This window comes from Danio rerio, chromosome 8 (assembly GCF_052040795.2).
Source record: "Danio rerio strain M-AB ecotype USA chromosome 8, GRCz13ab, whole genome shotgun sequence".
NCBI lineage: Eukaryota > Metazoa > Chordata > Actinopteri > Cypriniformes > Danionidae > Danio > Danio rerio.
In genome coordinates, this window is record NC_141028.1 from 22,870,001 (window position 1) to 23,332,500 (window position 462,500).

Here is a 462,500-nt window from a genome sequence, read left to right on the forward strand (position 1 = left end):
TCATTCATTGTTCCTCACTGGTGGAATAATCTTTCCATTCCCACAGACTGCTGATTCACTTGTGTCATTTATGACAATTAAACATCTCTTGAGTGATCCCCCCTCTTAGCTCTTAATTCTCTGAGCACTAACTATTCCTTTGTATAATAACCACTTTGTTTGTATTGTTATCGTCTAATTACAATTACAATTGGGAAACTTTTGTAATGAATTCACTGAAGCCAAGTGTTAAAACCCAAGTGGAATCTTTAATGAAGCTATAAACACATAACCAAAACTCAAAGCTTGGCAAAGCATAATAAAACAAACCCACTGACTGTGGGGTAACACATAAATCTCGACAAGGAACAACTTAACTAGAACAATCAATGAGGAACACATGACTAAATCAACCAATGAAAAGATTCCACAAGAACAAAGGAGCAAATACCCAGCAGGAAACAGGAAGACAAGACTAAACGACAAAATAAACGTGAAGGCTGTGTCAGAAATTGCATACTTCCATACTATATAGATACTATATAGTGCGCTAAAAGCAGTATGTGAGCTGCATCCTTCATGAATGGGAGTGAAGCAATGCAAATAACATGGACTGGTCATGTGATAATGACAAATGTTGTATGTAAAACTATTAGTTTCATTCATACTCACATTCATAATATAGAACATACTTGTCTAATGGTCATGAAGTAAATTCAAATGTAGTACCTACTTGAGTAGTAGCCGATTTCAATGCAGTGGCGCAGTAGGTAGTGCTGTCGCCTTACAGCAAGAAGGTCGCTGGTTTGAGCCTCGGCTGGGTCAGTTGGCAATTCTGTGTGGAGTTTGCATGTACTCACTGTGCTCGCATGGGATAAATGTGCTGGATAAGTTGGCGGTTCATTCCGCTGTGGCGACCCTCGGATTAATAAAGAGACTAAACTGACAAGAAAATGAATGAATGAAATGGACCAACATGTTAAATATGTGTGTGATTGAATTCAGTTGTAAAAAAGGATTAAAAACAAAGTTTAACTTTGAAGAGTTAAAGCAATAGCAGTCATTTGGTGGAATGGCCCTTAGAAAACGTGAAAAAGCCAATATTCAGTCACACAAGGTATGAAACTACTGTTGCAAGCACTTTAAACCTACAATATCTGGCTCTGAATCTTCTTCCTGGACCTGATGAGTCACGTAAACAGGTCACAATTAATGCAGGATTACATTAAATTTCCATTGAATGCCCGCCCGCATGAGACGTTACCCACCCATGACTGCATGGAAGACTACCCATGCATGACTCAAAGACTAAAGTAAATATTGACTTGGGTTTTGATTTGTTTTCACCTATGAAATGTGTTAAACTCAATAGGGCAAAGCTCTCCAGCAGGTTAAACCAAAGTCTTTGTAAATGGATAGGCCAGGCTATTCAACTTTAATTCATCCAAAAATCAACTCCCCCTGCTTGCTGTAATAGGCAAAAGCACATTTAACTACCATTTAAATGTTGAATTCATTTTAGGATAGACACGCGTTCATAATGTCACAACAACAAGGTTTTTATATCTCTAAAATCCCATTAAACATGATAATTTGTTTCTGTTTGATATTTGTAACACTGGGACAGCTGCAGACAGATTGATGATTAAGTTGCGGGCGCCATCTTACGGCAAAACCCGGAAATTCATTCGCCATGATGATCTTTACAGTGCATTATGGTTTAAAGAAAACCTTGATTGGCCTGTAAACAAAAACTTCAAACACAAAACTGGTTGTAGCATTTTTGAAATAATAATTGGCCATTGCGCCAAAACTATTGTTGAAGAATCATTATCAAAAGTTTCAAATAATAAAAATAAATAAATGTTTTGTTAAAAATGTTTATTTTGTATTTATACGAGTATAACACAGTAAATGTGTAGTTGCGCCGATGAGTAACATAGACTGGGGCTTCAAAGATTAATCTGATAAAAGAATTTCCCTGCTGAAAAAACCAGCATAGACCAGCATTGCTGGTCACCAGCAAGACCAGCATATGTTGTGTTTTGGTGCTGGTATGCTGGTGACCAGCATGGGATGCTGGTGCTGGTATGCTGATAACCAGCATGGGATGCTGGTGCTGTGATGCTGGTGTTATGCTGTGATGACCAGCATGGGATGCTGGTGCTATGCTGGTGACCAGCATGGGATGCTGGTGTTATGCTGTGGTGACCATGGGATGCTGGTGCTGTGATGCTGGTATTATGCTGGTGACCAGCATGGGATGCTGGTGCTGTGATGCTGGTGACCAGCATAGGATGCTGCTGCTATGCTGGTGGCCAGCATACAAGCACCAGCATCCCATGCTGGTCACCAGCACCAAAACACAACATATGCTGGTCTTGCTGGGATTTGGGTGCTATGCTGGTGACCAGCATGAAATGCTGGTGCTGGGATGCTGGTCACCAGTATGAGATGCTGCTGGGATGCTGGCGCTGGTATGCTAGTGACCAGCAATCCCATGCTGGTCACCAGCACCAAAACACAACATATGCTGGTCTTGCTGGGATTTGGGTGCTATGCTGGTGACCAGCATGAATTGCTGGTGCTGGGATGCTGGTCACCAGTATGAGATGCTGCTGGGATGCTGGCGCTGGTATGCTAGTGACCAGCAATCCCATGCTGGTCACCAGCATCCCATGCTGGTCACCAGCACCAAAACACAACATATGCTGGTCTTGCTGGGATTTGGGTGCTATGCTGGTGCTGGGATGCTGGTCACCAGTATGAGATGCTGCTGGGATGCTGGCACTGGTAATATGCTAGTGACCAGCAATCCCATGCTGGTCACCAGCATCCCATGCTGGTCACCAGCACCAAAACACAACATATGCTGGTCTTGCTGGGATTTGGGTGCTATGCTGGTGACCAGCATGAAATGCTGGTGCTGGGATGCTGGTCACCAGTATGAGATGCTGCTGGGATGCTGGCGCTGGTATGCTAGTGACCAGCAATCCCATGCTGGTCACCAGCACCAAAACACAACATATACTGGTCTTGCTGGGATTTAGGTGCTATGCTGGTGACCAGCATGGAATGCTGGTGCTGGGATGCTGGTCACCAGCATGAGATGCAGCTGGGATGCTGGCGCTGATAGTGACCAGCAATACCATGCTGGTCACTGATAGCAAATTACATCTGGCCCAGATATGGCCCACATACCGCGCGGAATGACGGCAATGACTCAACCTGATTGTGGCTGTCATAAGGATCCAAAAGTCAGCCACAACTGAACCAGATCTGGGCCATATCTCAGAAAAAGCTTGGTCCATATCTGGGCCAGATGTGGCCCATACATTTTTTTAGATCTGGCCCAGCTGCGGCCCATGCAAATTCTGAAATCTGGCCCAGCTGCGGCCCATGCAGTTTCTCAGATCTGGCCCAGATGCGGCCCATGCAATTTCACAGATCTGGCCCAGATCTTGTTCAGTTGCGGCTGACTTTTGGGTTAGATGTGGCTGACATCTACATTTGGTAGCTATATAAATCACATTAAAAGGAATGCTTAGTTTAAATTGCTTTATTTAAAAAATTGCTTTAAAGGAAGCATATAAATTGATAAATACAAATATATAATTTATATAAATTATATAAATAGATGCATACAAAAAAACAACAACAGATTGATCAATGCAATACATATAAATATATGAATTAGATAAATAAATGCATACAGAATTATCACAAACTAAATGCAAATAAATAAATATAAAAGTTAAAATTAGGTAAGTGGATATACAGAATAAGAAGAACATACAAACACAAATGTATATACAAAATAGATAAATAGATACAGAAAAAAAACACAGAAAATATATATATATATTTTTTTTATAAAATGCATATTAATTAAATTAACAAATGATAATTACAGAGACAAGATAAACAAGTACGAGTAGACAGAACAAACACAGAAATCGAATATTTAACAAAAACATATTATTTAAAAAATTACAACGAAAAAGAATTTGTCTGATGAAGAGCTGGCGGCTCGAAACGTTTCACGCTCTGTGTCAGCCTTTTTAATTTAATAAATTTGTATTTTTGGAGCCTTGGTGTTGCCGCCTTTGATTTACATTAAATAATTACAATTAAATATTTATTAGCATCTACCCAGAACCAAAAATTTTTTTTTTAATTAAATAAACTGAAAATCTAACAGGGCAGTCCAAGAGTGAGGTCAGGGGCAAGCAAGGATCAAAGCCAAAAAAAACAGTCCAATGCAAAACATCCTGAAAATCGAAGAAGACAACAATTAAAAGGTGCTGTTTGCAGAGTACATACAGGCACAACTCGATTAAAATTAAGGACTTTTAAGCACTTTTTTAAGCACCTATTTTTATTTTTAAGACTGACAAGCAACGTATTGAACACCTGAAATGTATTCTCAGCAATACATAAAAACATTCCATAGGAACTACCTATCGATTTATAAAAAATAAAAAATAATATTAATATAATATTTCATAGTATTAAACCTATTTTAAATGTGCTTGTGAAATTATTTTTTAAATGTTTTTGTAGATGGAAAGAGAACTGAAAATTAAATTACATTAAATTAAAGGACTAGAAATACTATTATATTGCTAAAATAAAACAGATTTTAGTAAATAATACTAATACAGAGTAAAAGTACATGGTACTATTTTAGCTAGTTACATTTGGAAAAAAAAATCGGATTTTCATTACGGACCTTTTTTAAGTGTAAACTTGTTTGAATGGTTTAATTGTTTAATTACAAGACTACATAAAAAGGAATTTGCACTAACAAAGGAAGTTTATTTCCTTTAAGGAAGTTTAGTATATTTTCAAGCTTAGGAAGGTTTTATACTTCCTTATAATATTATTAATATTATAAAATATTTAAAATATTTTTTTTACATTTTTCAAAGCAGTGTTTTAAGAGCCTTATTGTTTATTTTTATAAATGTAACAACAGATTGCTTTGACCTGTAATGCCTGTACAATTTAGTGACACTTTAAGACAGACTATGTATAAATTGTACAAATACCTCATTCAAAAACGTTTCTAGCATACCAACCTCGTGACGTCAGACACAGCAATATTCCAAGATGGGGGTGCCTTTGTGCTACAAGCTCTAGTAAAACATGCCCTTTTCATCAAAATTGTTACATTAATCAAGTTTGGTTAATATATTTTTTTATTAAATCAGAAAGCAATTTACGAAATAATGTAAACTCAATTGACTGCATCACTTCTACTACAAGACACTGGGAAGAATTTTTGCTAGGCGATGTAGGAAGATCTGACACTGAAAGTTTTCTCCATCAATTCATAGTCTGAAATCTTGTTATTAGTGAAAGTACCTTTGAACTGACCGCAGATCTTGATGTAGTCTTTCTTGATCTGGTCTTCTCCACTTTCGATCCTTCCCTGGGTTAATCTTTACAAGGAACCTGCTGAATGGAAAAAAAAATACTTAGTGATAAAAACCTGGACTATATCATGCTCTAAAATATTTGAAATAAAAGCAGCATAAAAGGACAAGCTTGTGGTGGAGGTTTGCTAGAAAAATCTGTGAGAGAGGATGTTGTGTGTGAGTCAGACTGAGACAGACTGTTGTATGAATGTGTTTTTGAGTGTATGAATGTGAGAATGCATTCACAAGAGTGTGTGTTAGTTTGAGGATTTTGCTATTTTAAATATTAGGGTCCAACAGAGTAATTTGTTTAGTTAAGTTGTTTAAAATTATTTTCATTGATTAAATACTTGCCCATATATAGATGTAAAGAATAACCAAAAGAAATAATGCATTAAAATGTCATTATATTTTATATTCAATCTGCAAATCATTTGTTGTGAAATTTGAATGACTTCCATTCAGTATATGAATAAAATAAAATTAGAATAAGAATAAAACAATAGAACTCTATAAAAAAATACTTCCTATCAAAATAAAGCAGGTGCTTTTACCTTAAGGAACTTTATTAGTATGGTTCCCTGCTTCCAGTTAGTTCAACTTCAGATACCTCCATAATCTGTACTCTGGTGCTTCATTTGGTTCTTGACTTAAGGCTGATTTATACTTCTGCGTCAAACGCCGGCGTATGCTATGGCGCTGACGCATAGCCCTTCGCCGTGGCCGTCACCGTCACTGACGTGCACTTCTCAAAAAATTTAACTACACGTCGCAACGACGCCTAGCGTAAGCTCTGTGATTGGTCGGCTTGGTAGCGCTGACAAATCTGGGCGGGACTGATAGCAGCGCGAATGTAAGCGAGCGATTGTTTACAAGTGTGGAGTCCCGTGAAGGAGCTCCGGATGGAAAGCTTTGTTTTGTGTTTACCTCATAGTTAAAGTTGTTGTGTGTCCACCGGTTCCTGCCTCAAAATGAGTGAGTTTGAGCCACTTGTACATCCCGGAAGTGTTCAGGAAAAGCAAAAAAGCAGCGAAGAAACTCGACACAGAGGAACATTTACACCTCACTGCCAACTAGCGTTTTGGAAGTGTTAATGCAGACCAACAGAGACATCGCGCAGAAGTATAAATGCACAGCCACGCGCGTTGCATGCGCCGTTGGTTACGCCGGTCCCCTGACGCAGAAGTATAAATCAGGCTTTAAGAGTAACTGGTGTCGCATTCCAGGTCCATCACAATCTGAGCTAAAAGGACAATATGACAAAAGACAAGACAAATATGAATACACATAACTTACAGAATAAAACATTTAAAGATATAGTTTACTATTCTGCCACCATTTATTCATCCTCTACTTGTTTCAAAGCAGTTTGAATCTGTTAAACACTAAAGCAGATATTTTGAAGAATGTTAGAAACCTGTAACTATTGATATACATAGTAGGAAAAACTGGGTTTGTGTTCATTCATTTTTTTTTCAGCTTCATCCCTTTATTAATCTGGGGTCACCAAAGTGGAATGAACAGTCAACTTATCCAGCATGTTTTACGCAGCAGATACTCTTCCAGCTGCAACACATCACTGGGAAAACCCATACACTCTCATTTACACACATTCACTAAGGACAATTTAGCTTACCCAATTCACCTGTACCGCATGTCTTGTGGGGGAAACAGGAGCACCCGGAGGAAACCCACGCCAACACGGGGAGAACATACAAACTTCACACAGAAATGCCAACTGACCCAGCCGAGGCTCGAACCAGAAACATTTTTGCTGGGAGGCAACAGAGCTATCCACTGTGCACCGCACCACCTGAGTTTATGTTCAACAGAACAAAAAAAATATTTTGAAACAAGTGGAGGATAAAAGATGTCATTATTTTTGGGTGACCTATCCCTTTAAAATTTAAGTGTCAAGCATTAGTCTTAAAAACTTATGTATCACTACAGGAAAAATAAATCAAGTACCTCTTGTGAACAAGCAAAATCATTATGCCATTGTTTTCAATGGTTTTCTTTTACATTTTTCACTCTGAAATTATAACTTAAACATGCGATCCAAGGTAAATTAATCTACTTTTAACATAAAATAAAAAGTTAAGATAAAAATAAAAGTTACGTCAACAGACTGTGTTTTTCCAGCTCACCAATACTTTCAAATTTTACATTTTCAGAAAACAATTCAATAAATTACCTTATGGAAACATTTAGAATTTCTTTCAAATTAGATTTTTTTAATAATAGATATTTTAAATAAGCTATGACCTCACACAGTGATAAAATAGCAGCAATAAATCTTGTAATATTTTAATAATAAATAAAACATAAAATATATTATTTCAGTTCCCAACAACCAGTCTGACATATACAAGTTACAAAATATGTACAATATTGTACCTGGTGTGCTTGATGATGAAGTCAAACAATAAGTAATGCACTGATGTGAGAGTTGTCCTTTCCTTCAGCTTGCATCCTTGCATGATTCCTTTCTTTTCTGTAACAAATTAATACAATACAATCAATTTATAAAAATATTATTTTTACTTGCCACAAAACCATTTGTTTGGACTTGATGCATATGTACAAGATTAATGGTGCAATTCAGTTTCCAGGCTGTTTTAAAGTAATATAAAACATAAGATATGGATTTTAAATTTTTTTTTAATGCAGACCAGTCTCAACAGTGGCCAGCATGAACCACATAACGTTACTCTGTAAACGTTTGCTGAAACTTGATAAAACACACATTAACAAGCAAATCAAGATCATTAGGATTAAAGTTACCAAAAAGAGACTGTTCGTTCAGTGTTTGAGCTAAAACCAGTACAAAAGCAGAATTCGGCACCTTTTACAACTGTATAAAACGGACAGCATATGATTCATTCAAGCTCCCGTTTCGACGCTGTTCTTCATATAACACGTCTTATTGATCATTTAATTGGTAATGACGAGCGTAAAAGGACAATTGTAACTTAAATGAATTTGTTAAAACCCCGAGCACAATCAACTTAACAGAACGTTACTGAACTGACGGCTGCCATCATTCTTAGCCGTTTTTAGCCATATTATCCACATATAAGTTACAGTTTTATCACTATTCAAAACAGGGGCTTTTCTAACTAATAAAAACATTACCTGACGACAAATATCTCACAAATATGTTTTTAAAATAATAACTTACCCGATAAAAAGAAGAAGATGAAATGGCGGACTTGACTTTTTTTTTTTTTTTTTTTTTTTATTAAAGCGTTCAACAAGAATACAAAAATATACAGAAAAGGTACAAAACCTTTAACAACAAGGGTAGAGAACAGAACAAAACAAAATGACGAACTAAAGAATATGCCAGGGGGAATATAAATAACAAAAAGGACTTTAAATTTAAAGCAAGGTCACAGTGATGTTTACAAGATCACATACAATACAGTCAACTATTATAAAAAAGAGAGAATATTGTAAGATTCACATAGTGTTACGGATTTTAAAGCTTTAACATTGCTGGAGGTAGAGATTGTATTTAAATAATATTTCAAATCTTTACAAAAAATAAGAAAAAGGGGCTTTACAGACAAAAATTTGCATTTATGTATAAAAAATTTTGCTAGTAAAATAAACAGATTTATTAGAAAATATTTATCTTTAACTTTATCAACATGATAAAAACCAAATAAAACATCCTTGTATGACAAAGAAAAATTATATAAAAGAGATACACGTATAAATAAACTGAATTCTTTCCAAAAAATCTTAATATGGGTACATTCCCAAAAAAGATGATCAACAGATTCATCTAGAATTCTGCAAAAGGAACAAAGGGGATCCTTTTCCGGAAGCATTTTTTTAATATAAACATTCACTGGATAAACTCTATGTAGCAATTTGAAGGAAACCTCTTTAACCTTATTTGTAATTAGAAATTTGTTGGGTAAAGACCACACAATCTTCCAAGGAATGTCATAAAATAAATTACTCCAGTGAAATATGACATGTGGAATAGAAGTTATTTCATTCTGAAAAAGATGCCGAATCTTTCTATTTCTGAGAAAAGGGTTATGCGAGAAACAAATTTTCCCAATCACTGTTTCACACGCATTAATTAATGAGGTAACAGGGAGAACAGAATGAAGAGAGTTTTTTAAAAGGGTAATAGCGCCACTGGGAATTGCGTCCATAACGATGGCAAACTCTCGTGGGGTTATAGGAATGCAGTATTTACTTAAGAACTCAGAATAAGAGAGTAAATGACCATTATTATTAAAAAGTTGAGAAACCAAGCAAATATTGTTCCTAAACCAATTAGGAAAGAATATAGATTTATTTTTATAACAAATATCATGGTTATTCCAGATATAATACCTATGAGGACTAAAGTTGTGTTTATATATTAAATGCCATGCTAATAATACTTGCTTATGGAAATTGGATAATTTAATAGGAAGTTTGGAGATATTATAATTACATACTAATAAAAAAGGGAGACCACCAACTTTGGAAAAAATATACTTGGGAATTACATTCCAAAGGGAATCAGGATCATTCAAAAATTGCCTCAACCAATTTATCTTGAAAGTATTATTCATAGAAGAGAAATCAAGAAAGTTTAGACCCCCATAATCATAGCTGTTTATAATAACAGATTTTTTGATATAGTGTCTTTTGTTTTTCCAAAGAAAGTCAAAAAGCATTCTATCAACCTCAGCACAGAAAAACTTGTTCACAAATAGTGAGAGAGCAGGATATGTTACTCTTGAAATACCCTCAGCTTTGGCAAGGAGTGCCCTCCCTCTTAAAGACAAGTCCCTTTGAAGCCAAGAATTAAATTTTTTTTTTGTTTTGGCAATTACTGGGTCAAAATTTAATTTACTTCTAATATTGTCATCTTTGCAAATAGTTAAACCTAAGTAGCATACTTGAGATTTAACAGGGATATTATAAAGAATAGAGGCCGAGCAGGACTTTATAGCAAGCAGCTCACATTTATCTAAATTTAGAGTCAAGCCTGAAGCTTTTGAAAACATTTTAATATATTTAATAGCATGAGGAATCTGTGATTCATCCTTTAGAAAAAGAGTGGTATCATCTGCTAATTGGCTTATGAGAAAATGTTTATCAGCTAAATTAATGCCTTGTAGACTACTGTTCAGCAAATAAGAGGTAAGAAGTTGAGATGCTATTACAAATAGGTAGGGAGAGACTGGACAGCCCTGACGAACTCCCCTAAAAACCTCAAATCTAGGTGACGTACCCGATTTGAGATTAATAGAGCAGGTAGCATTTTTATATAACGTGCGGATGGACTTACAAAAAAAAATCACCAAAGTTGAACTTGCGCAATGATTGTAAAATAAAATTGTGCTCAAGAGAATCAAAAGCTTTATAAAAATCTAAAAAAAGAATAAAGCTTTCCTCCTTAACTAATTCTGCATAATCTAATAAATCTAAGACGAGACGGATATTATTAGAAATGTGTCTCTTTGGGATAAAACCTGTTTGTGTTTCATCTATTATTGTTCCTAGCACACTTTTAAGCCTATTGGCCAATAATAATGCTAATATTTTGTAGTCACAATTTAAGAGGCAAATTGGACGCCAGTTATCTATAAAAAGAATGTCTTTCTTTGGTTTGGGAATTAAAGTAAGTAAGCCTTGAGATAATGTTGAAGGAAGTGCTTCAGATTCAATGCTTTCTAAAAACATTTTAAGTAAAAAAGGTGCTAAATCTTGAGCAAACATTTTATAAAATTCAGCCGTCAGCCCATCAGTACCCGGAGATTTATTATTTTTAAGGGCTTCAATAGACTCTATTATTTCAGCAGCAGTAATATGTCTATCACAGGTGTCCGTCTCATTTATAGATAAAGTTTTGGTTCCCTTTAACGATTGGAAAAACAACTGTGCAGAATCATCACAATATTTAGATTTATAAAGATTAGTGTAGAAATTTGCACAAAAGGTAGCAATTTGTTTAGGGTCAGAAGATTCAGTTCCATCAATATTCAAGGAATTAATAGTTAGATTTCTAGAATTATTTTTTTCCATCCTAAAGAAATAAGCTGTACTTTGCTCTCCCTGCTCGAGCCATCTTCTTCTTGAACGAATAAAAGAGCCTTCTGCTCTGTATTTATATATTAAGTCTAACTTAGTTTGCAATTCAGAAAGTTCTTGAAATTCTGCTTCTGATAGGCCATCCTGAACTTTGTTATGAAGGTATATTATTTTATAAACAATAGATTCCTCCTCTTGCTTTTTAAGTTTAGCTAGTTGAGTCCCAAATTTCCTAGCACATTTGCCAATTTCATGTTTAAGGAGTTCCCAATTCAATCCATATTTATTGTCTTTTTTCGCTTTGAGCCAGTAATATTTAATTAAAAATGAAATTTTAATCTTTACTTGATCATGTGTAAGCAATGAGGAATTAAGCTTCCAATAAGATGCCCTGGGTCCTGAGAATATATTGTCTGATGAGAGAGGGGACTGAAGAAGAATAGCCTTATGATCAGTTAGAGGGGAGGGAAGAATGCTAGTAGTAGCTTTAAAGTTCTTGACACATTGAGACACAAGCCAGTAGTCAATACGAGACTGTCTAGAACAACTTTTGTTACTCCAAGTGTAAGATTTAGTGTTTGGAAATATTTCTCTCCAAATATCAATAACATTAAATTTGTCCATAAAAATTTTCAGTTTAGTGTTTACAGAGGTGGACCGTTTAGGCGGTAGTCTATCCATTTGGTTATCAGGCACCATGTTAAAGTCTCCCCCTATAAAAATTAAGGCATCAGGGTATGTATTAAGCCACAAGAGAATCTTGTCCTCTATAGTTTCAAACAACAAGTCATTATCACGAGTTACATTATAGCCATATATATTAACCAAAATTACAACAATATTATTTATACAAACTACCAACATCAGAAAATGACCCTTCTTATCGCAAAAGTGATGTAAAACGTCTCCAACAAAATTGTTTTTCAAAATTAAGACTCCAGCTGAATGTTCTGAGCCGTGAGCGAACCAAATGTCATTGCACCACTGATTTCTCCAAAAAGCATAATCACTAGGAATTGAATGTGATTCTTGAAAAAAAACAAAGTCCGTCTTAAATGATTTTGCAAATGTAAACAAAGCTTTCCGCTTAGTAACGTCTCGAAGTCCCCTGGCGTTGAGAGAAATTACAGAAATAGACAGAGTAAAATCGAACAAACAAAAAAAACTCTTAATATGAAGAGAAAGAAAAAAAAAATTCCTTACTAAAGCTTACTGGATGAAAACGCACAAATAATAGCTGACAAAATAACTATATAAGAACATTTACAGCTAACTTCAGTGTTCTGATTAGTGCAACATTAGTTATGTGAACCTCTCTTGATTATTTGTTCAGATCATGAAGGGTTAATTTCTGAACCTTCAATGAATGCTCGGTGGCCCACAAAGTATGCTTTCCTTCCTTGCTTACGAGCATTTTCCACCGCAGGCCAAAGTAAGAGCCTTCTTTCTCGGTCGAAAGCCGTAAGATCCTCGGAAAATCGAAGACTGTTCACACGAAGAAACTCTGATGATTTCGCTGCTCTCCACACGCCATCTCTTATTAACCTTGAAGAGAACTGAATGATGACCGCCCGTGGCCTAGTGGTGTTCATTGGCCTCTTCCCGATACGATGAACAGTGTCAATTTTATCCGGTAGAGACGGACCTCCCTCTGGAAAAGTGGCAACACATATGCGAATAGATTCAGCTCTGATGTTTTCACCTTCTTTTTCCGGTATTCCGTGCAGTCGCAAATTCCAACGACGCGAGTAACGCTCCAAATCTGCAATCCTTGTCTCACAGAACTCCATCTTTTTTTCCTCAGAGCTCACTCTTGCTTCAATAAGGCCAACCTTCCCCTTAACGTCGTTGAGCTCGGCACATATAAAGTCAACAGTTTTTTTTAGCCCTTCTATTTTCAACGCATTGTCCCCAACCATTTTTTCCAGGGCATCCGATCGGTTATTTATTAGCTGAGAAAGCGTGGAGATTACAGAATCATCGTCATCAGCTCTACCTTTCTTTGATGGCGGTTTATCCGGGCTCCCAGTTAGCGGTGAAAGTAAAGGGCTATCTCCGTGAGCAGCATAGCTGTGGCCTTCTATAAGGCTAGAGATACGTGAAGCACGCGATGTTTCTCCTCCTTTCCGTTTATCTGCCGCTGACTTCATTTTTAAAGTCGTGAGAGGTAACTTTAAAGTAAGATATTTCTTGTTTAGCTGTTAAAGGTGAGTTTGTCAGCAGAGCACTACACAAGTAGACTTAGCAGGACACCATCTTGGATCCTCCCTATGTTGGCGGACTTGACTTCACTTCCTCGTTTGAAAAAATTAACCGTCATTCACGAGGCTCCGCCCACTCCACCGTAATGCAAGGATGAAGCGAAACACATATTCGCCACCAGGGGGCAGTTTTATGATTATGTTTTTAAATAAATAAATAAATAAATAAATAAATAAATATATATATATATATATATATATATATATATATATATATATATATATATATATATATATATTAGGGTAAGGGTAATTAGGCAAGTTATTTTATAACAATGATTTGTTCTGAAACTGTCGAAAAAATATATAGCTTAAAGGGGTTAATAATTTTGACCTTAAAACACTTTAAAAAAAAATTAAAAACTGCTTTTATTCTAGTCGAAGACTTTCTCCAGAAGAAAAAATATTATCAGACATACTGTGAACATGTCCTTGCTCTGTTATGTAACATGCTGTAATTCTAAAATATTTACTGTTATTTTTAATATTCAGTAGCTTGTTATATAAAAACTATAACACTTTAAGATATATTTACAATCAACTAATTGCTAATTAACATGCTTATTGATAGCATATTGTCTATAAAATTTGTTGACGCTGTTACAGGTGCACACACACAGAACCAGGATAGACTTTTGGGCCTTTCTATGTTGAGTTTGCATGTTGTTTCTGTTGGTTTCCAGTTTCTCCCATAGTGCAAAAATTTGCAGTATAAGTGAATTTTGGATAAACTAAATTTGCTGTAGTTTGTGATTAAGATAATGTGTGGTGTTTCCCTGCACTGAGGATTGTACCCTCAGGGCTGTGTTGCAGAAGCATTAGTATCTGATTGCAGACTTGCATATGCAAGCTGAGACACACAGTTTGACATGCAATGTCAGAAACAATGCACTCAAATAGAGCTAGTGACATCAAAGTGAGGGGTCGGGTTAGGAGCGGGGTTAGGTGTGCGCATTAAAATTGGTCAGATTTATTTTTATTATTTTTTGTGTTCTGTAGAATAAGTAAATAAAACTTTGTTTTGTTTACAAAGATCAGCTTATTTACGAACACATTCATGTTATTCACATTCTACTGCTCAGTTCTCTGACATTTTTTTCTATATAGTTATTTTATTCATAAACAAAACATTTATGTCTATTTAATATTCAAATTAAATAAAAAAAGAACAATGTTGTATGTGGCATTTAATCAAACAAAATCATTATAAAAATGTAGAATTGCAAAAAATAACACCAAGGAAACAGCACTTTAATTCAGTATTATTAGATTATGAATTCATTTGTAAAATTGTTCGTTAAAAAGTAGTACTAATAGCAAATTAAATCCACCCAGTAGGTGGCGGTAGAACACTGTCTTAATTCATTCAAATGGAACTGAACAAAACATTAATAGATCAAAACATAATAAATGATGAAACTCGTTGCATTTATAGACATTTATAGACATACCAGGTAATATGAAAAAAAAGAATTTTACTCATGCTGGAACATTTACATATAACAGATAATATAAATTTATATTCATAGCAGCCTTAAAGTAAAAATAAATCCATTATTGAGGAAATAAACTGAATTAATATGTGATAAGGTTACAAACATATACTTTCCCTGATAAGCAATAGCTTATTCCTATTCTTAATAACCTAAAGAATCATTTTCAATCTCAGAAAGTCTTATTTAGAACATGCAATGTTATTATTTTCAGAGAAGGTGTAGCGCTCTCACTGCCTGATGAGGGACAATAATGTTAATAAAACACAGGAAACACAGAACTGCTGCTGCTTCACATCAGAGTCTGTGTTTTGTTTGAGCAGCAAGCCCCTCCCACTCATTAGGTATGCAGTCCACAGGCAGAAGTAGCCAATCGGAAAAATGTAAATCCTTGCATCACATTACATTAATTTACAATATTTATTTTCTATTTTCTACTTCATAAAATGAAAGTGTACAGACTTAGAAAGACAAATTAACTTTGATTTTCAATTTCTAATAATTTGTAACCACTTCAAAGGCTCCCGTTAATTTAAAGTTAAACCGGAACTAAAAATACACAACATGCACTACACCCGATGTGTCACACACGGGCCACATCTGGCCCACATACAGCAGGCCACAACTCACACTACACCCGGTGTGACACACACGGGCCATATCTGGCCCACATACGGCAGGCCACAACTCACACTACACCCGGGGTGTCACACACGGGCCACATCTGGCCCACATACAGCAGGCCACAACTCACACTACACCCGGTGTGACACATACGGGCCACATCTAGCCCATATGTCTCCTGCCATTGCCAGAAGTGAGCCATATGTGCCTTAGTTGGCCCAGATGTGGCCCAGAACTGTATGCTATCTGGGTGGTAGTTTTGTCTTGCTTGTCCACCAAACATAGACCAGCATCACCAGCAATACTAAGCTGGTAGACAAGCATGACCAGCAAGCCGAAGCTGGTCTACCAGCATAACCAGCAAGACCAAGCTGGTAGACCAGCATGACCAGCAAGACCAAGCTGGTAGACTAGCCTGACCAGCAAGCCGAAGCTGGTCTACCAGCAAGACCAAGCTTATCTACCAGCTTTACCAGCAAGACCAAGCTGGTCTACCAGCATCATCAGCAAGACCAAGCTGGTCTACCAGCATCATCAGCAAGACCAAGCTGGTCTACCAGCATCACCAGCAAGACCAATCTGGTCTACCAGCAAGACCAAGCTGGTCAACCAGCAAAACCAAGCTGGTCTACCAGCATCACCAGCAAGACCAAGCTGGTAAACCAGCTAAACCAGCATTGACCAGCATAGACCAGCATGAAAATCATGCTGGTCTTTGCTGGTTTTTTCAGCAGGGTTAACCCTGACAGATCTAAACCATTGTTGAAATTCAACCATGGCTAAAATATGGATATAAAATTATTTAAATGTAGCCTACAAACAGTAAAATTACTGACTTTGAATAACAAAATGCATGTAAATTCTTGAGACACCTGTTATGTGAATCCCTCACGTTCTTTCTCTCGTGCATCTTCGGTCTTTGTTTTCGGTTCGCTTTTGTTTAGTTCGCCACCTTCAGCCACTGACACTGACACTTTGTTGGTTTGTTACTATAGTTACGGTCCACGACATGCTTGAGGTAATGCCAGTTTAAAGATTCCAACGCAAGACGCGGAGAAAACTCACCTGCATGCTTTTCTCTCAACTCTATACGCCCACCACAACACAACAGTCAGGCAAGTCTGAGACTAAAGTGCACATTAGTGGAAAAAGATTTTAAGGCTGTCTGCATTAGCCTATACTTTAATCAACAACAAAAAACTAAATTAAAACTGAAATTAAAATATTTGGCAATAACTTTCTTTTTTTTTTTTTGTAATTATGCAGACCGTAGATTATAAGGTTTTTTATTTTATGCTTGTGTGTGTGGTATTTCTAAATGGTAAAGCATTATCGGGATTTTTTTTTTTACGTAAACCGTAAACCGGGACCGCAGAACCACAATATGAGCTAAACCGAAACATTTGGTGAGCCGTCCCACCCCATTTAACTTAAGTGAAGTTTACAGAAACTTACATACAGTTGAAGTCAGAATTATTAGCCCCCTTTGATCTTTTTTCTTTTTAAATATTTCCCAAATGATGTTTAAAAGCAAGGACATTTTCTCAGTTTGTCTGATAATAGGCCTATATTTTCTTCTGAAGAAAGTCTTATTTGTTTTATTTCTGGAACAAAAGCTGTTTTAAATTTTATAAACACCATTGGTCAAAATTATTTGCCCCCTTAAGCTATTTATTTTTTGATAGTCTACAGAACAAACCATCGTTATACAATAACTTGCCTAATTAGTTAACCTATTAACCAAGTTAAGCCTTTAAATGTCACTTTAAGCTGTATAGAAGTGTCATGAAAAATATCTAGTCAAATATTATTTACTGTCATCATGACAAAGATAAAATAAATCAGTTATTAGAAATGAGTTATTAAAACTATTATGTTTAGAAATGTCTTGAAAAATATTCTCTGTTAAACAGAAATTGCAAAAAAAAAAAAAAACTGGGGGGCTAATAACTCTGAATTCAACTGTAATAGAAATAGAAATGCTGACCTATTTAGATGAAGAACTAGGTTAAAACACATATAAAGTTAGACAATTTCGACAAGTAAATGTAAGTAAAACAAAATCCCAGGCAACAACCAAAGGTCAGACGCAACAGGTCTTCGAGAAGGCTATTACTGTGGAGGGGATGAGCAGAGAGGTAGATTCAGCTTCAGTCTTTGTGTCTCCAATGAAGAACACACACATACACAAAGAATGCTTATCTATTTCATTTAAACTTAAACACTAAATACTGAACTACACTCTTCCAATTTACTATGACATTTTATGTGAAGCTGCTTTGACACAATCTACATTGCAGAACCACTATACACATAAAGGTGAATTGAATTAAATATTTCATGGATTAAAATAAGCATCCAGAACAGCCCTTACACACAATGACAGCAGGATCTCAGATTAAATACAAATTACAATAGAATTAAGCTCATTTCTAACATGCAGTCTAATGACCTCTTAAACTAGTCTGGGAAACAATTAACTTAGCATACACAGGACAGCAGACAAGCACATTTATTCCTTATTAGAGAAACATTCATAATGATTGAAACGTTAAAAAACATAAAAAGGTAATATATACAAATGAATCCTGGAGCAGTCATCAATCATGATCCCCATTACAAGTGGATTAGTCATATCTGTCTGCAACAGGCAAAGGTGAATTCTTTTGGTGTTTTGAATCACCCTCTGGATGAATTGTATTAGAAGTTTAAGTAATTTAGAGTATAAAATTGAAAGTTGCCATCCGTGTCTGATTAAAAACCCATGTCTGAATTGAACTGAGGGTCCAAATTCAAATAGTCTTTTTTATCGGAAGGGTAAACGTAACCATAACTGGATGGAGAGTCTGATATTAACCAAAAATCTATTCTAGATCTAAGTGAAATTGAAGTGTTAGACCAAATGAATTGTAAAGTGTGAGGATGTTTTTTGAGACAGTCTAGTTGGTGATCTGTCTAAATTATCAGACTATTTAGATTTGAAAAACTTTAAACATGATTCTGATTAATTAAATAACTTAAGGTTATTTTATCATATTAAACAGGCTACATGAAAAAAAAAAGCAAATGGCCTTCGGGATCAGATATTGCCTCTATAATACACTTGAACTTAAACACCTGCTAAAAAAATGAAACCAAATAAAGAAAATAACTCATCAACCCACAGTGTAAAACACAGTATTACGCAATTTTGCTAATAAATAAATAAATAAATAAATAAATAAATAAATAAATAACTCTCTTGCTAAGCCAATAGACAAATTTGGAAACATTAACACTGATGACACCAGAGTGGTATTGCATAAAAGTAATATAAGGGATTAAGCTGGGATTTTAAGGATATCCTGGATGAATTTAGCCTTGACTCAATTGCAAGAAAGCAGGCTAATTCAAGCTAAATTAAGTTATATATGAGATTTATTCTTTGCAGCTAGCCTGTTACAGAGCAGGCTAAGAAACAAGCTAAGATTAATCCTAATGATCTATGTTAGTTTTGCTGTCAACGCTACTGGAAATTAATGTGTTTTACAGTCACTGCATGCTCTTGGCTATTTACATATATTTCCCAACTATTAAAAGTTTTAAAAGGATGTTTAATTTTATTAGCAATTATTTTATAAATGTTCAATATTAAATATGAGGAGATAGACTAGAGAGAAATACATACACAGTGCATACACACATAGAGAAAAATACATACACAGTGCTCAGCATAAACGTGTACAACTCCTTTTAAAAATGAACATTTTGATCTATTCCTCAGTGAATATAGACAATCATTTTTGGTGCATTTAAACAAAACAGTTTTATTTAAGTTATATTCAATAAAATAAGACGTTGTTCACCTAACATCTTTAGATGTACATTTAAATTCAAACAAGCTATTGCAAGATATTGCAAAAAAATAAAAATAAAATGACAAACTAGACAAATGTCAACAATTTTATATTTTATATATAATTACAATTATTTTTTGATGATGAAACATCATATATAATAGATTATATAAACTCAATTAGAGAGAACAATTATAAATGAAAGCTATATATAAATAATCATGTAGACAAAGATTAAATAAACTCGATCAAATAAACTAATAAAATAAATCTGCATTATTAGGTAAGTGTTTGATAAAATCTTCACAATCAATTCATTAGTAGTACTTTGTCACATTTTAGACAGTGAACAACTTTACAGGCAAGGCAGTGGCGCAGTAGGTAGTGCTGTCGCCTCACAGCAAGAAGGTTGCTGGGTCGCAAGTTCGAACCTCGGCTCAGTTGGCGTTTTTGTGTGGAGTTTGCATGTTCCCCCTGCGTTCGCGTGGGTTTCCTCTGGGTGCTCCGGTTTCCCCCACAGTCCAAAGACATGTGGTACAGGTGAACTGGGTAGGCTAAGTTGTCTGTAGTGTATGAGTGTGTGTGTGGATGTTTCACAGAGATGAGTTGTGGCTGGAAGGCCATCCTTAAAAACTTGCTGGATAAGTTGGCGGTTCATTCCGCTGTGGCGACCCCGGATTAATAAAGGGACTAAGCTGACAAGAAAATGAATGAACAACTTTACTACTTAATTTGTTCATATCCTGTTTCTAGGTCTCTGAATGAAAGTAATGAGTTAAAATTTATGGGCGGTCAGTCAGAGTGGTGTTTTTAAACTTGTTACCTGATTGGCTCACATCCGGTTTTATACTTGCATCATTGATTCTATGATCAATCTTGTGGTCTGTTAAGAAGTGCTGCCAATGTACACGTATCCTGGCTATCTACATAAAAGCTTGACATATAGCAGCTTCTTCTCATCCTGGATCAGCTTTATTTCACCTAGTTTAAAGTTACTCTAGATTTACCCGAAGGAGCTCAGCGGATATTCATTCTCTTATGCTATTAGGTGTTTGTCTGTTAGATAAGAAATCTAACAATAATCAAATGTTTCAATTTAAAAGGAAAATTTCAGTTTTACTCAAGGTCCTTGATTGATATATACTGGAATAGAACATGCATTTACCTGGCAAACATTGCTTTTCCGGCGATGCAGTGGCGCAGTAGGTAGTGCTGTCGCCTCACATCAAGAAGGTCACAGCTCGAACCTCAGCTGGGTCAGTTGGCATTTCTGTGTGGAGTTTGCATGATCTCCCTGCGTTTGAGTGGGTTTCCTCCGGGTGCTCCGGTTTCCCCCACAGTCCAAAGACATGTGGTACAGGTGAATTCATTCATACATTTTCTTTTCGACTTAGTCCCTTTATTAATCCGGGGTCGCCACAGCGGATTGAAGAGTCATTTAAAGAGCCCATATTATACATGAAATAGGGTCATATCTTGGTTGTAAGGGTCTCCAACAACAGTCTAATATGCATGCAAGGTCAAAAAACACTTTCATGGTCTTATAATCTGCATTTATTTTTACCTAATTATCCCAGCGACTCCTGTATGAATCGTCCAGTGATTCATTTATTCCCAAACCCCTCCTTAGCGCGAAGCTAATCTGCGCTGATTGGACCGATGACAGTCTGTCGTGATTGGTCGACTGCCTTCAGTCAGAGTGTGAAATGGCCAATAGCTAATCAGCAATATAAAAAGTAATCACAGTTCATACACGCTCGATAGTGTAGGCGTGGATTTTAGCTGCAACACACACACACACACCTCCGGACGACAACGCTCCCGCTTCCGCCCGCACCCGCCAGGTTTTAGCCTGAGAACCCGCCCCGTTTTCTGCCAGCCGCGCCTGATCTCGCTAGAGCGGGGGAGAACACAACCCCAAAAATCACCCAGCTATACAGTCCAGACAGCCAAGCTGTCTGTATAAACACGCACACAAAGCTCGCTCGCTCGCTCTCTCTCTCTCATACGCGCGAGTGCGCATTAACACACACACAAGCACCAAGCAGACTCTCTCTTTCTCATTCGCATAGCAATATCCGTGATATTGCTAGACAGCCCGCTCCCGTCCCAAATTAAACCCGTTACCGACCGCTCCCGCGATTTATTCGGAAATTTATTCCCGCGCCGCAGAAATCTGGTGCGGGGACAGCCGCGGGAATGCAGAACTCTACCACGGAGCTCCATAAACAAAGCAGCACGCGTCTTGTTTTTAACGTGACTTTGCACCCGATAAGAGAATATAGCCAGTTAACCTGATACAGTACACTCGGTTACAAGTAACAAATCACTACTAAATACATTTGCAAGCTAAAGTCAACGAGGCAAAAACTTTAACCGCACGTACTTACACTTGAGAAAGGTGGGAAGAAACCCATCCTGACGTCCATCAGTAAGTTAATTTTTACTGATCCTTCCTTTAACAAACGCAGATGAAGTATTCTTTGTAGCATGTAGCTTCCAGAAGTTTCCAGTAGTTTCCAACTGCTTGGTTATAATGCTGAGGTTTCATCTTTGGGTAGAGACTCAATATATCCATCTGCAGTGTGACTTCAATCGACCGGCATGTTTGTGTGCGTGTGTTTGTGGGTGTGTGTGTGGGTGCGTGTGTGTGTCTGGGTTTCTGCGTCAGAGGGCGGGGCCTCAGGTTTGAAATCTCTAGGGTTTGCGCGTGCACGTGAATAACTTGGTTTCGTTCGTACGTCATGGCGAAACACCTAATGAATCATGATCAAGGCGACTCGTTTGAAGCACTATGAGTCGACTCTTTTATAGATGAATCAACCGTTTTAAACACTGTATTCTTACAGATTTAAGCCTTAGCTGGATACTTCACTTCACTTAGAGCTGTGTTACACACTACATGGAGGGGAATTTTAAAAAAAACCATAATATGGGCTCTTTAAGAATAAGATTTAACTCATTCTAAAAAAATCACTTAATCTTATTGAGAATAACAAAAGATTCCTGAAATATTATGCAGATGTATTTAAAAGAGGTCCTCGATTTGAGATGCTTTCCTTACGGTTATTTGTTTAAGTGTCATTGTAATTTAATCCATTTGTTTAATTTTGTATGTTTAATTTAGTAACTTATTATTATTATTATTATTATTATTAATATTAATGTTAATACTATTATTGTTATTTTATTTTTTCCTCTCTGTCTAATGATATGTTATTTGTATGCATATGTGATTATAGTTTTTCTTATGACTGTGTATATTATTGACCTTTTTTTAAGATTTCTCTGTGATCCCCTGCATTTTGTATAAGCAAAAAAACTGTCAGCAAACGTGCAGCGGACTAAGTCAGGAAGACCCAATAAACTAGGTCAAGCTGCGTTTTTTTCTATTGTTCTGGCTTTCTTGATTCTACTTTTGTGCAATACCCCTCTGAACTGTAACACCAGTTGAATTAGCCCCATAGATATGCCATGAGTTAAAACCTTCAAAACAACAAGATTGGTAGAAAAAATATGAAAGTGGAACGAAAGTTACTGTATTGTGGGGGGTTTCAGGTGCGGCTGGAGAAGATAATCCGTTGAGGTCTCTAGTGGGTGTCTGATACAATATAATAGATATTAATAATCTGTTTTGTTAAATGATGTCACTGCTGTTAGATGGTATATTGAAAATGATTTAGCGCTATCCATCTTGTTAATTTGTTATTTATAATAAATTTGCAAATATTTCAAACAAACTGCTTTTAAACTAATTTTGAGGAGAATAATGAATTAAATTAATTTGGATATAAGCCACTAGCAAAATGTGGTAGAAATGAAGCGCAGTAAATACTTTTCAGATGCAGTGTAATAATACTTGTAATAGTCTTTTTTATTATATGAAGAATATACTGCATATGTAAACTTCTATTAAAACTGCATATTGTGTCACTGTTGTGCAAAAAGAAATGTACAATTTAAAATTTTAACATATATTTTAGTTTAGTTTTATAATAAATTAAGCTGCTCCTAGAAACACCTTTTTTTCTGTGGACTCACAGAGCACTACAGCAAGTTCTGACACAATAAAAATATTTAAAAAATAATAATAATAATAAAAAAAAAAACACCTGAGACCTGATTCACCTATCTTGTTACACCATTAAACACTGAAAACTAGTTTGTATTCACAGAGCAAATGTTAGTCATTTCATTCTTAAAAAGATTGCTAATAACACTATTATGGCTAAAATATTGAGTTAAATTCTGGTTCTCTAGTGATTTGCTCATGATGAACACAAACTCAAATATCTGACAGAGCCTAAAGTGTACATATTAGTAGATTTTGACCTATTAAACTCACCTTATGGTGCAAGACTGTTACTGAACTAAAACAATAAAGTGTCGACATGTATGCCATTTGACCTGGCAGAACATTACAAAGTTTTGTGTTTGAAAGGTAATATATGTATGTTTGTTTATTTGATGATTAATGTTATTATTTTTATTGGGGTTATACATCACAATACAGAGCTGCTCTAATCAGGCCACTTTTCTCAACTTAGATCAAAATCCCTGAATTGGCCAAAAGAGGGCATCAAAAGCGTAATTTGGAAATAAGTAATAGATAAAAAGTGGGTTGAGCAGGACAGTGAGCTACAGTATGACAATAAGAAAGTGTTTTACATTTACTCTCAGTTTTATTCAGCCAAGCAAGGTATCAAGGTATTGTCATATCTTATTATAACTTGAATTTATTTGGCGCAAGAATCTGCATATGTATAGCCTATACCTTGCTACAAGAATTTATGTATTTTTGCATTTGATTATTCTCATCGGGATTTTTTGGTCTGTTTCAGATGTCTGCTGCACGCGCTGTTCTTTTGCTGATATTTGGATTTACCATGCTGAAGTTCATCTGCTGTTACAGTGATGGAAGTTTATTGACCGACCAGTGTCAAAGTATGGCTATAGATCATGGATCACAACCATCAGTACAAGTTTCAAACCCTTTAACCATCGCTCCAGATAATGTGACAGTGGACAGTTCAAAAGTGGGAACGAACTTTACAGGTAGAGTCTCTTTAAGACGGTATATTGGGCTGGCACACTCGCCTTTGTGACATTTATCTTGCGAAGCAATTTGTATTGCTTAACAGAATATTGTTCATATCAAGAATTATTGTTTAGCAGGAGTGCATTTCCACTAATATGTCTATGTTAATTCTTGGTATCAACAATTCAATTTCACTTGTTAAATGTAAATTATTGACATCAGTAACTGAATTTAAATAAAAAAAAATACAGTTTTTGATATCTGTAATTGTATTTTATCTAGCTAAATGTCTCAACAGGCTGCCAGTAATTGATGATTTCAAGAATTAACTTATTGCTAAAATTCCAATCTTTCCGCAGCAGAAACACAATTGCTACTAGTAAAAGGCTTTATTTTTGATATCAATTTTCATACTAGTGCAAAAGTCTATTCTTGATATTGATTCAATAATTGTTACAAGTAAAAACGTTTATTTTTGATATCAAGATTTTGAAAGTCAGTAGTGACAGTGTTAATGTCGATATCATGAATTCTATCAAGAAAGAAATATTTTAGATTTAAATTATATTCATATCAAAAATGCTGATTTTTCAGATATAATGAACTACAAATGTAACATCTTGATATGCATTTAACTGATATCAAGAAGTATTTACACTTTAACTTGTGTCAATTTACTTCTTGATATTAACAATTTAATGTCACTAGTTGAAATGGAATTATTTCAACGTGTTACATTTGTTATTTCTGATATCTAAAATGTATTTTTTAATATCAGCAATTAGGAGAGCAATTTATAATATCTAAACTTACTGATCTCACTAGTAACAATCATTTATGATATCAGAAATGAACATTGTCACTAGTGACCACTAGTGATCTTTTTTTTTTTTTTTTCAAAAATGACTATTTTTACTTGTAGCAGTTGTTGATATCAACAGTTTAATTCCTGGTATTAACAATTTTATTTCTGATACCAACAGTTTAATTTTTTATTTCATTGTTGATATTACATTTAAACTAGTAAGAAATCTGTCCTTGATAGCAATTAAATTGGAATGGCAGTCTATTGTGACATTTTAGTGAAAATACAATACTGATAATAAAAAAAAGTTGATAGTTGATCAGGAATTTCATTTATGATATCAACACTTAAATATTTGATATCAACCATTTAATTTTTTATTTAAACAATTTGTTTTTGATATCAAGAATGCTGAATGTTGAGATCTCCAATGGATTGTTAAAATCAAGAATAAATATCCTGAAATTGCATAAAATTCAGTTCTTGCTATTACTGCTAGTGCAATGCTCTACTATAGACTACAGGAAAGTGTTTGTTTAATGCTTGAGTGGTGTAAACAAGTTGTCTTTTCAAAATTGTCAGCAAAATGTATCCATTTTTCTACAGTGACACTCTCTGCTTCTGTTCCATTTATGGGCTATATGTTGGAGGCTCGTGAGTGTGATAATTGCCCACCTGCTGGAATTTTTAGTGGGCTTGACAGTACCAAGAGTGTGCTTATCTGTAGTGTAAGTGACACACACACGCACACACACGCATGCATGCGCACACACACAAGCACACACACACACTTTTATACAGGCTTCATGGAGCAATTGTTAAATGTTATACTTCCTATATATATATATATATATATATATATATATATATATATATATATATATATATATATATATATATATATAATTATACATTTATAAAAATAATTAATTCTATAAACTAATATCAGGTGTTTATCATGTATTTATTAGGGCCAGGCCGTGGCTCAACCTGATAACAACGATAAAACTTTAATCCAAGTGAACTGGACGCCTAATGCCACTGGACAGTTTTTCTTCAGGTAAGAAGGCTTTGCTGAGTAAAATGAAATAAAATGAAATAAAAAAATATTTCATGGTTTTCTTGTAGTAGAGATCTTTATTAATCCCTGTGAGGGGAAACTCATTTGCCACCATTGACATCACAATACAATCAATTATTACAGTTTTTTTGGATTGCTTAAGCACAATTTTCAAAACAGGGCCCGTGTTTTGTACATACATTAGCACAATCACACACCCAATCAGCACTACAGATCCTTTGCATAATTAAACACTCTTGTAAAAAACTATACAGTTATGTTTAAAAACACTTTTTTACCATTAGAAACAGGTTTTCATTTACTATACTCTGTTTGCACGAGTTACACTCTGCTGTGATAAACCTAAAACACTTTTAGCACTTCTACTTGCCTATGGTTAGAGCATGCTACCATCAACAAAATACAAATATAAAGTCAATCCACCAAACACTTACACTAGACAAATAGGCTTATTTGAGATGGCCAAAATCTGAGCAGAAGTGATCACCGCAAGATGCATGCCGGTTCAACAATGAATTAGCCACTAAACTGGCAAAACGTAAAATACTTACGTTTCCTTGTGAGATCAGGCAGGCCGATTAGAAATGTGTCCGAGTTGCGTTCGCCTCGCTCTGACGTGCGCTATAAAAACTCTCGGCTAGGCAGGTACCTTGGATTGAGCAGTCGGGAGCAGTTGTTCTCCAAAAACTGCACTCACAAAAGCATGATGGGAAACAACTGGCTGATGACACAGCTGAATGCTCATTGGATGAGACTGACAAACTACACCTCTATCTAGTTTTTACTGAGATACCTGGCTTTGTTAAATACTTTAAATACTTTTTTTTTTGTATTTTCGTTGATAATTTAAAAAAAAAGTCATAAAGAGCATTACATATGGTTATTTATTTAGATTTACACGCAAACAAATACAAAACACATCTTTGTAAAAGCATAACGTGACCTATCTAATATAACTAAATGTTACTAATAAATCATTAAGACGTGCATGTGCTATATTTTTATTGTTTAAAGTCCTGTTTGTTGTCATTTTCACTTTTTTTGTATGTTTTTGTGAATTTTGTATTGTAATTTTTATGCAAAGTCAATCCACATACATATAAGCATACATACATTCAAAGGTAGTCAGACTGCTTTGTCATTATATGCCTCATCTTTGTGTGGTTTCATGTGAGAAGTGAAAGCAGTGTAATAAACAAAACACACACACACACACACACACACACACACACACACACACACACACTCACACACACACACACACACACACACACACACACACACACACACACACACACACACACACACACACACACACACACACACACACACACACACACACGTATGTGAAGTACAAAGTCATGTTTACACTTTTTCCCAATTGTTTACAAACAATTACTTGTACTTCAGACACAATGACTGCAACATGTAACTGATGCACCAACCCCCTGAACCAGTTCTGCTAATACAAGCACAATTCCTGCTTTACACCCAAATTGCAGGTTTAAAATACTTTTTACAAGGAACACACTGCCATTCACAACTGTAAAGTCAGTTGTCCTACTTTGCATACTAACTCATTACATGAGTAAACATCTGTCACAAAGAATTGCAATTTAGAAATCAGAGCTCATCTGGTTCATAACTTGTTCACTGCCCACCCACGTGTTTTAGTTGTTTATCTCCCTCCATATTCTCCATTCCTCAAACCTATTGAGGATTTCTTTTCTGCCTGCGGACCGAAATCCATACACATGTATACCCCTTCTCCAAGCTATAGCAGTTGATGCTTTTTATGGCTGGATTCGCCATGCAAGGTGACAATTCCCCTGCTGCTTGGCCAGACCAAAACAGAAGAGAAGAGGATGCAGTATAGCAGTTTTTTATACTGTAACTGTATTCTTTAAATCCTTCTGTTGATGGTATATTTAGACCACGTTATGTGCACGTTATGTGCAACATTGTGTTGGTTGGGTAGAACTCTGTGTACACTGTCTTTGTGGGAAAAATACAGTAAAATATATTGGTCATTTGTGTTTTGTATACAAACAAAATTCTGAAATATCTTGCAATGCACTGCTGCCTGTGTATTGCCTTTAGTAAGTGTAAGACTGAACAAAAAAGGCTTACATTAAGTCATAAAGATGAATAGATAAGAAGTGGTCAAAGTGTTTTACATTAAGCATATCAGTGCTCAACTCTTCTTATGAATGTCTATTCATGTGATGGTTTGTGTGTGTCATTTAAAAAAAAACACCATTTTGAAAAGAAATCACATAGTTTTGAACGTAGAGTTTCATTTTGCAGGAGAATCGAAGGGTTTTACCTAATGTGTGCGTGTTTTGTGTTTTGTGTGTAGAGTTCTGACAATATGAGACAGGCTTTCAGAAAATGTGTGTAAACAATTGGGAAAAACTGTAATAGACTAAGAACATTTTCACAGTATTTCCTACACTTTAATAGTTTTTATTTTGGAGAAAGTCTTAGGCTATTTATTTTAGTCTGGCTGGAGTAAAACCAGATTATATAGGCCTAATAAGCATGTCAATATAATAAGCCCCTTTATTTCTTTATGTCAAACAAACATTTGTCATAACTTGTCACTCAAAAGCATCTTACTATAGCTTAATTTATAATGTAGCCAAATGAGATTCTTTGAAAGCTTTCTTGCTGTATAAGCTGTTCATTTTGTCATTCTTTTAACATTTGTTAAATATACAGATTTATATTTTAAATACACCCTTTTACAGTTTTTTTTTTAATTGCTTAAGCACTAATTTCAAAACAGGGCCCGTGTTTTCAAAACAGTACACACAAGTAGCACATTCACACACCCAATTGGCAAAACACTACAGATCCTTTGCATAATTAAACACTTTTGTTGAAACTATACAGTTATGTTTAAAAACCACACTTTTTTACCATAAGAAACAAGTTACACATTTACTATACTCTGTTTGCATGAGTTACACTCTGCTGTGATAAACCTAAAACAATTTTATCACTTCTACTTGCCAATGATTAGAGCATGCTACCATCAACAAAATACAAATATAACGAAAATCCACCAAACACTATATAAGATCAATGCTGCACACTCAAGAAACTCATTTATTTCTCAACATGCCCAAAATGTTGACATGGAGATTCATGGTACTGTAACAACATGTCATTTTATGTATTGTACTGTAAGTTTACTGTTACAAAAAAAAAAACTTTGCAAGCAATTGTCATAAGTAAGACACGGAGGGATAATTTCGATGACAGAACAAAATAGTGACAAACCCACAACATTCTTCATGATTAGTTTAAGATATGGGGAGAATGTACACAAATAGGCCTACTATAAGCTTATCAAGCACTGCACACCACTGATGCTGCAGACTGAAGATTTCAAGTATTTATTTCAATTCAAGAAATACAGTATTTCTGCTGAGATTTGGCTGAACTCTTTGTCCAGCTTCCATCAGTGTCAGTCCATGGTTGATAACATGGTCAATAAGTGTTGCACAGATTTCTTAAGTCAAATTTGGTCCTCGTCTTCTTTGTTCAGGTTCTATCAACTCTTCAAGTCCTTCTCTACCTCTTCCTCTACCTAGCCCTCTTCCTCTACCTCCTCATCCTCCTTCTTCTCCTTTTTGAGCTCCCCCCTCTGCGTTTTCACACCTTGTGAATGTGTTTATCCAATTCATTCATTAGCGTGGTCATTGGCAATCCGGGGCTTTATAATGACAAGTAAGTAACCGCACAATCCTTATCTGTGTCTAAGGTGCCAAAATGTGTGTTTTACAAATCACTGTGTGTAATGTTTTGCAAAAAGAGTGAAGCAGACATTGTGTGTAATGTTGTGCAAATTTGTGGCGGTGTTTTGCTCCCTAGGTTAGAATTTTGCAAATTGTGTGGAACTTTTTATTTTAGAGTGTAAACAATCGTAAAAATTTTAAACACCTGAGGTGCGGGTCTACAATTAAGCAAACAAGTGTTTGCACACCTGATGACTGTGAACGAATTAGTTGGGCGGTGCAGTAATTTGACAGTCAGTGCTTTGGTATTGCAAGGAAGTGACTTCATGGTAGATTTGTGTGCGTAATATATGTTAAGTGTGTTTAGTGTTTTGCAAATCACAGTGTGTAGAGTTTTGCAACAAGTGTGAGGTTGACAATGTGCTTATAGTTGTGCAAATATGGCTGATGTTTTGCTTCCTGAGTGTAAGGTTTTGCTAATAATGTACTACTTTTAGTGTGTAAGCAATCCAAAAAAAACGGTAAACAACAACAAATACCACAAAAACAGTACAACAACAACACCACACTGTTTGCACCAACTACACATCACAACACAGTAAATTACTATGCAAATAAAAACAAAAGATTACACATATAACCATTACACTTCTTCATTAAATAACACAAACTATTGCCTTTTATGTTGATTGTTAGTAAACATGATGTCTGATTTACTTTTCAGATCTGCTTTCATTCAAAGTTTCAGTACATTTTGTCTAAAAAAAGCAATCATACTCCCGACGACAACAACACCAACCACTACAACAACCACCACAACAACTACAGCTACCACCACTACAACAACTAGACCTACAACAGCAACTGTAACAAGTAGTCCTGCAACATGTACAATAGCTGCATTAAGTAAGAAAAACTTCCATATTGCCTACAGTGACATTAGAAGCAAATATATATAATGAAGGGGTAGTTCACCCAAATAGTGAAAATTCTGACATTTACTAACCCTCCACTAACAGTTATGTCTGAGTTTATTTCTTCAGTTGAACACAAAATAATACATGTTTTACTGCAATGGACGTCAATGGCTACTGGCTTCCAGCATTCAAAATATATTCCTTTGTGTTCAATAATAATTATAATAATAAAACTCAAAGGGTTGAATCCACTTGAGGGTGAGTAAATGTAAAGAATTTTTGGAGTAAAGTATTACTTGAAACAGTAGCCTTTCTGTGTCATATTAAATGTTTTATTATGTACAGAAACAACTTTATTTCTCCTGCTCCCTCCTAATCAAAACCACACAAACACTTCAACTCGAATGGAAAGACACTCATGAAAAAAAGTTTCTGTTGCCAGTGCTACTTGTTTTGCAATTCAAAACATGACATTTGACAGTTGCGAGAATAATAGCATTGTTCTTGAAGCAGAATATTTAAATGTCCAGCATTAACACTGCAGCTGCAAGATATACACACGCTGAAACTTCAAATATCTGTATTAGTAAATGAAATAGAAATGCCTGGTTTTAGACACCACACTATTTAGTATGGTGTATTTAATTGCCACCTTGTTTGAAAACCTAAAAATAACCTAAAATACATTCTACAGAATCGTTAAAGATTTATGATCATGAAAAAAATTGTGATTCATTTATCCAGTCCAGCCCTGCCAGCCTTAGATTTCCCTGCATTCCTATTACCTGCTAAGGCTAACAGCCAATGAAACTTTGTCAGAAACTTTATGTTGATCTGCTGAAATATAGATATACATACCAACAGATACAAAAGCATTACAAACAACACCCAAATAAAAACGTCTCATGTAACTTTTCACTTATTTCAGTACTTGTTTACACATTAGTTGCTCAGCAAACAGTAGTCTACAGTAGTGGTTCTATTTGCCACATTCTGTCTTTATATTACACTGCTGTGAGTGATAGCATTCTGGATTGTACGGTGGCTCTGAACTGTCTAAACACCTTTCAAATTTGATAACATGAGATTGAATTTGTCAACGTGCAATAATCTTGGATGGACATTTCAGATTCATTGTACAATGACCTTAAAACTTGTCATCTGTTTTCTTTTACTTACAGAAAAGTCATCATTACTGCTTCAGTGTGTGCAGTATATGGTACGTAGACTATATATTTTATATGCATGCTGCTAAATGGTATTATATTTATACATTTTGTCCCCAATAAACCTACATGTTGTAATTATTATAACATATTTGATAATCTATACATGTTTTGTTCTCACCTTTGTGTGCATATTTGAACATGTCTGTGTCTGTCTGTCTGTTCACACCAGAGAAGTTGTGTGGTACTGTTGTTATTCAGCAGACTGTGTTTTCTTGGAGGCTCTTCTCTCCTCATGATCATCAAACCAGTTTCAAAAAAGGTAAGTGTGTCCAAGAACACTATGCGCAATGACTATTTCTAAACTCTTGTGTTTTTATTAAAAGTTATCAGCAACCTTCCAGTGGTCACAAACCTTTATGAGAATTTTTTTACACAAAAGGAGATATTTTGAAAAATGTTTGAAACTGGTAACTATAAACAGTAAGAGTATCAAAGCAGGGAAAACAAAACCTATGGAAGTGGTCACCAGTTTTTAAAAACGTCTTTTGTGTACAGCAGAAAAAGGATACTCAAACTGGTTTGTGACAAGTGAAGAGTGAGTAAATGATGACAGAATGTTCAGTTTAGGGAGAACTGTCCCTTTAAATCAATTAAATTCATAATGTAAATAACGAATATATACATTGTGTCTCCTTACAGCCCACCCAGATTGCATCCATCATTGAAGTAGTATTAAAATTTGTTGCTACTGTCCTTGTACTAATAAAAGCAGTTCATGTAAGGGTTTTTTCTACTACAGTTTACTAACTTTTTCATGATTATTGTATGTGGTTGAAGAGTGGAAAGCAGAAGCGAATGAGGAATTTGAAATCTAATTAAGTTTTCATTGTTGTGTAAATGTTTGTGGCAGTTCCTATGTGAGAATGCTGGTTTGCAGTTTTTGTTTGCTGCTTTGATAGTGACTGCAATGGTTACAGGCCTGATACACACTATCACCGTTTTCCTTCACTGTGGACCAAGGCATGAATTGTGAGTGCTAACTTTACATATCAGCACCAATATAATGTGACCAAACCATAATGATAATTGTTTCCACACAAGTTTTTGTCTGGTATTGGTCAGAAAAAGAGAGAGCCTCTGTCCCAACTCATCATTGGTTGAAACTAAATTCTAGTGTTTTTTTTACTGGTCTGGCTCTTTGACTAAGAAGACCAGAACTACTAAACAGTCAAAACTTTACTGTAAAGAGTTTTGAGACTAAAATACAAATGAGAGTGTATTGTCCTGCAAGTGAACTACTGACTGTGTGAAACACTATAGAATACACAAGACACGTCACTGGTAAAGTTTTGAATGGAGAAACGTGTAACAGTCAATATGGCGAATGAATATGGCCAATCATCAATTGCTATAGACTGACGTTTCTCTAGAGCAGAAGATCGGATCAGACATGTGCTTTTTGCGAATATTTACTTCACAGACATAAGATTTATATCCACATAAAGCTTGAAATCTGTACTTTTACATAAACCAACTACACTTGAAAACAAAAAAGCATTTGTTTTTGGAATCTGTATAAAACGAATGCAAGGTATAGTCTGTCCTGTCAAACCCACATGACAGCAACTTCTCGAACGTCCACAAACGTGTAAACAAAGAGTTGCTGTCATTTTGGGAGGAGATTCGCCATCAAGTTGTGAATTACTTCAGAAGACCAGCACGATCTGACATAGTATTATCCAGAGAAAGATAATGTGTAAAACGTAAAAAAGGTTGTTGTTGTTATTTCATTTGTTTCGAGTGCGGATTAGCTCGGTCAATCTGAAAAAATTAAAACGTTTACAAACTTATGAGACAGTTGTTGTTTCATTTTATTGGTGGTACCAAATATACAATGCAATTGTAAGCTTAGCCTACAGTTTTGGAAATTGGATTTTTCCTCATTCAGACAGAATGCTCGAGCATAATGACCGAGAGACGTTTCAAAATTAGCCACCGTGTGAAAACTGTGAAATGACTTCCCTTACAGGGAGTTTGACCGTGTTCAAATGTAGAAATGCTATTTATTTAAAGAATATTCCGTTAATGATATTTTTTATCACCATTCTATTAAATACAGATAGAAATTGTATACCCATCTGAGAAATTGGTCTGTATTGGTATTATCATTGTAGCTATGAGAATGTCTGTCATATCAAATGATAAAAAAGTATGTCCCACAGAATCTCACAAGGCTTTAGACTCTGTTTACACCTGAATTGATCTAACAAAAAGACATCTTAACACAATACCAGGACCTTATTTATTCATTTACAGTTTATGGTTAGAAAGAATTTAATCTTCTTCATATAAGACTCTTATATATTACTTTATTTTGACTTTAATGTTCAAAAATATTTATCTTACAGAAGAACATGTTGGATTTGTTCTCTCATAATAGTTGATCTACTGAATACACTCATTACATGTAAGTTTTTTCCCATATCCATTGTTTAATTACCTTTTAATTTTTTGGTATGTTGTGCAAATATTTATTATTGACCTTATTTTCTGAAATTGGCATAGATGTAAATACTTACTCATCTAAAGCTCTTAAATGCTCAGATAAAGCTGATAAAATCTTTTGTTTGTTACTAATCTTCTTTTTTCTATTTATACTGTAGCCATCTCAATATTTTATGGCTTATGGTGGTTTCAAGGGCGCTGGTTGCTAATAGTAATGGCAGTTTATGTTATTTTGGAGTTCATCCTTTACCTTGGAGCAGCTGTTTTTGAATGGATAGGAAAGAGAAAGAGAGTTGAACGTGAGTATTTTTGGTACTACCATGCCAGAGACTACTTGGTATTGGGTCTAGACCCCTTTTGTCAAACTCGATTTCTGGAGGGCCACAGTGCTGCAGAGCTTAGTTCCAACCCTAATTAAACACATCTGATCAAACTAATTGAATGCTTTAGGCTTGTCTGCTATTTACAGATAGGTGTGTTGAAGCAGGGCTGGAACTAAACTCTGCCCTCCAAGAATTGAGTTTGACGCCCCTGCTCTAGACAATAGGTCTCAAACTCAATTCCTGGAGGGCTGCTGCTGTGCACATTTTTGGTCCAACCCTAATCAAATACAGCTAATCTAACTAATTAAGGTGTTCAAGACTACTAAAAACTATTAAACATGTGTGAAATGGAGGTGGTTGGAGCTAAACTGTGCAGAGCTGTGGCCTTCAGGAATTGAGTTGGTGTCCATTGCTCTAGAGTCACTTACATATACGCTTACATGTACTTTCTTGTTCTGCATTGAAAAAAAGATTTGTTATATTTAATCCTACATCACATTATAGATTTACTCATGAACACAGTCTCATTAGATTATATCTGTATTTTACAGAAAATCGTCCTGTTCCAGACAACAGGGTATGTGAACTTTTCATCTGTCCTCACTAATTTTTATACACAAAGTCATTGTAGTTTGAGGCAATCTGCCCAAAGGGATAGTTTATTTATTGTTTACTTGTCTTCAAGCCATTCTATTTTTTTCTCCAGGAGAACATTAAATAATATATTTAGCAGAAAACATTTATAAAACACTAGGCCTCTATCAACTTAGCCATATGGGTCACCTTGATCCACTGTAGCTTGCGTTACTTTCCATGACTAGCAGTAACCTGTAAACTTGTCGGAGTGAAAGACAACCATACACACACACACACACACACACACACACAATAAATATATATATAACACAATATGGATGTGATAATTACAGCAGATGGTAGGAAGCGAGGAGATACAGGGACCAGACACGGAGACCACACAACAACCAGACAGGAGACCAGTAGGAATCAGACTAAGAGAAAGGATGCAGACACTGGAGATTACAAGGAGAGCGGTAAGTAACTCTTTCTGAATAAATCAACACTGACCATTTAGAGAGTGTAGTCCTTCACGTGTAACAAGGTCTGACAATGGGCCCTATCATACATACAGTGCAAAAAGGCGCAAAGACGTGTTTGCCCCGACGTGTTGCTATTTTCAGACCAATGCAATCCTAATTTTTCATGTTTTCTGCCACATTGTTTAAATGGCAAATCTATTTGCGCCATTTTGTGGACTCATGGGTGTTAGAAAAGAGGTGTGTTAAGGCGCATTGTTGGCACGTTGCTATTTGGGAGGAACTAAAATAGACTAGGCAGTAGACCAGCTGAAAGCAGGTCTAAAGTTCAGAGGCAGAGCTGAGGTCCTGACTCTCTGTGGTTGTTTAAAATCCCAGGATGTCCTTCGAAAAAGAGTAGGGGTTTAACCCCCCGGCATCCTGGCCAGATCATGGCCTCCTAACCATCCCCATACCATAATTGGCTTCAACACTCTCCACCAATCAACTGTTGTGTGTTGTGCGGTCTGGTGCAATATGGCTGCTGTCACGTCATCCAGGTGGATGCTGCACACTGGTGGTGGTTGAGTTGCTTTGAGTGTCTAAACACTATATAATTGTAAGGAATTATTATTATCCTCGCGCTGCAGATGCTCTGTTTAACTCTTTTATTGCTAGTGAAGAGCTCAGTTTTTCCACGTTCGCCATGTAAATATCAAATATGCCATGGCACGATGCAATTGACTCTTAAAGGGAATGGGAGATGAGAATCTGATTGGTTTATTCTCAAAACACACCCATTACTCATAAAGAGAATGAACTCAACTTTTTTAGACCTTGCGCCTCGGTTCAGAGTCTATTTGTCCATCCTTCAAATAGCAAAAGTGAATTCGGACATGCCCTTAATGCTTTTGCACCCTGCACTTTAGACTTTGTGCCTTGGTCATTAAAATAGAGCCCAATAAGTGCAGTCTGGGGTGAGCCTTTATAAAGAGGAGATAATGGGCATGAATGATGTGCAGGTGCGGGAATGATTAGTAGGCAGGTGACAGTGAACGTGATGGATGAGGGGATTAAGGAAGGGTAGATGAACATTCCTCCTTATTTTTTGATATTTTTATCCACTAATATATTTATATTGAACATTAGCATGGTCACCTAATATCTTTAAGAATAGAAAGATAATACATTTAATTTTAAATGAGGCATTGCAAAAATAAAAACAAATAAAAAAACTACAAAACTCAATTTAATTTTATTTTTTATTCAAATTTAATTGTATATTTTTCCCGAACATAATCATTGAAGTGTATTCATTTTTGCACCGTGACCTTAGATTATTTTGTCAGAGTAGTTCTAATTTTGCCGTTGGTACTGACTACTGTAATGTATATACAAAAATTTCTTATCACCCTGTAGAAAGTATTATTTTCAGGAGTTCACAGTTAGCTGATGATTGATATTGAAGCTTGTTTGGCTCAAGTAGATCTAGAAGAACTCCCCCAACTTATTTCTGGTAAATAACAGATATAGGCTGGCTAAAGAGAGATGTACGCTTGCTAAGAGCTTGGCTATAGTATCAGTTGTTATGTTCAATTTACATAGGTTGCATGTTTTTAGACTGTAGGAGGAAACAGAAGAAACCCTGGGAAAACCCACGCTAGCACAGGGAGAACAAGCGAACTTCAAACAGAAATGTCAACTGGTTTAGTAGGAACTTTACCAGAGACATTCTTGTAGTGAGGCAACAGTGCTAATCACTGGGCCACCGTGTCACCTATCTGAAAAGGAGGTGGGTGGGGTATGGTTAAGGTAGGGTAGGGGAGGGGTTTTTCAAGATGAAGATACTGAGATAAGAAAACTCTGGATATTTACAGTGAGTTAGGAATCATCTAATTGGTGAATCAATCGTGAGCGGATGTGGGACCAGCTGTGATCCATCATAAGCATGTGATCCTCTTGAAATTAGTTTAAAAGTAAACTTCCATTTAAAGACAGATTTCTGTTTCTTATATAAAGTGAGTATGCATGCATGCATTCATTAATTCATGTAGGACGACAGTTAAGGCCTAGTTTTGAAATGTACAGTCCGCCACCCCGAGTTTGAGTACTATAAATAGACATAAGTGTGTACTGTGCTGTATTGAATCATATACCATGCAGTAAAAATGATCCATACAAACATTTTGAGAGACAATAAAATGTATTAAAAGATAAACTGCTGCTGGTGATATGTTGAGATCATACAAGGCTATTGTTTTGGTCAGTGCAAAAACTAAAAATGAAACAGCTCACACTTCAGAATATTGTAAATTCCCTCAGGACTGGTTATAATGTTTTATCATGTTTCTTTTTGTGCACGGACAGTTATTTTGCCTCATAAGCCTTTCATGTATTGTCAGGATCAATATATAATAGATTTGATTTAACTGAATGTTTATATATAGTAATTTTACACCATTAAATGCCACATTAAATCATTTTTCTTTTTTTTATTTGCAGAAATCCCCATGGTTGGTCACTTTTGTCATTTTTTGTGTGTTTTATATAATGTTTACAGTTGCACTTATTGTTGGTGTGTGTTTGGTTTCAAGCGCGGTCTTCCTGTAGTGTATTGATCATTTAGTTTGTACAGTATATATATTTATATGTAATTTTATGAGGACCATTAAAAACTATTTATTGCACTATTTTCTTTTGTATAAATGTATATGTTAAACTTTGTGTAGATGTGTATAGTGCAGTTTTTGCGATCTGAGTGGAGGATACTAAAAAAATCCATTATGAAAGAAAAACAACCTTATAAAAAGCGATGATGTTTTTAAATGTTGCTGTCCAAAGGTCTTATAATTTCTTATCATTTGCTTGGATGCTGCACTATCCACAGCATAATGAACATCTTAACTCTTTCTGAATTTTGATTGTGATTTAAAATTGTCATTATTGTTATTGTTTGTTATGTTATTGTTTATGCACTTGATGTTAAATTGCTTTTATGTTTGATTACAGTGAGTAAATTTGTCACTTTGATGCATTTTTATTGGCTCCATTTGTATTTTTGATATTGTAAAACGCTTTGAAATAGCGTATTTTGATAGCTGAAGTCTGTATTGCTGTACATTTGTTTATATTTTTAGTAATATTAGTCACAAAATTTTCTAGATTATATTTCGGACCCTTTTTTCAGTTATGATATGATATTTTGTTATGATATTTTGTTATTACAATGAGCCACTAAACCACAAAACAAACAACCAACAAAGGACAGTAGGTTGCAGTAGGTAGTGCTGTCACCTCACAGCAAGAAGGTCGCTTTTTCGAAAATCGAATGGGTCAGTTGGCGTTTCTGTGTGGAGTTTGCATGTTCTCCCTGCATTTGCATGGGTTTCCTCCGGGTGCTTCGGTTTCCCCCACAGTCCAAAGACATGCGGTACAGGTGAATTGGGTAAGGTAAATTGTCTGTAGTGTATAAGTGTGAATGAGTGTGTGTGGATGTTTCCCAGAGATAGGTTGCAGCTGAACAGTGTCCGCTGTGTAAAACATATGCTGGATAAGTTGGCAGTTCATTTCGCTGTGGCGAACCCAGATTAATAAAGGAACTAAGCCGAAAATAAAATGAATGAATGAATGAACAAAGGACATTTTGCATTACACTTTCTTATGTGTTAGTCAATGAGTCATTCGTTCATTTACTTATTCATTTATTTTTATTAAATTAATTATTATTTTATTTATTATTATTTATTTATTTTCAGCTTAGTGAGCTGTTTTCAAAATTCTGCATTTATGAATGAAGAATTTAAGTAAAATAAGCAAACAATTTGCAGCCAGGACATATTTTTTGTCCTTCAAATGTACTTCAAATTTTGTTTATAATGTAAAAAAAAGGTCCCAACATATAGAAAAAATATATAGTTTTATCCAGCTGCCCAGGTCATTAATTATTAATTACAATGAAGATGTTCAACATTGAATCTTTTTCTCAGACACTCCTTTGCAGGGTAAATATATCATATTTTAAAATGTACTTCTTTATATTTTGGAGGAAGAGGAAATGTCAAATATTTGCATCTAATTTTCTTAACTAGATTATTATTCAAATATCGGAAAACATTTATCCTGGACACGGATATCCTGCATAAGACATTTTCTAATAGACGTATTTGTAAATTTTTTTGTCCATAAAACTCAACTCACTTAATTTAACATCCATGATATTATGACCAATAAACTAGGATCTCTTTTAACAAATTAACTAATAATAAGGGAATACATCTAGTTACTTTCAAATAATCTTTTTTAACTCAATTAAATGTAAAGATAGTACCAAGCAAACAAGTAAACAAGTCACAATGCATGACATTCACAGGATTTCATTAAATTGCCATTGAACACCCACTCACCCATTTGTGTCATGCATGATTAGAAGACTTAAGTAGGCCTATATTGACTTTATATATATGGTTTCATCTATAAAATGTATGTTAAACTCAATAGCGCAAAAGTTCTTGAACAGTTTATAAACAGTAAACTCCCCTGCAACTCCTACACCTTGTTGCGATAGGATATAATCTTTAAAGCAGCTAACAAACATTAAACTACCATTTAAATGTTGAAGTCACAAATCCATAATGTTACATAACGCTTTTAAATCTCTAAAATCCCATGAAACATGATAATTTGAACCTGTTTGGTATTTACACTCACTGGGCCAGTAGGCTAGCAGACAGATTGATGATAAAGTTGCGGACGCCATCTTATGGTAAGAACAGGTGTTGTCCCGCATGATCCGCACTGCATTATTATGACGTACCTTTTGATGATTATTTTAATATTTCACTCTTCAAATAAAAAGGTGGCCAATAATAATATATTTGTGGTTTGAATTTTACAGTGTTAAGCACTTGGGTAAGTGTTTGTGATTTTTCTGTTTTATAAACATTCTTAGGCCTTTCAATATCGTTAAGAAAATGCTCAAAGCAACTTTGTTAAAGTTATACATTAATAAATCATACACATAAAAATACAGCTTAAATATTCTTAATTGAAAGAATTGTTAGTGTAGCCTTTGATTCTAGATTGAAAAGTTAAAAGAAAACCTTGATTGAAAAACTCCAAGCAGCAAAATTGATTGTAGCATTTTGGGATAAAAAAAATGCTTGTTTTGACTTACCAGTTGACTCTGGTTTAAGCAGAAAAGGAAACATGTTGAAAATATGTCACTTATACTATTTGAGCAAAATAGTATATAATGTTAGATTATTATTATTTATTTAGTTTTTTTGCATTATTGTTGTTGTAAATAAGTAACATAAACAGTATTTTCAAAGAATAATCAGATGGATGAAGCTAATCCCTTACAGATCTAAAACCATTGTTGAAATCAAGTTGTAAAAAATCATCTGCCAAACTTAAGTAAATGTAATGTAAGTATTTATAAAGCGCATTCACTTTGTATGAGGGAAGGGGTCAGTATGAGGGAAGGGGGGCAGCATCCACTTGAATGGTGCAATCAATGGCACCAGTCTTGGGCTGCAGGGTGATATGGCTGTGGATAAGCTGATTTAAATGTAGCCTACTAAGTACAAAATGACACTGAAAACAAATTGCATGCAAATTCCTGGGACTGCTGTTATGTGATTGACATGCCGTTTATGGTAGTATAGTCTTCACTATGCAGCTGCGCCGCTAAAGGGATTACGTACCTCAAAAAGCTATCTCTTACTGCAGGTTCTTAAAAGATCCGTTTGGGGATATAGGCTGCTTATGTGCTGACTTTCTATGGAGTCAGATAAGACTCAAAAGAAATTCACGCAAAAGACACGATGTACACATGCGCAGCCAAATGCATGTGTATAAAACCAAATTCACGAGCGTAAAATATTTATTTATATTCACAAAAACAATTCAGTTGCTCCGGCACAGAACGGCAGCTTTTCCGACCATGCGAGGAGCATGTGAGCACCCAATAAAGCCTGTTTACATTCATTAGATATAATGTAAATTAAGTTTTTAGTCAGTGAAATTCAGAGAATTTAATAGTTCTTGCTTGAAGCCTGTGCATCTCTTTCTCCATTCGCCATGCTGGAGATGTACAGACTGCGCAATAGTGATGGGTCGTTCATGAACGATTTGTTCATTTTGAACGAATATTTAATAGTGGAAATCTTCAGGAAGTGATTCGTTCATCCGCGCGTGCGCACATTTGTGCAGTGGTGGTATTGTTCATTTCAAGTCTTTACCACATTTCTAGTCGTTCATCGCAGAAAGGCAGAAACCAATCATATGCGTTTAGAGCCAGAAAAAGAATTGATCCGTTCACCTCTCGAGTCCTCTATCGGGTCTGAGTCACTCGTTCATCACTGGCCAATCATATGCGTTTAGAGCCGTAAAAAGAATTGATCTGCTCACCTCTCGAGTCCTCTATCAGGTCTGAGTCACTCGTTCCTCACGGGCCAATCATACGCGTTTAGAGCTGGAAAAAGATTTGATCCATAAAATGATCAGTAAAATGATCTGAACTTCCCATCACTACTGCGCAAAAAGAGCGCAGAGTAGGTTTCATTGAATACAGCTCTCATCTGATTGGCTGAAAGGTAGGAGTTGCCTGCTTCTGCCAGGACAGTCTCAAACATACACACACGTATCCAGGGGGGAGTTATACGTGAAAGAGGATTTGCACATTCTAATTCAGGATGAACTCGGAAGTTTTAAACATTCAAAACTTTTTGTACACTCTTATACATTTGATAATGGTGTTTTGCATTTATGAAACGTATTTTATGAAAATGTATTTTTACTTTGTGCATGTGAATTGTTTTTGTGAATATAAAAAATCATTTTATGCACGTAAATTTGGTTTTATGCACGGGAATTTAGCTACGCATGTGTACATTGTGTCTTTTGCGTGAATTTCTTTTGAGTCTTATCTGACTCCATAACTTTCTTGTGCGCTCTCAAATAAACACTGCTAAAGTAATTTGCTCTCGCTCAGTGAGAGGATGCAGACTTCAATTCATGGCTTGTGTAATGTGTTTCCTTTTCCTTTCGTGCTTTTGCTCTCCAGAGATCCTCCTGTTCAATTAGTTGTCCCTATTATAATAACATTAGATCTATTTATATAAATCTATAATATAATAGATTAATATTCAACTTAAATCTTATAATAATGTTTGTGACTCTTACTAATCAAACAAAATCATTATAAAAAATATTTCTCAAGATCTACAGTATGTGCAGTGTGGAGATGGACCCAGGAGTGTTGTTAAAAAGTGGTATTAAAGTATTTACCCTGTATACAGTTGCAAAAATAACGATAAGAAGATTAATTAATTTGGTATTAGATTGTGAATATATTTATAACGTATTCATTAAAAGGTAGTACAGATATCAAATAAAACCACCCAGTAGGTGGCGGCAGGACAACACACGAGGAGATAATGCTAACTAATGGAGGACTTAGCATTCAATTAACACATACAATTAATACACAAATACACTTCATTAAACATGTACACTAAATACTATAAAATCACAGGTTATCTGTGTCTGTATATAACCTAATAATACCTTTGTAATTGTATTGTAATGCAATAATATGCACCTTCGTAAAGCTGCTGTGAAACAATAATTATTGCAAAAAGCGATTTATACAAATAAACTTGAATTGAAGAACTGAATTAACAAAATAACTGGCAACATTCCGGCAGAATGTGTATTAAACAAAGTGAAACTTAAGTGGAACTGTAACCATAATATATAATTTACTTGTTTATAATACTATTACAGTACTTATATATTCTATTTAAAAGCTTTGATATATGTTTTGGTCTTTTTGGTCTTTAATTCTACTACAACTTACTTTTTTAATTCTATATTTCGCTTTATTTCAAAGGCAAGTTTTAAACATTCATTTTATTTTTAATTTTATTTCAGTGGCAACATTTCACAATTACATTACAATTGTTAGCATAACTATATTAGCTCTAGTTTTAGTTTAAATAAACAAAGGCACACATCACACTGCCAGAAAACATAAACTGTTTATTCCTCTGTCTGTAAACTCAGTTATTAAAACAGGCTGACTAAAACTGGTCTCTATACATTCAATAATTTTAACAAACTGCTTGATGAAGTGATAGTACTTCAAAAGAATAAATAATGCTAATATATACAAAAATAAAGTTCTCAGCATGTTTCTGAATCTGAGTATTAAAATGTTAATTAATCTCATTTATAATAACTAAGTAATTTGACTATATGATGGGGGGGGGGGGCTTAGTTTATAAAATATATTTATAATATATTTAAAATATATATTTTTGTATGTGTTGAACCTAGGAACCAGGGGGAACAATGCGGTTGCTGTCCAGGCCATGGTACACGGACCAGCTCTATACCCTCACCAGGGTGCTCGAGGGTGGGAGTAACCAGTCCACATGTGTTTTGTGCACTTGGAGAAGGCATTCGACCGTGTCCCTCGTGGCATTCTGTGGAGGGTGCTCTATGTCTATGGGGTCAGAGGCGCTCTGTTAAGGTCCGTCTCATGATCCTTCTATGAACAGAGTAGGACTAGGAGTCTGGTTCGCATTGTCGACAATAAGTCAGACTTGTTTACAGTGCGTGTTGGACTCCAGCAGGGCTGCCCCTTGTCACCAATTATATTCATAAATTTTATGGACAGAATTTCAAGGCGCAGCGGCCTGGAGGGGGTCTGGTTCGGAGACCGCAGGATTTCATCTCTGTTATTCGCAGACAATATTGTTCTGTTGACTTCATTGAACATGAGCCTATTGGATGCTCTGGGGCAGTTTGCTGCCGAGTGTGAAGTGGCTGGGATGAGAAATCAGCACCTCCAAGTGCGGGGCCATGGTTCTCCACCGGAAAAAAGAGGGTTTGTCATCTCCAGGTTGGAGGAAAGTCCTTACCCCAGGTCGAGGAGTTCATGTATCTTGGGGTTTTGTTCACAAGTGAGGGAAGGCTGAAGCATGAGATTGACAGGCAGATTGATGCAGCAGCAGCAGTAATGCAGTCAATGTACTGGTCCATTTTAGTAAAGAAGGAGCTGAGCCGAAAGACAAAGCTCTTGATTTACCGGTCAATCTACATTCCTACTCTCACCTATGGTCATGAGCTTTGGGTCATGACTGAAAGGACAAGATCTCGGATACAAGCAGTCGAAATGAGTTTCCTTCGCAGGGTGGCAGCCGCACCCGTATGGATAGGGTGAGGAGCTCTGACACTCGGGAGGAGCTCGGAGTAGAGTCGCTGCTCCTCCACATCGACAGAAGTCAGCTGAGGTGGCTCAGGCATCTGTTTCGGACGTCTCTTGCACGCCTACCAAGGGAGTTGTTCCAGGCATGTCCCACCGGTAGGAGGTCATAGGGAAGACCCAGGACTATGTCTCTCGGCTGGCCTGGGAATGCTGAAGGATTCCCCCGGAGGAGTTGGAGAGAGTGTCTGACGAGAGGGAAGTCTGGGGTTCTCTCCTAAGACTGTTGCCCCTGTGATCCAGCCCCGGAAAAGAATGAATGAAAATGAATGATTGAATGAATGGATATTTTTATGTATAACTATTATTAAAATAGTTAACAGTATAGGTTTTTATGCTGTTTTATGCAATTATGCTGATCAATTCTTACTCCCTATGATATATGCAAAGGCATCAAATCTTTCAAATGAAAATAGCAATAAATTAATGAGTGAAATAATTCTATAAAAAATGCAAGATATCCAATCATATAATGCTACAAGACACACAATTCTGTCAATAATTATCGACTTGTTTTACCTTAATGTTGCAGAATAATGTGAAGTTCTTAGAAAGTTAAAAGCCTATTTGTTTGCTATTATTAATATTACTATTATTGGTGTTGTTGTTAATGCTTAAACAATACAGAGCTGCTCTTAGACCACTTTTATCCACTTAAGTCAAATACTTGAATTGGCCAAAAGAGGGCATCAAGCGTAATTCGACAGTCTGGTTGAGCAGGACAGTAATCTATATAACACTGATGACTGACAATGAGAAAGTCATTTACCTCTCGTATCTTTTATCAGCAACACGGTATAACAAGGTATTTTTATATCCCTATACTGACATCCATTTGTCTTAAAATACTTCGTTAACTTAAAAGTGTTTTTATTCTCATTTGGAGTTGATCACTGTGCTTTTTCTTGTGATTTTGGTCCATTTCAGATGTCTGCTGTGCGCGCTCTCCTTTTGCTGATATTGGGATTTACAGTGCTGAAGTTCATCTGCTGTTACAGTGATGGAAGTTTATTAAATGACCAGTGTCAAAGTATGGCTATAGATCATGGATCACAAGCATCAGGACAAGATTCAAACCCTTTCACCGTTGTTCCAGATAACGTGACAGTGGATATTTCGAAAGTGGGAATGAGCATCACAGGTAGAATCTTAAGTTTTTTGAATCTTGAAGACTTTTTATCCAAAGCAGCTTAGGGAGCTTAGAGAGTGGGTACAAATAATGAGCAGTAATGAAGGCAAACCATATTTTTTTTTACAAATAACACACAAGCCTCTTCTACTACAAATGAGCACTGACTGTTTAATTTTCCAAAGTAATTTTCCTGCTGTTTTAAAACATTCCCTAAATGTTGAAACTAAAACATTCACAGTAAGTTAATTTCTTTATTTTCACATGTCTTATACACAATTCTCATGGTGCCAATTGATTTAAATTAACTCCCACATATAAACCAAATGTATGCTGATGTGTTATCTTGCCCTATAATTTAGCAAAATTATTTGATTGTAGCTTTATCAGAACAGTTTTTCAGGGGAGGGGAGTCGTTGAGAAGTTCAATACAACACAACAAAATAGTAGTAATTTTAGAAGGGAACACAAATAATACAGTCGAATTTTACTAATAAAGTTTTGTCCTCACAGTCATTATTTTTGGTTAGAGAAGGGTGGGTCAGTCAGTTGGTCAGTCAGAGACTGCAAAGGAGAGCTGGTGAGAGATGGATCTAATTTTTCGCTCAATAATTTGATGCTTCTCATTTACAATAAAAATAAGTAATTAAAAAAAGGTTTACATTTTTATTTAAAATGAATTAAGACAGTGTAGAATAGAAATTGGGGCAGTGCGGTGGCGCAATGGGTAGCGCTGTCACCTCACAGCAAGAAGGTCGCTGGTTCGAGCCTCATCTGGGTCAGTTGGCATTTCTGTGTGGAGTTTGCATGTTCTCCCCGCACTGGCGTTAGTTTCCTCCGGGTGATCTGGTTTTCCCCACAGTCCAAAGACATGTGGTATAGGTCAATTGGTTAAACTACATGAAATTGTCCTTAGTGTATGAGTGTGTGTGTGTATGTGGATGAGAGTGTATCGGTGTTTCCCAGTACTGAGTTGCAGTTAGAAGGGCATCCACTGCGTAAAAAGATATGCTGGATAAGTTTGCGGTTCATTCCACTGTGTCAATTAATAAAGGGACTAAGCCGAAAAGAAAATGAATTAATGAATAGAAATTGATTATACAAAAAATACAGGGGTCATTTCGGAAATAGCACAGTGTTTATTTAGCTAATGCACCGCTAAACAATATGCTAATTGTAGCCATTAAAATAAATGAGTAAATATAGAAATCACTACTTTCTATAGAAATCAATACATTCACGTTTAGAAAGATTTCTACACAAAGTTTTATAAATGAGACCCCTTGTAGACATGCAAGATAGATGAGAATAAATAAATATTTCAGAATAAATTACAGGACAAAAAAGAGGGACATGTTTTCACTATTCAGCTGTCGTTTCTCCATTACTTTAGCCTGTATGTCCATGATGATATATTGCCTTGGCTAAACTTTAGCTATTTGGGTAAATGGTTTGCTAATGAGTCATGGAGGAAGACAAGGTGACAATATTTGCTTTTGGTCTTTTGGATAATTCCTTTGGCTGGGTTCACACAGATCACTGTGTTGTTCGCTCCTCAAGTAAAATTTTAAGCATGCAATATTCTGTCTCAAGCCCCCAAAAATCTCATATTCCGTATTGCTGCTAGTGCTATTCTTTAGTCTACGCTACAAGAAAGGTTTCAATACTTTAATGGTACAAAAAAAGTTGCCTTTTCAAATTTTTCAGCGAAATGTTTAACTTTTTCCACAGTGACGCTCTCAACTTCTTCTGGTACATTTATGGGTTATATGTTGGAGGCTCGAGAGTGTGAGAATTGTCCACCGGCTGGTACTTTTAGTTTGCTTGACTCGGCCAACAGTCTGCTCCTCTGTGGCGTAAGTCCTGCCACACACACATACACACACAAGCAGCGATTGGCGATTTGTGATTTATGAGGACTCTCCATAGACTCTCCTCAGACCTGCGTCAAAAATTGTATGTAAAACCCTGTTAGGTATAATTGTAAACAGTTTTATAATTCGAGACACAGGGTATGTCCTTGTCAACCACCTCAACATTTTAATAGGTCTTACACATGTCATTTTACAAAACCAATATAAACAAGCACACACACACACACACACACACACACACACACACACACACACACACACACTTTTTTACACTCTTTCTTACAGGCTTCTCAGAGCAATTGTTAAATGTCAACAGCTGTAAATTCTAGAAACTAAAGTCAGGTGTTTATCTTATGTATTTATTAGGACAAGGCCGTGACTCATCCTAATAACTTGGATAAATCTTCAGTCCAAGTGACATGGATGTCTCAAGCCACTGGACAGTTTTTCTTCAGGTACATTCTTGTGATGCTTTGAGGAAAACAATACACACTTTGTGCACAGGTTGACCAAAGCTTTTTAAATAAATTAAGCAAATAAAATTAATATTGTATTTTATAAAATGTTTTGCATTATGTGGAGATTAGTGATTGGTCGAAACATAGAAACCCACCTGGCTGCTGGCATTTTGGAAGTAGATTGTCAGAGCAACACAAAAGAAAATGCAGAAGTATAAATGCACGGCTATGTGTAAAGCATGCGCCATGAGTTATGGCGATCACTAGACCCAGAACTAGAAATCAGCCTTAAGACAAAATAAAAGGGAAACAATTATTCATGGCTTTGTTGCAGTTTATACTGCTGGTTTGTAAATCTGTTTTCTGGTTTTCTTTTCAGAGCTGCATTCATTAAAAATTACAGTTTATTTTGGACAAAAAAAGCAATCATGCTCTTGACAACAACAACATCGCAGACGACAATGTCGCCGCCGACAACAACACAGACAACGACACAAACAACGCAGAGAACGACACAAACAACGCAGAGAACGACACAAACAAAAATGCCCACAACTACGCAAACAACAACAAAGACACCTACGATGCTGCAGATGATGACTACAGCCACTACAACAACTAACACCACTGTAACAACTAGGCGTACAACATTGGGTAATAAAAACTTTCATACTACTTATAGCAGCAAAAGTATCAAAACCCTCAAACAGTGACCAAATAAATATATTAAATGGGCAGTTCCCCCAAAAATGAAAATTCTGTCATTTAGTAATTACTAACCCTCCACTAACAACTGTTTTAGTTTATTTCTTCAGTTGAACACAAAATAATACATGTTGAAAAATGATGGAAATCAGTAGCCTTTGAATTCAATAATATACTGCATTTTATTACAATGTATGTCAATGGGTACTTGCTTCCAGAATTCTTCCAAATATCTTCTTTTGTGTCCAATACGAAAATCTCAATGGCTTGAAACCACTTGAAGGTGCTACATTTATTAATAATTTTTTTTTTTTTTGAGTGAAGTATAACTTGAATCAGTAGCATTTCTGTATAATTTTTAATGTTTTATTGTGTTTGGAAATCACTCACTTTCTCCTGCGATCTCCTAATCAAACACACACGAACTTCAGTTCAAATGGAAAAAGTGTCTGTTGCCAGTACTACTTGTTTTGCAATTCAAAATTTACATGAGATTCTCAACTGTGAAATGTGTGATTAATGAAAACCTGATAAACGTCTTCTATACATCATCTTAACATGTCTTGACATGTGGCTGCCATATTATAAGAGGAATAAATCACAATGGAAAATTTTATAAAATTAAATTACGCAAACACAATGTAGTGATATGGCCACAACTCAGAGCACTTTGATTTTAATATACATTGGGAAAAATAAAATCCAATATAGGAAAACTGATATCTTTACCTGATATTCAGAGATACTGATGTTATGTTGATGTAGATTGCTGAAGAGAAAATAATTACCTATAAATACGCATAAATGAAAGCAATAATACTTTTAATAATGTTCTCGTCATGTCTCATAGACACATCCACTGCACCACCAACCTCTGCAGTCAGCAGTACACAAACAGGTCTAACTGTATTCACAACACCAAACCTACAGGCTACAGGTAAATATTGTCTTCATAAACAAAATCAAATGTTATAATTAGATTTATTCAAGTAAGTAAATATATTAACTAGAACAATCAAATATAACCACAGTTTAGTGACTGATCGTGTTACAATAGAGTAAAAAATATAAACGCTTTTGATTTCACCACTGCCGAATAACCTTATTTTTTAATGTAGTCCTGTAAACAGGGTTCGGTTGAATTTGCTGGGTCAAAAAATTATGTGTAATGTGTAAACCTATAAATCAGGTTCTTTTAATAAGTAGATTTTTTTGCCAGTTTTCAGCATACTGACGTGCATGTAAACAGTGTAATAAAGCACACTCAAGGTGGAGATATGACATGAAAAATAGCACATAAAAATATACACTGTCAAAAAAATAATAATTCCAGGCCTAGGCAAACTAATATTTTTGGCTGTTATTCAACTGATGTTATATGCTGATGTAGATTTTTTACATATTTTCTGCATATTGCTGTGATGTTAGTGCATAATAACTTTATAGGATGGCAATTATATTAATTAAATATAAATTATATGAATTCTGTGTTTCTACAGTCAATACTACACAAACAGATCCAACTACAAACACAACAGTAATTACAACATCAGACATACAATCACAGACTACAGGTAAATAACATCATATACAGACAGAATTATTAACCCTTTATGAAATGTTTATTCTTTTTCAAATATATTTTACAATTAATGTTTGAAAGCAAAGAAACTTTTCAAGTATTTTTCATAATAGTTTTCTTTTGGAGAAAGTCTCATTTACTTAAATTTGGCTGCACTAAAAGTAGTTTCAAAGTAAATAAAATGAATAACAACAATAATTTTAAGATAAAAAAAAAGATTAAAGTAAATCTAACAGGAAGTAAAACATTACCAGAATTTTGTGTGTGTGTGTGTACAATGGAACAATATAATGGAATGATAACATTATAAAATTAACATAATTAACGGAATTGAAAAATAATGCACATTCGAGGTGGTGATATGGCCACCCTGAAAGCAAATAAAAATACTGTCAAAAAATTAATATCCAGCGTAGGCAGATAATATCTTTAACTATTATTCAAACATACTGATGGTATGTTGATGTAGATTTTTTTTTAACCTATACTGCATATTAGTGTGATGTCAGAGCATAAAAGCTTTTTGGACCAACAATAAAACAACAATTCTGTTTCTGTGTTTCTGTTTCTAGTCAATACTACACAAACAGATCCAACAACAAACACAACAGTAATTACAACATCAAACACACGATCACAGACTACAGGTAAATAACATCATTATATATGTAAACTGTTGAAGCCAAAATTATTTAAGCCTCCTGTGAAATATTTATTCTTTTTCAAATATTTGTCAAGCACTAATGGAGCAAGGAAGATTTCACAGTATTTCTACCAACATTTTTTTTCTGAAGAAAGTCTTATTTGTTTTATTTCGGTTGGAATAAACACAGCCTTTTTATTTGACCGTTTTAAGGTCAATATTATTAGCCAATTTAAGCTTTTTTCAATACAAGCATTAATGCTGAGTGTATTTTCTGTTTCTATATGTCTACTGTTTCTGCAGTCAATACTACACAAACAAAACCAACAACAAACACAAAATCAACAACAAACACACAGACTACAGGTAAATAACATACAGACAAAATGATTAGCCCCCCGTAAAATTTAGTATGTATTTGTAAGTACAGTATGTGTGTGTGTGTGTGTGTGTGTGTGTGTGTGTGTGTGTGTGTGTGTGTGTGTGTGTGTGTGTGTGTGAGTACAGTTTTTCTTTGTTAAATATTTCCTAAATGATGTTTAACAGAGCAAGGAACTTTTCACATTACTAGTAGACAAGTCTTTTTATTAAATTTTTCAGAAAAACTTTTTTAACAGAGCAACTAAAACATATACAAGAACAAAGTACAGGAAAAAGGGGGAAAAGAAAATACAAGGTGAAAAAAGGTTAATAAATAAATAGTAAAATTAATAGATTTAAGGGTGAGCAGGAGGGCGGGCTTACAATTCAAGAATTTGGAATAAATCTTTTCTCGAAATATGACAGGGATGGTCTCCAAACTTTGAAGAATCTATTATTTGAGCCGTGGGTGCTATATTTGAGTTTTTCTAGCTTTAGATATGCCATGACATTTTCTACTCATTTAGTATGTGTTGGTGTTTTAGTTGACTTCCACTGCAAAAGTATAAGCCTTTGGGCCAACAAAGAAGAGAAAGCTAGTGCATTTGACCGGCTGGTAGTGCAAGGTCTCCAGGTGTCACCTCAAATATTACTATTACTGGATCTGGTTGTATCTGCTTTTCACATGTATAAGAAAAAGTCTCAAACACGGTTGTACACGTTAAATTGTAATAAACTGTGTTTGATGCAAATAGATGTTGAATAAATTTCTTCCCACTGTTTCTTTAAAAAAATCTAAAGACGGTGCGGCTGCACTTTGAATCAGACTGTACACTTTAAGCTGCATACTAGTGTCTTAAAATTTTCTAGTCAAATATTATTTACTGTCATCATGGCAAAAATAAAATAAATCAGTTATTAGAAATGAGCTATTAAAACTAAAATGTTTAGAAATGTGTTGGAAAAATCTGCTCTCTGTTAAACAGAAGTAAGGGGAAAAAATAAACAGGGGGGCTAATAATTCGGGGGGGGTTAATAATTATGACTTCAACTGTACATATATAATTTAAAGTCAAAAAAGTAAAAGCCAACACAACAGTTATCCAGCCTAGGCAAACTAATATCTTTGGCTGTTATTCAAACATACTGATGTTATGCTGATGTAGATTTTTACATATTTTCTGCATATTGCTGTGATGTTAGAGCATAAAAACTTTATAGGATGGCAATTATATGAATTAAATATAAATTATATGAATTCTGTGTTTCTACAGTCAATACTACACAAACAGATCCAACTACAAACACAACAGTAATTACAACATCAAACACACAATCACAGACTACAGGTAAATAACATCATATAAAGACAAAATGATTTCACTAGTGTGAAATTTAGTATGTATTTGTATGCATCTGTATGTATGTATGTATGTATGTATTTATGTATGTATGTATGTATGTATGTATGTATGTATAAGTCAAAAAAGTAAAAGCCAGTGAAACAGTAAAATATTAGAATAATTGTGGCACTAGCGTTTTATCTCTGTTTATCACAACAGTGGTGAGGATCCACGTGCAGTTTATTTAAGAGAATCGTCAGGCAGACAACGATTAAAACAGATGCAAACTGGAGCATATAGGTAATCCAAAAACACAGTCAGAATAACAGGAGAAGATCAGACAGAGAAGATCAGACAGAAGATCAAAACAACAAGAACAATAAACACGTGGTCAAAACCACAGAATACAAGACAAGAAAATGGCTTAGTAATGCTCACTGGGGAAAACGACACTCAGCCCAGTGTGTGTGAAAGTTAAGTGTAATAATTATAGTCCCAGTAATCAGTCCTCATGAGCTTTAACTGTGTGTTTGCAATCAGCTGTGATCTGGAACTGGTGTGGGTGAGGTGCATGATGGGAAATGTAGTCCAGTACAGTTGCAGATGTGTAGTAGTGTGAATAATTTAGTGAGTAGCTGCATCCTAGATGGCACACTATGCACTTTTGAACTATATACTTATGCACTTACACACTTAACAGCATAGTATATGTATGTAGTGTCCCAAAGGGAGCACTAATGTTTTTTTTTTTACTAAGCGGAACTTCAATTTATATTTTGTTTTGTTTTTGTTGTTTCCCATGTGATGTTTGACGGTTGTAAAAATCTGTGAAATAAATGACCAAACTACCAAACAATACCTGCCATGAGTATAACCGCATTCACCATCTGGAGGCGCTATAATAACTCTCATAAGAGAATATTGCTTTAACAACCAAAAACAAATAAAGTAATTCAACGCCTGGAAGTTACACCCCTTCCGCTACGTCAGCAAAACTGCATTCATTTAGTGCGGGAAGTGTCCATCATTCAACACTTTGTGCATCATCCAGATAATTAAAGTGTGCTTATTAGTTTTCAGTGTGAACGCACTACACTATTTATACTACAAAATAGTGCAGTGTTTCCTAGCGGTCTGTAAATGCACCCTCTTTCTAAATGTGTGTGCGTGTATACATGCATGCATATATATATGTATATATATGTGTATATATGTATATGTATATATATATATGTATATATATACATATATATATATGTATGTGTATATATATATATATATATATATATATATATATATATATATATATATATATATATATTGTTTTTTTTTTTATGCATGTATGCACACACACTCCTGACTATCAGGAATATAAATATTTTCCAGTTACTTTTTCTTAATTTCCCCAACTGCTTGAAAGGCAGCTCTCAGATTTCACGTAAATATCTTAATCTGTGATTTGAAGAAGAAAAAAAGGTTTCAATAGTTTGGAATGACATGAGGATGAGTAATTGATAAAATAATTTTCATTTTTGTGTGAACTAACCTTTTAAGGTTTCATGGAGGTTAAATGTTCTCTGTGGAACCACAGTTTAAAAAAGATTGATGGATAGATTCAACAAAAACACCTGTCATCTGTTTTCATTTACATGTAGTGATGCCATCATACCGGTTGCAGTGTGTGCGGTATATGGTATGTAGACTATAAATATATATTACAGTTCATATGCTAAAGAATGCTGCATAATAATACTACAGACATTCTTACACTTTTTTACCCTATAAATGTCCATGTTGTGGTTATCAAAACATGTATATTTGAGAACGATTTGAGTTTTTTTTTTTTTTTGCTTTTTTTTTGCTTTGTGTGCATATTTGAACATGTCTGCGTCTGTCTGTCTGTTCACACCAGAGAAGTGGTGTGGCACTGTTGTTATTAAGCAGACTTTGTTTTCTTGGAGGCTCTTCTCTCCTCATGATCATCAAGCCAGTTTCAAAGATGGTAAGTGTGTCAAATAACACATACACAATGACGTGATTTAACATGATTCCTTCAGCTTAAAGAAATGGTTCACCCAGAACTGAAAATATATTTACACTATTTACTTACCCTCATGTGCTTCTAAACCTTTGTAAGTTTTTATTTTTTCTAATCCATAGTAGAAAAAAAACAAACACTATGGAAGTTAATGTTCACCAGTTTTCAGACGTCTTTTGTGTTCAACAGAAAAAAGAAACTCAAACTGGTTTGTGACAAGTGAAGAGTGAGTAAATGATGACAGAAATTTTCAGTTTTGGGTGAACTATCCCTTTATAATTCATTGAATTCATAATGTAAATAACAAATATATACATTGTGTGTCTCCTCACAGCCCACCCAGATTGCATCCATCATTGAACTAATATCCAAAATTATCACTACTATCCTTGTACTAATAAAAGCAGTTCATGTAAGAATTTTTTCGAGTACATTACAGTTTAAGAACTTTCTTCAAACTGAATTTGTGGTTAAGATATGAAGCAACATTTGACATCTAATTTAGTTCTCCTTGTTGTGTCTGTTAATGTTTGTGGCAGTATGACTGTGAGAATGCTGGTTTGCAGTTTGTGTTTGCTGCTTTGATAGTGACTGCAATGATTACAAGCCTGATGCACACCATCACTGTCTTCCTTCACCGCGGACTAAGCCATGAATTGTGAGTGTTAAATTAACATATCAGCACCAATATAATTTGACCAACTAGAAATGATAACAAACTATTTTCCAAACAAGTTTTTGTCTGGTATGGTCAGAAAAAAAAGAGAGACTCAGTCTCAATTCATCATTAGCTGAAACGTTTTTGTACTGGGTTTTTACTGGTCTGGCTCTTTGACTAATAAGGCCACTACTAAACAGGACAAATTAACATGAGACCAAAACCCCATATAATTACAGATGAGAGTGGATTGTCCTGTAAGTACTGACAGTGTTTAAACGAAAGAACAACTTTTTGAAAAGAAGATTCCTTTAAGTATAATGATTCTTCTTATCTAAAAACAAACATTATTCTATAAAATAGACAGAATAATTACATACCTATTTGAGAAATAGACTGTGTTGCTATTGGTATAAAGTGTCATGAAACTTACCCTATGAAGTCTACCTCAGAATTTTTTCCAAAAATGCTCCGAGATGGGCGTGAAATGCTTCGAGCGGAAGGAGCAGTGGGCGTGGCTGGCAGAGCAGGGGAAAAAGAGGGGAGCAAACAACTGTCAGTTGGCTCACAAAATCAGACTGAAAATAAAATCAGACACTGAATGTGAGGAAAGTTATATAGTTTACAAAATTAAAATGCAAAATAAATAAACAGTAAGTGATTTAATGCCCTGCTACAAATACAATGTGTTATTCGTAATTTCATATAATATATACACGGTGACCTTTGAAATAAATACTAAGCCAAAGGAAAATAAATGAATGAATGCATATACACATAACCACAATTTGTTATATTATTATAAAGCTAATCATGTTAATATAAACACTCTAAATGAGGAGGACTTCTCCACTCCGAATCCCTGGATCTGAATGCAGACACAGTGGATAGCAGTACAACAGGTTTCTTGCCATCTATTTCATCCTTTAACCCTGCTGGTAATCTATGATTTTAAACATGGGCAAACACAGCAGCACAGAGGCAATGTGTCTTAATTGTAAAAAACTCAACTGACAAAAGACAAAGTCAACCATTCTCCAATTATCATACAGTTCTCCTGACAAAAATGCTTGCTGCAAATCAACAGCTTTGCTGTAATAATGAGAAACTGACGTGTCATCACTCCACTAGCAGATGAGCGCTACATCACCGCCCCCAAAAAATCTTAGATGAAATTAGCTGACAAAAGCTCAAAATTATTCAGGTTTCTCCACAATTAAAGCTGACAGGTGCTAATGTTGTCTTAATTGATGCAAAGCACACATAAATCTGTTAAAACCTCCAAAAAGTATGCAGGGTTTCTTGACCCTTTAACATTGTAGCTACAAGTATGTGAGTCATATCAAATGATGAAAAAATGTCTGGAAGTGGACAAAGTAGACAAGCAAGGCTTCAGACTCTGTTTAAACCTTAATTGAATTGATATAAATATAATATATCTTACAGATAATATATATTATCTTACAGAAAAACGTGTTGGATTGGTTCTCTCATAATAGTTGATCTACTGAATACACTCATTACATGTAAGTTTTTTCCCCACATCCTGCAATATTAAATGACCTTTTTTTATTTGTATAAATATCAATAAGTAACCAAATTTTCTCTAATTGGCATTGATGTTACTCATCCAAAGCTCTTTAAAGCTCAGATAAAGCTGATAAAATCTTTTGTTTGTTACTAATCTTCTTTTTTCTATTTATACTGTAGCCATCTCAATATTTTATGGCTTATGGTGGTTTCAAGGGCGCTGGATGCTAATAGTAATGACAGTTTATGTTACGTTGGAGTTCATCCTTTACCTTGGAGCAGCTGTTTTTAAACGGATGGAAAAATACAAGAAGTACTTTATTAAAAGAAATACTAAGAGAGTGGAACGTACGTATATTTGGTACTAACATGCTAGAGACTACTTTGTACAAATCTTTAGACAGTTTTAAAGATTTTTATCGGTCACTGTACTTTCTTGATCTGCACTTTAAAAATAAGATTCATTAAACTCAACCCTACATTACATATATTTACTCATGACCACTGTCTCATCATATTGTATTTGCATTTTACAGAAAATTGTACTGTTCTGGAAAACAAGGTATGTGAAATTTACATAGTTTTTCCACATAAAGTAATTTGTAAAACATTACACCTGTTTCCACTGAACCATATGTGTCAACCTGATCTAGCTTGTATTACCTTATATATACATCTCTGTACATGTTAAGGATAGTATAATATTCACTCTTTTTTTAATATATTTTAGTGTGCATTTGAATAATACATTTAAAATAAGTTGGTGCAAACTAAGCCCACTAACCTGTATAGAAGTGTCTAGAAAGATATCTAGTCAAATATTATTTACTGCCATCATCAGTATTTTTTATTCAAAAAATAAAATAAATCAGATATTAGACATGAGTTATTAAAACTATTATGTTTAGAAATGTGTTTAAAAAAATCTGCTCTCTGTTATACAGAAATTGGGGGAAAAACAGAGAGGTCAATAATTGAGGGGGCTAATAATTCTGACTTCAAATGCACATTGGGGTGTATCAATATTTGCACAGTTCAGATTTACTACACTTTCGTTATGTTCAGGATGAAAACATTTACTAAATTAAATTGCTGTAAAAAGCCACATCAAATAAATATATATTTTTTTAATCTATTAATCAAATTCAGTACTGATCAAAACTGTTCAAAATCTAAATATTTTTAAAATCTACAGAACTTTAGCTCTTTAATTGTCAAGTTCATAAATGATTTCACTGATTTGATAATTTAGTAGTTTTGACTGGGGTTTATTAATGCAAACAAAATTTAAGTAGTGAAATGTACAGTCCGCCATCCCCTGTCTGAGTACTATAAATGGATATAAACGTCCAGTTAAAAAACTCCTTAAGTCAACGCTACCATTTTTAGAGACAGTAAAATGTCTAAAAAAATATACAAACAAAACAGATTTAATAGATTGGGTGCAGGTGATACTGTATGTTGACGTCATATGAAGCAATTTTTTTTTTGGTCTGTGCAAAAACCTAAAATGAAACAGCTCACACTTCAAAATGTTGTAAATACCCTCAGTACCCAATTCTGCTGTGGATTACAGGTAATTATATTATATGTAATGTTTCATTTTGTGCACAGACAAGTAATTTTCCTTCCTTGTCAGCATCCACATACAGTATATCGTTTTGATTTAACTGTAAGTCTATATATAGTCATTTATCGCTATAAAATGCCACAGCTTAAATCAGTTTTCTTTTTTTATTTGCAGAAACCCCCATGGTTCTTGATGTTTGTCATTTGTTTAGTGTTTTATGTAATGTTTACAGTTGCACTTATTGTCGGAGTGTCTTTGCTTTGCTTTCAAGCTGGGTCTTCGTGTATGTTGCTCAATTAGTCTGTATACATATATTTGCATGTAACTTCATAAGGACCTGCCTGCTTTGAAACGATTTTTTTTCCCTAGCACATGAACCAATTTCTTGCACTATTTTCTTTTGTATACATGTGTCTATTAAACTTTGTGTGGATATGTATAATGTACTTTCTGCAATCTGAGTGGAGGATACTAAAAAAGCCATTCTGAAAGGAAAAAAAAACCTTACAAAATATGATGATGTTTTTAAATGTTGCTCCCCAAAGTTCAGATAATGTCTTATCATTTATGTTACCATGTCTGTTTCACTTTACGTTTTATTTATTCATGTCACACCCCGTCACGTTAGTTCTCCTGCATTCTTTATTAGTTGTCCCCTTATCAATTTTAGTTAATTGTTTCTTTGTGTGTTTATACCCTGTTCTGTTAGCCCTTTGCAATCAGTAATTTTCTCTGTTAGCCTTGTGATGTCTGTGTGTGCCCAGGTTTGGTTTTTATCCTTTAGCTTGCTTTTGTTTATGTTTTTTCACTACTTTGTAATTCCTGTTTACCTGCACTTCTCTATAAACACACTGAACTGAATTTGAATCCTCATTTTATCATTTCCCATCACTGACGTAACAATTCACTTTGCTGCTTTACTGTCCTCTGTAAAATGGACAATTTATAACCTTTTGAAATGAGAATTGAGCCACTCTGGATACTTTTACTTCTAAGTGTCCTAAGTATGTAAAAACTTCTAAAGTTTTTGTTGTTGTTATTGTTTGTTATGTTATTGTTTATGCACTTGAGGTTTAAAATGTTTTCATATTTAATCACAAAGTAAATTTGTCACCTATATGAGAGTATAATTGTTGTTGTTTTGAGAATGTAAGCATAGCGGCCTACAAACTCTGCGAGTGTTGAAGCTGGCTTCTGCTGATAAAACTACAAACTATCTTCAGTAAATTTTATTCTTTAATTAAATTTCTGACTCCGGCTCTTCTTCATCTGACAGATTGGTCATTTATGGAATAAAATGGTCAGTTCCCTAGCAACAACTAAACCACAAAACAAACAAACAACAAAGGACATTTTGCATTACACTTCCTCATGTGTCAGTCCATAAGCACAACAATGATATTTGAGGAAAAAACTGTTCTCTATTTACTTCCTGTTTTGTCTATCAAAAGTTCACTTTTCTGCTCACTTTGTGACTGCCTGAATACTTTTGGGCATTGAAAATAAAATAATTTGCATCAAGTTCCAGGTTTTTTAATTAGCAGTTGATAGCTCAGCTTTGCAAACAGGATCCACCAGCCTGATCTCACGAGGAAACTTATACAATTTGGCAGTTTAGAGGGCTAATTCATATGAAATCGTATGAGTTCAGTCGCCATTGGGGGATATACAAGTTGTATTCAATTGTACGAATGAGATCGCATAAATTCATTTGAATTAGCCACTAAATCAAAAAGGTATGATTTGCCGTGAGATTGTGTTGGATCCTTCATATATTTTCAGTTGGGTTAAATCTGAACTGAAATGCTGCATGTCATTGTATTCATACGCCTAGTCATTAATCATGATCCCCACTCCATCAAGCTTTAAGTGAATAAGTCAACTCCATGACTTTTTAGCTGATTTTACACTCTCTGGGTAAATTATTTGTACAATTATGAAATTGAAAATATTCATCAATGTCTGTACTTATCTGAGGGTCCAAATCTAAATTGTCTTTTGTATCTAAAGAGTAAAGGTAAGATTTCAACTCTAGAGACATATCTGGATAGACTAGAGAGTCTGATATTACCCAAAAATCTATTCTAGATCTAGAAGAACTTGAAGTATTAGACCAAATAAATTGTAACGTTTTTTTTTTTTTTTTCAAAGTGGAGACCAAACCACATGACCTGATGACAGTCTACAGTATGTCTTTTTGTGGCATCCATAAATATTAGGCTACATAAAATATATAATAAAAAATAAAATAAAAAATGGAAATGGCCTTCAGCATCAGATATTGCCTTAATAATCTTACACTTGAACTTGAGCTTTAAACATCTGCTGAAAAAGTTGAACCAGATGAAGAAAATAACTTTTCAGCTCACAGCGATTTTTTACTAATATGATTTCGCTATTTAGAGTTTGCAAATAATACTTTATGAAATTAAAATTTTAAAAAATATATATATATGAAATTATATTATTAAGGGGAAAGTCTGAATGTGCGAATATATAATCAACTTTACCTCTATATCTGGAAACACTAACACCATGACACCAGAACTGTAACACCAGTTAAATTAGCGATAGTTATGACTTAAACCAAAACTTTAAAACAACAATATTGGGATCTTTAGAAAAAAATATATATAATTAGATAATTATTTAGTTAAAAAAAATGAAAAGTGGAACGAAAGATAGACTCACTGTATATACTGATGAAGAGAAAATGTACTTCAGGTGTGTAATGAGCGCAAAGGATTGTGGGGCGGGGGGGGGTAGTGTTCAGGTGTGGCTGGAGATAATAATGGGTGGAGCGCCCTCTAGTGAGTCTCTGATAGAAAGTTTTTTTGTGCATCATTAATTTATTAATACAGCAAAATCAGGCAACAAACTAAAATTTTAAAGACAGTTTAAATTCAAACAAAAAAACACAAAAAAAAAAAACAAAAAAAAATGAAGACTTTCACAAGAAGCCAAAAAAAAAAAAAGATTCATAATAGCTAACAATAGACAGAGCTTTTACATTTTTTACAGCTTTGAGAGACTTCATTAACAGAATACGTTCATTGAGAAAAACCTTGTATAAAGGAGGGGATTTTGAAAGTCTACATTTGTGGATAAAGAATTTACCATTTAACAAAAGTAAATTTTTATCACCATTATTAAAATAACAAATAATTTATTTTGCATTCAAAGTTGTCAACAAATTATTTTTAGCAAAATTTAACAAAAAAAGTCTTTCTAAAATAATCGCATACTCTGACAATCAACAAATAAGTGACATAAATTCACAGTTTTTACAAAATGAACATATATATTTCTCAATATCTGAAAATTTGTAAAGTAACACATTGGTTGGGTATATGTTATTTAAAATCTTTAAATGTATTTCTCTCACTTTATTTGAAATGCAAAATGTGTATGGTAGCAGTCTTGCTTTTCTCAAACTAGTCTCCTATATATAAAGAATTCCAATAAAATTTCCCTCTTGGAATAACTCTATATCATCATTAAATCCTTGCCTTATGTCTTTGTTTGAACATTTTTGTCAAATTTATGTTTACCATTTAACAGGAAATAACATTCTTTATTTTCCTTCTTATAATAGGTCAAATGACTGCACATTAAATTAATTAGTCCCAAGGGAATAGCTTTGATCACTGTCGAAAACTCTTTACATTTACCAGGAAATTTGAATTTTGATAAAAATGATTTATATGAATAGATCCTTAAAGATGAATCAAACAAATCACTTTCATATAGCAACCCATGTTTCAACCAAATATAAACTCTTTCCTTTAACAGTAATCAATTCGTTATTCCAAATTTTCATTCTGTTTGGGTAAATGAAGTAGCTGCTGCTGGGTATTTTGAAAATGACGTAGCGCTATCTGTCTTCATTTGTTATTTACAATAAATTTGCTAATTTTTCAAACAAACTGCTTTCAAACTAATTTTGGGTAGAAAAATGATCTGAATTATTTTTGGAATAAGGCAATAGTAAAATGTGATACATGTGTGACTGTTGTGCAAAAAGAAAAGTAAATTTAAACTATTAACATACAGTACAGAACACTATTTAAGGGCTGTTCCTAAACACAACACATGTTTATTGAGTTTCAAGTAGGTTTGAATGTTGATACTTGAATGAGCTATGATTGAATGAGAATGTTGAATGTTTTTTCCATATTTTTCCAGGGATGTTCATTTTGACGCAGTGAGCCCTGATTATTTTCTTTAATGTACAGCTTTTATACCATTAAGCACTGACAACCAGTTTGTATTCACAGAACAAATGTCAATTATTTCATGCTTTAAAAGATTGCAAATAACACTATTATGGCTAAAATTATTGTGTTTTGAATTCTGGTTCTCTCGTGTTGTTGTGCTGATGATGAACACAAACTCAAACATCTGACATTTTGCAAGTTTTAATCAATTCTCATAAATCTAAATGGTAAATAGTGTAAACACTTAAGTAGCCTACCTAGAGTGTACATATTAGTAGACTTTGACCTACTAAACTCACATTATTATTTTATAGACTCAATTCTTGTTACTAAACTAAAACAATAAAGTGTCGCCATGCATGACTTTTATTCTGGCAGAACAGTGTGAAGTTTTTCATTTGAAGGGATCTATATGTATGTATGTTTGTTTATTTGTTGTTTATTACATTTTTTTTATTAGGCCTATACATAAACATCTCAATACAGAGCTCCTCTAATCAGACCACTTTTCTCCACTTAAATCGAAATACCTGAATTGGCCAAAAGAGGGCATTAAACGCGTAATTTGGCAATAAAAGTGGGTTGAGCAGAACAGTGAGCTTCAGTTTATAGCGCTGACGACTGACAATGAGAAAGTCTTTTACATATGCTCTCTTAGCTTTATTCAACAAAGCTGTATATCAAGGTAATGTCATATCTTATTATAACTAAAATTGATGCAAGAATCTGCGTGTGTATACTTTGCTACAGGAATTTATTTGCTTTTGGTTTATGATTATTCTCATCGTGATTTTTTTGGTCTGTTTCAGATGTCTGCTGTGCGCGCTCTCCTTTTGCTGATATTTGGATTTAACATGCTGAAGTTTAGCTGCTGTTACAGTGATGGAAGTTTATTGATCTTCCAGTGTCAAAATATGGATATAGATCATGGCACAGAACCGCAGGGACAAGATTCAAATCCTTTCACTGTCGATCCAGATAATGTGACCGTGGACAGTTCACAAGTGGGAAGGAGCATTACAGGTAGAGTCTCTTTCTTTAAATTTGTAAGTTGGGCCGGCACGCACGTTTTTGTTCTACATTTATCCTGTTAAGCAATTTTTATTGCTTAACAGGGTATGAATTCTTGATATAAAGAATTAAATTGTTTATATGAGGAACTATTGTTGCATTTAGGAGTTGCATTTCCACTAGTAGGTCTTATGTTAATTCTTGGTATTAACAATTCAATTTTACTAGTTAAATGTAAATTGTTGATATCAGGAACTGAATTTCAACTAGTAAGAATGACAGTTTTTGATAATTGTATTTTATCTAGTTAAATGTCAAATTTAATTGTTGATTTCAAGAATTGATTTCTTGCAAAAAATCCAATTCTCCACATCAGAAGCACAATTGTTACTAGTAAAAGGCTTTATTTTTGATATCCATTTTTATGTGGTACTAGTGCAAAAGTCTATCTTAATATGGATTCAATAATTGAAACAAGTAAAAATGTTTATTTTTGATATCAAGATTTTGAAAGTTAGTAGTGACAGTGTTAATGTCGATATTATGAATACTATCAAGAAAGATATATTTTAGATATCATAATTATTTCAGAAATGTATTTCAGATAGAATGAACTACAAATGTATAAAATATTGATATGCATTTAACTGATATCAAGAAGTATTTACACTCAAACTTGAGTGAATTTAATTATTGTTATCGACAATTTTGTCACTAGTTGAAATGTTAATTCTTGATATCTAGAATTATATTTCAGCATGTTACATTTGTTATTTCTTATATCTAAAAATGTATTTCTGATATCAGCATTTAGGAGAGTAATTTCTAATATCTAAACTTACTGATTTCACTGGTAACAATCATATTTGTTACTGTCAGTAATGACAGTATTTTTTTAAATTTTAATTTCAACCATTTTAACTAGTAGCAGTTCAGTTGTAGATTTAATTCCAGATATTAATCATTTCATTTCTGATATCAGCAGTATAATTTTTCATTTCATTGTTGATATCACATTAGTAAGAAATCTGTTCTTGATATTAGCAGTTAAATTTAAATGACAGTCTATGGTGACATTCTAGTGAAAATACAATTACTGATAATAAAAATTAAAAGGTAGATATCAGGAATTTCTATCAAGAATCACATTTTTGACATTAATGCTTAAATATTTGATATCAGCTATTTAATTTTAATTGATGATCAATTTAATTGATGATAGCTACAAATGGACTGTTGAAATCAAGAATACATATATTGAGAATGCATAAAAGTCTAAATGTCTTGCCAAAGGCATCCTTTATCAATTCTTGCTTTCATTGCTAGTGTAATGCTCTACAATAAGCTACAGAAAAAAAGTGTTGGTGTAATGATTAGGTTGTGTAAACAAGTTGTCTTTTCAAACTAGACAGCAAAATGTATAAATTTTCCACAGTGACACTCTCGACTTCTTCTGGTTCATTTATGGGCTTTATGCTGGATGCTCGACAGTGTGATAAATGTCTACCTGCTGGTGTGTTTAGTGTGCTTGACCCGACGAAGAGTTTGCTCATATGTGGCGTGAGTGCTGCTGCACACACATACACACACACACACACACACACACACCGAAATAGGTGAGCACAGGGGCGAACTGGCCATCAGGAGCACTGGTAAGATTCCCAGTGACCTGGCATCTGATTTGGACTGCTGCAGCTAGATTTTAAAAAAATATAATAATAATAATCCATTTTCCTTTAGCTGAGACCCTGATTATCAGGGGTTGCCACTCGCCACAGTGGAATGAACCATCAACTACCCTGACATATGTTTTTTGACCAAGGAAACCCTAGCTGCAACCCAGTACTGGGAAACACCCATACACACCCTCATTCACACACATGCACGCCCACATACAATACAGCCAATTTAGTTCATCCAATTCACCTATACCGCAGATCTTCTTACTGTGGAGGAAACTGTTGCACCCGGAAAAGTAAAGGGCACATAAAAAAGCATTTTAAGAAAAAACAGAAGTGAAATGTTGCTGGTCAGTTGTTTAAGTGCAGGTCAGTTGTTCAAATCCAAATAGGCCTGCTGTATTTTTCTCACCTTTTAGCGCTAAAATCTGCAAGAAGTTATATATGCAAGAGCTCCCCTACTATCATCACACTATTTTAGCAGACAGATAAGATGTTCACATTAAATACTTTGGAAGGCAGCAGAGGACTAGAGCTGTAATGAAAACAGGAATATGAAATGCAATCAAATGTTACGATTTTTGTCTTATAGTAATTATAAAACACATTTTTAGAAAATGATGTCTCCCGGTTTATGAGGTTTCAAACTTTTTTACTTTGTCAAATGAAATATTAAGTAGTGCTAGTTGACACACATCAGATTCAGCCAGGGAGGGAGGGACAGAATGAAGGGGAAAAAATGTGTGTGATTTCCCAGCCTAAAATTGTCTTCTAGTTTGCCTCTGCACACAGATACATGCACACACACACGCATGCACATACACACACACACACACACACACACACACACACACACACACACACTTTTATACAGACTTCTTAGAGCAATTGTAAATGTTATAAATTCTATAAAATAAATTATAAATTTATTAAAGATATAAATTCTAGAAACTAACATCAGGTGTTTCTCATTAGGGCCAGGCTGTGGCTCAACCGGATAACACAGATAAAAATTCAGTCCAAGTGAACTGGACGCCTCAAACAACTGGACATTTTTTCTTCAGGTAAGAAAGCTTTGCTGAGTAAAAGAAAAGAAAAGAAAAAAGAAAAATATTTCATGGTTTTACTGTAGTAGAGATCTTTATTAATCCCTGTGAGGGGAAACTCATTTGCCACTATTGACATCAAAATGCAATCAATTATTAAAACAACAACAAATACTACAAAAACAGTACAACAATAACACCACACTGTTTGCACCAACTACACATCACAACACAGAAAGTTACTTAACAAATAAAAACAAAAGGCTACACATAAAACAATTACACCACTTAAGTAAAAAATACAAACTATTGCCTTTTATGTTGATCGTTTGTAAACATGATATCTGATTTACTTTTCAGATCTGTTTTCATTAAAGATTACGGTACATTTTGGCTAAAGAAAGCAGTCATACTCCCGACGACAACAACACCAACCACTACAACAATTAGACCCGCAACCACTACAACAACTAGACCCACAACCACTACAACAACTAGACCCGCAACCACTACAACAACTAGACCCACAACCACTACAACAACTAGACCTACAACCACTACACCAACTGGGCCCACAACCACAACAGCAACTGTAACAAGTAGGTCTTCAGCCATCACAACAACTAGGCCTGCAACATTTACAACAACTGCATTATGTGAGAAAAACCTCAATATTGCCTAGAGCAGCAAAAGAAGCAAATAAATACAATGAAGGCGTAGTTCACCTAAAAAATAATAATAATTCTCTCATTTACGAACCCTCCATTATCAGTTATATCCTCTGAGCTGCTGCAGGGTATACACACACACACTGAAACTTCAATATCTGTATTAGTAAATGCATTATGAAGTGCACAAGTCTGCTTTTAAGTGTCAGGTTTTAAGCCTCTCTTACTAGTTATGAAAAGGTGTTTTAAAATCAACAAAGGCTTGCATTTAGATGCATAAGTAACTAGTACTTTAAAAAAATGTGATTAACAAATGAAAAATGTCTTGTATCTGAGCATGTCTTGACGTGTGGTTACTATATGATGAGTGGAATTTCTAACAGTGGGAAATATAATTATTTAAAAAGAAAGCGCTCTAAAGGTAACAATATGGCTAGACTCAAAGTATTTTAAATTTATATAAACACCATCTAAAATGAAATCCAGTCTAGGATTGATATCCATAAACTGATATTTTTGCCTGATTAAGGAAAGGACTATTTTAAGGGGTTAAAAAAATGGTCTTCCCGCCCTACTCATAATTCTCTCTTCATATAGCCGTAAGCCTATTACATATGCATAAAACACTGTGATATAACCGCGCTCGGATCAGATCGCTTTCTCACTGCAATCGAACCGCTCCAGGGTTCGTTTCAATCGAGCCGAGACCACCTCATTCAAGCGATCTCGGAGCGATTACTTTGGCGCGGAACAGAGCGCGATTGCCCTGTTCACATATGCCAATCGAACCGCGCTAACTGGGCAAACGAGATACGTTCCGAAACAAAAGTGTAGGTGTGAAAGCACCCATTTACATAGCTGCCTTTCTGAATGAAAATCTGAATGCTTTACTAGCAAGAAAAAGAACAAGTACAATTGAAGCTGCAAGCAGAAATGAAAGTGACCTCGCACCCGGGCTTAGCGCTGCACAGTGGCCTTAGGATGACAGAAAACAGAGGACAATAATAGTTTAAGCTAATAAATAAATAAAAAACCTGAGAAAATCACAAATTTATGCCAAACTTCTTCCTGTCAGCATGCGGCACAAAAACTTTGTCTCAATATTGGCATATAGATGTCTTCAGGTGAGGAATTTTAGTTTCAGGCAAATCAGACATTGTGTTGTTGAGTTATTATAAATACTTTCTCTTCCATGGCAAAACACTGAGGTTTATCAGGCTGCCACGGACACGCCCTTAGTGAAAACTCTAGATCTTCACAATATATCAACGCTAGAGTTTTCAAACAGCACCACCCAAATTTGTAGCTGATACGATAAAATTTGTGGGAGGAGTTTGTTACAGTGTAAAACATGTCATTTCCTGTTGCCAGCAGGTGGCCCTATAACTGTAATTGGATATTGGCATGTAAAGCTGTTTAGGTAAGGACTCTTATCAAATGTGTGGATTTTGAGGCAGATCAGACAATGCATGCCTGAGTTATAACAACTTCCCGTTTCGTCGAGAAACACAAAGTTTGTGAGGCCGCCACAGACACGCCCTTCGACAAAACCGTATCTTCGTAGTTTAACATCGCCAAGGCCAGCAGTAACTAAATTGTAAATAAAAAAGCAGTTTCCTCTCTCTCCGGGCGCACAAATCCAAGTCTTGCAACTCTGGGATACTCCACCTTTCAGCTTGCAAGAGGACGGTTTCCTTCCTCCCACTCCTCCAGCCTCATCGCAGGATCCAGGTAGGAAGATAAGAGACAATCTCTTATTTTCAGCTCTTCCCCGAGATGCTTCGCTTTCCAGGGTGAGCAATTCCCTCCCAAGCTGCCCCTCCGCTGGCACGTCAGCGATCATTCTGATGACACCATTGAGGGTATGGTTTGCATCTATGGAACTGAAGGACACATACTTTCATGTCTCCATCCCTCTACATCCTTTTCTCTGGTTTGTATTCGAAGGTCGAGCATGGCAGTACAAAAACCTTCCCTGTGGGCTTTCCTTATCTCCGTGGGTTTTAACCAAGCTCGCGGAGGGTGCTCTAGCACCTCCTTGGCTCATGGGCATACGCATACTTAATTATCTCGACGACTGGCTTATACTGGCTTCATCCTCTGATCAATTGATTATGCACAGGGAGATGGTGCGCCGCCTCCTCGACCATTTGGGGCTTTGGGTCAATTGAGAGTGGAGCAAGCTCTCCCCTGTGCAGAGCGTCTCCTATCTCGCGATAAAGTTGAACTCAATCTCTATGACAGCGCGCCTTACAGAAGAGCCTACTCTTCTGAAGAGCCTACTCAGTGGGTCTACTTGCACAGACCCTGTGCAGGTTAGAAAAGATGAGGAGAAGGTCTTGTTAGCTGCGCCTCTGTGGCCAAACTGGACCTGGGATTCCAAACTCACACTCCTCGCGACGGCCCCTCCCTGTCGTATTCCCCTGAGAAAAGACCTCTTGTCAGAGAGGCATACACCAGGGAGGGGCCGTCGCGAGGAGTGTGAATTCAGAAACCCAGGTACTGTTGTGCCAAAGAGGTGAGCCCTTCTTTCTTAGGGATAAGGCACCCATGCCCAGATCTCTGGAACCTACATCTGAACCTGCTCTTCAGATATCTGGACTCCTTTTGATCTGCTGAAATATAGATATGCATGTATATACCAACAGATACAAAAACATTAAAAATAACAGTCAAATATAACTTATTTTGTATAAATACTTGTTTCAGAGGCATAGCCATCCAAACATTAGTGTAAATGAGGTTGCTTTGTGAACTGTTCAGCATTCCTCAGACTTTAGATACAAGCAGAACCATGCTGCTTACAACATCAAATGTAGAGTCACAAGCTACAGAGACCTGTTGCATAAAGCCAGTTTCTAAAACTCACGAGTTTGTTCAGCTAGCATCATACAACAAGACCTGTGTGTCGTGTCATGTCATGATGCATCTGTTCTATTGTGGTGTTCATGCTATCATGTGTCTTATTTTGTAAACTAATATAGCTATGGGTCCTGTTTGGTAATCTTTGATATCCCCTGTTGCACTAATACATGTGTTGTATTATTTATGCTTGAGATTAGGTTTATGTGTTCCCTTTTCTGAGTTTTACTTCCTGTCTACCAGTTGATCAAAGGCATGTTGCATGTAGCTCACTGAACAAATTCTGAGTTAAAAAATGGGTTTAGAGTACAGATAAAAAAAAGAGCTTATTCAACTTCAGATCAAGTTTTGCAGAAGTCACAACACTCAAAATGAATGTTTGAGAGAATTAGATTAATTCACGTCAGGCAAGAGAACTGGGGCAATTCACTTCTCTGTTTAGCATTTCTTAAGCAAGACTTAGAGAAGGCAGATAAAATAATGTTAAACTCATTCAAAAAAATAAATCAACTGGATCTAATCATTTTAGAGGTCCACAAAAGAAAAGCATAAGCTTTGTACTTTAAGCTTTTTATGGGTTAATTATTAAATCAATTTAAATGTAAATTCTCATTTTAATTAACAATCCATGTAGCAGCCAAATAAGTGGCATGACTTGTAAATAATTTTAATTTGGATAACAAAGATGTATCCGGAAAGGATGGGCAATGTTGTTGCTATACCTTTCACAGGAAAAGTGGTTTTATTGCATCAATGTATGTCACTTTGCTTATGACTTAAATTTTTAATCTCTAAACCTGAATAACACTTGCTCTGGAGCAGGTTAGCCATGTAACCCAAGTTGCCATGAGTGATGAACACAAGTAGATAAATTTGCTTTAAATTTTCTAAAAAATAATCTCAAACCTGGGTAGAAACGGACACCTGTTTCATTTTCTAGACTGTTGCTTTTGTTTGCTGTTGTCCATCAGTTTCTTGTAAATTTAACCATTTGTTACAAACGGTAACCTAATCCTAAACCTTCATCCACTGATAAAGCTAACCATTTAGTCTAAATCTTAACCGTATCTAACCTCTACAGCAGCAAAAGTGATTTGCAATTAAACCACTATAATGATGTAAAAACAAATTGTGTACCTATTGTCTTCATGCGGACAGCAGATAAATCAGATGTAACCCTAAATACCAGATAGAGTCACAAAAGAATTTGCTTGGTATCCAAACAAAATCTAGAGGAAACTCAGTAAAGAACTTGTTAAAAGTGTTAGTTCAACAATAAACCTTGTCGGGAACCTTGCTGTCTATGGAGGATAAGTGAGCTTATTTCAATTAAAATATCTTAAAATATTTTTAATTAAAATATATTTATATATCTTGTAATCTAAAGATAAATAAATGTCCCTCAGGGGGTTTTGGAATGACATGAGGATGAGTAATTAACAACACAATTTTCATGTTAAGTTAAAGGTTTTCTGTGGAACCACAGATTAAAAAAAAAAGTTTGATAGATTTTTTAATAATAAATATTCTTGCACCTGCAAGTTATGGACACACAAACACACACCAAACATATGCGCAGCAGGCACTGAAATCAGCATACAGTAGTCTAATGCAGTGGAGCTATCCACCACATTCTGAATTTATTTTACACACTTTGTTATAAATGAGTGACAGCATTCTGGATTTGGGCTTTCACTTGTACTGTAAAAATTTGGGATGGAAATTTCAGATTCATTGTACTATGACCTTAACACTTGTTATCTGTTTTCTTTTACTTATAGGCACGCCATCACCACTGGCTCAGTGTGTGAAGTATATGGTATGTGGAATATATATATATGCTTGCTAATAAATGAATCAGAATGTTGCATATTCATTTTGATCTGCTAATCTTCATGTTGTAGTTATCATAACACGAATATTTGACAATCTATACATGTTGTTTTACTTTTGTGTGCATATTTGTACATGTCTGTGCCTGTCTGTCTGTTCACACCAGAGAAGTTGTGTGGTACTGTTGTTATTAAGCAGACTTTGTTTTCTTGGAGGCTCTTCTCTGCTCATGATCATCAAACCAGTTTCAAAGATGGTAAGTGTGTCCAACAACACACTATGCGCAATGACTATTTCTAAACTATTGTATTTTCATTATAAGTAATAATCAGCAACCTTTAGGTGGTCACAAACCTTTATGAGGTTATTTTTTTCTGTTAAACACAAAAGGAGATTTTTTGAAAAATGTTAGAAACTGGTAACTATTGACCTCCATAGCAGGAAAACAAACACTATGGAAGTTAATTGTCACCAGTTTTCAGACGTCTTTTGTGTTCAGCAGAAAAAAATAAACTCAAACTGGTTTGTGACAAGTGAAGAGTGAGTAAATGATGACAGAATGTTCAGTTTAGGGTAAACTATGCCTTCATAATTAATTGAATTCATAATGTAAATAACAAATATATACATTGTGTGTCTCCTCGCAGCCCACCAAGATTGCATCTATCATTGAAGTAGCATTAAAATTTGTTGCTACTGTCCTTGTACTAATAAAAGCAGTTCATGTAAGGATTTTTTTCAGTTTACTATCTTTCTTCAAAATGAATATGTGGTTGAGTGGAAAGCAGAAGCAAAGGAGGAAATTGAAATCTAATTTGATCCTCTTTGTTGTGTCTGTAAATGTTTGTGACAGCATGAATGTAAGGATGCTGGTTTGCAGACTGAGTTTGCTGCTTTGATAGTGACTGCAATGGTTACAGGCCTGATGCACACCATCATAGTTTTCTTTTACCGCGGACCAAGTGATGAATTGTGAGTGTTAACTTTACATATCAGCACTAATATAATGTGAACATACCATAATGACAACTGTTTCCAAACAGGTTTTTTTCTGCTTTTTTCACCAGACTGAAGTTTACTCATCATTGATTAAAGCAAATTTGTAATGCATTTTTACTGTTCTGGCTCTGTGACTAATAGGGCCAGAATTACAAAACAGGACAAATCAACATGAGACCAAAATCCTATAAAATTGCAGATGAGATTGTTCTGCAAGTGAACTAAAGACAAGTTTAAATGGAAGAACGACTTTTTCAGTTAATGCCTTTAGCAAATCCTGACAGTAGCTTTTTTAACATTAAGTGTGGTTTATTCATAAACTAATTTCGAGATTATCACGTGCTTATGATCAACACGGCTGGCTCCTTATTAGCTCTGTAATCTGCCCTTTTAGATGATTACAGAAGCATTATAAATAATCTGAGTTTTTCACTCCAGTTATCTTCGCCTTGAAGCTCCCCCCCCTTTCCACCCCTACATCCTCCCCCTTTTTCTGATAGGGCGACACGGTGGCCCAGTGTCTAGCACTGTTGCCTCACCACAAGAATACCGCTGGTCCAACCTATCGGGCCGGTTGGTGTTTCTGTGCGGAGTTTACATGTTCTCCCCGTGTTCGCGTGGGTTTCCCCCAGGTTCCCTGGTTTCCTCCCACCGTCCAAAAACATAAACCATAGCCAATCCAGTAAAACAAATTATCACCCAATGCAACCTTAGTTTACACTTCTCACTGCGACAAGCAGGGGAGTTCTCGAGACCTACCTGAGCTCAAACTCCCCGCTCGCCCTTATAACAGGAGGGAGCCCCAGGCTCGACGATATTACGAGCTGAGGGCTCTCTCCCGGGACAGCATGCCAAATACGTTTTGATTATCAGCTAAGTGTGAACTCTTTTGTCGACAAGTTGTTAGTAAATCTGACCCATAGTCTCATTCATACAGTAATCTCAAGCATTTAGTAAGAACAAGAGAATTTCTAAATATAGGGACTGTAGTATCCGTACATCGATACTCATGAGACATTTGTTTGGTATAGACATTTAAAAATATATATTGATATTAAAATTATATTAATACAAAAGGTGTTTCTAAAGCTTGATGTTCTAAACAATAGGTAAATAATCTCTAAAATACCATTTTCAAGAGTTCACACTTAGCTGATGATTGATTATAAGCAAGTTTGGCATGCTGTCCCGGGAGAGAGCCCTGAGCTCGAAGGTTCTTGAGCCCTGGGCTCCCTCCGGTTTGGAGGAAGAGAGGGGAGCCTTGAGCTCAGGTAGATCGGCCTGTTAAAGGACTAGAACCGGTGACATTCTTGCTGTGAGGCGACAGTGCTAGTCACTGGGCCACCGTGCTGCCCTATGGAGGAAGAGGTGAAAAGGTAGGGGTGGAAGGGGGGATTCTTCAAATCGAAGATGACTGTAGTGGAAAAACCCTGGCTCTTTATAGTGGGTTAGGAATGGCCTGATTGGTGGATCATGCATGCTAATGTAGAACCAGCCGTGTTCAATCATAATCACGTGCTCCTCTCGAAATTAGCTTATGAATAAACTTAACTTAGAATAGTCCTTTAAATAAAATTATTGGTGTTTTTTCTAAAAATGAACATTATTATGTAAAAACACACAAGAATTGCATTACATATGCATTCAAGAAATTGTTAAGAAATGAATGTCCTTTAAAGTAAAGGTTCAGACTCTGTTAAGATCTGTTTTGAATAGACAAAAACACATCTTGACACATAATGACATACCATAGTTTCTTTACAGTCTATGGTTTGAAAGAATTTAAACTCTTGCATATAAAAACTGCGGTATTTTGAATTTAATGTTTAAAAATCTTTATCTTACAGAAGAACGTGTTGGATTGGTTCTCTCATAACAGTTGACCTACTAAATACAATCATTACATGTAAGTTTTTTCCACATAATCACCCTTTCATTTTCTTGTTATTTCATGACAAATGTTAATCAAGTGACCTAATTTTCTAAAATTAACATAGGTGTAAAACCTCTTCAAAGCTCAGGTTAAACTAATTATGTTTTTTTAATCTTCTTTTTTCTAACTGTAGCCGTCTCAATATTTTATGGGTTATGGTGGTTTCAAGAGCGCTGGATGCCAATCTTAATGGGAGTTTATGTTTTTTTGGAGTTCATCCTTTACCTGGGAGCAGTTTGCTTTCAGCAGATGGAAAAGCGCAAGGCAGAAAGAAGTAAGTATACTTATATACTTCAACTTGCTTGAGGCATGTATGAAATTCAGACGCAAACAAAGACTTTTTAGATTGTCATTCTGTTGTCTGTCTGTTTTGAAAAAAATATTAGATTGACTTGTTATATTGTATTTGTGTTTTACAGAAAATATTACTGCTCTGAAACACAGGGTATGTGAACTTTACATCTGTCTCACTTATTTTTATACATATAGTCATTCCAGTTTCAGTCAATCTGCTTAAAGGGATAGTCCCCCCCAAAAATGGTGTTCATTTACTCTCCCTCAAGCTGTGCTATTTTTTCCTTCAGTAGAACATCAGTTCATATTTTTAGCAGAAACCTTTTATAAAAGATAAGGCCTCAATTCCACTGAGTGGCACGGTTTATTACAGATATACGGTTTGGTACTGGTCACCCTAATCTGGCATGCATTACTTTCCACGACCAACAGTACTATTATTTCGTAGGCGTGATCGCAGTGTACAACAGAATGTAGAGATTGACGTCATTCTTTCTTACAAATCTATGGCGCACTTATTCATTCATTCCTTCGTCTTAGTCCCTTTTTATCAGGGGTGGCCACAGCGGAATGAACCGCCAACTATTCAGGTTTAGTTTTACGCAGCAGATGTCCTTCCAGCCCAGTACTGAGAAACATCCATACACTCTCACATTCTCACACACTCATACAGTACAGCCAATATTGTTTACCCAATTCACCTGTAGCGCATGTCTTTAGACTGTGGGGGAAATCTGAACACCCTGGAGGAACCCCACGCGAACATGGGGAGAACATGCAAACTCCACACAGAAATGCCAACTGGCCCAGCCGGAACTCAAACCGGTAACCTTCTTGCTGTGAGGCAACAGCGCCAACCACTTAACTCATGCAAATAGAAAGAGGATGTGGCACACCTCATGGTTTCCACATGTTTAGCATGACATGTAAAAGTCGCCACAAACAGCAACAGCAGATTCTGTTCTTGCTTCTAGGCATGTGGCTTTTTATCACAAGATGCCAAGCTTGCTTCAAGCTTTGTTTCATGATTGTTCTACTTTAGTGTCATGTCTTGGTTGTGTATTACAGTGTTGTTGTTCCTCTGACTTTTTACACGCATAAGAGACGATTTTCTGTAAACCAACAGCGCTCAGCAGCGAGTCTTTTGGTGCTGACTGTTGTGCTGGGTACACTTACGAGTACTATTTTAGTGCTTCTGACAATCCAAATGGACACAATGGAAATTGGACACAAAGTGTACTGTGCTGTACTGAACCTTACCGCTCAGTAAAAATGAGTCATAAGTAGGCCCACACAAAATCTGCGCGCACAGAATTCCGCAGATTTTCCGCAGTTTTGTAGCCCATTATAAATTCTGCTTATTTAGTTGAGTAAATGTGTAAATTGGAATTTATTCCGTTTTTATTCAGTAATTTATTACTTTTTATTTAATATATTAAAGTGTAAGTTATGATACTCCGCTGGATACTCCCAAAATAATTCCGCAGAAATCCGCTGATTTTTACCAAAATTCTCTGCAAAAATAGCAAAAAACGTCCGCAGATTCCGTCTGGCCCATAAGTGAATTGACAATAAATTGAGGCAATAAAATGTATAAAAACAAATAAGGCAAAACAGAATTAATACAATGACTGCTGGCGATATGTTTGAAAGCATTTATTGTTCTGTGTTAAAAACTAAAGTATTCATTCACACTTCAGAATGTTGAGATAAATGCTTTAAATGCTACACCTTATATCATTCTTCTTTTTTATCCGCAGAAACTCTCATGGAGGTTCATGTTTGTCATTTGCTTAGTGTTTTATATCATGATTACAGTTGCACTTATTGCCGGAGTGTCTTCACATGTAATGTAAAACTGTCAAAAGAACTTCTGCAAGATTCTTTGCTTGGCAGATGTTTGCAGAACAGTTTCAAGATTTTAGTGTGTTTCTACCTGGGTTCCCACGGGTGATGGGATTTGTGGAATGTCATGGAATATGAGGCATATTCCAGACATTAGCAGTCAGGGAATTTTATATATATTTTTGTCATGGAATATCAGGGATATTTGCTTGCATTTGAAATCTTACCTTTTATCAAACTGTTCTATCACATTGTTTTACTTGTTTTGACTACTGTTATGGTTAGGCTATTTTTTTTATATCTTTTCCAAATTGTCGACTGGCATTCCAATGCCGTCATAAGGGTGTACCTGTTAAAACACTGTCTGTGGCTCTTTATGTCTGCTCAGTGCTCAACCAGTCCCGACTAGATTTTGCATGATTAGATTAGATTTAGAATAGCACTTCCTAAAATTATTTTGTATTATTGTTTTATTTCTTGTGTTGTTTAACTGTTAAAACTATACAAATTTCGTATTAAATACTTAGTTTTTCACTACTTTGTTTACCTCAAGAACCACTGTTCTCTTTATTTATAAAAAGCATACACTAAGAGATGCAAAAAGAGAAAATGTTTACCTCTTAACTTATAGAATGAAAATAAACAGTGCTTTAAAGTATCTTCAACAAGAGCATATTAACGTTTCAAATTTTAGCAAATGATTCAATGAACATAGACTTGGTCAAATTGGCTTGAGCTAAATGTGGATTGCAATAATGTCACACAATAATGTCAGGAAAAAGTGCAGCGCTGCACAATGCATTTGACAATGTAAGTATGATGTTATATAGGATAAAACAATCTAGATGGTGCGAAAGGATTTTAAACAGCGTCCTGGCTGCTTAAAAATGGTAATCAAGTTGCAATCTCCTCTACATTTTGCACTATTTGCTTAATTTTGTTATATTCAGGGATCGTGGAATCACACAATTATGGAGGTACTGCCCAACACAACAGCCACCGATTTTTATTATAGGTCATGGAAATAAAGCTTTTTAGGGAATTTGACATGCGGCTTAGAGTTGGAACCCTGTACTACATTAGTGTGTATTTAACTTTATAAGGACCTGCCTAGCCTTTGCACATGATCCAGTTTAATGCCCAATATTGTTTTGTTTACAATTATCTGTTAAATCATGCATAGATGTTTATGTTATTATCATTTTTGCGACCTGACTAAAGGAGTACTTTGATAAACCTTTTTAAAGATTTTTAAAATACATCCTGAAATAAAAAAACTACCTAATAAAAAGTGATGATGTTTTTGAATGTTGCTGTCGTAAAAAAGGTCATGTAATGTTATGGGTTCTATTGGGTTTAAAGTGTCAACACGTCTGAAGCTCTCAAATGAAGTGCAGACATTTAAATACAAAACAATGTGTTAAATAAAGATATGCCAATAAAAATTACATTTGGTTTCTGGGATTGTCTTGCAGTGCTTTTTCACTAAAATATAAAACTAAAACAATGATGAACTAATACAACACAAAATAAACAAAGGATATTTTGCATGACACTTCCTCGTGTGTCAATCAGTCCATCAACAGAACACTGATATTTCATGCTGGAATAAACAATTCTAACTTCCTGGTGTGTCCATCAACTGTTCACTTCTCCGCCCACTTTTCCCAGCCCTTTGCTGTGCAATTCATGCTTAGCAAAATAGAGCGCAAAGCTAAGTTGATTTGGTTTTTCACACATTTAAAACTAATTTAAACTTTTCAAACAATAAAACTATAATTTCCACTTAAATGACCATATTCATACTACACAGATCTACAGCAAGCACACACATCTGCTTTTATCTCTAAACTAGCTTTTTAAAATGAGTGTGCCAGAAGCAATTTTCTCATTAATTACAAAAAGAAAGACTTCATTCAAGAGTTATGAGCCAACCCAACCAGATTTGCGGTGAGTCACAGGATTGAAAGCTGATTTGAATATACAAGTATATGAAAATCTGACAAAACACAATCATACAAGACTGTACTTTACAGCTTTAATAAGACAGTTTCATGAAAACTGATTGCAACACAATTGAGTTAAAAAGAACAAATATTAAGAGAAATTGTTCATGTGTTTTCTTAAAATTTCACAACTGGTAACACTTTATTTTGTTGGTCCATTTGAGTATTAGTAGACTGTCTGCTAAATATCTGTTGATACTGCTCCTGCAACAGACATTTAACTGACTATAAGAAACTTTGCTAGTACATGTCAGCCTTAACAGTAACCCTACCCCTAACAGTCAGTCTACTTATAATCTAATGAGAATTAGTTGGCATGTCGATGCAATGTAACCTAAATTCAACAAACAGACCATCAAAATAAAGTGTGACCTCACAAATTTAACAATATTTAATCTAATTAATTCTTAATTTCTTATTTTTTTGTTTTTTGTTTTTGTAATTGCATTATGGGATGTATGATGAGAACAAATTTGTTACACCTTAAGGAAGCCTCTCAAACTCAAATGAAATCATGTTATGCTTTTTTGGTATTTTAAATATTTCTTAGTATTTTATAGCAATTGAGGGGACCCAAAACAATGAAGAAAGGCCTCAATTATAGGTCCTTTAGGTCTAAAGCTATTAGAAACAGATTGTTTTTTTCCCTTTTTAATATTGTATTTATTTAGAAAATTTGACTAAGTAAATTTTCCATTTGCACAACGTACACACAACACACAACAATCAAGCACTTTACACTATCTGCCTCTGAATCTTATTCCTGGACCACACTTATTACTTACCCGCAGGATTTCATAACATTTCCATGGAACAGAAACTGAAAGGCCTGTATTTACAGGGCCCTACCCATTTTTTTTCAGTATATGGGCCTTACCCAATCTCTGTATGAGTTGACTTAGGTTTGATTTGTTTTTAACTATTAAATGTATGTTAAAACCTTTTGTAAAAGTTTTGTTTTGACGTGCAGCACATGAAGTCGTTCAGGTCCTCAATAAGCGCTGTAAGCTGTAGAGCCTAAGTCTCAGTAATATAGCTTACTGTTCACTAAAACTGAAATTCCAACGCGTAACACAATAAACTCCCCGCATTTTTCCCCCGTGGAAACATTATTAGGATTCCCACGATTAAACATAGATGCTTAAAGGCATATAAAACTATCGTTTACATAATTTTAACATATAGATATGCTACATAATGTTAAACCTTTTTCTTTAAAAAAAAAAAAGTTCAACAAATGCTGATTAAACAAACCACGCCTCAATACATTGATCAGTCAAATGCATTAGTCAATAAACTACAAACTTTTTGAGGGGATAAATTATAACTTGTACCTGTTTATTGTTTACGCTTTTCCCAAAACTGGACCAGCGGTTGATGGTGTACTCGCGTGCGCCATCTTGCGGCAAGAGGCGGGAATTCATTCGCCATGAACCGCACGGTGCATTCTGAATATTGGTTATTTCTCTTCTTAACAAATAGCCTACAATTAAAATTTATATCTACCATGTTAGACATTTTTAACGAAAATGTAAGAATAATTTATTTTGGGACCCGGTTTACTCTCTGGAGTAAAGCATTTTATTTAAAATGTGATTTAGCTTTTTTTTTGCTGTAGGAATAACATTCTCTGTAGGTTTTACAGGTTTGTTTTGCAATAACAAATGTAAGTAACACACTAAAAGCATGACAAAAAAACTCATAACAACAAATGGATTTTTAATTATAATTTGAGTCACACAAATAAAAAAAACTGAAGCCAAACTAAAAAAATAAATCAGTGCGAACTTCAGTCTTTATGACTCCTGACCTTTAAGAAATTGTACAACTAATTCAAAATCTGGTTTATATTGTATGCCAAATGCTGTTGCATTATTATTATATGATTACATATATCACTCACACACACATATAAAGAAAAACTATTTATATAAAACATTTATAAACAAATACATTTTTTAAAAAACCTCTTTGGAATAAAGTTCCTTCTGTACATTTATATGGTCCGCACATCCATTAACTACAGTATTAGAACCGCACCATTTTCAAAAAAATGCTAGACCTCACAGCCCTCCTGTTCAATGTTCCCCTCTGCAGCCACCGGCAGGACGAGGTGAGAAATCCTGCTCCACAGTCCACTCAGTTTATCCAAATCCATTTGATTAAACTTAGTAGATTTTTCTGAGGTAATAAACTTCTGTTTCACATGGTCGAGCACCATTTCCTCCACTTGGCTCAAACTGACCGACGGGTCTATTTCATCCACCGAAAGCTTCACAGTGAACACCAGGAAAACGTTTTTGTAAGCTGCAGTCTCATGGTCACAATACCGATAGAATATGAGAGTAGATCCAGGCGGGAGCTCCTCAAAATTGTGCACAACAGCAGCGGGTTTATCTCCTTCAAAGGCTTTTTTCAGTGCTTCATCAATCTCCAGCTTGACCTGATCACTGTCCAGAGCGCTTTTGGAGTTCCCGTTGATTTCTAAGATCGAAGCATTATGGAAAGCAGAGAACATTGTGGCCAAGCGTCGAGCAAGACAACCTAATGTCCTTTCAGCGCGAAGGCCAGCAGTCAGAATCACACTGACCGGTTCAGTGGGTTTGACCGTCTGCAGGTGACTCTTCAGATGTTTCCCACTCCTCTTCCAGAACTCAGAACGCTGACTGGGAAAAACAGTCTGTAGACCTGCTAAGTCCACTGCAAAATTCTTCAGTGTTTCAGAATGAACCACATCAGTTTGAGGCAAATGGGCACTAATAAACTTATGATAGATCAAATAGCCGGAAACCAGCAGTCCAGTCAATATCAAAACAAGTATGAGAACTCTGCAAATAGACCACATCCATCCTAGAAAAACAAGACATTCTGAATTAACGACACGCAGTGCATGCCAAATAAATCTGTTTGTTAAAAGGGTCATGAAATGCAGTTTGTACAATTTTAATTTAGTTTTGGAAAGTTCATTCAGGTGAGACATGATGGCTCAGTGGTTAGCACTGTCACCTCACAGCAATAAGGTCACTGGTTCGAGTCTCGGATGAATCAGTCGGCATTTCTGTGTGGAGTTTGTATGTTTTCCCTGTGTTCGTGTGGGTTTCCTCTGGGTTACCCCCACAAAGACGTGCAGTATAGGTGAATTGAATAAACAAAATTGGACATAGTGTGTGTAAATGAATGTGTACGGATGTTTGTTTTTTCATCTACATTTAGATGTCTAATAAACACAAACTTGTTTACGGGGCTACTGTGCTTGGCTAACACCGTTTAGAACATGCATGTTGTGTTTTGACAATCAAGATATGAAACATTAAGCCAGAGGAAAAAAAAAACAAAAAAGCTCAAGCACAAAATAAAGCATCTGTGTCTGCTAGGATCATTTTCATTCTGTAGATTTAAAAGTACTAAATTACATTGTGCATTAAAAAACATGTTGCAGATGCTCATGTAGATATTCAATAAAAAGAATTAATTCATTTTAAACAATTTATGTGTTGCATTATGAACTCTAACATCATTTCCATTTCATGACCTCTGTAAATTATAAAGAATGTATAGAAGACTCAAAGAGTACCTCGAGTGGGAGAGACTGGACTTGGTTTTGAGAAGACTGGCTTCTTTTCTGAAACACAAAGTAAAATATTGTGAGCTACAAATTCTAAAATAATGCACATTTTTCTTAATTTATTCTAAACGTACCAAGTTAGAATTTTTAAGCAGCATTTTTTAAATGAAATTATATAAATCATGAGAAAAGTGAGAGACAAATCTAAATATTTCACCTGTGGTTTTGTGATGTGCTGTTTGATTTGTGGTGGAAGGAATAAGCAATTGAGATCTGTTCCGATTACCAAAATGATGAGCATCTTTAATAAATGGATTAAAAAGACTTTAGAAACTCCCATAGCTCAAACAGTAAAAAGAAAAACTAATTCTACTGATTTTTATTCTACAGCAAGAATCTTTTACCATTGATCACTACAGGATACTGATTAGTCACTTTACTCCTGGTTACCCTGGTAACTGAAGGAGCTGAAATGAAAAGTCAACATGAATTTGTGTTTTGCATTATTAAAAAAAATTAAAGGTATTTCATTTGTAATGATAACAAACCTTGAGAAGTTGTTTCTGATCTTATATTCACTGTTTTGGGTCTCCTGTGCGTCTCTTGGTCTGTTTTTTCACGAATGGACCTTTGTCTAACTGCTGGAAACCTTTCTTCTCTCCCAGACAGGGCTGAGGAAGTCACAAAAGAACTTTAATAATGCCTGTTTAACATTGTTTGAGACAGAATTAAGCTTCTTAACAAACCTTGAGATGTTGTAATGGATCTGTTTGGAATGTTGTGTTTGTGTATATCATGGTCCAAATAATTTTCATGAATGGACCTTCGTCTCTCTAGTACAACCCCACTTTCCAGATTTTCTCTCCATACTTGTGCAGGACGTGCTGCTTCTTTCCTAGATGTGGCTGAGAAACCAACAGAACAGCTCAGCTAAATTACCTATTAATTTTTATTTAATACTATGACATTAATCGTATGCTTCTTACCATGAAAGTGCGTCTTGGTCTCGTTGTCCTGCTCAGCATCTTCATCCTCATCCATTTCTTCATCTTGATTGTCACTCTCATCCATCTCCACATCAGTGTGGTTAAGTCCATCACCTTTCTCATTTTCATCTCCTGCACTTTCATCCTCTTCAATCTTTTGTTTCTTATTTGGGGATTCTGTGTTGGTTTAAAAAAAAAAAAAAAAGTACAAACTCATCTTAAAATCACTGTGTAACACAAAATTTCTTTAAATTGAATTCATATACCTCCATCATTCTCATTCTTGAGGTTGTGGGACTCATTGGATCCATTGACCACCGTGGATTCCCCATCATCTTTCAAAGCGTTCCGGCCTCTTTTTAGCCGGGGCCGAATGTCAGCAACATATGAACCTATGAGAGAAGATGAACTGAATAGTTAATGCCAAAAAAGCCAACAGGAACAAATATTTGTGCTTTAGCATCAGCAGAAACAGGCACAATATATTAAAACAATCTACATTAAACGGCGGCGTGGTGGCGCAGTGGGTAGCACTGTCGCCTAGCAAGAAAGTCCCTGGTTCGAGCACCGGCTGGGTCAGTTGGCATTTCTGTGTGGAGTCTGCATGTTCTCCCCGTATTCGCGTGGGTTTCCTCTGGGTGTTCCCGTTTTCCCCACAAGTCAAAGACATGCACTATAGGTTAATTGGGTAAGCTGTCTATAGTGTGTGTGTGTGTGTGTGTGTGTGTGTGTGTGTGTCTGTGTGTGTATGGGTATTTCCCTGTAATGGGTTGCAACTGGAAGGGCATCCGCTGTGTGAAAAATATGCTGGATAAGTTGGCGGTTCATTCCACTGTGGCGACCCCAGATTAATAAAGGGACCAAGTCGAAAAGAAAGTGAACAAATGAACCTACATTAAGTACACAGAAACATTAATAACTCACTGTCCATTTTAAACTTTAATAATGCTTTTTAATGTTTTGTTTTGTAAATGTCACAAAATGTATAGCTTAAACAACGATTGACAACAAATAAAAAAAGAAAATGAAAGTGTTAAATCAACGTTGGCTGTTAAGCTCATGCTCAGACTATCCTATCGATATTCTAGATAGTGAATACACCCCAAAAGAGTAACGTTATATCCATCTTGTTATTGTTTTTCTATAAAAATATATAATTTAACGTTACTAAGCGAATAACGATAGTTGCTAACGACAGTTAAAAGTAGCATGCGAGATTATGAGGATCAAAATAATTATAATAAAGATCAAGTACAGAAAATAGTCATGTACAAAGACATATTTCGTGACTTTTGTTTCATTTTTGACGGGTAAGTTAAGCCCAGAATGTAAACACAAACATTAACTAAAGTCATTTGGGTTGAGCTTTACACTTAGCATCGGCAGTTACCTTGCACATTACTGTTATTTTTAATCGGAAAGGAAATATAAAAGTTTCTCGTTTTCTATTACTGACTCGCTAACGTTATATCCGCTTTAGATGATAACCTACGTACTGCATGTCAATCGCTTTCGGTTTTTAATGCACATTAAGCGGGGTAGAAATTCAAACCTGTCTTCGATGTCTGTCTTGTGCTCATTCTAGTTGTTTTAGCTCCATCTTTTTTGGAATCACCGGAGTCCATTCCTGTAATATCGCACTACTTCTCAACAAACTTCTTAGTTTTGCTGTGCAGTTGAACCCGGAAAACGGAACATCAACGATGGTCTTCGTCGGAGCGACTTCGTTGGAGCACAACTCTCCCGGAAATAGTTCACAATAGCTGTCGGTTTCACTTCTGTAAATACGTTACTACCTTATCAGGCGTTCACTCGTCTGGTGTGCCTCCTGAATTTCCATTTAAATCACGTAAACAAAATCCAAATAGACAAAGTAATTTATTAAGGCACATTAACTTTGTCTTAAGCAGGAAAAGCTAGGCATCAAATATCTGTTCATTTATCCGTTTCATTTACAGATTAAAAATAACTTTAAAACAATTTAAACAATAACAGATGTACAAGGAAATATAGTACAGCTATACAAATGGGAAAACTTCATTAAAGTCTTCTATTGAAACTAATTTATAATTAAACTGAAGTGTTTTTAAGTGAGGCCCATCATCCACAGAGTTACCAGACAACCATAGGCCTTCATTTTCAGTGGCAATGCCTGAGTCTGGTCTGAAGTATTAATTTGTGCAAAAAATAAAAATCTAGCTGATTTCAGAAAGGTTTATCACAGGCTCCACAGCCCTGTTGCTCAATTCTCTTTTCTGCGACCACCGGCAAGATGAGATGTGAAATTCTGCTCCACAGTCCGCTCAGTTTGTCCACATCCATTTGATTAAACACCGCTGACTTGTCAGAGGAGACAAACTTCTGTTTTACATGATCTTGAACCATTTCCTCGATTCTTCCAAGATTGATATTGGATGGCACTTCCGCTTCAGCATCGAGCATTACAGTAAAAGCCAGGAAGACATTTTTAAAAGCAGCATTTTCATGGTCACAGTAGCGGTAGAAGATAAGCGTGGATCCAGGAGGAAGCTCCTCGAAACGGTGGATAACTGCTGCAAACTTTTCACTCTCAAACGCTTTAGTTAACTCACTGTCGATGTCCAGCTTGACCTGATCGCTGTCTAGTGATGTTTTGGCTTTTCCGTCAATGCTCAAAAATGTAGAGTTTCGTGTAGTGGAAAAAGCTTGAGCTAAACACTGAGCCAGACAACCAAGCGTCTTTTCGGCTCTACGGCCAGAGGTCAGAATAAGGCTGACAGGTTCAGTGGGATGCTCAGTCTTTAAGTGGCGCCTGATGTGTATAAGACTTCTCTTCCAGAGCTCTGGACGCTGACTAGGGAAGCTGGCCTGAAGTTTTTCCATTTCCTGATTGAACACTTCCACCATATCAAGCTGTTTTGGTATTTTGTTTGGTGTCGAGCCAGAAAAGTGCAGATAATAACCACAAACCACAGATACAAGGACGACAACAATTCCAATCCATGGCAGATCTGTAAGAAGGGAAGATATTAAATTACTGTCTCTGCAAAGTCATCCAATAGTCATGTAATTCTATGGAAAGAAACAAAGAACCACTCACTATTATCCGTTCCTTCTCTGATCTGTGGTGGTCTTTGTTGTGGAAGTCCAAAATAGGGGGGGTGTTGAGGTAATTCTGGTGTATAAAACACAGAAAGGTTTTATATGAACGTAAGAACACTCCTTTTAAAACTGCAAACAATATTTACTGGAATTTTATGGACGTTTATTTTTATTATTACTAATATTATTACTATTACTACTACTCTTACTACTACTACTACTAATACTTATAATAATATTACTAATACTGTGACCTCGTCCTGCAAATAAAGAATGAAATAAAGTGCAATAATCAGCAAAAAATATTCCAAGATGAAATACCTTCTTCTTTCATCTCAGGCTTCCTGTCACTCCCTTCATCTGCTGTTTTCAGAGTGTTAGGTTTAGTGGAAGACTGTTTTTCGGTATGAGAGCCACTGGAAATCGGTTTCGGCATGTCTGTGTGTCAGATGAGGGAAAAAATATAGTGTTGTGAGCAATAATATCCCCTCAAAGCATTACAACAAACATAATCCAAAAAGATGTCATAAACGTGACACGTTGTCTATAATATTACAAAGAATAATCACTAGACAAACTGTAAATATAGAGTAGTGATCGCTATTTTAATTGGAATAGCTGTTGAATCTATTTGTTTTTTCAACCCAAATCAAACCACATAACTCAACCTCACATTCTACCTAACTCAAATACAAAAATAAATATCAAAAAGAGGAAATGCATGCTGTAATCGCATGCTATATATAGTGAAATTATTTTCATCTGCTTTTTCTTAAAATTTAGTAAAAAAAAAAGATTTAAAAAAAAAAAACTTTAGACATACCATCATCTACATTAACTTGTCCTGAATCACCAGATGAACTAACACCTGTAAAAATAAGAGTAGAAGAGCATGGTCAGATATTTAGATTCTTAACCGACTGCTTATAAATGACAGTGGATGCAATAATCGGGCTTATTCTTAAAGAAAAAAACTCTCTTACCAGATTTACTGGGACTCTTTTTGTTCACTTGTTTCTCAGTTTTAGTTTCCGTCTGAGAAGCAGTAGGAATCAGTTTTGTTGTCTCTGTGTGTCAGACAATAAAATGAATAAAGTGCTGTGTGCAACAACCAAGCATCAGTGTCATTATAAAGCAAAAATATATTTATGTCTTGCAGCATGACAAACATAAGCCCATTAAAAAACAAGCTAAATTTCACTAGTCAAAAGAAAAAAAAACATTAAGCAAGCCTGTAATTAAAATAAGAGTATTGGCAGTTTTTTATTGTCATAACTAAACTTTACAATCTGCCTTATTCAAAGAAAAATTAATAAATAAAAACAAAGAAATGCTATAATTTTCCTTATTCTAGGAGAAAATACCTTCTTTAGGAAAAGTGACATTCTTTTCACCAGAATCAGCAGATGAACCAACACCTGTAAAAATAACAATAAAAGAGCAGGTTTAGCTACTTTCTTGAGAGTTGCTATTAAATCTCACTACTTTCTGATTCTTAACCGGATCGCTCTGCTTATAAATGACAGAATATGCCTTATTCTTAGAGAAATTTAAAGTGAGACAAAGAAAAAATAAAAAGTGCGCTGTCATTAACGGAGCAGAAACAACATTAAAAATCGCATCAAAAACCAAAAAATCTGTAATAGTCAATAAACTAAACACAATGTTTTTTTCCTAACCCTAATCCACATTTATAGAATCCCTAAATTGGGTATCATCTGTAAAATGTACAACAAACTTCAGTTTACAAACCCAATCGTTTATAGATGACAATGCAAAAGAAAAGCCTGAAAAATACAAAATACCTCCACTGGAATTGTCAAATTGAGCCCCCACTGACTGTGAATCTGTAAATTTTCAAAATGTACAAATGACTTCTTCTGCCACATATATCAAAATTATAATACAATCATTATGGCACACTTATAAATGTACAAAACCAACTTTAGGAAAGTACAATGAAGTTTACAAAAGGGAAATTAATAATATGAACTACAGCAATTACATTATGCAAATACACGTTACCATGACATAGCAAATATAGAAAAGCAATCAAGTGCAATAATCTGCCTTATTCCAAGAGGAAATACCTTTTTCTTTAATATCAGGTTTACGGTCTTTCCCTTCATCTGCTGTTTTCAGAGTGTTAGGTTTAGTGGAAGACTGTTTTTCGGTATGAGAGCCACTGGAAATCGGTTTCGGCATGTCTGTGTGTCAGATGAGGGAAAAAATATAAAGTGTTGTGAGCAATAATATCCCCTCAAAGCATTACAACAAACATAATCCAAAAAGAGAGGGATTGGTGGTATTTCCTGTGTCAGACAAAGAAAAAGTGCTGTGCCATTAACAAAGCATAAACAGCATTAAAAACAGCAACAAAAACCTATAAATCTCTAATGGTCATTAAATTTTTCTCCTCATTTAAAGATCATTATTACAAGAATTAATTCGGTTTGAAGTAGAAAAGTATGGTCACAACCTCTTATAAATGGACCTACCATATACTTCTGTATCCACAGTTGTAGAATTACTAGATTGAGTATCAACTGTAAAATGTACAATAAACTTTAGATTACAAACCCAATCATAATAAGGTTTTGTGTTCAACAAAAGAACCTCAAAGCATTACAACAAACATAATCCAAAAAGACATCATACACTTGACACCCTTAATTTACCTTTGAGACTGAGATCTCCCTCTTATTGGTCATGGGCATGAAAGTATAAAATGACACATTTATGTCATCCAGAATAACAAATATTAGCATATAAAGTGTCTTTAGTTAAATTCACGTTGTCTATAACATTACAAAGAATAATCACTAGACAAACTGTAAATATAGAGTAGTGATCGTTATTTTAATTGGAATAGCTGTTGAATCTATTTGTTTTTTCAACCTAAATCAAACCACATAACTCAACCTCACATTCTACCTAACTCAAATACAAAAATAAATATCAAAAAGAGGAAATGCATGCTATAATCGCATGCTATATATAGTGAACTTATTTTCATCTGCTTTTTCTTAAAATTTAGTAAAAAAAAAGATTTAAAAAAAAAAAACTTTAGACATACCATCATCTACATTAACTTGTCCTGAATCACCAGATGAACTAACACCTGTAAAAATAAGAGTAGAAGAGCATGGTCAGATATTTAGATTCTTAACCGACTGCTTATAAATGACAGTGGATGCAATAATCGGGCTTATTCTTAAAGAAAAAAACTCTCTTACCAGATTTACTGGGACTCTTTTTGTTCACTTGTTTCTCAGTTTTAGTTTCCGTCTGAGAAGCAGTAGGAATCAGTTTTGTTGTCTCTGTGTGTCAGACAATAAAATGAATAAAGTGCTGTGTGCAACAACCAAGCATCAGTGTCATTATAAAGCAAAAATATGTTTATGTCTTGCAATATGACAAACATAAGCCCATTAAAAAACAAGCTAAATTTCACTAGTCAAAAAAAAAAAAACATTAAGCAAGCCTGTAATTAAAATAAGAGTATTGGCAGTTTTTTATTGTCATAACTAAACTTTACAATCTGCCTTATTCAAAGAAAAATTAATAAATAAAAACAAAGAAATGCTATAATTTTCCTTATTCTAGGAGAAAATACCTTCTTTAGGAAAAGTGACATTCTTTTCACCAGAATCAGCAGATGAACCAACACCTGTAAAAAAAACAATAAAAGAGCAGGTTTAGCTACTTTCTTGAGAGTTGCTATTAAATCTCACTACTTTCTGATTCTTAACCGGATCGCTCTGCTTATAAATGACAGAATATGCCTTATTCTTAGAGAAATTTAAAGTGAGACAAAGAAAAAATAAAAGGTGCGCTGTCATTAATGGAGCATAAACAACATTAAAAATCGCATCAAAAACCTATAAATCTGTAATAGTCAATAAACTAAACACAATGTGTTTTTCTCCCTGTTTAAAGATCATTATTACAAGAATCAATTCAGTTTGAATAAGATAAATATGGTCACAACATCTTAATGGACCTACCATCTGCTTCTGTATCCACATTTATAGAATCCCTAGATTGGATATCATCTGTAAAATGTACAACAAACTTCAGTTTACAAACCCAATCGTTTATAGATGACAATACAAAAGAAAAGCATGAAAATACACGTTACCATGACATAGCAAATATAAAAAAGCAATCAAGTGCAATAATCTGCCTTATTCCAAGAGGAAATACCTTTTTCTTTAATATCAGGTTTACGGTCTTTCCCTTCATCTGCTGTTTTCAGAGTGTTAGGTTTAGTGGAAGACTGTTTTTCGGTATGAGAGCCACTGGAAATCGGTTTCGGCATGTCTGTGTGTCAGATGAGGGAAAAAATATAAAGTGTTGTGAGCAATAATATCCCCTCAAAGCATTACAACAAACATAATCCAAAAAGAGAGGGATTGGTGGTATTTCCTGTGTCAGACAAAGAAAAAAGAAAAAGTGCTGTGCCATTAACGAAGCATAAACAGCATTAAAAACAGCAACAAAAACCTAAAAATCTCTAATGGTCATTACATTTTTCTCCTCATTTAAACCTCTAATAAATGAACCTACCATCTACTTCTGTATCTGTAGAATCACTAGATTGAGTATTAACTGTAAAATGTACAACAAACTTCAGATTACAAACCCAATCATAATAAGGTGTTGTGTTCAACAAAAGAACCTCAAAGCATTAAAACAAACATAATCCAAAAAGATATCAGAAACGTGACACCCATAATGCAACTTTGAGCTTAAATGAATGAAATTCAATTTTAAAATGACACGATCATGTCATCCAGCATAAAATACATTAGCCCATCAAAACAATAAAAAGCCAAATTTCTGTCATCTATAGCAGTCGTTTCCAAAGTGGGGATCAGGGGATAATGAATGGGGGTCACGGTTTATTTTATTAAACTATTAGAACTACGATATTTTATACACAACCTACTAAAGAACAAAATAGTAATTAATGGTAACATTGTTAATATGTTAATAATAAACATTTAAACAAACAAAATGCAAATAAAAAGCCATCAGTCTTCCGATTTTTTGTGACCCCTTTGGTGATTATGTTATATTGAAGACACAACAGCATCAGATACAGCACACTGATTTTATGGCACCTGGTTAAACTTTTGACACCTTTACAGCATTCACGTTGAACGATTCGGATTTATACCTTCCAATCCATCTCAGCATGAATCAACGTTTATCCTTTCCTCATCATCTTGTTTCTCATTGTTTTTATCAAATATAATTATTTGATTATTTGAATGAGTATTTAACTTTGAATTGATTTTAACTAATGAATAAGTTAACACATTGCTTAATATAAGAATGTTCAGAGCATTCGCCTGTCTCTGTGTAACTTTTTCAGGAGCCAGCAAACTAGGCTGAGGACTGGAATCAACTGTTTTTATTGTTATTTCTGTGAGTTAATACTATCTAAAATGTCTAAAGTGATTTAGCCATTTTTACCATTAATTCTAATTTAAGTAATTCTATTTTTTATTCAAAATAGACTTTGTGTAGTAAGGATAATATAACTGCCTGAATGTAGATTATACCATTTTTTAACGGTATACAAAAAGTCATGGATAAGAAACTTATGTGTGTGTGTTCTATTTGATTGTGGATCAGTTTCACAGGTCTGAAGTCAGTTCTAAACAGTCTAATGGATGTCTGACGTTTATGCTTAAGATAATGTTCAGAATTGTACGCACGAACCCCACGTGGAAATTTTCCAAGTCTATCTGTGTTTTAACCAATCAGGTTAGAAAACCTATAAGTATGACGCAGTTAATGACGTTATGTGAGAGTATAATTGTTAACTAGACAGTAAAGTTCGTCGAGACAAACTTTGAGGCTGGCTTGACAAAGCCTGTTGGTAATAGTTTATTTAGTTTAAAAACAGTTTGAAAAAGTATAAGTAGCATGTTATTAGCATGATTCTAGCATAGATTAGCAAGTTATTAGCATGAATTAGCATCTTATTAGTACGATTCTACCATGGATTAGCATGTTATTAGCATGATTCTAGCACAATTTAGCATGTTACTAGCATAATTCTAGCATAAATTACTGTGTTATTAGCATGATTGTAGTAAAATTAGCATGTTACTAGTGTTTTTCTAGCATGAAGTAGCATGTTATTAGCATGATTTTTGTATGAATTAGCATGTCACTAGCATGAGTCTAGTATGAATTAGCATGTTACTAGCATGATTCTAGTATAAATTAGCATGTTATTAGCATGATTCTAGCACGAATAAGCATATTACTAGCATGATTCTAGCATGAATTAGCATGTTACTAGCATGATTCTAGTATGAATTAGCATGATTCTAGTATGAGTTAGCATGTTATTAGCATGATTCTAGCATGAGTTAGCATGTTACTAGCATGATTCTACCATAAATTAGCATGTTACTAGCATGATTCTAGGATGAACTGGCATGTTACTAGCATGATTCCAGTATGAATTAGCATGTTATTAGCATGATTCTAGCATGAATTAGCATGTTACTAGCATGATTCCAGTATGAATTAGCATGTTACTAGCATGAGTCTAGTATGAATTAGCATGTCATTAGCATGATTCTAGTATGAATTAGCATGTTATTAGCATGATTCTAGTATGAATTAGCATGTCACTAGCATGAGTCTAGTATGAATTAGCATGTTACTAGCATGATTCTAGTATAAATTAACATGTTATTAGCATGATTCTAGCATGAATAAGCATGTTACTAGCATGATTCTAGCATGAATTAGCATGTTACTAGCAAGATTCCAGTATGAATTAGCATGTTATTAGCATGATTCTAGCATGAATTAGCATGTTACTAGCATGATTCCAGTATGAATTAGCATGTTACTAGCATGATTCTAGCATGAATTAGCATGTTACTAGCACGATTTTAGCATGAATTAGCATTATTCTAGCATGAAGTTAGCATGTTGTTAGCATGATTCTAGCATGAATTAGCATGTGCTAAGGTGTTGCTAGGTGGTTGCTAAGGTGTTGCTAGATGGTTACTAGGGTGTCCTAAGTGGTTGCTAAGGTGTTGCTAGGCGGTTGCTAGGGTGTTTTGAGTGGTTGCTAGGTGGTTGCTAAGGTGTTGCTAGGTGGTTGCTAAGGTATCCTAAGTGGTTGCTAGATGGTTGCTAGGGTGTTCTGAGTGGTTGCTAGGTGGTTGCTAAGGTGTTGCTAGGTGGTTGCTAAGGTATCTTAAGTGGTCGCTAGATGGTTGCTAGGGTGTTCTGAGTGGTTGCTAAGGCGTTGCTAGGTGGTTGCTAGGGTGTCCTGAGTGGTTGCTAGGTGGTTGCTAAGGTGTTGCTAGGTGGTTGCTAGGGTGTCCTGAGTGGTTGCTAAGGTGTTGCAAGGCGGTTGCTAAGGTGTCCCAAGTGGTTGCTGGGTGGTTGCTAAGGTGTTGCTAGGTGGTTGCTAAGGTATTCTGAGTGGTTGCTAAGGCATTGCTAGGCGGTTGCTAGGTGGTTGCTAGGCGGTTGCTAGGGTAATTTGGGTGGTTGCTAGGCAGTTGCTAGGGTACCCTGGTTGGTTACTAGGCAAACCTCACATACATGCTTGATAAAACATTTATACTTAGTAAGCATTTCTAGCAAGTTACAGTACTTGGCTAGTCAATATTAGCATGTAGCTAGTCACTGCTAGCATGTGTAGCATATAGGAAGTTCCGTTTGCTAGCATGAGTCAAACGAGCCAATCTCCAAGTCTCTACGATGTTCTGATGCTGAGATATAGCTGTTGATGAATGGTTGCTAGGGTACTCTGTTTTGTTGCTATGGGCGAGGTTACAGAGTGCACTTGAATGTGGTTGGCTGTCTAAGTCAAATGAACCAACCCCCATGTCTCTATGACACTGCTATGCAAAGATATGCATCTTGGCCTATTTTAATGGAAGTCTATAGAATCAATTTGGGGGCGTGGCTTGTGAGCTTCATTATCATATTGACATGCTCATTGGTTGTCTGAGTCAGATGAGCTATCCCCCAAGTCAATAGGACACTGCTAAGCAAAGATATGCATGTAGGCCAGTTATTAACATGAGTCTAGTATGAATTAGCATGTTACTAGCATGATTCTTGTACAAATTAGCATGTCATTAGCATGTTTCCAGTATGATTTAGCATGTCATTAGCATGATTAGCATATGAGTAGCATGTTGCTAGCATGATTGGCATGTCATTAGTATGTTAGAATTATAAGCATTTGATAGCACAGCTAATTACAGTCTATAGGCCAGTTGCTAGGGTGCAGTATGTGGTAGTTAGGGGTGTGGCTAGAAAGTTAAAAGCTCATCAGTTATTGGTAGTTTGGTAGTCTGAGTTAAATGAGCTCAGCCATTAGTCTGTAGGACAGTCTGATGCAGAGTTATGAGCTCACAAAGTTTGATCCCATGTTAAGTCAATGAGTCTTTTGTAATGGAAGTCTACGGGACAGTTGCTAGGGTGCAGTATGTGGTAGTTAGGGGTGTGGCTAGAAAGTTAAAAGCTCATCAGTTATTGGCATATTGGTAGTTGGAGTTAAATGAGCTCAGCCATTAGTCTGTAGGACAGTCTGATGCAGAGTTATGAGCTCACAAAGTTTGATCCCATGTAAAGTCAATGAGAGTCTTTTGTAATGGAAGTCTACGGGACAGCTGCTAGGGTGCAGTATCTGGTAGTTAGGGGTGTGGCTAGAAAGGTAAAAGCTCATCAGTTATTGGCAGTTTGGTAGTCTGAGTTAAATGAGCTCAACCATTAGTCTGTAAGACAGTCTGATGGAGAGTTATGAGCTTACAAAGTTTGATCCCATGTTAAGTCAATGAGAGTCTTTGTAATGGAAGTCTATGGGACAGTTGCTAGGGTGCAGTATGTGGTAGTTAGGGGTGTGGCTAGAAAGTTTAAAGCTCATCAGTTATTGGTAGTTTGGTGGTCTGAGTTAAATGAGCTCAGCCATTAGTCTGTAGGACAGTCTGATTCAGAGTTATGAGCTCACAAAGTTTGATCCCATGTTAAGTCAATGAGAGTCTTTTGAATGGAAGTCTATGGGACAGTTTCTAGGGTCCAAAAGTGGTTGCTAGGGCGTGGCTAGAAAGTTTAAAGGTGATTAGTCATTGGCAGTTTGATAGTCTGAGTTAAATGAGCCCAGTTAGAAGTCTGTGCGACAGTCTGACGCAGAGTTACGAGGTCACAAAGTTTGGTCCAATGTTAAGTCTATGGGATTTTTCCGACAGTCCCGGGACGTTTTTCGGAAAACCGAAAGTCGGATCAGTCTGAGGAGATATAGCAACCCGAGTCAGAATAGTTCGGAGGTCTGGTGTGAGTTTGGTGGTAATAGCTTGAAAGCTCTAGGAGGAGATGCGTTTTGTTTTTTAGTCTCAGAAGAAGAAGAATAACTAGATTCTTAAAGTTTGAGAACAAACTTTGAGGCTGGCTTGTGAAAGCCTGACGGTAATAGTTTATTTAGTTTAAACAGTTTTTAAAAGTATGAAAAGATAGATAGATAGATAGATAGATAGATAGATAGATAGATAGATAGATAGATAGATAGATAAACATGGTATTAGCATGATTCTAACGTGAAATAGCATGTTGTTAGCATGATTCTAGCATGAATTAGCATGTTACTAGCATGATTTTAGCATGAATTAGCATGTTGTTAGCATGATTCTAGCATGAATTAGCATGTTGTTAGCATGATTCTAGCATGAATTAGCATGTTGTTAGCATGATTCTAGCATGATTTAGCATGTTGTTAGCACGATTCTAGCATGAATTAGCATGTTACTAGCATGATTCTAGCATGAATTAGCATGTTGTTAGCATAATTCTAGCATGAATTAGCATGTTACTAGCATGATTCTAGTATGAATTAGCATGTTACTAGTACGATTCTAGCATGAATTAGCATGTTACTAGCATGATTCTAGCATGAATTAGCATGTACCTAGCATGATTTTAAAATGAATTAGCATGTTACTAGCATGATTTTAGCATGAATTAGCACGATTCTAGCATGAATTAGCATGTTACTAGCACGACTCTAGCATGAAATAGCATGTTACTAGCATCATTATAGCATGAATTAGCATGTACCTAGCATGATTTTAACATGAATTAGCATGTTACTAGCATGATTCCAGCATGAATTAGCATGTTGTTAGCACGATTCTAGCATGAATTAGCATGTGACTAGCATGATTCTAGCATGAATTAGCATGTTGTTAGCATGATTCTAGCATGAATTAGCATGTTACTAGCATGATTCTAGCATGAATTAGCATGTTGTTAGCATGAATTTAACATGAATTAGCATGCTACTAGCATGATTCTAGCACAAATTAGCATGTTGTTAGCATGATTCTAACATGAATTAGCATGTTACTAGCATGATTCTAGCATGAATTAGCATGTTGTTAGCATGATTCTAGCATGAATTAGCATGTGACTAGCATGATTCTAGCATGAATTAGCATGTTGTTAGCATGATTCTAGTATGAATTAGCATGTGACTGGCATGATTCTAGCATGAATTAGCATGTGACTAGCATGATTCTAGCATGAATTAGCATGTGACTAGCATGATTCTAGCATGAATTAGCATGTGACTAGCATGATTCTAGCATGAATTAGCATGTAACTAGCATGATTCTAGCATGAATTAGCATGCTGTTAGCATGATGGATAGATAGATAGATAGATAGATAGATAGATAGATAGATAGATAGATAGATAGATAGATAGATAGATAGATAGATAGATAGATAGATAGATATAGATAGAAAGATAGAGATAGATAGATAGATAGATAGATAGATAGATAGATAGATAGATAGAGGTAGATAGATAGATAGATAGATAGATAGATAGATAGATAGATAGATAGATAGATAGATAGATAGATAGATAGATAGATAGATATAGATAGAGGTAGATAGAGGTAGATAGATAGATAGATAGATAGATAGATAGATAGATAGATAGATAGATAGATAGATAGATAGATGGATGGTGTAAGAGCATGAGTCAAACAAGCCAACCCCCGCCTGTCTACGATGTTCTGATGCTGAGATATAGCTGCTGTTATATCGTTGCTAGGTTAGTCTGTTTTGTTGCTATGGAGTTGATTGACAGCTTAGACTGATGATGTATCAAAGCTTCTTGCCAGTATGAACAGTTAAACACAACCCCCATGTCTCTATCACACTGCAGCATGACAATATCAGTCTGAACCTCTTTAATGGCAGTCTATGGGACAGTTGCTAGGGTGCAGTATCTGGTTGTTAGGGTGTGGCTAGAAAGTTAAAAGGCCATCGGTGATTGGCTGCTGGCTAGACTGAGTTAAATGAGCCTAGCCATTAGTCTGTATGACAGTCTGATGCAGAGTTATGAGCTCACAAAGTTTGATCCCATGTAAAGTCAATGAGAGTCTTTTGCAATGGAAGTCTATGGGACGGTTTCTAGGGTCCAAAAGTGGTTGCTAGGGCGTGGCCAGAAAGTTTAAAGGTGATCAGTCATTGGCAGTTTGATAGTCTGAGTTAAATGAGCCCAGTTAGAAGTCTGTGTGACATTCTGATGCGGAGTTATGAGGTCACAAAGTTTGATCCAATGTTACGTCTATGGGATTTTTCCGACGGTCCCGGGACGTTTTTCGGGAAACCGAAAGTCGGATCAGTCGGAAAGGATATAGCAACTCGAGTCAGAATAGTTCGGAGGTCTGACCCGAGTTTGATGGTCATAGCTTGAAAGGTCTAGGTGGAGATAGAGTTTAATTTTTAGTCTCAGAAGAAGAATAATAATATAAATAATAATAATAATAATAATAATAAGTTTAATAGGATAACAGTAGTCTGGCTTGCTACACAAGCCAGCCTAATAAGTTTATATAGCATATCAGTAGTCTGGCTTTGACAAGCCAGCCTAATAATTGGTGATTGTAAGCAGAGCGGCCTAGGTACTCATTGGAGTGTTCAAGCTGGCTTCTGCTGATGAAACTGCAAAATATCTTCAGTAAACTTGATTTATTTATTTAAATCTCTGACTCCGGCCCTTCTTCATCTGACAGACTGGTCATTCTTTGGGTTAAACTGTATACCTTCCCTACAGTGTACATGCAAAATAAATCCAGCCACAATTGAACATGAAGGATAGTCTCAGAGTGGCAATCTCCAAAATGAAACGATAAATAGCCTGTTGCTTACTGATATGTGTGCAAGGTTCATATGTTTATAACCACCTCAGAGAATATTGGGGGTCGTGAGTCACTGGCATTGTTATTTTGGGGTTCACGTGAGAAAATACCTTCTTGTCTTTTACCAGATTTACTGTTGTGCTTTGCATCCTCTTGTTCCCCAGCGTGAGAGACATTGGTGGTCTTCCCTGTGTGTCCGACTACGAAAAAGGAAAGTGCTGTGTCATTAACGGAGCATAAACGGCATTAAAAATCATAACAAAACAACAAATCTGTAATAGTCGTTAAATTAAACAAGAAATGTTTAATTTATGTGACATACAAACGTTTTCCTTTGATTTTTTTGTTACATTACCAACGATGAGTTTACAGTTAAACCAAAATGTTTTAAGACACCAGACTTAAGTATTTATATTGTTTAACTAGTAGGTGCAGGACAGTCTTGTTCACATGTGTATGTAAAGAAAGGAAAAAAAGAAAGGAAATTTGTGAAATATTATACCCTAGAAATGTTCATAAATAGGATTACAAAAACAAAAGCAAGTGAAGAAGCTGCTGCAGTGAGTCTGGGAATATATTAAAGTTCAGGTTTGCCTGTGTACAGGCTGAATTGATCCTTGTGTAAATATCGTCATTCCAACAGTAATCTGAGAAATATGTGGTTGATTATAAACCATTCCATATTGCACCTTTCGATCAATGTGATCTGACATTTTCAGGATGAATCAGGTGAAACAGTTTACCACTAATTATTGCCCTATTTTAGTTCTGTTTTCTAAACCATAGTGCATATACCAAAGTGATAATGTGAAAAATACTGAAGGTGTGAGAATAAATTTTGCTTTAAGTGTATACTTCACACTGTAAGTGATTTCCTACACTCTTGCTCAGAGATCACTAAAACTTCAACCTCACATCATAAATTTTCTTCATAAATTTTTGTTAAGTGACAAAAAAATGGAATGTATTTATCATTATGTGCATTCTCTGTAACTCATCAACAATGGGATGTGCTACTAGAAAAATACCAACCGATCTGATCTTGCTCGTTTTGTTGAAATCCAGAAGAGCAGATTTGTTGTGTTGGCATCAAATCTACAAAACAGACAACAGCTTTTACAGCTATAAATGAAACAACATTTCTAATTGGAACTGATCTCATCTAGAAATTAAATTCTGATATGCACCATGAAGATTTAATGGCATACTTCATGTGAAATAGCTTTTTCTCAACAAAAAAAAAAAAAAATCAAAACAAACAACTAATATTGCACAAAATAACAAATAATCCTTGACATTTGACTCCTTGCATTCTTTGATTTCCTCGTTTAAGGATGAATTACTGAATTACTTTCATTTGAAAAAGAAAAAATGGTCACAACCTCTTACAAACCAGACCTACCATCTTTTTCTTTATGTACATGTTCAGTATCCCCAGATTGGCCATCATCTGTAAAATGTACAACAAACTTCTGATTTCAAACCCAATTGTTTATAGATGACAACACATAAGAAAAGCAGGAAAAATACAAAGTACCTCCTTTTTTCTTCACTCTGTCTATCCCCGTATTCCCAGATGAATCACCACTGGAATTTTCAAATTGAGCCCCCGCTGACTGGAAATCTGCAATTTTGAAAATGAATGACTTATTCTGCCACATGTATCATGATAGAGTATATACAGGAATCAGAAAGTGAAAATCAATACCTTCTAAGACCTTTTTTAAGATTCTTTCCGCACATTTTAAGATCTTATAACCACTTGAGATTTCAACTGGAAACACTGGCGAGATTTTAGCTTACAGTATATTTACTAAATGTTAATGTAAAAAACTAATCCAAAACTAAACCATTATTCATATACTGAATAAAAATCTATTAAACCTAGCTAATTCAGCAGGCTGGCATTTATAGAGCTGCAGAAATTATGGTGTTGCCTTGGTTACTGCAGTAAACAAAGCAGCATGATGTCAAATCTAGTAGGATTTCATTGATTTCTTAAACTACACAGCATCCTGATATTCACAGATTTAATTCAGGAAAACTTTTGCATACACCCATACATTGCATAATTAAAAATGATAAACAATTCAATAGCTTGCAAAACAGCATTTAAGACTTTTTAATACTTTTCAAGGGCCTTAAACTTTTCTACATTGATTTATCAACTTTTAATACTTTTCAAGACTCTGCGGACACCCTGCATAATCATAATATTATGATAAGTATGCCTTACTTATTAATGTACAAAACAAACTTCAGGAAAGTAGGATGAAAACTGCCTAAAACTCTAATCTGCAGGCATTAAATACTGCAGGATAACAATGCTACTTTTATCTCAACAATTTAACCTATTGTACAAAGCATGTTTGCAAACATAATTTTTCTAGAACTACCTTTGACTTGAGCGTCCTGGTCTGTGCAGGTCTCTGTCTCATTATTTTTGTCTCTTGTTTCAGCCTCTTTGTTCTTCGCATTGTTGATGTCTGAAAGAGAATGTTAAGGTCATATCTTTATTATATATATATATATATATATATATATATATATATATATATATATATATATATATATATATATATATATATAAATATATATATATATATATATGTAGTATTTTAAAAATTTACAATATACAATCTTACTGCAGTGTTACTACAGTGTTATATAGTATTTCTAAATATACACATTGAAGCATTAAAACAGACAGTTTTTTGCATGTATTACTTTTTAATAAACTTTGCTGAAATTAAACTTTGATAAAATAAAACTTCAAAATATGGGTGAAATAATATTGCATCACTCAGCCTAATAGTTTTATTTATGCACAAAATAAACAACATACTTATTCTGACTTGTACGCTTTATATTATGTAAAAGAATTAGTGATCAGTCTACATTAAAATAAATTAAAACCATAAATAAAACTGTATTATAAATTATTAAACACTTTTTGCTGGAAAATAGGTCAAATCTACTGGTTTGAAGAATGGAGACAAGAGTTAATGTCATTTAATTAAAAGACTTTTAATGTCATGTTAAAATGAATCTTGTTAATCATTTTTAATCTTATTTTTGTTTTAATAAATTTGTTCCATTTTTTTTTTGTTTTGTTATTTTTAAGTCTCCATGTATTAGCTTTGTTTGTTTAAACTAAGATTTAGACATCCTTATGGCATTATTTTTTGTCTTTTGATAAGTGAGAAAAGCTCATGAATGTAGCTGATATGAACACTCTAAAAATCATTTCCCTCTGCTCTGTGTGCCAGACAAGGACATTTTATATTGTGTCATGCACATCCCCATAAACCATTTTAACAAACATTATTTGATCTCAAGAAGATCATAAAAACAAATATGACTTCACGCTGTACTTTATATTTGAAAAAGAAGTTTAGTTTTTTAAACAGACCAATTCAAAGACTTAGCCTAGTGCCGCAGTGGGTAACACAATTGCCTCACAGCAAGAAGGTTGCTGGTTCGAGCCCCAGCTGGGTCAGTGTTGTTTGTGTGTGGAGTTTGCATGTTCTCCCCGTGTTCGCATGGGTTTCGTCCGTGTTTTCCGGTTTCCCCCACAATCCAAAAACATGTGGTACAGGTGAACTGGATAAGCTAAATTGGTCGTAGTGTATGTGAGTGTGTGCAAGAAAGTGGGGGTGTTTCCCAGTGTTGGGTTGCAGCTGGAAGGGCATCGGCTGTGTTAAACATGTGCTGGATAAGTTGGCGGTTCATTCTGCTGTGATGACCCCTGATTAATAAAGGTACTAAGCTGAAAAGAAAATGAATGAATGAATTGACAGACTTGAGTAGCCTCTATTTATTGTTATGTTGACTCTCCTGTTGTTTTCCGGCACATTGGTTTAGCTAGAAATCTACTCCTCAATAAAGCTTGCATAGACATATCACATTTATTTCTCTATTCTGGCAGTTGTTTTTTTTTTTGTTTGTTTGTTTTTTTTTTTGCAGAGATGAGTTTATTAATATACATTTCATCTGTTATATGAAACATTAATGTTTTTCTTCTTCTGACAGTACTGACAAAATAACAACAATAAAAAGTGATTCAAAGATCCCAATTTTAAAACCACGAATAGTAGTAAGTCCCCCAAATGAAACAATAATAATATTATTGTAAAACAACTTTTATTTTTATACACAAATTATATAATGTTAAGTTACTTACTGCTGCTGTCGCTGTCGCTTTCGCTTGTCTTATCTGTTGGATAACTCGCCATCGTTGTAGCAGGACACTTGTGATAGACCTGAATGTTGAAACAGCACATTACCCCAAGTTGTAAATACAAACGACCCACAAAAACGAAACTACAGTCCAGTTAAGAAAGATAAACATACAACCTGGAATAAGGTTACTGAAGAAAATACAGTGAGAAAAAATAACACGTAAAACACACTGACACCCGTCCCTCTTGTCTGAAAAACTAACTAACCGGTTATCATGCAGTCGCCGTTTATTAGATAGTATTTCGGATTTTGCCCTACCAGACTCTTCCTCACGCAACACAACGACGCCACTCGTTATTCTTCCGGGTATGGCTGGAACCTCTTTGACTTGGTATTTTTTTTTCTCTCGGACGGTTTTAGAAGAGGGACATTATGTGCGCATACGCAGAACCGCAAATATATACATTTTAAAAGATTATTAGCATTGTTTGGACTGACACACACAAACTTAATTTATCTTACGAGATATCACTTACTACCAAAGTCATGTTATTCAAACCAACGACTTTAGTGAACGGTTGCGTATTCCTCATAAACAACCCACATAGCAAAACATCTTTGACCCTGATCTGCCCCACACAATCAGCTTTTGCTTGGGCCACATGTCGCCGTGAATTACGGTACATGACTGGACCAGATCTGGCTCCCAGACAAGGGCCAAACATATCTGGGCATCTGGGCCAAGTCTCAGCCAAGTTAATAACTTTGCCTGAACTGGGCCAGACATGTTGGTGTTACACGACTGCAATAAAATTAATAAACCCATGAGTCCTTTAGGTGTGCTGCGAGCGTGCTTTTTCTCAACGCGAACTGATTGGTAGAATCTTTTTACTTTATTTGAAAATAATAATAAAAAAACTAATATTAACAGTGGGTCAAAATAGGCCAAACTTACATGGCCTACATATCAATTAACACCTGGCCCAAATTTTGTGTGCCACCTTTACCATGGTGCCACCACCTCTACCAAACCAGGTCCATGTTTGGTTCACATGCTGTATGCCAGTGTCGAATGAATGCCTGCTGTGCCAGATCTTTGCCAAATCTGGGCCAGAATTCTTTGCTACCTGGGAATCAAGCCCCTACATTAAACAAACCCTGCAGGAATGCTGTAGGATTTTTGCCTCTATGTGCAGAGATCCTGTATGACTCCTGCAGGATAGTATCACACAATTTTTATGGTGCTAGCATTTGTAGGATTTTTGTAAACATGTCCACTGATTGTGCAACATCCTACAGAAATGATAAGACTCCTGTGGGATGTAACATTCATGGTTTTGCTGGAATGTTAATGTTTATTTCTGACAAGTCAAAGGATAATAAAGTATACACAAGCAGTGGATTGGGGCATATTCTGTAAAATATTTAACCATTCAACTGGTCTAAATACATCCCATCTGAAATTTTTTTGTAGCCTACACATAAGAAGCCCATAAAGATCCCATTTATCATTGTACGTTAATAAAACATACAGCTAAATATCATTGCAGAAGCAGCCATCAATTACTACTTCCCAAGGTGAACCAATATATTTAGTGTCCAGCTATAAATATTTAGGCATTTACCTAGATCATGAGTTTTCCTTCAAAGCATACAAAGCAAATTTGGTTTGCAAATTGAGAGTTATGCTTGAGTTTTACTATTGAAATTGATCCTGCTTTTCTCTTAAAGCTCATAAACATTTGGTGACTGCAACATTTTTACCATTGCTGGACTATGGTGATGTTTTATAGTTGAATCCCTTAACCAGATGTCTTCAGCCTTTACACTCTGTTTATCATAGCTCTCTCAGGTTTGTTACAGGCTGTTGTAGTGTCTCACCACTGTGAACTGTCTGCCAAAGCTGAGTGGCCTTCTCATGTAAGTAACACCCACTGGATGAATCTTGTCTACAAGGCTTTTCTTGGTCTGGTGCCTTTATACCTATGTTCCCTTCTTACATCAAAAAGCCACCATGCCCTACGTTTAAGTGAAATTTTCCCCCTCACACTGGAGTACTCTTCAGTCTGAACTGAAAATGTCTGAGCTCATCTAGATAACATCATTTCGCTCTATCATTTAGAACAAACAACAACAGTCCATTTCTCCATGTATGTGTTTCTAACATATTGTGATGCGGTATGGCTGAATAACCAACCTGTTTTTTTTTTTATTATTGAATTTTTCAGAATTACACATCAATGAGTAGAACACATACAATATACTGTATTTTAGGGGAAAAATAAAGAAGAAAAAAGAAATAATTAACAAAAAACTGCAGTGTGGTCTAATTTAAAATAGTTTTACAATATGGCAGTGTGCACAGTTAAGAATAAATTAATCCAAAGCAAATCAGTCCTCAAAGTCCCAAATCAGGGAACATCCAAGAGATCCTACAGGGAACATGTGGGAATCCTGCAAGAGTCCTACAGGAAAATGATCACAAAATGCAATGGGATCCTGTCCTGTAAGAATGTGTAGATATGTGGTGTGTGGGATCCTGGAGTTTTTCTTAAGGATTTCAGCAGGATTTTTTGTAAGTGAGTCTTCATACATGTATCTCTCTGTACACACAATTCGTCCTAGATAAATGCTATATAGATTTCCCAAATCATGTCCAGTAAATTGACCTTGAGGTCGAGGTTGATTCATAGAAATTGGAATGCTTCTCTGAGCTACATGATCACTATAATTATTTCAGTGTCTTTATTTTTATATTTACATTTATGATAGGAAGGAATGTATTTTTAAGGTTTATTTTAATTAATATAATTTTACCATTTATTTTTATTTCTCTTACTTCAAACCCACTTTCTCAGTATCAGAAATAAACAAAAAATAAATTCTATAAAATGGCATCAATATATAGACCAGTGTGAATTGTCAAATTTACACATCCAATTTCAAGAGCCTACATTATGCAAATATGTAACAGCAATGTAGTAGAATTTTTATTTCAACTAGTTTAAATATTTAGCCGAGAAACAATCCAAAGCATCTAATGTATTCCTGTTTTCACACCAGTTCCTATCATTGTCTAATGACAAACAACAGGAACCTGTAAAACCAGAGACATGTTACATCAATCCAGTTTAAAAAGGAGAAAAATGTCAGTTATTAATCCTGAAAGCCTCTATTATTTAAATCTGAAACTTGTAAACCACCAGTATAATACAAATTCATCATGGTGCAGTGGTGAAAAATCAAGTCCTGGAATGTAATACATTTGTGCTTCTAAAATAGAAACATATCCAGATACACTTTCTTTTGACAAAAACTATTAGTACTTAAAAAATTCACACTATTTTTTTAAACTTGCTAAACAATTAGCAGATAACTCTCTTCTAGTGCTCTCACATGTTGAGGGGTACTATTGTGACAACAGCTTAAAACAGGCTTTCCACATCTCCCATTTCCACCACAACAGTCTTGAGCTGAGAGTAATACTCAATGGTCACTGCGCCATTCTCCTTCCCAAAACCTAAAAGAAAAGAAGAAGATAACAATACATTCGGTCTCTCCAGCATTAGCCAACAGATTTGGCAGAACAGAACACAATTCATGCTTGGAGCTCTTCTAATGAGACAGTGATAAATGGACAGATAAATACTTCAATCAGAATTAAAATGATCAAACCAAATTAAACTATAATCAGTTTGAGACTGGTGAGATAAACCTTTCTATAAACCGAATAAAACAAAATTATTCCATGTAAATGCTTTGAACTAATTACTCTTTTTCTACGGCACGATTTTCCACAACAAGGTATTCCCCACAGCTCAAAATAGTACGTACACAGCTGTTCGTGACTGTGATGATTGTAGTAAATATCGGTCACTTAATACGTGCAAAGCGAGCCGCATGGTTTCACTCACTCAACAGCTATCCTTTCAAAAGAACGTATCAGGCTCTACAACTCATACAGCCTCCAAAAACTCATCATTTTCTTATAGCCAATGGTACCTTCCAGCAGTAGTTTGCTTACAAATTAATGCTGTTTCTTGATTAAGAGCAACCATTTCAAAAAGAATCTGAATCAAAGTGGTTCATGTAAACATCAGAATAGATAATGTCTCATGCCTCAACACACCATCAAATCTTTCAAGTAGATTTTAATCAGAATTAGAAAAAGGTGAATGTGTAGTAAAGATAAATGTGCATATGTTTGGAGTACCTGACATCTTGTAGCCCCCAAAAGGAACTTCCACAGGACAAACATTGTAATTGTTGATGTAGCACATTCCTGCTTGAAGGTTTGCAATGACTCTGTGGGCACGTGCAATATCCCTAAAATCAAAGCACATGGAAATGTTTAAGTGCCCCAATTATACCATTTTAAAGGTTCAGTGAAAATTGTGAGTCTTCTAGTGCTTTGATGAAGGATTTGGATTTCTGCTTTCCAATCCGTCTCATCGTGGACCAACGTTTATCCTTTTCATCATCCTGTTTCTCAGTATTTAACTGTGAATTGATTTTAATTAATGAATAAGTTAACACATTGCTTAATATAAGATTGTTGAGTGGATTTGCCTGTCTCTTTGTAACTATTTTCAGGAGCCAGCAAACTAGGTCAGAGGTCATGGAGAACTTGAGTGGAACTGAGGGCTGAGGACTGGAAACAACTGTTTCTATTCTTATTTCCATGAGTTAATACTATCTAAAATGTCTAAAAGTGATTTTACTGTTTTTACGGTTAATTATTTTAAAGTGATTCTACTTTTTATTCAAGATAGACTTTGTGTAGTAAGGATATTATAACTGCCTGAATGTAGATGATACCGGTTTTTAACCAGTTTTGATAAAGATGGCAGAGAGAACACTCAGCCTTGGATAAGAAACAGATTATACTTTAAGTGTGTGTGTTTTATTTGATTGTTGATCCGTTTCACAGGTCTGAAGTCAGCTCTAATCAGTCTAGTGGATGTCTGACGTTTATGTTTAGATATTGTTCAGAATTGTACGCACGAACCCCACTTGGAAATTTTCCTAGTCTATCTGTGTTTTAACCAATCAGGCTAGAACACCTATATGTATGACGCAGTTAATGACGTTATGTGAGAGTATAATTTTTATTGATTGGTGATTGTGAGCAGAGCGGCCTAGGAACTCATTGCGAGTGTTGAAGCTTGCTTCTGCTGATGTAACTGCAAACTATCTTCAGTAAACTTGATTTATTTATTTGAATCTTTGACTCCGGCTCCTCTTCATCTACCAGACTGGTCATTCTTTGGGTTAAACTGTAAACTATCCCTACATTGAACAGTGTTAAGTGACAGGGTCAAAAGTACATTAGGTGAAGAACATACGTATCATTAGCCTCGTATAAAAAAGTAGGAACTATATAAAAGTCCCTACAAAGATAATACAAGCATGTATGCTTTCTGACAGTTGTCAATGAGAAGTTTCATTAAACATTTTTCTTTATTTATGTAATAATCTTAAAACTACTCATGAACTAAAAAAAGAAATTTGTCATCTTAGGCTAAAAAGACATCTTATACTCACACTTTATTAGGTACACCTGTCCAACTGCTCATTAAAGCAAGTTTTTAATCAGCCAATGACATGGCAGCACCTCAATGCATGTAGGCGCAAATCGTCACCTTGGAGTTATGAGGTTCTATATGCGTTCTGAATGATTTTGAGATATTGAACTTCAAGGTTTTTGCATTCCATAGCAAACAATATGTGTGTGACATTTTTTTAAGTCTTAAAATGTAAACAACTTATAACAAACATCCTATAATGTAAATAAGTTGTCATTTAATAAGAATATGTGAATAACTCAATTTTGACAGAAATGTTAGATAGAACCTTACATTTCTAAAGTGACGAAATGCCTTGTTGATGTCAGTGGTCAGAGGAGAATGGCCAGACTGGTTCGAGCTGATAGAAAGGCAACAATAACTCAAATAACCACTTGTTACAACCGAGGTGTGCAGAAGAGCATCTCTGAATGTACAACACTTGAGGCGGATGGGCTACAGCAGCAGAAGACAAAACTGAGTGCCACCACTGTCAGCTAAGAACAGGAAACTGAGGCTACAATTCAGCTAAGAACAGGAAACTGAGGCTACAATTCACACAGGCTCACCAAAATTGAACAATAGAAGATTGGAAAAATGTTGTCTGGTCTGATGAATCTCGATTTCTGCTGCAACATTTGGATGGTAAGGTCAGAATTTGGCATTAACAACATGAAAACATGGATCCATCTTGTCTCGTATTAACAGTTTAGGCTGGTGATGGTGGTGTAATGGTGTGGGGGATATTTTTTGGCACACTTTGGGCTCATTACTACCAATTGGGCATCATGTCAACGCCACAGCCTACTTGAGTATTGGTACTGACCATGTCCATCCCTTTATGACCATAGTGTACCCATCTTCTGAAGGCCACTTCCAGCAGCATTTGCCGTGTCATAAAGCGCAAATCATCTCAGATTGATTTCTTGAACATAACAATGGGTTCACTGTACTCAAATGGCCTCCACAGTCACCAGACTCAATCCAATAGAGCACCTTTGGGATGTGGCGAAACGGGAGATTCGCATAATGGATGTGCAGCTGATAAATCTATGAGGAATATTTCCAGTACCTTGTTGAATCTGTACCACAATGGATTAAGGCAGTTTTGAAGGCAAAAGGGGGTCCAACCTCATATTAGTAAAGTGTACCTAATAAAGTGGCTGGTGAGTGTATATTGAAGATAAGTCTGCCAAGATGACATGTTGTGGGACAAGTCTCTTTTTACTTTTTTTTTTTTACAATAGTTCCTCTTCCTCCACAGAAGAAAGTCAATGCCTTCTCCTACATCACCGTCCTAAATCATCGTCTGTTTAGCTCCACCAAAAAAAATCAAGAAAACCAAAAACATGCAAAGAGACTATAAACACAAAAAGATGCTGTGCAGTGCCAAATTTAATTCTCTTCTATCTAATCTCAAAATTGGAAAAAGGTGGATGAACTTCCACTGCATTCCAGACTGCATTAAGAAGGCCTCATTGTACAGCAGTTTCACCAACAGACAGCCTATTAATATTAAAATAGCCTATGACTCCCAAATAATGTTGTTTCTTTGAAGATAAAATCTTGATTACATTATAAGCGAACATCACAGAATAGTACAAACTATGCAAAATCAGTTTATGACCCAGATTATCGTTAAAGCAAAATATATAGCCATAAATATATGGTTTAGTCACCTGGTGAAGACTCCAGACGCCAAGCCAAAGGTTGTGTTGTTGGCTCTCTGAAGAACTTCCTCTTCAGTGTCAAAGGGCAGAACAGACATCACAGGGCCAAAGATCTCCTCCTTCACACAGGTCATATCATCTCTGCAGTTATCTGTGTGCATTACAGCCAGTAAGAGCACAGATAAAGAAAACAGGACTCATAATCAAGTTATTATGGTGGTTGTTTTTAAGACTTATTTGAAGAACTCCTTATTTCATTGTAATGCACAGTTCATTTTTGTTCAAAACCTGTTCTTACTATGTTTTAATTTTTATATTGTGCAAACGTTTCAGTGCACTGGAAGAATTTTGTGATTGAGACAACTAGTGACTGATTGAGATGCACCCTTATCCATCTACTGTTATTGTTACAATAAAATATGAAACAGACACAGTAAAATAGTGTTAATCAAACTGCAATATGAAGAGAATGCTAATAATACGGCTCTCTCTTACCCAGCACACATGGAGACACAAAGTATCCGTCTTTCAGTTTGGGATCATTGGGGACAAATTGTTCTCCTCCACATAAAACCTTTGCACCCTAAAACAACAATGATGCTTTTTAAAAGCTACATCAACAGTATTTTAACAGTGAAAATAAGCATGAAACAAGACACATGACCAGTTTTTTAAGATTCTGTTGATGGTAGTAATTTAAAGTAGTTGGTTGCCATCTACTGGTTGCTGATTGAATTTTAAGATGTAAACGTACAGAAAGGTCAGCACAGTGGCTCAGTGGTTAGCACTGTTGCCTCACAGCAAGAAGGTTTGCATGTTTCCCAGTACTGGGTTGTTGCCAGGCATCTGCTGTGTAAAACATATGCTGGAATAGCTGCCGACCCCTGATAAATAAGGGACTAAGCTGAAGGAAAAGGAATGAATGAACAGACAGGTTTAAATGGTCTTAACACACCTGCTGTTTTCATCAGAATAGTTAGCTTTGACTTTCAGGTAAATGATAAGCTCCACTTGTTGACTGTTGGTGTTTCAAATAAAAAAATGAACAAGCATGCAGTGGAGTATAGATGAGCAGGGTTAACTAAATGCTTGTGTATTTCTATAAACTGCACTACAGTACCTGCTCTTTAGCTTGCTTGATGAAGCCCAGCACTTTTTCCATGTGTGGTTTGCTGATCAGAGCACCCATGCGTGTTCCTTCACACAGAGGATCTCCCACAGAGATGGCCTTGGTCCTCTTCACAACTTCCTCCAAAAACTTTGGCATGATCTCCCTCTGCACAAACACCCTTGTTCCATTGCAGCACACCTGGAAAAGATCCAGCACAGTTACAGTACTGTCTTATGGTGATATCTTTATAGACAGATGCTCTGCTGCTATATTAATGCTGGGTAACATTCATCCTTTGCAAAAAAATAAAGCTGTGCTTTTTTTTAAATGTGCACAAATTTGCATGCATTAAAGTGCTAGTTTGTGCTGCACTAGATTAGATGTAAATTAGGGCCTGGTGGCCTCTTGAAACATTAGGATTGTGGGTTTTTGAGTCGGAAAAGAGTGAGAATTCAGATTAATTCACCTACAATAATTGATATGAATTTCTGACAGTAAACACCTCTCCCTTGGTGAGGAAGTTGGCCATGAGAGCTCCTTTGATGGCGTTCTCCAGCTCACAGTCCTTAAAGATGATCAGCGGTGACTTTCCTCCAAGCTCCAGAGTCACCTGCTTTACACCTTTAGCTGCCATTTCCAAAACCTTGATATGAAGACAACATCAACATCACGTCTCACACACTACAGAAATTACAGAACTTTAATTCATTTTTCTTCTGTTTAGTCTCTGATTTGTCAGAAGTACTGGGAAACACCCATATACCCTCACATTTATACACACATTTACACTAAGTCCAATTTAGTTTATCCAGTTCAATGTTAGCACATGTCTTTGGACTGTGGGGAAAACCGGAGCACCCGGAGGAAACCCACACAAACACTGGGAGAACATGCAAACACACAGAAATGACAACTGGCCTAGGACTCGAAACAGTGACCTACTTGCTGTAAGGAGACAGTGCTAACCACTGAGCCACCCTACCACCCTAAGACCTTATATAGTATTCATTAATTCATTTTCTTGTCGGCTTAGTCCCTTTATTAATCCGGGGTCGCCACAGCGGAATGAACCGCCAACTTATCCAGCAAGTTTTTACACAGCGGATGCTCTTCCAGCCGCAACCCATCTCTGGGAAACATCCACACACACACATTCACACACACACTCATACACTACGGACAATTTAGCCTACCCTATTCACCTGTACCGCATGTCTTTGGACTGTGGGGGAAACCAGAGCACCTAGAGGAAACCCACACGAACGCAGGGAGAACATGCAAACTCCACACAGAAACACCAACTGAGCCGAGGTTCAAACCAGGGACCCAGCGACCTTCTTGCTGTGAGGCGACAGCACTACCTACTGCGCTACTGCCTCACCTAATGTTAATTCATTTACCATCTAATATTGGTGGCAAAATTGCCATTTATTTGTATGTGTATGTGTTTACACACATTAATTTTTCATAATTTAAGTTTTGAAAACAGAAAATATTTTAAATAGACCTATTATAATTGTAAGAATACATAATAAATTTTAAGTACTCTTTTTTTTTTGCAATTTAAATACCAACATGTATCCAATGCAAACTTTTTTAAAACCAACGCATCACATTGTTAAGCAATAGGAGCAAATTGGGGAATCTTCCAACTCTAATATGGAGACACATGCGAGTATCATTAACAGTACTTTTTGACCTGATTGGTATTCTGGTATTGACCCAATTAAGTACTGGTTCAAAAAAAAATACTGGTTCTCAGTACCCATCCCTAGTGAGGACGAGGAACAAATTATTTATTAATGCTAGCTACATATTCTCTCTTTTTTTTTTTTTTCATAAAATACCTTCTTTCCAGTAGGAACACCACCAGTGAGGGACACTTTAGCCACCATGGGATGGTGACACAGCAGGCTTCCTGTTTCGGGTCCCCCTTGTACCACATTAAAAAGTCCATCTGGGACACCTGCCTCTTTGTAGATCTCTGCCAACATGACTGCAGTCACCGGGGTCATGGGAGACGGTTTAAACACCATGGCATTACCTAAGAGAGGGAGATCATCATAACAGTTATGGGGGAACATGGAAACTAAAAGGGACCACTTTAAAAAGGGATTGTATGAATAAAAATCAGTGCTGCATGATAAATTGGTGCTCATATTAGCACTGGCCAATAAATGCTTAACTTAAGTAAAGTCTCTGATGATAAATTACTATTTTTCCAGTTGAGTCATGATAGTAATTGAGAATTTTGCCTTTTTGAATTTTGTTTGGGGCAAAAAAAAAAATTCTATCAAGTTTTATATATCAGATTACACATATAAGGAGTTAACTGTAGTCTGTTTTGTTTAAAAAGTCCACAACTGTGCAAACTTCACAATTTACAAACACATAAAGCAATCCTCCAATACCACAGGCTATAGCTGGAGCTGATTTCCAAGCAGCAATCTGGAATGGGTAATTCCAAGCACCAATGCCAACGCACACTCCCAAAGGCTCTCTTCTGGTGTAGGCAAAAGATCCTCCTGGAAGCTGTATATGCTGACCCGAGTATAAAAAGATCATTTTAGACATCATTTATCAAGTATTTTTTTTTAAGATTTTGGAGATTAATAAATTGGTCACCGAGTGTCTACTACTACCTGACAGTGTGGGGGCAATGCCAGCATAGTACTCAATACACTTCCAAGCAAGGTCGATATCCACCTTAGCCTCCGTAATGGACGTGCCATTGTTGGCCACATCGGTTTTTGCGATTGCATCCCTGCGCTCCTGTAAGTGAGATGTTGGTTTATTGGTTTAGTTTAATAATAAGACAGTTTAATTTGACATATTGACAGAAGCGAACAGATGATGTAGAATGTAATAGCATCTCTGCCCCATTTTTTACAGCTGCCTTGGTTATTCTAATGTTTATTAACCATGAGGTTTTAAAATAAGTGTTGGTTTATTATTTACATGCAATGAACCAAACAAACTACACAACAAAGTTTTCTTTTTTAAGCACTGAATGAGTGAACAAATGATCGAACAAACAATCCGCATTATATGCTTTTACCCTGATAATTCTGGCAGCCTCCAGCATGATTCGGGACCTCTCCATTCCTGATAATTGACTCCATTTTAGGTATGTAGAATGAGCACTTTTAATAGCCTGATCTACCTCCTCCTCTCCACAGGGAATCATATCACACAGCACACGACCTGAGAGTAGAAAATAAGGTGACTTTGAACACATTACAGAGAGGGAGGGCTGTGTGTACATAAGCACAAATATTAAGGATTTTTTTGTTTACCCTTGACACAATAGTGTTAAAGTACTGCTTTCTGTAATTGACTATTACAATGTGAGACAACAAACTTCAGGGCAATTATAGTAAATCAATACCTCAATGCCTGTAAAGTTAGAGCATGCATTGTGACATCTGTAAAAAAAAAAAAAAAAGTAGTCTGAAGCTTTCAAGACATGATAAAATGTATTTGAAAATTGTGCTTTTCGGAAAAAAAAAACTACCTAAAAGTATTAATTTATATATTCATTTCCTCATTTTTAGCATAAAATGGAAAAATAAGCAGCAGAAGTAAATATGGCTCTTTACTGACACCTATTGGCCTGGATGTTTGTTTAAACATCTAACTATATGGGTATTTGTTGTGTTGTGTTGACTTATGCTCTGTTATGCTTTAGCTCTATTTTCTACAATATTGTCATTGTTGTATTTTTTGGTTTTCTTATACCATGCTCATGCTTTGTTTACATATTACATAAACATTTTTATTATTGTTATTACATGGTCAAAATTCACAAGAAAGAAATTAAAGTAATTAATTACAGTAGAAAACAATCCTACCAGTTGCAGGCTCGTATACTGGCTTGGAGTTTTTCGTGTTACTCGGCTTCACTCTTGCTCCTGCCCAGAAATTTAGTGGTTCCTTCACCACCAAAGTGCCTGTGGAGATGCTCTGGAACTCGGGCAGCGACAGAAGCGGTTGCTGAGCCATGGTAAACTTGACAGGAACCAATTAAATACACAGTCAAAGTTAATATTTGTTAGCCAAATATTTGTGTTCACTTTCACTTATACAAAATACTTGCAGAAGTAATTCCACTTTAAGCTGACCATGTGAAATAATTAGGCAAATCATCAGCGCCGCTATGAGGAAATGCCGCATTTTAGAACAATGAAGTACACTTCATGAATAATGTAACAGTGACTGATTTATTTTATGCTTTTTTGAGCAAAACAACAATACTAAAAGTAATGCATGCACTAAACCAGACCAACCCTGTTCCTGGAGATCGACCTCCCAGCAGATTTCAGTTGCAACCCATATCAAATACACCTGCCTGTAATTATCAAGTGCTGTTCAGGTCCTAATTAATTGGTTCAGGTGTGTTTGATCAGGGTTGGAGCTGAACTTTGCAGGAAGGTCGATCTCCAGGAACAGGGTTGAGCACCACTGCACTAAACAGTCACTCAAATGCAGGTTTCTTACCTTTTCAATGCAAGCTGTTTATACTGCACAGAAGTCCATTCCCCTACTGGTAGTAGAGCAAAAAGTTCTCAAATAACCATGATTATGGGGAATTAAATGATTGATTTATGATATTTATATTCTTTAGGGACTTGTTTTACATCACTGCCATTTTAACCAGGTTAGACTCAAGTTACATTTTAAAATGCCAGTTGGTTACTGACAATACATCCCAGTCAGCTGTGCTCATCAAATTCATCTCCTTGACTCTCATGCTGAGAATTTTTTTATTCCATTGCTGCATCTAGTCCAAACAAATCAACAGCAAGTGCAAAAGCATATCTATCTGCTAATGTGATATGTTTCAGTCACTGTATATTCTACTGTTAGGGCACATTGCTGTCTTCAAATAAAGGCAAATCAATCTCCAGTGCCGTCAGGCATTGCAACTCCTCTTTTGATGTGTATTTCTAAAGCAGTGTTTTGAGTCTGAGTCTGTGTTCTGGCAATCTTCAGGTCTCATCTTAAGCCAATGTGCCCACATCATATCTAATATCAATCATATTCTACCTCTAACATCTGAGCTATGGGTAGGTGGAGGATGACGGGGCTTTCCTCGATCTCAATCTACTTAATGGGCATTTGAAGACCAAATTTTTTTATAAACTAGCTTAAAATGTCAATGATGTAAAACAACAGGCTTAAAAATATAGATTTTACATTTAAATCCATCATTTAATTTATCAGGATGAGATTTCAAGAAGTCACATCAAACTAGGATAGACAAAAGCGATGTTGGAAAGAGGTTTCTGGTGGAAGAGACATGTTGATTAACCAATTTATTTGTGATAAAACTTTATAAAATGTCAATCATTAAAAAGAATATATCCATAAACGTGCATTCTCTTGATGACTTGAGAACAAATCATTCTATTTAACCGATTCTTCTCAGTGAACCAGTCAAACTAGTTTATCGATGTGCCTGACACTCCCTCTGATGAGTGGGGGGAGGCTGCAGAGCTGGAGCAAGACAGTTTCACACCCCAGGCAGTCCAATAGTATCTGGATGCAGCCTTTATGATGCAAGCTGAGATTGCATCACTCAGCAATGCAATGTCAGACACAATGCACTCAGATGAAGCTAGTGACTTCACTGTGACAGGTAGGGTTTGGGTTGGGGTTAGGTGAGCACATTAAAAAGTATTGGATGCAGCTTAGATAGATTGCACTGCACCAAGTCTAAAGCAGTCTCATGGCCCATATGTTCTGCGTTCAGTAGGTAACAGCACTGCTGAATCATTGAACCTGCAGCCATAGTACGGGTACGCAGCAAAGTTTGTTAATCATTATGCCAGAAGGTCAAAAAAACTACGAATTTTTTTTTTTTAATAAACATTACATAGCTTCTTCAGTGTTCAAATTTTGGACAAATCTAAACTTACTAAGTAGCTTATATTGTCATGAACTTAGTCTTAATACTTATTTCAGATGAGAAATGTTCCTCTTCTGTTCAGCAAAATAAATATTACTTTGCTTCTTTGAAGATTCTTGTACAAAATTCAAACATTTTGTATAAATCACAAGTATTTCATGAAACCGTAATTTTAATTAAATTACAAAAATATTTTAAGTAATCAGTGGAAAAGTCTGTTAATTACAGTCTCTAACTTTAGTTAGCAAACCCTTTTTCAAAACAGTCAAACTCATCAAAACTGCTGCCTCAGAAAGAGTAGGCCTACGTACTATTTGTTAAAAAAAACAATATGTAGCGAACAATTCATAATCTTTTTCAAAAATGTCAGCTCTTTCCAGTTGTTCAAACTAGTCTATTTTGCAGCGCACCATAATTAACCTGCGAAACTTGCCACAGGGACTAAACCATAATCGCACAAAAAGGCGTTCTTCGTTGCATGGGTGTGTGTGTAACTCAAGTTCTGCTTAAGCGTTAAATTTACTTACCTATGTATTGCGTTGAGGTGCAGGAGTTTGACTGGAGTGGAAGCAGCACTGGTGGCCCAGAGCTCCAAAGCCGTACTTACTACTACTCCACAGCTGGAGCTCCAGCTCCTCCTCGCTGGAGGTAGTGGGCGGGTTTTGAAGTGCCACCGGCTTGTCTTAAATGTTACTCTAATTAATATGTCATTAATAATAATAACAACGATAATTATAATTATTTTCAAAAAGGACTGTATAATTTTCTGTAACAAATGGTTTACGCTTAAGAACCAATCAAAACCTTACATTAAATAGATTAAACCATTATTGGAAAATTAAAAATTAAAAAATTAAACCATTTATTGAGCCTCTGCTGCATCATAAAAAAAAGAAAACAATGAAGGACTATAATCGCTGCAGTCTCGTCTAGGCTTAATTTAGTTCATCATAACCTAAGATATGTAAATTTTCCTATAATTTATTTTCGCTTTCCTGATAAACAACCTCTTCTTCTGTCATCAAACACAGACAACTTTATAAATGTCATTAAGATTTAGACTAGAATGAATATTCACACTTGCACTTAATTTCTGAAGCCTATGCAAAAATGATACAGGAATTTAACATGTTTATTTCTACTAGTTTAAAACAATTAGCTGAAAAACAACCAAAACATCTAATGTATTTATATTGTTTTCAAAAATGCCATATATCATTGTCTGTAATGACAAGCATCAGGAACTGGTAAAACCAAAGACAATACATCAATCTGAATTGAAAAAAAATTTAATTGAATTGAAAAAAAAATTTAAAAAAATAAAAAGACAAAAACACAATTATTTATTACTCTTGAAAGCCAAGGTATATTTATTTCAAATTGAAACTTGTAAACCACCAGTGTAATACAAATTCTTCATGGTGCAGCGGTGAAACAACAAGTCTTGGAATGTAATAAACTTGTATAGTAGAAACATATCCAAAGGCACTTGCTTTTGATTGAACTATTAGTACATCAAAATTCACATGTTTAACGGATCTGGAAAAATACTTTGGTTAGTTAAGTAACTTCAAGCGTTCTCACACATTGAGGCCCAATGGAAATGAGTGACATAAATATAGACTGTCAAAGCAGTACAGCACTTAGCTAGTCTTCTACTAATTGACTTCTATTGCAAAGCCAGAGCTACAGATCTGAAAACTGGGAAAAATCACATTGCGGTCCGGAGTGCTGGTGGTTAACCTAACAATAGCTTAAAACAGGCTCTCCACGTCTCCCATCTCCACCACAACAGTCTTGAGCTGAGAGTAATATTCAATGGTCACAGTACCGTTCTCCCTTCCAAAACCTAAACGAAAAGAGATGCATTACATTAGATGCAAAGATGCTGCAATACATTAGCTCTCTCTAGCATTAGCCAGCAGATTTGGCAGAATATATACGGTTTTACCATTATTAGCAGATCACAGCATCAGTAATGGTCAAAGTGTTGACATCAATATAATACGAACAATATGTTTGGAGTACCTGACATCTTGTAGCCTCCAAAAGGAACTTCCACAGGCCCGACATTGTAGTTGTTGATGTAGCAGGTTCCTGCTTGAAGGTTCGCAGCAACTCTGTGGGCACGTGCAATATCCCTAATAAAAATAAAAACACATTTTTTAGTGCCTCATTATGCAATTTGAAAAGGTACAGTGAAGATTGTCAGCCTACAAGTGCCCAAACATTTTGTTATAAAGGGACAAAAGCCAAATTTGATAAAGGGCTGTGGGTAAATACACCAAACTGCACTGTACAAAATGCAGGGTTCCACACAATTCATTCAGGTTGTCCCAACACAAATCATTTAAGAGAACACATTTAAGTGGATTAAACATAAAACAATGAAGTTATCCCAGAAAAAAAATCCCAAGAATCGTGTTGTTTAAGCTCATTTTACTCAAGTAGGTTAAACAAGCAGCAAAATATATACATATATTGAGTGTTTATTACAATAAAGTTACCATGGGTAAAAACCAAAACTGAAAGCAAGACTTGACTTTAAGGGACTATTTCAAATGGATTAATTAATCAATCTTACTGTTCAATTAACGCAACTACCCTAGATTATTAAAGACGCAAACCCCTCACTGCACGACAGCTGCGCACCTTCAGCAGACCTCCTCATTCCTGCAGCACGAGGGCTTTATGATTCTTTATTAGCGTCAAAAGTGGTGAATCAGTTCGGCGAAATACCTGACTGCGTGTCACTGCATCCCTAAGGACTGTTTGGCGAAATATTTTACTGAATATCACTGCATATCAAACGACTGAAACGATATAACTAGAGAACTCTCCACTGTGCTGAGCGAGAGCGCTTACTGAACAGCGCAGTATCGATGACGTAACTGCGCCCAGGCCCGATTATAGTGCGAGTGCGGGCTGTCGGGGGAGACGGGAGGGGGAAAAGCGTGCTTTGGCCCGGTTCGAGGCAACTAATCATAGTGTGAGTACGGCATAATACACAATGGTCAGACAATGAGTACTTTATTACATTATAATCAATGCCTACTTCTACATGGCTGCCTGTTTAGCTCTGCAGATAAAAACAGGTCTATGGAGGAGACTTTAAAAGACAAGATGATGTACAGTGACATGTTTCATTCCCTTCTTACTTCTCATTCCTTTCTTACTGATTCCAGAATTACTTTGTATGATATTGCTTTATTTTTAATGAAGATTCAGGCTGCATTAGTAACAAAATTGTCCTTTGATTTGACCTTTGTTGCCTTCAATCTAATGCAGTTTCATTAAGAATCAGGACAGAAATACTTTTAAACTATTGTTTCTTTTATGTAAAAAGCTTGACTACATTATAAGTAAATATCAGAGAATGGCACAAAATAAATAAAAAGCAAGCCGTGACATATCACAGATAAACTTAGGCAAAAAATAGTTTATAGTTTAGTCACCTGGTGAAGACTCCAGACGCCAAGCCAAAGGTTGTGTTGTTGGCTCTCTGAAGAACTTCCTCTTCAGTGTCAAAGGGCAGAACAGACATCACAGGGCCAAAGATCTCCTCCTTCACACAGGTCATATCATCTCTGCAGTTATCTGTGTGCATTACAGTCAAAGTCAGATCACAGATAAGGAAAAGATGACTCGCAGTCAAGCTATAATGGTGAAAAAAAAAAAAAAAAATATATATATATATATATATATATATATATATATATATATATATATATATATATATATATATATATATATATATATATATATATATATATATATATATATATATATTTTTTTTTTTTTTTTTTTTTTTAAAGAAAAAATGTAAACCATGCCAACACTTTATTTTAGGATGTTCGTGTTATTGTAATTTCTTACTACGTGGTTATCATATTTACCTAAATGTGCTTTTTATTGTTGTAATTATGCGTTTACTGTTATTATTACTACTTGTTAAAATAAGAAACATTGACACGAACTGCAATATGAAGAGGATGCTAATAATACGGCTCTCTCACCCAGCACACATGGAGACACAAAGTATCCGTCTTTCAGTTTGGGATCATTGGGGACAAATCGTTCTCCTCCACATAAAACCTTTCCACCCTAAAACAACAGTGATAATTTAAAACTACATCAATACTTGAACAGTGAAAATAAGCATGAAACATCAATACACAAGACCAGTTTTTTAAAGATATTGTTGATGGTAGTAATTTAAAGTAGTTGGTTGCCATCTACTGGTTGCTGATTTAATTTTAAGGTGAAGAAACAAACTTGAACAGATTAGAAAATGATCTGTAAAAATGTCTGCTGTTTATCAGAATATTTAGCATTGACATTCAGATAAGATAACAAGATACGCTCCATCTGTTGGCTTTTCAATGTACGCATGCAGTGGAGTATGAATGAGCAGGTTTGACAAAATGATGAACTATACATTTCTATAAACTGCACTACAGTACCTGCTCTTTAGCTTGCTTGATGAAGCCCAGCACTTTTTCCATGTGTGGTTTGCTGATCAGAGCACCCATGCGTGTTCCTTCACACAGAGGATCTCCCACAGAGATGGCCTTGGTCCTCTTCACAACTTCCTCCAAAAACTTTGGCATGATCTCCCTCTGCACAAACACCCTTGTTCCATTGCAGCACACCTGGAAAAGATGCAGCACAGTTACAGTACTGTCTTATGGTGATATCTTTATAGACAGATGCTCTGCTGCTATATTAATGCTGGGTAACCTTCATCCTTTAATCGTATAGTGTGCTACTACACTCAATTAGATGCAAATGTGGGCCTGACAGCCTACTGAAACATTAGGATTGTGGGTTTGCGAGTCCCAAAAGATTCAGTAGAAACCAGTTAGAGTTAATGCACCTACAATAACCTACATATAAAGATAGAAATAAATGGCAAAAATAATAAATAAAAGTTCTACACACCTCTCCCTGGGTGAGGAAGTTGGCCATAAGGGCTCCTTTGATAGCATTCTCCAGCTCACAATCCTTAAAGATGATCAGCGGTGACTTTCCTCCAAGCTCCAGAGTCACCTGCTTCACACTTTTAGCAGCCATTTCCATAACCTTAATAGGAAAACCACATCAAAAATAGTGGGGGGGAAAAGACAGACCTTAAATATTGGTGGTAAAATGTGTTTGTATTTTGTCAAATTAATATGCATATGTTTGTGTGCGTATTTGTACATCTAGACATATCTTTTCATTATTATTAAAAGGTCTGAAAATTTTTGATTGATCTAAATGTATATTTTCTGCAAATAAGCATTATATTGTTCTTATCGAGAAAATTTGAAGATGTCTATAAAATAAAACAAATGTTTTCTTATATTCTCATTAATGGCAAATCCAGAAAACCCATAGTAACTTTAAATTGGTGTATTAAATATTTATCAGAGCTATATTAAAATAATCTATCTAGAATCTAAACTGACAGCTAAAAACAAAACATTTCAATCAATCATTGAATCCCCCCCCACCCCACCCCAAATATGAAATATAATTTCTGAAAAAAAATCTAGGTAATAAATTAAATGTATTAAATTAATAGATCATGTTAATGCAATAAAATACATCAACAAAAAAATTGACTGTCATAATTATAGCACAAACATGAAACTTTGCGCACTGTATGGACAACAGTGGAGCCTTCAGCTTAACAGCTGGGAAATACTTAATTACAGCAAGGACATTAACAAATATTTTATTATCACTGCTAATATCTCTTTGTTAATGGTTTGCATGAAATACCTTCTTTCCAGTGGGAACACTACCAGTGAAGGACACTTTAGCCACCATGGGATGGTGACACAGCAGGCTTCCCGTTTCAGCTCCTCCTTGTACCACATTAAAAAGTCCATCTGGGACACCTGCCTCTTTGTAGATCTCTGCCAACATGACTGCAGTCACCGGGGTCATGGGAGACGGTTTAAACACCATGGCATTACCTAAGAGAGGGGGATCATCATAACAGTTATTGGGAAACATGGAAATGACAGGACAACACTTTAAAAAAGGGATTGAATGTATAAAAATTTGTGATGCCATAAATTGGAAGCCATATTTGTATTGACAGATAAATGCTAATTATTGTTTATATTGACAATTTTTTGGTTGATATATGGGTTTGATTTGTTATCAGGCTCAGAAAAATGACCATCAAGATTACTCCCAGATATATCTCAGATTACATGTATAAGGAGTTAACAGTTTTGGTCAAAAAGTCCACATCTGTGCAAACTCCACAAATTAAAAACACATAAAGTAATCCTCCAATACCGCAGGCCAATGCTGGAGCTGATTTCCAGGCAGCGATCTGGAATGGGTAGTTCCAAGCACCGATGCCAACACACACTCCCAAAGGCTCTCTTCTGGTGTAGGCAAAAGATCCTCCTGGAAGCTGTATATGCTGACCTGAGTTAAAAAGACAGTTCTTAGACATGATACATTAAGTTTTCCAAATGGAACATTTTTGGAGAATGTTACACATCTTGTCAAGTGGACCTACCTGACAGTGTGGGGGCAATGCCAGCATAGTATTCAATGCACTGCCAAGCAACATCAATATCCACCTCAGCCTCAGTGATGGATTTGCCATTGTTGGCCACTTCTGCTTTTGCAATTGCATTTCTCCGCTCCTGTTTGTGAGAGGTGTTTGGTTAAAAGGATTGCTCACCCGAAAAATAATAAAATCACCTCATTTACTCTCCCTCATGTGGTTTTAAACCTTTGAGTTTCTTCTTTTGAACACAGAATAACATATTTAGAAGAATGCTGGAACCTATCAACTTCTAAAGTATGGAAAAAAAGCTACTATGGACATTTATGGGTGCCAGCTACCAGCATGTTCATCTGTTAAATACACACATAATTTGTGTTCTACAGAAGAAATCTCAAATGGGTTTTAAACAAGTGAAGGGCGAGGAAAAGGGAGAGATAAACAGAATTACACTTTTTCTCCCTGTACTCTCTTAACACAAATACATAAAATCCAACTGATATAGAAAGCAATGCCATTTTTTACAGCAGCCGTGGCTATTCAACTGTTTATTTCAATCGGGTTTTAGAAGTAGTGTTGGTTTAATATTTACAAGCAGTGAACGATCCAAACCAAGTTAAAGTTTGGTTTAAAGCAGTGGTTCTCAAAGTGGGGGTTGAGGCCACCCAGGGGGGGTCGCGGGACAATGAGAGGGGGTCGTTTGGTGAATTCTAAGAATCTAATAAATTTGAATAAACTTTTAAAATTAACATTGTTTATTCATAACCTACCGAAGATAAAAACAGTTACATAAAAATACAATATTCAAACAAAAAGCCATCAGTCTTTGGTTTTTGTTTTTCTGCATTGGATTGCAACCCCTAGGGTTTTTACATTAGATTAACGACAGTTGCACCAGATTGATTTTACGGGACTAGCTAAACTTTCTGACACCTTTACAGCACTCATGTACATTGGTATTAAACCAAATACAGGCCACGACTGAACATAGAGGATAATCTTTAAGTGGCAGTCTTCAAAATTAAACCAAGAAAAGACTTGTGCCCGTCAGTCTCATTAGGTGAGGTTAATATTAAATAATAATTTTTTAAAAATTATATGCTTGCTAGACCCCGGTCCCGGGCTGAAAAGTTTGAGAACCCCTGGTTTACAGCAATATATTAATTAAATCAAATGTACAGTGCTATGTAGCTCCCCCCTCACCTTCAGGCCATCTTAAATGTGACTTTTTCCTTCATTAGAGAAATATTTTAATTGAAACAGCAGTCTTAGGTGATTAATAAATGGCAAATGAAAAGCTAAAGCACTTTTTAGTGTCCAAATAAATAATAGTAATATTATTAAACACAATTAATAACACCTATGGCTCCTGGTGATACATTGGGGACATTGAGAAGCTAAACCATTAGTCAGTGCCTTGCACTGTATTGGCTATGCTTTTCACGGGATCATGTTTTGCAGCAGTATTATATGCTTTTACCCTGATAATTCTGGCAGCCTCCAGCATGATTCGGGACCTCTCCATTCCTGATAATTGACTCCATTTTAGGTATGCAGAATGAGCACTTTTAATAGCCTGATCTACCTCCTCTTCTCCACAAGGAATCATATCACACAGCACACGACCTGAGAGAACAGAGGGTGATATGTACATTGAACATGTTACAGAGAGGCAGGGATTACCAGAGCAGAGATGTTGAGGTTTTTTTATGTTCAAACTTGACACAATAGTTTCAAAGTACTGCTTTTCTGTATTTGACTATTGCGGTGTGAGGCAACAAACTTCAGGGTAATCATAGTAAATCAATAACTCAATGCATAGGCTGTAAAACTAGGACACTGAATTATCATGACTAAAGGAGAGGAAACCAGTGTCCCACTCAGCATACTCTTCACTATATGTTGAATTTAGTCCTTGTTATTTCGCAATTTTAGTAATCTGTTTGTTTTCTATGGAAGTATTGTTCAGTTTTTTTAATGTGTTACTTAAAATACATGTATTTTATTGAATGCTGAAATTACAAGTGGTTATTCAGAAAAATTATAAGCATTTGATAGGACAGGGGTGTCAAACTCAGTTCCTGAAGGGCCGCAGCTCTGCACAGATTAGTTCCAACCATAATTAAACACAGCTGATCAAACAAATGGAGTCCTTCAGGCTTGTTTGTAATCTACAGTTATATGTATTGGAGCAGGGCTGGAGCTAAACTGTTCAGTGCTGCTGCCCTCCAGGAACTGAGTTTGATGCCCCCGTTACAGGACAGGACATGTGATAGAAAAAAGACAATATTGTACATGCTTTGCAACATAGGTTATGTACAAAACAAAGCAAAATCTTGCCACACACTTGAGTACTCTCATCTGCTAAAAACAGCAAGCAGCAGAAGTAACTTTGCGCCTTATACTGACCCCTACTGGTGTGGGTGTTTGTTTATGGCTTCATTTGTACAAGTTCATTGTTATTAATTTTGGTTTGCTCATACCTTGCCACGTTCATGCTTTGTTTACGAATTTCATAAAACAGTCATTTGTATTACTGTTGTGTTATTATCAAGCTGTAGATATACTGTCGAAACGGAAATACACACGAGAGGCTAGCTAGCCAAAGAAGTAAACAATCCTACCAGTTGCTGGCTCGTATACTGGCTCGGAGTTCTTTGTGTCCCTCGGCTTCACTCTCGCTCCTCCCCAGAAATTCAGCGGCTCCTTCACCACCAAAGTGCCCGTGGAGACGCTCTGGAACTCGGGCAGCGACAGAAGCGGTTGCTGAGCCATGGTGTTTTTGACGGGAACCTATTCAATACAAAGTCAATATCAATACTTGTTAGCCAAACATTTTTTGTATGAAAGAACTTAACGTTTAGAAAACGCATGCAAGACTAATTCCACTATTACTCGACGATGTGAAATTGTGCAAATTTAAAGTTTTATGCATACACAGATTTCGAACAGAGCCTGCTTCTGTTCTGCAGCTCGGTGGGTTCAGCTATGAGGAAACGCCCCATTACGGGTCAATGAAAGTACACTTCATAAATAATGCGAATGCAACGTTAAATCCATGCATTTCATGCATCAAACACATAATTCTAAAAGTAGTGCATGCATCAAAAATATGCATGCATTCAAATGCAAAGTTTCTTACCTTTTCAAAGCAATCTGTTTATACTGCACAAAAGGTCGTTTCCCTTCTGGTAGATGAGCGAAAGGAGGACGTCTGCTCAATTTTCTCCCACTTTTAAAGCGTACGGTTGCTCAAGCTGATCCCGTGGTATATGATTACATAAAGGGTGGGTGGGATGATATGAATGTTACCTTAAGCACCGCCTCTGGACCACTTTTTAATGTGGTTTCTTTTTATAAAGTCTTCGGTTTCAACACATTTTATCCCAAGTTCCAGAACGCATGAATTGCGCAAAACATCCAGATATGCATCTCTCATTTGATGTGCATGATTCCCCTTCACCACTGTTACATAAGCATGAAATGTTAAAAACACAATACATAACGTTATATAAGTAAGTGTCAAGGCTAACTCAAACAATGGGGAATTATATCTTGAAAAAAACTTATAAACTTTTAATACATTGCTTGTTTTGTTCCAGTAGCAAACAACTTCTTGCGTGACTCTGCCTCACTCACGAGTTCTCAACTTGTCATCACATTAACAGATGCATTTCTGCATATGCCTAGTGAAATATTATAGACCATTTCAATGTGGTGATAGTCATTGGTCCATGAACATTTCCTGCTTGTTATCAAGTTATTTCATTACTGTAACAAGAGGCAATTCAATTATAACTTACGGTTAAAATAGCTATCATAGCATTATTATCAATATGTGTCTCTTTTTAGATTCTCGGATGCTATAGAAATTAAAAATGTAAAACAGGAAATATGTTGGAATCATTGCTTTTGTTTACATCCCTCAAAATGGTCTACAAGTCTATTCTATAACCTTGTGTAAAAAGTAGGTTCTCTGCACACGTAACTTGACAACAAGCCACAATAATAGACAACTTCATTGCTACATTATCCATCTTTGACCATATTACAAAAAGAGACTTTATCCTAAGGGGGGAAATTGCAGCATAATTGCAAAAGGTTAAAACTTTACTCTGAATTCCAAAACAATGACTTGGGCCTACGCCTTATTCTGTATACTAATTTATAATCAGATAACAACATTTTTTGTTAACGCATTCAGACAATCTGAACAATAAATTGTAAAAGAAATTAAATAAACACAAAGAAACAAATACATGAGGTCAAAACGGATGAAAACCCTTTATTTAACTTAAATAAAACTTACATATACAATCAAAAACAAAAATCTAATAATCCATGGGTCAAATAATTCTCAAGTATGAATGTTATATTAATATTGCTTGTAGTCAATCATAAAATAATAATATTAGAACAGAATATTTTAGCCTTCAGAGCAACAAAAAGATTTTACAGAAAAATGTTTAAGACTCAAATTCATAACTACTTCTGAAACTTTCTCTTTTAGAAAATAAACAACAGACAAGTTAGAACTTTGCCTACTTAAAAAACAAACAAACAACAACAAATATGCACACAAACAAGACGATGTAAATGACATCTTTGCTCATCACAGGTAACGGAAGCTGCACACGCTGACTCTCACATTCATATCTGATCACACAGTGTACAGCTGAGTGTCTCGTCCTTTCGTTTAATCACCTCACTGTCTGTGAATGTTTATGAAAATTTAGCTGCTTGTGGAGGAGGTCCTAAAAACCCTCCAGCCTGTTTGGTGGCAGCACGGGACGGAGCGAGACCCAACATTTTCTGGATATTCTGCAGAAACACAGGTATAGAAAGTGACAACCGTTAGGTATGCAATATGCAAAACAACCAAATGAATATTGTTAATGTTAAAACCCTTCCCTCAAAACCAATATCACAATACTACAATTAGAAATTTGCTCAATTTTTAAGTTGAATCAAGTAGAATTTCAACTTGCATCAATTAAACTGGCTTAAAGCATCATGTTAAACCTTGCATAGCTTAAGAACTAGGGTTGAAACTAGATTAAGCTATTAAAATAAGTTACATAAAACTGAAAAATGATGTTGTCGTGACTTTCTGATCATATTTTTAGTGTAGAAATAATATATAAAGATTACCTGTCGGATTGACATGGTGCACAGGATGTAGAGAAAGATGAAGGAGCAGTCGGTGTAATCTTCACCAAGAAGGTTGCGGTGGGATAGACCTTGGATATATGACAGTGGGACGAATGGAAGTTTGGCCACAACACGTCCGTCAAAGCTGAAAAAATGTATATATACACAAAAAGCAAAATAAGATCATATGATTTTAAATGTATAATTAAAGTAGCTGTCCAGTTCAGGTAACTTTTGCAAATCATTAATGTTTGCTTGAACCTGGGGAATCGTTATGAAGGAGCAAGTGTAAAATGATTTTATTTATCAGAAAGACAAGCAACCTAATTAAAAAGACAATATTAAAAAATGCAACAGAATTGATATTTTAGTTACATTCATTGCAAACAGCGAATTATAATGGATAATGCGTAGACTAACAAGACTGCATCAGATGGGACAATTGAGAAACTCACAAAAGAAACTTTCTGCATTCAAATTGTAAAATGTTTGCAATTCTAAAATAAGATAAGTGGCATAGTTAAAAGCTGACTTTTAAAGAAGGTAGTCAATGATTCTGAGGCAGGGACATTCTTCATCCTTGAATCACACATGAAGACACTTGCTGCCACCTAAAGGCTGTTTAGTTTAATGTGTCACCATCATTGCATTTTGCTAATATTACACTCCAAAATTAAAACTGCCTAAATAATGCAAAGGCAGTCATGTCACGTATGAGCATAATCTAAATGTCACTTCAGATGAAGCAACTTTTTTTCTCCTCTGCAGTCCATTTTGCTAATGCCTGTTTAATTTGATTTGTAGAACGATATAGTGTCTTGTTAAATTTATCTATAAAATTTGACATGACAAATGATGCATGCATTAAATAAGTTTAAAAAAAATTATACCAGCAAAAAAACACCCTGCAAATCAATTCAACAATATCAATAAAATGCTAATTTAATCAAGTAATAAAAGTTTAATTTATTATATTCACGACACAAAAACATTCCAGACAATTGACTTTTTTTGCTTGGATGGCTAAATGACTGAGGACAAGGACATGTCAAGGTTATTGGTCAAGCCCCACGGTTAGCTTGATATATTAATAAACATTAATAATTAAAAGTGACTCTAAGATGATGCAATGAACAGGTGTACCTACATGGAATTAAACATGCCCATCAAAGCAGTGAAGCAAAAGCCAATGGCAAACATTGACTTCATCCGGACCTGCAAATAAAACATCATTAATACCACAAACTTGATAATCACTTTATCACACTAGCTATGAGAATTAACAATAAATAAAAAAGACAACATTGGGAATGTGATGACAATTCTCACAATAATATGAAACATTTAAAATTCTTATTTGTTATTACATGAAGAATGAGCCTAAAAAAGAAGCTAAACACAAAAATTGATGATTGAATTGAATGATGATTTATGATTCTGCTTAGCGCTTAGACAAAAAATACAGAATAATATAAAGACTGTGTTTGTGAACTGAATCATTTTTAAGTTTTAAGTCTGCGTGAGGCAACGTGGTGACACAGTAGGTAATGCCTGGTTTGAGCCTCAGCTGGGTCAGTTGACATTTCTGTGTGGAGTTTGCATGTTCTCCCTGCATTCGTGTGGGTTTCCTCTAGGTGCTCCGGTTTCCCCCACAAGTCCAAAGACATGCACTATAGGTGAATTGGGTAAGCTAAATTGTCCATAGTGTATGAGTGTGAACGAGTATGTGTGGATGTTTCCCAGTGATGGGTTGCAGCTGTAAGGGCATCCGCTGCGTAAAACATATGCTGGAAAATTGGTGGTTCATTAAGCTGTGGCGACCCCAGATTAATAAAGGGACTACGCTGAAAAGAAAATGAATGAATGAAAGTCTGCATGAAGCAGAAATTACTGAGACTTTTATTTCAGTACGCTGATGTACTTCCAACTGAACTGGAATAATGAATAAGGGGCCGGGTGAGGCAGGACAGGGCTGTTTTTCACATCATTCCCTCATAACAAACTAACAGTAAAAAGGGCTTTGTTAAGAGCATTTCTGAAAGTCTACAAATTGACATCAACAGAAGGACCACCACTACAAACAAATGGACAGACTTTGACCAAAGATTACAAAAACAATTTGTTTTTTCAGTGGTTTCACCTTAAGAATAACAATGCGAGATATCACTATCTACAAAAAATTAATCATCCATAGGTGCGATATGATTCAATGAGGATGACAGTATGCAATTACGATCCTCTGAAGGGAGTGAATTTTCTGATGGATGTCTGCTCCAGGATGGAGTAATGCAACATATAAAGTCTTATGTATATATTATTATTAATAAAGTTGAATGCTTAAGAGCTTAGATTATATGATGACCTTAGTGCCATTCAACTACAGAGTAAAACTGGAATAATTGGAGTGTGATTGCTTTTTCTTTATGCCAAATGATTTGTTTTCTCAGGATCTACCCAGCTAGGTCAGAAGTCTTGGAGACTTCTTGAGTGGACCTGAACAACTGTTCCTGAGTTATTTGCCATTTTATGAGTTAAATCTTTCACAGTCAATTCCTTTCTATGTAAGCTGCCAGTTTGGATGTAGACTCATTGTTCCAGTTTTTAACAAGTTTTGATAAGACGGCTGAGAGTACACCCAGCCTTGTGGAAGAAACAGATTGTACTTTGTGTCTGTGTGTTCTATTCCTTTGTGAATCATTTTCACAGGTCTGTGGTCAGCTCAGAACAGCCTGTCTGAGGTTTGTAAGCTTTTAAGAGATATTTAGATATCATTGAGAATTGTACGTGGAAATTTTCTTAGTCTATCTGTGTTTCTAGCCAATTAGGTTAAACCACTATATGTATGACGCAGTTAATGACATTGTGAGAGAACAATTGTTGTTGTTTTGAGATTATAAGCAGAGCAGCCTTTGAACTCATTGTGAGTGTTGAAGCTGGCTTCTGCTGATGAAACTGCAAACTAGAAAACTAGCAAACTCTCCAGTAAACTTTATTTTTTAATTGAATCCCTGACTTCGGCTTTTCTTCATCTGACAGATTGGTCATTTTTGAGTTTAAACAGTTGTTCCTACAATACCTCTTATATTAGTATGTTAGGTATTTGCGATGTGTGCTATCAAAATAAACAATAAACATAAATAAATATATATATAAATATATATATATATACATTTTTTTTTACTTTTTGCCTTTATTAAGTGTATAGAATAGTATTTCAGACAGGAAGTGAAGTGGGAGAGAGAAAGGGGGTAGGGACGGGAAATGTCCTCAAGATGGGATTCGAACTCAGGATGCCCCAAAAGTGCTACTGCACCATATGTCAGCGCGCTAACCACTAGGCTATTGCGCCGACTAATTTTAGTTTTCTAACATATTCATTATAAAATTACCAAATATGCCTTTCCGCGATCTCTTATGCCAAATTAAATCTGTATAAAACTGCTTTGTTTGAATTATACTGCTGCATCTTTTTACTGTATTATACTAAAACATATTACAACCCTAAACAAGAAAACAATGGATTATATGACGTAAACCTGGGATTTGCATAGAAAAAGGTTATAATACCATGGACAGGTCTCTGTTATTGTTCTTCAGCTTTTCTTCTTGTCTCTCTGTTGAAAACATTACAGTTAGCCCACGTACATTTCACTGAAAACCAGTCATCTATAATAAATACTATTAACAACATTTCCTATCTGTTTATATTAAATTGAGGTAAAGTTGGCTTTATATTCACACATTTAGACTTTCTCCTTAATAATACAATTTAACAAAAATATTCTTTGCAAATTCTAATCAGTGAATTCATATTAGCATTAGGCATGGGACGATAACAAGGTTTTCAAGGTATACCATGGTTTGGTTTTGAAAAGTCAAGGTTTTAAAACTGAAAAAATGTTCTGCTATAGCATTCCTACGATATATGTAAAATGTAAAAGATTTTTTTAATGTCTACTGTAAACAGTATTTCCAGCAGAAAATATATCCAAAAACGCAGTTTTAAATTGTAAAGAAATCAGAAGTTAATGATGTAATTAAATTATTTAGCCCAACATGTTTACTATTCAAAACATTATAAACGTTTCTCAAAATAAAATATATTGTGCTCAAACGGGAAAAAAAAATTATTTTTTACCCAGACATTTAAAAACATATATATATTAGAGCAGTAATCACAATACAGTGAAACCATGATATTTTATCCAGGGTTATCATACTGTCAGAATCAAATGCCGGCTTATGCCTAATTAGCAACCAATAACTATCAAACAACAGCACAACAGTTCACAATCAAACAAATAGTGTGGTAATGTTGGTTTCAAGTCATAATTGCATTTGATTTTAGATCAAATATTCAAAGTATCATGGTAAACATTATAGGGAGCATATCACAAGTTGTCACTGAATGAATGTGTGAATATAAAACCAACTTTACCTCAATTTATAATCGGGCTGGGTGATTATATAAAAGAGTTGACATTTTGACTCGACATTCAGAACCAATAATCGATCAAGTTTTTCCAGGTCAATTTTTTTAATAACTTACCTTACCGTGTGTAGTCACATGACCCTGCTCCGTTTGTTACTATTGTGTTAGTTTGCACTACATTGATGATTGACGAAGCTGCGCCAGAGATGCCTTGAGACGGCATACTTTCCATTACATTCAAATAAAATTTGTAATTAAAACATTTGCTTACAAAAGCAAGAAATGCAAGAGTTTTTTTTTATTTAGAAGAGATACTGCTTATTTTTACTTTTAATATGAAAAACATTGAAAATAATTAATTTTGTTCTCCAAAAAAAGTTATTTATTTTCACTTTTTATTAAAAAAAAAAAAAAAGAGTGGCTTAGTTTCAGGCAATGTGTTTTAGTTTCAGTTGTTCAATATTGGTGTTCGATAAATAACAGTGAGGGCAAACATTAAAATAAATGAATGAAATAATCATTCATTAATTGTAATCGAGTTAAAATATTCAATTAATGAGATTTTGATTTTAGTCCAAATCGCCCAACCCTATTTATACACTTTTCAGTTTGACAAATCTTACTTACCTATCTTTTTCTTCTGTTGACGCCCAGCTGATTCTGTAATGGTTTCCTTCTTTTTCTCCACTAAAACATTTTGCACAATTTTAAGCAAAGGTCACTTGTAATAATGCAAAGGACACAGGTTTAATTCATACAACTTACGTTTTTTACTCTGCTTTTCAACCTCAGCCTTTAGCCTCTTGTATTTATCTGTGCGGTACACCAGAACCCATGTTATTCCTGTAAAACAGAGTGAAACAAACTGTAAAGCTGATTTACTAGAGTATTTGTCCTGCATGTGCTGAGCTCAGGACATTTTCCAGGACGCTCGCTAACTGCTTTGACATGTAAAACTGAATATCACGACAGTGTTTACATACCTTCCGCTAATAGTGCTGTGCAAATAGATATAAAAACGATCAGGATCGTATCTGCGAACATTGTGCTCATTTTGGAGATATGTTTGGGAGTCTGATAATAATACTGGATAACACTTTCAGACAGCTGAACCCTTTACTGTAGCAGCGTCAGCATTACTGTGGTGATGTCATCAATGAGCGCCCGGCTTCTTCGTGGGTGTTTCATGTGGTCTCATTAGAGTCCTGACTCTACATCTCCTGCTAGCGGGAATAACTCGGCACTACCGGAGGGCATATTGATTTGACCCAGCAAAAAAAAAACGCTAAAAATGGTTTGACTACACAGTCTTTATTGTTTTAGGACGTGTTCTTTTTGTTGTTGTGGCTTTATTTTACAAGGTAAAAGATGTTTTGCACTATAGATTTAAATTACATCAGTGTGTATTACACAAAAAACAATGAAAGACTTTTCAAGTTAAAATAAATATTAAGGTTAAATAATTTCGTATAAAGACATGCTTTGTGTACAGTTTTATACTGTCTCATATAATAATTTTCATAATGTTGTATAGCTAGTAGGCTATTTAGCCGGCAGGATTTGTTAATTTACTTCATCTTTATTTCTATAGAGCTTTTAGAATGTAAATTGTGTCAAAGAAGATTAAAATAGAAGTCCAAGTAAATTTGAACTGTGTCAGTCCAGTTTTCAGAGTTGAAGTTTAGTTCAGTTCAGTTCAGTGCGGTTTAAATTTTACTGCTGAAAGTTCAAACGTTGAAGAGCAAATCCATCAATGTGCAGCTCCACAAGTCCCAAACAAAGCAAGCCAGTGGCGACAGGGATGTGGAACTAAACTTCACCAATTGACAAAAGTGAAGGAAAAAAACCTTGAGAGAAACCAGGCTTAGTTGGGCACGATCATTTCTCGTCTGGCCAAACTTCTTGTGCAGAGCTGCAGTCTAGGCGCCTGAGGCTGGAGAACACTGGATGTCCTTCATGGAGAAGTCCTTCATGAGTGTGACTCTACACAAATACACACCTGATACACTCCATACGTATGCACACATGATACACTCTATACATATGCACATATGATACACTCCATACATATGTATCAGAATGTTTATATGTACAGTGACTCCATACATATGCACATATGATACACTCCATACATATACCAAAGATAATCTCCATAAATAAGCACACAATACACTCTATACATATGCACAGATTTTACATTCCATACACATGTGTCGGAATGTGTGTATATGACTCCATACATAAGCACACATGATACATTCTATACATATACATGCCATACAAATGCACACCACACTTAATTCACTCCATACATATGCACACATGATACACTCCATACATATACCAAAGATAATCTCCATAAATAAGCACACAATACACTCTATACATATGCACAGATTTTACATTCCATACATATGTGTCGGAATGTGTGTATATGACTCCATACATATGCACACATGATACATTCTATACATATACATGCCATACAAATGCACACCACACTTAATTCACTCCATACATATGCACACATGATACACTCCATACATATACAGATGATAAACTACATACATAAGCACACAATATAATCTATACATATGCACAGATTTTACATTCCATACATATGTATCGAAATGTGTGTATATGTACAGAGTGACTCCATACATATGCAAACATGATACATTCTACACATATACATGCCATACAAATGCACACCACACTTAATTCACATGCACACATGATACACACTCCATACATATGCACACAATACATTCTTTACATGTACACATTGTACAGTCAATACATATGCACACATGATACATTCTATTGATGATACACTATGCATATACACACTTCATACATATGCACACGATACATTCTTCACATATACACATTGCACAAATGCACACGATAGACTTCATACACATGCACACATGATAGACTCCATACATATGCACACATGATACACTCCATACATATGCACACATGATACATTCTATTGATGATACACTATGCAAATACACACAATACACTCTATTTATATACACACTCCATACATATGCACACATGATACATTCTATACATATACACACGGTACACTCCATGCATATACACACATCATACAACGAAGGACATGACATACTCTATACATATGCACACATTACACACTACATACAACAATACAAATACACACATGATACACTCTACAAGCACACATGATACACTCCATACATATGCACACGATACACCATATATTTGCACACATGATACACTCTATACATATACACAAACACACGATACACTCCATACATATGCACATATGATACACTCTATACAAATACACACAATACACTCCATACATATGCACACATGATACAGTCTATACAAACACACACATGATACACTCCATACATATGCACACATGATACACTCTATACATAAACACAAACACACGATACACTCCATACATATGCAAACATGATACAATCTATACAAATACACACATGATACACTCTATACTTAAACACACACACGATACACTCTATACAAACACACACATGATACACTGCATACATATGCACACATGATACACTCTATACATATACACACACATAATACATTGTATACATATACACACACATTATACACTCCATACATATGCACACATGATACACTCTATATATGATACATTCTATACATACACACACGTTTGCGCAGCGGATGCCATTCCAGCTGCAACCCATCTCTGGGAAACATCCATACACACTTATTCATACTCATACACTACGGCAATTTTAGCATGCCCAATTCACATGTACTGCATGTCTTTGGACTATGGGGGAAACCGGAGTATGAATTGGTTGGTTGTTAGTATGGCCAATGTAAAGTCAACGCCATTTTTTTCAAAATGGAAGTATTTGGGACAGTTGCTAAGGTGCTGTGAGTGGTTAGCAACCACTCACAGCACCTTAGCAACTGTCCCAAATACTTTTGTGAGGCTAGTACGTTAAAATATTATCATGAGCAGAACCATAACCTTGTATGGCAATCTGGCGGAAAGTTATGAGGTCATGAAGTTTGGTCCAATGTTAATTGAAGGGGACTTTCCAAATTTTAGGGTCAGTTTTCAGAAGACCTCTAAGTCGGATCAGTTGGAAAAGATATAGTAACCTGAGTCTGACCAGTTTGGAGGTTTGGTGATAGTTTGGTGGTTGTAGAATGAATGGTCTAGGAGGAGATGCAAAAAGAAATAGTCTCAGAAGAAGATTAAACAATAATACGTTTATGTAGTTTAACAGTATGTTGGCTTTCTCAAGCCACCATTAGACACTGTTCCTTTTTCTCGCTGCCATTTTCCAAGTGCCGTAAACTCGAAACTTGATCAAATACCAAAGATATTAATGAACAAAGTTTTGTTTTTTTTTTGGTGCAAAAAAGTTTATGATTATAGTTGAACCATTATGTCACATGGAATGTTTTCGGTTCCTTTTCTGGGTATTGAGCATCTCAGGACCATTGCTGTATAGATATAGCTCCCACTGTAAGGATGAGAGAGCTCTCATGTTTCATCTAAAATATCTTAATCATTCATTAATTTTCCTTCAGTTTAGTCCCTTTATTCATCAGGGGTCACCTCAGCAGAATGAACCGCCAACTTATCCAACACATGTTTTATACAGCGGATGCCCTTTCAGCTGCAACCCAATATTGAGAAACACCCATACACATACTATGACCAATTTAGTTTATTCAATTGTACTGCATGTCTTTGGAAACCAGAGCAACCAGAGAAAACCCATGCGAACACAGTGAGAACATGCAAATGCCCCACAGAAATGCCAACTGACCTTGCCAAGGGTCGAACCAGCGACCTTCTTGCTGAGGCGACGGTGCTAACCACTGAGCCACAGCATCGCCCATATCTTAATCTGTGTTCTGAAAAAGAATGACAGAATTGTAATATGTGGGTGAACTAACCTTTAACATTTGAAAAATTATGATTATACATAAAAAGAAAAAAAATTGATCTATTAATTTTTAAATTAACTTTGGCGAAAATAAAATGTCAAAATATGGGTGAAAAATACTTCCATGTATGATAGTCATTATTAGAAATAAAATAAACAGGACACACACACAAAAATAGGTGTATCTATCTGGCAATCTTCCATAGTTCATTGAAGTGTTTTGCTAGTTCCTACTAACAAATGTAAGACAACACTAAAGGCTCCAAAGGAAAAGGTTAGAGACAATTGAAAGGAAGGGGGAGGAGGATCCTTTGCTCGCCGTGTAAAAGCAGCTCGAGCCTCAGTCGCGCACTGGCAGCATGGCAGGAGACAGCGACAGCAAGCTGGACAATCACGCCGAAAACGAGCATGTGGACTGGCAACCTTTTCTCATCGGGGTAGCCGGCGGCACTGCCAGCGGCAAGGTTGGCATTCTGCTAACGTTATTATCAGTTATATGGCTTGTTTTGTGTTTGTCCGACAGAGGATGAGTTCATGCTGGCCGCGTGGCTTATTGTGACGGATTCATCAGTCAGTGTGTTCATATATTTATTTTATTCCTCGAGATTTGTTGACTTGTGTCCGATGTAAAAAAAAAAAAAAAACAGACCTTTTAGTATTTACTGAGTGGTCGAATTGACTTGCCTTATTCATTTATAAAATGAAGTTAACGCGTTTAAGATGAAAGATAACATAAGTTACATTATTTAACAAGATTATTCAAACATAGTGTAGACATGTAATGAGAATATGTTTAGTACTTAATGATTTTAGTATCCTTTTTAAAACAAAGATGTTAGTCATTTCCCTGACACAGACAGCTCCCACACACATCATCGCCGCCGCCATACATGTACCATGGCGATGGGCTACTTACCAACTTATTAAAGACATAAATCAATTTTATTGTTCTAACACCAAGTTCTCAAAATCCAGTTGAACTCATTCGCGAGTATAATGATGATTCTTGTGGATCTGGATTGTGTAGAAGCAAAGTAACGTTACGGCTGTCTTTTGTTGTTGGAAAACAGCGTGATACTTGCGCCGGCTAAATCACCTCAATCCTGCTGACAGCCAATGCATTTACCAAACCCTGTCAGCTGTCAAAACCGAGTAAAATTTTTAATTTAAGCTATATTTATTCATTGTGTTGTGTGTTACGGTTATGAAGATAAAACACACGTCCGCCCCCAAGGATGTCTCGTGTCTGCTAGGATAACAGTTGATACAAAAGGCGCTGTCTTTGTTTCATGAGCTAAAATGTTTGTGATGATCTCAGAGAATAAGACAACAGTTTATATGTGTGTTCAGCGTTTAACCCAGGTGATTACGAAATGTGTATGATGAAGAAGAGTAACAGCAGAGCTTTTGTTGTTTAACGTTATTGGGGTCAGCGGCACAGCAAATGTGTCACATCTCATCTTACCTCATTTACGTACGTGCGTGCGCGGCGTCGTGCGTGCGCGCGCACGTACTGATGCGTCAGGACGGCTAGTTTGCTACTTAGATATATGTATCTATCCGAGTTTGATAACGTACGTTTTTGTCACAGACTTATTAAATCATGTAGGGATTTATATAGTTACAGTGAATTGGTAACACTTTTGGTTTAAAAGGTACTTTAAATTAATATTAAAAAATGTATATTGTATCTCCCCAAAAGTACTTTACCTTATTAAAACCGAAAATACCATGTATCTGCTTCTCTTCCAGAGTTTACTACAAAGACAAAAGAATACACTTGCCTTAAAGGGACTTTGCGATTAAGGGCCTTTCTATCATGGATAAAACATTTAATAACAATTATATTAGGAAAATCCTAACTGCAGTTAAAGTTCCTCTAATAGCAGTGGTTAAATGGAAACAAGCATTTCCTTTATTCTTTTTCCTCCCTAAAATCTGGTCACATATTAAAAAATACATGATTCCTAATAAACAAAACAAAACTAAGTTTAAAATATTGCATAGATATTATACATGCAATGATTTTATTTGCATGTTTAAGGAAGGTTTTTCACCCTTGTGGTGTTTTTGTAAAGTGGCGCCGGAAACAATCCTCCATTTATTTTTCAATTGCAATTACACAAAATAGTTTTGGTCCCAAGTTCCTTATTACCTTTTGAAGTGCATTATAATTGTATCAATATAACTGATAAAATGGTTTTATTTATGGATTGCAACTCTGGGTCATTGGAAATGAACAAAATAATGAAATATTTATTTTATTTGGAAAGTTTAACATCCATAAAACGAAATGTATGCTGACTGTACCTAATTGTAAACAATTTTTCATTGATCTAATTTTTTTTAATGATTTCCTGACTTCTATACAGGGTAATCCCAAAGCTGTTAAGACATCCCAGCTGCTAAAAAAATACATGATTAAGTTTTGCTGTTAATTCATTTGTATTCTGTTATATGTATAATACTGAATTCCCTTATTTTAATCAATAAAAAATGTAAAGTACTTTTAGGTGTATGTATCCTTTTATACAGTTTATGGTTTATGTAGAACATTTGCATGAAAATATTGACATGATATTATACAATACATTTGCTGTTATAATCTTATTGTACAAACTAAAAAAACAGAAAACAAATCGCCAAAAAATATGTTTTTACATCCGTTTTGGCTTTTTGATTTTTTACACTGTTTAAAGAAATCTATATTTAGGGTACACAGCTCTGTTTGCCAGAGTTTTCCAATGAAATGGCAACATATTAGGTTTTTAAATTTAACATAAATTTACAGCGATATGTATTTAGCTAAGTAAAAAAGTATTAATTTCTGTTATGTACCATGATAATGTACCAACATCCACCAAAACAGGTAATGATGCGAAAGTCACATGGTAAATGATAAAAAAAACTCTACACAAACCACTTTCCAAAGGCTTTAAGGAAGTGAATGCTAACATAAAAAGTAGGTGGACAGTGTCATTCATGGAAATGCTAAACACCAATATAGTGTCACATGTCACTGAAGTAAAGCAATAAATGTTAATTTCACAACATCAGACGTAAAATGAAAAAAAAAAAACTTGTATGCAACTGATAAGATATTTACTTTGGTATTATGTATTTTAAGTTATCATGTCGGCTTCCATTGCATTCAGTTGTCTTATCTTGTCTGCTTATGTTGTGACGACTATTACTTCCAGCTGTCAGCTGTGCAAGTTTAATACTCCAGCAGGGTGTATGTAGGAATGCGTTGTCTAACTTCTCAGGAAAAATGCTTTGGCTAGACTCTCAAACAGTGTTTATGTTATCATTCCTGTAGGCATGTACACACTCATTGTTTTGTCCAGAATTAATGTTCTGCTCTCACTGTGTTTAAGGACACCAGCTTGTTTACATCCTGAAACGTTCTACCAAAGCAGATAACATACTGAAGCAAGCAAGTGTTGCCTGTTTAATGCAATCATTTCAGCCAGCAACTTTTAAAATTACTAGTAGTTAATTTGTTTTGTATTTAAGATTATGCATCAAACGTTAGAGTCAACTAGAATTTAGTTAGCATTAGCATTACGTTTCTAAATGGCAGATTAGCTTGTTGTTGTTGAAAAAAAACTTAGAATTTAAAGAGAGATTTAGGGAATTTTTAGATTTAGGGAATGTTTAGTCAGAAACAGGAGAAGCTGTTTTTAGCTGACCTGCAATGTTATTTTGTGGCCAATGATGGGCCAGGATAGGGAGGATTCACAACTAGCTAAGATGAGTCACTACTGAGCACTTTCATCCTCCTACAGACTTTAAGGTAAATGATTGTCTTTCTCTGCCTGCAAGACGTTGAGCATGTGATTAGTAGATATTTTGGCTGGAGTTTGACAGATCTCAGGCACAGATTGGATCACCAAATGCCGGAGACTTCAAGCTTTAATGCAGTGGACAAATATTCAGTTATTACGTAATGTAAATGTGTTCATGAGTTTATAATACATTTAAGTAGGTCCTTTTAATTAATGTTACTTAATGCATGAACTAAATTTCAGCATGCAACAAGCAATTGATGTAATAATATTTATATTTTTTATGTTAGCTGAGCTGACTAAAAATACAGATGTACAATTTTTTTTCAGTCCTTGTAAAGTGGGAAGATGTCTCTTCATTGATTTGCTATTTGTAAAATGGTAAATGTAAATGCTAAAGGATGTTTTGTTTATTTATATGCAGTTTAAGTCATAATTATTTGCCCTCCTTTTGAGATTTAATTCTTTAAAAAATATGAGTGCTGTATAACAGTACCATTTTTTTATACAATAGATTTCAATAACTATTTTTATTAAATTGGTAAAAAGTTAAGGTAACTCAAACCATTTGAGGAAACCGATTGCAACAAATCATTTAAGTTAAAAAAAATCCTAATCAGTTCTGCAACTTAATTTATTTGAGTAAATGAAGCAATTTGAGCACAGTAAAACCCTATAAATGAAGAGAACTCAAACCAATGGAGTACTGGAAAAAACAATAAGTTATAAGGAAACTCAAACCGTTTGAGGAAACCGATTGCTACAAACCATTAGAGTTAAAAAAAATAATCTATAAGAGTACTGTAAATTAGCTCCATTTAAGTTGAAATAATGTGGTATTTAATTATCTCATTGCCTTCAATACTAAGTTCAAAACTCTTTTCAAATGAGTAGAATTAACATTCAGTAAATTGAGTTAACTACACATTACGTTTGATAAAGTTGACTGTTGGGTTTTACAGTGTAGTTATTTTGCAAGATGCTAGTATTCAGCTTAAAGTGTATTTACCTATAGCAATAGAAAAGATTCTTGAGGTTAATATAAAAATGTCTTCTTTAATTTTTTTAATTTCATTTACATTCCAAGGAGATCAAGCTAAAAAGACAGCATTTATTTATAAAACATGTATTCTGCAAGCGAAACAGTTTATTTCTTTAAAAAATTGGAAAAGTAGTTTGTGCATCAAATATAGACCGTTAGCTGAAAAAGATGGTAACAAACGTGTCAATAAAAAAAATTATGTTTTTGAAGGTGTTGGAAAAGGTTTATTAGAAGCTTAGTAAAAGAGGTGATACTGTATTCTGATGTAAAATACCAAGAAGCATTTTGTTTTGTTTGTTCAGTTGTTTGCTTGTTAGTTTGTTATATCTGGCTCATGGAAATGTACATATCAAAATAGAATAAAGGAATTAGAAAATATATATATATATATATATATATTATAATATATATTAAAAATATCTATTATTAAACTTAAAAAAATACCCATAGTAAATTACCAATAAACAACGTAGTTTAAATGCTTAACTAGATTATTATTTTTATTAGGCAATTTAGGTTGACAAGGCAAGTTATTGGATAATAATGTTTTGCTCTGTAGACAATTGAAAAATGTCTAATTCTAAAGGAGGCTAATAATATTGTCCTTATAATAGTTTTTAATAAATAAAATCCAGGCAAGATAAAAGAAATAAAAAATATTATAGGATCTACTGTGAAAATTTCCTTGGTTTGTTAAAGTGACTTGCACTGTAATTGCTGAATCGAATCAAGCATTGATCACAACTTGTGAATCACAATCAGATTACAACACCTGAATCATCAGCACGATAAATAAAGTACACAAAGTAGTGTAATAGCTTATGGACAGTAGTAGGGCTACACAATATACCATTAGAGCATTAATATTGCAATGTGTGGATCTTTGACAGTCATGATAGAATAAGGGTGGGCCGCTAAACAATATCATATTGAATCGCGATAAAATTGGTCAATAACAAATACAAGCTCTGGACTTTCTATGTTCTATATATCTAAAAGTGTGTTGATATTGCCCTACTTTAAGAACAGTCTGGGAGGGGCTTTTTTAAACAAATTTTTTCCTTATTGTATCCAATTTCCTATTTTTTTGTGTTACATCTCAACTGTTTTTCCTTGAAATGTGTGATGTTTCTTTATGGCCAGAGGGCTCCAATTTCCCTGCATGAAACAGTGTTGTGACAAAGTCTCTTCATCATATTAGAGATGTATTCAATTTTCAGCCATCAAAAATTTATTGGCTGAAAATATGTTATGCCGTTTAATGGAGCCTCTAATTTTTGTGGCTTCAGTCATTCTTGGGGTACTCTTAAATCTGGAAGCATTAACATTATCGTTCAATTTGGAAAATAATTATCGAGATTGTATTTTTGCCGTATCCCCCAGCCCTATGAGAGAATACCATGTACAATTATTCAGAACACACAATAATTGTGGAGATTAACCATAATAAAGCACAAGTTTATACATTACCTGTGTTTTTACGGACTGTGATTGTATAATGAATTCAAATAAGCTTAAATCACTTTGGGCACAAGGAAAAGTTACGTTTGTAGTTTTAAACATTAATTGTATTTGATTTATTTATACAATGAAGACTAAACTGCTTTATTGTACATTTTGATTATTTTATTTCTGTACCTAAATACAGCTAGACTTGTATCGTATCATGTTTGTCTGTGCTTGTAAGTTGTTTAGTAATTTATTCCGATTGACTCTTTTTAATATGAAATTATTCTTTGTGAATGGAGCTTTTCCAGCAAATGTAGGGTTTTTTAATAAGGTGCAGCCCTATTATGTAGGACATTTTCTACATTTACTAACAGTGAAAAATGAATCAAAAGCATTTATTAATCTTAAGTAGGGGAGAACGGAGATGAAAGTAACATGGGACAAAAGTAACACAGAGATTTTCTTCAAGCCCTGACAACATTTGTTTTTCCAGGCTATAACAGCAGATTCTGCATGCAAACCTAGTTAGAGCTGCCAAATATCATGTGACCGTGTTCAACATTAAGCTCAATTATGTTTTTTTAAGTGCAAAAAAGTAAATCATTGTAGTGGTTATTTTTTCCTTATTGCAAGTTGTGTTTCACTCTAATTATCAATCTACAGGTTATTTAGTGCAATAACACATCCTTAAGTTTAAAATGTCTGAGTGTTTTAGTTTAAATGTAAAATGGGTTTAAATGGCAAGAGTTCTTGTAGGGACAAAATTAACACTTATTGATGTCTCCCTGCTAATAGACATGCCTTATTTTTCACTTCCAAATTAGCGTTTGCAGTGTTTGGATTCAGATGTTTTAGAAACTTAATGCATATTGGCAATAAAAATAAAAAATATATATTTAAATTCATCATATATTCTTTGTAGAAAATTAAGATTTTTCATTGTTTATGCTTTGCGAAACTTAATGCAGTTTAATGTTTAAAATCTAAAATTTAACCAGCAAATTATCTAAATTACAGTTTTGTTTATTCATTGTTCATCACGCTGCTTATTTTAAATTGTTTGTTGTGTAAGAATAAAGTGCTCTACTGTATTTATTAAACAGTTGGTTGTGTTTCATCATCATGTGGTGTAAGGATGCCAAACAGACATCAGAACAGGGTGTGTTTTCTCAGAAATTGTAATGCATCCAAGCATTTAATCGTTGACAAAAGATTTAAACAAAAGATAGTGTTAACTCGGTCAGAAATACAGTGGTTTGAACGACACAAAGAAATTAAAACAGTTTGATACAATTGTTGTTTGTTTTATTAACATGCTGTATAAGTATGGAGCATCTTATACAGGACCTGCAGTGACAGCTTGGGCTGTTGGTGGATTATGCTTTAAATGGATTGAAGGAAGCCCAGGCAGCATTGCAGCTGGTGAAGGAAACCTTTTATCCAAGCACAAAGAGGGAAATGGGAGAGTTTTGTGCGATTATAAAATATAATAGACATATATTAGCATGTGCTGGAGTCTTCACATGATCTGAACTCACGGCATGCCATGTAGATTTCAGTGTTGTTTGATGTAGTAATACGCTCTTCTTTTTAAGCTAAAGCTTTAGTTTATTGTCAGTATAACTTTATAGAGTTTCATTAAAGGTTCATTTTTACTTTAGAGCTTAATTAAAGTGTAAATGCATTTTTTTTAAAGTCAGAGTATTCTCAGTTCCTCTTCTCATCATGCTTATGTCAGCTATGTTAAAAGCTACATCATAGACCTTCTGCATTGTTGAAATTCTTTTTCTCTTTTTGTGCCGGGATCATCAGGGTGTGTATTTTCTTCCATATAAGTCAGCTTGAGGAATGACGTGTTCTTTCCTTTGGCTCATTAGTTGACTTTAGATCAGTTTTTAAGAAGAGAATGTTTTGTACCAGACATTGCTGAGCTGCAGAAGGTGCAGAGATCTCTTTGTGAAGAAGCACCTGCCTATGTTTTCTTCAACTGATCATGCTTTGTGGTTTTCAGCACAGGATGTGTCAGCTGTGTGCGTTTGGGTGTATAGTGTTTTGTTCTTTCTTTTGTTTTATTCTAATAGGCATGTTTATTGTGTTTTGGGAGTAAGATACAGTCATATTGTGCAATCACAGAGCCAGTTCTGTTGTGTAAAGTTATGTGCTTATGCCTCAGTTAGGGGTGGTGTGATTTTTGCTTTAAATGATAATCACTAAAATTTCCTTCCGGTGATGTTTTTGGGTGCTTGTTTCTGTTATTGAATAAAAAGAAAGCAATTGCTTTCACAAATCTGAATCATTCAAGTTGTGAGTTTTTGTCTTGTTTTTGCAAGTTAACATCTCACAATTCGTACTTATTTTATCTCAGGATTTTGACTGATAAACTTCCAAGTCCTAGTTACAATCTCTGCAACTTTTTTTTTTTGTTTTTTTTTTTTTAATTGCATCCCACAGTTTTGAGATAAATTTAGAAGTAGTTTATGTAAATTCCAAAGTTTTTTTTTTTATCTGAATTGTGAGGAAGATCTGTCTAAACTGTTTAAAAATATTGACTTGTCAACACAATCGACAGTCTATTAAATAATTTGTATTCTCACTTTTTGTTTGAAATTTAAACAATATCTGGGCATGAAGACCTTGCAGTATCAATTGAGCCATTATTTTTGTTTTATACACGTGTTAGTGGCGACACAGTGGCACAGTATGTAGTGCTGTCGCCTCACAGCAAAAAGGTCACCAGGTCGCTGGTTCGATCCTCGGCTCAATTGGCGTTTCTGTGTGGAGTTTGCATGTTCTCCCTGTGTTCGTGTGGATTTCCTCCAGGTGCTCCGGTTTCACCCACAGTCCAAAGACATGCGGTACAGGTGAATTGGGTTGGCTAAATTGTCTGTAGTGTATAAGTGTGGATCTGTGTGTGGATGTTTCCCAGAGATGGGTCGCGGCTGGAAGGGCATCTGCTGCGTAAAAATGTGCTGGATGAGTTGATGGTTCATTTCGCTGTGGCGACCCCGGAGTAACATAGGGACTAAGCCGACAAGAAAATTATTGAATGAATGACACTTGTTAGTCAGAATTTGCGATTGTTTTAAATGAATATTTCATTCTGAAACATGATTTGGAGTGCACATAAACTGAACTACAATTCTGTCTTCCTTTATTTTCAGTCATCAGTTTGTGGGAAGATTATGGAGCTGCTGGGCCAGAATAAGATCGACCATCACCAGAGGCAGGTGGCCATCCTCAGTCAGGACAGTTTCTACAGGGTACTGACCCCTGAACAGAAGGCTAAAGCTCTGAAAGGACAATTTAACTTTGACCATCCAGGTAAACAACCCATAATCTCATGTTTGTGGTCTGTTTGTTTTTTTTTTTTTTTTTTTTTTTTTTTTGTGTCTGATTTCCAAAAAACCCTCTCCCTATTGCAGTGTTGCATTGTGAGCTCAGACCAAGACCGTTAGTGCAGTCTGTATATTTTGGCAGCTGTGAGACTGTGTGCCTGACTCAGCCACCCCCACACACACACACACTAATTCTGCAGCAGCACATGTGGCTTATCACTTTTTTTGTGCTTGTTCTTGATTTCCATCCCTTCTGACCCTCTTTTATTCTGTCCCACAGATGCGTTTGATAATGAGTTGATAGTCAAAACCCTGTGTGAAATCATGGAGGGAAGAACGGTGCAAATTCCAGTCTACGACTTTGTCACACATTCAAGGTCAGTGTGGGCCACATATTGGAAAGAGGGAGTTTATCCCACAAAGAAAATTGTTTTTTTTTTTTTTTACACACCCTGAGTCCATCAGTAGAACATCAATGAAGACTTTTAGCTGAAATCATGGTCTTTAATGATTTCATAAAATGCAAATTAATGGCTTTAACAAAGATACTTTGACCCCTGGTGATGCATTGAAAACTTAACATCCATCCATCCATCCATCTATCCATTCATATTCTCTTACTTTCACTGAATAAACAGCTGAATTTCCATGGTCTGTAAAGAATGGAAGAACAGGCACAGTCTAAATCCCAGTTTTTGGAGTGGTCAATTGAAGCCAAATCTCTTGAAATTAGCTTGCATGTTTGCCTCAGTTAACTTGCACAGCCTGGTGACTGCATTTGACTTAAATGGCTGCCATATGACAAGTGGGAAAGGAATAGAATGGCGCTAAAAATAGCCTAACCTTAACAATGTGAAACAACGTGGAAAAAAGCATGATACTGTATAGACAATAGAGCTGCACGATTCTGGCTAAAATGACAATCAGAATTTTTTGCTTCAAATCAAGATCACTATTTTCTCTCGATTCTGTAGATGTAAACTAAAGGTTCCCCTAATATGAATAGCCTATTATTATGGTTATTCTCAAACGTACGTTAAACATCAATAATAACATTAGGCATATGTGTAGGTCTACTGTTCTACTAATTCACAGTAAAGTGATGACATCAGAATATTCATAATTGTAAAGTTGAATTATTATGTTTGAGACAAATGTTTTTCATTGAAATAATTAGACCATTTTTTCACTAGTAAAATGAGACATTTGTCATTATCAGATTCCCTCTTGCATTATATTCAACGTTAAATAGGCTAGAGTTGTTATAGTGACACTATAAACATTTATTCCCATGCACAACAATCCGTGTTTGCCATGAAAGAAAAAAACGTATCAAATGCTTGTCGTAATCATAACTCTAAAATGCAATTTGATAATCTAAATGATGTGCATGCTGGTTTCACTTTCACTGCCAAATGCGCTCATGTCATGGCTGTCATCACTAAGAGAAAAACATACATGCAAATCATACTTTCGCTTGCCTCTCAAACAATCACTCTGTGCAACAACCTGAAAGTTATTCATTCATCATTCATTTTCTTGTCGGTTTTATTAGTCCCTTTATTAATCCGGGGTCGCCACGGCGGAATAAACCGCCAACTTATCCAGCAAGTTTTTATGCAGCAGATGCCCTTCTAGCCGCAACCCATCTCTGGGAAAAATTCACACACATATTCACACATACACTACGGACAATTTATCCTACCATCCTATCCAGAAACTGTGCCAAGGCTCGAACCAGCGATCTTCTTGCTGTGAGGTGACCGCACTACCTACTGCGCCACTGCTTCGCCCACCTGAAAGTTATTTGCAACTTTATTACCTGTTATTTACAACCTATGCAGGTTCTGTTCACTAAAGTACACATCATTAAACAAACGGTAAACAAACAGTGCATCAGCTCACGTTTGATTTCAGCAGCCGCGACTACATCATTACATCAAGACACTTTTCATACCATTTGGAGGTGTCTATGTTGCTGTGAAGAGTTGTGCGTCCACCTTTACGCTTCTCTCCTGACCTTGAAAATATAATTGGCTGAATCATAGAATAGTTGAATTAAGATCACGTGTAGGGTTGAATTAAGATCGCAACCTTTTTTTAATTAATCGTGCAGCTCTTATAGACGAATTAGATTTTACTTTTGGAAACAAAGAATTAAAGTCAAAAAGTCCTTGGGGAAAAAGGAAAATAAATGTCCTCACTTTCAATGTCTGCAAAAGATCTTTTTAAACTGCATGATATTCCAGAAAGTCACCTGTGGAAACCCTGGGATAAGTGCAACTTTTACAATGCATAAGTCCTTATGCCTCATTAAGGTAATAATGGTGTCAATAATGTTCAGTTTCATGCACACAGTGATCATTTCACTTCATATGTGTCATCAGGAGCAACATGTTCATTTTTATTTTGCCTGTACATGTACTGTATATGACTCTCAAAGAGCCTGTACCTGTATTTCAAGCCCTGCCAATAGAGATACCTAAACATCAGTTTACAATCTGGAACAAACTTATTTCCAGGTTTATTTGGGATGGAAAGAAGCCTAGAATAAGATACACAACACTCCAGTTGTCCAAGCAAAAAGGAGGAATGGCCCTGCCGAATCTCAAAGATTATTTTTACGCAGCTCAGTTCCGTCCACTTTTTCTTTGGTGTAACAACAATTATTTTGCCAGATGGAAAGAAATTGAGACATATACGGTGGGTTATCAGATTCAGTCAATTCTTGGAGAAAAAGAAATCCCTTCGGTAGTCAAAAGTCAATTGGATTCAATAACCTCTGGAGCAGTGGAGTTTTGGTTTGAGTTTGCTAGACAATTTAAATTAAGCAAAGACCAAAAAGTTCTTCGATGGATAGCCTTTGACACTCAATTTAAACCAGGTGAAAGCGACGCCACATTTAAGCAATGGGCAACAAAAGGCATTAGTGCAATATGTACAGTATTGGAAAACAAGGAATTACAGACTTTCCAAACACTCAAAGAAAAACTTTCTCTTACTAATCGGGACTTATTTAGGTTTATACAATTCAGAGATTATTTTTACAGAGAAATAAAAATGGAAACGTCACACGAAATTAGTCCAGTTGTAAAGATTATGATGAATGCTTACAAATCAGATGGTAAATGTGCAAAAATAATCTCTAGTTTTTACGTAAGTATTATGGAAAGTAAGACCAACTCAACATTATACCTTAAATCAAGGTGGGAAAAAGAATTGAATGTAGAAATTCTACCAGAGGTATGGTTAGATATGTGCGAAATTCAACATTCCTCCACAAGCTCACAACAACTGAGGGTATTCAATTGGAAGAATTTGGTACGATTCTTTATAACACCTAAAATCAGCAGTAAAGCTTCTTCTACACCCCAGCAATGTTGGAGAGAATGTGGCTGCTTAGAAGCACACTATACACACATTTTTTGGGGATGCGAAAAACTGAAGCCATTTTGGAATGATGTGCACTTAACCTTAACAAAGGTGCTTGGGTATGAGATTCCATTTACATGCATTGTCCTGTACTTGGGTCATATTTCACTGGTTACACTTCAGGAGGATCGATACCTGGTAAAAATACTCCTTACAGCAGCCAGGAAAACCATAACCAGAAGCTGGTATAAGCCTGATTCACCTAAACAACAACAATGGCTTGATGTAATTCAGGAAATAAGGACATTGGAACATATGACTGGTGTGTTACGTTTGAAGGTGGACTTGTATGCCAAAAGATGGCAAAAATGGATAATTTACATTGACAAATCATTAGGGACTGGCTCTCAGACTGTACTCGCTTAAGTTTCAGACATATAAGTCAACTGTGCCTATTCTTATGTACCCAATTGCCTTCCTTTTTGTATAAACCATGTTTTTTTTTTTTTATTTACTTATTTATTTTTCTACAGTATTCTCAACACAGGCTCTGTTTCTATCTTATTTTATTTATTTATCTATTATTGTTTTGTTGTTGTTGTTTTTTATTTTTTTTTGTTCTAGTTATTTGCTTGTTATTGAAATGGCTTGTCATATCTGACTCAAATTAGCCTTTTCTACTATTTGTAAAATTGCATTTGATTGTAATCAATTATGACCTACTAAAAAATCAATAAAAATTAAAGTTATAAAAAAAGAGCCTGTACCTGTTGGATAGTATTTAATGAATCACCATGAACCACAGTCTCAGCTAAAAATCTGCTTTAATGACTTTGATTAATTGTCCTTTTTTGCTGGCTGGACTTCACCTTAAACGTTTCCTTTTTGTATTATATATATGTGGATATGTTCACAGTTAACTGAATTTCCAAACATGTATGAAAGCAGTGTGTAAGCAGCACATGTTTATTTTGCTGCTCATATTGATTTGTTGGGTGAGTTCAATGTCAGTGCTAAATGTAGCTCCTGTTGCGCTCCTTACACACAGCTTAAGCGTTTGAAGTGAAGCAAGTCTTATCTTGGTGTGTTGTATAATCTATTTGTTCTGGTGTTTCCTGCATCCTGATGCACTTTTGTTGTCCTTCCACATTTGCAGGAAAGAAGAAACGGTCACTGTTTACCCAGCAGACGTGGTTTTATTTGAAGGCATCCTCATGTTTTATTCGCAAGAAATCCGCGATCTGTTTCAGATGAAGCTGTTTGTGGATACAGATGCAGATACACGTCTGTCCCGCAGAGGTGTGTGTGTGTGTGTTTTAACAACATCAGTGAACTTCATTATGTGGTAGTTAAGCAATGCATTCCATGCATTTTTCAAATTACTCGCTTCTTCTTACAATTGTCTCTCTTTCTGGTTTTATTCTCGTCCGTTTGCAGTCCTGAGAGACATCAGTGAGAGAGGCCGTGACCTGGAGCAAGTGCTAAACCAGTACATAACATTTGTTAAGCCTGCCTTTGAGGAGTTCTGTCTGCCAGTGAGTGGGAGATTTCTGCACTTTTTCTTACTGTTCTATTTGTATACAATGTACAGTTAAAAACAAAACTATTAGCCCTCCTGGGAAATTTAAAACTGCACAAATATTTCCTTTTACATATAAAAGTGTGAATATATGTATGTATAAATATATAATTATGTATGTATTTATGTATGTATACTATGTAAGTTTATATGTAAATTAAAGTGCTATGTAAGCAGTAAAAGAAACTTTTTCACAGTATTTCCTCGTATAGTTCTCTTTTGGAGCAAGTCTTTATTTCATTTAGACTAGAATAAAATGATTGTCTACAGAACAAACCATTGTTATCCAATAGCCTGCTTAATTAACCTAACTTGCCCTGTTAAAATAATTAATCTACTTAAGCCTTTAAATTTCACTCAAGCTGAATATTAGCTTCTTGTAAAATGACTTGTCAAACAATATGAACTGTAATCATGTCAAAGACTTTTAAAGTTTTAAATACCTTGAGAACTTTTCTCTGCTAAACAACACCATTTTAATTATAAACTAATTTTGCTCTATCTGATCGGAAACTTTTTAACAGCTGTGTGAGCTTATGAATTTGTGTGTGTGATACACATTTTAAGTATTAAAATCACAACGTCTTGATGGCTTGTTTTATTTGGACCAAAATCAGTTGGTTATGGTTAAGATGGTATCATTTTTGTTGAAAATATAAATAAGAAAATCTATGATTAATTCTGTCTTAATTCTGCCCTGCCTAAAAGAAATTAGAATTTTTAGAGTTAATACTAAAGTTTTAATATGTAAATGTGTGCAATCCATGTCATCAGTAATGGAATATGATTGAGAATTTTTTATATTATATAATGTGCAAGCACCCTATAGGATCAAGTTACATAATGCAGAATATATGTAGTCATTTACTTGTATGTAATGTGCATGTGTGTCATTTATTAATATTAATTTTGGAAACAGGTGAGCAGAATAAATTGATTTGTAGTTTTTTGGTAAGCATTTCACAGGATCTATTTATTAGACTTTTATTTAAAAATGTCTTAAATCTCTTTACTTTCACCTTTGATCAACCAATCATTTAATAATGAATTATAATTAAAAAAAATAATTAATTAGTTTCTCATGCATTTCTGAAATATAAATGTTCCATTTATACAAATGGAAATTGTATTTACATAATATATTATTATTTACTCATCTTTTTATAATTGTGTTATATTAAAATACAGATAAAAAAAGTATTTAAGTTCACAACAGAAACTGTTTTTGGCATTTTGTCAAGAGGAAGAAGGTGGAAAAATATTCACACAATGGAATGTTGCTGTTGTTGTTGATTGTCTTCCTGATTTTTGTTTCTTAGAGCTTTTTTTTTCTTTTTTCTCTTAGACAAAAAAGTATGCTGATGTGATCATTCCAAGGGGAGCTGATAATCTGGGTGAGCTTCTGAATGTGCTATTAGACTTTACCAAGGAAGAGAGGAGACAGGAACACGTTGATAATGAAATGTTTTGGAACGTTTGATCATAAACATGAATTGTTTTGATTATAGGAAGGCTGAACTTCTAGTCCTTACAGTTTAAAGGGATCAGAATCTTTAGTCTTTTTCTTCCAGTTGAATTTAACCCTAGCAGGCCTATAAAAGACTAGTCATTTCATCATGGAACAACTTTATAGTATACTATATATTACCTGTTAAAAGTTTGGATCACTCATTTGTTTTGAAGGTTTTTTTCCCCCTACCACCATCAAAAATACAAACATGTGGTTGGTATTATTATGTGGTGAATAGGACAATCAGAATAAAGCATTTATTTAAAATATTTTGAAACAACGTCTTTTGCTGTCACCTAAAAAATATTTTTATTTTAATTTGGTCCTAATTTCTATTAAGTGACTCTAACTTCTATAAGTTTACATTAAAATTAATCATATGGTACAGTGCGCTTATTGTATACACTACCTGACAAAAGTCGTCGATCGTATTGTCGTAAGAGTTACAAATATTAACTTGACTTCTAGTTGATCGTTTAGAAAAGTGACAAAAGGTAGATTTTGAATCATCTGTTGAACTGCATCCCAATCATCACACATACTGCAGAAGACCGATTGGAAGCCACATGGACCCAAGATTCTTAGAGAAATCAGTCAAGTTTGAGGAAGGAAAAATCATGGTTGGTTGGGGGGGGGTTACATTCAGTATGTGGGCATACAAGAGGTCTGCAAGACATTTGTGCTGCCCATTATATTACAAACCACAGGAGAGGGCAAATTCTTCAGCATGATAGAGCTCCTCCTCACACTTCAGCCTCCACATCAAAGTTCTTGAAAGTAAAGAAGGTCAAGGTGCTCCAGGATTGGCCAGCCCAGTCACCAGAAATGTACATTATTGAGAATGTCTGGGGTAAGATGGAGGCATTGAAGATTAATTCAAAGAATCCTGAGGAACTCTGGGAGTCCTGCAAGAACGCTTTCTTTGCCATTTCAGTTGACTTTATTAATAAGTTATTTGAGTCATACACAATATTAATTCTTTTTGCACTGCAACATGACTTTATATTCTATACTGTACATTATTTCTGTTATGTGCCAAGACTTGCTGCCAAGACCTTACTGTCCTAATTTATTAAAAATCAGGGCATGATCATATTTTATTTTGATAAGATAAGTGTGATTTTAGAGGCCTTTGCCTTTCATATAAGCCACTTCTGATACCAAATAATCAGCTAGAAGTCAAGTTATTATTTGTTTTTCCTAAAACGTGGATAAGCAACAAGACTTTTGTCAGTCAGTGTACATGCCTGGTGTACTTGTATATGGAAAATTATCTTAATGTAATTACATTTGTGATTAATTTCTGTCAGAGTTTTTAATATTAATAACAGAATCATGAGGAACATTAAATGACATAAATCTATATCATTCTATAACTGTGTAGTACACACTAAAACAATTATGTAATAATATTTCACAGTTTTTACCCATTGCTTTTCTTTCTTTTGATTTAAATAACTTCAGGCCTGTTGATCAGAAAAGAACTGAACCCCTAAATAATTGATTATAATAAATATTAAATCTGACTGCTGTTGAAAATTAGAGGTAAATGTAATTTTAATACATGATGTAACTTGATGTTTGTTTTTACCTCTACAGTTGCGATCAATCTGATAGTTCAGCACATCCAGGATTTTTTGAATGGTGGCTTGACCAAACGCTTGAACGGATGTCTCAACGGCCACACACCCCGAAAACGGCATCCGTCAGAGTCCAGCAGCAGGCCGCATTGACCCGATCTCCACCACTATGTCAGGGAATATATGTCTGAAGGACGGACGAATGGATGGATTGCTTGAGCATTCTGTTAATTAGCCAACACTGTATATGACGAAAACAAACAAAAAAATAATAATCAAGAAAGAATTTCAAAGACTGCCTTTGCTTTAACTCTGCTTTCTTTTGTTTTGGACTGGCTACACTTGACATTTTATGGAGTTTCAAAGCTTTTGCGATTTGTTAAAGGTCAAAACGGATATTTCCTCTATTTATTTTGGCATTTTTATTTTTTGTACCTCTTTAAGACTGTTGCGTAAAAGGGGGGAAATGCAGATAATTAAATATTACATGACTCTGTGATAACGAGGATTGAATATTAAGTTATTGTTTATTTTTTACCTGTAGATCTTTTTAATATCAGAAACGACTACATTTGCAAATTTATTTAAATACAATTTTATTTTTTGCATCACTAAAATGCTCTTTGGAGGCCAAAAACGATTGTTTTAAATTCACTTTGTTTATTTTGTCTTGGTTAACAAGGTTTTAATATTCTGGCATTATTTATATAAATCTGTAATATCAGTGTTTCATGCAGAGAGATAAACATTTATTCCTCCGCTTAACTTGAACCATTCAGGCAGTGTTGCTACGTCACAACAGGCCTCTCAGGGTGTAGTTATTAAAAATAACAACCATAAGACTATTTTTTACAGTATGCAGAAGACACCTCTAAATTAGAAAGGGAACTAACTGAACAATTTGTGAATGTGGTCCATTTTATGCACATGTATCACACTCCGATATGAAAAAAATCGAAGTGATCTTTAGTATAACACTGATTATTTACAAAGAAGACAATTGATCCTCATTAAACATGGTCATGTACTTTAAAATCAAGCTCAGTGGTTGATTGTGCAGTATGAAATATGATCTGTTTGTCAAGAGATTTATGTTCATATACTATGCACTGTACCCTTGACTCTAATAATGCAATTTGACACTCAGTTCATGACTCTCTTTAATTAGACTCGAAAGAGGCATTTAATCAAACAGTTGCTTACTTGAAATGAAATCTCAGAGTTTCTTCATCCTGTGATTTGTTGGCTTTTAAACTGATTGAACCATTATGCCACCTGTGTTTTGTGACCTTTTTTAGGCTACCCATAGAAAATACACCATGATGCCACTTTGGTCAGTCTTTGACAGCTCGCCAAAGAGTTAATTTTAGTGTTTTTCAACACTTTTGCAATTTAAGCGGTTTAATTTTCATACATTTTCTGTGTATCTTAAATGGACTAACTTTAATTATGTCAAATTTACTCTGACATGCGCTATAGGCGAATTGAATAAGCTAAATTGGCTGTAGAGTATGTGTGTAAATGAGAGTGTATGGATGTTTCCCAGTGATGTGTTGCGGCTGGAAGGGCATCCGCTGCGTAAATTACATGCTAGATTAGTTTGCGGTTTATTCCACTGTGGCAAGCCACTGATTAATAAAGGGACTAAGCTGAAAAGAAAATTAATGAATGTTGTTCTGTTGATCAGAAAAGAAGATATTCAGAAGCATGTTGAAAATCTGTAACCATTGACTTCCATAGTATAGGTTTTCCCTACTATGGATGTCAGAGGTTACAAGTTTGCAACATTCTTTGCAACATTCTTTAAACTATCTTCTTTTGTGTTCAACAGAATAAACTCAAACTGGTTTGGAACTAGTCAAGTGTGTGTAAATGATGGCAGATTTATTATTTTTGTTTTGGTGAATTATCCCTATAAAGCTACAAAAAAAGCACTTATTCATGTGAACCAGAACACTCCAACCTTTAAACCTGACTGTAAAATTTCCCTTTGACCTCAAAATTGATTGATCGTTGATCCATGAACTATTCCTGTTCAGCATATTTGTATTGTATTTATTTTCTGGTTGGCTGCATTCAGATTGCTGCTATGATACAGGGTGACACATTTTATCTGATGTTAAAAAATATGACAAGTGATCAATTATTCAGTATGTAAATAATTATTTGATTGAATTATTTGATGGGCTTTTATTTTATTTTTACTCATTTATTAAGAGTTGTCTACAGTTCTGTCTGAGCCAGATGCAAACATATTAATAATACCTTTTTTTCTGACATGAATACTTATTTGGTTGTCAGAGGCGCTCTGCTTCTTTGGTCAAAATTCTGTGCCATCACAATATTCTCTTGGTATGTTTTAGTTATAGACTTATTTTCATGACGAATCTCTTTCCATGTTACATGAGCTAAACAGCATTGTAAATATTACTTTTTTAAACAACACTTGGTAACTCAAACATCCTGGCTGTTGAACACAAGATACTCAACCAGAGGCTTTTGATATATATATTAGCACAGATTTAAACACCAGCTTTTAAAATGCAGTACACTTTACAAGCAATCATTTTCACACAACCACACATAAGCCCTGGATAAATTCAGGACTTCATAACCGTTATCATTTCAACTCGCACACTCCGTGTGTGACCCTACTTGACTGAAAATGATGCAAAATACTCCACTTTGTTTCATTTTACTTCAATTTACGGGATTCCAAAGATGTAAACTGTTGTTATCATCTAATGTGAAGTTATTGTTTTTTGTTCCCACCCTACTGTCTGTAATTCCGTGACAACTATGTGACAACCTATATGTATTTATGTTAATATTTGACATTGTCTGGAGGCTTTTGGAAGGGATTTCAGAAGTATGGTGTTCTGCATGATGTATTATTATATGTTCAGTTATTGATGCCTTTGAGTTTTGGTGCTTGCAAAATGGGTGCAAAATGCAAAGAGAGCCAAAACCAATATAAAACCAGAAAAGGTTGCATGCTTGTGTTGTAGGACCAAACAACAACAGTTGCAAGGCTTTAAACTGCGTTTCTGTGACATTGCAATGATTATAAACAGCGCCTGATCTTGAAATGAAGCTGGAAATAGGTGTCCATGATTACTGTACCATCATGTAAATGTGTAAACAATCGCAGAAAGTTGTATAACAAAGCGATTGACAGCAAAGCTGAATAAAATAAAGGTTTTTGTACTCCTCCACATGCCTGTTGCCTTAACTGAACACACTCTGCTGCATCAGATAAAGAGTAAAACCCCTCTCTTTTAAGAACTTCATTGCTGGACAGAATTAAACAATGGTTTAGATTAGACAAAGATAACACGATGCAAAAACAGGTTCATGGGGGTCATGGTGTGCTTTTGGTAGACCATGGCTGTTTCTCAATATGCGTTCTTCAGCGGTCTTGCGTCCTCGTGTTCTCGTGAAACGTCATCATCAGCTGCCTAAGTTCAGTTCCAATACTCAAGACCGCAAGTACGGAGGACGCGTGAAACTTCCCGGATGTGTTCTTGATATCGAGGACGCACCGATGCAGACTTCAACAGCGAGCTCGCTCTGGAAGTCCCAGAAGTCATTGCGACTGGAGGTGGAAAGCGCAGCATTTTATTTAGATTTATTATTAAAGTTCAGAGATATCACTTATTTACCTCAGGAGTTTCCCTAAATGAAACGGTGAAGGTAAACATTAACATGAATATCTTAATAAAGGAATAAACACATTAATTGTGTTTGTTTGATGAAATTCGTATTAATATTTGTTTTATTTATAATGTGCAGAGTATATTTATAATGTTTTTATGCAAAGTATATATTTTGAAGAGGGGGGAAACAATAAATCGTTGTATGAAGGCTGTAATGTTTAATTAATTTCCATTTAAAACGCGTAAAGGTCACATGACCATCAGGAAGAACGCAGCATCCCATTTCTCAAAGGACGCGTTCTCTGCCCTTGCGGTCTCCTGAGTTCGTTCTTCCGAGGACAGCTGGCAAGACCGCACTCTACAAGAACGCAAGTCCATTCTCTGCGTTCTTGGAATTGAGAAACAGCCCATCACAGGCACAGTTGTAGCATCACTGGTGTGCGACTAGGAAGTGATGTCACTCGGCGACGTGCAGTTGTACGCATGCGATTCCATATTGGTTGTTGAAGCTAAAGCGATTCATTGAAGCAACAGCATTTGTGCGGTTATTTAGACACATAGACGGTTTCTTTAATACCGCGCACAGTTATGTCCACGAGTGACTTTTATTTGAGGTACTATGTGGGGCATAAAGGTAAATTCGGTCACGAGTTTCTGGAATTTGAATTCAGACCAGACGGTAAGTGACGCGCCAACTTTAGCTTGCTAATATGCTAACAGCCTTTCTATTGCAATCTGTGAATGCTTTCTTATTAAGCCGAAAACGATATTTACAGCTGTTTGAACTTTTATTTCTGTTTAATTTATGATTTAAAATGGTGATTGTTTGTTTAGAGCAAAATTAATATGCGAACTTGCGTTTGAGGAATGTTAGCATTAAAATTGCAAGTCTAATATTGTAAATTTGATTTAGTTTCACCAATGTTGCTTACTAATCTTCATTTTTTAAAGGTTATGTATATAGTATTAATGTATTACCCTAATATTAAAAGCTTATGGATTATTTCCTTTCAGGAAAGTTGAGATATGCAAACAACAGCAACTACAAGAACGACGTCATGATCCGAAAAGAGGTAAAATCAGCTACGTGATGACGTCATGTGCATTGGTTATTAGATAATTTGCACCTTTTTGACAGACAGACCATGTTACTTATGAGATGTTCTGTTTCTTTCAGGCCTATGTGCATAAAAGTGTGATGGAAGAGCTGAAGAGAATCATTGACGACAGTGAAATCACAAAAGAAGACGATGCCTTGTGGCCTCCTCCGGACAGGGTTGGCAGACAGGTTTGTTGTAATGTATATTATTTCTTCTTGATTTTTGCCCTTTGTTCACATTCACAATATAATGTGACTCATTGGGCCTGTTTACACAACTATACCTTGTACATTTCGTTGCACTTTGGCTGGTTTAGTACATTAACATTTGAAAATGTTTTTTGAAAGTGCATGTTTTTTTGTTTAATGATTTTACCCGGATGTCATCCATGTACATGCATGCAGTATCTGAGTGATCGTCAGTTTATATTCATTTTTTGCATTATTCATTCATTGTGAACCGGGATTGTTGTGGTCCATTTCTAGTACACCATTGTTGTGTAAACTGGTATCCTAATGGCTCTTGTTTGTGCCTTAAAGGAACTGGAGATTGTCATCGGTGATGAGCACATTTCATTCACAACCTCTAAAATCGGATCTTTAATTGATGTAAACCAGTCCAAGTAAGTGTATTTCATTGATTTGTAAACATTATTATTATCATAATTTTTTTACTTCTGCACTATTCTGCTTTAATTTTGTAATCTGAAATTGTAGTATATATTATTGTCACACATTTTCCTGCTTTCTGTTTTATACCCTCAAGCAGTTTTACACAGGTTGTCTATGGGGTCTTTAATCTCAAAAACAAAATTTTAGGCCTTAAAAAGTTTTAAATTAAATAAAATATTGTGTTGTAGGTCTTAAATCTTTTGTAAACGGCTTATAATTTTTTTTTGTTCTTAGCTACCCAACCTGGTCAACACCCATCCAACCACAACAATCCATCTCAATAAAACTTTTAACTTTTTATTTAATAATGCCATTTTTAGCTCCGTTTACCATAATGCTTTAATTGTTTTCCTTTTAAAATTATTACAATAAACAATAAAATTGTTTCAAAAGTTCTCCATGTATTTCCTGCTGCAGAAGCTGACCTGATCAGACTGTTGTGCATACATTTAGTTTATTTATATCAACCTTAAAACATTTCATTTTTCAGGTTATGTTGGAAAAAAAGTGTATGTATACAACTAGAGACAGCTTGCTTGTATTGACACAATATTTAAAATATTTTGCATAGAATTACCTAAAATATATATTTTATAATTTTTATTAAAAAAAAAAAATATATATATATATATATATATATATATATATATATATATATATATATATATATATATATATATATATATATATATATATATATATATAATTTTTATTATTTTGTTATTCAATTATATATTTTTTAAAGTTTGATAGAGCAAAAAAAGTCTTTTTCAACTAGGCCATTCAAAAAACTCCTTAGTGTTTAGCCCTGAATGAGTCTAAAATTTCATTTATAATGGTCTTTAAATGTCTTAGATTGAACTTGCTGGAACCTGCAGAAACCCTGTTTACAGTTTGTAATCTGTGCTATAAGATTGGTAACATTGTCTTGTTTTTTTTTTTGTTTTGTTTTTTTGCAGGGACCCAGAGGGACTGAGAGTTTTCTATTACCTGGTCCAGGATCTCAAATGCCTCGTATTCAGTCTCATCGGCCTCCACTTCAAAATCAAGCCCATCTAACTGCCCTTTTGCTTTTATTGTGAATGAAAGTCGTGTTTTAGTTATTGTTTGAGCTACTTTCAACATTTGTATATTGTTCGGTGGTTAGTTTTTTTTTTTTTTTTAATAAAATGTGTTCAACTGTTGGTTTGTATTTTAGTTTATTTCAAAATCTATTTAAAGTCCTTAAAGTTTTGTATGTTCTCCTCATGTTGGTGTGGGTTTCCTCCGGGTGATCCGGGTTTACCCACAATTTCAAAGACATGCGCTATAGGTAAAGTTCATTCATTCATTTTCTTGTCGGCTTAGTCCCTTTATTAATCCAGAGACACCACAGCGGAATTCACCACCAACTTATCCAGAAAGTTTTTACGCAGCGGATGCCCTTTCAGCCGCAACCCATCTCTGGGAAACATTCACACACACATTCACATACACTATGGACAGTTTAGCTTACCCAGTTCACCTGTACCACATGTCTTTGGACTGTGGGGGAAACCGGAGCACCCGGAGGAAACCCACGCAAACGCAGGGAGAACATGCAAACTGAACACAGAAACGCCAACTAAGCCGAGGCTCAAACCAGCAACCTTCTTGCTGTGAGGCGACAGCACTACCTACTGCGCCACTGCTTCGCCCACTATAGGTAAATAAGCTAAATTGTTTGAAGTGTATGAGTGTGTGTGTGTGTGAATGCAAGTGTATGGGTGTTTTCCCATGTTGGGTTGCCCCTGAAAGGGCAATTGCTGTGTAAAACATAAGCTGGATAAATTGGCGGTTCATTTCGCTGTGGTGACCCCAGATTAATAAAGGGACTAAGCTGGAAAAAATAATGAATGAAAAGTCCTAAAATATATGTTGTACTTTATTTAGAAACATCATTATAGAAGATGCAATATATACACTAGTGGTCAGAAGCTTGGAGTCAGTGAGGTATTTGAAGAGGGTAGGTTGCACGATATTGCAATATTTAGTTTTTCGGCATTATATATTGTGATATGAATACAGTCTCACTAGATGGCTAAATGGTTTTATTTAGTTTTTTTTCTGGGAAGTCTAACAGTATACCGATACAGAAAACCAATCAAATGTAAATTAGTAGAGACATAATTGTATACATAGTAAAAACATCCAAAAGTCATAATTTATTATTCAAATTTGTTAAACTCTCTTGAATGTGTACATAGCCACAGGCTTATACACATTTGACGCGAATGCTAAACTTTTCTATACAAATCTGTAAAAAAAAAAAAAAAGTTTTTTTGTACAAAAATAAAAGTTTTTGTCTTGTTTCTAGTCCAATTATCTAAAACCTATTAAATCAAGAAGCATTTTGTAGACTAGCAAAAAAAAAAGTTTTGTCTTCAGAAATAAGTGAAATTTAAGTAAACTTTTCTGGAAAACAAGTAAAAATAATCATTTAGTTAGAAATAAGAATATTTTACTTGGTCCACTGGAAGATAATTTAGTTTCTTTTTGAAAACATCTCAATATTGACTTATTTTTCTAAACGATACAATATTGTTTTTAGGAATTTGATATTTGGAGTAGAAACAAGACACAAACTATAAGTATGAAAGCATTTTTTGAAGCGTGGATTGAACTGTCTGGTCGTATTTAATTCAGACTCTTGCAATGTGAGTATATCAGATGTGCATGCAATATCGATGCTGTAGAAATGAGTGTTTTGTGCAGAGTCTGACTAAGGCTGCATTTATTTGATTAAAAAAATACACAAATTATAATCATGTAAAAAGTTATTTTGTTGCTTTTGATATTTCAAAGCATCTTTTTTACATAAAAGAAAAAAAAATCAACCACAAAAGTTTGAATGTTGGTGTATGTAAAAAATCATAAATATTTGAAAATCTGTTGAAATGGTTTTATTAGGCTTTGTTACAATATTTACAGTATTGATTTCAGTGTTTCTTATAAGGCACAGGACAGGTCTTTCAGCTTTTTTATGATGAATTTCTTTTTGTCATTTGGAGAAAATTTAATTTAATAATTACACAATGCAGTAATGGTAAATTATCTATACTGTCATAAACATTTTTGTTCATTACATCACTTAATTAAGCATGAACTTAGAAATGAGCAGTCACATCAATCAATTCAGTGCACAGCATATGAGTTCTAACCTTCAGGTTCTACATTTAAACTAGACTCAACACATTGTTATTATTAACACAAATCCTCTAAATTCAGCTTAGTTCACAAGTGCTTTAACTTCATCATATTAAATGTGCTTTCAATGAATGGGGTTTCCATCAAGGACTGTAAAAATGTCTTCCAAGGACTTGTGAACACACCTAAGGAACTCATGAACATCTCTGGCAGGGTAGCTGGACACGTTGCACCCAATCCATTCATCATGAACCCCATAACCCACTCCAAAACCATCAGGCACCACAGGAGCAAAGCCACCCAGACTGACCGCAGGGCTAGTCAGAGTACTGGTAGACAGGATGTTGTGGTTTATGGCCGCATATGCAGGATCCTGGTACAGACTGGGCAGTGCCATTCCTTTCGAATTAGCCAAGTAGCGCATGGCGAAAAGATGGCGATCGAAACCTTGACCTACATGAAAACAAAAAAACATTTGGTTGAAAATAGTTGAATATTGTCTAATGAGCTTCTATGACATTTGGTGAAGATTATAGAATATAATGGCTGATGGTGGAAATGCATACCATTAGATTTTGTAAGACAGGAGTGGGTTATGTTATTTCTGGAGGGTCATTGACCCTGTAGGTTTTAGCTCCAACTCTGAAAAATAAATACCTACCTGAAACCAAAAGACCTTGATTAGCTTGTTCAGGTTTATCAGATTAGAGTTGGAGCTAACCTCTGCACAGACTCTGACCCAGCAGAATTTCCATATTTCTCCCCTATTTTTAATCTTTCTAGGAAAAGAAAAAATGCGATCAACAAAGAGCTGATCTCAACTCGGGTGTAATTGCAAGAGCGGTTCCAGAGAATTATTTGTCATCGTTGACGGGTATGAACAATACCCACCCCTGCTATAGGACCTAAAGAACAGAAATAGTGGAGAAGGAAGCCACTGGACAACTTTTGATGATTAGGTGGCACATACTGACCCAAGTTCATAGGTTGGTTCAATTTAAGAACAGGAGTTATAAGCTAAGCTATTAGCAAATAAGCCAGTTTATTTTATCTCTTGACTAGTAGGTGGCACTATGCCAAAAATTTATTCATTCATTCATTTTCCTTCGGCTTAGTCCAGGGGTGTCCAAACTCGGTCCTGTATATTTTATTCCCAATTAACCACACCTGAACCAGCTAATCAAGCTCTTTCTAGGTATACTCGGAACTTCCAGTGAGGTGTGTTGAAGGAAGTTGGAGCTAAACTATGCAGGACACTGGCCCTCCAGGACCGAATTTGGACACCCCTGGCTTAGTCTCCATTTCAGAGGTTGTAACAGCGGAATAAACCACCAACTATTCCAACATATGTTTTACGCAGTGGTTGCCCTTCCAGCTGCAACCCAGTACTGGGAAACACCCATACATTATAGCAATTTTAGTTTATTTAGTTCACCCAAAGTGCATGTCTTTGGGCTTGTGGGGGAAACCAGAGAGGGAGAACATATAAACTCCACACAGAAATGCCAACTGAACCAGCAGGGACTTGAACCAGAGACTTTTTTGCTGTGAGACGACAGTGTGAACCATTGTGACACACAGTGCCAAAAATACGTATTTATATTTTAGGCCATGCTTGGTATAACGCATGCCAAATTTGGTCTAAATATACTAATTCATAGCCTCAGTTCACTTTGGGCTAATCTCACCAGATTTGACGATGCTTCACAAGCGAAGACCTGAGCTAGTTTTGTTGAAAATCAGACTATTTTATAAAATTCTAATAAAAAGGTTGATTTGACATGAGCCAATCATTATGTTTCCAGCCATCATGGGTTCAAAAGTTATTAACATAAACATGAGTGCAACTTTGAGACTTTTGATGGCACAACAGAGTCTTGTTAGGTCATTTTAAAACTGTCCTTGATATGTTTCATAATTTTCCAAAAAACTATTTTACAGTTAATCATCATCAACATCTAGTGAATGAGCCATCAAAAAAAAAAAAAAGAAAAATCTCCTTGACTTGCTCAAAAGACTCAGTTTAGAGCATAGGCCAGATCAGCGTTTCTCCTTAAATGGTATGATCATGAATATGACTGACAGGATATTAAAGTGCTGTCCTCACCCATGGCCGCCTCTCTAGTGAGTTGCCCGTGGTATTTAGAGCATTCATTCAGCAGTCCCAGTAACTGCTCCACACTGTGCTGTCCAGGCTGCTGGACGAAGGCTTTTGCACACTGCTTAGTGTGGATGCTAGCAGGACGGATGGTTTCAGTGCGGCCGTGTTTAAAGGCTGCAGTGCTGCAGGACTCATAAGTGGCGACCGTCTGGCCGTATTGCCTCAGGAAGCCCATCTGGAAAGCAAGCTGTGCGATGGCGTCGGGGCTGAGCTTCTTCTTCTTAAGCTGCTCCTTTCCACCTTTCTTGAACTCCATGGCATCGATGGTGAGCTTTGATACGGCAGCCTGGAAATTTGCTTTGGCTTTTGTGATTCCAGCTTTTAACTCGTCATTAAGCTTGAACTCTAAACGGCGCACCGCTGAAGACGAGTCTACGGACGCAGGCTGAGAACCAGGCCCAACCAGAGGCTTCTCCGTGGTGTCCTTGAAGACCTCATTCTGGAAACGCAGGACAGCCACACCATCACCCCAAGAGTGCTCGAAGTTTATAGCTGCCTGTCCATCCTTAGCCAAAATGACACTGAAGGACTTGTCGTACCAGCGGTTGCAGCCGTCACCATGCAGCATGTTGTGGGAGATGTGGATGTGGTCTCTCAGCACCTCCTCATCCAAGCACAGGCAAAACAAAGCAGTGTCCACTAACTGCAGAGCTTCTCCATTTCCAGCATCCAGTAGTTTTTGTCTCAAACCTGTCCAGGTGTCTCTATTCTCACTAGTTAGGACACCTAAGGGGAACGCAGAAGCTTGTGTTGGATCTTCCAGTATGTATTTAAGGTGAGCTTGAACCTCAGCAGGCTTGATCAGGTTGCCGTCTCGATCAAGAGCATCAAACACATACAGGTTTCCTCGCTTCATTACGAGCAGGTGCCTGCCCCTGTCATCTGTGAGGAGCTCATCCCTCTTGTATTTTGGTATACGTGTTGAGTTGAAGAGGCGAAAGTACTGGGACATATCCAGAGGATAGGCGTTCACCATGTAGGCTCCAAACCACGATATGGAGGGCGGCACCCATCGAATCAGCTTCTTGAAACTATCTGTGTCACTTTTGGCAGGGTTAAGGTGAAACACCTCTGGCTCCAGTAAACCAGCACGAAGCGTCTTCATGAAGCGGACCGCTGAGCACACCATGTTGGTGCCCCGAACAAGCTGGTCGTTGTATTCGGGTTTGGGGTCAGGGTTAAAGGACATGAAGGGGTTAAAGTTAAGCACTATAGACTCCCGAGCAGACAAGTACATGTCAAACCATGGAGCTGCAATGTAAAAAAAAAAGGAAATTAATTAACAAAGTTGGACTTACTGTACATTTACTTATTTATCCATGTACATCTCCCACCTGATATGTAGCTGGTGTGTTTGTTTTTCTTGTCCAAGGCTACAAGTTCTTCATGTAACTGCTTGCCAGCACCACTCTCGAACTCTTGTGCTAATTTTTCTGTGTTACTTTTGCATTTCAAGATAGCAGAAAGAGACAAAACAATGTCAGAATTTAAGTTAAGTTGGAAATAAAAAAATAAATACATTACTTTTGACTTATTACCTGTACTGCTCATCATTCAGCAGGGGTCTTTGAGCTGCCAAATACCTCCGTATTGTATCCTCCAATTTTGGAACTGGTAATCTGTAAATGTCAGGTACAATGGTGATTTTAACCATTCTATGCTTTAGGGTCAGTTATATATATATATATATATATATATATATATATATATATATATATATATATATATATATATATATATATATATATATTATTATTATTATTTAATTTATTTAAAAAAAAATATCATTTTGTATTTACAGTTACAGAAGGTTTTAACTTTTATAAAATAATCCTTAAAATGTTCCCCTTTTCATTAAAAATATCACTTTAATAATAACTTTCTATTTGTTTTTGTTTGTTATAAACAATTATAAATATTACTTAAATTATTACCTCTACAATTTATTCCAAATATAAAAATGGGAACAAAAATTGAGGCAAGGGGGGCATATTTATGTGTAACACCGTGTCCCTAAGCCGCGTAGACTTTGCACTTTCACCTATATTCTCTAATATGACCTAAACCTGTCGTTGACAAACGTGTAAATACAGTATCCTAAGCAAAAATCTGATTCAACTTCAAAATAGTCAATATCAAAGCACAGCGTTACAGATCAATTTTAAAACCGTCGGTCATATCTGTGTGATTCAATGTGATTGTCCTACCTGGGTAAACTCTTCTGGTAGTGCATGCTCGGGACGATACTCTTGTGCAAATACTCAGATCCTGCTCCATCCTTACTGCTGTATTTACGATGAGTGCTCGTTAAAACTGACAGGGCAGGGTTATTGCTCAAGTGTTTTAATTTACTCAGCGTTGAGTTGCATTGCGTAGAAAGCAAACCTGCCATCATGCAGCTGGGATATAATGACGTATGGATTGAGTACTATTCCTAAAAAAAAAAGATGCAATTTCAGACCGTACGTTCAACGCTTCTGCAAGCTGTCAACTTGCTGAATGAATGCAGAGTATCTGACAGATCCTGCCCTTTCAGTACGGCCAACGATAATTAGCCAACCGGTGCCCTCTTACCTTTTTTTATTTAGAAAAGAAAAATACATTAAAAACACAAGAACAGCTTTTATAATATAATAATCGAGAACAGCTCAACAAGCAGACAAAAGCCGCAACAAAAAAATAGGAATTTAATACTTGCTGCAGTATTTCCGCATCACAAACGTGACCCTTTTTTCAAAATAAAAGTTCTATCTTAAATGAAATGAGCAGATCATCGATATATATATATATATATATATATATATATATATATATATATATATATATATATATATATATATATATATATATATAAACATCTTTTAAACATTTATTTTACTATTTTAACATTGATTATGTGCTCGGCAAAATATTTTCAATTGCGTATAGGCCTATTTCAATTAAATTTAATTCATGTTTATTTATGTAGCGCTTTTTACAATATAGATTGTGTCAAAGCAGCTTAACATAGAAGTTGCATGGTTCATTTAGTCCATACTGTACAAAAGTCTTAAGCACAATTTTTTTTTAAATTAACAATGACATACGCCTGGATGACAATAGAAAGGCAGCGTTGTTTATCTAAATGGTACTCTGGTCCTGCTGCCCTTTACACCCGCAGTTTACACTCAAACATGACATTTTTTCTAGTAGTCCAGATTTAATTTTAATATAATCTTATAATTGTAATCTATTTTACTTTTCTATTTAAAAGTATTTCCGCTAGCACTCCAAGCTTTAGTTCACCTTCTAATCACTAAGTTTTTACAGTGATGAATTTCGACACGCACTCGCGCTGTCAAAGAATGAGACGACAAGCTCCCCCTTTTTGTTCTGACTCTCTCATACGATTGGTTCAAGCACAGATGTGCTGAAAGACGATTGGCTGTCGAGTGTCCCTTTGAGACGCTGAAATCACGGACCGCATCAATTGGAATCAGCCATCAGCTCCATCAGGCGTTTTGCCAGCATCATCTGGACCGATTGTGCTGGAAGCGCGACACAATTCTCCACAATTACCTCACAACCCAATGTGAAAACTATAACTATTTCTTTTAAATTAAAAATTATGTAAGTAATATATGAGAATGCATACAAAACTTGACGTTTTAAGGACTAACAGAGGTGTTATTCATCGCTGTCTGAGTTGACAGTGGGGGTGAAGCGCTCATCCTCCTCCAACGCTGGGACGAATTACACGTTTCAGCATTTCAGTCTCATCCAGAGGACAGAATAGCCATCGTCGATATTACTAACAACTTGCATCTCGTACGTTCAGACCGTGGATGCTGTCTGCATTGCGGTGTAAGGGTATTTGACATCTTGCAGAGGTAAGATTGCATGACTGCACAGCATAACATAAATTTGGCTATGATAGTAAATATGTTTAGAAGACGAATAACAATGTTTTAGACGAGAACACATTACTGTAATGGAATGAATGATTTATATTTCTGTTTCTAAAAGCTGCTGCAATCAACACATATATGCGCGGTGGGATTCAGCATTAACCCTGAGATTAATTTCACAAACACCGCGTTCTGACCTCAATTCATCCGTGGTGTTATCAGTACCTTTGAAGATTACTTACTGCATCTGCCACTGCTCGGACCAGATACCCTGACATTATTGATTTGTAGGTTTTTGAATGAATATTCAAAAACCCAAATATGAAAATTTACTGTTAATGTACTCACCCTCAGGCCACCCAAAAAGTCGCTATTACTCTTCAGCAGAACTTTAAGGAAGATTTTTATATTATTTTTAATATTACCAGTGGTCCTTGGGATTCTTATGGGGATTCCATGGGATTTTCATCTTGAGAGTAATAAAAACAAGGCACATACAGGTCAGACAAATTCAGTATGGCTCCTGATGATATATTGAGACCTTTTGAAACATAATGATTAGTGTGAGCTGAACATTATTACCTTTAATCCACAACATTAGCAAATGGAGTCTAATTACTGTACGATAGTCTTAAGCACAAGATTCTTTATCAATAATGACACACTCCTGAATGACAATGGAAAGGCAGCATGTGTGTTGTTCATCAAAATGCTACTCTCTGATCCTGCTGCCTCTGTTTACACCCGCACATGTCCTTTTTCAATAAGAAGCTCAAACTTCTGACTGCCATGAATGTGCCGTGAACTATTCCATTAAAAAAATATTCAATAGATTTACTCATTTTTAAGGTAAGTGGTTGCAAACAAGGGCGACGCAGTGGCGCAGTAGGTAGTGCTGTCGTTCACAGCAAGAAGGTCGCTGGTTTGAGTCTCGGCTGGGTCAGTTGGTGTTTCTGTGTGAAGTTTGCATGTTCTCCCTGCGTTCGTTTGGGTTTCCTCCGGGTGCTCTGGTTTCCCCCACAGTCCAAAGACATGTGGTACAGGTGAATTGGGTAAGCTAAATTGTCCATCGTGTATGAGTGTGAATGAGTGTGTGTGGATGTTTCCCAGTGATGAGTTGCTGCTGGAAGGGCATCCGCTGCGTAAAGCAAATGCTGGATAAGTTGGCAGTTCATTCTGCTGTGGCGACCCCAGATTAATAAAGGGACTATGATGAAAACAAAATGAATGAATGAATGAATGGTTGCAAATAATTAATAAAGGCTGAATTTAAACAAATAAATTCCGTTGAAGATACTTTTTTACTTACTCCCAGGGCCAGTTATATTGAAGTTAACATTTAACCGCACCATATTGGTGTTTCATAACATCTGTTTTTTTACGAGGTGGGTTGTTAGCCCAAAGTTCAACCCCTAACATGGAGGACCAGGACATACACACATACACTACGGACAATTTAGCTTACCCAATTCACCTAACACATGTCTTTGGACTGTGGGGGTAACCCATGCAAACACAGGGAGAACATGCAAACTCCACACAGAACAACAGACCCAGCCGAGACTCGAACCAGCGAACTTTTTGCAGTGAAGTTAGATATTGCTAAATTGAAGTTGTTTGTTTAAATTCAGCTCATATAAGTTTTTTACAACTACTTACCTTAAAAAATGTATTAAATCCAATGAGTCATATTTTCAATGTATTTGCTGATGCTGTGGATTATCAGTACCGATAATAAAAAGCGATACTGTTCAGTTTCTTGCACCGTTTCATTTCATAAGCCTTTAATGTGTCACAAGATGCCACAGGAATTAATTTTGTTTTGCCTGTATATTTTTTTGACTTGATCAGTGGTTAGCATTGTCCCCTCACAGCAAGAAGGTCGCTGGTTCAAGTCCCGACTGGATCAGTTGGCATTTCTGTGCGAAGTTGAAATGTTCTCCCCATGTTTGCGTGGGTTTTGTGGGTTTCCATGCTGCAGAAAACATATGCCAGAATAGCTGATGTTCTTTTCGCTGGGGTGACCCCTGATAAACAAGGGACTAAGCCGAAAGAAAGTGAATGAATGAATGTTTTTTGACATTCAAAGTGTTGCCATTTTATGTGACACTAGATCATTAGATGCGTGTTTTAAGTGACGCAGAAATATTTTTTGGCAATAGCCAAAAAAAAAACCCTTATATGTGTTTACCTTTATGTCAAAAAATAATTTGAATATTAGTTAAAAATAATTTTCCATGAAGGGATTTTTGATTAGTAATGTGCATTGCTCAAATTTAATTTGGACAAGTTTAAAAGCCATTTTCTTAATATTTAGCTTTTTTAAATCCCAACATTTGAGATTTCCCAGTATTTGTATTTTATATTGTGGAAAGCTTATTTACTCAGCTTTCGGGTGATGTTTGAATCCCAATTTAAAAAGAAATTGACCCATGTTGTCCAGGCAGGGCCGGAGCAATCTCAACTGGTGCTCTAGGCAAACAATGATCAAGCTGCCCTCACAGGGTTCATGCCGCCTTGCCTTCACGAAAGTGAAGGGGGGTCTGTCCTCTGTCGTGGATGAAAATGAAAAGCGGTTATGTTGTGGATGCCTTCCTGACTACTCTGCTGCCTAGACTAGGTCGCCTCTATGGACACGTGCCTACTGAATGTTGATTCATAGGTGTCACCTGAAAGTTGAATGACCTGAGGAAGAGTTGTGTGTGAATTATCCCTTTAAAATACAACATTTGATTCGTATATATTTTTGTTCTTCTCAGTGTCAAACAGTGAAAGCAATGGGATCTCTGAGCAGACAGGCCTTCTTCAAGGAACTGGGATCCGGTTGCTTGCTTCCGACCGTCCAGCAGGGTCTAGAACAAGTATGGCAGCTTTTACTCATCTGCCTCGTCTGCAGGCTGTCATGGAGATTGGGTAAGAGGGTTTATACAACACAGAACATCTATGACTTCCTTTTCTTTGTGCCACTTGTATAATAAAGTGAACAATGGCCAGGTGTTTTCAAGCACCAAAAGGACAAAAAGCACTGTAAAGGCAGCACAAAAGTAGGTCAGCGTACAATGTACCATATCTCAAATCTTTTGAAGCCTTATGTGTGAGGAACAGCTGTGATCACCATTCGCTTTTATTCTGCGATAAAACGTTCTCCTATAAATAACTTCTTTATGCTCAGTAAAAGCAGAACATTTCATAGATGGCAGCGAATGAGTAATGATAGAGTTGACTCCTAACCATCTCTGTCTCCCATCTCTCTTTCTCTCTCAGGTCTGCCCAATTTCTTGAAACACCTGAGTACAGTGGTGGGCGGTTTTTACACACTTTACCTGTTCTTCGAGCTGCACATGGTCTGGGTGGTGCTGCTCAGCCTTCTCTGCTACCTCATCCTCTTCTTGTGTCGTCACTCAAGCAGTCGTGGACCCTTTCTGTCCATCACAATCCTCATCTACCTCCTTCTGGGGTTGGTAGACAACTGCTGCTCAATTTAAATTAATTTAATGTGGTCAATGTGTATTTTTGAGTACAATGAGATTTTCTTTAAAGATAAAGAGATTAATATTTATTGTTTTATGGAATAATATGATTTATTTATTTTTATTTTCAGATTTAAAAATGTATATTATATCGAGGCAGTGCTCAGCATAATTGAGTACACCTCATTTTGAAATTGAATATTGTTATCCTTTTTCAGTGACTATAGGAAGTGTATTTGGGTGCATTTAAACAAAACAGATTTATTAAACAGATATATTTATTAAAATAATATTTTAGTCACCAAACATCTTTAGAAATTGAAAGATAATACAATTAAATAAACAAAATGTTCTATTTTTCCTCTTTTTTAAATTTGTATTCAATATTTTTCCATAACATAATAATTTGGCTGTACTTTGGACCATTATCATAAGTTATTTTGTTAGATAATAATGATCGGTCCTGCAGGGCCAGTGTTCTGGAGAGTTTAGCTCCAACCCTCATCAAACACACCTGAGCCAGCTAATCAAGCTCTTACTACATATACTAGAAACTTCCGGGCAGGTGTGTTGAAGCACGTTGGAGCTAAACTCAGCTGAACACCGGCCCTCCAGGACCGAGTTTGGACACCCCTGGTCTAATCTAATGTTTATGCACAAATATAATATTGTATAGCCTCCTATTAAAAATACAAATTTAAAAGATTTGTGAGGGGTGTACCTATATATGCTGAGCACTGCATATACAGATGAAGTCAGAATTATTACCCTCCCTGGATTATTAGCTCCCCTGTTTATTTTTCCCACCAATTTTTAACAGAGAGAAGGTTTTTCCAACAGATTTCTAAAGATAATAGTTTTAATAACTCATTTCTAATAACTGACCTATTTTATCTTTGCCATGATGACAGTACATAATATTTTAGCTATTTTTTAAGACACTTCTATACAGCTTAAAGTGACATTTGAAGGCTTGACTAGGTTAATTAGGGTAACTAGGTTATGGTAATTAGGCAAGTTATTGTATAACATTGGTTTGTTCTGTAGACTATCGAAAAAAAATATAGCTTAAAGGGGCTAATAATATTGCCTTAAAAATTAAAAACTGCTTTTATTGTTGAAATTAATCAAATAAGACTTTCTCCAGAAGAAAAAATATGATCAGACATACTTAGAAAATTTCCTTGCTCTGTTAAACATTATTTGAGAAAGAAAAAAATTCCAAGGGGGGATAATAATTCTGACTTCAACTGTATATGATCAGTTTGTAGTTTGTAAGATATTTATGAATTTTCAGAATCATTACTAAAGTCTTCAGTGTGGCATGATCCTTCAGAAATTCTCATAATGAAAACTGTTGAAATGGCAGATTTGTTCTACTTTGGCAATATAAATGTGCATATATATTTGATGAGTATGTAAAGTAAATTTCTATTTTGATAGTTTTGATAATTTTTAATCATCTTTATTTATTCCTTTTTTTCTTTTTCGTCATACTTCTCACCACAGTCTGGTAAACTGTAGTGTATATGAGCTGTGTGTATGTGTATGAGTGTTTATGAAAGGAATATCATCTGTAGTTTACAGAATGATATAAAACTATGTTTTACTCAAAAACATAACTATTAATAGTAAATCCAAAGAAGCTGAGAATTCGCAAACATCTCAGCGGCCATCTTGCCAAAGCGACATAAAATTGACATCAAGCACAACGTCATAAAACTGTCAAAAATAATAATCGATTTAACATTAAAACCTTGATATCTATTTGACATCCACACATTGATGCCCTTTTGACCTCTGAAATAATGACACAGGAAGTATTATATTATAAGAAAATGATTCGAAATTACATTAAGTGACAATTTCTATAGGATTTTGTATCCCTACAATTATATGTAAATTACCTTGATGTAAAAACATTAAATTGACATCTAACATTGAAAACACTTTTAAAAAGTCAATTACTGGACTGTCCTGTAATCAGTGATTTTGATGAGTTTTTTGACACCAATGTTAGACGTCGTTTTGACCACAGTATTCTATTAACATCGAATTAATTTTATTTTTTGAGGTGTCCTCTGGGATGTTAAAATTCTGCTCCTTCTGTTTCAGAGAGTTGCACATGATGGATACAACAACCTGGCACAAAATGAGAGGTTCGTCTTTGATGTTTTTTTGTTGCTTGATTTCTGTGATCATTAGACTAAAGAGTTTTTCTTTATTCTTTCATTCTGGATTATGATATAATATCAAATCAAACTTGCACAGGTTCTCAGATGGTAGTAGCCATGAAGGCAGTTTCTCTTGCCTTTGATTTGGACAAAGGCATAGTGGACAAAGTGCCCTCTCCAGTGGAGTTCATGGGCTACATTTACTTTGTGGGGACAGTGATCTTTGGGCCCTGGATCAGTTTTAACAGCTACATGGATGCAGTAGAGAGCCGAAAACTTGTGAGTCTCCAAATTTTCCAGCTTTCATTTCAAGACAAATTATAAGTGGTTTAGGAGCTTTGCACTTGTTTCTGCCAGCACTTTAGAGTATCTGTGGGCTCTTTTCCACAGAGCGTCTCCTGGTTTATAAAGTCCGTCATCAGCTGTGTGAAGAGCCAGCTCTGCCTCCTCATTTCCAACTGTGTTGCACCTTATCTTTTTCCCTATTTCATCCCAGTTTTTGGAAACAAGCTACTCCGAAAGTGAGTGTAAATATATTGTTGTGCCATTTCTAATATCATATACTGTAGAGTTGCGTCAGTATTTGGTCAGTTGCCTGTTTGCAGGGCCATGATGGAGATATTCAGATGTAAACAACATTATGAATTGCATAGTTATTTACTGAATATGTTATGTCTCCTTATTTACTGTCTAAACCATGGAAAAAGCTGCCTAATCATATATAGAGGATTTATTAGGACAAGGTGGAATATTCTGATAAACTGAATTTAGTAGGCTCTATTCTGTTTGGTTTGTTTTTATTTTTGGTAGTCTTTATTACTCTAAGGCCCAGTTTCACAAACAGGGCCTAGATAAAGCCAGAACTACGGCATAGTTAAATTATGCTATTTAAGCCACATTTATAAAAATGGCCTTAGAAAAATATTTTACTGGTGTGCACCTGAGACAAAAAAATGACACTGACGTATTTTAAGACATCTCACCGCAAGTTATTTTAAGTTGAGACAGCTCAAACATGCAATTTAAACCTTGTTTGTTAAACCAGGGGTAAATGTTTTTTCCAGTCCAATCAATTAGTGTTTTTCCCCATGTACTTTTAATTTAATTTGGAATATCTCCACCCAGATGCTTCCGATGAATTGTCATGCAATTATAAACATGCAGTACAGTTTAAGGTCAATGATCTTCATTGCCTGATTGAGATATAATATTAAAGTGGGTCTCACATAGGACAAGAAGCACCGTGTCACCGTGCCTTTAAAAAATGAATATTTATTTTACCACAGTATTTTCAATGTATTTTCTGCGTTCCTCTGCTGCTTCTTCCAGCGCTGGGATTTAAATATTTTATCAATTTTTTTGCTTAAAAAAGAAAACTTGACTAAATGAAAGCTTAAATCTATTTAACTGACTATTTTAATTTCATTCTACACTGTAAAAAATGCTGCATTCCACACAATTCCTTCATACTGTCCCAACACAAATCAATTAAGCTAACATAATCGCTTTTACAAATTTGAGTGGATTGAACATAAAACAATTAAGTCTACCCCCCCAGAATTAAGATGTAGACATGTCCTTAGTATATATTTTTGTCTGATCTGTTTCTTGTTTTTTTTTCATTATATTTCCTCAGCAAGAAGCGAAAGATGAGGTATTGTACTGTTTATTAATTTACACATAACTATTAATCATGAAGTATGAGCCCAATGTAAAATAACTGTGAAAGAACTTCATCTGTGAAAACTGGACTGAAGCAGTTTCAATTACTGGAACTTCATCAATGTTGAGCTGTTTTGACACCATCTGTGTTGTGAAAGCGCTGTAGAAATAAAAATAATTGAATTAAATTAAAATAAGCATAAAGCATATCCTCTTACCATAACTACATCTCAGTCATTTAAACAATAATTGATGTTGGTATTAGGTTATGTCATCAGCTTTTATACTTACAAATAATTGACAATTTGGGTTGTGTCTACTAATGCTTTTTTTTCTTCATATTTCAACGCAGAGGGTCTATTAAAAGGTAAGTAATGCACACCTTTAATGTTTAAAACCCAGTAGTGTCTTTTTTCCTGTGGTTTTGTCTGTGATAACCTTCAGCTTTGTGCTGATTCTCCTCTTCAGGTGGCTGCAGGCGTACGAGAACAGCCTGTCCTTCCACTTCAGTAATTACTTTGTGAGTTTCCTCGGTGAGACGACCACCACGCTGGCAGGTGCAGGATTCACAGAGGAGAAGGATAATCTGAAGTGGTTTGTAAAAATGAAAGACATTTACATTTTACCCAGTCAGGGTCAGTGAAAGGGACAATGAAAATTATACTTCTTTTATATATATATATATATATATATATATATATATATATATATATATATATATATATATATATATATATATATATGTATATATACAGTTGAAGTCAGAATTATTAGCCCCCTTTGATTTTTTTTCTTCTTTTTAAAATATTTTCCAAATAATGTTTACCAGAGCAAGGATTTTTTTCACAGTATGTCTGATAATATTTTTTTCTTCTGGAGAAAGTCTGATTTGTTTTATTTCGGCTAGAATAAAAGCAGTTTTTAATTTTTTAAACACTATTTTACGGACAAAATTATTAGCCCCTTTAAGCTAATTTTTTTCTCGATAGTCTACTGAACAAACCATCATTATACAATAGTCTTTCAATGTCACTTTAAGCTGTATAGAAGTGTCTTGAAAAATATCTAGTAAAATATTATTTACTGTCATCATGGCAAAGATAAAATGAATCCATTATTAAAAATGAGTTCATAAAACTATTATGTTTAGAAATGTGTTAAAAAATCTGCTCTCCATTAAGCACAAATTGGGGGGAAAAAAACAAGTGTTCTAATAATTCAAGGGGGTTAATAATTCTGACTTCAACTGTATATATATATATATATATATATATATATATATATATATATATATATATATATATATATATATATATATATATATATATATATATATATATATAAATAATAGCAAATACTGTTTCTTTAACATTGGTATAAATAACATTCTTAATATTATTAATGTATGATGATAAATATTATATATATTATATTAAACATATTAATATAATATATTTAATTACTTAAGTTCATGCTCATTTCTGCTTTCTCTCTTTATGTGACGCTATTTCTGTTTTTGTAGGGACATGACAATTGCAAAGCCGCTATATGTTGAGTTTCCCAGGTCTATGGTGGAAGTCGTCACGTCCTGGAACCTGCCCATGTCCCGCTGGCTCAACACCTGTATGTTTTTTTTTTTTTTTGCTTTATTATTTGCTTCTCTTGAAATTTGAATGCTCTCTGAGGTGTTTCCCAGTACTGGGTTGTGGCTTAGGGCATCCGCTGCATAAAACATATGCTGGAATAGTTGGCGGTTCATTCCGCTGTGGCAACCCCTGCTAATTAAGAGAATAAGCCGAAGGAAAATGAATGAATGAGATTATAATAAACAAAAGTATTTACCTGTTAAAAAAGACTTGAACTAACAGCATGTGCGAATTTTAGATATTATATTTATGCTATCTTGATCTTTTCCAGATGTGTTTAGGAAGGCTCTCAGTTACGGGAGCTTCACTGCCATTATCATGACATACACAGCAAGCGCTTTGCTTCATGTAAGTGCATTTTGTGTGAATTGATTACTTCTTTTGTGGTACAACACAATGTTTCAATACCATTTTTCTGTGCACACAGGGCTTGAGCTTCCACATTGGAGCAGTATTATTGACTCTAGGCTTCATAACATATATTGAACACGGTGAGTTACCATGCTAGTTTGGTTGTTAGTATGCATACATGTGTTATTGTTGTTGAAGTCATTGTTCATCAGTTATTGCAAAATCTATTTCTATTAAATGTTTAATTTGTTAAAATAACATTGAGCGTGTCAGCAGGCTTATGCTTGTTTTAATAATATTGATTGTCTTTTAGGTTAGATCTTGGTTGTGTGTTTAATGGATTGAGCATTTTGTGTTTCAGTGCTGAGGAAAAGATTGTCAGCCATTTTGAATGCGTGTGTCCTCTCTAAGAGATGCCCGTCTGACTGCAAACACAGACATAAAAAGGTGTTGTACATGTCATTGTGGCTATTTTTATAAAAAAGTATAATAAAGTATAATCATTTTAATGGTCAAATAAACATTTTTTTTTTTGAGTATTAAAGGGAAAGTGACCAAAAAATGAAACTTGCTGATACTATAATAGAACATCAAGGGGTCAATCATGCTTTTTCATTGTGAGAACGAGAGGCACACCACACTACCTTTTTTTACTGACATTAACAACAAAACACTGCGCTTTTTATGTTGCTAGGCAACTACTGAATCAGCTTTGTATTGTGTGCGAGCGCTGCTGTTGATGTTATCCATCATGTCTATTGCCAGACCTGCTGCTTTTTAATAAGATTGTGACAATTTGTGATGTCATGACTTTTTTCAACCACAACAAAACAAAAACGCAAGGCTGCAGGGCGCATAAGCAGTGTGGAAAACACTCACAGACATAAAAAAAAACATTCAAAAATTAAGTGAAACGAAGCCTCTATGCAGGAAACTAAACATTATTTATGTTCTAACGGCTGTGGATGAAGACCTCGATGTATTGTCGGGAGCCACAGGCAGATTTTGTTTTCCTCTTTGCGTTTTTGCTCATTATTAAATCACTAAGGCTGAACACAAACTGCACGATGATCATCTGATTTTGAGCCGATTTCTCCCCTTATGACATTCCCAGGTAATGTCCCAATTTTCTTCGTGTTTCAAAAAAGTATCTTTTTTTTTCTTTAGTCTGTTTAGAAGAGCATCAGAGGTCCTCGTAAATATTCAGCATATTGACAATTTACATTCAGAAATCCTGATGTGTGCATGGGGGATGATCATGAGGACGAACCTGTACACATGCTGAAGATTATTCTGTGACACGAAAAAATATAATATAATATATGGCGCAGCACAAAGTGGAATAAATTTGGAGAATCAGCTTGTTGGTTTGTGGCAAGAGCACAAATGTTTATTCGTCCGCCATGTTTATTCTCAAGTCTCAAGAGATTTGGTGAGATTTCCTATGTTCACATTCGGGATGAAAATCTGTAGGTCTGTTTCTCAATTCTAAAAATGCAGAAAACGGACTTGTGTTCACGTGAAGTCCGGTCTTGCCAGGTTACCTTGAAAGAACGAACTTGGGAGACCTCGAGAATAGAGAATGTGTCCTGTGAGAAGTGAGATGCTACAGATTTTACTATACATTTCAGCAAATGAACACCCTTAATGTGTTTATGCCTTTAGTAAAATTTTCTTGGAAATGTTTACTCTCACCATGTCATTTAGGGAAAGTCCTTCTGAGATAAACAAGTTTTATCTCTGAACTTTATTAAGAAATCTATATCAATGGCTTCTGGGACTTCTCGAGCGAGTTCGGTGCTCAAGTCTGCATCTGTGCATCCTTGATATCAAAAACACATCTGGGAACTTTTACGCGTCCTCCGTTCTTGCGGTCTTAAGTTTTGAAACTAAAATTTGACGGATGATGATGACGTTACACAAGATACGAGGACGCAAGATCGCTGAAGAACACATATTGAGAAACAGCCTAGGGGTGCTGTACTGTCTTTGCCACATTGCCGCACACCTCACTCTATAAAAGCAAAACTGTGCAACCTAGCCTACATATCAAGGTTTCAGTTAAAAAGCTTCCTAAATGTTTAAACGAAACAAAACACAACTTGCATAACAGATGTCCTGCGAGTGCATAAATGAACAGCAGATTTTCATTTTTGTGTGAACTCCCCCTTTAAGCTGTAGATCATGTTTTTAATATTGTATTAATCATCTTTTATTTCTATAGGAGTTGTGGGTGTATTTAATTAATGGGACGTTTAGCATGTTAGCACTGCTACATTTGACATACCTGGGATCAGTTTTTGGCTCCAGCTCAGATGACATGGATTCTGATGAGGTACAAGCCATTTCTTCTCAAACCCTGTACACTGTAAAATATTTACCCCTATATTACTGGCTAATAATTGCATTAATTTTACAGTAAGGTACTGTATGTAAATTCACAGTATTTGAGGTAATTAAAATGTTTTCACAGTAAGTCACTGTAATTTTACATCAAATCACTGTGATATTACAGCCATATAAAGTGACTTCACATTAAAGCACATTAATGTGTGATTTCACACTGTTCTCTGGTACAATTTACTATATTTTTCCTGTGAACTTAAAATATGATTACTGTGTTTTAGCAGTAGATTGCAGTTGAAATACTTGATTTAAATGTGTAGTACCCGGTTTCTGATCAGGCAATTGAAAACACAACTCCATTTTCGTCCACAGGGTGGCGTCGCCAGCCACACCATTCAGAAGTGGACTCAGCTCAGCTGGACCAGCCACTGGCTGACCTTCGCCCTGTGGGTCTTCTATCGCCTTATCCTATAAACACAGAGATCTGCACAGACGAGGAGACCGGGAGAAGATAGCAATGAATGGATATTTTATATGTGCTTACAGTAGAGCAGTCGTGAGTGTTTACGATGTCACTGTGAACTCTGGATGATCCTGGACTGGAATTTTTGCATTAACCAGAACTTTACAAATATCAGGATGTTTTGATGTTTTCTAAACTACCTAAAACCAAGAAGCATCAACAACTTTTTACAGCAATCCTCGATAAATGTGAAATTTGACTTATTCATAGCCATAGTTGATGAATCAAGATTTTGACATGACTGAATCATGAATCTAGTTGATGTTGGTGTAGAATTAATACTTCTAATGTGAAAAGAACTATTGTTTCCCAACCGTGTTCCTGGAGGCACACCAACAGTACATATTTTGGATGTGTCCCTTATGTGACACATTGATTTCAGGTTATGGAGTCTCTTCTGCTGTTCTGCTGAGTTGATTCAGGTATGTTTAATTAGGAAGAGGTAGAAATGTGTACAGTTGTTGTGCCTTCAGGAACAGGGTTGGGAGATGCTGGTTTAAGAAGTTGTTTCTGGTTTGCTTTATGGCTTTTTTTAGCTTGAATTTGCTGTTGAGTTTAAGTGCTTGAGTTTGTTTTTCAATTCCACTTTATGCGGATAATTTTTCATTAAAGCACATATCATGCTGCCATTCACAATATGTTCATTATGGTATTTATGTGCAACAAACATGCAAAATCTTTTTTTTATTGTCATTACTGTTCCTCTTAGAGCTCTGAATGCACATGGGATAAGCTTCACATACTTTTTTTGTATGAATCATCAATCAAGTGGTGACAGTATGTTTCTGTGTGAGTTTGAGACGCTCAGTATTGAGACAGTATTGTTAGTGTTTGATAGTTTCTTATATTTAAGCATTTATAAAATGTATATTACTCCTGGCTACAAGAAAACTTTCAAGATAGTGTGATTTGTTTGTGTGTGTGTATTTATTTTAATCTTTGCTTTTTTATCATCATTAATGCTTGTTTGTAAATAGACTAGTAACATTACTGTATTTAAGGTCAAACTGTTTTAAGTGCCAAACAGAACACTAATAATTAAAATCTGATTAATGTCAGATATGTTCTGATAGTACTTCTGTTTACTGTGTTTAGACATTCAATACATTTTTACATTGTTGTTAACTATTTCCTTAAATTTATGAGTGAATATTAAATAAAGGGTTCAGATATCAAGGATGATTTTGACATTCTGTATGTCTGATTGTGACATCAAACTTTTGTCAATAAAACATTTATATTTGTATTTATTTTGTAAATTTATTCAAATCCCAGATGACCTGTCTAACTTTTGTGTAAGCTTCAAATTGTTTACAAGAGTTTACATACATGAAGCATATTTAAGTGTCTGCGTTAATGTTTTAAATAACGTTTGTCTAAGATGTTAAAGTAAAGGAGAAATAATAATCCATCATCAATCAGTGTAACATATATACATTTACAAGAAAAAATTTACACAACACAAGAATGTGTAATGATATTACATTTTATTTGATCTTAAATAATAGAAAATGTCGTTTAAAAGGGTGGCCCAGAGTGTATTTTTAAGGCTTGGTTGTGTTTAGAAGATGCAAAGAAATGTGTGCTCATGTTTAACTTGTACAAAATCATGTTATTTTTTCATAAATCTTACTTTAATTATTTACAGCTACTCAGCTAACATAAAAATGACAGTCATATTTTCTAGTTCCGCTGAAAGGCCCGCTCTCAAGAGGCTCTGATTGGTCAGCAAACATAATGTGCTGTGATTCGCAGATTGGCACCAATACTGTCAGTCAGTGTAGCTATGCCAGGGTGAAACTGAATTAGATAGAAAATTAAGAGGACACAGCTAAACCTCATGCCTGCTCTCTAAAATCTGACAAGTTTATTATATATATATATATATATATATATATATATATATATATATATATATATATATATATATATATATATATATATATATAGCTGCTCCTTTGAAGAGTTTTTAGCCGAATCCAGCCCTTAACTGGAAGAGATTCTGAAAGTTTTCCTTTGTCAAAGGCTATATATATATATATATATAATTATATAATTATATAATTATATATATATATATATATATATATATATATATATATATATATATATATATATATATATATATAATTCTCTAAAAGATAATTAAAATTAAACTGTAAGCATTTTTGTCTTTGTGCCATGTCCCCTGGAAGTCCACATACAGAAACAGAACAAGCTCTGTGGAAATAGCAGTGTTTAGAGGCATTTTAGCTTTCTCTCTGCTACATTACAGTGACTCTGGCCATGCCCTGTTTCCAGACATCCCAAGTCTTCCGGATGTTCCGGGAGTCTCCCGCAAATGCATAGAGACTCCTGGACGCTTGCAAATGAATGACAATCTCCCGGAAATCACGCTCTCCCGTCCGATCCTTAAATAGTCTCCACCGCATCCCTCCCAGCTCTTCAGGTACGTCGGGCACAACTCAACCCCACAGCTTTTCAGCCACAACTCACCACCACTGCTCTTCAGATACGTCCCCCCCCCCCCCCCCACCCCTCTTCCCTTGCTCTTCAGGCACCCACTCTCCTCCCGCAAATCATCTCTGTGTCCACTGGAAATGACTTTTCCCAACTTGGGATGTCTGTGTTGCTGTGCAGGGTGTGTGCGCGTAACCTGAAGCATTTGTGTTCTCATAAACCCGGATATATATTTTTGTAGTCCCCAAATTTCATTCACTGTAGGCTTTGCTAACCTATCTCTGTAAAAGCCAATTTCTTCCTTTGCATTGAACTTTGATTATATTACATTCAGAGATGTTGTTTATGTTCACACAGACAGACTCTTCAACTAAAGTTTAAACTGTGATATTGTAGTGAACCACGTACCCCATTAAAACGTAATGCTTTGAAAGATAGTGGCAAAATGATTTACAATGGTAAATATTTTGTATTTTGGAGCTGTACTGTGATCCTTAAATATAGTCTTTTAATATGTCAACAAATAATTCTGGCTCAGAATATCCCTAATGACACCTTTCATATATACATCCCTGCATGGGCTCTTTATTTTTTAAAGAGATAGTTCACCCTGTTAAACACAAATGATTTTTTTAGAATATCATGTTTGTTTTCAAAAGAAGAAGAAAATAAGTTTACAACCTCTTGAGTGAGAGTAAATGTTGAGAAAATGTAGATTTTGCTGAACTATCTCTTTAACGGCAGGGGGCGGCAGCGCGCAATCTTTTGCTCAGCGCAACCTTGCGACAGAAACTGTGAAGCAAACCGCGCTATAAATGGGACAGCAACATGGCGATGTCCTCGGGCATGGCAGTCTTTTGCCGTCTGACTGGCAGATCCTTAGGGGCAGTACTCGGTCACGGCCGTGGAAAAAGCCTCACAGCTCGAAGATGGTACATCACTGCCAGCTCAGGCAACAGTGAGTAAACGCACGTTTTGCACGTACCTCAGTGTTGAACTCCAGTCAAACCTGGAGGTCAGAAGAATTCATATCATGTTTATGAATATTAATACACTTCAAATATTTCCTCGTATCAATTATTAGTGTCCGATATTGTACTCAGCTTACTAACTTAAAATACATGACGCATAGATATGAGTTTTGTTGTGGAACGTATGAAGAGTCACGTGTCTGAGATGCGATGCCAGTCGGCTGGCACAAGCTCATAATAAACAGTGGTGATGGTAATACAATGCAAAACAGTGTCAGTGACTCAGTATAAATGTCAGTTTATTTTAATAATTTTTATATTTGTGAGCTGCTCGATGAACGGGAACATTATGTTCCTTCATTTACCGAGAAATAATGAATAAAAAATAATTTTCAAAGTTACTACAATACAAGCAAAGTCTCATGCTCTGATTACTACTACAGTGTCAGGGATTAATAAATGTTTATATAATTAAACTTCAGTCTTTTTTGTCGTTTTATTTGCTGTTTAATTTTAAATACTGATCAGTCACCATTAAATGTACCGCTTTTAATAGTAACCCTTACAAAATACTAGAAAAAGTACTAAGTACACAACAAAAACCTCTTAATCCAAATTAAATTGGGTGGCTATTTTTGTTGATTTTAACATATAGGTCATAAGTCCAGTCTGAAGGAACGGTAAAAATATCGAAGTTTAATTTGTAATAAAAAGTTTTTTTAATGTTGAAGTTATAAATGTCGCTAATACATTCCATTGTGTGCTCTTTATAAATTCACAAAGCAGAAATCCCCAAACACAAATAATAATTTTGCATGACTAATTTAGCAGAATTTTGTTTTCATATCATTTAAACAAAATGTAGTCAAATCAGAAAAAAAGTTAGCAAAAGTATTTATATCAATTGAATATCAATTGGCAGATATAGGACAAAATGAAACTTGTGCTCAGGTAAAACAAAATCCTAATTTGGAGGCTCAAACAAAGCAAATTTGGTATGCTTTAATGTAGCAGACTACACATGTCATAAAATGCATATAAATATATGTAGATAACAGTATAGATGTCTCTCTTTACCTCCCAATAATAGGTCTTATTAAGATGATGTTCCATTTCAATGATCCAAACTTCTGAAGGCTTTCATGTGCAGAACAAATCACTGCAATGCCCACCCACTTTGAATGTTATCACTCGATTAAATGGTCGTTATCAGTGGTTATCAGCTGATAGATATGGGCCAGTAGGGGCCTTCTCAAAAGGCTCTTATAATCCATCCACATGGTTAATCAACTGTACTAAAAGAGAAGATTTCAGCTTCAGATCTGCTTTTACATTACTGTGAGGGCTGGGTTTAGTGTTGTGGTAGGGGTAGATGTCAATAAAATACAATTAATGGTCAATTTAATAAATAATATAAATAATTACATGTGGATGGATAAGAACTTTCTGAGCCTATCAGTATGCGCAGAAGGGCCCTTCTGGCCCATATTTATCAGCTCATAACCACTGATAATGCCCATTCAATCGAGTGATAACTAGGCCCACACAGAATCTATGCGCACAGACAAATGCTGATTTTAGCCCATCCTTGAGTCTATTTATTTACTTTTATTTTTAAATTAATTTCAGTAATATTATTGACTAATTTGAAAGTGTTCAATTGATTTATTTACACAACAGTTTGTAAAGTATTATTTTTGTCTTTTGTATGACGTATTACATAAGATTCTTGCTTTGTTTACCATTTAAGTGGATCTTATTGGATTTTAAAAGGTTATTTTTATTTTAAAAAGTTTTTAGCTCCAGTACTCCCAAAATCAGTCCACATCTGCAATTTTTTTTTACAAAATTCTGCGCAGAAAGGCAGAAAATGTCCACAGATTCTGTTTGGCCCCAGTGATAACATTCAAATAGGCTGGCAATGCAGTATGATGACAGACATATGTACAAATAATCTTTTGCTCATAGTAAAGTACCATTTGAAACAAAAGATTCTTAAGCAAACCTAAGTTGCTTTAGTATAGTTAGCATTTATGTTAAAATACTGCTGACAATATATATTTATTCCTGTGGTAATTATATAATTTTTCAAAATATTTGTTTCATAAATCTTGTTGTGAAAGTAATTTAACAGCAAAATAATGTACCACAACAGTATTGTGATTTAATAAAAACCCTTTTACTAGCTAAATCTATAAATCAAATGACCATTACAGATCATTTAGAGACTATAGAAATATGTATATAGTTGGCTTAACTGTGTTAACCCCAAAAGTACCATAAAACTACAACAGGAACAAAAAAAAATTGTCATTGCACAAAACATACAGCTTTTTTCTTTATTATATTATATCATATTATGTTATATTATATAACATAATATTATATTATTGATAAATTTTTCTTCAGCTTATAATTAATTTATTTTAGATGTTTCCCAGTACTGGGTTGCAGCTTAAAGGTAATGCGCTGTGTAAAACACATTCTGGATATGTTGGTGGTCCATTCCGCTGTGGCAACCCCTGATGAATAAGCCAAAGGAAAATGAATGATTATTATATTATATTATATTGTATTGTATTGTATTATATTATATTATATTATATTATTTATATCTCTGCAGATGTGCAGTTTAAGCTTGATGAGCGAACCGCTCACAGCAGCCTGGATCTTTTTAAGAAAGAGACCGGTGTGATCTATCGAATGCTTGGTGTGGACCCGTCTCTGGTACAGGACACCCCTCTGCGTTTCCGGGACTGGGCCGTGGTCCTCGCCGACACCCCTATTGAATCTGGACGCCACTATTGGGAAATCACAGTTAAGAAGTCTCATGAATTTAGAGTTGGAGTGGCTGATGAGTCCACGTCCCGTGACGAATGCGTAGGCACCAATTCCACTTCCTGGGTGTTCGCATTCGTCCAGAGGAAGTGGTTTGCTATGATTATGGGGAAGCAGGTCCCGGTGCCATTAGTTGGGAAACCAGATCGAGTCGGGCTCTTGTTGGACTACGAGGCGGGACGGCTCAGTCTGGTGGACACCCAGAAAAATGAAGTGGTGCATACCATAAAAACACAGTTCCGCTCGGCCGTCTGTCCTGCGTTTGCTCTCTGGGACGGGGAGTTACTCACACATTCGGGACTGGAGATCCCAGCCGGGCTTCAGTGACTCGTGTTCATTCACACATGGATGCTACATGCCTCTTAATGGATAGAAAAAAGGAAGTATAGGGGCCTTACGAAATGGGAACACAGTCGTTTTTTTACTGCCATTAATCCGGATTTGTCCACTAAGCTGGAGAAAGTATAAACTCAGTCTACTGTTTGTGATATAATGCTGATGAACTAATGTTCAACAAATGAATACTTGACATCCTTAAAACGGATTTCTTAAGTGCATCGAATACAGTGTTAAGATGTTTTTTTTTCAATAAACAGACACTATATACCAGTCATGATCTTTATTTACAGTCTGTACATCACTTTTCCATCTTCATCCATAACAAAGGCACTCTTTTCATTTTTAATATGAATTTTTTTCCCTCCAAATCCTTTATATGTGTATCCAGCAATACGGTGCATACATATACCAATTTTAAATACATTAATTTCTCTCAAAACAATGCTTTTACATTCAGCATTCAGATAAAGCTTTGTGCCCTACATCAATATAACATTTTAATTTAAATAATAACTTAGAAAACATATTCAAAAGCCTCAGAAATTCAAAATGTCTTACAAATAGTACAAATATACATATACCTGCTCTAAATATTTATCTGATGGTTATTAGTAGCTTGAACGGCTTTGATGGCCATATGACATTATGGAAAGCCCTGGCGTGTGAACCTCCTCAGGCAAAGCAATGTAATGGCATTTCCAGAATGATTCATAAATAAACTACTCAAACCGCAGCTGAAAGTGCACACATGCTTGTCCTAATAGATGGCCTGCTAAATTTACACCAAATTGTACTTCGTAAACAAGGCCGGATGCAAGATAATCGAGAAGAGTTGTAGTTTGAATGGCTGAATATATGACCAGACGGATTTCAACACAACACTTTTACAACTCTACAGTTTCAATAGATTTTAACATTTTTCAGTAACAAACCTATTTTCTACAGAAGGGCTGGGCCGATAAACGTTATAATATTGAATCGTGATATAATTTATGTCAATAACAATGATAAGCTCTGGACTTTTTTTACTCCATATTGATCTAAGAGCCAATCACATATTAGAAATGTACAGTAATGGGAATCTAAAAGTGTTCATATTAGTTCATATTAAAGAATATTTGGCCACCGAAAATTTATCAGCTGAAAATATGTAATGCTATTTAATGGATTCTCTAATTTTTGTAGCTTCAGTCATTGTTGGATTACTCTTTTGAAATGGGGAACCATTATAAATCTAATTATTTATCATCGTTCAATATGGAAAATAATTATCGAGATTGAAATTTTGCCTTATCGCCCAGCCCTATTTTAAAATGAGGTGTGTGTGAAATGTGATATCAAGTGCTGCAAGTTACATATAATATATATATAGGAAGCCCTGACTGCACTGCACAATTTTATATATATATATATATATATATATATATATATATATATATATATATATATATATATATATATATATATATATACAATCGTGCAGTAGTAATAAGTGTTTAATGTAGTTAAGGCTAAGCTGTAATGCTTAATAAAGGAAGTGCTTAAATAAATAGATTAAATAAAACATCTTAAGGGATTAACAGAACTTTTTCAGAAGCTATTTACAATCATTTTTAAAATTGTTATTAAATTATTTAAACTTTTCAATTCTAGCTAACATTACTTTATTCTTAAAGGTGCAGTTCTCAAATATTTGGAAAATGCATTTGACACACTTGCAGCCAATCAGCAGAAAGGGGGGTGTCTATTTATGATTTCCGAAATATAATAGAGAGAGGCTTTGGGATATGTTTTTTGTTTTGGTTCTTTTTAATATCAGCATCGTTTTCCGAAATTCAGTGCAACTTTAAATGTATAAACATTTTGAAAATATATATATTTCTTATTTACATCTTGCAGTTCTGCGGTTCGTTCTTGGTACCTTACTTAAATGATCTAAGATGATTTAACAGATCCTGGATCCTTTAATCTCTGGCTAATTTTTGTCTTTAAACAAGTTCGCAAATCAGGTTAAAATGTCTGGATGAACTGATCTGAGATCACTGCATGTGTTGGCTGACGACACAGCAGCGTAATGACATCATCTGATTAATATTCAATTATCCATGTGAGCCAAATGACATCAAATTCATAGTAAACGGTTTGTTGAATATGATACGTAATAACTTTACACCTTTGTTGTGAGCTGCAGGCTTTACACTTATGTGTCAAGAGTATTTAGCAAGTTATTTTATTTTACATTTAGAGCTGATTTTCTTTATTATAGTAGCCTAGGCCTGTTTAAGTTTTTCTTAATCGTTGTAAGGAAAAACTGGCTGTTTAAATTACTTTTGTATCAAAAAAGATTTAAAGGTGTCTGCAACTTCTTCAATGCACCAAATCAGCGTCATATTAGCTGTCAAAACACGTGCATGACTGCATAAATAATTATTCCTTTAAAGAAAACAAATATTGTGCATGTCTATTGTCATACACAATGTGTACTAAAGCTGGTAAAATAGTATTTTTTTGTGTCTAAAAAGTCCATAATAATAAACATTCTTTTTATACCCCTGGGGAGAACCACCCCAGTCTAATGGGCCTACTTTTATTTCGGATTGCAGATTGCATGTTATATTTATATAACTTTTTAAAAACTATTTGACTATTTTCCCAAGTGTATATAACTACTATACTGTAAGAAAATATCAGCATTAGGTACATACTTTTTGAGTATCACCTTTGCGTGAAAAGACCCGATCTAATCTTGTTTATATGAAATAAGCTGCTGCTCCCAAGCAGGTTTGAGCTACCAGACCTACCAGACAGTTTTTGGGTGTGCAACTTAGTTCAGAAGACACATTCACACTAGCTAAACATACTGAACTCAAAAAAACCAGGGTGTGAACCAAAAGTGCTAGTGTGAAAGCAGCCTTAATCTAATACTGCGAAAGCTCGCAAAATGTTAATCATTTACAAAAAATAGATTAAAAATCCAGTCTAATGTGTCTGAATGCAAAACATCACACCCAGTGTCCACCTTTACTTAACATTATCCACTTGTAATCAAATCATAAAATAGTTAGTGAATAAGTCCTTCTAGTGTCTAAGATTACTGCGAAAACTTTGAATCAAGGGTGACCTTTTACATAAATTTTCATCTACAGTAAAATAACTTTGAGGGAAAGGAAGCTTCAGCATCTAAATTGGTCCAAGTACAAACCACAAACTGTCCTTGAGGACCAGTACCAGAAATGATCTGGAAGTACCTGGCAGTTTCATAATCCCACCGTAGACATAACGGAGGTTTGTAAAACTACAGTAATGACCATTGCAAACCCTTAGCAGGAGCTAGTTGACATCTACATACAGCAGAGCTTTGGTTTGAAGCACTATCTCACCTGCGTGCACCTGCTTAGTGTGTCTTTACACTGGGCTTTGTCCTAAATCTAACACCCACATGCATCCCTGAAGTAGCGAGAGGCCGCGGTTTGGGATTTTCTCCTTCATATTAAACTCTCTAGAGTCTCCATGCTCTTCAGTTCATCTGCATCAATGGAGGAATCGGGGCATGTGTCTGCACTGAGCACCTCAGGTAGTAGGGTGTGTGTGTAAATGCTCTGATACTCTTGGAGCACCTTGGCCACCGTATTGTGCCCAAACTGCATCGCATCATCAAGAGGTGTGTTTCCCCATCTGTAGAACAGATGGACGAGTATTACACACACATGAAACAAAAACAAAGCAGAAAAAGAACAATGGGCATGGGTTTGCAGTACCTGTCCTTTACATAGGGGTTGACCTTGCAGGTGTCTGTTAAAAACTTGACTGCTTCTAAGTGCCCTGAAACCAGAGTTTAGAGACCTATTAATACATTTACAACCAATTCAGATGTCACGATTTGATCCTTAGGACTCGTTATCCATGCTGTTAGTAATCATTTTCAACTTAATTTCCAGACTTAAGGTCCACTTCATAGAGATGAAGTGATTAATAATGAATTAAAGGAATAGTCCACCCAAAAAATGAGGATTATATTATTAATTACTCGCGCTTGTGTTGTTCCAAACCCCTTCAGACCTTTGTTTGTTTTCAGAACACAAATGAAGATATTTTAGATTAAATCTGAGATAATCCTCCATATAAGATGATTTGGAGACATCCTCAAAACAGACTATATACTATCAGTGGTTCATTCATTCATTTTCTTTTCGACCTAGTCCCTTTATTAATCAGAGGTCTCCACAGCGGAATGAACCGGCAACTATCCAGCACATGTTTTACGCAGCAAATGCCCTTCCAGCTGCAACCCATTACTGGGAAACACCCATAGACTCTCATTTAGACACATACACTACTGACAATTTAGCTTATTCAATTCACCTGTACCGCATGTCTTTGGACTTGTGGGGGAAACCGGAGCACCAAAAGGAAAGCCACACAAACACAAGGAGAACAAGTAAATTCACACACAGAAATGCCAACTGACCCCGCCGAGGCTTGAACCAGCGACCTTCTTGCTGTGAGGTAACAGCGATACCCACTGCTTCATGCTTGTTTCATGCACAAAAGTATTCTTGTAGCTTGATAATATTCTGATTGAACCCCTGAAGACACATGTGAACCACTGTTTTGACTGTATTTGGTACCTTTCTGGTCTTTAAAAGAGTTGGGACCATTGCTATCCTTGGAGGATGAGAGAGCTCTAGGATTTCATCCAAAATATCTTAATTTGTGTTTCAAAGATAAACAAAGGTTTAAGGGATTTGGTACAAGATGAGAAGTTATTATTAAGAGAATTTTACTTTTGAGTGAACAATCCCTGTTAGTAAAGGATAATGGTGATTTCACACTGACATTCTAGTTTGAATCAGGGCATAAAATGTTTTCATACAAACTGTTACTGTAAAACTCAGACTACGTATTGTAGTTGGTCTATATTTGGAATTGTGGATTGATTTTAGTGAATCTGAAATGCTCCAACGGCATGGGCTTTGTTTTCTTTCTTTTTTTTTCTCAGAGCATTTTGTGAGGGCATAAATTGATTGAAAATGCAGCAGAGTGTGAAATCAGACTATTTGAACAAAAAGCAAAGAGCACCTTTAACCAACAGTACAAAGCCAAGAGAAAACCATAACAAAAACACACAATTTTTCAGACAAAATTAAATAAGCAATAGAGACATTACTGAATAGAGAGCATTCACTCTTCATTAGTTCACAATATGGAGACGATAAAGTGAACTACTCTGCATTTAATAATACATACTAGTCAATAAAAAAATGCAATCTGATTGTTTGCACTAATGCCAGATTTGATTTTGAGCATTGTTAGCCGATCACAAATTAAGTAAAACTTGCTTAAAAGGCAAACTAAGCTGAAACAGGTTTGTTTTTATTGCAGGTCAAATATAGAAATAATAAAAAAAATTATTAGCGTGTAATAATTGATCTTATTTTAAATAATTCATTCATCAAACATGTAACAGCAGTAATGTTGTGATTTTTTTTTTGTGTGTGTGGCTTTTTTATAAATATATTTATTTATGTTATGCATATTATCCAGTTTTAATTCTATCATGATCCTTCAGCAATCAATTAAAATATTAAATTAGTGCTCAACAAAAATTCTCATTTTAATAAATGTCAAAAATACTAACTTTAAGAACAGCATTTATTAAAATGTAAATATTTTGTAATATTACAAATATTTTTACTGTTATTATTTATTGAAGGAAAATAACGTTTTCACACAATACGACGATAAACATTACAGTTTTTTTCTTTTCTAGTTTCCAAGTCCCACCCTAAACACTGAACATCCCGAGGCAGCTTAGCACAATAATTAAGTTCAAATACAATCCTTAAACAGTGTGAAGTCATGCATGTCTAGACATAACCGTGATGATGGAGGAAAGAATTAAAACAAAAAATTACAAATAACAGGAATAAATAAATAATTAAAAATTGGCAGCACAAACTACATTAAAACCCCACGAAGTGGATACAAAGAGATATACAGAATATTTAACAGCAGGGTAATTCCTTCAGATTTTTAAAATATGATAAAATAGTTTCCCAGTACATATAAATACACACTAAACCCCTTAGTGTGTATTTAATCTTTTCTAGTTTTAGAAAAGACATCACATCTTTAAACCAGGTGGGTATGGGGGTGTAGAGGATTTTCGGCATAATAAGATTCATCTGCAGGCTAATAAAGATGTATAAATATACCTATTGAGGAACAGGGCAATAATGTCCCCTCCAGGGCCTCAACACCAAAGCATATGTGTCAAATCAGCTTGAGAAAAGGATCACAAGACGTATCTAATGAATCCAGGGTAAATTCCTGCCAACCGTGACTTCCTTAAATGTTTTACTGATATTTGTGGTCCGTTTAATGGATCCCAGAATGAACTGATTTTGTGACTTTAAACTCTTGAATGGTTTTGTGTAAATAAATATTAAAATTTCTAAAAAAAAATCTTTATTACCTTCTGCTGATGCCACATGTAGAGCAGTACGACTGTCATAGTCAGTCAATTCCATATTCACCGCAGAGAGAGCGATTCTGTGAAACAAACGAGTGTCACAAGACCACTCCAATCAAAATATCTAAATGTTTTTTATTTGCCAGAAAGAGATGCTTGCCTCCTGAGAGCTGAAACATCCCCACTGTACGCAGCAAACATCAGATCCACCACAGACTTGTTCTGCAATATTGTAAACATAATCAGAGCTCAAAACTCTGCAACTTCAAACTGTGAGACTGAAAAAATCTGCTCTGCTGTCTCACCCTCTCATGGCCTGTCTGCCTGCGAGGGTCCAATTTCTTTGCAAAGTGTCTTAGATTGTCATAGTTGTGGAAGTTAAAGAGAGAGACCAGCTCCTAGGAGATAAACCAATTTAGTTAATGGTCTAAGAGACTAAATAAAACAGAGGTCACACTTTACAATAAGGTTCATTAGTTAATGTTAATTAATGCATTTACCAACATGAACAAACAATGAACAATACATTTACTACTGTATTTGTTCATGCTAGTTAACGTTAGTTAATGAAAATACAGTTGTTCATTGTTAGTTCGTGTTTATTAATGGTGCATTAACTAATGTTAACGAGCATGGACTTGGATGTTAATAATGCATTAGTAAATGTTCAATTATGATTAATAAATGCTGTACATGTGTTGTTCATGATTAAATGCATTAACTAATAATCCTTATTGTTAAGTGTAACTAACACAGAAGCTGAGATCTTAAAGAACATACCTGGCAAAAGTGGATTCCTCGAATGCTGTTTCCCACACGGTCAAGAGCCGGAGACCAACACATCACACCCATAATATTAGGAACCACAAGCAGGACGGCACCAGAAACCCCAGATTTAGCAGGCAAGCCCACCTGGGTGGGAGACCGAGAGATTTTAATGAAAAAGCTTCATATATAGATCACAGATACAAATACAAAGACATGGAATTCACCTCTATACCATCTATCGTGAAAGTAAATAAGTGAACTCAAGCAAAAAATTTGTATGATGGGGAAAAACATTCCTCGGGTAATCTAGAGCAAGTGACATGGTGCTCTGCATTCAGCAAAACTATTAGATGGATTAAACGAGCATTGGATTTCTTCAGCTTTTAATGAGTCAGTGATTCAATGACCCATTCAGTGACCTAATCACCATGACTGTCATTAAAACACTCATTAAAACAAGGGCTTTCTGCTGTTTTAGTGTCATAGTCAAGCAGCAAACTCCTGCTCTACCTTGTGAAGCAAATATGGAAGTAACTGAAACTGCAATTCTTCAAAATTCACTACTCCTGGCTTCATTATAGTGCACATTTCTATTGACCCCAATGTTAAAATGGCCAACTTTATAGCAGAAAGAGAGGTGTTTACAGCCTGGTAATTTTTTTTTGTATATTTAGCTAATATTACTCTTCATGACAACTGTGAGGGGGTGAATTTTTTAACTCATCAGTTTCCTTTATATTAGGTTTTATTAAGTCTGCAAAATTAAGGGCGTGGCCACTTGAGTGACAGCTAGGTCTTGATGGTCACTGCCATTCCAGTTGATTATTATAACATTGTCTAAATACTTTATAGTATTAGATAAATACTAGATATAGTACAAAACCAAAACCATGTGGATAGAACACAAACAAGTTGCAGGTAATGAAGTATTAAGCATTTAAAACAAAAGCCCATCTAAGCAAAATGCTAGCATGCATCCGTAGTTCCGCTCACACTCTGCCTCTATTCCCTTGGTTTACCCCAGTCAATGCAAACAAAATGGCGACTTTTAACTTCATTTGCGCTTATCAAAAACCTATGGATGACGTCATGTGATACTACATGTGCATATTTTTTTTACAGTTTATGGTCAATTTATGGCATGCCAAAACCTTCCAAGGTATGAGAATAAAAAACACTCAATTTGTCAAAATATTGATATTAAAATGAATCATAAAATAATCCTATTATCACTGCTATTATCTTCATTAAAAAAAATGAGACTAGCATCTTCTTTGGGAAAAACACAAGTTTTCATGTAAAATATTTTGTTTTAGTACATTTAAAATGTAAATGTAAGCAAACTGAGATTAAATGAATTTTGCCCACACAAGGGGACATTTTTACCAATCAGCCTAATTTGAGTTTGACACCTCTGATCTAGATGTAGCATCTACTGTGTGTGTGTACTGTATCGCACTGAGGAATTCTGTTGTTGTGTGTGAGACTCACGTGAAAGGCAAACTGGCCGGAGAAGTCGTACATGCCGCAGGAGTGCATGAGACTGAGAGTGTTTCGGACAGCCTCTGCACTGAGCACTCGCTCGCCTGTGATTGGACAGATCCCTCCATTAGCCAGAGTAGCCGCCATGACACTGCCTGACTCACACGTCACCTCGATAGAGCACAGCTGAAAGAAAAAAAAATTATTCAGAGATGCCAATATAGCATAAATGAAATTTAGAATGAAATCATAAAATGTTCTACGCCAAAAAAACGTTTTCCCAACCTCAACAAAGCAGTTTTGACCAGGTGCAACTTACAGCTAATGAAACCAGTCTGGTGCAATTTACAGCCAATGAAACAAGGCATTCTCAAGTTTCTTTGGATTTATAGTTATGTGAGTAAAACACAGATGACATTTCTTTTTATTCTAAAAAGTTTATTCATAGAATTTTTTACAAAAAAATGTGGTTTCAGAGAAAAGAAATTCATGTCCATGTTGATTTTAGATAACACAATACCAAAGTTTTAATGTTTAAATTGTTATATTTGGTAAAATAACCCTAATTAATCACAACAAATGAAGATATTTTTTTTGTTTGGACCATTTTTTTTTTCTATAAAAAAAAAGAATTGGAATGACAATATTTTATATTTGAAATTTGGAAGAATCAGATCGATAGAAACAATTAAATATTGGCATTTTGCTCAAGCCCATACCTAATAAATCCAGAAAACACAAGAAATTTTACCTCTTAATTTTTCCATAGATATAATAATTCTATGTGCATTTACCTGAAAGTAGAAGTCAAGAGCTGCTGTCATGTCAGCTCCATTAGGAAAACACTAGAGGAGAAGACAAAATAATATGTCAGAATATATTAAATAAGTCCTGTCATTATATGCATGAAAGCAACAATATCCAAACTGACGCTTACTTTTTTCTCCTTGAGATAATAGCCAATTGCATAGTTCCTGTAACCGGTCTCTTTCTCTGACTGGAAACTTTAAAAAAGCAAGAAATCACAGATTATAGGTTATTCTCTAAGAGTTTATGATTTCAAATAAATAAGTTAGAAACTCACGTGGCATTACTGAACCCAACATATTCTCGCCCAGCCATTCTCTTCAGATAATCCACCATCTGACCCAAAGAAAGAACTCCGTTGAAATTTCAGTGTTACATAAGGCTAAACTCTAAAGATTTTATAATGGGCAAGCTAAAACCTTAAAAAACAATTGAAGTTAATAAATAAATGTTTCTTAAACTTTTACTGAAATACATTGTTAGTGATTGGATGGGTGTTGGCCCAATTGGGTACAGCTTTTACAACACTATGTTTCGGTTGATTTAAGACTTATTAAGGCCTAAAATGTGGTTTTTGAAATTTCAGACTTTTTAAGGCCCTGCAGACACCCTGCTTTTTAACAAGCTAGATATCAGAAAACACTTTGGATATTTTATATCATGGAGATGTTGCAGTACTCACATAGTCAAACTTCTCTGCTTTGTTGTAACCAGGCTGTAAAGGAGAGAGAAAAGTAATTGAGATACAAATTACATTACCAAATAATCCATAAAAAAAGTGTACGTGATCACACTCCAAAAAAGTGCACTTATGATGTAATGCACAATGTTTATTGTTTAAAATGCTAAATTACCCAAGTAAGTCAGTAGGACTTAAGTACCTTATCAACATCTTGCAATTATAATTAATACTATTTTTGGGGTTATAATTAATATTGTCAATTTATTTAAGTCAAAAGTACTATTAACATATTAGGCTAATTACACTACGAGTCTCCATTTCTAGTTCATTGCTAATTCACTTAAAAGGCTAATAAAGTTGATTAATGAGTATAATTATATCTTTGATTATTACTTGAAAAAATTATTGCTCATCAGTGTTACCCATATTTACCTTTAAATTGTAAATAGCTGCTTCAAAAAACTACTCTGTTTTAGTAATTCATCAATTGTGATGTCTGGGGGCTAACCTCTGCTAATGCTATTAAACTGGACATCTCTACTGTCAGATGTAAAACACAACACATTCAACGTTCATATATTCTACTGCAGTCAAACAGGATAAAAAACGATTTACATTAGTAAAACTAGTTTCTGTTACAGTGAATCCAATGAGTTCGTTTCTCAGCAATGCCATATTTAGACACTTGGTGGCAGTGCGTACATATGCATTAATGAACAGATCATGAGTGTCATCCATTAGAAAGTTATAAAATCTGTTATGAGTAAACTTAATATGTGTTCTGCATTTGAAAGCATATCAAACCATATAAATAGTCCTTTCATAAGCAAGAAAGAAAGAAAGAATTTTGCACCTTCGCTTACCATTATGATTGGTCATACTTTGCATTGCACAGCAGCACTAGGAATGAAGTTAAGTAACAGAACATGAACTGGTGGTGCCAAACTTTTATTGGGAACAATATCAGGTTTCACATGTCCTAAGGTGGGATGTTAAGGTGATGTTAAACTTCCACAAGGTCCAGAAGGGAGTCCCTTGTGCAAAGGTCAGTGCAATGCGAGCTGAGATGTCTTCATCTTAAAAAGTACTCTTGCGTGTCTGCGCTATGTGAAGTTGTGTAACTTATTTAAGGGCAAAGGTAAAAGCTGTATAAACTTGAAATAAAAGTAAAGAGACGCTTAATTATACATTGATCAGATATTTCAGTTCATTTAAACCTCTAAAACCTTTCAATGCAGTTATAAAGCTGCAAGTGATTTTGACTGCAGAAAACGTGACCTTTTTTAAAAATGAGCTGAAAGGCGTATTTCTCAGCTCGTCTCCTGATTGGCTGTTCAGACACACCTCTTGACCACTAACAGCTTTTAATATGTGATCATTCCACAAAGAACCACCCTCTCACTCCACACACACAAACACACACTTATTCAGCTATTTAAAGCCAAGGCAAAAGGAAAGGACTGAAATATAATTTTGTCCCAATAAAAACCATCATAGTCACTTCTGACATCCAAACTGCACAGCACAGCAGTTTTTACTATGGCTTGCAAAATAGAATTACGTTTTTTGTAATAGTATGATGGTTCCCAGAGATGGGTTTGCTTGAAGGGCATCCGCTGCATAAAAACATGCTGGATAAGTTGGCGGTTCATTCCGCTGTGGCAAGGCCGGATTAATAAAGGGACTAAGCCAACAAAAAAATTAATAAATGAATAGCATGATGGTTTTTTTAAGCGACAGTAAAAAATTATATAAGTAAATAAAAATATAACCTAAATAAAAATAATGTCTGTTAAGAAGTATCACCTGAAATTTCTCCAAAACAATATTCATTTACCTTTAAGAGAGAGCTGATTACAATCGCTCCTGCATTCACCATGGGATTATGGGGCTTCTCTGGGAAAACAAAAAAGTTTACACATGCATCATGTTGAATGGAAGGGATTTCGAAACAGATCCAGTAAAGATTGCAGATGCAATGTTCCTCAGAGGTGAGGAAATGCATTGATAAGCTTTATAGAGAAAGGAGCTCTGACAGTTTTACAGCTTCTTCTTAATCCCAGACTCCATGTAGCAATAGAACAAATGAGATGACTTTGATATGACCAATTCAGAGTCTCGAATATCATCCAGGACAAAACACATTCTCATTATTATGAAAGCTGAAAATGGTTGTGCTGCTTAATATATTTGTAGAAACTGTTTTTTCTTAGCCTTTTAAAGAATAGTTTAAGTCAACAACATTTACTTGAAAAATAGACATTATAGTATAATTATAAATGCATTCACCATCAATTTAATGCATCCTTGCTCATTAAAACCACTTAATTTATTTCAATCGTAATCTCTTCCTGATTACAACGTTTGAAAGTATTAAAGCTCATTTTCTATACTACCAATATTGTGCGAAATGTTAATTCTGGGATCTTCTCAAATTACACAGATGTGCATAAATAAACTATATTTGCATAATTTGATGTGCCAACATTCTACTTGAAAGACTTCTCAGTAACCAAAATAGAAATAAGACATATTGTAATGGTTTCTCACCCTCTTCGTCTAAAGACAGTTTGTTGAATTTGAGGCCGCTGGGTTCTTTCCCCACATATCTGTGCACGTGTTCACTGCCAGTCTCGTGCACAGCTAGAGCATATTCCAGAGGCTTCACACACGACTGCAAGCAGAATGGCACATTCGTGTCTCCTACCGCATGCCTGTGTATATAGGAAGACACTAAATAAAGCTCAAAGTGATAGAACCAAGGAAAGAGGGGAAAAATATATAGTCATTTTTCCAAAACTAAAAGCTTGTTGGGTAATTAAAATGGAAAACTAGATTAAGGTTAAAAACACCATTTAAAACTTTAACACCACATATTTAAAAATGTAGATTATATATTGTATATCTTTATAGCAAAACCTTGGTCTTTCTGTGGATATAGTGACGTGTATATGTTTCATATAGAGAGCTATTACAATAAAGATACTTGAAGGTTGTTCTGTTCTGTTTTTTCCAGACTCTGGATTCTAAAATCACTGAAGACACTTCGTTCTTTCCAGTGTTGTGGAGTTGCTAGCTTCAAGTAGCACAACTTCTACTAGCACAACTTTATTTTTCAGTTGCTAACTATGTTTTCCAGCAACTGTGGTACAGATTGACAATGGTTACATTCTATTTTTGTGAACCTACAACGGTGTGAAGCAGCACATCGTCATCTTACAAGATCATATGCTTAAATGGTGTATAACAGCCATTGTTAATTGTTGTTTATTCAGTTATTACTGCTAGTTTATAAATAATAATGATATTTTTGAAGTATACAATAATTGAAATAAAATCCATTATATATTCTAACATGAAGCAAGAATGTTGTGTGAGGCCTTCAATATAATTTCTTACCAAAATGGAGCCGCCTGCCACACAATTTGTAATCAAACAATAAAATAACAGTGTGTAATACAACATTAAGCTTTGATATCACAATTGTTTAGCATGTTTTAACAAAGTACAAAAATATTTTAATTGTAAGATTCCTCGTTCACATTAATTCACTTATTTGATATATATGTTTTAAGTTGATATTTAAGTTTTTAGTTGATATATATGCATAGTTTCAATGCAGCTATTTGTCATAGCTAGTCATTTGTAGCATAGCTACAGTGTAGCTACATTTTTATGTAATTTCTCAGTAGCTTATTTAACTGATGAGCTTTCAGAGTAGCTTCTCCAACACTGGTTCATCCTCGAACTGTACTGCTTGTTTGGTGATTAGAATATCTGTTTTGAACTGCTGTCTTGAATTAAATGTGACATGGTGTGTGACATCTGTTGCTCCAGTTGCTATACGTGATGCAGCGCTGCACTTGTCTGGTGTTGACCACCTTATGTTAAATGGTAAGTATAATAAGACAATAATAAATGTTACTACCGATGACATGCACTCTTGAAGAAATAATAGAAAATAAAAAGAAAAGAAAAAAGGAAAGGTAAATTGTAGAAAGTTGTAAAAACATAATTATAAATAAATAAAGGTAAAAATGTTCAGATATTTTTGGTCAGTAAGATTTTGAAAGGCTTCGGTTTTGCTGACCAAGTCTGTATTTCTTTTTATCAAAAAGGTAGTTAAAAATTGTAGTAATGTGTTGGAGCCAGGCTTGTGTGCCGACATATAGCACCATTGGGCTCATGGCGACCCAAGTTTGATTCCTGGCTCAAGGTCCTATGCCGATCCTTCACCTTTCTCTGCTACCAATACTTTCCTGTCTGTTCTAGACTATCCTATCTCAATAAAAGGTGAAAAACCCCTAAAAAACAATTATTTAAAAAAAGTAGCAATGTTGCGAAATACTAGTACAATTTCAACATATTAAAATGCAATTTATTGCTGCTATGGAAAGCTGAATTTTCAATAGTATCACATGACTTTTAAGGCTCTTTTTGAAAGTTAATAATATTCAGTTGATTTAACTAACAATAAAATAAAATATCCATCCATTCTGATATCCATACAATACAACACAGCAATTTTACTATGGCTTGCAAAATAAAATGTAAACTAATGCAAAAAAAAAAGTAATTGTACAATGATTATTTTAATCACCAGTGGAAAAATAAATAAAATAATATAAAATAAAAAAAATAAAATCCATTCTGATATCCAACACAGAACACAGAAATTTTACTATGGCTTGTAAAATAAAATAAAAGTTTATTTTTGTTATAGTATAATGATTATTTCACTAGTGAAAAAATAAAATAAATAGAAATACCCTATTCAATTCAATTAAATAATTAAATTCAATTAAATTCTCTTGCCTGGCTCTTTACTCCTAACTTCTTAAAGACAGTGCTCATAAAATGTTCAATTTAATCAAATGGGGCATTATTTGAACACACGGTGCAAAGAGTTAATTCTGCACTCTTCTCTCATTACATAAATATGAGTAAATAAACTGTATTTCACCTCTGACCATCCACTGTGCACAGAGAAACTCCCCAGAGATCTGGACTGAACTTCGCCAGCTGAGGGATGTAGTTTGCTACCTGTGCAAACACACACATTCACAAACAGAGAACATATGTTGATAAATGTGTTTGTTAAGGCCAAGGTCATTCCAAAACAGCGATAAAGAAAATCGATGGCTTACTTTCCCTCCTTGCTGAGTCTGTGCGTCACAATACAGATGGTTTATGAGCGAGGTAAACGCTTCAAAGTCTGGAATGATGAACTTTCTCTGGAAAGCTTGAGTCAGGAGGACTATATTACTGCCAACACATCTAGAAACAGAAACACACTTATGCTCATGTGACATAACAGCCACCTGTGATCTGTAACGTGCTAAGAGTCGAACATAGCAGGACATGATATATGATCAGTGTTTATTAAAGCCAACTGAATGGTTTCAAAAGAAGCTGTGCCTTAGTGGAATAACAAACGCATTATCTCTAATCACTGGTTAGCTTTACAGCTGAACGCAGGTAGATGCACATAAACTACAGGTCAACCGTTTGGGATGAGTACGATTTTTACAAATCTTTGTAAAAGAAGCCTCTTGTGCTGACCAATACACTGATGCTTTTTTTTGATGGTTCAACTGAAATATTCTTACAATATAAAATAACTGTTTTCCTATTGAATGTAGTTTCAATTGATTAATTTAAAGGGCACCTATGATGAAAATCATCTTTTGTAAGTTGTTTGGACAGAACTGTGTGTAGGTTTGGTGTGTCCACAGTCATAATGGGGTGACAGAAACACCTCTGACAGAAGCCTCTCTTTTTTATTTATTAAAAATAGGATCGGTGACGCAGTGGCACAGTAGGTAGTGCTGTCGCCTCACAGCAAAAAGGTTGCTGGGTCGCTGGTTCAATCCTTGGCTCAGTTGGCGTTTCTGTGTGGAGTTTTCATGTTTTCACCCTGCGTTCACGTGGGTTTCTTCCGGGTGCTCTGGTTTCCCCCACAGTCCAAAGACATGCGGTACAGGTGAACTGGGTAGGCTAAATTGTCCGTAGTGTATGAGTGTGTGTGTGAATGTGTGTGTGGATGTTTCCCAGAGATGGGTTGCTGCTGGAAGGGCATCCGCTGCGTAAAAATGTGCTGGATTAGTTGGCGGTTCATTTCGCTGTGGCGACCCCGGATTAATAAAGGGACTAAGCTGACAAGAAAATGAATGAATGAATGAAAAATAGTATAAAAATAATTCCCATTTTGAGGCCCGCTGCAACGTGACGTAGGAATGCGGTTTTTCCCAGCCCCCAATTTAATTGACAGCCGCATATTAACTTGTCTCCATAGACATCATATCAAGAAAAAAAGGCGAGACTTGCGCAAAGCAACTGGAATTAAAAGATCTGTTCAGCTCTGTGTGATCATCTGCACCTCAAAAATAAGTTTCACAAGTTTTACACATTTTTAAAACAGTGCATGTTTGTAATAAAGGCAGTACTTGTAGCTTTTTTTGCAGTGTTCAGAAACCTATGGGTGACGTCACGGATACTACCTCCATATCTTTTACAGTCTGTGTGTGACTCACCGTTACAGAAAGGGTTGAAATAACTCCATAACAAATACATCAAATAACCATGGGGAAAGTTCTTACTAATCAAGGGAGATCTGCTTCGTTGTTGTTTGCCACTGTGCTGTTTATCTGAGGTGAGATGCAACAGGAGAGGCTTCACCCATCAGAGCCATAAAGAGATCTCTTCGGCTCTGACACGCATGTGTGAACGGTGGGCGGGGAGATTTATTATTTATTATTTACCTTTAATTATCCTGGATGTATTCAATTGTTCAGAAGGAAAAGGTAAAACAAGACTATGTCTAAATTTTAAAAAGAGTTTTAAAATGCTGCTATTTTGAACTTTCATCAAAGAATCCTTAGAAATTATATGAATTGCAATTTTCACAAAACTAGATTCAGTTGTGAAATATTCTTACAAGATAAAATAATTAGTTTCCTATTGAATGTACTTTAAATTTTAATTTATTCCTTTGATTAAAAGCTGAATTCTTCATTACTCCAGTCTTCAGCGTTACATAGTCATTCACAAATCATTCTAATATGATGCACTGCTGACCAAGAAACACTTTATTATCATTAGTGTTGATAACTTTTGGGCTGCTTCCTATTTTTGTCAAAAATGTATCAATTAAAATGCATTATTTACCTTTAATCCTCATGAATGCATTCCATTGTTAAAGAGTCCTTTGATGAGACAATGTATACATTTTTAAAAAGATTTTAAAAATGCTACTATTTTAAACTTTATTTCATCAAGAACCTTAGAAATTACATGAGTTGCAATTTTCACAAAGCTAGGTTCAATTGTGAAATATTATTACAACATAAAAGAACTGTTTTCCTATTGAATGTAGTTTAAATGTACATTTATTCCATTGATTTAAAGCTTTTTTTTTTTTAGCATCATCAATACTTCAGTCTTCAGTGTCAGAAATCTTACTAACGTGATGTTCTGCTGACCAATTAACACTTATTATTATCATTACTGTTCAAAACTGTTGGGCTGCTTCCTATTTTCACTGAAAATGTGTCAATAAAAATCTCTTATTTACTTTTAATCATCATGGATGCATTCAATTGTTCAAGAGTGAAAGTAAAGACAAGAAACAAGATATAATATATATATTTTAAATGCTGTTAATTTAAATTTTCATTTAATCAAAGAATCGTTAAAAAAATAAATAGCAGATTTCATAAAACTAGTATAACAGGAAAAAAAAAATTTAATAAACATTAATAATTATAGGACTCAATAGCATCAATTGAGTACCAATATTAACTGTTCATAACAGAACAGCAAATCATCATAATATACAGTAATGATTTCTAAAGAATCACATGACAATAAATATTGGAGTAACGACCATGAAAATTATGATTCTTTAATCAAAGAAATAAATGCAATGTTAAATGACATACAATTAAAAAAACTGTTTTAAAGTCTTGATGTTCAAAATTATTTTCTACCAAAATACATTATGTATACATTATAATATTTAACAATTAAAACGTTTTTGCTGTTATTTCTGAACAAATAAATGCAGCCTTGGTGAGCAGAACAGGTTTCTCTAAGAAACTATTTAAAAAATGTACTTATCCCAAACTTTTGACCGGTAGCGTACAAATATAATACCTGTCATTATTTACGTTGGCTCTGAAGTGGAAAGTTGGGTCAAGTATTTGTATGTGATGATATGTGCATGGTGAACTGACTGGTTGTATTTAGAGTCTTCCAAGAACATTGCGCCATCATTCACCCGTAATGGCATGTGAGTGTATGTACATATCATAACAGCTGTGACTCATAAACTGTCAGCGAAGCATTGACATATCACGGAGAACACACATAAACACAATGCCTCAGTTTCCACTCACTTTCTGAACAGTTCTTGGTCCATCATTGCTGTTCCAACAGAGTCTTGCACTGCGTGGTGGATCTGCCGCATACAGTCTCTTAGACGGGGGTCAGACGTCTGCAAACCTGTGCTTTTGAGTGCCTTTGAGAATAAGAACATGTACTTTTAACATCATGGATTTAATTTTTAAATTACACAATTATTGCACAGATAATACAATAATACAGGGTGATTCAAAAAGAATACCACAACTTTGAAAAATCTGTATTTAATCAAAGAAACATGATGGAACCTTGGGTAATTAATCAATGTGAAGAGTACTCAACAACCTTCAGAGCTTCCTAAAATTGACCACAGAATGAGCTTAGCTCTCCTTTTCTTCTTTGCAGAGTTCTCGATTTTCAAAGTTGTGGTATTCTGTTTGAATCACCCTGTATTATTTAATATAATAAGATAATATAAGGAATAAACTACTTGTTTAGGATGTTATAACATTAAAAAAGGGAGACAGCGGAAATGTTTGGAGGAAAAGCATGTTAGAATCCATTGAATAAATGAATAAATAATTAAATGAAAAATTTGATTGAATAGAACCAAATATTATGTTATGGTAAATAAAACTAATAAAATAATAAGATCAAATATGATTAAGATGATCATATTTTGGAGTCTAAAAAGATTGAAAACAACTAATATAAGTAATAAAATGAACTTTAACATCAAAATAGAGCATTCAATCTTGATATAATTTTAATAGTAATATTATTCATGATGACAGCACAAGCAATTCTAATACAACAATTTAATCCAAAATGTTTTCACACAAATTTTAAGCAACATAATATGTTCACCGTTAATGATAATAATAATGTAATAATAACTTTGATTAACCCCTTTCCTGAAAGATCACCTGAATTCAAAGACAGAAGTAATAAATGATGAAAATTAAGCTTTTCCATCACAGAAATAAATTGCATTTTAAAACAGAAATTTAAATAAAAAACATATTATTATTGCAAATATATCTAGAAACTTAAAACCTCAAATATATTTAAAAATCTTACAAAGGACAAACCTTTAAATAGTATTATACTGCTCAATAAAATGCATTAAAACAGTACAAATTCTTTTTTTTATATAATTATCTGATCAAATTTTGTAGCTGCATAATATAGCCATAGTTATTTTGCAGTGTAAATTTCAAATAATGTAAATTTAAGTGCATACTGTATTCAAATACAAATCAAGCATTAATAGAGCATGCATTAAGACAGTAAATAATACTATGTTTACTTCATCATTAATTACAGTGTGGTCAACAAGAAAATACTATTTTCATAAATGCAATATATATTTACAATAACTGGCACCCCTTTCGTCAAATACTTACAATAAAAAGTGCAAACATTTGTTTTATTTGAGTTTTGCAATAGTCAAATAAAAGAGTTCAACAAAGGTCAATTTGTTAGAGTCTTACTATCTGCAGTTAGTGATTTAGCATGTGAGTTTTCATACTGCAGCTGGATGAGATGACCATCATATATAGACAACATAACCACATGCACATAAATACACATGCATTGCACACAGTGTAAGTGAGGTAACACTTTTAATGGCTGTCTATTTCTGGGTGGCATGTGTGCTAGAGTACACTGGAGCACATATGCACACAGACAGCGGAAATGAGCGGTGCTCTGGAAATTCAAAGATTAATGAGTTATTTTAGTCAAAACAGTCCATAATTCTGTGTACTACCTCTTCATGTAAAGTAAACTTAAGATGTAAACACGGATCCAAGAATGTTTGGGAATAGGTATATTTATTAGAGGCTTTAATGGAGCCCAGTCACTGGTCTGAATCTGATGTCTATTTTTAGTGACATTATATAACACTTAAGATTTATGACAATAACTTATGTAAGTATAAAAATGCCTATTTTAATCTTACTACACTATCCAAAAAAGTTGTTGCAGGGGTGGTGTACTAATACTAACCATTTAAATACAGTCCCAGTCAAAAGTTAAGAAAAGAAGAGTCTTTTACTTACCAAGGATGCATTTATATGATCAATAAAACAATAAAACTGTGAAATTGTATTTTAATCTTTACTTTTTTTTTACTTTTCTATACTTCTTAATTTTTATTTTGTTTTATAATGTAATATATTATAGGTGTTATATAAATTATTATGGTGATCCCATAATTATTAAATATGGTGTAATTATTACTGTCTTCAGTCACACGATCCTTCAGAAACTTTAGATCCTTTTTGATTAATTTTTTGTGTGGAAGTAACACCTTTTGTAACGTTATAAATGCCTAAATGTCACTTTAAGTTGAATAATAATATAATAAATAATAGTTGAGTTGCAAAAATAAAATATTATATACAGTCATCATGGTAAAGACAAAGGAAATTGGTAATTAGACGTTTTAAATGACTAAATTAATAGTTTAAATTTTGATTATTAATAATAATAACTTATCACATCTATTGTTTAAAATGTGTTTTAACATTTTTTTCTCTGTTAAATAGTTTGAGAAATAACTGAACATAATCTTTCACAATTTCACATAATTTTATTGTGTTTTTGATCAATTATATGCAGCCTTGCTGAACAACTTTCAACAACATCAAAAGTGTATGTTTGCAAAATGTTGACAGCTTTAGTACCAAAACCGTACAGGTACAACTTTAGCAGAACATCTATTATTCCCTTTGATATACAGAATATAGTCATGACAGCTCACACACAAGCACATTATCACAATAATACTCACTGTCAGGAAACGCGCCACAGAGATTTTCTCCTCTCCCTGGGTAATGGTGTAGAACAACAAGTCCTCCAACCCAGAAACCACCTTCTCCCTGCTCAAAACACAAGACAAAAACAGTTTTAAAACAAAGCATACGACGTTTAAAGAAGACAGTCCTGGAAAAATAATTGTTAAAAAGTATATTTATTATCTATTTGTCAGGGGATTTATTACCTGTACGTCGCGGCGTCAGTCTCATTGACCGCGTGCTGCTGGCGAGGATGTTGCCCTGGTGATGCGCTCGTGTGTAACGGTCGAACAGGTGAGTGTTTTCTCCCCAAACTTCCCGCAACTCTTTCCCATTTTCCAGCATTCCTGATGAGCAAAACGCCAGCTCGTGTCGCCCGTAGGGTTTTAACACAATGCATAACCAATCCGGAAAGATTTGCTTCTGAACTAGAGCTCTATAATCTTCTGAATAGCGCGTGTCTGTTGTGCTAACGAGTATTGTCGTTTCTAGTGGATTGACTCCAAGCGCACGATCGTCCCACGAGGAATGATACTGACATATGTTGACAAATTTAGCCGGTAACCGAGGGATCATACGCAGGTGAGGACACGCCTCCTGCCGGGTGTTAAGGGCGGACGGCTGAGGGAAACGGGGAGAGATCATTGGTGTGTCTCATGAATAAACGTGGATGACCCAATAGTAGAAACTGATTTGCAGTTTAGGGCAAAATCATTAAGCCTGGGCATTTTGCCTTTTAGGATTTTTTTTTTTTTTGGCATAAAATCAAATATTAACCCATTTAACCCACAACATTCATAATTGAAGCCTATAGGGTCAAATAATAGATAGGCTACATTTCTTATAAATGTGAAAAAATGGGCTATGCAAGGAGAACATTTTACATGCCTGCTAAGTGGAAAAAGGAATTTTGGATGTATCCTGGTTGTGTGCATTTATTTACAATTTTTATCGTAATTTACAGAACACACCCACTAAACATCATTTAGTGAGAAAAAGTTGCTAAATATCATGTAATGTTTTTCTAAATATCATATCAGGCATATTAGGAACAGGAATCTTTTCAATGCATTTAAAAGACTTTATAAGGATATAAGTATTTATTTTACCTGAATGCATCTGTTTTACTGAATGATGAATCATGATTACACCAGTTTGTTGACAATTTATTTACACAAAAGCTGACATATGGCTTGCATATATTATATATGCATATTATTCTATGCATATTTGATTTGGTGCAGACACAACAATTTTACATTTTTGTCTTTTACACTTTTTACAATTTAGTACTCTAATGATATACAACTGCCTGGATGAGTATAGAAAACACAGATGGGAATACACAGGAATATATTTCATGAAACTAGATGGAAATCGCTTTCTAATGAACTAGAATGGTTAGTCAGAATGTAAAGTAAGAATGAAATAATGAAAATTAAAAAGAAAATAAGCAGAGCTTTTGCATTGAGGTAGCTGTAAGTTCAAAGGGGAATCCCTGAAAAGCAATGCAGTGCTGAGTGTTAGAGGACCTGTGGTGAGGATTTTTTACGTGGAAGAGAAGGAGGAAGCAAAATAGACTTGATTTAAGGTCATGTTAAATATTATTAAGTAATTTTTTTGTCGAACAACGCTTTGCATTAAATGTACAAAATGTTTTTTCTTGGGCATAATTTTACTTTTACACCATGTTATGACTGTTTGAACAAAACAGATCTGGCAGAATATTTTTATGTGGAAAATATATTTTAAAGACAGTAGGCTCTTATGCGCCTGACGGGTTGGTTATGTAAAAGTGGACCTTAGTCAGCTCACCTCATCAGAGGGGCTTAGAAAACATTCCCAGTCGTTTTTATCTCACGATGGCCATGATCATACTTCTGACTTCTGATATCCTACACTGTCTAGAATGTCATTTTGGAGACTTGGGTCAGCATGACTCAAGGCTCACAGTCAGCCTTCCTTGGCATTGGGTCAAACATACCATATCCAATGACCCGTCGGCACTGGCGAGATCAGACTTAGTATCCAGTTAACTTAACCTTACTCATTTGAGGCTTTGCAAGAACTCACAACTTTAGGGGGTCACTTAACCTTTTCAATAGGACATAAGTCCAGGTGGAAAATTTCTGCCCCTCAGTAAAAAAAAAACTACAGATAAATTCTTGTCTGACAATTGATATTATGTGATAATCATTTGTTTTATAGCACTTTATTAATCATACTGAGGGTTTCTATCAGTTGCATTTAGAAGAACTGGTGAGAATGAATTAGTTGAATATGAATTATCTTATTGGTCAAATCTGTTCGAAAAAAGGTTGAAATAAGGCCTGTCCTGATGCACACTTCTTGGCCTTGGCCCCTTTAAAGTGGAAAAAAAAACATGTTTGTAGACATGGGGTCAGGGCAGCAAGGGTTTGTGATTCAGTTTGATTTATTTTGACAGTCCTTCACACATTGTAAATTGATTTGTTCGTGAATGAGCGAAACACTGTACATATAAAAGGTTTATTAAACTTGGGGTGCTTGTTTTATTTTATTTTCACTTTAATTTATTTTCAGCCCCAATCTTTGCTTAGTCCACAAACATTTTAATATCTCATCTCATAGCCTATCCAATTTATTTTGCAATATAAAGGCCGATCAATTTTCTTGGTGGCAAATTAACGAGAATATAGTAAAACTATACTAAGAATATAGTAAAACTATACTCCATGATTATTTTTTATGAATATAAAGTATATATATATTTTTTGTAAAACACGTGAAAGCAGATCTCTCACATTCATCTCTGTCAAATATTTCTCTGAATTGGTTCGCTCGTTTCGGGTTCCCTCTGGTGGACATATGTGACCTCACAGTCAAACCAATCTCCGATCCACAGGTGTGACCGTCGATAAAACCGTTCAGCGCTTAAGATTTGTACATTTGCATTTTTTATTTATTTTAATTAAATTTAATTGCTCATAACATCTGTATATTCTGTCTAGAATGATGAAAATGATGTTGAAGCAGGCAGTACTGTACCAACCTACCAACAACAACATTTGGGTCTCATATCCACCCAGTCCTTTTCGGCCTGTAGAGGGCAGACCGCACCAACTCACCTTTACAAACGGATACTGAGAATCAGGCGAGTCCAGCAGCACCACCATGGTGAGTAACCTCACCTTCCCACAGCCAAATGCCAGTTCAGACATGATCCTTTCAGTTACACTGGGGCTTTATTTACAGTCTCAGTTAGATCAGTTTGTGGAAGAGTATAAAAATAAGTGCTCTTTTTTGAGACAGAATTGCCTGTGAACTCTTTGATTGAATACATTCCACCTTCTGTGTAGGCTATTGTACTGTTTACTTTGGGGACCCGTCATACTCTTGCTATCACACACACACACACACACACACACTCACACAAAAAATGAACTTTTTACCTATCATATTATTTCTCCTCAATTTTTCCTCTACGATCTCCACTGCATCTGGTAGATATTGAATTGAGGGCTCCTTTTAACCAGAAGCTTGAGTAAAATAACACCCATTTATCGTTTGATCAGACACCCCTTCCCCTCGTATCATATTCTCTCGTGTTGGCACACACACATCCTTACACACATGCACGTACACCATAACCCATGCCCTACTGATGACCATGCGTCTCTTGGTGGAGAATGTTTTTCATTCCTTCACTGTGTCCATGAATGCTGGCTTTGTCTACCTGCTCCATCTTAAGCCCCCCTCTCCTTCCCCTCCATCTTCCTCCTTTCTGCCTCTCCCAACTTTCTCTGATCTCTGTACTAAACTGGTTAGAGCTCCATGTGTGTATGGTGACACTCAAATGCATTTTGCGTTGAGGAAAATGAGGAAATTATGATTATGTATCAATCTCTCATGATTTATTGACATATAAATTGATTAAAACAGTAATGTAGGTTGTACCTTTTGTACTTTTTAGGTACCAATATATGACCTTGGACCACAAATCCAGTCATAATTGCAAATTAGCCAATTAAGATTTATATATTACCTGAAACCTAAATATATAAGTGTTTGTGTTTACTTTGTTAGGACAGAACAACCTTTTTCTGAGAGACAATTATGTGAAAATCTGGAATCTGATGGTTGAAAAAAGAAAAACTGTAAATCTCACTATTAAATTTGTATTAATTAAGGTCCTAGCACTAGTACATTTGCAAAATATCTTCATGGAACAGGAGATACTTCTTTACCTAATATTCTAATGATGCTTGGGATAAAATAAATATATAATATTTTGACCAATGCAGTGTATTGTTGGTTATTGCCCAAAAAATATCTGTGTAGCACAACACTTGTTGTACAGGGTTACATATAGACCTTTTTTTGGCACAAAAGTTTACCCCATTGACAACTTTTGCTTCTTTAATTTGAAGAGTGATGGTTATCAATTGATTACATATGTTGTAACTGTACAAACACACAGTGTGTACAATGTACATTACCATTTTAACACTATTTTTAATGCTTTTAGTTTTTTAGACTCATCAAGAGTGCATTTATTTCCTAAAAATGTAATGATAACAGTACTATTTAGAAATAATTATGCAATTTGAGATGCGTTTTCTAATTTAATATATTTTATATTTAAACTATTTCAAGTGATTATATTTCAGCCTCCATTACTCTATCACGTTATTCACTAAAATCACTTTTACACTGTAAACAAATGACATAATCAGTAAATTATGACAACATATGTGTTTGTTTGTAGCTTTTTACTAAAAATCTTCTTTTGTGTTTAACAATAGAAGCTCATTAAAGACTAGAACCACTTGAGGGTGAGTAAATAGAGGGTCAACCATCCCTTTAATTGTGCTGATGTAATGAATAATACGTTTCCACCTGGATTAGACACGGGCCTATACGATTCTGAAGCAATGATAACCTTGGATAAAAAATATTGCAGTTTCACAGTATTAAGATTACTGCTCAAAAATATGCTTTTAAAGATGTCTGGGCAAAAAACAACTCCTTTTTCCCAACTGAACACAAAACATTTTAGTTTAAGAAACATTTCAAATATTTTGGAATAGTAAACATGTCATGCTAAATAATTGAAGTAAATCATTGACTTCTGCTATTTTTATTCATTTTTAAAAACAGATTCCTTTACAACTTGAAAGCATAACCCTTTATTTTCTTTGGATATAAAGTCAGTTAGTGCATAAGTGATTTGTTTTTCAAATATTTCCTGAATCAGAGGCTGACCAGTAGCTTTTGATGTAGAGGGTCCTTTTCTGCTGGAGATACCGTTGCCCTAAAAAGCTAAATAAAATACCCATAAAAACACGTTTTAAAAAACTTACATATACCGTAGGAATGGTGTAACAAAAGAAAAAGTTGCAGTTTTAAAACCTTGCTTTTCTAAACCGAAGTAAACCTTGAAACCAGTTATCATCCCTGCATGGTTTGAGAACACTGTGAGGTTAAACTGCAGTGTCCACAACCAGGGTCAGTTTCTCAGGCCAGTTCACAGAACTTAACCCTCAACCTCCAATGTGTACCAAGGAGCTGCTAAGAATGCAGAGTCCTGTGGTAAACTATTTGTTTTGGTGAAGTATTCACTGTGTGTGTTTGTTCTACAGTCCACCATAGATAAACACTATTGTTTTGTTTGCACCGATAGTAGACTGCAAAAGGGCTCCATCATATAAAATCACACCTGAGGAAATATTTAAACAACCTCAGTTATCTAGTGATGGCATTTCAATGTTTTTGCTATTTGAGGGTGACCAAATATATCATGGAGACTAGTCAACACTTCTATATATACATTTACTGTGCAGCAGTAACAGTTTTAATTCTATAGCACCTCATATTGCACCCCTTGGGGGCTTTTAGACCACTATTTAAACCCCTGTTCAAGAGTTTTGATTAAATGAGAATTGAAGCTTTGGATAAAGTCAAAGGAGAGCTGTTAAACCCAGACAGTGGTGTCCTGGATGAATTAAGCTCATCCCTGGCCTAAATCAGTCTATCAACAGGGACTCTTCATTCAGAAACTCCTCCGTCCCTGGACACCAGCCTCTCTGTTTGCCATAGCTTATCTCAGAAGTTATGAGAATAAATAGAAAGCTTTATGAGACCAAACAAAGACAGAACGAATCCTTCCCCCACTTCAGGCCCCCCATGCGCACTGTAATATCAAACAGAACAGCACGCTTTCCCACGACCGTGACAGTCTGATTATACTAAAGGTGAAAAATGACCAAAAAATGTTGTTTCAATTTACTGTCATATAAATATGAGAGGTCAAATATCCTGTCTGGGAGAGTATTTGCCCTTTAATTACGGTTTAGTCTCAAGTGACACAAATGTTCGCTCTTGTGAGGCAGTTGGGCATCTAATCTTGGCACATTAATAACAGAAAAAAGCAAACAGAAATCATTGAAAAATGACCTGTTCTTTGTACCTAACCCAGAAAATAAATCGATTCACACAACTAAAAATGCCAATAAAAGTCATTGTGTTAGACTGTAGTTACATTTTCACCATGAAAACTTGTCAGAGCAGAGATCAAGTTCCTGAAATCCAATTCAAAAACAAATCTTATTTAAAATTTCATGATTGATTCAGTGTTTCATTAGCTGCTTATTTGTAATTGTTTATGACATTTACAGGCAGTTTAAATCACACTTTATGCTATTGGATTTCATGCAAGGACTTTTTTTGGCTGTCATAAGGTATATGCGCAACTAGTGTTTCTTCTCATCATGATAAATGTCCGGTGAATGATTAATGTGATTTTTTTTTCAGTTTTATAGGGTTGCTTTTACAGCATCAATGTTGTACTGTAATTAGAATACAATCAATTAAATAGACTTCAGTGGTCATTTAGTTGTTCAAGCGTTAAAATGCTGTTTACACACTCACCTGTCAGGATTAGCAGGCTAGCACAGAAACTCCATTGAATATACTTGGGTAAAATAAACATTCTTAAAGACATGACGCTGAAAAATGCAGTGCTTCTTGTACATTCTGAGACCCACTTTCTATCGTATATCAATCAGGCAGTAAAGATTGTTGATTTTTAAAGAAAACAGACCATTACCGCACCGATTTTGTAACAGCATACAGTTCACTGGAAGCGCTTGACCCAGGTTACTGCAAAATTAAAAATCTTTCTGCATATACCCTATTCAAAAACAAGGGAAAACTATTAAAATAGCCTATTAAAATTTGATATATGATCATTAATTCAATCATTTTCTTGTCTTCTTAGTCACTTTATTAATCCGGGATCGCCACAGCGGAGTGAACTGCCAACTTATGCAGCAAGTTTTTACGCAGTGAAGCCCTTCCAACCACAACCCATCTCTGGGAAACATTCACACACATTCACACACACACACTCATACACTATGGACAATTTAGCCTACCCAATTCATTTCTTGTGACTGTGGTGGAAACCGGAGCACCTGGAGGAAACCCACGCGAACGCAGGGAGAACATGCAAACTCCACACAGAAACGAAGACTGAGCCGAGGCTCGAACCAGCGACCTAGCGCCCTTCTTGCTGTGAGGCGACAGCACTACCTACTGCGCCACATATATGATCATATAAAGATAAAAATTTAAACATATATGTACGTATTTGTTATTCTAATAATCAATAAAATATATTTAAATGGCCATTTGTCCTATATTTTGAAATTTATGTTGCATAAGAACATATTTTTATTTGCAAAAACCAAACACAAACTTGTCACTTATGTTATTTACATTAACTGCCAAATATCAGATTTCTATATAATAACTGATTTAATTGTAGTTATTGCATACTTCATTTCATTACACTTCATTTTAAATATATAGATGTTTATATATATTAGGGCAGAACAATATATTGTTGGAGCATCTATATCACAATGTATGCATCTGCAATAGTCACATCGCAGGATCAGATTATTTACGATTAACAGATAGAAAATATATAAATAAAATATCTTTTTTTTTTATTCTTACAATGATGACCATATTATTTAACATTTTATTGTTCAATTTTTGTACCTGAATACAGTTTGTCTTCTCAGAAAACTAAAAAGCACTGTTTATTTATTTATTTTTGCTGGTAATTTATTATAGTTTACATAGATGCACTGCATAGAAGAACAGCCCAGTCAGTCTAAATTAATGAAATCTTTCCAAAAAGGGATTTTAGGATCATCTGGCGCAATATTTCAATATCATTCATTCATTTTCTTGTCGGCTTAATCCCTTTATTAATCCGGGGTCGCCACAGCGGAATGAACCGCCAACTTATCCAGCACGTTTTTACGCAGCAGAAATTATTGAGTTGGAAGGGCCCCAACCCATCTCTGGGAAACATCCACACACTCATTCATAAACACACTCATACACTACGGACAATTTAGCCTATACCATATTCACCTGCACCACATGTCTTTGGACTGTGGAGGAAACTGGAGCACCCGTAGGAAACCCACACGAACGCAGGGAGAACATGCAAACTCCACACAGAAACACCAGCTGAGCCGAGCCAAGGTTCAACCCAGCGACCTTCTTGCTGTGAAGCGACAGCACTACCTACTGCACCACTGCGTCGCCCTCCAATATTATGCAGCCCTAATATAAATACGAACATGGAGTTTGTAATTAAGTTAACTTCAATCCTAACTGTAAACCAAACCTAAATTTAACCCTTAATACTAAGCCTAAACCTAAACTTACTCCTAAATAACCATACCTCAAGCTCCTAATAGCACTTGGGAAATATGTCCAGAAAAGCATGCAGTTACACAATACATATAGTTATTTCAAGAGTTCACACTTAGATACTGTTTGACAACTTGTTAGCAAGTTAGCAGGTTTGGCATGTTGTCCCGGGAGAGAACCCTGAGCTCGGAGATAGTTAAGCCCAGGGCTCCTGCCAGGTCCATAAAGCATGTGAGGGAAGTACGAGGTCAGGTGTTCTCGAGAGCTCCCCTCGGCAAAAGAGGAAAGGAGGAGAAGGGGTGGATGGGGGGTTTCTTCGGAAAACAAAGATAAGGGAGTAGATCTTAGCTAGGTTACTTATAGTGAGTTTGGCTCAATCCGATTGGCTAGCCAATAAGTGTAGATGAGTGGCCAGCTGCAGTCAATCATATCACGTGCTCCTCTCGAAATTAGTTTGTGAAACTTCATTTTGAGACTCAATGTTAGTACATAGTAAGTAAATCCACCTAATATAATGTGTAAATGTCATTTCTTGAGTAAAAGTTCTTTTCGCACTAATTTCAATGCTGAATTTCCTTTTAGCTTTCAAAGAATGGTCGAAAAGCTCCATGTTTAGACAAAAAGCCTGGCGGGCGCCTAATCTTTGGGCATGCATCGGCCCTCTGACACCTGATGGTGGGTGGGTAAGAGCTGGGAGAGAGTTCAGCTTCCTGACAGCCTGATGGATGAAGCTGTCTTTCAGTCTGTTGGTCCTGGCCTGGAGACTGCGCAGTCTCCTCCCTGATGGCAGCAGACTGAAGAAGCTGTGCATTGGGTGGGTGGCATCTGCTGTTATGCAGAGGGCTTTACGGGTAAGACGTGTGCTGTAAATGTCCTGAAGGGAGGGGAGAGAGACACCAATGATCTTCTCAGCTGTTCTCACTATGCGTTGAAGTGTTTTCCTGCAGGATGCATTGCAGGTTCCAAACCACACAGTGATGCAGCTGGTCAGGATGCTCTCAATAGTGCCTCTGTAGAAGGTGTACATGATTGGGGCTGGTGCTCTTGCTCTTTTGAGTTTGCGGAGGAAGTAGAGACGCTGCTGTGATTTTTTGGCCAGTGCAGTGGAGTTTTTGGTCCAGGAGAGATCCTCAGTGATGTGTACACCCAGGAACTTGGTGCTGCTCACACGCTCCACAGTCGCACCGTTGATGGTCAGGGGAGCATGGAGAGTGTGCTCTTTCCTGAAGTCAACAACAATCTCTTTCGTCTTCTCCACATTCAAAAAGAGAACTCTCTCCCAGCTCTGCTCCCCGCTCCCTCCCCACGCACCTCCTCCCCTCGCACCTCTGGACTCTGACACACACACACACACACACACACTCATCTGCACTGGTCACTTTATGCAGACACATATACTACCTCCCAATATGTCACTGTCACTTTATCACAATGATCATGTTTACAAGTTCTTTTGCACTATACTGTTTTTTATCTGCACAACTCTGGTTTACTTTGCACTCATTGCTATATGCCCTTAATGTCACTGTATTGTTTACAATTTTTTTATTACATATGTATATTTCTTAGACTACATTTATGTGCAATGTGTATATACTGTAAATTTTCTAAATTTTCTTTTTTTCTTAAACCCTACTATTTTTTATATATATATTTTATATTAATGTTAAGCACCTTGGGTCTGAGAGTAACGCAATTTCGATTCTCTGTATGTCTTGTACATGTGGCTGAATTGACAATAAAGCTGACTTTGACTTTGACTTTGACTGATGCCAATTGCGGTCAGTGTTTTGCTGGCGACACAGACTCTTGTGCCAATCGCCAGGCCCCACATCATCTGATCCGCAGCAACCCAGCCACCCTACACACCCCTGGAGCCTCTCCGTGTTCTCCTCATCCCTCTACCTTTCCGCACTCTCCCTCCATCCACACCCGCGGCTCTCTTCTCCCCCACTGCCCGGTGCTCTCTCACATTCCTCAGGTCTGCACACAGAGCCGCATTGTGTGTGTGTCTTACAGAGCACACAGTCAGGGCTCATTTCGGACACACACACACATCCAACAGGGTGTGTGCACAGTCGCAGCGATGCGTACACACACATACACATATCCCTTCATAAAACCAATAGACATGCATTCATGTGCGCACGCGACCGCAAACACACACACTCTCTGATTTTCATATGTGCACACTGGATACACACTCATCTACATACACAGGATGTCTCACACCGAGGCCGAGATTCCAGTATCCTTATTCCGTGTTTCTTTTTTCTTTTTTACTCTTTCATGATTCAATTTTTTCACTCGGTTCTTGGAGTTTGATCTTATAATCTCTTGAGCATTGTGATTTTTCACTCCTCCTCTGTTCCCACAGTGGGACAGATGATATGGTAGATGCTTTATTGTGATTGGATTGAGGAGCAGTTACATAAAGGAAATAAAGACACAACAAAAATACATCTGTGATGAAGATTTTTGGGTAGTTTTAGTAATAATATAGATCAACAATTAAGAAGAAAGCCACTTTTAAAGTATATATTTGAAAGGTAAATCATTATTTAACATGTTTTGAGAAAAATCTGATACTTCAACACTAATATATTATATGTATTCATATTTTAAATAACTTATACTTTCCATTTTAACTTTGAGTTTTAGAGTTTTATATAGTCATTTGCAAAAGTGCTTGTTAATAGTGTTTAGTTTTACGTTTACTAAACAATAATTTCACTGCATGTGACACAAAGAGCTGCTGTTAGGTTGCTTTGGGAGTACAGGACATTTATTTTGATTGCAATAACAACTTCTCTGAAGCAGCTGGCGCTCTACCAGAGAAATAATGTAAGCTTAGTTTACATTTAGTCATGTGGTGCCAAGAATTTAAGGTTCACTGATTATCAGTTGATAAGGTTAATTCAAGCTTGGCAAGCTAAAATGGTGACATTGTTAATTAAGTGGAATATTTATAATCAGCATGTTCAACAACTTTAACAAAATAAGTTAGGATGTAAAACTATACTACTTACTTTTTAGTTTGCAGCTTTCAAAATGGAATCTTCATAAGTGTATCATGATGTATCATGTGATTGACTGTACACTGTATGCATAAGGACCCATGATATATGCTAAAACTTCCCTGAGGTTATCTCACGTTTTTAATGGTCATGTGCAACCACAGTGGGTCAAAATCTTTGAAACAATGAATGTATTTTGGTTCTCCGAGTCTCTTTTTTGAGCAAAGGCCATTATGATGCACTTTCATACAAAAGGCACAGAGAGAAAGCCCACCACTTGCCAGGAAAGGGCAAAAAGGGGAGGGGGTGGATGGGTTTGGATGGAATTGTTCTTGAGACAGAGGGGTGGTGGACTTCTTTCCCAATGGGGTGGGCTGGGGGGCTCGTATTTCAGCGCTCATGGGGGTCGGGGTTGGACTCACTTTTTGGGATATACTAAGATTCATAAATGCGCCAGTGGACATAAAACCGCGGAGCTCTGACTGACGCGGTGGGTTCTGTCTGTGTGTGCCTGGCGTCGGATCCTCCCAAACACATCCACATCCACTTCCACACTCCCCGCGAGCACTGGGCTGCCGCTCCGCCGGGTCTTCGGCGACTTTTACCCCTTAGGACCTGCATGTCTAATCTTTAGACATGATCAGATTGCTGGATTCACGGACTCTCCTGCTACTTGTGGCAACGCATAGCGTTTTGCTATCGCTTGTAAGATGTCAACAAGAAGATGACCGTAAGTTGGAGTTTTTCACTTTGAAATTCAAAGCATTCTGCAAAACAATTGTACGGTGTTGCCATGGTGACATGAGAGGAAAGTTTGGAATGGATCAGTTTGGGTTTTCGCTTTTCACCTCTGGACTGCAGGATGCCTTTTGCTCATTACTTAACATTATAAAGCAGAAATATCTTTGCAGTGTAATGTTAAGAATGCAGATATTCAAAGCTCGCATTATAGCTATACGAATATGTTTATGTCGCTCAACTTCACTGAGGTGTACTTTCTGGTTTACGCGCATCAGCAGACTGACGGGCGCATGTTGTCCGTGAGGTTAACGCGATGAAAGTTGGGTTTGTAGTTATTTAACTTGGCTAAGTGTTAAAAAAGCTAAACATTAAGTATGGGTTCAGGCATTCTCTTTCCTTGTATGTATTTATGCGTTTACGACAGTTTAAAACAGTCTGGAAGGTACCACAAAAGTTAGAATACAAGTTAATCAGTGCGGATGCGCGTGAAGCAACTTTCTCCTGAGGAGGTTGCTATAGCAACTCTGCTCTTCCCGCTGGCTGGGATCAGTATCACTACATTACCGTGACAAAATGAGTCTCTCATAACTCTCTCGTTTAATAATGTTTTCAGATTCATAAAGATATCACAGAAAAAAAAATGCCAGGACACGTAAAGCAATTTAGACAGTTAACAAAAGTAAGACAAAATACAGTTGAAGTCAGAAATATTAGCCTCCCTGAATTATTAGCACTTCTGTTTATTTTCCCCCCAATTTCTGTTTAACTGAAAGAAAATTTCTAAACATAATAGTTTTAATATTTTATTTCTGATAACTGATTTGTTTTATCTCTGCCATGATGACAGTAAATAATGTTTTACTAGATATTTTTTCAAGACACTTCTATAAAGTTTAAAGTGACATTTAAAGGTTTAACTAGGTTAATTAGGTTAACTAGGGAGTTTGGGGTAATTGGGCAAGTTATTGTATAACAGTGGTTTGTTCTGTAGACTATTGGAAAAAAATGTAGCTAAAGGGGCTAATAATTTTGACCCTAAAATGGCTTTTAAAAAAATAAAAAGCTGCTTTTATCTTAGCTGAAATAAATATAAATAAAACACACTGTGAAAATTTCCTTGCTCTGTAAAACATAATTTGGCAAATATTTAAAAAAGAAAAAAAATCAAAGGGGGGCTTATAATTCTGACTTCAACTGTACATTATATGTTAAAAAATGTTCTCAAATTAGAATGCAAACTTTTCTGTTTGTAAGGAGTCATAACCAGTTTTATAGTTAGTTTATATTTTAAAGTGCCCCTTTTGCTTATAAATGGAGAAAAGTGTGGATCTAAGATAATACCTCAAGTGCCTTTTACAGTGTAAATAAGAGCATTATAATAACCAATTTCTATATGTAGGTCATTAATACATCCGCTTCTGGCAGCGTGAGAGCACTTTCACTTGAGATTAGGAGCAAAGGTTCCTGCAAGGGTTCAAACGGTGCACCAACAGCCCACGTGCACAGTGTTTGGAAAGCAAAAGTATTTCAGGTTTAGTTCAGGGGATTTTGCGTTGATTAGGAGATTTGGGGAGCTAGGTTTGGTGGGTGGATAAGGAGGAGGGGGTCTCTGGAATGTTGTATAAAAGGCCAAAACATCAAACTTGAAAGATCACAGGCAGATTGGAACTATAAAGAGTGTCATCTGTGATATTTGTTAACTGGAAGTGATAGAAAACAAATGACCCAGATGAACATCTCCTTGTGTTCTCACTGTGCTCATTAAATGTCTATCTCCTCACTAAACAAGGAAACGTTAATTGAACAGAACGCTTGCTTTGCCCTGCATCCAAGAAAAGTGGATTTTCCGTATTTACAGTAAAAACTAAACAGCTATAATTGCTCCATTCATTTGTGCTAGGGCTGGGACTTAAAGGCAAATTACACTTTCATACGAATATTTGAAAAGCAAACAGATCAAGGGGTTCAGTGTGTGTGAGGGCTGTCCTTTCCGACCCATGAGGGTGTGTTTGCCCTGGTGGTAAGTGAGACCATTAGATCCAGATGGAGCTTGCGAGAGGGGTGTGTTTGCATAAGGCACCAGGCTGTCAATGCAGCCCTGTCTGTGTTTGAGAAAGACCCATTCATGGCTAGTTTTGGAGATTTGGGGTTCAGTTTCAAATACGCAGACTACAGGAGGCCACATTTTACACCAGGGTGTCAGATATGCACCCTGCAAATATTGCTAGCTAGTGTTGTGGTTAGTGTATAATCAAAAAGTAACCAGCTGTCAGACATCAGTTGGACTCATATCTGAACTGTATGCATGTAAATATATATATATATATATGCAATGTATCTGTAATTATTTTATATACAAATAATATATTTAAATGCATTAAATATATTAAGTATACATCAAATATATATGTATTACAAAACATTTCGAAGTTAGGAGACTTGTGCTACTTGCTTTTTATTTTATTTATTTTTTTGAGTGTGTCACATGCTCACCTGTCTCTTACCTTCATGCATTCCTTACTGTCGCCCCCTTCTGGTGGCTGCAGAGGAAGAGTTTGGCGGCTGTGTTCAAGATGGCCAGCAGTATGCAGACCGTGCGGTTTGGAAACCAGAACCGTGCCGTGTCTGCGTGTGTGATTCGGGGACTGTGCTGTGTGACGAGGTCATCTGTGAGGATCTGAATGACTGTGCCAATCCCATCATTTCACCTGGAGAGTGCTGTCCCATCTGCCCAGCTGACACCGACGACCCTATCGGTCCGCTCTCTGCTCACACACCTCTCTTTGCTTCTCACACCTGTCCTGCTCAATGTCTGCTTTGAGTTCTGTAACTTTGTCGTGCATACCATTAGACTACAGCCTGGTCATGTTGGTCATGTAATTGTGTTCAGAACTCAAAGCAAACGTTCCAAGTTTGCAACACTTTTAAATTTTATTGTTGATTTAAGTTTTAGACCAAATTATGTTTTTTTTTTCTCAGTTATAGCTGTATTTGGATAAAATGTGGACACTTTTCATTTTAATTGAGAGGTTGTGTTTTTGGAAGCACATCTTGCTACCTGTTTGGCCACTACAATAAGAAAATATAAAATTATATAATGCACATAAATGCATGATTTAAGTTTCTGTAAAATTATATATTATATCATATTATTCATTTTCCTTCAGATTAATCTCTTTATTTATCATTTGTCACCACAGCGAAATGAATCGCCAACTTATCCAGCATATGTTTTACGTAGCGGATGCCCTTCCAGCTGCAACCCAGTATTGGGAAACACCCATACACTTTCGCATTCACATACTTACACCATGGCCAATTTAGTTTATTTAATTCACCAATACCACTGAAACAGTTCTCATTGGTTACACTACAAGTCTCTGAACTGTGGGGGAACCAGTGCACCCGGATGAAACCCACACAAACACGGGGAGAACATGCAAACTCCACACAGAAACACTAACTGGCCCAGCCGGAGCTCGAACCAGCGACCGTCTTGCTGTGAGGCAACAGTGCTAACCACTGTGCCACTGTGTTGCCCTATATTATATTATATTATATTATATTATATTATATTATATTATATTATATTATATTATATTATATTATATTATATTATATTATATTATATTATATTATTCATTCATTTTCTTTTCGGCTTAGTCCCTTTATTAATCTGGAGTCGCCACAGCAGAATGAACCGCCAACCTATTCAGCTCATGTTTTACGCAGCGGACGCCTCCTCCAGCTGCAACCCATCACTGGGAAACCTCCACACACTCTCATTCACACACATACACAACGCAAAATTTTAACCTACCCAATTCACCAGTACAGCATGTCTTTGGACTTGTGGGGGAAACGGGAGCACCCAGAGGAAACCCACGCAAATGTGGGGAGAACATGCAAACTCCTCACAGAAATGCCAACTGACCCAGCGGAGGGTCAAACAAGTGGCCTTCTTGCTGTGAGGCGACAGCTCTACTTACTGCGCTACCGCGTTGCCCCATATTATGTTATATTTGATTTTATTTCTATTATAGTAACAAGTAAACAAGCCAAAACCTCAATTAGTTTGGAAAAAGCTGCAAATCAAGACAAAGCGTCTTTGAATACGAGGTCATGGTGTGACCTCTTACTAACATCCTAATTAACAAAAAATTTAGAAGTGTTGTTCTTCCAACTTTTTCATCACTTCATGTTCAGTCAACCTTGACAGCTGCTACTGTTCATTTAAAAAAACATTGTGTGTTGCTGTTACACAAATACACACAATAATGTTAAGATGAACAAAATGTGAAGAAATGTTTTTTCCCATAAACATTTGAATATATATTCTAGCTCACTGTAATCAGCTCATGGCTCTGATACAGAATGAGTTTTAATGAAATATTTATTTTCATCTTTGTATTTAATTTGCTTAGCACTGTACAGCCTAATAATGCTTCTAATATTTCAACAATGCTTCATGTTTTAAACTGATCATGAGCTTGCATCTTAATATTCTGCTTTTAACAATTTAACGAAGCAGACTGGGAAGGGAATGATGCTGATTTGGTACAGAACCTAGTGGGGTGCCATTGAGTTGGTATTTTCAGCCATGTGGCTTCAGAATAGCAGTTCATTAGTCGTTACAGTAACACTGAGTGTCTGACCAGTTTAACGTCCTCATTACGAGTCAGCATTAGCTTATTATTATTGCATTCACCAACTTTCTTCTTGACCCATTGGTGACCCTATAGTGAGCTAGCAGCATTGTTGTCAGTGTAAGATTTAGATGTCCAAATGTGTGTGTTACTGAAAAGTCAATTGATCAAATACATGCACAATTACTTCATCCTGCTGTGTCTAACTGTCAATCTTTGTCTTTCCTTCATCATGCGATGTGATTCAACAGGGTCACTTGGTGCAAAGGTGAGGCCTTGACTTGTCTGTATTTTAAAAAAAAGTCATACTATACAAATGCTGAATAGAATGAATTGTATTTTAAATTATATTTTATTTTAATCTCCACAGGGACAGAAAGGAGAACCAGGCGATATTACAGATGTAAGTCATTTCATCGATGAACTTTACACTTGCTTTACCCTGACTTCATCAGTTTTCAACAAGTGAGCTGATGGATGTTTGTTATTTTTGTTTGTGTAGGTTGTAGGACCAAGAGGACCTGCTGGACCAATGGTGAGATGAATTATAAACATTTTGTTTTGTAATTGATTTCTGAATAATGTTTCGTTCAATATTGCGTTTCTCCACTAGGTGGCTCTCCTGAACCTTTATTTGAATATACTGTTGCGTCTATTTAGCAGAGTGTACTTCAGACACTACAAGTGACCAAAGTTAATTTTTTTGTTTTTACATTTTTCCTTCTGTGATTTCAGGGACCCCCGGGAGAGCAGGGAACACGTGGAGAAAGAGGAGCTAAGGGTGAGAAGGTAAAAAATCTTGCCTTTTCAAACATTTTTTTTTCTCAGACTTGTTAGCTAAAGTGATGTCAGACCGTATTAGCCATTATCCGAGTACATTAAGGGGCAGTGGACACACTCTGCAGGAAGCTGTCATGTGAAAAGGCTTTAGCTAATCTCTTTGCTCTCTTTTCTTGTTCACTCATGTGCCCTAATATATATTTTTTTAACCCTTAGGGAAGTCCCGGCCCAAGAGGGAGAGATGGCGAACCTGGTACACCTGGAAATCCAGGACCCCCTGGACCACCCGGACCCAATGGTCCCCCTGGACTTGGAGGAGTATGTTTCTCCTGTCTTTTAATGTACTCTCTATTTTTGTGTCTGCCTCTTGCAGGTTGTAATAAGTGTGTGTTTGTGTATGTGCAGAACTTTGCTGCTCAGATGGCTGGTGGTTTTGATGAGAAGGCAGGAGGTGCTCAGATGGGTGTGATGCAGGGACCAATGGTAAGAAGAAAAAAACATGGCACACAGGCATATCTACATGGGTTAAATAATTGTTGCTATGGTATAATGTACTTTTTACATATGTTTTAAACTGCAACCCACTGAATGAATTTCACATCATGCCAGTGTTTTAAAGCGCTCAAATTGGCTAATATGGAACTTCAGCAGTCTACTAGAGTATTGTAGTTAATAGCTGTAGCATTCATAAAGTCATCTATGGATTTTTTTTACGGTGTGCCCTCTTGAGGTGAAAAACCTGGTTTGCTTCATGGGAAGCTAATTAATCAGACATTACATAAAAAGAAAGGACTAAATTACGTGCTAGATGAAGTTTTACCATACCTTTGGGCATTAGACTATTTAATGGAAATAATAGATGTTTAGGGACCTTTTAACAATAGTAATTAGTAATAAGCAATTGTTTATTAATTTATAGCTGAATTAATTTTTAACTTAAGTGTGAAAAAATATATGAGTATAAGAATATAGCTTTGTATATATGTGCATACAGTAGGTATATATTTATTTACTTAAAGTAGTTTCGTTGAATACAAGTTGAATAATTGTTTTTAATTTGTTAGTATTTGGTATTCATGTATCAATGTATTTTCTGCAAAAATGCAATCTCATAATTACAATGCAGGAAATAAACCTCAAACCTTGAGGAATGTTTTGGAATGACGTGGAATAAGTTTATCTTGATTCTGCCAATTTTACATTTTCTTTCATACATACTTAAAATTTGCACTGATAAAACGTCTTGCATTAATAAATTAATCAAAGTCTTATTATTTAAAACTGTAATAGATAATCAACTGCTACATGTTTCTTGATCTTTGGTGCTCTTTACTTTTCAAATGCCACCTGTTCTCAGAAAATTACAGTGCTGCACAGATTATAACAAATAATCATATATGCAAAACAAATTACACACAATTAAACAAATAGTTGATTCTTTTTTATGAAAAATAGACATGTTTTAAAAAAAATTCTAAAGTATAGTCTAACAATTTAGTGTTTATCTGGGTCAAAGATGCCATGTTGCATTTATTTTATCTGTTTTTAAAGGGTCCAATGGGTCCCCGTGGTCCTCCTGGCCCCTCTGGAGCACCTGTAAGTAAATGCATTTTATATGCCTAATTTATTGATGAATAATAATTAGATTCTCAACACTAATGAAAGAGATAAGAGTAATTTGTAAGCACCCATCACCGCCAACTCCCAAATCCCACACTGTCATTTGTTTCCATTCCAGGGCCCACAAGGTTTCCAAGGCAACCCTGGAGAGACTGGTGAACCCGGCCCTGCTGTGAGTGGCCCATATCTCGATTTCCTGTACATGCCTACGCATATGACACTTTATATTCCCACATACCCTACATATTCCACAGCCCACAAAGATGACACTTTCATACGCACATATCAATGGCACTGCAAAAAAACAACAACAACAACAAATTGATTTATTAGAACACAATACTGTTTTAGGTTTTAACAGTCTTTAACAATTTACAATTTAACAAACTTTAGGGTGCCCTTGGACCCCGTGGCCCACCCGGCCCCCCTGGAAAACCCGGAAGTGATGTGAGTAGTTTTGCCACTTTGATATTCAACTCTTCCAAATAGTGAATGTTTGAAAGATGTTAACTGCAATGTCTCTTAATGTCCTTCTTCATCCAGGGTGAGGCTGGCAAACCTGGTAAAGCTGGTGAGCGTGGACCCCCAGGACCTCAGGTAATTATATAGAAACAAAGACCCACATACAACAGTTTTAGTCACTTATTTAGGTTATTATTTTTTCTATTAAGGAGCAACAATTACTATATTTGTTTCTTTTTTGTATGACAGGGAGCTCGTGGATTCCCTGGGACCCCTGGACTCCCTGGCATCAAGGGACACAGAGTGAGTTTCTGAGATTGAAATTGATTGTTTTTCTGTATGTTTATTACTGTATCAATAGATTCATCTAATATTGAATGTGTTTGTAGGGACACCCAGGTCTGGATGGTGCTAAAGGAGAGGCTGGTGCTGCAGGTGCCAAGGTACTGCAACAAAAAGACTGCATTTTATGCCAAAATATCCTACTTTGACAGGAAATAACCATGTCTGAAACTGCACACACAGGTTTTGTCGGGCATCATATTTCTACCATAACTTATGATGGCATTATTGTTTACACATCTGCTTTGGAACAATATATGTGATGAATTTATTTAATAACATTTACTGAAGATATTTTAAAATATAAATACAGCTAATAAACAACAGACTTTGTTCAAAATGGAGTATACAATAGCATCCATTACCTACTCATTTGTATTTATGTATAGTATGGCATTATTTTTTGCAAATTTGCTTTGGAAGAGTTGTAAATTATTCAATAATTAAATTTTTTGTTTAATATAGAAAGCATACAGCATATGACTAAATCGTAAAACAACCTCGAACACCCCCCCCCCCACACACACACACACACCCAGGTAGAATTGTTTGATAATAACAAAAGTAAAACGATTGCTGTGTTAAAAAAAAACAATGAAATAAAAGAGAATAATTTTAAGCCAAATGCAGAGTAGAAGTTAGGTAAGTACAAATAAATAACTATTACATCATGAGATACATAAAGTACAAATAAACAGACAAGCTGAACATTAGAAGGTAGAAACAAAAGATTTGACAATAAATGTTTACAGATATGTTAAATAATAGTTTGTTTTTAAACTATGACAAAATGTTACATTTTAAGGCTTTTTAAAAAAATAAATGCTCCTGTTAAGTCCCCAGGCATATCAGAAACTGAGAATATTATAACATTCTTAACCCTCTCATTCACATTTTATGTAGTTAGTTATATAGTATGGCAATATTGTTTTCAAATCTTCTTTTAGGAATAATTTATATAATTCAATAATACAACTTCAATAAATGTGTATACAAATAAAATTTTATTTCATTAAAATCTTTTTTCTAGATTAATATGAAAGTAGGGGGAACAAAACGAAGACTTTAAAGGGAAAAACGAAGTGTATAATACTCATATTTGACAAATTAAATGCAAGCATAAATTTGACAGGTTTCACAGGACATCATAATAGACCCTTTTCATGTTTCCAGATTAGTCAGGGGCGGAAGCCATCATAGTTGGGAAAATTTTGAGTGCAGTGAATGAGAAAGTACAACAAATAATTGTTTTTACGATCTTATTTGCTAAAAAAATAAAATAAAAACTTCATGATGATGTTCAGAAAAATTGTGTGAGACTGATGACGGCAGCCAGAGGAGAGAATAATGTCAGATTAACTTTCCTGTCCCATAGACACATCATTAAAAAAACACTTCGTACAAGCCGTAATTAGTTTTTTGTCATTTGAAGCAAAGATGATATAATACATACATAAATACGTATAAATATTCATACAGTTTTTTAATGTAAATATTAGTGTCATAACTGGCTTGTGAAAAGGGTCCATTCTAACAGACATTTATCAGATTTGTGTATTTGTGAAGCTTTATAGATTTCAAATCTACTTTGGAAACATTTGTATATTTCTTTTTTACAGATAAGGATTTTTGAAACTATAAATATTATGAAGATATAAATATAAAGATATATATATATATAAATACTATAAAGATATATATACTATAAAGAAAATACTAAAACTAATAATAACATGGATCTGGTTATAGGCTCAGTAATTCAATAGGTTAATTGATTTTATTTGGCTCGGAACTAATTGATTTTACATCATGCAATTTTAAAGTTTCATCATTCTCATCTCTTTTCCTTCAGGGTGAGGCAGGTTCTAACGGTGAGAGTGGCGCTCCTGGACCAATGGTGAGTACCCTTTGATGCTAATGACTGATTCGTTTCTGTGACTGAAATGGTGCATTGGCTAACTCTATTCAAATGTCTTCAGGGTCCTCGTGGTCTGCCCGGTGAGAGAGGTCGCCCTGGTGCAACTGGTGCTGCTGTAAGTGACCACAAGAATACTGATCTAATACAACACATATGATATAGTTTTGGGTAGCTTTAACTATATTGATGGTCTGTTCATCTTTCCACAGGGTGCCCGTGGTAATGATGGTCTGCCTGGTCCTGCTGGTCCTCCTGTAAGTGCATTACGTCACACCCTCAAGTTCTCAAATGCTAGTCTATATAATCATAAAATCAAGGTTTCCAAGAAATATTCAAGGTTTAACGTCATTAATGCTATTGCTAATGCTAAGTAATTGAAAAAAAAAACTGACAAATGGATATCAAGGTGGATGATTCTCAATGAAAACATAATCATAACAAATAATTTATTAAAATATAATTAAAGTGTATTTAAAATTTTATTTTTTATCTGAAAATGATACAAAATTCATGCATTTACAAATCTGAGAAAAACATTTAAGGGATGCAATAGGAAGTAAGCATATATGTTTTGTTGATCTTTTACTGTTTCCCTCTTCAGGGTCCTGTTGGTCCTGCTGGTGCTCCAGGTTTCCCAGGATCCCCTGGATCTAAGGTAAAATGGCTAAAATCTGCATCAGCACTGTTTTGTGAATATGGAAACCGATTTTCAAATATGAAAATAATCATTGCTAATGCGATGTGATGTTCAATCCTGCAGGGTGAAGCTGGTCCCACTGGGGCTCGTGGACCTGAGGGCGCACAGGGACCTCGTGGAGAGGCTGGTACACCTGGATCACCTGGACCCGCCGGTGCATCCGTGAGTATATGATGAAGCAAAACATCTTTTGATTTTCTATATCAATTCATTAATGCTTAATGCACTTAAATGCTCACATTCTGCAGGGTAACCCTGGTACTGATGGTATTCCTGGAGCTAAAGGATCTGCTGTGAGTATATCCACATTATTCCCAGTTTATTTTTCACTCATTTCTCTGTAATTAAGAATTTAACATAACTTACAGTTATAACACTGGTTCTGCTTATTCAGTGATTATATTATGGCCATTTTTCTCTTTTGCAGGGTGCTTCTGGCATTGCTGGTGCTCCTGGTTTCCCAGGACCACGTGGTCCACCAGGACCTCAGGGAGCCACTGGACCTCTTGGGCCTAAAGGACAATCTGTACGTGAAGATGTCTTGAACATGTTCTCAGTGTCTCCCAGACATCGATTAGTAATTTTATACAGTTGATCCGGAGTGAAGATTAGTTTGCCATCATACTAATTGAAAACTCTGCTGTATTTATACAGGGAGACCCTGGTATCCCAGGATTCAAAGGCGAGGCTGGACCCAAGGGAGAGCGTGTAAGTAACCAACATCTGACTTATTGTCGTCTATCCTTTCTGTTGTATCCACTTTAAATTCCATCACAATCATACACAACAAACTAATCAGGCACATTCTTATCTTGATTACACAGGGTGTTCTAGGACCTCAAGGACCTCCTGGGCCATCAGGTGAAGAGGGCAAGAGAGGACCAAGAGGAGAGCCTGGTTCTGCCGGACCTCTTGGACCTCCTGGAGAGAGAGTGTGTATCTTGTCTAGATTAGATTTACCTTACCACCCACCAAATGATAAAGAACCCCACTAATGACTTTGTCTTTGTACTTGCTAGGGAGCTCCAGGTAACCGTGGTTTCCCTGGCCAGGATGGACTTGCAGGAGCAAAGGTTGGTGGGACTCACAGTTGTTTTCTCAACTACTCAGCACATGTATTTTCTTATGATTTCTGTACTCATATTCTGTACTATCATAGGGTGCTCCTGGTGATCGTGGTGTTCCAGGTTTGAGTGGACCGAAAGGAGGCACTGGAGATCCTGGTCGCCCTGGTGAACCTGGTCTTCCTGGAGCCAGAGTGAGTGAATGTGTTTTTTCTATTTTTTGTGTGTTTTGCTCATCGTAACTATGCTTAAAACCACCTTTTATACATGTTGCTTTAAAGGCTAATTCCATTGATCATCATTCATACAATCTTCCTTTTCTAATAGGGTCTCACTGGACGCCCTGGTGATGCTGGAGCTCAAGGAAAAGTTGGAGCGACTGTGAGTATATAGTTTAAAACAACTGCGTACAACCAGTATTCAGATACTAAACACACTGTTCTCAACACACTTCAGTGCTGAACATGTTTTAATGATTGTAGGGTGCCCCTGGTGAAGATGGCCGCCCTGGACCACCTGGGCCTCTGGGAGCTCGTGGTCAGCCTGGAGTGATGGGATTCCCTGGACCCAAGGGAGCCAATGTAAAACCATCAGAGCATTTCTGCATTTCAGCTACAATTTGTCTTTGAAAGTGAGTGGCAAGTGTATGTTTTGTGTCTCATGTATCTCCCTCTCTCATAGGGTGAACCTGGAAAACCTGGAGAGAAAGGACTTGTTGGACGCACTGGTCTTAGAGTAAGTCATGTTCTTACGCCAGTCGATATCCAGACAGATCTCCAAGCTATAGTTACTAATGAAATAAGTAATAATGCATCAGCATCCCACATCAAACAGATTTTTGCCTTATTTTTTCTCTCTTTGTTTTTACTTTTATTAGGGTTTGCCTGGTAAAGATGGAGAGACTGGACCTTCTGGTCCTCCTGGCCCTGTTGTGAGTATTACTTTAAATTAAGTTGTCCATACGCAGCCATGCTGAAGTTGCTCTGTGACTGCTCATAATTCAGTGTAAAGATATGATGTTGCCTAAATCCAGATTAAATTAAACCTCCACTGACCCACCATAGCCCCCAGTATCACAGTATACATTTGTTATTGTTGTGTAAATGCATTCATGCCACCTACAGTATATGACAAACATAAAACATCTTTGTGGAGTTAAGAAGCATGTTTGTTCAAATTTATCTAAATAAATTTATGTAATTGTACAATTAATGCAGCATTACCTTAAACATTTAGCTTCTGTAATCAATCAACAAAATTAAAAAACAGTTTACTCTAGTGTCTGAAATATTTCTGTAGTGCCTAAATTATGATTTTGATGTGTTTTAGGGTGCTGTTGGTGAGAGAGGAGAACAAGGTCAACCTGGTCCATCTGGCTTCCAGGTACATTTGCGCATATTTAATATACTGTATATATACTGGAACTAATGTACATATTAACTTAGATCAAGGGATCAAGATTTTCTAAGGTTTACTCTGTTTTTGTGCAGGGTCTGCCTGGACCTACTGGAGCCCCCGGAGAACCTGGTAAACCTGGTGACCAGGTGAGGATTACTATATTATTCATATGCTCCATTTGTGCTGTTGAGATGATATTAGTGACATTAACTATCATGACTATGCCATTCTTTCTCTGCATAGGGTGTTCCTGGAGAGGGTGGTGCTGCCGGTCCCACTGGACCAAGAGTGAGTTTCTATCCTTCACTAACAAGACCCCTAATACAACTCAGTGTGAATGAGTATTAATGTGATGTGACTCCTCTGTGCTTTCTCAGGGTGAGCGTGGTTTCCCTGGTGAGAGAGGAGGCGCTGGCCCTCAGGGTCTCCAAGGACCAAGAGGACTTCCAGGAACTCCCGGAACAGATGGACCCAAGGTGAGACCCGCATTGCATCCATCCCAAATCATCCATTTGATGAATTAAAATGAATGCATGCACTACTGTGCAACATTTTGCATGAAATGTTTTGCATGTTAGACCACAAGTTTTAATGAGAATTACTGAGAATGAGATTGGGAGAGGTGGCACTTAGCGTTGACGCATGCGAGAACCCATGTTGAAGTGCAATAAAATGCTTAGAGACATGACCAAGGAGAAGAAGAAGAAGAATATTTTTTGTCTGTTTTAAAAAAAATGTTTTTTAAGCTGGCTAAGTTTGCATTTTAAAATCCAAATGACATATTTAATGCACAATGTAATGCATTGTTGCTCATTTAAGGCAATATGGTAAGGGTTAGTTACATCTTTTTGGACCACATCTCAGCCTTCTTCCAACTCATAAACCCCTTTATGATATCCAACAGGGTGCGATTGGGCCAGCTGGTGCTGCTGGAGCTCAAGGTCCTCCCGGTCTTCAAGGCATGCCTGGTGAGAGAGGAGCTGTTGGTATCTCTGGAGCTAAAGGTGACAGAGTAAGTGTCTTTATAAATGGTACAATCCCTCCTTTTAGTAATTACACCAACGTAATGTCATTTGGATGATTGGGTTACTTATTGATTATCTCATTTATTAGGGTGACTCTGGAGAGAAGGGACCTGAAGGTGCTCCTGGTAAAGATGGTTCAAGAGTAAGTGCTATAAAGACAGCAACTGTCAACAAATTGCTTGCTTTTTATAGCTGATCAAAAGTAATGATCTTTCTGTCTTTTTTTGCCAGGGTTTGACTGGTCCAATTGGCCCACCTGGTCCTTCTGGTCCCAATGGCGCAAAGGTACATGCCTCATCCTTCATGTGGTCTTTTCCCAATGGTTGGTAGTTGTAGATGAAATTATTTGAGCAGATTGTTTAATTCTTTTATCTTTTTCTCACAGGGTGAAACTGGTCCTATTGGTTCAATTGGTGCTCCTGGTGCTCGTGGTGCCCCTGTAAGCAAACACTTCATTGTCTTTTGTTCAGCGTAAACGGGAAACGTTAGTGCAATGTATTAACCTTGCAGCTAGACAGCTAAAAGATGTACAAAAGGATGTTTGTGGTTTTGTGAAGTGTAAAATTAGTTTTGGTGTTAATCAATATCTTTTCATCATCCTACTAGGGTGATCGTGGTGAGATTGGTGCACCTGGACCTGCTGGCTTTGCTGGACCCCCTGTAAGTGGAAACCCACAATGTTTCAGTTTTTCTGCAGTGATACATTAATCATAAGATCATTTTCATCATTATTTTGGCAATTTTCTAAAAAGTTAATTTATTTGTAACTTTTTCAGAAACAAAAAAAAATAAATACTTGAGTTTTTGTAAAACAACAACAAAAAAGTATATAATTATTACTCTTCAAAACCTCATCATACAATAACGATTACAAAATAAATAAATAATTCATTCATTTTCATTGGTTCATTAACAGTTAAATTAACAAATAAATGTTTATGTATATACATGTTTAAATCCTGTCCCAATATGTGTGAAATATGGAGAAAGTTATTTATATTTGCAATAATATAACTTCATAGATAATTTTACGAAACTATTTTGACATTCAAGTATACTACATACATAGCCAAGTCCAAAATGACCCGATCACAAACCATTTTATTGAAAAATAATCATATCTCTTAAGAAATAACAATAGAAACATCATAAAAAAATAATGAATGAAGCACTTGCAAAATATAGTTTTCTTAAAAACAACATTTTTTGATCTTTTCTGGCCTCAATGTGTTATGATTTACAATGCTTTCCAGTAACAATGTTCAAATTGACAATTCTCTGTTGCTTTTATTAAAATCTAATGATTTGTATACTATTTAATTGAACTCTCTCAAATAGCTCAGTGGAAGGTGAAATAATCCACCAAGCAGGGAAAAACAAATCTAACTCAAACTCTCCACTATTTCTCTCTTCAGGGTGCTGATGGCCAACCTGGAAATAAGGGAGAGCAGGGTGAATCAGGACAGAAAGGTGATTCAGGAGCCCCTGGACCCCAAGGACCATCAGGTGCACCAGGCCCAGTGGTAAGTGTCTCTGCATCAGTATCTAATGCTACTTTAAGAAGTATTACATATGCTGATAATGGTTTTAAATAGACTTGATTTAAGCTTAGCAATGTGTGTTTGGCTCATTCAGTTTCACTGCTTGATTTCAGGGCCCAACTGGTGTCACAGGACCTAAGGGAGCACGTGGAGCCCAAGGAGCCCCTGTGAGTTACCTAAAAAGTCAACTTAGTCATAAATAATAATTTTTCATTAGATGTTTTAGCCAGTTACTCAATGCCATTTTTTTGTCAATGCCATTTTATTAAAAATAACATATTTCACTATTATTATAGGGTGCCACTGGTTTCCCTGGTGCTGCAGGACGAGTTGGACCCCCTGGCCCCAACGTAAGCCCCTCAATATCACAGACCACACTGAGTGGTTCCTCCACAGTTCACTTAAATAAACTATGTGCAGAATGCATAAATCCTTATTTTAAGCAACACTGTTGCTGTTAAGTAAATGAAATTATATTAAAAGATAGTCCTACATCTGCAATACTGTTTACTTTAATACATAAAATCTATAAACATTTAAACTGGGAGTCTAGACTTCAGTATCTAAATCTGATCACATTGTAAACTTTTTTTAATCTTCTCAGGGTAACCCTGGTGCTGCCGGCCCAGCAGGTCCTTCTGGTAAGGATGGTCCTAAGGGAGTTCGTGGTGATGCCGGTCCCCCAGGTAGAGCAGGAGATGCTGGACTGCGTGGACCTCCTGGTGCTCCTGGAGAGAAGGGAGAGGCTGGTGAAGATGGTCCTCCTGTAAGGCTCAGTCTCATTCACACATGCACATTTTTTGCATCAGAATGACTTTTGTGTTCTGTAGAGGTTCTTCACTGTATTCCTAAGCTTTGTTCTTCATATTTCATGTGTAGGGTCCTGATGGTCCTTCCGGCCCTGCTGGTCTTGCTGGTCAGCGTGGTATTGTTGGTTTGCCTGGTCAGCGTGGTGAAAGAGGTTTCCCTGGACTTCCAGGACCTTCTGTGAGTAGTAGCAGCAAATTCATTTTCATTTGAAAACCACTTATTGTTTTTTATTAATGGCTTAAAAGTCTAAATTTTGCATGATGATATTTTGCATTATGATATTTTCCGATGTTTAGTAAATATGTATTTTGCTGATCCTGATGCACCATCACTAATCTTACACTTTGCTAATATTATTTGTCCCACAGGGTGAGCCTGGCAAACAGGGAGCTCCAGGAGGCTCTGGTGACCGTGGACCTCCCGGCCCTGTTGGACCACCTGGATTGACTGGACCTGCTGGAGAGACTGGCCGTGAGGTAAAAACACATGCATGCATAACATGATGAACCTCAAAAAAGTCATGACTTACTGAACAGATTCAGTAATATGAAGATCACATCTCACCCATTTGTTTTGTTTGTCTTCAGGGTAATCCTGGATCTGATGGTCCACCTGGTAGAGATGGTGCTGCTGGTGTGAAGGTAAGGAGACCTCACAGGAAAAAAAAACATATAACATTCTTTTGTTTTCCTCTGATCTTTGTAAATTACAAATCAATCCATACTAGACAGCATAAAATGGGGTCTAAAGTTTCTCTTAGCTATATCTTTAGAATATATTTGTAATAAATGAACCTCAGAATGACTTCATATGTAATATAAGTTAAATGTACTTATTTTGTAAAACTGTTGGTTAGACAGATGGATGTCGCGCCAGCTGAAATATATGATCTGTTTGTACGTTTTTTAGGGTGAGCGTGGTAACACTGGCCCAATTGGTGCTCCTGGAGCTCCTGGTGCCCCTGGCGCTCCTGGTTCAGTTGGTCCAATTGGCAAACAGGGAGACAGAGGAGAGAATGTGAGTTAATTTCCGAAATCATATTTTACATTGATACAGAAATGCGTTTTTAAGTACAAGAATGCATGACAATAACATCCAATTTTTAGGAACCTTATCCATTATGCAAATCACCATCCTGGTTGTGTAATTTCCAGCAAATTATACATTTTAGTTAAAAACCTTATAATTATTTCAACTTTTTGTCTCTGGATTAATTCTACAAGGAAGCTGTTTAATTTTAGAATTTTGTTACATATTCAAAACAGCATTTCCTACCAAAAATGTTCATTATTTTGAAGAATAAAGGTCTAAAGCTAAAGATCAACATTTACCATGTATATCACATAAAGCATGTTTACTTAAAATGTGTTTACTGTTTTATTCTTTTCATTCTAAAGGGCCCACAAGGACCTGCTGGACCCCCTGGACCTGCTGGAGCTCGAGGCATGGTTGTAAGTTCCATTTATGAAGAAGGTGGAACAAAATAGAAGCTAAAATACATCCTGAGCTTTTAAATTCTCAAAATAGCCAGGTTCAAAATATAGCACGACTAAAATAGAGAGCTATGAGGAAAATTCTATTGGTAAGACTGGTACACCTAAACTCAAATAAGATTTAATGCAAAAAATAATAACTGTTGGGCGGGGTAACATGAATTTTATTAAATATTATATATTACCTAATTATTTTAATCACATCTGGTCAATTTAATTGTTTTTAGTGGCTTACATTTTGATTTACCTTTTCTATGTCTCTTTATCAGGGACCCCAAGGACCTCGTGGTGATAAGGGTGAGGCAGGAGAAGCTGGAGAAAGAGGCCAGAAGGGACACAGAGGATTCACTGGTCTGCAGGGTCTGCCCGGACCTCCCGTGAGTCTTTGACAAGTCTTAATTTCTTACAGACTGTGTAAAGTAAAAATATGAAATATGTTAACATTTTTGTGTCTTCTCAATAAAGGGTTCTCCTGGAGACCAGGGTGCTGCTGGACCTGCTGGACCTTCTGGTGCTAAAGTGAGTGTCCACAATTTGGTGGTAACACAGTTTGAAATCTCAGTACTTAAATGGTTTGGTTAACCATTGTTATTTATAATAGGGACCTTCAGGACCTGTTGGACCTGCTGGTAAGGATGGTTCTAATGGTCAGCCTGGACCCATTGGTCCACCTGGACCTCGTGGACGCTCTGGAGAGTCTGGCCCAGTTGTAAGTACATATTCATCAGCTTATAGCTCTATTAGTGTGAAAAGTACATGACTGATTCAAATTTTCTTCTTATCGTCTATGTTTAGGGTCCTCCTGGTAACCCCGGACCCCCTGGTCCTCCTGGTCCCCCTGGCCCTGGCATTGACATGTCTGCCTTCGCTGGATTGTCTCAGCCAGAGAAGGGACCCGATCCTCTGCGTTACATGCGTGCAGATGAAGCCTCCAGCTCTCTCAGACAACACGATGTAGAGGTGGACGCCACTCTGAAGTCCATCAACGGGCAGATTGAGGATATCCGCAGCCCCGATGGCTCCCGCAAGAATCCTGCACGCTCCTGCCGAGACCTGAAACTCTGCCACCCTGAATGGAAGAGCGGTAAGAAATGAGGAAAAAGAGATTCTCAGATAATCTAATAAGAGGGAAAATGTTCACAACCATCACAAAAACTCTTCCAAATGCTCAAAATGTCTCGCACAGAAGGGTTTCATAACTACTGGTGGAAGACCTTTTAGTTATAATGGTGTCTTCAGAGTAGGTTCTAACCTAGGGCAATAGGAACTAATGATGTACGGGTACATTGATTAGTCAAAAACATGGCTTATGAAACACTGCAACTTTAAATTTTCTTTTTGTTGCAGCCATGAAAATGTTAAATGGAAAGAGGGATTTTTTGTGTAAGAACAGGGACTGTATCGGTGCCTAAAGCTGATGCGAAAGCCCCTTAGTACTCATATGTTCATTTGGCCAGAGGAGAACTGGTCCATGGATTAAACCTGGATTCTCTCAAGATTTTCATTCTATATTTCTGTCACCTGGCGAAGTCTTGTTCTTTCCCTTACCACTATCACCTTGCTTGCATAATTGGGATTTAAAAGATTCCTAAAAAGTCAATAATATAATCAATTTTACTCAACAAAACTTAAATATAATTGAGCAACAAATTGTGCTTAATGAGTAAATCAATTTTGTTTCATTCAATTTTGTTTCATTTAATCAATTTTGTTATTGGACTGAATAGAACCAACACTGTTGCCCTTCAAAAAGTTGTTCATAGCTGAATTGAACTTATTCCACAGTTCACAACTTTACAGATAAACAAAACCAACACCAATCTGACTTGAACCAAATAATAAGACTAATGCTTTATTAAATCAATACTGTAATTTCCTGTTTGTTACTGTGAAGCTGATTTGACTTGAACAAACCTCTTGGTCTCTATCCACAGGTGACTACTGGGTGGATCCCAACCTTGGTAGCGCTGCTGATGCCATCAAAGTTTTCTGCAACATGGAGACCGGAGAGACCTGTGTGAAACCAAGCACTCCTAAAATCCCACGCAAGAACTGGTGGACAAGCAAGAGCAAGGCCCAGAAGCACGTGTGGTTCGGAGAAAGCATGAACGGCGGATTCCACGTGAGTATTATCCTTGTGTTTTAGTTAAGCAACAACACCAAATGTAAAAAGAAATCATTAAACGTCTGGGTAAAGGTTTTTAATGCCATAAAAAAAGCACATCTGGATTTGATTACGAGTGTTTGGATTGGGGAGCTGTTTACGGTTCTGAATTTCTGTTGGTCCATGGTGCTGAAAATCTATCCCCTAGTTGGGACAAGGAGCTGTGCTGAAATATCTATTGCATTTTTCTAATGTTTTCTTTAAGGGATAATAAAGATAAATTTATTCTAAGTATAATACATTTTTTCCTTTTCCTACAGTTTAGCTATGCTGATGGCAGCCAGACTCCTAGTACTACCACCATCCAGCTGAACTTCCTCAGGCTGCTGTCTACTGAGGCCACTCAGACCATCACCTACCACTGCAAGAACAGCGTGGCTTACATGGACCAAGCCACAGGCAACCTGAAGAAGGCCATTCTGCTGCAGGGCTCCAATGATGTGGAGATCAGAGCAGAGGGCAACAGCCGCTTTACATATGGCGTACTTGAGGATGGCTGCAAGGTGAGTCTCAACATAACACATATTTGTCAACATTAATTCAAATCAGTTAAAAATATTTAACTGTGCTTAATTAATATTATATGGATCAAATATGAAAAGTGATGTTCCAGCATCAGAACTATAAGCATATTAAATAATTTACATTTTTTTGTAAATGAAAACCACTATATAGTGCAGGGGTGCCCACACCTTTTTTAGCATGCGAGTTTCTTATAAAATGACCAAGCCAAAATGATCCACCAAATATAAAAATGCAAAACATATATTTATTTATAAACATATTGAGAATTTTGTATTTGTACAATATATATTAATGTACCTTGCTTATCTGTATGAACCCATATTGTGCAATAGTCTACAACTCTACATATTTTTGTCATCATCTTACTCTGATGACTTGTACTGAATGGAATTAACCTACAAAAGCATAGTCCGGACAGAAGCTGCTGATAACCAGCCTCAAGCACACTACCAAATGATCATCAGTCATAGTGGAACAATATTTGGACTTAACCGTGCCAAATTCCCTAAAGCTGCTATAGTTTTGCAGCACTTGGGGAAGTCGGTTCGGTTTTACGCGCATGCATGGTTATCCATGCATCAGAAAGGGGCAGATATCAAACTGGCTGCCCTGTATGTCAATCAAGTGACACATTTCAGTGAGGATGGCTGATAGGCTGACATCTATTTTTTTAAAGGCATGCCATTTACCCACGCTATCTTTGCGATCAACCTGTAGATCATGATTGACGTATTGGGCACACCTGATTCAGTGACTATAAAATATTTTTACAGTAATTTACAGAGGATACCCACTAAAATGTAATTCTGGGTAACAAAAGTTTACATATTAAAACCTTTTCAGGAATGTTTAGAACAAAACAATCAAACAGTCGTTCAATGAGACTTATATAGTATATATATATATATATATATATATATATATATATATATATATATATATATATATATATATATATATATATATACACATTATATAGGAATAGTTAAAGATCACAGTGCAGTTTTTTCATCTTTCTACTTTGCTCCTATTTCTCAATTTCTCAAACCCTTCATAGGCTTATTTTGTACATTTCATTTGATGCATACAATAAAATTGGATTTTTCAAATTCAATCCAATTACTCCACTTTTGAAAAGTTTGGGTTCAGTAAGACGTTTTTGAAGGAAACATGTAAATAATTGGGTCTTGCAACATATTACTTTTCAACTTGTAGGAACGAAATTGATCAAGAGTGACAGTGAAATTGCTTTAAAACATTTCCATTACTTCTTTTTTTTAAATTTCTGCCTATCATGAAATCCTGAAAAAATGGTACGTTTTCCACAAAAATATATATGTAACCTAACGGTCCAACTGCACCCAACCCGCTCTGAGCTGGGATCGACCCGGCGATTCTTTGTATGGAAGTCAGTTGCTCAAACAAGGAGGCTAAAGACCATGGACTCTAGCGTCTATTGCTGGAGCACCTTTTAAGGTCAGAGGTCACTTCGCTAGCTGGCCTCTGTTACATATATAATAATACTATTAATTAAACATTAGCAGCGTGATTTATTTATTCATTTTCCTTTGGGTCAGTCCCTTTATTCATCAGGGGTCGCCACAGCGGAATGAGCTGCCAAAGTGTCCAGCATATGCCCTTCCAGCTAAAACGCAATACTGGAAAACACCCATACACTCTCGCATTCACACTCATACACTACGGCCAATTTAAATTCTTCAATTCACCTATACCGCATGTCTTTAGACTATGGGGAAAACCGGAGCACCTAGAGGAAACCCACACAAACATGCAAACTCTACACAGAAAAGCAAACTGACCCAGCTGGGACTCGAACCAGCGATCTTCTTGCTGTGAAGCGATGGTGCTAACCACTAAGCCACTTGTTTTGTTTATGTTCACATACCCCCACTTACATGGCTTTTTCTGCTGTCTTACAGAAGCACACAGGTCAATGGGCCAAGACTGTGATCGAGTACAAAACTCAGAAGACATCCAGACTGCCCATCATGGACATCGCTCCAATGGACATCGGAGGAGCAGATCAGGAGTTCGGAGTGGACATTGGCGCAGTCTGCTTCTTGTAAAAAAAAAAATCAACTAAAACACATGTGGATTATGAGATAAGACATGGAAAAATACCAATGACGAGCAATAACTGTGAGGATGCAAAACACTCTCCAAATAACGAAACATGGAAGAAAAGCAAAGAAATCTGAAAATTGACGAAAGTTTTTTTTCTCTAAAACGCAAAATAAAGTCGTGCTGTCCGCGTTTAGCGTGACGGAAAAAACCAGCGCTAAATAGTCTCTCCCTCTGAAATCCAGCCATGTTTCCCACAAGTGCAGCGCCTCCTCTTGACGGGAGCCAAGAGGGGGACCGAACATGCAAGCACTACCAATGAAAGACAGAAACATGGCTTGATGTCATCACATCCTGCAGGTGGCGGGTGGGTGGGCCATGCTGTACAGTGTCGTGACTGGAACCACAGCAGTCCCTCCCACTAAAGAAGAAAGAAGGCCAGTCCCACTTCACCCCTTACTCTGCCTCTTGACTGTGACTCAGAAGAAAACGTCTCATTGTGAAATGTTAAAGCTGAGGAGGGAATAAGTTAATATTTACTGTGTATAATATCAAAAAAGTCTTGATTCAGTCTGTTCTGAAGCAGCCAGATCTATATATTTTCACAATTGTATGTGTTTGTGTGCGAGCATGTGCTTATACACACACAAAACAATATTTTGGGGAAAGTGCAGTTCCATTTCTTTCTTTTTTTTGGTGTAAATCAATATTTTTTTCTCTCCCATGATTGCCCAGAGTAGAGAGTTTTGGTTCCCTTGACCTAACAGCGAAAAGAAATACACGAAATCAAATAAATTTGGAAACCAATTCTAATATTTGTTTATTTGCATGATCTTTATTCTTCAAGAAAAGCTACCTCACACAGGAAAAAACAACAACATTAAAATCTGGATGTGAACGGAAGCAGCCTGGGGTTGCCGTAACATCAGGATGACACCCCGGTGCGGCTTGGTCCATCTTCAGAAGGTGCTATTAGTTTTGATCTAACTGTCAGTATTTCCCAGAATTCCCAATCCATCCCACTCCCTAACTAGCCTCATTGGACACACACAGCCTGCTCGGAGGATGCGGAAACTGTTGCTGGATGATCAAAAGACAGAGGAACTCTTTTGGCAATGCCAGAATTTTGCTCCCAAAGGATTGCCGTAGCGCTGAGCAGGATGTGTGTGTGAGTGAGGGTGTGTATATTTTTGTTATAATTAATATTATTATGATCTTGGTCTTTTTTTTTTGTTTGTTCTCTCTTTTTGGTTCTGGTTTTGTTACGATTTTAATTAATGTAAATTGAAAATAAAGGAAAAAACAAGGAATTATGAAGTCAGGTTTTAATTGTGTTTTTAATTACAGCACAACATGTTGAATGTATAGATTTGGAGTACAAAATTATTGTTGCATTGCTTTTGTGTGTGTGTGTGTGTGTGTGTGCGCGTGCGTGCGTGCGTGCGTGCGTGTGTGCGTGTGTGTGTGTGTTTTGTGGAACAGAAGCCCACAGGGTATTGGACAAAAAGGCTTGTATAACATGTTTCCCTAGCCTTCAAATAGACTTCTAAAAATAAAATATGGGGGGAAAGCTACCATGATAACATCAGAAATGCTAAACTTTGCAACTAAAGCTTTTAGTAAACCACTAAAAATGTATCTTTAATGTGCATGTAAAACCACTAGATTCTTGAATAAGCACTGTTTATGGTTTGACTTTAAACTGGTTTATGCTTTTGTCAATTACTAAGAGGCAGGAGAAAAATCACATTGTGAAATCTTTTGTTTTAAAGTCAAATTAATGACTTGTTCATAATGTTCATAATTTAAAGTATATTTATACTAACCTAAACCCAACACTAAGACACAGATCCAGACTCCACCCGACAAGATTCAGACTAAGATTATATACCTAAAAACAGAAAAAGGTTTACACCACCAAGCCGTACTAAGTCTATATATTTTAAAACTTACAGCGGGATTATGCTACTTAAGACCCAGAACCAGAGTAAGTCCAAACATCAGACATATTCCAAAAAATTATTTCTTACATGCAAGCTAAGGCTGCATCCCTGAAAATCACCTCAAACTCACACCATGATTGCACCTCTTTAGAACTCAAACAAGACCAAAACTATGCGCTAAGACCCACACCAATACTACAGCCCTGAAAATTCAGACCAATATTATACACTTCAAAATTCAGACCGACTTTACATTTCAGGACCCAGGCCAAGACTACAGCCCTGAAAATCCAGACCAAGATTATAGACTTCAAAATCCAGACCAGAACTACATCCTTGAAGATCTAGACGAAGACTACACCCCTGAAAATTTAAATCAAGATTATGCAATTCAAGATCCAGAACAAGACTACACCCCTACAAACCTAGACCAAGACACTTCAAGATCTAGACCAAGACTATAACAAAAGAAACCCAGATTAGGTCATTACACTATAAGATACAGACCGACTACCACTAAACCTCAGACCAAGACAATTGCAGATCCAAGTCTACACTTCAAAAACCGGACCAAGACTATACACTTCCAGATCCAGACCAAGACTACACTTCAAGACCCAGACCAAAACTACACTTCAAGATCTGCACAAAGACCACACACTTCCAGATCCAGACCTAGACTATACTTCAAAATCCGGACAAAGACCACAAACTTTCAGATCCAGACCAAGACTACACTTCAAGATTCGGACAAAGACTATACATTTCCAGACCAAGACTAAACTTTAAGACCCAGACCAAGACTACACTTTAATATTCAGACCAAGACTTTACACTTCCAGATCCAGATCAAGACTATACACTTCCAGATCCAGACCAAGACTATACTTCAAGACCCAGACCTAGACTACACTTCAAAATCCGGACCAAGACTATACTTCAAAACCCAGACCAAGACTACACTTCAAGACCCGGACCAAGAATATACACTTCCAGATCCAGACCAAGACTATACTTCAAGACCCAGACCAAGAATACACTTCAAGATCCGGACCAAGACTATACTTTAAGACCCAGACCAAGACTATACACTTCCAGGTCCAGACCAAGACTATACTTCTAGACCCAGACCAAGACTATACACTTCCAGATCTAGACCAAGACTTCACTTCAAGATTCGGACCAAGATTATACACTTCCAGATCCAGACCAAGACTGTACTTCAAGACCAAGACTACACTTCAAGATCTGGACCAAGACTATACACTTCCAGATCCAGACCAAAACTATGCTTCTAGACCCAGACCAAGACTATACAGTCCAAGATCCAGACCAACACCCCTGAAGGCCACCTCAAGCCTACACCTAGAATGCACCTCTTAAGACCCCAAACAAGGCTAAAACTATGCACTAGGACCCACATCAATACTACAGCTCTGAAACCAAGACCAAAATTAAAATCCAGACCAGGACTTTACAATTCAAGACCCAGAGCAATACTATAGCCCTGCAAACCTAGATCGAGATTACACAATTTTAGACCCAGAACAAGACATTGCACTTCAAGATTCAGAGAAAGACTACAGTACTGAAAACTCATATCAAGACAATAGAAGTCAAGCTCCAGACCAAGACTACACCCCTAAAAACCCTGACCAAGGTTTTACATTTCAAGAGGCTGACCAACACTACACCTCTGAAAACTCATTTAAAGACTGTACAATTCAAGATCCAGAGCAAGACTACCTCCATCTCTAAAAAAGGCCACACCAACTGACCTAGTGAAGTTCAAACATGAGCATGAGAATTGGGAGGAAAAGTGATTTAAGTCACTTTTAAAGTGGCATGTGCTGGCAGTCAATGGGACTGTGTCTACTGGGATTTTCACATTCAAAAATCTCTAGGATTTACAGAGAATAGTAAAAAAAATATATACCCATTACATTGCTGATGCCAAATGTCCAATGACAATGGTTTGACTGATGTGAAACCTTCCATCAGCTCTGACCCATCATGGCCTCCCAATCATCCTCATCCACAGAATTGGCTCCATCACTGTCTCTTCAGTCAATAGCTGGTGTGTGGGGAGTGCACTGGCACCGTTGTCCTGGCTGCCGTCACATCATCCAAGTGGATGCTGCACATTAGTGGTGTGGAGAGGTCCCCTTCATCAGGGGTGTCCAAACTCGGTCCCGGAGAGCCGGTGTCCTGCAGATTTTAGCTCTAACTTTCCTCAACACACTTGCAAAGATGTTTCTAGAAAGTCTAGTAAGAGCTTGATAAGCTAGCCCAGATGTGTCTGATTGGGGTTGGAACTAAACTTTGGCCCTCCAGGACCGAGTTTGGACATGCCTGCCCTACATTATACAGTAGGTCTCAAACTGCATTCCTGGTGGGCAGCAGCACTGCACAGTTTTGCTCCAACCCTTCTCAAACACAGCTGATCCAATTAATCAAGGTGTTCAAAACTAATTTTAACATCTTGATAAGTTGGTTCAGCTGTGTTCGAGTAAAGTTGAAGCAAAACTGTGCAGAGCTCCAGCCCTCCATGAATTGAGTTTGAGACCTATGCCCTACATGATAGTGAAGTGCTTTGGGAGTATGATAAATGTGCTATATGAATACACATTACATTGAAAACCATCAAATACTAAAAATTATTCAGCTATATTTCACAAACTTGTTTTATTTTTTAAGAAAGAGGCCTGAGGTCTGCTCATCTAACTATATGATCTATTGAACAAAACTATATGCTGCAAGAAAATATGCAAAGCATCAAAGACAGAGTGGCACACAATACTGCATGCAGATGTATTTGGTGTTTTGCATGAATGCACCATTGTGGCTTCAGTACACATAGTTAATCATAGTTTTCTAGTTTTTTTTTTTTAAATCTAAATGTAAATAAAAAAGAAAAGACAGGCCCGTATCCAGGGGGTGTTCAGGTGGTTCGAAAGACTCCCCCCTCACGGACAAAGATCCAGAATTTGTCCCAATCGTGAGCTGTTGTCCTATTTTGATTGCTATGCCATCATAAGTTGTGAAATAACCCATTGAAAAGGGTTGTTGTGACTACAGCTAATCTGTTTTGACCAATGCAAACTATTATTTTTCTAGAGTCCAACATCCAGCTGTGCAAGAAAACATACGATCTGACATAAGTGAAGTCAGTTTTAGCTACTGTATTGTTTTTAAATAGAGAAAACATTTAACAAGTGACTCTTATTCTAAATTCTGGACCTTATTCTTGAAACAAAAAGTGGTCAATGAAATGGTGTGAAGCACCAAAAACGTACCATATTACAATTATTTTTGAATACTGATTTGGCTTTAGCTGTTGTTATCCATGATTATTAAAATGTCCTTTTTTTACAAGAGAGGCTACAAAAATCGTGAAGCTGTAAATTATTATTATTCATTGATTCATTCATTTTCTTTTCGGCTAAGTCCCTTTATTAATCCGGGGTCGCCACAGCGGAATGAACTGCCAAATTATCCAGCATATGTTTTACGCAGCCGATGTAACATATGGGTCCAGCTGCAACCCATTTATGGGAAACCCATCCATACACACTCATTAACACTCATACACCAGGGACAATTTAGCCTATCCAGTTCACCTGTACCGCATGTCTTTGGACTGTGGAGGAAACTGGAGCACCAGGAGGAAACCCACGCAAACACAGGGAGAACATGCAAACTCCACACAGAAAAGCCAACTGATCCAGCTGAGGCTCGAACCAGCGATCTTCTTGTTGTGAGGCAACAGCACTACCGACTGCACCACTGTGTCGCCTTTATTATCATGTTTGAATTTTTCTTATTCAAAAATGGCCAAATTCTGACTAAGGACAGTTGAATGTTGTGGACAGTTTGTTATTTGCCTAATAAATGACAATAAGCTATTTTTAATTTAAAAGTTTAACAGATTCCTATTTTCTAATGATATTATGATGTAATAAATTTGTATTTTAAAAATAAGAATTTTTCATATTTCTTTATTATAATTATTTATTTATAATATTTTTTGTACATTAAAAATGTGGTTATGATGACCACTCGACAAGCGAATTCAGCTAAATATAGTGCTTAAATTGTCACTAAAATGCCGTATTTAAATCTCATAAATAGATAGAAAATGAGGAGAAAAAGAACCACCCCCTTTAACAGGCTGGCTACGGGCCTAAAACAAAATAATAAATTAAGGAAAAGGAGGAAATTAATTAGCAGTTACCATGAATGACCACTGAAATAAACTCAATGGAGTGGTGCAGCAGAGAGCACTCAGCAGGCTGATGTCTGCAGTGACCACTGTGCGTCGGTTTTTTTTTTAACATGGCACCTTTTTGCTATTCTAAAACAAAAAATATCATAAATGGCAAATGTTTAATTAAAAAATATTACTCAAACACATAAATATAAATAAATAAAATCAGTAAATCCAAAAATCTTCACACGCACACTCGCGCTTTTTTATCCATACCAGCCTGTTGATCTTATTCTTGACACCTCAATTGATTAAAACAGCTCGTTATGTCTTATTATATTATTCCCTTATTTTCTATTTTTTTCATGGACATGAACACGCTTGTTTGTAGAGGTTGGCCGTTTTCTGCTGTTTATTATTCCTAGTCATTTCTCCCGTAGGAAACAGAATCGGAAGGTCCAAAACAATAGCAAAAATTGCACGTCCGCGTCGCAGAATAAGGTAAAAAACTATTTCATCACCTTTCTTTGCACATGTTCTTATTTTCGATAAACACAGTTAAATGGATCACATTCACCGGCTGAAGCAGCTCTCATTCTTCCATGCTTCTCAAACGTGAGCGTCCTCGTAACACGTGACATCGTCTCGACCAATCAGAACCGCCATCACTCCGCTCTCTAGTCACTAGAAAATCCACATTGAGAACAGCAGAGCGAGCTGCACTGAGCAGGCGCGTGCACCGACAGCTTATGAAGTCATATTGTCCTTCTTTGCTCCAGACTCAATCGGGAAAAGCATCGTTTTTTGAGCCATAAAGCTTTCGCTAAACAGTGGGAAGAGATGGTCTTGTGTTCGGGACTGACATAACGTTAAAAGGTAATGTATTAAAGTCTTTTTTGTTAAGTTTTTAGCCTTTATTTGTTGTCACCTAAAAAGCCTTACATAACCTGCGCTGTTGACCCCATTCCACACGCTTGTTTTCTTAGCGTTTTAGATGTTTTAGTTATATTTGTCTTTATGTTTCCCTTTGTATGTCTCGTGCGATGTATTTAGTGTTGTCATACTGCAGAATGTGAGATATATGCTTTACAAATAACTGCAATATCTCGCCAGTTTCACCTACTTGGATTTGACCTAATTTCTAGACCGTGGTGTTTTTAGTGTGTCTATGGACTACTAACGTAATCGCGCTCCCTCTCTAATAAGCTGTTTTATTAATGTGAAAGATGGTGTTTTCATACCTGTTTTTGCATATAAATCATTTCTATTGTTTACTATGGTTTGTAGCTGCCTCGGTGGTCTTTATTAAGGATAATGTTTTTTAAAGCGTGAACTTATGTAGAAAAGAAATGTACAATATAAATCAGGAAGTAATCTGTAAGAGACTGGAATACAAGCACATTCAATTACAAAAAGATAAGAAAAATAAGTAACAAATGAGAAATAGGAGAAAAAAAAACTAAATGAAGGGGATGTACAAAGTTAAAAACAAATTACAGAAAGCATTAAAAATTGATGTCTGGAAGCATGATATTTTCATAAGTTTATTAACTAGGGGATCTTTTGTTGTTAGATTAACATTAAGAAATCTAAACATTAACTTTAACAAAGAAGTCGATTTAATTAGGGAAATGAGCAAATGAGGTAGAGTATTTAGGAAATTTTGGTTTGTGGATGAAGAATTTAGAATGTAAGTTGATATAAGAATGTATATACTGTGTCAAGCCTATACCCCTCACAACACCCCTCACAAATCTCTCTTTTAAATTAATATTTTTAATAGAAAGCCATACAATATATTTGTGCATATACATTAGAATAGTCAGTATTAAAGTAAATTCTTGAGCTTATATACAAAAATAAGTTACAATTATGGTCAAAAAACTTGTACACCCACATTTATGATATAGAAAAAATATTGAATACAAATATTAAAAGTTAGGAAAAATCAAGATAAACAAAAAAAAAAAGGAAATTTTAGTTGAAATTTTGTAGTTTGTAGTTTTGTTTTGCAATATTAAGCTTGAATTTAATTGTATTATTTTTATTTCTAAATATGTTTAGTGACTAAAATATTATTTTAATAAACATCTGATTAATAAATCTGTTTTGTTGAAATGCTCCAAAGTACATTGCCGATATTTACTGAGAAATGGATAAAAATATTCATTTTCAAAATGGGGTGTACTCAATTATGCTGAGCTTTATGTATATTCTTTATTCTTTTTTTTGGGATTAGAATAATAACAAATGATATATTTCAAGTTAAAGAGTTGTTTTTGTGATTGTGATTTATTTAAATAATTATGCAAATCTAACCAAAAGTTTTGTGAGATTTTACATGTAAAAAACACGCAAGTCAAAGTTTCCTCACTGTATCTGCAGAAAATCAGAAAACTGAAATAAATGCATTGACCGGGCATATTTTGTGTAGAATTTTAAAATGAATGAGTGATAACTTGTAATTACAACAATTGTGAAAATGACATCATTTCCACCCACAACATCTGTTAATGTTAAGGTGTGTCTGAGGTGCGTTTGGCGGTGCATCAAGTTTTATTTTAGGGCTTGTAGTTCTGGTAGATGATCTATCAGGTAACATTAGGCTTGCTGTTGTTCACTGTCAGTTGAGGTTTCTGTAATGTTTGGTTTATATATGCAAATGATGAATTTTCTGATTAAATATACACTAAATTGCTTTCTAAATTAGATATTTCTAGCTGTTTGTGGAGGCAGTTATTACAATTGTAATATGCTTCATAATTGAAATCTACCTATAATAATAGATAATTTGTGATACCGTAAGTTCTTAAATGTGAAATTTGGATTTTTCTGTTTGATGAAAAGAAATGTAATCTCAAAGTACACAAAGTCTTACCACTGAGCAGGGCATTAAAAAGATGTCAAAGAATGGTCTTCTAATGTATTAGTGACTGTATGATTGTGTAAAATAGGGAACCATATAATATGCAGTTTATGTGTAATAGACTTAATGTTTAATTTAATTGTTGCTTAGCAAATTTTCATGCAAAAATAAAGTTTTTGTTCTTTTAGTATTCATAAAGCAGTGTTAATTTCGGTTTGTTGGCTCAAAAAATGTTCAATATGTGTCTTTAAGAATTGCAGCAGAACGGCTGCCAGCACAGTTTGCTGGATCAGTTCCAAATAGAGCCCATGCTAATTCCCAGGACACATATACCTAATAAGCTCCCTTAGACAGAGGTTTAACCTTATAAATAAATTATGGTAATTCCTCTACCTACTTTAGAGTATTTCTATAATTGACGTTTTGACATGTATGATTTTCTCATTTTTCATGAGAGACAGTATGGAATCGACAGACTGTATGAATGAGTTCAGTACAATGTAGACGTCACATATCCTGAGTCAGAGTCAAGAATTAAATATCACAAGAATGACTGCTCAGATGGTCCGAATCTGGAGGATTCCTCTGTCGTGAGGAAAAAATAGGACAAGAAAAAAAAAACTATGCCAAATGGTCTCTGTACAAAGAGAACAAACGACAACCCATTTTTATGGCATTACTGATGCTGATGTCAAATAAAGAAGAAAAAGTCTAGCAAACACCGTCATCACTTGGTAATGTCTTTGCTTTTCTGTTATAAGGTGGTGTTGGAGATGTTAGTCATTTAAAATTTTTTTCTTTTCTCTGAGTCTCAGCAAATACTTTTTAAACTATTATGTTGACTGTAAGATGTTGCAAAGGATAGAATTTCAAGTATTTTAATAGATTTTTATGTGTTTAATTGACAAAAAAGGGATAGTTCACCCCCTAATTTCACAAGTCACATTGTATGTATATGCAATGTTAAGTCTGGACTATAATTTATCACTTTGCAAGTGTTTTTTAAGGTATGTAACTGAGGATGTTAAAAGCATAAAGACATAATAAATTGTACCATTTGTAACTTTGAAAGATTAATAACGATTATTTTATTGAATTGTTCATTCAACGAAAACTATGTAATATTATTTTACATTTATTTATTCAATTATTATATGCTGAATACAGTTAGACTCATAAAAACACTAAAACAATAAAACACTTTATTTAATTGGTGTTTTTCTTTATTAGGTTTATCTATACTTGTAGATTGTTTGGGATATTTTATGCAGATTTACTTCCCAAAAGAAGCATCCCAGTCTTAAATTATATATATATAGTCATGATATATATGACCGAATTAAAAATATTTTACAACGATTTTTCTAATAGTGTGCAGCCCTTTAGTATTTAAGCCTGGTTTATACTTCTGCGTCAAGTGACCGGCATAACCCACGGCGTATGCAACGCGCGTAGCTGTGCATTTATACTTCTGCGCCCTGTCTCGGATGGTCTGCATTAACACATCCGAAAAGCTAGTTGGCAGAGAGGTGTTAATGTTTCTCTGTGTCGAGTTTCTTTGCTGCTGTTTTGCTTTTCCTTAACACTTCCTGGATGTACAAGTGACTCAAACAGAGTCAGACGTGCAACAACTTTAACCATGAGGTAAACACAGAACAAAACTTTCCATCCGGAGCTCCTTCATGGGACTCCACACTTGTAAACAATTGCTCGCGCCATTCGCGCGGCTCTCGGTCTCGCCCAGACTCGTCAGTGCTACCAAGCCGACCAATCACAGAGCTTGCGCTACGCGTTGTTGCGACGTATAGTTACATTTTTTGAGAGGTGCACGTCAGCGACGGCCACGGCGAAGGGCTATGCGTCAACGCCGTAGCACACACGTGCATTTGATGTATAAGAAGTATAAATCAGCCTTTAGAATGGAAACCAATGGCTGTTCCCCCCAGCCTTCTTCAGTATATCTTCTTTTGTGTTCAACAAGAGAGAAACTTAATCAGGTTTGAAACAAGTGGAGGATGAGTAAATGATGAGAGAATATTAATTTTTAAATCGTTAAGTTGAAAATGAGATTTCCTAAGGGAAAGAAAAGTTACTTAATGATTAAAGCTTTTTTAATTAGCTTATTAGAGCATATCAAACGTTTGCCAATGACGTCCTTTCTAATTATTCAATGAAGGTTCTGGTTTAACTCTTGTTTTTGAAGGGTGACTCAGTGAACATGGCCCCAAATTCCATCCACTGGTTCCGGAAGGGTCTTCGTCTTCATGACAACCCTGCGCTTCAGGAGGCAGTGCGTGGGGCAGACACTGTTCGATGTGTCTACTTTCTGGATCCCTGGTTTGCTGGGTCATCCAACCTTGGGGTTAACAGGTGGAGGTGAGTGCAGTTTAAGCAAAATATCAATTAATAATGTTCAAATCAAAGTGCCTGAAATTATCTCAGTGTCTCATATGAGCTGAATCAACCACTGACATCATTTCAGTGCACATTTTATTGGGCAATAAAACACCACAAATACAGTCACTGTTTAATAGATAATCAAATATGGTTGCAGCTGATAATAAAAACTAGCCTTATCTCAGTGTAATTGTGTTATATGTTATGCAACTTGAAAAGTGGAGTACCTTGGCATATGGGTCAGAGACAAAAAGAGAATGGCAAGCAACAAAAAATGTGTAATATGACACATTATATACACATATTATATATATGTATGTATATACACACACACACACACACACACACACACACACACACACACACACACACACACACACACACACACACACACACACACACACACACACACACATTGAAATGTGTCTAGTTTAACTCCCGTCTAAAATAATGCCTGACAATACTTTGACTAACATTATCAATATTTTACTAACATTTAGCATGATTCAAAAGAAGGCACCCTGGGAAATATAAAATGTAAAGGCTCGTGCACACCGAGACGTTTTTTTGCTTGCGTTTTCTGTCAGCGTTTACCGCCTCATGACTAAATAAAGGGCGTCAATGTGATTGTGCGAACCAACGCACAAAACGGCAGGTGCAAAAGCGTCATTTAAAAAAAAAAAACACCTCATGCTTGTTTTTTTTTCATTTGATGCCACCAATCAGATCGACACTTTAGATCACGTGCACGGAGCTGCTAAAGTTACAGTAAACAGCACTTGGAGGCACTCAAGCGCAAAACTGTCAATGCGAGCGCACATTGAAAGAAGATGCCCAGAGGCGATATGAACGTTTAGCTGCTTAATGCTCTTGTGAACAATAATCATTTCTTCATTGCTAGAGCTGGAGCTGCTCCTTAAACCATCCATGCTAGTTTGAGTCACCAGTAACTTTAACAACAAGCGTGTGAACTTCCTCGCCTCCTCTTCTTCTAAGCGTGTGTCAGAAGCTTAAAGTTGTGTAGCCCCATCTAACGTCAAGGAGTGATTTTGCATACTCTTTTGCTTGACGCTAGTGAAAATCGCTTGGGTTTGAACACAGAAAAACGTGTCGTAAAACGCTGACGATAAACGCAAACGAAAAGCCCGTGTGTAGTAGCCTTAAGAGTAAATTATATTCCACAAAAATCTTGTCATTGTGCTCCGATCAGGATTTTTGAAGCCTACACAGAGTACCGATTCTGATGCTTCAAACTTTATATAACTTCAACATTGCATAGAGCACATTTTCCCTTTAAGTATGATACTTAGCTTTCCTAAGAGAATAAATGAAGGATGGTGCATATAATCCCTTAAACATGTCTCTTATTTAGTGTGGACGGGTCATGATCAGAAGCAGCTGTACAGAAAACAATAGATAAGAAAGGTAAAAAATTTGGTAAGAAAAATATCACATTGCAAATGATGAAAGAAAAATTCAACATGTCGCAATGAAGAAAAAGTTTGGAATTCATATTTGATGCATACAAAGTTAAAATGGATCTTCTGCTTGCAAACCCGTAAACGAGCACTTGCTAATAGTTCATAAGATCAGCCTGATTGGCGAGTACTGATTGAGTCATAAAATGTTATTATCGGCTGATATCCATTTTCAACCGACCAATCGATCAAAGCATTCCTACTTGTCATTAATATTTCGCATAATATTGAAGGACTCTACTAAGGATCACACTTCAGATCAGCCATTTTAAGTTTGAACACTAGCTTTTACCCAATTGTGAGCAAGATGTTTTGTAAGGAAGTGAAACTATATTTAAAATATAATGAATTTTAGTATGATCAGTTGTTTTTACTAAATATGCTGTTTCATTTAAACATAAATGTATGTTGCTCTTAATAATGATAGTTAGGCAAAAAGTGAGAGATTATTGTTATTGAGCTACTGTGATTTTAGCATTGTTCTGTATTATTAACAGTAAAGGTCAGCAGAAGCAGATGCTGACATAAGCTTTTTATTCTAACTGTTTTCTGCTTTTGCCTTTTGGTCTAAAAATGAGTATTTGCAACTATGTTTATGAATACTAAACTATATATATTTATGTACAGTAATGACATTATGAGGATGAGATTTCAGGTAGAGAATCCCCTCATGGCCTCTCAAACTCTCTGTCCAGAAATAGAAATAGAAGCTACTGTGTCTGCTTTCAGTTTTTGTCTATTTCTGGTAACTCTCTCTGTTCGTGGGTGTAAAAAATATATTAGTAATACAGACAAATTAATATTTTGTTAGTTTAATGTCCATTTAATTATACAAAACATCCCTTATTTATTAGAAATCTATCTGTTTTATGCTGTTATTTATTAGTTTACTGTTTTATACGGTTATTATGATAACCGGTTTCAAAGTTTACTGTGGTTTGGAAAAAAAAACCTGTGGTTTTTGTTTCCTAAAATTAAATATATTGTGTTCAATGGGGTAAAAAATTGTTGCTTTATTCACCTTATTCTTCGCCGACGAGCGGGCGCTGCCATTTGAATCTTTTTGGCTTTTTGGTTAAAAACTGCTTGTTACGCTGCTTGATGTTGCAATTCGATATTTTCTTATTACATTTTTCTACTTGGTCTGTATAGTCATGCAAACATTTGTTTGTAGAGCAAGTAGTTTGACCGTTTTCTGCCGTTTATTATTACTAGTCATTTCTTCCCTCTGAATCGGAAGTTCTAAGACAATCGCGAAAACAGGCGCACTTCCGCATTTTAGAATAAGGTCAATACTAAGATGTTTAAAAAGGATTTATTTTAGAGCTGTAATCACAATATTGTAATACTGCGAAACCAAGAAATTTGAGTCAGAATCTTAAACTTATATATATATATATATATCCTATTTGGTGTAATAGATGACACTGATGTAACAGAGAATTAGCATTACATTTAATGACTAAAACATTACCTTGAATGATAAAACTTACTTGAGCGTAAATCACAGATTGCCGGAACATTGTAGATTATTCATGTTTTTTTTTTCTAAAAAATCTAACAATTTTTGTATTTCATTAAGCGACTAGAGAAAACAAATTAGTTTTTAAGTTAATCTTTTACTTAAGGATGTAACAGTAAAACATTTTTTTTGCAATCAATTACTGTGACGTTGATGATTGTACATTTTTATATCCACAGAATTTATGTGACAAACTAGTTACTTTACATGGATTTAAAGCGTTACCAAATTTTATATTTGACCTATATATGTAAAATCGGCCAAGAAACGCTGCTGAAGTGAATAGTTTCCCTATTAGGTTTAAAATGAGCTTTTTTATCACTGTAACTGATATCTCGTCTTATGTCAACCTTTATGTTGTTTGCATTTGAATGAGGGTCAAAAACTGATATTTAGGTCACGCTGTAATGCGTTTTTCCATTTCTGTACAGCCTGTTCCATTGAAAATTAACCCCTTTGTTGCATAAACCAGAAACACGAGTTGACACAGTTTGATGACAACATAACCAGTCTGTTCAATTTTCTTCTGCCGCTGCTTCCCACTGTGAATCACAACAGCGCAAATCTACTTTGACATTTTATTTAAATAAAGATTAAATGAAAAATGTGATTGCAACGTTATAGTTTTACTGGCAATCACATCTGGATTTGACTAATTCTAAAATTCCAGTCCCATTGAAAGTGAATCTATCCATTTTATATTGATCTTAGGTTATCAGTAAATGATGATCAAAAAACATTGTGTTTTCCCAAGTGGTTTTTCAGAAATTTACTTTCTGAAGCCAAGCCTAAATGGTTCTGAATTTATAATGAATTTAAAATAACTGATTCACACCTGCTATTTTTGCAAAACGGATGTCATATTTTCATTAGTGGGATGTGAGCAGTCATATATGCCTATGCGCTTCTATTTTCGACCAGAGAATACCCACACATGAAGTAATCTGACCACATGGCCGCGTATGCAGATCCATCTGATGCCATAACAGTCAGGATAAGTAGGCCAAGTTGCAGACCAGCAGATGCTTCGCTCTCAAAAGACAATCAGACAGTCTGCTCTCAGAGCTTGTCATTCAGCCCTCCTCACCTACTGAATGGATGTAGAGGGATCTGACTGAATGTTAATGAGAGCTAATTCACTAGATTAAAAGATGAAGCACCTGTGACTGGATTTTTCATTTGTCAGGTGCAGTGTTCATATGGCCTCCACAGTACATTCTTACCTAAAACACCTGTTGAGGACCAACTTTAGGTACTGTAATGCAGGGAGATTGCAGGTCACGTTGAGCTGTCTGTTCTAAATGTGTAAATGAGTTTAGAGTTCTTAGACTTTAGCTCCCACCATATTTAAACACACGTGAATCAGCTACTAGTGTCTTTAGACTCAGTTAGAATGCAAAATCACATGCTGTTTGAGGTACTACATTTAAATTTAAACTTGATTTATAATTGCGGTTAAATTCATCAATAAAAAATGTGCTCAAATTAAGATAAAGGGCAGGTTCAGGTAAAAAACTGAATGGGAGACATAGAGAAAAGGTCGTATTTTTGTGATGTACACCATAGATCTAAACAGAAAATAAGCACATATATGGGCATGATCGTTATATCATGAAAAGGGAATAGTTTTCTAACAAAATAAATTCTATTTGCCTGTCATCGATGCGGTACATACTATATAATTACGTTACATGAAAAATACTAAAGTAAATACTATAGTGTTTGGAAGCATACAATAGATAATTACTTGTATTAAACTGTCGTAGTAATTATATTGTTGCTGTGACACAACACAACTGTAGTAATAAACTAATTATTTAATATGCTTCAGTGTTATACGCTATAATTACAATGCACTACAGTTTACACTAATGTTACAGTATTTATTACAGTTTGTTTACTATGCTACAGTATTTGGTAGCATTCATCAACCAAAGATTTGTACGCATTATACACTTTACTATGTGGTTCAAAAACATTTATTCTAAATTACCATAGTTTTTCTCCTTACAGATATCACAAAATAACAGATGAAAGCTACAAAAGTATGGATACACGGTCTTCATTATTATTTATTTTTGTAAGGGGGAAAAGTGGTCCACAATAATAACCGTCTAGTTTTGTCGCAAGGTTTGAATTTATTTATTTTTTTTGTTGTTTATTCCGCCATGATTATTGCATATATTTCATTGCAGCAATTACATGACCGGGTAAATTTATTTATATTATCCTAGATTTTGTATGGTGTGTGTGGTGGTGTTTGTTTTTTATATAACACATTAAATTATTTATACACAAAGCTAGTCCTCAATATAATCATATGGTGCTGTCAAACGAATTATCGCATTCAAAAAAGTTTGTACACATGGATGCATTAAAAAAAGTTTATTGCTTGCTGCCTTTTCTGTAGTTTTTCAGCCAGTTTCTTTAACTTTCTCCCTTTTATAAGCAAAAGCATTTATATTAACAAAAAATATCAATGTGGGTCACAATGTGGGTACTACATGTGCTGTGTTATCACCTGTTGATCTACCAGCATCAGCTGCATATCTTTTTATTTTTTATATGTTTTACAATTTTCTGCTGTAGCCTCATGAGATTATAAAATGTTAGATGGATGCACACTTCAGAATATCACAAGAAGTAAAGCAGTTGGCGAGACTCTTCTAAGGAACTTTTCCACCTAATTTTGTTCATATACTTTTTGTGTGGATCTCAAATTCACATCTTATGTATTGGGTAAGTGAATTTAGAGACGAAGATGATCTGAGATTGCGAGGTGAAAAGTATCTTTTACTGGATAAATTATAACAGCTAATTCCTTCAAAAGTGCCATAATGTAAACCAATATGCACTGATAAAGATGGAACTAATGTAATGTGATATAAATGTTGCTGATTAAATTAATGTTAACTAGTCATGGGTTTATTTTACTTTATTTGGGAGGAGAACTACTGAAACTAGTGCAAATAATTACAAATGAGTGTTGGAATTTTGTGGTCAGGTTATCTCGGGTCTTCAGCACCTACAGTAAATGGCACATTCTGTTGTTGCACTCAAATGAATGTTACAGTATTTATATGGCAAATGCAAGAGAAGAGCTACTGGAGCAACATTTTTGTAAAAATAAAATAAACTACTATAACCTAGGCATGGGCATAAGATTATAAGTATAAGATTCTGATGGTATGATAAACTTGGATAAAAATATCACGGTTTCACAGTATCATAATTTTGCGATTACTACTCTAAAAAAACTTCTTTTTAAATGTCTGGGTAAAAACCAAAAACTTTTCCCCTTTGAACACATTTTATTTTGTGAAAGATTTAAAATATTTTGGAGCAGTAAACATGTCAGGCAAAATTTTTCAAATGAATCACTGCCTTCATTAGTTTAAAAACAGATTTTTTTACAATTAAAAATAATATCTTTAGAGATTTTTTTACTGCTGGAGATACTGTTGTCCTAAAAAAAAAAAAATGTAAATAAAAAATCTTACACATACCTTAGGAACGGTATTGCAGAAAATTTTGACGGGTTTTAAAAACTTGACTTTTCCAAACTGTGGTATACCTTGAAAACGGTTATCGTCCCATGCCTACTGTAACCCCAATTCTTAACTCAAATTTTTGTTATACATAGCAGTGTTGCATCTAGGATTTTGCTCGCTTGCTACGATTGTTGCTTGTCTTCCGCATCGCGCAGTCCTGTCAGTCAGCATGTAACCTTTAACTGTTAAATAAATAACGCACAGCAGTACTACGATTACAGAAAAATTAGCTCTGTTATAATTCACTTGCATTTTAATGTTGTGGTGCGATTAATAATCCGCTATTTAAAAAAAAAAACAGCAACAACGGAAGGTTTTGAAAAAGAAGCTTTAATGTAGCCATGGCAGGAATGAATTTTGGTGTGCCGCCCCGCCATGGAAGAATGAATGTAGTAGAAACCATGCATGCGTAGGTTTTGATAAAGCACAATAGTGTTTGGAAATGGGTATCTGTAAATAAATGTCAAGTAAATTGATATTTTGGTAATACAATTATTTCTGAAAGATCATATAATAAAAAGTCTTATTTTAAATTTCAATAAAATGTTTTTTTACTGCTTGTTTAATCATATGATAGCTGATTTGGCTGGCTAAAGTAACTTGAAATCTAAAATGTTTTACTTTAGTAACCAAACCCACGTAAGCAGGAATGTTTTACACTCCGCAGATTATGAGATAAAAATACCTACTTTCTCTGTTTGCAGTTGCTGAAGCACAGCACTTTATCCAGTGGCACAGGCACGTGCACTTAGTTAGCTATCCATCTTGTATAACAACTGATAATATGAACTGTGCCCATGACTTGTTATCTTGGTTTCTTAGAAGCTAGACACATTTGTTCTCTGTCTAGTAATTGAATTCTGCACTTTATTTTCAAAGACTGAACTCTCTATTGTTGTTTTCATGTGATGGGGCAGAACAGGAATACAGGGATGTGTTCTTTTGTCTGACTAGGTGCTGAGAGTGTTGTTGTGGTTGAAAAGAGGTCACTGGGCTAATTTTATGCCCTCCAGTGGTGAGAACCAAAACTAGGACAGGCCAGTTACATAAGGAATAATATATGACAGGGCAGAGTTCTGGAAAATAGGTTTGAGTTTTCCATCCTCATGCAACCAATATCTATTAGTTTTCTTTATTCATTTTGGATTTTATGAATGGAGGTGTATGTATGTTGCTGTAGTTTGTGCATGTTAGTGTGTCAATCGTTCGGCAGTATCTGGAGCATAGGGAGCTTTGTCCCTGTCTGCTCCCTAATCAGGGCTTTGCTTGCAGACAGTCTGACTTTGGGCTCAGGCAGGACTAGGAGCAAATAGCAGGCACAGGTAGAAGGTCGGACGAGCCTTTCAGACAAATACTATAACCTCATTAATAAAAGAACACAGTGTTCTTTTCAGGAAGGAGCTGCTAACGTTTAACCATTCTGCTTAGTTATATTTCATGCACAGATTGCTGTGCTGTGTTTGGTAGGCATGGATGCCAATTGAGTGGGTTTTTGCTCACTCATAGTTAAGGGTCTGGTACAAAGTGTTATGCTTTTACAGAGAAATAATATTAGAAAAATACTGTTAGTGGGACTTTGCATAGTTATAGAATAGTCATAGTTGGAAGGTTAATATCATATAATATTAATATATTTAGTTTTTTTGCAACAATGCCTATCATAGAAACAAAATGTTCTCTATATTGTGAAAAGTTATGTATTGAATTTCATATTGCACCTAAAAAATCCAGATGCAGAAGATCCATCTGAGGACATTTAAACTACGAGACCCAATGCATACATCAATTGACATGCACACACATACAAAAAAACGTTGCTTGAATATGGACGTTCACTAAACACTGACCTGATTGTTTCTTAATCAGGATGGAGATTTTGAAAAAGAAATGCATTTGACTAAGGCTGCACGATATTGAAAAAAAGAAACAGACAGTGTGATTGTGAACTATTTATTTATTTATTTATTTTTGTGTATTGCGATATTAGTATAATTTCACAAGATGACCTTATTTAGAAAAAAGATGGTATTATGCAACGATTGGAATGATTTGTAGGGTAGTGCATCTGCATATAATATACAAAAGGATACAAAATAAAATAAAGTGCAGATGCAAACAACAGAATAAAGATAAAATGAAATGAACAATGCTTTATGGTTTTTGGTCTTGAGATATGAAATTCAATAATCAAATGTAAAATAGGGTGGTGCGGTGGTTAGCACTGTCGCCTCACAATAAAATAAAGGGACTAAGCCAATGGATGAATGAATGAATAAAATTATCCGTAGTGTATGAGCGTGTGTGTGTGTGTGTGTGTGTGTGTGTGTGTGTGTGTGTGTGTGTGTGTGTGTGTATGGGTATTTCCCACTACTGGGTTGCAGCTAGAAGAGTATCCGTTGCATAAAACATATGCTGGATTAGTTGGTGGTTCATTTCGCTGTGGCTGAAATAGAGACTAAGCTAAAGGAAAACGAAGGAATGAATGTAAAATATAATTGTATTTTTTATTGTATTAAATAATATTTAAACCCAATTTATCATTGTTAAAGCAGCAAACTTTCTAATTTCTTGTGCCAAATGGCTTAAATTAACTTGAAATCATAGTCACATTCTTAGGCACTACCAATATGCAGGAAAACTGTTTATCATTTTATTTTATCGTTACTTTAATAACATGTTAGTATTTGTGACTTAATTATATATTGATTCTGTGTTATTTTTAAGTTAAAACGACAGCCCTCTTTATCCAAGTGCAGAGTGTCATCTGTTTCCTGATCTATTAATAAAGCACTCTCTAAAGGCTCTAGTACTTACTTTAATGTCCCTTTAGCTGGTAAGACAGATGTGTAGAGAGGAAATAACCATTAAGCTCCTCAAGTTTTAAACGGTTCATGAATGGGCAGATTTGTGAATGGAAACTCAGAGCATCTGCTGGTTTGAGGAACAGCTTGTAGAACAGGTAAAGCTTGAGGATCTTTTAGATCAGTTGTTCTCAAACCGTCAGGTCAAGAACCTGGCCAAGTCAGGCCATCTCAGAAGCAGGCAGTAACTGAAGTATTCACTACATTGTGAAAATGAAACCAAAGTAGCAAATTTTTAAATTATATGTCGAAGTATTTATTTGTCTCTTATTACAATCAGTCCATTGTGCCTATCTGCTTTTACAGTGGAAAATAATGCAAAAAAGGACTTTTACAGAAATAATGTTATGGATAAAACACCAGCAGTAATGTTAGTTTAATGCTATAGTAGGTGAGGCTAAAAAATGAAGTAACCTTTTCTTTTTATATGAAAATATTTTAAAGCACTCAGAAATTAAATATACATGTATTTTTTTTCTCTACAGATTTCTCCTACAGTGCCTGGATGATCTTGATTCCAATCTAAGAAAACTCAATTCCCGCCTTTTTGTCGTCCGAGGGCAACCAGCCAATGTTTTTCCACGCCTTTTCAAGGTAAAATTTGTCCCGTTAGAATATTGCTGTCAGTGCATGAATGTAGTATCACAAAGAATGTAAATCATTTCTTAATTTGTCTGATGTCAATAACCTGAAGAAAACGCATTACATTTGTGTTCATTTCATTGCATTGGCCTTTTTTGTGTGACTATTCAGTGTTTTTATATTGTTTTTGTTCATGCAGGAATGGAAAATATCCAGGTTGACCTTCGAGTATGACTCGGAACCGTTTGGGAAGGAGAGGGATGCGGCTATTAAAAAGCTTGCGATGGAGGCTGGAGTTGAAGTCATTGTCAAAACCTCACACACCCTTTACAACCTTGATAAGTAAGAGCTCGTTTCTTTAATGCTGGCATATTTGTGCGTCAGTTTAGTCTTATACCTTCTTAATGCTGCCATTCAAAGGTTTATTTTATTTTTAATTAATTTATATATTTGTATTTATTTTTTTATGCTATTGTAAAAATGACACTTTATGTTCAGTAATGTTTACATTTAATATTATGCATCTTTTGGTCATTTCACAATTAGTCCTGGCAACATTCTCCAGGACAATATGGTAAAAGCATTTGTTTAAATATGATGAGACATTATTAAACAATCTAATTTAAATAATTTGCGTATATTTGTTGTGTAAATATCATTAGTCAAGTTACAAATTGATAGATTTTTTTTTTTTTTTTTGCATGTTCGAGTGAAAGTTTTTACAGATGAGATTTTTTGTAGTTTGTTGTTTTGTGTAGTAATTAAGAACATAAATGAAATGAATTAAATTTGAGATGCTTTATTTAAATTAGTCTGAAAAAACATTTTTAGAAAACTCAGAAAATCAATCATTATTATAATTAAAAAAAGAATTAAATGCACTCATGTTGTTTTAAACCCATAAGAAAGTTGTTGGAGGACAAGTAAATTATTTTGGGTTGAACTAATTCTATAAGCTCTTAAAACAAACATTTGCCATCTTCTTACAGTGAATTGTATATTTGTAAATAAAGATGTCTATTAGAAAGAAAGAGGCAATTTTTTTACCCTTAACATTTTTTTCAGGATCATTGAACTGAACGGTGGCCAGCCTCCCCTCACCTACAAACGTTTCCAGACACTTATCAGCCGTATGGACCCGCCTGAGATGCCAGTGGAAACCCTCTCCAACAGCATTATGGGCTGCTGTGTCACGCCAGTCGCTGAAGACCACGGGGACAAATATGGTGTGCCGTCTCTGGAAGAACTAGGTGAGTTAAAGTTTTTGATTACATTAATATATCTAAGGTGAATTTCAGTTTGCTTAAACCATTTTTACATTCATTTTAACCAAAGTGAAGGATATAAAGAGGTCATAACTTGAGAAATCTAATTTTCCTTGATCATTTGACGAGCAAGAAAGTATTTCTTAATGTTAATAGTTTGATATATACTGATACGATCCACATTATTTTTAGAGTACATTTTAGTTGTGTTCATTTTTCAATTATTTTATTATGCAAAATAAATCTTGAATGTGACATTGCATCACAGTAAGGTGTCGAAGAGAAGCACAAACAAAATTGCTTAAAATCATTTTTAAAAATCATAAGAAAAAAACTGCAGTTCATAACCTGTTTTGAAATTAAAAGAACTTAAGAATTTAAATGTTAAAACACTCACTGTATCCATTTCCTGTGACCTGTGACACAAATTCAAGTGTTTCATAAACGGCAACAAGAAAAGCCATCAAGTTATGTACGATTTGTATTGGTTCTTTAACCTACATTATGTTTGTTTAGGATTTGATATTGAGGGACTTCCTTCTGCTGTCTGGCCTGGAGGTGAAACCGAGGCATTAACAAGAATTGAAAGACATCTGGAGCGAAAGGTGCGATCTCATATATATACACACACACACACACACACACACACACACACACACACACAAGGACACATTTTAAATATTAACAGCTGTTTTATTGATGCTTTATGTACACTTTTACTCCTAATGTATGCAATTGAATTAACTTTTAATCAGTTTGAAAGTAAAATTTTGGGAAGAACAATTCTGTCGTCATTGATCCCAACCATTTTTCTTTAATGAACTAGATATTTGTGAAACTGAATTTTGTTATCTTAATATTTGTATACATAAACAATCAAAGCCAATAGGTACCACAACTGTACTCAAAATATCTTTTTTCTCCTTTAAGTACCTCCATTTATGACATGAGGGAGAGAATTGAGAATTGGCATTTTTACCTGCTCAGTCCCTTTAAATATATATTGTCAGTCTAACATGTATTGCATATTTTGTTTCTATAAAAAATCCTTACGTTATCAATGGCCTATTTTACTTATGCCCTCTTTACTTTGTTTTTTTAGGCTTGGGTTGCAAATTTTGAAAGACCCAGAATGAATGCCAACTCTCTGCTGGCCAGTCCGACTGGTTTGAGTCCCTACCTCCGTTTTGGCTGCCTCTCTTGCCGCCTCTTCTATTTCAAACTCACAGACCTCTATAGAAAGGTACAGACATGACTCTATTACAAGTGTGCCCGATCCATTGTCCTACAGAGTTTAGCTCCGTTTAGTCTAGCTCTAACCAGAACACTTGTCTAGACATTTATTAGTCCAAATAAATGGACTAGACATTTATAAGTCCAAAGAACTTGATTATCTGGTTCAGGCGTGTTTAGGGTCAGAGCTAAACTGTACAGTACTGTGGCCCTCTAGAAGCAGGTTCGGACATCACTGCTCTACTTTCTATCATTGTAGTGAACTTTTCAATAATTTTAATATTAATAATAACATTGAAGAAAAAATGTATAGTTTGAATTGTTTATGCTGACTGTAGTGGGCTGCTTCCCCACTACAGTCTTGATTTTTAGTCAAGTTTAGGTCAGGACTCTGGTCTGGCCATTTCATTATTTAAATCTTTTTAGCTTAAACTGCTTTGCTAGTTTGAATGTGTGATTGTGTGGTCACTGTCCTGGATGAAAATCGCTCGCTGAATGCAGATATCCTTACTCTGTTTAGCTCTGAACTGGCAAATAGTTGCAGCTGGAGTATTTAAATGATTGGTCATTAAGATTCTCTCTATAATTCTGTCCTCTAATCTTTAACTAGAGCAGACTTTTTCGGGAACTTAAATGAGTTACTGATATTTTAAAAGAGCAAATTATCTAAAGATCACAGACCTAGAAAAACCAACTTCTTCTGCAATCCTGACAACCTGCTTCCAGAGCGTTTCATTCACTTTAAAATGACTCCATATCTTGCAAATTCAGTGAAAACTTGAAGATCCCAGTTTAATGTGGTTTGTCAGATAATTAAGGAAATGATTGGATGCCAGATTTACACCAATAACTGTGATGTACCTCATGGTGTTCTTTCATTTTTTTTGTTTTGTTTCAAAAATCTTTATAAATACAGATTTAATTTTTTTTTTCTTATTTAAAAAAAAAACATTTTAAACAAATCTTTGTTTTTTTAGGGCTGCACAACACATTTTTGCACCATGCATGACCGATCAGAATACATGCGATTTGTGGAGTCACAGCATGAGTTAAGCCATAAAAAGAAAGTTCTTAATTTGATGTGTTTTTAAGGCCTATAATTGTGTGATAAATTCAAGAGCGTTTAAAGCATTCAGGCACAAGAAATTTTATGAAAACTTAAAAATGATAATAAAAATGATGTCATATTGAATTTAGTTTGACACTTAAATTAACGTTGCTCTCTTGTATTTATCAATGCTTGTAATTTGTTTATATATTTTATTCACTCTCCTGCAGAATCATCACAATCGATCTAAACAAAGGTTTTTTTCAAACAGAGCTATTTAGTTCATTTGAAGAATTATAATATAGTCATATAACATTATATATCACAGAAAAACTAAATATCACAGTCAGATGTTTCCAGTTTTGTGCAGCTCTACATTTTATAATGTGCTTTATAATAATGGTAATTTGATTAATGCTCCTTTTCTCTTAGTATAACTTCAAATGGGAATAAGTATTGGCTAAAATATTCTGAACAATTTTAGTTTTTTTTGCCATTTTGATCTTCATTGTATATTGATTTGTTGATTATTTAAGTTAATGTAGAAATTCTACAAATAAATGATGAATGTTATTAGGTCTTATTGGCGGAAGTGATTACAATATCTAGGTTGCCATTTTTTTCATAGGTAAAGAAAACCAGCACTCCTCCGCTCTCCCTCTACGGTCAGCTGTTGTGGAGGGAATTTTTCTACACCGCTGCAACCACCAATCCACGATTTGATAAGATGGAAGGAAACCCAATCTGTGTGCGCATCCCCTGGGACAAGAACCCAGAGGCTTTGGCTAAATGGGCTGAAGCTAAGACAGGTTTTCCCTGGATCGATGCCATAATGACCCAACTGAGGCAGGAGGGATGGATCCACCACCTGGCCCGTCATGCTGTTGCATGTTTCCTCACTCGTGGAGACCTGTGGATCAGTTGGGAAGAGGGCATGAAGGTGCATCTCTTAAACATGGGAGATTTTGTTTTTAATTTATATCTATTACCCATTAATTGGGTAAATAAAATTATATAAAAAAGACACAAATCAAATATAAAAATGAAAATAATCAAAAGCCATTAGGAGCAATCTTCAAAATATATATTTTGCATAATAATACAGTTTTCACAGAATAAATTGCCATTATATACATAAGAAAACATGACTTCCTTATATTTTAGAGTGAGTATCCTTTTTTTAGGATTTGAAAACTATTAGATATTATTGTAGACTCCCCTACATGTGAAACATTAAAACTGATATAGAGAAGTCATCAAACTAATTGACAAAATAGAAATACTGGTGATCTGATGACCAAAAGCCTATTTTATTAATTGTAAAAAACCAGAGTGGATCTGTTTTTATGTGCTGCCTTTTGCCAATCAAGATTGCCAATCGAGGTTTCAGCAACACCGTTTTGATACAACAGGCTTAATTGAGCTACACTTTCAGTGGGTTAATATGCATGAGTCAGTTGATAAGTGCAGTGTCAAACAGGCTCATGCTGATGATGCAGTATGATGTGCATTGAATACACGAAGAGGACGTTTATTAAGGTTTTGTATAGATTATTGAAGGCAGAATTTAAAGTTTGATAGCCCTTGATATAAAGAATATGAATTATGCAGGGTGGATTCACTTGAATGTAAAGACCTTGAGAGTTTAGTTCAGACTAGTGCTGAATAAATGCATTTTTTGCAGCCTTGGTAGTTTAAGCATAATTTGCTTTCAGTTTTATCTCTTTTAAGATCATTTGAATAAAGAGTTCTTAGCTATAAAAAGTTATTTACTAGATGACCTCAAACTTACTAAAAAGGTAATTCAATAAGGTCTAATTTTAATAAGTCTGAATGAGCTGCTTAACAACCATCTCTGACTGGCCGGAGTATAACGGTAGTTATGATTGACAGGTGTTTGAGGAGCTTCTATTGGATGCAGACTGGAGCGTGAACGCAGGCAGCTGGATGTGGCTCTCCTGTAGCTCTTTCTTTCAGCAGTTCTTTCATTGCTACTGTCCAGTGGGTTTCGGCAGGCGCACCGACCCTAACGGCGATTTCATTAGGTTGGTAACGTTCCCAAACAAACATGCACGCTCATGCCACATGGATGGACAGATTATGTAAATAAAGTAATGAAGTTCTTTTAACAGAAGTACTTCTGTTAGTTAGAGGAATATAGGAAATGTTTGAAAGGTAATTCATATGATTTTTCAGTCATTTTTAGGCATTTCGAAATTGCATATACTTCAGTTTTTTAAGAATATATATTAGATGAGGTTTAGCATTGTCAAGAAAGCAAGCTTGTCTCATTTAGTCTATTTGTTTTAACATTTTGTAGTGTTTCCAGTTCCAGAATTTGGTATTTCAGGATTTTATTTCTGTCCCAACACACTGCTCTTATTACAGGCTACACTAAGGAACAGATGTAAACATTGCTAGTGTCACATTTAGCATGGCTTCTACATAAGTTTGCTGCAAGCTTGTATGTGTTTGTGTTTCTGTGCAGTCGTCTCATGGATTGGGTGAAAAGTTCAGCTTTCCCTTTCCCCTTGGTGAATTGTGGTTGATTGCTTTTAAGACGAAAGCCATTCTTAGCCAAAGCATTTGGAAACCTGTTAGCTGTGAATGTGGTTGAAGCTCAATGCTTTATCAGTGGGAAATGCAGTAGCCTGTTCTTTAGCTCGGTAGCATCTTGTTTCATCAAAAGGGATTTCAACCGCTTGGTAGGGAGATCCAAACGAAGCCTGACCTGTTTTCAACGCATAGAGAGTCACAATGCATTTCCCAGAGAGCATGATGGGAGGTGGGGCCCAAAGCTAGAGGAAGACACTTCAGTCTAGCTCTGGACAACTCCTCCTTATCAGACTCTTTTTGAAATGTTTAGCGGTCCTCTACGCATTGAATGCAGCCCTGCCTGTGCAAGAGAACAAGAGTCCTGGCCTTCAGCTTGCCCCCCTCTCAACGAAGCCGCCTCGGAGGTCGTCCTGCAATATCCCAAATCAGCTTCTGGCCGTTTGCTTGTTCAGGCAGGATGTGAGTGTTCCTGGCAAAAGGGTTCTGGTCTCTTTTGGCAAAACGAGGGGGCCACCCAGCAGCAGAGGACAGTATACTGCGTTTCTCCTTTGGCGGCTAGCAGGTTTCTCTGCATTGGCTTGGGATCACTGTCGTCTTAAAAGCGATCAGTGGCAGTGCGAGGGGCAGGGAGCGAACCTGAACCTCTCACTCAGCCCTGAGGTTCGATCTCTTGAAGCGGGGTGGGATGGGGTTGTGGGAGGGTGCTGTGTTATTGGATCTGGGGGGGATTGGGAGGGCCTGGTCACTGCCTCTGCTTTTTAACACGTGTTGTAGTAGGAATCTTCGTAGTGTCTCAGCACAGGCGGGACCTGTTGCCCAGTTTAAACTGCACCCGTCTGTCAAGCCATGCCTCCTGCAGCCCCATGCTCTGGTAAGGTGAAGCGCCTTAGGTAGGTGGCCTTTTCTGTCCCTGGGACCTGGAGGAGAAACGCAAGTCTTGATTTCAGTATAGCCTTCTGAATCTTTCAGCTCTTTCTGTTTCCTTTGTTTATGGTGTTATGCTGACAGTCTCATTTCTAGTATCAACTGGCACATATCTATAAATGCACATCAGACCATTTTGAGATACTTGTAAATGAATCAGACAAGCTGCTGACTTGTTGTAATTGGAGAAATTGTGTCTTTCTAGTTTTCAATACCTGCTGACTTACTGGGTTTCCCCATGTTTGAACATCTCGCAAAACCTTCCTTCATGCTTACGATGAGACCTGGGTTTAATCTCTCTTTGTTCTTTCAGACGCTATTTACCTATTCTCCGAGGTTTCCCTGCCAAATATATATATGACCCATGGAACGCTCCAGACTCAGTGCAAGCTGCTGCCAAGTGTATCATTGGCGTCCACTACCCCAAACCCATGGTAAACCACGCTGAAGCCAGCCGCCTCAACATTGAGAGGATGAAGCAGATCTACCAACAACTGTCCCGCTACAGAGGACTTGGCAAGAGTTTTTGTTTTGTTTTAGCAAGCTTACATGCAGTCAAGTAGTAAAGAAGCCTTGTACAACTGAGGCCCTGTTTACACTAATACATTTTAGTTTTAAAATTAAAATGATCCATGTCCACACTGGCGTTTCACCTATATTTAAAAATTTTTTTTTTTTAAATTTTTGGTTGTTCAAACTACTTATTTAAAATGAGTTGAAACAACACAATTCTTGAGATTTCATTGGGACAACTTAACACATTTATGTGGATTAAACATATAAAATTAAGTTAACTTAATCCATTTGTGTTGGGACAGCATGAATGAATTGTGTGGAACCCTGCATTTTTTACAGTGTAGCATTTTTGAAAAGATCTCCGTCCACACTATACTGCTGAAAACGCACATCACGTTACCACACACACACACACGCACACACACTCTGGCATGCGCTGCAGTGTATGCACACGCTTGATCTCTAGGCAATCAGCAGGTGCTCTGCGGGCACCTCCTCGGGTGAGAACAGTGCACGTCGGACAGTTCATCTATGACAGACCGCTTGACCCTCATCTCACTATAGTTGTTAAACATGATATTTAATTCTTCTTGTCTCTTTCCAATGACTGTTTTTATTTTTTATTTTTTTAATTTATTACTTGTTCTCAGGTAACGTGTTTGAGCGCAAAGATAAGTTAATATATTAATTTATGTATCCGCGTAAACTGAACCTGCACATTGAGCGATTGCTTGCCTTTATTTTATATCTTGTATAAACTTATTGTATTCTTGATTGCCATTATTGATTATTAAAACTGATATTCAGCAAAAGACAGGGTATGTTTTATATTTTTCAATGAAAATGAAAGAAGGCAGTAATCTTATAGGTTATGTTTTGTTATAAAAATGCATACAGTGAAGATGACGGTCATACAAATATGTTGCTACATGATGCCTTAACGTTTTTGGTGTCTGTTAATATCAAATAATATCAAAAGTTAATATCAAAATAAAAATAGGCATTTTCTTACATGTTTTTATTTTATTGTTGAGTTGCCAGGGTGATGTAAATGGCGTTATAAAGTACACTGTCCCCTTTGAAGATTTACCTGACATGTCCTCAGGAGTTTGTTTTTTATATCAAACTTGCGAAGTCTTAACTTACATGGAAAGGATGCAAGATTTAACTTTGTGTACTTGATATTGAGAAAAAGCTCAAATCAAATGCCTCTGTTTTCAGATGTCTCCTTTTCCCCCCATCCACACTGACACGGAGCAGCAGTGTTTTAAAACGAAAATGGCCGCTAGCATTTCCAAAACAATCTGTTTTCGTGGCTCAAAAGTTTGGACAGAAGGCGTAACCGTAGCAAAACCTAAAAAAACAAAAAACAAAACGTATTAGTGTAAACGGGACCTGAGACTTGAGGGAAAATTATGTCTTGATGTAGTGCTAGCAAGTGCCAGTCTGGTTTATTGTAATAGAAGCCTAAATTTAGTTCCTTTGTTTTCCAGGACTTCTGGCCTCCGTACCATCCACACACAACGGGAATGGAAATGGGATGGCATACTCTCCAGGGGAACAGCAGTCTGGAACCAATACACCAGGTGAAACTTATTTTTTCTTCCCCCTTCCCATTTATTTTAATGGAAAGGCTAAATTTTGTGAAATACTGCTAAATAAAAATCAACTTTTATTTATTTTTAATTGAAGAGTTTATATTGAGTAATGGAACAAAGAGAGGTATATTGCTTATTGTAGTATACTATAATAGGTTTCTAAAAAAATGTGCTACTGTATATAATGTGCCGATATTATGGCTGAAGATTAACAAATCTTTCAGTTGTGCTAATTTTTGTTCATAAACATAATATCTTGTGTTTTTCATTTATTTTATTTTTTTTTCCCTTATACTCATGCACATTTAGCACCAGCTGTATCAAGCGGCTCTGTTGCCAGTGGTAACAGGAGTGGGAGTATTTTGCTGAACTTTGATAGTGAAGAGCACCAGGGACCAAGTGGAATTCAGCAGCAGCATCAACAACAGCAGCAGCAGCAATTAGGTGTCACCTTGAACACTAACACAATATAACTCAGTGCATTTATAGTTAAACAACATCAGCCAAACAAATGATCTGTGTTTTTATGCTGTACTTTTCTCTTGCTTGTTTCCCAGGATACCATCACATGCCTGACTCGGGCCACAACAGTAGATTTTACAAAAGCAATGTCTCGCATGACATGGCAGGTAATGGACATAGAAATGCGCACTGTATAAGATGAGTGTGGTACAGTAAACATGACTCATATTCTGAGTCAATGATACATGTTCATCATCTGAAATGAATCTATACGTTTTGTTAGAAAAAAACAAATGTGTGATTAATGCGAAAATCTGGAATCTAAGAGTTCGAGTTAATTAAAATACTGAGAAGATCCTCTTTAAAGTTGTGCACATTTAAGTTGGTATTACTGATTAAAAGGTTTTGATATTTACAGTAGGAAATTGACTAAATATCCAAATAGATCATTTTGACCCATACAGTGTATTTTTGGCTGTTGGATTATGGCAGAATAAGAGACAGGGTCACAAATAGAATTCAGATATCATTGTTATAAGTGACACTGGTGTCTGCGCACATAGTGTGTATTCCACTACATGTGAACAAATTGACTATATAAAAAAGCAAATGACACACAAATTGTTGCTTTAATATATTGTTTTTGGATTCATTCTTTATGATGTTCAGCAGGACACTTGCTGCATAAAGGAGGAAGTGTGACAGGGAAGAGGGAGAGAGAGTCGGAACGAGATCTAGACGGTGAAGAAGAATCCCTCTCCACTTCGCACAAGTTACAACGGCAAATCGCAGAGGTCACTTCAGTTTATGCCTCTAGTGGGAATCAGTCAAGTATGGTAAATATAACTCTGCTAAATCTTTAATTTCTAAATGATTGGAGATGATGTAAAATATTGAATTTGATATGTTTCTGTTTTATTTTCAGAGGAGTTAAAAATGGACATATCAAAAGACTGAGGAAGAAAATACAAAACATGGCACAGTTGAATAGGACGACTTTCTCCATTTGTGTGTGGATGCGTTTTTTCTCATGTTTGAGGGAAAATCTGGTTTTATTTTAACCCCCTGCTCTTTCATGTTCAAAGGATGTGAATGTTAGCTCAGAATTTGTTTTTATCATTTACTGAAATTCATTTGCTTTAAAAAGAATTAGTTTTTTTTTTTTTTCATTCGACAAACACGAACGTCTTTTTATTTTCTAGTCTTCTTGGAAAAGCCCCTTTCTTTATTGGCAGTCTTTGTGATTTGCTTCACCACTGTTGTGGTTGAGGTTTTATTTACTGTCAAGTGAACCCTACCAAGTGGGATAGACGGATCAGTTTTTAACCATCATGATAAAGCTGAGCTTCATTCTACATAAATTGCAGCTAGATTTTGTAAGTATTTTTGCAGTTTGGTCGGCACCCACACCATCCATGAACCTGCAACCACCATAAAACACTTTTGTACAGTTTTCGCAGACATTTTCTCATTGTACATTTTCACTGATGCTCAGTAGAGTGGTTTACACGCCACGTTTTGTAAACAGACAAATTTATACAGTTATATTTTATATATTGGTGTTTCGTTCTTTGCCAGTTCAATGTTTTAGTGTTGCTCTGAAAATCGATATAAATATTCAATACCAGCAGAGCTGACATTTTAAAGTAGCTTTTAAAATCCACCGAAAATGAACAACTGATCTTAAACACTCGTGTTTTTAACTCTGGACACATTTGTAAATTCTATCAGGGAAAGAACTGCGGTTCTTGAATGTTTTTAAACAGGCTACAGCATTAATGCTTCTAAACCTTAGCTCACAGTATCTTCTTCATCGTCTTGCTTGGCAGACACACACAGACAGCTGATCTTTACGGTCAGGCCTTAAATACTGATAAAAACGCCAACCTAGACTCTGCCAAAGCCAGGAAATGACAATGGAAAAGAAAATCATCCTTGTTCAACAACTATCATCAGTATGTCTGTGAAACTAACTTTTATGGATCAAGCAAATCTGTGTAAATAGACACCCCATTCTCATCTCTATCCCTCAAGATCTCTCAGCATAGCTTTTACATGCATGTTTTTTGTTTGTTTAATGAATCTTAATAAGTCATTTAGATCAGTGTTTCTCAAATACGTTCATGGAAGACCACCAGCTCTGCACATTTTCCTTGTCTCCTTTACCAAATACGCCTGATTCAAATCATTAGCAGAGACCAGTAATGGGTGTGACAAAGGAGACATCCAAAACATGCAGTAATGGTGGTCCTCCAGGAACATGGTTGAGAAACACTGATTTAGGCTAAACGAAACATCAAGAGGTGTCATCTAATCATAACATGGCATTTTACATTGACTGACATTCCTAAAATAAGCAAAGCGTTAACCGATTTGAATTTGAAGTTATCCCACTGCATCCCCCTTTGACAACGTTCTTGATAGTTTTAAAATGAGAGTAATTAACATCTGCTTTCTAATCTAATTAGTCTGGTAACCAATAATTAGGATTATGAACTATTAGGATTGTTAGGATTATTTGTATTCTGTGTATTTGGCCACAACTGCTTTATACCAAATGCCTCCTACAGACCAAACATCAGTTTCTCAAATTTTAACTGTTGGTTTTCAACCAGATTGCCTGAAAATATAAAATAAATATCTTAAGTATAAATATATGTGTTTTAGTAACCTAAAGCATCAATTTTATGAGATATTGGGGAAAAAAATCTGCATCTTTTCAAAATTGTATATTTCACTGTCATTAAATACTAACAAACATTTGTCACAATATTAAGGATGGGGAAATCTGTCCTCTTATGATAAATTCACCACAATTTTAACAGTGTCACCAACACAGATGCTTTAATGACTGCTCCCCATGTAAAACTAGATCATGTATATAAATATATGGGCCCTTGAGTTCATGTATGGTTGTTAATAACGGTGATCTGGCAACCCCTCACTGAACTGCACTAAATCCGTTTGGCCTGAGTTTGTGTTTGTATTGCTGGATCTGCTTTGACACTGTGACATCTGTATTGCTGTTGCCGACCAGAAGTGTTCAGTTCTAATGTGAATGTTTTGATATGATAATTATAGAAACCTCAGTGCTTTTTGACTGTAATATGTCTGTGCTATTATAGTTTTGTCACGGCAGAAGCAAACAGTTTCTGTTTCTCCCCACTAAAGATAGTCATATGTTTGGGTTTTGTTTTGTTGTTTTGTTTTTCTTTGTGGAATAAATGTGATGTCACGTCTGAATCTTGTCCTTGAAGTCTGTAAACAGTAGTAAAAGTAAATCTGATTGAAAAACTGGATTTGTTTTGCTGTGTTTTTGTGTGTGGTATAGTAAGTACACTGAAATTCATTAGCGGTTGTTCTTCTTGACCTTGTACCTTCCATATCTGTTAACATACTTTTTTTGTCATACTTTTTTATGCTATAAAACCATATACGTATTATAATATTTTTTTGTAAAAGTATCATATTGTAGCTGAAAATCATGTTTTAGTCTAAATTAATCAGTGCATCTTTCTCCATCATTCATTGTGAAATCAATTTTACATGAGTATATATCAGGGATGCCCAAACTAGGGTTCGTTGACTCAAAGAAACCTTTGATTTGGCCTGCCATCCCATCTAAGAAGAGAAGAAGAATGAGAGCAAGGAGGGCCGGTGTCCTGCAGAGTTTAGCTCCAACTTGCTTCAACACACCTGCCTGCAAGTTTCTATCATGCTATTTAGAGCTTGATTAGCTTGTTTAGGGGTGTTTGATTAGGCACCCCTGGTTTAAAGCATAGGTCTCAAACTCGATTTCTGGAGGGCCGCTGCTCGGCACAGTTTTGCTTCAACCCTAATCAAACACAGCTAATCCAACTAATCAAGGTGTTCATGACTACTAGAGACTTATAAGCAGGTGTGAGTTTGCTGGTTGAAGCTAAACTATGCAGAGCTGCAGCCCTTCACGAGTTAAGTTTGAGACCATTGGCCTAGAGCAGTGTTTCTCAACCATGTTTCTGGAAGACCACCAGGTCTGCACATTTTCCATGTCTCTTTAACCAAACATACCTGATTCAGATCATCAGCTCATTATCAAAGATTGAAATGCCTATTATGGAAGTGACAAAGGAGACAACCGAAACATGCAGTGCTGGTGATTCTCCAGAAACGTGGTTGAGAAACGCTGGCTTAGAGATTGTTATTTCAAATCTAATGTAATCTTTTGTTTGTTTGCTTTATTGCTAAACACTAACTTAAATTTAAAGTTTCAGTAAAATGGTGTAAATTATTCAGATTTAGTTTGAATGTTCATACTGTCACCTGACGGATAAAGAACAAATCTAGGCAAAGACACAGCTTGACTAGTGTGTTATAAATGTGAGTTTGTTTTATTGCAATGTTATCATTTTAAATGTTACTGCATTTAATACTTCATGAGTTAATATGATTTAAAGTTATGTTTTTATTTACTTTTACATCTTAAGAAATTAGGAAATTACTCATAACAACTTGTAATATAGCTTGGTATTGTACCATTTGGTCCTCGACTCTCAATGATATTTGGCTTTTGGCCCATTAAACAAAAAAGTTTGGCCACCCAACTATTACCTAAATATTTTCTTTGACATCTTTTAGTTTTTTACTATATTTTGTATATATTTCAATATATCTGAATTAATCAGTGTGTTCCCATCATGCATTGTATAATCAGAATTTTATCATTTTATTTCTATATTAGAATATCTTATTTTATTTAAAATGTATCTATAAAGTCTAGATTCTGCATTATCAGGTTAATTAAATATGTTGCCATATCCTTTTTTTTAAACAGGAAATGATGTCACTTACCCTCGCTAATGAAACCTGGAGCACTGAAAGGTATGTGTGCTGTACAGTCTTGCTAAAATGTTCTAACACCAGGAGTTTATAAAACGTCAGAATTTACTACAGCATCAAAAGGAAAACAGAAGAACATCACCTATTTAACCGTTTGTTTAGTCTATTAATTATGATTTAAAGCTGTCGAAAGAGAACAATCTCAACTTGTTTTAGAAATACTAAAATAAAAGCAAATATTGAACACAAAAAGCAACGTTTTCTTAGCAGCTTTTAACAAAATAGATTGAAAAATTGATGTTAATGATTAGACTGTCTAACTTTTATACTTAAAAAATGTACGGTTGTGGAAAGAAGGGCATATACGCAATATAAAATATATTAGGTTATAACCAGGTTATTTGATTGTTCGTTCTGCTGTGGCGACACTTGATGGATCGGGGAACCAAGAAAAAGTATCTTGTGAGCCTCATATTAACTGTAACATGTAGCTTCAACCGCCAAAGGGCGCTGTTGAGAAATTGTGCCGCTTTCCCCCAGATTGTTTTGTGTTGATATTTTTACAATATACCTTCACCTATATTTTAAGATTTGGTCATTTTCTTTTCTAACGAACAAATGAAGTACTCTGCATGTTTTTTCACTTCAGTATTATTTGGTCATTTGATTATAAAATAACTTGATAAAATAGATAAAAAAACAAATATTGAAGCACCTGAATTAACTTTGAAGACCAAATTATCTTGTTTCACCTTTTTGTTCTGTTTCCCACAAAGGTAATGGTGGAGGTTTATTCACACATAACGATTCTGTTGAGGCTTGGCACGAAACAGGTGAGGCAAAAAGGGTTGAGATCTCCTAAATAAAACATGTGCCAGATTATTTGATGGTTCATTCCGCTGTGGTGACACTTGGTGGATCTTAAAACTTAAGAAAAGTGAGCATCTTGTGAGCCTCATATATATTAACTGTAACATGTAGCTTCAACCGCCAAAGGGCGCTGTTGGCACTTTTGAGAAACTATGTTAGGTTGTGCCGCTTTTCCCAGTTTGTTTTGTGTTGATATTTTTACAATATACCTCCACTTATTTTATAAGAATTTTGCCATTTTCTTTACTAACAAACAAACGAACACCAAACTAACTTTGACCACCAAATTCTCTATTGTTTCACCTTTGTGTTCTGTTTCCCACACACCACTATTCTCTTCTTTCTGAGGTTTGGCACAGAACAAGTGAGGCAAAAAAGGGTTGAGATGTCCCGAATCCACAAAAAGCAGGGAAATTTGGCCACTCCAAGAGCCATTACAGCACCTACTCTTGTTTTTTTTAGGATTCCCCTGTGCCCTGAATGCACAAGTATGACAAGGCGATGCAATGGAAAACTTTTTTCTACTCTAAACTGGCATCGTGATCTAGTGAATCAGAATTAAACTCACTAGCGTTTCCTGTCCTCTATTCTCGGTGGTCCATGGCTCCGGTTGCGTTGTTTTTTCGGTGCCCAGGACCTCAGTCCAGACCCTGATTTGTATGTTAGTGTACTCAAGGGGCCAAAACTAGTTGCCAGAGCAACTGTGTTGAATCTCTCACGGACCCCCCGTCCCCTTCCACCCCCTTCTCAGAGCTCTGCGAAACAAAACAAACATTGTCCCTTAACAAGGCACGGAGAGACAGCGTTCTGTTCAGAAGTGCGGGACATTCAGGTCATATTAGTCCTTCCTCATTGAGTTTAGTCTGAGAATAAGAGAGTCCCCACATGCTGGACACTCACTGCTTTCTCACGTCTGCTGAGGGTGACTTGAAATGGGAAGCCCTGGATTCACCTCTCCATCTTGTCATCTCACCCAAGTCGAGATGGCTCTTAAAAGGTGCACACAAATATTGATTGAGTGCATCCTTTAGAAAGGAGGAAGTGCCAGTGGCTGAGGTTCGAGTAAGAGGCATGGGATCTGTCCTTCATACTCTCCTTTCAGTGCAAAATGGGAAGTGGACTGACTCATGGCATCATAGTCAGACAATGCAGTTACATAATCTTTGTGTCATTGTATTGTTTATTGTTTACACACATTTTACACTGAAAACAGTTGGTTCGTTTCAAATTTGTTGCAAACAATTTATAAAAGCAGAATTGAAACTAATTAAGTTGACTATCTCTAAATTTAATTTGTTTGTTTAAATTCAGCCAATTTCAGTCTATAGATGTGACAATTTGGGTGATATGAATATTAAAACAAGCTCGTTTCAAATTTTACATTTTTAATGAAAGTTTCAAAGCATAAAGTCAGTAAATAGTATTATTATTATTATTATTATTAAATATATATAGCAATATAAGGATATATTATAACTCTATTTCTATGGAGTTATGAACTGATAAATTCATCAAAATAGGATCATTATTTGTTAGAACAACACAAACTATTGCAGTTGAACACTCGCACGTTTCTTTTATTTTTTGGTTTATATGATAAATGACTTCATTAATTTTGTTAACAGACAGGCTAAACTGCAACTTGGCCAACTTTATTTAGCAATAATTAAATTATTCAACGAACATTTCAGAACAGACTTTTTTTCCCAAGCTATATAGTGTAAAGTTAGTAAATAAATCTTGACCTTTCTTCCAACAACTTTTAACTTTGAAAAGTTTGAAAAGGTGACTTTTACGAATGTTTTTATGAGTTTAAAGTGATCTATTGTCAGGGTTGGCTTATATTACACTACAAAAACCCTGTAATAAACTGCCAGTATAAATTTTCTGTTATTTTACAGACTTATTTCTCTATGTATTATTTCTTACACATTATTTCAAACGACTAAAATGTCAATAAAAGTCACTTTTTTAAACCTTAGAGTTGGAAGTTTCATCATCAAAATTCAACAGAGCAGAGATAAACATCCCATGATGCTATTCACAACCACAAATAAACAGAAAAAAATAGTGAATCATAAAATACGGAAACTGTTCATCAACAGATTTTTTTTTACAGTGAATGTTATTTTAGTTGGGGGTCCTCTCTGCACATTTGCGTGCTTGTGGCATCAATGCATGCATCGAAAAATCTTGTTGTTTTGAGGTATTGGAAACATTGATAAAAGCTGTCATCCCTGATCCTCTGTGGATAAAATGCAACAAAAACAGGCTCAAAAAATAACCAATAAGATGTCAAATAGTTTGGCAACCTGGTTATACTCTGTCAGCAAACTGCTAAGGTGTACAGTAAAACTCTAACACATTTAGAGATCTGCAAGCCTGATCTCCTGAGAAAAACATAATATTACTTAATGCCAAAAAACAGCTAATTAGTACAAAACAAGCAAACAACAATTCTATGTGATTGTTGCATGGACCTGACTAAAGATTATATATTGATATTTAATATTAATACAATGGTGGCCAAAATTATTAGAACACCTGACAAATCTGAAAATATGGCCTTTTTGCCTCACTATGATTTGATTTCATAATGTTGACAAAACATGCTGCTCTGAGTAAATCTACAGAAATTAGTTGTACCGTTTTTTCCACACTTTTGTACTTATATAAATTGTAATATTTAATATATGCATTTTCGCAGCCGTAACAACAGCAGATCTCTCTGGCATAATGCCAGTATATTTTTTGAGAACTTTAAAAACTTCACTACATTCTCCATGCCTGGCAATGAATACACAATTAATTTGGGTTCTTCTGTGAAGGAACATGACTGTGTGACGTTGACTGCAAAATAGGCCGACTTGTTTTTAGTAAAGATAATGACATAAATCTCACTATAATGATGCTTTTCTGTGGTTTATAGAGCACAATGATGAAAGTTTCATTTTATCAAGAATGTGAAGCCAAAAAACAGCTGAAACTTCTTAAATTTTGGCCACCACTGTATATTTTCTATTCTATTTTGTTGCTGTCAATTTTTACATTTTTTACATTTATTTGACACTTTTTTCAAATGAGGTTAGTTTTTTTTATTAGGTTCATTTATTCTTTCATTTTCTTGTCGGCTTAGTTCCTTTATTAATCCGGGGTCGCCACAGCGGAATGAACCGGCAATTTATTCAGCAAGTTTTTTTTTTTTCGCAGTGGATGCCCTTCCAGCCACAACCCATCTCTGGGAAACATCCACACACACATTCACACACACACTCATACACTACGGACAATTTAGCCTAACCAATTCACCTGTACCGCATGTCTTTGAACTGTGGGGGAAACCGGAGCACCCGGAGGAAACCCACGCGAACACAGGGAGAACATGCAAACTCCACACAGAAACGCCAACTGAGCCGAGGCTCAAACCAGTGGCCTTTTTGCTGTGTGGCCACAGCAGTACTTACGGCGCCACTGCTTTGCCCTTATTATTTTGTTATTTTAAATATTAATAATAATTCCCTACATTTATATAGCGCTTTTCTGGACACTCAAAGCACTTTACACGTTTTATGGGGGAATCTCCTTATCCACCACAATGCATTCATCTGAATCAATGTAATTTATTATTGTAAGTTATTTACCTAAATTTAAAAAGTCTTGATTTGTGTTTCTGGCCAAGTGCATCCAGAGTGTTCAGTTTCTGCACAGAATAACATTTTTTGGTGCATCTCCACCAGTTTGCTGTTTTGCATGTTTAATCACCAGTATGTCTTGTACGAACCAATTTTTAGCTTCAAATTAAATACACACATCGTCGGATGCACATCCTGACTTTGCAGAGCGAGACTGCAAGCAATGACCTTATCTCTTGTCCAAACTGACACAGTCCTGGATGTGACCTCGATAACAAGAGCTTATGACATACTACAGATTGCCTGATAAACTGCCTTCAACAGCTAATGTGAAAGCTGTCATGCCTAATTAGACAACAAAAACAAAGTAAACCGCAATGCAATTACATTAACCAGATCTAAATCACTATTTCACTTTCCAAATCCAAATATGAACAACCTTAATAGATTTGTTTTTTTGTAAATTGGATGATTTACTGTAGTATAATGTGTCCTGTGTCGTGAGGAGGTTTGTTGATTTGTGGCAAAAACTTCATTACAGGGAACAGAGCCTGTTCTGTTCTCCTTCAGTCATTATGGCCAGTGGAGCTCCTCTCTTAAAGCCCGGCTCAATTTTCTAATGAGGCCATTCTCTACCTCTCTCACTTGTCTTCTGAATCTGTGACAGCCTCTGAGCGCAAGCCAAAACCACAAGACAGAAGAGGTCCAACCCCCTCTTCAACAACCCCTGCGGGAACACACTTGTCGGTCTGACCAAAACATTTCTTTCTTTGATTCAGCTTATCTTTAGCATTACATATAAGACGACAATTTTAAAGATTTAGCTTGGACAAACTCGTATTTTTAAATGAACGTGTGTCTAAACTATTGCTTTCACTGATCAGCAAGCTGACGAACATGACAGGCGTACAAATGTTGTACAAATTCTCTGATTCCTACATTGACAAAAAAAGGTGGCAATCCTAGTGTTTTTTCTTTACGCTTGGCCATTCTGGAAAAACACGTGAATTTTTAGGCGGTCTCTTGGCAACTCAGCCGCAGTCTGGCTATTGATATTCACAGTAGAAGCTTCCATCTCCTTTTGGGAACAATAGAAACCTTATGGGAATGAAGAAACCAGACAAATCTTCTCCCTCAGGCCCTGATAGACATTTGAGAAATCTCTAGACACTATTTCTTGTGCTTTTAATGAAAGACGAATGAGACGACATACATTATTTAAAGGCATTTATTGAATAGAGTTTTATAAACTTGTTTATGGACTTTTTAAAAGAGTCGCTTTTGAGAGCGGCTATGTGCAAACAGTTTGTTGAGGAGGTACACCATTCAATTTTTGTGATTTTGTACTACATAAAAGGGTTTTGACGCTAGTTTACTTTCCAAAAAATCATCTATTTACATTCTAATTCGGCTGATTGTGTATATACAGTAGAGAAGTTGAGATTCAGCAGTGTAAATGAATGTTCAGTGGTTATGAAAAACGTGTCATTAATTGAAATTAGTGATAAATAACCTTTGCCTGAGTAACAGACATGTTTTTCTAGAATATGAACAAAACGATGTGTTATTTGTGATCTGATAGTATTCACTGCATTTATGATCTTTCAGAGTGTTTAGCTAGTTATTTATACACTCAGAGCTATGTGTAAAATGCAGAATTGTCTGTACAGAGTAGGGCTTTAAGAATGGGACATTTGAATTCAAATTAAAAGTGAAGACCCTGGTGATATACTGTATTAAGTTCCCATTTCAGCCAATTAACTCTCATGTTGTTCCACACACAAAATATATTTTGAATAAAGTTTACAAGGAAAGTAAACCCACAGGATAAAAAACCTTTCTTTATACAGGGTGATTCAAGAAAGAATACCACAACTTTGAAAATCGAGAACTCTGCAAAGAAGAAAAGGAGAGCTAAGCTCTTTCTGTCACCGCTCTGAAGCTCTGAAGTTTCATTTGGTTGCTCATTTGGTCGCTTGGAGGGCTGTTGTCATCATGTGTCTTTGATTAAATACAGATTTTCAAAGTTGTGGTGTTGTTTTTAAATCACCCTGTATAATATGCATTTCATCTCGGTTATTTAAAGCACTTTACATAATTGTGTATGTAGTGTGCTATAAAATGACTTCCCTTGCCTTACCTTTTATAAAACGTATTATTTCCAACCCAGGCTCACTCTGATTATGTACCCCTATATACATTTCTGGAGAGAGCAAAATACGTCCCAGGAGCTACGTTTTTTTTGCAGTTTTTGTTTTCGTGAATCTGCCAGAGTCTGTTGTGTACGCTTTTTGAGATCTTAAATATCTCTTATGCTGTGTTCACACCAGACGCAGAAGAAGCGTCAAGCGTAAGTGCTTTATATGTTAAGTCAATGCATAGGCGCGAATGGACATCCTGTGGCGCGATACGTGCGAATGTTGTAGCGCGAATGACGCGAATTGCGTGGTGCGAATTGAGCATTTTACACGTTTAATGTGTGAATCGTTCGAGTTCGAAAATCAACGTCAGCGGACATTCGCGCTGTGTTAACCAATCAGGACCTTCCTCTTGTCAGGAGCTTGAGGGGGCTTGATTGTGATGTAGCCCCTGTGGCCCGGGGGAAAATTTTACTGCACACACTGACAACACACAACAGTTCATCAAACTGAGCTCGGCTCAGTCAGTAGCACGGCTGAATGCCTTCGTCATTCAGGTTAAGTTTTTGGAGGAGTTTATGAGCTCACAGAGATGGGTGCACCCCTGAAAGGATCTAGTGGACTCAGACAGCCCCAAATGTATCAACACTGATTTTCAGCCTCCAGAAAGCATATAAACACCATGATTTTCTGAATAAAATCCATGTTAGCTATTTAGCAATGAAGCTACAGTTAGTCACCGGGCATTAGAAGCCCTGTCCAATCCGCGTCTGTTCTGAAGTGAATTTGGCGCGTGAATGAAATTGATTTGACTTGCGAATGAAGCGGATTTTCTTGCGCGAATGAAGCAAATAAACTCAAATGTTCATCTATTTACGCTCGAATAGCGCGATTTATCTGCGCGTTCAGCGTCTGGTGTGAACACCGCATCATAAGTGCCATTTGTGCCTGCTGTTCTCGCATAAATCCACCAGTGGCTAACTGACTGACCAACTGACTGATAACCCCACCCTGCCCCTTGCCTGATTTTTACCATGTTTTTCGGAATTCACCACATTCTCACCATTATTTACTTGTTTATGTACTTTTTAGGCTTTTGTTACTAGCTTTCTGGAACCGTTCTTCACTGGACTCTAACCCTGTCATTTCGGTCAACTCCGCTATGCATTTCAAGTCCACCAACATACATGTTGAGCTAAAAGCCTTCCACATGCAGGTAAGGGGTCGGCTGATAAGCGAGAAAAGGAACGTCATACCACCCCGTATCGTTCGTTTTAAAGATGAAATGTAGCCATACCGCTCTGTAGCATTCCTTTTAAAGACGAAATGCAGCCATATGTAGCTCTGGCTACATAATTCACGATCTCCAGGAATGTATATAGGGCTACATTTTCAGAACAAGCCTATGCTGGTTATTTCTCCTCTAAATATGATATAAATATAGCTTTAGAACAACATGAGGGTGGGTAAATGACTGGTTGAACTATCTCTTAAGACTTTATAGGTACATTGAGCCATCCTGAGATATGGAATGAAATTTCAGATTGTTAACATGATACAAAGTGAACTGCTTTAAGATGCCAAACACAGAATTGTGATCATGGGCGTCCAACTGTCCTACAGGGTTTAGCTTTAATCCTACAATTGGCACAAATTTCAAATTGCTACCTATTTCCTTAAATAGGGCTGTATATTAAGGGGACATACACTCTTAGAAATAAAAGTACGAGAGCTGTCACTGTGGTGGTACCTTTTCAAAAGGTACAAATTTGTACCTAAAAGGTCCACATTAATACCTCAAGGGTACATATTAATACCTAAAAAGAACAAAAGTGTTCCTCTTAAATTTTTTAGGTACTAATATATACTTTTGAGGTACCAATATGGACCTTTTAAGTACAAATGTGTACCTTTTGAAAAGGTATGACCCCAGTGACAGCTCGCGTACCTTTATTTTTGAGAGTGCACAAGACAACATCTATTGTTGTCCAAAACCACAGTAAATATTACCATATGTGCTCATTCAATCCCATAATGCACAATGACTGCACAGTCAATTAACACAAAATTGCTAGCAAATAGCAATAATGCACTGTGAGGATTGTAGCAAATGATTTCTTGCATGTTGCCAGAATATAGACTATACAAACTAGAGTCCATGATAATGTTCAAGATAAATCTGTAGCACTCCAGTAAAGGGAACACATAATCACTGTTGTCTTATGCCTCAAACTCCTACTTTACTGCTTATTGGTACTTAGTAAGGTAGTTGTTGTAAGTTTAGGTATGCAGTAGGGTTTAGGAATGTAGAATATGGTGATGCTAAATAAAGCAGTAATATATGTGTATGAGTATTTATAAACAGCCAGTATGTAAGCTAATAAGCAATCAGTTGAGAAATAAGAGTTGGTCCCCTTGCTGAGGTGTTGCTGATAAATCTTTTCTTTACTACAGGAGGTGCCTGTTTGCTATGATCCAAATTATTGTTAAATATAACAACAATCAATGCTAAATTGGCAGCCCTTCCAGTGAACTCAGTGCCCAAGTTTGCTCACCCCTTCAAGTGGGTTATATTAGGGAATTAAATAGCGAATATTGAACAAGGCTGTAGGCCAAGATCGCCAAATTCAGAAATGATTGAACCAAGATGGTCCGAATTTGGGAAATGAATGAGAAGTCCCATATGATATACCCTACCTGTTGCAAATTGGTAGGTGGCTTCTCTAATAAAACACAATTTTTTGCACTATTAACTCAGATATACAGTAGTCACCTTTTGAAGCGGATCAACTTTTAAAAAATTGTCCTAAAAATAACGGGTGTTGTTCAATAATTTTAGGACAACGTTAATGATATGTTTCGAATCATTTCAAATGTTGACTACTGTTGATCAATCCTAAACTAATGTTTAAGGGCAAAGAGTTGGAGAATAGCTGATACGCTGTTGATTCCTAAAATGAAAAGCATATCATTTGACATCAAATGAAAAGCTTTTAATTTTTTCTTCATCAACATTTGCCTCCTTAAATATTTACCAACAAAGTTATTGTTCTTAGTTTAGCTTTTTTGGCTAAGGGTTACTGGCTTGCCTTCAACAGCCTTTTCTAGAAATGTACAGACAAGTGTGTTGGAGCGTTTGGAGCTAAACTCTACAGGACTGGACACCCAAAATGGATCCTAAAAATGAGAAATCGAAAATGAAAATATCCTTTTACCCACTAAGTTTTGCACCCTGTCTAACGATGCAACAATTGCATTGACCCAAATCAGATCAAAGATGTTTACAATAGACGTGACAAAGCGAACATTCCCAATCCATTTCACCTTCATGTCCAACATGTTTTAATGTCTCATTCCCAGATTTTTCATAATCCACCACATCCAGTGTAGACAGAATCACTGTACTTGAACAAGGACTGTTCAATCCTGCTCCTGGAGGGTCACTGTTCTGCAAATTTAGACTCAAACCAACTCCAACACTTGTGTTACAAGTTTGAATTCCAAATGGGATATATAACACCCTCAGAAGAGCACTTCAGAGTGAAAATAATAACAGACGCATTATTGAAGTGCCATTTCAATCTGAAGTGCTAAAAACTCGCCACTTTCAAAGACCCTTCGAAATGAAGGATTTTAAAGGGTGTAACTAATGTCCACCTCACGCCGCCATGAACATTTGTACAGGGAGTTATTTGATGTAAAAAGCATGTTCCAATCAAAAGGGCTCATCTCTATACCCTAATTCCTTTAATGCTGTCACTCAAAGGGGTTAATCCTTCAAATGGAATATACTCTTTGATTAGATGCCATGTTTAATTTGTGTTAAAGGTAAACTTGTAGAGCAGGACTGTACACTCTTAATTTAGATCCTAATTGAAAATATTCTTACTTCTTGTCTACACTGGATGCAACCATTGTTGAGTCGCGCCACATCAGTTAAACGCTGTCTACAAGGGTTATGACAATGCAGACACTCCCAATCCATTTCTACTTCATTTCACAAGAAGTGCAAGCACATCAGAAGTAGAACTTCTTCTGTCTTGAGATTACTGTCAGGGGTTTATTTAACTTCTTCACACTCAGTGTAGACGGAATCACTGATTGTAATGGGCTATACTTTCTTTAGTCCAGGGTCTTGTGTAAACACGGTACATAAACCAGGGTTGTCCAATCTTGTTCCTGTAAGGTCATTGTTCTGCAAGTTTAGCTCCAACCAACATTGGCTCACTTTACTTGAAGTTTCAAAAGACGTTGATTAGCTTCCTTAATAGACCTTAATTAGGATAGGAACTAAACTGTGTAGGACAGCTGCCCTTCAGAGACATGTTTGGAACCCATTGACCTAAACCTAACATAGAAGCACTAACTTGCTTCTACAGTCTTGCAAAATGTAAAGATGGCCACTTGTGGATGATGGGAAAAAAAGGAGGTTGTTTTATCGGTTTCATGTCATCACTTGGGGATCGGATCCGCCTACTCAACTACCAATGGACAAGATAGTCGAAGTGTCCTTGGCTTTATCAAAAAAAATGGAGGACACATCATTGGAGGTCTTGAGCTTGCCTTCGGCGACATTTTGGGTGGATGAAGAGTTGCTTGGCTGGCATTCCTCACAGCAGCAGCAGCAACAGTCCATGAAGGCCTGTCCCAGAGACTTACACAGGCAAAGCAGCAGCACCGGTGTCACCGATGACTTAAAGAAGAGGAAAAACTGGTTTATGAGGGCTAGGAGTGAAGACACCTCCTCGGACACTTGAATGGGAGCGTAGGCCAGAGTGAGGTTGCAGACATTCTCTGGAAGTGTACAGACACCGTAAACCACTGCCAGAGCCATGACTGTGCAGTTGAGCTGTCGTTCCACCTGCTGAGCATGCTGAAGCTTTTGTTTTTTGGACGGGGATCGCTCCTCTGGACGCTTGGGAGAGCTTCCGCTCCCGCCAGAGACGTGACAGGTGGCCAGCTGACAGAGCAGGGTGAAGACCACAGGTAGACAGAAGTAACAGCCGAAGTACCACCACATGCGAGCGTCGTGGTAGTTGATAATGAGGGAATAGATGGATTCAGGGAGGTCTGGATATGGGCTCATGATGCAGGTGTCCACTTGGTCACCCAGGGTAGGGGATGTGACCTGATGCAGCTGCCACAGGAGCAGTTCTGGAGCCGCCAGCACCATGGAGCCGATCCACACCACCGCCAGCTTGGCAAAGACTTTCTGACAGCGTTCGACCCGCCGCGCCTTTGGCATGGAGCTGGTGGCAGCATGGAAGCGATCAATGCCCAGCGCACACAAACTGAAGGTGGCCACACCGAGAGATGTTACCTGGAGAGGGTGTGCAGAGAATTATTACAACAGGTAATTGTGATTTGATTCTATTCATAGGATACAGTCATAATAATTGGTTTGGTTAGATGCACAAACATTAAAATTGTTGTCAACTGTTGCTGTAATTGTTGATTAAATGATTAGATTATTTTAAGAAAATAATTATTTTTACTATTGTGAATTAACTGTTTTAATAGCTTAATTTTGAATTAAATGTTTTAATTGTACATTAATTAAATACATTTTTGATGAGGATGGGCAATACTTTTTTATATCCATATATGTATATACAGTTGAACTCCCCCTGTTTATTTTTTCCGGAGAGGAGATTTTTTTTTAACACATTCCTAAACATAATAGTTTTAATAACTCATTTCTAATAACTGATTTATTTTATCTTTGACATGATGACAGTAAATAATTATTGGCTAGATATTTTTCAAGACACTTCTATACAGCTTAACCTGACATTTAAAGGCTTAACTAGGTTAGGTTAACAAAGCAGGTTAGGGTAATTAGGCAGGTTATTGTGTAATGATGGTTTGTTCTGTAGACTATTGAAAAAATATATAGCTTAAAGGGGCTAATAATTTTGCCCTTAAAACTGCTTTTATCCTAGCTGAAAATAAACAAATAAAACTTTCTCCAGGAGAAAAAATATCAGACATACTGTGTAAATATCTTTGCTCTGGGAAATATTTAAAATATTTAAAAAAAGAAGAAAATAAATTCAAATTCAATAGTATATATAAAAGTATATATATATATATATATATATATATATATATATATATATATATATATATATATATATATATATTTGGATGCTATGAATATATACATATATGAATATTAAAAAAGTGTTAAATAATTAATTAAATTAATTAAATAATAAATAGGGAATTTAGGAAGCACAACAGTGTAATATACAGTGAAAACTTTTAAATTTTAATTATTAAAAAAATAATAATTAAAATAGCTAATCGTGAATTTGGGGATGACAGCAGTATAAAATACAGTATGAACAAAATACTTATTGGAGATTTTATAAAAATGTAACCCTGTTATTAAATTTATTTAACATTTACAGTTTTATCAAATTTTTAATCAATAATTAACTTTAAAATATTAGATGAAAGGTAGTTGAATGAGGAAATTTGCAATTAATAAATTATTTTAAAACTATAATATTACTCAAGAATATAATCAGAATAATACTGATATATTGTGGACCCCTCTAGAATATTATAAATAATACTAATAGATTTTAAGGAATCTTCAAGTGCCATTTGTATTTTTCACTGTAAAACTTTGAAAGTTAGATGGTTAGCTTAATCTTTGTAATTCAAGGAGATATTGTATCTATCCAAGAGTAAACATTGCAGTTAAAATATGCAAAAAAAATTTGAAGGTAAATTAGTCCATGCAAAACGAGACCGTAAACTTGACAGTTTGCTTTTTGAGGGCCTCACCTCGATATAAGGCACAACTCTGCATGAGAAATCCCCCAGCAGCCTCTTATTGGTGAGTTCATTGAAAACCACCACCGGCAGACAGAAGCATAACACCAGAAAATCCCAAAAAGCCAGACTGGCCAGAAAATAGTTCCAAGCACTCCTCATGAAGTAATTCTGCCAAACGATGCACATTACAGCAAGATTACCCACGACGCCGAAGGCAAACACCACAAACGCCAGAAACAGGATCCCATACGCGCTGTAAGAGCTGTCGGTGATGGGAAACAGAGGGTTGTGGATTTTGGTGATGCTCGTTTTTGTTGGAACAAGCTCATCAGTGCTGTTTCCATCTGCAGGCACAGAGGAATTGAGAGTTTCTGTGGAAGGCGAAGGACTTGTAGTTTGCGGTTCCACCATGGACTCTTTATCATGGTCTTCATCAGGAATGATTTCTTCTTGTAGTGTGCTTTCCTGTGAATCATCTTGATCGAAACTCTCCTCCTCGACAGGTGTCTTTTCTTGACCTTTCGGCCTTCCTCTTTTCCCTTCTGAAGTACATGCGCTCAGAAGCAAAGCTAGAGCCAGAAGAGAAATCAGTTTATAATCTGCCATTCCCATCTTCAAGATTAAAGTCATGCAATGTAGGAGTCAGCGGAAGCTACTTTAGCTTGAAGCGCCTGCAGAGGCTGAAGTGAAGAGATGTGCTGTTTTTTCTGCAGTGCTGCTGGCCAGAGAGCAGGTCTCTTAGCAAAGCTGTGGATGGCTGCTCAAACTCAATAGGGGTCTGTGGAGTCACACCCCCTTCTGCTGCTCTCACTGGCTGATAGCTGGGGTTGCCCTCTGCTGGATTCGCAATCAGATTTAAACTGTCATTTCATTATGATTTACTGCAGTGACAGCAAATCATAATTTACAATCTGTTTTAGGTATAAGGTGGTAGATGTAATGCTGAGTGCAACATAATTCATAAAGTAAATCATTTAACATTTGTTTGAAAATTTTGTTCGCTTTTTGAACGTTGCCTAAAAGTGTTTTTCCCAATTAAAATAAATTAAAATATAAATATATATATAAAAATTATTATGGACAGACTTCAACAGTTACTTATTTATTTATTTATTTATTTACTACACTTGAAAGAAATGCTGGGTTGCTGTATTCCAACGTTGGATCAAATATGGACAAGCCCAATGTTGTGTCAGTTGTTTAACTTAAATTTTAATTGCACTTTTTAACTGTTGGGTTTGTCCATATTTGACTCAACTTTGGTTTAAAAAGTGCACTAATCATATTTTAGTGCACTAATTATGAACGTACTAATATTTGAAAATATTTTTTATAATATTTTAATTTAATTGTACTTGTAATAAATGTTTTTGTTACTTTCTTTTTTACACTGTAAAGCAAAAGCATAGAATATACAACCTTCTGAAAAATATGAAATAAAAATGTCTTACTGTTTTAAAGCATTTAACTAAATAAATAAATATAATTAATAAAAGTTTGAAAGGTTATTACAGTTAACAAAAACAACACAAATAATAAAATACCAAATTAAAATATGCAAACAAAAAGATAAAAATGCAAACTTATTTTACAAACATTTTACTACTAAACCCAAAAGATTAATCATTAGGTAACTCAAACCATTTGAGGGAACCGATTGCAACAAACCATTTAAATTCAAAAACTAATCTGAATCAGTACTGTGAACTTACTCTATTTAAGTAAACGAAGCAAATTAAGCACAATAAAACCTGATGAATAAAATCTAATAAGTTAAGGCAACTCAAACTGCTTGAGGAAACATATTGCTACAAACCATTTGAGTTAAAAATAATACTGAAAAATTTAATACTGAGCACAAAACTCTTTTCAAATGAGTAGAATATACTTTCAGTACATTTTGAGGTAACTCCACTCATTTCCTTTGATAAAGTTGACTGATGGGTTTTACAGTGAAAAATGGATGTGCTAAAATAACATATTAAATATGAAATAATCATGAATACAAAACAGACAGAATTAGAATTCTGAAATAAATTTAAAACTAATAAAAACTACCAAAAATATCAAATAAATAAAATGGCTCAATAATTAAAAATGAAACATTAAATTGTTAAAATCTAGTAAGAAATATTTATAAAATTATGCTCATTTACAAAAGTATACTTTTTTTGTACTTTAAAACTTTCCAAAAGTAACCAAGCTATTATACAGTGTTGAGCATATATGGGTACACCCATCACAAATCTATCTTATAGGAAGCTATACAATATTATATTTGTGCATAAACATTAAATTAGTCTGTACTGAAGCCAATTCTATTTTGTTACATATAACAAAGTAACTTACAATAACAGTCCAAAAACTAGTACAGCCAAATGTATGTTATAAAGAATATTAAATACAAATTTAAAAAAGAGGCAAAATCTAGAGCGACAAATGGAAAAATTTAGTTGAAATTTTGTAGGTTTTATATATATTTTTTGCAATATTTAGCTTGAATTTAATTGTATTATCTTTCTATTTCTAAATTTGTTTGGTGACTAAAATATAATTTTATTAAATATATCTCTTTAATAAATCTGTTTTGTTCAAATGGACCAAAATACATTGCCTATATTCACTGAGAAATGCATACAAATATTCATTTTAAAAATGGGATGCACTCCATTATGCTGAGCACTGTATCTGACCTAAAAAGTTTGTGGATTGCGTTAAATTGAGTGACTAAAGTGCTTCCAGAGAAGTTTACATATTTTAAATCGAATTCAGCCCATGAAGCCATTCGAATCGAGTTAAATAAGAATGATAAAGCTTTTGTGCATTGAGCGTGTTTGTGATCTCAATCAACCTTCGATTAAAAACTTTACATTTTTCCAGCATTCTGTCATGCAGTCCCTGTTTTGCTCTAGAGAGGGCGCAGTTTTCAAAAGAATCCACATAGAGACAGCGATAGTGTACACACACTAGTACACAAGCCGCACCACATTAATATATCTATTACGTTAAATAAATTAGCACAGTCAAATGCTATGAAGGTGCCAAATGTGTCACCTACACACTCTGATTTTTTTTGTTTCAGCCTAAACAAACTACTCACTAAAGCAACACCAACGACGTGAATGTGACATGCTAGCTAGTTTCCCTTTCGATTTGCTTTTTTATTCATTCATTCATTCATTCATTTTCTTTTCGGCTTTGTCCCTTTATTAATCAGGGGTCGCCACAGCGGAATGAACCGCCAACTTATCCAGCATATGTTTATGCAGCAGATGCCCTTCCTGCTGCAACCCAACACTGGGAAACTGCTTTTTTATTTCTTTATTAAAAAATAAATAAATGTTTTAAAAATATAATCATATTAATAACCATGACACTAGATGACATCAAGTACTATTGTAAAACAGCAAACAATGAAAATAAAGTCACAAAGAAAATTCAGCAAATTAGATAATGATAAAGAAAACTGACATTTAGAAAAAATCTATAGAAAAATCAATGTTAAACCTACATTTTTTTTTCCGCTTTGCTTTTAGGTTGTGCATAATGTGTTGGCATGACATCATTACAAAAATGTTACATTTTAACGAAACCATTATACAGTTGAAACCAGAAGTTTACATACACAAATAAAGGAACATGTCCATTTAAAAAAAAAAAATGACTGATGGTAAATCATGCTAAACGTTTACTATTTTAGATCTGTTAGGATTACCTAAATAATTTACATTTGCTAAATGCCAGAATAATGAGAGAATTGTTTTTATTATTAATTTCTAGACAGTCAAAAGTTTACATACATTACCTTGATATTTTTCTTTAGCTTTGCTTTTAAACTGTATAACTTTGGTCAAATGTTTTGGGTATCCTTCCACAAGCTTCTCCAAATAGTTTGAAGGAATTTTGTCCCATTCCTCCTGACAGAATTAGTGTAACTGAGTCAGATTTCTTAGCTGTCTTGCTCGCACAAGCTTTTTCAACTCTGCCCGCAAATCTATAGGATTGAGGTCAGGGCTTTGTGATGGCCACTCCAAAACATTCACTCTGTCGTCTTTAAAGCACATTTGCTAAACTAAATTGGCAGTGTGCTTAGGGTCATGGTCTGTTTGGAAGACCCATTTGTGGCCAAGTTTTAATTTCCTGGCTGATGTCTTGAGATGTTGCTTCAGTATTTCTACATAATGTTCTTTCTTCATGATGGCATCTATGCTGTGAAGTGGACCAGTCCCTCCTGCAGCAAACAGCCCCAAAACATGATGCTGCCGCCCCCATACTTCACAGTTGGGATGGTGTTCCTAGGCTTGTAAGCTTTCCCTTTTGTCCTCCAAATGTAACACTGGTCATTATGGCCAAACAGTCCAATCTTAGTTCCATCAGACCACAGGACACGTCTCCGAAAGTTATTCTTTTTCCCAGTGTATTTTTGTAAATTGTAATCTAGTTTTTTTTTTTTTGTTGATTCTGGCCCATGGTTTGTTGATTTACCCATGTTGTCACACAAGAAAGCAGTGTGTTTGAGTTTTTCCTTAAATACTTTTCTACAGTTGTGCCTCCAATAAATGTAAATGTTGTCAATTAGCCAATCAAAAACTTTTCAAAGCTTGACAACATCATCTGAGCTTTTTCAGAGGCATAATAATCTTATTGTATGTAAATGTAACCCCACTGGTTCTACACAACCCAACCTGCTCTGAGCTGGAATTAGACCGGCAACCTTCTGCATGGGAGTCGGGTGCTCTACCAAGTAGGCTAAAGACCATGGCCTCTATATAGTGTCTGTTGCTAGAGGTCCTTTGGAGGTCAGAGGAGTGAGGTTTACCTGCACAGCACTTACTAGCTGGCCTCCGTTACATAAACTTGACTTTCAAGAAAAGTTATAACAATTTCTCAAAAAATATCTCTCTCATTATTGTGCTATTAAGCATTACAGAAACACATATGATAACCCTAACTTACCTAAAAGAGAAAAAGTTTAGTCACATTAACATCAGACTTTTTTAATGGTTATGTGCCTTTTCATACAGTGTATGTAAACTTCTGGTTCCAACTGTATTTACTTGGGAATGGTAAGTTTATTCCAGCTGTCCAGCTCAGGCTGTTTAATCAAAACTAATTTAACCGTGACTGTTAAATATTAAGTTAAACAATTTTTAATGTAATATAGACAGTGTCTAACACAGTTATTTGCAAACTGGAGGCTGCGGAACTCAGACATTTAATGCTCCAAGGCAGCGATTTTACTCTGAATCAGGAAGGAGTGGCACTTTTACACATTTGTGGGTATGGGTGGAGGATAAACTAGCCCATCTTTATGAATGATGTTATCTTTCAGCTGCACACACACACACACACACACACACACACACACTCATGCACAGCACTAATGTTAGCACAAAACCCACTTACAAAAACCCACTGTCATCAAATATTCCTCTATCAATTAAGAGAGAAAAAGCTTTTGTGCTGTACAGAAAAGCAGCATGATTATTATTATTATTATTTTTTTAAATTGAAGTGTTTATTGATTTCTTTCTAATGTAAAATACAGTACCATACAAAATGCCCATTCACAGTTTACAAAATTGTTAACAATTTTTGAAAAAATGATTAGGAACAGTAACAAATGCATAAAGATAATGCTACAGAGCACAACAGGGTAGACAAGATCATAGTTTAACAGAGGAAATTAAACTCTCCCATATATCCCTTTCCTTATGATCGCCATTGGTTTTGGCTAACATTTTTTCATATGACACATTCTCAATCATCAATTCTATCCATAATTTAAGTGTAGGGCTTTCACTTTAGTCCAGCACCCCCCCACCATCAACCCCACCCCACCCCCCGGTCGTCACTTTCGTCTGCAAACAATCCCTTAATCCAATATATTATTTCTTGTTTTCTGAAATATATATCAGTATTAGCTTAAAACAACCACTTTTTCCCAAAATTCCACTGTTTTGTTTTGTCTGTTTCAGTTTTTCTTGTTTTAACCTTGTTCTAGACTTAAAATTTGGTTGTCAAATATCCAATTTTAGCAATGTATTTATCAACTCAAAAAAAACAACACAAACATATTAAAGCATATAAAACCTAAGTGCAATGCATCTTGCAGCAACAGGAAATGTCATCTAACACTAATGACTGTGGAATCATTAGTGGTTGCTTTGAGGAAAGAGCTTTTTTCTTCCATTTACAGGAAATATATCATATTACATATCTGGGAAAAATGCTGAAGATTCGATTTTTCATTAAAACGAAAATCTGTTAGAACTTTACATGAAACTGCTGTTTTAAAACCGAGTAATTTTTTTTCTCCTGTTTGATAAGTGGGCTGAGGTGATAGACGTCTCCCTGTGTCAATAAGGATATGAGGAACAAGCTGTATGTAAACTTGGTTGATCCTCACATCATGTGCCTTCAGTGAGAATAGCAAGCTTAAAATACACGCACACTTCCTAGAGATCACACTTTTTTGTCTTTGCACCTCTTAGCTGTTATTTTTCATTGATAAACGATGGTGATCATGAATTATACAGTGCTTTTCTGCTCATGCTAGTCTTAAGAGTCATTAATAATGCAGTCAACCAAAATCTTTGCATGACCTCTCCCAAATAGGGATGTCAGAACTAAAAGCGAGATGTTACGGGTCAACAGAGGGTAGCAGACAACAGTAGGAATATATTTCCAAATGAGGCCATAACTAGAAAATAAGAACCTTCTATGGTGTAAAATGTATTGTTATGGTCACATGTGCTAGTTCGGCAGTACTCTTTGTCCTGTGGTTTTAAAGCCCAACTTAATTTATTTATTTTTTTTTAGAGTTCAGAACTTTTTTTTTGTACATTTGAACTATTTTGAGAGTCAGAAATGCCACTTAATACATTTTTTTTACTATTGCTGTAAATATATCTTACATGTACTGTGTAAAATAGCTGTTGATTAATGTTAAAGAAGAGTAAAATTTCAAGATTAAAGTTCAAAATACACATCTTCAGAATTTTTTTCCAGTGATTCCAGTTGGTCTCAATGCACTAATTTTTGTAAGTTTGCAACAACTTTTTATCGTTCCAGTCTATGGTCATAGGATGCATGTGAAGTGTCTACTACCTCAAACAATGTAGTTATTTGCTGAGGCCTGAACGAGTTTATGTTGTCAACAATGTTGTCTGCATTTCAAAAGCATATTAACTTCCAAAGAGTTGGAAGAACTTGAATTGATCAGGTAAAAACGATGCCATTGTTACTGTTGGGATCATTGCGTTCAAGAGTAAGCCTCTCAAGCTTTAGTTTTCAACACACTCTTTACGATGTCAACCAATCGCAGCAGAGTGGCTCATGATCCACCCAATTAGAGCACACAATAGCCTCCCAAATAAAACCAATAAATTACAATTGGTACAAAATGCTGCTGCCTGTATTATCACAACCCACCTCTATATGTCACTTCACACCCATTCTACAACAGCTTCATTGTCCTCCCATCTTTTTACAAATTAATTACAAAATACTTATTGTCACATTTAAAGTCGTTCATAATCTCCTCCACCTAGACCTCACTAATCTTGAACGTATTGTCACACGCTTGCACTCTCAGATCTTCTTTTTCCATCCACCTCACTGTTCCTTCTGTCCACCCTTTTACTACAGTATTAAGTACTTTCAGCCACTTTGCTTCCCATCTCTAGAACTCACTTTCTTCCTGATCTTCGTAAAATAAACTTTTGCCACAATTCAAATCCAAACTCAAAACACATTTGTTTTGAACAGCACACTCTTTCCTTTTTATAATTATATTTTAGGAGTTTTTAATCATTATTTTATAGAACCATACAGAGAGAGGGGAAGGATCAGCAAAGGACCTCCATCCAGGACTCAAACTCAGGTCACTGTGAGCACCTCACTGCTATATGTTGATGCACTAACCACTAGGCTATTTATAACTTGTTGTTTAACTAATTGTTTACTTTGTTTTCCATTAATTTAAATGCTCTTGTGTTGATTTGTATGTATGTATGTATGTATGTATGTATGTATGTATGTATGTATGTATGTATGTATGTATGTATGTACCCTGTACTGGCTGATTTATACTTCTGAGTGCAAGCGCCATTCGTAGACTTTTGTTTTGTGTTTACCTTATGAATAAAGTTGTTGCATGTCCACCGGTTCCCGGGTTTAGCTACTTCTACATTGTAAGTTAACGTTGAGAAAAAACAAAACACTAGCGAATAAACTCGACGCAGAGGAACACAAACAGCAGGCAGAACTATAAAGGCACAGCAACCTGCAGATCATGTGCACTCACACGATCAGACGCAGGAGTATAAACCAGCCTTTGAACTTTTTCTCAATTTTACAGTTATTTATTGCAAAAACTCCCAGTAAAATACCATACATTCTTTACAATTTATTACTGTAATATGCACTGCATTGTGTGTAATTTTAAAAACTATTACAGTAACTTTCTGCATATGAGGAATTTGCAGTGTTCTACTGTAATCAAAGTAGTCAAAGACAAGAATGAAGTTGAAGACAAAATGAAACATTCATAAAAATTATTATTAAAATCTTGTATCACAAAATGTACTTAAAAGATTGATGAATGAAAATTACTTTTGTAAACCATTTAAAATGGATATAATGACAATGAATAATAAAAATACTGCTGTATACTGTGTCTTGTCATTTGTTTTGAATTTTGTAATTCAATAGTAAATACTAAAAGTAAAGGTTTTGTACTGCCGGTGTAAAATGTAAATAAATGGCAATGTACAAATGATCATATTGTAAAATTGAAATGTGGTAATGGGCATTTTACCATAAAAGAAGTTGTGGTAAGGCTATTTGGCTGTAAAATGAAATTGCGGTATAGGGCCCTGCTACTGTGAAACATATTTACAGGTAAGTTACTGTAAAGGGGCAGTTGTTGTAAATTGCTGGCAGCAGTGCTGTAACAGTGCAGTAAATTACTGCAAAAATACTATAAAATATCTAACAATGTGAGATCCTGAAAAACCACAAAAAGTGAACTGTGTGTTTGAGCACGCTTGGCGAATAAAATTCATTCTGTTTATGATTCTATTGATGCTGACAGCCTACTCTCTCTCTCTAAGCGCAACAGCAATTTGCTGTAAAAATTGATTGTATTTTTTTACATAATTGTTTTTATGGGTTTTCACCTTTTATTGGGATAGGACAGTGGAGGTTACAGAAAGGAAAGTATTGGGAGCAGAGAGAGGGGAAGGTGCTCAATGTTGGTGCACTTAACCACTAGGCTATTGGTGCCAACATTTTTTTGTGTTTAAATAAAATGCAGTATTATTATAATTAATAGGCTCAGAGGAAGACGGCTTTAGAGAGACCAGATATTTGCATGAACAATTTCAGGAAATGTGCAATAAAGAGGTGATTCTTTATGAGAAAGATAGTGTTTTTTTTTAACCTTGAATGCATGTAAACCTATTGTATGCACCTCTAAAACAAAATAAGGAACATTTAAAATAGCATTAAACATTTAAAACAACTTTAGGTTTGCTAATAGTGTATGCAAAGTGGTTTTAATGGATCAGCAGTTTCCTGATCTAAAAAAACTAATTTATCTATATCTTACGAGTTTCCATTTTTGTGCTAACAGTAATGTGAAACATATTTACAGGTAAGTTACTGTAAAGGTGCAGTTGTGGTAAATTGCTGGCAGCAGTGCTGTAACAGTGCAGTAAATTACTGCAAAAATACTATAAAATATCTAACAATGTGAGATCCTGAAAAACCACAAAAAGTGAACTGTGTTTGAGCACGCTCGGCGAATAAAATTCATTCTGTTTATGATTCTATTGATGCCGACAGCCTACTCTCTCTCTCTAAGCGCAACAGCAATTTGCTGTAAAAATTGATTGTATTTTTTTACATAATTGTTTTTATGGGTTTTCACCTTTTATTGGGATAGGACAGTGGAGGTTACAGAAAGGAAAGTATTGGGAGCAGAGAGAGGGGAAGGTGCTCAATGTTGGTGCACTTAACCACTAGGCTATTGGTGCCTATTTAAAACAACTTTAGGTTTGCTAATAGTGTATGCAAAGTGGTTTTAATGGATCAGCAGTTTCCTGATCGATTCTAAAAAAACTAATTTATCTATATCTTACGAGTTTCCATTTTTGTGCTAACAGTAATTACTTGAAAAGGCTTAATGAATGAAATGAAATATGCTGTTACAAAAGGAGAAAGTGAGGAAGTCATAATAAACTTCTTATCGACTTTTGAGTGGTCAACCAGCAATGCAAATTCACCCACAATTGCATCCCATCTTTCCTGATTTGAATGTAAATTTGCCTGGACATCCATTTTGAATACGTGGAAACTCAGCTGGATGTTCAGAGCAAGTGTGCTGTTGTGATTTTACATGTTGCAGGTTACTCTTTTTTTAGTGAAGAATCATTTCATACCAACTAAACCTACTGTGGCCTTGCTTTCAAGCCTGAATGGAAAGATTGATTGCACCTTTCTCAACTGTGAGTCTGAGGGCTCTCAGCATAAACCACAACACATCGAAGTAACACAACACATAAGCTTTTGTTGCTGTAGAAGTTGCCTTTACTGTACACAGTAACTACCTGTACTATTAAAGTGCAAAAATATATGCCATTGCCAAAGAGCATTATGTATTGAAAATATTGGTGACTTTTCCAATAAGATTGTATTAGTTAATGTTAGTTATTGCATTTACTAACATGAACAAACAATAAACAATACATTTACAGTATTTGTTCATGTAAGTTAAGGTTAGTTAATGAAGTTCATTACTAATTCATGTTAACTCACAGTGAATTAATGTTAACAAGCATGACTGGATGTTAGTAATGGATTAGTTATTATGTAAATAGATATTATACTTGCAGATGACATTTCCTATAAAAAAAACTACAATTGAATCAACTGAAACTGAACTGACTGATAAAAACAATTACACAATTAGATTGTGGGCCTTTAAACTAAATATTGTCCTGTTGAATATCATGTTTTGGCTTATGAACTGAAACATGAAATTTACTCATATTTTATAAAATGAGAGGCTGTGTGGTTGTGTTTTTATAGAGGCCCGTGCAGAGACCGTCCAAAGGGCATGTGCAGGATAAATTTTTAGAAGGGGGGGTTGGGGGGAGCGGTGTTGTCGCGCGCGTTCTGATCAGCTGTGTTGTCGCGCGCCTACTGAAGGGCGGGACCAAGGGTGTGTTGCGTCGCGGGGGCACTTTTGATCATTTTGGAAGGGCACTTTCTATCCAAGACTAAAAAGGGCATGTGCACTGCACAGGTTGAGCCCTATGTGTGCACGTGCCTGGGCCTATGTAGCCTCCTCATATAAACATTCTTAGACTATTCCTGGTTTTATCCCAAAAAATGTTTTTGATTTGTTTTGTTTTTTGTAAGACTTGCTTACAGACAGAGATTGCTTTAATTTATTCATTCATTTTGTTCGGCTTAGTCTCAATTATAAAGGTCGCCAGAGCGGAATAAACCACCTGCTTCGATTACACTAAATTTCTTAGACTATTCCTGGTGTTATCCCAAAAAATCATTTTGATTTGTTTTGTTTTTTTATAAGACTTGCTTACAGACAGAGATTGCTTTAATTTATTCATTCATTTTCTTCGGCTTAGTCTCAATTATAAAGGTCGCCATAGCGGAATAAACCACCTGCTTCGATTACACTAAATTTATTTTTAATTGCAGTTAATATGTTACCACATGAAAGGTAAATTACATTGCTAACCAAATGTGCATTTTAGACAATAAAACAATAATATTTCAATTAAAAATAACTTTTTTAATACAATTAAAAATGTACTTAATTTAAGTGATTCCATGCAAAATCTTAAGCATCATTAGTCTTCAGTGTTTCATGATCTTTCAAAAACCATTCTAAGTTGTTGATTTGCTGCTGTATTCTGATCAATTATTATTTATGTCCAATCATGGCGTTTCATATTCTTATAATTCATTTAAAAGTACGTTTTTATTTTCATATTTTTTTGTGGAAACAATGATAGGCCTACATATTTTGGTTCCAAAAAGCAACTTATATTAGAAATTAGTTATTTTGTAACACTATAAACCCCTTTCATGTTTTCAACACTGATAATAATCAGACATCAAGAAGCGAATTTGCCATTTTAAATTATTTTGGAAGAATCATGGGACATTTAAACGATGTTCAAAATTACAGGAATAAATTGCCTATTTACCAATATTCACATAGAAATTATCTTAAATTAAAGCAATATTTAGCACTTTCAGGCCTACTACTTTTATTATACTTTTTGCTTGTGAAATAAACGCAGGCCTGCTAAGCAGAAAAGACTTTTTCCATTCCATCTTATAAAATGAAATAGTCCATGTCGGAACACTTTACAATAAAAGTACATGAATAATGATGTAATAATATGTAAACATTATTATGAATCAATGAGTTAAGGCAGTGGTTCTCAAACTGTGGTACGTGTACCACTAGTGGTATGCAGGCTTCCTTCTAGTGGTACGCGGAGGAATGAAATATGTCATGTACATGCTACACACATTTCAAAATTTGTCAAAAATTATGTATATAATACTATATTTCTGATGTAATCTGCCACATTTTTTAACTGTGCAGAGTTGTAGCTGCTTTACTGGGCCTAATGCGCTACTGTATTTTAATACTACTCATTTTGGTGGTACTTGGAGAGAATTTTTTTTCTGAGGTGGTACTTGATGAAAAACGTTTGAGAACCACTGAGTTAAGGCACAAACTATTGGTGAACTAACTCAACTACAACATGATTCACAAGAGTTTGTGTGTTAATAATGGCTACATTAAATACTTGTGGGTACATGTTATTAATTAATGTTTTATTTAACATTTAAGATTAAGCTAAATGTAACCAACATGAACCCATGAGATGTTAATGACAATTATGTCATGACTTTACTTGGAGGGGCACATCATCATTAACTCACCCTTAACTACTCAGTTGACTGTTAGGTTGAGGTTAGGATTAGTGTAAATTGACATGTACTTGCAATTTTTTTTTATAGTCAGTTAAATGTCTGGTACATTAGCACAGATATTAAGCAGACAGTCTACTGATACTCAAATTGACTATCAAAATAGTGTTTCCTTGTATGCTAACAGCTTAAAGCAGTTTATTAAGCATAAACTAATGTGGCAAATAATTAACAAACAATCACGTACTAACAAGTAGCCGTTATTCACACATGAACTCATGTGACTAATGTTGTAGTTATATAGTTCATGATTAGCACATGCCTTAAGAATCATTAGATCACAATAAAGTAATGTTTAGTTTACATATTAAAAATCATTATTCATGTAACGTACTATTATTGTAAAGTGTTACTGTCCATGTTTCTCAACTATTGACTGGTCATTCACAGTAAGCACGACGCTCCAAAATACCTCGTAATATATGAGTCAAAGAGAAGCTGTCAGTCTCAAGGGTCTCAATGACTGTTGTGCTGTTTTTTTTAGCTTTTCTCGTTTTCAAGAGGCTGTTAGTCTCATCTGTATTCTTCCACGCGGCTTCCTCCTCCCCTACAGGCGTGTTTTGACTTGACAAAGTTGCGCGTGCTTCCTGGTTTGAAGCGCTGTGACCTCAGGTACGCCGCAAAACTCCAACAACGAGCCACTTCTGCTGCTCCTCGGACATCTGTGCTTCACGCTCCCAGCTGCACACCCGACCAGGGATTACACGTTTGCTGTTTTCTTTAAAATTCCCAGCTCTGCCGAGATGCATTTAAACTTTAACTGTGGCTGAAGCGCGTGCCTACACCCGCTTTATCAGGAAGAGTTTGAGAGAAAAGTGTCCGGGCTTCTTAAGAACAAACTCAAGCAAGCATCCATCTTCGCATTGAAAGGCAAAGATGTCCGATTCGGCGTCTAGTTTTCTCCATATCGGGGATATTGTGTCCCTGTATGCAGAAGGAACTGTCAATGGTTTTATAAGCACACTGGGGTGAGTGTCTTTCTCATTGACTTTTACTGTACGTCTTCCTGCCTGCGTTTTACTGTAGTCTGTCTTCACCTCAACCCAAGAAGATACTGCACCAGATGTTTTAGCTGGATTAAAAGCTTTCGCAGTTAATATGCTGAAATCCTAGACATTGATTATTGATTAATAATTAAATGACTAAATAAATCAAGTGGCTGCATTTTGCTCTTCAGCTCGAAGGCTTTGCTCTTTTTCTGTGCTAGTTGGTTGTACAGTGGCTTACTTTTACTCTGCACTTTGATGTGTTTTGAGTGTTTTGGTTTGCAAATAGAAAGGGAGATATGAACACAGGTGTGCAGAAGTTGATGTGAAAAAGAAAGCTTAGATTGTGAATCATATTTTCAATCATAGAGCAAGTTATTCTGCACCCACATGTACTGTAAACGTGAATGTGGATAAAAAAATGTATATAAGCAATACAAACAGCTTTTTTGTTCTTAAACCAAAATTAAATGCTTTAACTGATATTTTTATTATAAACTGTTAAGAGGTCATCAGTTTGCTAAACAAAAGAAATTACAGAAACTCATAAATCATAAATCCAGAGAGTTTTCATAGCTGTACGTTTAAGTAACATTTAAATAACATGTACTGCTGAAGTCAGTGTTGTGAGTGATCATGAGCAATAGTAATATTTCACATTTTTTGGAACTTTTTTAATATCAATAATTAATATACAGTTGAAGTCAGAATTATTCGACCCCCTGAATTATTAGCCCCGTTTATTCCCCCCCCCCAATTTCTGTTTAACGGAAAGATGATTTTTTTTAACACATTTCTAAATATAATAGTTTTAATAACTCATTTCTAATAACTGATTTATTTTATCTTTGACATGATGACCGTAAATAATAATTTACTAGATACTTTTCAAGACACTTCTATACAGCTTAAAGTGACATTTAAAGGCTTAACTAGGTTAATTTGGTTAACTAGACAGGTTAGGGTAATTAGGCAAGTTATTGTACAATGATGGTTTGTTCTGTAGACTATCAGAAAAAATATAGCTTAAAGGAGCTAATAATTTTGTCCTTCAAAATGGTGTTTAAAAAACTAAAAACTGCTTTTATCCTAGCCATAATAAAACAAATAGGAATTTCTCTTGAAGAAAAAATATTATCAGACATACTGTGAAAATTTCCTTTGCTCTCTTAAACATCATTTGGAAATTATTTTAAAAAGAAACCAAAAAACCAAATGAAGGCTAATAATTCTGACTTCAACTGTATATTCTGTCCTGAACTCTTACTATATTTGATTCAGTTTAAAAAAACTTCTTGTTGACCAATGAGTGACCTGAACACTGTTTTTGTCTCATTTTTACTGCAATCAGAATGATTTTGTGAAAACACCAGACTATTTCTTCAATTAAATTCACAGCCTTGAATTTACATATACAGCACAATGAGACCTTTTAGTCATTGAATAGGAAGAAAGACTATTTAATGCTATTTTCACAGCATGAACTTTTCAGCCCAAATCTTACTGTTGTTTTAATGTCAGGAGGAAATACCACCCCTGTTTTTGGATACAGGCCAGATGCAAGAACAAAAACGATGGAGACAATCATCCTAAAAAGCACACGTTATTCAAGAACGGCACTCCGAAACAGCATTCACAGGCGTCCAGGATTTCTCCTTGGGCTATTTCAGTCATTCTGTTTGACAGGCTCATCGAGTGTCCTATTGAACTGGCCTGTCAACATATAAACACGTTTTAACCTGTTTCCTAGAAACACTCAAAAGTTGCTATTGTTAGTTGCAGGTTACACCTAGAGGTGTTATCAGGATTGATTGGCTTGATAATATACCTAGACCACCAATACATATTTTGCAGAGAATTTGTTTTATATTCTAGTAGGATGTCTGAAGTCTGCAGAAATTGACTCTCAGTCCAGGAATGAAGAACTTTTGAAATTTGTGACCCATCCTTTTTTATGACCGCTGATACAGTTTTATTGAGATGGCTCCATGTGTTTACCTTCCCAGGCTGGTGGATGACCGTTGTGTCGTGGAGCCTGCAAGTGGAGATTTAGAAAACCCTCCCAAAAAATTCAGAGGTATTTTTCAAATGACCTTGAGTGCAGCTAAATGTACTTTTTTCTCATTGGTCACTTCATTGGAAGCTTAAAGTCTGCATAAAATCTTAGATTTCAGATGAATATTATTATGTACTATAAAACTATAATATTGTTCCAGTGTTATTTTCTCATATATTTTTTCCACATAATTGACTGTTAATTTAAGCATAATCTTTTAAGTTAATTTATTTACTTATTTGCATTATATGGAAATAAGCCATATGACAAGCGGGTAAATATGCACAAGAGTCAGATAAATTTTTTTAATGTATTATTATATTTATTAACATTTTAAAGTTTATTGAAAATATTTGAAATGATAAATGTGTAAATGTATATATATTTTTGAAACAAATATAAATGTCATAATTTGTTTAGAATGATAACCATATTTAATACAACTTTAAGGGCTTAATTTCCTCTTAAATAAAAGTTTGCATTATACTTAATACACAATGTAAGCAATTACAGTTTCAGTATGTAACATGTACACATAGACATCACCTATACAGGGCCTACAGAAAGTCATCATACCCTGTTAAGATCTATACCTTTACTCACATTACACCCTGCTTTCAAAAAACCTTCAGGATAAAGTTGTAGAAAGGCACAGGTTAGGAGAAGGCTGTAAAAACATTCCAAAGGCTGAAAAAGTTATTTGGAATGTGGTTTGATTTCAGACTGTATGACAAATAAAATTATTTTAAATGGGTATGATGATTTTCTATAGGCTAAATAACAGCAGGTTAACTATGTTTCCATGCTATAAATTAACTAAAATAATGTGCCCCTTGTGAAACAATAATTATAGTGAAAAGTGCTAAATAAATAAACTTGAATTGAATCAAATTAACATGAACTGAAAATTATAATTTCAGCGTTTAATAATGCATTATACAGTTAAATGTTGTATCTGTTCATATTATTCAATGAACCTGGGAAAAGAAGAACAATGAACTATTTTTTAAATTAAGCGTCAGCAAAGATAAAAAACATATTATAACAAAATAGTTTTAATGAATGTTAGTGTGAATAAGCAAGCATTCCCCCCAAAAAACTCTTCATAAGGTGATAGAGGCTGGGTGTGAAAAGAAGCATGTAAATTATGTCTGGTTTAGAGTTACCTGCCTAGGTAATATTTGCTTTAGTCTTGTTGAGCAAGCTGCTATTAAAATTAGGGCTGGTTTGTTGATGCTCACCGGGTCAGCGATGCAGAAAAAGTAACCTCAAACCATAAACCCCCAAACCATCAAGATCTGATCTGCACACCATTCAAAAGTTCAATTGAAATCATATGCAAGTGAGTACAAATGCTCCCCGGTTACTTTGAATACAAGTTAAATAGTCTGGATTTTTCAATGTTATGTTCCATAATTCAGAGTTTTGAGTCATTTGTATTTCTCCAGTCTCACGAAAACATTGGTTTTGGTGTTTTTTGAAGCATAAACATGTTTTGAACTGTAGAAAGATTTACAAATATGCATTAATCAGCTAACATAAATGTTGTTTAATTGTTGTGTGTTGTTGTTTTTTAAATGTAGACTGCCTCTTTAAGGTGTATCCCATGAACAGATATTCGGCTCAGAAACAGTTCTGGAAAGCCAAACAGGCCAAACATGAAAAGGATAAAATTGGAGACATGGTGCTTCTTCAGAAATTGCAGGCAAGTTTCAAATATTTCTATTCATTTTAGCGAATCAAACTGAAAGTGTTTGTGGTTTTACTTTTATCACAGCTTTGAGCAAAGAGGAATCTGATGTATTTGATCGATGTATTCAGTTTAGGTGTTCATTGACATTTGTACCTTTGAGCTGTTTGCTGTTCTTTGTAATTGATTTGTTTATTCTTCTCCTACAAAAGCATGCAGCTAATTTGGAACAAAAGCAGAATGATGCTGAGAACAAAAAGGTCCACGGCGATGTGGTTAAATACGGCAGCGTCATTCAGGTGAGAATTTGGATGTAGTAAAATGATCCCTTTCATTTTTTTTTTATTTTATAGCCACATTTTTCCCCATTTTTTGCAAAATGTGTTTTTCCCAGACTTAGAAACATTACTTTAAGACACATTACTGCATTTAATATTCATAAAAACATAAAACCAGGAGTAAAGCTCAATTAAGCAGCAGTTCGTTCAAGATAATTAGACATTCACTACTGGGTGTCCGCGGAGTTTTAAAAAGTTGATAAATCAATGTAGAGAAATTTAAAGCCCTTTAAAAGTATTTAAAAAGTGCTATTTTGCAGGGTATTCAATTTTATATTATTTTTGATTATGCAATGTATGGTTGTATGCAAACGTTTGCTTGAATTTTATCTGCGAATATCAGGATGCTGTGTAGTTTATGAAATCAATAAAATCCTGCTAGATTTGACATCATGCTGCTTTGTTTACTGTAATAATCAAGTCAACACTATTATTTCTTCAGTTCTATAGGCGTCAACCTGCTGAATTAGCTTGATTTAATAGATTTTTTTTATATTCAGTATATGAATAATGGTTTAGTTTTGGATTAGTTTCTTCCATTAATATTTAGTAAGTATATTGTCAGTTAAAATCTCACCAGTGTTTCCGGTTGAGCCCTAAAATGGTCTAAAATGTATAGAAAGAATCTTAAAAAAGGTTTTAAGAGGTTGTGAATTTCACTCTCTGATTCGTGTATATACTCTGCCCTAGTATTTAACAATATATAAAGGAGACAGAATTGACTTGCTTAATCCTTGCTTCCAGAAACAAAAGATTAAGAGCTCTCCTAGATATCTGGGGTAATCATGCATTACAGTTAAGATTCAAGGCACACCACCAATTATGGACTCTAAAAAAAATAAATAAAAAGAGTTATTTGGCTGAAAAGAAAAAAAAACAAGTGAAGTGTAAACATGTTTTTGTAATATGACAGTCATATCTTGAAAAGTGGGTGGTGCTTACTCCAATGAACTATATAATTGGCTAGACATGCTGATGACATATGGTGGGTTGGTAATGTCAGTAAGAAATAAAAATCTTTCTAAAGTTGTTTTAATAAACATTATATATATATATATATATATATATATATATATATATATATATATATATATATATATATAGGACAAATGTTTTGTTTCAGTGTAATAGCACGCATCAGTGAATTCTGCACAGTTTGTGTACAGTAGTAACTGACTAAAAGTCACAGCTGTACCCACACATTTTTTTTTATCTGAGTCAGAAAATGCAAAAAAAATGTGTTTCCTCTCTGTCAGTGACGTTAGTGACAGATAATGTGCCTACAGCAGTGCTGCACTAAAGGAAACAGGGCCTTTTCCTGATACTATAGAGCAGGGGTGCCCACACTTTTTCTTATGAAGGGCCGAAAACCAAACTTGATTGAGGCTTGTGGGCTGAAGATAAATATAGTTGCCATGTGTAATTTCCTTATTTATTTAATAATATTTTAAAATAACTAGAAAACATTGCGGTATAATAACTAACACAGTATATTTTATATTACATTTTATAATGACCTATATAACTCATTTCTAACAGAATGGGGTTACACTAATTTTGCCTTGATTTGCTCGCTGATGTCTTCTTCGTAGTCCACTATTCATCGAGTGACAGTATTTACATTTTAAAAACTCAGATTCATTCACAACATTTAATTTCAGTTTGCTTTTTTGTAGCTCAGCAATTAAACAAACAAACAAACAAACAAACAAACAAACAAAAAAGGTTTAGTCAAAATAGAAACAACGATCTTTGTTAAAGGCATTCTCCCCAACTCTCTCCTTCATTTTCACTCTCTTCTCAGATGGGATGGTGGGCCATATCAAAGGTTACAATGGGCTTTGGGCCCCACTTTGGGCATCTCTGAGAGTAGAGGTTCCTGAAAAAAAAAAAAAAAAAAAAAACGGCTGCTTGGTGATTCTGTAGATTACAGCCAGTAATACTGTAGAGTATAATATAATACAGTAATAGCCAACACATTTATTTGCACAAATACATATTAAACTACCCCATTATACTTTTTTCAAATATTACATTTAATGCTTAGTGAAATATTGCAGTTTGAATGTGAAAGGATTAAAGTTTAAAAGATCAAAGTACATGACAAAATACTGTCATTTTATTCTAAAATAAAGAAATCGTTCTGAACTGCCGACAGAAGTCATCAGGAGATCCAGTTTTTCATTAATAGTTTTACTGTATTGAAACAGAAACATAACTCTTCTGTGCTTATTCAGAAATATGCAGCTCTACAAGTCTGCATTAAGTTGTAATCATGCAAAATGTTTGATGGAAGCTTCCTTGTGCTTGAGGCTCAGAATCAAAAATTCCATCATCACCATTTTTTACAGTCATATCTATATTATTTTCAGTCTGACCAGAGCAGACTCTCGAATCCTTGAATGATCATTTCAGAGACTGTGAGACAAGAAGTGATGTGTACTTTTATTACAAAAAAGTTTTTTTTATCTCGTAAATATAAAGCTATAGTAGTAGGAGACCTTCAAAACATAACTGATTAACTTTTATAACTGTAATAATAACACTGTAGTTGTCAGAAAGTGTTGTATAGTTGAAATTATCAGCTCTGCTTCCTGCCATTCAGCAAACACACTCTAGCACACCCATTCAAAATATCTGTAAAGGTCTTTTTTTCAGACAAGAAAAGGAAGTGCTTTATTTTTAGTAAGCTCAGTAGTAGGTGCAGTGTTGTGGAAAACAACAATAAACCACAACAGACCGTTGTGTTATTGTATGATAGCATTGGTTGACTTGCATTTTTGAAATGTTAACTATAGTGTGATTTTAAAACAAATGGTGGCTATGACTAATCAATTCATTCATTTTCCTTAGGCTCAGTCACTTTATTTATCAGTGGTCGCCCCAGCGGAATTAACCGCCAACTTATCCAGCATATGTTTTACATAGCGGTTGCCCCTCTAGCTGCAACCCAGTACTGGGAACCATACACTCTCATTCACACACATAAACTACGACCAATTTAGTTTATTTAATTCAACTATGCTGCATGATTATGGTGGAAACCTGAGCACCTAGGGGAAACTTGCGCGAACACAAGGAGAACATGCAAACTCCATACAGAAATGGCAACTGACCCAACCAGGGATCGAACAAGCGTCCTTCTTGCTGTGAGGCGACAGTGCTAACCACTGAGCCACCATGCTGACTAAAAATAAATAGTATGGAATACACCCTGACATTTCAAACAGATTTTCCAGTCAAGATTTGATCAAGGGATTTTTACCATGTCCATATTGAACATACAAGACAAATTCATGGTTTTTAGGTTAAAAATGAAGACTCAAGTGTTTACTTAATTGGACTGTCTCGCTTTAAATAATGCAGAAGTCATGAAATGAACTCACTCGAAGATATTCAGCAAACTTTAAAGTTTGTATCATATATTAATGTTAATAATCTATTATATATATAATCTATCTATAATGTTAATGAATCTAATTTATGTACTTATTTGTTTGTGGCTTTATTGTATTTATTTTGACTTTATCGTTTTTGCCATGAAAATAGCCGTTATTGCTGGCATAGCATTACATAAAAGATTTGATATGATAGGATATGACTTGATATATGATATAAAATAAATGTTCAGTTAATAATTGATTCTAATAATCATAATAATAATAATAATGAGGTGGCGCAGTAGGTAGTGCTGTCGCCTCAGAGCAGGAAGGTCGCTGGTTCGAGCCTTAGCTGGGTCAGTTGGCGTTTCTGTGTGGAGTTTGCATGTTCTCCCTGCGTTCGCATGGGTTTCCTCCAGGTGCTCCGGTTTCCCCCACAGTCCAGGATCATGCGGTACAGGTGAACTGGGTAAGCTAAATTGTCCGCAGTGTATGAGTGTGTATGAATATTTCCCAGATATTGGTTGCAGCTGGAAGGGCATCCACTGCGTAAAACTTATACTGGATAAATTGGCGGTTCATACCGCTGTGGCGACCCCAGATTAATAGAGGGACTAAGCCAAAAATAAAATGAATGAATGAATAATTATGATTATCTCCTCTGCCAAGTGATCCAGAGTATTAGTGACACCATGTGTGGCTTGTGGATTTACTTTTAAAGGGGAGCTATTCTGCCCCTTTTTACAAGATGTTTCAGCTCAAAATACACCACAAATAATTGTTTATAACTTTTTAAAACTCTCCCTTTTATATTGTATTTAAACTGTGTAGTTTTGGTGATGGCCGCTTTCAATTTAAATAAGAGGGCAGAGCTACAAACAACTATGTGTCAGCGTAGTGGCAGATTCAAAACAGGACTAATGTTATCTTTGTGAAAAAATGAAAGTGTCAAAAGACATGGCTATAGAGGCTACAGTGTTCATTGGTGCATTCTAAAACTCTGAAAACTTTAATGGCGGATGGCTGCTTCTCACTCAGGGCTGACTATGCTAATAAGGCAGAGATTGTCACTAATGGGTGGGTCTTTCCTCCCTCTGAAAACATGCACAAAGGGTGAATGTCAATTAAAGTGGTTTTATGAAGTGCGATTTAAAAAAACAAAAAAAACAAAAAAAAAAACAGAATGAATAGATTTTTACCATTAGAGGCTGGCTATATTCACACACTAATGCCACACAAATATGCTTAAACCCTTTATAAAAGTGAATTTTTTGTTATCGGTCCTCTTTAAGTGTCTGAAGTGCCTGTTTTATATTTATTAAGAACACGGCAGAGATGTTGATTCTAATGAATGCCGATGTGTTTTCAGCTGCTCCACATGAAGAGTAACAAGTATTTGACAGTAAATAAGCGTCTCCCAGCACTACTGGAGAAGAATGCAATGCGCGTCACTCTGGATGGGACGGGGAATGAGGGCTCCTGGCTTTTCATTCAGCCTTTCTGGAAGCTCAGAGCCAACGGAGACAATGTAATGCAAGTGCACACACATAAACTCAATGCAAACACGCATACGCTCAACAGTCACAAATATGAGGCAAAAATTGGGAAATTAATTTGCAGAAAAAATAGGTTGAATCTAAGGAAACTTCATGTCAGGAACATTCTGGAATTATTTTGATGTCAAAATCCCATTAATAAAGAACATGTTTAGGAAAAAGTGTTTTGATGCTTCAAGTTTTTTTGCATTGGGACAGTATTTTTATCACAGTTACAGATTTCTGATCATAACAGTGCAAATAAATAATATTATGAATTTATAAATATTATGTAGTATTATTTTACCTCAAAATCAATAAATTAGTTAAAAAGTAGGTTTTTGTAAACTACTGTATATCACAGTTCAAATAAAATAATGATTACAATATTTTAATAATGTTATATAACAAAAATGCATTCGGTTAAGTTGTTGTTGGTTGTTGATTTTTACATTGTGACATTATTTCAATCACAATTACACATTTCTGATCATAGCAGTGTAAACAAAGAAGTTTATAAATAAATATAATATAGTATTATTTTACATCCAAATAGGTTAAAGTAGTTTTTATAAACAATATCACAGTTCAAATAAATATGTATGATAATTTATATTTAATATTTAAAAAAATAATAAGTATGATGTTGTGTAATATAATTTTATTTTTTTTATTTACAAGTTTACAAGTACAAAGTTAAGTTGTTTCTAATCAATAAGATATTTTGACATTATTTCCATATTAATTAGACATTTCTGATCATAACAGTGTAAATAAATAAATAGATATTTAAATTAATTGTTAAATATTATGTTCTATGTTTTTTTTTTCTTTGTGTTATCCTTAAGTAATCTATTATAAAATCTATTATAATCATTTAGTTTAGCTCAAAGAAAAGAATAAAGGCATTATGCTTTGTAATACTGACAACTGAAAGCTGCTCAAACCCTTTTTCCATTTAATAGTAAGTATCATAGTAGCTATTTTCATTTATGCTGAATAGAATTAATTACTGTATTAATGTTTTCGATAATACTTATTAATTATAATCTATGGGAAATCTTGTAGAGCAGTGATATTCATATTATACCATTGAAAACAATTATTAGTAATTTTAAATACCATTTAATGGTGAGAATATTGTTTTAACATTAATATGTTAACCTATTATCAAACGTAAAGGTTTCAACTTTTAGTCATTATAACAGTCCATAATAGTTTTCAGCTTAAAGTGAAATTTAAAGTCTAACTAGGTTTATTAGATTAACTATGCAAGTTATTACAACCGTGGTTTGTTCTTTAGTCAAAAGGTGGCAAAAAGTATTTTTATAAAATACTTCTTTTAAATTCATTACTAAAATAAAAAAGACCTTACCAGAAGATACATAATAAATACTATAAAAATGTCCTTGCTCTGTTAAACATAATTTAGGAAATATTTGAAAAATTATAACTACTTTAAAGCAGGGCTAAAAATTTAGTCTTCAGCTGTATATGCAAAATGATTCTTCTTTTTTCTTTGGTTTGGATTAGTTTTGTTTTTAGTGTGCATATAAAATTGCATGCTTTTATAGTCATCACCTACAGTATGTACAAGTACATCAACATTCTTTGAAGTCATACATTTACACACCTAAATACCAACCATGGCCTATAGAAAGCACAACTACTGCATGCACAAAGCCCACGTAAACACTCAAGAGTTATAAAAAAAGCATGCGAATCATCCTATTACACATTTAAACAGGTTTACCAAGCTAATCTGGGTTTAAATGTTTGTAGATTGCTTCTTCCTTGTGTAAACTGATAGGGATGTACATATTTGCTTTTCAGATATCTGCCCTCATGACACTCATATTGAATGGTTTGTAATCCATTGCAGGTGGTGGTTGGAGACAAAGTGATCCTGAATCCTGTGAATGCTGGACAGCCTCTCCATGCCAGCAGCTATGAGCTTCCCGATCATTCAGGGTGCAAAGAGGTTTGCGATAAGTTAACGAGTTTACATTGCATTTGTCTGTCAACATGACTGTGAAGTAGATGTGTTTACCCATGGCTTAAAGCAAGATACTGCAGATGAATAGGGACAATAGGCTAACAAAATAATAAATTATAATAAATTAATAGTCATCTTGTACCCTCACAGCTAATTAATTACATGAAAAAGTTATCGATGTCAATGAAATATGCACTAGTTTGCACACATTTCTAGCACAAAAATGTCAACATGGGATGAAGTTAGGTTCAAAATCCTTCTTTTTTTGACTTATTAGAGTGTAACACTCTGTCTTAACAACATGCGACATGATATTTAAGTTACAGCCTAATTACCTAAAAACCTAATTAATGAATATTAAATCTCATTAACATTATTTAATTACATGCATAATGACTGATGTTATCGGTTCGCCACTAATCTAGTCACAGTTCTAATGTTCCTGTGTAAACTGTTTGCTAGTCATTTTATTTTCAGTCGTCTGAGGTTAACTACCTTTTTTCACTTTAAGAATGGCAATAAATGTAACTTAAAATGGTATTCAAACTCATACTGGTAATATCTGACCATGCATCAAGCACACGTTACATAATATGGTATTCAAACTCATCCTGGTAATTTTTGACACTGAATACAGCATAAATGTCATGTAAAATAATATTTAAACTCATACTGGTAACATTTAACACGGAATTAGGCACAGATGTCATGTAAAATAGCATTCAAACTCATAATAGTAATATTTGACACTAAATAAAGCACAAATGTGACATTAAATAGTATTTAAACTCATACTGATAACATTCAACACTGAATTAGGCACAATTGTCATGTAAAATAGTATTTAAACTTCTACTGGTAATATTTGACGCTGAATAAAGCAGAAATATCGGTCACACTTTACAATAAGGTTCATTAATCAATGTTAATTAATGCATTTACAAACGGGAACAAACAATGAACAATATATCTACTACTGTATTTGTCCATCTTAGTTAACGTTAGTTAATGAAAATACAGCTGTTCATTGTTAGTTCATGTTAACTCATGGTGCATTAACTAATGTTAACAAGCATGGACTTGGATGTTAATAATGCATTAGTAAATGTTCAATTATGATTAATAAATGCTGTACATGTGTTTTTCATGATTAGTTCATGTTAGTAAATGCATTAACTAATTAACCTTATTGTAAAGTGTTACCGAAATATCATGTAAAACAGTATTCAAACTTGTACTGATAACATTGTACACTGAATTAGGCACAGATGTCATGTAAAATAGTATTCAAACCCATAATAGTAATATTTGGCACATAATAAAGCACAAATGTGACATTAAATAGCATTTAAACTCATACTGATAACATTCAACACTGAATTAGGCACAATTGTCATGTAAAATAGTATATAAACTTCTACTGGTAGTATTTGACACTGAATTAAGCATAGATGTTATGTAAAATAGCATTCAAACTCATAATAGCAATATTTGACACTGAATAAAGCACAAATGTGACATTAAATAGCACTTAAACTCATACTGATTAACATTTAACACTGAATAAAATACAGATGTCATGTAAAATAGTATTTAAACTCATTTGATGCGTTTCATTGTAGTTTATTATGTTGAAATAGCTTCTTTAATACTTTGTGCATTGCTGTCATGGGTGGCTAGGACACAGTATAATATATTATATATTTTTACAGAGGGGATTTTAGAATTTTTAAAAATAATTTCTTAATTCAGAAAATACTATACAGTAAATGCCTAAAAAGAAACATTTGTTAATAGTCAGACAAGTAATGTGTGAACGTCTCTCTCTGTATAAACCTTCACAATATATACATATGAATTGAGCTGTATAGTTTGTTTTGTAATTGCTAATAAAATGTCAAATATGTGTCTATATTTAGAAAACCGCTTTTAAATATATGTATTATAATGGAAGTCTACAGAAAAAAATAGATAAATTGTGACAACACTCGAGTATGTTTTGTGTGCTTTCTTTACATTGAACTGAAAAAAGGCTTTAGAAAATGACCAAAGCTCAAATATGTTAGGTATACAGTATATGACATATGTTTTGCTTGTGAGGTCCCACTTTAAATAGAGAGAGAGTATAAAGCTGTTTTTGTGGACATCTCCAAAAGGAGCCATGCATTTTTAAAATACAATACTGCCTCCTACAGATCAACTCTGTGAACAGCAACACCAGCTGGAAGATCAGTCTGTTTATGATGTTCAGTGACCACAAAGATGAAGTGCTGAAAGGAGTAAGTGCTAACTCCACATTTCTCACTTCATACACACAAATCCATCTTTTCCAACATGCAGTGTTTGCTTAAACCATTGTCATATTTTCAAGGCTTTTTAATGTTTCTTGAAGGCCAAGCCTGTTAAGTTGATATTTCATAATAAACGATTTGTTCATTCTTAGGGAGACGTGGTGAGGCTGTTTCACGCTGAACAGGAGAAGTTTCTGACCTGTGATGAGTACAAGTCTAAACTGCACGTGTTCTTGCGCACAACTCTGCGTCAGTCAGCTACTTCAGCCACCAGCTCTAATGCATTATGGGAAGTGGAGGTAATAGCCTATATATATATATATATATATATATATATATATATATATATATATATATATATATATATATATATATGTGTGTGTATGTATTTAAGAGCCAAATATTTTTCTGTGGCAATGCACTAGCATTTAAATTTTATAAATTAAGATAGATTGTAAGTGTTTTTTTTTAATTATGGTTTTCAAGCATTAAAACAACATATATTATTTATATTATACTGTGTATATATATATATATATATATATATATATATATATATATATATATATATTTTTTTTTTTTTTTGTTTAATTTAAAAAAAAAAAACATCATACAATTTGCAGAACACTCTCACAGAATGTTGGCCAGTATTATAATAGTTTATATTTACAAATATTATTCTTACTATTTATCTTCAAAATAATAAAGAATCTATTAAAATGCCATTTATGGTTCACATTGAAGCCTTAAATTGCTAATTAATTGCTATTTTAAATCTTGACACTTTTTTTTTCACTCTCTTTGAAACCACCAAGTTTTAACCATTATTTTTTCATTCATTCATTCATTCATTTTTTTTTCTGCTTAGTCCCTTTATTTATGTGGGGTCGCCACAGCGGAATAAAGCGACAACTTATCCAGCTTATGTTAAAAAAAATATCTTTAAAATGATCTCAATGTTTTTTTAAGCATGAAACCTAATCACTGTCATACATTTTTGTCATAATTTACAGAAGTCTTCTACTGAATATAATAGTTTTATTTATGAAAACTACTCTAAAAATAATAGATCATTAAAAAAAAAACATTTATTCTGCACATTGTAGCTTGAAAATAACTATAAATTATCATTTTAAATCTATACGTTTCCACTAAACACCAGATTTTATGCATTAGTGAGTTTTTAATAGTTACCCAAAATATAACTTTAGGATCACTTTTTATTTTATTAAGTACAATTCAGTACAAATCTGTTATGCTGAATAATCAGGCATCATTATTTCACCCTCTTTATTCTAAAACAATTTATTTGAATTATTAAAATAGGTCATCCATACAGTGTTTTTGCTTTATTTGCAATTAGTTTGTTACTATGAATAAAAATGCAGCTTCTCATTTGTTACAATCATGTTTTTTTTTGTGTGTGTGTGAAAAAGTGCTTTGGTGAAGACTTGATGGTGTATTGTCTGCTTGTTGTTTGCAGGTGGTCCACCATGATCCATGTCGAGGAGGAGCCGGACACTGGAACAGCCTCTACAGATTCAAACACCTGGCCACAGGAAACTATCTCGCTGCTGAGGTAAAACCTTCCACATTTATACAAACATAAATCTGATATAATTAATTAAATTGAATATATAAAATAACAAATTACCATTATTTATTTGCGTTTCAGGAGAACCCAGGTTACAAAGAAAACAGCAATGATATTGAGGTAGGATACATTGTTTATAGTTTAGATTATTCGTTTACAGGGGCAATGCATTATTGTAATAATGTTAATACTGTTAATGTAAATAATTTTAATAAACATTACTGTAAAATGTGTCAGAATTAGCCAAGAATGGCTATTTTTCATTTGTAGACCATTGACTTGGTTCTTCAAACAAGTTTGCGAATCAGATTAAAATATCTGGATGAACTGATCTGAGATCGCTGCGTGTGTTCTGAAGGTCAGATTTATCGATCCACGAAATCATGATCAGCAATGCAGCGATTGGCTGACGGCACAGCAGCATAATGACATCATCTGATTAATATTCAATTATCCATGTGAGCAAAATTACATCAAATTCATAGTAAACGTTTTGTTAATTATGATACGCAATAACTTTTCACCTTTGTTGTGAGCTGCAGGCTTTACATTTTCATGTGTCCGGAGTATTCATCATGTATTTCAATGCATATCAATGTATTTAGTTCTACATTTAGAGAAGATTTTCTTTATTATAGTAGCCTAGGCCTGCTCAAGTTTTTCTTTATCGACTTAAGGAATAACTGTATAAAATAATTTTGCATCAAAAAAGCATTTTGATAACTAACGGTGCCAATCACCGGCATATTACCAGTCAAAACATGTGCATGACTGCATAAATTATTATCCTTTTCTTTTTTTTTTTTTTTAAAGACGAATGTTGTGCATGTACGCGTTTGTATCTAAAAAATGTATACATTTTCTCTTTGTACTTTATTTCGGAGTGCAGATTGCATATGTTTTATTAATATATATATATATATATATATATATATATATATATATAGTTTTAAAAAATTATATTTACTATTTTCTCAAGTGTATATAGCTACTGTAAGAAAACATCAGCATTTAGTACATACTTTAAGTATTATCTTTGCTTGAAATGAGCCAATCTAATCCTGTTTACATGAATAAGCCTGCTCCCGACCAGGTTTGAGCTACCAGAACTGTTGCTATGACAATAACTCTTAGATGAGTTTTGAAGAACGAAATGATCCTGGATCATGTCAAATCGTCAACATCCTAATCCAGCTAACTGAGTAATTCACCTACAAAGAACAGACCCCAAGACTTTACTTTTTATGTTGTGAAAAGTTGTTTTTTCTGTCATGAATGTCTGATTGTTGCTTTGCCTACAGGTGGACAGCAGTCGTATCAAGAGAAGCCTTGGAGAAAGGATTAAATATAAGCTAGTCGCAGTGCCTCATGGGAACGACATCGCCTCTCTGTTTGAGCTGGACCCGACAACACTGCAGAAGACTGATTCATTTGTGCCAAGGTATTACGTTGTGTGCTTTGCTCTCCCTTTCTCTCGGTTTGACTGGCTGCATTCTGTGGGAAGAAGAACTTGATTTACCCCCTGTCTGTTTATCTTGTTCACTGCCTACAGAAATTCTTATGTTCGATTTCGCCACCTGTGCACGAACACTTGGATCCAAAGCACCAACATTCCTATCGACATTGATGAAGAGCGGCCGATTCGATTAATGGTGAAAAACTTTCGAACTATAATTTCACAGTTTCAACATTTCTGTATTTTGTAAATAGGACAAATTACAACGCTAACTATATGTTTTGCCACAACTTTTGTTTAATTGTTTATTTATAAAGTTGTATGTCACATTGTATTTCTGTTTATAATATAATATTATTAAAGATTTTGCTGGTCAATAAAATAAAAAAATTAAATGTATGAAACCTATGTAATCATGACATGACATAACACATAAATATGAAGGTTTTATGCATCCTTATGACTATTGACATTAGGTGTCATTTGCTAAGTTAAGTCATTTTAAATGCAAAGGTGACATTGTTTGAGATGTCTTTGTCATGACAAGTATGATGTATTTGGTTATTTGTCATGAAAACTTGACAACACCAAAACAACACAACTTGTCATAAATCTGTCATAAACTTGATTGTTATGAGGCCATTTTAATTATCATGAATATTGTAACAATTTTATAATTTCATAACAAATTGAATTTGTCATTAAATGTAATTAAATATTAACAATGCTGTTATAAAATTAAGATTATTAAGACAGGGTATCTGCTGGGTCTTAAAAATTCTTAAAATGTCCTAAATCTCAAAAATGAAATTTTAGGCCTTAAATTTTTTTTTTTTTTTTAAGTCTTAAACTGAATTATTTTGTTGTAGATCTTCAATTTTTTTAAACAGGTCTTAATTTTCCTTTGTTCATGTATAGCTACCCAATCTGGCCAACACCCATCTAATAAATACTGTAAATAATATAATCTTAATTTATATCTCTTAATTAAATAATATCTCTTAATTTATTTTTTTTTATTTAAGAATGTAATTTTTAGCTCTATATTTACCATGATGGTTTAATCATTGTCCTTACAATAACATTTGTTCCTAGACAGACTGTTGTGCATACATTTAGTTTATTATAGTTTTTAAAACCTTTAAAACAATTTTCAATTTATTTTATTTTTTAAGAATGTTATGTTGAAATAAAACTGTAGGTATACCACTAGAGCTTGCTTGTTTTGACGCAATATTTAAAATATTTTGCTCAGAATTAATTCAAATATGTATATTTTTTAATTTTTAATTATTTATTATTTTTTATTATTTTTAAATTAATAAATTCTTCTTCTTCTATTAATAAATTATAAAAATGTTTGATAGGGCAAATAAAAATCTTTTCCAACTGGGCCATTCGAAAAACTCCTTAGTGTTTAGCCCTGTATAAGTCTAAAATTTCATTCATAATGGTCTTAAAAAGTATTAAATTTACCTTGCTGAAACCTGCAGATACTCTGTAAGAGTATTAAGTATTATTGTATATGACATAATTTGGTTCCATTGAAAAAGTGATCAGAAAAATATTCATTACACAATTATAAAAGCCTGCCGAGAATTATGTTTATGACAGGTTTATGACAAGTTATGTTTTCTTGGTAATGTCAAGTTGTCATAAGTGACATAATTATAATTTTTGCAGACAAACAAACAAACTTTGAGCAACATAAAAACTTTTTTTCAACATAAATATATGTATATTGCAGCTATCAACAAAACTGCATGGAATGAATTCAAAATACTTTACGTTAACTAGGGGTGTCAAAATTAATCGTTTCTTCGGTGCACTGCATATGCGCTCTGTCGCGAGGGAGGCGATCGCGAGTATTTACAGCGCTTTAACTACTTAAAACTCATAAACTGTGCACAATTTCACTGTGTGTGTTTGCTGGATCAGTCTTTTACTGACATATACAACAATAGCCCCTATTTCACTGAGATCTAGAGAATGAAAGTAGCCTACTCCATTTCTCTCTCTCTCTCTCGCTCTCGCTCTGTCTCTCTCTCTCTTTCTCACACACACACAGTGGCCCATTTGACCTGCTGGCGTGGCTTTTCTTCTCTTTTCGGCTGTTTTACAGCGTTACTTTTGCATACAGAAACGAGCGCGTGTCCTAGGAGTTTTCTCCTCGTCGCTGCCGCCTGCAGCTTATCAGTATCACTCATCTGTGAAGAGCGCAGCACGCAAGAGCCAATCGCAACCGTTTTTTTTGAGGGTGTGACCAATCAAAGGGGTGTAAGAGAACTAGACAAGGATCAGAAATTGAGCTGGATATTTATATTTGTTTATATTATTTGCTAAATGCTCGTTTTGTTTAAAGTTACAGTTTATATATCTGACTGTTTGTATTAAATTACAAAATTGTATTACAAATAGTATATAAATATAAATATATTCATACATTTTAATACAAGAAATGCTGCTGTGAAGAAAATATAAAACTGTATGGAAAGCACCGTCAATGCACCGTGATGCACCGAAATATCGAATTGAACCGAATCGATGGCATGATAATCGTAACCGAACCGAACCGTGAGACTAGTGTAGGTTCACAGCTCTAACGTTAACATTATTTAACTCAAATAATGTAATTAAAATGATTGTTAAACTATTGCGTGTGCAGTATTTTAATATTTATTCTATGTCTCCTGGTAGCTGGGCACGTGCCCCACTAAAGAGGACAAAGAAGCATTCGCCATCGTCTCTGTGCCGGTCATGGAGATTCGAGATCTAGACTTCGCCAATGATGCGAGTCTCATGTTGAGCACTGTTGTCGAGAAGTTCAAATACGGTTTTCTCAGTCCTAATGACAGAAGGTACAGTAGAGTTGACACGAGTCCCTGATTTAATCCTTTGTTCTGAGACAACTGAGGATTTACTTTGTAAACAGTTGTAATGTAGACATATTGCCATGTATGCTCAGGTATGCCATTAAGCTGCTGGAGGATGTGGTATTCTTTGTTGTGGATCAACTTAACAATGGCCAGCCGGCCCTGGAGGTGTCGATGAACAAGCCCAACCGAGAGAGACAGAAACTGATGAGAGAGCAGAACATTTTAAAACAGGTCGGATTTCTTTTTTTATAATTTACAAGTTTGCAGTTAAAACGTCTTGTTTGGTGAAGCTTGGCTTATTGACCTGTTTTCTGCTTAGATATTTGGGATCATTAAAGCTCCGTTCAAAGAGAGGGGAGATGATCCTCCTCTACTGACACTGGAGGAACTGTCCGACCAGAAATACTTATTGTATCAGTACATGCTCAGGCTGTGCTACAGGGTGCTGCGTCATTCACAGGAAGACTACCGAAAGAATCAGGTACTCCAGTTCACAACCACACAGGTGCCTACGGGTGCTGTGTGTCATCGTTTGACTCTATTGAGGCATAACAATTCCATAATATGTTAGTAGATATTTAGGAAACATGCAAAGTTCATATCTGTCTTTCTGATGAGATGATAAACTGAGGTCCTGACTCTCTGTGGTCATTAAAATTTCCATGGCACTTCTCGTAAAGAGTAGGGGTGTAACCTTGGTGTCCTGGCCCAATTCTCTTCCATCGCCCTTTACAATACACTACATGCATTACAGATTTCGTTTCTCTGAAAAACAATGTTGTGGTAAGTTAGTTTACTTTGAAATGTTTTATGTGTCAGTATGCCTATTTTTCTGTGTGTGATCTTACCCACTGCCACTTTAACTACTATTATTTAAACAAAAAACTGTGCATTGTAGCTATTCATATTATTTTGCTTGATGTTCAGATGGTTTTTATTCAGAATGCTTTTTTTAACATCATAAATTATGGAATATGCGTAAGATAAAATGATTTACAGCACATTATAATCTGTGTTGATGCAATGATATGTTTGCAAATCTATATTTTACCCAAAGAAACACTAATTCAGTAGCAAATAGAAGGATTAAGACGCTACACTTTGATAGTTACTTAAATAAAATAATTATTAAAAATGTATAGAATTTGTAGATTTATTTGAGAGATGAAGGCAGATTAAAGGCACAGTACCTCCAAAAGTATTTACTAACAATTTACTGAAAGTGATTCCAAACCTTTATTTATTTAATGTTTCTGTTGAACACAAGTTGAAAAATGTTGGTCAGTGATAGCCATTAGCATTCATAGGTTACCGGTTTCCAACATTTTTCAAATCATTTTCTTTTTTGTTCAACCAAAGAAAAAAACTCAAATAGGTTTATGAAGTGAAGGGTGAGTAAACGATGACGTAATTAGCATTTTTGGGTGAACTATCCCTTTACATTCCATTGTCTGTTGTGCATGTTCATCAGTCTGACAACTCACCTGAGGATCTGTTTTGAAGTTAGACTATAGTACCCAGTTCAGTTGCTAGCTGACTTTTTTGTATACTATTTCAAAGTATTGATGTTGGTTGTTTTATTTACATGGTATTCAGTCTTCCTATCATACTACAGTTATCACACTGCAGTTATCAAATATGGGGATTGATAAGTTAATATGTTGTTTACCATCCGTCTTTGCTCTTGTCTTACAGGAGTACATAGCCAAGCAGTTTGGAATGATGCAGTCTCAGATCGGCTATGATATTCTGGCGGAGGACACCATCACAGCCCTGCTCCACAACAACCGCAAACTGCTAGAGAAACACATCACTAAAACTGAGGTGGAGACATTTGTCAGTCTGGTTCGCAAAAACAGGGAACCCAGGTTAGTGTTTCAATCGTAAACCCTCTTTGTAGGCAAGACTGATTGATGTTACTTTAAGAATCTGAGATTCACCATATGAACTTAAAGTATATTAACATCATATGAAGATTCAAATTACTGTAATTAACTTGGGTGCATCTGCTGTAATCACTGTTACACATTAGGGATGCTCAACAACCTTTTTGGTATATATGTATGACATGACTCTTTCAGAGGTATAACTCTGCATTCACACCACCGCTAGCAAGTCATTCTTTTTCAATTTAGGCTAGGGGCAACGACTGCGGTTGTGGTGTGATGCATCAACCATCAAAACGTCCACCATTTGAGATGATTCCCGAGAACCAGATCTGTATACTAATTTGGTTCTGGGCAAATTTCCAAGCAAAATTGAGGGTTTTACTTTTTGAGAAAACAGATTTAGAATGCACCGAATTTTCAGCAGTCAAAAATCAGCTTTTCGGTTATGGGTTTAAAGAGAAAAAGGACACACTTTATTTTGATGGACCATCACATTGCATCTACATGCCAACTAATTCTCATTAGATTGTAAGTTGACTGTTAGGTTGTGGTTAGAGCTATGGTTAGGGTGAGTTGACATGTACTTGTTAACATGTACATGTTAAATGTCTGTTGAAGGAGCAGCATCAACAGCAGACAGTGTACTATGATGCACCGCACAGTGCATAGGTTTTACTTTCCCTCCAGCTGCAGCCAATGCATGTGTGCTGCGTGCTTTCTCTCTCTCTATCACACACAAAATTAAAATAGCTTGATATTCTGCTCTGTGCATGCTCTGTTCATGAAACTTTATGATACTTACCTATGCATGAACCACACATGCTCACTGGAATAGCAAAGAACACACAAATAAATAGCTGTCATGGCAACGCTGGTATAATAATGCCTCTCAGCAAGTTCACTGTCAGTCAAATGTGGTTATGTCGATGCCAATAGCCTAGTGGTTAAGTGCGTCAACATATAGTGCTCTCGGAAACCAGAACTCTGTTTATTCACTGACCTATAAATTTAAGGTTTTATAATAAATAAAATAAAATAAATTGAATAAAATTAAATAATATGTAGTTGGTGTTTTATTGGCTTTTTAGGCAATTTTGAAAATCAGTATAATCTAAGTTGAGTAAAAATAAATAAAAATAGCATTTTTTTTATTTGTTTAATTAAATAGTAAATAATTATTACAAAGCATTTTGTTTTTGTGTAAGTGCATCCAGAATATTTGGTTTTCCTCTTGAGTTTTAATTCAGTGCATCCTTAGGTAGTTTTCCCTATTACATTCTTGTTTTTAATTTAACTGTTTTGCATTGATATATATATTAGTCAGAGAGCCACAGCACCAAACATATAGAATCATTAAACATCACAGTCTAGCAACAAAACACAATTTGCTCACATTTTCTTTTTCTCTGAATAAAGCAATACAATATATTCAACATATTCTAGTGAGACATATTAGGCCTTACAATTATACAGAAAAATATATAAATACAAATATGCAAAGGGTACAGCAGTAGAACCCTTTACAATTATTTTTAAAATGTGAGAGGAAGAATTGACAAGTGGTGTCAAATTTTTCATTATTACCGCAAACTATATCTAATCTTTTCTATTGCATAGACTGCATCAGATCATGCATCCAATGTATATAACTGGGTGGAGAAAGATTTTTCCAGTGTTATAAGCTTTTTAGCAATTATTAAATAAAAGGCGAGTGCATTTGATTGTGTAGATCAGGGGTTCGCAAACTTATCAGCCCACAACCCCCAAAATGACAATGTCAGTGACTCACGACCCCCAATATCCTCTGAGGTGGTTAAAAATACAGAAACCTTGCATGCAATGCTGCACACACTCCAATAGACCCAATTCTATTCTGGGTCAGAAAGTTTAACATGGTGCCATAAAATCAATATGGTGCATCTGATGCTATTGCTGTGTCTTTAATATTATGTAATAATCCCAGGGGTCGCAATCCAATAGAACTAGTAACTATAAGCTACTATAGTAACTATATAGTATATAGTAACTATAAACATATTTTTTCTCTTCAGTAGGTTATAAATAAAATATGGTAATTTTAATGGTTTATTTAAAATAATATGATTTTTGGAAATCACCAGTCGACCCACCCCCCCCCCCCCCTCCCTTAATTGTCCCGCGACCCCTCAGGGGTCCCGACCTCCACTTTGAGAACCACTGGTGTAGATGACAAGGAAACATTTGTAGGGTTAAGTCCAAGTAATGCTACTAGGGGGCATGGCTCAATATCTAAAAGAAAACATTCAGAAGATAATTTAAAAATTGATGCCCAAAAAGTGCTAAGTGCTGGACAAAGCCAGAAAGTATGAAAAAAGAGTGGCTAGAGCTTGTTGACACAGATCACAAATTGGATCAAAACCAGGGTTAATTTTAGATATTTTTGCCTTATACGACATACTCTATGCAATAATTTGAATTGTACAGAATGTTTTTTTAAGCAGGAAGGCAATCACTTTAAATACAAGACCTAAATGTTCAACCGTGAGAGCAAATTTTGTTGCTCTTGTCTTTTGGTGCACCCAAGTATCATGGGTGACAAATTAATGCACTGACATGTCTAAATCTGGTTGTCTCTAAAAGCCTGTTGTGACATGTTGTTGCTTTTGTTTTCCAGGTTTCTAGACTATCTTTCAGACTTGTGTGTGTCCAATAATGTAGCAATCCCAGTTACTCAAGAGCTGATCTGTAAATGCGTGCTGAACGCCAAGAACCAGGATATTCTCATGAAAACAGAGTAGGTCTGCAAAAAATTACATGCATCTGTATTTGGTTATATACTTGTGCAAATGCATTTTCTGTGTGTCTGTGAAGGCGGCGAGCAGCTAAGGAAAGTCAGCACACTTCCGAGTACTTGGAAGAGTTTGGAGACGAGGATGAAGTTTGGCTGATCTGGTCTGAAAAGGAAAATGAGAACCATGAAAAGAGCATTCGGCAGCTTGCCCAAGAGGCCCGTCAAGGGAACGTGCATGATGAAAATGTTCTGACATATTACAGGTGCTTGAAAATGGAAATAACATCTGCTATCAATTCAATACACAAATCCAATTTAAGCTTCTAATTCTTCTTCAACAAAATTTCTAAATGTATCTCCTCGAAGAGATTTAAAGCTATAACCAACAGACTCAAATCAGACCTTCTGGCTGATCTGAAGTTTTAGGCTATGTCTTTTCTAACCGATCCAACTTGCGGTTTTCCTAAAATTCATGAAAGTCGTAAAAATCTAATAGACTTTCATTGAGGGGGTGAAAAGTTTTGAACAGTAACTCTAAAACAGCACTTAATCTACAGCCACTCAGTTCACAACCTTCAAACCTTCATCTAACTGGTCAAATTTTACTAGCAAAGCCTTGCAACTAGCCTAGAGCATGCTAGCGACATGCTAATTCATGTTAAAATTGACATCCCTTGAAATAACGAAACAAATCAATTACAAAAATAGGCTTGTTGTCCTCTGCTCATCTCCATATGAATATATATGTATATACTGTTTTTAGGTACCAGCTGAAGCTGTTCGCGCGAATGTGTTTTGATCGGCAGTATCTGGCCATAGATGTGATCTCAAAGCAGCTGGATATAGAGCTGATCTCGCTCTGCATGATGGACGAGACTCTTCCCTTTGACCTGCGAGCGTCTTTCTGTAGGCTCATGCTGCACGCACACGTTGACCGGGACCCTCAGGAGCTTGTGACGCCCATTAAGTTTGCCCGCTTGTGGACTGAGATTCCCACCTCTATCAGCATCAAAGAGTGCGTTCACATATCCACACAATCACTTTATGAATGACTTTATATTGTGTTTTTTTAACCCTTGATACAATAGGGAACCATATATAATCACTTCATATACATTGATTTTATTATGCATTTTTTGCATAATAAGTTGCATTTTTATGCAAGTTGTAGAAGTTTTGTAATAACACCTAGTAACACTTAAGATTTTTCTAATAATTATTTCAATCAGTACTAACACAGAAGTTTGGGTATTTTTTTTTAGCTAAACAAGGTTGCATATACTTGATCGAACTTACAGACAAAAAATCTAATCAAATATTATCATTTAAACTAATTTTTTTTCTGTATTCAATACAGTTTCAATTTTAATTTATCTGATTAAAAATAAATCGTCAGACTTTTTTCTGCATCCTTTAGAAATTGCATAACATTTTAATAAATTGAAATTTAAAATAGTATTTATTTGAAATATAAATATTTTATAACATTATAAAAGTTTTTAAAGGCACATTTTGATCAATTTCTGAATTAAAAGTAAAAATTTCCCTAAAAAAAATCAGTAACAAAGGGACTAAGCCGAAAAGAAAATGAATAAGTGAATGAAAAAAAAAATCAGTAACACTTTAATTTAATACTAATTCTAACTATTTTATTTTAGTGCTGTTTATTTGTGCATATTCTGCATGATCTTATACAACATCTTTAATCCTACCTATTACTCCCCAAGTCTGGGGAAAAAACAACATGGACATAATAAACAAAATAAGGTTGTGGTGGTGGATTTTCCAAACAAACAAACAAAAAAAAAACTCATACAAAAGATCACCTTTGGTCGACAACCAAACGTGGACACTAAGTTGAGAGTAATTAAATAGATTTATTATAGAAAAATTATTGTTTAAATGAGCATATCTGTAGGGTGGCCACAGGCCAAAAAACCAAACAAAAGAATCTACAAAGTAAATCAACTTTATTACCTGCAAATCTTAAAAGAAATATACAGGGAAATTACCTTCCTCCTTGAACATAAACAAAGTCAAAAGTAATCAAAATAAATAAGCAGGCCACCCCTACAAGCTCAAACTCTCAAAAAGTTGTTACCATACATGGATATTTGTACAAGAATAAGGGTTGTTGTTGGCCGGAGGGGTAGCGAAATCCGGGAGCTCTCCACTCCCAGCAACCATCGCACTACAAATGAGCTTTTCAAACTTTGCCAGAAGTTCCCTTTTATAGATCTCTGCGACAGCAGCCAATCAGAGCCTGGACCACATTAAAATGGGAGCTTATGGGTAGGGCCAGACAGAATCTGTCGACGTTTTTTGCTATTTCTGCTGAGAATTTTGGTAAAAATCTGCGGATTTCTGCGTAATTAATTTGGGAGTATCTTAACTATATTAATCTTAATATATAAAATAAAAATTAAATATTTTTAACTTTTATTTAATGTTTAAAATGCAAATCCAATTAGATTCACTTTATTTGGTAAACAAAGCAAGTCTCTCATATAATATATCTACTAAAAGACAGAACATATTACTGTACAAACTGCATTGTACATAAATCAGATGAACATTTTCATATCAGTCAATAATATTACTGCAATTAATTTTAAAAACTGACTAAATATATATTTACACACATTTACTGAAGTAAATAAACAGAATTAATGATGGACTAGAAATCTGCGGATTCCGTGTGGGCCTACTTATGGGATAACAAAAAACACCACAAGAAGGCAGGACAATGAAAACAACACATGCAATGTGCAACAAAAATAAATTAATTAACTTTAGTCGTAACACTATCCAATATCTTAATATAATTATTGATCTAATATCTATTGATAAGCAGCAAATTATGAGTTTATTGAGATAAATATGATTTAACTGTGAGAAATGTACCTAATAAAGTAACCAAACAAATCTTACTGAATGATCTAACATCTAACAAACATTAAACATTTTCACATGACAGTAAAGAGTGACTATTTAAACAATCAAAGGTGTAATAATGTTTGCTGTTTTATTTTATAGTTATGACTCTCACTTGGACTATTCACGAGACAATAAAAAGAACAAGTTTGCTAATACCATGGCTTTCATGGAGGAATACCTCAACAATGTGCTCATCGATGACCTGCCTTTTGCAAACGAGGAGAAAAACAAGCTAACGTATGAGGTACTGTGGCATATTATTATGCTTTAGCTCTACTGGTAGTGCTTGGGAGTACTTATGGCTGCATACTTAAGCTTTGAATAAAACCATCTGTAAGATATTTCCAAATCATCTTCACATTTTTGCTTCATTTGCATGTTTGTAGGTGGTGAGCTTGGCGAGGCATCTCATCTACTTTGGCTTCTACAGCTTTTTCGAGCTCCTGAGATTGACTCGCACTCTTCTGGGAATCATAGACTGCACTCCGAGCAACGCTTCCATCAACCCACTGTTCAACGATGATGGCAGTGGTCAGTACTGAATAATGTTTAGATGTTTACATGGCTCCAAACCGCTACTGAAATGGATGCAAAAGTTATTTTTTAAGGCAAAAAATGATGACTATCATACATTTTATAATGTTTTACAGATGAAACCTACCAAATGAAATAAAGTGTAACAATAGTTATATACCAAATACTCGAATCTAGTCACAAAAATCATTTGATGACATATTAAAAGGATCACAGTGGATGCCAAAATTGCTGTTTAAATGTCACTTTAAATCTAAATAATTAGCATAATGACTTAAACTTTTATGTATTATTAGTAATTACAGATTATGTTAAGTATGAAGTTTCATTGTTACATAAATATATCTGTTAGTAATAATAATAATAATAGTAGTAATAATAATAATAATAATAATGCCTTTTATTTAAAGGCTTACAGCACATAGCACCTTATAGTATATAACAAGCACATCAAAAATCATAGGCAGCTAAAACAAAAGCAATAGACTGGATATTAAACCAGCAAATCATTAAAAGCGATGCTGAATAAAAAAAAGTTTTATCTGAGATTTAAAATTGTAAATAGTGTTTACCTAGCGAATGTGCAAAGACAGGGAAATCCATAACTTTGATGCTGCACAAACAAAAGCCCTGCTACCAAATGATTTCATTTTAAAGTTTGGAACAGATAAGCTAAGCTGAATTATGATCAACATTTAGATTTTTGGTTTTCACATTTATTTGAGAGATTAATGCATTTAATATGTTTCCCATGCTTATAAAACCACTTTTGTAAATTTACTTTTAAAAAGTCTCGTTAATTAATACTTAATTTATACATAATAATAAAAAATTAAATGAAATTCACAATTGCTTTTCATGGATTACATTTTTAATGGGATTTTAATGCATAGTAATAGATTTTTTTAACTGGGAAAATAATTGATTGCTAAATCCAAATAAATTATAAAAAAAGAAAGATTTAAAGTTCACATTTAATGAGCAATTGTGTAATTTGTGTTCTTAAATAAAAGGCTAAAAAAGTCAATAAAATTATTTTTTAATAACTTTAATTACTTACATCTTTTTTTACATATTTGTTCTGCTGTGTGTAATAAAAAAACTTCTACATATTTCACATTTATCATTTCTACATATTGTTTTCATTTTATACTAACAAAAATAAAAAGTAATGTAAAAATAAAATGTGCAACAGAGGGAAACCCTTTATTTCTCAATTAGCTCACTATTTGTTTTAGTCTGGTATGTGTATATTCTAAACATCCTAGAATTTCAGTCTCCAAAATGGCCAGTAAATTGATTGAATCATTCATTTTTAGGTAAGAACGTCAGACGCTCCATTCATGGCATGGGACAGATGATGTCTACCATGGTGCTTAACCGAAAGCCATCTCTGTTCTCCGCTCCTGGACGATCTGGAGACAGTCAAGTCGGCAGTAAAGACAGCATCGACACACAAGACATCACTGTCATGGACACCAAACTCAAGATTCTGGAGATTTTACAGGTAGTGTGTTCAAGTTATCTTTATTTCTATTGTGCTTAATAAAATGTAGATTACAGTATATCAAAGCCACTTTACAAGAAGATAACAATTTCATTATTGTGGAACATATTTATTGTTGATAGTAGAAGAATAGTAGTAGACTGCTGCTCTTCAGTTTAATACGAATAACGATCCACTGAGGGGCAATGGAAAATTCATTCATTCATTCATTCATTCATTCATTCATTCATTTTCTTTTTGGCTTAGTCCCTTTATTAATCCGGGGTAGCCACAGCGGAATGAACCGCCAACTTATCCAGCAAGTTTTTACGCAGCGGATGCCCTTACAGCCACAACCCATCTCTGGGAAACATCCACACACACATTCAAACACACACACACACACACACACACTCATACACTACAGACAATTAAGCCTACCCAATTCACCTGTACCACATGTCTTTGGACTGTGGGGGAAACCAGAGCACCCGAAGGAAACCCACGCGAAGGCAGGGAGAACATGCAAACTCCACACAGAAACGCCAACTGAGGTTCGAACCAGCGACCTTCTTGCTGTGAGGCGACAGCATTACCTCCTGCGCCACTGCCTCGCCCAATGGAAAATTGTAAAATGTAAAAAAAAAAACGTTAAACAAATTGTTACTAACATTAATGAAATAGTGAAAATGAAAATTATCCCATAATTTATTCTTTCCAAAGCCATACACTGTGTATATGACTTTGTTCTTCCAGACAAACACAGTTGTTATGGTTTACATATTTTCTTTGCTATAAAATTGTGTTGGGTAGTGGGTCTTTTTTGAAGCTTCCAAAAGCACATAAATCCATCTAAAACTATCCCATACGCCACCAGGATGCTTCAAAAAATGGACCACTACCCAACACCATTATACAGCTTGGAGAAGTCAAGATAATGGTTTAAGGCTGAGTAAATGATAGGGTAATTTGTATTTTTGGTATCTATTCCTTTAAAGCTGGCCTATTATTTAAAAAAATACTTTTAAAATGGGTTTAAACACAGATCTGTTAATATAGCCTGCTTCTAGTTGCAAAAATAAATGAATTCGATTTTTTTATAAACACACTATAAAAACAGTCTGCAGAAGCACTTTGATTGACATTCTCCTTTTGTAAATGTCATTGGAGGGGGAAAGCCCCGCTCATTAGTGACTATTTCTTCCTCATTAGCATAGACAATCCTGAGTGAGAAGTAGCCGTCCACCATGATGCGGTGTTCACACCAGACGCGGTACACGCGAATAAATCACACTATTTATTTGTAAATAGACATGTGGACATTTTTAGTTTCTTGCTTCATTTGCGCGTCAAATTCGCTTCATTCGTGTGTCAAATTTACCTCCCAATAGATGTGGATTTGCGCCATGGGCGGGGCTTTTGTCTGCCCGGTGACTCTAGCTTTGTTGCTAAATGGCTAACATGCATTTTACTGAAATAGTAGCTGTGCTTTATGTGCTTTAGCAAGGCTGAAAAACAGCTTAGTTTTGTTAGTTTTGAGTTGCACCCAGCTCTGTTATTTCATCAACTCCTCCAGAAACTATACCTGGATGATGGAAGCTTTCAGCAGTGCTTCAGACTGAGCTAAGCCCAGTTTGATGAACTGTTGTCCGGTGTCAGCAATGATAATCACACTCCTACAAGAGCAAGCTAATGATATTCAGATTTTTTAACTCAAGTGATTCATGTGAAACATGCATAAAGGGTGTCAAACGTGCAAAACGTTTGAGGATGTCTATTTGCTATTTTGCATTGACTTAACAAGTAAATCATATACGCTTGACACCTCATCTGCATCTGGTGTGAACCCAGCATTAGAGTTTTGAATCTGCTGCCTAGCTCCGCCCTCTTTTGAAAAGAGAGCTGGGCACACAATCTCATTTAAATTTAAAGCAACAGTCACTAAAATGGCACATTTTGGATCAAAACCTAAATGGGGCAGTTTTTAAAAGGTGTACAAAATTATTTGTTTGCTATTATGAGCTGAAATGTCACATACAAACTCTAGGAACATCAGAGAGTAAATTTACACCTTGTAAAAAGGGGCATAATAGGTCCTTTTAAATATCAGAAATGTGAACCCATTTGTACTCTCATTTCTCAAATTAGTGTTTTTTTGTTTGTAGTTCATCCTCAGCGTTCGTCTAGACTATCGGCTTTCGTTCCTGCTCTCTGTCTTCAAGAAGGAGTTTGTGGATGTTTATCCTATGGAAGATGCAGATGCCACACATCATACTGAGCATGAGGGTAATAGATGTACAGATAAATATACAAAATCATACCTTGATGTAAATGCAATCACTAACCTACTAATCAAATAACATTAAGGTAACACTTTACTTTATGGTGTCCTTGTTATGCATGTTCCATGTACTAAATGAAGCATAATTACATGCTTCATGCCTTAAACCTAATTTTGATCCTTTGATCTCAAGAACATATAGTTTATAATTTTGCTCAATACTTAAATGTATAAGAATGACACTGTACAATAAAGCGTTACCATCAATTACCAATCTATGAAATAACTATATAATCAAATTACAATTTAAATGTGCTAATTCAATGTACTAATCCCTCTATTTTTCTTCTTCGTGTTTGTCTCAGAGCATCGTTCCGGTGAGATTGGCAGTGTTTTATAATTTCTTGATTCATAAAATGATGTCCTTGACGGTGAAGTGTGTATTATTTTTTGACCTGTATTATACATTAACTTGTATCAACTTACTATTATTAATAATGTTTTTTTATTTGATGATGGCAATACTGCAGAAATTACACACTTCACCTTCATTGGAACACCATTATCTAATTAATTGTACTTAATCTAATTAATCACCATATCTAATTAATTGTAGATTAATAGTGATAGTTGTTGAATGTGCATTCTGATTGCATGTTCGTGTTATTAATTCATTTGTTTTTTAAATATTATAAACAGCTTCCATCAACCTACAGCACATTGGAGAGCAGGCAGAGGCCATGTTTGGAATTGGGTATGTTAATGCATTGCATACGTACAGCATCATATGTTTCATCTAACAAATAATCTGAGTTGTGCAAGCTGACAATCTTGACTATGTCACTCGCTTTGCAAAAATAAAAGCGAAGAAAAACACTCCGCCTCAGTTCTAGTTATAGGGATATTTCACCCCAAAAATGAAGATTCTCTCATAATTTATGCTCCCTCCACGATTTTCAAACCTGTATGATATTTTTTTTTGTCTTTTGAAGACAAAAGAAAATATTATAAAGAATGTTAGAAACTGGTAGCCCTTGACTTTCACTTGTTCCTATGTTGGAAGACAATGTCTACAAGTTTTCTACTACTGTTCTTTGGAATGTCATCTTTTATGTTTAACAGAAAAAAGAAACAAACAGCTTTGAACCCCCCCCCCCCCCCCAACCCCCCGAAAAAAAAGTAACGCATAAATGTTTGGAACCACTTAATAGTGAGTAAATTATTAGAGAATTTTCATTTTTTTATGCAAACTTGTTCTTTAAGTAATGTCACAGCAGAAGAGTGTTCCCGAATATCTGCATATGAGTCGATTGGAAACGTCATATGTTTCATATAAACATTGTAGTAATCATTTAGTCTTTTCTCCCATTTTACCCAAAGATTCCCAACAAAGTCGAAGCAGAACATTTGCACATTTAAAACAATGCTTGGGTTTATATATGTAGTTTTTCAATGAATCAGTTTTTTAAAAATTGAGTAAGACAAAAATTTAAAAGGCAGCTATGTTACTTTCCAAAAATCCCTCATTCTGAATACATTGTTTTAATAAAAGAATCATCAAATCACTCAATAAAACAGGGATTTGACACCACCTCTTGGCGGTTTTACTTATTTATTAGTAATAGGTGAAAAAAACACACATGTACCGTTGAATCAGAACTATTAGCCCCCCTTTGAATTTCATTTTGTTTTTTAAATATTTCCCAAATGATGTTTAACAGAGCAAGGAAATTTTCACAGTATGTCTTATAATATATATTTTTTTATTTCAGCTAGAATAAAAGCAGTTTTTAATTTTTTAAAATCCATTTTATGGACAAAATTATTAGGCTCTTTAAGCTATATTTTTTCGATAGTCTACAGAACAAACCATCATTATACAATAACTTGCCTAATTACCCTAACCTCCCTATTTAACCTAATTAACCTAGTTAAGCCTTTAAATGTCACTTTAAGCTGTATAGAAGTGTCTTGAAAAATATCTAGTCAAATATTATTTATTGTCATCATCGCTAAGATAAAATAAATCATTTATTAGAAATGAGTTATTAAAACTATTATGATTAGAAATGTGCTGAAAAAAAACTTCTCTCCGTTAAACAGAAATTGTGGAAATAAGTAAACAGAGGGGCTAATAATTCAGGGGGGCTAATATTTCTGACTTCAACTGTATATTAATTATTGAAATAAAAAAAGTCCCAAAAAATGTGAAATATTACTATTGCGCATGATCACTCACAACATTGTATAACCTCTGCCCTTTCCTCGCTGTACAGTAAAGGAAACAGCATTCTGGAAGTGGATGATGAAGGAGGACGAATGTTTCTGCGTGTTTTGATCCACCTCATCATGCACGACTACCCTCCATTGGTTTCTGGGGCCTTGCAGTTGCTCTTCAAGCACTTCAGTCAAAGACAAGAAGTCCTTCATACTTTTAAACAGGTAAGAAAGCTGTGCCTAAATACTTCAGATCAAACATCTGTAGGTAAAGAACATTTCGAGATGTGCAAAATGGAGATTTAAAGGGATCGTTTACCTAACAAGGTAAATTCTGTCATTACTTACTTTAACGTTTTTACTTAAACTTAAACATTTTCTTTCCTCTGTTAAAGACAAAAACATATTTTGAATAATGCTGAAAACCTGTAACCATTGACTGCCGGAGAATGTTTTTTTTCAGTGGTTACAATTTTCCAGCTTTCTTCATAATATCTTCTTTAGAGTTCAACAAAAGAATAAAAACACTTTTAGAACCAATTGAGGGTTAGTAAATAGGGAGCATATTTGAATTTTTTGGGTAAAATATCCCTTTAAGGAACGCTAACATTATGGGATCTGTTTTAACAATCTAGGCGCAAAGTCTAAAACGCAGGGCGCAAAAAGCATTAAAGGCATGTCTGAGTCCACTTTTGCACCATGGTGCATTTGCAATTTACATGGCAGTGGAATATATTGCACTTATACATTCTGTTTATCTTAAAAAATACTTAAATAATATGTGCTATAGGTTCTAAAATGGCCCTCTAAGTGAAAAAACTGAGCACTTTACTAGTGTGAAAACAGTTAAACAGACCATCTGCAGCACAAGGATAAAGAATGAGCCTCCTCCAATCGGCCGTTACTTTCACTTTCACTTTTTCTCTTTCGTGGATATGGAAACAATGTTGTATGTGCAGGCATCCATTAGCTTATACATAATTAATTTTGTTTAAGCGCAAGATTTGTTTTAAAACAATTTCTAAATTCAGCTCTAATATCCAGCAAACGAATAAATGAATAATAATAACGAAGTGTGGTCAAAAAACTGAGTTATATTCAAACACACATGCTATGCCCCATATGGTCCAAAACCTGACAGGTGGACAAATCTAAGCTTGTTTTTAATAAAACAAATATAAATATGGATAAAATGGATTAAAAATGGATTTGTCTATTGTTTTTTAAATAACATGATGGAAAATGGGAAAATTAGTGTTGCGTTGGTCTGAAAATAGCAACACGTCGGGGCAAACAGGTCCTGCACCTTGTTGTGCCAGGTGTTTGATATGGCCCAACATTTGACTTAAAAAACTAATAAAACATAACTAGCTTTAAAAATCTGACATTCTTGCTCATCCTTATGCAGCAAATTACAATTCTGGTACCACGAAAATAGAAAATGCTAAAATGCAGGCCTTTTTAGATTAAAAACCATGTCTTTCATTCTGCTGTTTGTTCTTTTCAGGTCCAATTGCTTATTTCAACTCAGGATGTGGACAACTATAAACACATAAAACGAGATCTGGATCTGCTGCGCACCATGGTGGAGAAGTCTGAGCTTTGGGTCATTAAAAAGAGCAGTTCTGGGGGAGATGGAAAGAAAGACAAGAAAGACAAAAAAGAGCCTGAAGCGGTGCGTCATACACTGAGGCATGTGTATTAATGTGATTAATCATGTGAAAAGAATGTTACTTATTTTTTTTCTTTTATGCAGGTGTCACCTGAGGAGGAGGCTGATTCTAAGAAACAGACAACTGAAAAAAGCAATGAAAGCTACCAGAATGTTAAAGAGGTGATGTTTCAGCATGTGTTCTCAGACTATATAGTTATTATACTGGAGTCCAAAATGTCTAAGATGTTTAGTTACATTACTGTTTAAAAGGTTGGATCTGTAAGTATTTATTTTAAATATTTATTTTTATATTTATTTAGCAATAATGCATTCATCAAGCCTAATTAATGCATAGTTCTTTAAAAAAGGAAAATGATTGATAAATGAAAATTAATTTTCTCATCTTCCACTTGTTCCAAACCTTGTTGTGAACACAAAGAAAGATATGCTGAAGAATGCTGGACAGAAACAGCCATTGACTTCCATTGTATTTTTTGTTCCTGGTATGGATGTTTTGTTCCTGGTATGGCTGCTTTTTCTCCCAACATTATTCGGTATATCTTGTTTTTTGTTAAAGAGAAGAACTAAATTAAAAAGGTTAGAACCACTTGAGTAGGAGGAAAATGTATTTTTGGGTGAAATATTCCTTAAATAGTAAAGAAAAGTATGTTAAAAAGTAATTTTAGATGATTTCTTTTCAGATAAATGTTTATTGATCCTTTCTACCCATTATTATATACATTATTCTAATAATAATAACTGAAGTTAAATAAGAATCTCTCAGAATTTTTCTTTAAGTGTAACATTCAGTCATGAATTTATTTTAATTCAATTTAATTCCTTATTTTTCTATAAAGGACTGCAAGTAAATAACTGCAGTTGTGAATAAAAATAAAAACAAAGCTGTTAACTTTACTGTTTTGATTTTCTTTTTTTGCAAATAAGCTAACCAACATTTTAAGTCTGACTTCTGATCTTTAGATTCTAGAGCGATTGAATAAAATGTGCAGTTCAGGTGTATTTAAGAAGCAACAAAGGCTACTGAAGAACATGGGTGCGCACAAAGTTATGCTGGACCTGTTGCAGATCTCCTATGATCGGGTTTGTGGCCTTTTAAAGCATTCAAAACTCTACTAGATGTTTTGTAGCAAGTTTTTGGATTTGTCCCCCTATCAGCTCATGTTTTTTTTCTCTTTTTAGAATGACACCAAAATGCTGGAGATCATCAAGTACACACATCTGTTTCTGCAAAAGTTCTGCACAGGGAATCTGGAGAACCAGGCTCTCCTCCATAAACACCTCAACCTTTTCCTGACACCTAGGGTCAGTTCAAAGCATAGAGGATGAAATACATTAGTATAGCATACTTGGCAGATTAGTGTGAAGACCGAACAAGTGGAGTGAGAACTGAACTACAAGTGTGAACATACACTAAGATGTCCTTGTATATTTTGATTGTGTTCTCACTTCTCTTTTTGTTTTCTCTCCCAGCTCCTGGAGGCAGAAACAATGCAGCAGATTTTCAGCAATAATTTCCAGCTCTGTTCTGAGATCAGCGAGTCTGTGCTGCATCATTTCATACATTGCCTGGCCACACAAGGCCGGCACATTCAGTACCTCAACTTTCTGCACACCATCATTAAAGCCGAAGGGAAATATGTGAAGAAATGCCAAGACATGATCATGACTGAGGTTTGTAACCTTGGACTGTTGGTACAGTATGTTTTGATTTTAACCATTTGTTTGACCATCATTATGTTATTTTATTTTATTTTTATTTATTTTATTTCATTTTATTTTATTTTATTTTGAAATTACATTGTTAATAGAGAAAATATTAATATAAAGACTAAATTTTTTTTACAACAAAATAAATAATGCTAATAAATCATTTTTTGTTCCCCTCACTTCACCACAAATCATTTATATTTGACCAGATTCAGGACAGATAAAAAAGTATAAAACAATATATTGTGACATTCAGTGTAAACATCATTTATTGTAAACCTCAAACTACTTTAAATGAGTTTATTAAAATTAAAACTGAAACTAATGATGTGTGGCAAATCCACTTTACAGCTACTCCCAGTTTTCTCTCATTTACAGTAGCTCAAATACAACTGTGTACATGCATATTTTAGAACGTTAATTGCACTATGTAGTTTTTGTAAAGCTGTAAAAAGTCAAGTGAACTTTATATAGTGTAGGTTGTGTCAAAGCCACATTAATAAACAGAAAAAGTATAAAAATCCATAAAATATTTCAGATTATATTCCATATTCAGCACAACAATCAGGTCACAGAGTAGTTGTAGAATGCTAGTCTATAGTATTTTAGTTCAAAAGAGATTCAGTTTCAGTTCACTTTAATACAAGTATAAACACAGTTTAAAATGAATGTTAACAGATAAAAAACATTTTTTTGTTTTATAATCTTATGATAAATCTTTTTTATATACTTAATTTTTAATAAATTTGTAGGAACATATAACCAGTGGGAAAAAAACTAACTAACTAACTAACTAACTAACTAACTAACTAACTAACTAACTAACTAACTAACTAACTAACTAACTAACTAACTAACTAACTAACAAAAACTAAATTTATATACATATATACGTTATACGTCAATTTGCACATCACTGACGTCATCACGTTCTACCGTTTCTGTTTAACAGCCTATGATTAATAAAGGGGTATTTATAATTGCACTACACTTTATATAAGCATGTTTATTTAACTAATTTTATTGCTGTTTGAATACAGTATGTCATTATAGATGTGTAGTGTATGTGCAGTAATCTCTCATATGTAATAAACTCAGACAAGTTCAGAAACTGTTACTAAAATATCTGTGATTATGAACAAGAAAAGAATAAACGGTCCAAATAAATTGTTAAAATAAAGTAGAAGTAGATCGGTTTGACTGTACAAGGGAAATACCTTCACACTGCCTGTGCTAAACCATTTGTCGTCGGTACGCAGAGGGGTGATCTGCTCTCGGGCTGCAGGTGGGAGAGGCTGCTGTAGAGGACTGACTGGGCCGCCTGTTAGTGCTGTGAGGCGGGGGAGGGGCCGGCGGCATCACACGCAGCTCGTTGAGAAGAGTAGGGACGGTACAGTTATGGACAAATGACAGTCTAAAAAAATCTCCAATAACACACAAAAAAGTCGCTAGATTTGTCGCTAGGGGTGTCTGAAAAGTCGTTAAATCTAGTGACAAAGTCGCTAAGTTGGTAACATTGGCGGCAAGCTATCAGAAAGAAGTAGTCCACCGCTTGAGAGATGTTCAGAGAACACAGACGTGTGAACTTTGGTTCCGACCACAGTTGTTCCCAACAGTTTATTGAAAATCGCGATGACGCGGGGCCCCCTAATCACGCGGGGCCCCCCCGCGGTGCGTGCCCTGCGGGGCAGTCCGCTACGCCACTGTATATACGTACACAAATACATCCATTCCACATGAACAGTTGAAGTCAGACTTTTTGAAGTCAATTTTTTTTCTTTTTTAAATATTTCCCAAATGGTGTTTAAGAGAGCAAGGAAATTGTCTGATAATATTTTTTTCTTTTGGAGAAAGTCTTATTTGTTTTATTTCGGCTAGAATAAAAGCAGATTATTTAAACATCATTTTAGAGACAAAATATTAGCCCCTTTAAGCTATATTTTTTTTCGATAGTCTACAGAACAAACCATCGTTATACAATAACTTGCCTAATTACCCTAACCTGCTAGTTAACCTAATTGACCTAGTTAAGCCTTTAAATGTCACTTTAAGCTGTATAAAAGTGTCTTGAAAAATATCTAGTCGAATATTATTTACTGTCATCATGGTAAAGATAAAATAAGTCAGTTATTAGAGACAAATTATTAAAACGATTATGTTTAAAAATGTGTTGAAAAAATCTTCTCTCCATAAAACAGAAATTGGGAAAAAAAATAAACAAGCGGTCTAATAATTCGGGGGGAGCTAATAATTCTGACTTCAACTGTATATCTATATACATACTGTATATCTAAATACATACATTTCTAAAAAAAAAAAAAACCTTTCCAAGTTAATAAATAAATAAATCGAACAAGTTTAAAATAGAATAAAAGGTTGCCAAAGATATTCTCTCTCAATCTTATGATGAATCCTCATTCTTGAAAAGCTTGCTCCACCATACATTTGGGCAGTACTTTCGTTTTGGTTAGTACTTTCGCCTCACATCAAGAAGGGCGCTGGTTCAAGTCCCAGCTGTGTCAGTTGCAATTTCTGTGTGGAGTTTGCATGTTCTGCCCATATTCACGTGGGTTTCCTCTGGATGCTCTGGTTTCCCCCACAAGTTCAAACTCATGCGCTATAGGTGAATTGGATGAACTAAATTGGCCGTAGCATATGATTGTGTGTGTGTATGGGTGTTTCCTAGTTCTGGGTTGTGGCTGGAAGGGCATCTGCTGTATAAAACATAAGCTGGAATAGTTGGTGGTTCATTCCGCTGTGGCAACCTCAGATATATCATAGACTAAGCCGAAGAAAAATGAATGAATGAACATGTACACTTAGGGATATTATTTTTTGAATAGCTTTTTAAAATCATTTTAAACATTAATGTAGGGATGTTGGTTGTGTATGAATGGATTGATATAGAAACATGTTTTTGTTTGTTTATTTGTGTTCATGCAGAAAACTTTAATCAGTTGTAAATAAAATCAGTAACGAATAAACGTCACCACAATGATGTGTTTTTCACTATTAGCTCACTAGTGCGGGGGATGATGTGGTCGTCCTCTACACGGATGACACGTCGTTTAACACCATGGTGGAGCTGATGACCCAGTCGAGGGAAGGGGTAAAGGACGACAGCCCGCTGCGCTACCATATCTCTCTGGTGGAGCTGCTGGCTGCATGTGCTGAGGGGAAAAACGTCTACACTGAGATCAAGTGCACATCTCTGCTGCCCCTAGAGGACATGGTCAAAGTAATCACACATGAAGACTGCATAACTGAGGTAAACACACAATTAAGCAGGTTCATTTTTAAGAATCATGTTCAGCCTCACTATACTGTTTAATGTGATGGAGGAGCCAGTTAATGGATTCATTTAAATTTAAAGTTTGGACCATTCTCTGTAAACCATAGAGATGGTTGTGCGTGAAAATCCCAGTAGATCAGCAGTTTCTGAAATACTCAGACCAGCCTGTCTAGCACCAACAACCATGCCACTTTCAAAGTTGCTTAAATCACCTTTCTTCCCCATTCTGATGCTCGGTTTGACCTGCAGCACATCGTCTTGAGCATATCTACATGTCTAAATGCATTGAGTTGCAGCCATGCGATTGACTGATTAATAATTTGTGTTAACGAGCAGTTGGACAGGTGTACCTAATAAAGTGGCCGGTGAGTGTATATTGTGATGAATCAAAAAACTACAGGATTCCTCTGTATCTTGCAGGTGAAAATTGCTTATGTGAACTTTGTGAACCACTGCTATGTGGACACAGAAGTGGAGATGAAGGAGATCTACACCAGCAACCACATCTGGAAGCTTTTTGAGAACTTCACTGTAGATATGGCCAGAGTAAGTCCAGTCTACTGGAAAAATAAAGTTATATATGATGTTTTTTTTAATGTATTTTTGTAAACTTGACTTGATTTAATTGTAATTTCAGGTGTGCTCCAACCGTGAGAAACGCATGTCAGACCCTGTGCTGGAGAAGTATGTGATTCAGGTCGTTTTAGACACTGTAACTGCCTTCTTCAGCTCTCCTTTCTCTGAGAACAGCACCAGCACGGAGGTGAAGTTCTGCTTTTATTTCATTGTAAAGCATTCTATAGATTGATTAGGGCCCAAGCACTGAAAATTAAATTAAAATTAAATAATTAAATTAATTATAATTAATTAAATTTTAAAACTTTTAAACATTAAACATGCTTTTAGTAAAAAAAAAAATATTTGAAATATATCCAACGTTATTTACATTTGTTTTGGGTGAATTCCGAGAAAATCCTCTTATATTTAAAGTTTGTGGTTGTAAAGATTTTTAAGCTGCATTATTTGATTTAAAAATTAAATAAAACTTGTAATATCATTTTTAAAAATGATTTTAAAATTATTGAAAAATATTTTTTTACAATTTAACGGCTGCTTTCCATCTTTATTTATTTTGCAGTATTTTAATATGGTGCCAAATTGTCATTAGTGATTACACTAGTTTTCAGTGTCTCAGAATATTTTAGTTGTAAAGTTGTACTGCTTAATGCTTTTGTGGAAACTGTGATGCTTTAAATTAGTAGCATTTATTTTAAATGTAAATCTTAAAAAAAAAAAAAAGATTTAAAAAAGAACACTTATTTTATTTTATTTTTTTGGTGTTTAAAAAGACCTTACATAGTAGTATACTCTACAGGGTCACACTTTATTTTGATTGTCCATTCGTTGAAAATAAGTTACATTGCATCTACATGACCACTAATTCTCAATAGATTATAAGTAGACTGTTAGCTTAGGGTTGGGGTTAGTGTAAGTTGACATGTAATTGCTAAGCTTCTTATAGTCAGTTAAATGTCTGTTGAAGGAGCAGTATCAACAGATATTAATCAGACAGTCTACTAATACTCAAATGGAGCATCAAAATAAAGTGTTACCCCAAACAACATAGGAAAAGTTAGTTAGTTTTCTTATTTTCCCACTATCCTCTAAAAATAAAATAAATAAGATTTATGAATCAAAAACAAACCTATCCTCTGAGAGAACAAATAAATAAACAATTCATTGATTAATTAAAAATTAAATATAAATTAAAAATGAAAAAAAAATTATAATAATTGAGCAAGTTTACAAGAAAAGACTAAAAAAGGAAAAATGTAAAGAGAGAGAAGTTTCCAGTTATGTAATGTGCATTAAAATTGATATTGACTAAACAAGGTAAGTCTTTGATAATGTTTAAAGCAGGGTTCCAGGTTTTTTAAAATATTTGAAAGGTCCTGCAGGTAAACATCTCAACGTCTCAAGTTTTATCAAGCTAAACATCTCTCAGATCCACATCTCATGTGATGGAGGAAATATTTGTTTCTATTTGATAAGAATGGCTTGTTTAGCTAAAAGAGTAGAAAAAGCAACAACCTGGCGAGATGCAACAAGTCAACAAGTCAGTCTCTCTGAAATGCCAAAAAGGGCTGTCAGGGGTTAGGGTCCAGATTTATTTAATATGTTCATTTAGTGTATCAAAAACAGTGGACCAGAAATTTGTCAATTTAGGGCAACTCCTGAACATATGGATATGGTTAGCAGCATTTTCTGCCACCTTTGATAAGTTGCATCATTGATGAATTTAAGTAAGTGTTTAAAAAAAAAACAACCCCAATCTTTTCAAAGGTTGAGTTAGCTTTAAATAAATTCTGTGTCTTTACTAGAAGAATAATAAAATAAATATGATTGCTGTTTGATATTTACAGTACCATGTCTCATATTTCACATAAATGTTTTTTAATTGATTATTTGATCAGTTCTCATTTAATTCTCCTAATTTTCTCCTCATTATTCTTTTGTCTCGTTCAGGCTCATCACACCACTGTAAAGCAGCTGCTGCAGTCCACCATGCGTCTGTTAGACTGTCCATGGCTACAGCCACAGCAAAAAGTCCAAGTGGAGTCCTGCATCCGAACACTAGCAGTGACAAGTAGGTCATCCTAATAGATAAAGTGGAAAAATGAGGATTAATGTGTCTTTATCAGTTTTTATGGACATAAAAGATTTCTGCTGCATGACCAAATTTATTATTTTTTTTTCTGACTGTCCACAAAGCCAAGAGTCGCTCTATTCCTCTGCCAGTGGAGTTGGAGGCTCATGTCAACATGATGTTGAGTCACAGTAATTCCCTCACATTGTCCCGATCCAGTCACTCCAACAAAAGCATGTCACGCTTAACACGGCCTGCCGCTCCCACCAACCCCTGGGACTATAAGAACATCATTGAAAAACTACAGGTATTTAAGAGTGTGTGGTATAAATAGAAGCATTATACATATTTAAACTCATTTAAATTTTGGAGTCAAGTGACTTCTCAAAAAATGATTTATTTCCTTAATAAATAATGTTACTGACTAGCCATTTTATTAGGTACACCTTGCTAGTATGGGGTTAGACCCAGCTTTACAAACAGAACTGCTTTAATTCTTCATGGCAAACATTCCTCAGAGATTTAACGGGATAGTTCGCCCAAAAATTACAATTTTCAACATCTAATCTCACTTAAGTAAGTGGATCAAAACCTGAATTGATTTTTGTCTTCAGAACCAGATATTCTGATGATAGTTTCTTTTTTTGTTTTTTGAAAATAATAACCATGTTAGTAAAATTATTAATAAAATTGTCACTTTTTCCACTTACATTTCAAGTGCCTTGATTATGATTTTTTTCTAAGGAATGTCGGTAAACAACAGTCATTGACGTCCATAGTATATAATTCAATTCAGCTTTATTTGTATAGCGCTTTTACAACGTAGATTGTGTCAAAGCAGCTTCACATTAATGTTCATAGTAACTGGAACAGTGTAGTTCAGTTTTTAGTGTTTAAGTTCAGTTCAGTTTAGCTCAGTTCAGTGTGATTTAAAATCATTACTGAGAGTTCAAACGCTGAAGAGCAAATTCATCGATGCGTAGCTCTACCAATTCTGAACCATGCGAGCCAGTGGCGACAGCGGAGAGGGAAAAAAAAACTTCACCTGATAGGAGTGAAGAAAAAAAATCTTGAGAGAACCAGACTCAGTTGGGCACGACCATTTTAATTTCTCCGCTGGACAAAAGTCTTGTGCAGAGTAGGAACCAAACATTCAGTAACACTTTAGGTTTAATCCACAGTATTAAAATATAACCATTAACTAACACTCCTAGCTTAATAAACAACTAATGATCTGTGTATTAATAGTTAGTAAGGTAGAAGTTGAATTTAGGTTTTGGGTAGGATTAGGGATGCAGAATAAGATCATACTTAATAACTACTAATGAACAGTTAAAAACTTGTTCATTGTCAGGTAATAAGCCAGTAGTAAATAGCATGAATTCTAACCTAAAGTGTTATCATAGTCAGAGGCTGTTTTCACCCAAACATTCTACAGTTTGCCATCATCTGTGTTGAACAGAAGAAAGAAACTCATACGTGGAGATGAGTAAATGATGACAGGATTTTCATTTTTATGTGAACTATCCCTTTAAGTGTTTACGTTAATGAGCAACAGGTGTACCTAATCAAATTAATTCAGAATGTATTTAAAATAAGCCATAGGGCATGTTAAAATGGTAACACTTCAGAATAATGGTCTGTTAATTTATGTATTATCTAACATTAATGTTAATAATCTTGTACAGCATTTATAGCTCAACATTTACTAATGCTTTATTAGTATCCAAAGTTGGGCCTGTTAACATTAGTTAATGCACCGTGAGTTAACACGAACTAACAATGAACTAATGTTTTTTAACACTAACGTTAACAAAGATTAAAAAATAACATCATAAATATTACTAATTGGTTGTTCATGTTTGTAAATGCATAACTAGTATTATTAATGGACTGTTGTTTTAAAAATGGTTATATGTGTAGTATTGCAGTGTATGAGAGTTTGTGTAACTGCTCTTAGGATATCATTAACACACTGGAGGAGCGTGTGATGCCTTTGGTGAATGCGGAGCTGTCTGTGCTGGTGGATGTGCTGCATCAGCCTGAGCTGCTGTTTCTGGAAGGCACCGATGCTCGCTCACGCTGTGAATCAGGAGGATTTATTTCTAAGCGAGTCGCTTTTGTGTCACTTTTGACTTTTCTCATTTTGCTTTCGGCACACATGTCTTAGTCAAAAAAAAGCAAAGCGATCATGTGTGACTTCATGTTTTTCTCCTTTTGCTCTGAGCAGATTGATCCAGCACACAAAGGCCCTCATGAACTCCGATGAGAAGCTCTGCATCAAAGTCCTCAGAACTCTGCAGGAAATGCTCATTCGCGAGTTGGATTTCGATGAAAAGGTGAGGTTGAATCACAATAGTAAGTGGTAAAAGGCATTATAAATATTAAGCGTTTTGAAATTTGTTATGCAAGATTAATTTCATGGATGCACTGGGACACATCCTCAGTGATGTATTCTGGGATCATTGGGTGTTGCGGCAATCTAAATAATAATTGTTTTGAAATTTGTAAAGTACAGCATTTTAAAATTTCCTAAACTAATTTTAGTTTAACTTAATATTCAGAAAGTATATTCTAAATATTGAATATAATGATACATATATTAGAATATAAGTTACTGTATAGTCAAAGATGAGACATCCATTTTAGTGTCTACTTCAAACTTACAAAAGGGATTTTATATAGAAACCTTTATATAAACATTTCAAGTGTCTACTTAAGTAACTGTTTTGTTTACCTTTAGTTGTATTCATTTAACCTTAACTTTTGTCAAAATAAATTGGTGAAAGATTGGTGATATAAAGTTTCATCATCGTTCAATGTTAAAGATATATTTATGTATAGTAACAATAAAATAACTCTGTAAATTAGGTTATATGTGAATATGTCATACTAAATTATATTTTATTTTGTAGTTATTTTTCATTCTATTAAATAAACATCTTGGGTTCATATGAGTGAAATTCATTTAAGGATTTATTTTAAACTGATATTTTAGGGCAGCATTGTGGAACTTGTTTTTTCTTGTTCTTAATATGCCTGAAAGGAAATTTTTTGTATATATATTTTTGTTATACTGAAAGATAATTAAGTGATTGTCTTTTGTAAATTAATGTGAATAAAAAAATTATAAGCTAGTAAACAAGCAAGTGAATAAGTAAATAAAAGACACATTGTTAAAAAAAACTAATGTTTGTTGTACAATTTCCGAAGTTTAACAAAAAATATTTTAACATAGGCTCATTCTGAAAATGTAGCCCTAAATACATTTCTGGAGTTTGTGAATTATGTAGCTAGAAGTATATTTGGCTACATTTCGTTTTTAAAAAGGAATGCTACGGAGTGTTATGATGCTGATTTTTTTCACACCTACCAGCTTACCACCGTATGCACGGCTTTCACATTGTTACCAGTTTGATCAGTTAGCTCACCATGTACGTCGGCGGACTTGAGACACAGAGAGGAGCTGACAACGATGACATGGATCGAGTCTGGTGAAGAATGGTTCCAGAAAGCAGGTTAGACAAAAGCAGAAGCTAAAAAAATAAATAAATAAACAAGTAAATAACAGGGTAAGAATGTGGTAAAATCCGAAAACGTGGTAAAAATCAGACGAGGGATTTTCTTTTGCTCGATTGCTTTTGAAAACTGTTGGTTGGGTTTAGGGAAGTTTGTGGGCACTAGTAAAGCGGTGCTTTTGAAAACACTATTGGTTGGGTTTAGGAAAGGAGGAGCATAGGTCAGTCGATCGATCGATCAGTCAGTCGACAGTCAGTCGGCAACAACTTTTGGTTGATTTAAGCAAGCTCAAATGGCACTCGTGAGAGAAATTTGAAATCTAAAAAAAGCGCACACAGCCACCTCTGGCGGAAAAAAAAAACTGCAAAAAAAACAGAGCTCCTGTGACGTATTTGGCACTCTCCAGAAATGCATATAGGGGTATGTAATCAGAATGAGCCTGGGTTGAAATATTTATGTTCAAACAGAAAGCCTTACCTATTAAATCACTTCTGTCTTTTTGCAGGGCTTTGCCTTAAGAAAGGTGTTGCTCCAGAACTACCTCTACAATAACAAAAAGAACATAAAAGCAGAGCTTGTTGAACACGCAGGAGGTAATTTTCAATATTTTTAAAGTTAGGCTTGTGATCAGTGCAATCAAATGTAAATCACAGCTCTCTTCCAGATAAGTTTGGTGCTGTGACCAAATTTATTCAAATGACAAATACCAAAAAAGAAACAAAAAACAAAGATAGCCGTTCTGGCATATGACACACATTTTCAAAGCAGAATATAATAACTCTACCATAGTTTTTCAAATAAACAAGAATATTGGCTTGGCATGTTTCATAAATATCTGTTAACATATTATGCTATTTTATGCTTTAGAAGAGTCAAAAACTTACACACAGCACCTTTAAATGAATAACAGGAAGAAAAAACTAAAGCCTTTGTTGGTGATCTTCTTTGGTATTTGTGATCAGTACAGAAATCAGATTAATGCTAAATTGATACTGCAGAATTATTAAGAAACAGTTCACAAGCAAGACTCCTGACTTATGTTTGTGAAGGTGCAGAGGGCGAGAGAGACTGGCTAACAGTGGCAGCATTACAGTGTCGCCTGGACAAAGAAGGCGGCACCAAACTCTTCACAGACCTCATCACCAGCACCAAGAATGAGAAGATCTTCCAGGAGAGCATTCAGCTCGCTATCTGTCTGCTAGAAGGGGGAAACACAGAGATCCAGGTGGAGGAGCAGCTTCTGTGCTAATAGAGCTAGGAGGAGGATCAGTACATTATGCATTATTATGATTATATTATTCATCTTTATAACAGAACTCCTTCTACAAACTCATGATGGGAGACAACAAGTCTGAGAAGTTTTTTAAAGTGCTGAATGACCGCATGAAGAACGCACAGCTTGACATCAAATCCACCGTCTCTGTCAATGTGGGGGAAATGAGCAACAAAGCCAAAGATGACAAAGATCTGGAGACTGGTAATGCAACCCCACACTTGCTTCCTTTTTAAGAGACACTCCACTTTTTTTGAAAAAAGACTCAATTTGCAGGTTGAGTTTAACCATTTTTAAATCCCTTTAAGCTGATCTCCGGGTCTGGCAGGGATACTTTTAGCTTAGCTTAGCATAGATCATTGAATCAGATTAGACCTTTAGCATCCCATTCAAAAATGTCCAAAGGGTTCAATAATTTCCTATTTAAAGTTTGACACTTCTATAGTTAAATCGTGTACTAAAAACAATAATGAACAGTTTTTATTTTCTAGACTGATACATGTAGGAACTATACTCTCATTCTAGCGTAATAATAATTTTCCTTCAGGTGGCGTATCGTCGTTTGGCCAGCCTGAGCCTCAACCTGAACAACAGGAAGTGGAAACAGAAATGGGGCCATCTGTCACCATCATGAAACCCATCCTGCGCTTTCTACAGCTGCTCTGTGAGAACCACAATCAGGACCTTCAGGTCTGAACAACCCCACACGAACAATCACTTTAGATCATGGGGATTAGCTTGATTTAAAAAGAGTATCTGGATATCAAACCTTTGGCCAAAAGTAATCTGCATCTTTAGTGTCACAGTTAAGTTACCTAGGAAAAGTCTTTTTTTTTTAAATGGTCTTTATTGAACATTGAACGTTGAGTATTGTTATAAGAATTCTATTTTCATCTTTGCTTTAGAACTTTCTTCGCATTCAGAACAACAAAACAAACTATAACCTGGTGTCAGAGACTCTGCAGTTTCTGGACATCATGTGCGGCAGCACAACTGGAGGACTGGGTCTGCTGGGCCTTTACATCAATGAGAACAATGTGGAGCTGATCACACAGACCCTGGAGACCCTTACAGAGTACTGTCAGGGGCCATGCCAAGAGAACCAGGTCAGATCATCGATTATGAATACTGGTATTATTTCATCTAAAAAATATTTTAAGCCACAGATGCTTCATAAGGTGGGAGACTGTATGTAATACAACTTTTGTGATTTTGGACTTTTTGACTTTCCATACATTTTTTTTTTCAGTCTAAAAGACAGAAATGATTAATGTACAGGGTGGGCCATTTATATGGATGCACCTTAATAAAATGGGAATGGTTGGAGATATTAACGTCCTGTTTGTGGCACATTAGTAATTGTGAGAGGGTAAACTTTTTAACATGGGTGGTGACCATGGTGGCCATCTTGGATCCAACTTTTGTTTTTTTCAATAGGAAGAGGGTCATTTGACACATCAAAGGCTTCCAGTATCCATAGTTTCAGGTGCTGCACATCTTGTATCTTCACACCATAGAAAACAAAGATAGTGGGGCCATTCTTCATCAATGGAAACCTCAAGGCCACTGGATATTTGAAATTGCTACATGATGACGTGTTTCCCTATTCATGCACTGAAGCTGGCACGTTCCCTGAGATTTTTTTAGCAAGATGGTGCACCACGACATTATGGATGTCAGGTCCGAGCATTCCTAGATGAACAGTTTCCTGAAAAGTGGATTGGTCATCGTGGGCCTGTTGAATGGCCCCCAAGGTCTACCGATCTGACCCCCTTAGACTATTATTTTGGGGTCATCTGAAGGCAATTGTCTATGGTGTGAGGATATAAGATGAAACTACGGATACTGGAAGCCTGTGCTAGCATTTCTCCTGCGGTGTTGCTATCAGTGTGTGAAGAGTCGGAGAAGAGGGTTGCATTAACAATCCAATACAATGGGCAGCACATTGAACACATTGTGGTTACAAGTGGTTAGAAACTTGTTAATAACGAATAAAGTTACGTTAAACCAAGCACACCATTGGTTTTCTTGTAAAATTCCCAATAAGTTTGATGTATCAAATGACTCTCTTCATATTGCACAACCAAAAATTGGATTCCAAGATGGCCAACTGTAAAATGGCCACCATGGTCACCACCCATCTTGAAAAGTTTGCCCTCTCACATATACTAATAATAGATGTTAATATCACCCACCCTGTATTTATTTTCTAAGTATTAAGTTCTCCATTGCACACTTTATTAGTCTGTGTCTGAAGACTTTTACAATTCAAATATAATAAAGATTTTAAAAAGATTTTTTCTCCTTCATTGAGCCATAAATCTCCACTTCAGCAGCACATACTGTACATTCACATTACAACTTACAACTGTACAGTTTTATTCATATGTGTTTTGAAGGTTTTTACAAAGGGATGTGTTCATCTATGACTGATTATATCTGATTTAAAATACTTTTCTTTCTCATCATTTGCAGTATTTTCTATTGTGGGTTGATAAAACGATTCTTAATATGTCAACAAGTGCAACAAGAATTTTACTGCGGAGCTGACTTTATCCAACGTTTATATTTTCCTCATAGGAAAATAGTGGATAATAAAAGATGCTTAAAAACAAAATTTTCATTGTTTAGATTGCTACCTCCCACTGTTATTAGTAAGGTGAATAATTAATTTGTGCAAGTTATTCCACTGAAATGTTTTTTGTTAGTTTCAGTCCTTCTGTTAATATCAACATGAGGGCTTCCATAGCAACTGCATATTATTACCATCACTTACCATTTATATTTTAGTTAATGATGCACAAAAGAAAGTCCCATCTCCTACTCAATATTTACTTTCAGTTGGAAGTACATCAACAAAATAAAATAAAAGTCTCTGCAACTTCTGATTCATGCAGAATTTAAAGAAATGTTGCCTCATTTGCATTTATAAAGGTAATATTTTATAAAACATGTAATAAAAAAAATGTTTTTAATCCTTAATGTAATCAGTCAACATGGGAGGTATGGTTATTATGTTTTTAAACTCTTTTCACATGTGGTGTCGTGCTTTAAACTCACAAAAAACGGTAATTATTTAACAAAACTGCTTTATTTGTCTTTTTACAGACATGCATTGTCTCCCATGAGTGCAACGGCATTGACATCATCACAGCTTTAATTCTAAATGACATCAGTCCTTTATGTCGATATCGCATGGAACTGGTGCTTCAGCTCAAGGTGAGGATAAAGTCAAAGCTTTATTTTAATAATGGATAATGACTCATTGTAACAAATATATAAAATATTATCAGGACAATGCCTCTAAGCTTCTGCTGGCTCTGATGGAGAGCCGTCATGACAGTGAGAATGCAGAGAGGATCCTGTTTAATCTTCGACCCAGAGAACTGGTCAGTTTGACTGCGTCATATTTAATCTGCCTGTAAAGTATAATGGTAGTAATTTAACAGTTCTGTGCTGTATGTCTTTAGGTGGAGCTGATTAAAAAGGCTTATCTGCAAGAGGGTGAGTGTAAGGAGGGAGAAGTGTCACCACGAGAAGTTGGGCATAACATCTACATCCTGGCACTACAGGTAAATCACTACATCAGATTGGCATGTTTGATGCCACTGCTGATTTTTTTGATTGAGTGATATGCAGAGCCAATGGACTATACTGTATGCACAGCTAGTGTTTTTCAGCCAATGATGAACTTCTGGTAAAAGCTTTATGTGAATATTTTCATTTTTATAAGGTTTCTTTTACAGTATCGATGTTGTAATGTAATTCAGATATAATCATTTAAATAAGGTTAAGCATCCGTTTGGTTGTTAAAGCGTGAAAAGAGATGAAAGAGCGTTTAAACGCAGGGACCGTCATTAGCAGCATGCTAGCGCAGAAATTCTATTGAAAATACTGAGGTAAAACTTAAACTTAATTCCATATTTTAAAGACATGGCACAGAAAAATAATTTAAAACAGTGCTTCTTGTTTGATCTGAAACCCACTTTAAAAATGATCTCAGCCAGGCAGCGGAGATCACTGTTTTTCAAAGAAATCAGGTCTTAAACGCAGTGATTTTGAATGGGATGACAAATAACCAGAAGCTCTGGGACTGCCTGACTAAAGTTAAAAGTATGTGAGCATATACCAAATATTAGGGGTTTTTTATGGTAACCAAACAATTAATAGGTTAGAACAATAAAAAATGTATTATTAATTTATTTCATTTATAATAGTATGTTCTCATTTTTTTATGTTCAAAACTTGTTAATGAAAATAGTATATTTGTATATGTACAAATCATATCTATATCTATCTATATCTATATCTATATATATATATATATATATATATATATATATATATATATACACACTATCGTGCAAATTTAATTAATATAATTTAATTTAATTTAATTTTTTTTTCTTCAGGTGTGTTTTTATTTGCTCACCAATGCATTTTTTAATCAAAAATACATTAAAAGTGATAAACAAAAATATTAATTAAGTGTTATTTCAATTTAATTTCAAATAACATAAAATACAGTAAAACAGCTGAATTTTTATTTTCTGTCTGGAGATTTTTAAATATTGCATTTATATCTTTGATTTCAAACTAAACTAAACTAAATTTTCACCATCAGTATTGCACAATCCTTAAGAAATCATTCATATGCTTCATATTCTTATGTAAATAAACATCTACAAAATATAATTCATAATTAATTTTGATTTCAACATTTATTGCAAAACTGTTTGAAATCAAATGCTGACATTTTATTAATTAATAATTATTAAATGCTGTTTTAGTGCCTTTTAAAGTGCAAGCACCCTAAAGTTTTAACATTGCTCTTTATTTTTTTTGCAGCTTGCCCGACACAACAAAGTGCTACTCACACTGCTTAAACCAGTAAAGAAGATAAAAGAGGAAGAAGAGGAAAGCATCTCCTCTATGGTAACTTGCGACTTTGACATTTATGAAGCAGATTTTTAATATGGGTGTCATGGTGGCACAGTGGGTAGCACGATCACCTCACAGCAAGAAGGTCGCTGGTTGGAGCCCTGGCTGGGTTAGTTAGCATTTTTGTGTGGAGTTTGCATGTTCTCCCTGTGTTCGCATGGGTTTTCTCTGGGTGCTCCGCTTTCCCCCACAGTCCAAAGACATGCGCTATAGGTGAATTGAATAAACTAAATTGGCCGTAGTGTATTTGTGTGAATGCAAGAGCGTATGGGTGTTTCCCAGTGCTGGGTTGTAGCTGGAAAGGCATCCGCTGCATAAAACTTATGCTAGGTGAGTTGGTGGTTCATTCTGCTTGGCGACATCTGAATAATAAAGGGACTAAGCCAAAAAGAAAATGAATGAATGATTTTTCAATATAGCCTTTAGAATGCTTCATCATTACAGTATTTTATTCTGGCTTTTTTATTGCAGCTCAACCTGAACAAGCAGCAGGAGGAGGAAAAGGAGGATCCACTAGAGCACTACGACCGTCAAACTGCTCAGATTGAGGTATAGACAGTGTAGATTACAGTATAAATACAGTCAAAACTCTAATATCATTTTTGACATGTTTTTATTAGTAGAAGCAGGATAATATAGTTCATTTATTTACAGCAAGACAGTATAGCAAATCAAAATATATTATAATATATTATACATAATACAACCTACAATTATTCAAACAGTGGACTAAAACCAAACAGGAAGTTAAGTAATCTTTGATTGTTTAATTTCATACTGTAATCCTTTCCATACTGTACATTTCTACAGACGTTATCTGACATTATTCTGAGTTCTTTTCTATACTATAGTAAATAAACTGTGTTAATGTGAGCGGTATGAATAATTTTTGGTTTTTCTGCGTAGTATTTCTCTGCACTATAATCCTTGGTGTTATTGTAATTTCTGCTCATCTAGTGATTTAAATGAGTCTGATATTCCGTAAGGTGTTTTTCTATTGGTGTATCACATGCAGATTGTTCGTGAAGATCGCAGCATGGAGCAGATTGTGTTCCCTGTTCATCCTATCTGTGAGTTTCTTACGGAGGAGTCAAAGTTTCGAGTGTTCACCACCACGGAGCAGGACGAGCAGGGCAGCAAAGTCACAAACTTCTTCGAGCAGACCTCCTTCCTCCACAACGAGATGGAATGGCAGAAAAAGCTTCGCAGTAAGTGCTGGGCATGAAGTCCATTGGTTTGAGCTGAATGCATCAATAATCCAAAACTACAAATTTAACTTGTGCAGAAAATGCAAATATTGGATATATGTTTTCATAACTGCACACCAGTTCCACACTGACACTATCTTAGAAACTGCCACTAAGTAGGCCATCAGTAATAAAAAATAAATGTGCTGCATTCAGGTGTGTGTAGTTTTGACATGCAATTGTAGAGATACAATATAAAATGGATTGAGAAATCAGCTCTTCAAAGTTTCACAATGCTTTGCTATTCTCTCTTGTATTGATTATGAGCTCAGTTTCTAACAGTGGCCTTTATACAGCTTGAATCCGATTTTTTTCAAAATAAAAAAATCAATAATAATGATTGGAAAGGGGCGACATGGTAGCTCAGTGGTTAGCACAATCGTCTCACAGCAAGAAGGTCACTGGTTTGAGTCCCAGCTGGGCCAGTTGGCATTTCTGTGTGAAGTTTGCATGCTCTCACCATGTTCAGGTGGGTTTCCTCCGGGTGCTCTGGTTTCCCCCACTGTACAAAGACATGCGGTGCAGATGAATTGAATAAGCTAAATTGGCTGTAGTGTATGTGTGTAAATGCAAGAGTGTATGGGTCATGAGTGTATTTCCCAGTGTTGGGTTGTGGCTGGAAAGGCATCCGCTGCATAAAACATATGTTGGATAAGTTCATTCCGCTGTGGTGACCCCTGATGAATAAAGGGACTAAGCCGAAAAGAAAATTAATAAATGAATGGCCATAGTGTATGTGTGTAAAATGAGTGTGTATGGATGTTTCCCGGTAATGGGTTGCAGCTGGAAGGGCATCCGCTGTGTAAAACATATGCTGGATAAGTTGTCGGTTCATTCCGCTGTGGCAACCTCTAATGAATAAAGGGACTAAGCCGAAGGAAAATTAAAGTTTAGAAAGACTCAACTGAATTACAAGAGTGTTCATAGTGAGCTGTGTTTACATTAATCTCATGACATAAAAGCCAACTTGAAAGTCTCCCAGTGCATTCCCAATTACAAATCTCGCCTTACGAAGGTCATTGAAAAATACCATGGTCGCTAGAAGTGCCCTTCGAAATGAAGATTGAAAAGGGACCCTTCCTAATAGAACCCAGTACCAGTCTAATACACAAGCAATCTTTCTTGGGAGCAATCGATTGTATGGTTGAAAGCTAGTCTACAGCACCATCTACTGTTAAAGAGGATGAGCTCAGAATCAGTTCAAGAGACAATACAGAGTCCCTGAATTTATGAAGAATCGTCTCCTCAAACAAATTTTCACTACAGCTCTAGAGACAGTTGTAGGTGGTAATTTAGCCAAATTAATTTAATTCAAGATTTGGAGCAGAATTGATTTCTTGAACAATTCTACGCCACAGCTCTAGAGACAGTTGTAGGTGGTAATTTATTCAAATCATTTTGATGACAGAATTTAAATCACATTAAGATGGTGTGCAGTGAGATTGAGCTATTTACTCGAATTAATTAATTAATTAATTTATTTATTTATTTATTAAATTTTTTTTTATTAAAGGTTTTCTGTCCCTCCACTGAAAGGATATTTGTTCACAGTATGTTCACTAATTGTGTATATGTATGACTTATGTGAAGAAAGTTCTCAATTGAATATATTCATTAAATAAACAATCCCATTTATTAACAATATTTAAATTAAAGAGTTAATTTCTTGTACATTCATTTTGCAATTCACAACCATTTGGATAATTTAAGTTTTGTTTACCTGGACTTTCAGTGGATAGACAGAAACATCTTAGGTTTCATTACAAATACCTTAATTTTTGTTTCGAAGACTGGCAAAGTTTTTAATCTTTGAATAAACTGGCCACATTTTATCATTCAGTAATTGTTTTTTTGTTGTGTTTTAGGCATGCCGGTGCTGTACTGGTTCTCTCGCAGAATGTCTCTCTGGGGCACCATATCTTTCAACCTGGCTGTTTTCATCAATCTTATCATCGCTTTGTTTTACCCTCATGACTCTGGTCATTCTGGTAAGTTTATATGTGCTTTACTTTCTGGTAGCTTTGGCATATTTAAATTGTAATCCTTCATTAACCATAAATTGAACAATACGACCAATAACTATCACGTCTTTTGTTGGTGTTCAAATGTACCAGATCCAATATGTATATTTGTGATAATCTTTAAAATGCTTTAGACCCCATTTATACCTGTATGAAGCCTCGTCCAGTTCTGATCAGACTGATGAAAATGCATTTTAATTCCAGGGGTCAACATGGCTGTAAATTGTCTTTTCATGTATGTTTTCACGTCTCCTGTTCTTCCAGGTAGCATCGACTCTTCTCTTCTGCTCATGGGATTCTGGTGTTTTGCTGGACTGGCTGTTTTGGGCCTGTTATTCAAGCGATATGGGTTTCAGTCGCTGACCGTTGCCATCACGCTGCGCTGCATCTATCACTTCGGTATTGGTCCGACACTCCTCTTGCTGGGGGCTCTCAATGTAAGTCTTAAAGTAAAATTCGATTTGTATTATACAATACTACACGTTTGCTTATATACAAATTAATATGTTGTCTTTTTTTATCCAGCTCATCAATAAGATAGTGTACTTGGTGAGCTTTGTGGGAAACAACGGCACCTTCATCATGGGTTATAAAGCCATGGTAATGGATGTAGAATTCCTGTATCATGTGGCTTATGTGTTAACCAGCAGTCTGGGGCTGTTTGTCCATGAGTTCTTCTACAGCATATTGGTGGGTGTCATGAATTACTATACTCTATACACTATTAATCACTTATACACTTATATAAGTGGTTGTTTTTTAAATACTTTAAACATGTATTTATAAACAGATTTATAAAACTGATCAAGTGTGACTGTAAAGAAATTTATATTATATATAAATGTTTTAGTTTTGAAATTATTTCTTTAATTTAAACCTTAAATATCAAATAAAATCCTTAATTAAAGTCCATTTTATTTCCCCAAAATAACAAACAAGAATAACAGTTTTAGAATAACAGAGTGTTAACCAGAAAACCTTTCTTCAGTTTGCATGTTATTCATGGTCAATAACGTTTTATTACTATGAGTTATCACTAACAAAGCATTTTTAAAGCATTTGTTATTGGAATTATGAACCTTATTGTGAAGTGTACACTACTTCAACCTTATCTAATGTGTTACTCCTATTTTAACTAATGTGTAAATAATGAATTAATAACCTCCTCAACATATGATAAGTTTACATGTCAGATGTAGTTGTGCTGAATAAATGTGTTGTTAATTTTTACTTCATATTCTCTAATCCATGAACAAATGCATTAGTGTGTGTGTAAGTAAACAAACTAATTATAGGCTGATAATGTAAAGAGGTGCATTAGAATATGAGTATGTTAACATTAACAGAGATTATGTGATTAAATAAAGGTTGTTTTTCACCATTAGTTCATATTAACTAATTTAATAAACAACACATTAATATATTTACTGTTAATTCATGTTAACTAATGCATTAACTAATACAGCCATATTGTAAATTGTTTCCAAGCTGGTAAATAAAACAAATTTAGTCAATCTTTTAAAAAAAGATTAACAAATAGAAAATATAAAAATGTAAACAATTTAAAATGCTGCAAAATACCTTTTTAATTTTTTAGTTTTGTAGAAAACAGATTGTTCCTTGCCGACTCAAGCACACAGCAGGTGAAGGGAACTAGGGTTGTGCTGATAGATGATGCCATTGTCCATCGCCAATGGCCGACAAACTTTACGATGCTGAGCCGGCATTGCGACCCATCACCCCGACCCCACATTTATTATGATATATAACTTATTATTTGCATGTCATCTTAATAGCAATAACGGTCTTTTCATGAGCTCTGTTAAATTTTACATATAGCTGTCGCTTGCATGGCTGACAGCACCGTGAGGATTAATGAAGGATTATACAACACCTCTCGCGCTTAAAATGTGTAGATCCAGTAGCAAACGCTGTTACCTGCAAACCCCGTCCTACAGACTTTACAGTGAATGGCTTTAGTCATTTTTCATAGCGGACTTGAAACCACTGGATGTGTTTTATCCACTCTTGGAAAAGTGTAAATGGTGGATTAACTTTCACCACATGATCCCTAATAAGATGTGCCATTATTAGTAACTGTAGGTAAATCTGTTATTTTCATTTCCTCATCTTCAGTACAACTTCACATTTTCACAGTTGTAGCTCCTGTCATCTAAAGGCAGAAGGCATTGACTGAGTGATTGAAAGCTGATACTAACCAATAATTTGCATTCAGTTCTAGAGCAGTGAGCCAATAAGAAGAGCCCAGAGGCAGGGCAAGCACTCTGGGCTTTTTTACTTCAACAAATTCACATAACAACTGTTTTAATCTGTTATATATTATAAGCGGAGGGTAAGCCAAAGGAAGTCAAACGTAAACAATCCTCCAATGAAGTCTCTCATACGCATCTTTGCAGCTCCTTAAATAAGCAGTAAGATTAGCTGCACCTGCTCATAATGGTTCACCTATTAAGAAAAAGAAAGCAAAAGCCAGGAAACAAAACGAACCAATCACAAACCTATAACAAAATATTTCTAAACCACAAAAAAGCACCAATTGTGGGTAATAATTGCTATTGGTGAATAAATACAATTGAAACACTGTAGCTACTCACAAGAGGAAATTTGACATGACTGTGTATGACTTAAATACACACTATATGATCTTCTACCTATCCTCTTCTTCACCTCATTTTTCTCTTTTACCTTCTTCAGCTGTTTGATCTGATCTACCGTGAGGAGACACTGTTTAACGTCATCAAGAGTGTGACCCGTAACGGCCGCTCTATTCTCCTCACTGCTGTCCTGGCCATCATTCTGGTCTACCTGTTCTCCATCGTCGGCTTTCTCTTCCTCAGGAATGACTTCATTATGGAAGTCGACCACCTTGCTAGCCCAGCTCCAGGTAAAATTCCTTACAGTCCTATCCAGATGGTTGTTGCAGTAAGGCTGTGGTATGATTGGAACAGTACAGAATGTTTAAAATTTTTCAAAAGTTTAAAAGGACAACCATGTGTGTCCACTTGCATTTATTTTTGACAGCCTGCATCCTTCTTAGATAGACACTGCCGTGATTTAGGTTAACAAACACACAAATATTCTGTACATATCAGCCAATCCATAATAAGAGACAGAGCTGTCATGAACACATGATAAAAAACTGTAGCACTTTAATTTAAGGTAACATATTTGCATATGCTCCATGCACTTACAGAATTACAATGAATTACAAGAACTAACCCACATTCTAACCCCAACTATATAACAAATACTAGTTTTTAAATACTTGGGCTCTATCATACACCCGGCGCAATGTGGCGCAAAGCATGACGCAATTGTTATTTGCTACTTTCAGCTTGGCGCAAGGGTCATTTTGACGCTTTTTAAATAACAAATGCATTTGCGCTCATATGTGCGCCCATAGGCGTTCTGGTCTAAAAAAGCAGGCGTGTTTTGGTGCATTGCTGGCGTGTTGCTATTTTGAGAAACTATAATAGTCTGTTCTTTAGACCAGATAAAACCCGGTCTAAAGTCCGGCGCAGAGCGCGTTAGTTGTGTGCCTCGCTTACACACTGCTTAATACACACAAGATTTAGAGCAATACGCAAATATCTTTACATATGAAAAATAAATTAAAATATTAAGGATATATATATATATATATATATATATATATATATATATATATATATATATATATATATATATATATATATATATAAGATATAATAAGGATATATATATAGGATATAAATATAAAGAATTAAAATATTACAAAACATATTATTTTCTAGCCTACATGAATTTAAAAACCACTGCCTTGAATCCTTCATCTCGGGAGGCTTTTTCAGTTCATTCAATTTGCTTTTGTATAATGTTATTATTATTAGCAGTATTATTTATTATATCCATATTTATATTTGGTTTTTTAAAAACAAGCTTAGATTTGTCCACCTGTCAGGTTTTAGACCATATGGGGCATAGCAGGTGTATTTGGAAATAACTCAGTATTTTGACCACACTTGGTTATTATTGTTCATTTATTTGTTTGCTGAAAATTAGAACTGAATTTAGAAATAGTTTTAAAATAAATCTTTGCGCTTAACAAACGAAATTAATTATTTATAGGCTAATTGCGTAAAGGTTTCCCTATCCACGAGAACAAAAGCGAAAGTGAACTTACTTTACGTCATGTAAATAGCAAATGTGCTTATGGCGCGACGCAGCTGGCTCTTAAAGGGAATGGGAGATGAGACTCTGATTGGTTTATTCTCAAAACACACCTATAACTCATTAAGAAAATAAACTCAACCCTTTTAGACCATGCGCCACGGCGCAAAGCGGATTTTCCCGTCCTCATATTAGCACATATGGATTCTGACACTCCCTGAATGCGTTTGCGCTCTGCGCTTTTCGTTTTGGGCATGGACCATCAAAATAGAGCCCATAGTGTTTCATTAATATCTCAGAAAACTATTTTTTGTTTCATAGGCATCTAATAGACATCTAAACGTAGACAGCTTGGCTAAAACAAGGCTAAACGTGGGCTGTCAGAGAAAATCTAATAGACATCTAAGAATAGCCCAAAACTGGACTAGTCATCAAATAGACAGATTAGAGAGACTTTATATGTGTAGTCATTCATTTCTGTTTATTTGAGGACTAGTCTAGTTTTAAACTATTCTTAGACGTCTATTAGACTTTCACTGACAGCCCAAATTAAGCCTCATTTTAGCCAAAACGACTATGTTTAGACTTCTATTAGACATCTTTTAAAAACAAAAAATGCTTGCTGGGATTACTCTATAGTTAAACGAATGGCTACACTGCAACTACATCACCTTAAAATAAAGTGTGACCTACAAAAACTTTTACACATATTATTGTCAAATCCAATACAGCCTGCACAGGATCATCTTTTTGTTTTTATCTTTGTGAAAAGCATTCGATTTGTGTCTTATTTGAAAATAAATTTGCGGTGAAAATAAAGTGAACAAGACATCAAGTACTTACTGACACAGTCATCCACTCTTTCCTAATGTTGCGATCAGAAAGAAGGCAATGCAAGGACTGTTTTTTCACCAATTAGCTCTTCTGTTTGTCTTCAGAGTAGAATTGCATGATTCTGGCTGAAATGAGAATCGTGATTTTTTGCTTAAAATAAAGATCACAATTTTCTCATGATTCTATATATGTAAGATAAAGGTTAATACGAATAGGCTATTATTATTGTTATTTCTCGAACGTATTGTAAAACAGCAATAGGCTATGTGTAGTTCTACTGTTGGTTAAAATGCTCAATTTTGAATAGACTTGGAACGGTGGACTTGAACAGACTTTAAATTTGTCCTGCACAGTGCACAGTGAAGGGATGACATCAGAACACACCTATTCATAATTCTGATGTTGAATTATTATGCTTGCAATCTGTCATTTACAACATTATCAGAACATATTTGTCTACTGGTAAAATCAGACATTTGTCATTATCAGATTCCCTCTTGCATTATATTCAGCATTATATAGGCTAGATTAGGTATACTGACACTGTTAAACATTTATTTTCATGCACTACCCTCTGTGTTCGCTATGAAAAAAAAAGATCAAATGCTTGCCGTAATCATAACTCTAAAATGCAATATGATTATTTAAATGACATTTGGTTTCATTATTACTGCTAAGGACGGTTCATGCTTCCCCCCTGCGGCTCCCAAATGATCGCTCTGTGCCACAAACTGAATGTTGTTTACAACTTTACTACCTGTTATTCACAGCCTATGCAGGTTCTGTTCACTAAAGTAGACTTCATTCACATGCACCCACCCGCCCTCTGTGGTGACAGCTGACAGTCAGCTCACGACATTTCTCAGTCGCAAATGAATACAGCATTACTTGAAGACAGAACTGACGTTTTTGGGGTGAATTATACGTTATAAATACAGCATGTGACTCTTTCAACACCATTTGGAGGTGTGAACGTTGCTGAGCAATGTACTGTTTGTGTAACAATGTGAAGACTTGTGCAGCCACCTTTGCTTCTCTCCTGAACTTGAAAATGATTGGCAGAATCGTAGAAATGCTGGATTAAGATCATTTAGGGGGTCGAATTGAGATCACTATCTTTTTACAATTAATCGTGCAGCTCTGCTTCAGAGCTTCTTTATCCTTTGCTTTCTGTGTTTGTTGAGCTGTATTTGCCTGTTTGCACACTAATGCATAATAAAGTGGCTTAAACCAAAACGTGTTGTTTTGGGGGATCGACTTCAATATAAGCTGTTTTTAGACTAACAAAAAGGTTTTGAGTTATTAAATGTACAGGATGTTTTTGTAAAACACTGAACTCAATTTTTCAGTGCATGATCCCTTTAAATAAAGTACACTTGTATTATTAAACAGTGACATTTCAATGGCATAATTGTGTTTTGTCCTCTCAGGAGATACTGAAAGCTTTATGAGCAGCTGCAGTTCTGATGGAATTGACTGCACAGAGGAAACTGGTCTCCTTGCTCCAGCTGAAGGTGAACTTGAAATTAATAACATCTTTAGTATTATTTTACTAGTATTAGAATTGTATTATTAGAATTGGTATTAGATTGTAAACAATCACAGTGGTCCTAATGTATTTCCTGTATTACATTTTGAATTTCCATAGCTTCCAAGAATCCAAAAAGCTCCACACATTGATAAATAATGTTATGGCAGCCATTTTAGCATTAAGATATCATTAATTTTCCTCTTGTTACAGTATTGAAATAGTTTGGTAGCAAGCAGGAAGTGTTCATTGGCCAGTGACATCGCCACATTGAAATGGTTTGTAATTGCTTTATAGTTGCTGTTTTTATGTCCACACAGAAGATGAAGACAACACTGAGAGAGCATGTGACACCCTTCTTATGTGTATTATAACGGTGCTGAATCATGGGCTGAGGAATGGAGGAGGTGTAGGAGATGTTCTGCGCAAACCATCTAAGAATGTATGGTGAACACAACCGTATTCTGTATATAAATGCAAAATCAAAGCAAACTGATACAGTGTTGTGTGGATTTCAGGAGCCTTTGTTTCCCGCTCGTGTGGTGTATGACCTTCTCTTCTACTTTATTGTCATCATCATTGTTCTCAACTTGATTTTTGGTGTGATTATTGACACCTTCGCTGACCTGCGTAGTGAAAAACAGAAGAAAGAGGAAGTTCTGAAGACCACCTGTTTCATTTGTGGTACGATATCGTAATTTTTCTAAAACATAATTAATAAATGTTTTCTGGATTTATTAGGTTCAAGTTTGAGTAAAATGTTAATAATTGTTTAAAGGGCACATAGTTTACCCCTTTTTTATGATTTAATATTAATATTATGGTTCTTCTGAGTGTGCCAGTTTAGTTTAGTTCAACACAGTTCAGATGTTTTTATTATAATGTGTTAAAAAGTGTCATGCTGGGGCCATGTACACAGCTCGCTGTTTTAGGGGCGTGTTGCTTCACATGAAAATTAGTTTCGGCTTCCCACCCACCGTAACAAGGGGGCGGAGCCAAGAGCTCCAACGCTCTGTGTTTGGCAAAAGACAGGCAGACAGAGAGAGGCTGCAGCATACTGTAAGTGGGATGATCAGCATTCAGCCATACATGTACGACTCGGACTAAGACCAAGCAGAGAGTTCAAAATCATTTGTGTCTTTGTATAGTTTTACAACCAACTGTGTGCTAGTTTCAAGTGCCGAGCTTGTACACCAAGACTCATAACCACGCACACTGAATTAACTTTGACTGAGGCACCGAATGCGCCGCTCGAAACCACGACACGGCACACTAGAGACTCTCAGTGGCACGGCAGAAACATAAAGTGTCCCGAATCATCGCGCCACGCAGCGCCATGCATTCCAGAACTCCAAACACAGGCCTCTACCAGGGCAAACACAACGGAGCCCAAAGTCGGTGGCCACCCGCCACCTTTAGTGATATTGCTTTGACTCACACGCTAAAAATGGTGGGTGTGAAACAACAAACTAAGGATATGGTAACGCGCCTGTCAATCAATATTGGTGGGCAGGGGGACCGCACTGTAGACTGACTGTGTCAAGTTGCGGTTGATCTGAAAACCGCTCCAATTGGTCCACCGTTTTTATGTTGTTAAATTGAAAAAAAGCACTGAGTGTGTTTATATCACCCCAATATGACAGTCTATACACTATACCTATACACATGTCTGTCCAAACAGCTTGAAAATTAGATGTTTCACCATAGGTGCCCTTTAATTCTACAAAGGTATGATAACTTTTCTTTCAGTTGTTGTGATTGAAACTTTTGACTAGTCCACTAAATACTAAATACTAAACTCATCTGATGTAAAAACATTGGTATTGAGTTGTATCAACATGTAAAGTTTAACATGTAAAGTTGCCACCTTTTTAATTTAGCATGGCATATTTTACATTTGGAAGAACTTTGGTCTGTATTTTACTGAATAAAACAATTACATTTTACCCAAACACCGCTATGAATTGTAAAAAGAAACTGAAGTTTTTCTATATTATTTCTTTTTTTCCTGTAACTGTATATACTTTACATACAAAGGTAATACAATTTGTATCTTCAAAAGCCTATTTTTTTTATAGCCTAAACATTTTAATTATTTTGCTCAGTGATATTTTTACGACAATTAATTACATTTCCTGCCACATTTCAGCAGCATTCCTTCAGTACAAAAGTTATTTTATGATATGAATGCACAAAATCATTATAGCTTGTTATTAGCTTGTGTTTCTAGCAAATTCTAGCTAATGTTATTGCACTTAGATAATCCTTATTAGCACTTGACTTATCATTGTTATCATACATATAACACAGAAAGTCCCATTTGCTAGCATAAGTCAAATGAGCCAATACCCAGGCCTCTACAATGTTCTGATGTAGAGATATTGCAGTTTTTAAATAATTGCTAGGTTAGCCTCTTTTATTGCTATGGGGACAATTATAATTCATCAAAGCTTCTTGCCAATATGAGTGATATAAATCAACCCTGATGTCTCTAAAACAGTCAAAAACTTGACTTGGACTTTATGTAAAAATATTTTGTTAAAAACATAATGCTTAATACGTGTGAAATTAACACACATGCAATTAGCAAACATGCAAATGGCTTGTCATATAAATAAAATAAAAAAAGATTTTTGTAAAAATGGCTTGCCGTATCAGAAGAAATGGGGTTTTAAGTAAAAACTTCATTAAGAAAAATAATGCTTAAAATGATTTATTGGAAAACTATTTGTCTGATAAACCTGAAAAGATAATGCAGAACATAGCTTTTGACCCAGGCATTACTTGACGGACTTTATGCGAGACACCCAAATATAAATATACAAAAATTAAAGAACTGTACAGAAATGAATGACTCTGTTTGTTTCGCCAGGTCTTGAGAGGGACAAGTTTGACAATAAGACAGTGTCATTCGAGGAACATATTAAATTGGAGCACAACATCTGGAACTACCTCTATTTTATTGTGCTGATACGGGAGAAAAACAAGACCGATTACACCGGCCCGGAGAGCTATGTGGCTCTTATGATAAAGGTAAATTACAGAAATGAAAAATTCCTACTGATTGGATAATGGTTACACCTTTACCAGTGTTATTTTAGTAGTATTTATACACTTACTGTATGTACTGAAAATTAAATCTTTTAGTTTGTTTTTTGAATTTTCTTTCGACTTATTTGTTGCTTGCATGTGCTTTTTGTTTTATGTATGGTATTCAGCTTTATTTAAAGGGACAGTTCACCCAAAACTGAACATTTTGTCATCTTTTATTCAACCTTGTTTCCAAAACATGCTTGCCTCTGTTTCTCTATTGAGCAGAAAATAATATATTCTGAAGAAAGCTGCTAACCATTGACTTCCATGGCATTTGATCTTCTTACTATGGAAGTCAATTTTTTTTTACTTTCTTCAAAATATCTTGTTTTGTGTTAAACAGAATAAATAAACTAAATAATAAATAAAGGTTTTGATCCACTTGAAGGTGGGTACTAGTGAGTAATTTTTCATTTTTGGTTGATCTATGTCTTTAATTGATCTTGCAATGGGTTTTGATTCAGTCTTCTTGTCGTCTCTTGTTAGAATAAGAACCTGGATTGGTTTCCACGCATGCAGGCCATGTCTCTGGTTGTAACGGATGGAGATGGAGAACAAAATGAGATGAGGAACCTGCAGGATCGTCTTAGCTCCACCATGAAAGTGGTCACACAGCTCACAAGCCAGTTAACAGAGCTGAAAGAACAGGTAGATTTCAAAAATACAGCTTTACAGTGTTTATACTTGGCACGTTTGTTCAATTAAAACAATCTTCAGTGCAGTAGTTTTATAAACCATTTGAGAGATGTAAACAAAAACAATGGTCCCAACGTATTTCCTGTTTTACATTTTTAATTTCTATAGCTTCCGAGAATCTAAAAAGAGCCACATATTGATCAATAATGTTATGAGAGCTGTTTTAACATTAAGTTATGAATAAATTGCCTCTTATTTCAGTTATGAAATAGTTAAATAACAAGCAAGAAATGTTCATGGGCCAATGACATGACCACATTGAAATGGTCTGGAAGTGTGTAAGTGTTAGTAGTGTCATCTGAAACTTTAGGAAAAGATGGCTCTCTGTTGTGCATAAACACCAGCATTTTAAATCAGAGCCCTTTAGTTCATAGCTTCAGTGTTTGGCTAATTCACACAGGGGCAATGAGTAGCTAATTAAGGAACTATAACTGAGCAAGGGATGGCGAGTTGACTCCAAATTAGTCAATTACTCAACTCTCAATGGACCTTGTGCCGGAATCGTCTCCAGCCCTGGAATCGACCACCAGAGTAGAGTCTGTTTTTTCAAACCCTCTTAAACAAAGCTGAGACAAACACTAAAGTTATACTACTCATTCTCGACCACGATGAACAGCGAAGGCAATTGCTTTTTAATGTGTGATCATACTTTTGAAAGTGCTTTTGATTAAGTTTGTTTCACTCTGTTTCACATGTGCACTTTTTTGCATTTTGGTTTTTAAGATGATTGGTTTCATGGTGTCATGTTTGCAGTGTTATGAAAGAAATATAGGTCTGTGCAGTGGATAAACATCCTGTAAGCGCTATACAATTGTAGATGTTTTTTTTATTTATTAGACTATGCTGCTATTTGCTCAAGAAAATATTTAACCTATGTAGGCATGCCTATTTCACAGACAAAAACACTTCTTATAATGATAATATATATATATATATATATATATATATATATATATATATATATATATATATATTTTTTTTTTTTTAATTTATTTATTTTTTTTGGCTTTTAAACCAATAATATAAGAAGGATATTAGGGGTGTAACACCATATAAATTAGGGCTGTAACACCATATAAATTATTCGTATGGATCGCAACCCATAGTTTAGAACACACATGATCCCGCGGATTAATATATTTTTTTAACTTGTAGATTAATCAGAGAGATCACCTCTCACATCATTCAAATCACATGTATGGAAGCATTTAGGCTTTCCTGTAAAATATAACGATGACAGAATAAGTTGTGGTGGGTTATTCAGGATGTGGTGGGTATCTCAGATGTTTTCTGTCACTACTTGTTTAGCTTGCGTCAATGCATTCAGTGTAAGCGGCACGATTAAACATTTAAAAATAAGGATCTCAACACCCACACCATATAAACTATAAATGATTGTGATTTGCATGTGTTTATTAATCTTAAGGGATTCAGTCTTTTGAGTTATGAAGTTACAAACAGACAAATAATACAGATGTACTGGGATAACAGTTTATAGATTAAACAAAACCATTGATGTTTATAGTAAAGATTAAAATCACTGTCATGTGCATTTAACGACACTCAAAAATGAAAGTTGCAAGCAGCAATTACATTACTTAACCAATAGGTGGCGACAACCAGCCTTCAAAAAACATGTCACTGAATAATTCTCCAAAAATGACATATCTAGAAATGAAACATGAAGATTTATGAGTGAATAACTGAATCATTTATCGAAAATGAGACTAAATATACATTTAAATATATATCTTATACTAAATATGTGAATAAATATATGAATTATTAACAATACTGAATCTTTTACAATTTATTTTTATTCATCTGATTATTTCTTCATTTTATTTTTAATAACAGATTCGAAGTAAAAGCAAAAGTTTCTTGCAGTGCTGTTTTTGTATAGAAATGGAAAGCAAATGACATTTGTCTCCTCCCCTTTTTAACTGATCCAAAAAATTTTTGTGATGGTAATGTAAAAAATGGTAATGTGATCTGAACCGTGAGATACGGACCCGTTACACCACTAGAAGATCTTATGTTGCATGTTGTCCATTCTTTTTTCCGCAGTAATAACAAATTAATTATGTGACAATAAACATGTCCTTTTGTTTTGGCCATGGAAGTAAGTGGGCTTTAGTCTTGAACATAGTCTTTAATTTCCCTTTGAAGGTTATTCGTTGTTCCTGTTTATTTTTATTTTGTAGATAACTGACTCACACGAATACATATAAATTAAGATATAAATTACACCAATTAAAATCATGTTGATTTTGCCAAAAAAAAAAAAAAAACATATATATATGCAAAATGGTCAGAGTTCTGGCCTACTCTTTTTCTTCTAGTGTTTGCCAGGCATTACAGTACTAATATTTGTAGATTCTCAAGTATATAAAATAAAGGCTGTGTATTTGTTTATTTAGATGACTGAGCAGAGGAAGAGGAGACAGCGGATGGGTTTTGTGGATGTTCAGTCCGGCTCCAACCCTGGGATGCCTGTGCCTCCTAGTCCTGCTGGAGGAAATCAGGTCTACAAGGCCTAAACCCTCCAACTCTCCTGCCATTGACTTTCTAGAAGCAATAATGTAATCCTGGGATGCTGGTGTACTTTACAATGGGGAAAGGTTGCGTTTAGCCGTGGAAACTGGTAGATGGGTTGGATCTACACACCCTCAAAAGCACTACTGACTTGATATTTTTTTACATGGCTGAGCGTGCACATATTTTATATATTTAAATATATGAAGTTTTACTTTCTTTTTTAAGAGTGAGCACCTTTTTTAAAGATATTTGACAGCTTTCTATAGATTTTGTTTGAATGTATGGATAAATGAAGCATTACTTTATAAGAAGCTGATGTGTTTTAGATTAATAGTGAGCATTTCTTTTTTTATGCATCAGCGTCTGGATTTATCCAGAATGAATGTAAGATGATTTGGGGAAACCACATCATGATTAACTGGGAAAGTCTAACATTTAATGTGGGGTGTATATATAGCATAATATTCTGGATCAAAACATGTTTAAACCTTCTATAGCTTTAATTTAAATGTCAAGTGCCTAAAAATGACTCCGAAATAACTGCTCAGGACAATAACGTGTTATTTATCTTACTTATCATAAAACCTGGTTATGAGTGAACACATCCTAATGGTCTCCATACATAGTGCATGCATATCTATGTATATAGTCTATTTAATAATGTAATTGTGTGACCAGAACTGCATTGTTATGGCCACAAAAAAGAATGCTGGAACATACTTGTATTTAGGCCTTATTTTTTACTGTTTGTGTGTTAATCCTAGCAGTTGTACCATGATATCAATTAATTCTCAAGTTACTGCTAATATTGTTTATGTTGTCATAAAGAGCCTCACCAACTTTGCACAAAATACAAAATAAAACATTTGGCCATTTGACTTCTTGAGTCTCAAGATTACTAAACATTAATGCATAAAGGAAGTATGACAGACATCTGCTATTTTGCTTAAATAAAATGTTATAAGAGTCTTTACCACATATTTAAGCATTTACATATGTTAGTTTCTAACTTTAGTTCACAAACTAAATAACCAGAACAATAAACTACAGCTGAGAAATGTAAAACAAAACCATTGTAATTTTATTATGTATTGTACTTTACCAGAGCTAACGATGAAGGTTAAAGACACAATTCAACCAAAATGAAAATCCTGTCATCCTTTACTTACCCTCCACTTATTGCAAATCAATTTGAGTTTTTTTTCTTCTGTTGAACACAAAAGATATTGTACTATAGATTTCAGTAGCTATCAGTTACCAAAATTCCTCAAAACACCTTAATTTATGTTTAATTGAGAAAAATTCCTAAATTGAAAAAAAAAATTCCTATACTTTATACATATACAGTATTTATGTGTGCGTGGTAAACAAAACTCCTACCCTTTAACATACTGTAGATGAATAAACAATGTAACAGATGTGTTTCTCATATTGTTTGTTTACACACTGTCGGATATTAACTGGACTATACTGCAAAGATTTACTTGAAAAATTAATCACAATAGTATTTTTAAGATTAGCTCAGCTAAATGAACGACATCTTCCAAAAGTAAACAAACGTGTGGTCGAATTTGCTGTCTGTAGGCTAATTGGCGGAGCTTTGTCCATTGATTAGCGCTGTATCAGATTACGTGCTCCTGTCACGCTCAGTTGAGAGTATTTGGGTGTGAGCAGAAGAACTGACGGGCTCAATTCCCTCGCTGTTCGTTTGAGCGTCGGTGCCGTTCAGAAGTTCGTCCTCAGTGCAGGTCAACAGGTAAGCTGATGTTTTCCACAATAGTGAGGCAGTACCTACTTTAAATCGGAACCAGTTATAGTTTTTCCGCATATTTTAATTCAACGAATAAACCGGAGAAACGTCGCCGTTCACTCTGTTCTGTAAATTATTTAACTAACTAAAACTCTTGAAAATAAAATAGTGTAATTTACATGATATTCAAGTCATTTATCAAGCCTTTTGCGTGTGTAAATACAAATATAAAAGTGTTTCTTTTCTGATCCTTGGTTGATGCTGATAAGTGATAGTGAATGTAACCTCAGACCACAGAAACACCAAAAGGAGAAAAATCTACCTCAATTATAAGACTTTGAGAGATAGACCTATAAAAAACATTATAGAAACAATATAATTAGTAGGCTACACTGCAAAAAATGCTTTTCTTGCTTAGATTTTTTGTCTTGTTTCTAGTCTAAATATCTAAAATTTCTTATATCAAGAAGCATTTTCTAAACAAGCAAAACATATTGTCTTGTTTTGAGAAATAATATGCCAATATCAAGTGAGTTTTTCCTTAAAACAAGCAAAATAATCTGCCAATGGGGTAAGCAAATTAATATTGTTTTTTCTTTTGACGTAATATTATTTTGCTTACCCCTTTAAGGAAAAACTCACTTAATATTGGCATATTATTTCTCAAAACAAGACTATATGTTTTGCTTGTCTAGAAAGCTCTTATTGATTTAGGAATTTTTAGATATTTGGACTAGAAACTAGACAAAAAAGCATTTTTTTTACTCCGATATTGCTCACACATAAATCCAAAGAAATGGTATGCAACACATATTAAACATGAATAAAGTATTTTTTTTCTTGAAATTTTAAAATAAATGAAATAAAAAAGTATGTGTTATAGGCTGCCTATAATGCCACATGTGTGTTATATATTTTGAATAGAAAAGCCCCTTTTTTGGATGAAGAACATCTTCCTACAATGAAAAACCTTTAAGGATGTTAAAAGATGCTTTATGCCAAGCAACGGCAATTATATTTTTAAGAACGTGTTTTAAATAATTTAAAAATGTTTTTAGATGTAAATTAATTGTTTAATTTGTTAACTATTGATTCCATATTATCAAAATTATAAATATTCTATCATTTATTTTCATTTTAATAAAATACTAGGCCTACGTTTCCAAACCTTTTCGATCTGTTTTTATAATTGACAATTGTTATGTAATTAGCCTACACATCAATACAAAATGTACAGTTAAAATAACAAACTAAAAATTTGTATTATTATAAATGGGCCTAACAGCTAGCCTAATTATTTTTTTGTAAAATAATATTATTTGACATTTTTATTTTTTACCATCGCATATTCACAAGTCAACTTTTTCCCTTTGTTATTGTTGTCATCTATTGTTGTAACATTTCGTTGTATAAGGTCGATGCTTCTCGGTAAGCTTAATCTAGCTTTTATCAATTTAAATGACGTCATTGTTTAACTTCGAGCACGGAGTGTTGAGAAAGCGCGTGTCTGCGCGCTCCAGATAAAGCGCCCTAGTGTGCCGCGCCCTGATGCCCGGCGCGCCCTCAACACCGCTGATTGAGATGTGCCGTAGGGTCACTTTACAGTGGCCTTAACTTAATAGTTTTAGCTGTACCTCTTTCTTTTGCCTCTTAGATGAGATGGTGATATGATGATCACGTTTTCTAATAAAATCATTGATCATTTTTGCAAGGAACATAAGTGATTTTATTTGCAAGTTTATTTATTTTTTCATTTTTTATGTAAAATAAAAAATTTAAGTAGGTTGGGCATAAAACAATTAAGTTGTGCAAAAAACAGTGTTGTTTCTACTAATTTCAAATAAATATTTTGAACAAAGCAGCAACTAGCGGTCATATTTTTAGGGTTAGTCTACAGAAGATGTAATATAACAATTATTTATGTCAGGGTCTCTTCTATAGACTATAAATAGGAAATCGTCATCCCAGACACTAACACATTTTCCATTGTTTACAGCTGTTAAAATCATGTCTGCTTTTCTGCATCACTGCCCATTCTTGAAGTCATCTCCAGGCCCTTCTGCGAGGAAAGTGGCCACATACCTCAACTTGGCTGACCGATGCCCCATCATTGTCCGCCAGATCTCGGCAAAAGCTGCTCAATCCTCTGAGCAAAATGGTAATGATGTTACTTTCTGTCATTCTAAGTTTTATTTTATTAAAAACTTTATGTACTTCTGGTGCGCATAATGTTCCTGATAATTCAATGGCCCACAATCAGTGTTTTTCCCATTTAAATTACAGTTTCCCACAGCTTACAATATTCTTCAAATGTTTTATTTTAAGGCATTTGTTGAGGCTGTTAGACTCTGAAATAGCAGAAAACATTTGGTGAAGATCTGAAATGTGAAAAACCTGTATTTAATTACCTTAGTTGTGCATTAATAGAAAATAATTAATCATGTAAGGTAATCTAAGCCAAAGATCTAAATAAAATGTATGATATTTGATTGTCAACATATACATTATGGCCATGTCAATGCGGCAATGAGCACATTAGCCAAAGATAAAACTGAATTTGAGTCTATATTTGAACATGCAATGCAATGATATGTTAGGATGTACTGTACGTCACGTGTCATGTTTGGTAAACTAGCATGTACATAGTCAAAAATACAACGTTACCTTCCTTTAAAACTTTCCCCTTTGCAAATTCCAACTGTACATGTCTACACTACTATAGAAAGTCATTAAAATTAGTGGTGAGTGAAACTAAGCCTTTCAAAGCTATGAATCAGGGAAACCAACTCATTCACAAAAATGATGTGAATGTAATCATATAACAACGGAATTATACTGTACTAGTAAAATAAATAATGTGTTCTTCATAATGTATGTTCTTACCTAATATCCAGTTCCTGTTTTAATGACTGTTATTTCTTTAAAATTACACAAATAACTTATATAAAACTCATCCAAGATCAGGCAAAACTTTAGAAAATCCAATGATTCTCCACTGAATCATTCATGTGATTCCAACAAGTTTAAATTTTAAAAGTCTAAATTTGATTACGTACAGGTAATGAAGCATTAATCACTGAAAGCATTTTTTTAAATTGTTTCAAAGTTTTATGAATCAGTTTTTTATTAGCCATAATCGTCAGTCCTGGTAAAGAAATGATCAAACTTTTTGTGTTTGTAATCAAATTTATCACACTTTGTCTTAAAGGTCCAGTGAAATTATAATATATATTTTTAGATGCTATATAAGCTATAAGCTAATGTGCTCCAAAACATTGACACAATATGTGCTTAGAAGATATAGACCTGATATAAACAATCAAAGTTTGCAGTTTATCACTTCCGCCTAAACCAAGGGTGTCCAAACACTGTCCTGAAGGGCATATTTTAGTTCCAACCCCAATTATACACACCTAAACCAGCTAATCAAGCTCTTTCTAGGATTACTAGGAGCTTCCAGGCATGTGTGTTGTAGAAAGTTGGAGCTAAACTATGCAGGACACCGGCTCTCCAGGACTGAGTTTGGACTCACCTGGCCTAAACGGATCAACAATTTTTTTTATGTCACCTCATACTTCAGTTTCCTCATCAAATCTTGACCAATCAAATGCTCTCTAGTATTTGACATGCCCCTCCCCCTCAAGATGCTTCTCATTTGCTTTTAATTTGATGCACTTCAGCTCAACCAGTCTCATTGGCAGAGCTGTGATAAAAACAAAATGCTACTGGCTGTTTAAAAAAGGGAGGAGCTTCTTTATGTCCCGCCCTATCTTCATATCTCAGATTACGTCAAACATCAAATAAAATGCACATTTCAAGGGACTTTTAAAGATGATTGTCACCGATGGTCTTCCTTAAATAATTGCACACAGAATGTCCGTCAACCTAACAGAAGCAATCATTGAACAGCTCCATAGTGTAACAGATATAAATCATCTTCTGTGTAGGCCTTCTCCCTCATAAAGAGCCAAAGCGGCAGCTGGCGACCACAGCGACTCAGGTGGCGGTCTCCATGTCCCAGAGCTGCCCTTTCGTTTCATCCAAGATCGGACTGGTTAAAGCCAGTCCACAAGTGCAGGAGGATGTCCAGCCCAATCTGGAGAACCAAGACACCTCAGGTAAAAACCAATTACACTAAAATAAACTATAATGAAATGGTAATATTGTTTGAGAAATCATCATCTGACTGACTGATGTGTTAATGCGGCGGTTTGCCTTTATGTCTCTTTTTGCCACCACAGTATAATTACTTGGGTGCTGAAGAGGCTCTTTTGTTGAGCCAGAGTATCATGCATGGGTTGGATGCATTTTACTTAATAACAAGCAGCTGGGAGAGTATTCTCTTCTCTGCAATTTGCACCATTTAACTCTAATTCGAGAGACTCGTCTGATGTGAATAGTAAGCAGAGGATGACTCAGAGTGCTGATGTTACAAAAGCTGGTCTTCAGACAATCCCATTACAGATGGAACTTCACAAAGCCGCGTGTGTACTAGAAAAGAACACCTAATTGGAAAATTTGAGTTTTTGTAGCTAAGGTAGATTGTGAGCTGATGTGCAGGGCCTGTAATTAACAGAAAATATAAGACTGAGGCATTAAGTGAAAAGAAAATGCTTGGATTTGTAGCTATTACATGTTAAAGTGAATTCAGTGTGAAAATTCAGGATTTCTGCTTGGGTGTTGAATATTTGACACCATAACGTCATTTGTTTTTGTTTTTTTTCCAGGTTTGATAAGCTCTCTGTTCAGTGGCTTACAGAGTCATCAGTCCACTGGTCCTACACACCTTCTTCAGGACAACTTTAGTGAGTTCAACTATGTTTTCCTTATTGATAAAAGTGTTGAGTTGTAAATGACTGTAAAACCACCAATCACATTATATTACATTTTAAAACACCAATTATCAGACTACAGTTACTTTGTTGATTATTTAATATTCATTTTTACTGTTCATTGTTCCTTTCTTAAAAGTGAATCTATTGTGTATAACTAGAAAGGCCAAACAGGCCAATTAGATGGTTTTAGTGTTTTTATTGTTTAATTAATTAATATCAGAACTCATACAGGTCTTCACCCTTGTGTATTACTCTGCCCACTTAGAGTGACAGCAGATCAATAAATTCACTACAGTTTGACAAATATTACAGCTGTTGGACAACATAATGTACCTTTAAGGCCCTTTAGATGAGATTGTAGCTGTTTAGTGCCTATTTTAAATATTTATAATTTCCGAGATTCAGCGCATCGTCGGTCATTAGCCTGTCATTGAGCAGAGCAAAAAGAGTTGACGTTCTGCCACAAGATGGCGACAGAGAGCCCATAATACGTCCTTAGGGGAGGAAAGACTAAGCAAAATATTAAGTCGATCTCTCTCTTTTGGATGTTGTACTGATGTATTTATACCATATTAATCTGGTAGTGTTTGCAATGCTTTGGATTTTTCAGGGTTAATTATTGTGATCTTCCGATTGCAACAGAGAAATACAGGGAAATCTCAGTAGACTGATGGCATTTCATGCCGTTCAGCCTTGAAATCTTAAAATGTGAGCAAAATTACCTGTTTTGTCATCATTTTAGACATTGCGCTAGAGAATCATTTAAATATTAGCTCTAAAGTGACTTTTGTAAAGTAACAATGGTTTCTGCTGTTCTGACATGAGCTGCAGATGTGAGAGAATGGTGGAAGAAAGTAGTTCCTTGTACAAAAGGATTTTTGAGACTCTTTGTGTTTAATTTTTACACGATTATGCCATTAAACTGTTGTATAAATACAATATCAAACACATTGCAGTGCGATATGGCTGTATATCATCACTGGTGGGACATTATAGGCACTCGGCCCATGGCCTCCGTCCAACGCACACCTCCCACCAATGCTGATATACAGTCATAGTGCACAGCTACTAATGTGATATTGCTCATATAAAACTACTTCATGAATACAGTAATTATTCAATATTCTTGAATCATTCATTAAATACAGTGCTTAAAAGTTATGTTTGTGTTGAATAGTTTTTAAACTGTATGCTCCTCAGCAAATAGCAGAATTTTTAATTTCAGCCACATTTTTTTATTTTTTACTTCATTTATTTTCTCTAAGGATTGTTTGTCTTCTTTCATAATTCAGACCGCCCCACTTTCAGCTACGATGAATTCTTCACTCAGAAAATTGTGGAAAAGAAGAAGGACCACACCTACCGTATCTTTAAGACTGTGAACCGTTTTGCGGAGGTTTTTCCTTTTGCTGAGGACTACTCTATTGCAGGACGCTTGGGCTCTCAGGTGTCTGTGTGGTGCAGTAATGATTATCTGGGAATGAGTCGACATCCCCGTGTGGTCAAGGCCATTGGGTCAGTACATAAAACAGACAAACAGTGAAATAAACGCTTGCTACCATCTGCAGTAAAAAAAAAAACATTAAAGAGTTTCTTCACTACTTAAAAAAAAAAAAAAAACTTTTCATCTGGCTTTAAATGGCCCCTGCTGAGGATTAAGGGTCTTATTCACTAAAGCGATTGGGCATTTTCATTTAAAAAAAAAAAAGTTAATGTGCTTTAACCAGATAGGCTTGTCCTGCATTTGCTCTGCAATACCAGCTTTTGGGATTTCTGTATGTTTTCCTCAAAACCGAAAAGCGGATGTTTACCAAAATATTACCTCATAACTTATTTACCCTCAAGGCATCCTACTGTAGGTGGACTAAACTATGGGACAATAGTCAAGTCAACTTGTCAATTAAAGTTAATTTAGATCGAATGGGAAGTTATGTTAGCAAGTATAGAAAACAACATTATTTTAGGCAGCTGGGGAACAAAGTTTTTTGGTTTACCAATTTTCTTTCGGCTGACTTTTTTACAGTGTAGGTGCATATGACTTCTTCCAATCTGAGTTATTTTAATAGTCGGCTGTTTTTATCAGTAATCCAAACAAGTCTATAATAAAGCAAATTCATCCATAATTAAAAGGTCCCTGCGTGGGTCTAGGGGATGATTAATGGTCTTTTTAGTCAATAAGTGTGTTTTAGTAAAAAATATATATTTTAAATGTTATAAACTGTTTTGTGTAACGTCCGGTGAGTAAAGTACGTCGTCATCTTCTCCTTATTTTGAGTTGCATTTTTAGTGCATATGCGCCATCTACTGGACAGAACTGTTTCAACGTGCTTCACAATCAAGAAATGTACACGTCCCGCTGATGACACTCACTAATGCACCAAAAATGCAAAGAAGGAGGAAGAAAAAAAATGTTAAAAGTTGCCAAAAAGTTACACAGAACATATACACCTATACCGGATGCCTTGAGAGTAAATTATGGTAAATTTTTGGCAGACCTGACTCATATATATATTTTTTAATGAAGAAAGAAAAAATTTACATCTTGGATGACTAGTGGATGAGTAAATTATTAGGAAATTTCACTCTGGAGTGGAACTAATTCTTTAAATATCAATTTAGGTACAATGTGAGAATAATTTTACAAATCATATACAGTATTGCATGTAGTTTCTGATTGTTTGCTTTTGAATAATCTATACAGAATTTATATATATGTATAACTGCTAAAACAAAGTAATCACAACCATTAAATTTTTTAGTGATGCTTTGAAGAAGCACGGAGCAGGAGCAGGTGGAACCCGAAATATCTCTGGGACGAGTAACTATCATGTGGCCCTGGAGAATGAACTGGCCCGTCTACACCAGAAAGATGGAGCGCTGGTCTTTTCTTCCTGCTTCGTAGCCAATGATTCTACACTTTTTACTTTGGCTAAAATGCTTCCAGGTATGCTCCAAGGCTACAGTCCTCCATATTCAGTCTGAGATACATGAACTCAGTACAGTTAGTGATGTCACTTTGAGGGTAGGGTTAGGGTCAGGGTTGTGTGCGCATTAAAAGAGTTGCATGCAGTCTCAGCTTGCATGTGCACCTGGTCTGCAGCCAGACCTTTCTCAACAATACAGAAAAAGATACAATTTTGTAACTATTTGCTAGTTTATTAAAATTATAGATAATATTTTTCCTGTGATGTGACAACATGGCAAAGGTCTTGTTTTATTTATTCATTTATTTCAAAAACTAATTCAATAATTTAATAAAAAACAATTCTCTTTTTAATGATCAAAATCCTTTCTTTTTATTTTAAAACAATTAAAATAGTTGTTTTCTTTTCAACAGTTTATTAGGAAACTTAGATAAATAGCAAGTAAAAATCTTTGTAACATTATAAATAAATGAATTTATTTATTTTAAAACAATTGGTTTTTATTTACTGACAGCAAACTTTTGGATGCTAGAATATCTTCTGAAATGACACTGAACATGTGTTCTGTCTGCAAAGGTTGTGAGATCTACTCAGACATGGGCAATCATGCCTCCATGATCCAGGGCATCAGAAACAGTGGGGCCAAACGTTTCATTTTCCGACACAATGATGCCAGCCATCTGGAGGAACTGCTGAGCCGCTCAGATCCACTGACCCCCAAAATCGTGGCCTTCGAGACTGTGCATTCAATGGATGGTGAGTTAAATATAGGACCACATAAGTACTTCAAAGGAGCTGTTTCTCCTTCTTAAACACTATGTCATGGGTTTAATTCAGAGTGTAAAGCCTGAATGCAATCTGATAACAAGTAAGTGAAGTTTATTTATAACTAATTTCGAGAACCACATAGTTATGATTGACCTCGGCTGGTCTCGCATTAGCAATCACAAATATATATATACCAATCAATATACCAATACTGATATACCAATCAGATAAATCCAAATGCACATACAGTTGAAGTCATAATTATAGCCCCCCTGAATTATCCCCCCTCGTTTAATTTTTTCTCCAATTTCTGCTTAAAGGAGATATTTTTTCAACACATTTCTAAACATAATAGTTTAAATAACTTATCTCTAATAATGGATTTATTTTATCTTTGCCATCATGACACTAAAAAAAATATTTTTTTTTTCAAGACACTTCTTTACAGTACAGCTTAAAGTAACATTTAAAGGCTTAACTTGGTAATTAGGTTAATCAGGCAGGTTAGGGTAATTAGGCAAGTTATTGTATAATGATGGCTTGTTCTGTAGACTATAGGGGAAAATGTAGCTTAAAGGGGCTAATAATTTTGTCCTTAAAATGTTTTTAAAAAATTTAAAACTGCTTTCATTCTAGCCGAAATAAAACAAATAAGACTTTCTCCAGAAAAAAAATATTATCAGACATACTGTGAAAATTTCCTTGCTCTGTTAAACATCATTTAGGAAATATTTAAAAAATAAAAAAATAAAAGGGGGGCTGATAATTCTGACTTCAACTGTAACTACCCAGATTTTCTTACCATAGCCATCTTCGTCTTGAAGAATCCCCCCATCCATCCAGATTCCTTTACCTCTTTCCTAGCATTCCAGTTCAGTTCTTGAGACCCAGCTGAGCTCAAACTCGACTAAACGTTAGAGAGCCCCGGGCTTGAGCATTCTCTGAGCTCAGGGCTTTCTCACAGAACAGCATGCCAAACACGCATTCATCTTATCAAGCATCAGCTAAGTGTGAAATCTTGAAATAGAGGTGTAAGTGGGGTCAAAAATATTTTAAGATTGTACACTTTTAACCATTTCCAGAGGTATATATAAAATAAATGTATGGGGACACTTTACAATAAGGTTCATTAGTTAATGCATTTACTAACATGAACTAATCATGAACAACACATGTACAGCATGTAATAATCATAATTGAACATTTACTAATGCATTATTAACATCCAAGTCCATGCTTGTTAACATTAGTTAATGCACCATGAGTTAACATGAACTAACAATGAACTACTGTATTTTCATTAACTAACGTTAACTAGCATGAACAAATACAGTAGTAAATGTATTGTTCATTGTTTGTTCATGTTAGTAAATGCATTACTTAACATTAAGTAATGAACCTTATTGTAAAGTGTGACCAAATGTATATAATATTGTTTAAAACACTTTTATTTTATGGTAACGCTTTTTATAAATTTTTAGTACAGAGTATTAGTATTTAACACATGTACTACTTATACAGTATATGCTTAAGGACAAGGATTGTGTTTCAGGTTGATTGCATGTAATTATGTAGCAAGGACACCATAAAATATAATGTTAGTTTCATGTAATTTACCAAACAAAGTCAAATATATGCTGTTTAATTGTAAGATAATTTTGAGCTCATATGACCAGTCAAATACTACATGCTTTATCTTAACTACCACATTTTTATCAAACACATTCACTCATGAAATAATTTAAGCATCGTAAAATGATTTAGCTCATTTATACACAGAATTAATGACCAATATCTAGGGCAAGACAGAATCTGCAGATATTTTTTGCTATTTCTGCTGAGGATTTTGTAAAAAATCTGCGGATTTATGCGTAATGATTTTGGGACTATCGTAACTAAAAACTTAATATACAAAATAAAAAAATAATACAGTTTTAATGTTTATTTAATGTTTACAATGCAAGCAAGTCTCTTATATAATATATCTACTAAAACACAGAAGTTATTACTTTACAAACACTATTTTGTATATTTTCATATTAGTTAATAGCATTACTGAAATTAATTTAAAAACTAAATATAAATTAACACACATTTACACAAGTAAATATATATACTCAATGATGGGCTAGAAATCAGTGGAAATCTGGAGCTGGATCAGAACAGCTTAAAATGATAGTTCACCCCAAAATCAAACCAACCTCAAGTGGTTCCAAAATCTTTATGAGTTTCTTTTTCCTGTTGAACCCGAAGATGTTTTGAAGAATGTTGGAAATGTAGCCATTAATGTCTATATACAGTGATAGAGGGGAAAAAAAGTTATTGTAAGTCAATATCTTTTTCTTTTGTGTTCATCAGAAGGGGTTTAAAATGTAGAGGGTGACTAAATGATGGCAGAATGCTTCGTTTTTGGTTGAACTAAATGTTTAATGAATGAGAAATGACAATCTCTAATTGTTTCTCAGGTGCAATTTGCCCTCTTGAAGAGCTGTGTGATGTGGCACACAAATATGGAGCTCTGACTTTCGTGGATGAGGTCCACGCTGTCGGCCTGTATGGAGCTCATGGAGCAGGTGTAGGAGAGAGAGACAACGTCATGCACAAGATTGATATTGTCTCTGGAACTCTGGGTAAGAGAGAGATGCGAACATGTCAAGTGCAAGGTTTAGTGTCAAATCACATGTGTCCATTTGGTAACATTGTTTTCCCATATCTGCAGGCAAGGCGTTTGGCTGTGTGGGTGGGTACATCGCCAGCACTGCTGCCCTGGTGGACACTGTACGCTCCTTCGCTGCCGGTTTTATCTTCACTACCTCCTTGCCCCCTATGGTGCTGGCGGGGGCTCTGGAGTCAGTGCGAGTGTTGAAGAGCGATGAAGGACAGGCTTTAAGGAGAGCCCATCAGAGAAATGTTAAGCACATGAGACAGCTGCTGCTGGACGCTGGACTGCCTGTGGTCAACTGCCCCAGCCACATCATTCCCATACGAGTCAGTACGCAATATTATGATCATAAGCTTTAAAGGGGATCTATCATGCCAAAATCACTTTTACAGGGGGTTTAAACACAGTTGTGTTGCAACAGTGTGTGAATAGAGCCAGTCTCTGTCGGTAAAAATGGATTAATTTAGTTTTTTTTGTAATTACATATGATAAAAACAGTAACACTATAGCCCCTTCTCATATTCAGACCTTTCTGGAAAATTACCAGCAATTTGCCGCAAGGGATCATGTGTGAACAGGCCTCCTAAATTAGTTCCAGCAATTGTCTGGAAAAAGAAGTTGTAGCATTACCGGTAATTTGCCAGAATGTTGCGATGTGTGAACGCAAAAGGAAAATATTCTCGTGTAAACCCACCAAAGGCCGCTGTCGACCGACCAATGGACTGACCCACCCTCCTCCTTCCCTAAACCCAACCAATTTTAGAGATTGACCTGCCCACCCACTTACTTCCCTAAACCTAACCGACGATTTACAAAAGCTGTTCGTCGTCATCGTGGTCAATTCCTCTCTGTGTCTCAAGTCCGCCGACGCACACGACAAGCTAAAGGGACAAACTGGTTGAAGCGGGAAATCCCTCCACACACAGCCCAGCCGTTAAGCACGAAAAGGAATGGCATCATACCGCCCTCTAGCGTTCTCTTAAAAAATTAAATGCAGCCATGCGTACCTCCGGCTACTTAATTCTCTGCCTCCAGAAATGTCCACGGGACTACATTTTTAGAATGAGCCTGGGTTGCACACACAACAAAAGCCGACCACTTTTATGTTGATAAATACAAGCGCAGCCATTTAGAGCTCATTTGTGGTTAATGATGTGAGAATTTACCTTTGTGAACATCAATTAAAAAAAAAATTACTGGAAAAGTGTAAATTTTCTGGATATTTACCAGTATCACTGTGTAAAAGGGGCTTATGATTAACATTTTTCCTTTTGTACATGTCATCAGTGGGGGAAAGCCCTGTCCATTAGTGACAATCTCTCCCTCATTAGCATAAACAGCCCTAAGTGAGAAGCAGTCGTCCATCATTAGACTTTCCACCATACCTGCTGAAGATAAAGTCAGAAAGTACTGCAAGTGGCATTAAAAATGTAGAGTTTTAGGATGCACAAAGGAACACTGTATTCCCCATAGTAGACTAAAGCTGGTCCAGATAGTCAGATACTTCTTCTGTAGTCTATTTTTTCAGTTTTTTCACAGAGATATCGCTGGTCCTGTTTTTGAATCTGCTGCAATGCTGACGTAAAGACGTTTGTAGCTCCACCTCCTTTGAAAAAAAGAACACAACCTAATCTAAACTGTCAGTCACCAAAACGAAACAACAGAAATTTTAATGTAAATAAGCATCTCTGATGCAGCTTACAATCATCATCGATAAAGTGCGAAGGAAGGCTCAAGTATTGGTCCATCATCCTTCTTGACTTGAGATGACCGCGGAAGTATAAATCAGCCTCAGACTAAAGGTGCAGGGTCACATGACGCATGCCGTAGGGAAAGTAATTGTAAAAATCGTCCTGGAAAAAATTGATAGATTATAGGTTCTGAACTTCGATTACTTTTTTTATTAATCACCCAGCCCTAGTGTGAACCAAACAAAGTTGCCAAGCTCCAAACAATAAGATGGGTCCCTGCCGGCATATGTGTATTGTGGTTTGGTGCAGGGTTAAAGAGAAAAATAAAAATTCTGTCATTATTTAGTTTCCAATTGTCACAGACCTGTTTGAATTTCACAAAATATTTAAAACCGGTAATACTTCCACAGTATTTGTATTCCATACTATTGATGTCAGGGGCTAGCAAATTCCAACATTCTTCTAAATATCTTCTTTCGTGTTATCCAAAAAAGAATGTGTATCCTAATCCATTGTTCTTCATCCATTATCTGTAAGATGACTGTATTTCTGCACAATACGTAGACCTATCTGAAAGATTTTTATGTTGTTGTTTTATGACACATTTATTACCCTTTTAGGTATTCCTAACTTTTTGTCTAGACATAAAATCGAGGAGTTAAAACCTCTTAATGTGTGTTTCAAAGATTGACAAAAGTGTTTTGAAAGTCTGTCATCATTTACTTAGCCCATTTAAATTTCTTTTTTTTTAATGTTGAACACAAAAGAATGTACTATATATTGAAAATTGTTGGAAAACAGTAACTATTGATGCCATAGTATTTTTCCCTATGATGGTTGTCAATCAGTTTTTCAACCAGCATTCCTAAAAATATATTATTTTGTCTTCAACAGAAAAAGGAACGCTAGTTATTATGTACAGTAAATGTAACTGAATGTGCATACTACTGTATGAAATCCTCACTCTGCACAGGTATAAATGATCGCAATGTGTATTTTTCAGGTTGGAAATGCAGCGAAAAATTCGGAGGTGTGTGATATTCTGTTGGAGAAGCATAACATCTACGTGCAGGCGATAAATTACCCAACAGTGCCTCGCGGAGAGGAGCTGCTGCGATTGGCTCCTTCCCCATTCCACAACCCCATCATGATGAACTACTTTGCAGGTGAGTGCTCATGCAATTAGGTAAACTGAACTTCTTACTGTATATGCGTATAAAATAATAATGATTTATAACTGTGTTTTTAACAATGTTTTCTGCTGCACAGAGAAACTGCTGGATGTCTGGCAGGAGGTCGGACTGCCTCTGAATGGACCAGCTCAGGCATCCTGCACCTTCTGTGATCGGCCTCTTCATTTTGACCTCATGAGCGAGTGGGAGAAGTCTTATTTTGGTAACATGGAGCCAAGATACATCACTGTGGCTGCACAATGAGTCCATTTTAACAGCTCAAGATGTAGATCTTCCATCAGATTACACTGACACTTCAAACCAAAAAAATCCTCTTCCAATACTAAATGAAACAATGGTATATAAGATAAAACTAGAGGGTGCTTAAAATGTCTTAAATTATTTAATACATGTTTTTCTGTACTGTTTGCTGTGGTTTAGTGATGGAAAGATAATTTGTTGTATTTGAGTTAATGTACTTCTAAAATTACTTATTGAGATATTGGTTAAGTCCCATGTTAATTGTGTCCTTACCTGCATGACAACAAGCCTGCACATGGACACTTTTTGATTAATCTCAATTATTGTTTTTAATAATACTTTAAGATGTTGCCTGCATGTAAGATCATCTTTAATAACAACATGCCTTAAGTCTTCTTCCTGCTTTGGACCATTTTATTCTCCTGGACTCATAGAATTCATTAAATGTGGTCAGTTTAAAGAAAACGTTTCTGATAACTTGTTTTAACCACATGGTTACAGTCAGATCTCAACAAAAACAACAGACAGAGTCTGAACACTCTAAAGTTGTCACTTTAGTTATTTTGAATGGGCCCTCTTTATAAAAAAAAAAAAAAACACCACACTGCCACCTGCCGGAGTGTATTGGAAATGTTTAAAACATTAATAAATAATATAATAAATGTATTTGAACAGTGGATAAAAAATAAAGAAGCTGAACACCATATTTGCACATTTTTATTTTATTTTATTTGTAAAATTTTTTCAAGGCATCGATGATACAAATCCCATTTCTGTTTGAAGTTTAATAGCTGGCCATGTTCTGTAAGAGAATAGAAGTGGGAGAAAATGTAATAATGGTACAGGGTCTTTAGTTTTCATCATGATAAACGCTGTCCAAAACGACAAAGTTTATTCCGTACGTCATCACGGCATGTTTGCTAATATAAAACACTCACCTTGCTGATCCAGTCGCTGTAGGCGCTCACGCGGGTGAACACGGTGGGCTTCTTGTTATAATTGCAGCTCAATCCTGAACCGAAGCTCACGATACCGTGGACCTCCCAGGCTCCATCGCTGCCAGCGCAGTTTAGAGGACCACCAGAGTCACCCTGTGTCGAGTGGAACATGAAAAGAGTTATTTTCGACAAAAATTTCCTCATACAAACTTTTTATAAGACATCCAAGGTAGTATCGCGCATACGATATTGCTGCTTATGTTAGTTAATTAATGTTTACGTTTGGCTTCATTTTTATCAAATATATTTATCAAATATATACTTGTTACTTGCCGACTTGTTACCATAGGAACAAAATTGAACATTCATAAGACATCATGCTAATTCTGTGTGAAATGTATGTATTTTCTATTATGCTACTTGATTTTTGCTTAGTTTTCTGCTGTTTGCTTTTACATTTGAAACTCTTACCTGACGTGCTTCAGAGAGTTATTCTACTCTAATTAAAGTTCATGTTACATTTGCTAATGTTGCAATGAACAATACATGAATTAGCCTAAATTGTTTGTTCTTCTTTGTTAACATTAATGAAAATAAGCGTGTTAGTCATTGTTAACTCACAGTACATTAATGTCAACAAGCACACATTGGATTTGAATAATGCATTAGTAAATATTGAACTATGATTAAGTTTAAGATTAGTTCATCTTAGTAAATATATTAACGGCCGTTATCTAATGGAACCTTTTTGTAAAGTGTGACTGTTGGATATAGTCAAATGTGCTTCTGATTATAGAAAAATATGTCAAGAAGCCATTAAAATCTGCTTACATTACATCCAGCAACAACACCATCTCCACCAGCGCACACCATGCTTGTGGTGACCTGAGAGCCCCACCAGTCAGACTTGGAGCAGGTGGCATGATCCACCACGGGCAGAAGAGCCTGCTGCAGGATATCGGCCAGGGGTCCATTAGCTAGTTATTTACAAAAATTGGTGAATAGGAAGAAGAAAAAAGAAGCAGACATGTCTAAAATTTGTTATTTGTTATTTTGTTTTCCATCTGCAGACTAAAGCTAAAATATAGGGATAAATGATTCTATAAAAATTCTTTAATACCCATGGAATCATTTCATCAAATGCCTGGAAATGTTTGGTCTTTGCGCTATAAAAATATTGTCCTTTGGTGATCTCAAAAAGGTTTGTCAATGACATCACTATGAAAAATTCTGTGTGAATCTCCCTGACACCTTTATTTTTAAGACTGTAGCAGCACAGCCTGGTCCATAATAACCATCAGCCTGACTTACTGTAGAGACGTCCCCATCCAGTGACGTAGCAGGGAGCATTATGGGGCAGCACATAGCCAGCCTCGGGAAGACATGCAGGAGTGATGGTGTCACCTATGGTAACAGCAGTCTCCAGTTTGATCAGGGCGATGTCATTACTGTGGTGCAGAGAGAGAAATAGGGTTAATTGGATTTAAACACACAACGGTTCAATTTATGGATCTCTGAATAGTCTTTACCGGATTGTGAAGGAGTTCCAAGCCTCGTGGACAATGATCTTTCCAGCACCAATAGCGACAGAGCCGTTCTCCTCCTGGCTCAGGCTATGTTTTCCCAAAAACACTCTGTAAGTTCTGCTACTGCTGCAGGGCCACCAGAGAAAGACAAATCACTTCATTTACATTTAGTCAGAAAATGTAATCAAAGAACGCAAATGAAGCAATTCATTCAAGTGTGACTAATACAAAGTTTCTGATTTAGTTAGAAAAATACAAACATGAAGGAATTAAGATGTTTTTTTTTCATAAAAACAAGGTACTTTTATATATGGTGTTAATACTTTTATCATGAACTGTTACTAAAATGGTTATTTTTTATTTGTAACCAGGCCTGTGTTTAGGATCTTCTCTCTGTTACTAACCTGATGCAGTGAGCGGCAGTCAAAACCCACTGTTTGTCAATAAGGCTTCCACCGCAAGTGTGGTACCAGTTGCTTCCACTTTTGTACTGGAGGGAGATCTGGATGAAGAACAGAACAGCGGTCAGTAATTATCCTTGAAAACGTTTATTTGTAAGTCAGCAAATTAACTATACGTTCATTTATGTTATCTGTATGATTAAAACTTCGAGAATCTGGTTGTAAAGTTGTAGAAGATGAAGATACAAAAGTTTATTTTGAAAACGCTACGCTTTTCAGTGTTTTTTTTATTTATTTTTTTACTCCAAATGATATGAAAATTTTAATGAAATACAAAATCAGTTTTTTTTTTCGGTCACTGTGACTAGAGAATTAAGTAATGTAATAATTTCATACCTGCCAGGGCCAGCTGTTAGGACGCACATCCACACCTCCCACAACCCTCGTCACAATAGGAGGGAAAGTGGGAAGCCCACAACTGTACGCTGAGGTAAAACAAAACACATCATGCCTCTTTTAATAGCAATAAATATTATAAGGCTTTTTCTTTTATTATATTTTTTCTTACAATATACATTATATATATATATATATATATATATATATATATATATATATATATATATATATATATATATAATATACAGTTAAAATCTGAATTATTAGACCTCCTTTGAATTTTTTTCCTTTTTTTTTTTTAAATATTTCCCAAATTATGTTTAACAGAGTAAGAAAAATTTCACAGTATGTCTGATAACATTTTTTCTTCTGAAGAAAGTCTTATTAGTTCTATTTCGGCTAGAATAAAAGCAGTTTAAAAAACATTTTAAGGTCAATATTATTACCCCTTATTAAGCTATTTTTTTGATAGTTTACAGAACAAACCATCATTATACAATAACTTGCCTAATTACCCTTACCTGCTAAGTTAACCTAATTATCCAAGTTAAGCCTTTAAATGTCACTTTAAGCTAAATAGAAGTGTCTTGAAAAATATCTAGTCAAATATTGTTTAAAATAAATAAGTTATTAGAAATGAGTTATTAAAACTGTTATGTTTAGAAATGTGTTGAAAAAAATCTCTCCACTAAACAGAAATTAGGGAAAAAAATAAACAGCGAGGCTGATAATTCAGGGGGTTTAATAATTCTGACTTTAACTGTATTTGAGAACCACTTTATTAATTAACAACAATGCTTCTTTTTTGGGATTCCACCTTAAAAGAAAGAATATTAAGTCGTCTTACCTCCGACAACCAGAACAGCCAAGACCACAAACTTCATCATCCTTGTATCTTCAGTGTTTGGCTGTTCTGCTGGGGTTTATATACTGGCCAGTGCAACGAATGACCACAATCGTGCAGTTTTGTGGAACAAATGTCCTTGATTGATGTAGGAAAAATAAACACCCTCCTCCCCACTTTCATCCAATGGTGGTTCTGAGGGTACAGTTTGACCCTGTCGTGAAGGATAATCAAATAATTTAAAAATAATTTTTGTTATTGATTAACATTTTAAATATTTGCTATGTCTACACATTTAAGCTCCCCCATTTTTATTTTGTACCACTACTTTGTATAAATGTATTTAAATGAAGAACAAATAATACACAACTTACAAATATATATCTATGTTTGTTATTGATTTACATTAATAGCCAGTTTCCTCTCATAACACCCAAATGCATGAATTCAGATAAATGTATAGTTAGTTGTTGGTAATGTGCACACAGTATTATTTTTCATATCAGCATGTCATCTGTGCATTTCTCAGGAATGGTGACCACCTGGTTTTGCACTGTTGAGGACTGCACGTGGAATTCTGCAGGACACTTGTGAGAAAGATAAATTTATACCATTAGAGTCTATAAATATTGACCCAAAATTAGTTGGAAAGCCTATTTGCTGTGTTGATGGATGAAAAGCTGCAGTCAATCGCCAATGAATTTTGTTTATTGTCTCCAATTGATATGATGTAATTTACCTCGAAGCAACAAAGCAGTTTGCTAAAAATGTTGAAATAAGAAATGGGCTTGCACACATTGTGTGGTTCACAGTTGTTGTTCTCTGCAAATTATTACAAGACTCTGGGTTCAGTATTGCTATATGTAAAGTTGAAGGCAAAATTATCAGCTCTCCATTTCTTTTTCAGATGTTAGCCAAGTGATGTTTAACATTATTTCTTATATATATATATATATATATATATATATATATATATATATATATATGTGTGTGTGTGTGTGTGTGTGTGTGTGTGTGTGTGTGTGTATATATATATATATATATATATATATATATATATATATATATATATATATATATATATATATATATATATATATTAGGTTGAAGTCAGAATTATTAGCCCCCCTGAATTATTAGACCGCCTGTTTATTTTTTTTCCCCCAGTTTCTGTTTAAGGGAGAGAAGATTTTTTCAACACATTTTTAAACATAATAGTTTTATATGGACATATATATGGAGAAAGTCTTATTTCTTTTAGTTTGGCTGGAATGAAAGCAGTTTTATAAATTTTATGGGACGATATTATTAGCAATCTTTCTATTCTTTTTTAATTGGCTAAAATAATGTAAATCAACTATTAAAATATTATGTACTTTAATATGATTAATGTCATCACAACAAAGAAAAAAATTGGTTCAACTATTTTGTTTAAAAATGGGGCGAGACAGTGGAGCAGTGGCTAGCTGTCACCGACTCGGTCCCAGTCACTCCCCTCGCTGGCCAGCAGAGGCCGCCATCTCCGGACTTCTAAGCATTACATCATCCACTTACACTGATCTAGCACACCTGAACTGAATCCCGTTAATGACCCACGTACCCTTTATAAGCCGCGCTCAAACACTCAGTCTTTGCGAAGTCTTGTTCAGCCCCGGCCAGCATTACTGAGCGTTATATCCTGCCTGATCTCCTGTGTATTACTCCAGCCCGTTTCTGACTCTGCTCTGCCTTCTGCCTGCCCACGACCCAAGCCTGTTACACGGACTCTGATACTCGCTGCCTGCCCTTGACCCAAGCCTGATACACGGACTCTGAATCACGCCGCCTGCCTCTGACCCATGCCTGGTAAATCACTCTGTGTCTGTCAGCCGCCAGCCTTAAGAATATTATTACTATTGTTGTTGTGTGTTCTCACCTTTGTGCGTGTTGATTGTTTGAGTGAAAGTGTGACTAAGAAATACTGCATAATGGATCCCTCCGTGTCAGTCTCCCCGTTACAGAAGACTTTGCCCAACATGAATCCCGCAGCCATACAGGTTTTGTCTCACGAAGTCACAGCTCAAGCTCAGGTACTGATCACACATCAACAACAACTAACGCATTTAACCCAGTTGACAGATGAACTGGTGAAATCACTGCAAAACCTGCAAGCTGCTCCCACAGCGCAACTCACCGCCAACTACTCTGAGTCAACACTTTGTGACACAGCCCCCGACTGTCTCCGGAGTTCGTTTGGCATTGCCCGACAAGTTTTCAGGTAACCCAGCTAAATGTAAAGGCTTTCTACTGCAGTGCAAACTGTTTATTGCCCAACAGCCCCATCTGTTTAAGGATGAGAACGGAAAAATTGCTTTTGTATGTTCACTGCTCACAGGAAAAGCATTAGACTGGGCTACTGCAGTTTGGCCAGACAGCACCCCGATATTTCCCTCATTTAATGACTTTCTCAAACGTTTTTGCACTGTGTTCGATCATCCTGAGGGTGGTCGTAATGCTGGTGAGGAGCTATTGTGTGTACAACAGGGAGATCGCTCCGCAGCTGAATTCGCGCTGCATTTCCGCACCCTGGCAGCGCAAACAGGCTGGGTTGATGATCCGCTTACTACACTCTACAGAAAACCTCTGAGACCGGAACTGCAAAAAGAGACGGCATGTCGTGATGAGGGGAAGACACTGGACCAGCTGATCGAACTTTCCATCAGGTTAGACATTTTGCTCCGCACCCGTAACCCATTGTGCTCTATCGCTTCCAGTCCTGTATCTCCTGAACTTCCCACTGAACCAATGCAACTGGGCAGAACCCGTCTAACTCCCGAAGAACGTGAGCGAAGGAGGAGAAATCACTTATGCCTTTATTGCGGACTTTCAGGTCACACGAAGGTCTTATGTCCCAACAAGCCTCCACCTAAGACCCTTCCGGTGAGTGCTACCACAGTGTTCACGACCACTAATGACATCATGAGTGTACCTGTCTGTTTAAAGTATGAGGGAATTGAGACTTTTTCTTTGGCCATGGTTGATTCAGGAGCCGCTGGCAACTTTATCGACTACACGTTTGCTACAACTCACTCCATTCCTCTAACCTCCTGTGATTCTTCCCTAGCCATCACTGCTATAGACGGGCGCCCCCTGGAGGAAGGACACACAAAATTCCAAACTCTGCCAATATCTCTTCAAACAGGCTTTCTCCACGTAGAAGAAATCTCCCTCCTAGCCATAGACTCTCCTCGACACACTGTTATCCTCGGGTTACCCTGGTTGCAACTTCATAATCCTCAAGTTTCCTGGAAAACTGGTGAGATTACTAAATGGAGCGATCATTGTTTTACCCAGTGTCTGCATTCTGTTTCCCTTGTCCAGATCAACACGATAACCAGTACTGAGGACCCTGAACTCTGTCAAATTCCTGAAGTTTATCATGACTTAACCGAAGCTTTTAATAAGCAGAAAGCCACTAAGCTCCCTCCTCATCGTGAAAATGATTGTGCCATACAACTACTGCCAGGTACCACGCCCCCTCGTGGTCGAATTTTCCCTCTCTCTCAACCTGAGACTGAAGCCATGAAAGCCGCTTTGGAAGAATGAAGACACTGGCTTGAGGGCGCCAAGCACCCGTTTACCGTCATTACGGATCACAAAAACCTTGAGTACATCCGATCCTGTAAGCAACTAAACCCTAGACAGGCATGATGGGCTCTATTCTTTACCCGCTTCGACTTCCAAGTCACATACATCCCCGGTTCAAAGAACGTTAAGGCAGACGCTCTCTCTCGCCTCTCAGACGAAGAAACTTTGGCTGAGGAGGATGAACCCATTTTGAAAGATCCCTTAATCATAGCTCCCATTCAATGGGACATTGAGAATGAGATTATACAAGCCTCTGAACAAAACCCCACTCCGCAGGCATGTCCCGAAAACAAGATCTTTGTTCCCCCGTTGCTCCGTGAGAAACGGATAGCTGAAGTTCATAATCATCCCAGTTCCGGTCACCCAGGCAGCACTGCAACAGCTCAACTAATCCAATCCCGTTATTGGTGGCCGTCTACCAACAAGGACATAATCAACTTTATTAATAAGGGCACCCCCTGTCAAATGGCCAAACATTCCCGTCATCGTCCAGCTGGTCTGCTCCAACCCTTAGAGGTACCACGTCGTCCCTGGTCACATATAGCCATAGACTTTGTCACTGACTTACCTCAATCCCAAGGGAACACCACCATCCTCACTGTTGTGGATCGATTCTCGAAGGCCTGTCGACTCATCCCCATAGCCAAACTACCTACAGCCCTGGAAACTGCAGAACTGCTGTGCGAATATGTGTTCCGTTATTATGGTCTTCCTGAAGACATCGTCTCAGACCGAGGTTCTCAGTTTACCTCCCGACTATGGTCTGCCTTTTTTCAAAAACCTCCAGGTGAACATTAGTCTGACTTCCGGCTACCATCCACAGTCCAACGGACAGACGGAAAGGCTAAATCAGGAGATCGGTCGCTTTCTCCGAACTTACTGTCACTCCAACCAAGCTGAATGGGCTAAATTTCTCATGTGGGCTGAATATGCACAGAACTCCCTGAGAAAGGCATCTACAGGTCTGACTCCCTTCCAATGCGTACTAGGCTTTCAACCTCCTCTATTTCCCTGGTCCGGTGAGACCACTGAACTCCCTGCAGTCGACACATGGTTCAAAAAGTGCGAGGAGGTATGGAATGCAGCTCACACTCACTTATCACACGCTGTACGAAGGTTCAAGGAACAAGCCGATCGTCACCGCCGTCCTGGTCCCACGTATTCCCCAGGACAGTGAGTGTGGCTTTCAACTCGAGACCTGCGCCTAAGACTACCCTGCAGAAAACTCAGCCCCAGGTACGTGGGTCCTTTCCAGATAGACAGACAAATATCTCCTGTTTCTTTTCGACTGACACTCCCTAATCAGTATCGTATTTCTCCCACTTTACATGTCTCATTGCTCAAGCCTGCTGTTGGTCCAGCCGAGGTGGATAGGGAGGTGGCAGCCGGTGAACGGGGTCCCCCGCCTCTCATGATCGACGGAGAGGAAGCCTATCAGATCCACGAGATCCTGAGATCCAGACGCCGGGGTGGTCAACTACAGTACCTCATCGATTGGGAGGGGTATGGCCCGGAGGAAAGATCATGGATCAACCGTAAGGACATTCTTGACTCAACACTGCTGGATGAATTCCACTTGCAACATCCGGATATGCCGGCCCCTCGCCCCCGTGGAAGACCCCGGCGTCGAGACTCTTCTCACTTCAGGAGCCGTTCGTTGGGGGGGGGCTCTGTCACCGACTCGGTCCCAGTCACTCCCCTCGCTGGCCACCATCTCCGGACTTCTAAGCATTACATCATCCACTTACACTGATCTAGCACACCTGAACTGAATCCCGTTAATGACCCACATACCCTTTATAAGCGGCACTCAAACACTCAGTCTTAGCGAAGTCTTGTTCAGCCCCGGCCAGCATTACTGAGCGTTATATCCTGCCTGATCTCCTGTGTATTACTCCAGCCCGTTTCTGACTCTGCTCTGCCTTCTGCCTGCCCACGACCCAAGCCTGTTTCACGGACTCTGATACTCGCTGCCTGCCCTTGACCCAAGCCTGATACACGGACTCTGAATCACGCCGCCTGCCTCTGACCCATGCCTGGTAAATCACTCTGTGTCTGTCAGCCGCCAGCCTTAAGACCATTATTACTATTGTTGTTGTGTGTTCGCACCTTTGTGCGTGTTGATTGTTTGAGTGAAAGTGTGACTAAGAAATACTGCATAATGGATCCCTCCGTGTCAGTCTCCCCTTTACACTAGCACAAACGCCTCACATCAAGAAGGTTGCTTGTTCGAACCTTGGCTGGGTCAGTTGGCATTTCTGTTTGGAGTTTGCATGTTCTTCCCATGTTCGCGTGGGTTTCCTCCGGGTGCTCCGGTTTCCCCCACAAGTCCAAAGACATGCTCTATGGGTTAATTGGGTAAGCTAAATTGTCCGTGGTGTATGTGTGTGATTGATTGTGTATGGGTGTTTCCCAGTGACGGGTTGCGGCTGGAAGGGCATTTTCTGCGTAAAACATATGCTGGATAAGTTGGCGGTTCAATCCGGTTCAACCCCAGATTAATAAAGGGACTAAGCTGAAAAGAAAATGAATTAATGAATTATGTTTAAAAATGTGTTTTGAAAAAATATCTCCTTAAAACAAAAACTTGGAAAATCAGAAAAAGAATTTAAATTTCACAGGAGGACTATTAATATTGTCTTCAACTGGAAGATGTCTCTTGGCTGCCATATACTGTATATGGGCTGAAATCCCGCATAATGATTTTGCTATCAGACATAGCGACTGATCCACTCTCTTGCCCTATCATGTTGTTTTCCTAGATACACTCCTTAAGTTCTGCCACTGTTGCAAAGCAGCAACAAAAACAAAAACGTTCAGAAACAGGGTTATATTCATTTAAAAAAATTGGCAACAACACTGTGTAAAAATTGTATGAAGTGAAATCAACATAGAACTTGCCATTGTACTGAATGACTCCCACATTCTCATATAGTACTGCACTATGATCACTGACTCTAAGTTACTTTAAGAAGTTCTACAGTGTTTTTTAATTTTTCACTCAGCCTATTTCTTAACATTTTTAAAAGTAGCTTGCCACTGGAGAATCCCTTCGTTAACTGATCATCAATCAACTGAAGTGTAAGCTGCCATGACCCACTAAGCACAATTTTTATATGCAGTAAACAGTAACACGTTGAAAGAAATTGTGCCGCAACAAGTGTGATATCAGCTTCCAGGGAGATCTAGGTTAAAAAAGACTTTTACTGTAGTTTGCAAGTGGGCACATATAAACACTGTTTTTTGTAAACCATGTAAAGTAATTTCATTGCAGTAATGAAATGTGCATCTACCAGCTGTGAGGATGGGTATCTGTATAGGGAAAAACCCTGTATTTCCCTGTCTAGGGAAAAACACTGACAATTTTTTAATAATTATTTTTAGGAGGTTTTCACCATTTATCGAAATTGGACAGTGGAGGTTACAGACAGGAAGGTATTGGGATTGGAATCGAACTCCTATGTCTTTGTGCTGCATGTCGGCACGCTTAACCACTAGGATAAAACTGTGAAAAGTGTCTTACATTTATGTACTGCTTTCTATCTTTTTTAATTTATTTTTTATTATACAACACCTGAGGTTTTGGGTGACTAAATGTAAGGATGTTTTTCACTTTTTAATTTAGTTACTTTTTTACCACTGACTATACCGAACAAAAGTGATGTTCTTTCTTAATAATTTTTGTGCTGGTTCCCACTTCAAATAAAGACTCTTGAGGTCAGGATAGACCGGAAAGCAAAATTACGTGACACAAGAAGTCTTCGTTTTCTGTGAAATTGATCAAAATGAAGTTTGATCATGATTAAAACAAGAATGAATGTTTATTTATCTGTTTTTAAGAAATACTTTCAACAACCAGAACCGACAAGATAACAGATTTCATCATGATATACAGAAAAATTCACGCTTAATTTGTCTTTGATGGAAAGAATAGAGAAAAACAAGGCTGAAAAAAGTAGTTCTCTGGTGCACCTTCAACTAAATATTACACAGTGTGAATGTTTTTTAAATACAAAAATAATTAGATTAACCGCTAGTTTCTTTTCTACCAGGTTTGTGTAATTGTTTTTTTTTTTTTTTTTTTTTTAAAGTTTACACTTAATTTTAGGTCACAATTCATGCTATTAACAAACTATTAACTGAGACTATTAACTTAATAAGCTATTAATTAGTTGCTTATTAATAGTTAGTAGGGTAGTAGTTGCATTTAGGTATTGGGTAGGTTCTGGGATGTAGAATAAGATCGTACTTAACAGCTATTAATATACAGTTAATATCATATTAATAAGCAGATTATACGCCAGTATTTAAAAGTGACTTAGGTGTTAGCTTACTCTTTAATTTTCCACACTTTTCCACACTTATGTAGGTGACGTTCCTCATATTTGATCCAGAACATGTGGCACTTTCCATTTTTACAGTTTGTTTGAAATGTATTTTGATAGTTAAAAGATAAAAACACAACATGACTAAAAAAAATAAATTCCATTAAACATAGAGTCTATGCGAAGCACTAAAAATGATCTGGGTTTGGCAAGGCATTACTGTTCATATCAGCGTGTCATCTGTGCACTTCACAGGCCACATATATAAATCCTCACAGATAACTGATATTTTTGGGCTGTTTATCTACAAGGCTAAATGATACTGGGAAGGCTATCTGTACATTGCAACAGGAAATGTCACTACTCCGTCACACCATCCAGATCCAGGTTAGCTATAAAAGTGCTGGATTTTTGCCTGTGGTCACTGCAATCAGGCACGATGAAACTTGTGATCTTGGCTTTGTTTATTGCTGGCGGTAAGATGGACGTTAAAAAAGGAGCTAAAAAAAACTGTTGTTCTTTTAATCCTCTGTAGTAGATTGAGGATAGATTTCACTTACAGTTTGCACTGAAGACAACGAATTTGAGCAGCCAGTAATTTATCATTTTATGTATTTTAACAGCCTACGGTTGTGGGCAGCCCACCTACAAACCCATCGACTCGAGAGTGGTGGGAGGAAGTGATGTCAGACCCAACAGCTGGCCATGGCAGGTATGATCTCCACAGTTGATTGTTCCCATCCTAAAATGCTTTACAATCAAATTATGAACACACTAATATGTATTGATTATCTTTTGTTACACTTCCTTTAGAGACTCTGCTGACTATAAGTAGCTTTGCAACTACTTTATGTCAATTATTATTAAGCCACATACAGTATACAATGAAGTTAAAATCAGTTGTCAGTTACATGTTTCCTTCCTAATTCTGCTCTGTATACACACTTTAATATTGTTCAGGAGTGACCGCTGTATTCTGCAACTGAATGTAGCTACAATAATGTTTACGCTAATGTTATGCAGGGTTTATGGAATCGAACTTTAAAGGATAGTCCAAATTTTTTTAATTCTGTCCTTATTTACACACCCTTTACTTGATTTATTTTGAAAATTCTTGATAAACACTAATAAAAATGTTGGAAACTGGTAACCATCGACATAAATAGCAGGAAAAACAAATACTGTGGAAGTCAATGGAGAACGGTTTCCAACATTCATAAGATTATCTTTTTTTATATCTAACAATAACGAAACAAAACAAAAACTCAAACTGGTTTGGAAGGGTGAGTAAATGATGGCAGCGTTTTCTTTTTTAAGAGAACTAAAGGATGTTATTAGAGATATATTAATGTGCATCAAAGATGTGCCTCTCTTCTGCTCCTGCTCAATAATGACACTTAAATGGCATAAGAAATAACAGAAAAAGTGGCACAAACCTTGACATTTGATTTGCTAGATCTCACTAGAAAAAACAAGAACATGCCCATAAGAAACTGAAATAAATACAACAAGTTTATCTTGACAATAAGATCAAAATATTGCTTCTGCAATCTATAATACTTACTCACTTTCTCACTCAATTTCCTTTGGCTTAGTCCCTGGTTTTTCAGGGGTCACTACAGTGGAATAAACCTCCCACACTCTAATAACTGTATTAATTTAAAACATTTATGAGCCAATCCTAAACAACAAACCCAAAAATCATTTTAAAAAAGTGGAATGGCAACACAATAGTTTGCTCTGAGAAACAGCCTTTCAAAAAACCTTCTGTCTTTTGTATTTTTGTTTATATATATATATATATATATATATATATATATATATATATATATATATATATATATATATATATATATATATATATATATATATATATATATATATATATATATATATATATATATATATATATAAAACAATGTTTAAGTGCTGTTATGTTAAATAATAAAAAAAAAATAGCTGGAACCAAAGTCATGCAGTTTACAGGAGCAGATTTATAATTTAGGGAAGTAACAAAGTTTTATCTGTTAATAATTCTTTGGTTGTGAGACAGTTGTGAAACCACGTGTCAAATTCTGTGTGTTACTTGCCCAAACTGTTTTTTGCAATTTCTAAGTGAAAATTGTTTTCAGACTAGTTTTTTCTGTATATATTTACGCATCTTCATCTCCTCAATATTTCAGGCATCTCTCCAGTACCAGAGTGGCTCCAGCTTTTACCACACCTGTGGTGGCACCTTGATCGACAAGCAGTGGGTCTTGACCGCTGCTCACTGCATTAGGTAAAAAAAAACAGCTACTCTTTCTCTAACATTAAGAATCTTTAAACCAGAAACCCACTTTCAAAAAAAAAAAAAAACTAAATTTGCATTGCGAAATAGTCTAAAACTTATTTAAACTTTTTTTGCCAAGCAGCAGCCGAACTTACAGAGTCTTACTGGGCAAGCACAACCTGCCACTCAGCAGCGAGTCCGGCTCTCAGGCCATCTCTCCTGCCAGGATTATCGTTCATGAGAACTGGGACTCCTACAATATCCGGTTGGTCCTCGTTTCATTTAAAAGCAAGAGAACAGAAGTTTAATCTAAGAGCATGTTTTTAATGCATGTGTGTCTCTCAGCAATGACATCGCCCTGATCAAGTTGTCAACTCCAGTGACTTTCACTGACAAGATTTCACCTGCTTGTCTGCCTGATTCCGGCAGCATCCTTCCTCACAACTCCCCCTGTTACGTCACCGGCTGGGGACGCCTCTGGAGTAAGCCTGCATCTTTTGCATCGCTATTTTCATCATTTTAATCACAGACTTCAACATTCAAAGACTAAATTATTTCTCCAATGTATCCTCTAAATACAGTTAAAGGCAAAATTATTATCTGATTTTTAATCAGAGAGATATTTTTTTCAAATTTTTTTTTGAATATAATACATTTAATCACTTATTTATAATAACTAATTTATTTTGTCTAGTTAATTTGCAGTTTATTCGTATTTAGATTAAAGTGCAATTTAATGCTTAACTTAGACTAACTATGTGGAAGAACAAAAGAACTTTGACCAGATCCTAAGGGAGACTGGAGACATTGAGACCGAGTGGTCCATGATCTCCAACTCTTTTGTTGACACGGCCAGAAGGAACTGTGGGTGGAAGGTGCTGCCTGCCGGTGGTGGAAGTTGGTAGTAATGGGGCCCAGGGGCAGACCCAGGACATGCTGGAGGGACCATGTCTCTCTGATTGACTGGAAATGCCTCGGGATCCCCCTGGAGGAGCTGGAGGAAGTGTCTGGGGAGAGGACAGTTCCCTCAGATCTACCTCCTGAGACTGCTGCCTCCATGACCCAGCCCCAGAAAAGCGACAGACAATGAATGAAAGAAGGCTTTTAATCTAGCCAAACTGAAATAATTAAGACTTTCTCCAGAAGAAAATATAAAATATAATACTAAAAGATTTAGTTGGGAAATATTAGACAGAGAATACAATTTTCACAGGAGGGCTGATAATTTTGACTTTAACTGTGCAATGGTTCCTGGTTTGTAGCAATAAAAAAAATCATTATTTTGTAAATTTCAGCCGGTGGTCCCATTGCTGATATCCTGCAGCAGGCTCTGCTCCCTATTGTGGATCAAGCTACCTGCACTAAATCTGACTGGTGGGGCAACCTCGTGACCGACCTCATGGTGTGCGCTGGTGGAGATGGAGTTGTGTCCAGCTGCAATGTGGGTTTGATGTGCACTTACATTTACATTTTCATAGACTTACAACTGAGTGTTCTCTGATTCAACAAGAAGAGGCAATACACACAAGAAATACTAATTTTACGAATTAACTGTGCTCAGAGAACTAAGTGATAGAGTTGAGGGTTGAGAGTTATTTTAGTATTTTTAGTATTAAGTGATTTTTAAGAACATGACTGGTGCAAATGTAGGTAAAAGTGTCAGAAAGATTAAAAAAAGTGTTTTTACTACAGGTGGTTTGTCAAGCCCACTCACCTGTGTGAAGCACACTCAGAATTGATAATGTTTTAGGTTGTTGTGTGGTTTTTATCCTTGATGTATTTGAAAATGCACCCTAAAAATATAACCTGACTGCTGCAGGGTGATTCTGGTGGCCCTCTGAACTGCCAGAGACGTGACGGCACCTGGGATGTTCACGGCATTGTGAGTTTTGGCTCCAGCTTGGGCTGCAACTACCCCAAGAAACCCTCCGTCTTCACCCGTGTGTCTGGATACATTCCCTGGATCAACAAAGTGAGTATAGAAGCTGCTGGTGACTGAACAAACAACATCTTTTCTTTACTTTCTGTCGACACATTCAGATACCTTAACTGGCCTTCTGTTTTTCAGGTGATGACCTCTTATTAAAGCTTAGAAGGCGTGGATACCTCAAATTAAACAACAAAATAAATGTGGGATTAATAAACATGATTCTCCAAAATTCTTCTCTTTGTCTGTTCTTGGCCTTTTTAAAGAGGTAAAAAAAAAGAAACATTAAAATATTTTTCCACTGTACTTGGTTATGTATCGTGGCATAATCAAGATATTTTCTTATGCAATGATGGAAAAAGTAAGACATTTCTGAGAAACAGTTATCTGGATGTACACCAACAAGAATTATGTAAAACATGTAAAACATTCTACTGATGACACTGCTTCAAAGTCACAAGTAATTAAGCATTTGCTGTTCTAACCAGTTACCGTTTTATGAAAATAAATAAATATATAAATAAAAGAAGCTGTAAATAAAATATTTTACCCCAGTCCAAAGACATGGAGTATAGACAAATTGGCTTTTGTGTGAGTGTGAATGGGTCACACTCAGGATTTTTGTAATTAGCAACACGCCCATTACCATATATTGAATATTATGTTTATTATAGTATAATTCCTTCTGTTGATTTTTTGAATGAATGATAATTAAATTTAAACCGATTTAAGACAATGTGAGGTCCCTATAAATAGAATTGCAATAAATAGTATTCTGGAAATATAAACAAATTTTTATTTTGATACCGTCAACACACTTAAAACATTTATAGTGAAAAAGTAATAGAATATAGAGATAAGATGAGAGCTTTAGGGTTGGGTACAAAACGAGTGTCTCATTCTTTTCAAGCAAACTAGGTCACAGAGTATGCATGAGTGCGAATTGTCAGACAACTAAAAAAAATCACTGCTGTTATTAAAGTCTCGTGAGCTCAGGAGGAGTTCCGAAAAAATACTGAAATTGAACACAGTCTACTGCTGCATCAAGAAATGCCACCTTGTTGCTCTCATTCATATTGCTTTAAAAATAAACAAAAACATACTCTGATGCTTTAAAGATATTTTATTATTTGCAAATACAAATCAACAAGTCTGTATTTATTAATAATAAAAAAGAGCCTGTGATGTGATTTTTCAATCACTCTGGTCCTGTAAAAGTGCATTCACTTATTGGTGTCACTTAATTTCTGATAGGCTATTCCACATACAGTGTAATGTTTTGTATTAAAAGTTTTTAATTATAACAGCAACATGATTGTTTTATAAAGTATTCGTTCATATTTGTAAAGTACAGTTTCGTCGGAGGAAACAGCTGTGGTGTAATTAAGTGAACAAAAATGTTACAGTAGATGGAAAACCGACTGCTCTAGCGTGACATTTAAATACTGAAAAAGAACTATGCAGATATTATAACTGTATCGATATATTAACAATTTTCTGCACCTCTGTGGCATGTGGATTTAAGGATGATACTTATCTTCCACATTCATAACATGTATTTTGACAAAGTTTGCCACATTTCCTGTGAGGGAAGGCTATAAGTAGGGGTGGGCAGGGCCAATAAATGTTTTTTAAGAACCCCCTTGCTTGCTGTCGATGTTGTCCAAATTGGGACCTAGAAATGTTTTCCTGAAACTGCAGCCTATCCAGTGGGTCCCACTGTGCTCTAACCATGGGTCTACAGTAGCTGCTCACTCAGACTGACAGTCAAGCCACTGCGCGCGGTGTTAAAGGCGGGACTCCGCGTGACTTGATCGTGTTACCATGGCACTTGTACACAACCTATTGTAGACAGACAGCAGAACATGAGGAGAGGTGTCGAACAGTGAAAAACCTAAAGGCCTGGTGAGTTTTTTTTAATAAATGCGTCTTTAGTATTTAAATGCAGATTCGTGTTAACTTAACTTCGTGTACAACTTGTGTAAAGTTCAAGACAGAATAATTAGCCCTCCTGAATTATTATCCCCCTGTATGTATGTATGTATGTATATATATATATATATATATATATATATATATATATATATATATATATATATATATATATATATATATATAGTTTTAATAGTTTATTAACTCATTTCTAATAGCTGATTTGCTTTCTTTACCATGATTACAGTACATTATATTTTACTAGATGTTTTTCAAGACTCTAGTTTTCAGCTTAAAGTGACATTTAAAGGCTTAACTAGGTTAACAATTGTAGGCTAACTAGGCAAGTTTTGGTAATTAAGCAAGTCTGTAGACAATTAAAGGGGGTCTAGATTGACCTTAAAAAGGTTTAAAAACAATTAAAAGCTGCTTTTATTCTAGCCAAAATAAATTTACAAAACTTTATCCACAAGAAAAACAATGTTACTTTGTTGAACGTTATTTGGGAAATATTTTAATTTAAAATTCTGACTTCAACTAGATTGTAGACTTTACATATGTGCAAATTTTTTTGCCATGCTAATAGTTTATTTTCGACCTTCTTGAAAATAGGCTATGTAAATAAGAGAATAATAGTGAATAATATATCTTGACTTTTGGGTGTTTGACTGGGGCCGAACATTTGGTGCTACACCTTTGGTAGATATAGCTGTTTACAACAGACTGCAATTAAATTTTAAATATGGGTGAACTAATTAGTAGGGACTTTTTATTTTTTTATTTGTCAGCAGGTTCAAATGAGGGGTTTTCTTAAAACGCCAAACTGGGTATTTAAACTCCAGCCTAAAACCACAACTATAGGAAGACACAAAGACTCTGACCTCTGTCTACAGGTATTAACCCTTATTGTCTCCAGTGTTTCCACTCAATATGTCATTTCAATTGGTTATTGATTTAGTATGTAATTATTCATTCTGATTATCTGATGATTTAATGTTGGATATGAAATGCCAATTCTTGCTGGATGAATCACTAGAGAGGACAGTCTTTAAGTGTTTTTGTCATCTCATGTACTCAGAACAGTGGGGTGGATGAATATCATGCCACTATTGACTGGTGTGAAGCGGACAGCTGCTATGTTATCCGTGACTTAAACTCAGCCCACGGGACATACGTCAATGACTGCCGGATCCACAATGCAACAGTGCGTCTCTCTCCAGGAGACCAGCTTCACTTTGGCTATGGAGGATCAACCTATGAGCTGTCCATTGACAACGAGAAATCAGTAAAATTAGCAGTATATTTGAACCTTTGTTGTTGTTTTTGGAAATATAATGGAAAATATTGCAATTAATTATCTTTAATAAATAATATGATATTTTTATATTAAATAATATAATAAATAACATTCAAATCTTTATAATGAAAAAACTTTTCCTAAACAGTTTCCTCATTTGGCTGCTCAGTCTCCAGTTCCACAGGCCTGGCCACGAGTTCGGACTACCTCTGCTTCACCCCATCCTCCAACCAGACCTCGTCCTATGAGTGCCGGAATGAAACGGGGTTCCACTACAACTGATCGAAAAACTCAATCTAGTAGACCAGGTAGCAGTCTTTTTCTTTCGTTTTAAGAAAAATATATTTATTGTCTGTCCAAGTTAAGTATTTTATGAAAGAAAGAAAATGGGTAAAAAAAGCCATTGCCAAAAAAGGGTTATTCTTGATAAATAATTTATATTTTTATAAATTATATATTTTTTAATAATTAAAATTGTAAAGTATAATTTAAAAAAAAATTTTTTAAATTACAACAATCAAATAACTAATAAAAGTTTAAGAGTTTTAGTAAAGTAACTGGAAAAAAATGTAATTGAGGCAAAACTGAAACTTAAAAACGATATACTTAAAAATGCATACTATTATTAAAAATCAACCTGACATGAAAAAAACTACGGTCAAATCTAATTCAAAATATGTCCAGTATAAAACCTAAAGCAGTACAGTTCCATAAAAAAATAAAATTAAAAAATTCAAACCGGCACCAAACGGATGGATCCTCATGGGAACCTCTGCTTCAACAACTTTTCATGTTTTGTATCTAAATGTAAACTTCAACAAACTTTTATAGTCTTTTTAGTGAATTGTATAATATTATATAAATATTTCTGACCTTGTATATGCAGTCAAGACCAAAATTATTCACACCCACTGGGTCCGTATATCTCCTGGAGTCTACATCAAAAACTGTCAGAGCAGAGATCATGATTGGACATGGGACGATAACCATTTTCAAGTATACCCCGGTTTGGAAAGTCAAGGTTTTAAAACTGCCAAAATTTTCTGTTTAACCGTTCCTAAGTTATGTGATTTTTTATTTACGTTTTTTTTTTTAATTAGTTTTTTAGGACAACAGTATCTCCAGCAAAACACATTCTGTTTTAAATTGTACAGCAATCTGTTGTTTTTGAAACAAATGAAGACAGCATTATTTAGCCTGACATCCCAGCTGGCACATAACATCATAGACAATAATTTTAGGTAGATGTAGGTCGTAATGTTTGGTGACCAAAATTCAATGTTTTGCCAGCGTCTAAGGACAAAGTTAATTTGACGTTCAAAAACGATGTCAAATGATTTTAATATTAGGTTGATTTTAGGTTGTGTTGGAAAGTGACCAAAATCTAATGTTGAGCCAACATCTTAAACCAACGTCACATTGATGTCAAATACTGACATTTATTCATTAGGTATGGCAACCGAAATCCAACATCTGATAGACGTCATAGTGGTAACATCAACACATTGTCAAGCTGTAACATCATTAGATGTTGATATTTGGATGATTTTAGAATATGACATTATGTTTACATTCTGTGGCTGCTGGGATGTTTACTGTTCCAAAATATTTAAAATGTTTCTCAAAATAAAATGTTTTGTGTTCAAATTGGAAAAAAAGTTTTTGTTTTTTTACCCAGACATTTAAAAAGAATATATTTTAGAGCAGTAATCACAATACCGTGAAACTGATATTTTTATCCAACGTTATTGTACTGTCAGAATCTTTTACTGGCCCATGACTTCCCTTGATATAGTTTAAAAATATAAACTGAAAACACCTAAAAATCCAAAGCTACAGGATATTTTTTTTTACAGTGCAGTATATTTTAGACAATGTTTTCCTTTGTTTACTATCCAACTGTATATTTTTTGCAGGAAGCTGGAGTGCTAACAGAGGATGTAATCTCAGAAGTATAACTCAACCTAACATTTCTCAAAACATCCAATGCCTTCCTATGGACGAGGTGATCAACATCCAGTTGAAAACACACCTTGCTGTTTACACATGAGCAGACACCTCATTTTAATATTAAATTTCTGCTTTTTGGTGTCAACTGCCTTCCAGTGATTTTTAGCTGCAGAAAACCCCAGCTTTTTTTCGGTTAAAAAATAAGGACTGACCCTTTGCTTGACCATACATACTATTGATATGCCTAAATAATACCCTGTTCTTCCTTAGGAGGAGAGCTTGCATCGCCTTGGAGAGGGACATATTCGTGTGTCTCTGTGCTTTGACGATGAGTCCCAGAGGAAGGATGATGCGATCGCGGCCCTGAAGGAGGAAGTGTCAGCTCTCAAGAGCCAGCTGTCTCAGAAGAAGCAGGGTGATCCAGATGTCACACACAGACTTCTCTGCCTGGAGAGTGACATCAAAGAGAAAAGGGATCAGATACAGCAGCTAAAGGAGCAGGTGTGGTAGAACATGTTCTGCTTTCTTACTTTACACTGTGTGTAGTTTTGTGATTGTAATGGATAATGGGATTGTGGGTCATTTTTATCTTAAATTGGTGTGTACATTAATTTTGCTTATCAGTCTCCTTTAACCAGTTGCTAGCAGCACATTCAGAAGGTTATTCCAAATAGCATATTCATGCACAATTCTGAACCATTTTGTAATATAAATAGTGTACGAAATAAAAATAACACTTTAAATACTCAGATGCTTATTCAACTGGTTAAAAGAAGTGTGGAATGTTGAACATTTCATGCACTCTACATTTACGTTTTGCTCATGTAGCGGAATGGGAGGGGCTATTAGAATCTAAAGTTTGATCATTTATTTTGGATTGGCCAAGTAAAATTCTCCTACAAAGATGATTATTTCACCTCCTGATTGTAAATGCAGTTTTACACATGAGTCATGGCAGGAACTATTTGATAGTTTGGACTTTTACCACAGCCATATCACCCTGCAGCCCAAGACCGTTTACTCACTGAAGCTAAGCAGGGCAGAGCCTGGTCGGTACCTGGATGGGAGACCGCATGGCAAAAACTAGGTTGCTGTTGGAAGTGGTGTCAGTGAAGCCAGCAGGGGGAGCTTAATCTGTGCTCTGTGTGAGTCCTAATGCCCCAGTAAAGTGAAGGGGACACTATACTGTCAGTGAGCGCCATCTTTCAGATAAGACATTAAACGGAGGTCCTGGCTTTCTGTAGTCATTTTAAATCCCATGGCACTTCTCGTAAGTGTAACCGGGGTGTAACCCTGGTGTCCTGGCCAAATTCCCACCATTGGCCCTTACCCATCATGGCCTCCCAATCATCCCCATCCACCGAATTAGCTTTATCATTGTCTCTCCACAACCCTTATAGGTAGTGTGTGGTGAGTGCATTGGCGTTATTGTCCTGTGACTGCCGTCGCATCATCCAAGTGGATGCTGCATATTGGTGATGGTGGGTTGGTGAGACTCCCCTCATGATTGTGAAGCGTTTTGGGTGTATGACCATACATGTTAAATGTGCTATATAAATACACATTGCATTACATACTGCACACTCTTACTCATACACTACGGCCAATTTAGTTTATTCAATTCACCCATAGTGCATGTTTGGACTGCTGGGGAAACTGGAGCACTTCTCATAAAGAGATGTAAGGAGTGTAACCGGTTGTCCTTGCCAAATTCCCATCATCAGACCTTACTGATCATGATCTAATGATCTGATCATAATCATCCTCATCCACTGAATTGGCTGTATCACTGTCTCTCCACGTCTATAGCTGGTGTGTGGTGAGCGCACTGGCGCTGTTGTCCTGTGCCTGCTGTCGCATCATCCAAGTGGATGCTGCACAATGGTGGTGAAGTGGGAAGAATCCCCTCATGATTTTGAATTGCTTTGGGTGTATAGCCATACACAGTAAATGCGCTACATTCATTCATTCATTTTCTTTTCGGCTTAGTCCTTTTATTTATAAGGGGTTGCCACAGCAAAATAAACTGCCAACTTATCCAGCATATGTTTTACCCAGCGGATGCCCTTCCAGCTGCAACTCATCACTTGAAAAAACCCATTCACACTCATACACTTTGGACAATTTTAGCCTACCCAATCCACCAAAGTGCATGTCTTTAGACTTGAGTGGGAAACTGGAGCACCCGGAGGAAACCCACACAAACACGGGGAGAACATGCAATCTCCACATATAAATGCTAACTGACCCAGCTGAGGCTCGAACCAGCGACCTTCTTTTAGTTAGATGTCATCGCTACCCACAGTGTCCCTGCTCCGCCTAAATGCGCTATATAAATATAAATTACTTACTTAGTTACTTGCTTTTACTGTATTTCACCATTGAAAGGATTGGCTGGCCAATCCTGGAAATGGTTATAATTTTCCATAAAAAAACTTTTTCTTTTGGTATGACAATATTAACTCATACAGTACATGGTTGACAATATAATAATGCACACGAGCATTTGGCACGCAACTACTGTATAGTTATATAAAAATACAAAGACCGTAAGGTTGGCTTCAGGATACATCCAACATACAGTATAAGGCCAGTTTTTCTTTTCTTTTTTTGATAATATGCAGCATAATTACTATTGCCATGCAGTAAATATTTAAGTTAGTTATAGCTGAGATTTATATAGGGTCTATTTGTACAGGGTGGGTGTAAAAACACCTAAGGATTAAACATGGGTTTTAAGGTCCATGTTTTAATACTGATTTTCATGGCCAATGCCTGTACTGTAAAAAAGGCTGGGATCCACACAATCCCTTCATCTCGTCTCAACTCAAATCGATTAAATTAAATTAATGGTTTTTACAATATTATGTTGACTGAACAAAAAGCAATTAAGTTATCCCTAAAAACTCAAGAACTTTGTTATTTGACTTCAATTAAAATAGGTAGTCTAAAGAAGCAGCAAATTTTTTTGCTAGTGTATAGAAGCTAGTTAAAAATGAATGATACTGTTATCATTGAAGTGTTATCAAAGTACTTATTTAAAAATGTAAAAAAAGCCTGAATATTTACATATGTAGTTTTTGTTTATTTATTTATTACAAAGCAACACTGCCATCTACTGACCTAGAATGCATAATACAACTTGTCATTGACGCCATTTAGTCAAAGCAGTTACAGTATGTAAACTTTTCACAAACACAAAAGAAAAACCTTTCCATTTTTGTTGTCATGTAATCATACTTTACATTTAGATTCCTATAATAGTTTGATGATAAAATACTGTATAAATGACAATACACTACTTGACAAAAGTCTTTCCAAGCCTATCCAAGTTTTAGGAACAACAAATAATAACTTGAATTCTAGTTAATCAAATGGTATTTGAAGTGGCTAATATGATTGGCAAAGGCCTCTAGATTACGGTGTACTCCAATAAATATAATCATGCTTTGATTATTAATTATTTAATTAGGACAGTGAGGTCTGACTTTGCTTAGATAAAAGTCTTGTCAATTAACAGAAATAATAATGTACAGTATAGAATATAAAGTTATGGTGCAGTGCAAAAAGAATTAGCATCCACACATCTCTGCAGTGACTCAAATAACTTATTAATAAAGTTGTCTGGAATGGAAAAGAGAGCGTTCTTGCAGGACTCCCAAAGTCCATCAAGATTTTTTTTGGATTCATCTTCAATGCCTCCTTCATCTAACTCCAGATATGCTCAATAATGCTCATGCCTGGTGACTGGGCTGGTCAATCCTGAGCACTTCGACCTTATTGCTTTCAGGAAATTTAATGTGGAGGCTAAAATGGGAAGGAGCTCTATCCTGCTGAAGAGTTTACCCTCTCCTGTGGTTTGTAATGTAATAGGCAGCACAAATGTCTTGATACCTCAGGCTGTTGATGTTGCCATCCACTCTGCAGATCTCTTGCACGCACCCATACAAAATGTAAACCCAAGCCATGATTTTTCCTTCACCAAACTTGACTGATTTCTGTGAGAATCTTGGGTCTATGCGGGTTCCAACCGGTCTACTGCAGTATTTGTGATGATTGGGATGCAGTTCAACAGATAATTCATAAGAAAAATTGACCTTTTGGAACTTTTCCAAATGATCAACTAGAAGTCAAGTTATTATTTTTTGTACTTACAACTGGGATCAATGACAAGATTTTGTCAGGTAGTGTACAGCCATTATCTTAAACACTGCATAAACATTAATTTAATGTTTCACAGAACTTTGAAAGGTTGACGTAAAACATGCATCTTTCACATTATTTATATACTTTTATCAAAATGCCCCAAATCCTTTGCATTAAAATCCATCAACAAATATTGAAAGATCAATGCCACTGAAGTCTGCTATACCAGGAAAAGGCAAAAACACTCATTACAGATAGTAATTATTCAAGTTTCTTTATATTTAAGGTTTAATTTAAGCAATGCTTGCATTTTGGTGAAGCTATTTCTCCACTTTCCAAATTCATCGAAAATCTTTCAAGGGCTAATTAATAATTAACTGCTGCGCCTCATTTCAAGCTTGATCTGTTTAATGGATGCAGATGCTGGAGCTTCAGAGATGTTCTGGAGAGATGCTTGAACAGACTGTGACTGAGAGAGATCAGAAGATCAGCGCTTTATTAGAACAGATGGATAAACTCAGGAGACAAAATTCTTCCTCTACAGGTATGAGGATGCTATTAAATGGATGACATGTATAGGTCATTTACATTCCTGTCATGTGGAAAAAAAATATATAAATACTTTATCACAGAAAATCATATTTCACACAGGGTTAAACTTAATTTATGTACATTTAAATGTCTAAAAATACACTTTATACTCCATTTATAGTTCATTTATATTCATATTAAACTTCAGTTTGAAGATATTACTACTATTAAACTGTATTTTCTGTATTTTATTTCGTACTTTCTATTCATCCATTTAAATTGTATTTTATATTGTACTTTCTATTGTTTAAAGAGTCATGATTTCAACAAAACAGCAAAATTGTTTATAATAAAAGTTTTTGTGACTAAATTTTGAGTAATATGGATGGAAATACACTGTTTTGTAGTGAAATTACAAATAAATTATTGCATAAATAGAAATATTTTGACATTTTTGTGGCATGTCTGTATAGTGAGTAAGATAACTTGTTGGAGATAAAAGTTTTAGCACACAAACATTGAAAAAAATACGTAAGTCTTAGCAACTTACTAGATAACATATGTTTGCAAATATCCAAACTTTGAGTTAAAAATAATGCGTAAATGCAAAAAAATAAAAAAATTTATTTTTTTTTTTTTAATTTGAGAAACTCTAAAGTCATCCAACAGGTCTAATACTAATCAGTACCATATTTGTTGCATGCATGCACCATCCTGTCAGATCTGTGGAGTTACTTTGTGTTTTCTTTCACTTTCAGCACTGGTTAGCAGTCTGCAGAGAGACTTGTCTGCCCGAGAGAAACAGGCTCTAAAACTAGCCGCTGAGGTGGACAAGCTCAGACAAGATGTGAGACGCAGAGAAGCCAAACTCTCAGGCATTATGGACAAGGTTCCTGTATCCCTCTCCTTCTACAGCTGTTCAGCTCTCTAGGTTAACACGTAGCTTTCAAAGTGTTTTATCAATAAAAGATCACACTTTCTCTGGTCTGATCTTGTTTTAGAAGTTGAAAGACTCCCAGAAGCATCAGAGTGAGCTGCTCGCCAGGCAGAGCGAGGTGGAATCTCTCAACAAAGTGAGTGTTTTATGAAGAACACCTTTACAGGCACAATAATGCACTGGTAACTCACAAAGATGACCTTATTGAAATAACCCCATGTCAGATTTTACATGCAAACCAATAACTTGGCAAGCAGGAGAAAAATACTCTAGTGATTTGTAGTAAATACTATAGTGTTTTTGAACCATACTATAGTAAAGTACTTGAATCATTCTGTTTTGGCTATATAGTTGCTGTGGTAATACTTTAGTATTATAACACAAATTCTACAAGAATATGGTACATTATACTACAATACACCACAGTTTACTGTAAAGTATTACTGCAGTGAATATTTTTTAGTTCATACTAAACTAAAATTCAGCTATTTTAATTGAATTAGAACTAAAGCAGCATTCTACACTGCTCTCATCACCACTTGGATTGCTGAAATATTCCACAATATAAAATAAATGTTGGCTTTTTATTCTCATATTCATATATGTTAAGGTGCTTTGACACAATGTACATTATAAAATATGCTAAATAAATAAAGATGAATTGAATTGAAAAAAGGTATGCTGTTGGTATGCTATTTCCTATAAGTCTCTTTTCAAATAGTTTGGCCAAGAATAAAAGCAGTTTTTAAAAATAATAAAAAAAAAAAATTAAGGTCAATGTTATTAGGGCACTTAGGATTTTTTCTGATTGTCTACAGCAGAGATGCCCAAACTAGGGCTTACAGGCCAAAGTTGACCCATGGTAACCTTTGATTTGGCCTGCTGTCCCATCTGAGAAGAGAGGGAGAATGATGGGGAAGGTTGGGGCAAATTCCTTCAACAGAAATCATCAATTCTAATTTAACAAAACCATTTGTTGTTTGTTTACTTGCTTAACTACAAAAAGCAAACTGAAAATAAATGTTTCAATTAAATGTAATGATTAAAAAAAATGTAAATACCGTTAGAGAGGACAATGCATTGAACTCCATTATGTTATGAATGTCACTGTTTGTTTTTACCGCAATAAGTTCATTGTTAAATGAATGAGTGTGTATGGATGTTTCCCAGTGTTGGGTTCCAGCTGCGTAAAACATATGCTGGATAAGTTGGCGGTTCATTCCTCTGTGGCGACCCCAAATTAAAAAAGGGACTAAGCCAAAAAGAAAATGAATGAATGAATGAATGAATGTATAAATGAATCAATATTAGACAGGAGTTACTTTCTCAAGTTTAATGTAATACCTTTGGATCGTCATTAGACAAAATTTGGGCACCCCTGGTCTACAGAAGAAATTGTCCAATATTTAATTTACTTATCTTGCCTACTTAACATATTAACCTGGTTAAGTCTTTAAATGATACTTTTTAAGCTAAATACCAGAATCGTGCAAAATAAATAGAAAAATATTATGCAATGTCACCATGGCCAAAAAATTAAACAATTATTAGAGGGGTTAGACGGCATCTGTGGACATTAAAAATATCTGTGGATTTATGTGGACTAAACTTGCGAGTATTGTAACTAAAAACTTAAAACATTAAATAAAAAACAGACATTTTATTCTTTATTTAAGGTTAAGAAAGCTTTTTAACTTATTAACCTTAACCTTATTTAGGATTGCAAATCCAATTAGATCCGCTTGTTTGGTAAACAAAGTCTCTCATAAGATATATCCAATGAAAGACAATTCATTCATGTTGTCCCAACACAAATCGATTAAGTTAACTTAACACTTTTAAAAATGTATGTGGATTGAACATAAAAAATTAAGTTGTCCCAATGAAATCTCAAGAATTGTGTTGTTTCAGCTCATTTTAATTAAATAGTTTGAACAAATAAAAAAAAAATTTTTTTGAGTGTATGTAAATGGACACTTTTGCAATTTTTTTATATATATTTCACATTTGCAATGTATTTTATATATGTAAAATCCAAATATGAACTTGTATGTCATATATGTCATTTGCATATATTGACATATGTCAGATTTCTATGGGGTCTTTCCTTCTCTGCTACTGCAAAGCATCTGCTGCATCTGTATGTGCCTAAATTAATTCCTGTCACACATCACACTGCACACTTCAGTAAACTGACAGAGAGCAGGTTAATACGTTTACAAGCTGGGTGAAAACAGGTTAATGTGTTTACATGATCACATGCATTGTCGGTTTATTAAACGCAATCGGGTGAAGAAGTGCATGTAAACATACTCTTATCCATTACTTACCTCCAACACAGCTTCCCACAATCCCCAGCTCCGGAGGCTGATGCCTTGTCCATCAGGCCACTGGGCCAGATAGTATTCATTTATGAAATTAGACGTCATGTATCTGTTGATTATGTGTGCTGTAGGAACGAGCTTCGCTGCTGACAGAGCTGGAGAAACTGAAGCAGCTTCATGAGCAAACACAGCAGCGAGAACAGAGAGTTCAAGAAGGGCTTCAATGTACTAAATCAAGGGTGAGCAAGCTTAAGACAGGGGAAAAAGTCAGGTAAAATAACTCCTGTATCTTTTTTGATAACCTATATGAAATTTCTTTAAAGTTTGACAGTTTTCGCGAGCAGATTGTCAAGATTGCACACGTTTCTGACAAGCAACCAGACCAAGAGGTATAAGAAAACATTTCAGTTTAATCTAAAGACAAGTTTACATGAAATAATTTGAAAATTGCTGAAACATTTAAAAAAAGTTATCTATAAATATTTGTTAATGTCATTATAAATGTATTTTTTTCTTTTAAATAAATTCTATGGTATTATTTTAAATGTCACAAAAATTTGATTTTGATACACTTTTATTGAAAAAAGACTTCATTCAAACAATCAAATAATTGTGGTGCCACATTACACATGACATATACACAAAAAAAATACATTTGACCTGCATCCATATATTGTTTTAAACAGTTTTATTTGGGAAAATAGGAATAATGGGTCAAAATAGTTAGCAATAATGAAAATAAACCCTTTCTAAATATATATTTCTCTTTTTTAATTACATTCAAATTCTAGGATGATACGTTAAATGTAACTGAAAACTTTTTTGAATAATCACAAATAAATGTTTTCCCAGTTCTGGGTTGCGGCTGGAAGGGCATGCACTGTGTAAAACATACTGTATGCTGGAAAAGTTGCTGGTTTATTGTGCTGTGGCGACCTTTGAAATAGAGACCAAGCCGAAGGAAAATGAATGAATGAATGAGACAAATAAATGCTTGTTACATGACTGTAGAAATAAATAGAAACTAATCTGATATCATCACGATTGAGCAGATTTATAAACAAAAATACTAATAATATTATATATCATATTTATATTAATGAATTAATATATTAAAAATTAAAGATATTTACTAATCTATAGGTATTGACTATGCTCATTCTTTGCTAAGTCATGGAAATGTGTAACTTTTGATTTAGTGGTTAAATGAATTTGTACATCTCATTCATACAAATTAGTATGATTTGCTTATGCCCAAATGATGGTTGGGTTTAGGGGGTGGGGTCTGGTGCCACGACCTCGTTTTAAAAATCGTATATTTTTATATGACTGAACTCAAACAAATTAGCCACCAGACTGACATACTATTGCATGAAATAGTTTCATTTTCTTGTGAGATCAGGCTCACTTATTGTAGTTCAACTTTTTCATACTTCTGATGTCACATGACATTATAAATGTAATATTGACATCACATTTTTATAGAAATAAAACATGCATCTGTTTAAAAAAAAGTTGACTGGAAAACTTTAAATATATTATTTTATTTTATTTTTTGTCATTTTGAAGCCTGCCAGTTTCATTTTGCCACTTTCATTCTGAAATATCATTTTGGAGCGTGTCAACTTCATTCTGAGTGGCCAGAATATTGCAAAAATCCACAGGAGTAAGAGAGGTTTTAACAGATATGAAAGTGTGAAAACTCTGCCAGATTTTGCATTGTCGGATGAACTTGTTCATGCAGGTGCTGCACTGTTTATCAGAGAAAATGGAACAGATGGAGATGTACAAAACCAAAGTGCATGACTTTGAACTAAAACTCAAAGAGCAAGCTCACACACAGAGGAAAATGTTGGACGAGAGCCAGGAATTTAGAGCTAGACTGCACGAATGTCAGGTATTATGTGGTGGAAACATTGATTATGCCGTGTACAGTTGTTTATCTGTGTTACAGCAATGCACACCATGCTGCACAGCTATGTAATGTCTGTTTGCATTTGTCTATAGAGTCGAGTGCAAGATGCATGTATTGTGGACACAGTGCAAATGGAAATAGCTGGTCTGCAGGAGATGAATCTGAATCCTGTGCTTAGTTGGGTTCAAGAGCATTCCCTCTACACACTGAATCTCCTGCACAGTGTATTGCTGAATATGACTCAGAGGTTACAAGAAGCAGGTCTTGATGTGTCAGTGAAAACTGGAGGTATATGCTTCCGCTAAAATTTAGCATGGGTTTCACAAAGCGAGAATTTCAGTGTTCAAGAAATGCATTACAAAAATGAAGGTGACACTTTATTTGAAGGGAGTGTTCATAACACTGTCATGACACATTTATAATAATGAGATGACACATTCCATGAATAAGGAGATTTTATACATGCTTATTACAACTGTCATTATGTGTCATTCGCTCAGTTATGTCATTGTTTAAGATGTCTTTGTTATGAAAAATTGACATGAAAGCTTGACATTATTAAGACAGCATAACCTGTCATAAATCTGTCATAAACATGATTGTCATTAGGCCATTATAAATCTTTCAGGAATATTTTTCTGATCACTTTTCAATGGAACAAATTAATTAGTCAGTAATTTGTCTCACTTAAAGTGTCTCAATACTCTGTCCGATAAATTAATAAAAGCGTGATTAATATTTAATAACATTTTATAACATTTTAATTACAAATTCCATGTGTGCCACTCTAATAACAAAACTGTTATAAAATTACACAATTCTAATGGCCGCATGGCAATTAAGTCTATAACAGATTTATGACAATTTATGTTGTCTTGGTTATGAAAAGTTGTCACGACAAAGGCAGAGACAAGTGTATTTGTTTATGTCAAGCTGCCATAAAGACATCTCAAACAGTGTCACCTTTGGAATTAAAATAAAACAACTGAGTGATTGACACTTAATGACAGTTAAGTCATTAAGCATGCATAAAATCTCCTTCATATTTATGATGTGCCAAATCATGATTATAAGGGTTTCATGACTGTCTTATGAAGGCTCCCCTCAAGTAAAGTGTTAAAAAATTAATTAGACCTCAAATTCAATGTGTTTCAAATTCAAAAGTAGCCTTAATAACTGTCATTTGTTTTTATGTAGGAGTATTAGGTGCCTTACATATTTTGTGCCAAAACCTCAAGGACACCCAATCAGAGCTGAGAAACCTAAAGGTAATGCACAAAGTATTTCAATATCAGTTATAGATTCTCAAAATCTGCACTTAAATTAACTTGACTGTATTTGTTTTCTATACTGAAGACAGAGATGCAAAAACTTGAGGACACAAACATGCAGAGCAGAGATCTTGACAACAGGCTGGAGGTCATGCAGAGGCAGTTTGAGAAGGAGAAACTTCAGGTGCCTCTTTGAAACACCACAAGTCAAATTAAACTCCATTTCATTCAGTCTCTGAGGCATAGACCTCTTGAGGGATGGTCTCAATTAGATTGTCATTTAGCTTTTTCAGATATAATTATGTGAAACTCATCCTAGTTCCATTGGAAAATAATAAAAGTGTTACAAGGAAATGAATCCAAGTTGATAGACTAGATTAACTTCATGAATTCAATTCATCAAAATGTGTTTCTCCGGACCTTTGACCCATTAATGATGTAGGCAGCCGAGGGGCAGAGTGAGATGAAGAACACACTAATGCGACAGTTGGAAGAGGCCACGGCTGATCTGCAGTCAGTGAGACAAACTGAGGTGAATCAAAACTACACTCTAAAAAATAAATATGTTAATTATCGTAGCAGTCACCTATAGTTATTCACTGGTATTTTTTTTACAATTTGGTTCTCCATTTACACATTTGAAGTGCAATGTCTGCTCCAGCAACTTTTGATGTTCAAAACTGATCTCTGCATTTTTATTGCCATTTTTAGTAGTTTGATACATTTTATATGAAATAATATACTCTATTTAAATAAATCAGTTAAAAAACTGAAAAATTACTAGCAGTTTAGATTTTGTACCACAATTTACATGACATATCCAGACAATTTATCATTTCAAACTGCTAAAAATGTCAATGTCAAAAGCTACTTTGAACTATTCAATATAAGTTGTTTATTAGAAGAGATGCAATTTGCAACGGTACATAAATAGAAAATACAGGACACTGTTGATTAACTTAATCTTTTAGTGTGTGAATTAAATGTATTACCTGAAAAATTAAACTGCTCTTAGCACTGAAAAGATGCTACATCTATGAATTTGATCTGTTTTTTGAGATTTTTTAATTAGTTCTCTGCATATATTATTATGCCATATACATCATGTCATAATATATCATATAAACTATTTTTCCCTTTGACATATATTGACAACTCAAACCCAATCAAGTCAAATCAAATCAAATCAAGTCAAGTCAAGTCAAGACAAGACAAAGCAAAGCAAAGCAAAGCAAAGCAAAGCAAAGCAAAGCAGATCCAAAGTAAAATGAGCCCAAACCAATACTAAACCAAAATAAAGCAAGCCAAACCTAAAAAAACAAACCCAAACCAAAATCACACAAAGCCAAACCTAAACGAAACAAACCCAAAACCAATACAAACCATACCAAAACAAACCCAAACCCAAAAAACAAAACAAAACAAAACAAACCCAAACTCAAACTCAAACTCAAAGCAAAGTGAAGCGAAGCGAAGCAAAGCAAAGCAAAGCAAAGCAAAGCAAAGCAAAGCAAAGCAAAGCAAACTAAACTAAACTAAACTAAACTAAACTAAACTAAACTAAACTAAACCAAACTAAACCAAACCAAACCAAACCAAAACGAACCCAAACCCAAACTAAATCAAACCAAACCTAATCAAGTCAAACCAAAGCAAACCAAAGCAAACCAAAGCAAACCAAAGCAAACCAAACCAAACCAAATCAAACCAAAACGAACCCAAACCTAAACTAAATCAAACCAAACCTATTCAAGTCAAATCAAATCAAAATCAAGTCAAACCAAACCAAACCAAACCAAACCAAACCAACCCAGACCAACCCAGACCAACCCAATACATTCCAAAACCAACCCAAAACAAAACAAAACAAAAACAAAAATGACTTTTATCTTATAATTTCACACACAACACACAAAATGTCTGTCATTCAGCTCTATGGATATGACAAATTTTTTTTGCCATTCAAGAGTGCCTTGCGCAGGGACATCGAGAACCTTAAAGCTGAATGGCAAACTGAGATGGAAAAAGCAAAGATTCAAGAGGCAGAGTTAAAAAAAATGCTGCGTGAATTACATCTCAAAGAGGAGGAGCAGACGAAAAAGATAAAGCAGTGTGAGGAAAGAGAAGCAATGGCTGAAGAAGAGCAACGACAGCACCGGGTCGAGGTGGAGGAGTACAGAGAGCAGGTGCGACAGCATGCGTTCACCATTGTGGCCATGGAAAATCAAATAAACAAAGCCAAGTGGAGTGAAGAAAGATGGAGAGAGATGGAAGACCAAAGAGACTTGCTGAAGGAGCAACTCAAAGGTGAGACACAGTTTCATTTTTCACCAAGAGAGGGCGCCTTCCCAGCAGCCCTATAGGTTCCCAATTAAAGCAAATTTGTGCAACAGATTTTATGTGTCCTACATACATGTTCTGTCTTCATTATCATGTTTACATTTCTTTTTACCACAGAAGCGCTTGATAGACTGGAGGGCTTTGAAAGCAAAAGCGCATCACACACATCAGAGAAACAACCGGAATTGGATCAAACCGTAACATCCCTCCGGTATAACACAACAGAGCACTCATGAATATTAACCACAGAAATCAATATTACCTACATATAGTATATACCTGTACTGCCTAGAGTATCGCCTGAAATCTGCACACTGTTATTCTAAACATTTGACCAATTTAGCCACTAGTTGTGATTGTAACGTTGAAGCATTACTGTGTAAAACACTGTCTTTACTGTGAGTTGAATATTATCCATAGTGTGAGGTCTCGTTAATGCATTATGTATGATGTTCGTTATTTATTCATGCATTATTTATGAAACTGTTGCTTAATAAGTAATTACACAGTCCATGCCTCTCTCTTTAAATCATCTGATATATCAGGCACTGCTGGAATGGAGCCACAGATACATCTTTTTTTCTATCTCAATTCATTTTTACTGCTTCTGTCAAAAGCCTAAATAGTTTATACATTGTAAATACAAGCATTATCAACACATTAGGGTTATTTTAGTATTATTAGTAAACATTGACATTTTTATATACAGTTTAGATTTAGAGTTTAGTTTTATTTTCTCTTTTCATTGATGTTTTAAATTGTGTAAAGTAGTTTTTTGTAATTTTATTGCATTTAAAAAAAGAAGTATTAGTCAAGTCAAGTCAAGTCAAACTACATTTATAGAGCACTTTACAAACACAGAAGTGAGCCAAAGTAATGTACAGAAAATATGCAACAAAAATAGACCTAATAGTATAAAAAATACATAAAATGCAAGATAAAATATAGCTAAACTAATACATTAAATAAAGTGATTAAGATCAGGTGCCAAATGCCAACGAAAAAAGTTTTAAGAGCTGATATAAATGAGAACACAGAAGAGGCCTTTCTAATGGGCAGCGGCAAATCATTCCAAAGTCTAGGACCTGCCACAGCGAAGCACGATCCACTCTAAGCTTACGTTTTGTTTTTGGCACACTCAGGTGAAGCTGATCAGCTGACATGAGAGTACGAGTGGGCTTTTAGGGGTGTATCAGCTCAGAGATATAAGGTGGGGCAAGACCATTTAGAGATTCAAAAACAAATAAAAGAATGTTTAACTATATTCTAAAATGAATTGGCAACCAATGAAGCGAAGCTAACACGGGGGAAATGTGGTCATATTTGCAAGTACCAGTTACCGGGCGTGGTGCAGCATTTTGCACCATTTGCAAACGGGCAATAGCTGACCAGCTACTCCCCACATACAGTGCATTACGGTAATCTAACAGAGTGGTCACAAAAGCATGGATCACTGTCTAAAACTATTGTTTTAGTATATATTGCTTTATTTTTGCTAGTTGTCTTAATTAAAAAAAGCTAGTTTTAACCACCGCCCTAATCTGATTATCAAATTTAAAGTAAAATTTTACCCCTAAATTTGTGACTGTAGGCTAAATATGCTGAGCTATTGAGCCCAAATTGAATAGAAGAGACCCAACGGTACGTTCAAAAACCATTACTTAATTAAAACTTAAATATAAAAGTATTAAAGTATTAAAAATGACTTAAATACTTATACTTAAACAATTTTTAATACTTTCATACTTTATTTACATTTATACATCTATTTATTTACATATATTTATTTATATTTTTGTTAAATATTTTTACATACACAAATATATTACACTTACATTTAGATTTATGTTTAGTTACAATTCATTTTAAAATATTCAATTATATTATATGAATTATTATATTATGCATATTATTTAAATTTTCATAATTTTGGCAGCTAGCTGAAATCAAATATTACCTATTGTTATTGTTTAATTAATATATTACTTCTTGTTATACTTCTTATTATTACAAATTAAAATTATTGCTAACATTTACTAATCCATTATTGTGTCTTTGTATTTGTTAACATTAGTTAGTGCACTGTCAAGTAATATTAACATATAAATGCTGTGAAATATACTGCATTTTACTTATTAATAGTTCGGGTTAGCTAATGCACAAATTTACACAACTGTTAAGTGTTTTTTTAATGGTGAGAAGTGATTATTTTGATAAGGAACGTCTATTCAGAATTGTTATTGCTGTTATAAATCAGTCATGTGGTTTCTGATGGTTCCCTCAGGGCATCTCTGGCCTTATCTGAACAGGAAGTGGTCAGTCAGAGCGAGATCATCAATGCACTGAGTCGTGATCTGGCTTTGGCTCACGCTCGGCTCTCTGATATGACAGGTGCCACACAATCAATACAACATGACAAACAACCGCGTTCTGTGTTCTCGTTTCACAACATGCATCTCTCTGTAGGAGAACTGAGTGAACAGCGGAAGCTGGAACTGGAGAGCCATAAAGCTTTAGTGATCGATCAAAGGATTCAACTGAGCACGCTCACAAACAAGCTGAGCATGATGTCACAACTGGTCCAACAGAAAGATGAAGAAACAAAGACACTGGGAGTAAAGCTTAGGTACAGTTAAAATCCTGAAAGACCCAGTGGACATAAACACACATAAATATCAAACCCAGTGGCGTGTTGTCTTTTTTAAAAAAAAGAGCAGAAACACAACAAATGAATGAGCTTCTGAAAAGGTACTGTTCTGTTTTTGATAGACAAACTGAAGAGGAATTGAAGAATTCAGCAGCAGCAAACAGAGACATGGAGAGCACGAGCCTTGTGCTGTTTCAAACATCAAGAAGCACTAAAGTAAGATCAACAACTAGAGAGGCGTTTATAGTAACTTACCAAAATCTAAATGATCTGTCACTTTTGAAATGTTTAGGGAAAATCAAGACTGAACAGAATTATGATTTTTTTTTTTTTGTCAAGTGCTGTAGGTATCAGTGTTGGGGACTGTTACTTCAGAAAGTAATGCATTACAATATTGAGTTAAAACCTAAAAATGTAACTATTTGCATCACTTAGTTACTTTTTATGGCAAGTAATGTTATGTTACTTTTGAGTAACTTTTGCGTTACTTTATATACCTGGCTGAGGCTTGATCTCTTTCAGAATTTTTTTCCTTTCTTTTTTAGATAGAGAAGTTCTGCAATTAACAACACACTGTATAACCTACACCTTCATTCAACTTCTCATCAAAACATTTATAAATAATAAAAAAAAATATATAGTTTAGAATAGGGTTGCATGGCGGTGCAGTGGGTAGCACGTTCGCCTCACAGCAAGAAAGTCACTGGTTCGAGCCTCGGCAGGGTCAGTTGGCGTTTCTGTGTGGAGTTTGCATGTTATCCCCGTGTTTGTGTGCTTTTCCTCTGGGTGCTCTGGTTTCCCCCACAAGTCCAAAGACAAGTGGTATAGGTTAATTGGGTAGGCAAATTTGTCCTTAGTGTATGTGTGTGAATAGGAGTGTGTGGATGTTTCCCAGTGATAGGTTGCAGCTGGTAGGGCATCCGCTGCGTAAAACATATGCCAGATAAGTTGGGGGTTCATTGAACTGTGGCGACCCCAGATTCATAAAGGGACTAAGCTGAAAAGAAAATGAATGAACGAATATTTTAGGATAATGTTATCTGAGAACTTCCTGATCTCTGAGCTATATATGCCGCATATGCAGATTATTGAAATTTAAACAGTGTGTAAGCTACATTTGTACTATTTATTGTGAGTAAAATCACGGTCCCTTGAGACAATCCCCTTTTGCTTTTCTTTGATGGGTTTGAAATAATAAACACATTCTCTCACTGCGTGATTTATTGCTTTTAATTCAGCAATTTGTTTATTAAACAATAATTAATGAAACTAAAATGTAACTCGCATTAAATTTTTAAAAAAGTAACTTAAATATTATTACTTATTTTTTTAAATGAATATGTTACTTTTTACTTAGAAAAGTAGTTTTACGTACTGTAACTTGTGTTTACTGGTAATGTGTTACCCCAAACACTGGTTGGTATATGTATGAGAAATTTGTCTTGGTAATTTTGTCATTGACAAAGACAACAGGAAAAAAGGATGTGAACAGTTAAAAAGTCTAAATGCTAAATATTAAGGTAAAATATAAAATAACCATCAATTCTACTTTTGAGCAGAATATGTACATTAGGGCTGATACACTGTAAAACCCAAAAAGTTGAGGTAACGCAAACTATTTGAGGAAACCGATTGCAAAAAATAATTTAAGTTAAAAAACTAATCCTAATCAGTTATGTGAACTTAATTCATTTGAGAAAACGAAGCAATTTGAGCACAGTAAAACCCAATAAATGAAGAGAACTCAAACCAGTTGAGAACTGTAAAACACATTAAGTTAAGGCAACTTAAACCGGTTGAGGAAACCGATTTTTTTTACAAACTATTTAAGTAAAAAAAAGTATATGAGTACTGTAAACTTACTCCATTTAAGTTGAAGTAATGAGGTATTTAATTAACTCGTTACCTTCAACACTGAGTTCAAAACTCTTTTCAAATGAGTAGAATTAACATTCAGTCAATTTTGAGTTAACCACACTCATTTCATTTGATAAAGTTGACTTTTGGGTTTTACAGTATATTAACTGAATCTGAAATTTCTGTTAATCAAATAATATTGGAAAATAACAGTTTTCAATGTTGACAATAATCAGATTTTTTTTTTTTTTGATCAGCAAATCAATAGATTAGAAAGATTTCTAAAGGCTCATGTGATATTGAAGACTGAATTAAGGATGCATTTTTGCAATAAAATTTATTTTAAAATGTATTGAAATAGAAAATAGTTGTAACAATAATTATTTTATCCTATTTTTAACTTAAAAAATGCAGCCTTAGAGGCACAGTATGTAATTTTCGCCACTAGAGGGAGCATATTCACAATAAACAAAAGCATATATTGATGACAAAGAAATCATAGTTCACCTCAAGTTCTTCCAGTCATGCTCACATGCTGTTTTATCATACTAAATACATTTTAAGATTATGTTATAATGCTGCTGTGTCACGCAGTCTAATAAAACGCATTACATATTAAAACACCTTTAGTGTTTTAAATAAATCCTGAAATTGAGAGTGTCATTAGCATGGCAGCACAGGACACGGTCCATATCACTAGTTTAAATAGTTTATTTGAACTTTCTTCGAAACATTCGGAAAAAAGTACATACAGCAAAATATATAACACTGTTCTATTGTCACGGCATGGTGGCTCAGTTGTAAGCACTGTTGCCTCCCAGCAAGAAGGCCACTGGTTTGAGTCCTGGCTGTACCAGTTGGCATTTCTGTGTGGAGTTTGCATGTTCTCCCTGCGTTTTCGTGTGTTTTCTCTGGGTGCTCCGATTTCCCCCACAAGTTCAAAGACATGCACTTAAGGTGAATTGGATTAACTAAATTGACCATAGTGTGTGAGAGTGTGTTTGAATGTGAGAGTGTATGGGTGTTTTCCATTTCTGGGTTGCATCTGGAAGGGTATCCACTGCGTAAAACATATGCTGGAATAGTTGACGGTTCATTCCGCTGTGGTGACCCCTGATAATTAAGGGACTAGGCTGAGGGAAAATGAAATGAAAATGAAAATGAATGCCTTTTGGGTATTTGAATTAAAATACTGTAACAGTACATATTGTGTCTTAAAGAGACATTTAGAAGTATCTCTGTAGACTAGTCAGTGTACATTCACAAAAGAAAAGTCAATGGGACACAAAGACAGCAAGCACAACTTCATAGATCACAGCGGACACTTTGCTAACTGTTTTATAAATGTTGTTTTCTCAGGATGTGGCAGTCATGACGGCTCCTAATGATGTCATTCATCAGGGGTCAAAACACAAAGGTCATCATCGCGAGAAAGCGATACTTCAACAGAAAGAAGGTTTGCAAGACATGAGAGAGCGAATCCGAGCGCTAGAACAGAAGTGGCCGAGCAGTGAGTCTTGGAGTGGCTTATAACTCATGATCAAACCATTGGATGTGTTGATGCTTCACTGATCTAATATAAGACCAACATTAACCTACATTATGACTCTCTTCTGCCGGTTTACAGAGCGTCTGGGCCAGCAGCGGGAGCCGGAGAAACAGGGTCAGGTGAAGACACAGAGACTTAAGAGAAGATCCGTCACTCCTGTGGTATTTACTGTTATACAATCTGATCTATGTGCTTAAGAAGAATTTTATGATTCTTCACCCTTTCTTATAGTAATTTACAAACTGCACATATAATAAAGTGAAGCTTGGGGGGAATTTATTGCTGGCAAAAGACAGAAACCTTTAGATTTTTTGTTTTTTAAGAATAACTGAAGGAATATTCCCACTTTATATAATTGTTTTAAAGTTTCCAGTAATAAGGAACCATCAAAAATTATTTGGTGTGCGAGTAAACTGTTCGAATGAATCAAACTGAATGGGAAATCTGTTCGGAAATCTGCTTGACTGATTAGGAAAAAAAGCATGAAATATTATTTTGCAGGTTGTTAACTATATTATACTTTTAATCCTTTGATGCTCCAAACTCCCTTCTCATTTTTGACTTTAGTAATGCACTATATCATGTAAGCCGGTAGCTAGCTCTCTGCAACTCTCACATGGTCGCCCACTGAAGCTAAGCAGGGCTGCACCCGGTCAGTACCTGGATGGCAGACCACATGGGAAAGCTGGGTTGCTGCTGGAAGTGGTGTTAGTGAGGCCAGCAGGGGACACTCAACCTGCGGTCTGTGTGGGTCCTAATGCCCCAGTATAGTGACGGGGACTCTATACTGCTCAGTAAGCGCCATCTTTCGGATGAGATGTTAAACTGAGGTCCTGACTATCTGTGGTCGTTAACAATCCCAGGATGTCCTTCGAAAAAGAGTAGGGGTTTCTGTCCATCTGTCCATCATGGCCTCCTAACCCTCCCCATATCATAATTCATCACTCTGCCTCCTCTCCACCAATCAGCTGGTGTGGGGTTTTCTGTCTGGTGCAAAATGCCGTTGCGTAATCCAGGTGGATGCTGCACACTGGTGGTTAATGAGAAGATACCCCCATTTTGTAAAGCACTTTGAGTGCCCACAAAAGTACTATATAAATGTAAGGAATTATTATTATTATTAATTGTGCTCATTTGATTGCTGCAGAATGGTTCAGCATTTCCTGAAGCACTGACCGAGGCAGCAAGGGAACGCACAGCCAGACTGGACATGTCTGATGCTCTGGAGCTCAGTGAGAGAACAGTGAGCCACACACGACATACATATGCATTTTATGACTGCATTATTTTGAGTTTGCATAACTGATAAATCATTATTTTTTGTTTTTGGTTTAGTACCTGGAGCTGGTGCGTGTGCTGTGTGAAGCTCTGGAGCTCAGTGACGATGAGCTGTCAGGCTGTGCGAGTTTACAGCACCTTCCTCCTGATGAGAGACAGCGCATCGTTTCTTTGAGACAAACAGACCTGGAGTTTGTGAGAAGCCGCTTTGATCTGCAGAACAGCCAGAGCCAGAAACAAGAGCTACTGCTGCAGGAGAACCAGAGAGAGATACACACGCTCAGGTGCAAACAAACTCACAAACACACACTCTGGACAAATGATTCCCTCCCTTGTTTCCTTTAAGGGTTCAGATTACTTTTTGGAAAAAAAATGCACAATAACAGTATGTCTAACTTGATAATATTGACTCTCATAATTTTGACACAGTTATTTTATTTGATACCGTTTCGAGAGATGTAACAAAATTTAAATTCGTTCATTCATTTTCTTTTTGGCTTAGTTTCTTTATTAATCAGGGGTCGCCACAGTGGCCACAGTGGAATGAACCGCCAACTTATCCAGCATTATCCAGCACATGTTTTACGCAGCGGATACCCTTTCAGCTGTAACCCATCACTGGAAAACACTCAAACAACCTCATTCACACACATACACTATGGACAATTTTAGCTCACCAAATTTACCTGTACTGCATTATCTTGGGACTTGTGGGGAAAACCAGAGCATCCGGAGGGAACCCACGCAAACACAGGGAGAACATGCAAACTCCACACAGAAATACCAACTGACCCAGTCGAGGCTCGAACCAGCGACCTTCTTGCTGTGAGGCGACAGCACTACCTACTGCGCCACCGCCCCTTATTATATTATGTTATATTATAGTATATTATATTATAGTATATTATATTATAATTTATTATTATATTATATTATATTATATTATATTATATTATATTATATTATATTATATTATATTATATTATATTATATTATATTATATTATATTATAATTTTTCCTTATGTGTATAATTTGTCTTTCTCTACATTTTTAGGAATTTCTCAATTTGTAATCATTTGAAACAGGCGATTGCAATAACATGTTAAAAAGGGCAACATATATTCATAGATGAGAAGTTGCTCATAAAAAAATTAATGGTTTTAATTAAAAAATATCTCAAGGAAAAGTTGCATTTTAAATTATATTTAAATATAAATATTATATTTTCTTATATTTGGCAATATTAATTTGTATTATGTATTTTTTTATAAACAAATACAGCTTTAATTAACTTTTTGATATTAAAATTCTACAGCTATATTTTTGTTTAAAAAAAATTATTACTTTTTATTTTATTTTGTCAAAATATTTTTTATATTATATTTTAATTTTTTTGTTTTGTTTTTTCCTCATAGAGAAAGAGGTGAGCTGTGGACACAGACACAGGCTGAGCTTGAGAGTGTGAAGGCAGAACTAGAGACTCAGAGACGAGAGATGGAGAATCTTCAGCAAGCTTTACAAGACAGCGTCATCCAGCTGCAACGAAACAAGCAGGAACGCGATGTTACCAACAGAAATAATAGGGTATCACACATACAGGCTCACACAGAAAGTGAGAAAGACTGACTGACACTTACTCTGTGATAGAAAAAAAAAAAAAAAGGAAACATCAAAAAGGTGACTCGTTTCTAGATCAAACTTCCATTTGACTTTCTGTTGATTACCTGAGAAAACTATTTTGACTTGTTTTACCACTGTGATGGTATTACTTTTACTTTATGGAATGACAGATAACGCATCATTTTAAACATTTTCAGACACCATTTCTCACTGTCTGTCTATAGAAAGCCATCTTTAAGTGTCTTCATAGCTCCCTAAAGTGCTGTCTATAATAAAAGTGCTTTCTCAACAGAGCCTTAATACAGAGAAAATGGACAAAAGAAGAGTGGGCCATCATAACTGTATACCAAATGACAGCTATGAAAAGGTAAGCTCGATGGCAGCAGTGGATTGGTTTTGAATCAGCGTTCTGCATGTGTTTGATTGCCTGAACATATGTAAGGTCTAAATCCATGCTGTCTGGCGCAGGCTGCCTGGGGTTTTACGGAGAAACTCCACACTGTGCAGTTAATAGATTTTTCAGCAGCACCAAACAAATTTGCTCTTTCCTGAGCTCATAATCTCACAGCTATAAATGGAGCATGAATCTGTTCCAGTTTGCTTGATGTTAGACCTAATAAAAATAGCACAGGCAAGAATACAAGAATGCATCTATTTCATGCTTTTGGCTGCCATGATAATGTACCCATTTTTATGATATTTACATACTAAATAACTAAATCCTTAAATGAATACACACAGTATGTGCAATGGTACACAGAAATGACAGAATATACCTCATGAGTTATTATGATGATAGATTTATTCAGTCATACGCATTAAATAATAACCCAAATTCCAGAAAAGTTCCAAAAATCAAGAATTTTTCTGGAAACTTTTCTGGAATTCGGGTTGTAGACAACATTAAAAGGTTAAGTAAACTTTGATGAATGTAAAAATATATATTTTAAAAGTTATAACAATTAATGAATTAATAATAATAAATTATATATATATATATATATATATATATATATATATATATATATATATATATATATATATATATATATATATATATATATATTGTGAATGGGATAATTGTTATGCTATATTGTTATACACTACCTGACAAAAGTGTTGTTGCCTATACAAGTTTGAGGAAAAAGATATAATAACTTGACTTCTAGACTTGATCATTTGATATCAGAAGTGGCTTATATGAAAGGCAAAGGTTTCTAGATTATGCTTTTTTTAAACCAAAATAAAATATAACCATGTCTTGTTTTTTATTATTATTTAATTAGAACAGTAAGGTCTGACTTTGCTTAGACAAAAGTCTTGTCACATAACAGAAATAATGTACAGTATAGAATTTAAAGTCATGGTCCAGTGGAAAAAGAATTCATATTGTGTATGACTCCCATGAACTTGGACGACTGCATCCACACATCTCTGTAATGACTTTAGTATTTTTTAATAAAGACATCTGGAATGGCAAAGAAAGCGTTCTAGCAGGACTCCCAGAGTTTATCAAGATTCTTTGGAATCATCTTCAATGCCTCCTCCTGCATCTTTCCCCAGTCATGCTCAATACTGTTTATATCTGGTGACTGGGCTGGCCAATCCTGGAGCACCTTGACCTTCTTTGCATTCAGGAACTTTGATGTAGAGGCTGAAGTATGAGGAGCGCTATCCTGCTGAAGAATTTGCCCTCTACTGTGGTTTGTCATGTAATGGGCAGCACAAATGTCTTGATACCTCAGGCTGTTGCCATCCATTCTGCAGATCTCTCACACACCCCATACTGAATGTAACCCCAAACCATAATTTTTCCTTCACCAAACTTGATGGATTTCTGTAAGAATCTTGGTACATGTGGGTTCCAGTAGTTCTTCTGCAGTATGTGTGATGATAGGGATGCAGTTCAACAGATGATTCATCTGAAAAATCTACCTTCTGCCACTTTTACAAATGATCAAAGAGAAATCAAGTTCATATTTGCTGCTCTTTCAACTAGAATTGACGACATGACTTTTGTCAGGTTGTGGACATAATTTTTAAAATAAGGCTTTATTGGAGTCTTTCCACACACTACTGGGATGTCTGCTCATGTTTATTATAATGCTATAAATGATATTTAACAGTAGTAAATGATGATTATTTACACAAAAGTCTGATATGCCAGTTATCAAAGCAGCATTTATTGTTTGAATTTACTTATAAAATGGACAGAATTGAAAGATGACACTTTATTTCTTAACCAAAGAATATTGGATACAAGCTCAGGGTTTAAATTATACATGAATTGAAGCAGTATAGACTAGAGACGCCCAAACTAGGGTCCGTAGGCCAAAGTTGGCCCATAGTAACCTTTGATTTGGCCCACCATGCCATCTGAGAGGGAGAATGATGGAGATGGTTTACAGTAGGTAGTCATTACAAATTTAATTTAACCTTTTATTAGTTTGTTTTATTGCTAAGCTACAAAAAGCTAACTGAAATGGAATGTCTCAATTTAAATGTTGTAATTTTATTTAAAAAATACACACTGTCACCCGAAGGATAGAGGACAATGCAGAGACTTTGGTGAGCAAATCAAGACAAAGGCAGATTCTGCCTGACCATTGTATTCAGCATTGAACTTCACTGTTTTATAAATGTGACTGCTTATGTTTTTTATTGCAGGTTTAAGGTGATATTTTCTATTTATTTATAAATATTATTAAACAAATTAGGAAATTACCCATGGCAACTTTAATGTAAAAAAGTTTGAGAATTTTATCTTCACCCCATGGCTCTCAATGCTTTTTGGTTTTTGGCTCTTCATACGAAAAAGTTTGGGCACCCCTGGTAGACTGGGAAGATCAGTTTTGGAAGTCAAAATTGATATTGATTAGTTAAAAAAAAAAGTTAATTTCAGTGGTTAAAAACGCATTACTGAATACCAAACTGAAAGGCCTTGTACCGAAAAGTTTCAGTATTCTTATCTACTGCTACAGCCATAATGTATCATGCAGCAGCCTTAGATTTCACTGTTTGTGTCTGCAGGCCTCAGCAGTGAAGAAACGGACTTCCCAGATGAGGCTGAAAAAGAAGGCGAGTGAGGTGGATAATCTGAAGAAAGAAATGGAGCAGAAACAGCAGATTTGTTCAGTGGTCTCTGGTTTGTCTAGTCCTCTGCAAGCCTCAGAGAGCTCCCGAATCCCCCTGGTCACTGAGGCCCACTGACATGGACACAACTATGAAGATGCAACTGTGCAGTTAATCACACTATACAGGGTAAAAGAAAAGCTTAAATTAATAAAAAATGTAATATACCTAATTGTCTCATCTCATTATTATATACATATACATTGTATACTCTTTGTGTTAATGAGCAGTTAAACAAGTATACCCTATGAAGTGGCTTGTCTATGTAAGTGTTAATATTCTGAAGACAAATTATTAGCCCTCCTGTGAATTTATAGGTTTAAAAAATAAATTAAGTGATGTTTTACAGATCAAGGACTTTTCTCAGTGATGTTTTGTTTTTTATTCTTATGGAGAAAGTCTTATTCTTTTTTATTGGCTTCAAAACAAATCACTGTTGTCCAATAACATGCCTAGTTAACCTAGTTAAGTCTTTAAACTGCACTTAAAGCAGAATACTATATTGCAAAATGACTATCTAGTAAAATGTTGTGTACTGTCATTATGCCAAAGATAAAAAAAAGAAAAAAGTAAAACTGTAGTTTACAATTGTGTTAAAAAAAAAAAAACATGGGAAGTATTTTAAAAAGATTAACAATTTCACACTAGGGATAATAATTATGTTTTAAGGCTAGAAAATGAATAACTTTATAACTAAAACTGATTTTATGAGTCAAGGATCAATTAATCAAAAACCAAGAAAATAAATAAATAAATAAATAAAACTCAGATTAATCCATAAATATTACGAGTCTCTGCTGTATTCTATTCTGTAGGGATAATCCCTGTATCCTAATCTCTTGAAAGCGTTTACCCTCCAGAGTGAGAGCTGTAAAGATTAAGGCAAGACTTAATGTAAATGTAGTCAAGCCTATCCAATAGAAGCAGACTAGCACCGGACAGCAACATGATGCACAGTGTATTATGGGTTTTGAAGTTTTTCTACTTATTAGGAATAAAAGACATTTTGCTAAAGTCTTGCAGCAGAAGATATTTTTGCAGCTTTCATTGGCCAATAATCAGCCATGTAAACAGCCAATCAAAATTGATTGTTTAGGTGTGTAAAAAGGTGTTACATAATTGCCCCCTGCTGGTCATGTCTTTCTTGTGTAAGACCATTTTGTGAAATCTGGCATTTCCACTGAGTAAATGTCTAAAGTATCTCCTTTTTTAAAGATGCCAATACCTGAGGTATAAAAGACATTCCTGTTCCCAATTAAATGAAAGAATGCAAAAAAATCTGCTATTCAACAACAAACATGCCTTTGGATTTAACTTTAATTCGTTGTGTGGATCATTTCCCAACTGCTCCCTGTTCTCTGAGGAAGAATTACCGCAGTACTTTTTGTTCCTCACATCTGTTCCTCATTTACAGAGCCATCTGACAACGGGACGGAGATTCTGCAAAACAGTGATGTATTACGTTAATTAAATACACTCAGTGCTGTGTAGACAGGCATCAAGGGTAAGTCTCCCCTCATCATTTTGTCTGAATTACTGTCACACTGCTCTGTTTGCTTGTTGTGGGCAGAGGAGAACAGAGAAAAAAAACATAACAGACAGTTTTCAATAAAGCAAGGCTCCTGCTAGTGATCATTAAATTTCATTATACAGGCAGATAGGATCACATTAAAGCATCTGAAGCACACAGTTTGCATTATCTGTATTTGCAGATTTTTTTTTTCTTTGAATGTAGAATCGGATTATCGGCAATATAGCAATGGCCTTGTGCACGTAATATTCGAAATGATTCTCATCTTCCTCATTAGTGCTGATCACTTTATGAAGTGGGTGGATGAATTCCAGCTGGCATCTGCTCCATTCAGACTGCTGGCATCAATCCAGCCCATTACAGGATCAAGAGAGGAAAATCAGTTCAATTATTGAAAGAGGGTCCAAATCTTTGTTCATGGTAATTCAAATAGTACAAGCGATGCTGAGCTCCCCGAACTGTCTCCTCCGATTAGAGGCTGCTTCCCTGTGGCAAAATGTTGGTATTGCATTATCAGCTGCTGTTATAAAGTTTGCTCACATTGCCTGCAACCGGAATCTTAACACTAGACATACAATCGCAAGAACCAGGACATGTATTAATGGCTTTTTATTACATTTACCTATATTCTTATTAGCATTTTTATAGCATTTCTGAAAAAGTCACTAATATTTATTAAATAAAAATACTACGAAAAGAAAAAAAATAACTATTCAGGACTAGATTTTACATAGTAAATGGCTTAAAAGTGAACAAATCCGTCAAGAATTGTTCGAAAGTCACTTTTTTAAAAATATTTTGTTTTGGTAATTTTTTTTTTAAGTCTTACAAACTTTACACAAACTTTAAAAAAATTCTGTATGTTGGGTTTTCAGTTAATAATATAATATAATATAATATAATATAATATAATATAATATAATATAATATAATATAATATAATATAATATAATATAATATAATATTTATTACTTTTTCAGTCAGTCATTTTCTTTTTGTCTTTGTTCCTTTATTAATCAGGGGTCGTCACAGCAGAATGAATCACTATCACTGGGAAACACCCATACACTTTTTTTTTTGCATGTCTTTGGACTTGTGGGGAAAACCATGCCAACGCGGGGAGAACATGCAAACTCCACACAGAAATACCAACTAACCCAGCCGAGGCTCGAAGCAGCAGCCTTCTTGATGTAAGGTGACAGCGTTACCCAGTGCACCACCGCTTTTTCATATTGTTTTAATTAGATGTAACGTTTATTTCTTAAAAACTTAACATTAATTAAAATCTTGATTAAATATAACAAGAAGTTTTTTTTTCTTGTTTATTATTTTGTTTAAAAAAATCTTTTAAGCCTAATTTAATTTCTTAGTCTTTTTTACAAAAAAAAAATCTGAATTCATTCAATCATTTTCTTCTCAGCTTAGTCCTTATATTAATCCGGAGTCACCACAGCGGAATGAACCGCCAACTTATCCAGCACGTTTTTATGCAGCGGATGCCCTTCCAGCTGCAAACCATCTCTGGGAAACATCCACACACTCATTTACACACACACTCTGTGGACAATTTAGCCTACCCAATTCACTTGTATCGCATGTCTTTAGACTGTAGGGGGAAACTGGAGCACCCGGAGAAAACCCACGCAATCGCAGGGAAAACATGCAAACTCCACACAGAAATGCCGAGGTTCAAACCAGCAACCTTCTTGCTCTGAGGCGACAGCACTACCTACTGCGCCACTGCGTCACCAATTTCAGAATTAGTTTAGCAAATTATTTACATTTATTTACTTTTTGGGGACATATTGAAATATCTCATGCACTGTACATTTATTAAAAACAGTACGACAAAACAAAAAACAATCCTTATTTCCTTTCGCTTTTTCTTGTTCACTCAACATTTGAATACATCAGCTGCATTGACCTAAAATTATTTGTCAGTAATACAAAAAAACATTTAATTGGGTTAACATTAGATTATTAGTTTTCTGGAGAAGTAAACTACTCTGCAACAAAACTTTTTAAGTTGTGCCAACTGAACATTTCTTTTTGTTTGCAGAACTGGAATGCCTGAAGTTGAGTGAAAAAAAAAAACAATCCCTATTTCCTTTCATTTTTCTTATGTACCCATGACAGAACAGAGTATGGACAGAAAAGTGCAGGGAGAAAGGAAATATCAGCGTAGGACCTTAAGGTGAGAATCAAGCTCAGGTCGCCTTGTACACTGGAGTAACATGTGTCAACATACACTGTACAAACTGTACAAACCACTACACCACTGGCACTGACGTATACACAACTTTTTAAAACATCAGTTGCACTGACCTAAAATGTCTGAAGCTGAGTGAACTAAAAACTCTTTTTGGAAATTGGTACTAGAAAATAATACATTATCAGAACAAACAAACAGTTCCATTGAAAACTAGAACATAGACAAATGCTAACAAAACACTTATTAGACAAAGAATTAGAAACAGGACAGGATGTAAAACAACAATAACAGTAAACAAGAAAAGGGTCAAAACATGCTTTGTGATGCTTCACATGTTAAGCATGCCTTTCTTTTTTTCATAACTATGTTTGTTTGTTCTGATAAGGAATTATTTTCTAGTACCAATTTCCAGTACATCAGCTGCACTGACCTAAAATTATTTGTCAGTAATACAAAAAACATAGTTGGGTTAACATAAGATTATTAGTTTTCTGGAGAAGTAAACTTCTCTGTAACAAAAGTTGTGTACACGTCGGCACCAATGGTGTAGTGGTTTGTGCACCAACACAGTGTTCACGGTGATCCAAGTTTGATTCTCACCTTGAGGTCCTATGCCTATCCTTCCCCTCTCTCCCCACGCTTTCCTGTCTATACTGTCCTGTCAAGTTAAAGTGAAAAAAAAGTTGAGTACACGAGAGGAAATAAGGATTATTTTTTTTGTTCACTCAACTTCAGGCATCTTCAGACAAATGATTTTCAGTTGGCACGACTTAAAAAGTTTTGTTACAGAGTAGTTCACCTCTCCAGAACCTAATAATCTTATGTTAACCCAACTAAATGTTTTTGTATTACTGACAAATAATTTTAGGTCAGTGCAGCTGATGTTTTCATGAACAAGAAAAAGCAAAAGGAAACAAGGAGTGTGTTTTTTATTTTGTTGTACTGGTTTAAAAATGCACTGCTATAATGACATTGAAATGCACCGTTTCTGTCACTCTTATCTACTGTCTGCCATGGTTTTTTGACTGAAGCTCTGTGTTTACATGCATTCATGTATATTCAAAAGTCTAACCTGTGATGTTTTTATCTCATAGCTTATATAAAGACACGGACAGCACATTACATCACAGGAGGAGATATACAGACATCTGAGTGCTGATGGACCATTTCATCAAAAGCTATTCTATCATTCACAGATACCCGGCGCTCCCCTGAGAGAGCTCTGAAAAGTGTAGGCATTTTCCCATCCTCGTCCCTCTTGAAAATGCTGATGATTTCATGAAGGCGAATGACAGAAGCACTTTGAAAGCGGCTAGAAATAGCACTGGCTAGTGAGGTTGATGGGAGTAGCTGGAGCAGGGATGGATTCCTTAATGACCAAAATAAATGGCCTCTCAATCCATCCACAAACACAGTTCATCTTCACCTGAATCCCCCTCTGACAACCTGTCCTCCCTAAACAAATGTTCGCTTTTGATGTAGTGTGCCATGATCAAGATTTATTGTTGTGGCGGGAAGCAGTCAGTCTGTCCTCTCATGGAACTTTCACTCCTGCAGGTGGCACTAACTAAACACAAAGACCCGATGCTGTTGTAAATCAAATTAATATGTGATTTTGGACATTTTCCCCACTGCAATTGACGCTGAATAGGAAAGGTTCACCTATAATTAGAAATAGTGAAATTCTTTCTGCTTATTATTGATGCTGTTATTTTGATTGCTGGGGTGAAAAAACTTTTAAATTAAAAGTTTACTTTGCCTCAGAGGTTTAAAATTTCATCAAACCTCTTTCACACATATAGACTTAACCCAGTAGACACAGTATGTCAACATGACATCAGATTAACGTTGCACACTAAGGTCGTTGGGTCGTTGCATTTTGTTTTGACGTTCAGGGTCAATATACAACGTCCAACCTAAAATTAATCAAATATCAGTTTTGCTAATGATGTTGCAGCTTGATGTTGTGTGGACATTACCATGTCTATCAGATGTTGGATTTTGGTTGCCATACCTGACAAGTTAATGTCAGTATTTGACGTCAATATGACGTTGGTTTAAGATGTTGGCTCGACGTTGGAGTTTCACTTTTCAACACAACCAAATATCAGTCAATTGACATCTGTATAAGTAACATTGTCCTTAGACACTGGCTAGACATAAATTTTGGTAACTTGAAATCACAACCTAAAGATAACCTAATATTATTGTCTTATGCTGTTGTGTGCCTGCTGGGAAGAGACGGAAAAGGCCTTTAAAGAGCCCATATTATGGGTTTTTGAAAATTCCCCTCCATGTAGTGTGTAACACAGCTATAAGTGAAGTGAAGTATCCAGCTAAGGCTTAAATCTGTAAGAGTACAGTGTTTAAAACGGTTGATTCATCTATGAAAGAGTCGACTCATAGTGCTTCAAACGAGTCGCCTTGATACCGAGTCATTAGGTGTTTCGCCATGACGTACGAACTAAACCAAGTTATTCACGTGCACGCGCAAACCCGGGAGATTTTAAACCTGAGGCCCCGCCCTCTGACGCAGAAATGCAGACACACACACACACACACCCACAAACACACGCACACAAAAATGTGCAGAATTTGGTGTAACATCGGTCGATTGAAGTCACACTGCAGATGGATATTATCGAATCTCTACCCAAAGAGGAAACCTCAGCATTATAACCAAGCAGTTGGAAACTACTGGAAACTTCTGCAAACTACATGCTACAAAGAATACTTCATCTGCGTTTGTTAAAGGAAGGATCAGTAAAGAACAACTTACTGATGGACGTCAGGATGGGTTTCTTCCTCCATTTCTCAAGTGTAAGTACGTGCGATTAAAGTTGTTGCCTCGTTGACTTTAGCTTGCAGATGTATTTAGTTGTGATTTATTACTTGAAACCGCGTGTACTGTATCAGGTTAACTGGCTATATTCTCTTATCGCGTGCAAAGCCACGTTAAAAACGTGACGCGTGCTGCTTTGTTTACGGAGCTTCGTGCGTAGAGGTCTGCATTCCCTCCGCGGGACCCGACCAGATTTCTGCGGCGCGGGAATAAATTTCCGAATAAATCGCGGTAACGGGTTTAATTTGGGAAGAGAGCGGGCTGTCTAGCAATTTCGCGGATATTGCTATGCGAATGAGAGAGAGAGAGAGCTTTACCTGTGTGTCTGCTTGGTGCTTGTGTGTGTGTTTATACAGACAGCTTAGCTGTTGGACTGTTTAGCTGGGTGATTTTCGGTTATGTTCTTCCCCGCTCTTTAGCGGGATCGGGCGCGGCGGGCAGAAAACGGGGCGGGTCGGGCACCGGGACAACAAATTCTTAATATAAGCGGGAGCAGTCGGGTTCAGGCTAAAAACTGGCGGGTGCGGGCGGAAGCGGAAGCGTTGTCGTCCGGAGGTGTGTGTGTGTGTGTGTGTGTTTGTGTGTGTGTGTGTGTGTGTGTGTGTGTGTGTGTGTGTGTGTGTGTGTGTGTGTGTGTGTGTGTGTGTGTGCGCGCGCGCAAGGACGAGGGCAATATGTGTGGCCAATCGCAACAGACTGTCATCGGTCCAATCAGCGCAGATTAGCTTCGTGCTAAGGAGGGGTTTGGGAACAAATGAATCACTGGACGATTCATACAGGAGTCGCTGGAATAATTAGGTAAAAATAAATGCAGACCTTGCATGCATATTAGACTGTTTTTGGAGACCCTTGCAACCAAGATATGACCCTGTTTCATGTATAATATGGGCTCTTTAAGAGAAATTTTTTTTAAAAATACTGTAAACTTGATTGCGCCAATATTTCATAAAGTAATGGCTATTGGTAAATTTCCATAAAACTAACATAACAACTTAATCGTTAAATTAAAAAATGCACTGTTCACACAGTAGAATTTTGACAATTTACTGGTTTGCTTCTTAATCATGAAAACTGTCAGAATTAACTTTCTGGAAACTTTTATAAGGAAAAATTCACAGCAACATCTCTTCACAGCAATTTACCAGCAATTTTCTGTTGGAGTCTATCAGTGCTTAGCATAACTGAGTACACCCCATTTTGAAAATGAATATTTTTATCCATTTCTCAGTCAATATAGGCAATGCATTTTGGTGCATTTAAACAAAACATTTATTGTATGTTGATTTATTAAAAAGGTATATTTATTAAAATAATATTTTAGCCAACAAACATATTTAGAAACTGAAAGATAATACAATTAAATTCAAGCAAAATATTGCAAAAAAACAACCTACAAAATTTCAACAAAATGTTTACTTTTTTTTTCTTCTCTTGATTTTTCCTCTTTTTAAAATTTGTATTTAATATTTTTCCATAACATATAAATATACTAGTTTTTCTTAAGTTATTTTGTTAGATGAGCCCCAGATTACCCGTAATTATATTTGGATATGCACAAATATAATATTGTATAGCTTTCTATTAAAAAATAAACATACATTTAAAAGATAGATTTATGAGGGGTGACAGTGACTAACATAAATATGTAATATTTATGTAATATTTTTAAATATGTAATATTTTTCTGCTGAAAAACAGTAGAAACCCTCATGGAATTTGTAATGATTTTTATTGCTACTTTTATAATGGGATTTGTATTTGTGAATGCAAACCTGGCACTGATGACCAATCCTGTGGGTCTAGACTCATTTCTTACACTCAATTGGCAAGTCAAAACAACTAAATGCTAATGAAATATGTCCTTCAATATAAGGCACAAGAACATTTGAAAAGTTCTGTTTTTAATGTTTGAAGGTTTACAGTGTCATTTTTAGTGGTATTATTAGTGGCAGCTATCAGAACTTTTGTGGTGGTTTCTATTGTTTTAGTGTTTCAGCAAGGTTGACGATATAAGATTATCTATTCACTACTTATCATTTGAAATATTTTTAGGTGTAAATGTTGATCCATCTGATTATTATTTTAACCTATTTTTCACTTTTTTCAAGGAACATTCTGGAACATTCTTGGTTGCAAAATAATTTATATAAATATATAACTTTATATAAATATAACCATGAGGGAACCAAACCGAACATCATCCAATACCAAACAGGTAGTGTCTTTGTCTCTATTTTTGTGCTTAGTTCTAATTGACAGACAAAAAAGTTAATATGTTTTCTTGAACTGCTTTATAAATAGACCAATGAATGCAAGCACACACACACACACACACACACACACACACACACACACACACACACACACACACACACACACACACACACACACACACACACACACACACACACACACACACACACACACACACACACACACACACACAATGGACAAGCAGTCAAATGGTGCAACACATTAAAAGTCGGAAAACTGAGACAGTGTCAATAGTTTATCTGTCTTTTATATTCGATAACCTTAAACAAAATCACAAGATCAGATTCTCATTCCTTGCATATGATTTCATGACAGTCGTAAAGGTTGCTTTGTTGCTTCTTCCTCTGTTGGAGGAGTCTTATCAAAGGCCATGATTCTGGGTGGTACTATTGTGGCATAGTGGTGGAAACAGGGTGTGAGTGTGTGTTTGTGTGTAAAATGTGTCTGAAAATGCCGCCTGAAAGACTGGCTCCTCGTCCAAGATAACTTTGTTCTTAGGGACCTTAAGGATGACATCATAATGGGTGATCATACGGCGGCAGGATGTGTTATCTGTGACACGTTCAATCACAATAACCTCAACTGCACACAGACACACATTTGCAGACACACACTGCATCCTACTCTTTCCCAAAAGGCTGCTTTTTTATCAAACAAGATAGACGCGCACACACACCCATTCACATCCACAAACAGTTCCCGAATCCTCATGGGGAGAGGTTGTGTTTTCAGTTTAAAAGCACCATCTTCAACTTAAGTGTAGACAGAGGATTTTTGTGGATGTGTGGAAGCTTTTGTTTTGGTAATCTCTGAAAACAAGTACAAAATATTTTCTAAAAAAATCCACTTGAATATTTCTGGATCCTTTAGCTGTACCCACTGAAGGTAAGTCTGATATAACTTTATTGTAAGAGATGCATAAATATGAGTAAGCACCTAGCAGAGGCTTTAGGAGCTTCAAAATGTTAATAATAATGCAAAAAGGTTGTTATTATTATGACTAATATTGAATAAAATTTGTATAAATTATGATTAATAAATGCTTTACATTTATTGTTCACACATAGTTAATGTTAGTAACAAATGACCAAAAACTGTAAATGTACATTTATGAGTTAAAGATGCTTTTTGTAAAATGACTTTTGATGGTATGTTTGCATAATAAAACTCTTTATATTACTCTATATATACAGTTGAGGTCAGAATTATTAATCCCACTGAATTATTTGCCACCCTTGTACATTTTTCCCCCAATTTGTTTAACGGAGAGAGGTCAAATATTATTACTTAATATTTTAAATTAATGCGTTTCTTTACTCGTTACTTAGAAAGGATATTGCGTTTCCCCCAACACTGTGTGTAATGTAGAGTATAGCCTTTCTAAATAAACTTGTTTTCTTTGTTCGGGGAGAATCTCTGTGAATGGAGAGATCCTCTAGGGCATGATTAAAGCATATTCAAAGGCATTGTCTGGAGTCTCTCTAGTTCTTACTGCAGTGAGGTTTATGGAGCTGTAAAAATTGTACTGAGTGATAGTGTTCAAAAAGTTGTCGCCTGACTCAGCAAGAGTGGCTTTTTAGACACTCTTGAATATAGTTTATAGGTAAGCGTTGAAAGTAGACGCTTCAAGGGGTGCATTGTTAGTAGATGGTGGTCAGGTACATGAAGAAACGGTTTAAATTCATTTAATTAAATTCCATTAATTTAAATAGTTATATTACCACTGTTAGTAATAAATTTAATTGTTATGGCAATTTAATCACAGAATACAATTTCTCAATCATATTTAAAATATATATTTTTCCTTATGTTTTGTACTGTGGTTCATGTGTAAATAGTTTGAAATGTCATATATTTTATGTAAATGCAGTAATAGTACTTAATGAGAAGGTTTTAGAAAAAAAATATGACTATTTTATAAAATAACGCTTCTTCAGATTAAATGGACACAATTACAGTATTTTCAAACTAATATGAATTTTCAATTTAGTTTAATGTGAGGACATTTATTTACGCTGAGATTTGTACAACCCTGGCAACTTATTACAAAAATTTAAATCATACATTTATAACTAATTTAACCAATATGAACTTTTCTCTGCTCTCCTCTTCAGTTCTGTCTCTTTGGTCAGGATTGCAACAACTAGACAATGTGTAAGGTCCTGAATATCCTATCAGCTCTTTTGAGCCGCTTCCTGTTTGCAGTGCATGGCGTCGTGACGGTGTGGCGTGTGGTGGAGGTGACGGGCGAGGCTTCCTATTGGCTGCTGGTGATGGGTGTGGCACTGCTGGGGGTGGAGATGGCCATCACTGTCAAATACACACGCAACACAGAATGGCGATGGTGAGGTTATGCTTTCATAGTCCTGTCATCAACTTAAATATTACCACACAAACCAGCAGACAAAACTGATATTTGTGCTGAAATTTTGTATAAAAAACAGCATTTTTTTTGGTAAAAGAATTCTGTCTGAAGCACTGCAAAAATGCCTTCTTATTAAGAGTTTTTGCCTTGCTACTTGTACAAATATATATAAATTTGTAAAACAGGACAACATTTTTTTACTTGTTTGTAGAAAAGGCCTCTTAATTAAGGATTGATTTTAATATTTGGACTAGAAATAAGGCAAAAACTCAAAGTAAACCCCCCCCCCCCCCCTTTTTTTTTTGCAGTGTGCAACATTTTACTATTAAAAATGTAAAAGTAAAAAGAAATGGCTTTATTGACATAAACATATTTTGTGACTCACATTTTATACATGTTTAAAGTCTCAGTCCTGTCCAGCTGCATTATGTCTGCTATAACAATCAACAGTTTAAATGGAATTAAGAATAAAATCATATTTGTTTGGATCCTTATGTTGGTGAGTAAATAATGGCAATATTCTTCTTTTTAGTTATTTATAAAGAACCAAATTTATTGTAGGTAGAACGTTTTTTTGTAGCCATTTTTGTTTTCCTGAATATACCAGAGACCGCTGTGTATGCTTTTGGAGATCTCAAATTTCTTTCGCAACTGCTGTTCTCATGTAAATCCACCAGAGGCTGCTGTCAACTTATTGACTGCTTGACCGATCGACTGACCCACCCTCCTCCTTCCCTAAACCCAACCAATAGTGTTTTCAAAAGCACAGATTGACCCGCCAACCCCTTTCCTAAACCCAGCTGACAGTTTTAAAAAGCAGTCCAGAAAAAGAAAAGCCCTCGTCAAATTTTTACCACATTTTCAGATTTTACCACCTTCTCACGCTGTTATATACTTGTTTATTTTATTTTTTGGCTACTGTTTTTGTCTTACCCACTTTCTGGAACCGTTCTTCGCCAGACTCGAACCTCACCATTGTGGTCAACTCCTCTCTGCATCTCAAGTCTACCAACGTACATGGTGAGCTAACTGGACAAACTGGTAATAGTGGGAAAGCTATCCACACGGAGGTAATCGGTCAGCTGGTAACCGTGAAAAGGAACAGCATCATAACTGCCCCGTTGTGTTCATTTTAAAGACGAAATGCAGCCATACGTCCTTCTGGCTACATAATTTGCGATCTCCAGAAATGTTGACTGTAGAACGTGTGGTGTTGGTGAAAAAAAGAAAAAAGAGAATCCGTTTTGCCTTTTAAAAATAACTTTCCAAAGTTTCTCCAAACATTCTGGTATTAAAAGACTTAGGGCTCAAAAGCAGGGGGCCGTGATAATGATTAACGCTAACGAGAACGTGGGAAATTACACTTGCATTCCTTCAAGCTCTGCACTTCAGTCTCTCTTGTGGGGATGGGTGATAATAATAACACAGTGAAGGGGAAAAACAACCTCTGCCTTTGCAACTTCGCACTCACACAGAGCATCAGCTGATCATGTTCAGCTAGACTTTTTAAAATGTATGTACATTGAGATTGCTCTGCTAAGATATTTATTAATGAGACTCTGCACTCCTGCTGACATGGATGGAGGACCTGCTGAGAACATCCTCCTCATCATCCCCTTCACTCTTCCATGATCTCCATTTGAACCTTTCTCTCCCGTACTACTTTTTTATGCATTTCTATCTCTCTCATGCATGCTACACTTTGAAGTCTCTGTACTCTTTAGAGAGGCTTGCCTCTGTCAGTGGGGATTTGCATAGCTAATGGGAGTAATTTGCAGTCTGTGTTGTGCTGGTGTGCCTGCAGCACCGGACTCTGTTGTGTGACCCAGCTTTACCACCCAATCAGAAGTATCTGACACACATAGAAGTATTTGGTGGCTTTAATAAGGCTATGTTAAACTGAGTTTGTGTAAGTCTCGGAATTTCTTACTTTCACAGGAGCTTATGATAGAGGTTTAAATACTGTCTGTATAGTTTTATCTTCAGATGTTACAGCATTTTCTTTTCGGCTTAGTCCCATTATTAATCAGGGGTCACCACAGCGGAATGAACCGCCAACTTATCCAGAATAAGTTTTATGCAGCGGATGCCCTTCAAGCCGCAACTCCACACAGAAACACCAACTGACTCAGGTGAGGCTCGAAGCAACCTTCTTGTTGTGAGGCGATCGTGCTACCCACTGCACCACTGTGCAGCCCTCAGCTCTCTTATTTCTGGGAAAACAATAAACATAAATTGCTTGGATGGAAATTAATTCATGGATTGAAAGTAGACTGTTTTCAGTACAATGTCTGCAATTCTGGGAAAAAAGGTCTATTGCAGAAGATTAATAGATTAGGAGTGGAGGAGAGCTCAGTTTCACCTTTAACCCAAGTGCCTTCTTCAAAAAGCTCCATCCCACACAATGATAACCACAGCACCACAATTATGAAGACAGCCGTTTCCTGTAACAGTGCCTTATTACCAGGACATTACCAGGAAGTTTCGCTTACATTAAATATATTGTGGAATTAGACACTGAAGCAGCCAATGACTTCAACTGGGAATTGAGCCAGATTAAACTTTTTTTCAAGAAAACTTTTTTAGCATAACAAAACCACCCCTCATTTGACAGCTGTAGATTTCTACACATCTTTGTTGGAGCATTTCAGGCAGTTAGAGTAAGCGCCATGTTGCTCTTTGCTTCTCCTTGTACAGGTGGATTGCATAATGATCTGGTATTAACCCTTGTATCCTTTTGTGAAAGGCAGCCACTTGTTTATGACCCATTGAAGGGCAATTTGCTCCAGCACCACCTCAATGAGCAGCTATGGGTGGCTGTTCCCCCCAGACTGTCCCCAGAGTACAAGAAAGCCCCTCCAGCTGACTATGTACAGTTGCCTTGAACCGGGCCAAAGCACGCTTGTCCCCCCTCCCGACTCCCCCAATCCCGCACTTACATTAAATTCTGGCCTGGGCACGCTAACGTCATCGATGATGCGCTGTTCAGCAATCGCTTTTGGTCAGCACAGCGAAGATTTCTTTAGTTATGTCATTTTAGTGGTTTGGGATCCAGACAAATATTTCGCTGAACAGATCAGCCACTTTTGACGCTCGTATTGCACTCACACTACAAGCGTACTGTGCCAAAGCCCAAGTGAACCTCGCTCTGGCACACCTCTTCCAACTGGGCCAGGGCCGGCCAAGTGAACAGTGCCTGAGCCTGATTCAGAGCACTCACAATTCTCAAACGATCTGGGAAACGGGCCTGGACACAGTTCGGATAGCATAGTGTGAGTACTAGGGTTGGGTACTGAAACCCGGAGCCATTATAGCACCGGTACCTTTGTAACCGGTATGTATAGGATCAAATCAGCATATGAATTTCGTTGCCTAATTTCAGTGCCACTGGTACAGCGAAAGGACGTAAGAGGAATTAAGGGGTTCATCAAAGGCACACATAGGCATTGTGTCACACCATCACTAAACATTTAATTCTAAACAACTTTGAGGAATACGGACAGGCGATGTCAGGCGTTTGTTTTTGTTGCTTAGGGAACGGACGCACACAATGCACGCAGTACAGCGCATTTAGCCTGTTTGTTGGTGAGCGAGAGCGACACTCTTCAGATCTACACGCATGATCACGTTCATCAAATTTGCTTAAACTAAGCATTCTAAATCATATTTTACAAGCAAGGATTCTGACACAGCAACGTGCTTTACAAAAGTTGCGTGTAAGGGGGAAACATGTCAAACTTCATGACACATTTGAGGGCTTAAAAAGGCAAAGGAATGCCTCTCTCGCGTGCTCTAGGTGTCACATGCAATCGCTCCCTCAGGCACTCGTTCCCTCTGCTTTTGCGGCACTTGCTCTCTCTCTGACGGTGCCGCACGAATCAGTTCCCCGCATTTGTCAAAAGTTAACACCCAAATTGACACAGGTAATAAAGAGATTAAACTTTAGTCATGTTCATGTTGTGAAACACTATCAAAATGTCCACTGTTGATGATATTATACTTCCGTTTTCAATAGTGATTTTAACACTTTTAATATAGGAAGTCCTCGGCTATGCAGAGACCATTATTAATCAGAAATCTAGTGTACATAGTTTTACATTAGGATATGCAGTCTTGAATTTACAAACAGTCGGCAAGTACCAAAGAACAGATGAAACACTGATCAAATATAGTTTTCAGTCACGCTCATGTAAGTCATATTTAACTCAATCAGTTTTACCTTCATTCATTTTTGATTTCCATCTTCAACACATGATTTATTGACAACACATTTTTAAACATAATAGTTTAACTAATTTCTAATATCTACTTTTTTATCTACTCCATGGTGACCGTTAGTGCATAACATTTTACTAGTTATTTTGCAAGACAGTTGTATTCAGACTTAAAGTCCATTTAAGTATTTTATAGTCTTTAATTCAGATTAAAGTGTAATTTAAAGACTTAATCAGTTAACTACGAAAGTTGAAACAATTAGTCACATTATTTTGTAACTGATTTGTTGTGTATATCAAAAATATACAGTAAAAAATTTCTCAAAGAGGCTAAAAATACTGACCTTATTTTTATTTAAATTAAAAACTCCAGAATAATTATTTTTAGGAAACACTGTGAACATTTTCAGAAACATTATTTTAAATGAATGGGAGGGCAAAATAAATTGACTTCAACTATAGGCCTGTGTGTTAAAGTTTTTTTTAGGTGCAACAATGTGCTTTGATGTATTTAAATGTTAGAAATGTGTTATCCTACACCAGTACAAAGTTACTTGTTAAATAAATTAACAAGGAAGATTATTTTGAGTTTAAGTTATTTAATTATCTTGTTTATGAAGACTGCAGAGTGTGGCATGAAAAAAATGATTTAGATTTTTTTTTTTTGTATTTTGTGATATATATGTTAAAATGTGCCCCCAAAAGTACAAGTGCTCCTTGCCCGCCCCCCACATGGTTAGTTGTAAGCTAATGTAATTTCATAATGCAAATCTTAAAATCATGGTAACCAACAAATGATATATATTATCATATATATTATATATATATATCATATATATTAAATGAAATATATTTATGTAATTCAAATATATAAAATATGAATTGATGTTTACTTTAAACTTTAATTATATTGTTCTATTAATATATATATATTAGGGTTGGGCATCTAAGCTATAATGCCAATCCGATACGCATCTCGATACAAAGAATACGATCCGATATATTAGCGATACATTTGTGACATATTGCGATGCAACACGATACGATTCACACCCATATCACGATACGATGCGATATTTCAGCACTAACTTATTAGATCAAGTTTATGAGATGATGTGAAAGAGGATGCTGTGCCATTGAATGAGTTTGATTATTTATAAACCAAGCAAAACCAAGACTTTTTTTACAAACTGGCTTTTCTCTCAGAGCCAGAGTGTCAGTTTACAGTAGAGAGCCATTTTAGAACATATAGCACATATTATTTAAGGATTTTCAAGATAAACAGAATGTATAAGTGCAATATATATTAAAAATATATATATTTACACTCTTTCAACATAAAGGTTTACCATTGCACAACAAGAATTGTGATTTAACCTTTCAACTATGAAAACAAGTTTTACAAAGATATTGTGCCACTGATTATTCAAAACTTAAGGTTGTGAACTAGCAGTGTTATGCTGCTTTGAAACATCACTGTCACAACTGTACACGCTGTAAACAACAGGCTAATAAAAATATAACAAACCAGCAATCTTCTTGCTGTGAGGTGGTCAAACTACCCACTGTGCCACCGTGACACCCATTATTTTTATCATTATTATTATTAATATTATTATTATAATTAAATAAAAATTAACAGGAGGAGGTGTTTAAAACCTTCGTTCTCCGTGACACTCGACTGAATATCTTTGCAGATGAACAATGCAGTAACATCCGTTATTGGTGTAGAGCGCACAAAACTGTTGCGCACGGAAAAAAAACTTGCAATGCTTTTCTCACCACTTTTGGAGCTGGTTGAAGCAGTGCGAAAGCCGGGGATGCAGGAACACTGGAAGATGCTTTCACAACAACACCGTGGCGCCGCTTCAAGTGAGATTTCAGATTAGTCGTACTGCCCGCGTATTTTACAGATGTGCGGCACATTTTGCAAATTGCATCTGTCCTGTCATGTCGTCCATCCTTAAATCCATAATGTTGCCATACTTTAGATTTAAAACTCAGTGGGGAATAAAATGTTTGTTTTGCTTCTCGCGCTTTCTGAGGGTGCACCACTAGCTTCATCCGCAAACCTGATACACTGAGTTGTAGTGTACACATCTGCAAATCCGTTGCTAAGGCTTACTTTATGTAGGTCGATTAAATTATGCGCCAAAAACAGGTTGACAACACTTGTTAATAAATAAAAAATACATTCTATATTAAAAATATAAGCTGTATCTCGGAAAAATCGATGCATCTCACAAAAACCGATGCATCTCGATTTGCTTCCAAAATTACATTCATCCTCTGCTGCTCAACCGATGCACTCGCATCGTGCACGCGCATGACCGCGTATCGATACATATCGATGAATCTTCCCATCCCTAATATATATATATATATATATATATATATATATATATATATATATATATATATATATATTTTAAAGATTTTGTCAAATAAAATATTTTTTTAGAGTCATCCACCATAATTTTGTGGCTAAAAAGTATCAGTTAAGGCAGCGATTTGACACCGGTTTTATTTTAAAACTAACGATTTAAAAAAAACCAAACGATACCCAACCCTAGTGAGGACGCCTGAAAATTCTTTGTTCTTCCTCCTGGGTTTTGGCACTACAGTAACAAAGTTGAAGTCTTCAAGAACATATATTTACTTAAGTGTCAGTGTACACCACCCTTTGGGTATAAGGTCCTGACTCTTTGGTCATTAAAAATTCCATAATGTCCTTCAAAAAGAGTAAATGAGTCTCCCCTGCATCCTGGCTAATCTTGCCCACTGGCCTCTTTCCATCATGGCCTCCTAACCATCCCCCTATCATCTGATTGGCTTCATCTCCACCAATAAGCTGGTGTGTGTGGTACACATCACATCTTAGTAGATTCTGCACATTGGTGGTGGTTGAGGAGATTCCCCCAAATCTGTAAAGTGCATTGAGTGCCCAAAGCACTTATTGTTAATTATTACTTTAATTCATAACTCATATTTAATTCACAACTTTGTTTTAATAAAAATAAACAAAGTAAGCAGAAGCCTGTCACAGATTACTGCAACATCAACATAAACAAACAATCAGTATAAATGTACCTAGCATCAATAAAGCCACCTCATGGTGCAATTCAAGCTGGCCATAGTGAACTTTCCCAAGGACTTGCTTTTTCACCGTTAAAAATGGTTTGCTTTACACACTAAACAATTGTTTGCTTTACATGTTGGTCTTACAGCCTATTGGGGCAATGACAATGGTAGTGTAGTAAGTGGATTCTCTAGGGATTTGGATTCTTGGCCCTTGGCACAAGTTTCTATTCTGGGCCCCCTCAGTTGAAATCATGTTCTGAAGCCAGAGAAAGTGTCCCATTTGGTACCCCCCTAGTCTTTATCATGGGAACCTTGAGGCTTCTGGATCTTATAAACTCTGCTACGTGGATTTCAGATCTTCTGCCTTCACTCTGAAGGTCTGTCTTCCAGACATTTCTCTCTGTATGAAGTCAAATCTTTATTCTCTTTGCGACTATCATCTGTAACCATATTGACAGAAACCCATGTAAATATAAATAAATGCATCTAAAACTGCAAAGCCGTATTACATTTGACATAACAAAATCAACTGATGCTTGTTTTATTTAATAAATCAACAAATGAAAACTTTTATTACTTAGTAAATAGAGGATCATGCAATACTTGACAGACAGCTTTTTGTCCATTAAGGTTACAGTCACACAGCTGGGTTTGCCAAAAAATGTTTTTTTATTAATTTTGAAAATTTGAGTTAGCTTAAAGCAGGGGTCACCAATCTCGGTCCTGGAGGGCCGGTGTCCCTATAGGATTTAGCTCCAACTTGCCTCAACACACCTGCCTGGATGTTTCAAGTATACCTAGTAAGACCTTGATTAGCTTGTTCAGGTGTGTTTGATTAGGGTTGGAGCTAAAATCTGCAGGACACCGGCCCTCCAGGAACAAGTTTGGTGACCACTGGCTTAAAGGGTATACAGAATGTTACAACTGTAAATAACCAAATATGTGTGAAATTTACAGGACTGAATACGGCATTTTGTTGCAATAAGTGAACAAGTGGAAAGTAATGTGTAAGTACATTAATCCATCCATCTATCCATTAACAGGACGTTTCTCCCACTCTTCTGCAGGTTCTCACCTATGGTTTTTCTTTACCTGAGCACTGTGATTCCCTCAGTCTGGTTCCTGGAGCTAAACCTCCTACAGTCCAATCTGCCCTTCAACTCAAGCACAAACTCTGACCCGCAACTCCTCTCCCAGATCCCGCTAACAATGGTGGGTGGAAAACAATTGTTAGCAATAAAACTCTGACTTGACCAGTAAAAAAAGCACAGGTACAGTCTTGAACAAAATCAGAATCTCTCTCTTTCTGCCTCTGCTGTTTTGGAGGTTTCAGCACTCATAAATTCTGGGAAAGCAATAAACTTAAAACATTTGGATTGAAATTGATTCATGCATTGAAAGCAGACTATTTTCTGTAAAATGTCTGCCATTCTGGGAAAAGAATTGAATGCAGAAGATTAATACATTACTGAGGAGAGCTCAGTTTCACCTTTGACATATATGCCTTCTTTCAAAAGCTCAAACCCACACACTAATAACCACAGCACCACATATCTGAAAACTGCAGTTTCCTCTAACATTAACTTATCGAAGTTACCAGGACAGTGTTGGGGAAAGTTACCTTGAAAAGTAATGCATTACATTATTGAGTTACTCAACGCAAAAGTAACTAGATGCATTGCTTAGTTACTCTTTATCGTAAGTAATGCGTCATGTTACTTTTAAGTTTTATCTCTTCCAAAACTTGTAGGGTGTTTTTCCTTTTTTAAATAGAGGAGCTCTGCATTTAATGACACACTGTACTACCTGTACTACCTGTACTACATTATTCAATTAAAAAAAAAATTTGAATAATTTTATCTCCTGATAAATTCTTGACACTACACATGCTGTATATACAGATTAATGAAAGTTGAAAGGAACGTGTTTGCTACTTTTGTATTTTTGTCTTATTAGTTGAGTAAAATCACTGTCCATTGAGACTATCCCCTTTTCTTCCATGTGTTCAAAATAATGAGATTACTTCCATAACAGAAATGTAAGGCTCTGCCATCTTGGTGTCTGTTCCCACGAGGAGCTCATTTTCTAGTTGAATGTGTGATTCAACATGATTACACTAATTATAATTCAGCAAACTATTTTTAAAAGCAAATTAATTAAAACTCGAGTTACATTTTTAAAAAAGTAACTAAAACAATTTTACGTCATTTTTAAAGCAATTCAGTACTTGTTACTTAGAAAGGTAATGTTATCATGTGACTCGCCTTACTAATAATGCGTTACCCCCAACACTGCTCACGTAAGCATTCATTGACTTCCATTGGGAACTTGTATGACAACTTTCTTATTATGAACAATCATAAAATGAATAAGATGTCTTAAAAATTACAATTGGAAACTGCCTTGTCTATCACTGAAAAGAAGCTATAATTGTAGCTTGCACAATGACTCAACTTTTGTAGAAATTAAGGAAAACTAAAGTGATGGTCAGTCACACATTATTTCA

At 35.5% G+C, this 462,500-nt stretch overlaps 24 protein-coding genes and 6 long non-coding RNA genes across 78 annotated transcripts in view; 15 read left to right on the forward strand and 15 right to left on the reverse strand.

The window, feature by feature from the left end:
• Nucleotides 1-4,178: 4,178 nt before the first annotated feature.
• LOC147842624 (uncharacterized) lies at nucleotides 4,179-6,085 on the reverse strand. Its single transcript, XR_015497822.1, has 3 exons — nucleotides 5,954-6,085; nucleotides 5,347-5,439; nucleotides 4,179-4,250 (listed from the first exon to the last, which is right to left on the reverse strand). It is a non-coding gene; the product is annotated as an uncharacterized LOC147842624 (long non-coding RNA).
• A 340-nt stretch (nucleotides 6,086-6,425) lies between these two features.
• Nucleotides 6,426-8,617, reverse strand: LOC147842625 (uncharacterized). Its single transcript, XM_087264564.1, has 4 exons — nucleotides 8,581-8,617; nucleotides 7,797-7,893; nucleotides 7,045-7,212; nucleotides 6,426-6,642 (listed from the first exon to the last, which is right to left on the reverse strand). The coding sequence occupies exons 2-4, from the start codon at nucleotides 7,877-7,879 to the stop codon at nucleotides 6,561-6,563; spliced, it is 333 nt and encodes a 110-aa protein (XP_087120690.1). The 5' UTR covers nucleotides 7,880-7,893; nucleotides 8,581-8,617; the 3' UTR covers nucleotides 6,426-6,560.
• An 8,119-nt stretch (nucleotides 8,618-16,736) lies between these two features.
• On the forward strand, nucleotides 16,737-39,311 carry LOC110440008 (uncharacterized). 4 transcript variants are annotated; one of them, XM_087264555.1, is made up of 16 exons: nucleotides 16,838-16,964; nucleotides 17,876-17,960; nucleotides 24,206-24,365; nucleotides 24,500-24,713; nucleotides 26,108-26,229; nucleotides 26,473-26,561; nucleotides 31,050-31,231; nucleotides 32,424-32,461; nucleotides 32,641-32,730; nucleotides 33,111-33,188; nucleotides 33,322-33,440; nucleotides 34,820-34,878; nucleotides 35,075-35,215; nucleotides 35,791-35,816; nucleotides 36,169-36,291; nucleotides 38,776-39,311. In XM_087264555.1, exons 4-16 carry the CDS (start codon nucleotides 24,500-24,502, stop codon nucleotides 38,881-38,883), a joined length of 1,389 nt encoding a protein of 462 aa, XP_087120681.1. In that variant the 5' UTR covers nucleotides 16,838-16,964; nucleotides 17,876-17,960; nucleotides 24,206-24,365; the 3' UTR covers nucleotides 38,884-39,311. The 4 variants fall into 4 exon arrangements, with proteins under 4 accessions (XP_087120683.1, XP_087120679.1, XP_087120681.1 ...); XM_087264553.1 differs by lacking the exon at nucleotides 24,206-24,365 and having other exon boundaries at nucleotides 16,820-16,964; XM_087264556.1 differs by lacking the exons at nucleotides 16,838-16,964; nucleotides 17,876-17,960 and adding an exon at nucleotides 23,319-24,099.
• A 6,181-nt stretch (nucleotides 39,312-45,492) lies between these two features.
• On the forward strand, nucleotides 45,493-60,679 carry LOC137487313 (uncharacterized). Of its 8 annotated transcripts, XM_087262719.1 has the most exons (18): nucleotides 45,493-46,349; nucleotides 46,472-46,685; nucleotides 48,405-48,529; nucleotides 48,914-49,002; nucleotides 49,385-49,659; nucleotides 50,561-50,647; nucleotides 51,210-51,284; nucleotides 51,865-51,939; nucleotides 52,239-52,301; nucleotides 53,570-53,644; nucleotides 55,294-55,331; nucleotides 55,551-55,640; nucleotides 56,011-56,088; nucleotides 56,216-56,334; nucleotides 57,802-57,860; nucleotides 58,045-58,212; nucleotides 58,401-58,426; nucleotides 59,609-60,679. In XM_087262719.1, the coding sequence occupies exons 1-18, from the start codon at nucleotides 46,287-46,289 to the stop codon at nucleotides 59,732-59,734; spliced, it is 1,845 nt and encodes a 614-aa protein (XP_087118845.1). In that variant the 5' UTR covers nucleotides 45,493-46,286; the 3' UTR covers nucleotides 59,735-60,679.
• On the reverse strand, nucleotides 47,790-62,105 carry LOC147835570 (uncharacterized). The gene is made up of 3 exons (XR_015497826.1): nucleotides 61,945-62,105; nucleotides 56,768-56,852; nucleotides 47,790-48,615 (listed from the first exon to the last, which is right to left on the reverse strand). It is a non-coding gene; the product is annotated as an uncharacterized LOC147835570 (long non-coding RNA).
• A 2,149-nt stretch (nucleotides 62,106-64,254) lies between these two features.
• Nucleotides 64,255-79,282, forward strand: LOC108179096 (uncharacterized). 2 transcript variants are annotated; one of them, XM_087264559.1, is made up of 13 exons: nucleotides 64,255-64,336; nucleotides 64,461-64,674; nucleotides 66,098-66,222; nucleotides 67,317-67,405; nucleotides 67,748-67,986; nucleotides 72,699-72,736; nucleotides 72,917-73,006; nucleotides 73,398-73,475; nucleotides 73,604-73,722; nucleotides 75,597-75,655; nucleotides 75,816-75,956; nucleotides 76,102-76,127; nucleotides 77,737-79,282. In XM_087264559.1, exons 2-13 carry the CDS (start codon nucleotides 64,461-64,463, stop codon nucleotides 77,830-77,832), a joined length of 1,314 nt encoding a protein of 437 aa, XP_087120685.1. In that variant the 5' UTR covers nucleotides 64,255-64,336; the 3' UTR covers nucleotides 77,833-79,282. The 2 variants fall into 2 exon arrangements, 1 of the variants encoding a protein (XP_087120685.1); XR_015497818.1 differs by lacking the exon at nucleotides 67,748-67,986.
• Nucleotides 79,283-81,526: 2,244 nt separating this feature from the next.
• Nucleotides 81,527-86,077, reverse strand: si:dkeyp-82a1.6. The gene is made up of 9 exons (XM_087264552.1): nucleotides 85,931-86,077; nucleotides 84,645-84,770; nucleotides 84,379-84,555; nucleotides 84,139-84,297; nucleotides 83,941-84,063; nucleotides 83,797-83,859; nucleotides 83,610-83,693; nucleotides 83,402-83,449; nucleotides 81,527-82,677 (listed from the first exon to the last, which is right to left on the reverse strand). Exons 1-9 carry the CDS (start codon nucleotides 86,001-86,003, stop codon nucleotides 81,884-81,886), a joined length of 1,647 nt encoding a protein of 548 aa, XP_087120678.1. The 5' UTR covers nucleotides 86,004-86,077; the 3' UTR covers nucleotides 81,527-81,883.
• Nucleotides 86,078-86,237: 160 nt separating this feature from the next.
• On the reverse strand, nucleotides 86,238-103,920 carry zgc:112962 (the record flags this gene model as incomplete). Of its 2 annotated transcripts, NM_001105143.2 has the most annotated exon segments (20): nucleotides 86,238-87,368; nucleotides 87,458-87,532; nucleotides 87,781-87,909; nucleotides 88,276-88,282; nucleotides 88,284-88,327; nucleotides 88,443-88,526; nucleotides 88,824-88,875; nucleotides 89,143-89,177; nucleotides 89,265-89,306; nucleotides 89,550-89,666; nucleotides 90,536-90,580; nucleotides 90,696-90,779; nucleotides 91,076-91,127; nucleotides 91,667-91,782; nucleotides 99,769-99,858; nucleotides 100,691-100,753; nucleotides 101,061-101,108; nucleotides 101,196-101,282; nucleotides 102,055-102,144; nucleotides 103,842-103,920. In NM_001105143.2, coding segments are annotated over 20 exon segments (2,097 nt in total), but the record flags the coding sequence as incomplete, so codon positions are not given.
• An 819-nt stretch (nucleotides 103,921-104,739) lies between these two features.
• aldh9a1a.2 (aldehyde dehydrogenase 9 family, member A1a, tandem duplicate 2) lies at nucleotides 104,740-118,670 on the reverse strand. Of its 6 annotated transcripts, none has more exon segments than NM_001126480.2 (14): nucleotides 104,740-104,861; nucleotides 104,894-107,360; nucleotides 108,054-108,166; nucleotides 111,084-111,225; nucleotides 111,570-111,657; nucleotides 112,195-112,383; nucleotides 112,688-112,828; nucleotides 114,033-114,229; nucleotides 114,597-114,731; nucleotides 114,828-114,957; nucleotides 115,244-115,389; nucleotides 116,037-116,193; nucleotides 116,683-116,728; nucleotides 118,621-118,670. In NM_001126480.2, coding segments are annotated over 11 exon segments (1,527 nt in total). In that variant the 5' UTR covers nucleotides 116,188-116,193; nucleotides 116,683-116,728; nucleotides 118,621-118,670; the 3' UTR covers nucleotides 104,740-104,861; nucleotides 104,894-107,265.
• A 762-nt stretch (nucleotides 118,671-119,432) lies between these two features.
• aldh9a1a.1 (aldehyde dehydrogenase 9 family, member A1a, tandem duplicate 1) lies at nucleotides 119,433-127,816 on the reverse strand. Of its 3 annotated transcripts, none has more exons than XM_087262571.1 (12): nucleotides 127,750-127,816; nucleotides 127,232-127,400; nucleotides 126,088-126,233; nucleotides 124,617-124,746; nucleotides 124,388-124,522; nucleotides 123,860-124,056; nucleotides 123,035-123,175; nucleotides 122,557-122,745; nucleotides 122,110-122,197; nucleotides 121,549-121,690; nucleotides 120,122-120,234; nucleotides 119,433-119,942 (listed from the first exon to the last, which is right to left on the reverse strand). In XM_087262571.1, the coding sequence occupies exons 2-12, from the start codon at nucleotides 127,380-127,382 to the stop codon at nucleotides 119,848-119,850; spliced, it is 1,527 nt and encodes a 508-aa protein (XP_087118697.1). In that variant the 5' UTR covers nucleotides 127,383-127,400; nucleotides 127,750-127,816; the 3' UTR covers nucleotides 119,433-119,847.
• A 1,051-nt stretch (nucleotides 127,817-128,867) lies between these two features.
• tmco1 (transmembrane and coiled-coil domains 1) lies at nucleotides 128,868-135,333 on the reverse strand. 3 transcript variants are annotated; one of them, NM_001002575.1, is given in 7 exon segments: nucleotides 128,868-129,428; nucleotides 129,759-129,903; nucleotides 130,906-130,973; nucleotides 133,326-133,372; nucleotides 134,818-134,877; nucleotides 134,956-135,033; nucleotides 135,174-135,333. In NM_001002575.1, coding segments are annotated over 7 exon segments (567 nt in total). In that variant the 5' UTR covers nucleotides 135,244-135,333; the 3' UTR covers nucleotides 128,868-129,329.
• A 704-nt stretch (nucleotides 135,334-136,037) lies between these two features.
• Nucleotides 136,038-140,679, reverse strand: LOC141375622 (uncharacterized). Of its 2 annotated transcripts, none has more exons than XR_015497832.1 (3): nucleotides 140,620-140,679; nucleotides 139,035-139,122; nucleotides 136,038-136,173 (listed from the first exon to the last, which is right to left on the reverse strand). It is a non-coding gene; the product is annotated as an uncharacterized LOC141375622 (long non-coding RNA). The 2 variants fall into 2 exon arrangements; XR_015497833.1 differs by lacking the exon at nucleotides 136,038-136,173 and adding an exon at nucleotides 138,176-138,414.
• On the forward strand, nucleotides 139,476-160,022 carry uck2a (uridine-cytidine kinase 2a). Of its 3 annotated transcripts, NM_001171067.1 has the most exon segments (8): nucleotides 139,476-139,618; nucleotides 148,595-148,754; nucleotides 149,049-149,145; nucleotides 153,297-153,439; nucleotides 153,578-153,675; nucleotides 155,065-155,113; nucleotides 156,829-157,978; nucleotides 158,009-160,022. In NM_001171067.1, coding segments are annotated over 7 exon segments (786 nt in total). In that variant the 5' UTR covers nucleotides 139,476-139,513; the 3' UTR covers nucleotides 156,963-157,978; nucleotides 158,009-160,022.
• Nucleotides 147,845-153,761, reverse strand: LOC147842626 (uncharacterized). Its single transcript, XR_015497834.1, has 2 exons — nucleotides 152,908-153,761; nucleotides 147,845-151,220 (listed from the first exon to the last, which is right to left on the reverse strand). It is a non-coding gene; the product is annotated as an uncharacterized LOC147842626 (long non-coding RNA).
• Nucleotides 160,023-160,986: 964 nt separating the features above from the next.
• magoh (mago homolog, exon junction complex subunit) lies at nucleotides 160,987-163,420 on the forward strand. Its single transcript, NM_001017700.1, is given in 5 exon segments — nucleotides 160,987-161,144; nucleotides 161,480-161,538; nucleotides 161,643-161,753; nucleotides 162,105-162,187; nucleotides 163,196-163,420. Coding segments are annotated over 5 exon segments (444 nt in total). The 5' UTR covers nucleotides 160,987-161,053; the 3' UTR covers nucleotides 163,296-163,420.
• Nucleotides 163,421-165,142: 1,722 nt separating this feature from the next.
• Nucleotides 165,143-170,328, reverse strand: cpt2 (carnitine palmitoyltransferase 2). Of its 3 annotated transcripts, NM_001007447.2 has the most exon segments (7): nucleotides 165,145-165,854; nucleotides 167,509-168,813; nucleotides 168,897-169,003; nucleotides 169,101-169,181; nucleotides 169,770-169,998; nucleotides 170,140-170,184; nucleotides 170,212-170,328. In NM_001007447.2, coding segments are annotated over 5 exon segments (2,010 nt in total). In that variant the 5' UTR covers nucleotides 169,958-169,998; nucleotides 170,140-170,184; nucleotides 170,212-170,328; the 3' UTR covers nucleotides 165,145-165,525.
• A 696-nt stretch (nucleotides 170,329-171,024) lies between these two features.
• porcn (porcupine O-acyltransferase) lies at nucleotides 171,025-184,867 on the forward strand. Of its 4 annotated transcripts, none has more exons than XM_087262587.1 (15): nucleotides 171,025-171,431; nucleotides 174,209-174,362; nucleotides 174,714-174,906; nucleotides 177,035-177,078; nucleotides 177,191-177,372; nucleotides 177,484-177,614; nucleotides 178,730-178,747; nucleotides 179,108-179,122; nucleotides 179,224-179,349; nucleotides 180,278-180,378; nucleotides 180,673-180,749; nucleotides 180,829-180,892; nucleotides 181,114-181,199; nucleotides 182,977-183,087; nucleotides 183,471-184,867. In XM_087262587.1, exons 2-15 carry the CDS (start codon nucleotides 174,227-174,229, stop codon nucleotides 183,570-183,572), a joined length of 1,386 nt encoding a protein of 461 aa, XP_087118713.1. In that variant the 5' UTR covers nucleotides 171,025-171,431; nucleotides 174,209-174,226; the 3' UTR covers nucleotides 183,573-184,867.
• A 2,015-nt stretch (nucleotides 184,868-186,882) lies between these two features.
• Nucleotides 186,883-190,499, forward strand: spryd4 (SPRY domain containing 4). The gene is given in 2 exon segments (NM_001002477.1): nucleotides 186,883-187,039; nucleotides 189,676-190,499. Coding segments are annotated over 2 exon segments (672 nt in total). The 5' UTR covers nucleotides 186,883-186,909; the 3' UTR covers nucleotides 190,218-190,499.
• A 30-nt stretch (nucleotides 190,500-190,529) lies between these two features.
• Nucleotides 190,530-212,148, reverse strand: gls2a (glutaminase 2a (liver, mitochondrial)). Of its 4 annotated transcripts, none has more exons than XR_015497836.1 (19): nucleotides 211,809-212,148; nucleotides 211,599-211,686; nucleotides 208,837-208,958; nucleotides 205,588-205,717; nucleotides 205,404-205,483; nucleotides 202,991-203,154; nucleotides 202,278-202,336; nucleotides 200,441-200,473; nucleotides 200,036-200,094; nucleotides 199,889-199,955; nucleotides 199,746-199,796; nucleotides 198,961-199,137; nucleotides 197,482-197,613; nucleotides 197,007-197,099; nucleotides 196,862-196,923; nucleotides 196,705-196,781; nucleotides 193,988-194,051; nucleotides 192,416-193,904; nucleotides 190,530-191,179 (listed from the first exon to the last, which is right to left on the reverse strand). XR_015497836.1 is itself a non-coding variant. In XM_087264566.1 (18 exons), exons 1-18 carry the CDS (start codon nucleotides 212,000-212,002, stop codon nucleotides 193,715-193,717), a joined length of 1,842 nt encoding a protein of 613 aa, XP_087120692.1. In that variant the 5' UTR covers nucleotides 212,003-212,148; the 3' UTR covers nucleotides 192,327-193,714. The 4 variants fall into 4 exon arrangements, 2 of the variants coding, with proteins under 2 accessions (XP_087120692.1, XP_087120691.1); XR_015497835.1 differs by having other exon boundaries at nucleotides 211,599-211,689; XM_087264566.1 differs by lacking the exon at nucleotides 190,530-191,179 and having other exon boundaries at nucleotides 192,327-193,904.
• Nucleotides 211,826-219,270, forward strand: LOC147835571 (uncharacterized). 2 transcript variants are annotated; one of them, XR_015497837.1, is made up of 3 exons: nucleotides 211,826-211,896; nucleotides 214,593-214,758; nucleotides 218,861-219,270. It is a non-coding gene; the product is annotated as an uncharacterized LOC147835571 (long non-coding RNA). The 2 variants fall into 2 exon arrangements; XR_015497838.1 differs by having other exon boundaries at nucleotides 211,895-212,184.
• A 4,519-nt stretch (nucleotides 219,271-223,789) lies between these two features.
• col2a1a (collagen, type II, alpha 1a) lies at nucleotides 223,790-247,956 on the forward strand. Of its 2 annotated transcripts, NM_131292.1 has the most exon segments (54): nucleotides 223,924-224,061; nucleotides 226,619-226,828; nucleotides 228,970-228,986; nucleotides 229,089-229,121; nucleotides 229,221-229,253; nucleotides 229,454-229,507; nucleotides 229,715-229,816; nucleotides 229,904-229,981; nucleotides 231,050-231,094; nucleotides 231,237-231,290; nucleotides 231,512-231,565; nucleotides 231,662-231,715; nucleotides 231,830-231,883; nucleotides 231,970-232,023; nucleotides 233,775-233,819; nucleotides 233,902-233,955; nucleotides 234,050-234,094; nucleotides 234,442-234,495; nucleotides 234,601-234,699; nucleotides 234,786-234,830; nucleotides 234,965-235,063; nucleotides 235,192-235,245; nucleotides 235,362-235,469; nucleotides 235,557-235,610; nucleotides 235,697-235,795; nucleotides 235,929-235,982; nucleotides 236,084-236,182; nucleotides 236,283-236,336; nucleotides 236,479-236,532; nucleotides 236,931-236,984; nucleotides 237,092-237,145; nucleotides 237,243-237,287; nucleotides 237,377-237,475; nucleotides 237,904-238,011; nucleotides 238,113-238,166; nucleotides 238,256-238,309; nucleotides 238,410-238,463; nucleotides 238,631-238,684; nucleotides 239,440-239,547; nucleotides 239,679-239,732; nucleotides 239,862-239,915; nucleotides 240,170-240,331; nucleotides 240,445-240,552; nucleotides 240,744-240,851; nucleotides 240,963-241,016; nucleotides 241,285-241,392; nucleotides 241,773-241,826; nucleotides 242,138-242,245; nucleotides 242,334-242,387; nucleotides 242,470-242,577; nucleotides 242,664-242,952; nucleotides 243,803-243,990; nucleotides 244,293-244,535; nucleotides 246,498-246,988. In NM_131292.1, coding segments are annotated over 54 exon segments (4,476 nt in total). In that variant the 5' UTR covers nucleotides 223,924-223,967; the 3' UTR covers nucleotides 246,645-246,988.
• A 5,533-nt stretch (nucleotides 247,957-253,489) lies between these two features.
• Nucleotides 253,490-280,947, forward strand: cry3a (cryptochrome circadian regulator 3a). 6 transcript variants are annotated; one of them, NM_001313822.1, is given in 15 exon segments: nucleotides 253,490-253,665; nucleotides 257,859-258,031; nucleotides 267,950-268,058; nucleotides 268,246-268,388; nucleotides 269,112-269,296; nucleotides 269,828-269,916; nucleotides 270,414-270,554; nucleotides 272,221-272,532; nucleotides 273,486-273,637; nucleotides 275,386-275,588; nucleotides 277,082-277,174; nucleotides 277,496-277,630; nucleotides 277,744-277,815; nucleotides 278,321-278,484; nucleotides 278,574-280,945. In NM_001313822.1, coding segments are annotated over 14 exon segments (1,965 nt in total). In that variant the 5' UTR covers nucleotides 253,490-253,665; nucleotides 257,859-257,873; the 3' UTR covers nucleotides 278,583-280,945.
• A 1,546-nt stretch (nucleotides 280,948-282,493) lies between these two features.
• Nucleotides 282,494-379,304, forward strand: itpr3 (inositol 1,4,5-trisphosphate receptor, type 3). 2 transcript variants are annotated; one of them, NM_001313811.1, is given in 60 exon segments: nucleotides 282,494-282,508; nucleotides 283,243-283,299; nucleotides 309,487-309,901; nucleotides 311,926-311,996; nucleotides 313,559-313,680; nucleotides 313,878-313,964; nucleotides 318,753-318,911; nucleotides 320,801-320,899; nucleotides 323,110-323,193; nucleotides 323,358-323,504; nucleotides 324,689-324,784; nucleotides 324,881-324,919; nucleotides 326,101-326,240; nucleotides 326,352-326,451; nucleotides 328,953-329,113; nucleotides 329,221-329,362; nucleotides 329,451-329,612; nucleotides 330,827-330,999; nucleotides 333,674-333,793; nucleotides 333,871-334,053; nucleotides 334,554-334,805; nucleotides 336,827-336,971; nucleotides 337,114-337,258; nucleotides 338,581-338,768; nucleotides 340,913-341,033; nucleotides 341,728-341,782; nucleotides 343,305-343,470; nucleotides 344,753-344,920; nucleotides 345,002-345,079; nucleotides 345,881-346,000; nucleotides 346,100-346,222; nucleotides 346,391-346,591; nucleotides 349,644-349,895; nucleotides 350,340-350,465; nucleotides 350,557-350,682; nucleotides 352,446-352,566; nucleotides 352,692-352,873; nucleotides 354,527-354,675; nucleotides 354,797-354,905; nucleotides 356,591-356,678; nucleotides 357,135-357,310; nucleotides 357,400-357,562; nucleotides 357,906-358,048; nucleotides 358,264-358,464; nucleotides 360,467-360,577; nucleotides 360,652-360,747; nucleotides 360,829-360,930; nucleotides 362,207-362,293; nucleotides 362,771-362,848; nucleotides 363,315-363,507; nucleotides 365,412-365,534; nucleotides 365,832-366,004; nucleotides 366,093-366,257; nucleotides 368,283-368,472; nucleotides 372,002-372,085; nucleotides 372,423-372,541; nucleotides 372,618-372,783; nucleotides 374,972-375,132; nucleotides 375,679-375,840; nucleotides 378,309-379,298. In NM_001313811.1, coding segments are annotated over 58 exon segments (7,905 nt in total). In that variant the 5' UTR covers nucleotides 282,494-282,508; nucleotides 283,243-283,299; nucleotides 309,487-309,809; the 3' UTR covers nucleotides 378,429-379,298.
• gpr37l1b (G protein-coupled receptor 37 like 1b) lies at nucleotides 288,179-296,632 on the reverse strand. Of its 5 annotated transcripts, none has more exons than XR_015497844.1 (3): nucleotides 295,902-296,632; nucleotides 292,867-294,426; nucleotides 288,179-290,844 (listed from the first exon to the last, which is right to left on the reverse strand). XR_015497844.1 is itself a non-coding variant. In XM_087264579.1 (2 exons), exons 1-2 carry the CDS (start codon nucleotides 296,520-296,522, stop codon nucleotides 293,584-293,586), a joined length of 1,464 nt encoding a protein of 487 aa, XP_087120705.1. In that variant the 5' UTR covers nucleotides 296,523-296,632; the 3' UTR covers nucleotides 288,179-293,583. The 5 variants fall into 5 exon arrangements, 1 of the variants encoding a protein (XP_087120705.1); XR_015497843.1 differs by having other exon boundaries at nucleotides 288,179-290,838; nucleotides 291,075-294,426; XR_015497842.1 differs by having other exon boundaries at nucleotides 291,075-294,426.
• An 812-nt stretch (nucleotides 379,305-380,116) lies between the features above and the next one.
• Nucleotides 380,117-395,193, forward strand: alas2 (5'-aminolevulinate synthase 2). The gene is given in 11 exon segments (NM_131682.3): nucleotides 380,117-380,182; nucleotides 382,173-382,334; nucleotides 384,124-384,294; nucleotides 384,904-384,981; nucleotides 386,304-386,526; nucleotides 387,771-387,955; nucleotides 388,512-388,691; nucleotides 391,169-391,333; nucleotides 391,423-391,691; nucleotides 394,060-394,222; nucleotides 394,326-395,193. Coding segments are annotated over 10 exon segments (1,752 nt in total). The 5' UTR covers nucleotides 380,117-380,182; nucleotides 382,173-382,183; the 3' UTR covers nucleotides 394,493-395,193.
• LOC147842627 (uncharacterized) lies at nucleotides 382,192-387,772 on the reverse strand. Its single transcript, XR_015497871.1, has 2 exons — nucleotides 387,345-387,772; nucleotides 382,192-387,081 (listed from the first exon to the last, which is right to left on the reverse strand). It is a non-coding gene; the product is annotated as an uncharacterized LOC147842627 (long non-coding RNA).
• Nucleotides 395,194-395,223: 30 nt separating the features above from the next.
• ela2l (elastase 2 like) lies at nucleotides 395,224-398,652 on the reverse strand. Its single transcript, NM_199886.1, is given in 8 exon segments — nucleotides 395,224-395,291; nucleotides 395,428-395,580; nucleotides 396,259-396,404; nucleotides 396,739-396,875; nucleotides 396,957-397,079; nucleotides 397,358-397,455; nucleotides 397,751-397,839; nucleotides 398,601-398,652. Coding segments are annotated over 8 exon segments (804 nt in total). The 5' UTR covers nucleotides 398,641-398,652; the 3' UTR covers nucleotides 395,224-395,273.
• An 8,319-nt stretch (nucleotides 398,653-406,971) lies between these two features.
• On the forward strand, nucleotides 406,972-410,980 carry ela2 (elastase 2). Its single transcript, NM_001139464.1, is given in 8 exon segments — nucleotides 406,972-407,025; nucleotides 407,173-407,261; nucleotides 408,733-408,830; nucleotides 408,964-409,086; nucleotides 409,167-409,303; nucleotides 410,117-410,262; nucleotides 410,641-410,793; nucleotides 410,890-410,980. Coding segments are annotated over 8 exon segments (801 nt in total). The 5' UTR covers nucleotides 406,972-406,988; the 3' UTR covers nucleotides 410,908-410,980.
• Nucleotides 410,981-412,585: 1,605 nt separating this feature from the next.
• On the forward strand, nucleotides 412,586-441,829 carry fhad1 (forkhead-associated (FHA) phosphopeptide binding domain 1). 4 transcript variants are annotated; one of them, XM_087262580.1, is made up of 28 exons: nucleotides 412,586-412,653; nucleotides 413,469-413,573; nucleotides 413,759-413,965; nucleotides 414,147-414,285; nucleotides 415,894-415,982; nucleotides 416,198-416,428; nucleotides 420,494-420,617; nucleotides 421,363-421,493; nucleotides 421,606-421,677; nucleotides 423,997-424,104; nucleotides 424,189-424,254; nucleotides 425,610-425,762; nucleotides 425,873-426,068; nucleotides 426,978-427,048; nucleotides 427,137-427,235; nucleotides 427,494-427,583; nucleotides 429,019-429,358; nucleotides 429,509-429,602; nucleotides 431,676-431,782; nucleotides 431,858-432,017; nucleotides 432,161-432,254; nucleotides 435,255-435,405; nucleotides 435,523-435,605; nucleotides 436,592-436,687; nucleotides 436,780-437,006; nucleotides 438,139-438,307; nucleotides 438,636-438,710; nucleotides 441,374-441,829. In XM_087262580.1, the coding sequence occupies exons 2-28, from the start codon at nucleotides 413,478-413,480 to the stop codon at nucleotides 441,551-441,553; spliced, it is 3,648 nt and encodes a 1,215-aa protein (XP_087118706.1). In that variant the 5' UTR covers nucleotides 412,586-412,653; nucleotides 413,469-413,477; the 3' UTR covers nucleotides 441,554-441,829.
• Nucleotides 441,830-442,889: 1,060 nt separating this feature from the next.
• Nucleotides 442,890-462,500, forward strand: part of LOC101883956 (transmembrane protein 26) — a 23,727-nt gene continuing 4,116 nt past the window's right edge. The window contains exons 1-6 of one of the 2 annotated variants that reach the window (XM_087264582.1): nucleotides 442,890-442,979; nucleotides 444,027-444,196; nucleotides 446,313-446,449; nucleotides 450,169-450,275; nucleotides 452,449-452,678; nucleotides 461,062-461,206. In XM_087264582.1, the coding sequence (XP_087120708.1) occupies nucleotides 452,485-452,678; nucleotides 461,062-461,206 (339 nt within the window). In that variant the 5' untranslated portion in view covers nucleotides 442,890-442,979; nucleotides 444,027-444,196; nucleotides 446,313-446,449; nucleotides 450,169-450,275; nucleotides 452,449-452,484. Of the gene's footprint in view, nucleotides 442,980-444,026; nucleotides 444,197-446,312; nucleotides 446,450-450,168; nucleotides 450,276-451,095; nucleotides 451,220-452,448; nucleotides 452,679-461,061; nucleotides 461,207-462,500 lie in introns of those variants that run through there. The other variant, XM_087264581.1, reaches the window with a different exon arrangement.

Bases quoted from the DNA above. Each gene is read 5' to 3' on its own strand.
- LOC147842625 (XM_087264564.1), bottom strand. From the start codon at position 7,879: ATGCAAGGATGCAAGCTGAAGGAAAGGACAACTCTCACATCAGTGCAT. The intron at 7,213-7,796 runs GTACAATATTGT...ACATAAACTCAG, and splicing joins TTCATCATCAAGCACACCAG to GTGGTGCGGTGCACAGTGGA. The intron at 6,643-7,044 runs GTGAATTGGGTA...TTGTCCTTTTAG, and splicing joins CCACAAGACATGCGGTACAG to CTCAGATTGTGATGGACCTG.
- LOC110440008 (XM_087264553.1), top strand. The intron at 35,216-35,790 runs GTGAGTATTTTT...TGTATTTTACAG, and splicing joins AAAGAGAAAGAGAGTTGAAC to AAAATCGTCCTGTTCCAGAC. The intron at 35,817-36,168 runs GTATGTGAACTT...TGATAATTACAG, and splicing joins GTCCTGTTCCAGACAACAGG to CAGATGGTAGGAAGCGAGGA.
- LOC137487313 (XM_087262719.1), top strand. From the start codon at position 46,287: ATGACTGACAATGAGAAAGTCATTTACCTCTCGTATCTTTTATCAGCA. The intron at 46,686-48,404 runs GTAGAATCTTAA...CTTTTTCCACAG, and splicing joins AGTGGGAATGAGCATCACAG to TGACGCTCTCAACTTCTTCT. The intron at 49,660-50,560 runs GTAATAAAAACT...CATGTCTCATAG, and splicing joins AACTAGGCGTACAACATTGG to ACACATCCACTGCACCACCA.
- LOC108179096 (XM_087264559.1), top strand. From the start codon at position 64,461: ATGTCTGCTGTGCGCGCTCTCCTTTTGCTGATATTTGGATTTAACATG. The intron at 67,987-72,698 runs GTAGGTCTTCAG...TTTTACTTATAG, and splicing joins CACAACAGCAACTGTAACAA to GCACGCCATCACCACTGGCT. The intron at 75,656-75,815 runs GTAAGTTTTTTC...TTCTAACTGTAG, and splicing joins ACTAAATACAATCATTACAT to CCGTCTCAATATTTTATGGG.
- si:dkeyp-82a1.6 (XM_087264552.1), bottom strand. From the start codon at position 86,003: ATGGACTCCGGTGATTCCAAAAAAGATGGAGCTAAAACAACTAGAATG. The intron at 84,556-84,644 runs GTATATGAATTC...AAACCAACACAG, and splicing joins CAAGAATGAGAATGATGGAG to AATCCCCAAATAAGAAACAA. The intron at 83,450-83,609 runs GTGAAATATTTA...TTTGTGTTTCAG, and splicing joins AGCACATCACAAAACCACAG to AAAAGAAGCCAGTCTTCTCA.
- aldh9a1a.2 (XM_087262582.1), bottom strand. From the start codon at position 116,187: ATGGCTCAGCAACCGCTTCTGTCGCTGCCCGAGTTCCAGAGCATCTCC. The intron at 115,390-116,036 runs GTAGGATTGTTT...TTCTACTCTCAG, and splicing joins AGTATACGAGCCTGCAACTG to GTCGTGTGCTGTGTGATATG. The intron at 112,829-114,032 runs GTATTTTATGAA...CTTCATATCAAG, and splicing joins GTGTTCCTACTGGAAAGAAG to GTTTTGGAAATGGCAGCTAA.
- aldh9a1a.1 (XM_087262571.1), bottom strand. From the start codon at position 127,382: ATGGCTCAGCAACCGCTTCTGTCGCTGCCCGAGTTCCAGAGCGTCTCC. The intron at 123,176-123,859 runs GTATTTCATGCA...TTTCCTATTAAG, and splicing joins GTGTTCCCACTGGAAAGAAG to GTTATGGAAATGGCTGCTAA. The intron at 120,235-121,548 runs GTGACTAAACTA...TATTTTTATTAG, and splicing joins GCGTCTGGAGTCTTCACCAG to GGATATTGCACGTGCCCACA.
- tmco1 (XM_087262913.1), bottom strand. From the start codon at position 130,991: ATGATGTTTTATTTGCAGGTCCGGATGAAGTCAATGTTTGCCATTGGC. The intron at 129,904-130,905 runs GTAGGTACACCT...ACATTTTTTCAG, and splicing joins ATGGGCATGTTTAATTCCAT to CTTTGACGGACGTGTTGTGG. The intron at 129,429-129,758 runs GTAATCTTTATA...GTGTTTCTGCAG, and splicing joins GCACCATGTCAATCCGACAG to AATATCCAGAAAATGTTGGG.
- uck2a (XM_087262577.1), top strand. From the start codon at position 139,514: ATGGCAGGAGACAGCGACAGCAAGCTGGACAATCACGCCGAAAACGAG. The intron at 149,146-153,296 runs GTCAGTGTGGGC...CCACATTTGCAG, and splicing joins GACTTTGTCACACATTCAAG to GAAAGAAGAAACGGTCACTG. The intron at 153,676-155,064 runs GTGAGTGGGAGA...TTTTTCTCTTAG, and splicing joins TTGAGGAGTTCTGTCTGCCA to ACAAAAAAGTATGCTGATGT.
- cpt2 (XM_087262576.1), bottom strand. From the start codon at position 169,957: ATGATGGCAGGTTTGCTTTCTACGCAATGCAACTCAACGCTGAGTAAA. The intron at 169,182-169,769 runs GTAGGACAATCA...TGACATTTACAG, and splicing joins TACCAGAAGAGTTTACCCAG to ATTACCAGTTCCAAAATTGG. The intron at 168,814-168,896 runs GTGGGAGATGTA...TTTACATTGCAG, and splicing joins ACACACCAGCTACATATCAG to CTCCATGGTTTGACATGTAC.
- porcn (XM_087262587.1), top strand. From the start codon at position 174,227: ATGGGATCTCTGAGCAGACAGGCCTTCTTCAAGGAACTGGGATCCGGT. The intron at 177,373-177,483 runs GTGAGTCTCCAA...TCTTTTCCACAG, and splicing joins CAGTAGAGAGCCGAAAACTT to AGCGTCTCCTGGTTTATAAA. The intron at 180,893-181,113 runs GTGAGTTACCAT...TTTGTGTTTCAG, and splicing joins CATAACATATATTGAACACG to TGCTGAGGAAAAGATTGTCA.
- gls2a (XM_087264565.1), bottom strand. From the start codon at position 212,002: ATGCATTGTGTTAAAACCCTACGGGCGACACGAGCTGGCGTTTTGCTC. The intron at 211,690-211,808 runs GTAATAAATCCC...TTGTGTTTTGAG, and splicing joins ACTGACGCCGCGACGTACAG to CAGGGAGAAGGTGGTTTCTG. The intron at 193,905-193,987 runs GTACTGCAAACC...TCTGTTCTACAG, and splicing joins AACCCCTATGTAAAGGACAG to ATGGGGAAACACACCTCTTG.
- col2a1a (XM_087263591.1), top strand. From the start codon at position 223,968: ATGATCAGATTGCTGGATTCACGGACTCTCCTGCTACTTGTGGCAACG. The intron at 229,508-229,714 runs GTAAAAAATCTT...TTTAACCCTTAG, and splicing joins GAGGAGCTAAGGGTGAGAAG to GGAAGTCCCGGCCCAAGAGG. The intron at 236,985-237,091 runs GTACATTTGCGC...GTTTTTGTGCAG, and splicing joins CTGGTCCATCTGGCTTCCAG to GGTCTGCCTGGACCTACTGG.
- cry3a (XM_087263801.1), top strand. From the start codon at position 257,874: ATGGCCCCAAATTCCATCCACTGGTTCCGGAAGGGTCTTCGTCTTCAT. The intron at 275,589-277,081 runs GCAAGAGTTTTT...TTTGTTTTCCAG, and splicing joins GTCCCGCTACAGAGGACTTG to GACTTCTGGCCTCCGTACCA. The intron at 277,175-277,495 runs GTGAAACTTATT...ATGCACATTTAG, and splicing joins GTCTGGAACCAATACACCAG to CACCAGCTGTATCAAGCGGC.
- gpr37l1b (XM_087264579.1), bottom strand. From the start codon at position 296,522: ATGACTTTAATCTTGAAGATGGGAATGGCAGATTATAAACTGATTTCT. The intron at 294,427-295,901 runs GTGAGGCCCTCA...CACCCTCTCCAG, and splicing joins GAGTTGTGCCTTATATCGAG to GTAACATCTCTCGGTGTGGC.
- itpr3 (XM_087263979.1), top strand. From the start codon at position 309,810: ATGTCCGATTCGGCGTCTAGTTTTCTCCATATCGGGGATATTGTGTCC. The intron at 352,874-354,526 runs GTATTTAAGAGT...AACTGCTCTTAG, and splicing joins ACATCATTGAAAAACTACAG to GATATCATTAACACACTGGA. The intron at 357,563-357,905 runs GTAATGCAACCC...ATTTTCCTTCAG, and splicing joins TGACAAAGATCTGGAGACTG to GTGGCGTATCGTCGTTTGGC.
- fhad1 (XM_087262579.1), top strand. From the start codon at position 413,478: ATGAGGGGTTTTCTTAAAACGCCAAACTGGGTATTTAAACTCCAGCCT. The intron at 415,983-416,197 runs GTGATCAACATC...GTTCTTCCTTAG, and splicing joins AATGCCTTCCTATGGACGAG to GAGGAGAGCTTGCATCGCCT. The intron at 438,711-441,373 runs GTAAGCTCGATG...TTGTGTCTGCAG, and splicing joins CAAATGACAGCTATGAAAAG to GCCTCAGCAGTGAAGAAACG.